General features: G+C 52.1%; 21 protein-coding genes, 1 long non-coding RNA gene and 1 pseudogene across 45 annotated transcripts in view; 11 read left to right on the top strand and 12 right to left on the bottom strand.

Annotated features, from left to right (window-relative positions):
* SAFB2 (scaffold attachment factor B2) overlaps positions 1–15,570 on the bottom strand; it is a 33,316-nt gene extending 17,746 nt beyond the window's left edge. For 2 of the 5 annotated variants that reach the window (XM_055343233.1, XM_055343237.1), the window contains exons 1-9: positions 15,305–15,570; positions 14,113–14,200; positions 10,838–10,902; positions 10,554–10,757; positions 8,448–8,510; positions 7,502–7,529; positions 6,078–6,588; positions 5,603–5,652; positions 4,969–5,072 (exon numbers count right to left, since the gene is read on the bottom strand). In XM_055343233.1, the coding sequence (XP_055199208.1) occupies positions 4,969–5,072; positions 5,603–5,652; positions 6,078–6,588; positions 7,502–7,529; positions 8,448–8,510; positions 10,554–10,757; positions 10,838–10,902; positions 14,113–14,200; positions 15,305–15,490 (1,299 nt within the window). In that variant the 5' untranslated portion in view covers positions 15,491–15,570. The remainder of the gene's footprint in view (positions 1–4,968; positions 5,073–5,602; positions 5,653–6,077; positions 6,589–7,501; positions 7,530–8,447; positions 8,511–10,553; positions 10,758–10,837; positions 10,903–14,112; positions 14,201–15,304) is intronic. The other 3 variants (XM_055343234.1, XM_055343235.1, XM_055343236.1) reach the window with 3 other exon arrangements.
* A 271-nt stretch (positions 15,571–15,841) lies between these two features.
* SAFB (scaffold attachment factor B) lies at positions 15,842–51,868 on the top strand. Of its 2 annotated transcripts, none has more exons than XM_055343232.1 (21): positions 15,842–16,161; positions 19,106–19,190; positions 29,418–29,482; positions 29,562–29,768; positions 32,889–32,951; positions 35,738–35,765; positions 36,705–37,215; positions 37,638–37,687; positions 38,512–38,606; positions 40,308–40,457; positions 40,538–40,620; positions 40,967–41,106; positions 41,275–41,363; positions 43,231–43,337; positions 45,490–45,780; positions 47,046–47,183; positions 47,402–47,444; positions 50,314–50,432; positions 50,740–50,840; positions 51,256–51,322; positions 51,540–51,868. In XM_055343232.1, exons 1-21 carry the CDS (start codon positions 15,973–15,975, stop codon positions 51,667–51,669), a joined length of 2,751 nt encoding a protein of 916 aa, XP_055199207.1. In that variant the 5' UTR covers positions 15,842–15,972; the 3' UTR covers positions 51,670–51,868. The 2 variants fall into 2 exon arrangements, with proteins under 2 accessions (XP_055199207.1, XP_055199205.1); XM_055343230.1 differs by having other exon boundaries at positions 50,734–50,840.
* A 2,705-nt stretch (positions 51,869–54,573) lies between these two features.
* Positions 54,574–56,080, bottom strand: MICOS13 (mitochondrial contact site and cristae organizing system subunit 13). Its single transcript, XM_055344001.1, has 4 exons — positions 55,945–56,080; positions 55,339–55,516; positions 55,175–55,226; positions 54,574–54,809 (listed from the first exon to the last, which is right to left on the bottom strand). The coding sequence occupies exons 1-4, from the start codon at positions 55,971–55,973 to the stop codon at positions 54,712–54,714; spliced, it is 357 nt and encodes a 118-aa protein (XP_055199976.1). The 5' UTR covers positions 55,974–56,080; the 3' UTR covers positions 54,574–54,711.
* A 171-nt stretch (positions 56,081–56,251) lies between these two features.
* HSD11B1L (hydroxysteroid 11-beta dehydrogenase 1 like) lies at positions 56,252–61,627 on the top strand. 3 transcript variants are annotated; one of them, XM_055344933.1, is made up of 8 exons: positions 56,252–56,447; positions 58,476–58,571; positions 58,655–58,785; positions 59,415–59,526; positions 59,883–59,974; positions 60,405–60,498; positions 60,606–60,771; positions 60,851–61,627. In XM_055344933.1, the coding sequence occupies exons 2-8, from the start codon at positions 58,499–58,501 to the stop codon at positions 61,050–61,052; spliced, it is 870 nt and encodes a 289-aa protein (XP_055200908.1). In that variant the 5' UTR covers positions 56,252–56,447; positions 58,476–58,498; the 3' UTR covers positions 61,053–61,627. The 3 variants fall into 3 exon arrangements, with proteins under 3 accessions (XP_055200908.1, XP_055200907.1, XP_055200906.1); XM_055344932.1 differs by lacking the exon at positions 56,252–56,447 and adding an exon at positions 56,470–56,809; XM_055344931.1 differs by lacking the exon at positions 56,252–56,447 and having other exon boundaries at positions 57,383–58,571.
* Positions 61,628–62,708: 1,081 nt separating this feature from the next.
* Positions 62,709–63,246, top strand: LOC129522119 (reactive oxygen species modulator 1-like). Its single transcript, XM_055344276.1, has one exon. It carries the CDS (start codon positions 62,922–62,924, stop codon positions 63,159–63,161), a length of 240 nt encoding a protein of 79 aa, XP_055200251.1. The 5' UTR covers positions 62,709–62,921; the 3' UTR covers positions 63,162–63,246.
* A 112-nt stretch (positions 63,247–63,358) lies between these two features.
* RPL36 (ribosomal protein L36) lies at positions 63,359–64,361 on the top strand. The gene is made up of 4 exons (XM_055344867.1): positions 63,359–63,451; positions 63,620–63,724; positions 63,827–63,961; positions 64,229–64,361. The coding sequence occupies exons 2-4, from the start codon at positions 63,632–63,634 to the stop codon at positions 64,316–64,318; spliced, it is 318 nt and encodes a 105-aa protein (XP_055200842.1). The 5' UTR covers positions 63,359–63,451; positions 63,620–63,631; the 3' UTR covers positions 64,319–64,361.
* An 80-nt stretch (positions 64,362–64,441) lies between these two features.
* LONP1 (lon peptidase 1, mitochondrial) lies at positions 64,442–85,797 on the bottom strand. The gene is made up of 18 exons (XM_055344865.1): positions 85,365–85,797; positions 82,084–82,172; positions 81,387–81,506; positions 79,432–79,663; positions 77,720–77,781; positions 77,032–77,161; positions 76,513–76,596; positions 74,393–74,613; positions 73,478–73,616; positions 72,606–72,784; positions 70,430–70,517; positions 69,896–70,018; positions 69,697–69,813; positions 67,225–67,365; positions 66,669–66,834; positions 65,851–66,068; positions 65,592–65,756; positions 64,442–64,804 (listed from the first exon to the last, which is right to left on the bottom strand). The coding sequence occupies exons 1-18, from the start codon at positions 85,794–85,796 to the stop codon at positions 64,628–64,630; spliced, it is 2,883 nt and encodes a 960-aa protein (XP_055200840.1). The 5' UTR covers position 85,797; the 3' UTR covers positions 64,442–64,627.
* A 600-nt stretch (positions 85,798–86,397) lies between these two features.
* CATSPERD (cation channel sperm associated auxiliary subunit delta) lies at positions 86,398–138,512 on the top strand. The gene is made up of 22 exons (XM_055344866.1): positions 86,398–86,525; positions 88,365–88,419; positions 89,260–89,336; positions 95,433–95,505; positions 96,246–96,360; positions 99,509–99,576; positions 100,688–100,801; positions 104,026–104,109; positions 106,040–106,190; positions 107,149–107,244; positions 110,077–110,159; positions 112,603–112,779; positions 117,323–117,436; positions 118,079–118,168; positions 118,937–118,995; positions 123,015–123,093; positions 125,759–125,811; positions 128,076–128,150; positions 129,363–129,491; positions 130,574–130,757; positions 136,953–137,110; positions 138,263–138,512. Exons 1-22 carry the CDS (start codon positions 86,440–86,442, stop codon positions 138,477–138,479), a joined length of 2,337 nt encoding a protein of 778 aa, XP_055200841.1. The 5' UTR covers positions 86,398–86,439; the 3' UTR covers positions 138,480–138,512.
* Positions 138,513–140,060: 1,548 nt separating this feature from the next.
* PRR22 (proline rich 22) lies at positions 140,061–142,000 on the bottom strand. 2 transcript variants are annotated; one of them, XM_055344898.1, is made up of 3 exons: positions 141,871–142,000; positions 141,706–141,768; positions 140,061–141,353 (listed from the first exon to the last, which is right to left on the bottom strand). In XM_055344898.1, exons 1-3 carry the CDS (start codon positions 141,998–142,000, stop codon positions 140,230–140,232), a joined length of 1,317 nt encoding a protein of 438 aa, XP_055200873.1. In that variant the 3' UTR covers positions 140,061–140,229. The 2 variants fall into 2 exon arrangements, with proteins under 2 accessions (XP_055200873.1, XP_055200872.1); XM_055344897.1 differs by having other exon boundaries at positions 140,061–141,399; positions 141,871–141,999.
* Positions 142,001–142,587: 587 nt separating this feature from the next.
* Positions 142,588–147,760, bottom strand: DUS3L (dihydrouridine synthase 3 like). Of its 2 annotated transcripts, XM_055344896.1 has the most exons (13): positions 147,580–147,759; positions 146,636–146,909; positions 145,892–146,404; positions 145,308–145,349; positions 145,053–145,205; positions 144,651–144,767; positions 144,372–144,437; positions 144,174–144,284; positions 143,835–143,931; positions 143,569–143,644; positions 143,026–143,214; positions 142,820–142,948; positions 142,603–142,728 (listed from the first exon to the last, which is right to left on the bottom strand). In XM_055344896.1, exons 1-13 carry the CDS (start codon positions 147,675–147,677, stop codon positions 142,656–142,658), a joined length of 1,938 nt encoding a protein of 645 aa, XP_055200871.1. In that variant the 5' UTR covers positions 147,678–147,759; the 3' UTR covers positions 142,603–142,655. The 2 variants fall into 2 exon arrangements, with proteins under 2 accessions (XP_055200870.1, XP_055200871.1); XM_055344895.1 differs by having other exon boundaries at positions 142,588–142,728; positions 143,569–143,931; positions 147,580–147,760.
* A 7,894-nt stretch (positions 147,761–155,654) lies between these two features.
* NRTN (neurturin) lies at positions 155,655–169,820 on the top strand. Its single transcript, XM_055344712.1, has 3 exons — positions 155,655–155,857; positions 166,331–166,550; positions 169,252–169,820. The coding sequence occupies exons 2-3, from the start codon at positions 166,382–166,384 to the stop codon at positions 169,668–169,670; spliced, it is 588 nt and encodes a 195-aa protein (XP_055200687.1). The 5' UTR covers positions 155,655–155,857; positions 166,331–166,381; the 3' UTR covers positions 169,671–169,820.
* A 2,250-nt stretch (positions 169,821–172,070) lies between these two features.
* FUT6 (fucosyltransferase 6) lies at positions 172,071–173,583 on the bottom strand. Its single transcript, XM_055344464.1, has one exon. It carries the CDS (start codon positions 173,581–173,583, stop codon positions 172,432–172,434), a length of 1,152 nt encoding a protein of 383 aa, XP_055200439.1. The 3' UTR covers positions 172,071–172,431.
* A 1,088-nt stretch (positions 173,584–174,671) lies between these two features.
* LOC129521972 (uncharacterized) lies at positions 174,672–192,575 on the top strand. The gene is made up of 4 exons (XR_008666881.1): positions 174,672–175,026; positions 190,557–190,662; positions 191,723–191,843; positions 191,943–192,575. It is a non-coding gene; the product is annotated as an uncharacterized LOC129521972 (long non-coding RNA).
* A 2,092-nt stretch (positions 192,576–194,667) lies between these two features.
* Positions 194,668–200,376, bottom strand: NDUFA11 (NADH:ubiquinone oxidoreductase subunit A11). Its single transcript, XM_055342725.1, is given in 5 exon segments — positions 194,668–194,849; positions 196,210–196,332; positions 196,423–196,515; positions 200,266–200,322; positions 200,325–200,376. Coding segments are annotated over 5 exon segments (423 nt in total). The 5' UTR covers positions 200,362–200,376; the 3' UTR covers positions 194,668–194,736.
* A 980-nt stretch (positions 200,377–201,356) lies between these two features.
* On the top strand, positions 201,357–204,731 carry VMAC (vimentin type intermediate filament associated coiled-coil protein). Its single transcript, XM_055342724.1, has 2 exons — positions 201,357–201,643; positions 202,805–204,731. The coding sequence occupies exons 1-2, from the start codon at positions 201,453–201,455 to the stop codon at positions 203,121–203,123; spliced, it is 510 nt and encodes a 169-aa protein (XP_055198699.1). The 5' UTR covers positions 201,357–201,452; the 3' UTR covers positions 203,124–204,731.
* Positions 204,732–206,061: 1,330 nt separating this feature from the next.
* Positions 206,062–207,577, top strand: CAPS (calcyphosine). Its single transcript, XM_055342723.1, has 4 exons — positions 206,062–206,308; positions 206,384–206,561; positions 206,713–206,919; positions 206,994–207,577. Exons 1-4 carry the CDS (start codon positions 206,226–206,228, stop codon positions 207,093–207,095), a joined length of 570 nt encoding a protein of 189 aa, XP_055198698.1. The 5' UTR covers positions 206,062–206,225; the 3' UTR covers positions 207,096–207,577.
* A 1,082-nt stretch (positions 207,578–208,659) lies between these two features.
* Positions 208,660–262,005, bottom strand: RANBP3 (RAN binding protein 3). Of its 11 annotated transcripts, none has more exons than XM_055342712.1 (18): positions 261,895–262,005; positions 242,290–242,345; positions 236,326–236,514; positions 228,235–228,271; positions 228,060–228,146; positions 226,517–226,588; positions 221,473–221,538; positions 220,635–220,727; positions 219,086–219,204; positions 217,833–217,952; positions 215,807–215,910; positions 214,532–214,610; positions 213,281–213,383; positions 212,510–212,634; positions 211,103–211,223; positions 209,786–209,928; positions 209,102–209,282; positions 208,660–208,996 (listed from the first exon to the last, which is right to left on the bottom strand). In XM_055342712.1, exons 1-18 carry the CDS (start codon positions 261,914–261,916, stop codon positions 208,953–208,955), a joined length of 1,761 nt encoding a protein of 586 aa, XP_055198687.1. In that variant the 5' UTR covers positions 261,917–262,005; the 3' UTR covers positions 208,660–208,952. The 11 variants fall into 11 exon arrangements, with proteins under 11 accessions (XP_055198687.1, XP_055198688.1, XP_055198689.1 ...); XM_055342713.1 differs by having other exon boundaries at positions 209,105–209,282; XM_055342714.1 differs by having other exon boundaries at positions 212,510–212,619.
* Positions 262,006–272,511: 10,506 nt separating this feature from the next.
* RFX2 (regulatory factor X2) lies at positions 272,512–371,688 on the bottom strand. 3 transcript variants are annotated; one of them, XM_055343040.1, is made up of 18 exons: positions 369,388–371,688; positions 313,515–313,627; positions 311,923–312,012; positions 309,875–309,954; positions 308,095–308,356; positions 294,295–294,369; positions 287,158–287,339; positions 285,719–285,838; positions 283,184–283,299; positions 282,151–282,269; positions 281,663–281,775; positions 281,182–281,336; positions 279,783–279,880; positions 278,845–278,994; positions 277,955–278,163; positions 275,964–276,117; positions 274,886–274,928; positions 272,512–274,311 (listed from the first exon to the last, which is right to left on the bottom strand). In XM_055343040.1, exons 2-18 carry the CDS (start codon positions 313,617–313,619, stop codon positions 274,199–274,201), a joined length of 2,184 nt encoding a protein of 727 aa, XP_055199015.1. In that variant the 5' UTR covers positions 313,620–313,627; positions 369,388–371,688; the 3' UTR covers positions 272,512–274,198. The 3 variants fall into 3 exon arrangements, with proteins under 3 accessions (XP_055199015.1, XP_055199016.1, XP_055199017.1); XM_055343041.1 differs by lacking the exon at positions 369,388–371,688 and adding an exon at positions 333,710–333,768; XM_055343042.1 differs by lacking the exon at positions 294,295–294,369.
* Positions 323,843–325,739, bottom strand: LOC129522239 (zinc finger protein 18-like; annotated as a pseudogene).
* Positions 368,291–428,154, top strand: LOC129521515 (long-chain-fatty-acid--CoA ligase ACSBG2-like). Its single transcript, XM_055343043.1, has 14 exons — positions 368,291–368,412; positions 401,423–401,523; positions 404,811–405,040; positions 408,553–408,641; positions 409,477–409,597; positions 412,255–412,338; positions 414,520–414,669; positions 419,312–419,488; positions 421,698–421,879; positions 422,009–422,242; positions 424,491–424,708; positions 426,236–426,375; positions 426,527–426,773; positions 428,081–428,154. Exons 2-14 carry the CDS (start codon positions 401,427–401,429, stop codon positions 428,152–428,154), a joined length of 2,043 nt encoding a protein of 680 aa, XP_055199018.1. The 5' UTR covers positions 368,291–368,412; positions 401,423–401,426.
* Positions 428,155–443,252: 15,098 nt separating this feature from the next.
* Positions 443,253–461,844, top strand: LOC129522238 (long-chain-fatty-acid--CoA ligase ACSBG2-like). Its single transcript, XM_055344363.1, has 12 exons — positions 443,253–443,384; positions 446,807–446,895; positions 447,419–447,539; positions 452,919–452,999; positions 453,111–453,260; positions 453,375–453,551; positions 455,971–456,104; positions 456,255–456,488; positions 460,181–460,398; positions 460,665–460,804; positions 461,199–461,445; positions 461,756–461,844. Exons 1-12 carry the CDS (start codon positions 443,253–443,255, stop codon positions 461,842–461,844), a joined length of 1,812 nt encoding a protein of 603 aa, XP_055200338.1.
* A 2,707-nt stretch (positions 461,845–464,551) lies between these two features.
* MLLT1 (MLLT1 super elongation complex subunit) lies at positions 464,552–531,976 on the bottom strand. The gene is given in 13 exon segments (XM_055342915.1): positions 464,552–467,350; positions 467,582–467,653; positions 467,848–467,919; positions 468,300–468,399; positions 470,576–470,684; positions 472,499–472,586; positions 476,693–476,908; positions 476,910–477,248; positions 481,265–481,390; positions 485,013–485,156; positions 514,937–515,019; positions 522,421–522,601; positions 531,835–531,976. Coding segments are annotated over 13 exon segments (1,671 nt in total). The 5' UTR covers positions 531,847–531,976; the 3' UTR covers positions 464,552–467,221.
* An 8,248-nt stretch (positions 531,977–540,224) lies between these two features.
* Positions 540,225–560,311, bottom strand: ACER1 (alkaline ceramidase 1). 3 transcript variants are annotated; one of them, XM_055343559.1, is made up of 6 exons: positions 560,074–560,311; positions 546,349–546,458; positions 546,128–546,269; positions 545,200–545,337; positions 541,565–541,702; positions 540,225–541,281 (listed from the first exon to the last, which is right to left on the bottom strand). In XM_055343559.1, exons 1-6 carry the CDS (start codon positions 560,214–560,216, stop codon positions 541,116–541,118), a joined length of 837 nt encoding a protein of 278 aa, XP_055199534.1. In that variant the 5' UTR covers positions 560,217–560,311; the 3' UTR covers positions 540,225–541,115. The 3 variants fall into 3 exon arrangements, with proteins under 3 accessions (XP_055199534.1, XP_055199535.1, XP_055199536.1); XM_055343560.1 differs by having other exon boundaries at positions 546,349–546,463; positions 560,074–560,298; XM_055343561.1 differs by lacking the exon at positions 546,128–546,269.
* Between the last annotated feature and the right edge of the window lie 218 nt (positions 560,312–560,529).

Raw genomic sequence — 560,529 nt, 5'->3', positions numbered from 1 at the left:
CTTCCTAGAGGTTCCAAGGCCATAGGCGGGGAAAGAAGGACCTGAGGTAAGGGCAGGGTGTGGGATCTGCAAGCTGAGCATAAGTCAGCATCTAAAGAAATCAAGGCAGCAAGAAATCATAGTACTGGAGAAGAGGTGCTGCATAAAAACAGCTCCAGAGAGCTGCAAAGGGCCCCCAAAGTAGCACCCAGGTGAAGTACCCCCTGGAGGTTAGGGAGAAAACTGCCTGTAAGAGCAGAGCAAACAATCCCCAGGCTCAACGCCTCAAAGAATTCATTTTCCAGAGTGAACTTGACGGCCAGGATGAAAGAGCTTGCAATTCACAGGGCATTAGGCTGAGACCTCAGAAGGGTGCTGCCCGGGGAGTAGACAAAGGTAGCCCCAAACTCAGGCTGCTCAGACCTAATGAAGCCTTACAGCAAACCCAAGGAGGAATAAGTAACTGAACTGTGTCCCAGCAAAAGCTCAAGAATGTTTACCGGGACACATAAATAACTAGAATACAACACGTAAAGCACAATGTCTGGTGTCCTATCAAAAATGACCAGGCAGGGGGATCCCTGGGTGGCACAGCGGTTTGGCGCCTGCCTTTGGCCCAGGGCGTGATCCTGGAGACCCGGGATCGAATCCCACGTCAGGCTCCCAGTGCATGGAGCCTGCTTCTCCCTCTGCCTATGTCTCTGCCTCTCTCTCTCTCTCTGTGTGACTATCATAAATTAAAAAAAAAAAAAAAAAAAAGACCAGGCAGGCCAAGAAAGGGGAAAATGACTCTAGTGAAGAAAACCAACCAATAAACAGAGATCAGGAACACATTCCAGTAATAGGATTAAGGGACTATGACATTAAAGTTACTTCCTCTATATCCTAAACATTCAAGAACTTGGAGATACCACTGAGCATGTTAGGTAAACACATAGGAAATATTTAAGAATGGCCAACCCGAAATTTTGGAAATAGGACAGCCAGCAGATATTACAAAAAAAAGGATGAGGGAACTTGGAGACGTAGCAACAGAAGCTACCCAAAATGAAAGAGGAGAAAGACGAAATAAACCAAAACAGAACCAGAGCAACAGCGGACTGCAGGACCACCCGTGGCATCATTAAAAGCAAGAAACACAGGAAAAACTTAGTGGATGAAACCACAGCACACTTGCAGCACGAACTGCTCCAAACCAGTGACAAAGAGACCCTTCAGGTAAGCTAGACGGGAAAGACACCTGTGTCCTAAGGAACAAAGTGAGACCCACAGCCAACTAGTGAGACGACATGAGCCAGCAACATGGAGGTGGCACTGCTATCTGCTCCCCCCACCCAATTCTGCCCCAGCAAAAACAGCTTTCAAAACGAAAGCAAAGGGATGACAATTTTCAGACCTACAGAAGCAGCAGGAATTCATCCTTGGCAACCCTGTACTCTAGGAAACGTTAAAAGAGGGAGGAAAACAATACCCAATGGGAACCTGGATGTCAACAAGAGAATAAAGAGCGCCCCAAAAGATGAACACAGAGATAACTAAAAGCCCTTCTTATTTATGTAACTCTTTAAAAAATAACTGTTTAGGGCAGCCCTGGTGGCGCAGCGGTTTGGTGCCGCCTGCAGCCCGGGGTGTGGTCCTGGAGACCCGGGATCGAGTCCCATGTCGGGTTCCCTGCATGGAGCCTGCTTCCCTCTCTGTGTTTCTGCCTCTCTCTCTCTCTGTCTATAAATAAATAAAATCTTTAAAAAAAATTAAAAAGATAAAAAGTAACTGTTTAGTGCCGCCTTCAGCCCAGGGCGTGATCCTGGAGACCCGGGATTGAGTCCCACATCAGGCTCCTTGCATGGAGCCTGTTCCTCTCTCTGCCTGTGTCTCTGCCTCTCTCTCTCTGTATCTCTCATGAATAAATAAATAAAATCTAAAAAAAAAAAAAAAGTTCAGGGCAGCCCGGGTGGCTTAGCAGTTTAGCACCACCTTTGGCCCAGGGCATGATCCTAGAGACCTGGGATCGAGTCCCACATCAGGCTCTCTGAATGGAACCTGCTTCTCCCTCTGCCTGTGTGTGTCTCTGCCCCTCTCCCTCTCTGTCTCTAAAAATAAATCTTAAAAAAAACAAAACAAAACAACAAAACTGTTCAAAGCAAAAAAACAAGAAAGCCTCCCCCAACCCAAAAATGTCAAAACCCAACCAATAAGCCAAACAAACATATTAATAAGCCAAGAATGTACTGTGTTGCTTATGAATCAGAAGTAAAGCTGTGATGGCACCACCACAAAGGCTGGGAGGGAGGGATGGTGGGGAACTGTTAGCAGGTTCACACGCCCTCTCGGGAACGAGAATCTTACTGAAGGACAGACTGTGCTGAGTCTTGTAACAGAATTCCTAATAAGCACAGTCACCAAAGAAAAATGTTCTAGTTCAACCAACGGCTCAAGGAAGAAACCAAAAGACAAAATATCTTGACACAAATGGAAAGGAAATACAACCCAGCAAAACGTACGGATGCAGCAAAAACACTAAATGGCAAAGTTCACAGTGACTGAGGCCCACATCAAGAAACAAGAAAACAGCTCAAACGAGCTAACTTTACACTTCAAGAAATCAAGATACAGCAACACTGGTTATGTATACTAGTTCCGGCGACAAATCATTAAAGTAGTCAAATGCAAAAAGCAGTAAATACAGAGAAGGGATCCAAGCAACAGAACAGAAGAGAGAAAACACGGAGCCAGATGGCAAATTGAAACCCCACTGTATCAGTGCTTGCGTTAGGGACACCTGAGTGGCTTAGTGGTTGGGCATCTACCTTTGCCTCAGGTTGTGATCCTGGGGTCCTAGGATTGAGTCTCTCATGGAGCTTCCTGTGGGGAACCTGCTTTTCCCTCTTGCCCATATCTCTGCCTCCTCTCTTATGAATAAATAAAATCTTTTTTTTTAATTTTTTAAATTTATTTACGATAGTCATACAGAGAGAGAGAGAGAGGCAGAGACACAGGCAGAGGGAGAAGCAGGCTCCATGCACCGGGAGCCTGACGTGGGATTCGATCCCGGGTCTCCAGGATCGCGCCCCGGGCCAAAGGCAGGCGCCAAACCGCTGCGCCACCCAGGGATCCCTGAATAAATAAAATCTTTAAAAAAAAAACCAAAAAAACCAAAAACGAATGCTTGCATTAAACGTAAACTCATCGGATACTCTGGAGAACTGAAGGTACAAGCCAGCACCTACGTAGTACAGAGCCCCTGATCAGGACACAAGAGCCCTGGATCTGGCTCTGACCACCTGATTCAGTCAATGTGAGCAAGTCCCCTCCTCTCTCCAGACCTCAGAATCCCCGACTATGGATGACTGGACAGGGGCAGGAGGTTCAGGTGGGGACAGTATCCATCATCTCCACCTTCCCAGCAGACCCTGGGGTCCATGTTTCCACTTGTAGAGATGAAGGCTGTCTCCCGGCAGAGGAAAGCCCCCCATCTATTCATAGCACCTCATCCAGGGCCCAAGGGGACAGACCCTCCTGAGACACACAGATGCCATGCCTCTAAGAGATGAAGCTTCCTCTTCTTCCCTCTCTTCAAGGTCAGAGGGCTGGGGGCTGAGCCAATTACAGGGTCACATAATTTTTCCATCAAACTAATTATCCTTGCAAGGACACCACTTCTGATGGCCCTGAGACGAGAATCCAAGACCACCTTGCCTGTCCCTGCCCCCTGGCCTTGCCCTCTACCTTCATGGCAGCCTTTGAGTAGTTCATCCAAAGGATAGACTTGTCCCCTAACAGGGCCCAAATCCCACGGCATTGGTCCAGTGCTAAGATCAGTGGCAAGGCCAACTCTATAATCACTCAGGCCTCGGCTTAAACAGCACTTATTCAGCAAGGTGCACTGAACCCAAGACCCCTCACTAGATTTGGTCTCCCTCTCACACACTGATGATGGCTGTTATTTTCCTGAGTAAATCCACCGCAACGCACTGCATTTACGTAAGTGATCTCTCCAGCAGCTTGTTAAGATCTAGGACAGAGCCCTTACAGCTGCTGCTCGGCTTCGTAACTGGAGGCCAAATCCAGAAGTCAGTCAACAAAATAACTGATGACCGCATTACAGGCTTCACAGCCCTCCTCAAAGACCTTCTCTGTGAAGACTTGTTTTGTGAATACTGCTTCTGGGTCCTGTCCACTCAAGTCACGAATGCATTTGCCAACTCCTACTCGGGGACACAGATCTGAGCAAAGAAATGCCTAAGGCAGGCAGGACATCCTGCCGAAGCTCTGCCTGGACTCCCTGCCAAGGGTCACCACCTCCCCAACCCCTCGCCCCAGCACCCAGCAGACCAGGGCACTCCCCCCAGCTTAAGGTCAGACTGCTTCAAGATCTAATTCCAGGACAATGAAAATTGGTTTTAAACATCCAAGTCCCTGCAAAGCTTCTGAATTGTGTTATTTTCTTTCTGCCCCTATGGACTGCCTATTCGTTGATTTATTTTTAAATCACTATCCTGTTCTACTTCTTGGACTGTATATTTAAAAATGTGGGAATATTTAAGGTCAACTCTTCACTTACTGTTTGGGAAAAAAATTCAGCAGGCCAGCTTTAAGTTTTGGATGGGCTAAAGACCAAGCAGTTTCTTTAAGAGAAGTTAAAATGAAGCATAAGACTGTTTAGACTGCAGCTGTTTCCATATGTTTTCTGTAACACAATGAACTACCTGTTGCTTATTATCCACTATCAAGGAGAAAACAAGGCACACTACCCCCAGACCAGGTGGGCCTTTTCTCCTTCGTGGTTGTTTTTTCCTTTAAAAACCAGCACCAAAATAACAAATAAAAAATAAAAAAATAAAACCACCACCAAAAAAACCTCCAAAACACACAGAAAGGACCACCAAGGAAATTAACAACAGAAGAAAGAACTCTGCCAATTCCTGAGTTTGTTATTGATCACCCAATAGAGGCTGGGAGGCAGATGCTGTGGGGGCGGGGGGTACACACCTTCCCATACTTGTTGAAGAGGTTCTTCAGATCGGTGGCTCGAGTGGTGGACGACAGTCCACTGACCCACAGGTTCCTGCCAGAACTGCTGCTGGTGCGACCTGCTGCAGAAGGGAGAGGATCAGGCTTTATCCCCAGACCTCATGGGAAGTGCGCCCTGCCTCTGAACACACGCAGCCCACCCTTCAACCCCAACTACATCCAACTTTGCCTCTTCCAGTCTAAGCATTTATAGGATGGAAAACAAAAAAATTGTGTTGCAAAAACTGTTCCCTCACCCAAGGAATCATCAAGGTCCTCATCGGTTACAAAAGGAAATCAATTTGGATGACCAATTTTCAACCGGGACGGCAGTTTCTACAATCTTGTTCCGTTAATATAATGGGCAGAATGGGACCGTAATGGGATGTAGCGCACTAGGATTTTCACTATCCCATAAATGACAACCACAACAGAGACATAAACCACAGAAGCTCACCAACATTTCAATCTAGTCTCTCAAGATACCGCTAGGTGGTTACTTCCGGTAATCCTCAACGAAATCAAGGATCCCCAGTGTGGGTACCTGTGAGCCCCTCCCTCCCCAAATAAGGGATCCGTAGGCAGCTCCCTGCCACATTAAGTTAAATCATACCTTTTTCGTCTTTAATGATTGGCTTTATATCTTTTTCTTCCTTAAAAGAGCTAGAGACAAAAGTGAATGTTACTCACATGGGAAGAAAACGAAAGAGAACTAAATTAAAAGTATGGTATGTGCTAAAACTGAATACCTACCAGAAAATTAGTCTGAAATAAAATTTTAAGACACCTCTGCAAGCTTCTATAGGAAATCTGACCCCCAAGATACAACGTCAGATTCTTAAAAGTCAATTGGATTTAGCTGAAGATAGCAGTTAACAATTTAAGAACACAACCATAGTAGGTTGAGAAAAAGAAAAGGAATAGATTCGCCCATTAAAAATACACAACGAGAAATAAAACATTGTTTAGAAGTAAACTACAATTGCATCAGTCTGGCTGGCCAATTGCAGAAAAAACAGCTTATGTGTGTCATTAAATGACCAATGAAAAGGAGATAGCGTCTGGTCTAAAACTGAGAAAAAACAAACCTCATTTTCTGATCAGCGCCCTCACTGGCTGAGGACTCTTTAGGAGCCGGAGGGACTTCATTACAAGCTTCAAAAGCAAACTTCTTCACGTCTTCTTTGCTATCTCTGGGGTCTGGGCTTGAGGCTTCCTGGGGCGCTTCCGCGGCCTCCTCGCTAGAGGCTTCCGTGTGCTCTGAGGCTTTACTACTCTGCTCAACTGGCTTCTCTAGCCCTACAGGCTCACAGTCCGTCCGCGCGCCATCGCCTGGCTGCTCCACGGGCTCCCTTTTCACTACCGCTAACAGGGTGTCTGCCCTGCTCGACTGAGCTTGTGCTGTTGACTCGCTGGCCAAATCTAAATCACCCTCCTCCGGATGGGCGCTGCCAAAAAGGTCCTCTTCCTCCGCAAGCTTTCTGTCTGGCCCCACGCTACTTGTATCCTGTGCCAAGGGCTGCTCCAGCTCGGAACCTTCTTCTTTTACTGGCTCAGATTTACAAGTTTCCCCCAAAATGTCGAGTATTTTCTCATTTTCTACGGATTTAACAGGAATAGAATGGCACAAGGTTTAATTACCAGGGAAATAAAGCAATCACAAATGCGGAACTGGCACGGCTGCCATACTAACACGAAGAGAACCGCTAGCTACACAGAGATTGGAAAACCCGCGGGTACACAAAGTGACAGTGGTTACACTACCTGCGCTCCGACTGCTACGGTAAGCCGCTACGCTACATGGAAGAGAAAAGGCCCCCACAGACTCAGACACCTACAACCACGTGGCTGCTTCTCGACAGTCTTCTTCGTGTTTGTCTTCAAGTGTGGGTCTTCAGGCTTAGTTTTCCAATGTCCAAGGTGCTGAATCGAACGCGGTCGCCATTCACTGAACAGCTCAATTTCCCAATTTCCTTGCATTTCTTTTAACGCAACGGTCCAAAACGCAAACCAGAAACTCTTCTGACGGCAGGAGGGCAACGCAGTCCATAAGGGGAAGAACACGTTGCAAGTTTTCCTGAAGAAGCTCCGTTTCCTCTTCTGGTATCCAGTCACTTCTCAGGTCATAAGTGCCCTGACAACCGCTTTACCCTGCCTTAACTGTGTTAATCAAAACGACTGCGGCAAAATATCACAAGATCTGTTTCATGTGTAGAAACACATGGAAGAATCACAGGGGGGATTACTTAAATGCCACTCTACGTGGTCAGAGAGATGAAAATAATCGCTACATCTCACCAAATATATTTGACCTCCAGAAACCAGAACGGCACTTCCACAGATCTGGTGATACGAGTGGGTTTCCAATCTCTGATCCTTGTACGATCTGGATTGTCCACCATTAAAATAATTTACACCACCGTACATAGCTTAGAATATATAGATTGAAAAAAAAAAAAAAAGAGTGGGAAAACTTTCAAACCATTAACTGTTGTGTTTCTCTTATCAGTACCTGGCTCCAATAGAGGTTCTTCAATATCCTATTGTAAAAGAGAAAAGAAAAAAATCCACAGGGCACTTAAGAACTGGGCAAATACACGTCCCTGGTAGATACAGCTTCAATCACGTGTGAACAAATACCTGTCTCAAACAACTTTCTCCACTTAGAACATGTTCCATTCTGAGATGATTCAGTGAGGACCAGCCCATGTTGTTGGCCTCTCCCTCTCTTGAGGGTCTGGCCACCCCACCTCAAGTCTGAGCTGACCTAGCAGCCCCTGGAGAGGGCAAAGATAGCCACAGTGAGAGGTTGCAGAGATGGTGACTGCCTTCTAGATCCATGCTTGACTTGAGAAAGATCTATTTCTCCCCAAATGAGCTGTTATTTATAACTGGAACCTGCCAATAAGACCATATAGTTTCCTCCTCTCAAAACCTTCCCCTGACTTCCCACTGCACTTAAGACAATAGGCCAAATACCTTCCCTGACCCACAGACGTGGATAGTCTGGCCCACACACACCCCCATCTACAGCCTCACCCCCGCCTCTCTGCCCCTACCTTGTGTCCTGCATGCCTACATTCAGCCCCTCTCCCTCCTGGCCCAAGGTACTCCCCTTCACCAGGCTAACTCCTGACCCATGTGTCTGACCTCAATTTGGGTAGGGGTTCCTCTGGGGAACTTCCTCCCTGAGGAAGCGTTTACAGCCCAATGACCTGAACAACTCCCTTGAATTTTTTTCCCCTTCCAGTTACCTTCTTGTTGGTTATTACGCCACTCCCACTAAAAGGCAAATAGGACCGTACTTGTGTGGATGGACTTCTTACCCCAGGCACTCAGCTCAGAATCAGCACTCAACGAATCATTTTTACACACAGATACATATCCTTTTACACTACAGAAAATCAACCACTCTCGTCACATTTCCAACCACGTAACGCCAAACAACAGTTTCTTACCGGAGGTACTTTGAAGTCCAATGATGAAGCATCCAAAGTGTTCTCGAAGCCCTCCCCATCCACCTGAAAGGCAAATGGAAGACCACTTAGTGGAGACAGAGTTGTGCCAAGGCCTTTCTAAGTGGCCTACGTGTCTACTTCCCTCAAGTGCCCACCCACCACCTGCAAGTTCACTGTTGGATTATTCAGTATCTTGCCAGCCTCCTGCCTGTTCCAGGACTGGGTGGTACCGCACCTCTGTGAGGGTCTCACAGACACCAGGTGCTCAGTCAGTACTGGCCCAGGAAGGTACATATTCAGTTCCTAAGCAGCGATTATTTCCTAGTCGTCCACATTCGTGAACCAGACACGATTTCAGGGCAGGACTCAAAGGGAAAATGAAGAACTTCATACTTCTCTGATTTCACTTGGTAACAATACTTTTTAAAAATAATACTTGGGCACTTTCTCCTAGGGTGCTTTATTTAAAACGTTTAACTGAGGGGCACCTGGGTGATCCAGTGATTGAGCTACTTCTTTCAGCTCAGGTTGTGATCCTGAGGTCCTGGGATCAAGTCCTGCATCAGGTTCCCCTCAGGGAGCCTGCTTCTCCCTCTGCTGAGGTCTCTGCCCCATTCTCTCTCATAAATAAATAGATAGATAGATAGATAGATAGATAGATAGATAAATAAATAAAATCTTTAAGAAAATAAACAAGAAAAAAACCCCACTGAGCTGGTATCTTTTTTTTTTTTTCCACTGAGCTGGTATCTTAAACGTCGCTCAACTGGAAAGCTTTTTACCTTAAGTGAAATACAAAAACATGCCTTCCCAGACTTTTTTTTTTTTCCCTTTTCCACGTTTGAAGTTTATGACCTGGATGCTTTAACTTTGAGGTAAGAAGGGCAGCCCCGGTGGTGCAGTGGTTTAGCGCCGCCTGCAGCCCAGGGCGTGATCCTGGAGATCCGGGATCGAGTCCCACATCAGGCTCCCTGCATGGTGCCTGCTTCTCCCTCTGCCTGTGTCTCTATGAATAAATAAATAAAATCTTTAAAAAAAAAAAAACAAGCTATGAGGTTAGAAACCAAATCTGTGCTCTGGAAATAATTAACACATAAGATCACTCAGAGAGAGGCAAGCAAGTCAGCTGCTCAATGACATGCTAGGCCGAGGGGCAGTGATATTTGGAGTTTGTGACTTTTGACCATTAAAGTTTAAAGTCCAGTCCTACGAAAGCACTTTTTTCTCCTTCCAATTCAAAGCTAGAATGCCTTTAAAAAAGAGAGATAACAGAAAACCAAACCAAAATACAAAAAATACCACCCAAACTAAGAGGGCTGAGTATGCCAAGAAGTAAGATCAAAATGGCAATCGGTTTTAGGACGGCCACCAGAATTCTCCACCAAATGCTAGCAGTGAAAGCTTAAGAAAGCAACATTGCTAACAGAATTCAAGCCCTCTTTTACATACAAGGATGTTTTCCTTTCATGGGAGGGGTACTTCTGAGGGCATGAATACTCTCCTTTACTCTTTGGTCTTTTACTATAACCACCCTTTGCATACAATGAATCTTAAAAACAAAATAAAACGGGATGAACCCACTGATAAGATTCTGAACTGTTTTTGTTTCTTTTTCCACACTTTCTTTTAAGATGTTTTCCAAAAGAAAACACTCTCACCTATGGGGTCAACCTTTTATGACTTATGCTTAGAAAGAGCCTCCGACCCTTCTGTAAAAGTACTGAAGGAGCGCCTAGGCGGCTCAGTCAGTTAAAGTCTCTGCCTTCAACTGACTTCATGGTCCCAGGGTCCTGGGATTGAGTCCCACATCGGGTTCCCTGCTCAGCAGAAAGCCCGTTTCTCCCTCTCCCTCTGCTCCGACCCCTGCTTTTATGCATGTGTCCTCTGTCAAATAAATAAAACTCCCCAGCATCGTAGAAAAGTGAACCATTAGTTAACATCTGACTTAACGTTGAGTTTAAATAGATATAATTTACCATGAAGTTTTAGACACAGGACTCCGTGTTTATGGTGATGGCTGACTTGGCAGTGCACTATTTAATTAACCGCCAGCGTGTTTTCCCTCAGGGCTACCAGCATATTCCACTATGTCTTCAAGTTACCTACAGCATGCTCTGTGAGCTGCGCCGGGAGCTCCTGCAGTTGTGCTGCCACGTAGTCTTTGCTATCACAAAGGGAACCGAGAATGCTGTCAGCACCGTCCTCCCCAAAGTCGGGAGCACTGCTATTCTCAACTTCACTTTCTTCCAACACACCAACATCCATCATATCGATGTTCTGCAAGCTCTCTAAACCTGCATCCATATCCTCCTGTAAAGAGAAGGCAAGGTGTCAACAACCAGGTGGCTGATCACAGAACTGCTGGGGTCTCTACTGTGGATGCCACATACCTGCCCGTCTCTGGAATCTTCTTCCAGGCCATTGTCTTCTGTACCTTCTTCTTCCATCTTTTGTCCTAATTACAAAATAAATTTTCAGTCACATAATACTCAGGTTCTGGCCTTAAAAACGTGCTAATCTTTTATTCTAGAACCACCACCACCCCCACCCCCCGCCCAGGAAGGGCGTGTGCTGAAATGTCTGACAAGGAATTAAAAACATAAGTCATCTATCTAGAAACTACACGTAGCCCAAACATTCAAAAGGGAAACAAATCACAACAGTCTGCTCTTATGTGGGATGCCAGTTGTTCTCAACAGGGGAAGTGGGGTGGAATTTAGCAATGACTGGAAACATTTCTGGTGTCACAACTCACGGATGCCACTGGCATCTAGCGGGTAGTGACCACAGATGCTATCCAACATAAGATGGTGCACAGGATAGTGCCCTGCCAGAAAGAATTACTTACCCCAAACTGCCAACAGTGCCAAGTTTGCAAAACACTGCGGCCCACCAAAGAGTGTCTTACAACTTTAAAACAACTTATGCTTCTAAACAATATTTAACGATATTGGAAAATGCCCACCAGGGGAAAAAAAAAAAAACCATACAGAGTAGACCTAATTTTTGTTTGTATGCAATCAAGTGTAAAGCTGCATTTATAAAATATACACACGAGAATGACTCAGGCAGTCACCAAAAGGGGTGAAGATACACGGCAGCAACATTAGAGATGATTCTACTTTCACGTGCATACTTCTTACATTTTCTAAAGTATCCAAAGGTACACTTTCTATAGATTTTTGAAATGAGAAAGCTAAATAGAAGAGATATCAGTCTTTGAGTACAGATGCCAACCGTAGTGTGTACCCCTGAAGCATCTTCTGCACCATCGTTATGAACAATGGCTCTGTACTCTTTAATACTCTCCACAACACCAGCAGGTTTATCAGCTGCACTTGACACAGGAGAATTTGGTTCAGCTCTTAAAAGCACTCTAAAGATGTTTGGTAGCAGCACCCACTTTCAGGGCCTCTAAAGAGTATCCCGCAATACCCACAAAGGATGTCGGCAGGAGGGATGCAGACCAAAAAGTGCCCTCAAGGAGAGGGAGATTGACAAACACTGGGCAGAGAGGCTGGACACCGATCCTAAGGGCCTGGCTTCAGCTACCTAAAAGCTGAAGGCGTGTGGGACAAAGATGCAAGAAACCCTGATTCAAAATTGTCACCTTTCAAAACACACCCACAAAATTAAAAAATTTTGCCTATTTAAATACAAGTTAGTTAGAAGGAGGTTTCTTGTTCTAACTCATGATGATGTTTTTTCTCAGAAAGCTTCACAACTTTTTACTTTTAAGCAACCTTGGAGACCTAATTTTGACCAGGACACCGTGAGGGCCCAATGCTTCATATAACTAACCATGTGTGCAGACACCTACAGAGAATGACACTGTCTCAACAGCCCACCAGAGCTGTCCTCTGCCCCAGGGCCCAGGCCACCCCTTTCCTCTGAGCCTCTGGCGACCTCTCAGAAAAAAAGGAAGGCGAAGGGACTGGTGTCCTTCTCCTCCCAGCTACAGCTAGCTCTACTGCCACCAACATTTCTTTTCATCTACAGAGTACTACCAAAGCTTTTTTTGACAAAACGGTAAGTCCAAGCACTTTTACCATCACCTAAATTGTAATCCAGACATTTGGACACGTGCTGGAAGCACTTGGTTAAGGTTCGGTTTGTCTAAGGATGCAAAGATCCCTGTTAAGAGCCAAGAACACTGATTAGTAAGCCTTGAACCTCTCAGGTTTTAAATGAGCACCTACATTAAGAACTTTCGAATGAACACATACACATACACATCCCTCACTCTGCGCTCACTCCGCTAGTCAGCATTTATACCTGACCACTCTAGGGGCGGCAAAATCACATTGCGTTAAAATTCAACTTAAAAATAAATCTCTTTTAAAACCTAAACAGTTTAGCCTTTCAGAACACACATACAAGGTTTTAAACAGACAAGTCATGTGAAAGTTCTTCTAGAAAAGTGCTTATAAAAAGGTAAAAAAATCACTGAAAATGTTACAAGGTAATTTCTTTTCCCTTTCTAAGCATCTATCCTCCAAGGCCTAAATACATAGGTTTATGTCCAGCCATGACAATTTTTGTGTTGGCATTTCTCAAGAAAATAATCCTCATCCCCCAGAAGTTCCTAATTACATTGTCCCTACTCCTATAAAACCTAATGAGGATGAACACCAATGCAGGTAACAAGGTTTCAAAGTTTCATGAAATTAAATGCTTCCAAAAATAGCTAGTACCACCCACAAAAAGAGACAAGGCACTAATCGATGTCACAAAGTGAAGGAACCTTGAAAACATGCTCAGTAGAATAAGGCAGACACAAAACACCACATGTTATAGAGTTCTATTTACATGACACAGAAGTGTCAACTATGTAGTGCCAGGGGCTGTGGGAGGGGCACGTGGGGAGCAAGTGATAACAGGCACAGGGGCTTGTTTTTGGGGTGATGAAAACCTAGAATTTGATAGTGTTGACAATCACATAACTTTGTAAATACACCAAAAGCAACAAGCTATACGCTGTAAATGGGCAAATTGTACAGTATGTAAACAATACCTTAATTAAAAAAACAACAAACCTCGCTGCAGGGCACCTGGCTGCCTCAGTGCGTAAAGCATATGACTCCTGATTCTGTGATTTTTAAGTCCTGATCCAAGGTTGTAAGTTTGAGCCACATGTTGGGTGGAGAGAGGACTTAAAAATAAGATCTTAAAAAAAAAAAACCCACAAAACCTCACTGGTAAAAAATAGGGTGGGTGCAAATACTCCAACAATCTATTTTGGATCCTTAGAGATACTGGCTTCTAGTCCGTCTCAGATTGGTGTCATCTTCTTTCGTTTAAAGTCCCGTTTTTGAACCAGGAAGGAAGCCACGTAGCGAACTTGGTCGCTCAGAGCAGATTTAAGAATGTGCCTCACTCCGGTTCTTTCTGAATCCCAGGACAAGAGTTGAGATGTCTTTAACACACACTTCAATTTTACCTGGCACCTGCACATCTCTCTACTCCTCCCAGCACCCAAAGAACTACTTGCAGGGTAGTGAAAATGAAGCCTACTTGTTAAATGGGAACAACGAAGGGCAATGACATCCTCCTGGCCTAGAGGACAGAAGCGGCGTTAAAAAAAAAAAAAAAAAAAACTTGATCCCGTGTAAGTAAGTTCTCTACACGCTCAGGCCTCCAGCAACAGTAAAGTACAAGCAAATACCTTTAATACACCTCTTTGCTGTCCTCTTGCTTGTGGCTTCCAGTGCAACACCAATTTCATCAGGATCCTGCCCTTCTTCCTTAACCGCCTGTTAGGGAGAGATGGAACTTTACAACTGGTGGAGAGCTGCAGGGCACGTGTTGTTCTCTTGTTAAGCAACAACGTCCAGCAGACAAAGTCAAACACGCTCCCTCGCAAAGAGCAACTCTGGGTCTGGTATCTGGGCGGCAAGCCCAACAGGCACGGGTTCACCGGGATGAACCCGGCCCTAGGCGCAGAAGACAAAGGGATGCGAGTGGGGGGGCTCCAAGGTGCGGGTCAATGACCAGGGCTAGAAACTGCCCCACCTTCCGCTTTAGTAAGGTGAACAGGAAGGGGCGCCGCACTGGGTCTACCACCTACGGAGGAGGGCTGAGTGGCGTTCCACCAGCTCGGTCTGACACTTGGGGAGAAAACCCACTAGACAAATGGGGTAGAGGGTGTGTGCCTGGCGGAGGCGGGGAGGGAGGGAGGCGGCTCAGTGCCTCTTCCCCAGGACTGCCGCCCGCCTGGGCACTCCGGGGTCAACTCCAGCTCTGCAAGGAGCTCGTCTGGGTCGCGCAAGACCATCCCTCCACACTCAACCTGGGGCATCAACGCAGGACGGTGCAGGGCGGGAGGCGAGGGAAGGCGCACCCTTTAGGAAGCACCCTGGGGAGACCCGCTAGGACCTCAGGGCGCCGAGCAGGAGAAGAGCAGCGGAGCGGAGGGCACGACCGGAGCAGAGCTCCTGCAGGGGGAACAAGCACGACTCCCTCTCCGGGAAGGTCCCAAAGCCTCGTCACTCCTCTGTTCTCCACGGGAGGAAACTGAGGCGCGGGGAGCAGAAGGCACCTACCCAAGGTCACGGACCCGGGTCCCCCCCCCGCTGGGGCCCGGAAGGAGCCCAGGGGCCGCCCGGTGGCCCGAAGGACGCGCTGCCAGCACTGCCGAGGCGACCAGCGGGGAGCGGGATCACAGGCGAGGCACAGAGAGGGGCGGTGACGGGCCAAGGTCACACAGCCCGGCCGGCCCGGCCCCCGGGGCCCCGCGGGCTCAGTCCCCGGCGGGAACGGTGGAGGGGAGGCGCCCGCGTCCGCGCGCCGCGGTGACAGGCCCGCGCGGGGGCGTGCCCCGGCCCCCCGCTGCGCCCCGGGACGTCGGGCCGCCTCACCTTCTTGAGCCGCTCCATCAAGACGCTCTTGTTGCCGCCCGTGTCCAGGTTCCGCTTCTTCAGCTCCGCCCGCAGGTCGATGACCCGCAGGTCGCTCAGCCGCCGCGTCCCGGCCTCAGAGGCGCCCGATCCCACAGCGGCTGTGCCAGAACCCGACTCGCCGGACCCTGCCAGAGTCTCCGCCATCCCAGGTTCCGCGTCCCCCGCCACCCACTTCCCACACCGCCGGCGGCCGTAGCGGCTCTGAGCACAAAATGGCGCCGCCTAAGAGGAAAACGCACTCGCTTCCTCCCGCCCCGCTTTCCGGCCGCGCATGCGTGCCGCACACGCCAGCTTTCTTCACAGCACGCGCCCTCGCGCGTCGACCAACCGCACGTTCCCCGCCGCAGTGCGCAAGCGCCGTAACTGCAGCACGCATGTGTGACGGCCGTGCGCGGCGGGAGGCTGTCGACATGCAACGCGCCTGCGCACAGCCCTTTGAGCGCTCACCACGCATGTGCACACGCGACCGGCAGCGTCGGCTCCGCGCCGGGTGCGCCTGCGCAGAAGAGAGGCGCGCCAGGGCGGCTGGAGCGGTTCCCTCGCAGGCGGCGCCATTTTGTGCTGGGTGCCGAGATAAAACCGGCCCGGTTCTGTGTGAAGTGGGCGGCGGAGCCAGGGTCCCTGGAATGGCGGAGACTCTCTCAGGCCTAGGCGATTCGGGAGCGGCGGGCGCAGCGGCTCTGAGCTCTGCCTCGTCGGAGACCGGGACGCGGCGTCTCAGCGACCTGCGGGTGATCGATCTGCGGGCGGAGCTGAAGAAACGGAACCTGGACTCGAGCGGCAACAAGAGCGTTTTGATGGAGCGGCTCAAGAAGGTGGAGCGGGGGCCCTGCGGGGGCGGCCGGGACGGGGGGCGGGGGGGCTCCGGGCTGCTCCCCCGGCTCCTCCTGCCGGGCCCCGGCGGGATCTCCCCGCGCGGCGGGGCCCCGGGGGAGGGAGGAGAGTCCGGGCGCGAACCGGCGCGGGCGGCGGGCGGCGGGGCCTGGCGGGCGGGGGCGCCCGCGGAGGGCCTGGCTCTCGGCCGCCCCCGAAAAAGACGGGGAGCCCCCGCGCCCCGGCTTCCCGGGCGAGGTGGGGGCGCCTCGGCCAAGGTCACACGGCCGTGCGGACGGGGCGGCGGGACTGGGACCCGGGCCGGCCGCGGGGCTCCCTCCGGGCCCGGCAGGGTGGACGCGCCGGGCCCACGCTCGGAGGTGGTTTTTTTTTTTTTTTTTTTTTTCCTTTAAATGTGAATGCTGCAGCCGTGGGTCGGGGAAGTGGCGCGGAAAGGGAAGTGCTGTCTGCGATGGCGAGTGGGAAGGAACAGACGCTGGCGGGCGGAGCGGCCCGTCCCCGTCCCCGTCCCCGCGCCTGGGCTCCGGCCCCTGCGGCTCTCCGCGGCCCTCCGCGGCCTGGCCCTGGGCTCCCAGCGCTCCCAGCGCTCCCAGGGCGCCTAGCGCCCTTCGGCCCGTGTATTCTGCAGGGAAAAGGGGAGAGCGCGCTTCCGTGCTATAGGATTAGGCGAGATTGCATGCAACGGGCCTGGCGTGCTGCCTGGCACAGGTCGGAGAGGATCCCTGTCCCCATTGGCCGCCCTCCTCTGTGCCACCGTTCATCTGCAAAACCGGGGCCCTCATCCCTATTCTGGGGGTGGGGGTGGGGGTGGGGTGAAAAGCATGAGCAGTTCAATGTTCGGGTCGCCCTGCTTCCCTTTTTTTTTTTTTTTTTTTTTTTTTCCATATTCTTGTTGGCTTCTTTGCTTTTTCTGCCGTTCACCCCCCCTCCCCTTTTTTTTTCTCTTCTTGAGCCTTCTCCCGTGCAATCTCAGGCTCACCACCCCCAACCCCTGCAGGCAGTGTGATTTGCGACTTCTTCCACCCTCCTGGCTCCCGATCTGAGGACCCAGGCAGGGTATTAATTATTACTGGTGACTGTTAAGGGAAGTAGGGATTGTTTCCATTTTCATGAAGGAGAAAGCTGGGGCTCAGAACGGTGGGTTGGTTAAGTTCAGAGTCAGTTGGGCTTTTCTGGCTTGAGCTTGTGTTTGTTTCACCGTGGAAACCAACTTCCTTTACTCCTCGGGTTTCGGCAGGTAGTTCATCAACTAAGGTGTTCTAGAAAGAATGCCACCAGGGCCCCGGGTCTGCAAAGCCAAAGTGGGACCTTTATCTCCTCTACTCGCAGTCTGCGAGGCTGGTAGGATGGCATTGAGAACCTTCCCGTCAGATTGGTAGTGGAAACGGGCCTGTGACTTCAAGGATCCTCCCTCTCATTTCTGAGGCATTTTACATTTCTTTTTTCTGTTTATTTTCTCAGAGGTATGGTCGTAGTACATAAATATCATTGGTTTGTACGTTTATCTGCTCTCATCGAGTGCATCTGGAATTGTTGGTCATTTTTTCTTTTTCTACTTCTGGCATATAGCTAGGGTCCTTTTTCTGGTCATTTTTCCAGGAAGGGCAAATGAGGAAAAGGCTGAAGGAACACAAAGAGTGTAGTTTCCCAAGCTCTATAAAGATGACTCATAGCCCACAGCGTCCCTAGGGATGATCCTGTAAACACTGCACCCAGAGAAGACCTATTGAGGGGCAAAATGGTACAGCTCTTGTCTGGGGCAGTTCTCTCTTCTCCTAGGGGTATTCCATAGTCCTCTTTTGCCAGCAAGAATGGGAGGGACTTTCTGGTTGTGCTTTCCTTGATTCCAGAAGCAGAACTCCCAATTCCTTTTCCTCATGCTGGCTTTGGAGAAAAGGGAGAGATTTTCTCTGTTCCTGGTACAGATTCGATGTGGAGCCCCTAAGCCCCATTGCAAATTGAGACTTCCACAATAAGAAACTGCTGAGGATCTGAAATTGTTTAAACTATTTACAAATTAAACATGCTGTTTGAAGTGTTTTTTTAAGATTTTATTTTATTTATTCATGACAGACACAGAGAGAGAGAGAGGCAGAGACACAGGCAGAGGGAGAAGCAGGCTCCATGCAGGGAGCCCAACGTGGGACTCGATCCCGGGTCACCAGGATTACACCCCGGGCCGAAGGCGGCACTAAACCGCTGGGCCACCAGGGCTGCCCTGAAGTGGGTTTAAACAGAACTTGTGTTTGTAGAATAGTACAGTAACAAGAGAAAGGGTTATATCAGTAAAACCTAAAAGCAAAGCCCAGTATTCAAGGATATCACTGATGTCGTGCTCAGTAAACATTTGCTGCTCACCTCCTTGGTGCTACGCGCTGTGCTGAGCGTGGGTGCAGACTGTTCAAGGGAATGATGAGCTCTTGGGTGGGAGGTGGGGCTTGCCAAGAGGTGGTTATAATTCCCTATCCTTTCAGGTAGGTCCCTTAGTGGTTAAGAGCAAGACCTTTGGAGTCAGTCATAGATGTGGGTGATCTGATGAGGTGGTATGGGTCATGTCCAGTCTCATGGCACACACAGTACATCTCAGCCAAGTGAGTAAGCGTTTTTTCCAGACAGTTCCAAGAGTAGGCATGGGGATAGAGAGGATGTCACGGAGGGTCGAAGCAGCATATTGCTGGGTGAAATCATAGGAAATGGAAGACTGTGCTTTTTGAGTTCCCTTGGGTCCAGGAGGAATAGGATGAACTAGATTGTGGTGACCTTAGCATTAAGAAATAAAGTTGATTTCAGAGCCTTTGTTCCAAGATAGAGCAAGACAACAAGTGGGTAGGGGTAGGCCCTTTCCAGATCAGCAACCTGAAGTTTCTGTGAAAGTCAAGTCTGTATGCTGCCCTTTTTGGTGAACTTTTTTACCCTTCCCTTCAGGCAATTGAAGATGAAGGGGGTAATCCTGATGAAATTGAAATTACCTCAGAAGGAAACAAGAAGACCTCAAAGAGATCCAACAAAGGTATGAAGGATTTTATAAATGGTGCAAATGTTGAGGACTTTCTTCACAATTGCTTCCTTTGCTAATGAGCCTGTTTACTTGGCTGTGTTTGGGAGCTGTGGACTACCCTGTGACTCCAAAAGGCCTAGAATGAAGTTGTGCATTTCCTTTAAGATCCCTTCAAGGGCAGCCCCGGTGGCCCAGTGGTTTAGCGCTGCCTTAGGCCTGGGGTGTGATCCTGGAGACCCGGGATTGAATCCCATGTCGGGCTCCCTGCATGGAGCCTGCTGCTCCCTCTGCCTGTGTGTCTGCCTGTCTCTGTCTCTGTCTCTCTCTCTCTCTCTCTCTCTCTCTCTCTCTCTCATGAATAAATAAAATCTTTTAAAAAAAAATCTTTTCTAGTGTATTTTGTTTCTCTTGTACTTAGGAATTCAGACCGGATGAAAGGGATATTTACATATTGATCTTTAGGCCTCTCAGCAGCCCTTGTTTATCTAGACTCTTATCCTTCTTTACATAGAGTATTTAGGACTGCTTGGGTCTCCTATTTCTCTGACTTGCAAAATATATCTTCTCTTTTAAATATCACCTGGCCAAAACAGTTGTCTTTTCCACCGACGTTGCTTTTAAAATTGCCTGCTGCATAAATGCCATGCTCCACGTGGTATTAGTGATCTCCACCATCTGACTCCAATTTCCATTTCTCTCTTCTCCCCTACAGCCTTCCTCTACTACATCTTGGGGGTTTTAATCAGGTCCTGAACATGTGCTTCCCTCTCTTGGTCCTTTTGCTTAAACTTTTGTGCTCTGCCTACCCCTCTCCTCATGTGTCTGCATTCAAGTCCTTGATGGTCAATAGGATTTGTGATCCTGTCAACAGCAACTCCTTCTATCTTCAGCCCTCTGCACTGTGATGACCTGGTTCCTTAGACCTTGCTTGAATACTTATGTTACCCTGCCCGATGTAGGCTCTATCTTCTTGTCTTCTTTAGTATTTACTCAGTAATTTCATTTAGTAATCTTCAACTACTGTTTGAAGAAAGAATCAGCTTAAACTGGGCATTTGAACTGTTCTAAAACTTCACTTGGTTATTGGTGGCTTTCTTGCTCAGGCCCCAAAACAAAATGAAATATTCGTATTACCTGGCCAGTGGTGAAAAATTGGGTTTGGAATGTAAGAGACAGGGACCAAAGTCAGCCACACTGTGTGGTGTAAGCTCTTGGACGACAGCAGTCAGGCGACCTAACTTTGGAATGAAGTCACTTCTGTGGTCCATAGTACATTGTGCATTTTTGGCTTTGCCCAAGTAGAGTCCTGGAAAATCACAGTCATACTGGGGAAAATAGAGCTTGTTGGACCTCCTTTTATGTTTTCTCTTTTTTTTTAATTTTTATTTATTTATGATAGTCACGGAGAGAGAGAGAGAGAGAGAGAGAGAAGCAGAGACATAGGCAGAGGGAGAAGCAGGCTCCATGCACCGGGAGCCCGACATGGGATTCGATCCCGGGTCTCCAGGATCGCGCCCTGGGCCAAAGGCAGGCGCCAAACCGCTGCGCCACCCAGGGATCCCTGTCTCTCTTTTTTTTTTTTTTTTAAAGATTTCATTGATCCATGAGAGATACAGAGAGAGGCAGGCTCCATTCAGGGAGCCCGCGGGACTTGATCCCGGGTCCCCAGGATCACGCCCTGGGCTGAAGGCGGTGCTAAACTGCTGACCCTCTCGGGCTGCCCTCCCTTTTCTTTTAGATAAAAAAAAAAAAGGAATACTTATTGTAGGTGTTTTGTTGTTGTTTGTGTTTTAAACAGGTATTAAGTAAACTGTAGATGCTCTTTTTTCCACAGTAAGGAGGCACCCATTATTAAAGGTTGGGCATACTTTCCAGCTTTTCTGTATGTATATGCTCTTTTTTTTTTTTTTTTTGGTTTTATTTATTTATTAATGAGAGACACGGGGGGAGGGGAGGGACAGAAACATAGTCAGAGGGAGAAGTAGGCTCCATGCTGGGAGCCCGATGCGGGGATTCGATCCTAAGACTCCAGGATCACGCCCTGAGCTGAAGGCAGGGGCTACACCACTGAGCCACCCAGGGGTTTATAGAGATACATATACAGCTATGAATGTATTTTTAATTCTTTTTTTTTTCTTTTTTCTTTTTTTTTTTTTTTTTTTAGGAAAATCCTAGCTCACAAAATATTTTTTAGGTTTTTTTTTTTTTTCTTTCACTTACCATGTCAAGGACATATTTCCATAGTGCTTACAAGTATAGAAAGACCTTAGTCTTTTTTTTGTAACCTTAGCCTTTTTAAATAGCTTAATTGTAACGTTTCTTTTTTTTTTAATTTTTATTTATTTATGATAGTCACAGAGAGAGAGAGGCAGAGACACAGGCAGAGGGAGAAGCAGGCTTCATGCACTGGGAGCCCGACGTGGGATTCGATCCCGGGTCTCCAGGATCGCGCCCTGGGCCAAAGGCAGGCGCCAAACCGCTGCGCCACCCAGGGATCCCCAATTGTAACGTTTCTTATCAATGTACCACAGTTTACCTCATTGGTCTCCTTGTTATTAGATGTTAAGAATTTTTTTTTTCCAGTTTTCAAAGTTTTTTGAGAGTGAGCAACATTGAGAGAGAGCACCAGTGGACAAGTGTGGTAAAGGGCAGAGGGAGAAGGAGACTCCCTGGTGAGCAGGAAGTGCAACGTGGGGCTCAGTTCTGGGATTCTGGAATTACCAAAGGCAGACACTTAATGGGCTGAGCCACGCAGCCGCCCATTTTCCAGTTTTCGCTTGGCATTTCCAGCTTTCGGTGCTGCCATGAACCAGAAATATGTCTGTGTAAACAAATATGTTTTCTGATAACATAATTAGAAGTAGAATTCTGAGGTCAAGGATATGTGCATTTTATTTTGAAGTAGCTGCTGACAAGTAGCTTTTCAACAGGTTGTGCTGTACAACTGGGAGGGGGTGCGTATTTAAATTCTCACTGAATGTTGAGGATTATTTATATTATATGTTGCCTCTTACGTAGGAGGGAAGTATTACATTTATCTACATTTCTGCACAGGTAAAGTTTTCATTTACATCTCTTTACAGGTTAAACAGCTTCTGGTGATTGGCTCTCTGTATTTTCTGAACTGCCTTTTCATTGCCCTTTGCCCACTTTTCTGCTGAGTTTGTCTTACTGACTTGAGGGCTTGCTCTCTATCAAATGTCGCAATTGCTTTTTCTAGTTTGTCATTTGACTTGTTCGTGATGTTTTGGTCGTTCAAGTTTTTTTTTTTTTTTTTTAATTTTTATTTATTTATGATAGTCACACAGAGAGAGAGAGAGAGGCAGAGACACAGGCAGAAGGAGAAGCAGGATCCATGCACCGGGAGCCCGACGTGGGATTCGATCCCGGGTCTCCAGGATCGCACCCTGGGCCAAAGGCAGGCGCCAAACCGCTGCGCCACCCAGGGATCCCTGGTCGTTCAAGTTTTAATCTTTAATACAGTCTGCATTGTCCACCTATAGATTCTAGACTTTGTTGTCTTTAAAAGGCCCTCTTGGGCATCTAGGTGGTTAAGCATCCCACTCTTGGTTTTAGCTCAGGTCGTGATCTTGGGGTTCTGGGAGGGAACTCCTCCGCCTTGGGCTCTCTGTAGATTCTGCTTGAGATTCTCTCCCTTCGTGGGGATCCCTGGGTATCTCAGTGGTTTAGTGCCTGTCTTTGGCCCAGTGCATGATCCTGGAGTCCTAGGATCGAGTCCCGCATCGGGCTCCCCACATGGAGCCTGCTTCTCCTTCTGCCTGTGTCTCTGCCTCTCTCTCTCTCTCTCTCTCTCTCTCTCTGTCTCTGTCTCTGTCTCATGAATAAATAAAATCTTTTTTAAAAAAAGAGATTCTGTCCCTTCCTGTCATTCCCCCTCCACTCCTCCCATCCACTCATGTGCATTTGTGCAATCTTTTTTCTGAATAGGTAAAAAAAAAAAAAATTTTTTTTATAAGATTTTATTTACTCATGAGAGACACAGAAAGAGAGAGGCAGAGGGAGAAGCAGGCTCCATGCAGGGAACCTGATGTGGGACTCGATCCCGGTACTCTGGGATCACACCCTTAGCTGAAGGCAGACTCACTCAACCACTGAGCCACCCAGCCTCCCGTGTTTGATTCTTTATGCCCTTCCCCAATCATACTCCCTTAAGCCCCCTAACACCCACCCCCCACTCCCCAGAAAACAGTTTGTTGTGATTACTTCCATGATGGATTAGTTTTGCCTGTTCTAGAACTTCATGTAAAATGGAACCAACCATTCAGTACAAACTCTCAACAACCTTACTACATTTTAGCAAGGGTTCAGTGAAAGTAAGTTTCTTTTTCCTGCCCCTTTTAGTGAACAAACTGAAAATGCTTTGAAATCTGCATATGAATTATTTTAATCACAATCCTAGACTGTGTCAGGCAATCTCAGCACTTCTCCAGAATAGTTTGATACCAGCAATCTGTTAAGCAAAATCTTTTAAAATAGTTAATCAGAAAAGTAAACTTAACTGGAAAAGAAAAGTTGATGTGTTTGCATTTTAGTTCTTAACTGTGCGCTGGGTTATTTTGACACAGGTTAAGATTAGAGAACAGATGAAAGAATCAGAAGAAATTTTCATGTGTCCTTCATTCAGACCCCCCAGATATTGGCATTTTACTAAATTTTTGAGCTACTTCAGAAGGGATGGCTGGCAAGGGGCCCCTTTGGCCCACCTACTACAGTATTGCCTGACAGCAGCCGGTATTACAGAGCCCTAGTTGTCAAAATTGAGACATTAACATGGATATAGTTGCCTAAAATGAGACCTTCTTTAGTTATTAGGTTCTTCATAGCTCAAAAGGAAAAATAATCCAAGGTCATGCATTATACTGAATTGTCATGTCTCTGGTTTTCTTTTATCTGGGGCAGTTTCTAAGACTTATATTGTATTCCTGTATTATCATTTTGGAATTGGACAGACCATTTGTTTTGAAAGCTGTTTTTCAAATTAGGGTTGGTTGGTTTGTTCGTTTTATTTTTCTCTCTCATTAGGTTCAAATCCTTCACTTTTGTCAGCAGTACCACCAGAAATGTTACTCTTCCTCAGCATGTCTTCTCTGGAGGCACATGTTGTCTATTTGAGTAACTGACTTTAAGTGCTAAGTTGGTCAGGTTTCTTCTCTGGAAAGTTACTGTCTTACCCTTTGTAATTGTATCTTATGAGGAAGGTACTTTGAGACTTCTGTAAATACCTTGTTCCTCCTCCACTAGTTTTAAGCACCCATTGGTTGTTATCCATTGGTGATTTTCTAAATTTTTTATCCTATATACGTTTATTATTTGCTTTTCTGCCATGAGGGAGGATGGCTTGCCCTTCTCCCTTAGCATTGTGAACTTAGATATTCTTATTTTGTTAAGTAAGGTATAAACTTATTGGTGGTTATAAACTTTCTGGTAGTTATTTTGATGTTCAGATTGTTCCAGTAAGAACTCTTCAAGCTGGCTTACGTGTCTTTTTGACATATCCATATCACTCTTCGAGCACTTTCTGGCAAAAGAAGGTATTCCAGTCTCTTGTACTTTGCTGCTGTACCTTGGGAATCAGTCATTTCTTCTAGATCCCTTGGTTGTACTTGTGAAGAGTGGTACCTTGTAGGCCAGTGCTAGGTTTATAAGGTCTGTTGGACTGAATATGCCTCATAAAATTAAATCCTGGTGAAGCAATCAAATTAGCCAATGACAGCTTCAGAAATATGAAAAAATAAAGTTCTGGCTAATGTGAGCAGTGCACCAACCAAATCTGCTAGCCAGTTAAAATTGTTTATTAATTGATTCTTTTGAATTTTAGAAGTGGCAGTGATACTTGTGAGTCAGACTTAAGCAAGGTAGATATTAAAAAAACAGTTTAGTGTTCTTAGATGACAAAAATAAAAGGAACTATTCAAGACCTATGACATGGCTAATCTTGAGAAAGTTTCCCTAGATGTGATGATTTCATTTTAGAAAGTTGTCAGTTACCCCCAGTGTAATCTAAAAAGAAAGTGTATAAGAATAAAATTGTGAAGAATCAGTCATGTAGAGTTCTAATTTTAATAGGAAGATACCAGAAACAGGGGGAAGTGTGAAGATTTTCTTTCTTTCCTTTTTTTTTTTTTTTTTAAGATTTTATTTATTCATGAGAGACAGAGAGAGGCAGAGGCAGAGCGAAAAGCAGGCTCCACGCAGGAAGCCCGATGCGGGACTTGATCCCGGGACCCCAGGATCACGCCCTGGGCCAAAGGCAGGTGCCAAACTGCTGAGCCACCCAGGGATCCCCAGATCTGTCCATCTTAAAGGTGGTACTATGGTTGCCTGGCTGGCTCAGTCATTGGAGCGAGCAGCTCTTAATCTCAGGGTCGTGAGTTCAAATCCAGCCCTGTGTCAGGTGTGGAGCCTACTTAAAATAATTAAAAGAAAAAATAGATGGCATTAATGAATTTTCAGTAGATGATGTTGGAACAGTTGACTGTCTGACGGTGGGAAAAGGTCTGTTCTTCCTCCTTCCATGGCAAATAGGAATTCTGGCTAGGATAGTACTTTCATAGTCACTGTGGTAAGGGAGACCTGAAATAACATTTAAGGCAAGACAAAAAGGCAAATAAACTCTGCTGCACAAAAGGTTTAATCTTTTCAGCAAAAGACATCATAAATAATTCAGATGCAACAGACTGAGAAAAAAGTATTATAGAATGTAAATATCCAGAAAACGCTAACTATTCCTACATATCAAGAAGGAAAACATGCAGTTTCTGGTTGTCAAAGTAGAAACTATTAATATGCAGTTCACAGATAAAAGGAAAAACAAGCATGACCTGTATACAAAAAAAAAAAAGATTCTCTTGCTAGTAATTGAAGGAAAGCAAATAAAAATAGAATTACCATTTTTACCTCTCACTCTGGTAAGAACTTAAACCGTTCCTAATAATCCTGTATAGGTGGGATGTGAGGAAGTAGGCAGTTTTTGGACATGGTAAGTTAATAAAGCCTCTTTGCACTGGGGCAACTAAACTAAGGAACATTCACAGTATTAAAGACGGAAGTGGATTAATATGTGGTGCAAGAAAATTAGAGTGTGAATCTTTTATTAGTGGAGTAAAATTGACAGTGAAATGAGTGTGACTCTTTAAGCATAAATGTGGTTGTATAATCGAATACATTTTAAAAGCAGTGACCTGCCCACACGCATCAGGCCACTCGGGGTGCAGTGGCGGAATCCCAGCAGAAGTCAGAGGAGGTAGTCTAACCAGTGAGTTTGGACATGATCCCTGAGGCAGAAACTGAACAGAGAGGAAGAGGAGATGGAATCCCAGGCAAGGGAACTAGGAACAGATTAGGGATGTCCGAGCAAAAGCAAGTAGAGCAATGCCTTGAGTTTGGAGGCTGTAAATAAGGATGATGTTTACTCTGGATGAAGATTTTGATGAGCACCTTTTCCCAGTACTCTGATTTATTCCAAAGAGCTATATTTTTCATTTACATCATTCCTGCATTGGTGTAAACACATTTTTTTCCTTCTTTTGAGAAAGTATGGTTCCTTTTCCTAAATACTGCTTCTTGGTAAGCTTCCCATCCAGGGTTGTACTTTCTATACTGAAGACTAAGTGTTCTTAGGAGCACACATTTTTTTTTACATCTTTGGTCATTTTTTGAGAGTTCACCCCTCTCCCCCCAGTCCCCAAAGGGGTTTGTGCTACAGCGGGCCTGTGCTATTGCTCTGGAGCAAACAAAGGTGGTTGTGAAAGTGGAAAATTGATTTTGCTCTTTGGAAACCTGCTGCCTCTCTTTTTCTAAGAGAGAAAAGGGTTGCAAGTTTGTGGTGACCTACTTAGATTTTTCCTAGTAACTAGAATAGAATTGGACAAAAACCAATGTGTATATTCTAGAATGATACCAGCTTTATCAAGTATAATAAATCTGTGGAAATGCTGCTGGTGCGTCTTCCTGGTATAGTTATATATAAAGACCATTGTGTTGAGTTCCAGACATTTTTTGAAGCTCAAGGCATTATTTTGTCAGAGATACTACAAAATGGCAGTGGTTTTCCCAGCCAGCCACTAAGGCTATTTGCACATAATGTATCGAATTCTACTGTTAGTATCATGAAATTCTATGTTTTTAAATAATGTATTCCTGAAAAACCCTTCAGATTTCCTGTTAGATATTCCTGAATGAAATTAGAATCAGGTAACACATGTACTAAAAAAAATTCTTATCCCTGAGAGAGGATTTTTTTTCTCTTTTTAAGAAACTCAATTCTGGTATAAATGGTTTGAGTTTTTCCTCCCCCCTCCCCCCTTTTCCCCCCCTGAATCTTACACATTTCATACACTTAATAAGCTTAATCCTGGGCAGCCCCGGTGGCACAGCGGTTTAGCGCCGCCTTCAGCCCAGGGTGTGGTCCTGGAGACCCGGGATCGAGCCCCGTGTCGGGCTCCCTGCATGGAGCCTGCTTCTCCCTCTGCCTGTGTCTCTCTTTCTGTCTGTGTCTCTCATGAATAAATAAATAAATAATCTTTTTAAAAAATAAGCTTAATCCTTAAATATAAGCAAGTTTAATGTCTATTTCTCTTACATTCTTTCAAAAAACACTTGACCTTAAGAAATTCATTTTCATGTTGGGAGAAGGGTCTTGTAGGAAGTGAGGTTTTCTGTTTGGTGACTGAGTGAGGGCTGCTATCAGTGGCCGGCCCTGCATCCTCTGAGAGGTGGAGCAGCGCCTTCGTGATACGGAGCTAGAGCTCCAGAGCACAGAGCCTTACTACACTGCAGTCTGCTTTTGAGCCTGCTTTCATATTTCATACATGGGATTTTATTCTTCACACTGAAAAGAATTTAATTTTAGCAAGCCTATTCTGAGACCAAACATATCACTTTTCCCCTACATATTTCATTATTAGGGGTAATGATTTCCATTTTCTCTTCAGCCCTGTCATTTCTATTATCATTTACATTTTCCGTTTTTTTTTATTGTTATTATTCATCCTTATAATTTGTAACAAAAAAAAATAAAGGCAAATGGCCACATAAATGCTATTTAAATGGGTGTGCCAACAACATGCCTGCCCACTTTGAACTGTCGTCTTCAGAACAGATTGTGAATGTTCTAAAATAATCTATTTGTAAGAAATACTAAGGTTGAGTGAAGGGAGTTAAGGGGAAATGATTTCCTCATTTTCAAAGCACAGAGTCAGATTTGTATAAAAACTGAAATGTGAGCCAGAAAATGAGTCTAGCCTCCTGAACAAAAAATATTCAATCTAAGAATAAATTCAGGTTGAAAACTTATTCCTTTTTTGTCTAGAACATTGGCAAGTATAAGAAATAATAGCTGGTTTTAACAAAGATTCAGAAAGATTGGCACTTTTATTTGTTGATGGAACTGTATGAATTGGAACAACCCTTCCTCTGGGGCATCTTCATAATATGTGGGTTCTTTGTTTTTAATAAAAGCCTGAAAAATACACATACCCTTTGTCTTAGAATTGGCATTTCTAGAAGTATCTTCTAAAATGGTAATTGCCTGTGTATGCAAAGAATTGCCAGGATGTTTCTTAGCATTTTCTTGGATTCCCATGCATGAGTATAAATTAGATCAGTGATGGTATCTCTACGTAATGCTATTAAAGAATATGGAAATAAGTTCATAACATCGTGACAAGATCACAAAATGATGGTACAGTGTCATTTTTGTAATTATAGTGCAGGTGTACGTATAGCAGAACAGAGGAGGATGTCTGTATGTCCGTATAACATAGGGGCTGATTCTAGTGGTAAAATTATGAATGGCTTTTCTTATTGTTGATTTTATTTATATGTTGTTTTGTGTCATTTTCTATGGGAAGATATGTTCCATGTTTCTTAACTAAAAAGCAGCATGCTGTATGAAATATTCTTTCCCCCACAGCCAAAGCTACTTGACAAAAAGGCCAGGCCTTAAAACGGGTCTTTATCTGTCTTGACCTCATTAAGTACTCATTTCCAGCTCCTTATACCCGCACAGCCACTTGATGAGAATAGAACCTCTTCTGCTTGGGGTGGGAGCAGGCTGCCCTGTCACAAATGGCCTTATTCTTCCAGGATTACCATTCTTAAGTTGGGAAGTACCACGGGGGTTGGTGTCAGCTTCTGTCATGCTTAGGGCCTATAAAAGTCACTGCTTTTGGAAGATGCAGGTCATTGATCTGATGCTGTAAACTATTCTCTCTTCAGGGCGTAAGCCAGAAGAAGAGGGTGTGGAAGATAACGGGCTGGAGGAAAACTCTGGGGATGGACAGGTATGTGCAGCCTTGTCAGTGAATCATCTTGGATCGACCTATGGCAGTATGTGATGGTTGTTATTTTGTTTTGTCACAGGAGGATGTTGAAACCAGTTTGGAGAACTTGCAGGACATAGATATGATGGATATCAGTGTATTGGATGAAGCAGAAATCGATAACGGAAGTGTTGCAGACTGTGTAGAAGACGATGATGCGGATAACCTCCCAGAGTCCCTGTCTGATAGTAGAGAGCTAGTCGAGGGAGAGATGAAAGAGCTTCCTGAGCAGCTTCAAGAACATGCTGTAGGTAACTCGGCAGCATCTCTCTAGGATGCATCATGAATGTATCAGTTCCTTAAATGTCGTGAGAGATAAAATTTATGTTTGGAGTTGAGGTCTTTTAATGCTAGTTCAGTGGGATTGTACTTAATCTGTTAATGTGTAAAATCTAGACAATTTTGAAAATACACTTTGCTTTATTGAGAAGTGTCTTGATGAGATCCAGGAATATGTGCTGTTTTCATAATGCAGCATTAAACATTTCAGGGACACTATCAGAAACTCTCCAATTACAGGAGCTTGGTCTGTGGTGGTAATGGTTCGCATGCCTTGAAAATACCAAAAGAGAGGTTGAAGTTGATTTTTTTTCCTGATAAAGAACCATTCGTGCCTTCCTAGTCAGCCTTTCATAAAATAGGCTTTGACATTGTCTTTAAAGCTTTAGTTTTTTGTTTTTGTTTTAAGATTTTATTTATTTATGAGAGGTACAGAGAGGAGGGGGGAAGGGGGGGCAGAGGGAGGAGCAGGCTCCCTGCAGGGAGCCCAACATGGGACTTGATCCCGGGACCCCAGGATTATGCCCTGGGCCGACGAAGGCAGGCGCTCAACCGCTGAGCCACCCAGGCGTCCCAAAAGCTTTAGTTTTTTTGTTTTTTGTTTTGTGTTTTTTTTTTTTTTTTCATTTTAGAAACAAATTTAATTATAATAATGTGTACTATTGAATTCTGTTTGTCAGGCATTATGCGGATGTCTTTCGGTACTTTTAATAAGAATGAGATGTATATAGATATTTTGCCCATTTTCTGCTTGAGGAAATCAGGGTGTAAAGAAACATTTCCAGGCAGCACACAGCTCAGAAGAGAAGAATTAAGACCAAACTAATTCCAGAGTCTGTGTGCTTAACTCAAATATTGTGTTGATTTGGTGTGAATAATTTATTAGATTATTTTATTTCTGTGAGGATCAGCGTTTGTTGGGTAGACTGAAAAGGCAGTGAAAATTAGAAGCCATTAGGCATCTCGTTAGAAATCCTTATGTGTTGATTCCTGGGAGGTACCTTGTTTTCATAGCGGCTTTCAGATCTCTTGCAGTGAGGGTCCCGAGTTGCCCCAGGGGAAGGAAGCCCTGTTCTCTCCTACTGGATCCGCTTCTGCCATTCCTCAAAATATTTTTGCATTTCTTGGAACTGATTCTGAGTATCCTTAGAGGTAGCAGACTGTCATCTCTGAATGGGGTGTTTGATTTTGAGAAATGAATGTCATTTTGATAAAAATAGGATGTGTAATTTTATGTTTTGGTGTGAGTCTCATTCACTGGTTTTGTAGAAAGTACCCAGAAACACTTGAGCAGTGACACAAAGTACAAACCCATCCTTATTAGCTGATTTTTCTGAAGGCTCTTTTCCCCCCCTCTGATTAGAAAATAATATGTTCAGCCGTAAAATCCTGGAAACATCCTAATATCTGCCAGTGATGGTTAAAATAATTATAATTAATGGAAGTAGGTTAGGTTAAGAATTAGGACCATTCACTGTCCTCTGACAGTTTGCTGTGTGACCTTGAGCAAATTACTTAACCTCTCTGGACCTCTTTTTTTTTTTTTAAATTTATTTATTTATGATAGAGAGAGAGAGAGAGAGAGAGAGAGAGGAGGGCAGAGACATAGGCAGAGGGAGAAGCAGGCTCCATGCACCGGGAGCCCGATATGGGATTCGATCCCGGGTCTCCAGGATCGCGCCCTGGGCCAAAGGCAGGCGCCAAACTGCTGCGCCACCCAGGGATCCCTCTGGACCTCATTTATAAAAATAGTAGGTTTGGGGAGGATTGAGTAGATGAACATTTATTACTATCTTCCATCTAAAGTCCTCAAACTGGCCAGAGATCTGTTGGCACATAGCCATACCTGTTGGTGGCAATCATCTGCGGTAGCTGATCTCTCCACATAATCATGACAGAAACCATCTGGCCTGCAAAGTCTCAAATATTCGCTATCTGGCCCTTGATAGGAAAAGGTTTTGCTGACCCTAGTTTAGAGCTATGTCTAGCATATAGCAACACAATAGGGCTGTTGCTGCTGTTACTGTAAAGTTTTATTACTAGTTTCAGTAATAGTTACTACTGTTATACCACCATGTAAATGAACTAGTAAGTAGACTCATATGAACTAAATCAGTCTTCAAGAAGAAAGTGTAAATATGGCAGGGGACAGAATGTGCTGCCACTCATGTGGACAAAGAAAGGAGACATGGGAGAGGTGGTCTTGCATACATGCCTGCTGCACTGTCATGAGCATGCATGGACTGTCTGAAGGCGATTGCATCAGGGGAAGGAAGGAGTGGTGCAAGGGTGGTTTCCTAGTCAGAAATGTAATAGCCATACATATTGTTGATAAAATATTTGAAAAATCCCCTCCCTAAAATATAACAACCTTAGGGCTTTACAGAAAGCAATTAAAATTATTTTGGTTCTCACAACAATAATTTTATGAACCTCCCTTATATGTTTGGGGAACCTCCATCTTATTTGGGGATAGATATTGGGGATATTTTCTTGGAATAGAAGGTCAACATACCAAGTCAGGACTTGGCAGTCCTGTGTTCCTCTCTCTGCACTCCAGTTTGGAAATTGATGAGGCTAGGAGGCTTAGTACTCCGAGATGCCATGCTGGTCTGGGCCAGAGTCACCTTGGGGCAGCAGGCTCAGTAGCAGTAGCATTCAGACTTGGGAGACGTGGTGGCCCCTGAAATCCAAAAATCCATTCTGCAGTCTAATTCTGGATGTTGTTCACGGAAGAGCAGCCCCTAAACCTGGTGTTCAGTTGACTTGGGAGAGACCGTACTACCTAATTTTGATCTCTTTTCTGCTTAACTTAAACTTTGTTTTTCTTTCTTCATTTGGCTTGTATCTTAAAACCTTCAGTGGTACCATTTTAGTGGGTTTCCCAATCTATTTGCAGCTATTTTATATATTTATAACATTTCTTTAAATCAAGGTGAAGTGAAATTAATATTGCTGTTTGGATCGCTGCACTGTGTTTAGAATTCAATCGTAACTGATTTTCATGGCTATTTCTTTTCATTATACAGCTGCACCATTGTGTTACCTTTTATTGATGTTTTAAACTGTATTTTTATTTATTTTACAGATAGAGGACAAGGAAACTCTAAACAATTTAGATACTTCATCATCTGACTTCACTATATTACAGGTAAATAGTATGTCTCAATAACTTTAAAATCAAAGGTTAGACTACCATTTCTGGAAACCACTTCAGATATTGTATGACATTCCCAAGTAAAAGTCATTGCAAAGTTTGTTTGCCCTGTTGGTATCTTCAGAGGGCTTTGCTTTCCACTTTTCCCCAAATACAACGTGCCTATTACTCATCGTCTTGGCTTCCCCTACAAGCACTGTGACTTATCTATAACTGAGAGGAGGGAATGTTCTTGTTGATCTGATAGCTGGGGCAGAGATTGCCTGTCTGATCTGTTCTGGGTGGCATCCTCTGCAGAAAGACACTAAGGGGAGATGGTGGCGAGGGTTGGGGAGCACTGCCTCCCCAAGAGATATTAATGGGGTCCAGATGAGAACACAGGAGGGTGGGGTGGCCAGAGCACTGACATCACAGCTGGGAAAGGTGGGATCTCAAGCCTGGTTCTACTTTGGGGAATTTTTCTCACAGAAAATGCACAGATTTCTTTTGATGACTTTATCATCTTGACCATATCATCTGTGTAAATATTAAATCTTAGATGAGAACAAATGAGATGTGGACTAACTTTCAGGTAGGATTTACATAAATGTGGGTCTTGAGTTTCCTTTTAATTTTTCTGCCAGCCTGCCTAGATACATAAACTGTTGGAATAAACTTACCTGCGTAGCAGTCTGATTTTCATGGAAAGTTTGTGAGGAAATGAAAATACTGTCAGCTTTTGCCAGTCTTTATTTTTGTTTTGGGGTTATTTTGCTCCTATTTCATTCACCTGTACTACTTAATTAGAAATCATCTTTGAGACACAATCTCCATGTGCTTCTGCCAGGCAGGGATAAGGCTGGTTTTTTGGCAAGCCGGAATCCCAGTTTCAAGGAGGGTGCAAACATCAAGAAATTGTGCTGGAACCCACCCTACCTTTAGGGCTGATGTCTCTCCAGCTGCAAAGTGACACCACCCATTCCTGGCTCCGAAAGGATAGGGGGAACTGGGTCTTATCATTTTCTTGAGTCCTTCTAGGTCCAAGATTGCTGTGTTAAAGTGGAACATATATAAACCCTTGCAGAAATAAGTGGGGATAGATTCAATTCTCCCCAGAGAAGGTTAAGGAGAGGATTATTCTACCTAGAATGCTCTTTGGCTTTAGTTGTAGGATTAAGTCCCACAGTGGAGTATGTTTCATGGAAAGAAAATATGTAAGATGAAAGTATGAAAAAAAAAAAAAAGGGATCCCTGGGTGGCGCAGCGGTTTGGCGCCTGCCTTTGGCCCGGGGCGCGATCCTGGGGGCCCGGGATCGAATCCCACGTCGGGCTCCCGGTGCATGGAGCCTGCTTCTCCCTCTGCCTGTGTCTCTGCCTCTCTCTCTCTGTGTGTGACTATCATAAATAAATAAAAACAAAAATTAAAAAAAAAAAAAAGTATGAAGAATGTGTAGTTTCCTGGGGCTTTTCAGAATGGTGGACTAGCTCCCAGTAAAGGTGCAGACTCCCCTCACCACCACCACATCCACGTCCCAGGTGTGTGCTAGTGCCTGTGATGTGTCAGGTATACATGCAGATGTGAATGAGAAGGAAGGGTGGTCACCATTTTCACAGGGCCCTTTATCCCTGTGTGAAGACACAGTAGCAATGTTGGGAAGAGACTGGGCTGATGCCCACTCCCATTCACACTGCCATAGCACAGAACATGGCTCTGCTGTGTGTCCTTGGGGCAGTTTGTCAGCCACTCTGTGCCAGTCTCCCAGTCTAAAAGGAAGGATGATACTAATACAAATAGTACCAACCTGTCAGGGCTGTCTGGTGATTAACGCATATATGTAAAAGGCTTAAATTTGTGCCTGGGACCTAGTCAGTGCTCATCAGTATTGACTGGAATTCCAGGATAACATGCCTTAGGCAGAGGGTGTAGAGCGCTGAAGGACCCCATGGTGAGAGAAAGGTTCTTCTTAGTGAGGCAGCTTCTGAAGCCATTAGGAGAAGCCTTTCCATGAGGAGATGGCCCCTGAGCTAAGTGCTGGGGGATGTGTAGGACTCAGCTGGGGATGAGGGAAAGTACAGACGGAGCTGTCAGGAGAGAGATGGTGTGAGGGGCCATTGCCCGAAGGCTGTAGGCTGCAGAGGAATTTTGTGCTCACTATGGTGGCAGATAGATGGGGAAGGGACAGTAAAATCAGGTGCTCTTGGAGGTGAGGAATAGCAGTGCTCTGGATCGGCAGGGCTTCCTGGGAAGGGTTTGGGGGATATCTAGTAATTAGAGGTGGCCCAGTGGGAACATCAGTGGAAGAGATGAGGGAGGAGTACTGTGTCCTGGAGAGCGCTCAGGCGACCAGGTGCAGACATGGTAGGACCATAGGAACCCAGAACAGGGGTCAAACCACCTGTGCCTATGTTCCCTCACTCTTTGAAATTTTCAGAAATTAATCTATGTTAAGTGAAGAAATGAAAAAAAAAAGTGAAGAAATGATAAATGTCAGGCACTGTGTTACACATTACAAGTAGACAAAAACACTGCTCTCTTGGCTTTGAAGAGTTCAGTCCAGGGGGATGGTTGAGCATGTGATGTCATTACCATGGGAAGTGATAATGTTGCCAGGAGCTGGGGAAACGAGGCAGCACAAACAGAAGCAGCAACCAGGTCCTAGGCCCCTTGAGAGTAGCTCGGGCAGAGTTGGGGGGGGCGGGGGAGTGGAGGCAGGTGACTTGCCGTGTCCATGTGTGGGCTCTGTAAAGAAACTGTAGGTTTCATTCATCTGGCACCATCTTATTTATGTTTTCTGTTGCAGGAAATTGAAGAGCCATCCTTGGAGCCAGGTACTGTTAAATGAAAAACTTACCAGCGGGGGTTTGGAACTATTCTAGCTTTCCACCTTCTCTAATTTAAATTCTTTAATTTTAAAAAGTTGCCTTACTGTAGTATACATTGTTCTAAAGGTTTACGATCCAGAACATACCAGGATCATAGAGATTGGAAACCCAGCCATATCACCAGATCTGTGAAAGTGGCTAACTTCTCATGTTACAGAATGTATTAATGAGATGAAACGATCTCATGCCTTTTTAAACATAAATGGCACTTAAACATATGTAGAAAGTTTGCATGATGCTTCTCATGAGCTAATACCTCTGCACCCCACAAAACAGATCTTGTGATATTGGGCAGTGTCTTAACTTTGTGGTTTTTAATTCAGGCAGTGCAGGTAGTTGTAGGGAGATGCATTTTAAAACATTGAGACATAACTGGATTCCAGAAGAGGAAAGAGTTTCTTCATGAGAATTCCAAACAAATACTATTCACTTTCTGGACTGCAAATATCTCAGAGCACCGATGGAAGAGATTCTGGTTTTCATGTTGGACTGTTCTGTTAAAAGAAATTCAAAGAAATTTGGAAATTGAGCTGTTCAGTGAATGGTGATACTTTCAGTTAAGCACCTTGGACTTTGGAAGCTAAATTCGGAAGAGTCCTATGTAAACGACGACAGAATGAAGACTGTCAAGAATCAGCCAGAAGGTTTTGGGGGTTAAATCTCTGGGATGCTTTTCTCTTCCATGTAGCGTAGCGGCTTACCGTAGCAGTCGGAGCGCAGGTAGTGTAACCACTGTCACTTTGTGTACCCGCGGGTTTTCCAATCTCTGTGTAGCTAGCGGTTCTCTTCGTGTTAGTATGGCAGCCGTGCCAGTTCCGCATTTGTGATTGCTTTATTTCCCTGGTAATTAAACCTTGTGCCATTCTATTCCTGTTAAATCCGTAGAAAATGAGAAAATACTCGACATTTTGGGGGAAACTTGTAAATCTGAGCCAGTAAAAGAAGAAGGTTCCGAGCTGGAGCAGCCCTTGGCACAGGATACAAGTAGCGTGGGGCCAGACAGAAAGCTTGCGGAGGAAGAGGACCTTTTTGGCAGCGCCCATCCGGAGGAGGGTGATTTAGATTTGGCCAGCGAGTCAACAGCACAAGCTCAGTCGAGCAGGGCAGACACCCTGTTAGCGGTAGTGAAAAGGGAGCCCGTGGAGCAGCCAGGCGATGGCGCGCGGACGGACTGTGAGCCTGTAGGGCTAGAGAAGCCAGTTGAGCAGAGTAGTAAAGCCTCAGAGCACACGGAAGCCTCTAGCGAGGAGGCCGCGGAAGCGCCCCAGGAAGCCTCAAGCCCAGACCCCAGAGATAGCAAAGAAGACGTGAAGAAGTTTGCTTTTGAAGCTTGTAATGAAGTCCCTCCGGCTCCTAAAGAGTCCTCAGCCAGTGAGGGCGCTGATCAGAAAATGAGGTTTGTTTTTTCTCAGTTTTAGACCAGACGCTATCTCCTTTTCATTGGTCATTTAATGACACACATAAGCTGTTTTTTCTGCAATTGGCCAGCCAGACTGATGCAATTGTAGTTTACTTCTAAACAATGTTTTATTTCTCTTTGTTTATTTTAAACTGATTATATAATCTTTTTTCTTTTCTCAACCTATCATGGTTGTTTTCTTTAATTCTTCCTAATTATCTTTAGCCCAGCAGATTAATTAACTCCTATGGGTCTGAAATCTTATGGTTAGGTCAGATTTCCAATACAAGTTTGTCGGGGTATCATTTTTTCAGAACTAAATTTCGGGTAGGTATGCAACCTCAGCACGTGTTTTATAATTTTGAGTTTGTTTCCTCTCTGCTTCTTCCTTCTGGAGTGACATTATCTTTTGTCTCTAGTTCTGTCGAAGATGACTCGGATACAAAAAGGCTTTCCAAAGAGGAAAAGGGTAGGTGACTGGGGCAACACTGGTCTCTTGGAGCATGTTTGGCCTTGGCAACAGTGGGATTTCTGGTTCTAGTTCACTGCATACTGCGTTTCTTACCCAGATTTGCCTCTGAGCCTTTCATGAAGCCTTTCTCCACTCCTCTGCTATTCACTCTGCAGGTTCTGGGTTATAGGGAGCGAGCCAGGTCCTCAGAGTTAAGGTATTGATCTGAAGTACTCTTGCTTTCACTAGAGCGCTTTGAGCTTGTTGATTCTGACTGAACCTCTGATTTGTAGATTCCTTAGCCTCAGTGATACTTGTAAATGGAAATTTTTTTTCTGATTTCAGAAATCTTGGGGTTACCTGGTACTTCAGATTTATGAACACCATATCTCTTAATTAAAATCGCTAATGGAGAAGACATTTTGTTGGTTTAGATTTCTCCTTAGCAGCCTAGAATACAAACAGAGGATAGGTGGGAAGGTGCATGTGACAAGAAAGAGAAGCATCTGAATTGAGTTCATCCGAATAGCAGCTGTTTTATGTTCAGAAGCCAACCCACTGGGCTGCCATTTGGTGACTTTTTAAGGGAACAAATTTCCCCTAGTCCCAATAGCCCCTGACTGACTATTGTAAGTGGCATTGCTCGAAGCCCTGATGGGCCTGGTGTGCATTTGCACAGGTTGTGTGAGGACAGGTATGAGGCCCTCCTGCCTTAGCTGACTTGGGTGGTGCTGACATCTGGGAGAAGTGGGGAAAGTATCTGGTTTGGGATGACTTCAATCTTTTAAGATTCAGGATCTTGTGAGTATGGTGTTTTTGACCAGACTTTTCTTTTGAAATAGGTCGTAGCAGTTGTGGTAGAAATTTCTGGGTTAGCGGACTTTCTTCTACCACCAGAGCTACAGATTTGAAGAATCTTTTCAGCAAATATGGGAAGGTAAGATCAGGGGTTTTCTGGAGAAGAAAATGTTTTGAAGCCAATGTAGTATAGCCTTTACATACAGGTGATTGTCCTCTTGGTGACTGCTTTGAATGACATCATGCCGTTCTTTCAGCTCACATTGGATTTGGAGGGTCTCTCTCTCCCTGACTAGATGTGAGAGAGATGGAAACTCCCAGAGCCTATGTCAGCCTTCGTCAGCTTTTTTCTCCCCTTCCCCAGACAGAAGCCACCAGGGAGGGCTTTGAGGATTATAGCAGAGGGTAGGGTGGGGAGATGCTTCACTTCTGTGGAGTGGTGGTGATGACAGACGACGAGTGTGGCCATGGGAAGGGGTTGTCAACAGGGCCTGTAGAGTCAGACTGGTCTGGGTAGCTGGAGGCCACAGCTATGCTGCTCACACTTGTGTGGCCAGGAGCTGGATACTTCGGTCATGTGAACCTCACCTCTATGCCTGGGGCCCTCAGAATGGCTGACTCCTGAGGATGGTGTGTGCAGCTGTAGTAGAGCTGTTGGTGCCTCTGCCCCATCACTCTCAGCTCACCTGTTCTCACCCACAGCTGGGGCAGCTCTGGCCTTTGGTCTTCTGCAACACCTGCCTGTCTTCCCTGCCTGCTCAGCCCACAAACTGTGGCAGGGATAGATAGATTCACCTGCACCCCCCCACTCCCAAGGCCTGTTGCAGTTCCCTGTGTGTTTCAGAGCACCTGTATCAGGTCTCTTCCCTTCTCTTTTACACCACCCCCACCATGTGTTTTCTAGAGTCCCCTCCCAAATCAGCTGCTGCTGCATCCTGGGCTCCTTGTCTCCGAAGTAGCTTTTTGGGGCAAGCCAAAGGCATAGGCCTTTGTAGTAAGGGTTCAACAAATCACAACAGAAAAGACCAATAGTATTTATCTTGGTTATTGATGTCAGAGAACTAACAAGCAAAATTAAATATGACACGGTCATAGAAATAACTGGTGATTCCCTGAGCTTCGGTTTATGAAGTGGGCCCCTTTCATGATTCCACTGTGGCCCTCAGAGCAGATGGGCGCTCTCAGCAGGGATGTGTCACCTAGAGCCTCCAGTGTCTTGGATTCATATTGTAGGCTTCGGGTGTTTGGGTAGGGGACCAGCCCATTCAGAAACTCCCTTGGGTCTGAGTCTCTGTGGAGCCTAGTTAGGAGTGAATACTGGCTTATGTGGGACTTCTCCTGAGCCAGGGTATCTAATGTCAGCTTGCCAAGGTCATTAGGAAAAGCAAGTGCTGTGTAAAGTGCCTGTAGCGCCAGAAACCTCTCACTGAATTTTGTTACTGCTCTGAGTAAGTGTGGGCTGTCAGTCTCCATCTGCAGAGCTGTCTTCCTGCTTCACTGCCTACATGGCTCACAGAATGCCCAAAGAGGCCTGCCTTCATTCCACTTTCCTCTCTGCCCCTCCACCCTGCCATCCTGGTTCCCAGGGGGAGGGGCCGGAAGTGGGGCACAGCTTTTGAGTAGTCAGAGTGAGGCAGTAGTATTAGCTTTCCTAGTTGTCAGGTGCCACTTGTCAGGCACCTGGTGACAGGGCATTCCCCATGGTCCTCTCACCGAGGGCACCAGGACTCGCGGATCTGAGGAACAGCATGAACCTGTGATGCCCTGTGCATTTTATGTGCAGTCAGGGCGGGGTTGAGGGGGCTCCTGTCTGAGCCATACTTTTGTATTTTCCTTTGAGGTGGTGGGTGCCAAGGTTGTAACAAATGCCCGGAGTCCTGGAGCTCGCTGCTACGGCTTTGTTACAATGTCCACAGCAGAAGAGGCCACAAAATGCATTAACCACTTGCACAAAACAGAGCTCCATGGGAAGATGATCTCAGTGGAAAAAGTAAGTGGCTTTTTTTCCCCCCCAGGGATATGACTGTTTAAGGAAATAAGGTAATACTTGAATTTGATTCTCTTTTTCAGGCGAAAAATGAGCCTACTGGGAAGAAAGCCTCTGAGAAGAGAGAGGGTGAGGGAAAAAAGGAGAAGTCCAGCACCAGTGACAGGTATTGTTGTTCTTTGAGGGAGCTGCGGCCAAGATTGTCCTTTTCTGTAGTTCCCGTTCTGCACGTTTTCCATAGCTAGGGGAGACTGTAAGGCCCCTCATCCTTTCATTTACGTTTGGTTGAAGGGTTTCACCTCCGGTAGCTGAGATGATTCCTTCCTGCAGTCCCTCTTTCAGGGGTGTTTGGGGAGAGCAGATGGGACTCCCTATTGTTGATCGTCCCATCGATGCCAGCCCAGGCAGCCTCCTGGTCCTGGGGTGCTCAATGCAAGAGGCCTGGTCAGGGCTGCTTTGCTTCCCTAAATACTGCATCTAACAGGCCGTGTGTCCTGGGATGTTATTTCTAGGTCTGCGAACCTTAAGAGGGAAGATAAAGCTGATAGAAAAGAGGACATTAAGAAAGGTGAAGATGGAAGTGGAGAAAAGAGTAAAGATCAGGACGATCAGAAACCTGGCCCCTCAGAGCGATCCCGAACTACAAAATCAGGTACTGTCACCAGAGATGCCAGCTGGTGTTCTCTTCCTAGTTGGTGTGGTTCGTGGTTTGCTGTAGTCAGCAACACAAACTAGATCTCTTTTCCATAGAGTTGGGTACTTTTTCTAATTTGGATGTTTCCGGTTTCTTACCTTAACATGACTCCTTTACTTCCTGTAGGAAGTCGAGGAACGGAGCGAACTGTAGTGATGGATAAATCTAAAGGTGTGCCTGTTATTAGTGTCAAAACATCAGGATCCAAAGAGAGAGTGAGTATTAATTTTCTAACTAGAGTGTAGTGTTTTTCCATATTCTTTCATTTATTTTTCTGTATATTTTAAGGGAGTTCTTGAGTTTAAGAAGGGTGGTATATCTTTTCAAAATGTAGAGATCTTGACATTCTAAAAAACTGAGTTTAAAAGCTTTAATTGACAGTTAATTTTTTCTGATGAGAATTTTTTTTTTTTAATTTACTAAAGCTACTTTTAAAATTCAAATGTGTTGAATGTTCCATAATAGCTCAGGGGTTAGAGCACTGGTCTTAGGAAATTCAAACATGAGACTGGTTGGCTTCTTTTCTTTTTCCCGAATCGTCCTGTAGCTGGCTGTTTTCATTACCTCCCTTGAAAGTTTCAGCAGCTCTCCATCGTGCATTCCTAAGCTCACATGCAGCCCTGCCAGCCTCTCCTACCTTTCTAAGTCAGGTCTCCACTTTGGCTCAGCCCGATACTCTTTCTCTTCAGGGATGTTCCGCAGAACACGGAATTCACAGAAGATGCATCTTAGGCTCTTACCGCTTCATGCTGCCTGCTCTTCTGGTCTTAGGCAGCTGTCGCTGTCCATAAGTTCAAATTTTGGCAGTCTTTTTTTTTTTTTTTTTTTTTTTTATGATAGTTAGAGAGAGGCAGAGACACAGGCAGAGGGAGAAGCAGGCTCCATGCACCGGGAGCCCGACGTGGGATTCGATCCCGGGCCCCCAGGATCGCGCCCTGGGCCAAAGGCAGGCGCCAAACCGCTGCGCCATCCAGGGATCCCAAATTTTGGCAGTCTTGCAACTTCAGTAGGTGTGGGTCCAGGGTCCCCAAGACCACCCCCGTTCAGTGATTCATTCTAAGGACCACTGGGCTTAGCCTGTGGTGGTAGTCACAGCAAAGATTGGCCCCAGTGGTGCAGTAAGGACACACAGCCAGATGAGGTCGTGGGGAAAGAGACACAGAGTGTGCGCGAGACCCATGCAGGCTCCCCTGTGCTCTGTCCTGCCTGTGAGCTCATGCAGCAATGAAAATGCAGCAACACTTGGTGATGCTCCTGCCCAGGGAAGCCCATCAGCCCATTAGAGCCTCAGCACCCTAGGGTTCTATCAGGGACTGGTTACATGGCTTTCTCCCAGAGGCATATTGAGACTCCTGACTCCCAGGAGGAGGGCAGGTGGTCAGCACAAAGCACATTTTGCCACGGTCTAGGCATAGTGAACCACCCTTAGCATGAACGGTCAAGTGGAGATATTCTGGGCACCAGCATCAGGCCTACCGTGTTACCTCGTGCTGCGAGGGGACAGACAGTGAAGCTCTTGCAAGCCAACATTTCAGTGATGGCAGGTTTCACTCTGTGTTTGTGCACATGTTAGACCTGTGACCTTTTACATTTATTTTATATAAAACAATTGGAAAATGGCAAAACTAAAGTACGAGCTCCAGGCATAAGATGAGTAGATCTCATAAAAATCATGCAGCTGCACAAATTAGGAATCCCCAGTGACACCGTAAGTAGCTGTGGTTAGGTACCCGCTGCGTGTTTAATTAGGAAGGAAAAAAACAAGAGTGAAGGATTTCTTTTGGATACAGAAAACAAAGTTATAAAAGCATGCTTGTGATCATTTAAAAAGTTTTAGTGAAGGGACTACTTCCATTTTGACCCTATTGGAAATACTTAGTATATAGTTTAGCATCGTGATGAGGTTGTGACTTAGGATAACGAAAACCTGTTTCTTAGGAGGAAACACCTTGTTACCTGGTTATTCCATTAAACATGGATGGTCCTTTTCCAACCTTTACTTTGGATGCTTGGACCTGGACATGCCTGATTCTTCCTGTTGTCATTTCTGCCTTAATTTATGGATGTTTCTTGGTGAACCAGGTTTCTAAGAGCCAGGATCGCAAATCAGCCAGCAGAGAGAAGCGATCTGTTGTGTCCTTTGATAAAGTCAAAGAGCCTCGGAAGTCAAGAGACTCAGAGTCCCGTAGGTGAGTCTGTGTCCAGGAATGTTACTGGTTTGGTTCTGTCTCTGTACTGCTGAAAGCTGTGTCCTAGGGGGATATTTTCAAAGTCCCCCATGTGTGGAATACTGCTTTAAATTTCTTGGTGCCTTTGGCTTTGATCCTGTAGTTTTTTTTTCTGTTTTTGTTTTTTTCCAATTGATCATCTCATACAAATAGGCCTGTCACTTCTTGAAGATTTTGGAAGATAACAGCAGGGAGTTGGAATGCCTTCCTGGTGCAGTAGGGCTAGTTAACAAACATACCAAATGTGCTCCAGAAGCTGTGGAAAGGGAAATAGAGAAACAGTGGAACGTGTGCAGGGTGAGAATTGGGAGATCCTCATCCTTAAGATAGCTGAAGAAAATGTCTCCCTAAATTTTAAAAACTAAACACAAGTTATATTGAGCACGTTGAATGGTAGTTAATGTTTCCAATCAAGAACTAATCCATTTTTTTATTTTATTTAAGATTTAATTATTTTAGTGGCACGTGGGTAGACAGGGTGTAAAAAGAAAGAGAATCTCAAGCAGACTCCCTGCTGAATGTGGGCCCTGATCTCACGAACCAGAGATGATGACCTGAGCTGAAACCAAGACTCAGGTGCTCAACATCTGAGCCATTCACCTCACCCCTAAGCTTAATAGTTTAAAAAAATAAAAATCAGTAAAATCGCCAGAGTAAGAATGAGTAAAGGGTGCGAGGTATTGCTTTTTCTAGTGCCTGCTAATGACTTCCTGCTTCCAAGGGAGAGGCAGTGGGCAAGAGGCACTTTGTTGAAGTAACTGGCAAATAGAGCAGTGAACTGTCCCGCGTGTGGGAATTTAATATGTCAAAACTGACATTTCTAACTAGTGACAAAAGGGTGGACTCTCCCCAAAAAGCTTTAGGTCTCTTGCCTGTTCTTTAGATAGCGTTCTGGGGCTCCAGCTCACATCTGTGACAAAACAGTCCCCATAAGCTGGTGACTGAACAGAAACCTAAAGTCCACATTTGGATAAAATGAAAGTAAGTATATTCACGAGTTCAGGTTGGAGGGCCCAAAATGTCACGAAGGAGAAGATGACTAAATTTAAATGTGACTTTTGTATGTGAAAGACACGTGAGAGAGGAGAATAAATGTGATTTGAAATAAATGTAATAAGGGAAAAGTAACCTGATAGGAAAACAGAAGACAGTCACCAGAAGGGACAGGTCGTGCCCCTGCCACAAGTCATGCAACGTGGCTCCGCTTTACAAGGCATCAGGAGTGCACGTGAAAAGAGTAGCTTTAAGGTTTTATTTATGTATGTATGTATGTATGAATGAATGGGAGATAGAGCATGAGTGGGGAGGACAGGGAGGCCCATGCAGGGCTCAGTCCCAGGACACGGGAATCATGACCTGAGCCAAAGGCAGATGCTTAGCCAACTGAGCCGCCCAGGCGCCCCAAGAGTAGCTGTTGTTCTCCAAGCCACAGGCACAGTGAGGCACATGTATAGAGACGGGCAGGAAACATGCTGAGGTACGGCTGGTATCACTATCAGGAGAGTGGCTGGCAGCCCTTTTGGGCTAAGCAGAGGGTCCTACAGCCTTGCCCATCCTTCACTCAATAGCTGCAGTCCCCAGCTTGTTGGTACACTCATCTGAGCTTAGAAAAAACATCATAAGATGTTTTTAGAAAAAACTCGCATAAGTTTTCGATGCAAGAGCACTAGCTCCATTCTGTGGTGACTAATTGATGAAGCCCATGCCTTAGGGAGCAGAGATTTTCATTGAGACCTAATTTGCAGTGAAAAGAATGTTGTTTCTTAGTCTTATTTTTAATGAGGTATTTGTGGAATATTTTGTTGAGCTCCAGAAAAAGTTTCAGGGAGTGAGGCTCAGCTCATACTTCAGCTGACCATTGACATGCACACGCCTTCATGCTCCGAGTACCTGCTAGGCAGGAACCAAGCTGGAAGCAGAGCCCATGCTGGCATTCAGGGGCTGCTGCTGTGCTCTCCCTCTCATCAGTGGGTCGCCTAGAGCTATAGTTCCTTAGGGGCGGGCACAGCCCTGAGTCCAACTTTCTGTTGTGCTTGGGCTGATCTGCATTCCCCAAGGTGAGAGCTGTAGAGCCATCTGGGTGGCGCCAGCTCTGTGGCCTCTTCTCCTGCAGGGTACGTGAGCGCAGTGAGTGGGAGCAGCGCATGCAGGCGCAGTGGGAGCGTGAGGAGCGTGAGCGGCTGGAGATTGCCCGCGAGAGGCTGGCTTTCCACCGACACCGCCTGGAGCGTGAGCGCATGGAGCGCGAGCGGCTGGAGCGGGAGCGCATGCACGTGGAGCATGAGCGCAGGCGGGAGCAGGAGCGCATCCACCGAGAGCGCGAGGAGCTGCGGCGCCAGCAGGAGCTGCGCTACGAGCAGGAGCGGCGGCCCGCGGTGCGGAGGCCCTATGACGTGGATGGCCGGTAAGTCCAGTTCTTAGCCCACCCTCTAGGTGGCTCATGGCATTTAGAATTGGGTTCTAGGTCCCTGAATCATGTTAATGTGAGATTTTTGTTTCAAAGGCGGCACAAGTACATGCTACATCCGAATTTGATGTCCTTTACTTCATCAGGAACCAGATGGTTAGGGGTCGGTGGAAAAATGGTTATGCAAAGCAGTGCCTAGTAGTGTCTTGTTCAAGTCTTGGCGCCGACACCCAGAGCTGCACATGAAGCGCGAGTGCTAAGCAGGTGGCCAGAGATCAAAAAACATCTTCAGGCTCCTGTTCTAGGCTTTGTAGTCAACTGTAGTGATTTGTTCTGGTTTACTCCAGTAACAATTTTATTCCCTGGACATGCCAGTGCATGATGTGTGAATACTAAAGTGTTAGACCTAATTTCAGACCTTGCTTATTGGGAGTCTGGAGTGATAGGGCCAGCATTGGTTCTAGTAAAGCTTTTCCGCATGCATCACTTGGGAAAAAACACATTTTATATTCATCATCTTTCTCCAGCACAGGTTAAAGAGATCCCCGTGATAATATCCAGCACGACTTCTTTTGAGAGCTTTTAGTATTTTATTTTATTTTAGTACTTTTTGCCTCTGTGCAAAATACTGATGCTGCGAGTCCCTTACGGTCATAAATGTTTGGAAACAGTGTTTCAGGTGCTTCTCAGAGTCCCGCCCCCCCACCTGTGTCTTTGCTGGGTCTAGTCCACATTGGAGGAGAACTCAGGGTCACGGCTCTCACTTGCTGTCCTGATAGATCAAGACCATGTGCAGATGGTAGAGGCGACCTGCAGATGTGCATGTGTGCCCTCTTGCCCTCCTATTAGGGAAATCAAAGCTATTCTGTTTAGGGGAAGCAGGGCATGTCAGAGTAGAACGGAAGTCTTTTATTTGGATCCCACATCACCCTGCCAGCTCATGGAGCAAAGAAGACCTTGTTGCTAAAGTCCGTTCTCATTTTGTGACGTGATAGGAGCCAAGGACCATTTAAGGGTTCAATTCACGGGCAGCCCAGGTGGCTCAGTGGTTTAGCACCACCTTCAGCCCAGGGCCTGATCCTGGAGACCTGAGATCGAGTCCCGTGTCGGGCTCCCTGCATGGAGCCTGCTTCTCCCTCTGCCCCCCCCCTCTCTCTCTGTCATGAATAAAATCTTTTAAAAAGGGGGGGGGTTCAGTTCGTCATCCCCACAAAAGTTATGAAGTTGAGGGAGAAATTGCACGTACTCCTTTCCTCTTCCAGGCGAGATGATGCCTACTGGCCAGAAGCAAAGCGGGCTGCCCTGGATGAGCGCTACCATTCTGACTTCAACCGCCAGGACCGCTTCCACGACTTTGACCACAGGGACCGGGGCCGCTACCCCGACCACTCTGTTGACAGGTCAGCCAGCCGCCCCCACCCCCGACCTTGCCTGCTTGCTCTCAGTTCTCCTCTTTTTCTGAATCCTGAAGAAATAGTGTTGGCCTTTCTTGGCTTTGTGGGCTCATTCGAACCATCAGAGGATGAATTACTTGGGTTCCATTTGGGAAATGTTTTATTTGAGGATGCCTAACCAATCTTTCTTTCCTTAATGCTTTTACTTAAATTGACTTTTACAGGAGAGAAGGTTCCAGATCCATGATGGGAGAAAGAGAAGGACAGGTAAGTCTGAAAATTCCAGTTTTATTCAGTTTTTGCCATGGGATTGACTCTCTCCTCAGCATGCTTTCTTCCTCCTCAGCCGAGGTTAACAAAGAGTAGTGTATCCTGAGCCTCTTCCAGCCTTGACCCTGAGGTTCTGTCCGCCTCTAAATGAGAGTAACTAACACCCTGTACTGATGACTCAAGAGCCTCGGGTGTGTCTCTTAGGCTCTGCTGGACAATCGTGACCTGCCCGGCTGAGCACCTGCAAGTCCAGGGGCACCTAAGGCTAGCAGTGCTGTGCTCCCTGGGTCCACCTGCCCGCCGAGTGTCGGAAAGCCACTCAGTCTCTGGTCCACACCCACACTCTGCAGGATGACCGCGTTAGAGAATATGCTTGATGTGCTCCCTTTTCCTGTCCTAGCTTTAGCTTGAGAACTTCCGCCAAGAGCGTTGATTCTTTCATGGGTTTACTTGGAAGAATGGGAATGAAGGGAGGATGTGGTCAGGGCATTGTTGACCAAAATTGCCGCCCTGTGAGTTTCCTTTCCTTGCATCTAGTACAGACTGAGTGCAAGACTGGGGGGGGGGGGGTATTCCCTGGCCACATTGAGGGGGTTTCTCTGCTACCTCTGGAGGAATCTTTGCGTAATTCCTTTTTCTCTACTCCTAGAGGTAAATCTGAGATGTTAGCTAAATGTGCACCTTGTCTTCTGTTCCTCTTTGGTAAAGTTGAGAGCGGTGGTTAAATTCCAGGCTACAGAGCCGGAGAGGGTCACATCTTGGTCCAACACTTGTGTGGAGCTTGTGTCTCCAGCTGTGAAATTGAAGTTGCTTCCTTCTGCATGAGGAGCTGGGCTGAAGGTGCTGCTAGCTGTGTCTAGTACAGTCCCTCGGGTTCCTTTGCCCACCGTTGGTAGCTAAAACACTCTGGAAACCTGAAAGACTGCTTTTCTTCACATACAGTGTCCTCAGTAATATTGATATCAGTGCTGTCCTAGATGGCAGGTGGTGTGACAGGGGACACAGACGGGAAGCACTGGCACAGGCTTCCTGGGTCTTGCTGAACTGTTACGTGGGTTGGTCAGTTGGATAGAAGAGCGTGGCTACATTATGAAATAGCAGGAAGATCTAGATGTGGCCCTTGTACAAAGTGTTCTCTGTCAGTTTTGTGTTTTTAGAAGGCTGATTTTTTTTTTTATAAAGAATTTATTTACAGAGCAAGTGAGACCACAAGCAGGGAGGGGCAGAGGGAGAAGCAGGCAGCCCAATGTGGGGCTGGATCCCAGCACCCTGGGATCATGACCTGTGCTAAAGGCAGACACTACACTGACTGAGCCACCCAGGCGCCCCAGATACTCCTTATTAAATATTTGTGTTTGTCTAAAAGTATAGGAAGCGGTCTAAATCACAGGCTGTAATTTTTCTAAAAGTTGGTATGTTTTGAAGGTTGTTTTGTTTTGTTTTGAAGGTTCTTTATGGAAACGTTATTCTGGGGTCTCATTTAAGCAGCTCTTGCTCCATGTGGAAGGACTGACTTTCTGGGGCCCTCTGACTTTTTATTTTGCTCCTAGAAGGAATGAGGCTGGGTTTTGTCCGTCTTGTTCAATTGCCCCTGCCCCTTTGTTGAGGGAATATCCGCACACATCTGGGGATGAGAGGCCAGAGGAAGCAGGTCGTGGAGGCATTTGTGTTTAGGACTCCCTGTGTAAGCATGCGCCCACCCTGGTTTAATGGGTAAGGTAAGTCTGGGCGTGGGCAGCAACAGGGCAGCTGGCGCCTTCACTGAGGGGCTTCATCACCAGGGCTCCCTTTCTTAGGTGTTCTTACTTAGATGTGATCCTGGAGCAAAAGACCCCAGGGCCACAGGTTGGATTTGTGGGTTAGTGGAACCAAAAGCACTTGGTCAGCTCCCTAAGAGCTTCGGACGTTCTTCCAGCAAGCAGGGGCAGGGCTCAGGTGAAAGATGAGTGGGCATTTGAGACAGCTTTTCCTAGGGGCGCCTTGGTGGCACAGTTGGTTGAGCATCCAACTATTGATTTCGGTTCAGGTTGTGATTTCAGGGTCCTAAGATTGAGCCTTGCGTTGAGCTCAGTGTTTATTTTATTTATTATTTATTTATTTTAAGATTTATTTATTTACTTATTTATTTTTTCATTAATAGAGACAGAGAGAGAGGCAGAGACACAGGCAGAGGGAGAAGCAGACATCATACAGAGAGCCTGATGCGGGACTCGATCCAGGGTCCCCAGGATCATGCCCTGGGCTGCAGGCAGCGCTAAACCGCTGAGCCACCGGGGCTGCCCTGGGCTCAGTGTTTAAAAAAGATTCTCACTGCCTCTTTCTTTGCCCCTCATCTTCTTGGTCTCTCTTAAATAAACACATCTTTGAAACAGAACAGCTTTTCCTAGAATGGGAGGCTTTCTCTTCATCCTTCCTTCCGGTAGTGCATTGAGCAGGGTCCAGCATTCGTGTGGCCTGTGCCAGAGGTGCCAGGTCCAGGCTGAGTTGCGATAAAGGATCCCTTGTGGGGCTGGAGTACAGCAGGCACCTGGCCTGTTTGTTGTTGGTGCAGGGCAGTCACCAGGCCCAGTACTCTTCTCTCCTTTGGTGCCTGAATTCACTCTGTTTGGATTAGGGTGCATCTCAGGCCTCGGCTTCTGTCCTCTGTTCTGTGACTCCATTCTTTGACTTTCCTCACTAGACAACCAGCAGACTTTGGGGGCCTGGCTGTCGTTCAAGCTAAAAGGCCTGTGTGGCACAAGACCACGTGTTGAACGCTTGCCAGCCCTTCTGTTATTATCCTTGTTGTTATTTGCTCGTTGCCCCAAAGGCCTTGGGATCCAGGCTTGACACTGAAACATTCTTATTCTGGCTTTTTAACATCCAGCATTACCCCGAACGCCATGGAGGACCAGAGCGCCATGGGCGGGACTCTCGCGATGGGTGGGGCGGATACGGCTCTGACAAGAGGATGAGCGAGGGCCGGGGGCTGCCTCCTCCACCCAGGTTTGTGTCATGCACCCCACACTGCTTGCTGGGGCCTCATGCACTGCAGGCAGGATTGAATGTGTCCCAACTGAGGACCCTGGGTCTCAGGGAAAGATGAGTGCTGACCCCATGACCCAGAGCACTGGCCACACCTCAGGCCTCCTTGGAGCTTTGAGCAACATTCCCGTAGATCCCCACCACCCAAAGGGATGGGGACTGGGCACACAGAATGCTAAACCCACCTTCCAGAGACCACCACCCCTCCTACTCTGAAAGGCAGAGAGGGGGGCAATCCAAATCAGAGATGTCTTTTTCCAAGGGGCAGACGTGACTGGGGGGACCATGGCCGAAGAATAGAGGATGACCGTGCGTGGCAGGGTGCTGCTGATGGAGGCATGATAGACAGGGACCACAAGAGGTGGCAAGGTAAGGGCTGACTCTCAGCTGGCGAGGTCTCTTTTTTTGGAGAAGCATCTGGAAAGCTCAAGCTGCACCTGCTTCACAGCCTGTCTGCCTTGTCTTGAGGGCAGGAAGAGCTGTCTCTGCTCTAAGACCACGGGGTCTTGCTCATCACTGACCAGATGTGGGGAGGGAGGGAGGGAACAGATGAGGTCTGGCACAGAAGACTGCTGTGGGCTTTGGTTAATACTCTGCCTTGACTTAGCCAGGACGTCAGGTGCGTGCAGCTTGCGTGCTGATGCATCACTGGGACCTGTGGGTTCTGGGCTGACTGCGTGGCTCAGGAATGGGACTGGAGTCCCATGAGCCTCGTGTTGGTGTCCTCGGAACTCCACCCGCTGTGCTCAGACAAGCTGTTTGAAAAGTATCTCTTGTCTTATAGGTGGCGAAAGAAGTATGTCTGGTCACTCTGGGCCAGGTCACATGATGAACCGGGGAGGGATGTCAGGGTAAGGTGTCTGGCGCTGCTTGTCCATCTTTACGTGTTGGCTCGCCTGGGAGGTTTAGAAAGTTGAGTCTGCCCCCCTCACCGCCTCTCTGCTGGATGGAGTCTCTGCTCCCAGAATAGGGCCGGCAGCTGGGGGCGTGCACGGGGGGGGGGGGGGGAGCGTGCACGGGGGGCATGCCGGCCGGACTTCTCTGACATGGGATCTGTGTCGGTCCTAGGCGTGGCAGCTTCGCCCCTGGCGGGGCCTCACGGGGCCACGTGATCCCGCGCGGCGGAATGCAGGGTGGCTTCGGGGGACAGAACCGGGGGAGCCGACCCAACGACACCCGCTTCACTCGCCGCTACTAAGTGCTTGGATTCCTGTGTTCTGTCCCGTGGCAACAAGAGTATGTTCTGTTAGGAGTTCTCTTCAACTGTGTACAATAATTTTTTTTTATCTGCTGCCATATTGTAGCTCAATACAATGTGAATGTTTTGTGTTTTTCTGGTTTTTTTTTTTTGGTTTTTGTTTTTTGTAATAAATGTGTTTCTGTTCACATACCCTTTATTTAAAGTGTTTTCTCTTTTTTATTTCACATATTTGTGTAAATTATACTTGGCATAGCTGAGCCATGGCTCTTCAGGGCAGAAGGGGCAGCTTTAAGGGGCTGTCCAGGTTCCCGGAAGCCCTTTACTGACAGCACACGCTCCTGGCCTGCCTGAACCCGGACCTGGGGTTTGTGGGATCGTCTGCGTTCTGCGTCGTGGCCATTTTGTCCCTGTCCCCCCTCCTGCGCCCTTTGTCCTCCACACTCTGCCTCCGTGTCAAGGACGGGCCCAGCCTAGCTGAACAGGCTGCTGTGCCTTTTTTTTTGATGTGGCAAAATACACATAACACACAATTTCCCATTTTAAGAACTTCAGGTGTACAGCTTGGTGGCATTAGTAACGTACAGTGTTGTGCCACCATCACTGACCTCCGCCTGCAGAACCTTTCATCCTCCCAAACACCAACTGCCCTGCGCCTACCACACCACCATCTACTTCCTGTGTCTGTGGCTCCTAGCATCTCCTGAGTGGAGCAGCCTGCCCGTGGGGTAAGGTGTGACAGCAGCGTGGTGCTAAGGCCCGTACGTGGGGCCATGCTGCTCCTCAGGTCCACCAGGCTCCGTCTCTGTGGGCCCTGGTCTATGTTCATGTTGGGGTCCACCCGTCCAGGGGAGCAGTGGTGACAGGCTGGCTGCCTCCCTGACACATCACTGTGGAGTCCAAGCCTGTCTGGGGCTGGGAACACACTAACCACCAAGGCAGCCTGGGTCCCTGTTCCCGCAGGGTCCACAACGGGGTATGGGTGTGTGTGTGGGGAGACAGACATGTGACCAAGCCTTCAGATGGGAGCGTGGGGCAGGGGCAGCAAATAAAACACCCTCCCATCTGGGCCACAGATGACCCCACCCACCCTCATCCCCAAGCCTGTGCGCATGGTAACCTAAAGGGCCAGAAGCCCCTTCTGGGGCCCAGTGTCCTCACTGGGGTCCTATAAGGGAAATAGGCAGGAGAGCTGGGGGGGTGGGGCTGGAGACCCACATGCTCCACAACTGGCTTTGAAGATGGGGGGCACTCCTGCTGAGTGTGGTGGCCTCTAGAAGCTGGAAAAGGCCAGAAACGGACTGTCCCCAGAAAGAGCCAGCCCTGTCCTCCTAGCTCAGGGAGACCTGTGGTGGGCTTCTGGCCTCCAGATCTGTGAACCGGTCGACGTGTGGTTTCTGGTCATTTGTCACGGGAGACTAGCAAACTCCCAAGACAGTGCTCGTCTGCTGGGATGACTTCCCAGAAGACACCTGGCAGCAACTGGAGACGTCTGCAGCTGTCAGGACCAGGGGACAGAGTGCCACTGGCATTTCAGGGGTGGAGGCAGGGATGCTGTTCAACACCTACTGTGCCCAGGCTGAGGTAGGGCGACCTTGCCTCGCAGTGCTAAGGCCCTGATAGGACACCCACAGGGCAGTCGGGGGGCCTGGGTCGAGTGCCTGACTTCAGGCTGGGAGGAAGGGGTCGGGAGGCTTTCCAGAGGAGGCCAATGCTAAGCCGCAGGCAGGATGAGCCAGTCAGGAGGGAGGATGGCCTGCTGAGTGGGTGCCAAGGCCAGTGGTGAAGACCAGCTGCGTTCTGGGAATGGGGCCCCTTGGAGGAGTCTGGGCTCAAGGGGAAGGCAGCAGGGAGCCATAGAGGGTTTCCGAGGAGGGCAGGGACATGTTCAGAGTTGGACATGGGGAAGTGGATGCAAGGGCACGGGCGGGAGGGCCTGGGAGGTGGTCGTGGCCCTGGTGATGGACTCAAGTGGACAGAAGAATTGGGGCTGACTGCACGATGGGATGGAGGCGTCAGCATGGCACCCGTCTTGGCTGCTGCTGGGTCCAGGGGGGCAGCAGGTGAGCAGCCAGGTTGTGGGCCATGGCTACACACCAGAGCTTCTGTTGTTTCATGAACACAGACACACACACACACATGAAGCCAAGGGGGGGCGGGGAGGGAGTGTCAGTGCAAACAGACCTAGGGCTTGGGGAAGGCATCTCCTCAGAGCTGCTGAGGGACCCGCAGGGCCTGGAGCAGCCTGAGGTCCCAGCAGCCCTTGGGGTACGTGTGTCCGTCTGTAAGAGACGCAGCCCTGCCTGCCCTGTGCCCTCAGACAGGTGCCTCCATCTCCGCCTGTTTCCTCACCTGGAAACCGCACTGCCCACCCTCGTCCTCGCTGTGGGGCTGCCTTGGGGGTGGCCAGGTGCTTCCTGAAGCCCTGCCTGCCTGCCCGGCGCCCCTGGGCCACACCTGGCCATCTCTGCTTTTTTGCAGCCCCCACGTCATGACCCCCTCCCCGGGGACACAGGCCCGTCCTGCAGGGACTGCAGTCGCTCTCGTGAGCAGCTCTACACACGGTGATCACTGAGCGGCCCCGGGAACTCCTGGCCACGCAGACAGCGGGGAGATGAACATGCCCCTCCCCAGGCCCCCAGCCCTGCAAAGCCCTCACCCTGGGCTCAGCCCTCCAGGAGGGCCGGCATCAGCACTTTCTCAACCTGTTCCCGGGCCCCTGAGCACTGTCCGTGGAGCTCCAGGGTCAATGTCTGCCCCCAGCCCCGCACCAGGTTGGAGACTCAGCAGAGGGGGTCCGGACGGCAAAGGGGTGAGCCAACACCTGTGGTCCAGGTCAGGCCCCTCTCTCTGGGCACCAGCCGGGCCGCCCCCAGCCCCCAGGGCCAGCACACGGGTCGGGGAGCATGTCCAAAGTCCTTTATTGGGCCGGCAAGGCCGGGAGCTGCCCTTGAGTGGGGTCCCAGTCCCAGTCTGGAGTCTCCAGGTCGCTGGCGCCCCTGCCCCCGTTCCTGACTGGGGCAGGTGGCCTCCTCTGGCAGGCTACTTGATCCGCTCCTTCAGGTATTCCCAGCCGTCCCTGGAGTACTCGCGGGCCTTGGAGGGGGCCACCGACAGAGCCGACATCACCGTGAGGATGCCTGTGGAGAGGGAGGGCCCAGCGCCTTCAGCCACCGCGTCTCGCCCACCCACACCAGCCCCCTGGAAACCCGAGCTCCGCAAGGCTTTGAGAGGCACCAATTCCGGCACCATCGGTCCCACATGGGGAAACTGAGGCGGTGGGGGGCAGGGCCTCACGTTATCTGAGATCACCTGTCCTCAAAGTAGGCTCCCTCTGGCTCACCCCTCCCGGATATCTCCACCCCCTTTAGATCCTTTAGATCCGTGGCAGGGGCGCAGGGCAGCATGGGGAGCCACGGGAAGGAGTGACCAGGGAGCAACCGGTGGCAGGGGTGCGAGGCTGCGGCATCGGGGGTCACCCCCCAGCACGGGGACCAGGGCCTACCTGAGTTCCAGGTGTCACGGAAGTGAAAGTTCAATTTTGGAGGGGCTGGGAGCTGGGAAGAGAGGGGAGAAGGGGCAGGTGAGAAGGGGAAGGGCCCGGTGGCCCCAGCCTCGCAGCACGAGCCCGTGGGAGGACCCGGACACGGACTCGCCGCCCGGGGCTACCTGGGGCATCTTCAGGCCGGTCTGCTCGCACACGTACTGGCTGAGCTGGTACATGGCTGGGGGCACCACCTCCTCGGCCCTCTGGAGCACAGCCTGGCTCTTGTCGCTTGGCCCCAGCAGCTCCTGGTCGTACACCAGGTAGACGGCACCCCCGGCCACGCTGCCCTTGATGAGGAACCTGCGGTCGGGGGGGGGCAGGGCGGCGGCTCAGCAGCTCCCCGGCACTGCCGGCAGCCCCGGGCTCCGGGCCCACGCAGGGCGCCTGGGTCCGAGGAGTGACACAGCGAGGCCGGGCAGCGGACACGGAAGAACAAGGAGGCGGCCCGGCACCGCCAGGCACAACGCTCCCCTCACTGCACAGAGCACAGCCCCTCGGCCCCGTTTAACAGGTAAACTGAGGCCCACTCGTGATCCGCACACGGCGCGGCGACAGGGAAGGCCTAGACCCCCGGCCTTGTGCCTCGCGCGTCGCCCCGCGCAGGTCAGGCCGAGGCGGGACCCGACACCACGGAGCTCCAAGACCCAGCCGGAAGCAAACCCGGGGGGGAGGTGCCCACGGGAGGGGCTTTCTCGGGGGCTCGGAGCCCGCCCCGCCGCCCCACGCACCTCATCAGCGACCACACTCGGGGCACCATGGTCGCTCGGCTCCGCGCGCAAGGACACTCGACTCGCCCGCCGCTTCCGGTGACTGCGCCGCAGAGGCCTCTGGGAAACGTAGTCGCCCGACTAGCCGCAAAGGCCTGTGGGAGTCGAAGTCGCGCGGCGGCCGCAAAACGCCGGAGAGGCTCCGCAGCCCTCCTGCGAAAGGATTCTGAGAAGTGTAATCTCCAGAGCCCGGACGCCGCAAAGCTGCCTGGGAAATGGAGTCAGCACCAACCCCCCCCCCCCCACCCCCCCGTGAGGCGCAGGACGGCTCGCCTAGCCGCCGAGACTGCTGGGAGATGTAGTCCGGCCTGGCGCGGCTCCGGCGGCGTGCGAGGAAAAGAGGAGTCGGGCGTCTAGACTGAGGCCCGACAGTGGCCCAAGAAGGCGTCGGAGTCCGGGAGATCCACCCGCGCCCGTGAGGGGGACCGAGGGCCCCGGCCCAGGGAGAGTGTGCCAATAAGATGGTTGGTTGTCACGGCAACGCGAGGTCGGAATTGTGCGTGGGACGCGGGTCCTCGGTCACGTGCCTGCCTCGGGGGCGGGGCTTTCGTCCAGGGGGCGGGCCCAGGACCACGGCGGGGAGAGGGCGAGCCGGGCGGAAGGCCGTTGCCGGGCAACGCCCGGGCTCCGCGCTCCCCCGCCAGGCCCCGCCCCCTGCGGAGGTGGGCTCGGTGTCACGTGACCCGCGCCCTACGGGAGGGGGCGCGGTCGGGGGCCCGGCGGGAGCCGGCAGCTTAGCGAGGTCCGAGTCCGAGGGGTGCGCGCCGGGCTCCCAGGCCCGGACCCCAGCCCCGCTGGACGGCGGGAGAAACTGAGGCCCGAGTGGGTGAGTACGAGGTTGGGAGCGCGCGGCACGTCGCACGCCCCTCTTGTCCAGAGGGGAAACTGAGGCTCTGTGAGGTCAGGGGACCAGTGCGTTCTGCGAGGGTCTGGTTCTCCCAATTCCGTCCCCATGGGACGCCGGCCGGCTGCTCCATCCATCCATCCACCCACCCACCCAGACGGCCAGCCAGCCGCCCGCCCCCGCCCCCGCCGCGTGGCTGCTGTGGTCAGGGTGGAAGAGGGTCAAGTTGCGGGACTTCACGGGCGTCCCCTGGAAAGCGGGGAGAGGTGGGATGGCTGCCGTGACTGGGGAAGGGCGAGGACTTCACTCTTCGGAGAGCTGAGAAAGAGTCACAGACAGGAACCGGGCAAGATGAGAAGGGACAGGTGGGCCAGGGCCGGGCCCGCGGCGCATTGTGGGCCGGGGTGAGGAGCTCGGTCTCCATGAGGGGCAGTGGCGAGCCCTGAGAGGGTTTGCAGCTGCAAGGGGCAGTCACATTTCTTTGGGTAAATATGTCTTGGGCTGCCCGGAGAGCATAGGGTGCGGAGGAGGGAGTGGGAGGGTGGGGGAGGCAGGGGGAGGCAGCTGGCAGTTGGCAGTAGGTCGAAGGATCTAGACATCTCAGAGCTGAGGGCACCCCAGCCCCACCATCTCTCAGTTCTACAGTTCTACCCCTACTGCGTTCAGAGAACAGAAACCCCAGGATGTGACGGGCCTGTGCCTTTCTTGGGGGAAGATTCGTGCCCCCCTGAATCGTGAAGTCCTTGGCCTGTTTCTCTCTTTCACCTTCTCCCCGGAACAAGTAAATCCACTCCCACAGCTCAAGTCACATCTTAACCCTGACGACACAGGCTCCTTCCTGGTGTCTCCAGAGTCATCTCTCCGGGTACCCCCCAGCTGTCACTTCCAATGTTCCTCACATCACTCAGGGCCGGTCTCATGTCTGTCGAGCATCTGCTCCATGTCTGGCAGTTTGGGGGCCACTGAGGACCCAACAGCGAACAAAGCAGAAGCAAATTTCCGTTTCCTTCCTGCCTCGTGGAGCTGACGCTCTAAGAGGAGAGAGGGACAGGGAGCATGTAACAGATCATCAGGATGATTTCAGATCATGGCAAGTGCTGAGAGTGTGGAAGTTCTAGAGGCAAGAGGAGGGAGAGGGACCAGGAGGTACTTTAGAAAAGGAGGCCAGGGGGTTTTCCTTGGAGAAGGTCAATTTTGTGCTAACTTCAGAGAAGTGAGAGAGCAACTCATTGGGTTATATTTGGGAAGAGCATTCCGGGCAGAGGGAGTAGCCAATGCAAAGGCCCTGAGGCAGGATGGAGACTGGCTCCTTCTAAGGAATGGTGAAGAGGCGCTGTTTGGCAAACAGAGCAAGAGGGGCTGGTCCTCTTGGGGCCTTTTTGAGCATCAAGGAGCCTGGCTTTTGTCCTCAATGAGATGGGGAGGGTTTTCAGCAGGGGGAGGTAAGATGTAATTTGGCTGCTTCTAGGAGGGAGAACAACCCGAAGAGGCCAGGGGAAGCTTTATGACCTGGACCAGGTGCTGGCTGCGGAGATGGAGAAGAGAGGGCAGGGTCTGGAGGGAGCATCGTCAGCAAACAAAGGCCCAGCTGGGGAAATGGGGGTGGCTGTGGGCCAGGCTGTGTCTGCCATCCTCTCTCCCGCTGCAGACCCTGCAGACTCAGAGCCGGCCATGAAGGTTCTGCTCCTCACGGGGCTGGGAGCCCTGTTCTTCTCCTACTACTGGGATGACAACTTCGACCCTGGTGAGTGCCTGGAGGTGGGGGAGGGACGAATTGGGCCCGCCATCCAGGGCATCCCCGGCGTTGACCACTGTGCACACTGCTAGCCAGCCTCCAGGGAGCCCGGGTGCTGCTGACCGGGGCCAGCGCAGGCGTCGGGGAGGAGCTGGCCTATCACTACGCTCGCCTGGGCTCCCACCTGGTGCTCACGGCCCACACCGAGGCTTTCCTGCAGAAGGTGAGACGCCGATTTCCAGTGGAATGGTGGGGGCGGGAGTGGCTGGAAAACTGGGCCTGGGTTCAAATCCTCCCAAAGATCCAGGCTTCCTCTGTGACCTGTAGCAAGTAGGTTAACCCTGAGCCTAGGTTCCTCATTCGCCCCCCAGAGACAATAAAAGTACCTTCTCCTGGGTTCTGGTGTTGGGTTAATACAGTGAGACAGTGAAAGACAGGGAGTGTTCCTCAAAAAATGGGATTGTTGGTGGTGTCCAGAGCCTGTGCCAAACTCCAGGGAGGGGTGGTGGGTGGACACTTCTTAGCCCATGGTGGCTCCAAGAAAACGTAGTGTTTGCGACGGACCTTGCACGATGTTCAGAGGGGCCAGACATCTTGAGATTGACCTGAAATCTGAGTTTTAAATGCGGGTGTTGAGCAAAGAGAAGGGCCCTCATTGTAGCCCCTGGGCTTCCAGTGTGTGCCGCCCCCCCCCCCCCCCCCCGTGGCAGAGCTTTGGGAATAATGCGGAATGTAACCCGAAGCACGGGGTTGGTGGGGGCAGGGGGGCTTTGGGCTGGGGCCCCAGAGGGCTAGCAGGTGGAGGGGGGCCCGCCGGGGTGGACCGGCCCACGGGCAGCTCTGGCCCCCCAGGTGGTAGGGAACTGCCGGAAGCTGGGCGCTCCCGAGGTCTTCTACATCGCTGCGGACATGGCCTCCCCCGAGGTGCCCGGGCGCGTGGTGCAGTTTGCGCTGGACAAGCTGGGTGAGGGGCGGGGCCTGGCGTCTGGGGCGGGGGCCTAGGCCTTGGGGCAGGACTCGGAGGGGGTGGGGCCGTGGTCTCGATGGGCGGGGCTTAGGGGTCGGGGGCTTGGCCAGGGTGGAGCCTCACTCACTGCCTCCAGGGGGCGGAACTCTGGACTGGGTCTCACTGGATCAGGGACCAAGCCTGGCAGGGCCAGGGAATAGGGTCCGGTCTCTTCGGTAGGAGGCGGGAGCTTCCCGGGGCGGAACGCACTGGGTCAGTGCTCCGGCCGCAGCTTCCCCAGTTCAAGGTGACGGGGCCCAGGGGAGGGGTCTCTTCGAGGACTAGCTCCTTGCTGATGGGCCTCTCCGGGCCAGGAGGGCTGGACTACCTCGTGCTGAACCACCTCGGCGCCACCCCGGCAGGCACGCGGTCCCGGAGCGTCCAGGGGACACGCTGGCTCCTGCAGGTGCGGCGCCCAGCGCCCTGTCCCTCCGATCCCACGTCGGGGCCTGCCCCTCCTGAGCCCCGCCCACCGCGCCAAGGCCCCGCCCCTCCAGGGCCGCGCCCACAGCGCCAAGGCCCCGCCCCTCAGGTGCAGGCCCCGCCTATAGCACCAAGGCCACTCCCCGCCGGCCACGCCCCTCCCAGGCCCCGCCCACAGCACCAAGGTCCCGCCCCTCCGGGCCCCGCCCGCCGCGGCGAGGCTCCTCTCCTCAGGTCCACCCCCACGCAGGCCCCGCCTATAGCACCAAGGCCCCGCCCACAGCGCCAAGGTCCCGCCCCTCCGGGTCCCCGCCCACAGCGGCCCCGCCCACAGCGCCAAGTCCCGCCCCTCCCAGGCCCCGCCCGCCGCGGCGAGGCTTCGCGTTGCGGTGACTCGCCGTCGCCACCTGCAGGTGAACTTGCTGAGTTACGTGCAGCTGACCTCGCTGGCGCTGCCCAGCCTGACCGACAGCAGAGGCTCCCTGGTGGTCGTGTCCTCGCTGCTCGGTGCGTGCCCGCGGCCGGGGAGGCGGGCGGACCTGGGGAGGGCAGGGAGGCTCCGGAGGAGGGGGAGCGCCGTGTGGTCACGAGCGGCTGCGCCCCCGCGCTCCTAGGCCGTGTGCCCACGTCCTTCTCCAGCCCGTACTCGGCGGCCAAGTTCGCGCTGGACGGCTTCTTCGGCTCCCTGCGGCGGGAGCTGGACGTGCAGGACGTGAACGTGGCCATCACCATGTGTGTCCTGGGCCTCCGGGACCGCGCCTCGGCCGCAGAGGCAGTCAGGTGAGGCCCTGGCCGTCAGGGGCAGGGGGCTGTGGGGGGCGGCCCGGCCGCAGTCCCCAGCACACCCTCCCGTCCCCAGGGGAGTCACGAGGGCCAAGGCGGCCCCGGGGCCCAAGGCGGCCCTGGCGGTGATCCGCGGCGGTGCCACCCGCGCCCCCGGCGTCTTCTACCCGTGGCGCTTCCACCTGCTGGGCCTGCTCCGGGGATGGCTGCCGCACCCGAGGGCCTGGTTCATCCGCCAGGAGCTCAACGTCACCGCTGTCGCCGCTGCCGCTGCCTGAGCTCCCGGGGCGGCGCTCCTTCGTCTTCCCAGAGGGGAGCCCTCCATCCAGCCGTCCCAGAGCGGCGACACCCATCGAGACACCTCTGAGCGGGTGGCCGAGGCCCGACACAGAGTCATCAAGACAGAAAAGGAAAGCCGAGAAAAACTTGCCAGCACCTGGAAACAGCCGCAGCTCCGAGTTTGCAAGCGTTGATCGTGTGCCAGGCACCTGGTCAGCGACTTGGAAGGCGTTTCCTCAGTCATCCGGGCCACCGTCGGTGACGTGATTGCTGCTTCCATTTTGCAGATGAGAAAACTGAGGCTAAGAGAGGGGGCGTGACTCTCCCCAGGCCCCAGGCTGCATCCATCAGGGCACCCGGGGAGCCCTGGCCATTTCTTGGAACCACCGCATCCCTGGTCTCTTTCTGCTCGCTCAACCTTGGAGCGGCCCCTACCCTTGCCCCCGCAGGTGACAGCCTTGAGGCCGTCCCTCCGTGGATGGGGTCCCGGGCGCGGAGGAGGGAAAGGATGTGCTCTGGGCTGGACCCAGCCTTCTGTTTCACAATAAAAACCCTTCTTTTGCACATAGGTTCAGATTGCTTAGTTTTTCCATTTTGCTGGTGGCGAGCTGGTAAAGAGGGATGTGTGTGCGGGGAGCAGACTCCTCCAGCCTCCATTTCTCCATTTCACAGTGGAGACCTCACTGGGGAAGTCGGGGGGAGGAAGGGTACTGGTGGGCTGAAGGCCTTGTTTGCGGTATGAAGGATGGTGGTTTGGGCGCCAATAATGATCATGTGTATCAGACACCAAGCGCTTGACTTTGGTGATCTTGCGGCATCTTCACAACCGGAAGTTGGTGCTACTGTTGTTTCCATTTTATAAGTAAGGACACGTGCTTAGAGGGAGACAGGCAGCCCGTGTGTGATAGGAGCTGGGATTCTGACACTTAAACCAAGTGTGGGCTGTATCTATCTGCACGTCACTGATGTTTACATCTAGTGAAAAATCGACACATCCTCTCCCTAAAATGACGAATCAGCATGGTTTGCATAAAGAAAAAGCAGCTGTCCAGATAAAAACTGTAGAATGAATGCAGTATTACAAAATGCTGGCCACTGTTGGCTGTGCAAGGGTCTAGAACGAGCAAGTGTCAGAAGGGTTAACCCCAAATAGACTAGCTCCAAATGGCAGACCATCGTTTGGGGGATAAGTAGGACTGAAGGATAAAAACCAGGAAAAAAAAAAAAACTTGTATGGTTCTACTGGGCCTCCAGTCCCTGCACCATCTGAAATTTCATCAAATGATATCAAATGTATTAAAGGGCACTATACCAAATCACCCTCTTCAGTTCTAATCCAGAGTTTGGCATCATATAGAATGAAACCAATACCTGTTTATGGTTTTTTTTTTTTTTTTAATTTTTTTTTATTTATTTATGATAGTCACACAGAGAGAGAGAGAGAGGCAGAGACACAGGCAGAGGGAGAAGCAGGCTCCATGCACCAGGAGCCTGATGTGGGATTCGATCCCGGGTCTCCGGGATCGGGCCCTGGGCCAAAGGCAGGCGCCAAACCGCTGCGCCACCCAGGGATCCCCTGTTTATGGGTTTTATTTTGTGCCGAGTGCCATCGTATCTTAGCCGAACAGTTTGGAATGGGTACTCTTTCTGTCCTGAGCCTATACATGAAGAAATTCAGGTCCTGGGACGTGAAGCCCCTGGCGCAGGGTCAGCAAGCCAGCGGCCGAGGTGGGATTCCAGCCAGCCAGCTGCAGAAGGAGGATTCGAACTCCCAACCACCGGGAAAGGACGCGCAGCCCGGGCAGAAGCGTGGTTTGGGTCGCGTTCCGGGTGAGACGTAGACCTGAGCGACCGAAGCCGCGAACGAGATGCCGGTGGCCGTGGGGCCCTACGGACAGTCCCAGCCGAGCTGCTTTGACCGCGTGAAGGTGGGCTTTGTGATGGGTTGCGCAGTGGGCATGGCGGCCGGGGCGCTCTTCGGCACCTTTTCCTGTCTCAGGATCGGAATGCGGGGTCGGGAGCTGATGGGCGGCATCGGGAAAACCATGATGCAGAGTGGCGGCACATTTGGCACATTCATGGCCATCGGAATGGGCATCCGATGCTAATCTGGGCAGTGGTTGCCCATACACCTACCCTTTCCCATCAGTCCAGCTCATGTACTATAATAAAACAAAATTCTTTGAGTAAAAAAAAAAAAAAAAAAAAAAAAAAAAAAGAAGCGTGGTTTGGGCCCGCTGGTGCAAGCGCGCACGCGCAGGGGCCGCGCGGCCTCCAGCCGCCAGGGGGAGCGCGCGGCCTCCCGGCCCCTCTGGCCCGCCCGCCCCGCGGGAGCTAGATATCCCAGAGTTCCGCGGGCCCCCGGCCCTTCCGCCGCCGGAGCATCGAGCAGCAGCAGGTTAGTGGGGCGCCGGCCGAGTAGGATCCGCCGCCATCCCCTCTCCGGGGCCCCGGGGCGGCTCAGGGCCGTGGCCGGGCGCAGCGAGCGAGTCCGGGGGAGCCGGGACGCGGGGTTCCGGGGGGCGGGGGCCCGAGCCCGGACTCACCTCCGCGTCCGTCCCCCCAGCCGTCTGCAGCCATGGCTCTGCGCTACCCCATGGCCGTGGGCCTCAACAAGGGCCACAAGGTGACGAAGAACGTGAGCAAGCCGAGGCACAGCCGCCGCCGCGGGGTGAGTGCGGGCGGGGGTGGGGGGCGGGCGCGGACCCGGGCCGCCGCCGAGCCCTGACCCTGAGCCCTGACCGCCGGGCCCGGCGGCGCCCCGTCCCCGCAGCGCCTCACCAAGCACACCAAGTTCGTGCGGGACATGATCCGGGAGGTGTGCGGCTTCGCCCCGTACGAGCGGCGGGCCATGGAGCTGCTCAAGGTGTCCAAGGACAAGCGCGCCCTCAAGTTCATCAAGAAGCGGGTAGGTGTTGGGATCCCTGCGTGGCGCAGCGGTTTGGCGCCTGCCCTTGGCCCAGGGCGCGATCCGGGAGACCCGGGATCGAGTCCCACGTCGGGCTCCCGGTGCATGGAGCCTGCTTCTCCCTCTGCCTGTGTCTCTGCCTCTCTCTCTCTCTGTGACTATCATAAATAAAAAAAACTTAAAAAAAAAAAAAAAGCGGGTAGGTGGGGGTCGGGGGCGGGGCAGCCGGACCCCGGACCCGCGCCGACCGCTCTCCCCGCGCCGCAGGTCGGGACGCACATCCGCGCCAAGAGGAAGAGAGAGGAGCTGAGCAACGTGCTGGCGGCCATGCGGAAAGCGGCCGCCAAGAAGGACTGACCCCCTCCCCACCCCCGTAACAATAAAGCCTTCTCGGAACCTCGGGGTCTTGTGCTGGTCCGGGCGCACCGCGGGGGGGGGGGGGGGTCGGGGCGCTGCACAGACACGCGGGCTGCCGGGCAGTACTGGAAAGGGTTTTAATCATCATTAAATAGTTCATCTATGCCGGACTGCCGGACTCCGTGATTAAGCCACGTCCTGGCGCGCGGGCCTCTCCTGAGCCTCCTGGCGGCGCAGCTGCCCAGAGCTCCGGCCCCGGTGCCCTGTGGCCCCACCGGGCCGCCCGTGCCAGCGGAGCCCGGGCTGCCGTCACCGCTCCACGGCCAGGGCCTCCGCGGGCTCCTCGGGGAAGGCGATGCTGAAGATCTCGCGGTAGTGCTCCACGAAGTGGACCTCCAGGCCCTCGGTGATGAAGGCCGCCAGGTCGTAGAAGTCCTTCTTGTTCTCGGCTGGCAGCACGATGCACGTCACTCCCGCACGCTTTGCCTGGGAGGGAGGTGCGGCAGGTCGGCCTGGCGGGAAGGGCTCCAGCCTGGCTCCCCCCGCTTGGGGACTCCCAGCGGCAGCAGCTGGACCCCACGCCTGGCCTCTGGTCCTGGAGCCTGCTCTCCCAGGGCCCCGGGGGGCTTTGTGCACGTCCTGCCGGCACCTGTGAGCTCCTGAGCTCCCCTAACCGAGAAGCTGGCCTAGGAAGGGCCGAGTCTCCGGACCAAGGCCAGCGCATTCCCACTGCGCCCCCACTGCTGCTGTGGAGGTAGAGCTGACGCCTGTGAGGGGCTGTGCAGCTGCCTCTGACTCCCCCCCCCCCCCCCCCGCCCCCGGGAGGAAAGCAAGGCTCAGGGTGGAGGGCCTGTGCATGTCCCAGCCACAGACCCTGCCTTGTCCAAGGGGCGGGGGACACGGGATGGCCAGGTTTCAGAAGGCAGGGGATGCAGGGCTCAGCAAAGGAGGAGGAAGTCCAACAGAGGGTCAACTGGTCAGGGTAGACCTCGTTGCAGCTCCATATGCCCACCTGTCCTGCTCTCTGCACCCCTCATTCTCAGTGCCTGGTTGAGGGGGAAGCAGGAGCCCTGAGAGGAGCTGAGAACCACTATAGGGCAGGGTCAGCTAGGACACTCCACTCCACCTGGGGCTATGGCCACCCCCTGCCACTTGAGGCCAACAGCATGGGTGCAAGGTCACAGGACAGTGTCACAGTGTGGGGTCTCTGGTCCAGATTCTCTAAGGGGCTGGGGTTCCCAAGCCCACCCCAGGGGGAAGGGGTGACACTCACTGCGATGGTCTTCTCCTTGATGCCACCCACCGGCAGGATCTTGCCGGTGAGGGAGACCTCGCCCGTCATGGCCAGGTTGGGCCGTACTGGCCGGTCCATGGCCAGGGAGAGCAGGGCCGTGACAATGGTGCAGCCGGCACTTGGGCCATCCTTGGGGGTGGCGCCCTGGTGGGGAGATGCAGGTGGGGGGTGGGCAGGATGCACAGGGGCTGGGCCCAGGCCAGGGGGCTGGGGGCAGAGGTGGGAGGTGAGGCCTCACCTCAGGGACGTGCAGGTGGATGTGGGAAGTCACCAGGTAGTCGTTGGTGGGGTCGTGCTGCATCAGGAAGGCCCTGGCGAAGGTGTAGGCGATACGAGCACTCTCCTTCATCACGTCCCCCAGCTGGCCTGTCACCTCCAGGCTTCCATCCTTGTCCCCCTTGCTATCCTTGTCTCTTGGCCTCCGAGGGGAGGTCTCAACAAACAGCGTGGAGCCCCCTAGGAGACCAGCAGGCAGAGACTGTGAACACTGGGACCCCTCCGATTCCAGGGACGGCTGCCCCTCCCCTAGCTCTCCCTGGCCTACTGCCCGCTCATCCTCCACGTCCCAGCCCCTGCACTGGCCCCGCAGTCAGACTGCTGCTGGCCTCTGCTTCGGCCCGCCCCCGTGTACACGGACACTGCGAGTGCGCAGCCTGCCAGCTCCAAACCCCGATTCCTTGAAATCCAGTCCAAGTAAGCAGACCCTTCACCCTTCAGAGCCTGCGTGCTTCCCGTAGCCCCCCCAACAGCACCACCCTGCCGCCACCCTGGAGCTGAGACCAGCCTCCCTGCTGAGCTGAGTGAGGTCACCTGGACAAGGAAGCCCCCTGCTGGGTGTCATTTCCCCCCACAAGGCAAAAGGGATTTCCCTCAATGCAAATAACCCTTCTTGATTAGCCCCTGGTGTCTCGACTCACTTCACTGAGTGGGGGGGGGCGGTGCAGGACTCGGGATCTGCAGTTGTCAGCCCTCCTGCGTCTCCCAGGGAGGACGTGCGGCACCATCCCCCCCCCACCCCGCCCAGCCCCAGGCCACCTCCTGGCCCAGGCTGCTCACCCATGGCAGTCCAGGCCAGTCCCATGACCACACCAGGGGGCGTCACGTCGTACATGCGCTCCACAGTGAACACGGGCTTCCCCACAAAGTCCTGCAGATTCTCTGGCGTCACCTCTACGAAGTCCGCCTCCCCACTGACAATCTTGTAGGCGGACTTCCGTAACACCTGGAGCAGGCAAGGCAGCCGAGTGGGCATGGGCCCTCACCCCAGTTAATTCTTAACATTGTGGTAAAATACAAAACATGATCATTTCACCCCTTTGTAAGCTTACAGCTTCACGGCATGAAGCGCATTCACGCGGTCGTCCAGCCATCTCTACCGTCCGGCTGTAGAACTTTCCACCTCCCCAAACTAAGACCCTGTCCCCAGGAAGCACCGGCTCCCTGCTCCACCCGGCTCCCACCACCTGTCTCTGTGGACAGGATGCCTCTAGGGATCCCCCAAGGTGGGATCTGCAGGATGTGTCCTGCCTGGCGTGGCATCCTGTCTTCAAGGCCCTCCTTCCGCCTGCACAGGCTGCAGACCCTGCCCTCCTGGTCTGTCTGCCCAGCTCACCTTCTCCACCTGCTTCTGCAGGTTGCGCACACCACTCTCCCGGCAGTACTGCTTGATGAGGAGGGTCAGCACGTCTGATGACAGCTTGGCCTTGCTCTCATCCAAGCCACACAGGGCACGGGCCTGAGGCACCAGGTACCGCTGGCAGGGAGGAGAATGCTGCCATTGGGACCCCAGGGCCTCTTCCATGGCCCCACTTACCACCACACCTTCCCAAGACCTCTGGCTGGCTAAGACCATGGAGGTGGGCCCAGCACCTGCCTGTAGGGAGCTTGACCCAGCCCCCGGGGTGGGGGTGAGCCAGGGGAAGGCTGCCCCAGGAGGTGACACCAAAGCTGAGACCCAAGGGTAAGGAACCAGCAAGGCAAGGAGGGAGGCAGGGGGTCTGGGCAGAGAGCACGGCAGGTGCCAGGATACCCCATAGTGAGTGCACACGTGCCCAGCCTGCCTCTTCCAGAAGCTCCCAGGCCTCTGCTCCTGCTGCATCATCTGCCCAGATTCCATTCCTGCCCTTCCTGAGACACCCCTCCTCCGGGAAGGTCTCCCCTGATCCCTGGGCTCAGCCCATTCCCACTGAGGATCCGAGTCAGGGTAAGCGGCTGCCACCCCAGGCAGACAGGAATGGGAAGGTCACTAGAGGCTCCAAAGTCACACCCACAGTCCAGCCCAACTCCTGCCACACGGCAGTCAAGGGACAGTCAAGGGACAGACAGCCCTGAGCACTAACTGGGGGCGGAGGGCACCTGAGACACGAGGGGCACGACCATGCACGCCAGTACGTGGGGCGGCTGACATGGCCTGGCCCTGAAGCCTCTGGGAGTCCGTGTTCTTCTTGTCATCATTTTAAAGGTTTAAAAGTCCCCTGTCCAGGTCCCCAAGCCCGCCCCTCCTTGGCCAGGTGGGGAGGTCCTAAAACCCCTGTAACTACATCCACCTAGAGCTCACCTGGCTCCCCACCCAACCCAGGGGACAAAAGCCACTGTCAAGCCCCAAGGGATGGGACCCAGCACCCGAGCTCAGGGAGAAAGTGCTCAACCCTTTACAGAACAGAAACACTGGGTTAGAAACACGTTCCCTTTCCTCTGGAAGGAATCTGCTCTGCTCTGCTTAGCATCCTTCAGGGTAGAAATCCAGCCCCCAGCCTAGGGAGATCACGGTCGTCTAGGAAACGCAGACACCTGAATCCCGGGTGAGCCTCAGCCTAGGACACGTGTTACGCGGTCACAGAACTCGGGCACCCACGGCTGGTGGGAAAATAGGGGCAGGTGTGCCTACACTGAACCCGGCCGACCAGCCCCAGGGCCCCCCACCCCAGGGCCACCACAGCAACAGGTGTGCTGTGGGATGGGGGTGGCGTGCTGATGGGGCAGGGGACGATCAGGGCTGAGCACACAGTCCCCAGCAGTGCACAGGTAGGCCTGAGCCCTGAAAGCCCAGGAGAGACTGTTCTGTCAGGTTTGGGGGCAGTCTGTCCCTTGTTCCTCTTCTGGGCCCCGGGAGAATGGGGTAGCAGAAATCTGTACTGGGTGGGACTTTGACCCCAGGTCCTGACACCAGAGCCCCGAGACCCTGGAGTTCCCTGAGAGGCAGGGTGAGCGGGGCGGCTGCTGGTACCTACGGCCCCTCCCCACCACACCTGAGCCCGCGCAGTGAGGCAGCTCCTGGAGCAGGGCTTCGATGGCAAAGGGACGGAACCTTCAGCCTCACCCCTGACCCCCAGGGAGAGAGGAGGGCTGGATGGGGAGCCAGTCACCAGTGCCTAGAATTTACTCAACAATGCACATAGAATGAAGCCTCTATAAACATCATAGGCCGTGGAGTTGGGAAAAAGCGGAGGTGCTGGGAGGTGCTGGGAGGTGCTGGGTGGCACACCCAGGGAGCGCACAGAAGCCCCTGCCCCCTTGCTGGGCTTGATACAGCTTTTTCAGCTGTTCCCCAGTTGTAGCCTTCATGATAAACTAGTAACTACATGACCTAAGTTCCAGGAGCTGTTACAGTAAGCCATCAAACCCCAAGAGGAGGTTGTGGGAAAGCCCCACCCACAGCCAGCAGGGCAGAGAAAAGGAAGCCCCGGGATGCGCAACTGGCATCTGAGGCAGGGGCAGCCGGGTGGTCCTGAGCTGTCCGCCTGCGGGGTCTGACGCCAACTCCAGGCAGGACCGGACTCTGAGCTCCTGGACACCCAGGCAGAGAGGTGGGCGGGGTGGGACACCCGCGCTGGTGTCAGAGCTGTGCTGGTACATGGTTCACAGCAGGCCTCACCTCTGCTCTTGATGATGCTCAGGCTACAGAAGTGGGCAGAGCCTGGGCATCCCCTCTCCGAGCAGGGCCACTATGGACTGTCCCCCCCCCCCCCCAAACTCTGGCTCTGCTTAGGAGCCTGGCACTTGGGGGTGCTCAAACATGCCTCCGGCCCCCACTGCTGGGGGTACCCTCTTCTGTCTAGAGCTGGGGTGAGGGTCCTGCCCTCACCTCTGCGATGGCGAGCTTCTCCTGGGCCACATAGCCAGACACGTTGATCATCTCCATCCGGTCCCTCAGTGGCTCTGGGATGGTCTCGGTGACATTGGCCGTGCAGATGAACAGCACCTGGGGAAGGCGGCAGGGAGGTATGGAGGCCTGGCCACCCTGCCCCTCCCCACTGGGCCCAGCTCCCCAGCAGGACACACACCTTGGACAAGTCCACAGGCACGTCCAGGTAATGATCCAGAAAGTTGGCGTTCTGCTCGGGGTCCAGCAGCTCGAGCAGTGCTGATGAGGGGTCCCCCTGGTAGCCTCGGCCTATCTTGTCCACCTGAAGGGGCAGCAGAAGGCAGGTAGTTTGGGTACCTTGCCCGCTCCTCGCGTCTGCCTGCCAGACACTCCTGGTGGGAGGTGGCTGGGTGGGACCAGACTTCACCAGCACCAGGGTGGTGGTGTGCGGGGATGGGAAGGGGGACCAGGCAAGCCCTGAGTGAGGGGCGCAAGGGTACACAGGGGATCTGCTGAGGCAGGAGAGATGCTGCAGTGAGGCCACCCAGTGACTGGGGACAACCAAAATGGCAGGGAACACAGGTCTGATCTTGGATACATAATCTGCCAAAGCTCTGACCTAGGAAGGCCCAAGGGACCGTGTCTGACCTTAGGGAAAGGTGCTAGGGACAGAGCTGTGCTGTCTTGTCAGCTCCGAGGCCGGCCCCACGCCCAGCCCTCCGTCCATGCGCACCTCATCTATCAGGATCAAGGGGTTCTCCGTCTTGGTCTTCTTCAGGCACTGGATGATCTTTCCTGGCATAGCACCCACATATGTCCGCCTGGGGGGGGGCAGAGCACAGCAGGAGCGGTGGCTCCTCACCTGTCTGCGGCTGGCCATGCCAGCACCCCAGCACCTACAGGCCCAGCTCGCAGGCAGCACCAGGACCCCAGGGAACCCACGCACACCCTCCAGGGCTGCCGAGGGGTGGCAACGGCGAGACGCACATAGAGCGGCCCTGGTGCAGGCGGCACAGATGCTGGTAGCTGCCGACTGTGCAAGTCTGCGGGGCACCATCACCCCGGCGGCCTGTGCTCTCCGGCAGTGGGAATGTGGGCATTGTTCCCCCGTTCAGACTCGAGGCAGGGGAGCAGAGGCAGAACCAGGTCTCACTCAGACCTGTCCCCCGAGCCAGCACCTCCTATCCAGACGGTGAAACCCAGCCCGCACTGCCCAACCTAACAGAACAAGGAAGCTCAGGAGCAGCCCGGGGCTGGCAGCAGAAATGCTCCCCCCACCCAGGTCCTCCTAGGCACGGTGTGGCCTACCAGGCCTCGGGGCCACTGGGCCCAGGGCCTGGACCCAGCTGGCACTTGCTGGAGTGTTTCTTGATGACCCTGCTCTACTGTCCCAGCTCAGCTGCGGGTGTCTGGCACTCACAGAGCATAAAGCAGACACCAGTGCTGTGCCCCTGAGCTAAGGCCCAGCGGGCCAGGCAGACAGATGGTATGCCAAATGGGGGAGAAAATTATAAGATAAACTTTATATGCTATAAAAATAAGGACAGGGGATTTAAAATGCCATTTCTGGGGCATTAAGTGGGGGGACAGGGAATGTCTTGGGGAGAGACCTTGAGCAAAACAAGTGAAGAGGCAACCGTGTGGGTATTCAAAGGAAGAGGGTTTTCTGAGTCAGGGGAACAGCCTATGCAAAGGTCCTGGGGCAAGGGCAGGGGGCAGGACCAGGCCTGGTGTGCTGGAAGTCCATATGGCTGGAGCAGAGGAAGTAACAAGGAGAGAAGAGGGGAAGGAGTGAAAAGGGTGGAGTATGCAGGCCTTGCAGGCCTCAGTGTGGATCTGGGCTTTTACCCCAAGGAAGGAGGGAGCCCTGAGGGCTGTGGGCAGAGGAGGGTTTCACTGTTACCAACAGGGTAAGAGCAGGAAGTTCCCTGTTCTTATCCTTGTCGGGGAGCCCAGTGCAACATCAGCACAGAACACCCGTCCCTGCCCTCCTGGGCCCCTCTCCCTTGATGACAGCCTCCAAAGTCACGGACGTGTACCTGTTAACAAACTCACCCAATGCCTCTTCTTGGCCTGGATGAGTGGGTTTTGGCCACACTCTCGGGCATTCTCTGAGCCAGGGGCCCGGAGGTCGCTAGGACCTGCCTCTGCTTTCCCCACCTTCATCCTCCAGCCGGGAGCCAAGAACCCACACGCCTGTCCTGCCCCGCTGCCCTCTGAGCAGGCCCCACTCCAGCCTGGAGGCTCCTCACCCGACACCATGGAAGCCTCATCCACCTCTGGCCCATGGCCCTGGCACATTCCAGGTGCCGCCTCTGATCTGGAGCTCACAAGACATCTGCGTGCCTGTTACACTTGTGTCTCACCAAAGCTACCCAAAGCAGCACCCCAAGCAAGGGCTGTGTGGCAAGAAGCCCCAAGAGAGCCCATTATGAATGCCCCAACGTCAGGGTGCCATACGCACAGCCAGGCAGTTTTCAGACCCTGGACACAGGGCAGCAGCCTCTGCTTGGGCCTGGCGAGAGCGTGAAGAACCAGGAGAGCTGCTGAGGGCTTCAACGGCGCACCACCCCGTTCTCAGTGGGGAGACCGCCTTGGCCCGGAACCCTGGCCACAGCGCCGGGGGAGCTGAGCTGGGGAGATGGGAACTGAAGTAGCAGAGACCATCCGCCAATGGCCTGGCGAAATGTTCCTGCTGGTTGAGAGGCCAAGGTTTTGAGCCAACGTTTGAGTGCTAGATGCAGTCGGGCCTGGAGTCCGTGGACACCGGGGCTTGTCAGTCACGAACCCCAGAGTGAGCACAGATCACCACACACCGAGGACACCCCTCTAACGAGCAAAGAACGGAGCCGGAATGAAGCCCGACAGGAGGTGGGTTCGAACCATGGGGCGAGACAGGCCAAGCCTACCTGTGCCCTTTGATCTCAGCCACATCAGTCATGCCCCCGACGCTGAAGCGGAAGTACTCTCGGTTCAGGGCACGGGCAATGGAGCGGGCAATGCTGGTCTTGCCCACACCAGGGGGACCGTAGAAGCAGAGGATCTTGCCCTGGGTGGAGCCTCGGAGCTGGCTGACAGCGATGAACTCCTGCGGACCGAGGTGGGTTCCCATGAGACACGCGCCACCCTTTCTGTGGGGCCAGGGCCCGGCCTGATGCAAGGCTCGCCACTGGCACGCTGCCTTTCAGGTTTCTGGGGGCGTGGAAGGGACAAGGTATATCCCAGACCCCAGACCGCTGACTAGAAGGGTCACTGGCACCAAGAAGGGCAGTGGCCAACTGTGGGTGACCATGACCCCAAGCTGTAGTAACCCCTTCCTCCCACGTTCTGGGCCGTATCGATAATCCTTGGAAACCTGAGGCCCCCGGAGAAGGCAGGTTGGCCCAGGCTGCCCTTGCCACCACCCGAGCTGCTCCAATACCAGTCCCCCCACCGGGAACCCTTCCCCTCTCCTTCCTCAGCCTCTGCTGATCCCCACAGCCCTGTCTCAGCCAAGGCCCTCCCACACCCTAGACCAGAAATTCCCCAAGGGGCTCCTCTAGGAACCCCCCCTTACCCCAGTATGGGGGAAGCCTGGGTGCCAGGCTCTGGGGCACCCACCACCTGTGCCCAAATCCAGATGACAAACCTTGCCTCTCTCTGCCCACCCTGGGAGCATGGAACAAGTGACCAGGGGAGGCTTAGAGCAGCCTGTGCCCAAGGACCTACAGGAAGGGTGCAGGGAGCCTCAATGGGATGGGGGGGGGGGATAGGACCCAGGGGAGGGGTGCAAGGGCCGCACCAGGATGCGCTTCTTGACATCCTCCATCCCATAGTGGTCCTCCTCCAGCACCGCCTGGGCCCGGGCCAGGTCCAGGTTCTCATTGCTGTACTTGCCCCACGGGATGGACGTCAGCCAGTCCAGGTAGTTACGCGTGACGCTGCCACAGGACAGACAGGAGCCAGTGAGTGGGGCCCAGCCAGCTGCCCAGTGCTGCTGTTACAAACTCACGTTGCCGACACCCACTGAGCCTGAAGCACGAAACCACATCGCAGCTGGAGCTGGGAACTGCCTCGATCAGCCATCTGGGTAAAAGCCACACTGTGGGAACTGGCACAGCTCCCAGCACAGGTGTTCAAGCCTATTTCCAGGATCAGATGTGGCGAACACAGGAGCTGCTCAAATCCTATACCACAGGCGCGGCAGGGGTGCAGACCGGAGACGACCTCCCCAGGGCACATGCGAAACCAGCCTGGCTGGTGACAGGTCAGCGCTGCCCCAAGCGACCCCAGAGAGGGAGCCGCACACTCGCTGGGCAAGTATGGGCCCCCAGGAAGACGTGTTGACTTCCAGGCTCTCAAAGCCACGCAAAGAAGGCAGGGCAGGAGTCCCGGCTGGAAGCACTGCTTAAAGCCAGACATCCCTGGGTTCAAATCCCTGTCCCAGCTTGGAGACCCTGGTCCCTGACTTGACTTCTCTGAACCATCCACACCAAGGCAATGGGTGACACACACTCTCCCTGGGAAATGGGTGACAAAGAAAAGTGTGTTCTGCACAGGGGCGCCCAGAGAGGACCGTCCCAGGCCAGGTGCTTCTCAGGGCCCTAGCGTGACCAGAGTGGTCAGGGGACCCAGCCTCCCAGACCCCGCCAGGCTTGGCTGAGGCCAGGCACAAGAGGGAGGGGGGCCACCGGGGCACAGCCTCCAGGGCGCTTACTTGAACTCTGACGAGTGGTTGTCCAGCAGCCCCAGCTTGCTCAGCTCCTCATCCACCACGTCCATGACATGCTTGGGGACCACAAGCTCCTTGAGCCGCTCACGGAACTTCTCCTCAATGGCGTCCTTGTCGTCCTTCTCTAGGCCCAACTCCTTCTTGATGATCTTCAGCTGCTCCTGCAGGAGGTACTTGCGGTGCGTCTGCTTGATCTTCTCCTCCACCTGTAGGGCCATGAGGCCATGGTCACACAGGGTCACAGGGGGTCACATAGGGAGTGGCCTCCTGCGGACATAGGAGGAGGAGAGACCGTGTGGCCACCTCCAGCTCCCTCCCCTCTGACCCTGGCTCCCCGAGCAGTGGGGCCTGGAAACAAACCATGCAGAGTTCCAGGTGAGGAGGGGATTCGCTCCTGGTCCTGACCTCAGCCAGGTGAAGCTCGCCTGACGCCAGTGTGCCTCCCATGGGCACGGAACTCCCCTGGACCGACAAGGCCGCCAGCAAGGGCTCAGAGGCCAGCCAAGACCACTGCCGCCTACACCCCCCACTCCTGCGTCCCGTCCGGGGTGCATTAAGAAAGAAGTACCTTGTGCTGGGGCACCTGCAGGGCTCAGTCACTGCAGCATGCGACTCCTGATCTTGGCGTTATGAGTCGGAGCCCCACATTGTAAGTAGACATAACATAAGTACTAAAAGTGAGGAGCAGTGTGCCTGGCTGGCTCAATCAGTTAAGTATCTGTCTTCAGCTCAGGTCATGATCTCAGGATCCTGGGATCAAGCCCCACGTTGGGCTCCCCATTCAGCAGGGAGTCTGCTTGTCCCTTTCCCTTTGTCTTCCCCACCTAGTGTTATTTCTTAAGTTAAAAAAAAAGAGTTGCCTTGAACTAATAACTAAGCATTAAATAGTTTCCAGTTAAAAATGTAATGTGAAATTTCTTTTTAAAATAAAGCTAAATGGGGGATCCCTGGGTGGCCCAGCGATTTAGCGCCTGCCTTTGGCCCAGGGCGCGATCCTGGAGTCCAAGGATCGAGTCCCGCGTCGAGCTCCAGGCATGGAGCCTGCTTCTCTCTCTGCCTGTGTCTCTGCCTGTGTCTCTACCTCTCTCTCTCCCTCTCTCTTTCTCTGTGTGTCTATCATAAATAAATAAAAATAAATCCTTTTAAAAAATTAATTAGGGGGATCCCTGGGTGGCGCAGTGGTTTGGCGCCTGCCTTTGGCCTGGGGCACGATCCTGGAGACCCGGGATCGAATCCCACGTCGGGCTCCCGGTGCATGGAGCCTGCTTCTCCCTCTGCCTGTGTCTCTGCCTCTCTCTCTCTCTCTCTGTGTGTGTGACTATCGTAAATAAATAAAAAAAATTTAAAAAAAAAAAAAATTAATTAGGGATCCCTGGGTGGCGCAGCGGTTTGGCGCCTGCCTTTGGCCCGGGGTGAGATCCTGGAGACCCGGGATCGAGTCCCACATCGGGCTCCCAGTGCATGGAGCCTGCTTCTCCCTCTGCCTAGGTCTCTGCCTCTCTCTCTCTATGTGTGTGACTATCATAAATAAATAAATAAAAATTTTTTGAATTAATTAATTAATTACATAAAAATAAAATAAAGCTAAATGGACACCTGCGTGGCTCAGTGGTTGAGCATCTGCCTTTGGCTCAGGGATTGATCCCGGGATCCAGGATCGAGTCTCACATTGGGCTCCCTGCATGGAGCCTGCTTCTCCCTCGGCCTATGTCTCTGCCTCTCTCTGTGTCTCTCACAAATAAATAAATAAATAAAATCTTAAAATAAAATAAAGCTAAATGGAAAAACTGAGTCAAATTTGAAAAACATGACTGGTAATCAACTGACAATCCAGGTAGCCCATGGCTTTGCCCACAATCAGGAAGGCAGGCCACAAAGAAGTCTTTTCAACTCTATAGGGCTGGTTCGCAATTTGCAGCATTTCCCCAGGATGCCGAAGGTAGAGCAAGCTCTGCCCCAATGGAGGCCATCCCCAGACCACGGGCTCTGGGCTCAGCGCTGGGACCAGCTGTAAGTGTTGTGGTGCAGAGCTTCCCAGCCCCAAATGAAGAGTGACGCCTGCATACCACCCTCCCTACAGAGGCGTATCCTCAGCCCAGGCTCACCTCACGCCCCAGGCGCTGCTGCAGCTTGCTCAGCTCAAACTCCTTCTTGAGGAGGGAGAGGGCCTTATACAGCCGCTTGGGAATCTGCCAAGAAAGGGAAGATGCGGTCAGTCAGAAGTAGGCATCTCTCGGTGTCGGGGAGCACAAACAGGGCAGATCGACCTGGCCATGCGTCACCACTGGAGGCACGCCACCGCCTCTGACCAGCAAGCCCAGTTCTACAAACACCTCCCACAGACAGATAAACTCCTGGACGTCTGCAAGCCATGGTCGAGGACATTCTGAGTGGTGTGGTTTATAACAGCAAAAGGCTGCTCGCAAGCCAAATACATCACCCATTAACCAAAAGTCACCTCCTGGAGGAATGCCATGCAGCCTCGACAGAGAACAGGGAGCTATGCGCGGCCTGTCAGGCCGGGGCTAATGTGAAATGAAATCACAAAAAGGAGTGGCGGACAAGCAGCCAGGCTGGGAGGCTGCCCGCCACGCAGATCAGCACCGGGGCTGGGGCACACTCACATTGGTTTCCTCCAGGACGTCCTGCAGCTCGTGGGACTCGGCTCCAGTCAGGGCAGCGCCCATGTCACTCAAGTAGATGGGGTTGTCCACCACCCTCTGGCCCGCCTGCATCATTTGCAGCACAGACTCCCTGGAAGGGACAGAGCGATGCTGCCAGAGGCGCAGGGGTGCTGCAGCAGCAGGGGCTGGGCACCGGCAGGAGCACTGGCTTATGTCTTGCCCCAGCAGTGAGGGTCCAGGCCCTGGGATGCCCACAGAGAGCCAGGTGCAGGGCCAGTGGGGACACCCGTCCTAGAGCCACAAAACTAACGACCTCAGGGCCACACACAAACCCCCTCCAGCGCCCCCCTCTGTGAGATTCTCTCCTTCCACCCCAGCTGATGACAAAAAGGCTTCTGGCCAAACCCAAGCCCATGTTAGTATGAACTGGGCAAAGAACCTGCACTGGGCAAGCTATGTCCCTCCAACCTCCCACCACAGGGCCCCTCTGCCACAACAGAAACAGGGTCTACTCATAGGGCTGGGCCCTGGACCCTGGATATCTGCCCCTGGCAAGGTTTTCCATCAGGATGACGCTATGAGAAAGCCTCCCACCAACCCAGTTGCAGAAAGAGGCAGACAGGCCCCAGCCTGGCCTCACAGAGGGTGGACCACACACCGGGACTGGGGCGTGGCGTCAGGGACCAACCTGTAGAGCGGGTTCAAGGCAATGATGTCACGGATGGTCTTCACGATCTCAGCGGTCAGGGCCTGGCAAACAAGGAGGATGCCGTCAGTCCCTGGGGCCCGAGGAGCCCCTCTGGCCTGGTGTCAGACGCCCAGGAGCACAGGCCAAATCCCCCAGTCATGGGGACTCAGGATCAAGACAGTAAAAACGAAAACCAACACCTACCTCCCTGTACCACTCTGAAACTTGACCTCAGAATGAGCCATTTCCAGGACAAAGGGGGTAACGGGGCTCCTTTATTTCAAGCATGTGTCTCACAACCAACACTGTCTCAACCTCAGCACACCCTGGTTTGAATTCTCCTCTGGGTATATGCCTACGAGTCAGCAGGGCTTTCAGCCTGTCCCCTTCCAGAACCTCAGGCCCAGGCTCCCAGGAGTGGAGGACCCCCTCTGCTGTGGCTACCATGGGTATCATGGCCACAGCAAGGACAGTAATGCTGGTGGGACCACGGACAGTTTATGGCATAACCACCGGAACCTCATGATTTCTAGAAGGCAGCTCCCCGCATACCATACCCCAGTGAGGGCACAGGTGGGCAGAGAAAGCAACTGCCATGCATTCCTTCACCGCAAGCACCCAGCCTCTGGTTAGCGGGTTCGTCCCTGAAATGACAGGGCTGATCTTCCAGAAGGAATCTGTAGAGATCCCATGGTGCTTGCACAGACCAGTCCGAGCATACAGCCTCCTCAAGTCTCCCTATTCTTTTCCCTGCACCATTTATGGTCTTTCTCCCACTACGTGATCCTCACAGGAAACTCTAAAGCTCTGCTGCCCCATCCAGCAGCCATTGGCAGCTATGCACAAGTAAATTAGAACCGTGACAAAATCAAATATTTTGTTCCTCAGTTGTAGCAGCCAGAGATCGAGTGCTTGATAACCGGCGAGGCTAATGGTGCAGAACCAGAGAACATTTCCACCAGCGCAGCAGTCCTCCTGGACAGCGTAGTCCCATGGGTGTGGCTGCTGGCCTGGGCCCGTGGCAAATGCAGCCAAGCCCCTCCCAGCGCCCGGGGCAGATGTTATAACAGACTGCAGGACTCCTGCCCACCAAGCTCAGAAGCCCCAGAACTCCGTTCAGCACAGCGCCACAGGACTGGATCGAGCTGCAGGCCACTCGCTGGCCTCAGGAAGGCCTACAATACCAGTCGGCGCTCAAGCAAGCTTTCCATCACCTATGCCTGACTTCACCCCTACCCACTGGAAGCAGGGCCCCTGCTTCTAACTTACACTAGGAGAATGGGCAAAGGGCATCTCCCACCACCTTGACAGATGGCTCGCAAGCTGTGAAGGCGGCAGGCAAGCCTGCATCTGGGGTCCAGGCGGCCAGAAGGCTGCTGCTTTGTGGCCTCGATGCCACTGGTAATGGTGAGCACGCCCTGCTCCCATCCTCCCTGGGCTGGAGGGGAAGGAGCCAGCAAGGAAAGAAGGCAGGGGCTCCTGTGCAGTGGCCACAGGCTGGGGCTGGACCCAGGTTCAAACCCTGCCTCCTTCACGGGAGCTAAGGGGCCCAGCACGTTTCCTTGGCCTTCTGGATGCCCGTTTCTTCCTAGGACTTTTGGGGTGAAAGCACATTTTGCATTCCACGAGAACCTGACAGCCATAACAGGCTAGAGCTTCTGTGAACCCGTACCCGTACCCAGGGAGCTCCCTGGGCAGCTGCAGAGACTTACTTTCACTTCTTCCGTGACCTGGAAGTCCTCGTGGACAACATTCTCAACTTCCACCATGAGCACCTCACCGGGGGACCCCGAAGCAGGCTCCACCACCACTTCCATCGGGTGCCCGGCACCCAGGTCCTCCTCCACCTCCTTCTTGCCCCGCTTCGTCTTCCTGCGGGGCTTCTGCTTGTTTTCGGCTTCGGCCTCCTCCAGCTCCACCTCCAGCTGTCTGCTGATGTGAATCCTGAAGGCAGAAACACAGAGGTGAAGCTGCCAGGGCTTCTGGTGCTGATGACAAAGGGTCTCGCTGGGCACCGGGGCCACAGGTCTGGGAACTGGAGACCGAGCTGCTGCTCAGGACCCCATGACTAGCACATTCTCCCCCAACACTGTTGGCCTCCAGCTGACCCAGCCATTCCATGTTCCAAGCCAACACCCCACTGTCCCCCAGAAACATCTGAAGTGTGATGGGTAAGTCAGTGGTAACCAGCTCTGGGGCCCATCACAAGCTGTGGGCTCAACCAAACACAGCCTGACTTGAGGACTCCATCTATCCCTCCCTCAGCCTCGGCTCACCAGACTGTAGCTCCGTTGTGTTGTTCAGGCCTCAAATGAAGGGCACCTCCACAAAAAGGCCCTCTCTGACCACTCCTCTCAGACCTCTGATGTGAGGTCCTGCCCCCATCTATGCCTACTCGTCACTCTGTCCATCCTGGCTTCCCCCCAAAGCTCCCTCCACCGTCAGAATTCAGCTTGTGACCCGTTTTGAGGCTTATGTCCTCCCCTCCTGGGGGTGGGGTGCGGGCCCCTGGCCTGTTTCTCTGCCCTTACCCAAGACCCAGCAGACACAAGGGGCCAAGTGGTTGTACACATGCCATATCACCCGGCTCCCGCCCCACAGGGTAACGGCCTGCCACCCTCCCCAGAGGGACTAGGACCCAGTGCCTGGCCATGACAAGCAAGCTGCACAGAAAAAGTAGGCCTGGCATCTGAAAGCCAGGAGAACTCCTTCCATAAAGCACCTCGGAGGCTAGACCAACACTTGGTAGCCACTGATGTTTTCATTCTTTGGGCTGCACCTTCCAGTCCCTCCAGCCCATGAGGCACCCCCAGGAGGCAGAGCAGCAGCATCTTTCCTACAAACAGCCTCTAATGCAAATAGAGGAAGATGGGTGTGGGGGATTCATGGAGTGGGAAGGCCACTGGGGTTTCAGAGAACCAATGCCCGGCCTACCCCATTTCCCCTGTGTTCTGGGGGTGCTTCCTGATACCAGAATGGAGCTCCCGGAAGGGAAGGACAGAGAACTCTAGCTTCAGTGAGTACCAACGAGCGTGTCTGATGAGGGGCTATTCACATCTACTACGTTACGGCTCAGGACTCAGAAACGCTTCCCATGTGGATGTGACCGTGGCACTCTTGACAAGCATCCTGAGGACCAACATTTCTTGGAACACACATGAAAAGCTGGAGAGCTTCAACCCAGCTGTTCTTGCAAATTTTTCATAAGTGTGAAAGGATAAGTATTTCAACTGAGCTCACAGGCTGCATGGAGCCCTTTGGCGGAGTGAAGATAGAAACTACACAGACCAACAAGGAAATGTGTCCAGTTGAGTGAAAAACTCCGGTGCCAAGCAGGATATCCAGCACGGTCTGCTGGCAGACACAGATAAGGGCACTTGGAACAGCTGACATCTAGACACACCTAAACTTGGGATATAAGGCAACCCACTATATTTGTGATTGCTTTTGTGAATAGCGTGCTTAAGACGTACAACCGGTCACTGACCACCCATACTGCCACTCTAACAAGGACCCAGAGGTGGCCTGTCTCAGCCACCTCCAGCTTCGGGCTAGCCCCTGCAGTGACAAGGCAGTACAGCTGACCAAGAAGGATGGTCAGTACCAGAACCTGGGGACACTCAGGGGCTCTCCTCCTGCCCCATCCCACACACTCAGGGCCCCGCACCTTCTGTGTCCCATGACGATCATGCGCAGCTTGTCCCCAAGGTCTTGCATCTCGTGGATCTGGACAAACGTGCCCGTGTGGTAGACCTCATCCAGGCTCTCAACCACGTCAGACTCGTTGCTGAGGGACAGGGACACAAAGGCACATCATCACAGGCCCTGATTCTCAGTGGGATGTCTCAGGTGAAGAAGGAGGAGGAAGAGAAGAGAAACGACCCTGCCAACCTCCAATGAAAACCGAGGGCAACCTCCTTGCTCCCACAGGTGAGAAGCTCCTGGCTAAGTCAGCTATAAGGACCTGATTGGACAGAATGGATTTCATCCGCGCCTCCCACTACAGAGCCTGCTCAGAATGTACCTTCCTGCTCAGACTGATTCCTCCCTGTAGTCAAGGTGGGTGTACCTGAAGCTGTACTATCTGCCTACCAAGCTCTGCTCTGAAGTGGTCTCACAGGTGGGTTTAACATTGGAGGTTAATATCTGCCCCGCCTCCCGCCCCTGCCACAACCTAAAAACACACGAAACTGAGCCAAGTCTTCAGCCCAGACTAAAAAAGCATGCTCGGCTCTTGGCCTTGTGCTCAGCAGGTTTTGCTTGATTTCGGGTCGAAGGTCCAGGCTACTCTACGGGGCAGGACTTGTGGTGAGCTACACTCCAGGGCAACTTCAACGAAGGAGTGAAGGTAAAGTTACACTTACTTGTCATCTCTCTTCAGAAAGACGCCAGCATAGGGCTGGGCAAGACGGACTTTCCTTCTTAGCAGCTCAACCAACTTCTTATTTTTAACCTAGCATGACAAGGACCCCAAAGTGAAACACAAGGCAGGTTTTCTAGCTGACGTTTTGACAAGAGCTCTAACATTTTCTATTACAATGCTGGAGGATATGCTAACCTGATCCAGGACACTAATCAACACAGCCCAGGAAGCAAGCCCTCACTGGCCCCCCCCAACAGATGTAGAGAATGTAGTGGGGCAAGTTGACAGGGCTGCATTCCTTGGTGGTTCCCCCTTCCGAAAGAAAACTCAAAGTAGTAGACCAAAGGTCAGAACCAAGAAATCTTTCGTAACATCCAATTTCAAGAGCTGTTTCAGAGGTGAAATGTCCTATTTGAAAATCTAGGCTATTCTAATTTATCAATGTCAGAAGGACAACACAAATGTGCATAATTCAACAGTGGCCCATCTCACAGGCTGGAAACTTGCTCCAACTTGTGTTGAAAGTATTTCCCGATCACATCTATACCCTTTCCATCAAGGACTGAAAGCCCTGGGACGACAACTATTATCCTGATGTCATTTCAATGGCAGGGAGACAGCTAACATCTTCTAGGGAACCTGTGATGGGGGCAGGAGCACAGATGTACATAAGGCTCCACTGGTTTCCTTCCAGCAGGCATTCATTCCCACCCCAGGCCCTGATTACACTTCAGGGCCCTCAAACTTCAGCAAGCATTGGAATTAACCTGGAGGACTTGCTAACGTAGATGGCTGGGTTCCAGCCCTGGAATTTCCTGACAGAGGCGGTCTGGAGTGGGCCTGAGAATCTGCATTTCAAACGAGCTCCCAAGTGATGCTCCCAGGGTTCGGCACCACTTCTGAGAACCAGTGTTCTAACTCTTCCCTTAAGAGGGGCTCTTAACTTATGGTCCAGGTATTTCTGACCCCACAGACGTATCTTTCCCAGAGAAAAGGTCCAACACAGCCACCAGGAGTGCTATAAGACCACCAAAAATTAAGATCTATACTGAGGCCACTCAAGAGGAGAAACTACTGGGGCAGGTTAGCTGCAAGCAATGTCCGCCACAGGATCCAGTCAAGAGAGCTTTGCTAACAGGTTCAGAAACCTTTACCCGGTGTCATGGAAGTTTCCCTAATTCCTCTCTGAGAACAGCTGACTGCTGTTCCCGCCAAGTGCTGCCATCCCTGCACTTGTCCCCTCTCTTTGGCAGGATTCCTTGTCATCATTTACATGGTAACAACAGAAACAAAGTGCGTACCGTGTGCCAGTCTCACGCTTTCCACAGTGATTCATTTCACTCTCCCAACTCTGGGTAGGCAGACAGAATTTGCTGGAGCAATAATCTCTCTGGGCACGGGGGACAAGAGGCACCTGCCACTTTGCAGGGCTGAGGGGACTGTGCCTGAGCACTCCTGACCCCAGAGGCTGGCTGGGGTCAAAGACAGGAAAAAGGCTCCAGAGCAAGCTTCTGAAACATCAAGAGCCACCACATAGGAAACAGCAGCAGCTTCCGAATGAGGTAGGAGGCTATATCCCTGACACAGGGGAACTCACCTCTCTGACCAGCTCTAAGAACTGAAGTATGATTATGATGCCCATTTTGCTGACGAGAAAATGGAGGCCCAGAGAAATAGCTTTCTGAAGGTGAAGAAGCTGTGTATGGGTGGTGGAGCCAAGATAGGAACCTACAGGCTCTCGGGCCTCTAAGTAACCACTACTCCAAACCAAGGAAGGCCCTTGGAAGAGTAGCCCAGACACATACAATCAGCAGGGGGGCAAGGAGACGGAAGGGAATCCTTCAGGCCTCAGATTTGTTTAGCAGAGACTAGAGTATGAGTGAGAGGCTGCAGTGAATGCAGAGGCTGACTCACCATATGACCTTGCTCAGTTAACAGATAACCTTTCACCATGGCCTCTCATTTCCACATCATTAAAAAGAAAAAAAAAAAAAAGACATGCAGGGAAGAAAGCAAGCATTTGGGTCTTTCCTACTCTAAAAACTCAAGTTTGGGCAGCCTGGGTGGCTCAGCGGTTGAGCATCTGCCTTCAGCTCAGGGCCTGACCCTGGAGACCCGGGATCGAGTCCCACATCGGGCTCCCTGCGTGAAGCCTGCTTCTCCCTCTACCTGTGTCTCTGCCGCTCTCTCTCATTAATAAATAAAGTCTCAAAAAGAAAAAAGCAACACCTCAAGTTCCTTGCACTCATGTTGCTCATGTTGCTTTCTATTACATCACCCGGGTCCATCTCCCCACCCCTTGGCTCTTAGTCTGAAACGATCTTGCTTCCTGTCTCTTCCACCAACATACAAGTTTCTTAGGCACAGGGAGTGCATGTGACTTATTTGCTGTGAAATCAATCCCCAGTGCCTGCTACATATGTGGCAGGAGGTCAAGAACACTCTGAATGAAGAGACCACGGTTGCAGCCCTCTGAGAACATCCTTTCCCCCCTAAGTCTGCTGTACTCTAGTTTCTGACTCTATTATCCCTATAGTAGTCACGGCCTTCCAACGCATAACTGACTTACTAATCTTGCTCACGGCTTCTCGTAACCTGCTAGGATGTAAGCTCCAAAGGCAGAAATTTTTATCAGTCTTGTTCGCTATTGCTGTGTCCCTAAGAACTGTACCTGGCACCTGGTAAGCAGTCAAGAAATGTTTAGGGAAGGAATGCATCCTGATTCCAAACGGGCTCGCCATCAGACTGCAGACCGCCCCGGGTGACAGTGTTATGAAACATCTACCAAAACCCACATAAAAAGTAACTGGGGGCAGCCCCGGTGGCTCAGTGGTTTAGAGCCTGCCTTCGGCCCAGGGCGCGATCCTGGAGACCCGGGATCGAGTCCCACGTCGGACTCCCAGTGCATGGAGCCTGCTTCTCCCTCTGCCTGTGTCTCTGCCTCTCTGTGTCTCCTATGAATGAATAAATAAAATCTTAAAAAAAAAAAAAAAAGTAACTGGGCCTCAAGACCGTTATGGTCCTTCCCAGCATCGGAGAGGTCTATGACCAGGACTCTAACTGGGCAGTCCGAAGCTCACTGGGTTCAACAGGGATCTGAAAGGGGGAGGGATCCGGCTCCAGTTCACCAAATTAGTGAGAAGACAGGAACTCGAAATCCAACTTTTAAGAAGCTTCATGCCTGGAAAACGTCGTGACACGAGAGCGCTCAAGGATCCCTCGGTCCAACCCGCTGCCTGCAGAGCCGGGGAAATTGGCGGCCACGGCGGGGGCGCGCATTACCTCGATGATCTTGATGAAGCGCGGAAACACCGGGTTGCGGGTGACGGCGATGAGCGGCAGGTGCGGGAATACGTCCGGAATAGTCATAGGCGTCAGCGCCGTTATGATGGGGCCCTCCCCGCCCCCCGCGCTGCCCCCCGCGCCCGCGGACCCATCCTCCGCGCCGCCCTCGGAGGCATCCTCGCCGCTGGAGAACGCACCACTGCCGCCGCGGCTGTTCGCCTCCCAAAGTCCCCGCCACTGGCCCGCGGCAACCGGGCCTCGGCCCCACAGCGCCCAGGGAGGGGAGGCGTCGCAGGCCCGCCGGCCGCGGGGCAACCACGTTTCGGCGGCAGTCGGAACCCGCCCCCAGGCAGCGGCCAGCAGCGGGCGCCGCAGCGCCCAACATCGCGCAGCTCCCCACAGCCGCACGTAGCCTGTACCCGCCGCCATGGCCCGGCCATCCTGGCGACGCACAGGACTTGCGTCACTTCCCCTCGCCGGGCTGGTGCGCACGTGAGGCCCCGCGCGTACCCAGGGGCCCGCGGGGGGCGTGACCCGGAACGGAACGCGGCGGGGGTGGGGCTTACAGGAGCGTGGGGGCGGGGTTGCGCTTCCGGCGCGCCGGAAGCGCCTCTGGCTCACGTGGAGGAAAGCGAGCCGCGGGCGCTGCGAGCGCAGTTGCGAGGACGCATAAGCAGCCCGGTGCTTACACTTGGGCTTAGGCGCGCGGGCGACGTGCGCTCACGCTCTGGGGCGCGTCCCGGTTGGTTGAGCAGCGTTTCCCGGGAGACGCTGTGCACATGCCCAACCTAGCCCGTCCACGGGTGGCCGTGTGCGCCAGTCGGAGGCCCGCTGGAGGGTTCGTGAGACGATGAACGCAACGCATGCTCCGACTGGAGAGAGCGCGAGCGTCACCGCGCGCACAGCCAGGCGCTCGAGGAGGGGGTCCCCAGGAGACGAGGTGCGCACGCGCAGACGCCAGGCCTCCCGCGGCCGGGCCACGTGCTCAGGTTCCAGTCTGCGCATGCTCAGACGGTGAGGCGGCGCCCTGCGGCGGTTGAAGCGCTTGGGTGGCGTTGGTTCTTCGGACAAGATGCTGGTGTTGATGCTGGTGGCGGTGCTGGTGGCGGCGGCGACCCTGCAGCCCTGCTTGCTGGCCAGCGCTCGGCAGCTGTGCCGGTGGGGCTGCCCTCCCCGGGGAGGGGTGCTGCCCGGGGTCGGGGAGCGGCGCCGGCTCGACCGTGAGCAGAGCCTCCGCAACCTCGTTAAGGCTTCTCAGCTTCTTGTTGGAGAAGTTGCACTCGGTGTTTCCCGTTCTTTCACCCCAACTGCTCCAGCCCATCACCAGATCCCCCATTGCCGTTCAGAGCTTGGCCCCGATTCCCGCCCTCGGAGCCTCGTGCGCCGCCGCCACCCTAGCCGAGGGCTCTTCTCCGACCCACTCCTGCAGCCGGAGGGATCATGTGTAAACAAATCCGATGGGACACGCCCCGGCCCTGTTTGTGTGTGGCGCCAGGGATAAAACCCAAGCTCCTGGCGCAGCCTGCATTACCCCACACGGTCTGGCACACAGGACACTCTGGGGTGGGGCCTTCCTGTGCCCTGTGAGAGGTTGAGCAGCATCCCTGGCCTCCACTCGCTATAGATGCCAGTAGTCCTTCCTCCCCCAGGCTTGAAAATCCATCAGAAATGTCTCTAGTTAGGCACTGCCAACTGCCCCCTGGAAATTTGAGAGGCACGGATCTGGCACCTGCCCACCCCTGAGTCAATGCTCCAGTCACCCCATCCCTTGAACAAGCCCAACTCCGGCCAGCCTTGGGGACAGGGGAGACGGCGCTTGCTACACTCTCTGCCTGGCACACTTTGCTTCCAGATTTCTCCATGCCTGGTTCCCGATCCTGGTTTAAGTCATTCTGATCCTGACTTAAATAGCACATCTCTTTATTTAAAGCGCCCCAATCCCCATAATGGCTTTTTCCTGTCACTGACTTCTGTTACTGTTTTGACCCTCCCCCCCCCTTTTTTTTTTGTCTAGGGCTGTCAGTAGATTAGCTACACGAGGATGTGGAGTATTTATCTCACTGTGTACAGAACTTTTTTAAATCTCAGTAAATATTAGTGAATACTGTATAATAGGTGCCAAGGGGGGTAAACAGATAAATGCTAACAGGGTTTATCCCTCAGGGAACTGCTGCCTGGAGTAAGCTGTCATTCTCAGCAGGGTCCCCGTTTGCCTATGAAATAGTAAATGTGCACTTGAGGTGCATGGCCTAATTTGATCTTTACAACAGTTCAGTGATTCCTTAACCGTATCTTATAGATGTGAAAACAGACCCAGTGGAATTACTCACTGGCCTAAAGACCTAGCTAGTAAGCAAAAAGTTTTCTGGTAAGATTTACCAATGAGATTTGTCTCAAAGTTTGGAAAGATTGGTGATATCCAATTATCCCATATCCTCACATGGGTTCTCCAAGCATGGTGCTAGACCACCACCAGCAGCAGCAGCACCTGGGAATTTGCTAGACTTGCAATCCTCAGATCTACTGTATCAGAGACTTGGAGGTGGGGCCCAGCGATCAACAGTTTATCAAGCCTCCAGGTGCTTCTGACACATGTCAAGATGGAGAATCTCTGCTCTAAACTATAAACTGTACCAACACTCTCTAGCCACCAATACCATCCATCTCCCTGTGCCTGGCCACAACTAAAGAGAGAGAGAGAAAGACAAATCCTTGGAGTAAGAGTTCCTAATCTGGGTCTGCAAATGAGCCTTTATGAGCTCTCAGGAATTAAATCTCCATTTTTGCATATTTGTGTGTGTGTGTGTGTGTGTGTGTGTGTGTGGGAGAAGGAGAGGGACAGGAAGGCCCACAGTGTCATCAGATTTTCCCGGGGCTCCCGTTAACCTAAAGCATCAAAACAGGTACTTGAGCATTAACCCAGGGGTACCCTGGTAGGAGTCATGTTGAATATTCAATAAAAAATGACAGATGGTCTCTCTCGTCACTTACCTCTAGTACTCACATGGTGAGGACAGGAAAGGTGTTTCATGTCAGACAGCAAATCCAAGGGGTACGTGGCTCCATACCTCCCTCTCGCTCTTCGCTTTCGGAACTAACACTTGCCAGTATTTCTCAGGTGTCAGTTTTGTGTCAGGCATAGAACATTATCTAATCCCTACCATTGCGCTTTGAAGCAGGCTTAATCTTTCCCACTTCACTAAAAAACTAATTGGAAGTGATCAAATAACATGAAGGAAGCCAGGAGATGGAAGTGGGTTTAGAACGCAGCTCCCTTTTTCCAGCATTCATTTGCTGCATTGTAGCTCTGGAATAACATGAAGCACATGAGTTCCTTTGCTCACATGACATCCTGCAAGAGGGAACTTTTTTTTTTTCTTCCCCACCCCATGTGTGTCTAAAATGCAGGGAGGAATATTTCACCTTTTAAAATGTATTTCCGTTGACATGGCATTATTTCAGAAGTGATATCTGCATTTCTAAATCCCCTCCAAGCGCCTAGTCCCTAACATGTTAGCTTTACAATTCCTCGTCCTCTGGCGTCTCTTTCAAATAACTAATGATTTGCAAATAAGCAGTAACCTGTACAAGGAATGAATGTGATATCAATAATTATCTTGCGAATCTTCATTTTTAAATTTTGATGTAATTATAGATACACAGCAAATTGCAAATATAGCACAGAGGTGTCTCAGGTACCCTTCACCCAGCTTCTCCCACCCCTTTGACCTCTGATGCCACCAGAGTGTACTAGGAAAACAGGAAAATCACATTACATTCCTCTTATCCACCTACCTCAATTTCATCTTTACATTTTCAGTATTATAGGTTAGGAGATTGTCTTTCTCAGCTGTTCGTTATTATGGAAATTAAGATTTGTCTATCTCTCTAGGACCAACTGTATTTTTCATCTATGACATCACACTTGATTAAGCATCCTTGCAAGAAAAACATAGCCCTGTATCTAGGGTAAGTGACCATTTTATGTACTGTTACCTTCCCTTTTATTAAAGCATTAGATTTGCCTTCATTCATTCAACAGACATTAAGGAAGGTGGCTCTGTCCTGGGTTGCTGCTTTTTGGCCTGTAGGGAGTTCATAGTCAGGGTGGGGGTCAAAGGAAGGGAAATGAAGAAACCTGCAAATAAAATCACGAGTTAATAGTATGGTACCACCTGTCACAGATCCTGGATATAATTAATCATCGTGGAAGGTGGGGGCATTCAAAGGACTGGGAATACCATGCCCAGGGTACACTTGGGATCATCACTGTGCAAGGGGTAGAACAACAGGTGTGCAAACCATACTGAAATGTTCACCCTTTAACCTAAGGGCAGTGGAGGGTTTGGGGCCACACAGTTTGTGTTCAGGAGGATTTCAAAAGCCCAGGCCAAAACAAAGCAAAGCAAAACAGCATGCTAAAGCCTAAACAAGAACACCAAAAAACCAACCCCCCCCCCCAAAAAAAAAGAAAAAGCCTAAACAGAAGGCAAGGCCATACAGAAGAGCAGGAGGGAGCTTAGCAAGACTCGTCAATTCTCCTGAGGTGTGGAGGATGGAGGTGAGCAAGCAGTTTACGATGGCTCTCAAGTTTCTGGTGGAAGGAACGTGGGAGGGAGGGGGGCAAGAGGTGGCAGCTTGGGATGGCTTGCTGCCTGCGAGACACAGGAGGCCAGAGACGGGAACACAAGGTCGTCATCTGTATGTCAGTGGTGGTTCTGGCTGTGGGCAGTCACACAGGAATCACATGTTCAGCAGCCAGAGGTTCTGGTGAATCTTGATTTTTATACAGCAGGTGGGAGAAGAGAAAGAGAAATTGGAAAGCAGGAGACCTAGAAGCTGAGGAGGAAAGCAGAAATTGGAAAGCAGGAGCCCTGGAGGAGGGATGTCACAGAAAAGGCAGGACACGTGGGTGGGGAAGCAGCCAAAAAAGCAATGGGGCAGATGGGAGAGAGAGCAGGGACACGGAGGTCCCAAGGCTTATGTCACTCTCTCCAGAAGCCAAGACATTCCAGTTCCTGCCAAAATGTGGATGAACCTGGAGGATATTATGCTCATTTGAAATAAGCCAGACCCACAAGGACACCTCCTATGTGACTCCACTCCCAGGAAGTCCCCAGAGGAGGCCCGTCCACAGAGACAGAGAGGAGATGGTGGGAGCCGGGGGTGGGGCAGGGGGCAAAGGGTGAGTACTTCCTGGAGACAGGGTCTCTGTGTAGGGAGATGGAAGGTTCTGGAGACAGTGGTGGGGGTGGGTGCACGGTGGGTGTTTCCTGTCACCAAATGGACACTTAGAAAATGATTATAATGATGTATTTTATGTATTTTTTCACAAATTGTGAAATACACACTTTATATTGTGTAGTTTTACTGCAACTTAAAAACATTTTTAATTAATTAAAATTAAATACAGTGAAAAATCCACACAAACTAACCATGTTTCAAGCACTCAGCCTTCTCGGACAGTTCAGAAACAGAGTGTTTCCATCATCACACCTGCTTTAGAGCAGGAGTCACAGATGATGCCCCCCCCCACCCGGGCCAAATTCAGCCCGCCACCTGATTTTGTATGGCTGCTGAGTTAAGAATAGTCTTTACACTTTACATTGAAAAAAAAAAAATCAAAAGTAGAACCATATTCTGCGGCATGTGAAATGATATGAAACTCAAATCCCGAGATCCCTGGGTGGCTCAGCAGTTTGGCACCTGCCTTCGGTCCAGGGTGTGATCCTGGGGTCCTGGGATTGAGTCCCATGTCGGGCTCCCTGCATGGAGCCTGCTTCTCCCTCTGCCTGTGTCTCTGCCTCTCTCTCGCTCTCTCTCCCCCTCTCTCTCTGTGGCTCTCATGAATAAATAAAATCTTTAAACAAACAAAAAAACTCAAATCCCAATGTCCATAGTAAAGTTTTATTCGTACGCAGCCACATCCACGGGGTTGCATATTGTCCATGGCAGCTTTTGTGCTACAATAGCAGAGTTGAGTGGTCAAGACAGAGGCCATGTGGCCCCTAAAATATTTCCTATCTATCCTTTTACAGAAAAAGTTTGCCAGACCCCCTGTTTAGAGCATAACATCCTTAAATGAGATACCCAGAACACATTGGAGTGAGACAAATTCTGATTCCAGCAGCTTCTGGAAATGACACATTCTGTAATGCCCAATAAAATGGTGAAAATGTCACTTTTCACCTACAGTGTTGGTGAGGATGAGGGCAAATGGGGATGAGGCTAAGTGTATCTGAGCAGTTTTGGAGAATCTGTCAAAATGTTGAACACGTTCTCAGACACAAAAATCCCATTTCTTGGCAGTTAACCTAAATTTGTAACTTGTTTATGTTGCTCATGTGTATGCTTCCTGAGACCTTTGTCCCACCTGGAACCTCTCCCTAGAATGTCCTTTCTTCTTGCAGTCAGGGGGAAGAGCATCCCAGGTGGCAGGGGCAACGTGTGCAAAGGCCCCCAAGGCAGGACCTGGCTTGAATTGTTGGGAGGAACAGCTCAAGTGCAGTGATTGGGGGAGGAGCAAAAGGAGATGTCAACAGTATCAGATCACATGGGACTTTGTACGGTGTGGTGACAAATTTGGATTTCAGGGGGAAGCCACCAGAGGGTATGGAGGGGAGTGGCGCAATCTGATGTCTCTTCTAGAGGGCCACTAATTGTTGGCCACTAAAAGCAGAGAGGGGAGATGGCAGAAGGACGCAACTGAGGGGCTGAGGCTGTGGTGCAGTGAGAAACCAGGGAGGCAGCATTGGAGGGAGACAGTGGTAGGAAAGTAGTACATGAAATCTAGTGGTTCAGAGGAGGAAGGGTCTGGAAGGGAATCAAGGAAGGCTGCATGGAGGAAAGGGCATCAGTTACGCAATGAATTGAGTTGTGGAACCTTGGCTGGGGAGAAACAGTGGGGCATCAGCCCAGAGACGGACACAGAGCTCTACTTGGCTAAGAGTTGGCCTTCTGTCTTTCAGCGTAAGGACTGAGTGCCTCCCAGGATGAATACGAGTTGGCTTTGAGGGGGCATAGGCCACATCAGGTGGCGTGAAAGAGGGACGCAATATGTGTAAGGCTGGAGTGTAAAACTGAAATCTAAGCTAGTGAGAGGGGAGGATTCTGGGCCTGCCCCCCCCCCCCCCAGGAGAGGTTGCACAACAGCGGGAAGCATTGGTGGTTGTCACAACTGGGGGTGCTACTGGCATCTGGTGGGCAGAGGCCAGGGATGCTGCTCAGCCTCCTACAGTGCAAAGAACTGCCCCCTGTGAGAGAGAGTCACGTGGCCCCAATGTCAGCCGCGCCAAGGCCAGGGAGCCCTGGGGTAGGGACACAGGTAGAGCTCAGATCATGGACCACCCTGTAGACCAGTTAAGATGTCTTGCCTGCGATCCTACAGGATATAGGTAGCCCCTCAAGATTTCTGAGTGAGAGCATTTCTGATTTCTGATTGATGCCAGCAGCCACTGCCTTTGGAATTGACAGTTATTTTTTGCTATAATATCATATGTCTAATTTAAACATGTTTCCCGTTTTCTTTCCCTTGTTTATAGACCTCCTATTTTGCTGCCAGCATGCCATCTTCTGCAAGACTGGCATGAGAGTCCCCTACTTTCTAATTCACTGTTTCAAACATTTTTAAATTAATTAATTAATTTTATTAATTAATTTATTTATATGACAGAGAGAGAAGCACAGAGCCTGACACAGGGGTCAATCTTACAACTCTGACATCCTGACCGGAGTCAAAACCAAGAGTCAGATATTTAACCAGCTGAGCCACCCAGGTGCCCCTCTAATTTACTGTTTTAAAGTTGTGTCTAAATCCAGACCATATAAACCTTGGAGGAAAGCATGTTAGTGAGGCATTTGACCTTTAGCCTGTGAACAACATAGTGTTGGTTTTGCATGTTCTAAAGTTTGTTGTTACTTACTTCTGGATTCTCTTTTTTTTTTTTTTTTTTTACTTCTGGATTCTTAATTAGGTTTCTAATAGCTCCAGTTCCTGGAAAACTGAGCCACACTATATATTGATTTCAACCCCAAACTTGTTTCTTTGTATTTTTTTTCCTAGTGAACTAAAGAAGGTCTTGTAGGGCAGAAGCAATGCTTGGTCATCTTTATGTCGCCAGAGCCTGGTATCCAATAAACATGTGCAGATGCATGAATCAATTAGTGGTTTTGGTTCTTTTTTTAAAGATCAAAATAGGTGAAAACCTTGTAGTAGTTCAGAAAACTCTTGTTCAGAATACTCACCTCAGGGATCCCTGGGTGGCGCAGCAGTTTGGCACCTGCCTTTGGCTCAGGGTGTGATCCTGGAGACCCGGGATTGAATCCCACGTCGGGCTCCCGGTGCATGGAGCCTGCTTCTCCCTCTGCCTGTGTCTCTGCCTCTCTCTCTGTGTGTGTGACTATCATAAATAAATAAATTTAAAAAAAAAATTAAAAAAAAAAAAAAGAATACTCACCTCAGGGGTGCCTAGGTGGTTCAGTTGGTTAAACACCTGACTCTAGATTTTGGCTCAGGTCATATCTCAGGATCATAAGATGGAGCCCTGCATTGGGCTCCATGCTGGGCGTGGAGCTTGTTTGAGATTCTCTGTCTTCCTCTCCCTCTGCCCCTCCATCCCACCAACCCCTATATCCCTAGCTTGTGCACACACATGCTCTCTTTCCGATGAGACTCAAAATAAATACCATTTTCATTCAACTTGTATCAAAGGTCCCAGCCAGTGCAATATGACAGGAGAAAAACTTGAAATGTAAAACACATTGGAAAGGAAGAGACAACATTAGCCAAATCCAAGAGTATCAGCTACCAGAAGGAACAACTGAGTGTAGCAAGATGGCCAAATACAACACGGACAGTGAAAACATCAACGCCTCTCTTATAAACTAGCCATGGATGCTCAGAAAAGGCAGTTAGGAAAAAACATCATTCCAAATAGCAACCAAAGCTTTAAGACACATAAGAATTAACTCAGCAATTCCTTTCTGTCTAAAACCATAAAACTCTGCTGGAGGGAGCAGGAGAAAGAGATCTGGAGAAGGAAGCAATATACCATGTTCATGGATGGCTTTCACTTCTTAAACGTTTTCTGCCTGAGGGAACACATTGTTTCTTTCATGCATACACATTCCTGGTCTGAAACCTTTTACTTTAGTGGGATCAGAACCATATAAGTGACAAAAGTGGAGTGCATCCTATGTAAGGCAAGCTGTCACTTAATGTACATTTTATGTAATTTTATATTTGATATGGTCAGGTGACATGACTTTTTAAAAATGTTATTTCAAGAAGTCAAACACCCAGTCTATAGAGGTTTACTCATGCAAAGATGAAAGATGATAGATAGTTGAATACATAGAACCTAACCTAATCTCATTTTTTATTTTTTTATTTTTTAAAGATTTTATTTATTTATTCATGAGAGACAGAGAGAGACACAGGCAGAGGGAGAAGCAGGCTCCATGCAGGGAACCTGACATGGGACTCGATCCCAGGTCTCCAAGATCACACCCTGAGCTGCAGGCGGCGCTAAACCACTGTGCCACTGGGGCTGCCCTAAATCTCGTTTTTTTAAAAAGATTTTATTTACTTATTCATGAGAGACACAGAGAGAAAGAGGCAGAGACATAGGCAGAGGGAGAAGCAGGCTCCATGCAAGGAGCCTGATGTGGGACTCGATTCCAGATCCTGAGATCACACCCTAAGCTAAAGGCAGACGCTCAACTGCTGAGCCACCCAGGCGTTCCCCTAAATTTCATTTTTAAAAAGGTGGAGGGAGGGCACGTGAGTGGTTCATTCAGTTGGGCATCTGACTCTTGATTTCGGCTCAGGTTGTGATCTCAGGGTACTTAGATTGAACCCCATGTCTGGCTCCGTGCTCAGTGGGGAGCCAAATATGGAGCTCTCTCTCCCTCTGCCTCTCCCTCCTGCTCCTGTGTGCACCCCTCCTAAAATAAATGTTTTTTAAAAAGGAGTTTTGTTTGAGTAGACCATTTTAGCGTGCCTGATGTCATATTTTTTTCTTGTGTGAAATTGTTCTAATTTAACTCTTTTATTGTCTGTTTCAGAAGACGACTTTTTTTCACGAGAGATAATTTCAGAAGTAGTCTCCTTCCACTTTCCATCCCTACATCAATGAAGGTAGTTATTTTACTGGATCACCTGAAGGATTCTCAACATAAGTAACATTTGGTGGAAGATACAGTTTGGAAATCACACTAGTCCATTTTTGTTAGTTTGAGGGCTTATATTACAATGTAAAGTATATTACATTACAAAGTAAAGACATTGAGAGCAATTTCTAAGCCAGAAGGGTTGATTCTATTCTGCTCTTATTACTAAGATAGGTTCCCCCCTCCCCCCAAAGAAGAGTTGTTGGAAATGCTCCTTGTAATGGTTTGTGTGTTGTGAATGGATAGATTAGGTGCACTAATCTCAGGGCCTCCCTAAATTGTCCTAAACCAAAACAGAAAAACCTTTATTTACTCTCTCAGTAACATCTTGAAAAATTCTACCACTGGCCCCTACAACTAAAGAAGTCTTTGCCATCTATTCAAATGCCAAGGTTTCTCTTATAAGCAACACACTTATCAAGTATTTTCATCGTCCATGATTTACACTTTAGGCTTTATCCTCAGAAAAAGTTTTGATAAGGAAGAAGGAGAATTGATAAGGAAGGAGGAGGTATCCGAGGGCACCAAACACCAATTCCAGGCTCTCAGTTTCTGTTCCAGCTGACCCCAAATATTCAGTTCCCAACACCTAGGAACCAAACAGCTCTTGCTGGCACACAGGTTTCTTAAATCTGCATCTCAACGTCTTACTTCCCGAAATGTCTGAAAGGATGCGCTTGCTGATACTCTGTGTGTCATTATTTCTAGGCTGGCCTACCGGAAGTAACATCGGCACACATCGCTGGCTCAGTACTGCTGTTAGTAGTCAGTCGAAAAGTCTATATTTACAATTATGAAGCCAATTACTGGAACACATCTATAGGTACATGTGTTTTGTATTTTTAAAAATATTTTTTTGCAACCCGCCAACATCCAAGAACAGGTTATTCATTTTCGAAATGCAAACAATGCCACTACTTGGATGTCGTGCCCCAAGACACTGCCTCGTCCTTTAAAATTCAAAATGAATTCAATATTCAATATTCAAATGAGGGATCCCTGGGTGGCGCAGCGGTTTGGCGCCTGCCTTTGGCCCAGGGCGTGATCCTGGAGACCTGGGATCGAATCCCACATCGGGCTCCCAGTGCATGGAGCCTGCTTCTCCCTCTGCCCGTGTCTCTGCCTCTCTCTCTCATTCTGTGTGACTATCATAAATAAATAAAAATTAAAAAAATATATTCAAATGAATATTGGTTGTAGGGCTGAATGTAGGGCTCAAATGAATATAGGGTTGTAGGGAACCTAGTGTCAGGGATTGTAGTTACAAACCACAAAAGCCTGCTCTGATGTGACTGGAGTAAGTCAAGGACATTGATGGGAATTGCGTTGGAGTGGATGCCAGAGAGGATGGAGGAAGGCCGGGAATGACTCATACAAGCTTGGTGACAAGGCTGAGAGATAAGAATATTCGGTCTCACCTACTGCCCGTTAGGGACAGGGAATAGGAGAGAAGATAAGCCGCATGAAGAGAGTGAAAGAAGAGGACCGTCACTAGGAGGCAAGGGGATGAGGTCAAGAATGAAGACAAGGGAGGTGCCATTCTTTAGAAAAGAAGGATGTTTGGGTACCCATTGTGATGAGAAAGGGGTCAGTTTGGGGCACCTGAGGGGGGCTCAGACGGTTGGGCATCTGACTCTTGATTTCAGCCCTGGTTGTGATTTCAGGGTCATGAGATTGAGCCCCCCACCAGGTTCTGCTGTCAGTGGAGTCTGCCTGTTTCCCTCCCTCTGTTCCTGCCCCCTCCTTCTTAAATAAATAAAATCTTGAAAAATATTTTTTAAAACAAATTTTTTTAAATTTTTATTTATTTATGATAGTCACAGAGAGAGAGAGAGAGAGAAGCAGAGACACGGGCAGAGGGAGAAGCAGGCTCCATGCACTGGGAGCCCGATGTGGGATTCGATCCTGGGTCTCCAGGATCGCGCCCTGGGCCAAAGGCAGGCGCCAAACCGCTGCGCCACCCAGGGATCCCTTAAAAATTTTTTTAAACCAGAAAAGAAAAGAAAGGGGTCAGTTCAAGGTTTCTCAACCCCAGCCCTGACATTTAGGGCTAGGTCATTCTCTGGCGGGGGGGGCTCCCTGGTCACTGTAGGGATGCGGGGCAGCAGCCCTGGCCCCATCCACACTCCTGCCAGGAGCACCTCTCCCCCACTGCATCCTGACCCCACAAATGTGCCCAGATGTCACCCAGTGTTCACTGGGAGCCAAAATCTCCTCAGTCGAGAGCCACAAGGGAGGGTTAGTCGATCACCATCTGGCAATTCGTTCCTTATTCTTTTGCTTCACTTACGTTGGTTTTGGCGAAGGATTGTGGATCCTAGGAAGGGGAACCTTGCCCAGCCAGTGCCCTGCCTGCCAGGTGCTTGCTGAACCCTGGCAGGTGAGGGGCTGACAGTCCCCAGGAGGGACAGAGAGCACAGCAGAGGAACCACACCTTAGTTTGGACATGACCCTCAACAACCAGGTGACCGGATGATGCTGAGTGAATGGTGCCTGGGGTGGGGGGTGGGGGAACTGGGCACAGGTGCAGTGTCAGGTGAGCAGGTAGAGAATGTACCTAACCCAGGTGGCGTGGGCCCCCAGGGCTTCTGCTGGGGTCTGTAGTAACAAGCCACAGACACCTGCTCTGACCGATCTGGGGACCATGTCTTCAATTGTCACATCCACACCAAACGTGCAGCTGCCTCCAAACCTCGAGTCCATCCATTCTCAGCAGAACCGACCACCCTCAGCCAAACTGCCTCCTAGCCCTCCCAACTTCCTCCCTCTCTATCCCTCCCTCCAAAATTCACCCATGAGCTTGCTCTTGCTTTGTTGTCCAGTCCTCCATCCCCCTCCTGACCTCCACGTCAGTTCTTTTCTCTCTCACACTTTATGCCTCTTTTTCCTTTTTGGGGGGAGGGTATAACACTCACATAAAACTGACCATTTTAACCATTTTAAAGTGTACAATTCAGTGGCATTTAGTACATTCACAGTGTTGTGCAACTATCACCACTGTCTAGTTTCAGAACATTCCATCACCCCAAGAAGAAAGACTGTCCCCATCAACAGTCATATCCCACCCCCTCCCCAGCCCCTGACAACCATATACCCTCTTCCTGTCTTTCTGGATGAGCCTGTTCTGGACATCTCACACACGTGGAATCACACACTCTGTGACTTTTTTTGTGCTGGCTTCTCTTGCATCTCTTGCATCATGTTTTGGAGCTTCCTCCCCATTTTAGTGTGTGTCAGCAGCTCGTTCCTTTTTAAGGCCCCCTCCTTCTTAAATAAATAAAATCATAATTTAAAAAAACCTAAAAAATAAAACAAAGGAGTCAGTTCAAGGTTTCTCAACCCCACCACTGCTGACCTGTAGGGCCAGGTCGTTCTCTGTGGGGGGCCACCCACAGAGATGGGTGACTGATCAGAGATGATCAGTGATGTTGAGAGCATCTTTTCCTGTCTTGTTGGCCACGTGTATATTTTATTTGGAGCTGAAGCTTCTGCTTTTACAATAGAATTAAAAAAGAATGCCTCCCTAAGAGAAAGGAGCCCTTCCTGCCATTTTGGCAGAGTCCTAAGAGTTCCCACAAAACCATTGGATCTCAACTGTGACAGGAATGCCCTCCAGATGATACCTGGCAATATCTGGAGATATCTTTAGTTGTTAAGACTGGGGGAGGGTGCTTCTGGCATCCAGTTAGCAGAGACATAGTATAGTGCACACAGGACAGCCTCTCAACCAACAACAATCTGGACGCAAATGTCAGTAGTGTCAAGGTCGAGAAACCCTGCTTTATATTTTCCCCTGAAATTTAGGGAACTCATGGTTTGTTGACTGGTTGGTTGGTTTGTTTATAGTGGGTTGCATGCCCAATATAGGGCTTGCACTCATGACCCCAAGATGAAAAGTCACATGCTCCACTGACTGAGCCAGCCAGGCGTCCTGGAAACTCACGTTTTTTACAATGATCTTGTCCTTTTAGGTATAGAACACCCTGTTTCACATGTTTCTGGTGACAATTGTTGTTATAGTGGACATCCCTTTTGCGTCGTGAGTAGACCGTCAATTTTTTACTCTATTTTAAACATAGATAATGAATGAAAACATGGACAGAGTAATCCATGAAGGCTGGGACATCAGGTTCCTTGATGGACCTGGGCAGTGTCCCTTCCTCAGGGTTCAGAAGAGGACCTGAGATAATGGGATCACCTGGCTGACACATTAGGAATATATCCACCTACCTTCCTTTTTTAAACTTGTTATTATGAAATATTTATAGACCGTACAGGAAGTCCCACACCCTGTTCACCAATGGTTCTGTCTTATGTAACTATAATAAACTCAAACTGGGAAGCTGACCTGGAAATAATGGGTGGATCTAATTCTGTGTTATTTATCACATGTGTGAAGTCACAGAAGTACTACTGCCCTCAAAACACTAGACTGTTCAATGACCCCATAGCTCTCCTTACATCCCTGCCCTGCTGTCCCTAACCCCTGGCATACACTAATCTATTTTCCATCTCTATAATCTCATCATTTCAAGAATGTTCTATCTATACATGGGATCGTACAATATCGAACTCTGGGGATTAGCTTTTTTCACAAAATGCTCTGGAGACTCAACCCACCAATAGCGTGTAACTAATCCATTCCCTCTTCTTATCAAATAATATTCCATGGAGTGGGTTTGGTTGTTCTCACTTTTTGGTTATTACTAATAAAGCTGCTATGAACATTCATTTTTGTCTGCACGTAAGTTTTCATCTCTGGGATAAATGCCCGGGAGTGTGGTCATGGGCCTCTATCTCCTTTATTTTCAGTTGAGATATAATTGAGATACAACCATGTATAAATTTAAGGTGTACAGTGTGTTGATTTGATACATTTATAGGCCACAATATGATGACCACCTAAACCTAAACCTCCACCACATGATCATCATTGCCTTTTTGTGATGAGAACAGTTAAGATGAATCTCTTAGCAGCTTTGAAATGTATTAATATGGTATCGTTGTCTGTAATCACTATGCTGTGCATTAGATCTCTCGAACTTATTTATCTACCAGTTGCGAGCTTGTACCCTTAAATAATATTTCCCCAACCCCTCTAACCCTGTATCTCCTTTTAAAGAGACTGTTCTCTGTGTGTGTTATTCCAGGATATAAGTAACTCAGTTTTTGCTTATTTGCACGGAGATCAAATATCTCAGACCTACATATATTTCTCAAACAATGGGGGATTCAGATTTCAGAAGTTTGCCTATGAAAAACAGGTATGTTCAATTTGATAAAAAAGTGAACAACAAAAACAAATATATGTTTATCTTCTGCATGGTAGGAGTAATCTGCATGGTAGGAATAATTAGCTATCACTGTGTGAACAAGAGCTTTTCTCTCTTTAGGAGCCTAAGGCGCTGGGAGAGTAGGGAAAATTCTAGGTCATAGGAGGTTTTTTAGGAGTACTTATGTAAATAAACCTGGTGCCATGGTAAAGTCTGCACTTAACCCCAGGCCCAGCCAAAGATCAGTACCATCAGGTGCCATCATCATTCTAATTACACAGATGAGAGAACTGTCCTGGGTCAGTTCCCACCCTCCCCAAATTATACTCATCCAAAAGCACAGAGTGTAAACCTTACTTGGAAATAGGGTCTTTGCAGATTGACAAAGTGGGTTTATAGTGGGTTGCATGCCCAACGTAGAGGTCATACTGTGTTGATCATACTGGAGATCATACTGTATCAAAGTAGGTCCTAAATCCAACAACTGGTATCCTTAGAAGAGGGAGAGGACATGCTGAAGTGGACGGGATCCTTGGGAGCTCAAAGAGATGAAAAAGTTTTATTCTGATGCAGAGAGAGTCCCGAGTCCCCAAACACTTGGGAGGGATGTGTAAAGGAAAGCAGAAAGAGTCTGCTCTGCTCTTGAGCATTCATAGTGTCCCAAATGCAGGTTCTCTGCCCTGCCCAAGATTCCCAAGGGAGCCTAGAACCTAAGTGACCACATATTTTCATCCAAATTAGGCCTAGGACTCAGAATTAACATGTGCGCTTAGTTGAAATCAATCATGGCTAAAAAAACTGATAGGTGGTAGGTAGGTAGATAGACAAATAGGTGATAGGAATTGATTCACGTGGTTAAGGGACAGAGAAGCCCCACAATCTGCCATCTGTGGGCTGGAGAACCAGAAAGTCTGGTTCCATAGTTCCCTTTAAGTACAAAAGCTGAAGGACCAGGGAACCACTGGTGTAAGTCCTGGCATCTGAAGGCCCAAGAACAGAAGCTCTGATGTCTGAGGGCAGGAGGACATGGGCATCCCAGCTCAATGCAAGAGATCTCAGATTCACACCTTACCTCCCCTTCTTCCTTCTATGCAGGACCCCAATGGATTGAGTGATGCCCACCCACACCGGTGAGAGTGATCTTCACTGGGTCTACTGAATCAAATGATTCTTCCAGAATCACCCTCACAAACACACACAGAAATAATGTCTTACCAGCTACCTGGGCATCCCTTAGCTCAGTCCAGCTGACACACAAAATGAACCAACACAAGTCCACCCCTTGTCGCTGGGCGGCCATCCGCATCTCCTTCAACCATACTTACTCTCCAAATAAAGACACTAACAAGGCCATAATTCCACCCAACACAATCCATCCGTCCTCAGTACAACTGAAAAGGCATTCCTCCTGTGTGAAGTTTACTCTTCTCCTTGATGTCCTCTCACTCAAACACCAGTTATAAATACAACAGTCTATCCGCTGTGTGTGTGAATGTGTACGTGTGTGTGCACGTACGTAGGGTTATTGTTGTTTTCGAGGCCAGAGGGTTGAGACTCCTGAGCAGTCATGATTCATCCCCTTGGAGTTCCACAAGCAGGGAAGGAGTTGGGGTGTCTGCTGGGGAGGTGATGAGCAGGCCACTGGGAAGCCCAGCAACCCATGCCAGCTGGGATGGATTGACCATATGTCTTGGTCAGCTTGTGCCACCGTAACAGATGCCACGATCTGGGTGACTTAAACTATGGAAATTTATTTCTCACAGTTCTGGAGGCTGGAAAGTCCAAGATCAAGACAATAGGGGATTTAGCTCCTGGTAAGGGCTCTCTTCCTGGCTTGCAAATGGCCACCTTCTTACTGTGTCCTCACCTGACGAAGGGAGAACGCTTGGTATCTCGTCTTCCTTTTAATATATTTTCTTTATTTGAGAGAGATAGCTCGAGCAGATGGAGGGACAGAGAGAGAGGGAGAAGCAGACTCCCCACTGAGCCTGATGCAGGGCTCGATCCCAGGACCCCGGCTTGTGATCTGAGCTGAAAGCAGACACTCAGCCACTGAGCCACCCAGGGCCTCCAGGTGTCTCTTCTTATAAAGGCACTAACCTCATCATTGGGGCCCCACCCTCATGACTTCATCTAAACCTACGTAGTTCCCACAGGCCCCACCCCCAAGGGCCATCCCACGGGGGGCTAATTTGAATGTTTGTCTCCCCCCCCTCAAATTTATATGTTGCCATTCTAATGCCTGATGTGATTGTATTAGGAGTTGGGGCCTTTGGGCATGTTTATTTATTTTTTAAAGATTTTATTAATTTATTCATGAGAGACAGAGAGGCAGAGACATAGGCAGAGGGAGAAGCAGACTCCCTGAGGGGACCCTGATGTCGGACTCAGTCCTAGGACCCTGGGATCATGCCCTGAGCTGAAGGCAGAGGCTCAACCACTGAGCCATCCAGGTGCCCCAGGAGTGTTTAGAATATGAAGATGGAGTCCCAGTGAAGGGGATCAGTGCCCTTCTGAAAGAGGGAGCCATGGAGAGTTTGCTAGCCTCCTTCTGCCATGTGGGAACACAGTAACCCATAAGAACATAACCCAGAAGCGGGCCCTCTCTTGGCTGTGCTGGCACCTTGATCTCAGATTTCCAGCCCTCCACAACTGTGAGCAACGAACTTGTATTGTCTCTAAGCTACTCTCTCTGTGGCACTTTGTGAGAGCAGCCAACATGGACTAAGGCAGGTGTTAGGACTTGAACATATGAACATTCGGGGAAGACACAGTTCAGTCCACAACACTGTTTATGATGGAAAACTCCCCCTAGGAACCCAAGAGGCTTAAATAAAACAGCAGTCTTTCTGGAGAGAAAGATGTCTGGAGGCAGCCAGATGGGCTAGCCCACTGTCCCTAGAATAGGGCCTGTGGCCTCATGCTCCAACTTGGCTTCTGGGCACTTTGCAGACCCACCAAAAATAAGGAATCTCAGCAGGAGTGAAGGCTTTAAGCAGGCGTCTAGCAGTCTGAGGTCACACCACTTCCTCCCAACATCCCCAAACCAAGGTATTTTCATTCAAGGTTCTGTCCTACATGCTACATTTCCATAGAGGGGAAATAGATCGTAACTAAAAAGACTTTCCCTCATTCTGGCTTATGAGGTAATTTGGAGTTTAAATCAGACGCCTTAATGGTTTATTCATATGTGATGTTTTTTGTTTGTTTCACAGGCAGAACTAGTTGGGTCTTTGGGTGGAATCTTCTACTTTCACTCCTTGTCACAGGTTGGGCTGCTTCTCATTGATCAAGGGAAGGTGAGTAACTTTGTGGACTGGGAAGAAAGATTTAAGTGACCTTTGCCCCAAGCCAGGTTTTTGTTAAGAGTCACACACTTGGATTTTCTTTTTTTTTATAATAAATTTATTTTTTATTGGTGTTCAATTTACCAACATACAGAATAACACCCAGTGCTCATCCCGTCAAGTGCCCCCCCTCAGTGCCCGTCACCCATTCACCCCCACCCCCCGCCCTCCTCCCCTTCTACCACCCCTAGTTCGTTTCCCAGAGTTAGGAGTCTTTATGTTACACACTTGGATTTTCATATCTGAAATCCATCTAGGTTTTCATTCATCTATCCATTCATGTATCCATCTATCCATCCATCTATCCATCCTACCATCCATCCACCCATCCATATATCTTAGCTACTTATCCAACCATCCATCCATCCATCCACTCATCCATATATCCTACCTACTTATCCAACTGTCCATCCATCCATCCTTCATCTTTCCATCCATCCATTTACCTACTTATCCATCCATTCATCCACCCACCTGTGCACCTACCTGTTCATCCATGCACCCATCTACCCACTCACACGCCCACCACTCCCCTCCCCCTCTCATTTGCTGATACAGTCATGCACTTGGCAATATTTACGTAGTGTCTAGGAGGTGCTAAGCACAGTGCTGAACACCAAGGATAAAATACAAAGTTTGATGCACATATCGCTGACAAGATGGCTGTAAATGCTTCGTGTTGAAGTCTTTGTTTAGTGATTATTTTCATGTGTATTCAGAAAATCAGTACATGAAACTTGTGACCTCACAGATATCATTTAGAATAAGACTAAGTTAAGAAGACGAGTCAGTCCATGTAAACCACATTTGAAGAAAAACGATTAAGGCAGAAAAAGATTAAGTAGGTCAGCACCCAGGTAGGATGTGCAGCTCTGGAGTTTCGGGGAGCCCTGCAGTCAGGGAGACACTGGGCTGACCTGCATGGCTGAAGCCCCCACCCTCTCCTAGGTCCTGTCCCTGCCCAGAGTGCCCTCATTTGCCTGAAGTGCCCGGGGCCTTGCCCTGCTCCGGAGTGACCGCAGTATCCAGGGTTGCAGGCTATGCATGATTTCCCAGCCTGCCCACAGGCTTTGGCTGGCAGGTCTCCATACTCCAGGGATGGGGTGGGTGTCGATGTGCTGCAGTGTCCCTCGAGGCTCACTCCCTGCACGTTTGCATTCTTAGGGCCCGTCGAGGTGCCTCCACCTTCTCACAGAGGAGGAGAGCTGCAGGGCAGGTTTCTCTGTGTGGAGCTCAGTACCCAGTACTTTTCCACTCCCAGTCTCCCTTTACTTTCGGCCCCCTAGTGCCTGAAACTGGTGGAGCCTTTGGTTTGGGGCTCCCTCTGCAGTGAGCTGCGCCCCATACCTGACCCAGCAGCCCTGAGGAGGGACGCTTTCTCCGGCTCAGCACTTTCTCTGGCCTCACCTGTCAGCGATCCAAGGCTGCCCTCCTTCATGTTGGGCATGTCACCTCAGTTGGCTACTCTGCCACCAGGTGGCTCAGCCCCTCAAGACTGGGGACCTGAGGCAGCAGGTGCATGACACAGCCTGAGCTGGGGGCACCAGCCATCCTGCCCTAGGCGCTGGGTCTCTGGCCCCCCAGCCCGGGGAACTGTGCACGTTGTGGGAGGAATAGTTCTTTGGGGCCATCCTGGGCACCGCGGGTTATAGAGCAGCATTCCTGGCCTCACCCACTCCCTGCCAGGAGCACCCCCAGTCCTGATGGCCCCACATGTCCCTGGACACTGCCCAGCATCCCCTGGGGCCAGCATCGCCCCAAACTGAGACCCACTGGCCCAGATAATGTTTGTAGGAAATCCAGTAGCAAAGCACGCAGCCCCCTGCTACTGCTGAGCCCAGATTCTTTCTCGGGCCCAGATGCAGGGGGCTTTTCCTCTTAGGCTAGATTCAGCTACTCGGAACACCCCCTGAACTTCAGTTTTGGGCTGCCTTTTGACTACAACGGGACCCTTAACATCCTCATCACCCCCGGCCAGAAGGGCATCCTGATCTTCTGGTTTGAGAGGAGCCTGTTGCTTTCCAGAAACTCAGGTGAGTGAGACCCAAGCCCAGGTCCCCCTCTGGGCGGGGGAGAGCACAGCTGGTTTGTCTCTCCCCTGCCTCGAGCAGATGGGGACCAGCCCGTTCTCACTCTCGGGGCTCTCACTGCATCCATCTCTCTCCCTGCCCCAGTTTCCACTTCCTGGAGTCTTTAGGGCCGCGTGGGCAGGTTCTGAAAGTCACCCTCCAGTCACCCAGGGCAGAGCCCCAAGTCTCCCCTCCAGGAACCACAGGTCTTGTTTGGGTGCCAAGGTTAGCAACTCTGGAACGTCGCTCGGGGCTGTCCACTTGGACTTCCCCTGTCCAGAGAGAACTCGGGAAATGGCACAGCACCTCTGGCTGCCTCGCTGAGGAATCGGGGCAATGCCCACACTGCATGAGCCCCTGCCCGCCAGCCAGCATGAGATGAGAAGCAAACAGCAGCCCCTCCACGCTGCCCGGGGAAGGGATACCACCAGGGAGGCCCTTGGACATAGGTGTGGCTGCAAGAGCACCAGCCAGGCCACTTGAATACCATGCCCCATGCCCCGTGCAAGAGAAGGGCTCAGGGCTCCCCTCCATTTGGGGAGCTCATTCGAGAAGGGAAGCTCTTATTCCTTACACGCTGCCCATATAGCAAAAGACATTCCATGCTGTGCAAGACAGCCCATATGCCCCAGCTATATGCCCATATAGCAAAAGGCATTCCAGCATGCAAGACAGCATTTTCTGTGAACCCTGCAGCCAACGATGTGCTACATTCCTGTCCCATGGGGCACACAGGGTTGGTTTTCTCGAACCCAAGCTCATTCTGCATGATGCTTTTATAGCCAAGCACCTTGGTGCTGTGTTTCCCTCCATTATGCATCATGTGAGTCACGCACTAATGGTTGGGGCAGGCGGCGGGGATCGCTCAGCCTTTCAGCAGTGAGGGTCCCTTTGCTCACGACTCTGCCCTATTGTCTCACAGGTCAGCTGGTTTACCCTGTCCAGGTGAAAGAAGGACCCCACACCTTGCTCTCTTCCATTTCTGAGGCCAACGTCACCATCTACAGCGTGGCCGCCAGTGCGTGCCCAACCTATGGGTAGCTTTCTAGAAGTGCCTTATACCGGCCTTACTAACCACTGACCCGCTAGATCCAGTCCGGCCAAAACCAAACCACACCAAACAAGACCTGAACCAAAATGTGATTGTTTCACATTTGAGGAAAACTCTTGGCATAAACTTTTGTACCTTTTCACCATGAAGTGAAATATGAATTGGGTGTTGGCTTTCTGGGGCCACTACAACAAATGCCCCCAAACTGTTATGGTTCTGGAAGCCAGAAGTCTGAAGTCAAGGTTGTCAGCAGGGCTGTGCTCCCTGCATAGGCTCCAGGGAAGGATCTGCCCCAGGCCTGTTTTCCTGGCTTCCAGGCAGCTGTCCTCACCACCATGTGCTCCCTCTGTGCACGGCTGTGTCCAAACCACCCCCTTTTTACAAAGACACCAGTCATCCTGGGTTAGGACCTACTCTGATGACCTCATTTTAACTGAATCCTCTCTGTAAAGAGCTGATCTCCAAATACAGTCACCTTCTGAGGTCCTGCGGGTTAGGACTATGCTGTATCTTTTTTGGAGAGGACACATTTCAACCTATAACAGATGGCATCTCAGGATTTCTTTTCTTTTTTTTTAAATATTTTATTTAAATAAATACATAGTTGACATAGAGCGAGCAGGGGAGAGGCAAAGGGAGAAGGGAGGCTCCCCGGGGAGCAGGGAGCCCAACATGGGGCTCAGTCCCAGGACCACACGATCATGACCTGAGCTGAAAGCAGATGCTTAACCGACTGAGCCCCCACAGGTGCCGGCATCTCAGGCTTTCTTTGGTACTATAATGTCCTGCTGCTGTCCTGAAAGATGAACTTCACCAGACTAATATTTCTCCCCCGACAGCTCCCAAGTTGGAAACATAGAGGCAAATAGTGAGACACACTGAGGGCTGGCGGGGGGGGGGGGTGTCACTTCGGTCCTAAGTCAGTATCTCCCCTGTTTGCTGATCATCGTGTTATATCCTCCCAACTATGTCCCTGTAGCTGTTTAAAATGAACTTAGAGGGCAGCCCGGGTGGCTCAGCAGTTTAGTGCTGCCTTCAGCCCAAGGTGTGATCCTGGGGACCCGTGATCGAGTCCCACGTCGGGCTCCCTGCATGGAGCCTGCTTCTCCCTGTACCTGTGTCTCTGCCTCTCTCTCTCTGTGTGTCTCTCATGAATAAATAAATTTTTAAAAATCTTAAAATAAAATGAACTTAGAGTTACAGAAATTCATGATATAAAATGGTCTTATAATTAAAACTTGTAGTGCATGGCCCTTTAAATTATTATTAATTTTTTTAAATATCACAAGTACAGTTAAAATCCCTTGGGACTCCTGGGTGGTTTAGTCAGTTACACACCTGCCTCTTGATTTTGGCTTAGGTCATGATCTTGGGGACGTGAGATCGAGACCCACATCAGACTCCACTATCTGCTTGAGATTCATTCTCTCCCTCTCTCTCTGTCCCCCCGACCCTGCTCACTCTCTGTCTCTTAAAAAAAAAATTATAATAAAAATAGAAAAAATAAAGTCCCTTGGAGTGGCTCCCTAAACCCAGGTCCTCTTTGGCTCCCTGGAGGTAACCCTGGTTAGGAATTCGGGGAGAAAGACACCCCGTTGAAAGACACACAGCGTGTACTAAATACGGATCTGCTGAGAACATAGCATCGCACAGATCGTTTGCTTGTACGTAAGTGGCATCCTGTCACAGTGTGACTCCCTCTGCCACCCACCTCTTCCACTACACCTCATGTTCTATTCCACTGTGGTGAGAACACGTAACAGGAGATCTGCCTTCTTAACAAATCGTGAAGTGTCCGGTGCAGTATTAACTACAGGCATGACACACAGCCGAGCTCTAGAACGGACTCATCCTGCGCCCCTGAAATGTTATACCTGTTGAATAGCAACCCCACATTTCCTCAACCTGGAACAACTGTGGTTGTCTCATCTAGGGATGTGCTATCAGCAGTCACTGGGTGGCGGCCCAGGATGCTGCCCAGCATCCTACAATACACGAGGCGCCCCCCCAACACCCCCGAAAGAAGAATCTGGCCCCAAACCTCAGGCCAAGGTTGGGAAGCCCTGAGCTGGGTTCATTAGCTCCTTGCTCTGCAAACACACTTCTGCTTTTCTACACCAGATGCTTTCCCCAAGTTTCAACTTAAGCCTTGCTTTTTCTGAAAGCTCCCCTTCTTTTTTTTTTAAGAATAAAAATATGCACTAGATTCGGTTGACCCTTTCACAGAAACTTTTAATGGTGTCCCATGTTCCTTGAAACTCTGTGTCCCCAAAGACCAAAAACAACCTCAATGTCCATCCATGGAGGACTGGTTAAGTTAGTTATAGTCCCATTGGGGTACATTCATACACATGAAAGAAGACAATTAAGTTTTTTTCTTAGAAAGCTTGAGAGAGTTCCAGAATATGATGCCATGAATACAAGACTACCAGAAAAGATGTTTCCTAAAACATTTAACCGGGGTTATCTAAGTCAGAGGTCAGCAAACCATGGCCTAAGGGCCAAATGTGGCCCACCACCTGTTTTTGTAAATACAGTTTTATTGGAACAAAATCACGCCCATTCATTTACAAGCTGTCTCTAGCTGTTTTCACAGAGTTAAACATTATAAACATATCACATGACCAGAAGAGCAGAAAATATTTACCATCTGGTCCTTTACAGAAGATGTTTGCTGACCCCTGGTCCATATGGTGGAATCTGGGGTAATTTTTTGTTAAGCTTTCTATACTTTTTATACTTTTGTCCATTGAAATGACCCTCATTTCAATGTTCTGTCTTGTTCGGTTTTTTCCCTAGATGAATATGAACTGGCAGTTTTAACTCAGGAGAACAATTTGTATTATGGCAGCCTGGGAATCCTGTCAAGTTCTCTAATCAAAGTAGGTAAATTTGAAGTAGCGTCATTACCCTGTTGGTAAGGTATAATGGTCTTGTTCTCAAACTTTTTTTTTTTTTTTGAGAGAGAGAGAGAGAGAGAGAGAGCAAGCAGGAGACAGGGCAGAGGGAGAGGAAGAGAGAATTTTGAGGAGGCTCCACACTCAACTTGGAGCCCAACACAGGACTTAATTCCTCAACCCTGAGATCATGACCTGAGCCCAAGTCAAGAGTTGGACACTTAACAAACTGAGCCACCAGGCGCCGCATTGTTCTCAAACTTTCTTTAAAAAAAAAGGGGGGGGGGGTAGCCCCAGTGGCGCAGCTGTTTAGCGTCGCCTGCAGCCCAGGGCATGATCCTGGAGACCCTGGATCGAGTCCCATGTCGGGCTCTCGGCATGGAGCCTGCTTCTCCCTCTGCCTGTGTCTCTGCCTCTCTCTTTCTCTCTGCATCTCTATGAATAAATAAATAAAATCTTAAAAAAATATTTTAGAAAATTTATTCATCAGAGACACAGAGAGAGAGAGGCAGAGACATAGGGGAGGGAGAAGCAGGCTCCACGCAGGGAGCCCGATGTGGGACTCAATCCTGGGACTCCAGTATCATGCCCTGGGCCAAAGGCAGGTGCTAAACTGCTGAGCCACCCAGGGATCCCTGTTCTCAAACTTCTGATCCTTTATCTGAAGGCTAGAAATTCCTTTGGTTATTAAAATAGTAGTAGTACTTCAATAACAATAGTAATAAATTTTTTAATATGTTATTTATTCACAAGAGACACAGAGAGAGAGGCAGAGACACAGTCAGAGAGGGGAGAAGCTGGCCAATGCAGGGAGCCCGACGCAGGACTTGATCCCAGGTCTCCAGGATCACATCCTGGGCTGAAGGCAGGGGTTAAACCGCCAAGCCACCCAGGCATCCCAACAATAGTAATAATTTAATGTTAATTTTAATTACTATTGAATTAATTAATTTTGGAAAAAATAACAGTGATTTTAGTAGTTATGAAAGTTATGACAACAGCTGCTAAAATTTCCTGAGCACTCAGAATATGGCAGGTGCTGGTCTGAGTGTTTTCCATCTGTCACCTCATTTAATCCCGACCACCACCTTCAGAAGTGGAACTTTGGGGAGGCTAGCTGGCTCAGTCGGAAGAGCTTGTGACTCTTGATCTCAGGGTCGTGAGTTTGAGCCCCACATTGAGCATAGAGATTACTAAAAATAAAACAAACTTTTAAAAAATATTTTATTTATTTATTCATGAGAGGCACACAGAGAGACAGAGACACAGGCAGAGGGAGAAGCAGGCTCCCTGATGTGGGACTCGATCCTGGACCCGGGGATCACACCCTGAGCCAAAGGCGGGTGCTCAACCACAGAACCACCCAGGTGCCCCAAATAAATAAATAAACTTAAAACAAAAGCAGAAGGGCTTAGGTCGTGATCTAGGGGTCCTGGGATTGAGCCCCATGTTGGGCTCCCTGCTCAGTGAGGAGTCTGCTTCTTCCTCTCCCTCTGCCCCTCCCTCCTACTTCTGTTCTCTCACCCCGTCTGTCAAATAAATAAATAAAATCTCTAAAAAAAAAAAAACACCCAAAACAAAAGAAGTAGAGTCTTATATTGTCCCCATTGGACAGAAAAGCTGAGGCATGGAGAGGTAAGAAGTGGTGGTAGGTAGAGGTCATTTCTGATCTTATTTCATCCTCACAAAGCCCCAGGAAGGAGATCATAGCATCCAACTTTTACAAGGGAGGAAAAACTGAAGTTCAAATCTGCCTCTTTCCCAAGGCCCAATAACTCACTAGCTGCTGAGCCCGAAAAGCCCCCCAGGCATCCCGATCGCTCCCTCCGTGCTTTTGCTGCTAGATTTGCAGCTGTCAATGTTCTGGAAGGCTGCCTGGCATGGAAATAGGGTAGCATGGGGAACAGGACCATATCGTTGAAGGCTTCACCCTGACATTCTGGCGACCAGGGTGTTTTCTGGGTGAGGGTCTGTAGTCTTCGTCTGAGTCTCCAGGGCAGTCCAGGACCCGTGCATAAGTCTAGACTACTTCCTGCGTATCCTCTCTGATGAGGAAAGATGGAGCTTCCATTATTGATCACCAACGAGTGAATGCAGCTGAAGGGTAGGTATCTCCTCCAGTGTACTGGTGCCTCTGATTGTTTGGCCTACCTTCATTCAACCTGAAGCGTAAGATAAAACTGACATCCCCAAAACCTGATCTCAGGGCGCCTGGGTGGCTCAGTGGTTGAGCATCTGCCTTCAGCTAAGGGAGTGATCCCGGGGTCCTAGGATCGAGTCCCACATCGGGCTCCCTGAAGGGAGCCTGCTTCTCCCTCTGCCTATGTCTCTGCCTCTCTCTCTGTATTTCTCATGAATATATAAATAAAATCTTAAAAAAAAAAAAAAAGAATGAATGACCTGATCTCCGAAACCGCTTTCCCTTTAGTTTACAGGCCAAAACATCTGGTCCCAAGAGGCAGCCCTGATGTTCACTGATGTGGGGAGGGTGGAGATACTGGTCCCGCTGTCCGACCCGGTGTTTCCAGCATTCGATTTCGAGAAGTGCCCCATCAACATCCAGGCGATTCTCATGGATCCTCAACTCCAAGTTGATGTTTGCAAAGTACGTGATCGTCACTGTTTCGGTCAACGTTCCGGGCACTCTTTCTAAAAAAGACAAATCGCACAGACCCAGTGCTGGGCATTTGTCACCAACAACCAGGCATGAGGGCTCCAAGGGGGGTTGTCAGGCTCCAAGGGGGGTTGTCGGGCAAAATAAGGGATGAGCAGCTATACTTGAATTGCATGTAATTGGCTCAATCTGGCACCCAGCCACCAACTGCCCCAAAGGCTGGTACCCTCAGATGGTTTCATGCCCCCTTATTTCAGACAGAAACATATATCACGTTGTTAGACTCTCTTTGTAACAAGGAAGCCGGTCAATCCTTGCAATGGTTTGGGGGAGAATAAAGCAAAGGGTGTGCTGGCCAGGACTGCTCCCTCCTCAAGCAGTCAAGCGAACCGTCAGCGAGCATTCTACACAATCACCCAGAGATGGGCTGCCTGGCTGGCTCAGCTGGTTAAGTGCTGGGCTCTTTGGCTCAGGTCATGATCTCAGGACCATGAGATCAAGCCCCACATCAGGCTCCATACTCAGTGTGGAGTCTGCTTGAGATTCTCTCTCTCCCTGTCCTCTGCCCCTCCCCCCACTCTCCATCTCTCTCAAATAAAATCTTAAAAAAAAAAATCTTACCTGGAGAGCTCTGGAGAGAGAGAGTCGATTGGGCTCAAGTTTTCTCCTGAGCCTTGGGGGTCAGCCTAGAGAGAGGATGGAAACACACGTGTGCACCAATTTTGATTCGTCGTTTTGTGAGTAACAGAAAGTTCAACTCGAATGAGCTTCAGCCAGATAAACAACTGTTGACTCATGCAGCCAACAAGTCTTGAGTGCCCTCAGGTGAGGCTTGATTTAGTGACTCAGGTCATGCCAGCAAGGAGCTGGCTCTGTCCATCTGTCCACTCTGCCTGCTGGGGTGCTCCATGCTTTATCCTTGAAGAGCCATCTAGATGCCTCTGCGAAGCCCTGGGTTCTGGTATCTTGGCAGCGAGCTGGCAGCCACCTGTGCAGACTGGCATCCTCCCCAGTGTCCCAGGCAAGAGAGAGGGTCTCTCATCGCGGTTCTGCAGAAGCCAAGAGGAATCCCTCCTCCCGCAGGGTCTTCCACATCTCATTGGCTCAGAGGGGATGATGTCATCCACCTTATGCATGCCTGCACCAATCACATGGCTGGAGTTGAGCGGATCAGAGTCCAGTTCCTCGAGAGTCATCAGGTCGACCCACCAGGCCATCTGCCCAAGGATGTGCAAAGGGGCTGATAGGCCAAAGGAGATCGAGGATACCCTCGGGAAAGGGGACCAGCCACTGGACAGACGCAGTAAAATATCTTCTCTGGGCCGGTCCACAGTCCACTGCCGCAGGCCCTGGCAATCACATGGTCAGAAGTGCAAAAGAACGCCATTCCTTTTATTTTTAAATGTTTTTAACATTATTTATTTATTTATTTATTTATTTATTTATTTATTTATTTATTTGAGAGAGAGAGAGAGAGAGACCAGAGAGCAGGGGGAGAGGCAGAGGCAGAGGGAGAAGCAAACTCCCTGCTGAGCAGGGAGCCCAACGTGGGGCTTGATCCCGGGACCCTGATACCATGACCTGAGCAGAAGGCAGATGCTCAACCAACTGAGCCACCGAGGCGCCCTTATTTCCTACTTTGAAATTGTTCCCAGTTTTCTTGAGTTGTAACTACTTATTTCTGGAAGTATGTTTATTAACATATAAGAATGTATTCGCTTAAGGTGTATAGCATAATGATTTGGTGTATAGTATAGCAAAATGATCACCACAGTCGATCTCGTTAACATCCTTCACTTGCCGTAATTACAGATTGGTTCTTTCTAGTGATAGGAACTTTTAGGGATGCCTGGGTGGCTCAGTGGTTTAGCGTCTGCCTTCCGCTCAGGGCGTGATCCTGGATTCCCCGGGATTGTGTCCCACGTTGGGCTCCGTGCATGGAGCCTGCTTCTCCCTCTGCTTGTGTCTCTCCCTGTGTCTCTCATGAATAAATAAAAAAAAACTTAAAAAAAAAGAACTTTTACGACCTCCTCTCTTAGCACTTCCAAATACACATACGGTGTTGTTTAGTTGTAATCACCATGCTGGACTTGACACTCCCAGGACTGATTTATAATTGAATGTTTGTACCTTTTGAACAACTTCACCCATTTTGCCCGCCTCCACCTCCACCCAGTCCACCCCTGCTGCTGGCAACCACCAGTCTGTTCTCAGTATTTATGAGTTTGGCTTTTCTAGGTTCCACATATAAGTGAGCTCATTTGGGGGCACCTGGGTGGCTCAGTGGTTTAGAATCTGCCTTTGGCCCAGGGCGTGATCCCAGGGTTCTGGAATCGAGTCCCATATCGGCTCCCTGCAGGGAGCCTGCTTCTCCCTCTGCCTATGTCTCTGCCTCTGTGTGTGTGTCTCTCATGAATAAATAAATAAAAATCTTTTTAAAAAGTGAGCTCATATGTTATGTATCTCTCCCTGTCTGGCTTATCTCATGTAGCACGATGTCTTCAAATCCACCCATGTTGTCACAATTGCAGGATTTCCTTCTTTTTATGGCTGAATAATATTCCATGGTATATATAACATATTTTAATCCATCCATCCATTCATGGACACTGTGAATAATGCTGTAGTAAACACCAGAGTACAAATATCTCTTTAAGATGGTGATTCTCATTTCCTATAGATACACACCTGGAAGTGGGATTCCTAGGTCATATGGTAGCTATATTTTTAATTTTTTTTAATTTTATTTATTCATGAGAGACAGAGATAGAGGCAAAGATATAGGCAGAGGGAGAAGCTTATCTCTCAATGCTCTGAAATCCATGAAATCTGAAATAAGCTCAGTGCTATGCTCCACGGAGTCCAGGCAGACTCAATGTTATGTGTCTCCTGGGCCACTTCCCTTCTGGGGGGCTACAAAAAAATAAAAGATTTTAGGGTGTCCATTGCCAAACAGCCTTTGGATCCATGGCATTTAATGATATGAGAAAATAAAAGTATCTGTGCCGTACATGAGTATATTGGTTTATTAAGATACCTTTTTATGAAACAATGGTGCCAATAAATGGTAGTGTTTTAATTTATTTTCTTGACTTGCCGTGGTAAAATATCCATCTCCCACCATGGGGTTTTTCTTGCGTGCCCTTGAAATCACATGTCTGGAAATTCCGACTTGAAGCAGAAAAAGAGAGTGAGAGTGAGCAGGAATAAGGCTTTTGTGCAAATGTTTGACCCCTTGAACTCTTCTGAGGAAGATGGTTGAGCCACTAGCGAGTAGTTTTCCAAAATCCCACCTAAAACAACAGCAAAGCAAAACAAAACAAAACAAAAACAAAACAAAAAACAAAAAAACCCCACCAAAACAGCAACTACATAGCATAACAAAAACCCATGAATGATGGAACACCTGGCCAGCTCAGTCAGGAGAGCAGACGAGCCTGCAACTCTTGATCTTGGTATTATGAGTTCAAGCCCGGTGTTGGACACATGGTCTACTATAAAAAAAAAATACACACCCAAAAATACCCATAGATAAAAGCTGGGACAATTGATTGGATAATACGAGTCCACTGGGATATAAATAAGTGATTGAATCAATAAAGGGAGCGGAGACATATCCCCCCTACAGAAGGACTCCGAGTGATGTACCTTGATACTCTCCCTCCTGAAGGAGAAGTTTAACACCCTGCCTGAGGGTGCCTGGTCTTAGTCACTTAGTCACACACAAAGAACAGTCTGGAAAGGGGAAGTAGCCACTTGGTCGTGGAGAGACCTGGCAGGCACCATGTCAGGCATCAGGGCAGGCTGGGCATCATTTATCCCATCGTCCCTTCCAACTGTTCTACGAGCAAAAACATAGAAGAGGGAAAGTGTCTATGAGATTATCCCAGCAAACGTGTGAAAACAGAATGATAGAATATGGCCATGTGACAACCCCAATGTCAAAAAGGAGGGATAGCCAGCCCTAGGTGCTGCTGATGATAGATGAACCACCCATGACCCAACCCAAACTGATGCATCCAGCCACCATTGACCTGCCAGAAACTCAGGGCAGGGAGGAATGCACCCACCTGCACCAGGAAAATCCAAACTGAGGGGAACTATAGGTCCAGTGACCTGGGTGCTTCAAAGATAAAGAGAATATAAAAGAAAGGGATGAAAAAAAATAAAGGGATGAAGGGGGAGCCTGGGAATTGAAAGATTTAATCAGAACAACATTTTAAAATGGACAGGACTAAAGTCTCATCACCTAGGGATGCCCACGGGGCAAAGAAGCAATGATGGTAAAAGTCAGGTGGGTGGGTGTCAGGGGTGCACTTCTGGAGAGAGGAGGGCCTGCGATGGGGTGATGGGTGGACCTCAAGGGTCTTCTGGGGGCTGCAGGATCTAGCAGGAAAGACCAAGGGGTGAGCTAAAGACTGACAAGTTCCATCCCTAGGGGAGACCCCTGAAGGCGTCCCACCTGCTTGCCCCCATTCTGTTTTGGGAACATGAGCCTGATTTAATTAATCAATGGTTTGGTGTTTCTACCTAGGTAGAGCTTCTGCAAGGAGAATTTGACAACAAAATGTACACCATTGACATGAACAGCGAGTTGGAGCTGACCGCCCTGATGATACCACGGCCAGGCATGTCCCTGGTCCCGCTGGTAAGGCCACCTCCTGTGTTTGACAGGCACTCCGGATACAGGGCACTCCCCGGTGTGCCAGGCTTGGAGAGTCCCCTGGGATCCCCCGGGGAGAGACCTCGCCCCTGATGCTTCGTAGACACGCCAGGTCCTGCTCTTTGGTGAGCCTCTGCCTGCCTGGCCTCCTTTCCCACAGCCCGTGGGCCTCCTCCACCCTTCTGCCGGGCTGCCCCGTGCTCCCCACAAGCTCCTCCTCCCCTCAGCCCAGCCAGACCCCATCTGAAAACGAGGTGGGGCATGACTGATATAAGGCCAGGGGATGAAGTTCAGCCAGCAGGGACCTGCACCTGCAAGGGGGGCAGCCAGGCTGGCTCCCTCTTATCCTGGGCTCTCCTCTGAGCCTCCCCATGCAACCAGGGATGGGTCTGGGTCCTTCAGCTGTGCAGCTCCAGGCTGCCTTGCAGCACGGGGCTCAGAGGCCACAGCTGGGGGTGGGTGAGGGCTGGGGGGCGCGTTTGGGGATTGGAGGGGTCCCTGCCTTTGCAGAGCAAGCTCGGGTTTCAGTGTGAAGGTGCATGGGTGTCACCTATGGGTGAGACCCCAGTGGCTTCCCTTTATGTCTGCTGGCCCAGTACATCGTGCTTCTCCTCCCCGCCCCCCCAGGCAATGGTGAGCAACCCGCACTCCCTGGGGCTGCAGGCCGTCATCTACGAGGATGGCTACACTTATGACGGGAACACCAGACACAGACTGGTGAGCTGCGCTCCCCACCCCCACCCCTGCCCCAGGCCCAGGTCTGCAGGATGTAGGGCACAGCCTTCACTGTCTGGCCACCTTAGAGTCCTCCTCGACCTGACCTTCCTCCCTCCTTTCCTTTCTTGCACCTGGAAGCTGCGGCCTCAGGTGCTGGAGAATCCGGAGAGGACATGGCCCTGGACCTCCCCCCAGGCAGGTAGCTGTCACCCAGACAAGTGGGGTCATTACAGTGTCACAGGGGATAAGCACAGAGGCCACGGCAGAGGGCCCAAGATGGCTCTAGGGAAATGGGGGTGGTTGGGTAAACCGAGGCATCAGGATGGAGGTGAACTAGGGAGACCAGGAGGGGCTTGGCCAAACAGGAGTCTAGGGGATCCGTAGGGCGAAGCCAGGCCTCACGGCCACACTATGAGGTTTGCACTTGATCCCAGAAGCCTAGGGCGGGGTTGGGAGACATACAGGGACAAGGCATCAGTCCACCACAACAGGGTCTGTGGACCAGTCCCTGCCACCTCTGAAAGAAGAGGGGAAACAAAGTCACCCCTCACTCCAGGCCCCCCAGACAATGGCAGCAAGGAAATGAAGGAGCTTGGGGTGGTCATTTCCATGAGCTTATAGAAGTCTTTGGTCGCCGGTGGTGATACAATTAGAATCAGGAGAGGCCTGGATACTTTCCAGGGTCATCCTCCCTATGCCCATAGCCCTGCCTCCATCTCCCCTGAGCCCTGACTGGGCTCGGCCCTCTGTTTGCTCTTGATTCCACAGAACATTTCCCTGAGGCAGCAGCACCACTGGGGCAGAGCCGACCCCAACTTCACCTCCAGGTCCGTGGTCACCTCTACCGGAGCTGGGGAGGGGGCAGCCCAGGCTGTCTATGGGGTTCCCTTAAAAGGGTCTGGGAACATGGGGCACACATCCAGACTCCATCCCTCCAAGTTCAGTGAGGTCAGAACAATTGAAAACACTTTCTAAGCAGTGGGTTCCTCAAAAAAATTTAACATAGAATTATTATCTGATCAAGCAATCCTGCTTCCTATCTACACTCGAGAGAATGGAAAGGAGGGACTCAGGCACTTGCACCACCGTGTCCACAGCAGCATGATTTACAATCACCAACACACGGAAGCCACCCCCGTGTGCACAGACAGACGAGTGCATGAACACAATGCGGTCCGTCCACACACTGGGATATGATTCAGCCTTAGAAAGCAACACATACTGCCACCTGCCACCACATGGACAAACCAGTTGAGGACACTGGGCTCAGGGAGAGGAGCCAGACCCAGAAGGACACCTCCTGCAGGACCCCACTCCCAGGAGGTCCCCAGAGTAAATATTTCAGCAACAAGTTTTAGTTCTAGATACAGAGTTTTGCGCCACTGTATCGTATAATTGAAATTTGCTAAGAAAGTAGAACTTGAGGGGCACCTGAGTGGCTCAGTCAGTCAAGCATCTGCTTTCAGCTCAGGTCATGATCCTGGAGTCCCGGGATCCAGCCCCACCTTGGGCTCCCCGCTCAGAGGGGAGTCCGCTTCTCCCTCTGCCCCTCCCCTTGCTCATTCTCCCTCTCTTTCACCTCTCTCTCTCTCTCTCAAATAAATAAATAAAAATCTTTTTAAAAGAAAGTAGAACTGGGATCCCTGGGTGGTGCAGCGGTTTGGCGCCTGCCTTTGGCCCAGGGCGCGATCCTGGAGACCCGGGATCGAATCCCACGTCAGGCTCCCGGAGCATGGAGCCTGCTTCTCCCTCTGCCTATGTCTCTGCCTCTCTCTCTCTCTCTCTCCCTGTGTGACTATCATAAATAAAAATTAAAATTAAAAAAATCTTTATAAAAAAATAATAATAAATAAAAGAAAGTAGAACTTAGGGACACTGGGTGGCTCAGTGGTTGAGCGTCTGCCTTTGGCTTAGGGCGTCATCCTAGGGTCCTGGGATCGAGTCCTACATCGGGTTCCCTGCGGGGAGCCTGCTTCTCCCTCTGCCCGTGTCTCTGCCTCTCTCTCTCATGAATAAATAAATAAAATCTAAAAAAAAAAGTAGAACCTAAATATTCTCAGCCTCCCCCCCCCCAAAGGTAAATATGTGAGGGGATGGATGTGTTAATTAACTCCATGGAGGGAGATCCTTTTACAATATGTACATACACCAAATAATTACGTTGTATACTTTACTTTTTTTAAAAAAATTTTTATTTATTTATGATAGTCACACACACACAGAGAGAAAGGCAGAGACACAGGCAGAGGGAGAAGCAGGCTCCATGCACCGGGAGCCCGACGTGGAATTCGATCCCGGGTCTCCAGGATCGCACCCTGGGCCAAAGGCAGGCGCCAAACCGCTGTGCCACCCAGGGATCCCACGTTGTATACTTTAATGGCCTTACAATTTATCAGTTATACCTCAGTAAAGCTGAAAAATATAAATGAAGGGTTAAAAAAGAAGTACGTTGTATGTTACTAATACAGAATATGTGCTCCTCTCTCACACTTATGTTGAATTTATTTAAAAATCACTCAATTTTTTTTTTGTACTTGGCCATTAGGATCATCAGATCTCCCAGGAGAGATTTTGAGACCATATTCTCAGACTTTAATCCAACAAAACTAGAATTGAACAGCCAGAAAAGCAAAACCAATAACAAAAAGCCCCTTGGAAATTGAGAAACATTTTTCTAAATAGTCCTCGAATCTTAGAATCCATGGAAGACAGCTAGAGGATACTCAGAGGAAAATATGTACCCTGAGCACTTTTATTATTAAGGGGAGACAGAAACTAAAGATGCACGAACTAAATATTTAACTTAAAGGACTAACAAACCACAAAAAGAAGGGAATTAACAGGGCAGCCCCCGTGGCGCAGCGGTTTAGCGCCACCTGCGGCCCGGGGTGTGATCCTGGGGACCCAGGATGGAGTCCCACATCGGGCTCCCTGCATGGAGCCTGCTTCTCCCTCTGCCTGTGTCTCTGCCTCTCTCTTCGCTCTCTCTGAATGAATAAATAAATAAATCTTTAAAAAAAAAAAAAAGAAGGGAATTAACAATGGTACAATCCGAAATGTATTAAACAGAAAGCAAAAGGTGGTATAAAGTCACAGTGATGGGCGCCTGGGTGGCTCAGTGGGTTAAGCATGTGCCTTTGGCTCAGGTCATGATCTTGGGGGCCTGGGATCGCGCCCCACATCGGTCTCTGCTCAGCGGGGAGTCTGCTTCTCCCTCTCCCTCTGCCTCTGTTTGACAAGCTCCCCCTGCTTGTGCTCTCTCTCTCTCTCTGTTTGACAAATAAAAAAATATTAAAAATAAAAAAGTCACAGTAAGGCGTAAGGCTGGTTCTTCAGAAGAGCAGTTCACTAGATGAGACCCCGCAATCCTGACAAAGGAGGAGAGAGAGAGAATTGAAATGAACAATGGGAATGGAAAATGAAAAGTATGGACATCGGAGGGATGGAAAGAATAGTGGGAGGGACTTCCTTAAACCAAAAAGCTCCCGCCCGGTGAAGGAAACCACCAGCAAAATGAAAAGGCGACCCGCTGACGGGGAGAAGATACTGGGGCCGATCTCCACAATATATAAAGAACACACACAACTCATTTGCAACAGCAACAATCTGATCAAACCACGAGGAGAAGGTCTGAGTAGACATTTTTCCAAAGAAGACGTCCAGATGGCCAACGGTGCGTGAAAAGACGCTCAAGGGCGCTCATCGTCAGGGAAGTGCAAATCAAAACGACAGTGAGAGACCACTTCACCCCTGGCTAAAATCAACAACTCAGGAAACAACAGATGTTGGCAAGGACACGGAGAAAGGGGAGCCCTGTTGCACTGTTGGGGGGATGCCAACTGGTGCAGCCACTCTGGAGAACAGTAGGGAGTTTCCTCAAAAAGTTATGCGTAGACCCACCATACAATCCAGCAATTCCACTTCTGGATGTTTATTTGAAGAAGACAAAACCACTAATTCGAAAAGATATATGCACCCCTATGTTTATAGCGGCATTGTTTACAGTAGCCGAATTATGGAAGGAAGCAACCTAAGTGTCCATCCATAGGGGAATGGGTAAAGAAGACGGGGTGTATATGCACAATGGCATGTTGCTCAGCCATAAAAGGAATGAAATTTTGCCAATTGGTGACAACATGGATAGATCTTTTTTTTTCTTTTTTAGAAAAGAAGGAAGAATTTTATTTTTTTAAAAGATTTATTTATTTATTTATGATAGACACACACAGAGAGAGAGAGAGGCAGAGACACAGGAGGAGGGAGAAGCAGGCTCCACACTGGGAGCCTGACGTGGGACTCGATCCCGGGACTCCAGGATCGCACCCTGGGCCAAAGGCAGGCGCCAAACGGCTGAGCCACCCAGGGATCCCCAAGGAAGGATTTTATTTAAAAAAAAGATTTTTTTTATTCATGAGAGACACAGAGAAAGAGAGAGGGAGAGAGAGGGAGAGGCAGAGACACAGGCAGAGGGAGAAGCAGGCTCCATGCAGGGAGCTCGATGTGGGACTCGGTCCTGGACCCCGGGATCACGTCCTGATCACACCCTGGACCCTGGGATGGAGCCCCACATCGGGCTTCCTGCTCAGCAGGGAGTCTGTTTCTCTCTCTCTCTCCCTCTGCCCCTGCCCACTACTCATTCTCTCTTTCTCTAAAAAAAAAAAAAAGGGATGGATGAGCAGACATAGACACAGATGGATGGACAGGTGGACAAATGGAGAGATGGATGGATAGATGGATGGATGGATGGATGGATGGATAAATAAATCGATGGGTCAGTGATTATTTTTAACACTGACATTACTTGTGACACGAGTGTGCGATAAAACACATTCCCATTGCCTTGCAGCATAAAGAGACCCACAGGCTCTACCATCACTCTGGACATAGCCAACAAAGAAATTTCGTGTGTGGACCTCAAGCCACTGGTAAGTCCCTAATTTTTGCTTTCCCATATTCATTGTTGTTAGTGTTAAGAGTAGTGGTGTGATGGGATCCCTGGGTGGCTCAGCAGTTTGGTGCCTGCCTTTGGCCCAGGGCATGGTCCTGGGGTCCTGGGATTGAGTCCCGCGTCAGGCTCCCTGCATGGAGCCTGCTTCCTCCTCTGCCTGTGTCTCTGCCTCTGTGTGTGTGTGTGTGTCTCATGAATAAATAAATAAAATCTTAAAAAGAGAGAGAGAGAGAGAGAGAGAGAGAGAGAATAGTGGTATGAGAGGGTTGGGGTACAGTACCTGGGTGGCTCAGTTTGTTAAGGATCTGACACTTGATCTCAGCTCAGGTCTTGATCTCAGGGTTGTAAGTTCAAGCCCAGCATTGGGCTCCACACTGGGCATGGAGCCTATTGAAAGAAAGAAAGAAGAAAGAAAGAAAAGAAAGAAAGAAAGAAAGAAAGAAAGAAAGAAAGAAAGAAAGAAAGAAAGAAAGAAGAAAGAAAGAAAGAAAGAAAGAAAGAAAGAAAGAAAGAAAGAAAGAAAGAAAGATAGATGACAGTGGGCCTTGTCTGGCTTTTCCTTGAGGGGCTGGCTGAGCCCATGCTCAGGATCTGAAAATAGAGGTGATCCTGTCCCCGTTGTTAGGGTCACTCCCTTTCCGACAACATCCCCCAGGGCTGACCCTCATGACTCACCATCCTCGGAGCAGGTGTATGTATCGCTAGTCTCCTTCCTTGCACTCCTCAGTGGTCCCGAGACAACCGAAAACAATATACATCCACACAGGGATCTGTACACGAGTATCCGTAGTGGCATTCTTCATAATAGTCAAAAGGTGGAAGCAACCCCAATGTCTCCCGATGGGTGAATCAATAAACACAATGGGGTGTATCCTCACGCTGGAAGATTATCCAGCCTTAAAAAGGAAGGGACAGGATGCCTGGGTGGCTCAGCGGTTTAGCGTCTGCCTTCAGCCCAGGATGTGATCCTCTAATCCAAGGATCGAGTCCCACATCGGGCTCCCAGCATGGAGCCTGCTTCTCCCTCTGCCTGTGTCTCTGCCTCTCTCTCTCTCTCTCTCTCTCTCTCTCTCTCTATCTCTTTCTGTGACTATCATAAATAAATAAAAATTAAAAAAAAAAAGAAAGGGACAGGGACACCTGGGTGGCTCAGCTGTTGAGCGTCTGCCTTTGGCTCAGAGCATGATCCCCAGGTCCAGGATCAAGTCCCACATCAGGGAGCCTGCTTCTCCCTCTGCCTGTGTCTCTGACTCTCTCTGTGTCTCTCATGAATAAAAATATAAAATCTTAAAAAAAAAAAAGGAAGGGACACCCTGACACCTGCCCCCACATGGACGGACCCCGAGGACACTGGGCTCAGGGAGGGGACCCAGACCCAGAAGGACACCTTCTGCACGACCCCACTCCCAGGAGGTCCCCAGAGGAAGCCCGTCCACAGCGACAGAGGAGGTGGTGGGAGCCAGGGGTGGGGCAGGGGGTAGGGGGGTCAGTGCTTCCTGGGGACAGGGTCTCCGTGTGGGGAGATGGAAGGTTCTGGAGACGGTAGAGGGGTACACGGTGGGGTGAGTGTGTTCCGCCCCCTGAGCTGTGTGCCTAGAGACAGTTAAGGTGGTGAATTTTATGTTATGCATATTCTACTACAATTTTTGTAAAATTGATACAAATCTTGCATTCTGTGCCACGGTAAATCTGTGTTGTCTTAATGTAAAGCTCTTTTTACTTTTTTTAAAAAAGATTTTAGAAAAAATAAAATAAAAAATAAAAAAGATTTTAGGGCAGCCCCGGTGGTGCAGCAGTTTAGCGCCGCTGGCAGCCCAGGGCATGATCCTGGAGACCCTGGATCAAGTCCCACATCAGGCTCTCTGTATGATGCCTGCTTCTCCCTCTGCCTGCTTCTCCTTCTGCCTGTGTCTCTGCCTCTCTCTCTCTCTCTCTCTCTCTCTGTCTCTCATGAATAAATAGAGAGAGAGAGAGAGAGAGAGAGAGAGGCAGAGACACAGGCAGAGGGAGAAGCAGGCTCCCTGCAGGGAGCCCAATGTGGGACTGGATCCGGGTCTCCAGGATCGCGCCCTGGGCCAAAGGCAGGCGCTAAACCACTGAGCCACCCAGGGATCCCTAAAGCTCTTTTTCCAACACCAAAAGCCTGTTTTATGCTTTTTTGACTTCTTTTCATTTTATTTTATATTTTAAAAGTTTTATTTAATTTAGAGAGTGGACAAGCAGGGGGAGGGGTAGAGGGAGAGGGAGAAGCAAGCTCCTCATGAGCAGAGAGCCCCATGCTGTTGTAACAGGCTCCATCCCAGGACCCCATCTGCCAAAGGCAGATGCTCAACCACTGAGCCCCCCAGGTGCCCCTCGTTCTGCATTTCTAAATTGGTTTCAGGTTGGAGCTAAGACATAGGCCAGTGATGGGGGACACTTAGCTGCACCCCATAGCTGAGGCGGGCTCTTAGGGCTTGAGCTCTGTGGGGCCAGGCTCGGCAACAGGAAACCCCAGGAACCCAGGTCACCGTGTCACGATCCGGGCGCACCGTGTCCAGTCTCTCCTGGGTATGAGTGTCCCCATGTGAATTTTTGCTGTGGCTGAGCCATCAGTGGCCCTCACCGACCCAGGTCAGCATCGCTGCCTCTCTCCTCTGCAGACGGCGCTCATTTCAGTGGGTTGTGACCAGGAGAAAAAGATCGTCATTCAGAAGTAAGTGTGTTGATGTCGGGGTGGGGGCTGGGGATGGGCCAAGCCTGGTCACAATTGCTTCACGACTGTTAGAATCAAGTGACACTGGGATCCCTGGGTGGCGCAGCGGTTTGGCGCCTGCCTTTGGCCCAGGGTGCGATCCTGGAGACCCGGGATCGAATCCCACGTCGGGCTCCCAGTGCATGGAGCCTGCTTCTCCCTCTGCCTGTGTCTCTGCCTCTCTCTCTCTCTGTGTGTGTGTGTGACTATCATAAATTAAAAAAAAATTTTAAAAAAAGAATCAAGTGACATCATCCTGTCTACTTGTGCGTATATTTAACTTTTCAATAATAAATTGTTAAATAACAAATACTAATAGGTTAAGTTTGTGTTCCTGGCACAGTAAACCTCCCCTCCTTTACCAATTTGGTGACGTTTACACTTTTTCTCTTCTTCCCCAATTGTTTCTTTGTTCTCTTTCTTTTATGAGTCCCCAAATTCCTCATTTTGATTGAAATTGCTTAGGGTTTCTGGTTTTAATTGGCTGCTGACATTTGGGGGGAGCTTTGCCGCTGGTATCCAGTTAGTTACCCTACAGGGAATGCAGCCATGAGAATCCAAATTAAAAAATAAAGAAGCCAGGAGACTGGCCAAATTGCCATACTTTTCCCCGTCTGGCAGTGGCGTGCTGGTAAATGTATCTCCCACCCTTGGAGGGGGAGGCCTGGGTCCTCGCACGTGCCAGTTCCTGTGGTGTGAATTCGCCCTCCCTGTCCATGTCAAGCACCAACGTGAATGATCCGCTGGCCCGCAAAATTCTGGAAGATTTAAGGCTTGGCTCTAGGGAGCTGGCTGGGGCCAGCTATCGCTCCACTGCTCCAGGGCAATAATAAACTCAGGCGATTTTACCGCATTTCCCTCCAAATGGAAACATTTTGTTGAGTCAATAAATTATATATTTAGGACATGTGTGGGGGGAACATTTTCTAAACAATATACAAATAGCTCTGGCCACAAAGAGAGTGGGCCGATTGGCCACATGTGCAACCAGCAAAGGACTCGTGTCCAGACTTTATCAAGAATCCCTACAAATTAAGAATTTTTTGACAATTTTAAAATTTTTATTTTTATTTTTAAGATTTTATTTTTTTATTCATGAGAGACACAGAGAGGCAGAGACACAGGTGGAGGGAGAAGTAGGCTCCCTGTGGGGAGCCCGATGCAGGATTCGATTCCAGGACTCCGGGATCACAACCTGAGCCAAAGGTAGATGCTCAACCACTGCCTCAATTGTCCCACGTGTCCTAGGACAATTTTTTTTGTTTTTTTGTTTTTTTTTGTTTTTTGTTTTTTTGTTTTTTTAGAAAAGGGCAAAAGTCTTGAAGAGGCATTTCTAAAAAAGAAAAAAGAAAGAAACTCCCATGGCTGGTAACCGTGAAAAAGTGCTGAAAACGTGGCCAACCTCACTTATTTAACAGGAAAAACGAAAACTTTCCTTAGAGGCCATTATTCCGCCACCAGCGTGGTAACATTGACAAAGCCTGGCCAGTGGCAAGTACTGGGAAGCGCGGGGAGCCCCTGGCGGCCTCCGGGGCGCACAGACTTCGCGAGTGGGGATGTATGTTTTTCAGCTGCTCTAGAGAACGCATCTTTTGACTCAGCAATTCCAATCACGCACATGGACATTGGCGAGGGTTCCAGAATGTTCTCGGCGGTATTATTCCTAATAGCTCCTGGCTGAAAGCAAGCCAGCTCGAATCCATCAACAGGAGGATGGACAAACAGGTGCAGTGGCCAGATGCATCTGACTATCAGAGAGGCAGAGACACAGGCAAAGGGAGACGCAGGCTCCCTTCAGGGAGCCCGATGCGGGACTCAATCCCAGGACCCCAGGATCACGCCCTGAGCCCAAGGCAGATGCTCAACCGCTGAGTCACTGGGTGCCCCCATTCTAGTCTTTAAAACCCCAAATCATGCAGAGAGGAACGACGTCACCTAAGGAAGCATGCACAGATTTAACCCTACGAAGAAAGTCCAGGAAATGATTGTCTCAGGAGTCAGGACACCCAGCGCCCAGGTCTGGGCCTCTGATCATCATTCTCCCCCATAAACTCGGGCTCCTGGGAGATTCTGGGCCTGGCGGGGAAGATGGAAGGTGAGCCCGGAAGTAGGAAAGTTCTCAAAAATGAAACCGGCGCGGGGTATACGTGTCCAAGGGAAGAATTCACGGTTCCTTGGTGCCACATGGGGGCGGGGGGCTTCTCACCACCTTTTGTCACTTGCAGTGAAATCTCAGCCTGTTACAACGGCATCCTGGACCCCGTGGGCCTACAGGACAATTATAGCTACGTCATTGAGAGGTGAGCCTGGATTTCCCTTCACGCTCCCTCCCATGACGGCCCCTGAGCCCCAAAGGCGAATCAGAAATAATTTTTATTCTTTTTATTTATTTGAGAGAGAGGGAAGGAGAGAGAGGGAGCACAAGCAGGGGGAGGAGCAGAGGGAGGGAGAGGGAGAAGCAGACTCCCTGCTGAGCTTGTGGGGCTCAATCCTGGGACCCCAGGGTCATGACCTGAGCCGAAAGCAGTTGCTTCACCGACCGTGTCCCCCAGGTGCCCCCAAAAATCATTTTTAAATTGATATCTGGACAGTGGGGATTCTGAAGGCAGGGAGAGGACAGGTAGGGTTGGTGCTGGGTCTGCAGGGAGCCACTGTGACATGGCTGGGCCCCTGGCCCAGGTCTGCCCCCTACCAGGCCACCCTTCTGCCATCTTGCCAGCCTGCCACCAGCTCTTGGAGCCTGGGCACCTGCTCACCTGAGCTAGCGGAGTTAGCCAGACACTGCCAGCCCCGGCGGGAGGGGGTGAGGGCTAGGGCGGCCCTCTGTGCAGGGTAGCTGATCCCGAGGGCCACTGAGGTGCCATGGGGTGGATGGGACTTGGCCTGTCTTGGCACCCTGGGCACAGGGAGCCCCCGACCCCCAGCACAGGAAGACACATGTGTGTCTTACACACCACAGCCCCTCGGATTCCAGGCAGGGGTCAGCCCCCTGTCCACACTCACGGCCAAGGCCCAACCTGGGGCTGCTGGGCCTGCTGACCTGTAGGCCTGCAGTCAGACCACGTGGGGGCAAGAGCCGGGGCCTCCGGGAAAGAGGAGTGACAGGATGCACGTGGAGAGATACACAGAGACAGAGAACAAGGGACAGAGAGACAGAGAGAGAGGCAGAGATCGTAAGGAATTGGTTCACAGAACTGCACAGGTTTGGCACATCCGCCGTCTGATGGGGGGGGCTGGGGCACAGCGGGGCGTCGCCGTTCCGGTCCAGAGGCCGTGTGCTGGCCTTCTGGCTTGCCGGAGTCAGTCCTCGTTCTGTGCGGCCTTCACACGCGCCCACGTCAGGGAGGACCCTCTGCTCTACTCCAAGCCCCCGGATTCGAATGTCAGTCTCACCCACCGGCGCCCACACATCCAGAGTCGCGACGTGACCTATCACAGGGGGCCCTGGGTCGTGCTGACCCCCACTCTGAACACAACCCCTCTCCCGCTGCCCACCCCCATCTCTGCCCCAGGGAAGCCTATGACCCCAACTTCCAGGGGCAGAAGGCCAGTGAGGACCTGGTGGTGCATTACCACTACGAGAAGCTGGGCTGCCCCCACCTCGTCTACTACAACACCCCGTGGAAGCCCGTGGTGGAGCTGTAAGTCCCCAGCCGGGCCCTTTAGCACCCCATTGCCTCCGAACACGCTCCCTCCTCCCCGCCGCCCTCGCCACCCCTCTCTGCACACCCTGGACCCCCAGCCGCCCCTCACTCTGGGCCCTGCCCATGCTGTGCCCTCTCCCTGCAATGTCTTTTTTCTTTCTTTCTTTTTTTAATTTTAGAGAGTGTGAGTGGGGGGAGGGACAGAGAGAGAGAGAGAGAGAGAGAGAGAGGCAGACTTCCCACTGAGCACGGAGCCCGATGCAGGGCTCGATCTCACCGCTCTAAGATCATGACCTGAGCTGAAACCAAGAGTCAGTCACCCACCCAGGTGCCCCCTCTTTCGTGAGGTCTCACCTGACTCGGCCATAACGATTCCCCCCACAAGGGGCTTAACTAACAGACGCTGGTTTTCTCACAGTCCTGGGGCCCGGGGTCCAAGGTCAAAGTGCCGGCAAGGTGGGTTTCCCTGAGACTCCCTGCTTGGCTTATGGGCGGCCCCCTTCCCCCTGGGTGCTCGGGTGGCCGTGGCGGAGGGAGGACACGGATCCTTCTCGTCCCCTCCTGTGGGATCAGGGCCACCCTTACGACCTCACTCAACCTCAGCCACCTCTTTAAAGGCCGCAAGCCCCAACACAGTCACACTGGGAGCCAGTCGGGGGACACAGCTTAGCCCAGAGCGCTCACTTTGCCCCCTTCGGGGATTCTACTGCCTTCTTCATCACAGACCCCGCACCCCACTGTGCGTGTGGTTTCTACACTTCCATGGGTGGGGGGGAGGCCTGAAGCTCCGGCTTGTGGAGCCAAACCACGCCACCCTGGGGAGCAGCTACCTCCCTGTAGCCCCAGCCCAGCACTGCCCAGTAGCTTTCCGAGTGACAGAAACGTTCCGTCTTTCCTGCCGAGGAAGTGGCTTTTCTGTTTTACTTAATGGCAACTGATTAATAATCTGGGGGTGGGCCGTCTGCGAAGTGTCGGCCTGCTGAGGCCACACGAGGGGGACCCCCGCCTCGCTCTCCGCCCTGCCGCCCCCAGCACGGCTGCGGCCCCCGCAGCCAAGCCCTGCGCCTGTGTCCCTCCAGGTGGCGGGAAGGGAAGTTCCAGGAGGTGATCCAGGCGGAGTTCGTCCTGCTGGAGGTGAACGGGCTGTTCACATACACGTACTCGCTGACCGCAAGCACGGCGCTCTGCAGGTCGCAGCCGCAGAACTGGACCACCATCATGAGTGACGCCGGCGACAAAGGGCTCTTCTCCTGGAACCGAGAGGTAGCGCTTACTCTTCCCCAAACAGGTCCGAGCAACACGCTGTGGGTCACCGGTCAGACCGGCCACGCCGGGGTGGGGGCTTGGGGGTTGTCTCAGTGCTTGGGGGGCGGTGGCTGCTAGAACACAGCACATGCTGGATGGCTTAGGACAAAGGACATTTATTTCTCACGGCTGTGGAGGCTGGGAGTCCAGGGTCAAAGCACTGGCTGACTCAGTGTCTGGTGAGGGCCTCTTCCTGGGTCACTGCCCACTGTCCTGTCCCAGGTGCTCACAGGGCGGGGGGGCAGGGAGCCTTCTGGGGCCTCTCATGAGGGTGCTCATCCCATTCATGGGGCTCTCCCGCTCATGACCTAAGGCCCCACCTCCCCTACCATCTCTTTTAGGGGGTAAGTTTCAGCATATGGATTTGGGAGGACATGAAGGCTCAGTCCACAGCAAGGGGTACACCTGGGGCCGAAGGGTGACTGCATCTGGGCGTGGGAGGCGAGCAAGTCCTTCGGGAATCTCTCCCACAGGGAGTGGCCAAGTGACGGGGGATGTCGGCACCGAGGCATCCGGGGTGGATGGTGGTGCATTCTCACAATGTGCAAAATTCCAGAAGCATCCAAATGCCTATCACTCTTGGGGCTGATAAAAGTCATGGTCTTTCCTGCCGCGGGCACGTTCCTATCGTGCACCCGGGTTCGCGCACCATGGAGAGACCAGGGCACCGTGTCCGTGTAAGGAGGGGAAGCCGCCGGTCCTGCTGCGAGCCATGGGGCTCACTGGGTGCGGCTCCTCAGTCTCCCAGTGTCAGGGGCGCGAGCGCCGCGCAGCGCAGCGATGCCGCCAGCAGGTGGCGCTCGCTCCCCACACCTGAAGCCCATTCCCAAGTGCGGACACTTGGCTCCTTTTTTGGGGCTTCCTGTCTTAGTCGGCACCTTCAAAGCTTTCTCACACTCCTCCTGAGTTTGATCATTTATTTTGTTAGCTGACGATGTTTTTTTTTTTTTTTTCCAATCTGAGGAGAAATTCACCTAACATATAACCAACCCTTTTAAAATGCAAAACTCACGCCTTTCGTGCATTCACAATGCTGTGCAAGCATCACATCCCTGATCTTTTTTTTTAAGATTTATTTTTATTTATTTATGATAGACATGAGAGAGAGACAGACAGACAGACACAGGCAGGCTCCATGCCAGGAGCCCGACACGGGACTCGATCCCAGGACTCCAGGATTGCGCCCTGGGCCAAAGGCAGGCGCGAAACCGCTGAGCCACCCAGGGATCCCCGATTTTTTTTTTTTAAGAGAAAGCCACACATATGTAATTTGCGTTTATTATTTTCGGACTGTGTCCATACGTAATGTTGCATTCTTAGTAGCTCTCTCATTCAAAGTAGGATGCGAGGGTCCATTTATTTATTTATTTATTTATTTTTTGCGAGGGTGCATTTAAGAAATTGTTGCATTACTGTTTTGTTTTGTTTTTTCCATCAGTCCCGGCGAGTGGCAATTTTGGATGCGAGGGTTTTTCTTTCATGTTGGAGCCACAATGCCTGCATTTTCAGCATAGTCACTGGATGGACTGTCCCGAAGGTGGTGGTTTTTAGTTTTGCTTTAAGTAGCCTCCATGCCCAGCATGGAGCCAATGTGGGGCTTGAACTCACAACCCTGAGATCAAGACCTGAGCTGAAACCAAAAAAGTCAGATGCTTAACCCACTGAGCCACCCAGGCGCCCCCTGAAGGATTTTTTTAAAGTAACCTCTATACCCAAAGTGGGGCTTGAACTCACAACCCTGAGATCAAGAGTTGCATGCTCTACTGAGCCAGTCAGGCGCCCCATACTCCTCTTAAAAATTAATGATTCTTTTTTTTTTTTAATTAAGGATTCTTAAAAGTTTTTTCAATTGTGGTAAAATATGCAACATAAAATCTACCCTCGTAATTAATTTTAAGTGCACAGCTCAGCGGCATGGAGCACACTTACATTGTCATGCACCCACCGCCACATTCCATCTCCAGAACCTTCCATCTCCCCACACAGAGACCCCATCCCCAGAAAGCACTGACCCCCGCCCCCTGCCCCACCCCTGGCTCCCACCACCTCCTCTCTGTCTCAGTGGACGGGCCTCCTCTGGGGACCTCCTGGGAGTGGGGTCCTGCAGAAGGTGTCCTTCTGGGTCTGGGTCCCCTCCCTGAGCCCAGGGTCCTCAGGGTCCATCCACATGGGGGCAGGTGTCAGGATGTCCTTCCTTTCTAAGGCTGGATAATATTCCAGTGTGTGGATGGACACCACTCATTCACCTGCCAATGGACATGGGTCATTCTACCTTCTGGGCGTCGTGACTAATGCTGCTATGGACACAGATATACCAATACGGCCTTGGGTCTCTGCTTTCAGTTCTCTGGTGTCTCTTCTTTGAAGAGCACTAATCTCATCCTAGGGTCTCCACCCTCAGCACCTCATCTAAACCTAATGACCTCCTAGAGGACCCACCCATTGTGGGCTAGGGCTCCAACATATGAATTTGGGGTGGGACACATCAGCGCCTAACCGGGACACAACCAACAGGGCCGGGACGCCTGGATGGCTCAGCGGTTGGGCTCTGCTTTCAGCTCAGGGCGTGATCCTGGAGTTCGGGGATTGGGTCCCACATCAGGCTCTCTGAGGGGAACCTGGTTCTCCCTCTGCCTATGTCTCTGCCTCTCTCTGTGTGTCTCTCATGAATAAATAATTTTTTTTAAAAGATTTAAAAAACAAACAACCAACAGGGCATGGTGAGGGACTAGATGACGTGAGAGGAGCAGAGTCCAGCATTGCCCTCGTTTCCAGCTTGAACACGCGGAAACGGGAGGCGGGTGGATGCTTGGGCCACTTACATCATAGGGATGAAGCAGGCAGCGGAAGGAAATGCAGAGCTCTGTTTGCACACGGGAGACTCGAGGTGCACGGAGGAGCCCCGTGGCTAGTGAAACACGGGCCACCGAGGACAAGTCCGGGCTGGCATGAGTTTGAGAACCAGCTCTGGGGCAGCCCCGGTGGTGCAGCGGTTTAGCGCCGCCTGCAGCCCAGGGCGTGACCCTGGAGGCCCTGGATCGAGTCCCACATCAGGCTCTCTGTATGATGCCTGCTTCTCCTCTGCCTGTGTCTCTGCCTCTCTCTCTCTGTCTCTATGAATAAATAAATAAAAATAAAATCTTAAAAAAAAAGAACCAGCTCTGTTGAGGTGCTAACCTAAGGATGCATCTGCCAGTGAAGCCAGGGGAAGGACCAGGGTGACTGGAGGACTGTGCTGGGGAGACCAGAGAAGGGGTGCTTTGTGGGACACTGTGTAGATCCACCCCATGGGGAGCCGCTGACAAGCGGGAAGCCCTGTTGTGGCCAACACCCAGGGGGCTGAGATCTGAGGGGCAGCTTGGCGTCAGGGCGCAGCTGAAATCAGGTGTCTGCCATCACTCCATCCCTCAACCCGGAGGCAGGGCCTGGGGATGGGCAGCGTGCGCCCAGGTGGCCATCCTCACTGTGGACATTGCTTCTGCATTTACATTGTTTTTTAATTCTGAGAACTTTAGAACCCCCAGAAAAGCCAAAAGAGCAGTGAGATGGAAGGCTAGCCAATCCCGAGTGCTGCAGAACCATCATCCCCAACTCAGCAGGATTGTTTCTCATGGTTCAGCACGTCAGACTGGAGGCCTAGGCCGGGGCCGCCCCCGCAGGGGCAGTCAGCTGGGAGGTCAGAGAAGGCTCTTTTATGTGGGGTTTCTGGTAGCCAGGAGCTGGGCTGTCCATGTGCCTCTCTCCCCAGCAGGGTAGCTTGGGCTCCCTTACAGCATGGTCTCAGGGTTCCAAGAGTGGAAGCTTCCAGATCCCGGGAGGCCCAGGCTCAGGCCACCCATCCCCACATTCTACTGGCCAGAAGCAGATTGCAGGGCCCACCTAGAACCCACCTCCTGATGGAAAGAACTGTGTCCACACAGGGCGAGGAGGCACAGCTCCACACAGGGTGGAGGCATGGAGAGATTCTTCCTTTGACTGAGTGGGTGCTCTGGGGTTTGTTCAGCTGCCCCCCTCATGGGCCTGGGCCATTCCCAGTCCCTCACTTCCATCCATCTGTGTGAGGCACTTTGTTCTGCGGGGCTGCCAGCAGGCAGGGAAGAGATGGCTGGGTTCTAGGCCAAGGCATGCACAGTTTGGAGAGATGCCACTAAGGTCCCCTCCATGGGAGGGCACCATGTGCCTCCCACCACGTGCCCATGTCCACGGCACACCAGCTAGGTGTACCACCCCGGGACAAAATTGTCCGTGTGCCTGTCTTCTGCTATGGGCCAAGCTGAAGCTGAGTCTTTTTCCTGTTTGAGGGCCACTTTCACTCCTTTATCCTGGGGTTCACATTCATGGCCCATGCCCACATTTCTCCTGGGGTTTCAGATGTCCTCGCTCTTCTAGAACTCTCTGTAGAGCTGACAGATTAATCCTTTATTGCAAGACAGTTTGCAAATACCTCCCTCAGTTGGTCGGTTGTGTCTTTCGGGTTTTGGCTTACACCGTGCACAAGGAGCCCTTCATTTTTTTATGTTGCTGGGTTCACCATCATTTTGACTTTCTTGCTTTTACATCACCTCCCCTTCTAGGTCCCCCAGCAAATAGCTCAGAAGAGCAAAGTATTCGGCTCAGGGTAGCAGCATGATGGTCTGGTTCACGGCAAACGGTTGAGCCCAAGGATGTTCCCCCTTTGTATGAAATCCTGGGATCCGGAGGTGGGCCGGAAAAGCTGCTGCCACCACCTGACACCCTCTTGATGCCACGACCATGGTCAGTGGCAGCGCCAATGAGGAAGGTGGCTCTGTTTCATTTCTGCCTTCGAATTTCTCGGGCGTGTCGATTAGCTAGGGCTGTCACCAGACACCGGGCAGCTTAAATGCCTGAGATTTCTCTGTTCCCGGTTCTGGAAGCCAGAAGTCTGAGAACAAAGTGTTGGCATTTTTTTAAGATTATTATTTATTCATGAGAGACAGACAGAGAGAGAGAGAGAGAGGCACAGAGACACAGGCAGAGGGAGAAGCAGGCTTCCTGCAGGGAGCCCAATGCAGGACTCCATCCCAGGACTCTGGGGTCACGCCCTGAGCCAAAGGCAGATGCTCCACCACTGAGCCACCCGGGCATCCCGAGTTGGTTCCTTCTGAGAGTGAGCGTGGATCTGTTCCAGGCTGTCCCAGCTTCTGGTGGTTTGCTGGCCATCTCTGGTGTTCTTTGTAGACCTACACCCCAATCTCTGCCCATGTCATCACAGGACGTTCTGTGTGTGTCTGTGTCCAGATCTCCTCCCCTTTTATTTTTTTTTTATTATTTATGATAGTCACACAGAGAGAGGCAGAGATATAGGCAGAGGGAGAAGCAGGCTCCGTGCACCGGGAGCCCGACGTGGGATTTGATCCCGGGTCTCCAGGATTGCACCCTGGGCCGAAGGCAGGTGCCAAACCACTGCGCCACCCAGGGATCCCTCCCCTCCCCTTTTAATAAAGATTTTATTTATTTTATATATTTATATATTAACTAATTAATTAATTATTTAAAGGTTTTATACAGAGAAGAGAGGCAGAGACAGGCAAAGGGAGAAGCAGGCTCCCTGCAGGGAGCCCGATGCGGGACTCGATCTCAGGATCCCGGGATCACACCCTGAGCCAAAGACAGACACTCAACCTCTGAGCCACCTAGGTGCCCCAAATCTCCCCCTTTTTATAAGGACACCAGACATATTGGATCAGGACCCATGCTAATGACCTCATTTTAACTGAAAAAGACCCTCTCCCTGAATAAAGTCACATTCCGAGGGTTAGGACTCCAGCCTCTGACTGGCGGTGGGGATGCCTCAACCCACACCACCAAGCGTACGAGAAACCAGCAGCGTGGGATTCACACCCAGGACGCGGGGCTGTAAGGGATCCTGGCGAGCGGAGCGGCTAAACCCACTAGCCCCTGACGTGTGTGAAGGCCCGGGCGCAAGAGGGCAGGGTAAAGGCTGAGCAGCCGTCCAGTGTCCCCCACGAAGGTCACAAACCACCAGCCCACCAGGCACTTGGCCCTGGATGCACACCTGTGGGTGTTTGGCAAGAAGTGTTGCAGGTGGGGTCGTGCACGCAGTGGGGGTGCATCTGTGGGCGCCGGCACGGCCTCCCCAGCCCCCGGACATGCTTCTGTCCTTCTCCCCAGAACTACGTCAGCTGCCATGACCCCGACAACGATGCGCCCTTGATGTGGCCAGATGTCCCCTATCAGATCTTGGGAGGCCCGACGGCAAACAAGGTTATTTTCGAGCAGAGGAATGGAATCTACATCTTCTACATTTCTATCGTGGACCCGTACTACAGGTGAGCAGGGGGGCATCGCCCTGTGCCAGAGGCCTCGGTGGGATGGATGGGCCTCCTGGGGCAGGTCACATGCATGGGAGGGGCCCCCACTTTTCTCCCTCCCCTTGGCAGGTGCTGGATAAACATCAATTTTCCCAGCGGCCCAGACTGTCCCTGGGAAGAGTGCTATTTAAGTTCTAGATGACATTTGTTCACTCACTAAAATAAGTCCTGATTCAGAGCCCGTGCTGGTTGCTGGGGAAATAGCCATGAGCAGCAGCCACGTCCCTGCCCTCGGGGACCAGAATCACCCTCTCAAGCCGCATCTCATTGGTGGTGTGCACGAGCGACTTCAATTTCCAGGGATTTTGCAAGCCGTCTTTCCACTGGTAGCTTAAAATCAGCCACGGCGGGAGACTTTACACCCTGGGAGTTGGCACGGCCTACAAATTCGGCCTTTCCCCTTAGAGCTGGTTGTGGAATAGTTACCCTGTGCTCGAAGAGGTTTCTAGGTGTGCTGGCCTACATTACGAAGGTCTCCCCCTGGAAGGGGGAACACGGGACAATGTCCTTCCCCCCCATCATCTATTCCCTCCAAAGTTCACCCCAAAAGCACATGGAGACCCTGCCTGCCCTTGAGACCCCGCACCCTGACCTAAGGGGGCCAGCTCTGGGATGGCCATGGGTGGAAGGCACGGGGTGGCACCCCCTGGGGGGGGCCATCAGCCTCTCTCTCTGCACGGCTTCCAGCAGAGCCCCAGCAAGTTCCCCTATACCCTGGTCCCCTCTCCTGGGATGTAGCGGTTTGCTACACCTGCCGCTTCCTGCCCACCTCATGGATGCCCGCCCTCTGCTTCCACTCGGCAATGGGATGGTTTGTTTGCCTTCTAGATTGAGCCTGGGCATGGAGTCAGGGGGACACCCTGTCCCCAGAGGAGGGTACCATGGGGAACATGGTGGGGGGGTTTGGGGGGGAACAGGACTGTTGCCAGAAGACAGGACAGCAGACTCAGACTGGGTAGGAATTGAAGCAGATGGAACTGGGACTTGGTGTCCCAACTCACCCCCCGGGCGCTGGCTCTCCTATCTCTAGGTTTTAACACACTTACTGGGGTGGAGGGTAGGGCCCCAAAGGCAGTGCCCCATGGCCTCTCACCAAATGCCCCTTTGCAGCTACTGCCACTTGGAAACGACCTTCAGCGTCTACGTCTACGGGGCCTTCCCACTGTCCGTCATCCCCACGGCGGTCATCATCATCCCACTCATGGTCATGCTGCTGTCCGTGTGGCTGGTCTACGCGATCCCCAAACTGCTGCACACTGAGAAGGGCCTCAGGTTCAAGAGCTTCTGGGCTCACCTGTGCAGGAGGTGCAGAAAGGCGTGTTTCTGAGGTGGGAACTGAGCGCACCAGGGGAGCGCAGGGCGGTCGTAAAGCGTTCGGTCAAACAGCCAGTGGCCGCGTGCAGCGTGTTCTGTCCTCCGGCCTCTGCCTCCCACGACCTCGTCACATCAGAGCTCCTTGGCACTGCAGCATCCACGCCGGCTGCGACGGGGGTGCGGGGCAGCCTGTGGGGTAGGAGGCGAGCCTCTGAAAAGCCTAAGACGCCGCAACGTGTCCTGTTAGAGAAGCAGGGAGGGGTCTGCAGCGGGATTCCACTTCTGGGGTATAAACCCTCACGTGTACACACACGCACGTACATGCATGTTCTGCTAGACATGGAGAAACACGTGGAGGCGTGCAGACGTGTATGCACATGTCCATACGTGTGGCCATAGCTACACACATGCACAAGTACGTGTGCCCACACACACGTATGCATGCAAGCACAGTATGGATGCACACGCACAGGTGTATGTATACACGCAGGTGCATGCATTCTCCTAATGTATGCACACCCATCATGTGTATTTACCTATGACGTGAACACACGAGCAGGTGCACACACATATACACGCCTATAGATATGCATACCTATGTACGCAATACAACTAGCTTGTACACACGTGTGCACGTGTGCGCGTATATACAGCTTACACGGATATGTATACTCTGCCCATGCTTTCGGTGGGTTCCCTTGCCACCAACCAGCTCACTCTGAATCCCAGGTGGCACGGGACGGCCGCCTCACCTTAGGAGAGGCCTGGGGTGATCCTGTGACTTTCCCGATTAGTCTTAGGCTACGAAGTATACGCCCCAGTCCTCTTCAGTGGTCCGATGTCCTCCCAACCGACTGGAGAACCTCTAGGCGCAGGCAGTGCCGGGACAGTTACCCCGCCCTCCTGGAGCGCATCCCTGCCCCATCCAGCCTCCCCTCGAGGCAGACCCTCACATTAACCTTCAAGGAAACCACGTGTGCACTTGGCTTTGATCTCAAAAATACCCCAAATGTGGCTGCGGGTAGAGGGGGCCCAGGAGGAAGCTGAGGGAAGTGGGCTCCAGGCTTCTCTGGGCACACATCAGGGGACCGGGTGCGGGTCAGCGCAGGCTCTGCCCGTCTCTCTAGGGAGCTCTGGAGTGAGGGTTCGGGGAGGTGAGCCCAGTGGGCTCATGGTTCAGCTACCAAGCCCGCCTCCCCACACCAGCCACCCCCCCACACCCCCCGGGCTGCCCCAGCAGAGCCCGATGGACTGACCAACCACCAGGGCCCTGGAGACCCAGCCCAGGGCCTGGGGCAGGAGGCCCTTCCTCCTCTGCAGGGGAAAGAAGCAGGTGGCAGTACGGGTGGGGGTGGGGGCATGGGGGAGGGTAGGCCTCATCTCCAGGAAATTTCCTGTCCCTCTCCCGGCAGCCCTTTCCCCACCAAACACTTGGGCAAGAGATCCTTACAGTGCAGTCCGGATGGCGACTCCCCACCTGCCAGAAGCAGCCCCCACCCCACCCCTGCCGGCTGACTCCCAATTTTCTGGGGCTGGGAGAGGAGGGATTCAGAACTCCCTGTGACGGCCGGGCTCCCCAGCTCAGCTCTGGAAGTCCATCCCCCAGGAGGGCCCTACCCTGCTGGGCCTTACCCCGTGACCCCGGCCCACTGTGCCAGGGCGGAGGAGGGGATCGTCCTCCATGTCCAGCCTCAGCCCACTGTCCCTGGTCCCCGGGCCCTGGTGCCACCAAGTGGACAGTGAGCTGAGAGGTGAAATCCATTTTAATGGGGGGTGGCTCCCAGGTCCTGCCTGGGCCCCGAGGGGGTGGCGCCGGCCAGGCCCGCAGCCTGCTTGCCCTTGCCTCCCTGCCTCCCCTTCTTGCTGGATGAGGAGCCGGCCTTCCTCTTGGGAAGCTCAGGTCGCACCACGGGGGCCACCATGTTGGCGGCTGGGGGCCCCGGGCGGGGCGGCGGCTCCTCATCGAGGGCTTTGAAGTTGAAAAAGCAGTCCACGTTGGACACGGTGTCCAGGATCTCGGGCACGCTGTAGTCAAAGGACAGCAGCTCGTCCGGCAGGTGCAACGAGCGGATGTCGCTGGATGAGTCGTCCCCGCCCCCCCTGCTGTCCGGCAGGGCAGGCCCCGGGGCCTTGCGCGGGAACCCCTCGGGCTCGGCGTTGCCCGGCAAGCAGTCGAAGAGCTTCATGGCATCTTCCAGAAGCACCTTCTCAGGCAGCACGAAGGCCCTGGCTGCCTCGGGGGTCCTGGCCTCGCCCGCCCCCAGTGGGGCTGCCTCTGCCTCAGCCACCTTGGGCTCCGCGGCGCCCGGCGGGTACAGCAGGGCCGACCCGGCCCCACCACCCTGCAGCTCCTTGGAGGGGAAGGCCAGGGGCTCACTGGGCCCGTGGAACTGACTGAGGCGGCCCTTGAGGTGGCCATAGGCGCCGGGGGGCAGCGTGGCCTCAGCGGGGAGTGTGATGAGCAGGGAAGGTAACTTGTTATCCTTGGGGACAGGTGGTGGGGGCGGCGGCCCCAGGCCTTCCTTGAGCAGGGGTGGAGGCAGCTCCATGTAGGCAGGGGGACCCCCATCCCCCACAAAGCCCAGGGCCTCTGGCCCAGGCCCCTCAGGTGGGAAGTAGGGCAGGAAGTACTGGGGGCCCCCGGGCACCGGCTGGTAGTGGGGGTACGGCAGGGGTGGGGGCGCTGCCACAGGGGCCTTGAGGTAGTGCTGGGGCTCTAGGAGGTAGGTGCCTGGCGAGGCGGGGCCCCCAGCCGGAGCCCCGGGCGGTCCCCCACCGCCCACTGCTGTCAGCTTGTACAGGGACGACTGGCCGAAGTCGGTGGTGGCCCACTCAATTCGGTAGATGCGAGGGTCAAAGAAGCACCCGCAGGGTGCCATCTGGAAACCTGCAGGCCAGGGAGGGGCAGCCCTGAGAGGAGCTCTGGGACCCACCTGGGGGAAGGAGTACAGGGTGGAGGGGGTGAGGGGCACAGCCCAAACCTCCGGGACCCATCTGTGGGATGGGGACAGAAATTCTGCCTTTGGGGACCCATCTGGGTGTCAGAGGCCCTCGGCATCATTTTGGGGACCTTTCTAGTGAACGGAGGGTACAAGCTTGGCCCTTGAAGGCCTGCTTAAGGGACAGGAGACACAGGCCTTACCCTCTTGGGGCCTCCTAGGGCCAGGGGCACGGGCAAGAGAGGCCCAGATCCCTCTAAGCCACCCGAGTCGCATCAAGGGTTGAGGGGAGGCTGGTACCTGCCGGAGGGGCTGGAAAGATCTCTTTATCCAGGTTTGGGGGCTGATACAGGTTGGAGGAACCTGTGGACGAAAGCAGGTGGGTGGGTGGGTGTCCTGAGCCCTGGGCCCCCACCCCGTCAGGCACCCCCCACCCGCCTCAGACCGACACCCTCCAACGCGTACCCACAGTAGGAAGGGGCTCCGTGCAGGCGGGAGCGGGCTGGCTGCCTCGCCCCTCGGTGCCATCCAGGCCCTGGGGGCTGAAGCCTTCTTGGGGAGCTGTAGGCGCATAGAAGGGTTTGGGGTGCTGCATGGGGAGGCAGGGGGCCCGGCCTGGGGAGGCCAGGGGGGCAGCAGGTGGGAGCACAGGCGGCCCACCCGGACAACAGGTTCCGAGTCCTACAGAGTTCTGTTTGCCTGGTTACTCTGGGCGGCGGGTTCCAGGCTGCGGCCCGCCCGCTGGTCGGGATTCCGAGTATCAGGAGGTGGGGGGTGGGGCGGGTGGGCAGACAGCAGATGGAGAAACCAAGGCAGCCATGGATAGGCCTCACACAGGGCGGGGCAGGCCCCGGACGCAGTCTGCTCCCTCCCGCCCTTGCCAGCAGTGCTCTGGACAGCTCCAGGGCTGCTTCCTCCCGGTAGCCTGCCCTGATCCACACCCACGTAGGCCAAGGCCCCTGCCTCGTGAGCCCTAGTGGTTTCTTAGTGGCTAAAACCTCTCTGGGCCACAGTAGTGGAGGCACAGGGCTGGGCCCATGGGGGCAGCTGGGAGACTCTTGTCAACGAGAAAGGAAAAGTAACTGCCGGGGACAGGGCCGGCCCAGTGTGGAGACCAGGCTCCCCAGAGCAGGAAGGGGACGGCTCAGGGGTCACAGAAAGGCCAGGGTTTTAAAAGAATAAAATTTATTGTCTTCTCGTGCAGCAAGAGGCCCTGCTGGGCCCTCGGGACGCCCCCTCCCGCCCCGTGACTACTTGTACGCGTTGGCCTTGTGCTTTGGCAGAAAGACGAAGTTGGGCGGCACAGGTCCCAGCAGCATCTCACTGTGAAGAGGGCAGGGGACAGGGTCAGGCCTGGGGTCAGGCCCACCGGCCCCTCGGCCACCCGCACCCGCAGACCTCGGTTTCCTGGCACCTGATCCGGATCCAGTCGGCCGCCTTCTGGCTGGCCATGAGTGTCTCCAGGTAGTCTCGGCCCAGGTAGTAGGGCGGCCGCTCGTTGATCCTCTGCGGGAGCCTCTCCAGGAGGCCCACGGGCACGTACCTGCGGGAGGGCGGGCACGGGGTCAGGCCAAGCCGCCCCCACCCTCCACCTCCGCCCGCATGGCCTCCAGCAGCCACCTGCACAGGAAGGAAAGCCACTCGAGGAGGAAACGGCGGGTCTTCTCCACGCCCTGCGTGTCGGAGCCCCAGTGCTCCAGGCCGTATCGGGTGAAGTCCTGCAGGATGGCCAGGCGCTCGGACGACGAGATGTCCCAGTGGCGCTGCTCCTTGATCTCCGTGAACAGCCACGGCTTCAGCAGGGCACCCCTGGGAGAGCGGGGCAGGGTGGCATCAGCGGCCTGGCAGTTGGAGCCCGGGTCCCTGCCTCCTCACTGTGCTCAGCCAACCTTCTAACCCCAAGAGTTCCAACCCACAAGTGCACGTGTGTCCGGTCCCCTCTCCTCCAGTGGCTATGACTGTCTCTCTGCCCCCCATCCTGGCAGAGCCACCTGCTAGGGACAAAGTGCAAGGGAGAGGGAAGCAGACAGGCTGGGGCTCAGCAGCGGCTGCCGGGACAAGACTCAGATGCACCCAACCTTTGCCCACACCGCAGGCTGGGCACTCGGCGGTGGCTCCGGTTGGTTCTCTGTAGCCACCCCCCACGGCACAGAGCACACTTACCGGGCAATCATCACCCCGGCGACGCCAGTCTGCATGGCACGGTTGGCATCCTCGTATGACAAGATGTCCCCGTTTCCTGAGGGACAGAGGCTGGGGTCTCAGGGAGCCACGTGCAGGCAGGAGCTCCAGGGGAGTTCTCGCCAGCCCAGTGGCTCCCAGTGGGGCACTGCAGGGCAGGGTCCCAGGGCAGGGGGAGGGTGGCCGAGGCACGCGGCCCCTGAGAGCAGGGCCGGTGGGAGGTTGGAGTGGAGCAGCAGGGGACCCACCAAACAGGGGCATGGGACTGGCTGCCGTCACACACTGCTCGATGTACTGCCAGTCGGCCAGCTTGGTGTAGCGCTGCTCCCGAGAGCGACCGTGGAGCTGAAGGGGAAGCCACGCATGGGGAGGGAGAGAGGATCCAGGAGGCGGAGGATCAGACAGAGAGAGAGAGACCCAGAGAGATCAAGAGGGACAGGCTGACAGGGAGAGACAGGGAGACAAAGAGACAGAGAGAGACAGAGGGGGAGCCAAGAGCAGGAGGGAGGGGCCGGGGGAGAGACACCGTTAGGGAGGGCTGCCGAGGACTCCTGAGGCCCCCACACCCTCGGTGCCCCAAGACCCACCGTGACCAGCGCTGCACCCCACTCTCGCAGCTCGGGGAGCAAGCGGTGTGCCAGGTTCACGCGCTCCTGGACGCCCGTGCGGATCTTCACTGTCAGCGGCACGTCCAGCACCTGTGGTGGTGACTGGGGTCAGTGGGCCCCGGGGCCAGGTGGGGAGGGTGTAGGGGGCCGTGTCGGGGAGGGCGTCCAAGCACGTACCTGGTTCATGCCGCGGACAATCTGCTGGAACTTGGCCGAGCGGTTCATGAGGGCACAGCCCCCGCCCTGGGAGAAACGGGGGTGGGGTGGGGTGGGCTGGAGCAACAGAGGGCAGGATGCAGGCTGGCCCTGACCCCCCTCTCTGCCTTCGCTGTCCAGATGGGGAAACCAAGGCACAGTGGCTCCCACGGGTCCCCAGAGCCACAAGCGGGAGCAAGGCCAGGTCCCAGGCTTCTGTCCCCCCCATAGTGTGGAGGCCCAGGGCCACGTGGCCACTACCTTCTTGTACACGAGGTCAATGGGGCACCCGACGTTGATGTCCACGAAATCCACCTCGATGGTACGGTTGAGCAGCTCGGCACACTTGGTCATGGTGTCAGGGAAGGCGCCCTCGAGCTGCGGCAGGTGGCGGGCAGGGGCTGAGGGGCTGGTCCAGACCGCCCCTGCCCACTATGGGGATCAAGCTGGTGGCCCTGCCTCCCCCAAGTGGCCCTGCGCCAAGGCCAGCAGCCCTCAAGGGGGCATCGGGTCAGCCCTCGGGCCCACAGCTGAGGCAAGAGGGGTCTGGGAGTGACTGAGTCAGGCCTGGGGTTGGGGAGATCCGACCCTGAACGTGCCCCAAAGCCAGGCAGCCAAGACCCCTCTGCCCTTCCTACCTCCCTCCCTCGGGGTGGCACCAACCTGGACGCCAAAGACGTCCTCGCACGGGTGGCGTCGGAGCAGGGCCCACTCAGACGTCTGGCCCTGCAGCAGATTGGTGCACACGGCCATCTCCCCGCACGTCACGTCGGCCCCGAAGCGTTTACAGATTCGCCGGAAAGGCAGGTTCCCGCACTGGGGGCAGCAGGGGACACGCACACGTGAGGGTGCAGCAGGCAGGGACCCCCAGCACCACCCACCGGGCGGGGGCAGACACTGGGCACCAGGCCGACCTACCGTGGTGAGGGGGGCCAGGTACAGCTTGCCACCGATGTCCAGCTGGAGGCAAATAAAACCCAGTGAGGCTCGCCCTTCAGCCCTGGCTCACGGGCTTCTCCTCGCCCCAGGCCAGGATGCGCTTTGTCCCGCCCTGCCCGGCCTCTCCAGCCTCCCGCACCTCCGGGCCTCCGCACCAGGCGGCGACTCCCCATGTGAGGACTGTTCTGTTCCCCGTCCTCTCCTCTGCGGCACAGCTTCCACCCAACAGGCAAAACCACGGTCCCGGTGCCCCTCCTTCACCCTCTCCACCCCCTGCCCTGACACCCTGGGGCTGGGGGGGGGGGGATGTCCAGCTCTTTCTTTTCTAAAAGATCTTATTTGTCAGACAGAGATAAAGCACAAGCAGAAGGAGCAGCAGACGGAAGAAGAAAGCAGGGGCCCCACTGAGCAGGGATCCCGACGTGGGACTCAATCCCAGGATGCCGGGATCCTGACCTGAGCCAAAGGCAGACACTAAACCAACTGAGCCACCCAGGTGTCCCCATGCAGTTCTTCTGCCCCCATAATCCCAGTGGCCTCAGCAGGGAGCCCTGACCACATACCTTTCTCTTCTCACAAGGCCGCAGCCTCACTATATCCTCATCCGTCAGGGGCCCACAGGTCTGCACCGAGCTGCTGGCAAGGGCACCAGCGCCTGGCTCCGGGAGGGCCTGCTGGGTGTCACCACCATCCTGCCCCGGGGCCCCTTCAGTCCCTGACACCTCAGGGGTGGCAGCATCAGGGGAAGGGCCTGCGCCGGGGCCCCTGCTCAGCTGGCGTAGGGCCTGCTCAGCGCGCTCGAAGCGGACCTGGCGCTTCCGCAGCTGCTGCTGCAGGGCTCTGTCCAGGCCGTTGCGGACTGGTGGGGCCTGCACCCGCTCTTCCCGCACCAGGTTCTGCCCTTCCGGCCCCAGGTGGGCCCCGGCAAAGCGGCAGGTCACGCCGTAGGGGCATCTGCCAAAAGTCTCGAAAAGCACACAGCGGGGGCCCAGGTCCGACGGCTTGGTCTCCAGGTAGCGGCCCACGTCGTGCAGGAAACGGCAGCGGTCGCCAAAGAAACATTTTGCAGCTGATTCCTGCGAGGGAAGCACGGGCCGTGAGTGGGGCAGGGAGAGGCCAGGCAGCCTGCGTGTGAACCTCAAACTCCTCCCCTCCTCCTCCGTGTCCTGCGTGTGCAGGTCAGGCACCCAGCAAGTCTGAGTGTCATCTGGGAGAGGGGAACAATAACGCATCACGGCTTCCTGAGCACTGAGTCCAGGGGCGCAGAGACTCCGACTCTAGGACTTCCAAGCGGCAGTTCCACTCACCTGGACCAGGGAGGGGCAGAGCCTATTCTTGTCGTAGTGGGTGGGTTTCATGTGGGGCCGGCCCTTGTTCTGGCCCCGGGCTCTCTTCTGAACCTGTGGCCGCTCCCCCAGTTCGGCCGCCTCCCCCGCCTGCCCATCTTCCAGTCGGATCCGCTTGGCCTCAGGCTCAGCCAGGTCATTGCCACCGCGCTCTCCGGCCTCGATTTCCTGGCTGGGTTTCTCCTGCCCTTTGGCTTCCAGGAATTCGTGGAACTGCTCCTTGGTGGCGAGGTACCTGCCGGCACAGAGGCAGAAGGAGACGGGCTGGAGGAGGGAGTCCTTTTTCCAGCTCAGATGCAACGGATGCTGGGGGAAGGGGCCGAGAACGCCGGCCCTGCTTCCGTGCCTCTGCTGATGGGTACCGCACTACTGAGAACGGCCAGCTCCAGCCAGGGCACACCTCAAGGCCACAGGCAGAGCCTATTTTGTCCCGGTGTCCCCCTGCCCAGGGGGCTGAGCCAAGCTACAAACAGGCATGAACATTCCTGGCCACATCCGCCTAGAGAAAACTACATGTCCCGGCATGCCTTGCAATGGGGCCACGGCCGCCACACATTCCCCAGCATGCCCCACGGCCCTCGCTTCGGTCACAAGTCCCCGCCCACCGCTGAGGCAGGCTGCAGGTGCACAAGGCTACTCCCGCCAGGGCGGAGACTACAGTCCCCAGCATGCACTGCGGCCCGAGCCTCCAACATGCCCGCCCCCGCGGGCACCGCGGTGTCCTTCGCACACGTGACAGCCCCCAACGTGCGCCGTCCGCGGACGCAGGGACGGCCCGGACTGAAGAGCCCGCGAGCTGGCCGCCGCCCCGCCGCCCCGCCGCCCCGCCGCCCCGCCGCCCCGCATGCACCGCCTGTAGGTCCCGGGAAGGCCTCGTGAGGGTCTCCCCGGCCTCGGCGACTCACTGAGGCTTAATGGGCGCCACGCCCCGCTCCGGCGCGCCAGCCGCCGCGTCGCCGCCGCCACCACTTTCTGCCGGGGCCTCCGCCGCTCCCTCCGCCATCAGCCCCCCTCACGCCCGCTCTGGAGTGCGGCGGGAAGGGCTTCCGGGTCGCGAGTGCGTCTTCCCGGTCGTGCCGGGGAAACGCGCATGCCTGGGGCGCTCCAGCTGACGCCATTGTACGCGCGTCGACGTGAGGGGGCGGAGCCTGCGGGGGCGGAGCCTCGGGTCCCGCTTAGGATTCGGGGTGGAGCCTCGGGTCCCGCTTAGGTAGCGCTGCTGAGCTACCTCCTACCTACGGGAACGGAGCCGGGGGTCGCACCTAGGGTAGCGCTGCGGAGCTGCCCGCGGGCCGCGTAGGTGCTCAGTGGCTCCCCCTGCCGGCCGCCGCCGGCCCACGAGAGTATTGCACAAGCTTTAAAAAAACGGACCCGGGATCCCTGCGTGGCGCAGCGGTTCGGCGCCTGCCTTTGGCCCGGGGCGCGATCCTGGAGACCCGGGATCGAATCCCACGTCGGGCTCCCGGTGCATGGAGCCTGCTTCTCCCTCTGCCTGTGTCTCTGCCTCCCTCCCTCTCTCTCTCTCTCTGTGACTATCATAAATAAATAGATAAATAAAAAAATAAAAAAACGCCCCCCCCCCCGACGACCGGACGCAGATAACTAGTTGAGCGTGTCTGCGTGCCAGAGGCCGCGCTCGAGGCCAGACGTGCAGCTGTGGCTGCGGCGGACGAGTCGTGCCCCTGAGAGGTCGCGAGGAGCGGGGGCGGGCCGGGCCGGGCCGGGCCGGGCGGGCTCCCGTCGCGGGCCTCCGCTGCCCTCTGCAGGACGGCCTGGGGATGAGGCCCCGCTGGCCAGCTGCGCTCGCGCACCTCCACCCACGGAGCTCGCTGGTCCCTCCCCAGAGGCCCCCTCCCGAGGTGCCCGCCCCGCAGCCCTCTGGGGTTCCACCAGGGGTCTCCTCCCACCGTCCCACAGGCATCCCAGGCCACTCTGGGGGAGGCAGTGGGATAGGTGGGGAAACTGAGGCCCACAGAGGGCTGTCTGAACACAGCCTCCCCTCTCTGGGCCTCCAAGGGCCCCCCGGCTCTCTGCCATTGCAATGGCCTGCGCTTTCTGTGTGCGGCAATCAAGGAGGGCTTCCTGTAAGCGGGGGTGGGCGTGTGTGTGTGTGGACTGGCCGTTGACAACAAAATTAAAATTAATAATGTAATGTTAACTGCTCAGTATAACGATACGGTTTACTCAGCATTTACTTCTAAGCCCTTTTTTGTAAATAAAGATTTTATTCATGAGAGTCAGGAGAGAGGCGGAGGGAGAAGCAGGCTCCATGCAGGGAGCCCGACGTGGGACTCGATCCTGGGTCTCCAGGGTCACACCCTGAGCCCAAGGCAGACGCACAATGGCGGAGCCACCCAGGCGTCCCCCCTAAGCCCTTTTCTGGCATCAACTCACTTATTCTACTCTCTGACCTTGCGCAGAGGGAACAGGCATTCATCCCAAATCCACCTGAATCCATGGGTCCCAGAGGTCCCTGGCCAGGGACCACCCCACTGCCCTGAGCCAGAGACCAGGGCATCAGCGTCCCCCCCGCCTCTCCCCGCATAGCCGTGGGTTCCTGTGTCCTGCCCCCTGTCCTCCAGAGTCTCTCTCTAGTCCATCCCCTCTCCCATCACTGCCCCCCCCCCACTTCAGGGCCTCATTCTTCCATCTTACCCCCAGAGCTCCACCTCCCAGCCACAAATCTGACCAAGGCATTCCCCTGCTCTCAATCCTTCCATGTCTCCCTACTGCCCCAGCCCTGTCCCAGAGCCCCCAAGTTCCTATAGGACCCAGCCCCTGCTGCCTTCCCCAGTTTCATTCCTCATCACCCCCTGACTCCCTAAACTCAAGCACCAATTTCATTCCAGACCTCCCGTGAGCCAGGCGGACCTCTCAGCCTCTGCATGTGCTGTTCCCTTTTGCAGGAAGTCTCTTCCCTGCTCCCAGTCACCTTGTTCATTCCACTCACCCTCTAGTTCTCCCCTCCTTTCCCCCTCCCTGTCCCTCCTCTCCCCTCCAGAAGCCTCTCTAACTGCCCCCACTGGGGATACTGCCCCCTTCAGGCTCTGCAGCTATCTGAGCATCCCCCCCCTCCCCGGGGAATCATAGCCCTCAGCATCCTGGTGCCACCTGGCCACATGCCATCTTCCCCACTCTACTATGAGCTCAGAGAGGGTAGGAGTTGGGTCCACCGCAGTCACTCTGTGTCCCCAGCACCCAGCACCAGGCCCAGCACACAGTAGGTGCCCAACGAACATTTGCTGAGTGAGTGGATCTTCTTGTGGCTGGGAGACTGAGGCACAGAGGGGCCGAGACCTGCTCTAGAGGGTCCTGCCTTCACTGAGGCTGTGGCAGGGGGATGAGACCTTCCCAGGTGTCACCCTGGAGAGTGTGGGGGACACTCAGGAAGATGTCTCTCCTACCCTGAACCAGGCCTGAGTCAAACTCTGAATCCCCTGCCTTGACCTATTTAGAGAAGCAGAAAGGAGGCAGGTGGCACAGGGGCCTCTTACAGATGGGGACACTGAGGCACTCAGATGGGGGGAGGCAGGGCCTGGAGAAGGCGGAGCTGGCCTTCTCGCCAGTCCAGTCGCTGTGTGCGCTGCTGCTGCTGCGTGCACTCGCTCTCCCCCTCTGTCTGTTGGTCTCCATCTCCCTCTCTTCTTCTGCCTCTCTCTCTCTCTCTCTCTCTCTCTCTCTTTCTCTCTGAGTCCCTCTTCCCTGGCCCCCTGCTCCCTCCCTGTGTCTCTCCCTCACCCTTTCCCTGTCCCTCTTAGCCAGGCCGGATGGGGTGGCAGCAGCAGGGCAGGTGCGGCCCCGGGCTCAGTGCCCGTTTCAGCTGGGGCCACCCCGGATTTGCGGCTGCGCCTCCTTTATCTGGGGCTGCAGCTGCCCCTTATCTTCTGGCTTCAGGACACGAGACAGGGATTAGGGCAGCCCAGGCCAAGGACTCGAGACAGCAGGGTTGGGCGGCCGGGTGGCAAGAGCCAGGGTGCTGGGGGCGGGTGTGTGTGTGTGCCGCAGGGCACCCTCAAGCCTTGGCAGCTGGGGCTGCTGCACATGTGAGCGGATGTGTTCGTGTGACACTTTGTGCCATTTATGGCTTTTGCCTGTGTGATGGTGTACACACATCTGCAGCTGCGCCTGGAGAGTGTGTGTGACTGGGGGTGTCGGTATATACGGTTGCTTCTGAGTGTGGGGGAGTGTGTGTGTCTGTGAGTGTCTGTGTTTCTCGTTTGTGTGACGGTGTGTACACATTTGTGGCTTTTTGTGCACGTGTGTGAGCCTGTGCCTCTGTGAGCCTCGGCCCTGCCCCACAGGTGCCCGTGAAACCCCAGGCCCAGGCCCCACCCGGCCGCCTGCCCTGGCTCCCTTGGGCTGGCCTGATGGCTTTCCCGCCTTGCTGACCTGCGGCCCTTGGGGACAACGCCCCTGGCCTGTGGCCTGTGGCTGCAAATGGCCCTACAGGGACAGCCGCCAGCCCTGCTTTTCCCATCCTCCCTTGCCTGGAACCGGCCAGCATCTTCCTGCCGCCCACGGGCCTCAGAGGCCCCTTCTGGCCAAGGCCACCGGCTCCTCCTGGCCCCCAGGGCCCTCGCTCTGCCCCTGGGCTGTGTCCCCTGTCGGGGCTGAGGCCCCTCTCCATTCAGCATGGTCCAGCTTGGGGGCAAGGATGACTACTGTCACATTAAGAACCCTGAAGTCTAGTTTCGGGGAGCCTCTTGGCTAGCCATGGGCAGCTCTGTGCTGTCCCAGGGACCCCCCCGGCAAGCCCTCTCACTTCAGTGACAGCGACACTGCCACTCCCTGAGGGTCTGCACTGGGCACAGAAAGAATGTGGGAGCAATTTTGCAGATGAGTAAACTGAGGCCCGGCAATCTCCGCTACCAGCTCACGAAAGGGGGGGCATGCTGAGGGTCTGGAGCTGCTCCAGCTGGGGGTGGCGGGAGAGAGAAGCCACGGACGGCTCCGGGCCACCTCCACCCCTGCTGCGCTGGTTCCCGGGGGTCGTGAGGTACAGCCCTGGGCCAGCAGGGCCTGGACCAGCTCCTGGTGCTAAGATGGAAACTTCTCCACCAGCCAAGTCCATGCCTTGGCCAGCAGCCGCTGGCCTCCCAGAACCTCGGCCTGGGCCTCCACCAGTGAACGGAGCATTCCCCTTGGGAGCAGTGACCGCGCAGGAAGGGCAGGGGGCCAGCCTCGGGGGTCAGGGGTGGGGGGAGCGGCCAAGGCAGTGGCTGAATGTTCCAGAATCATCCAGCCCCGGGTTTGAGCCTCTTCCCTACTGTGTGACCTCGGGCCAGCGTCTGGGCTTCTCTGATTTCCAGGTTTCACAACTGCCAAGTGAGCACAGCGCCACTCGGGGGCGGGGGCATCGCCCGGAGCTACCTTGGCGGGAGGTGGGGGTGGGGGGCATCCGAGGAGGCAACGAGGGAGCGGAACTAATTGCCAGGCAAACACCGCGGAGGGCGGGCAGGTGACAGGGCCTGGGTTCTGGGTGCACCTGTACTGTCCCGCCCCTGCCTTGGCCTTGACCCCAGCCGCAGGGGCCACGCGCCCCCACATGCCCCCCGCTCCTTGCGCAGCCTGTCTCTGCGCCTACTTGCGCTCGGGGGGGACCCAGCCCCACGCAACCCCCGGGCTGCTCTGGAAGCCAGGGTGGCTCAAGGCTCGGTTCCACCCACCCCCGCCCCACAGCAGCCACAGTCTGGGAGAAGGAAGGTTTAAAAATAAAGCATTGTAAATACCCGTGTTTCCTGCAAATAGAACCAGCCCCTGGATCCCCTTGGCCTCCCGGGCAGCCGGGCCCAGACAGCTCCTCTGAGGGGGGTGGGGGCCACAGGGAGGGCGTGTCTGTGCGCCCCAGTTCCCAGCTGCCATGTGAGTCAGCCAGTGCGACAGGGTGTCTGTCACCGCCTGTCCAGGGGGTGACAGGGTGTGTGGGCTGGTAACAGACAGTGTCCCGAGGTGCTGGGTCGCGGGAGGCGACACACCGGTGTGTGAGGCTGTCAGGACAGAATGAACGTGAGCCGCCGGGGGCCCCGTGGGGCTGGCCCCGAGCAGAACAGGGTTCCCGGGGGCCCGAGTGTGCTGGGGTCTCCACCCGCGGGGGGGAAGGTGGGCGTGTCCTCCCGGCTGGCCCCCCACAGCCTCACCCTGGCGCCCCTGCCCCTGCCCCTGCCCACCCCAGAGGAAGAACCGAGTTTTTCAAGTCACTGTTGCCAGGGCAACCATTTTACGAGCGTCCACATGGTGGGCACATGTGTGTGTCCCGCGCCCCATGTGTCTGCAGGCGCCCACCCCCAGGGCCTCCAGCCAGGGCGGGGCGGGGGATACCAGCGGTGTGGGGTGAGCAGGAGGTGGCCAGGGGGCAGCTGGTGACAGCTTAATGGTGGCTGGTTGGGTGGGGGTAGGCTCCTGGCTGGGCTGCATGTGTGCGAGGGGGCTGTGCCTCCCAGACTGGCCTAGCACGCGCGTGTGCATGTGTGGACACGCACGACAGTGTCTCGGACTCTCCTGCGCCGTGTGGCTGTGGGATAGGTAGTGCGTACTCCTGCACTGTGGCCATGGGTACCAGTAGCGAGCGTGGAGTGGGTCACACCGTGTGCCGATGTGCGTGTTAACGTGTGATGTGTGTATTGGCACCAGGTAGCATGGGAGTGTGTAACGATCCACCGAGTGTGCATGAATGTGCATGAGGAACCAAGAAGATCCTTTGAGGGCCAATGGGCTGAGGGTCCTTTGGGTGTGAATATTGGGTGTGTCTGTGTGTCTACTGGGCACTGTGTGTGTATGTGTGTATGTGTACGTGTGTGTGTTAGGGTAGTGTGAGCTTCGTGTCCATGTGCATAAGGGTGTCTGGCTGGAAGTGAAGCAAGGACACCTGTGTGTGTGTCCTCGGGCAAGGACAGGGGTGGTGCTGTTCTCATAAAGCGTGTCCCAGGATGTGTGAGAACAAGGAGGGCCCAGGGTGTGACCCCAGCCAGATCGAACATTTGGGGGTCTGTGTGTGAGTGGCCACGGGGGAGGTCAGACCTTTCTCGTCACGCCAGGACGTGCGTGTCACTGGGAGTGAGCACGGGGTGACACCGATAATGGCAGACATTATTGCTCAACGCCAGCCAGGGACAGTTACTCATATTTACTCGCTCAATCTTTACTACAACCCTATTAGGGTCTACTAATAATACCCTGTGTTACAGGCGGAGAAGCTGAGCCACATTCAAGATGTACCCGCCCAGGGCCGCACAGAGCAGACACCTGCCCTTCCCATCCTGGACCAGGACCGGCGGCTCCAACGCCACCACTTCCGTGACACCTGCTCATTCTTGTGCCCCCACCCTACCTGCAAGCTCACATCCTGGCCTACTCCTGGGTGGCTGTGCGCAGCCCCAGGCGTCGCCCACCCGCATGCGCCCCAGAGCAGGGGGTGAGACTGTGTCCTATCACCGCGTAGGCGGCATAGTAGTGCAAGCTGTACAGGCCCCTTGGGGTGTGCGTGTGTGTGTGTGTGTGTGTGTGTGTGTGTGTGTGTTGGCGGGGAGGGGAGGGGAGGGGAGGGGAGGGGAGGGGAGGGGAGGGGAGGGGGAGCTCCTAGGAAGGTCTCCTACCCAGACCAATCCCAGGGCTGCTGGGATCAGAGGAATGCAGGCGGCCTGGGCCGGGGCGAGGAGGCCCCAAGAAATCAGGCGGCAGGAGAGAGGAACCAGAGCACCGGGCCCCGGGAACACAGGCGGCGGCGGCCGGGAGCGCGCGGGAAAAGGCCGCGGCGGGGGCCCGGGGGCGGGGCGGCGGGGAGGGTGTTTTCGGTAACTAGGCCACGGCGGGGCGGGGCCGCGGCGGCTCCAGCCCCGCCCACCCCGCCCGCCCCGAGCCGGCTGGCGCCGCCAGGGGGCGCTGCAGGAACGCGGAGCCGTCGGGGCGGGGGCGCGGCGGGTCTGGGCGCGCAGGTGGGGGCGCCCCGCGGGGTCCTGGTGCGCAGAGAGCGCGGGGGCAGCCGGCGGCGGGGACGCGCGCCCCTGCGGGGCTCTGGGTGCAGCCTGGGCAGAACGGCCGCTTCGTGAGGGGCTCTGCGGGCAGCGGCTGCCCTAGGCGTGGGGCACCACCTACTGTCTTAGGAAAAAACCGTGGGTCTCAGCCCTCTAGAACGGCTCTGTCGTGGGGGCTTCTCTGGATTTCTGGAAGGAGGACCTGGGGCGGGACTAGGAGGACCCCACAGCCCTCAGCGGGGCGGGAGGGGGCTCTGGCCGCTGTGACCGCCGTCTGGGGTCGTGCTGTGACTTAGTTCCTCCGAGGAGAACCCGGGGAGGGGCTTCTCGCGGCCCCGGGTTTAGGGAAGATGCGCCGTCCTGGGTCTGTGGATGGGGGGCAGCGGCTGATTACGGGGGCGCTGCTCTGGAGGTTCCCCGGAGGGGCTTCCTCGGTGAGCGTCCTTCTCGGGGCCCTGCCTTCCGGAAGGGGACCAGGCGGGAGCCCGGTGTCTGACAGTAAAACCAGACCCTCGGCCGAGTGTGGGGCGCCCAAGGCCGCCGGCACTGGCGTCGGGGGCGCTGTGCCTCCTACCCCAGAAGGGAGCCCTTGGGGAGGGGGCGCCGCGGGGCCCGGGGCCCAGGGAGATCCCCTGCCCCGGGGCGCCGTGGCCCCCGCACCCCCCGCCACCTGCGCGCCGCGCGCCCCCCCCCTTGGGCGGGGGCGGCTCCCGTCCCGGGAAACCCGAGCCACCGCCCCTGGCCCCGCCCCCGGCCCCGCCCCCGGGCCCGAGCCGGCCCAGCCGTCCGCGGCGGGAGCGGCGGAGGCGGCGGGAGAGCGCGCCGCGGAGCCGCTCCGAGAGCCCGGGCCCCCCGCGCCGCACCCCCGAGCCCAGCGCCGCGCCCCAGGCCGCCCGCGCCGTCCGTGCGCCCCCGCGCCCCGCGCCCCGCGCCCCGCGCCCCGCGCCCCGCGCCGCCGGCCGTCCAGGGCACCCCCAGCCCCCGCCCCAGCCCGGCCGGGATGGCCGCAGCCCGCGGCTGATCGAGCCCGGGGGGGCCCCATGGGCCGGCCCGCGCCGCGTCCCCCCCGCGGCCGCCCCCTCCGGCCCGGGCCCCCCCGGGCGCCGCGGGCCCAGGCGGCCCGGATGGCGGTCGCGGCGGCAGGGGCAGGGGCTGGGGCCGGCGCGGGCGGCAGGCGCGGCCACCACTGACGGGCAGTCGGGCACCCCAGCAGGTAAGCAAGGGCCGGCGGGGGACCCGCGGGGGGCCGGCGCTGGGGGAGCCCGGCCCGGTGGACGGGGGGGGGGGCTTCCAGGGCTCGGGATAGACCGGTAGCTTCCCTCCTCTGGCGAGCCCCGGCGGGTGGATGAGCGCGGGGTCTGGGGGCCACGGGTCCGCGCACGGCGGGGGGGGCGCGAGGTGGGCAGGGCGGCCCGGGGCCCGGTGCGACGGGGCGGGCGCGCCTCTGCGCCCTTGGACCTCCAAGTGTGCACCTGAAGCGGGGTGGACGCGGGGTGGACGCGGGGTGGACGCGGGGTGGACGCGGGGGCAGCCGGAACCCCCTCTGCAGCCTCTGGGAGGGCGAGCCCCAGACGCCCGCGCTGCCTTGCGGTGCGCCGGGGGCCGTGGGGGCGTCGGGCCCGCAGACCCCAGCCGGGGAGCTGCCGTCGGCCCAGCTGCGCGCAGAAGTAAACATCTGTCAGTGGCGCGTTCCAGCCGCCGCCGCCTCCGGGGACACGGTGTCCTCCGGTAAGGGCCCGGCTCTCGGCTCCGGGAGCCGCCTGTGCAGCCACAAGAGGGCGCGAAACCCTTTTTTGGGGGCAGGGTAGTCCCTTAAGGGCAAAGACGGGGTTTGAAGGCGAGGGGGCTGTGCCTTCCCGGCTTTTTTAAAAAGGGCATCTCTTCCTCGGGGTGGCCGCAGAATTCCCCCAGAAGGTGCATGTGGGGGTCAGGAGTCGCTAGGCAGGGGCGGATGCAGACAGTTGGGCAGATTTGGGGGGTGCGACTGGAGGAAGAAACGGCCACTCGCAGGGGCGGGTGGAACGGCCTCCGCTTCCCCAAAGAAGCAACAGCATATACTGTGGTGTCACTGGCTGGGCTCTGGGCCTGTGGTTCCCTGCGAGGCTGGGACCCCAGCCCAGATCCGAAGAGCAGGGCCAGGGTCCTGGGAGGGGGGAGCTGGAGGCCGACCCCTGACTTTAACTCACTCCTGCCTGCCTGCCCTGTCCTGTCTCTGCTCAACCCTTCTCTCTGTGTTCCATGACACTCTTTGTCTTCAAGTGCCCCAGGCTGAGGAAGCCCCGATGGGGCGTGACTGGTCTAGGCGGATGTCGGCAGAGGGAAGACTCCCAGCGTTGCCCGTTTCCCCTCACCCCCAGCCCCTTGCCTCGGGGCCCTTTGGACACCAATCCCCATTCCCTTCATCTTCTGAGGTTCAGGGTTCCGAAGCCCACCCAACCCCCCTACCCACCCCCCCAGGCCTTCTAGCCTAGTCCTAGTGACAAGCTGCAAAGAGATTGTTCTAGAGGTACAGGGACGCAAACACAACATCCCCCTCTGTGGCAGGGCACCGTGGCCGAAATTCCACCATCACTGCTTTCGGGAAACAAGCAGAGGACATAGCTTTCAAGAGTCTGGGGCAGGCGAAGGAACGAGTTTGCAGCCAGGCACAGGGACACAATCAAGAGACTGTTCCCCCACATGTATGTTGGATGGTGATGGTGTGGCTGACTGTTGGCGGCGGGGCTTGGAGGCCCTGTCCTTTAAAGAAGACACACTTAGACCCCAGGCTGGAGCCCAGAGTGGGGAGCGAAGGGCCTACCTCAGGGTAGGAGGATCGAGGGAGACTTCCTGGAGGAGAGGGCATTGGGGCTGGGGCTGTGAAGGATGAGTAGGAGTTTTCGAAGTGGGGAAAAGAAAGGACCTTCCAGGCAGCAGGAATTGCACAGACAAAGATCCAGAGGCAGAAAATAACACGACTCGTTTTAGAAAATCCAGAGTAGGGATCCCTGGGGGGTGCAGCAGTTTAGCGCCTGCCTTTGGCCCAGGGCACGATCCTGGAGACCCAGGATCGAGTCCCACGTCGGGCTCCCGGTGCATGGAGCCTGCTGCTCCCTCTGCCTGTGTCTCTGCCTCTCTCTCTCTGTGTGTGTGACTATCATAAATTAAAAAAAAAAAGAAAAAAAAAAGAAAATCCAGAGTGTCCAGGTGACTGTGGGGGGGAGAGACCACTCTGACAGGTGGGCAGAGGGAGAACTGGGCTGGGGCATTCGGATCCTGGAGGTTAGGGCTGGAAACAGGGCAGGGAAGAACGGGTCTTTCAGGCATCTGGCATCCCTGGGCCCAGCCTTCTTTGCTGTGACCATAGATTCTTCTACAGACGCATCTTTCCTGGTCCCCAAGGTACGGCCGAGGGGTCTGGGCCCCCAGGGGGAGGCCCACATGGGGAGATGGGGGGGCAGCTGGGGTCTGCCCTCTGCCTAGCGAGCACCAAGGAGGCATCAGCCGGGCCCGGCGGGAGGCTGGCTCTCCCCAGTGTGCAGCTGAGAAAACTGAGACTGGGCGAGCCGAAGGGATCTTTCCTTCATGCCCATGTGTTTCCTGAGCAATGAGCTGCTGCATGCCACGCTCTGTGGTAGGATGACGCACAGGATAGGACAGGCCTGGGGCCTGGTACTCCTGGGGGTGGGTGAGGGAGCGGATGGGAGGCTCCCAGACCAGCCAGCCGGGGCTTCAAAAACTCCTACTCATCCTTCATAGCCCCAGCCCCAATGTCCCTCCTCCAGGAAGTCTCCTCTGACCCCTCCTACCCTGAGCTGGTAGGCCCTTGGTTCCCCACTCTGGGCTCCACCCTGCGGTCTAAGTCTATCTTCCTTGAAGAACAAGGCCCATGAACTGTGACATCAATGGCCACACCGCTACTGTCCCACGGTTTTGGGGGGTTATTTCCGGGAGAGGTTACTTTCAGGGGAGGTAACAGCTACGAAGGAAGCCCGGCGGGTGATAGGAAGCACAGGTATTCAGGAGCGGAAAGATCTTCCCTTCAAGTCCAAGTGAAATCAGGCTTCGGGCTGGTTCTGGAAGAAATGAGACAAGGGGGTCCTGCCTGCAGCCAGTGGGTCTCGCTTCCCAGTTGGGGAAACCGAGACCCAAAGGGAGGGCACCTTTTGTGCCTGGAAAGCTCAGTGCGTCAGGGACCCAAGGCGGACTTTGAACTTGGGGGGACAGGGGTAGAAGAGATGACTCGGGTGCCCTCCTTCCCAGGAAGCCAATGTCAGGGTCCGAGTGGCATCTGAGGTCCGTGCCTCTCTGTTCCCCCTGTTGTCCCATGGCCCGCTTTGTGCGGTGCCCTCCTGGCCACCCCCCCGGGGGATCCATGTCCCTTGTGCCACCCGCCAGGCCCCACAGCAGCTGCTCAGCCGTGCCAGGCCCGATTAGTCTGATCCTGTTATCCCTCCCACCCCAGGGAGCCCCCTCCTGCCCCCCCGGCCCGGCCTGCTGCGGTCAGGGTGGGAATTTTACAGGCCAGCCACACACGCTCCCCAGCCTGGCCTCCCTAAGAACACGCTCGCGTGGCAGCAGGTTCACGAAGTGGGCCCCGGGCACGTGGGGGCATCGGGGTGGGGGTGGGGGTGGGAATGGAGAGCTGACCCTGCAGGTCGCGTGGCCCCGTCGTCCCCCCACCTCATCTCCGCATGCTGCCCCTGCCCCCCCCTTTGCTCCTGCAGCTCCCTCCACCTACAACACTCTCTCCAGATCTTCACTTGGTCTCAGCTCAAATGCTGCCTCCTACAAGAAGCCCCCTTGGCCTCTCAACCTAAAAAGGCTCCCCACCCACCCCACCCCCTCCGGTCACTACGACTTCACCTTGTTTTATTTTGTCATGCTGCCGACATCCAGATTACCTTATTTATTTATTTATTTATGTCTTCTCTCTTACCCGCCCCCCCCAAACTCCAAACCCTGATTGGACGGGCAGCTTGGCAAGTGTGGGGCGCAGGTCGGCCTGGGTCCCCTTGAGCTCCCTGGCTGGCCCAGCACACAGTAGGCACCCAGGAAGGCTTGGTCTGATGTGTCGGGGGCGGAGCTGGGCCTGGCACACTGGGCTTGCTGCCACGTGGGCACTTTATTTACTTGCTGGTTCTGCTCTGCTGCGTGTCTATGGGAAAACCTGTCCTCTCAGTGGACGTCAGCCCCTTCACTCCCCCAACAGCAGGACCTGCCATGTCCTCCGGCTGCTGCCGTCCCCCTCAGCATTACCCCGCGCCACTCAGGTCCCAGGGCCTGCGGAGGCATTTGAGAGAACAAGTTTGGAGTCAGACTCAAGTTCAACCTCAGCTCGGCCGCTATCTTCCTTTCCTTCTTTCTTCTTTCCAAGCTTTTTCCACATGGTCCCTGCAGGGCTCCATCCCATGACCCTGAGACCGTGACCTCACCCGAAATCAAGAGTCAGACGCTTAACCCACTGAGCCACCCAGGTGCCCCTTATTTTTGGTATCACCTTGAGCAAGTGACTACTCTGCGCCTCAGTTTCCCGGCGTGGGGAATAATGACATCTTTTCCAGGGACTGTGGGGACCATTAAACATGTGGAAAGCACTTAGCACAGTGCTCGCCACTGAATAAGCGTAATAGCCAACGTGGTGGGGGCGTTAATGTTATTACTGTTGCCGTTAGGCCGTGTGGTACAGAGATGAAGAACGTGGAGGGGGTCTTGGGGCCAGGACTTTGAGGGATGAGTAGGAGTTCACCTGACTATCTGTATTCAAATCCCAGCTTGGCCACTTACACTCATTTGATCTGGAGCAAATCACTTCGCTTCTTTGGACCCCAGTTTCCCGACCTACAAAATGGAGAGAAAACAGTCCATACGTTGCTATGAGTCATTATGTAGAAAGTGCTTGAACAGTACCCATAGGGCTGTGTGCTAGTGCTAGTGTTAGCTATTATTTTTTTTTAAGATTTTATTTATTCATTCCTGAGAGACAGAGAGACAGAGAGAGGCAGAGACACAGGCAGAGGGAGAAGCAGGCTCCATGCCGGGAGCCCAATGTGGGACTTGATCCCGGGTCTTTAGGATCATGCCCGGGGCCGAAGGCAGACACTAAACTGCTGAGCCACCCGAGCTGCCCTATTATTATTTTTTTTAAAAGATATTTTACTTATTTATTCATGAGAGACACCCAGAGAGAGGCAGAGACACAGGCAGAGGGAGAAGCAGGCTCCCTGTGGGGAGCCCAGGACTCCGGGATCATGCCCTGAGCAAAGGCAGACGGGCATTTGCTCAACCACTGAGCCGCTCAGGCGTCCCTATTATTATTATTGCTACTATTATTACCACGGGGCAGTCAGCACAGTCCTCCCCAGAAGTCACTCTCTCTGTCTAACCACCCCTCACCTTCACTCTGGCAAAGACAGACGCAGAGCCCCTCGGACAAGTTCAGAAGCCCAGACTTGATTCTCAGAGTAGCAGGGAGCCAGCGATGATTCTAGCAACTGGGCAACAGAGAGCTTCTGGGTGGGGGGGGGCGGGGAGAAGAAGCAAGGCTGGGCTCTGCCTGGAAGGTTGACTGGGGGCGTTTGTGACTGCACGCCCCCCCCCCACGAGGCCCCTGCAGACGCGGCATCGGAACCAGCTGCACTAGCCAGATGTTCCTGGTTTGCCCCCAGATGTGTGTCGCCGGCTCGCAGCTGCCCTGGCCTCCCCATCTCCACCATGGGGCGGGGCCGGGCCCTGGGGCCTCGCAGGGAGGGGGCACATTTTTGTGGGCTGTGGAATTTGTTTCTTGTTTCGCAGGACCATTGAGTCTTGCCTTGAGAGAGGCCGAAGTGCTGCCCCTCCTGCGATCTCAGTTTCCCCATCCCTGGAACCCCCAGGGCCCACGTCGGGGGAAGGAGAGGTGCAGAGCTGCCCCAGGAGTTGGCCCCGGGGCCGGGCCCCGAGCTGTCAGCACTGGAGGCAGGAGTGCGACAGAGGACCTAAAGGACCTCACTGAATTAGCTGCCCCCCCCAGATGAAGGAGGGGTGTCCCAGGCAGCTCACTGTACAGGTGGGGAAACTGAGGCTCCCCGCCACTGTGTCATCCAGCAAGGAAGACAGCCTTCCAGAACCCCGGCGCTGTGGGGTTCAGACACAGGTTCCCCCCACATCCGCCCTCATGGCTTCTCGGCCTGGCTCGCTCTGCCCTTGGGCAGTTACGACAGCCCCACGAGCACCCCTGCCAAGCTCCTCCGGGTCCCCCCTACTGTTCCTGCAGTGCTGGGTGACACCTTTCAGGGAGATCCCCAATAGGAAGGCCAGGGAGGTGTCCTGGGGTGCGATGGAGAAGGAGGAGGAGGGTGTACGTGGAGAGAGGCACCACGTGGAGACGGAGGAGCAGCAGCAGGCCCACACCTGTGTGAACAGAATTATTGAAGCCAGCCCTTGCCTTAAAAGGACCTCGCCCAGCCTAGCCCTCCAAAATCCCTCAGTCCAGAGAAGATGGATGTGAACCTGGCTGGGTAAGAGGGGGGACCCACAGCTGGGGATCCAAGATGGGAAGCCAGGATGGCTTCCTGGAGGAGGACCAATAGGACCCAGGGCTCTGAGGGATGTCTAGGAGTTTGCCAACTGGGGGCAGAACCCAATTCAAGGCCTCCCTCAGACTGGAGAGATGAGTGGATGGACGGAAGTGTCCCCTTCCATCCTTCCTCTCCCTGGGGGTGAGCATGAAACAGGTGCCTCCCTGAGGCCAGGAGCTGTGCAGGAAGGAGGCTGTTGACCTCGAGAACAGGTATGCCTGGCCTGTGTCTCCTGGGAGCTCCATTGAAAGGTGGAGCCTCAGGGCGTTGCCTGGGCACCAGGATAATGAGCAGAGTTTCTTGGCCCTACAAAGGAGGCTTCCAGAAACACCCACATGCCCACACCCTCACTCTATCTTTACCTTGGATGATTGGAAGGGCTTGCCTGGCTGTGTGACTCTGGGTTACTCATCACCCCTGTCTGAGCCTCGTCTCAGCCCCAGACACTCTGTGGTGTCCAGCTAGAAGTGAGGGCCTCCCTGAAACCACTTCCTGCAGTTCAGGCTGTCACGGCCCTAAGAAAGGAGGGTGCTCCCTTCCCTGGGCAGTGAGAATCCTCCAGAGTTTGGACATTTTCTGGGAGCTGAGAGGAGACCGCTGGCCAGGCCCTGTCCAGGAGCACGGAGGCTCCTGAGATGTAGGCAGGTGAGGCCTGGGCCACGTACCAGTCCCCGGGATGGGGCAGTTCTCTCCTGGGTCATCGGCCTCCTCTGCTTCCCTTCGCCTCACAGCCCATCATGCCTCTGTGCCGATCACTCTGTGCCTAGAACCTCCGTACTTGAGAGCCCAACGGCACCAGTGGGGCATTCACAGGTGTCTGCCCGAGTGTCTGGGTGTGTGGCCAGGATGTGAGAATGGCAGAGACAAGCAGGTGGCAGGCCCAGTTTGGCGCCAGGCCAGCATGTGAACAATACAGGACACCCCAGGCCCACAGGTTTGTGTGCATGAGCGTGCACAGGTCCCAGGGCCCGGGGGAGGGCTCGGGAGCGGCACACCTGTGTGGCCACGCCTCTTCCCCATGCCAGCATGCCAGAGACAATGTGCATTTTTCCCCACGAGCGTGAAAATGCTCGTGTGGGAGCTCCCAAGAGTGCAAGAGGCTAAGAACATCTGAGTGGCCGGCAGTGTGAGACAATGGGAGTGTGACAGCTCCAAAGGGCAAGGGCAGCTCGCCTGTGCAGTGTGAGAGTGTACAAGTGTGAAAACATGCTAGTGCCTGTGAGCGTGGTAGTATTCAAATATGATAACCTGTGAGTGTGGTGGAAAATGCTCACATGTGAGCATGTGTGAGTGTGAGATACACTGGCATGTCAACATGGCTGTGATAATGTATGACAGTGTAAACATGCCTATGTCTGAAGGTTCAAGCATATGAGTGCAAGACACTGGGATATGAGCCCAGTAGTGATCAGGTGTGTGTTATGAGAATGGTACAGTGTGTGATTGTGTTCAAATATGGAAGTATAATCATGTTTGATTATATGATTGTGAACACACCCAATTAGTGATTGTGGTTGTGTCTGTCAGCGTGATATTGCTTGAATATGTAAGTTGTAAAAACTTCTGGGAGCGTGATAATATTGGAATATGTGTATGACAATGCTTTCCCGTGTAACTGTGCTCCTGTTTGCATGCAAGTGTGAAAACAGCCACCCGTGTATGTAGGTGTGTTAGTGGGCTTGTGTGTGTTGCAACGTGTAAATGCACGTGTGCATGTGAAACACCTGAGTGTGCAAGCCCCATCATGTTGGAGTTGGTGAACAACAACACCGCATGTAAGAGGGACAGCATTTGAGGCAGTGAGGACAGCCTGTCCCACTGTGTGTGGCCAGGAGGGTCTGGGTGTGCACGGGAGTGAGAGCACCCAAGTGTGTGTCTGAGGACGTGAAGGCCAAGGGTGAGTGAGTGTGAGCGCCCACCCCCCAGCCAGGACCAGGGGGCTCCAGGACCCAGAGAAGCTGAGAGGGCACACGCGGCCCCCTCCCCGAGTCACATGCCACACCCCACACCCGCAGCACCCCTCTGGGTCAGGCCCTTGCCAGAGACAAACCAGTTGGGTGACCCCCTTCCTGAAAGGCCCATTGTTAAGAGACGCTTATCAGCCGCACCTACCGGGCCCCCTCCGCCCTGGGCCCTCCGCTTGCCTGCCCCCCAAGAGCTCCAGGGGGGCTGCAGCTCCAAGGACACCGGGGGCTCTGGGCTGGGCCTGCTCTAGGCGGCGGCCCGTCAGCCTCTGCACCGCCCCCCCATGGGAGGCCCTAGGCACACACAGGAGCAGAGGCTGGCTCCCTGCAGGGGCCTCCATCTAGCCCAAAGGGGAAAGCGAGGCCGACTGCAGCAGGACGTGCCTGGGGCAGTGGGCAGGGGGTTGGGGGCACAGGGCAGGCCCTCCTTTAGGGCAGAGGGGCAGGTTTGGGCACCCACACCTGAGAGGCTGTCCCGGCTACCGGGATCACCTTGACTATGGGATATTCTCCCCGAGGCCTGCGAGGCCTGGGTGACCTGCCCAGGGCCCCTCCCCGCCCCCTGCTCCCTCTGATCCAGCCACGCGGGCCACAGTGTGCCCCCAGCAGGCCGGGCGCCCTCCAGCGGCCTGCACCTCCAGGCGGCCCCAGCTTTCCCTCAGGCCCCGTGCGGGGAGCTCCTTCTCGCTGCACCAACAAACACAGACCCACCCCCAAGCCTGGCCGGTCCTCAGGGGGACTCCACAGCATCTGCTCGGCGCCAGCCCAGCCCATGCGGGTGTCCTGCCCAAGAACCCGGTTCCGATCCCGGAGCTCCTCTAGCTGTGCCCTTGGATAAGCCCCTACCTGTTTGGGCCTCAGTTTCCCAGCTGTAAGACGGGGATCGGGGTGCCTCCTTCGGGGCTCAGCACCCGGGCTGGTACACAGCAGGCGCTTAATCACTGTTCCCTGCTACGGGTCCAGCTCCAGGGCTTCCCTGGGGCGGGGGGCGGGGGCTGGGGGGTGGCGGGTGGAGTGGCGGGGACAGGCGGCTCCAGACGCGCAGGGCCGCCCCCCCCCGCGGGGTCCACGCAAAACCGAAATGCAAACGCAGCAAGCGCGGGCTCGGCGCAGGGGCCCGGGGAGCGCGTGGGGGCGCCCGGCCCCCCACAGCCCCGCGCGGGCGCTGAGCGGCGTCCAGCCCGGCTCTCAGCGTTCCGTGTAAATGTTTACACCGGGCGGGCGGCCAGGCCCCGCGCGGCCCGACACCAGGCTGCCGCCCCGGGAATGTAAACGCGGGCTGGGGCCGCGGAGGCGGCGGCGGGGAGCGGCTCCGCGGGGTGGCGCCGGTGCGCAGGCGTCAGGGCACCTACTGTGTGCAGCGAGCGCGCCGCGACCTGCGGGCCGGCACCCGGGCGTCGGTGCCCGAATGGGGCACGCTCAGGCCACCCCGGGGGCCCGGGGCTGGGGGCGAGGCCTCGGGGGAGACGCCCGCCCCGTCCAAGCCGAGACCCAGCGGGGAGCCGAGACGGGACGAGGCGGTGCAGGGGCGATGTGCTGGGCGGGAGGACCGCACTGTGCACAGGCTGGGGTGCCGGGGCCGCTGCCGCTTCGGGCGGTCGCGGCCGCTTGCGGGCATCACTTTACCTGCTCAGAGAGGGGCGGGGCTGCACACCCGAGGACCCCAACGTGGAAGGGGCACCCTCCACCCCAGGCCTCCTGCCTCTCAAGCTGTGCTCTCAGCACCATCTCAGCTCCACCCCCTGGTCCCACAGTGCCCCCTGCTGGGGCGCCCACACCTCCCTCCAGGCTGCCCCCAAGCCTACTGGGCTCCAGCCACGGTGGCCTCAGGCTGCATGGGCCCCCGTTGGTCCAGGCTCGGGCCCTTGCACCGGCTGCTCCCAGCTGCTGCGATGCCAGTGTCCTGTGCCTGGCTGAGGTGCCCTCCTCCTTGCTCGGGTCTCAACTTCCATGGCTACTCAGGGAAGCACTGTGGGACCCCCGCATGGGGGTGCTTCCCCTGCCACCGCCCGCTCGGCACCCGCCCTCTTCGTGGGCAGCATTTTTCACAACCTTGTGCAGCGGGTTCTTGATGAATCGTGTGGACGTCATGACTGATCATTACGCAGAAGTGGATGGAAATCAGGGGCCCCGCCGAGCCCCCGGTGCCTGGCCCAGCGCCCTGTTCGCGTGCGTTCCCTACAGGCAGACGGACGGAGGCCGCGTGGCTGACCACCCGGGGCCCGCAGGCCGAGGATGCAGCGCTGGAAGGCGGCAGCCTTGGCCTCGGTACTCTGCAGCTCGGTGCTCTCCATCTGGATGTGCCGCGACGGCCTGCTCCTCAGCCACCGCCTGACACCCGCGCTGGCCCCGCTGCGCCGGCCGCCTCGCACCCTGGACGCCCGGATCGCCCGCTTGGCCCAGTGTAAGCGGGTCCCCGACTCGGGGGGGCGGCCCGATGTGGAAGTTCCTGCAGGGGCCACAAGCAGGCTGAGAGTAGCGGGGTGGAGGGGGGGCGCAAATCCCCGCAACGGCCTGGCGGGGGGGGGGGCAGGGGAAGGCGGGCGGGGGGGGGCGTGGTGCTGGGAGCTGGGGTCTCTGGGCTCCGCTGTCACCAGGAACGAGGCTCCGGGGCTGCGGGGCCAGGGCGCCACCGGGAGATTAGACCCCAGCGGCCTCCACCGCGCAGCGCAGGGCGCGGGGACCAGGAGGCAGGACCCGAGGCCCAACGCGCTGCGGGTGGACAGGGACGGGGTGGGGGGAGACCCCGAGAGACCTAGAAATGCAGAGAGAGACTGAGACAGGGAGGCACGGAGCCCGGGACACGCACCAGGGTGGGAGAGACGCCGCGGGAAGGGCCGGGGGCGCCCAGGTGGAAGTGCGGGCGCACGGGGGCCAGGCCGCCCCGCCGCGCCCCCAGCCCGGCCCCGCCCCTGCTCAGGCCACGCCCACTGGGGGGGCGGGGCGGGGTCCCGACCTGGCGCGCGCGCTCGGTGCCCGCGGGAGCCCGAGGTGAGGGCGCGGGGCGTGGGTGGAGCCCGCGTGCGAGTCGGCGCCCGCCCTGCCGCCCCACACAGTCCTCTCTCGTCCTCACAATGGACAAGGGTGGCCTCGGGCACGGGCTCCACTTCCGCCCGCGCTTCCTCCTGCAGGCCCCGAAGCCCTTTCCAGGACCCGGGTCCCGGAGCCCCGGGTAGGGCCCCCAATCCCCAGTGCGCGGAGTGGAACCCGGGGGCACCGCCTCCGGGACTCAGGCACCGGGAAGGGTCTCGGCCCATGGGCGGGTGCCTGGCCCCCCTGCACCCTGTCCCTGGGCACAGCCCTACCAACCAAGGGAAGGAGGGGCCGCTGATCCCCACCCCCCGCCCCGGGTCCCAAGGTGGGCCTGAGACCAAAGCGCTGATGGTGGAATTTCAGGCTCGGGGCGGTGGCAGTGCAGGATGGGGACGGGGTGGGGGGAGCTGCTGCTGATCTCCTCTTTGTGCTCCAGACCCTGTGCAGGTGGCCAGGCCTGCTGGAGGGAGGCAGGGACAGATACACCAAGAGATTATTCACTGTTTATCTGAAATTCAACTTCAGCTGGGCATCTGTACTGTATCTGGCTGCCTCCCCCTCCCCGCCCCTGCCCCCTGGAATAACTGTGTGGATGCATACCTTAGGGGTGAGGCCATTACTGGTGGGATGTTAGGGTACCCTAAGTAAGGTGAGGCAGGCTTGAACCTAACCCCAGAGTGGCCGGTGTTGGCCACCCAGCTCTGGCCCCTGGGCTTCCAGAACCGGAGACTTGCTCAGTGGATCCCCGCCATCCACTGACCCAGTCTCAGCCAAATCGGACTCTGCAAGAATCCTTGAGCAGACAGGTAAACTGAGGCACAGAGCAGGGCCATCACATGCCTGAATTTATACTGGGCTGAAAGTGGCAGAGCGAGGCTCAGAGCAAGGTTTGTCTGATTCCTGAGACACCCCTCCCCGCCACACACAGTCCCCCTCTCTTGGGGACTTCATGTGAGCTTTCTGCTTTGAGAGCCAGGGGTGCCAAACTTAAGGACGGGGGGATCAACTCAAGATCCTCTCCCAGCCGCAGGCATGCCTGTCACCCGCTCAGCAGCTGGGAGCCCCTGCCTGCAGTTCCACTCCCAGCACCTCTGAATTTGCCACATCTGCCCGTCTGTCCCAGGGCTGCGGAGTACGGGGGCAGCACAGCTGTCTGGAAACAAATTTAGGCTCCCGGGCCCTGGGAATCTGTGACTCCGGGCACCTCCTGGCAACCGTGGGAGCAGAGGGTTGGACGTGGGCCAAACTTGGGCACGTGCTGGAATGGGGAAGAAGGCTGTTTGGCCTCGTCCCTCTCTCTGCCACCTGCTAATGCTGTGTCCTTGGGCAAGTCTCTGCCGTATTGGATGCCCAGGGACCTGTCCTGTGTTATGGGGGGACGGGACGGTGATATTCGCTGCTGCCTCAGCGAGGACCCCACCCCTCCGGACCCTCACATGCAGGCTTCAGTGCCTGCGGCTCCTCTGCACGTTCTGACCCGCTCAAACCCCCGACTTGGTGCTATGGTTGGAGAAACTGAGTCCCAGCACACGGTGCAGCAAGAGGGACTCGCGTGGGTTTGGGGGTGGGGCGCCCATATAGTGAGCCAGAGACTCTGCAGCAGCTCAGCCAAAGGGTGAGCGGCTTGGAGCATGGGCTGTAGCTCCCGAGTTCGGTTCTGAAAAGCTACACCAGTTTCAGGAGGCATCCCAGCATGGGGGGGGGGGAGTGCACTGGGGCCAAGCAGGGACAGGGATTGGGATCACAACACCCCCAGCTGAGTCTTCCCTCTCTTTCCTGCAAAGAGTGGGAGCAGCTCAGTGAAAGAAGAAGGACCCCCAGTGCAAGGCTGCCTAGGGACAGGGTCACAGTGAGCAGGGAGTGAGACCCAGGGTCAGCTCGGCTCACCGTGGCGCAGGTGCAAAGCGCTCCAGAGCCCCGGGGAGGAGGAGCCGGCCCTGAGCGGCCCCCTCGGCGGGATCCAGGGCGGGCTGCCGGTAGCGAGCGGCCCAGCGCGGGCTGCAGGCGGGGGCGCCCTGCGGTCGGGGATCCGGCGGCCCCCAGCGACCCCCCTTCCCTCCCTGTCCCCGCAGATCGAGCGCTGCTGCAGGGCGCCCCGGACGCCGTGGAGCTGCGCCCGCTGACGCCCTGGGCCGGCGGGGCCGCAGGACCGCGCCGTCGGGCGGGGCCCCGGCGGAGGCGCGCGCGGACCGGGAGCCGGCCGTGCGGGCTGCGCGAGCTCGAGGTGCGCGTGAGCGAGCTGGGCCTGGGCTACGCGTCCGACGAGACGGTGCTGTTCCGCTACTGCGCAGGCGCCTGCGAGGCGGCGGCGCGCGTCTACGACCTGGGGCTGCGGCGGCTCCGCCAGCGGCGGCGCGTGCGGCGGGAGCGGGTGCGCGCGCAGCCCTGCTGCCGCCCGACGGCCTACGAGGACGAGGTGTCCTTCCTGGACGCGCACAGCCGCTACCACACGGTGCACGAGCTGTCGGCGCGCGAGTGTGCCTGCGTGTGACCCTACCTCAGCGGCGGGCGGGCGGCGGCCACCGCGAGCCCCGCGGCCGGCCGGGGACTGCGCGTGCGCGGCAGGTGCGGCGGGTGCGGCGGGTGCGGCGGGGCCTCGCGACTCTCCAGTACCTGCACCGAGTAAAGTGTGGAAGACGGAGCCTGGCTCGTGATTCCGCGTCCCGGGCCCGGGGAGGGGGGGGTCACCTCCCGCGGGGGTGGGGGGGGGCGCCAGCTGCACCTGGACAGGGGACGGGTCCCGTAAGGTGCGGCCCGGGAGGGGACGGGGCACCCGGTGCCGATGACGAGTCAGAGGTCCAGGTGGACCCAGGCCTCCGTCCCCACGGGCGTGCTCAGGCCCCGTCCGCCCCCACCGGCGTGAACTCACAGCCACTATCTCTTTTCACTTGCTAAAAATACATGTGCGCTGCGCGTCTCCCTGTGGGGATAGGTCTGGGGCGGGCGCCAGGCCCGTCCAGGCCGAAACCGGCGCCTGCTGGGGCAGAGCCGCGTCCCCAGGGACCAGGTCCTGGTCCCATAAAAGCCCTGGCCGCAGCTCCGGGGGGATTGACGACGCGTCCCCGAGGAGGACAGAAAAAGCGGTGTCACCTTGCTGCTTGGCAGGTCCGGGACACAGCGGGGTGCTGGGTTCCCAGACCAAGGGGAGGGTGGGTGGGTGCCGGGAGGGGCGGGGCAGGGGCTGACACCCTGCAGACCTGTGGGCAGGGAGCCCCGCCTCCTGCCGGTCAGAGTGGCTCCTGGAGGGCACAAGCCCCTCTGCAGCCCACACTGCTCTTCCCCTCTGCCCTCACCCCCACCGGGGCTCCGGGGAGCAGCCCCTTCCCTCCCCACTGTTCCCCTAGAATGACCTCCCCCCTCCTTGCCTGACACGTGAGCTCAGGGCCGCCTCCTCAGCACCAGGCCCTACCCAGACCCGGTCCCCATCCGGAACCCTGAGGGCCCAAAGCAGAAGCTGCCCCGGGAAGGATCATCCAGCCCAGCAGGCCACTCCCCAGGTCCCCGCCACCCAGGTCCCCGGCTGCAGCTGACACCCCGAGGCAGGTGACAGGCAGGACTTCCAGGGGTTCCTGGTAGCAGGGCCTGGCAGCCAGGCCCCCGCCCATGGGTGGTCTGCTGGGAAGGCGGTGTCAGGGCTGAGGGTGGCTGGGCTCCCCACCCAGCCTTGCACTCTGTCTCCTGACTCTGAGGTTTGGGGTGGTGGATGCCCCCTCTGTTTGGGCTGACTCAGCCCAGCCGTGGCAGACAAGCCGGGATCCCCGTCTGCTTGAGCAGAAGCCAAGCCTCAGTTTCCCCATCGCAGATGGCCCTGAGCCACAGAGGTGGAAGTTACTGAGCCCCGGATGCACTAGTGGGAAAGTGACCTTGGAACGCAGGTTGGCTGCCCCGAGGCCAGTAAGTGTGTGTGTGTGTGTGTGTGTGTGTGTGTGTGTGTGTGGACGCGGGCGCGAGACGGCGGCTGTGTGTTCACCCTCTCAAGGCCCCCTGGCACCTCAGCCTCCTGGTCTCCCAGTCAGTTCCAACAGCCCAACCACAGGGCGCTGGCCCAGCCCACCAGAGAATTGGAGCAGAACTCAGCTGCCCCCACGGACCCCAGGCCTGGGATTCTCTGTGGTGCACAGCACTCCCTTGCACAACACACACACACACACACACACACACACACACACACAGGCAGCACAGTGTGGAGCTCCGTGGGGCTGAGCCCATTGGATCACACGTGCTCACGCAGCCCATATGCATATGCTGAGTTGTCACTCACCGTCACACTAGAAGGGACACAGTCAGCTCTCGTGGGCAAAATCACAGGGCTCAGGTGTTTGCCCGCACCCCATGGGGTACCGAAGCCAGTGGTCTCACTCGCAGACTCCTGGGTCACCACTTATCACACACTCTCACGGCTCCCACGGTCTTCCCCCTCACCTTTGCTGGCAGGGCCTGCCCCCCCGAACCCAGACTGCCTGGCCTTCACCCCCCCCCCCACTGTGGGGCTTGGCCTCAGGGTTTTTCCACCTCTTGACATTGGTGACCAAGCCACTCTTGGTTGTCGGGGCCGTGCTGGGCCTGTGAGCTGTGGATCGGCATCCCCGGCCCCACCCACTGGGTGCTATCAGGCCGTGTGCTGCTGTGACCGCCACAAGCCTCCCAACACTTTGCCGAGGGCGCCCTGGAAGGCAGAGTCACCCTGGGGTGAGAACGGCTGTTCTGGAATCAGGGAGAAGACACCGGGTTTACCAGAGCATTCCCATCTGGAGAATGCTGCCAGTATTGCCGATCGGCGTGCCCCACGGGCAGTCCACAACAGCAAGAGGACCACTCCCGGACCCAGCAGACCCATCACCGGGGAGCGGGACCCTAAAGCCAGTTGCCTGGGGTGAGGCGTTAGTGGGCGAGGTATGTAGCAGGGGCACCGCAGCTGGTGGGGCTCCTAGCACGTGAGTCCCAGTGAGGCTAGGTGTCTGGGTGCCGATCCCCAGCCATGTGGTCACCGACAGCCAAAGTCCCCAGCAGCTGAGACTCCCAGGACTGAGGCCCCAGCAGGTAAGGTCCCCGGAGCCCATCTCCTGGCGCAGAGTGTGGTAGCTGAAGTCCCAGGTCAGTGAGCTCTCCAGCGCCCCAGGTCCCAGGTAGGTGGGATTCCTGGCAGGTGTCATTCCCAGGAGGTGAAGACGCCCCTCCCGCAGCGGATGAGTCCCAGGCAGGTGAGGTGCCCAGCAGGTGTGGTGCGGAGCAGCCCGGGCCCAAGCTGCCCGTCAGGTGAACCAGGAGGCTATGCTGGGCACCGTCTGGTAGGCGGACTCCTGTTGCAGCCGCCAGCAGGCTTTGCAGAACATCAGGGACCAGCTGAAGGTTCGAGGCCGCAGTGTCTCCCGCCAGCGGAAGTAGGCGAGGTAGCGGGCGTCGTCCTTGTCCAGGGACAGCAGATACTGGGCCAGGTCCCTGGGGTTCCGGAAGTCGTCGACGTGGATGAAGGCGTCGGCAGGCAGGAATTGTTCATAGCTCTTCCTGCTGGGGCCCAGCACCACGGGCACGGCCCAGGCGTCCAGGGCATTCCTCCACAGCTTCTCCGTGATGTAGTCGCGATGCAAGGAGTTCTCGAAAGCCAGGTAGAACTTGTATTGGGACAGCGTCTGGATCATGTTCCTCTGCGGCAGAGGCTTGTGGCGCTGTCCATACACATCCACTTGGACGTGAGCTTGCAGCTTGTGGTAGTACCGCACCCTTACCGAGTCCTCCCTCCAGTTGGACACCACCCAGGCCACCAGCTCGGTCTTGGCCGAGAGGTTGACCAGGGGCGCGGCTGGCTGGCCCGGCCATGGCTCCAGCCAGCCGTAGGGCGTGAAGATGTCCGAGTCTCTGCGGTAGGACATGGTGAGATTGAAATATCCATCCAAGGCCTTCAGCTGAGCGCAGTGGCTGGGCGATTCCATGCTGAACCAGACCCAGCGCTGGCCAGGTGGCCGAGGGGACGCCGGGAGCTGCTCCTTCGGCCTGTAGCTGACCTCTCGGTGATGCACCAGGACTGCGTCCGCCTCAGGGTACACGCTGCGGTTGGCAGTCAGCCGGCAGTCGGTCGTGCCCGGCCACATATCTGAGCAGGGGGACAGAGCCACAGGGTTGTGGAATGGCCATGTCCACAGCAGGAGCAGCAGGGGCCGGCGGGCAGAGGACCCACGGGTGGCCTGGCAGGGTGCCCCTTGGGAGGTCACTGGGCCTGCCGACCCGTTGGGAGCCGTGGTGGGAGACTCTGCTGTGTTGGTCCTGGACATGAAGGACCACACGGGCTCTTCCTGGGACCAACGCATGTAAGAGAAGAAACACAGAGCCAAAAGCAGTTGGAACAGCACCCCGAAGAGATAGTGGCGCCAGGGACATCGGATCTTGGCCAGGTTGTGTGGATCCATGGATCAGTGCAGCTGGGGAGGGCGGGGGGGCGGGTCAGAGACAGCATCAGTGATAGGAACCGTGAAGCCCACGCCTGCCCACAAACCTGGGTTTCCCAAGTGACATTCTTGAGTCCTGAGGTCAGCACTGTTGCTCTTTGCAAGTTTACAGATGAGCCACCTGAGGCCAGGTGACTCGGTGGGAGACAAAGGCATAGCTGGAATCCCAGCAGTGGAGTCTGGCCCCAGAGCCCAGGCTCTGCATCCTCTGAATCCGGGGAGGGGTCCCAGGGAGGTGGAGTAGCCCCCCAGGGCTCTCACGTCCCACCTTGCCCTTGCCCTTGCCCCTCCCAGCCTTTGCCAGACTCTTCCCCACTGCCCTGGAGTGGAGGCTTGAACCCAGGTCTCTGTCTGGGAGGGCTACAGTGGGCTTGGGCCTTGTAGGTTAGGCAAGAGCTCACCAGGTACCGAGAGCTTGAGGGACAAGGTGTTCCTATCTAAGGAAACAGCCCATGCAGAGGCCTGGGGTGCAGGAGAGCCTGGCCAGTTTGTGGGGAGAGCACAGGAAATCCCCGAATGGAGTCCCGCATCGGGCGTCCTGCATGGAGCCTGCTACTCCCTCTGCCTGTGTCCCTCATGGATAAATAAATAAATATTAAAAAAAAAATCATCCTCTCAGCACAGAGCGTCAGGGAGATCTAGGTTTTCCAGAAACCAGTACTTCTTCTTTTTTTTTTTTTTGAGGGAGCAAGCAACCAAGCACACAAGCATGGTGGCCCCACAATGGCTGTGACACTTGTCATGTGGCTAATGCAACTGAGGAAAAGATAAATATTATTTAATTTCAACAGTTATTTAAAAACTGAACAGTGTAGGGGCACCTGGATGGGTCAGTGGGTTAGTGGCTGAGCGTCTGCCTTGGGCTCAGGCTGTGATCCCAGGGTCCTGGGATCGAGGCCCCCATTGGGTTCCCTGCATGGAGCCTGCTTCTCCCTCTGCCTGTGTCTCTGCCTCTCTCTCTCTGTCTCTCTCTCTCTCTGTGTGTGTGTGTGTCTGTGTCTCTCACGAATAAATAAATAATTAAATCTTTTTTTTTTTTTTAAAGAAAGAATACTGGACCAAGAGTTACCATTGCCCCCAGCAATTCCACTTCCTGAGTTCCACCCAAAGGAGCTGAAAGCAAGGGCTCAAATATTTGTACGCTTCTGCACGAAACACCTCTGCTGTTCTCATAATCGCACGGTTCTCAACTGGCAAAATTTGGCAACAGCCGAGATGCCCGTGGAGGTTGGGACTGGATAAACAGAAGGGTGTCCATCCACATGCTGGAATAATCTGAACTTTAGAAGGAAGGACATCCTCACAGTGGCTCCAATAAGAGGAACCTGGAGGGCCTGCGCGCAGGAGGAAAAGACAGTTGGACCCGAGGTTTTGGAGTCCACTTCCACCAAACATCTAGCAGAGGTAAATTCAAAGGGACGGGAGGTCATTTAAATGTTACCGGGGTGTGGGGGGGTAGATTATCAGGGGCCTGGGAGGGTGGACGGGGAATTGGAAATTTCTGCTATTGGGACCAGAGCTCACGTGTGGGGTGATGAGGAAGTTTCGGAACCAGTGGGGATGGCTGCCCCCCATCGAGAATGCACTTAATACCGCTGAATTGTACACTGAATAATGGGTAAAAGGGCAAATTGTATGTCACATGTATTTTGCCACAAGTTCTAAAATAATGCAACATTTTATTTATTTATTTATTTTTAAGTAGGCTCCACACCCAACGTGGGTCCCCCTCACCGCCTCCCACCCTGCCCATCCTGGAGCCAGCCACGTGCCCCAATAGCACATTTTAAATTTTAAATGTTATATTTTATTTATTTATATTTATTTATTATTAAATATTTTATTTACTTATTTGAGAGAGAACACACGAGTGGGAAGGGGACGGGGCAGAGGGAGAGGGAGAAGCAGATTCTCTGCTGAGCAGGGAGCCCGAGCCTGACTCGGGGCTGGAACCCAGGACCCTGAGATCATGACCTGAGCTGAAGGCAGGCGCTTAACTGACTGAATCACCCGAGGGCCCATGAAATGTTACATTTTATTATATTTACTTTACTTTTTTAGTTTTTGAGAGAGAGAGAGAGCAGGGAGGGGCAGAGGGAGCAGTGGAGAGTCAGCTCCCCACCCAGTGCATGACCTTGAATTCATGGAGATTTGGAAGCTTAACCCACTGAGCCACCCAGGCGTCCCCTGGATGTTACATTTAAAATAATGCAACCACAGATTTACCGGGGATGCGGGAATCCCTGCCGAGTTGAACCTGAGATACATTTTTCTCAGAAATAGAATGAAAAATGCTGCTGCGCTGGGATGCCCCAAAAATCAGGAAAAAAAAAAACAAAAAAAAACAAAAAAAGAAAGAACAAAAGAAACTGGGGCACCTGGGTAGCTCAGCCGGTGAAAAAGCGTCTGCCTCCGGCTCAGGTCAGGATCCCAGGATCCAGCATCGGGCTCCCTGCTCAGCGGGGAGCCTGCTTTTCCCTCTGCCTCCTCGCTCTCTCAAATAAATAAATAAAACCTTACAAAAGAAAGAAAGGAAGGAAGGACCAGAGAAAGAAAGAAACGAAACTAAAACCAAACACAAAACCTCCCTTTATTCAGGAGAGAGTCCAAGGTCAAGAACTCTGAAGGGCTCTGGGGTGCCGATGGGGTCCCGGCCCGTGGGGGCTCTACACCTGTGGTCTGGACCCTTAATTGGAACCTGCCACTCCCCCCGACTCCACCTCGGGGCCCACCTGGGCCTAGAAAGACCCTAGGAGCACAGTCCCGAGGCCTCGCCCAGGGGGGCTTCTGTTGCATTCTGGGGGGTGGTGGTGAGTTCTTCCCAAGAGGCCTTACCTGGGGCGGCGGTGGGCAGGGGCGGCTGGCAGGTGACCAGGGGGTTTAACACAGAGGTGCAGCAGATTTCTCAGGGTGTGGGTTAGACACCAGGGAGGAAAAGGAAATGGAGCTACCGCTGTGGGGCGGCTCAGGTGCAGTCCAACCCCCACGCCTGCCATCAGGTGACCCGAGGTGCCCTGCCCCGGGAGCCCGGCCGTCACCGAAAAGCCAGCGGCGGGACTCCCCCAGTGTCCTCTGTGATACAAGCCTTTATAAGAAGCGCCCGGGTGTCTGGTCATCCAAATTACCCAAACCCAGTTCTTGGATGGATTTAGCCTTCAGCCATGGGAGCCATAACCGTGAAATGGGTGTCTTGTGAGTGGAGGTGACGTCTGGACCTACCCAAGTTGGGGCTGGTTGCCAGGAGGGTGAATTAGCACCCGTCCGATGAGTAAGGCCATCATTATGTGTGAAGTCTCCAGAACCCCCCAGAAGGACAGGGCTGGGGGCTCCCTGGTTGGTGAGCAGCTGGCGACTGGCAGGACTCACTTGCCTGGAAAGGCGAGGAAGCCCGTACCCTGCCCTGTGCCTCTCTCCGTGTCGCTATCGATTCGGGTCGTTTATCAGGTCCTTTAATAATCTAATAAACATAAGCCCTGGGATGGAGGCCCGCTGGGGCACCCTGCTCAGCGGGGAGTCTGCGTCTCTCTGCCCCTCCCCCACCTGTGCACACAGGCTCTCTCTTTAAAATTTTTTTAAAGATTTTTATTTATTTATTAATGAGAGACAGAGAGAGACACACACACACAGAGAGAGAGAGAGAGAGAGAGAGAGAGGGAGGCAGAGACACAGGCAGAGGGAGAAGCAAGCTCCATGCAGGGAGCCCAACGCGGGACTCGATCCCAGGACTCCAGGATCATGCCCTGGGCCAAAGGCAGGCGCTAAACTGCTGCGCCACCCAGGGATCTCCTCTCTCTCTCTCTTTCAAATAAATAAATAAAATCTTGAAAAAAAGTACAGGGGATCGCCTAGGCTTACGGCCAGCTTCTGAGGTGGGGGCAGAGGGCAGGCTAGTAGGAGTGAGACCCTAACTTCATGGGACCCGATGGTCCTATCACGGGCAGTACCAGAAGGTGGGGACCAGAGTGACCCCACCCCACCCCCCACCTCCCGCCGCTAAGGCTTATGAGGCTGTGGGCATACTGTTGACCCATCCATGAAGGGGTGACCTAAGCCGCTGGTTCTGGAAGTGGGTTCTGCCGAGGGGTGGGCAGGGGTCCTTGGAAGGGGGAGGCGAGCAATTTCCAGCTACGAACCTCCCCTTTCACCACATCCCACTCTCGTGTATAGTCAGTCAACAGACATTTCTTGACCACAGGCTGTGCGCTGGGTGGGCCTCAGGGATACTGCAGGAAGCAAGTGGGTAAAAAAAGAACACACGGAACTCCTAAGTAAGCAGAAGATTTTCTTTTTTAACGAGCGAGGAGGGTGGGACCTGGTCTGGCCTTCCTGGTTGTGTGAGCTGCGAGCTCAAGCCATAGGAGCTCCTTTTGCAAAAGGGTGGGAAGGGCTTTCTGGGCAGGTGAACAACCTGTGCAAAGGTCCTGAGGTAGCAAAGGTACGGAGGGATGGGGGAATTCAGTGGGACTGGGCCTTCCTGAGCTGGAGCTGAGGTCACAGCTGGAGCAGAGGCCAGGCCACAAGGAGGGGGGGTCTGACTATGGTCTGTGCTGGGGCGGGCAGACCAATAAAAAACTTCATTAAAAAATGAACATCTGGGGATCCCTGGGTGGCGCAGCGGTTTGGCGCCTGCCTTTGGCCCAGGGCGCGATCCTGGAGACCCGGGATCGAGTCCCACATCGGGCTCCCGGTGCATGGAGCCTGCTTCTCCCTCTGCCTGTGTCTCTGCCTTTCTCTCTCTCTCTCTCTCTCTCTCTCTGTGACTATCATAAATAATTTAAAAAAAATAAAAAAATGAACATCTGTCTGTCGGAAGCCCACTCAAAAAAAAAAAAAAAAGAGTGAAGAACTTGAATATACATTTTTCCAAAGAAGATATACAGATATGGAAATAACCACAAAAAAGATGTTCAACACCACTAATAATTAGGGAGTCGGTGGCGGGATAGGGAGCCACATGTGGCTTCCCACAGAGCAGTCACGGCATCCACTCCTGCTTTGAGACTCTCTCAGGCCACCGTGTAGGGGACAGGCCCCTGGGGACAGAGCAGAGGCTGGGAGACCACGAAGGAGGAGGCTGGTACAGGCTGCTGAGAGTCTGAAGTCCAGTTCCTGGGAGTCACCCTTCCCCGTCCCCAGATGGGAAGGACATCACTTCCGGGAGGCTGCTTCACCTGCCCGGAGCTGCAGCATCTGAGCGTGTAGCCAGTCCCGGCCACTGGAGGTTCTGGGAGGTTCTGGGAGGCTGACGGTCTCCTAGGGCAGGGCACTGCCGGGCATGGGAGGCTGCCCCAGATCTGCTCCTGGCTCGCGGCTCGCTCTCTGCTGTGTGTGTGGGGGGGAATTATCTGGTGACTTATTAAATTATAACTCATGAGCTGTCCATCTTAGTGTCACCGGGCCCATGGCCAGGGCGACACTGGAGCCTTCCCACAGCCACCCTGCTGATAATGGAGACCAGGCCAAAGGGGATTCCCTCCGGCAGGTCACCCGGACTCCCAAGCGCACTAAGGAGCCTCCGGTGATGCTCCTGCTCTGCCGGAGACACTGCCCCTTGCCCCCTTTTGTGCACCTGGTTCAGCGCAGAGAAGTGTCCCCGCCCCACCTCCCGGGGAGCTTGGGCCACACTCACTTTTTCTGCTGCACTTGCAGCCCTGCGAGGACACAGGACACGAAAGCGAAAGCGGAAGAGCAAGAGGGAATAAGAGATCAGGTCGCGGGTCAAGGATTTTGACCCGTGGGGAGGACCTGGCTGGCTCCGTCGGTGATCTTGGGGTTGTGAGTTCGAGCCCCACACTGGGGGCAGAGAGGACTTAGAAATAAAATCTTAACAAACAAAAAAACGCCGAACAAACAAATCAACAAACCCCAAAGCAGGCGTTTAGTGGGGGGGGGGGGCAGAAGTTTCTACCTATTCCACACGGGTGATCAAAGTTTGGCTGGCTGCGTCTTCAGGTGTGTTGGGTCGGAGCCCCGTCCTGCCTTCCACTCCCTGAGGGACCTGGGACTCTCAATGCCCAGCGCCTGGGCATGACAGGGTCCCCCTAGCGTCCCCTGATGTTGGCCCAGGTGGCTGGCGTTCACAGAAGGTTCCCCGCTGAGCCTCGGACAAGGCCAGAGCAGGTCCCTTCTCTCCCGTGGTGGGTGAATGGGCAAGTACGGGCGCCACTGGCCGTGCTCGCTGCTGCTGTCTCCAGAGGGAGCGAGCGGCCCATCTAGGGGAGCATCCAAGCAGGATGGCTCTGCTGCAGAAGTCATCACTTTGGGATGCCCCAGAGGAGCCCAGAAGGACCCCTTTATCGGCCCTCGGGCTGGGCCGGGAAGGTTCCAAGAGGCTTCGTCCTGAAGCTCCGGGTGGGCTGGGATGGCAGCTGGATGGGGGGGCCCCCAGGGTTGCTCCTCTCCAACCTGCTTCTGGGCCCCCTGGTTCGGATCCACTTGTCACGGTGGCCAGACAGGTGATGGAGGTGGTGCCGTCCATGGAGCCCCACCCCCCACCCCACGACAGTACCTCAGGACCCCAACCCCCTGAGTCACGACTGGGGCAGGGACTCAAGCAGGAGCAGCTAGGCTGGGGGGCACCGACGCGGATTTTCCTCACACCAGTCCCCCCAAAGCTGCCTGTCCGAGGGCTGCAGGCTGGAGGTGCTCCTGGGGTCACTGACCGAAGCCAGGCTGAGCCCCTGACGTCAGGCTGCCCCAACCACAGGGAAGGGGAAGCTGGTGATTGGGGTTCATGGGTTCAGTAAGGCTCCTGGTCACTCTGCTTCTGCTCACTCCCTCCCCACCCCGATCCGATCCGCCACTTGAAGGGACTGAGAACGACCCCCTGGGTATGGGGGGGCAGGTCATTGCGTGATTGGCACAGTGCTCAACACCCCCACCCCCAGCCAGCTTGCACACCCGGCCCAGGGCCCACCCTCGCTCCTCCCTCCTGCCCTCCCTCCGCGCTGCTTCCCTCCACCTGGAACCTTCCACTCCCCTCCCTTACTCTCTCTCTTCCTTCTCAACATGCCACCTGCCCCAGGGAGCCTTCGCCCATTGGGCCTCCCCTCCCTTCGTTTAGTGTTATGGCCTCATACTACTAAAATTTTATTTCAGGCTCTATTGCTATTTTTTATTGTTTGCTTCAAACACCTGGCAAGTGGGATGGGGGGTTGGGATTGGAACCTACTGGCCTTAGGATGTGCAAGTGGACCTGCAGTCAAGCTCTAGGGTCCGGGCTTTGGGGGTCCGAGGACCTCTCCTGCCTAAAGCCAGAGGGACCCGGTGCTTATCCTGAATTTGCTGTGTGACCTGAGAGATTTCCTGACCCTCTCTGGGCAAGGCTTGCCCAGCCAGTGCCAGGCAGGCCTCCCTGGAAGGAAGCTGGTCCCAGAGCCCAGATTGGGGGACCCCCTCCCCTGGGTTCAGGACGAGGTAGCACCGATGTGTGGGATGAGGCAGGGCCTCATTGCCCTACCTGGGGTCTCTGCCTGCATCGGACCCCCAGTGCCTTGCTCCCTGGGCTGGGTGAATGATGGAGATGCCAGCCTCCTGGAAATTTCTTTCCCCCTGGGGCCTCAGGGCTGTGAGCCAAGGGTGGCTGGCGGCTCAGGAGGCAGGCAGGGGGCCCCTTGGCCTGCGAGGGGTAAGAAATGAACCACATGGGTGATCTGAGGCACGTGAAAAGGTGATGGGGGTGCAGGCATGATGAGGTCACCCTAGCATCCCCCGATGTTGGCCCAGGTGGCTGGGGGTCCAAGGAAGGTTCCCCTCTGAGCCTCGGAGAAACTTCCGGGAAGAGGGAGATGTTCAGCTTTCAGACATCAGTTCAATGGGAGGCAGTGGCCCTAGGGACCAAGGGTCCCTAATCTCCACCTTTACCTTCCCCCCCACCCTGGGACTGGCCCTGCCCCAGCCTGCAAGGCCGCCCCGGCCTGGGCTCCCAGGACCCCTGGCTTGCAGCCAGCCAGGGGGAGAGCGGCCCCAGGTGTGTAATGTGGGTGGCAGGTGAGCGATGGGCCCAGTGCGGCTGGCTCAGCCCTGGGGTTACTGGCGGGCTTGGCAGGGGTCCCCCAGGCCTCCCACACCCTCACCCACTGGTGCTCCTCCGTCCTCCCCTCGGCCCCCAGTTGAAGGCATAGCAGGGATTACCGAGTGTCCACAGTGCAGACAGGGAAACTGAGGCTCACTGAGTGTCTGCAATTCACCTTCCTCCATCTCCTCCCCCCACCAGGAAGACCCTTCAGTCTCCCTGGGCTCTTGCTCTCTGCAGAGAACAGCAATTTCCCCTGACCCCAAAATGTTCTGGAAGGTCTCATTTAAAGTCAGAATCCAGGATGCCTGGATGGCTCAGTGGTTGAGCGTCTGCCTTTGGCCCAGGTGTGACCCCGGGGTCCTGGGATCGAATCCTGCATCGGGCTTCCCACAGGGAGCCTGCTTCTCCCTCTGCCTGTGGCTCTGCCTCTCTCTGTGTGTCTCTCATGAATACATAAAATAAAAATTCTTTTTTTTTAAAAGATTTTATTGACTTATTCATGAGAGACAGAGAGAGAGAGAGGCAGAGGGATTAGCAGGCTCCCCTCAGGGAGCCCGATGTGGGACTCGATCCCAGGATCTCGGGATCATGACCTGAGCCAAAGGCAGATAGATGCTCAACCGCTGCACCACCCAGGTGTCCCTAAAATAAAAATTCTTAAAGTCAGAATCCACCTGCAGCCCCTGATGGTAGGCTGGGCTGGAACCTGACCGAAAGAGCTTCGGAGAACGGACTTTGAGCTCTGACAGCTGTGTGACATCCGTCCATCCGTCCGGTGAGTACCTCTCAGGGTCCTCGTCACCTCCTCTGCAGAAGGAAGCCAGGGCTGGCGCCCTCTTCAGGTGACCCGGCACCTCACCATCATCCTCCCAGCAAGGCTCTAGGGTCCCTGCGGGGCGGGACTGTGAGCAGGGGCTGGACACCCTCAGGCCTGGGCCACCCCCCCCTTGCTGGGCCTCAGTTTCCCCTGCCAGGTCATCTTTAAGAGCCTCTTCGTGCCCATCATCAGGGTGCCGGGGGCTGCTGCGTGGAGGGAGGGGCAGGCGCCAGGTGATGGGAACCTGGCAGCCCCGGCCCCGGGCATGTTGGGGTCTGCCCCCCTGGCACCCCAGCCCGGCCGCTTCACGTGGCTGAGATTTCAGCCCAAGGTGGGTGAGCCGGCGGGGGCCGGACACGCTTCATTTTCCAATTTCTGGAAATAAAAGCTGTGGGGCCCTCTATTGTCGAGTGGAAAAAAGCTGTTGCAAAACTCTGCGTGAAGAAACCACAGTGCCGAGGTGCGCCGCCGCCGCTGCCTGGCGCGGGGAGCCAGAAGGTTCCAGGGGGGACGAGGGGCCGGGGAACAAAGGGCCCTTTCTCCTCTCACCCGGGACAGGTTTTGGTGGAGCGCGTGTGTGGCGCTTTTGGGATCAGGAAAGCCACTGGGGGTGTTTTGCAAGACAGAGAGCGGTTCCGAGATCTGTTGGGACAAGGAAACAGAAAAGCAGCGAATTCGTTGGTTTGTTTTTGGAGGACGTTTTCCAGAGTTCTGACACCTGTCCCTCCGCTGGCAAAAGTCTGGGCCAGGAATGCCAGTGACCTGGGCACCGGGCCTGGGCCTGCAGGGAGCAGATGGAGAGGCCACGTGCAGATGTGCCCAGGATTGCCCGCCCCCCCCCGCACGCCCCGGCAAGCAGCGATCTCCCCCTACCCAGGAAGTCCTCCTTCACGGTCGGAATCCACCTGCAGCCACTTGGTTCCCGGCCCAGCTGCCGCCCCTTGCCCGGCCCTCAACCCCGCGGGCACTGGGGGTTGGCCTGGGAACAAGGGTTGAGCCAGATGGTGGAATTTGGGGGCCCATCTCATGTGCCCTCTGCTCAAGACCTTCCCGTGGCTGTCATCAGTCTCAGGGGCAAAGCCCCCCAGGTCCGGCCCTGTCTCCCCGCGTGCCTCTACTATTCACGCCCCAGGACCTTTGCACATGTACTGTTCCCTTGGCGTGGCACCCTCTCCCTGATACCCACATGGCTGCCTCAGGTATCGCTCTCTTGACTCGTTGTCTACCTGCGCCCCCCCGCACCCCCCACCCCCTGCTTTATTTCTGCCCACAGCACTACTACCATTCATCGAGACCACGTGTTCGACTTATTGGCCTCATCTGCTCTTGCCTCTCTCCCACCAGAAAGTCAGCCCCATGAGGGATCCCGGGCCCCTTTGTTTCCTGCTGAGCCCCAGCACCTTGAACCCTGCCGGACACACAAGAGGGCCTGAATAAACATGCCATGAATGAATGAATGAATGAATGAATGAATGAATGAATGAGTGAAAGTACTAAGCACAGCTGGAAAATTCTGTCTCCTGGCTTGTCATTGCCTTCCCGCAAGACTGGGCGCCCCGTGGGACGGTGCCTGGGTCCCAGTAGGACCTGGCACCCTGTCGCTGCTCGGTGAGCAGGTGCTGCATGATTTACAGCATCTGTGATTCAACACAGACAGAAGCTTGGGATCCGACTTGGGAAATGATTAATGAAGACTTCGGGGGGACTCCGGGCTCTGGGGCAGAAGGGACGCTCGCCCACCCTCTTCCTTGCCCCCCACCCTGACCGCCCTGCCCGTGGCTGTCTCTGAGTGGCCTACAGGTGAGACGTGGCTGCCCTGGGTGACACAGGGCAGGCGACAGGGGGCCCCGGGTGGCAGGCGCGGGCAGGCAAGGAATGCCTCGCCAACAGGAATGAATAAACAGGCTCCTTGGATGTCGGAGGTTGGGGGGGGGGTGCTTTGAACCTCACGCTTGGCTGAGGATGTTTGGACAAGGCAGGCGGCCAGGGGTGTCATCAGGGCTAAAATTAGCCTCTGATTCCCGCTCAGTCCCTCCCTCCAGGGCCGGGAGAGAGGCCAGGACAGGCCATCGCTTAAGTGAGGGCTAACTTTGTGCCAGGCCAAGCTCCTTGAATATATGAATGCACCTAAGCCTCCCGACGGCCTCGAGACTTGGGTACTGTTCTCAGTAGTAGTATTAGCCCCATATCACAGACGAGGAGACTGAGGCCGAGCAAGAACCCTTGGTTCTAGGTTGTACAACTCGCAAGGGGCAGAGCAGAGATTCAAACGTGGCATTTGGGGACTGTGCCCTCGCCATCGGGGCTGTGCGGAGGGTCAGGGAGCTAACAGACCTCAGGCAGGGGATACTTGGGGGAGGCGGCGCGGAGCCCCTGCTTTCTTCTCCGGAGTCACAATTTCAGCACGACCGTTGTGGTTGGCAGACAGCTGTGGCCTCAGCCTCTCCCATCCTACCTGGGCCCCTAGTCTGGTCCACCCTGGAGCTCCAAGTTGGGGGGGATACACCTGATGGGAGCCCCCCAGCATTTTCTGAGGGGCAGGGTCCCTCTGACCGGTCAGTGTTGATCAGCACCAGGGTACTCACCCGTAACACAGAAAGGACAACTGAGGCCCACGATCCGTCCAGGTGGGATTAGAAACGGCCGCCAGACAGTATCCAGCCGAATCTGAACTTCGGATAAACAATAGATGGTGTTTTCGGAGAAGTGTGTCCCCCACACTGGATGGGACACGTGCTAACAAACACTGAATCGTGCTTCATGGTTTACCCGAGGTTTGAACTCAACTGGCCATCTGCATTTTTGTTTGCTGAACCTGACAACTTTCCCTGGCAGGGAAGGGGGCATCCGGGGAGGGCGGGCGGGTGACTAAGCCACAGAAGGTGCTCAGAGGGCCCTTCAGCAAGGTGACTCCTGATGAGTTTCCCAGGGGCTGGAGTGGAGGGCGGGAGGGAGCCAGATGGGCGGGGGGCCCCGGGGACCTCTCAGCCCCCAGTCCAGGCCCTCTGGCTCATTATTCATTTTTAATGGTGGTCACTGGGGTGGCATGTGGGTAGGGAACACCTGGGACTGAGGCCCCCGCGGCAGGTGGCCTCGCTAAAGGGGGGCTAGAGAGTGAGTTGGGGCAAAGTGGGGGTCCTGGCCCACCAGGGGCCAGCCTGGGGCAGGAAGCAGACCCTCACCCACGCTCTGCCATTTCCTTTCATCTCTGGATGCCTTTACCTGTTGCCCCCCCATCCCCTGGTAGTGCCTCCCCTTCCCGGGCAGGGTCCTCCCAGGCCAGGGGTGCAGGGCCACCCGGCTCTCCTGGCGCCCTCCCACCCTCTGGCTCCCCACATGCCAGCCTCAGCTAAGCGTGTCACTGTGGGACTTTCCTGAATCCGCACAGGCACCCTGAGGAGTGGAACCTGAGGCCCAGGGAAGGGGCTGACAGCTGGGATCGGACACCAGGACTCCCACGCCGGAGCCCAGGCTCTTGGCTACAGCCCATTCTTTCTTCTGAGCCATCCTCCATGCTGTTCCCCTGCCTGGCTCACTCTTTTCCTCCTGCTCCTGGGAAGCCCCTCCACATGCTTCAGCACCCCCTCCTCCAGGAAGCCTCCTTCGACGCCCGGGCCCAGTGAGTCCTCTGGGTCCCTCTCTGCCCGTTCAACCCCATTATGATTCTAGTTGGCATCAGTCCTATGCAGGCTGAGTTCTAATGCCTGGTCACGTGTCTGTCTCCCCCACTGGACTGGGAGCCTCAGGAGGGTCCAGATCCCCCGGACTGGATCTACCTTGCTCACCACTGTGTCCCCAGTGCCCCGGACCTGGGACACTGCAGGTGGAAGTTCTCTGGAGTCAGTCACAAGGCCCTGGCTCTACCGTCATTTGCTGTATGACCCTGGGCAAGAAGCTGTCCCCCTCTGAGCCTTGGTTTCTCTATCTGTAAAATGGGGTACTATTTCTTTCTTTTTTAAAAATATTTATTTATTTATTTACTTACTTATTTATTTATTTATTTATTTATTTATTTATTTATTTATTTATTTATTATAGACAGAGAGAGAGAGGCGGGGGGCAGAGACACAGGAGGAGGGAGAAGCAGGCTCCATGCCAGGAGCCTGACGTGGGACTCGATCCTGGGACTCCAGGGTCGTGCCCTGGGCCAAAGGCAGGCGCTAAATTGCTGAGCCACCCAGGGATCCCCTTTTTAAGATTTTTAAAATTTATTTATGAGAGACAAACAGAAAGAGGCAGAGATACAGGCAGAGGGAGAAGCAGGCTCCCCACAGGGAGCCTGATGTGGGACTCGATCCCGGATCCTAGGATTATGCCCCTGAGCTGAAGGCAGACGCCCAACCGCTGAGCCACCCAGGTATCCCTCTTTCTTTCTTTTTTTTTTTTTTAAAGATTTTATTTATTTATTTATTCATAAGAGACACACACAGAGAGGCAGAGACACAGGCCGAGGGAGAAGCAGCCTCCCTGCAGGGAGCCCTTTGCAGGACTCCATCCCTGGATCCTGGGATCACACCTTGAGCCAAAGGCATATGCTTAACCACTGAGCCCCCCAGGTGTCCCAAAATGGGGTACTATGTCACCTCTTTCCTAGCCTGAATTGCAAAGAAATCATGTCGTATTAAAGATACGGGGGGGGGGGTGGGGGGGTGGGGGTGCCTGCATGGCTCAGTCAGTTAAGCGTCTGCCCTCAGCTCAGTTGGTCTTAGGGATTGAGCCCCGTATCAGGCTCCCTGGTCAGTGGGCCGTCTGCTTCTCCCTCTCCCCCTGCAACACCCCCTGCCCCGCAACACTGGTTCTCTCTTTCTCTCTCTCTCAAATAAATAAAATCTTAAAAAAAAAAGAAAAAAAAGATATTGGAACCCTGCTTGTCTCCCAGGTGGGGGCTCAACAGATGGTTATTTAAACATTTAGACAAATTAAAGCCACCACGAGATAGATACCACTATGCACCTACTGGAACAGCTGTAATCTGGAGCTCTGACAGCACCAGATGCTGGGGACCATGTAGAGCAACGGGGCCCTCAGTCCCTGCTGGTGGGGATGCAAAATGGTCCCGCCACCCTGGAAGGCACTTCTGGAGGCTTCTTGCAAAACTAAACATACTCTTCCCGTATGATTCAGCAATCGCACCCCCTTGGTATTTACCCAAACGAGTTGAAAGCTTATGTCCACACAAAAACCTGCCCACGGATGTTTATGGCAGCTTTTTTTCCTAATTGTCAAAACTTGGAAGCAATCCAGACACCCTTCAGTGGGTGATGGATAAACTGTGAGACATCCAGACAATGGAATGTTATTCGGCGCTAAAAAGAAATGAGCCTTCAAGCCACAAAAAGACACGGAGGATCCTTACACACACATGACCGAGTGAAAGAAGCCAACCTGAAGAGGCCATGCACGCCATGGGATTCCAACTCTGTGACATTCTGGAAAAGCAAAACTGGAGACGGTAAAAGGATCAGCGGCTCCCCAGGGTGGTTGGGGTGGGTGGGGAGGGATGGACGGCCAGAGCCCAGGGGAGATGTAGGGCCACGAGGCTACTCCGATCCTCTGGAGGTGGGTACCCGGCATGCCACATCTGTCCAAACCCACCGAATGGGCGCCACTGGCAGGGGTGAACCTACTGTCAACGGTGAACTTTATAGTATCGGATCGATGGGGGTTCATCAGTTGGAACAGATGCAGCGCAGCGATGCAAGCTGCTAAGGAATGAGGGTGCTGTGGGCGGGGCTAAGTTGGTACAGAGGAACTCTGGACTCTTCTCAGTTCTTCTGTATACCCAGAGCCGCTCTAAAAAAAAAAAAAAACAAAAACCCACAAGTTGTTAATTGTTAATTAGGAAAAATTTCAGGGAGCACGTGGGCGTTACTCACCCACACGCGAAATGGCATTTACAACAGGCTCTTCGTCATCGCTTCGCCCTCGCGAGTAGCCAAACACGGGGGACAAAGAGGGGTGCTTTCACGGGGACAAGGGCGCAGCAGCCACGGGCTGGAATATTATGCGGCCGTTAAAAGCAAGGGACGGGGCTTCGCTGCGCAGGAAGGGGCCCCAGATGTGGTGTCGGGCAAGCGGACCCAGGCCTATGGAAACAGCAGGGACAGCGCCGCAGATTTTCTGTAGGAGGAAAAGAAAACATACAGATGTGTTTGCTTCGGCCTGGAACATTGCTGGAAGGAGAAACAAGACACCGGGCTGGTGGCCTCTGGGGAGGGCGGCTGGGGAGGGAGGGATTTTTTCGGAACACCCTTTGGCATATTGTAAATTCCGTGGTCTGAGCCGGTTTTACCTATTGAAAGAAAGAAAACTGTAAAATAGATTTTAAGCAAGGCCGCTGGGGGTGGGGGGTGGGGGAGGCAAAGCAAAAGCATTTAGATGGGTTTTTCAGAAAAGAGAGAGAATTTCCAGCCAGGCCGGGGTCTGCCTGCAGCCCCTCCAGCGGGGCTCAGAGTCCCCCCACCCCCGACCGCCCCCGGCCTGTCCGGTCCCCAGGGCGCTGCCCTGGCCCTGGCTCACGCCTTCCCTGCTCTGGTTCAGGGACTGCTCAGAGCCCAGCGGGGCTCCTGGAGGCGAGCCGGGGCTGGGCTGGGGCCGACCACCCAGCCTTCCCTGAAGCCCCCCGGAGGCTTGGCTGGCTCGGAGGAGGGACCTGTGAGCGCCGGTGTGGGGCTGGGGGCCAATCCAGGCCTCTCTCCGTGCTCAGACCAGAGTCAAGGGTAGGGGTACCTGCAGGGAAGCTAGCGGAGGTCCTGGGGGGTGGTGGTGGCTGTTCCGTGCCTCAGTTTCCCCACCAGCAAAGTCACTCTGGGGCTGCCTGGGATGACTTGTATCTACAGAACTGGGGCCTCTGCTGGATTCTGAGGCCTGGATGTCAAGCCAGACCGGGGCTTGGGGGGCAAAGCTCTGCCCCTCACTTCCAGGCCCCCGAAGTGAGGGCTACGCTGGCTTCAGGCTTTGAGGTGGTGACGCTGGGCTGAGGCTCCCCACCAGCACTGAGTCAGAAGACCCCTGCCTGCCCCTCTGTGATAAGGACCCCGTGGACAGCGTGCAGGGCCTGCCCGGAGCCCAGCGGGGCTCCTGGGTGCTCTATGCTGTATGGTGCCCCAAGGCATTCGGGGCTCAGGCCCTCTCCCAGAGCAGCCCCTTTGGGGGCATTCAGGTGGGTCGCTGCTGCTCTGGGCGGTGGGGGGGGGGGTCCTTTGCCAGGACAAGGGAAGTGTTTTCACTCCCAAGTGAAAACTGGAAGCATCAGAGTGGAAGTGGGACAGATTACATGGTATCCCAGCAGTCAGCAGCCCGACAGCAGTCCCTGCCCTGACTTGTGTGTCCACCTGGGAACACATGCCCTGACTTTGGTCCTTCCTCTCACTTCACAGGGACCCCATGGTGCACCCCACCCTGCCGCACGGCCTCCTACCTGGGTGGGGGTGCCCCAGGCTCCATCCAGCCTCAGGGCCTTCACCCTTTGTTCCCTCCGCCTGGAACACCCTTCCTCCAAGCACCCTAAGGCTGCTTTCTCCTGGGCCTTCCCTGACCGGCCCCAGCTAGAGAACCCCACTGCTCCAGCACCCTGACTTTTGTGTCAATTTGGTTTTTCTCTCGAGCACAGTTCTGTGTGAAACATTCTCGTCTGTGTACATGTTTGCTCATTTTTTTTCTTTATTTATGATAGTGAGAGAGAGAGAGAGAGAGAGAGAGAGAGAGAGAGAGAGAGAGAGGCAGAGGGAGAAGCAGGCTCCATGCACCGGGAGCCTGACGTGGGATTCGATCTCGGGTCTCCAGGATCGCGCCCTGGGCCAAAGGCAGGCGCCAAACCGCTGCGCCACCCAGGGATCCCATGTTTGCTCATTTTTAAAAAAGATTTTGAGAGGGAGAGAGAGAGAGAGAGAGAGAGAGCAAGTGCACGAGCAGAGGGGAGGGGCAGAGGCAGAGGGAGAAGCAGACCCCCCCGCTGAGCAGGGGGCCCGATGCAGGGCTCAATCACAGGACCCCGGGATGACAACCTGAGCCGAAGGCAGATGCTTCACCGACTCAGCCCCCCAGGTGCCCATGTTTGTTCATTTTTTAAAACTGCTGTTTTACTACTTTTCCCTTCAGACCAGACACTGAGCTCCGGCAAAGAGGAATGTCGTTGGTCCTGTTGGCTGATGTGACCCCAGGCCCCAGGCAGTGCGTGGCACACAGAGGTTCTCAGGAGATCCTTGTAAGTGGATTCTAAGTCTTGACTTGAGATTTGGGTGATGGACGGTTTCTCTCCCCTTGCCCCCCACAACCACCCCCACAGGCATCATCTAATGGGGGTGTCGTGAATGGCGCCACACCCAGGGTTGGCACCCAGGAGGCAGGGCTGGGCCACATATTTATGGAGCCCTGCTGTGTTCCTAGGCTGGCTGTTGACCCAGCCAGGGTACATCCCAGACCTCAAGGAGACACACGGTCCATGAGACCATAAGTGTGACAATGACGTGGGATCTAGAAGCTGGTAAGAGCTATGGGCAAAACTAGAAGTGGGTAAAGGGTGTGTGGGGAGCTGCTGGCTGGGTGGGGTGTCAGTTCTGTGAGGTGTCAGAGAGACCTCAATGGGGAGGTAACATTTGAGCTCAGAACTGAAGGTGAGGGGGTAGCTGTGGGGACGTCTGGGGAAGGTGTTCCAGGCAGAGAACACAGGCAGTACAAAGGTCCTGGGGCAGCACTGGGTGGGTGTGTTGAAGGAACAGCAAGCAGAGTGAGCGAGGGGTAGAGAGGAAGGAGGAGAAGGCAGGGAGGAGACAGGCGGGTTGTGCAGGGCCTTGGGGGCCTCGGGGAGGACTTAGACTTCTACTCGGAGGGTGGTGGGAGCCCCGGATGCTCACGGGCGCCCTCTGCTGGCTGCTTGCAGGATGTCTGGGTGGCTCTGGTCGTGACTCGGGGTCCTGGGATGGAGCCCCGCATGGTCCCACCGAGGAGCCCGCTTCGCCCTTGGCTTGTGTCTCTGCCTCTCTCTGTGTGTCCCTCATGAATAAACAAAATTATTTTTTTTAAAAAAAGGAAGACAGATTGCAGGGTGGGAGTGTGGGTTCGCGGGAGGAGACTGCTGTGGCCCCGGGGTGAGGAGGGCTGGGCCCTGCTTGGGGCCACGGAGTGAGAAGTGGGCAGATCCGGGACAGGTTCTAAAGTCAGGCGGACTCAAAGGGGTTAGAGGGCGAAAGGACGCGCCCTTCTCCGCAGACCGGTGTGTCTCACCGCGGCCCACGGGCAACGTAACTTTTCATTATTTTCTTAAGCCGCTGCATGCCCAGCGTGGAGCCCAATGCGTGCACGCAGCGAGCCGAGATCTCACAAGACCTGAGCAGAGATCAAGAGCGGGACACCTGGGCGACTCAGCCAGCCAGGCGCCCCTCCGAGGTAAGAGGACTCTGGGCGGGGGTGGGGGTGGTTTTGAGACCACCTGGCCTTGTCCCAGTGGATTATATTCCAATCGCAACCTCCTGGGGAGTCTTCCAGAGACAGGTCGGTGCCCCATGAGAGCTGGTAATAACCACAGAACCGACGCCATGTGCCTGCTGCGAGCCAGGCCCCACGAAGTCTCCTGGCCGGGCCTCAGTTTCCTCATCTGTAAACCACCACCAGCCAGAGCAGCGCCCTCCTAGGGCCGTTGCAAGGATGAGAGGAGCCAACGGTGCCACCCGAGCCCTCCTGGCGGCGGGGCGAGGCTGCCCTGGTTCTTCCTCTGCTGCATTTAGCTCACTCACATTTCCTGGACTCATGGAGCCCGAGACCCCTGGCGGAGCCTGCAGGGCCACCGGCCCCTGCCGACGTGTCCCCTGGCCAGGCAGTGTCCAGGGATGGGGTCCTTGGGGAGTGTGTGCCCCGCAAGGCACAGCAGGCCCGTTCTCACTCGCTGGCCCTGCCCCGTCCCCCATGTCAGCCCTTTGATCAGATCCATCTTCTTCCCCCTCAAGCACATGTAGCAAGACCTCACCTTGGGATGTTCAGACTCTCCCTCGCCCCCCCCACTTCTCCTCCTCCAGGAAGCCCTCCTGCTCTCCCCAGTCCCCCCTACCTTGGGTGGGGGGCTTTCTGAGTTCCTCCCTTTGTTCCAGACCAGACCGCTTGGGGCTGGAAATGGCTTCATCAAGCTAGGGTGGGGTGGGGGAACTCCAAGCAGGGGCTGCTGGGGCAGGACATGGGTCCCAGGCAAAGTTGGGGGGGATACGGGACGCTATAAACAGGGGCCGGCCCCCTGGGGTCTTCGTGTGGGGCAGGATGATGTCAGTCCCTTACAGCCTCATAAATGTTTACAGGCAAGGGGGGGCCGGGTTTGGGGGCTCCCTGGAGCCCAGTAGGCAGCCACTCCTTCCTGCCCCATTCTGGGGGGCCCTGGGACGCTTGCTCCAACGCTGGCACCTAGCCCAGAGAGGGCTGAGGTGTAGAGCACAGTCCTGGTCAGAGATGGCTGAAGGGGAAACTGAGGCTGGGGGTGGGAAGGGACTGGGTATGGATTTTTGCTTTTCCTCTGGGGCTTGGCTTTCACATAAAGGCGGCAGGGGGTGTGGGGGGGTGTGGTGGTGGCGGCAGCGCAGTCAGTTAAGCACCCGACTCTTGGTTTTGGTGGTCTCAGGGTCCTGAGATCGAGCCCGGAGTCAGGCTCCAAGGTCAGTTGGAGTCTGCTTGAGATTTTCTCCCTCCCTCTGCCTCTCCCACTCATGCTCTCTTTCTAAAATAACATAACATTAAAACAAAACAAAACAAAAAAGAACCAGGGAGCAGAGGCAGGGTGGATCTGGCTGAGAAGTGACCAACTGCTAGGCCTTGACCAGGTCACCCTCTCAGCCCTTGGCGACCTACCTGAAGCCTACCTGAAGCAGCAGGTCCGTGGAAACTACTCTCACTGCTGCCCCAGGTCTGCCGGCTGTGGCGGGCAGGATGACTGAGTGGGAAGAGGGAGGGGACAGTGGCCTGGAGGGGCAGGGGACCTGGGGACCTGCGGGTCAAGCATGGGTGGGCTCTGCCCCCTGCCAGCGGCAGCAGGGATGCACCAGCCTGGTGCAGGAGCCTAAGGACCCGTTCCCCGCAGAAAGCATGGAAGGGGTGCTTCCCTCTTCCCGGCACATTGCTGAGGGAGGGACCCTGTTGTCCCCACTTGCCACTGAGGATACAGTCAGTAGAGAACCAAGGGCTGGAACTGTCACAGGTCTGGGACACCAGAACGCTCTCAGGGCTCAGCAGGTCCACTTCCCCTCCCAGCCCATGGGGCCTCCAGCCTTCCTCAGGCCTGGACGTGACCCTGAGCTGGTGCCAGGGCCCACGCTGGCGGGACACTGAGTGGCTATGGGGTAATGAGGTGGTGAGGCCAGCCCGCTGAAGCCAGCAGGGCCCAGGCTCACACACGCTGCCTGACACGCAGCTGAGCAAAGACCTAGGGTGGATGGAGTTGAAAGCAAGGCTCCAAGTCTGGCGTCCAACCACGTCGGCACCAGGGTGGGCTGCCGAGGAGAAAGGGGGAGGGAGGGGGGCCAGACATGGGCGAGAAGGGGGCATCAGGGGGCGGCTCCTGCTGCCTTCCGGCCATCTCAAGTGCCCAGACCCTGCCAGGACCCTATCCCTGCCTGTGCACGACCCCGCTCCCCAGGGTAAAGCCGCAAGAGCCCTAATTTATGGCCCACCTCGACATGCTGGAGCAAGCCTTCCTTTCCAGCTGCCAGGAAGCACTGAGCCAGAGCCAGTTCTGCGGAAAAGCCGGGGGCCAGGGCTGCGCCAGCATTCCGAGGCTCCCTAAATCACTGGCCCTGACAGGTGGCGGCCGGTGAGGATCAGGATTCTTCTCTTGTCCCCACACAGGCCCCTGCTTCGCAGGCTCCTGGTGGCCTGTCAGCCACCTGTCGCACGGGGACAAGGTTCCTGGGCCAGCCTGTCTGGGGTGCTCTGCTTCAATGCCTAGGAATTTGGAGCCGACCGTGCGTGGGCCCTGGGTGTGTTTTCTGCGTGCTGTTGGCTTTGGGGTGGTGCCCAGAGAGGGGATGGCCTGTGACCTGTGGGAAGGGCTGTGGGTGGCGGTGGCCAGCTTCCCCCCAAGATGCCCCAGTTGGGGCCGCTGGCCCTGCCAGAAAAAACCCAGATGCCCTCTCTCCCGCTCCCTTGCTGGGCTGTTGCTGATGTGTCCCTATCACAGCCCTCCTGGGATGGGGCTTCATCCCAGAGAACAGGGGAGGAGGGGGAGACTCACACAAACAAGTATCCACATAATTTATTTTTAGTCACATGTGAGCCTTCCCGAAGAGCCGGGAGGCGGCGGGACTCACACCTTGGGCGGCGCAAACACCTTCCAGCCCTCCAGCTGGCCCATCTTGAGCAGCGCGGCCATCATGCCCATGTACGCGCAGGCGGCGGCTCCGATCCCGTAGCTGTGAGCTGCCAGAGTCGGGAGGGCGGTGTCAGGCATGTGCGGGGGGCCCCCCACAGCCGCCCCGGGAGCCCAGGAGCATGTCCTTCCCTCCAGGGTTAGGGGGACGCGGCCGTGGGCTCCACGAGGATGGAGTCAGGTGACCCTCTGGCTGAAGATGTGTGCCGAAACCCGGGAGCCGAGGCAAGAGGGACGTGGGAACCTGCACTGTCAGTCTGGGCCTGGGGGTGGGGGGCAGCCGCGCTGCTGAGAGGCTGGCGCTTTGCTGAGTTCCTGCCTATATCTGCTCTGGGGACCCTGAATGCAAGAGCACAGAGCTCCCCTGTGTGCCCGAGAGCTGTCGTTGGGCAGGGGGGTTGGCTTGCCATGTGCAAGGCTCACGCCCTCGGCAGGCTGCGGGGTGAGTCCAACCCCAGGATGCGTGGGCCTCCCTCCATGGTGCCCTCCCTCTGCCTGACTGGAACCTTCCACTAAGTGCTGGCAGGCTGGTGGGCCGGAGCAGCTGCCAGCCCTGAGGCTGTGGGAGGTGGAAAGAGCGGCGTCTGCTCCCTGTTCCAGGCGGCTCCACTGTGCTGGGCTGGCGCAGGGCCCCCACCCGGCCTCCCACTAGGGAGGCATCCTCTGCTGGTTCCCAGGTGACCTCGGACCACCTAAGCCCCCTCTCTGAGCCAAATTCCTGCAACTCTAGGTGGGGATGGTGAGGGCAGCTCCCCTGCAGGGCTGTGGGTTCAGTCAATTAGGGCTCTGGGCGCTCGGAGAGGGATGGCTGTGCAAGGACCGTGCACCTTCTCCATTCACAGTTAGTGGCTGAGATAGACAGTGACCTTGGGTTCTCTGACAAAGTGCAGTAGAGGAGGGTGGTTTGGAATGAGGGCAGTGGGGGGTCTCAGATCATACACAGGGGGGTTTGGACAGTGAGAGAGGGAGCTGTGCTGACATCTGAGTAAACAGCACTCCAGGAAGAAGACACAGCACATGCAAAGGCACTGGGGCAGGACTGGGCCTGGCTTGGAGGGACTAGCAAGGCAGTTTGTGTGGCTCATACACAGTGAGCAAGGGGGAGAGAGGGAGGAGGCGGGGTGGGTTGTGCAGGGCCTTGGGGGTCATGCTGAATGCCGTAGGGAGCCTCAGGAGGGTTTATGGGCTTGGTGAGGTAGACATGCAGTAGGTGCTTTTAAGCAAAGCAGCTCTTATTATTACTGAACTGGGTGGTGGCAGAGGTTGAAAAGCACTGGAAGGTTTCACAGGGGCTGCCCTCTCCTTTGCTGCGGTGAGCATGCCACACACCTGGCCCCTGCCCAGTCCCCGGTCCGGGATAGAACAGGGGGGTCGTGGCTGGTGGAGGTCAGGGGTGGGGGGCTCACTCACTGCGTGCTCCCAGGGTCAGGCCTCCGGCGCAGCCTCCGATGAAGTAGTTCAGAGGGTCATCGGGCTTCTCTCGGACCTGGGCGCTGATGCAGGAGGTGAGGCCAAATATAGCACCGATGGCGGCTGTTGGGGTGCAGGTGGGGGGTGAGTGCTGATCAGGGCCCAGGGGCCAGTGCCAGGAGGGCCCCTAAGGAGAAACCAAGGCTAGCTCACCTGCAGTGAAGGTGTATCGCCCTGTCCTCGCCACTCCCTCCAGGAAAGAGTCTGGGGGCTGAAGCGTGACACTGTAGGCAGAGAAGACCAGGCCTGTGGGACGAGAGCGGGTGGGGTGTGTTGGACTAGAGCCTGGGCACTGAGACCAGGAGCGGCCCTGGCTGGGGGCAGCCCCCTCCACTATGAGGGAAATCCTCTCTCCGTCCGTCCCCACAGCACCCACCAGGAAGCTCCTAGCACCACCCCTGCACCCAGGAAGGGACTATTCTGGGGTTCACGCAGGGCCTCACAGCTGCTGAGCAGCCAGGGTGGGATTCCAGCTCCGCCTACTGCCCTAACACCTGGGCTCTCACACCACCTCTGGGCCCCAGGCCTCCCACCACCCTCCACAGGGCACAGGGCCCCAGGCAGTGGACACGAGAACGGGCCTGGGGCCTAAGGGGCTGGGCTGCTCCCTGGCCTCGAGTGCCAGCAGAGACAGCACAGCTGCATCCCACAGAGCTTGGCACCCAGGCCCTGCTCCCCGCTCCCATCCAAAGCTCCATTCTCCCATGGGGCCCAGGGCTCCTTGGCCTAATCCTCCTTGGTGGAGAGCTGGCTCCCGGGGCTGCCAAGGCCTATTGCTCGTCATCCTTGGGCCCCCTCCCTGCTGGCAGCTTGGGCCCAGGCCCCTCCCTCACACCTGGCTGCGTCGGCAGCCGCTCCTGCCCACCTGGCCTCACCACTCCGGTCAGCTTTTCCATCTCTGCTGCTGCCCTGGCTGCCCTGCCCGACACTGGCTTTTACGCACGAGGGGCCTGGGAGGGGCTGGGCCTGGAGTTGAGCGCCAGGTGGGTGGTGAGGCCCGAGGCTCTATCGTGGCGCATCCTGAGCAAACACTGCTCCGGGCTGGCGTGTGGGTCTGGGGGGAGGCCAATGCGAGGCCCTGGGCAGCTGCCCCCACCAGACCCTCCTCAGTGTGGGGGCAAGACCAGGGCCCACCTGGCTGGCACCGAGTCACCAGAGACAGTCCAACACGGAGCTCCCCATCCTCCAGCTGACCCTGCTCAGGGCAGGCGCCACACCCCTCCTCCCGCTGAGACGCCCAGCACAGCCCAGGCGCCACAGGGACCTCCCAGGGCCAGCCCATCCCAATCAGACTGCCAGTTCACTTTCCACACTGCGCACAGAGGGTGCCCCCGCCACCCCAAACCCCTCAGAAGTCCCAGAACTGGAGTGAATGACCCAGGAGTCCACCATTATCCCCGGTCAAAGCCTGCCCCACCTCACTGTCTCCTAGCCATCATCTGATATGGTGACCTGCTGCGGCCCACCCTCCCCTGATCCCATCCGCAGGGACTCCCCATCCACCCTGTCCCCTGAGTCCCCTCCACACACAGTCCTTGCCCTGGCCACCCTCATGAGTAGATCAGCAGGCCTGGATTTGCACACCGGCACAGGAGAAGCCCTACCGACTCCGGCCTTTCCACGGCCCCCATCACCCCACAAAAGGCCGCCTTCCCAGCCTCCTCCTGCTCCTGGCTCTCTCTCGGCCTCCAGCAGTCACCTCCAGGACCTCCAGGCACGGTGCACTCGACCCTCTCTTCCCACCTCCACAGCGACTGCGTGCTGTCATTCATTCTCACAGCCACTGTGTGCCCTCATCATTCATTCTTCATTCATTCATTCATTCATTCATTCATTCATCTGCTGTGTACCTTCATTCACTGACAGTCATTCATGAACTGTGTCCTAAGTCACTCACTCACTACTCATCATCCATCTATCAAGAGTTACTGGGTGCGTGCATTCATTCATTCATCCATTCACTCGATCCATTCAGGGTTACTGTGCCCACAGGGTGCCGCGCTCTGCTAGAGGTGGTACAGGCCCCCTGTACTCCAGGGGCTCACCATCTCAGGAGAGCCAGCCCGGACACCAGAGGGTTCTCTCTGTGAGGCTGCAGGGGACATGGGGAATGAGGGAGGGGAAGGTGAGGGAGGACCCAGGAGCCAGGTCCTGCAGGCTGAATGGAGCTGGCCAGCTGGGGAACGCGGGCGGACGAAGTGAGCAGCACTCACGCAGAGGGACGCCTCGAAGGCTCACGGGAGCCGGTGGCCACCCCAAGTCCGAGGCTCTCAGCGACGGCCTGATGTGGCACCTGTCAGAGGTTCCCACCCACACTCCCTGGGCTCCTCACCAACTCAGTGGCACCCTGCTCCTGGAACGTGCCTAGCCTCCCCTAAGAGCCTCCTGAGACTTCAGTGCCCCCATGGCCTGTGCCTTTGTGGTCACACATGGGCACCCCCCACTCACAGACACCAGCATTAATGTCTTTCTCAGACTCAAAATCCCCTACACCGGGGATCCCTGGGTGGCTCAGCGGTTTGGCGCCTGCCTTTGGCCCAGGGCGCGATCCTGGAGTCCCGGGATCAAGTCCCGCATCAGGCTCCCGGCATGGAGCCTGCTTCTCCCTCCTCCTGTGTCTCTGCCTCTCTCTCAATCTCTGTGTCTGTCATGAATAAATAAATAAATCTTAAAAAAAAAAAATCCCCTACACCCTCCGCTTCTCCAAGTCGGCCTGAAGGCCCCACATGCCCCTTGGGCGACCCCCTCCCACTTTAATTTCCCTTCAGACACAACCATGACCAACCTCCCCAAAGTCCTGCCAGGCATCCCCCAATGCCAGCATCTCCCTGGAAGAATGTGCCGGAGTAACATCCCCCTACAGCCCCACCCCCACCCCCCACGGAAACCCTGCTTTGCGCCTCTACTGTCCCAACCACTTGCCACTCGAGCAGACTCCACATGACCCATCCGCAGGGACTTCCCATCCACCCTGTCCCCTGAGTCCCCTCCACATGGACGCTACAGGCACAGTCCTCGCCCCGGCCACCCTCATGAGTAGATCAGCAGGCCTGGATTTGCACACCGGCTCCTAAAGATCCTGGGGTACTTAACACACTTCTCTGACCTTCAGCCTCCACCTCTGAGAAATGGGCACAATAATCGTTGCTCTCACTACACACGCAGAAAACGGTAGGGATTGATCAGGTTAGGGCCCCCTTAACCCAAATGCCCCCCGGGGCGGGGGGGGGGGGACTCAATTTCTGCCAGGCCCCGTTTCAGGAGCTGGAGAGATGGAGGTGGCCAAAACCATCCTTCCTGCTCCTCAGAGAGACGGGAAGGGGCGAGAGCTCCGTGTCCCCTGCAGGAGGGTGCTAGGGCTGTGAGCCCCCTTATGCCCTCCCAAGGCTACCCTTGCAGTAGCTCCCGACGCGCCTCACCTGTGACCCCCTCAGCACCCCAGAACCCCTTCGGTGGTCCCAATAAAAGCTTCAGGTATCCCTAACCATCCCGTCTCACTCCAGAACGTTCTCAAACTTCTCTACCCACCGAGACACACCAATAATTACCCATAATCCCCCCCAAATGGCCTCAACTTACCCTGTCAAGTCTCAAGAAACCCCAGCTCCTCTGACCCCGCTGGTGACCCTCTCCCACTCGACGACTTCCGCGGAGCCCGGGGACAGCTTCGACAAGGACTGCTGATGACCCCGGTGACCCGCCTGTCACACGTACCCTCCTCGCTGCGCTCCAGCTCTGCCGGAGCCGCTTCACGCACCAGCTGCTCGGGGACGCCCCCGACACCCCCCGACGACCACGTGTCACCCCGTGAGCCCCCAGCGCCCGCGCGGCCCCGTCGGACGGCTCCCAGTGGCCCTGTCGCCTTCCCGCGCCCTCTGGATTAGTCCAACAGCCCCACAAGGCCTACCCAGCCACCGGCGCCGCCCCGGACGGCCCGGCGCCCACCTCAGGCCACCTCCCCGCACCCTGTGCCCTCGGGGCGCGGCCGGCGCTCACCAGCGGCGCCGCTGACGGCGGTGCTGGCGTAGGTCTTGCGGTGGCACTCGGTGCCATCGGGATGTCCAGGTACTGCTGAAGGAGCGTGCGCGCCATGGCGAGCACCCCCGGCCCCGCAGCGCACCGCCGGCCGGCCCCCCGCGCCCAAGGGCAGCCGCCGCTCGTCTCGCGAGACTTCCTGGGCGGCGCGCGCAGCCTCGCGCACGGAGGGGCCGACAACAAGCGCGCAACTTTATTGAGCGCCGCGGACACAGACACGGTACTGGCGTAAAGGAAGCGCGCGTGCACCCCCCAAGCCGATTTCAGGAGGGAGAAACTGAGGTCAGCCAGCGTCAGTGAAGGCAGACGGGTCTCGCTAGGTTTCGCTCGCAAGGTCCTAGGTTAAGAAAGGTTTGACTCCCGGAGCGGGCGGAGGGGGCGGTCCTAGCCCAGGGGCGGGACTATCTCCAAGCGCAGATTGGGGCGCGGGGCGGGGCTCCCGCTGATAGGAGGCGGGGCACAGCGGCAACGTGACCACGCCCAGCGCCGGAATCTGCGTGGGGGCGTGGCTACGCCCCGCCAGTCCCGCGGGGTCGGAACCGCGTGCGACTGTTTGGGGGCGTGGCCAGGCCCGGGGGCGTGGCCAGACCGCGGCGGGGAAGGGTACGGGTCCCAGGGCTAGTGCTTAAGCCTGGCGTCGGCGAGCCCTGGGCTGGAGGAGGTACGCGCTGGGTCTGGGGGCGTGGCCAGGGCCGGAGACACGCCCCGAAGGGGACTTGGCCAATCCGGGGCCGCCGTTCGGGTGGACCGGAGAGAGGCACGGCCCGGGGCGTGGCCAGGCCGCCGGGCCCGCAGGACGCCGACCAATCCTGGTGTCGGCTTCCTGGTGGGGCGGGGCCTGTCTCGAGGGAGCGACCAGTCCCCTTGCGGGAGCCTGACCTGGGCGCCCCGCCGAAGACCCCGGCCCGCCTGGGGGCGTGGCTCGCCAGGACCGTGGCCAATCTCAGAGTTAGGCCGGGCTCGGGGGCGGGGTTTTCAGGTGCCGGAACCAGCGAGGGTGCTTGGGTTTGAGGAGGGCGCGGCCCATCGGGCTGCGGCCAATCGCGCCGAGGTCCTGAGCGGGCCTCCGGGGGCGGGGCCCCCACGGAGGCGCGGCCTCGGGGCGGGGCCGGGGCCGGTTCCGGGCCGCCCGGGACAGCGCCGGGGCCATGTCGGCGCCGCAGCCGCTGCAGATCCGCGAGGCGAACGCGCACCTGGCGGCTGTGCACCGGCGCGCCGCGGAGCTGGAGGCGCGGCTGGACGCGGCGGAGCGCACAGTGCGCGCCCAGGCCGAGCGCCTGGCCCGCCACGACCAACAGCTGCGCGCTGCCCTGGACGAGCTGGGCCGCGCCAAGGACTGGTGAGGCCCGGGGCGGCCAGGTGGACTTCTCGGAGGTGGGCGGAGGCGGAGCCCAGACTGGAAGGGGAGGAAAGGCGCGGGAACCGCGTGCGTTCACGTGTGGGCTGAGCTACTGGTGGTGCTGGATTCAAAAACAAACACCAAAAACCTCGGATGAGTCACCAGCATGCAAAGTTAAGAGGCGCCACACAAGTGTGGATTTCTAACTTAAAACAGCCCGTTTTTCCATAATGCAAAATCGGCTCTTTCCGAGTGGTGCAGGGGTCACTGACCTCCTAGGTATTGGGAGCCATGGCAGATTCTGGGGCAGAGGAGGAGATCATACCTGCAGTTTTGAAGAGCCTCTCTAGTTTTGAGGAGGCGCTGAGGATGGAAAGGGATGAGGCAAACGCCCAGGGTGGAAGGAGGGCTGGCCCCCGGGTGGGAAAGGAGCTGCTTGGGCCCATTCATTCATCTTTACCGAGTCCCTGCTAGGTGTCAGGTACTGTGCTGTGCGCTGGAGCACCTAAGTGAGACCTACGGAGCACAGCCCTTTGGCAGACACATCACTAGGCAGTTACAGCATGGGGCGGTTGGGGTTGTGATGGAAGGGCACATAGGGCTCTCAGGGGGCCTACATGAAGGCTTCCTGGAGGAGGAGCCATCTAACCTGAGCAACAAACAGGAAAAGATGTAGCGGAAAAAGGAATTGCAGGGAGGCGATTAGGGAGTTTTAGTCTGCTCTGGCTGCCCTTACACAATACCACAGGCTAGGGGGCTTAAACAAGTGAAATTTTCTCACAGTTCTGGAGGCTGGACAGTCCAACCGACAGATTCAGTTCCTGGTGACAGATTCTCTTCCTGGTTTGCAGATTGTCATCTTGCTGTGTGCTCACATGGCCAGAGAGCAAGCTCCCTGGTGTCTCTTCTTAGAAGGGCACTACTTCTCTGAGGGCCCCACCCTCATGAGCTCCTCCCAAAGGCTCCATCTCCAAATAGATCACACTGGGGGGTAGGGATTCAGCATAAGAATTTTGAGGAGACACATTCAGTCCTTAACAAGGGGGACTCGAAGCAGAGGTGAGGAGCATGGTCTTTATCCCGATGGTGATGGGGAGCCCCGGGAGGTCCTGGGGCAGGGAGGAGGATTGTCCGTAACTGCCCTGTCTTGCCTTCTGCCAGTGAGATTGCCGCTCTCCAGGAGCAGTTGCTGACCTCCGAGGCCACTGTCCACAGCCTGCAGGCTGCTGTGCGCCAGAGGGATGAGCTCATTGGGCAGTTGCAGCCCCGGGCGGAGCTGCTGCAGGACATCTGCCGTCGCCGGCCGCCCCTGGCTGGGCTGCTGGCTGCCCTGGCGGAGGCTGAACGCCTGGGGCCCCTGCCGACCAGAGACCCCGGCCACCCCCTCCCTGGTGGGCCCAGTCCTCGCCTTGCCAACAGTACTGGGGAAGAGCAAGACAGGGACCACCTCCAGCCAGCAGTGTTTGGGACCACTGTGTGAGCCCTGGAGCAGATCACAGAATGGAGACAGAGTTCCACTGCTGTGGGTCCACTGGGTCCTCGGGGGTCACCAGTGTCCCTGAGGGGACCCTGTGGCAGAGCCATAATCCTTTCCAAGCATCAAAACCTGCTAAAAAGTCATGGGTTTCAAACAGGAAGCGCAAGGGCCAATGGCAGATGTTTAGCCCAGACAGTTTTTTTTTTTTTTTAATATTTTATTTTTAAGTAATCTCTACACCCAATGTAGGGCTTGAACTTACAACCCTGAGATCAAGAGTCGTATGTTCTAGCAACTGAGCTGGCCAGGCACCCTTGTTTTTCTTTTTTTAAAACAAAACTTTAAATCAATCAACTTGTTGAAAAATTGGCGACGTTTCGCAAAAATCTGGATTTCCGGCTTCAGTCTTGGCCACGCCTGCTTGGGTCTGAGCTCAGGATACCCTCTTTAGCCAAAGTGTGAGGTCCAGTTGGCTTCCTCCAATCTCTTAGGGCTGGACGTCTGGCCCCCGAAACATCTGAGTTTGAGACCTCTGTCACTTGTGGAGGCAGACGGCATCAAGTTCTTTGTCCTTTTTCCCGTCCGCCCTGATTTTCGTTCCTGTGGAAGCGTCCCTCATCCCAGGCTAAAGCTTTTTCTTATTCTTCATCCCAGACCGGAATCGGGAACCTCAAGCCTTGTGTCGTTTTGCCTTGGTTATATGAAGACAATTTTTAAATGCTAGGATCTTTCCCGCCTGTCCTTCCCTCAACTTTCAACGCAGGAGGAAGGGCGTGTGCCTGTGTGAGCCACGCGGACGTGCTGGCGTCCCTCGGCCTAGTACCTTTGCGTGGGCCGTTCCCCCCACCCATGCTCTTCCCCCAGGTGTCACGTGATCTCTGCTCAGCTGTCACCTCCCAGGGGCCTTCCCGGCCTACCTTCTGTGAACTCATCCCCTCCCGTTCTGTTTTCTTCAAGGAATGTCCTGTTGTCAGAATGTAAGCTCCTTGAGGACAGGGCTTTTGTTCTTTTTCACCAGCGCCAGGTGCGCCCTGGGGCCTCCGAAGGAACAGGATGGGTTTGTAGGCCCTGGAGGGAGCCAGGGGCCCCCAGCACATCCGATGAAGCCCCAGCCAGTTCAGCTTTTGTAGCAAGCAGCTCGCTCCTTTTTTATATTGTCCAGAGGATCTATTTTTAAACTCTCTCTCTCTCTCTTTTTTTTTATGCTGCCGTTCTTGGCCAGAGACATTCAGGGTGCTGTGTTTTTATTTTTGTTTAGTTTTTTTTTTTTAAATCAAACCAGGGAACCCTGTGCCTTTCTCTGGCCAGCCGAAGTGCCCAGCCTGGTACCATGCTAGCCGTTTTCTCGCCTTACTCAGGGAACTGTCACACCAGGAACCGCCAAGGGGCAGGGCCTATTTTGGCCTGGAAAGTTCAGCGTCCGTCCCCAGCCCTTCCGATGGTGCTGCCTGCTTGCCTGGCGTCTAACAGTGGCCCCTCAGTGCAGTCACAATGGCCCCATTTTCTCTGGATGAGTAAGGGGGGCTGCTTGTCTGAGGGGAAGGCAGGCTGAGGCCTGTCGGAGCTTAAGAATAAATTGAATGTTTTCTTGGCCTTGGTCCTTCCTCCTTTCTTCCTGTGTGGGGGGTGGAGAGGTGGCCGGGTGGGGTCCTGCTGGGCAGGGAGAAACAAGTTGCAGTCACTGGAGCGTGTGTCTAATCTTTGCAGCCCCGGCTTGGCCCACTTTACAGCTATGGAAAGTGAGGTTCAGTGTAAAGTCAACTGGCCTCCGGGCTGCGAGGGCCTGGGCCACTTCCAATTTCTGGAGGGGTTCTGGAGGGGTCACTGTTGACATTCTGATTCTCTGCAAGATGAGGAGATGCCAAAACAAGAGTTACAATAACTGTGGTTATATCTTACATTTTTCTATGGGAAAAAAAATATGATTTTTGTAACCCTCGTGAAAAACACAATGGGGTATTTTCTCTGCCCACTTGAAGAAGTTATGGACTGCGGCGAGCCACCAGAATGTCACCGCAGTTTCTCATAAAGCTGACAGTGTTGCATCAGCTGTGGCCTGAACCTGGGCCTGCGTGCAATCCGTGGGTTGGTTTCTGACAGCAACAGCACTTCCAATACCACCATTGTGCTGTGTCTAAGTCCAGGCTTTGAAAAGCCTCTGATGACCTCTGGGTCCCTGCAGCGGATGGGTCCCTCAATGGGGGCCACATTTCATGTCCTGGGAAATCCAACATCATTTTCAGTCCTGTCAGTGTAATGCTCTCAGGTGGCAGAGGTGTCCAAAGCATAGATCGGAGGCCTTCTGTGATGGTGGCCTCGGTTCTTGGTTTACATTGGGGGGTCAGGGCCAATTCTTTGTTTGGAACTGCAGTCCCCTGGCTCTCTCAGCTTGTTATGAGCAAGACCAAGTGATGTTTGAAAACTGAAAAAACCAACCACTGAAAGCCCCACATCGGTCCCTGAATAACTTCCAAGGACTGCTTTGTCTGACTTCATGTTGAAACAATCCGTAAGACTGCTGTGTCCTGGCTCAGCCACACTGGTCTGAAATCCAGGACCCAGGCCCTTGTGAACTTGGATCCCTAAGCAGCTCTGGCTGTTGCCCTGTGAAAAGGGGCAGGGGACCTGCTCCAGGTCACACAGGAATTGGGTCTGGAACCTTCTCAGCCACGGCCCACCTCTCCTGCTTGTGGCCAGGCAGGGGGACCCCCCCTGCTCCCCCCATCTAGGTCTGGCTCTATCCCAGACCTGGGGACTGCAAGGCTGGGAGTGAGCAGGACAGGGTGGGCAGTGGTGCCAGCAAGACCACCTTGTCCCTCTCGGCCCTGCCCCACCCCCCAAGGGCTACGAGGCACTGGCACGGTGAGGGTTACAGCCGGGGCCCCTCCCAGTCTCCTGAGCTACTGTCCCTTAGCAACCGCCCTGCCGCGCTGCCAACACTGGGCAAAGCGGGCGGGAGCCAGAGGAGTGGCTGTCTGGACTCCAGGGTAGTCGAAAGCCAGGTGAACAGGTAGTTGGCCAGGGCAGGCTTGTGGCACCGACCACAGCCTGGTCAGTCGAGTGGGAATCCTTCCTCAAACTCTCCCCCAGCCAGCCTGACCCAGCATGGATGCCGTGGACGCCACTGTGGAGAAGCTCCGGGCCCAGTGCCTGTCCCGAGGGGCCTTGGGCATCCAGGGCCTGGCCAGGTGAGCCATCCCCTTGAACATTCCTGATCCCCAGCCCCAGGGACCACCTTCTCACTGTACCCCATGCCCCTCAAGGTTTTTCCGCCGCCTGGACCGGGACAGGAGCCGATCCCTGGACTCCAGGGAACTCCAGCGGGGCCTGGCTGAGCTGGGACTGGTGCTGGACACGGCTGAAGCGGAGGGCGTGTGCAGGCGCTGGGACCGTGATGGCAGCGGGACGCTGGACCTGGAGGAGTTCCTGAGGGCACTGCGGGTGAGACCCTTCGCCCTGCTGTCTGGTGTGCCGAGCTCTCGGTGGCCTTGTCTGTGTTGGTGCAGACGCTTGATGCCTGGGAGCCCTAGTGCTCTGGACTAGACCCCCCCCCCCCGCCAAGTCACTAAGTCACTACCTGCTTCCTTTCCAGCCCCCCATGTCCCAGGCCCGGGAGGCAGTCATTGCAGCTGCATTTGCCAAGCTGGACCGCAGCGGGGATGGTGTGGTGACCGTGGATGACCTCCGGGGGGTGTACAGTGGCCGCGCCCACCCCAAGGTACAAAGTGGGGAGTGGACCGAGGAGGAGGTGCTCCGCCGCTTCCTGGACAACTTCGACTCCTCCGAGAAGGACGGGCAGGTGGGTGCCCACAGACACCCCTACCCATTCCGCCCAGGTCTCTGGCCCCTACTTAGAGCCTGTCTGCCCCCCAGGTCACACTGGCTGAATTCCAGGACTACTACAGCGGTGTGAGCGCCTCCATGGACACAGATGAGGAGTTTGTGGCCATGATGACCAGCGCCTGGCAGCTGTGAGCCATCATGCACGTTTGCTCAGCCAGCCCCACTGTAGCGTAGGACCCCCACCCTGGCCCTTTCTCACCTAGGCAGCCCCCAAGGCGGAGGCCACAGGACCAGCTGGGCCAGGTCTCAGAGGACCTGGCTTGGCCACTAGATGCAAGTAGGACAAAGGTTCCGAGAATGGGTCACTGGCTCAGGACCCCAGGGAGTAAGGCCCTCCCAGTCCGTGCTGTGCAGACCTCAGGCCTCACAAAGCTCTGCAGTTGCCCCTCCTCACTAGGCTTCCTCTTGGTTCTGCTCAGTGAATCTTTGGCCCTGCTAGCACCCCCACCTACCCCTCCCACCACTTGAGATTGCACCCCCACCCTAAAGCCAGGGGCCGGGAAGCAAACAGCTCTTCTGTGAAGCAAAGCTCAGCATGGAGGCGGCTAGTCTTGGAAGGCAGCCAAGCTCGGTCACCTGCCTGGTGGACCTGGAGTGTGGGGCAGGGGCCAGGGGCCCGCAGACAGGCCAGGCTGCTCTGGGAGGTGGAGGCTGTTCCTGGCCAGGCTGTCCAGCTTCCTGAGGCCCCTAGGGCATGCAGGAGGCCAGGGTTTTAGTTAAAAGTTTTAATGTAGTTCCCAAATACATTTCATATGACAATCTTACATAAATGTTCCAAAACACATGGGCATTATCTGGTTTTACTTGTCACTAGGTGGCTAAGGCTTAAAGCAGAGAAGTGTGACCGGATCTGCTGGGAGGGCCTTTGGTGTCTTCCCATGGCTCAGGCTCGGGGTACACACAACCGACCCAAGGTGTGGGCGACACAGCTGTGGAGTCGAAGCCTTCCCCTCACCCCCTGAGGGCGGCGCTGGGCACTTTCCTTGGAAATCCCTCAGAGCCCTGTGCACAGGGCCCTTCTTCGAAGGCTGTCCCAGGTGGCTCTAGACCATGTTCCAAGGTAGGGGTGGGCATGGCACTCGCTCCTGTGTGTGCTGCGAGTGTGGGAGACGGTTGGTTACCTGGAACCAGTCCCCCTGCCCCCTCCTCAGAAGGCCCTGGTAAGGTCCCCCTCTGCCTACCACAGAGGCCCCTGGTCCTGGATGGTCTGGGAGGCAGTGACGTCCAGGGCTGGGCAAGGAATGGCCAGCAGCAGGAAGGCGTACACTTGGGTACCAGATGACAGGTGACCGACGTGACAGGGAAAGGCAGAGGGTGGCTGGGGACCCTCCCAGGCCCGGTGACCCTTTTTTAGGTAACCTCTCTCCAATCCCCATGACTGGGCCTGGAGCAACCTTGAGTGGGGGGAACAAGTACAGGCCTGACACTCTCCTCCACACAGAGCCCAGGAGCCCAAGGAGGAGGGGGGATGTGGCTCAATGCACAGGAGAGTCTTAACCTAAGAACCCAAACACAAAGCCTTGGGGGAAAAAAGATCTAAAAATATAAGCCCCAAATCAGAGTGTGGGAACCTGGAGTAGTTAAGAGAGCGTCCAGCAGGCCCAGTGTTTATACTTGTATGGACAGAGCCGGTGGCCTGGGCGGCGGCAGAGAGGCCAGAAACATGAGGGAGGGGTGAAGAAACAAGGTGTCCCAGTCCCAGTGAGAAGCCGTGACAAGTCTTAATGTGCCATTTCAATTCAAAGGAGGGGAGGGAAGAAATGTTCTTTTTCGTTTTGCTCATCAATATGATGAGGTCTCGTGTCCCAAACCACATTCAGGCAGTTCCCGAGTCTGCTTCTGAACGGGACATGCGGATCCGAACTGTGGCCAACCCAGCGGGGAGTGTGGTTCCCGAGCCCTGCGCCTCCACACTGCCGGTGGGGCGGGGCGGGCGGGCAGGCAGACAGACGGAAAAGCAGCAGGCTCGCGGGCAGCCGGCTCCCGGCGCTATGTGCTTCCAGCCGTCTGCCCATCCCCTTCCTCGCTGGCACCTGTTGGGAAGCAGTGGCCTCACCGTCAGGTCTCCACCCTGGATGGAGCCCCATTCCCCTGGGTCAGGCTCCCCGTACCCTCCAGGGCTGGGACCACTGGCTCACCACCTCCGGTGGCCCCCGACGGAGCCAGGACGTCCTCGTCACTGTCGTCCTCATTGGACGGGGCTGCCCCAGGTTCAGGGGCAGGCATCTTGGCTTCCTGCTCCTGCTCCACGCGGCTGCGCAGGGCCAGGATGCGATGGTGCAGAGCTGCATACAGCTGGCCCGTGTCCTTGGAACTTGCCTGGGAGAGGCAGAGGGAAGCAGTGGGTTATAAGATCTCTTGGTTGGGGTGTGTGCTGCCCCCTGTGATGGCATGCCACAATCCCTAGGGTGTGTCTGGGGAGGAGCCTATCCCTCTCTCCTCAGAAAACTCAGGGACAGCAGACGGAAGCTTCTGATGCCCCAGGGCCCGTCCTTCCCGGGGCTCAGCTGGGATGACAGCAGTGATGCAGGGCCACTCCTGTCTCCCCTCCACCGATCTGTTCTGACTTGCTTCTTTTGGAAACTGGCTGGCCTAGAGGCCTCCCTGTTCGCTCCCCGACCCATACCCTCAGTGTAGAGCGCTGACTGCTGTACCACAGAGCACCCTCTTAGGGGGCCAGTAATTCGTGTAGCTCCGTGTGGCCCAACTGGAATACCCAGGAACCTGCCTTCTGTGGGAGCTCAGGAGGGCACCGCCCTTGTCCAGGGGTCTGTTTGGGCATCTCCTTGGTAGTAGCCTGTCCCATCCCCAGGGCTACTCACTGAGATCAAGAAAACCTTCACGCCCTGGTCCTCAGTGTCCATGGCTGTGATGCGTATGCTCTTCTCACTGGCCTTGTCGATCTGCATCTGTGCCCAGAGCTTGGTGTTGAGGATCAGTCGCAAGCTGCCCTGGGTCCGCATCACTGCAACCAATAAGGCCACTCAGCCCTGGCCCGTGACACCCACCCAACAGCCAGCTATGAGAACAGACACATTCCAGAATGAAAACACCCCAGGGTAAAATCCCACAATTCTCTCAAGGTCTGCAGGAGCTGCCCACCAGTCTGCTGAGCACGGCCCCCCACACACTGGAGGCCAGCACTGTAACAGCCAGCTCCCCCTGCCCCCCCCCACACACCCATCACAGGGAGGGTTCTGCTGGTCCACCCAGCAGTGCAATGAGGGCAGCTCCCTTGGGGGATGATTAGGTGGGAGGCAGGGCCAGAGAGGGACATTTGGGAGCTGCACACATGCACATTCTTTATGTGACACACTGCAAAGAAGCTGATGCCCTGTGACGGGCCCCACTCACTGGCCAAGCCCCAGCCCTATTCTGCAGTTTTCTTAGGAAAAAGGTTGAGGCCAATGGCTGCTTAGAGCTTCCACCAGGAAGGAGACAAAGACAGATCGAGAGCAACATACAGTGGAGACAAAGAGGGTACAGACCTTTCTTCCTTTTCTAGAAGTGTACATCACATCTACCCGTAGCAGGCCTGAGGCCACCATCAGCCTTCCTGTTTTATCAGAACCTATCCTCCTTGGATGTGCCCTGACCCTGGGACATGGTGACACCTTGTCTACCCACCAGCCCACTTCTCCCCACCCCAACCCGGTGCCCTATATGGCCTCAGACAGAGCAGCTCAGGCCAGCTCTGGGAGGCTATGGGGTAGGGTCCTGGGCTCCAACCAACCAGATCTCCCTGTGTCCACTCCCTAAGCCCTCTGTGCCTGATGGGCCCACCTCCGAGGCACATGGAGCAGTTGGGATGGGCTGGAGGAAGGTCTTTGACAGGGATCACAGGCTGGATGGGACTGTTTGAATTCTTATTTTCCCTTGCCATCATAAAACCACCAGCACTTTCATTATTAGAAAGCAAGTTCAGGAGTTGCTAAGTAGTTTCATCTACTTTCATCACACTCACAAAGAGGAGAGTCACAGACAAGCTGGCAGCAAAAGCCTTGGGATAGGGCCTGGCCCTGCAAGCTGTGGGTGCCGGGACTCTCCAAGTGGGGACCTGTGTGGGGATCCTGCCTTCCTGGGCCTTGGGAGCTCTGTGCCATCCTGGAACCCTCCACAGAGACCACACTGCAGCTCACCTAGTCGGGACTGGAGTGTCCCGTCATCAGTCGATGCCATGTCGTTGAGCCTGAGCAGCCCCCGGCCTCTCTCCACCCATGACTGCGAGGCCTTGTCAAAGACAAACAGCTTACACTGGATCTGGAACACAAGGCATCCCTCTGGGTGAGCTGGGGCCCTGGCTGGGTGGATGCTGGTGTGGACAAATTCCTGGGACCCTCCCCCCTCTACCCTGAGTGAACTACAAGGTGGGGGGTAGCCAACTATGGCTTGGGGGGTACATTTGGCCCTTGGCCAGTTTTGTGTCCTGCTCTCCGGCTAAGATGAATTTTACACTGTCGGGGGGCAGAAAGAATCAGCAAGGAAATGAAGATAAAAGCCATAAGGAGATACCGCGCTGCACTTGCTAGAAGGCATCAAAAACCAGGTAACAGCAGTCACCGTGTAGGTGGTAGAGCAATCAGAAGCTCACACATGGCTGGCAGGAACGAAACACTGCACAGCTGCTACAGAAATGTGCTCCCCACATTACACGTGGAGTTACCAAATAGGCCACTCTGCTCCTAGAGATCTACTCAAGAGAAATGACAGGTATCTGCATACAAGAGCCTGCACATGTTCACCGTACCAAGATTCATAATAGCTAAAAGGTGGAAACCTAAAAGTCTCTCTACACACATCACTTGGCACTGCCCCGGGGACGGACCCTGAGGCCACGACACTCAGGGAGGGAACCAGACACAGAGGGCCACACGGTGTGTGAGTCCACGTGTGTGACACGTCCAGGACAGGCTCATCCATGGACGGGAAGGGGGCTCGTGGGGGCCGCTGGGGAGGGCATGAGGGGTGACTGCTGATGGGCAAAGTTTCTGTTTTGTGGACAAAACTGTTCTATTTTGACAGTGGTGGCAGTTGCATAAATCTGTGAATACGCTAAAAACCACTGACTTGTACATTTTAAAGGCGCATGCGCACAACATGAAAAGCAGATGAATGAAGTGCCCTGAAAGTGTTCATGTTGCCCCGGGATGCAGAGGAAAGGCGGGACAAGTTTGAGCTGCATCTGTGATCCTGGTTCCCTAATAAAACAACTCGGGGTGAGAGTGTGCCAAAACAATCACAGCCATTCATCCTGGGTCTTTGTTACGACAGTCTCTGTAATGCCCTGAACTATCGAGAATGCCTCAAAACAGATCCCTCTGCTCAAAAACAAAGCAGGACCAGAAGTTCCTTAGTGCTCACACTATGCTCTCAGAAGCTCCGCCAATGAGGTCCCAGGGAGTGGGGCACTGCCCAGGGAGGTCCACTGTGTGGGGCCGACAGGGGGGTCCCACCCCTCAGATGCATGGAGAAGCTGGGGGCTACGGAGGATGGCCTCTCATACCACCACCTAAGGGCAAGATGCCCTCCCTCCAGGCCTGTCTCACCTGTAACACGTTGCTCTCCGCCTCCTCCCCGGTGATGACTTCCACTTTTTCCAACAAACACTTCCGTGCTGTTGCCTTGGTGTAGGCAGCTGCCGACTCGGCCAGGGACTCTGAAATGTTATTAGCTAAACGACATTGACTATTTATTTGTTGGGGTGTACGTGTGTGTGTACCTCACAGGAGACAGAAAAGGGCTGGCTCTGCCTCAAGGGTGCCGGCTCCTGGGACCTGGAGCGGACCCCAGAAATACAGCAATCTGGCCCTGGATCTGTGGGGAGACCATCTGGGAGCTAGATGCCAGCATGGCTCCAGATTTCCCACTGCCATTCATTTAGTAGAGGACAGGGGAACAGTGAGATTCTTCACACAGAACACTGAAGAGAAACTCCCCTTTCCAACCTCAGGGCAAGAGGGGGACACCCTCCTCAATAATCCTAACCCCATGACAGGATGAGCACTGGGTGTTATTCTGTATGTTGGTAAACTGAACACCAATAAAAAATTAATTTATTTAAAAAAATAAAAAAATAAAAATAATCCTATCCCCAGAGTCATCCTGAAGCGCCAAGGCCTTGCTCCTTTAGGATGAACACTTCCCCTCTCTGCTTGCTGAAAACCAGCACCCATGGCTTTTCAACAATGCCCCAGTGTCTGGTTCATGCGTGGCTACTAATGCTGCAGAGAGCTGGGGCCCTCCCGGGCAGGGGTATGGATGGATAATGACCCTGTCGCTTGGTACCCTTCCCACAAGTCAGTGGGACTGCAGCATACCTTTCTCAGGGGTGGCCTCCTGGGACGAAGACTCAGACCCGGACTCAGCAGCTGCATTTTCCCTGGTGGCATCTGAACTGACTTCATTTAATTTGGGCGGGCTCTGCAGGGAGATGGAAGCACATGGGGAGGAGAGCATGCTTGGCTGCTCGTGGGCCAGCCGCTGTGGAACAGGAAGCCCCTCTGCTGGGATGGCAGCTCTCAGCAAGGACTCCCAGAGGGCTTTTTCTTCACAGCTTTGGGGACCCACCCAGACTGGGCAGAGGAGCCTAGACAACCCCTCCCCAGGGGGTGGGTTCTAGCCTGCGGCCTTGTTTCCACACAACGTTCCTGAGCATCATTTGGTGGTAAAACCAGAAAAGTACCCTTCTGATACAGGCAGCTCGGCCCTCCCAGATCCACCCTTCTACCCTCTAGGCGAACTGCCCTCCAAGTCCCTAAGTAGGGACTCCCCTAACATCTCAGGGAGGTGTATGCCACCAGCTGTTTATCTCTGTGTGAGGCAGCTCTTGGACCATTTTGTTGTAACAGGAAAATAATAGTACTGATGCTTAAGGAAAGCAGCAGGAGGCTCCTTAATGTAACACAAAGATGGAAATGTTAAGTGGGAGAAAACAGCTCCTTAGCCACACTCACAATGGACACAGTGGCCTCACATGCATTGGATAAGGAAAGAAAAGGAACAAAACTAAGGAAGCAGGTAAATAATTTTAGAACCCCATCCCAGGCTGGCCAGGCTTTCTTGGATGGGGAGACAGCATAAGGGTACCCAAGTGCCCTGGCCATGGTGTGTCCAGCAGACACCTGGGACACTGCAGGGGCCCCTCCAAGGCCCCTTCCCCAAAGCCCCCTCCATGCTGCAGCCTCACAGTCAGGGATGGGGGTGGAGTGGGGGGTGTGAAGCTGAACTCCCTTGGCTCAGAGGTGGCTCAGAAGCACATGGCTAAGGACTCTGGTCTGATGACTGTCATTGCAGCTGGCCTCAGCCAGGAGGAAGCATGGCCCCAGACTTAAGGGGAAGCCTATCCCAGGATGAAGCTAAGCTAGCTGGCAGAGAAGAAAGGCAGGAAGCCCGAACACCAGCTCCTGGAGAGCTTCCCGATGCAACGACCCTGCCCCAAGTCTGAGTTGGGTCTTCTTTCTCTTGTAACCAGAAGCATCTTCACTTTATAGGAGACAAGGTGGCAGCCATATTCACATGTCCCTCGCCCTGGGGCCCCAGGACCAACAGTCCCCACAGGGGCCACTCACCAGCACGCGCTCGCTCATGTTCTGGCCAAACACGAATTTGTTGCTGGCGGTGTCGGCACTATTGGTCGAGTTGTCTAAACTGAAGAGAAGGCATGCTGTGGGTGTGGGCACCCAATGGAGGGGGGCAGACAGGTGTACCCACTTGCATGTGTTGCACATGCATGTGCACGGCCAGAGTGGGTTAAGGGCCAAACCCTTGGTGCAGAAAGCACAGTGTTGGCGCCCCTTAGCCTCCCCTCCAGGGGATGGGCCAGCACACTGGGGTTAGGTGCTCACAAGCCTCTGAGCCAGGCTGTGCTGACCAGGGAACACAGACCCTCAGCTCCCACTTCCAAGGGTCCACTGCATGTGGGCACTATGGGACACGCCTGACAGTCACCTCATCAACCCCAACCTCCTTGAGGCAGGTGTCCCCTTCGGGGTGCATGAAGATACCGCTTCAGAGAGGCTGATCGCAGAGGTCAGACCAGGCGCCACCTACTTCCCTGAAGGAACCCACTAGTCCCCCTGGGCTGCACAAAGGAAAGGACACCTCCTGCCCCTGGGCTGCTGGCAGAGGACACTTGGTGACCTCGGAGCTGCTGTCACCATCACATTTCATCTAGTTTAAGATGTCACGGGTGTAAGCACATCCCAATCTGGGAAATGCTGCAGTACAAAAAAATGTCTTTAAAACAATATCCAATGCACTTTGCTAATCAGGGTCTAGGAAGCCAAGTGTGAGGTCACCACCATTCATGCCAGGTCTCTCTGAAGTCCATGCCCATGTTCTCTATCTACTCTGCTGGCTTGTCTCCTTTTTCTCTGAAATATCCATGGGGCACCCAGGCCACTAGTGAGCACCACCACCAGCAGTGTTAACCACCAGCGAACCCAAATCCAGGGTAAGGGGTCCCCATAGGCCAGAACCTGGCAGGTAACAGGAGGCAGCCAAACAGCCACTGGTCCACTGGGTTCTGCTCTGAGCATGAAATCCAGGTGACAGAGGTTACTCCAAGGGCCAAGGAGAACTTGGGTCCTGCCTTGTCTGTTGAAACACACCATCCTGGCCCCTTCACAGCTGTGCCCAGAATGGGAATAAGGGAGGGAGCCAGGGGATTGGGCGGTGGAGGAGATCCAGGATTCTGGTGAAATCTGCTTCCCCCACCCCCACCTTCATCCTGCCCTCCAGAAGGACCAGGTTCCTGGTCCAGGTGCTGCCTCCTCACCCTGGGCCCCAGGCTAGGGGATGACCTGGGCCACTCTGAGGCTGGCCACCCGGCCCAAGACACACACCTGGAGCTGATATACTGAAGGAAATAGTTGGTCGCAGTTGGCGTTTCTGAACTGGGGTGTCCGGCATTCTCCATGTCAGCTACTTCAGTGTTCTCATTTGTTAACTAGGAAACAGAGAGGCGACACTTACTGCCCAGACAACGCCTGTTCGGGACCTCTACAGCTCAGCCTGTCTGCATACCCCAGGGCGTATGGCACAGCTCGTGTGTGTGTGTGTGTGTGTGTGTGTGTGTGTATGTGCACGCGTGTACACGGGGGGGGGAGCATGCGCTGTAATCAACTTTGCCATTTCTGCTTTTAATGGTTAAGATAGAAAAAGAGTTTGTAAGGCATCAGGGAACTTTTTCTACTTTCTTTAAAAAAAGAAATCCCTCAACTGACATCTTGTTCCCCTTTTCACGAATGCTTGTAATGAGAGGTCACAGAATGCTTCCAAATCTGGCATTTTAAGGGGTTTATTATAAATATAATAAAAACATCATTTCTTGAGGGCTTTTTTTTTTATGCTTGCTAACTGCTGTGCCAGCTCTGTTGAATCTATCATCGAATGTGATACTCCCAGGAACCCTGAGAGGTATTATCAACCTCGACCTACTGAGTGAGAAAGCAGGGGCTCAGGGTGCCAAGAGATCACCCCCATTAAGAAGCTGGCATGTAACTGTGATACTACAGATCACGTGAACCCTGGGCCTCCGTAAGACAGGGCCTCAGCCCCAATTTCAAGGCAGCCATTCCCCTGGACTCTAGGAACAGACTTGACCTGGCGGTTTAGGTCAGGCTCCTGCCCCCCAGCACAGGTGGATCTCAAGGCCCTTCCTTCTCCGGCTTCCTCCTCCCTGGAGCGAGCAGCCTCCAAGGGACTCATTACTTTGGCTAAAGTCATGCAACAGCAATGCCTACTTTTCATCCCTAGGGATTTGTGTTTCTGTTGGACAGCGAACACCAAAGGAGAAGGCAGATGGCACAACCTGATGTTTTCTACGTGCTGGAGAGACTTTTATTCCTTTATTTCAGGATTTCTCCTTCTCAACATCACTGACATTGGGGCTGGATCTTTCTCTGTGGGGAAGCCGCCCTGGACACCGTGGGGTATTGGGCAGCATCCCCTGCTCCCACCCACTGGATCGCAGTGGTACCTACACCCTAGCCGTGACAACCACAAACGTCCCCAGACACAGCCACTCATGTTGTCTCTCAGGCTTCTAAAGGAACTCCTGCCAGATGAGCTGCTGGAAACGGCACAGAGGGACACTCTATCCTGGTGGCTGGAAAGGTAGTGTTGCCTAATTCTGGCCTCTCAGAGCGACAGCACACAGGGTCCCGAGCCCAGAGCCCCTGCCAGATGCTCTCTACCCCTGACTCAAAGTCCCCAGACTAGACCAATAGGCCTTGGGGGCAGCCAGGAGGGACAGATGCTATTGCCTAGTATGGGACAGAATAGTTATTTTTCTATCTGCCCTACCTTAAAAAAATAAGGTAATGATTCTCAATTAGGGGTGACTTGGTCCCAAAGGGAATGCTCAGCCTCATGAGGGGACACTTTGGGTTGCCACGTCAGGGGGTGGGGGCATACTCCTGGCACCCGGAGGGGGAGGGCCAGGGATGCTGCCTGGTACCCTAGGACACCCAGCCCCCCAACAGCTGACAATGAACCTGTCTAAACGTTGCTTTGTGCCAAGACAGAGCAGCTCCCAAGTTAGGCAATGACAAGCTCTCCAGTGACGTCGAAAGCATCGGATGGTGCTGTCCCCTTTGCTACGAAAATGCTGGTTTCCAAGGAGAGGCACGCTCGGTTTCGTCCCATCCCCGGTGACTGGGAGAACAAGGGAGGCTGCCAGGGAGCACGCCGGGAGCTGAGCAGTGCAGCAGGGAGGCCATGCCAGCAGTCAGGGACGAGCCCGCGGCTGTGCCACCTCCACCTCCCGCCCCCTGAAGGGAGAAGCGGAGGTCCTGTGGTTGAACCTGAAGAGGCAGAAGAGACTGACCCCGGAGTGCGAGCACCCATCCGGGCCTCTGATCCACACACCTTGACTCGGTCCCTCAGGTTCTGCCCGAACACAAACGCCTGCTGCGCAACTTGCTCTCTTTTCTCACAGTTCTCCTCCTCACAAGTATCGCTAGATTCATTTTTCTGGGGCTCTTTCTCCTAGTTTGAAACAAAAACAAGACAACAACTGAAAAGAAGTGACAGGTTAGCCCCAAGAAGCAAGGCGGGCCATCTCTCGCAGTTCCGTCTGCTCAAGGGGTCTCCTCTGGCTCAGGTCCCCGGGGGGCTGCTGTCTCCCGGGTGTGGCCTGTCCTTGACTCCCCGGGGACGCCGGAGGCAGGCGGGCCAGGCAGCTTCCCAGACTCCCTCCAGCTCACAGCCCTGCTGCACTAGCCACCCTAGCTATCCAAGTCTCCAAGCAGCAGCAGGTTGCAAAGATGGCTCCTAATTTTAATTCTGCTAATTGTGGTCTGAAGGAGCGGGGGTTGCTCAGGGATGTTTTAAAAATGAATTGTAGATGATCGCTTTCACCATTTGGGCTCCAGCAACTATGGGGGGTGTGGGGGAGGTGGAGGGGCTAGAACTCAGGCAGCAGCTCAGCTGCCCAAACAGCCCAGTCGAAATAAACACACACATGTAATCTGGCTTTGTGAATGGAAGCCTTGGTGCGGTGCTGCAACTTGCATTTCAGATTCACCTCTGCCACCCGCAAATACAGGCTCTTTGGTACATGCTCCTCATTTTTCAGTTGCCGGGCAATACCACTAGAAAGCACATGCTCTTGGCCTATAGAAACCCAGAACCCCAGACTTTGCTGTGTCTGCCTATCAATCAATCAATCAATCAATCAATCAATCAATGTTCTGAGCTGATTTCTTCAGCTAGAATGGGCCCACCTATGCGAACCCCCGTGTTGTTCAGGTGTGGAAACAGGGAGGGGAGACAGCTTTCCATGTAAAAGGGCACACTAGCTCAGCAATGAAAGCCATTCCTGTGGCTCCAGGGACCCCCGCCCCCCCAGAGGCCAGGCCCAGAGGCCAGCTGGCCACTTGTATGGGGAGGTGCTGGGTCTGGCCTCTGGAACCCAGACAGAACTCTGGAACTGCGGACAGACCATCCTTGGCATTCTAGCAACTATAAACATCAGCTGCAGTTGCACACGCACACCACTGAGCAAATACAGAAAGCCTTAACACGGGCCCACCCAGGCACTGCTCCGAGCAGGTAACTTGTCTACACACTCAGTAAAGCTCCGAGAAGTTTCAGGTGCTCCCTGCCCAGCACAGACACACCTCAAGTGCTCGCACCTCGTCAGAGGGACTTCTCCGTGCAGGGTTGTCAGGTGATGTTGCTGTCACGGCCCCCGTGCAGTCTGCTGGGATACTGACTCCGTTGGTGCCGCTGCTTGGGACTGCAGGGACAAGAAGATGGGGGTGTGTGTGTGTGTGTGTGTGAAACCTCGAGCGCTCCCTTCCACCATTTAGACCAACAGTGTAATTTCTCCTCTTTAAAGAAAAGGATCTAGTGTCCCTACTGAAAATCACATTCTTACATTGAAAAACCCAACCTCAGGGGGATCCCTGGGTGGCGCAGTGGTTTGGCGCCTGCCTTTGGCCCAGGGCGCGATCCTGGAGACCCGGGATCGAGTCCCACGTCGGGCTCCCGGGGCATGGAGCCTGCTTCTCCCTCTGCCTGTGTCTCTGCCTCTCTCTCTCTCTCTCTCTCTGTGGCTATCATAAATAAATAAAAATTAAAAAAAAAAAAAAAAGAAAGAAAAGAAAAACCCAACCTCAGAACTAAAACCTCACAGAGGTGAGAATATCTTATTGCTTACTCCACAAAGAACCGTATGAATTTTAGTGTACTCAGAAACGATACTGTGAAGATAAAAGAGAAAAGTAATATATATTGAAGGAACGATTATGAGTTTTATAAAACGTTTTACTCATAACATCTTTATTCTATACACTTTTCCCTATAAATAGCTGAGATCACATGATGTGCGCAGCTTTAAATTTGGCTGATTGGTTAGCCTCGCTTATAAAAAGCTTTCCTGTTGAAACTCTTCAGAAATATTAACTATTTATTTCCCCCATGTGGGATGTTGGATTGCTTCTGATGAATTTTTGAATTACAGGGAGAGGCCAAGAGAAAGACAAGAAAAGCTCATTAAGAAACTAAAAGGTCAACTGAACACCATGACCTGTGTGGAGATCATGGAAATATGGCTTAAGATTTAGGTCTTATGGTGGAAAATCAGATGAATTTGTGCACATAACCAAAATGACCCTTCAAATCTCTCAGACACACAGGGCCAAGTTTTGCCTGCAAATATGCTGGGCTGAACAGGAGACACTTGAGAGGAGTCAGCTTTTGTGAAGCCAGTGTGCGCAGAAAGCAGGTCTTACCTAGTGGTCACCTTGGCCTGGTGCCACAGGGAGACGGTGGGACCATACCGTCTTCCCTGGGCTCACCAGGGATTTATTTATTTTTTTATTTTACTTTAAAAAAAAAAAAGATTTTATTTATTTATTCATAGAGAGATACAGAGAGAGGGGCAGAGACACAGGTAGAGGGACGAGCAGGCTCCTTGCAGGGAGCCTGATGTGGGACTTGATCCCAGGACCAGGATCACGCTCTGAGCCAAAGGCAGACGATTAACCGCTGAGCCACGCAGGCGTCCCTCACCACGAATTTACAGGATTGTTCCCACAGCTATTTCTGAGTGCATTCAGCAGATAGGGCCAAAGTCACCTGTGTCGAGAAACAGCTGTCCCAGGCCAACTTCAGGATCACTCTACACCCTGCTGAGTAAGCCTGGATGCCAGGGCAGATTCTTACCGGTCTGTGAGAGTGCCTTTGGCTGTGGGGCTTGTAACACCGCCGGGCGAAGCACACTCCGCTGTTGTTCCTTGGGCTTCTGGCTTGGCAGACCTGAGAAGAGAGATCTGCTTGCCTGGGCCTTCAGACCTCATGGGTAGAAACACACAGCCCTGTACTGGCTCTCAGGGGCTTTACAGAAATTGAGTGAGTACAGTAATGCCATGGGGGGGGGGGAACCAAGGGACAGCTATCCTCAAGTGCTGGGCTCAAGGATCAAGCACAGATGGTGAAGGGAGAGCCATAGGCAGCCCCCCAGAGTTTAAGACTCTGCTCGGGCTCAAATAAAAATACCCTTTGCACCTGCTTTTCAAAGTGCCATGCTGAGAAAATCTGTCTGCCAAACACAAATTGGGCAAGAAGCATGAGAGAATGCTTCCAACTCTGCACCACTGCCAGGCTCTGCTCCCCAGCGGCATGCCACTGGATCGTGGCCACTCTGCTAATCAGGCTTACTCTGTGGCTTCCTGGGGCTGGGATACTCTGGAGACACAGGCTGGATCAACTGAGCCTGTGCTGGGCATAGAGCCCCACACTGAGCCGAGTCTGCTCCCTCACCATCCCCACCCCCCTCAGGGTGGTGGAGAGCTTACAGGTAGGACAATCTTCTTGGTCTGATGGGCTCCTTAAAGTGACTTTTTAGTGCTCATATGCCAGGTAACTGCAATGACCTAGACAGCAGGCTGAGCCTGGAGCATGCAGGCTGGGTTGCCTTAGGCAGCTGTGCAAACAGATGCTACACAGAGAGGAAGGGTGTGAGAAAGCCCTTCCACTTTCCTTCTTATAGGTGGGCACCTACCTGCACTAGGAGCCTGGCCGTGGATCAATGTTGGTGGCTTCAACCGGAATCCACTGCTCTTTTCCTCTACAAGCAGAAGACAAAAGATAAAAAGCAGGCCTGCCTAGGGGGTGTAGAGATGGGGCCAACAGCAAAGCTGAGAGGGTCAAGGGAAGGGGAAGACTGTGGTCTGGACCTCAGTGGCCACAAGCCTGGAGAACCAGGGACATGTTTCCAAGTTAAAACACAAATGCAGAAGCCTGGTTCAACCACCAAGGTCATAAGGCAGCTTGGACGAGGAAGAAGCAGGGGGTTGTGGGAAGTGCTGGCTTCAGGCCAGGTGCTGACAATTAAAGACCAGGTGGTGTCGAAGGTGTGAGACAAAAGTGACAGTGAGTGTAAAGCTGGTCCATCCCTAGGCTACCTCACCCAGTAACTTGCCAAGAGCTGTGATGGCCTCAAAGGCCCTGGAGAATGTCAGAGAGCCACCTAATAAAGGTCTCCAGGACCCGTCTCCCTTTCTTAGAGGACTTGTCTTGTCAGAGGATGTATCTGTAGTTAGGAGAAGCCTCTCTGTACTACAAGCAGATGTCTGGGAAATGAGACACGTTTTCTGTGGTGAAAGATCAAAGGTGGCAGACAGCAGCAGGCTTGCTCTCTTTCCAGATGTGCCTGGAGAGATTCACTTCATTCCTTCCCGAGAGCACTGGAAGGCCCAGGACAAGGAAGGGGAAGGAAGCAGGGTGATGGGTCAAAACCTGCTTTTTGCTGGGCCACTGGTCCACACAAATCCCTTCATCTGTGTGTGCTGGTGACTTGGTCTATCTCATAAGGGGTGGGGAGTGGGGACTGTCTAATCTGCCTTGACAGGAAGGATCAGCATAATAAGCCCTGTGATTCCAACATGTCAGGTCTGTTCCTGGGGCAGCACAAGGACCGCAGCATTCTGGGCCACCAGAGGCAACCTCGCTTTTGTGCGAAGGTCCAACTCATTTGAAAAAACCTTTGTCAGGGTGCAGGGAACAAGATCAATACACAAAAATCAATTGTGTGTATCTATACGCTAGCAATGAATAATCCAAAAATGAAGGAAACAGTTCCATTTATAATAGCACCAAAGAGAATAAAACTTGGGAATAAATTTAAGAGACAAAAACTACAAAACATCGTTGGAGGAAAAACAAACAAATGGGAAGAGATCTTAGAAAATCACATAATATGGGATTCTATTTATATGAAACATACACAACAGGTGAATCCATGGAGACAGAAAGTAGATTCTTGGTTGCCAGGGTCTGGGGAGGGGGTGGAAGGTGACTGCTCATGGGGACGGGGCTTCTCTTTGGGGTGATGGAATGATCTAAAATTAATTATGGTGATGGCTGCACAATTCTGTGGATACCTAAAAACCAACCAATGGTACACTGCAACAACACAAATGCCTTCAGGCCAAACTCTGAGGCATAAAACAAAGTCAATGCAGAATTCTCAACAAAGCAGGAAAGCCTTCTTCCTGTTGTCTGCATGCTGGTGAGCCAAACTGCTCTCCTTGGGCAAAAATGGGATTACAAAAACTTTCGCTGCTAGTTAGTATGAAGGAACTGAGTCCACTAGGCTCCCAAGAGCCTGTGTTAGTGAGCTGGGGTCTCTCCCATAAGAGAGAGGTCATAAAAACCACACTCAGGAGAATCAGACACCACAGATGCAGGGGAAGACATGCTGCCAGATGTTCCTCTTTAGGAGAGAAATACTGAATCACATTTCCAAAGCTCAGGACTATTCAGAAGATGACTGGCAATTTACAAACATTAAAAAAAAATTGAGATGAAACTCACAATTGAACTAATTTTTAAAAAGCTTTACAGCTGGCTTTATAATGCTTACATTGTGGCTACTGATCACTTTCCACCTCTCTGCCCTGTGCAGAGCAATGCTAGCAGCAGTGCTTGACCCTTGTAGCCAGCTTCGGCTGACCAGTGGGGGCGGAGGCCTGGACAATCACGGTCACTGAGCATCTGCTGGAATTGGACCTGGCACCTGGTCCACCCCACAGATGCACAAGAAGTCACACTGAATGCTGCAGTGAATGGATGACAGACAAGACAGATAGGGCATGCCACATCTGTCACGGCAACTAGGGACGAAGGAGCCAAGGCAGCAGGGAAGTGTGCTCACAGGACAGCCAAGCCAAGGCCTGCCCGCAGGCCCCATCTTCACCAAAATAGACATGCTCTTTTCATGGCCTCAAAAAACTCACTTTTCCTGCAACATGGTCAGCGTACAATAAAAGGGTGTTGCTGAAGGCCAGAGCCCTAGCACACATGACAGGATCACCGGGGTGCATGAGTGACTATACCAGTGTCTTCTTGAGGGCATATGTGTGCCCTGTTGTGAGCTCACTGAGGTTAAGAAATTGCTCCCTCTGAAGCAAATCTCTCTCTCCTCTAATCCTGTCTAGAGGAAGCAGGCTCCTTTGATGGTACTTTCTGCCTTGCCCTTCCTCTGCGGGAAGCAATGCTCAACTTCAACTTGGTGTATGCCGGAAGACGAAAAGACTCTAAGAGGAGACAGCTTGGCAGGGGCTGGGCAGGGGCAAAGGTTGTGCTGGGGACATGCACCGTGGACAAAGAGAGCCAGGTTTCTGTCAAAAAGAAAGGTAGAAATATGAAGCAGGGAGGCTCAGATGAACCCGGTTGGTGCTGGATATGAAGTATACGTGTGAACCCAGGGTCACCTGCACATGCAGATAGATATGGACAAAGAAGTATGTGTACACATGTGTATGCACATGGGTTTGAGTGTGTGTGTCCCCATTTCTGGGCATCGAGGGGGCCCAAGTGCAGGGATAGTCCAATGGCGGTGAGCCTGCTGAGCACACAGATCTTGTTTCTAGAGACTGGTCTCCACTAAGGACCCTTGTGAGAGACGATGATTAGCCTGGAGCCTCTTGTTAGGACAAAACAAAGTGCTTAAAAGAATAATGAGTCATAGCAAAAAGATGCAGGAACCTGCTTGATGGGACTCCTGCCAGCCAAATCTGGGACGATTAAAAGAAATTCTGTACTAATAAAGAAATCCTATACTAATAATGACAGAATGTATCCTGTTGACTACAACAGGAATCCACGCATCCATCTTGCTGTACAATGTAACAAAGGACTAAGTGGGGAGAAAGGAAAGCTCCCTTACAGAACACCGATGAAGCATACTATTAACGATGAACGCAGAAAACCCTCCACTTGGGCGATCCATCTGGGCGATCAATCGTCAGTGATGACTAATCCAAGCAAGAGAACATCAGTGGAGGTGGACACTGGAGGGCAACAGTGACAGGAGAGGGCTTTTGTAGTGTCTCAGAGTATCTCCTCAGAAAAAAGGGGATGATCTCAAAGTGGACAAACTGACACAGCCCACACTAACCTAGTGGGCAAATCAGCCCCACGGGTACCAGGACAGGTAAGCACCATGTGCCACCTGGGACAGTGTGTCGTGTGAAGAACACAGCTTCGCTTCTGTGGTATTCTAGCCCCAAGGGCACTACCTGGGTGGAACTACCAGGAATCATTGGATAAACACAGACAGAAAAACTTCTCCAAAATAACTGGCCTGTAATCTTCAAAGCCATAAATGTCAAGGAAAGAATGAAGAAGTATTACAGATAGAGAGATATGTGGTATATGGTCGGGGATCTGATCCCTCAGCTATGAAGGACATCACTGGGACGACTGGGGAAAATTGAATGGGCAAAGGGATATGGAAGTGCTTTATAAAATTCTTCCATAAATTAACCGGGGGAGCCCCCTGCCAAATTAAAGCTAAAAAATAAAAGAAAGGCAGGCAAGGACAGAAGAGGATAGACTCCACTCTGACTCAGGGACCAGTAAGTGAGGCTGCATCTGTATCCCTCAGCCTGGCCTGGGAACCCCCTTTCCTCAGGGCACCCCTGTTCTCAATGCTGCAGAACAAAGGTTCTGTGGGGAGATAGAGGGGAGCCGTCACTCACACATCTTAGAGGTGATGGTGAGATCTGTAATGGAAATTGACAGCCTGAGGTGATCTAGACATAGGAAGCTGACTGGTTCCCTGGGCTAACAGGGCTCTACCTTTCACAATGCTACTTGCTAAGGGAGCACTCCGAGCACTCTGGGGGTTCCCAAGGCTGCTTCCAAACCAAACTCCTCCTCAGAACCTGGTGAAGGGGTCAGCTCAAAACAGCTTGCTTTCAGAGTCAAAATGAATTCTATTGTTTGAAATGGTGCTATTGAATCAACCCCCTAAGTTATAAAAACATCGCCCTCTTGCCAGAGTATGACTTATCTTGCAATGCTTTTGAAGTAGGCAATTAATTTATATAAGGCAGGTTGGGTTACAGAATTCGGGTAGTTGAACTTGCTCATTAAATCTTTTATGAGGAATTTCAGCCACGTGGGAGAAACTTTCAGGAAATCTTGGAGTTGGATCTCTAGTGAAAGACCAAAAAAGGAAGGCTCCATAGTCTTCAGAGGGGTGGGAGCTACTTTCCTTCAAGGTTCAAAGCTGTGATTAAATATGCTTACATATTTATCTGAACAGGTCTAAGTAACATTGATTAATGTGAGAGTCTAATGCACAGAAATGGGGTCTGGGAAATTCCATCAACCTCATAGCAGTTACCTCTGGATGGGAGAGGGGGAAGTGGATTCTTTTACTCTATGTATTTCCCATTTGCCTTTTTAAAAAAATGATATGAACATATTGCTTGTGTACAATTTTGAAAAACGAGTAATATACCTCTTTATAACTGCTTTTTGTTTTTGGGGAAAACAAAACAAAACCAACACCTTAAAGACTTGTGACCAGGCCCTTCTTGCAGAAACAATAAATTAAGGGCTTATGAAGCCTGCCTCACACTGGATTCCAAATCTATGAGCTGTAGATTTGGGAAAACATTTAGGAACTGAAAAAGAATCCGGTTTTCAAATTGCCCATTCCTGTTCAAGATCTTATTTTACAATAGCAACTGCTTTTCATCCCAGGAAAACCCCCAGTGACTGGCAGTAAAAGGCAGAGGGACACAAGGGCTCACCTGGTTCTGAGTCAGAATTGCCTGCAGATGGCTCGCAGAAGGTTGATGGCATAAAAACATTGTTTTTTGATACTGTCGACAGGGAGGTGCGGGCAGGGAAGGGAACAAGAGGAAAAACAGCGTGAGTAGGCGGGGCACACATGTACTGGAGCACCTCTCCCACCTGAAGGCTCCATCTCCAAGCCCCACTGTAGGAGGCTCAGCATTATGAACCAGGCCTTTAGATGCTGTGGTCGCCTGTCTTATCCTCAAGCCCCTGGCTTTTCCTTGGCCCCCTAGGCCACAACAGAAATCTCCTCTCCTGTTCTCTGTTGCACCTCCTGCCACAGACTGTGGCTCCACAGTACACAGTGAGTGGGAAGGAATACAATCCATCACAGGAAGCAGAAGCTCCCTTGTGAATGTCCATGCAACAAGTGAGAGGAGATCTCCTGAAGTCTAACTGCTAACTATCCAGATGGTTCCTCAAGGCCTGCTTGGCGAAGGACATCCCTTCAGGGGGGCCTCGAGCAGTCATGAGCAAGGATGTGGCAACGTCCACAGTGAGTGTTAAGGGAAACAGGAGTGAAATCCAGTGTGTTGCAGGGAGGATCTAGAAAGGACACTAACTTTCTACCTCGTGCCCTCCCATCACATTTGCATTACTTTTATAAGCAGAAAACAACCTTCCCGGGTGTCTTTTCCCCGTAAAGTGCTATCCTTAAGGTTTGCAGGTATAAAATGCTTTACATGAACCCACCAATAAGGAACTAGAGATCGTCTCTGAATATAGGTGCATCTCTAAGTCTGCACTAGAGAGCCAAGACTGAGAAGATGGACGATGCTGGGGGGCGGGGGTAAGTCAAGATGGGGACGAGAAGGAGCACACAAGTCGATCTGCAGAGCTGTCCCCAGGCTCACAGAACCTCCCACCAAATAGCCCCAGTATCTCTCTTGACCCTGGGAAACTGCATTTTTGCTGCATCAGCCTTTGTAACAAGTCCCCAGGTTGGTCTGCCAGTCCCCACCTAGAGCTCCACACCCTTGGGCCCAGCCTTCTGTACAGGGTCCCAGCCTGGCCCACCCTTCAATGTTCCACCAAGGCCTCCTCTGGGAGCTCACGGCATTCCATCACCAAAGTATGTTCCGGGGCCACTTGGTTTGTTATGTGTGTCTGTGCTTCTCAACCAGACTGCCAAGCTCTTGGCACATGGCTGAAGGGTCAGGAGGACACTGTAATTCCCACTTCTACACCCTCAGGCTAGAGACACAGCCGCAAATCTGGGAGGAGGACATGTAATTAATGGCCAGAGCCCCCAACAGGACCGACAGTCCTCTATTTCAGGGGGACCATTTCTTGGTGCATCATCTTTGAGTCCACTAGGTGGCGACCCTCTGTTAAGTGTCACTGGTTCCAGAAGGGAGCATCTCCAGTTTTACTCCTGACAGAGACGGTGTCTCAGGTGGGTGCTAACTGGGTGTGGACAGGAGACAGACACCAAGGGGAAGGCGGGCTCATCAGCACAGATGCTCTCACTGACCGGCAACGGTGTGCAACGGTTACCTGACTGTGAAGGTGGGAACTGGGTTAAAGAGGATGTTCTTTCTCGCTTGACAGGAGGGCAGTAATTTCCATCTTCTCGGTCGGAATCTACAGAAAATGAGGAGGAGGAGGAGAGAATCAGGCTGCTTCTACTTTTACTACCAAGGAAGACGAAACGTTTTAGAGACTTCCTCACCTTCTCCGCCTTCAGGGCTGGAGCCTCCAGTTGGCCTCTGAAATGAAAGCACATGGCAGGGCGGTAAGCAAGGGCCAGGCTGCCCAGCACCCAGCAGCTTGAGCTCCGTCATGAAGGGATCCTGATACGCCACGCTGAGGGCCAACTCCCTGAGCTCAGGCACCCAAGTTGTGGACAGACTTTTAACCTAATGCTCAAAAATCCCCCAGGAACCTTCTGAGCCTGCCTTATGAGGCCACAGGCTGAGGAGTCCTCCTAAGGGCTGAGAATGCATTTACCACAAATATCGGTTTCTCTGTCTCTCCACCAGTCACAGCTAACGGCGTGCTACCCCCCAACTCAAGCACCATAAAATGTTATCTGGCTGAAATTCATTCTGCCAAGAGCTGGCAAGCAACCTGCTCCATGTTGGAGGGCAGCAGGGCTGCTTAAAATGGTTGCCTAACAGCGGATCGTAGCAATTTCTGTTCCTTGCCCCGGCATGTTCCATGGCACGGAACCCTGTTTCAAGGTGGACCAGGATTTCCAGAGCAACAGAGAATTTCAATGCCTTGGACCTAAGTCTGCTGCAAAGGTTCAGAACACAATCATCAAACATAACTCAGCAGACAACACAACCTACTGAAAAGCACAAGCGAAGACAGAAGGTGGCTGAAGAATTTCCACAACTTTTAGTTTTAGAATGTGAACAACTAGCCATCAAGAAGCCTTAAAACGAGGGATCCCTGGGTGGCGCAGCGGTTTAGCGCCTGCCTTTGGCCCAGGGCGCGATCCTGGAGACCCGGGATCGAATCCCACGTCGGGCTCCCGGTGCATGGAGCCTGCTTCTCCCTCTGCCTGTGTCTCTGCCTCTCTCTCTCTCACTGTGTGCCTATCATAAATAAATAAAAATTAAAAAAAAAAAAATTAAAAAAAAAAAAAGAAGCCTTAAAACGAGCCCCGCTCCCATCCCCAGATAATATCCAATCCCTCACAGACCTACAACTCTTCAGAACTAAGCAGCCAGAAGCACACGTCCAGGGATGAACATCACTCCTCCCGGGGCACTCTTGTGAGAGCAAGCGGAGGAGCCAATTTTCTTATTTTCAGAAAAGTCCCTAAAGTCCAAGTTTAGCCAAATGAGGACCACCTGCATTGAGGAGCTGTTAGGAATTAGATGAGGCATGCCTGGGAAAGTGCTCTGCTAGCTGCAGGGTGGAGTGGAACCACAGCAACTGCCCTAAATAACAGATAATGAGCTGTGAGCCCCGGGCAGCACTTTCTCCATAACGGGCCACAGAGGGACCTTCAGCTTCTTGGGCCATATGCATACTCCACTATCTTAGCTTGCAGACAGAGGCCTGGAGTTTGCCGACCTCATCCTAAGAGACTGGGAGAGAAAAGGATCCCAACCTGGACTCTCTCCTGTGTGGACCGACAACTTGGGTTTGGGTCAGAAATGCAAGCCTGGGCTGCTTGCTCGTGTCTAAGCGCTCACTGCAAGCCTCTGTGAAAGGGCGAGGACTGCTGTCCTCATGTCTGCACCAGGTGATCCAAGGAGGCCATCCATCAAAGTGCTTGGAAACAAACCCCTCATAACACAACAGGGGTTCAACAGTCCTTGGGGCAGCTGTGAACATACCACTGGGCCCCAAATGAAATGGAGGAGTCAAGGGGGGATTCCAATGGGCACAACCCAGTGGCCAGACCAAGAGGGCAGAGTGTGAAGGTGCTCAACTCCTCTGGAAGGCCTACGGAGCTTCCTCTCTCCCAGTTCTGACACCTCCTGAAGGCACATCTTGGGCAAATCATTTCACTCGCTTAGGCTTCTGTCTCCTCGCTTGGGAAATGGGGGTGCCAACATCCCCCCCCCCCCGCAGGGAGACGGAAGGCATCAGTGGGATAAGCAGGGAGGCAGCAGTCCTTGTGACCGGACACCTGGCCATGGCTGACACCCGGGGCGCTCTCAGCAAGCTTGCTTCTGCTGGATGTTATGCCTCTGGGAAGGGCATGACAAGAGTCGGGATGTGGAGTCATGTCCTAGGGCAGCCAGATGTGGAAGGCACAGTGGTGGACCTGGATGCGTTAAGCGGTTCCCCAGCCCAGGACTAAGTGTTGGGGGGTTGCTGAGACACATACTCTGGCAGGGCTTTCCTCTTACTGGGTCCAGGTCTGCAGGGGCATCTGATGACACAGAGCCATGACACTGGCACAGCAGGCATTTTCTCTGGGACTATCCCCTTCCTTGGGTAACATCACTAAGGTGCAAATATCAGGTACCTCCTTCCTATTCCTTCACAGTGGCAGGGCCCACTCCGAGCTCTGATTCCATGGCTCTTGGTTTCTCTCCTGTCATTCAATAAACATCCCAGCTGTACCAACTCCACATGTGGCAGCCTCTTGGATCCTGGGGGACCTGCCGCTTTGAGAGCAACTTCTGGGATCTGGAAATGGTCTTGCAGACACTCATCAGCTGACTTTTCACTCTGCTCGCTCTTCCCTGGCTTCTCACATGAGAACCCCTGCGCCCCTGCCCTGGTCCTGTGGCCTCACTGCCCCCTGCACTCCTCTGTACCTCTCACTGATTGTGTGATCTGTGTCAGGGTCCTCACTACCTCAAGTCCCAGGAGGGCAATGGCCCTCAGCACACAGTGGGAGCTCAGCTGGCATTTGTCCAGTGAAGGGACACAAATCACAGGCGCTCTGTGGGCCTCAGAGACGCCCTAAGGCAGGTGTCCCTGTGTTATACATAGAACAGTGGCACCCCCTGCCCTGTCAATGGCCCCAAAAGTTTGTCAGACCCCATCTTCCTGTTTCCTCAGCTGCTGAAACGGGTATTCCTCCACCGTCCCCATCCTAAGAGGCCTCCGCACCCAGCTTTCCTTTGCCCCACTGGCTAGCTGGGCTCACCTCCACGTGTGTGGATTTCCAGAAATGTATAGATTTCTAATTTCATTCCACTAAGGTTGGAAAAGACCCTGCATGATTTCAGTCATTTTAAATTTATCAAAATTTGTTTTGTGGCCTAGCGCACAGTCTGTCTGCCCTGGAGGAGGTCCTGGGCACTCTGTAGCTCAGTGCTGCTAGGCCAGCGGGGTTTAGAGCACTATCCAGGCCCTCTCTGTTCTCCATCTTCCTTCCCAATGCTCTGGTAATGACTGGAGTGGGGTGCTGGGCTCGCCAAGACCGTCACTGAACAGTCTATTCTCCCTTCAGTTCTGTTTTTGCTTTGTGTATTTTGGGGCTCTTAATAACATGTAACTTTCTTAATTAACTATGCCAATACCACCCCAAACCTCTCAGGAATCAGTCTCCTTTAGAATTTGATGAGTGCGCCAGGGGACGCTCCGCAGAAGTGTGTCCAGACCAGGAGCTGAGGTCTTTGGGTACCCCTGCCCCGTCCACCCTGAACCCCCTCTCCTTGCTGTCGTGCTGCAGCTTTGCTGTCTCCCTCCCGTTTTTTGAACATGCCAACACTATTCCTGCCCCAACGTTCCTTCCGTGTGTGATACCTCCAAGATAAGATCTGGGATGTGCTTCCTACAGGTCCACTCAGTGTGGCCTTGCCAAGGTCTTTCCCAGCCTCCTCCAAGGGTGGAACCGAGCTCACTCACTGCCCCACCAACCAGCAAGCAGAAGCTGCTCCTTTCCACCCCAGTGCCCAGTCTCCCTTGGGCCTCTACCAGCTGGAAATGATCTAATGTGTCTGTCTGGCTGTTCTGCTCACAGCTCAGACATACAACCCCCACGATGCTGTGCACAAAAGTCGATCAGCATGTATTCACTGCACAAATGGAGCGTGAGTTAGTCACAGCCCCTTTGGTGACCCAGAGAAGAAAAGTACCTGGCCAGACAAGATTCAGAGGCAGGAGACCCTCAAACTCATACCCCAAATCTCTTTTAAGAGGCATGTGGCTGGCCTTTTGGTCCTGGAAAGGCTGAGAGGTCAAGGCCAGGGAAGGACCTTCCAGAAGCTGCTGGAACCTCCTGTAGGGTCTGAGCTAGCCAACACAAAAGCTAAGCTGATGCCAGCAGCATTCCTCGATAGGAGCCAGCATAAGGAAGCAAGGAGACAGAATGTATGAGAAGTCACTTCTGCTTGCTTTGGATATGCCAACTCTTCCAGAAATCCTCAATAGTTCCCTGTGTGAGAAGCCTGATGTCTGCATCCCCAGCCCGCCAACTGTGCTGGAGGTCTGAGCTTGCTGTCTGGCTGTCTCATGCTGTCTTCTCACAAAACAGGGGTGAAGCAACTCCCCTTTAAGCCACCCCCGGCCCAAAACAAGGCCAACGCCGGCTCCACACACTTTGCACAAACGCAGCAGCCTGGCAGTCAGGGGCCACCCATCATGCCAAATGAGGGAGACACTACACAGGGGCTAGCTGAGAACAATGCCTGGGACATACACAATGCCTGCGGGGCTGTGTCCCGCAGCTACAACTCCTTGGACCCAGAAGCCTGCATCCAAAACCACTGCCATGGGGACTCATGTGAGGAGGACTCTCAGAACAGCCTTCCAGGGTTCCTCTTTGCGGGGGAGCTAGGGCAGAAGCGCAGATGTGAAAGTCCCATTTCCTCCTTTGTCTCTTCCCACACTGGAATCTACTTCTGTGAGGCTGAGGGCTTCAGGATGATACCTAGGGGAAGCTGGAGTCAGTGCCCATTTGAGACACCATGATGAACCTATCTCAAATCAACACTTACATACGGGAGGCAAAAAGAAAGAAGCCCAAAGAGAATCCTTCATTTCATTTCCCTGGTGTCAGAAAGCATGGATGGGGGAAATGGGCTTATAGAAGATGCAAAGCCCCCACAATGGTGGCTGCTGTGGACAGGTGGGAAGAACTGCAGGAGTGGCAGCGCTCTCTTCTCAGAGCCACAGAAACATCGGGGGCACCTGCTCATTCTATGAGGTGTGCATGTCCCTGCTCCCAAGTACAAAATAGGTAGTAACGTCTAATAGTAGTAACAGGACCCTGGAACTGTAGATGTGGGAAAGTTCAGTTCTTTGTAAAGGATGAAACAGTGAAAATTAACCATCATTACATTTATGAAGGAGTTCCTCTGCCCCCCCCCCCCCAATCCCCCACAGCCAGCCCTGAAAAAACATGGCTGTCATGAGGCTGCCTGGTGTGGCCTCAAGGAGGACAAAGGTGCTGGGCCAGTCCAAGGGGAAGGAATGGAGCTGGACATTGTCTCAGAAGCTGACCCACAGACCCACAAGGAGAGTAAGCAGGAATTAACAGCACTCACAGCCTTCCTGACTTCCCAGAAAACCCCAGAAAACAAGACCAAGCCAGACACCGTTTGGCCCACTTGGGCCTCAGTAATTCTGATATGGACTGACCAGTTGGAAAGCCCGGCTGCCCACAGCTGTAGGAAAATGGATTGCAGGGATGAAAAAATCAATCAAAGGAGGGGCCCGCTAATACATCCTTGTCTTCAAATGGACTACTGGCCAATTCTATGCTGTTTACATTGCTCCTAAGGTGACCAGTTCAGGTCTTACCAAACAGGCAGACACTGAAGAAAGACCAAGAACTGTGGTCTCCAAAGATCTGAATGTTGGGTGGGAGCAGAATGAGGGTCAAATCCCGTGCAGAAGCCGGAAGATGAGGGAAACTGTCCAGCTATGGGTCTGGTTCCAGAACCTGTCTAAGCTTCCTGGTGGGTCTAATAAACACATTTCAGGCTCCACAGGGCCTTGGCTCCAAGCTTCAGTCCGGGGGACTTAAGCCAGGCTCCGAGTAAGCACTAAGAGCTGCCTGCTTTCTCCGGGTCAGAGAACTTCATCTGGATGTGGTTTGGTCTTCTCCAAGCTGTCTTCTGAAAGCCAGTAAGTCTGATATATAGAGGCTTGTTCCCGGTACTGAGTCTTTGATGGCCAGAGTTGGGGAGACTGAAAGACGAGCAAGCCCTTTGTAAGCAATAATTTAGCAAGCCACTATTTATCATAAAGAACTTGCAGCTTTACGTTCCCTCGAGGGATCATGCAATAAAGAACAGACTAAACGTGATAGGCAAGACTGGCTGGGTAAGGGTGGGTGGTTTCCTGAACTCCAGTGTGGTACTGGGCAAGATCTAAATCTGTTTGGATGCAAAAGCAACTAGTCTTAGCTAACCAAAGAATCACCTCACTCCAAGAGGATGCTGGGATCAGGCCCATCTGCCTTGATTTATGCCCTAATTGACCTAAAAAATGTTTACTTTGCCTTGAACACACCCAATTACTCAAAGAAAGCCAGCTAATGGGAGCCAGTGGCAACAAGCTAGAGTCTTCTGTGCTGAGGGCCCAATGGAGTGAGCCCCCATTGGTTCAGAGCGGTCACCAAATGTTGTGACACTGGCATTGCCGAGATTCTGATGGTACTGGGGATTCCTACAGTTACGAATGCTAAAACCAAATAGCACATGTGTGTGTCACATGCATGGCCTTCACCTCTATGCTGGGACATTCATCAACTGCTCCCCCCACTCCTAACGTCCTCCCACAGTGACCTACAACCCATCTTAAGGTTCTCTACCATTAACACTTGACCTTGCAGGGCTGGGCTGGGGATGGTTTGAATTTGTTGGGATTAGAGCCTTTGACTCAAAGTTCACAAGAATTGAGAAGTGGAGTCCCATTGGCCAGGACTCAGAAATCCACATCTGGCCTGGCCATAGGCAGAAGGTGAGACCCCCTTAGGTGCCTCTGGAGGAGCAGCTGCTGTGCCTTAACCTCTGTGACCTACCCATTTGCTGCTCTCATTCGAAAACCCTTAGCCCCTTCAGTCAGAGGTGCTCTCTAAGCTTGCTGTTCAAACCAGGCAGCAGCAAAAGGTCCTGGAGCCTCTTGGGCAGATCCACATGAAGGTCATCTGTTCTTGGAACTGAGGACATGATTTCCTGTGTTTCCAAAGGCCGAAGGCATGATAACTCAGAACGCTCAACTCAGGAGAAGGTTCCAGGAGCTGTTTGGCCCTGAACCGAAAAAGTGATCACCTCCTCATTCTTGCTCTGTCAGTTCTAGTACTCTCACAAGAGTTGCGCCCCTAGAACACTGTGGTGGAGTGCCTCCTGGCTGGAATCTTTACTGGGCCCAAACCCATTTGTATGCCATGAGGGACTGCCCCGTTACTCCCACCTGGCACACTGTAAAGACTGTTCCTTCTTTTCCCACCACATAAACTCTTCCAAAATGTCAAAACTGGCCTCCAACCTCACCTTTGCTGGACTTCACTTCTTCCTGTGTGCCCCAGGGTTTGGTGGCTGTAACTGAATTTTAATGATTTGCTTAAAACACAGGGGACTAGTGACGTGACACAAGGGATAGCTAAAGGTCTGGGAGTGTGATGCCCTGGATGGCTGCCCAGTGCTTGGTGTGTAGAGCAGTGTGCCTTGTTTCCTGTCACGAGAATGGGAGGGGGGCTTAGGTACCCACATGAAGTTTTCAATCCTGAATGTAGGATGATGTTTACCTTTCCCATTTTATCAACCTCCAAACACTCAAGACATTTCTTGTTCTCGAGAGTTCACAATCTTCTCCACCTATAATCTTCAAAAGCCTTCTCAATACAAAGATAAAGGGCTCAAGGGGTTCCCTCTGGATTCAAAGGAAGAGTCTTTTCTTCTTCCTGCTTTGATTGAAGACAAGCAGTTCACAGCCTAACCACAGTCCAAATACAATTGGTCTTGCAAAGCAGTCTGCCTTAGACACCTCTTCTTCCTCTAGATCAAGGAAGTCGGGGCTTCTGTTGTTTCTAAGACCCTGAACCTGAATGCCCAAATTCAGGGAGAGGAGAAAGAAAAATGGAAGGACGGAGGGGGAGGGTCTACCCCATTACTCAATCCCTCTTTTGACCCCTCATGACTCTTTCAGGAAACAGGATTAGCTTCTTGCTATGGGCGCATATACATTTCCCCATTCAGAAAGTCAATGTAAAAGGGGACTCTTTTTCCTGACTTTTTGGCAGCAAGAATTAAAGGGAGCTGCAGAGATCGTGACCACCTTTTTCAGTTATCATCAGCTGCTTGTGATTAAGGGTCTGGATCTGAGTAACCCAAAGGAAAAGGGGCCGGTCTGGGTTGGGACCCCCAGGCTGTGGAGTGCTGGGTGGAGGTGGACTTACCCCTGCCAGTTCTCGCGGGAAAGGAAGAAGCTGGGCTTCAGGAGTGCTGGCTGAAGCGCTAGCAGGGGCAGGAGGCTCTAGGGCATGCTCACCAGCTGACTCGGGGTGACCCGTGCCATGGTGGGGGGCCTCAGCCTCCCCCCGAGGCTCCTCTCCCGAATCCGACAAGTCTTTTTGCTCTGCAGAGGACTGGGAGCAAAAAAGACAATTTTCCTTCAATGTAAATAAAGGCTGTAACATGGGGCAGGGGGTGGGCAGGGATCGAAGGGCTGGAGACGTTCAGACTTCGGCAGCTCCTGCCTGGGAGGATGAGCCAAGAAAGCCGGCATACGCTGTCGTGTTTTGCTCAACAAAACTGGCCCTCCGTAATGAGAGAATGGAAAATGAATGTGCAATTGGCTACAATTTAACTTTGCAGGAGGCCTGGGCCCCCATTTTCAAAACAGGAAGCATGGAGTTACCATGCTTATGGGCTGTGAGTGAGGAACACTCTTGGTGACCAAAATGGAGACGGTGGCTCAATCAGAGGGAAACGGGGGTGGGGGGGTTATGTCTAACTGTCCCTAAGGGTTAATGACCCATCTCTGCAAGGATACTGCTGAAGGAAGTTGGCCTTCAGCACCATTTCTGTCCACTAAGGTGGGGAAGGCAAGCCTGGAATAACACACAGCTACAAAACGGGGCATATGGGGTTCACAGGCTTGTGCGTTCTGCTCTAGAGCTTCCAGCACCTTTTAATTCATTCCGCTTAAACCTGAGATCAAGGGGTGCCTGGGTGGCTCAGTCGGTTATGAGTCTGCCTTCGGCTCAGGTCATGGTGTTAGGGTCCTGGGATCGAGACCCATGTCTGACTCCCTGCTCAGCAGCAGTCTGCTTCTCCCTCTGTTTCTGCCCCCACTCATGCATGTGCTCTCTATCAAACAAATACAATCTAAAAACAAAACAAAAAAAACAACAGAAAAAACAAACAAACCCCAAAGCCTGAGATCAAGGCAACGCTTTTTTGCCTCAATGAGTACAGATGTGTGGTGACCAAACCAGCTGGCTGAGACATGGAGAGCTGGTTTCATATCAGATGGGTGGGAGTTCGGCTGGAGGAGGGAGCTCCTTGGCCTAGGATTCTCCCACACTCATTCACCCCAAGCACTGTGGCAAGGGTGTATTTAGAAAATATCCAGCCCAAGAGAAAGCTGGTTCTGGAAGTCTTTGTCCTGGAAAGTATAACATCCCTGGCATCCTTCGAGGTGGTTCCTGGGACTTTGGAGGGGCTCCCACGGACCCAGAGCTCTGTGGCCAAGACTCTTTCCTTGAGGAATGGGGTTATAAAACCGGTATCCTGGAAGAGATGGGCCCTGGTCCCCAAATCTCCCACTTGGCATCATCCACAACGTGGAGTTGTTTCTCTCACTTTGTGAACTAAGTGGCTGCCCTGTGTCTTTCCAGAGACCTGGCCACATTTCTTCTGAGTGTGAAGTGACTAAAACCTCTTTATTTATTTATTTTTTAAAAGATTTTATTTATTTATTCATGAGAGACACAGAGAGAGTCAGAGACAGAGGCAGAGGGAGAAACAGGCTCTGTGCAAGGAGCCCGATGTGGTACTCGATCCCAGATCCCAGGGATCATGCCCTGAGCTGAAGGCAGATGCTCAATCGCTGAGGCACCCAGGCTGCCCAAAAACGTCTTTAAATAGGGCCTGGGAGCTAGTTCTTAAAGGTGAACCTGATAGATGAAAGGGACTCTATAAAGAGGATTCAAGAGAACTTTCAAACATTCTGAGGAAGGCAAATGCAACAAAAGGTTAACTCATCCATATATCTAAAAAGCCACCAAGATCGATTCTTCCTATCCAGGGGAGATACACACACACAAAGGCCTTCCTTCTCACGCTGTTCCGCAAACCTGCTCAGGATATGAAAGATGGTCCATGTGCCAACACCCTATAAGAGAAAATTAAACCCAGACCTTTGTGGAAAACAGCCTATCTCTAACTGGAACCACTTGGGATTTTTTCAACGCCTGCTTTTAGGGCACAAGTGTTCAAATGCCCTGGAGGTACTGAACTTGAAATGAAGCCTAAATTGGTGGATCAAAAAGAAACATGTACGCCATCCCAGCATTTCCTACTTGGGGCCAGAGTGTTTTTGCTGGACAAGAAAAGTGAGCTCTAGAGAACCAAGATACGAGCTGTAGTTCTTCAACATGTTTGTTAAAATCAGACATCAGGGTTTTGATAGCTTTTGACACATCATCCTAAAATACACATGGCTGACAAAAGCCAAAAACACACTCAAACACACAGGGTAGGCTTGTTACATCAACAGTAGGTCTAAACATACTGTGACAGGGCTTTCAGGGACACCTTACTTCCTGCTTATTAGCACGTCTGCAACTGCTTTCTTTCTTCTAAACGGATGCCACCCTGCAAGTACAACCTTAAAGCCTCACCTGTTCAGATGAACTTTTGGAAGATAAAGTATCTGAAACAAACAGTCGTCACAGTCAATGAAACAACCTCTTTCTAAGAAGATTCAAAATTCTTCACATCAAAAAGAAAAAAACTTTCTATGTAAGGCAGTTAAGAAAAAAAGTTTCATTTTTGCCATTAAAACCAGAAATGCATAAATGTAAACAGTTCATGAAGAGCGCCCTCTTGAGGAAGCATGAAAACTCGGAAGGAAGGACGGACAATTCCATGCCATTAGCGGGGCTCTGGGTCTGGATTTTAGGCCTTAGGACTGGAGTTCAAACTGTCAACCGCTTTCTCAAGCTGGGAACAATAGGGACATCTGACAACCTGTCCTAAGACCAAGCGACTGGCCACTGCCACCAATCTGTAGTCTGCTGTAAATACAACTTGGGCCTTCGATAGGACAGAAAGCACCATGTGCCTTTGCTATTGACAAAAACAAAAAAATGCCTGGCCTAACAGCTTCATTGTTTTCTTTTGGTTTCAAATATTTTCCCTCAATCATGATTCCATAATAACAGCTGGGCCTGTGGAGAGCTCTCCTTGGAGGGGGTGGGGAACACGAGCTCTTTGAAGCACAGCCCACTGGGTAGTTCAGAGATTGTTCACTGAAAGGCAAGTCAGTGGTGCCAACGGCTGACGATGGGACTTCTTGATCTTTGTGGATCAGGAAATGTCTCAAAAAACAGTTATAAGGAAAAAAAAATAGTTATAAGGGACATCTGGGTGACAATTTGGTTAACATAATTACAGACAATATATACTGAAGGCCTGAATTTCTGAATTAACAATCATTCTCTTAGGACTGACAGTAGCATTGGGGCCACAGAAGAATGTCTCTTATTCCCAGGAGCTGCCTGCAGAAGGATTTAGGGGAGAGCATCAGATGGACATGACTTACAGATAGGTGCTTCTGGCATTTACGACCAAGATATTGCTGATGAAGCCAGGTGAGTGAGGGACACCCAAGTGTCATGGCACCATTCTTTCGACTTTTCTGAGGACCTGAATATTTTTGAAATACAAATTTGAAGAGAAAAGGAGAAAACAGCTACAGCAGCCCATATAGCCTGTTCCCTACTCTGCTTTTGCAGCGTGAAGGGCAGATGGGCTGGAATGTCGGCAAGACAGGAACTGAAAGAGGCTCAAACTCTCATTTCTGTCCGAGGCACCACGGCTGCTCCCTGTAGCTCTGCATGCCCATCTCCCTTGAAATGGGAGGCCGAGGAGAAACAAAGCTGGCTGTCTCAGCTATGCTGCTGGCTCTCTGCCTTACTTCTGAGCTGTCCTAAGCAGCAGAGAAAGAAGGAAGATTCCACTCTCCACCTGATAGCTCAGAAAGCTGCTCTCCCGGACAGTTACAGAGGCTCTTCTTTTGTAAACATGCAGCAGTTTCACGCATCTTGCCGGTGATGCTGTCCCAGAGGCACGACAGGAGCGGAGAGCTGAACTCTGAAGAGCTGGGGATCAGTTATTTTTAGAAGCCCATTTAGAGTTGGCTCTGAGTCAATATTTTGATAAGAACTACATTTGCACATTTTAAGATGATGATGAGCAGTTTCCTAGCTACTCTTCTGATTCAGCTTCACCCCAACCTTCCAGAGGGCATACATGTAAGTTAGCCTTTGAATGACAAGGCAATAGACAAGAACCACCTCAATTGTGAAAACAGTACTGAAGTGGAAATTAGGACTTCAAATATTACATTTTAGTGTTTCCTTCTGCTGGTTGTCCGAAAGTCTTAGATTTAAATAATTATTAATTCCTATTACTTGTTTTAAGTCTGGGGTTGGCAAACTTTTTCTCTAAAGGGTCAGCCACTAAATATTTTTGACTTTGTGGGCCATATGTCTTCATCCAAATTACTTCACTCCACTGTCACAGAGGGAAAGCAGCCTTGGCTATTGGGAACAGGGTGGGCATGACTGTGTGCCAATAAAACTCTACTTATAAAAACGGGTGTTGGTGGCAGGCCTTAGTTTTGCAGACCTATTTAAAAGTAGTCTGAACGATTATAGTAAAATTCAAAATTCTAGAAAATCCTGATTTTACAGAAAACCGGAAAGAAGCAACTTTCACAAATTAAAACAGAAATTGAACACAAGCGTTTCTAAAGGCTAGCAGAAAAGCATCAGCCCTTCCACAGTGAGTGAAGCTCCAAAAGACAAATGATAAAAATACATGTAATTAAGTTATATGTATTGGTCAGGGCCCAAGGCAGAGGAGATCACAGAGGGTGATGTGTCTTGAAAATACCACCTAGAAAGCTGAAACAAAACAGGAAGAATGTTTCCTCGGGTGTTGTGATTCTTTATCTTTAGCAAAAGAATAAAAGAATAACAATGGGAGTTTAATATGAGAGCAAGCCTAGCCGATCAGCCCCGGCTCACAAAGAAGGTACCCTGCAAGGGGGTACGTGTGTGGTGGTGGATAGGGCAGCCCTCCTGCCCCCTGTACACACTCTCTTGGCCCTTGAACACAGTCCAGGACAACCTGGGCCACACAGAAGTCTGGCCTCTCTTCTCAGACTGAGAGGTGGGGTCTAGGAGCAGTAGCTGGGCTGCCAGGAATCCCAAATCTCTAGACCAGCAGCCCCCAACATCAGAGCTGGCCACTGAGTGGGGGATTGGGAATCCACCAGAGCACCTCACCTGTGGATCACAAGTCTCCAGAGAGAGAGAGAGAGAGATTCTCTCAAATCAATAAGATGCAAATGGATTTCAAAACACATGAGAGTACAGCGCGGCACTTTGGTCACTCACTCCAAAATCTCAGAGTCCTTGTAAAAGCTTGGGAAGCATCAACTGCAGAACATCAACTAACTTTGGACACAACCCTGACCTTCCACACTGATTTGTCAGGGCAGACGTAAAATCAATGACTTCTGGGTAAACAGGAGCATGTGACATTGGAATGCTACTGCTACACCAATCAGGACTTTAACAAGCTGCTGGCTCACTGCTACAAATTAGGCAAGGTATTTCCAACATCAGGGCAACCAAGACATTTAAGATTCAAGATGAGGAAGCAACGAATAACAAAGATGGATGGTAAATACGTAATGCAAGCCAACTAATCATTAATTACTCTAAATGCATTTATGCCAAGTTGGTTGGGGCCCAAAATAGCTCCCTAAAATCTTTAAAGGTCATCTTCCCCCTTAAGCACCATTACTCTCCTTCCTTCCCTCCCCTGCTCCTTCTACTTTTTCTCTCTCCTACTCTTCCTAACGTACAGTAGTATTTCTAAAACGAAGCATTAGGAATTAGAAAACAGCTTTCTACCACTGTTAAAAGCACGATTTCTGAGCCCTTTCCACATACGCCCGTCTTAGCCTCTCACCATGGTAACTTCAAGCCACAGGACCTTTTCCCTTCAAGCTCCCATGTGGAGGCTTAAAAGATAGAAGCACCCTTGGCCATGTGAGCTGGGAGAGCCCTCTGGGAGAAAACAAATCAGAGTAATCATGTGAAGAGAACATACCGGCCCCTTACCTTTTGTCCTTTATCCTTCTGAAACACAAAGACGGGCGGAGCAATGGCAGGTTTTTCTGCAAAAAGAAAAATTGGTTTTTTTCCCCCCAACACTATAGTCATACAGTAAACAAAGCTACATATATTAGTAATAAGTTAAAAACAAAAAACAAATATAAAACTAGTAACTCCAAAGAACATCAAATCACTTAGAAACAGTTTTTTGAAGTGGGTGCGTGGGCATGTTGTTTGTGAAAACCTGACACTTAATGTTAGGGTATGTGCACTTTTCTGTGTGCATGTTATATACCAAGAAAAAGGTTTCAGGACTCACTGAGAACAGCCATGGCAGTGACGGAGGGAGAGTGGTGGGGGTGCAGCAAGCTGTGCAAGGCGCTGCCACCGTTCCCTGTCGGAACGAGGCAGAGATGTTGGATCTTTATGTGGCACCTTCCCAATTTCAAATACTAAAGACTAGTTTAGGCTTTTTTTTTTTTTTAATGTCTCTCTCTCTCCTCTCTCTCTCTCTCTCTTTTATATACTTATAGGCCAGTGAGGGCCCAGTGATAACCAGACTGCAACCTCTGCCCACACAGCTCCTGCTCTTTGGAGAGCTTGCTCTGGTTGAGTCACATGACATTCCACCTGGATCTCTAAGCAACTACCCATTTAAAAAGAGGGTTTAAGGAGTTGAGGGAACTCTGAGTCCACCTTGCACAGTTGCTGTTGAAGGAAGAAATCCTCTGAAATGTTCTGTCATGATGAGACAAGGGTGGTGCCACCCTCTATTCTCAGGCAGCACCATTTGTCTCCTCTGCAGGGAAAGCCAAATCTACAGCCCTCTGCCACTTGCCCCTGCATGGATGGCAGCTCAGAAAGTCCCTGCTGCCAGCTGGGGAATTTTGAATGAGGACTATCTTCACCCATGGGGAAGGCCCAGATGCTGCCTGCCTCGAGGTTGGGTGTGGTGGCTCTGGGTACATGCATGGATCCTATGGGGTGCGCCCAGGGGCCCCGTCAGCATTCAAAGCCCTGAGAGCAGGCAGTGGATGGGAAGTAAGGAGGATCATGAATGAGTTTGGGGAGCACTATACCACTCTGCTGTCATTGAGCCCTCAGTCCTGGGGAGCCAAGATAACCAGGAATCTGTACTTACATACAGCTTTACCCAGCAGGACTGCTATGTGGGAAAGGACAGGATCTTTGGTTCATGAGTGCACTCGTGTGGAGAGCTGGTCAGAGCGGCTAGTCTAGAGTCAGGGAAATGTCCCTGAGAAGAGGTGGCTCCTGAAGTCCAAACAGAAGAGCCCGGAAGGAGCAGCAGGTGTGAAAACACATCTTACAAAAGTGACAGGGAGCCTAGGGGCAGATGATCACCATGCTAAGGACTCGGGGAAGTGCTGTAAAAGAGGTTGGGTTCAGGTTCAAAGAGTGAACAGTCTGAGGAAGGGGGTGATATGGACAGACCAGTTAGGAGGGAGGAGAGGTCTGGGGAGGAAGAGAGACAAGACTGAGATGATCAAAAGGACACAGTTCCACTTGCATCCACCAGATTCTCACTCCTTGGAGAAGCAGAACAGACACTGGTCTTGACTTTGGGGCAGCAGCCTAGTCATGGTGGCCCTTCCCTCTGCCATGCACACTGAAGCCACGCAGTACCTGAATCCCTGAGTCTGATTCACTGAGACAGTCTTTACCTTGCACAACCCATGGCAAACACTGGGGTGAACAAATGTATGAGGCCAAAATCTACAAGGCAGGAGGGTGGGAGGTGGAAGAGTCACAGACGAGGCCTCCATGATTCCCTAAGCAGCCCCCTCCCTGTACAGGGGCTGGTGTTGCTGGACAAAATCAGATGAAGGAGTGAATGAAAGTGCCTGTGCCAGGAAATAAATGACAGCAAAGGAATGGAGGAGGGACTCTGTGGACAGCAGCAGCTAATTCACACCACTTCTGTGGAGAACCCGACAGCTTCTGGTACTGACTGCCCTTTACCCCACAAGCCCAGCATCCAGAGCTGCAGATCCATGTCTGAACCTCTCTTCTGCATTTGATTCCTAGCCAGCTCCAAGGAGTGAAGGCACACACGAAGGAGCTGGGAGTTTGGGCCAGCTCAGCATCCCTCCAGCCCCTAAAGAAATTCTTTAGGGAACCACACCCCCCTCCCTTGCCCCTGGCTCTAGGTCTGAGGAGGAGAGTACTTCATATCCCTGCCCCAAGGGACACCATGGCATGTGAACAAGGCCAGGTCACTGACAGTGAATGAGACTTGGGTTTAAGACTTTTGTTGGAGCTACTGGGGAAAGGGATGCTCTGTCTCTGCTGGGGCTGCAGGGCTGGTGGGAGGTAATCCTGGGGTTGTGAGAGGTCTCACGTCACCAAAAGGGACCTTGGACCAGAGTCAATCCAGTGGGAAGCAGCGCTGGAGATGAAGGAGGAAACTGAATCCTGGAGACACTGCTGGAAGCTCTGGGTTCAGTCCAACTCAAAGCTAACCCCAGCCCCAATGACTTTTCAGTTAAACCAACAAATGCTGACTTTTGTTCAAGCCTGTCTTAGCTGTTTCTGTCCTTTCTCTAACAACCTCTAGCATGAGAGGCGAGGCCTAGCCACCTCTGACTTAAACATACACTATATTCTGTAGAAGAAACCTTGCCTGGCCTTACAGTGAAGCAAAGACACTTTCTCACAGGAGGGAACACAACGAGATATACCAGGTATTTATGAGTTTATGCTCTGTCTCCCCTACTAAGCGATCAACGAGATCGGAGAGCACCTTGTTCCCCTAGCTGCCCCAGGGTCTAAGTACAGTACTTGGCATGAGGGAGGAGTAAGGGCAAGGGGGTATTGGAGAAATGGATGGAAGGCCACTGAGGAAGGACCAAAACAGAGGGAGGACTGTTTGGATGATAACGGAGGAGCTTTCTAGTGTCGGCTGATCTGCAGGCACGCAGAAGGGGCTGTAGCGATTCGGGCAATCATGGGTCACGCAGGCTGCCTCTGGGTCCCTGGGACAGGACCGGACAAAGCCACAGGGCAGGGTCAAGGCATGAGCTAGGAGAGGTCCCGTCTAATGGAAAAACTACTTACTGCACTGCAACTGGGCTCGGTGCTCAGCTGGGGTGGGGGTGGGGGGGTGGGTGGAGGGATGCAATGGAAGCGACATGGGGTCCAGCTCTGCAGGCAGCTTCCTGAAGAACTGGAACCCTGGATGAGACCCAAGCAGATACTCCCTCACTAACTCCTGGCTCCGGTCCCTCGACCCCTGCTACCGGCCACCTCCTTTCTCCATCTCTACTCTCCTTTCCTTCAGTCCAGCCTCTGCAGAACAGCCAGAACCACAGGTGTCAGACGCACACTTAAAGCTCAGCTTTGCCCTCCCAGACTAGGGTCAGAGCTCCTTCCCTCAGGTCACCGCCACCTTACCACTACAGTGGCACTGAAGGGCCGCTGCCCCCTGCACGCCACTGTGCTTCTGTCATTACCTCTGGCCTTCTGCCCAGGACACATCCTCACCTCCTCTTCCACAGCCAACACTCATTGAGGTACAGGCACTGTGTCCTTCAGGAAGCTGCCAGGTTGAGCTACATGCCTGCCCCTGTGTCCCCAGGGCACCAGGGCATGCATGCATGCTCTTGGCTCTTACCCCATCTCTTGGTCACACCAAGGCTACCGGTCAGGGAGGCTGAGAGACCATGGAGACAGCATCCAAAACAGCTCTGCGCCTCAGCCCGGCAGCCAGTGCGCACCAGGGAGAACCATCCAATAAGCATTTAAACTATAAACCCCTTCTGCAGGTCTTCACATGTGTAACACTAGCTCCTGTGTTGAATATTTACTCACATATATATTCATTAAGCCCTTATTCTGTGCAAGGTTCTACAGGAAAAATGGGGACCAGGAACCCGGGGGCAGAAAACCTCATGGTCAAACATGTGATAAAAGCGACGGGTGTGTCTGTGAACCTGGCCTGGAGTTTGTGGGGGGTTATTTGTTCAGCTCCTCGCTGACAGCATCTACCCTTGGATCGTGAGCCCCAGCACAGCAGGGCCTCTGTCGTGTTGACCATGGTACCTTCAGAGCTGCACACGTAACAGACACTCAACAAGAAGTCAGAGCCAACAAAACATTGCCAGGACCGGTGAGGTCAGGGCCCACCGGGACCCTCATGACTGACGGTTTGGGGGTCATGAACCCAGCCACCACACTAACTGAAACGTAGCAACGAGCATCAGTCAGCTCTCCACCAAAGGCACAAAGCATCAGAGTCACACAGATTTAATTTCCGCTTGGCTACAGGACGGCTGAAGCCCGTAAGCTGTGAATTAGTACTGATATTTCAAAAGGACAACTCGAGTGCACCCGTTCCGAGGAGAAGTGCCCCACACTCATTACAGCAGCCTCAGCCTGTGTTCTTAGCTGGCTCCCATCAAACTGCTCCTGGTTATGTCACTGGACAAGCAGCCTTCGCTCAGCCAACTGAAACCCAAGTGTCGGGAATGAACAGGGCTCAGAGCAATAAAGCTTCTGTGATTTGCCTCAATTCCCACCCCAGCCTGTCACAAGTGAAGAGAAAACTGCCACCAGAGATTTCTAGAGAGGTCCAGGCTCCTGTGAAGACCTAAAATATTAAAATGTTAATCGAATGCCAACTCCTTGATCCAAAATCTATCCACCAGGTATTTTGTTTTGTTCCTGTAAAATGCTCTCTGACCGAATGAGTTTGTGAAAAAGCAGCCCTCCTGGGGCACTGGCTCAAGACATCAGTAGAGTAAGGGTTAAGAAAATTCACAATAGGGGATCCCTGGGTGGCGCAGCGGTTTGGCGCCTGCCTTTGGCCCAGGGCACGATCCTGGAGACCCGGGATCGAATCCCACATCGGGCTTCCGGTGCATGGAGCCTGCTTCTCCCTCTGCCTGTGTCTCTGCCTCTCTCTCTCTCTCTGTGACTATCATAAATAAAATTAAAAAAAAAAAAAAAAAAGAAAATTCACAATAAAGAACCCTGTTTAACCAAATGTTCCCCAAAGTAATTTGACTAGGAAACCCCTCCTTCCTTATCCCTTCCCTAATATGAGGCCCAAGAACTGATTCCTGTGGATGACTAGGGCCAACACTGGTATGTGAGGTGGGGTGTGATTCAGAGCCCCCAAGTGACCTCAAACTACAACCCTGCCGCTGGGAGGCATGTGGGAGGTGCTTCGGCCTCTTCCCAGCTCTCCAAGGCACTACATGCCAAGTCCAAGGTAGTTGCTGCTATAAACCCTTCCTTAACCTCTTCTACATGCCCCTGCTCAGCTCACACACTCCAGATGACACCCAGCCCAAGCCCACATGAGATTCCAGATGCTGATCAGGTCCGGGGGGGGAAACGTACCCCAACCTCCAACCCCTAGGCAAAAAGCAAAAGTGGGGAACGCTGGCCAGAAGCTGAAAAGAGTGAGCCTCCATGACATCTGGCTCACAGAGGGCCTGCTCTCCCTCCTGTCCTCTGCCACCTTCTACCCATGGCTGTCCTGGATGGTCTTTGCAGTCCTGGTGATAACACGGATAGGCAAGCCCAGCCACAGAAAGGCTGCAGATTTCTACTCTTATTTCCAACCTCTGCCAGATATCTGGGATTTCTCTACACACACAACCTGATCCATCCTCATGCAGGCCCTGCTCCTGGAGGCATTGCTGACACAGCCCTGACTGAGGGCACTCTATTCCACCCTGCGGAGCCTGGGAACCACTACCCCAACTGCATATCTTGCTATGTTTATAGATTCAATCATGATATTCATTCAGCAACTGTAACTTTCAGAAACTCCACACTCCCCAGGGCCCACTGCATGCCAGGCCTCATATGGGCCTCTCGGGTGTGGTGGTGATATGGAGAGACATGTTCCCCGCTTGCCAAGAGCAGACATTAGACTTTAATTGAATGCTGCAACACGGGAGAGGCACAAAAGGGACTCAGAGTGCAGAATAGGGGCATCCAACTTGGTGAGGCTGTGGAAAAGGAGTAGATCCAGGAAGGCTTCTTGAAGGAAGTACCACCTAAGCAGGAGGACAGCAGCACTTAGCCAGGTGACCAGGAATGAGGAAGAATAAGGCAGCAGAAATGGGATGCACTGGAAGAACTAAAGGTCAAGGGGGTACCTGCTGTGTGCTTGCTACTTCACTAATGTCTGAACGTACTAGCTGACTCCAGATCCTCAGGACTGACAGAAAACAGACTACCCCAGCCCAGGGCCATAGGAGCAGAGTGCACTCCCTCCCTTTGCTGGATCTGAGGTTTGCACATTTACACCTGCAAGGTCTAGTGTAGAAACTCCTGGAAGGTACGCATCAATCACTCAGGTAGTATCTTTCTTGAGGAAATGAGTTAAAGATGGCTCAAAAGAAGGCAGAGGTTCCTGATATGTAGGTTCCCTCCTGACCCAAGGGACCACAGACCATTCTCCCTACAGAGAATATAAGTCTCTGGGCAGAAGCTGGGGGCTCCAAAGAGGCGGGCCCTTCTCCTAAAGCAGAACTGAGCTGGGGCCCCTGGACACAGAGAAAGGCCTCCGATGCCTTGTGTACAGGTGTGGGAAGTCCTGAAAAGGCCTCACCCGAAAGTAACGCCCATAATTTGGTGTATGATATCTGTGTTAGGGAGAGGGCCCATAAAATACCTTCTCATATAGTGGTAAAGAGGCTCAAAAGGAGGAGAGTTGTTTTTTTTTTTTTTTTTTTTTTTTTTTTTTTTTTTTTTTTTTTAGGAGGAGAGTTTTTAAACAGTCTCATACTGGAGAGGATTAAAACACTAGGCTTCCCAGACCACCCTGGTAAGTAGGCCAGGAACCAGGACTCGCGGTTTTACTTTGTGTCTTTTCTGCCCAGAGACTGGTGGCAAAACTCTAAAGAGAAAAGGACATATGTGTCTATCTCCAAGACAGTGAGAAAGGAGGAAGGAGCACCACAAGAATCCTTTAAATAGAAGCCGGCAAAGGAAGGAAGAACCTTTTGGGGCAGGATGGGTGATGGCAGCTGCCCAGATGTGAGGACAAAAGGTCAAGTCCCTGCTACTTGCTACAAGCAAGGGAAGGAGAGCCAGTAGCTGGCTTAGACCCCAGAGGTGGCCCCAGGATAGAAGAGAATGCTTCTCAGCCTCCAGGATAAGAGGTCTTGGGATCCTGGTTTTAGAGTTCTCTCAGCCTGTGCTGTGTGATTGACAGAAATCCCAAATGGGGTTTCCCAAAACCGCAGGATGGTTTCATACATGAGCTAGCAGTCGACAAGTGCATATTAATGGGCTGGGCAGGCACTCTGTGCATTACACATCTCATCTCTCTGACTCTTAGCAACCACTTTTGGAGAGAGGTCATAGCAACATCCTTATTTTACAGGAAACTCAGAGGGTGAGTGACTTGTCCAAGGTAGAGCTGGGTCTCCAACTGCATCTGAGCTATGCTGTCATCCACATACAGGCAGAGGGAGAACTTATGACTTCGTTTGCTTCCTCCCCTATTTTCTACCCGGGTGGGCCTTGGAGCTAAGATATAGACACTTTTTTCTTCTGAGAAGTAGCATCAGGAAGAAAGCAGCTGCTAGTCATTCCAGAAAAAGCACAAAGGAAACTAGAGGGTGACCGATGAGTTTGGGGTGCGGGGTGGGGGAGGAGGCTGAGGCTTTCAAGTCAAGTGACCCTCTGACCCAGACAAGGGTGTAATGAGGCCAACAGCAGATCCTTAGGATCATCAAGGACAGAATGAAGACATATTCCAAGATGTGGATGCTCTATGGTGAAACAAGATGCGCTGTCTTCATCTTTCAAAGTAAACCTTTTAACCACACAACGCACTGCAGAACATATTCAGAATTTAGGTTGAACACACACACATTCTCTTCATGCTGTGGAAGGAGTAAAGTACACAAATACTATGGGCAGGCCTGCTGTGCCACAAGCTGACACCCCCAGGGGCTGCCTCCAACCTCTGTCTCTGAGGACTGTCCATTAAACTAAACAGAATAAGTAGGCCCAGGAAAACACACAGAGAAGTGAATCTGGAATATCTTGACCCATTCTGTTTATTCCCCTCCTAAATGATGACTCAAACACCTGCCAGGAAATAGCCCCCATGTGGAAAGCCACTTGGAATTCCTGACCAAAATGTCAGCAAGGTACTTGTGTAAAATGAGCTTTAATCCTGGGCTGATGTGTCTTAATCTTCTTATCTGTGCAAAAAATATGGAAAGGATCTTGGCAACAAAAATAACAGTCTGTTAAGACGTGACAACTGCTTTAATCCTACAACACTTACTATCTCAACCCTTCAAGTCATTTCTTTTCTCAAGAATTATTATAAACAGTTCTGAGCAGCAACATAAAGGTGAATTTGTCATTGACGTGTCAACTGTATTCTCAAACTAATTCTCTGGTAAAGAATGGAAGTGATCTCAAACATGCTGTTGCTAGGTGATGCCTCTCTTGATGTCAGTGTCCCGAATACTCAGTGGCCACCCAGCCCAGCTAGTAGAGGGTGATGGGCCCCTTAATTCCTTTTTCCGTACTCGAATGTGTTTTTCCCCAGGCAACTCTCAATTGGCCTCAGGGAGATTATAGGGGGCACAGTTTTGGAGATGACGGTATCTTTTATTTTATGCCCTTCTTTCTGGAATGCTCTTCATCCTGTCATTACCTTCACCAACTAAAATCCAAGCCACTTTTCAATGCTCTAACTGCTGTGTCCCTATACCTCAAACAACAGGGGCAACAAGCAACTCATATTTGCACAACAATCTTTACTAGACCCAGCAGTAGGTGCTTTACATACCCAGTCTCCTCTGATGTCTTCACATCCCTGTGATGTGCACATTATTTATCATCTTTGATCTATGAACTTGAAATGTTCACATGAAATAAGACAGGCCTCAGGCAGATAGATAGTGCTTTGCTTAAAGTCACAAAGCTGGTAAGTGGCAGAGCTGGGACCAGGACCCTAAGTCTGACTTCCAAGCTGGGTGCCCCAGGTCCCCTGAGGTCCCACCAAAGGCCAAGTCCCATTCTGCCTTCTTCACTTCTACACAAACTGGCCCTGTGGTCAAACCTTCCTATTCCTTCCCCCACCCCACTCATCGACATAAGTGGCTGTGACAGAACCTGTGCTTTTGTGCCTTGAATCCAAGAGAAACCCCACAAACTTATTAAATAAATCCTAAAAGTCAGCAACTTAACCAGAAAGTAAGAAATTCAGGGTGACAGCTCTGCAGCACTTTTCTGTTCACCCACGAGGTGATGTGACACGACAGAGCCGAGGTGAACTCAAAGGGGCTGAAAACTGGGGGAAAGTTCCAGGAAACACAACGGAAATCCGCCCCCAGGAAGGAAATCCAAGGACCACAGAACTTCCGCTGAGGCAGCAGACCAAAACTGATAAAATGCAGGCTCTGGTTTTTGTGGGCATTCAAATTGGTCTCAAGCACTTGTGGCTGGGCTCCTGGGAAACTCAGCGGACCTTCCCATTCCCCCAAAGTCCAACAGGGATGGTGATACACCCCGGGCAGTTCCAAGGAGGATTAATGAAACGATGCAAAGTGTTTGGGAAGTGGTTAGCACACAACAGGAATTCCACCTTGGCATTATTTTCATTATTATAATTATACCTAGAAGTCTGCAAAGAACACCAATGCCACCTTAAAGCATCAGTCTTGGATTCAAGGACTATCTCCAATCCCTAGGTCCCCAATAATGATAAAGGCCTTAAAATTTGGCCTTGTCTAAAGCTGCCCAGATGCCAGGACAACTTACATGCTCAGCTGCTCACAATCCCTCAAGTCATGACCTGATGGAAGGCTAATGAGTTAAGCCTTGCTCGTATGATTTACTAAGCACCTACCTACCATGTGCTAGGCACAAGCAGGGTGGTGGGAAAGAGTACAAGGAGGGAGCTGTAGGGCGAGTGGTTGGGTATGGCCACCCTAAGGAGTCATTTGAACCTCAAACATAAAGGAGTGAGGCAGGTGAAGGCAGAGTATACTGTGCAGGGTATGAAAGAAACCTAGAGGCTAACACGGGGGAAAGGGCCGTGGTGAGGAGTCTGGATTTATCCTGTTTAAAGGGAGGTCAGAGGAGGAGTCCAAGCAGAGGAGTGATATGACCTGGTTTATATTTTTAAAGGGTCGCGCTGGCAGTGGTCCTTACGCAATTCTTCCTGTTTTTGTGTGTGAGGCAAGTTTGGTAATAGAATGCTAGGGAAGCCTTCCTGGGGGTGGAGGCTGGGGAGGTCTGGTCTCATGGAGGCAGCACATGCGGGGGGACCAGTAAGAGCCTTTAGGAGCCATCCAGGTGACAAGTGGCAGTGATGACGGTAACCTGGGCCGGTCCCATTGCCTTGGAGCCAGGGCAAAGTTGGTATTCTGGTAGATTCTGGGGACTGAGCTGCTGGAGCTCAGCTGCGCACAGACTGAGAGGATCTTAATGGACTGTAAAAGATGGTCGTGCTCTCTCAGAGGCAGGTGTGGTCAGCTACAAGTCCTGCTCCTCTGGCAATAAAAGCTCCCGACAAGGGGTCCTCCAGTGGTGCTGATAATGACGGATCCAGGCCCTGGGCTCTCAGGACCCCAGAGGCCCATCAGTATGACAAGACATCCTTTCCCTTCGGAGTGCAGGGTAGCTGGTTTCCTCACTCCCATGACCTGAGAAAGGCAAACTCTCAAGAACCGGGTGCCCCACTCCCATTCTGCTATTACAAATGTGACACAGGCATTCATTCTGGGTCAAGAAATTCCCAAGATTCCATGTGGCAAACCTGGAGGAGTTCAACTAAAGCAAAAGCATTTTAAACTTATTGCATAAAGCAAGGCCTGCCTTCTAAACATGTGCTCGGGCAACTACTATCATCTCTGCAAACACCTATTTCTTTAGTAGGAGAGTGATAGCCAAGCATAGTACCCTACGGTTTTGTAGAGAACAGGTGCCTGTGAAGTCAATGAAATTGATCCACCACAAAGGATGAGCATTGGCTCCCAGACTCTATGGCTGGAAGCAGGCACACTGTACCAGTTGACCCTCCCTGCTTATGTGGCCTTTGGCTTCAGCCCTGCGCCACGGAATGGCCTGGACCCAGAGCTTCTCTGCAGGTCCTTACATTGAACCCAAGATAGTGTTGAAGGTCATGGAAAACACTGTTCCATTCTCACAGGGATATGAACTCCACGATGCCTCCTCATCTGCCAAAAGGTCACAATGGACATAGGAGCCTGGGAGGGTAGGCCCTAAATTCCATTTGGCAAATGATCTACTCCTGGATAGTTTTACTTAATCTCATAACCCAGTGCTTCTCACCCAGGGGTGATTTTGGCCCTTGGGGACATTAGGCAAAGTCTGGAGATAGTTTCAGTTATCACAATGTGGTGAACTGCTAATGGCACCTCATGGATGGAGACCAGAGATGCTGATCAACATCCTAGAGTGCACAGGAGGGTCCCCAAACCAATCTCAAAGTTAACTATGCTGCAATTGAGAAATTGTGCTTTATTTGGAAAAAGACTGAGTTAGATCCCTAACTCCCATTATACATCAAAATAAGTTCCCAGTGGGTCAGACAGTACAAACTGGGGTGACCCCCTACCTTCTGTGAGTCACTTCTTCTCTCCCTCCCCACACTTTGTATATTTAAATGTGCAGCATCCTAGGTTCACAGTAGGTCAGACGACTAGGGAATGTAGTGTCTTGGGGGTCAATGGACTCCCCTAACCCAGGAGTTCTTAAATTCAGGCAATTCCGCCTGAGGGGACATCTGACAATGTCTGTAGACATTTTTCCTTGTCATGACATTTTCCATGACTAGGGGTAGAGGGTTCCACTGGCATCATGTGGGTAGAAGCCATGTAATAACATGTGAGAAATTAAAACCAAGAAAATAACCAAAGCATTACCTTATTTAGGATAAAAAGAGTAAAGGCTTAAACAATATACTTTTATGAAAAGGAACTTTTTAAAACAAAAAAAAAATCAGTGAGAAAAATGGCATTATTTCATATTTTGACAAATCTGTTTAATATCTGGCTTAAGAAAAGACAGCTAAAGTCACTTATCTACTTCTGCAGTCCATCTGTTGCTGTATCACACTATTATAACCTTTGGATAAAACTCCACTGTCCATTCACAAGAGAATGAGAGTGAAAAGGGCAAACAATGTCTTTGTATTATTATGAAAATAGTTTGGAATTTGCAGTCCCCTTGAAAAGGTCTTAGGGACTCCCCAGGGCCCTGGACCATCTTGGAGAATTGCTACCATATGCTCCTCTCTGAGTACTAGCATTCTGAGGATAGTGAATCCTGAATTCATTACAGACTGTCAAAAGCTTTATGCTGAGTTTCTATGCTAACAAGCAGAGACAGCTGCATATAAGAAGTGGTACCACAGGACTGAAACCCAAATGCCAACCAAGGTCAGGCAGGCACTGGAAAAGAAGGAAGCAGGCCAGGTCCCAAACTACTTGGTACAGACTGTGGTGTCCCAGAGGGCACACAGTCTATCTTTTTATTTTATTTTGAGCACCCCAAGTTTTTTTATTTGCAGACACATCTTACATATTTTTTTTTAAATCTTTTATTTATTTATGATAGGCACACAGTGAGGGAGAGAGAGAGGCAGAGACACAGGCAGAGGGAGAAGCAGGCTCCATGCACCGGGAGCCCGATGTGGGATTCGATCCACCGTCTCCAGGATCGCGCCCTGGGCCAAAGGCAGGCGCCAAACCACTGCGCCACCCAGGGATCCGCATCTTACATATTTGTGATCACTGTCTGCAATTTTCATTTGATGTTCTCTCCTGTGAGTTTCATATGTTTGCTATGCCTTCAACATTTTAACTGTGGCCACAGAGTCTATCTTTTTTTTTTTTTAAGATTTGTTTATTTATTTATTTATTCATTCAGAGAGAGAGAGAGAGAGAGAGAGAAAGAGAGACAGGCAGAGATACAGGCAGAGGGAGAAGCAGGCTCCGTGCAGGGAGCCCGACTTGGGACTCAATCCCAGGTCTCCAGGATCACGCCCTGGGCTGCAGGCGGCACTAAACCGCTACGCCACCGGGGCTGCCCAACACAGTCTATCTTAAGAGTGGCAGCTGCTCCTCAGTCCTGGCAACTCATTTCTGCACAAGATCACTGGGAAGGCTGGTCCTGCTTTTTAAGAAAAATCAGAGACCGGGATCACTTTTTCCCTGAAATCTCAGAATTCTTAAGTGTTGGTTCCTAATTAAAAACAGACAAAAGGAAAAAAAAAAAAAAACAGACAAAAGGGATGCTTGGGTGACTTAGTGGCTGAGCATCTGCCTGCGATCAGGTCATGATCCTGGGGTCCTGGGATCGAGTTCCACATCAGGCTTTCTGTGGGGAGCCTGCTTCTCCCTCTGCCTGTGTCTCTCATGAATAAATAAAATCTTAAGCAAACAAACAGAAATCCCTAAACGGGCCAAATTAAACATGTCCGCTTGCCCCTGAAGCAAGCTTACCACTTCTACCTGTGGCTTTTGACTCTGGCTTCATGTTTAAAACATCTGTAGAGCTTTGGCCTAGACATCAGTTTTTATTTTCCTCAACCGGCTCCTTAAACAAGTGAGGGCTAAGACTCACGGTAAGTACTAGGTAGGCAACAGCACCGAGTGCCCAGATTGCCAAGGAAGAAGCAAACTGTGGACAGGCAGGGGTTTTTCTCGGAGCCCTATGCTATATGGTTTTCTACCAAGTAGAGCAAAGTCACACAGACTACAAACAAGACTCCATAGGACCCAGGAAGGGTAGTGTGGGTACGTGGCAAAAACAAATCCCTTTTAAACAAAACAAAGAACTCCTTCTGCTTGCTGCCACCTTCATCAGCACCACTAGATCCTGAATAGATAATGCTGCAAACCCACCTGCCTCAGGATTGCTTCACAGTACCATGGAGAGCTACCAAGGCTGGGCCAAGTTAACACCAGCCATCTCTGTGGCCTTTCTCCAGGTTTTCATAACAGAAGAAAGGCCCTTCTCAGATTCCCCAAATGGTCCTCATCTCCCACTCTGCCCTGGCCTATTCTCTGTGCCCAAATTCACTAACTAGGTCAGAATTGAACTGGTACCTAAAATGCCCCCTTTGCCACTCTCACACACTGTCACTCTTCCAAATGCCATGTGAGCTTGTCTGCTCTAACCTCACCTAGTTGCTGCTGCCTCCACTTACTCTAATTCCCCCACAGTATAAACACACCAGATCCTCACTAGCCCTGACACCCAATGAATGTGCGACGCTTACAGGATTGCTGGGGTAATCCCGTTTTCCAGTTAACTGAGAGGCAGGCTGAAGACTTGGTTCAAAAGTTTTGCAGAACTACAACCTTTTCGATCTATGCAGTGGAACCAAAACTTATTTTCTTCAAAACGTATAAAAATGTAGCCTTGGAGGTAGCATGACACCACTCAGCTACCACCAGGCCCATCTGCTACAGATATAAGAGGCATTAGAGTCACACATACACATTCTGATCTCAGAACAAATTCCAGAGTTAATGTTTATCATAACTTCATGAAAAATTTTAAAACAGTTGTCTCTCACTTATCCTAAAAATAAGTTTAGGGTAGGGGAAGGGATGGTGAGAATTTAGTGAATTGACGATTCCAACTGTTTTAGTTTCTAGATCAACAATAAAAATTCACTTGTATCTCATTCTCTCAGGTGTTAAGTAAGGAGAAAAGTGAGGTGAAAAGCCAAACCATCCTTGAAAATCTCTAGAGTAGCATTTGGTTAGGCTAAACCAGAGGTTTTCAAATGTGGGCAACTTTGTACCCCTCTACCCCAGGACACTGGGCAATGTCTGCAGACGTTCTTGGTCGTCACATCTGCGGGAGGGAGGAGGGTGCTATTGGCATCTAGTGGGAAGAGATCAGAGAAACTGATCAACATCCTACAAGGCCCGGGGTGGCACACATGCCGAAGAATTACCTGGCCACAAATGTCTATAGTGTCAAGGCTGAGAAGCCTGAGCTAGGTGATCATGTGGAAGGCAAGACAGAACCCAGGAGGGCTGACAGCCCAGCTCTGGCTGGCCTCCCATCATGGCTCATCTCAGGGCGATCTCAACAGTGGGCTGGCTTCACCCATACTATTCACACTCATTTCTTGCTCTCTCTCTGCTGAGCACTTATGCAAAACCAGTCCACCTTATGAGTCCACTATAGTAAAAAACAGCTACTCTATACTGGCTGTTTATTACTATGTGTGCAGATGAGTATTAAATAATTCAGATACATTAATTCATCCAATGCTCACAGCAGCCATGAAATACACATGATTTCCATTTTACTGGTGAGGAAACCGAGGCTCAAAGGAGTTAAGTCACTCAGAGTATGTGGAAGAGTCAAAACACAAACCCAGTTCTCTGCAAGGCAAAGCCTGTGCCCTGCCATTACTTTATACCAGTGGGTCTTACCCTGGGGCGTGGTTCTCCACTCCCTGCCCTGGGACATACTGCAATGCCTGAGGACATTTTTGGTTGTCATGACCCCTGGGGTAGGGGTGCAGGGGAGAGTGTGTGCTACTAGCATACAGTGGTAGAGTCAGTGACAGTGCTACGCCACTAAACATCCTACAATGTATAGGACAGCCCTCCCCTCACTCATACAGAATCATCTGGCTCAAAAATGTAGGTAGGGCCAAAGTCGAGAATGCTGATTTATACCATGTCCACAGGCCACAAAGGATTCATATGCATATGGCATCTTTAAACACTGGGATCTGGAATCCAAGATATCTTACAGCTCAAACAGACTTTACTCACCCCCTACCCATTCTTTATTTTTACCAGACACAAAACTACAAAACTCTGCATTCAAATCCTGACATCCATCTACAATGCAGAGTAACTTCAGGGATAGGATGATTAATGAGTTTGAGATATATGAATAGCAAAATGCCAAGGAGAAGAAGAGAATATCCCTGGACACAAGTGTGAAACACACACACCACACACACACACACACACACGTCTCTCTCCTAGGAGAGAAGCATTCCAACTGGACTTTGAAAGTCACAGACTATAGAAGTACCAAGAAAGGGCTGTGGGAGTTGCTGTCACCATCCCTGAAGAGATCGCCATGGCAACGAAGGCCAACAAGATGCTGTATTAGATACACAATTGGAAACGTTTATTTGTGTACAAGCACAGCATACCTAACCTGCACTACTCAAGCCAATGGTTCTCAACCCTGGCTGCACATCTGAATCACCCATGCTGCTTTCTTACCATACAAATGCCCAGGGCCCACCTGACATCTTACAGAATTGGAAGGTGGGGATTGAGTCTTTGTGGTTTTAAGAAAGCTGCCCCAGTGATTCTGATGCTCAGCTCAAGTGTATAGTCATTGCCTCAGACACAGAGAGAGGTGGCGATGGCCCAGAGAAGAGAGACAGAAGGGTTGGGTATGAAGATGGACCAGCTTGGAATACCACTGTGGAAAAACAGAAGCTAAGAAGGCATTTGACTGGAGCTTAAACAGCAAGAGGAAAAGCACACATATGGGGCAGTCCCTAAAGTTTCAAAATGCATAAGCAAGAAAGCCCTAGTTTACATAGTGAATAATAAATTAAACATCCCAGCAGGCTGTACAAGCCAAAAGTCATTAAGAGTTATGTCCTGAGGACAACTGAGCCAGAACTAGTGTCAGAGGCAAAGTACTGAGTGTGGCATTTACTAGGAAAAAACTTTAAGTACAAAGCATTCCATTCTTCTATTTTATACTAACCATTCAATTATGCAATCTATAGCTCATGTGTAGTCCATTTGCTAGAAATGTTATCCCTGGAATCCATAATTTTCCCGTTGTGTTCAACAGTATGCCTCACAATCAGGGTCCTCACTGATGAATTCAGTCATTCATTCAACAGGCATTTCTTGGATACCTACTGTGCCAGGCACTGTTCTAGATGTAGGGAATTCATCAGTGATCATGACAGAAAGAAATCCTTGCCCTCGTGGAGCTTATATTCTAAAGAGGTAGTCAAATAAACTTCACGTGTCAGATGATGATATGCGCTTAGTAAAATAAAGTGGGATAAAGGGGATAGGGGATTAGGGAATGTGGATCCAGTTTAAAATAGGTGGGCAGAGAGGTTCTCCATAATAAAGTAAAATATTTGAGTAAAAACTTGAAGGAGGTACAGGAGTGAACCATAAGGGGATATCTGGGAGGAAGACTGTTTCAGGAGCAGGGGAACCTGCAGGTCCAAAGGCATAAAAGAGGGAGTATATAGTCCATTCAAGGGACACTGAGGAAACCAGAGTGACCCAAGCAGAGCAAGTGAGGGAGAGAGTGGTGGAATGGGAGAAAAGGGAGGTATAAGGGGGCCAACTCTAGCTTCTGGGCTGAGTTGTTAGATGGGTACAAATGGAAGGGAGGCCCAAGAGGGGGAAACCCGGCACTGGTAGTGAGAAGTGGTCACCTTCTGGAAATATTTTACGATAGAACTGACAGGATTTGCTGAGGCATGAGAAAAAGAGAAAGAAAGAGTGAGTCAAGCAGGACTTCAAGGTTTTTGGCCTGGGCAATTCAAAGAATGGACTTGCCACTACTACAAATGGGAGGAGGATTGTGGAGTGGACAGGTGTTGGGGACAAAGACAGGGATTTTGTTTGATGTGCCCATGAGACATTTAAATGTAGATGACTATGATGTTGGATATGTTGAGTCTTGAGTCTGTGAAAATTAATAATGGGAAAAACCTCACTAAAGCAGACTCGGGGGGCTAGAAATGGAGGTCAGAAGGCGCTGCCTTACTATGGAATAGAAATTCAGGGGAGAACTGTCAGCTACAGCCCCCAACAGAAGAAACATCAACAGTACAAAAATATCAATTACCGGCCCTGACAAAAGAGGTATATTCTGTAAGAATCTTCTGTAAGAAATCGACTACCTCTGCATTAGCCAATGAGAAACTGTCATCACCCTGAAATGTTGCTTTTCTCCAACAGACTTCCAATTCAAAACGAGTTCTCACAATTTCCCCCATCTCCCTGTGATAATGTTCCTCTCCTCTGCCGTGAGACTTGCCCACGGTTTTTGCCGGTACCTGCTTGTCTGAAACTGTGATTCTGTCACTCCAGAATAAGCCCATCTGACCGTTATTATTTTTAAGATCAACAAGCTCAAGAAACCGAACGGGCCAAATGTGTAAAGACATAAAGTATGTCCTACTGATTCCCATTTACCCACTCCCTCTCCTGCCTTTTAACTGGTTCTTACAAACTGGAATGCCTCAACCCTCGGCTGGAGGAGGGCTGGCTCCTCCGACTTGTAAAAGAGATACAGGACGAAATGGCAGGGGGTGAGGGGGTGGGGGGCGTGTGTATGGGGGGGGCTGGGCTCGGAAGCCAGACCACCTGCTTCACATCTCTGCTGCTTACCAGCTGCGTCACTCACCTGCCTCGGACAAGTAACTCAACTGCTCTAACTCGGTTCCCTCACCGAGAGAACACGCTGAGAGTACCTACTTCATGGATCTTTTGTGAGGAGTATTTCAAGACCACAGAATTCAAGGCTTTGAATGGTACATGGTACTACCCCTCCCCCCACCCCCCCCACCCCCCCCACCCGCGCCCCGCAACGCTCGGCCAGGTGGGCAGTTACTGTTTCACTCATGCATTCTTACAGTTCAGTATGCAAACCTTAGGACACCCTCCCGGCAGCAGGGCGCGTGGGATGGGGGAGGAGGGCCAGGCAGGGGGGCAGCTTGCTAGAACTACAGAGGTGCACCTAGAAACGGAGGGAGCTAAAAATAGGCCTCGGAAGTCCCGAGGCTACCGCGATATCAACACCACCATCGATGTAAGCAGACGGCAGCAGCTTGGGGAGTGCTTTCTCAAGAGGATGTGGAACTGTAACCTTGTCGAAAACGCTCGGGTGGGACGTCAGGAGGGAATTCACACGCAGTCTCTGTCTTTCTCCTTCTCTGGAAGTGCAGCGATAAGGGGCCAAAAAAAGCAGCCGGGGCTTTCAGCGGTCCACACCCCGCGGCCGGGCCGAAATGCGGGGGGACAAGGAAAAGGCGCGACTCTCCGGTCGTCACTGAGGATCCGGGGGGAACTGGCGGGAGCTGGGGAACAGACCAGGTGTCCTCCACCCTCGACGTGGAGCATGCCCGCGTAGGAGGAGAACCCCACAGGATTCGGGGGTGGGCTTGCTCGGCGCCAGGCCGGAGAAGGGGGCGAGCCGGGCCCCGGGAACGAGGCGGCGAGGGAGGGAGCGTGGCGCGGTGGGCGACGACCAGGCCCGGAGGTCTATTTACATCCGAGGCCAAGGCGCCGAGGCCGCGCCTCCCGCCCCCTTCAGGCTCGGACCCGGCCTGGGGAGCAGGAGGGCCTCAGGGCCGTGGCTCCAGCGGCCTCCCAGACCCCCTGGCCGGACGGTGGCAGGGCCGAGGCTGCCGGGAGAGATGGGCCGGGCCGGGGAGCCCGGCCTGAGGGGACGCAATGGGGGGCGGCCGCGGGGCCCGCGGGGCCGCTATCTGGGAGCACACGGTCCCCGCCACTCCGCGGTGCTCACCCCTCGGGCTTGTGGCCCCTGGGCCTCCCACCGCCCGTCCCCTGGCCGCCAGCTGGCCCCCGACGGCGCCTCCCCTACCTTCGTTCGCCAGGTCCGCCATTTTACTTCCTTAAGCCCTCCCACAAGGCCCCGCGCCGGCCCGGGCTCGCCTGCTTTCTGCCAGAAACTCCCGCGCGTGCGCACTTCGCAAGCTGACTCCGAGCGAGGCCGGCAGCTCGCGCCTGCGCGCTGAGACCCGCGCGGAGTCGCGCTCCGGCAGGCGGTCCCGGCCCGGCCGCGCTCCGAGCACGCGCCTGCGCACTAACTGCCCCCCGCCTCCTTTTCCCGCCGACCAAGGGGGCGTGGGCAGGGCAGGGCGCATGCGTAGTGAGCCTCGCGCGCGTCGCCCGCGACGCGGGAACGAACGTTCGGTGAGGCGGCGCGGAGGGCTGAGTTTCGACGCTCCGGCTTTCTGCTCGTTTTCCGGGAGTTCCCTGCGGAGGGAGCGTGAGCCGCCCAGGGAGCCGCGACCGAGGCTTTCCCCGAGGTGAACCTCTGGATCTGGGGGGGGGGGGGCGGGAGCGGGGGCGGGGGGAGGTGCTGACCACGTGCTCAGGCCTGACGGGAGGCCGGCGGGGCGCCCGGTCGGCTGAGGCCTCAGTTTCCCCTTCTGAGGGCCCAGTACTGCGGGGCAGCGTTTTCCTCAGGGCACGTGGGGCCGTGGGGGACGTGGGGGTCGGAGGTCAGAGATCGGGCAGGAAGGGCCGGTGGGGGAGGGGCCGCTGTGGCCTGGGGGCGCCTGGCGCGGGGCGGGGCGTCGCGTCGAGCGTCCGCGTGTGAGAGGCGGGCGGGGCCGGCGGGAGGGTGTCGGGCCGCCGGCGCCTCCCCGGCTCACCTGCCCGGAGTCTGGCCGAGCTCATTCCTGGCTCTGCTCTGTGGCCCGGAGGGCCTTGGGTCCCGCGTCTACGCCGTGTGAGTCCCGGCTCCACTCCTCTTCCATTGTGATCTAGACGAGCGGCCTGGCCTGTTGGCCGCATCTGGCTTGTGAGCTAAGAATGGTTTACACCTTCAATTGGTGGTGGGGGGGGGGCGGGGAGAAAGATCCAAAGAAGAAGATCTCACGACATGTGAAAATTGTAGGAAACTTCAATGTCAGTGTCCGCAATGTAATGGAAAAACAGTCGCGCTTACTGATGTACATATTGTCTGTGGCTGCTTTCAAGCTGCAGCAGCAGTGCCCACTCCTTTTTAACAGAGACTGGCCGGCAAAACGTAAAATATTCGCCATTTGGGTCTTTACAGAAAAAGCTTGCCAACCCCTCATCTACATGGTTGCCCTGTACACATCTGTGCGACCTCTGGGGAGTGGCAGATGTTTAACAACTGCTTCTCTGGGGGAGAGTGTGTGTGTGTGTGTGTGTGTGTGTATGTATACGTATTTATATGTGTGTGTGGTCTAGTGCATTGTAAATTTTATTTATGTTTTCCTACCACTTTCATAAGACTAGAGCACAGCTAATAAAACAATGAAACGAACCCTGGTTTGTAGTGGTGATTTGCTTGGTGTGACTACTTTAACCATGGCTGATTTCAGGCTACTAATGTGAACATCACCAATTGCAGAGCTAGAAGAGATATTCAGAACACACTATATTTGTTTCTAGAGCTTGCTATTTTTTTTTTTCACTGCGGTCCCCAAATCACCAACATCAACATCACCTGGAAGCTTTTAGAAATACAGAATCCCGGGTCCTAAGCCAGACCTTCACCAGAATCCACATTTTAACAAGATTCCCAAGGGCTTCCTATGCATGACAGACCTTCAGAAGCACTGTTCAGAAACTTTCATTTATTTTAGGGGTGAGAGGTGGTTAATACTATTAAGAATTACACTAACTTTGTTTAACAGACACCTTGACTCTCCTATGCTGGATTTTGCCACCAAAATATAAGCACAGGCCACAGATCTTGAGTTAGAAATTCTTTAGGAATAGCTAAAATGTCACTGCTGGAAAGGATTGACAGCATTGAGTTCATCTGGTCACCAGCAGTGTGTAGGCTTAGTTTTTCATATTTTTAGTTTGTTGCATTATATTCATTGTTTGATTTTATATATGTTTTCTCTTGTCATTTTATATATCTTTTCTCTTGTATAGATAGATCTTCTTGCCCTTTACCATATGTCTAAACTCTATGACTCTTTTTTTTAAGATTTTATTTATTTATTCATAGAGGTGCAGCGAGAGAGAGAGGCAGAGACACAGGCAGAGGGAGAAGCAGGCTCCACGCAGATAGCCCGACGTGGGACTCGTGGGACTCTCGATCCAGGGTCTCCAGATCAAGCCCTGGGCTGCAGGCGGCGCTAAACTGCTGCGCCACCGGGGCTGCCCTAAACTCTATGACTCTTAATGAACTTAATACTTTTCTTTACATGCCTTTTTATTGGTTTACATTTACATTGAATAGAGTATATCACCATCCAAATAGAAAAACACTAACTCCATGAATAGGAGATAATTGTAAAAATAAACATGAAAACAAAACAAGGGTTTTAAATTCTGGGTAGATACTGTTGTTAGTCAAGCTACCGAGCCCCAAGCCTGCCTCTTTGATGTTAAAGAGAGATTAGCAGAGTATTAGAGGGTTACTAAAGGCATATTATCACTCAGCATAAACTCTTCTTGACATGATGAGAAGTACTGAAAGAGAACTGAAAACGGAGAACTGTAAATCATGTGATTTGGTGTCATCTAATGCTATGTCTGCATGTCTCCTAAAGTAATTTCATACACCACATTCATCCCACACTTTGGGCAACTCCCAGAAACACGTCATCACTTGCTAAATATAATCCAGTTGTGGTTTTTCAAGGGACATAGATGCTAAACCTGTCAGCCTGATGAGCTAACTAAATTTCCACCGGTTTCACAGTTGTCTCCAAAGTGCCAATGGCTGCCAACATTTGCACCTTAGGCCTGTTTTTGCTTTATCTGGTCTCCTCTAACTAACTTCATCAATATTTACTTATTTATTAAATAACTATTCATCACTTACTGGTGGTAGTTGGGAAATATGGTCCCAAATTCTTTGACCCTCTTTCCATCAAAAAAGGTGATACCTGTTCCTTTCCCTTTATTGGGGGTGGACTCATTAGTGGTGGGTAAATACAGTACAGTGAAAATGACACTATGTGGTCTAGGTCATAACAGGCACGAAGGATGCAACTTTCATCTGCTTTGCTGGAACAGCAAACCTGAAAACCTTCAGTCTTCATGCAAACAATCCCATCTGTCTTGGCGCCATGCTGTAAGGAAGCCACGACACAAACCACATTGTGGCAAAACCCTGAGAGAACTGCCCAGCTAGCCCTTCCTGTTCCTCAACACACAAACTATGAAAGATAAATGATGGTTGCTATTACAAGCCCTTGAGTCTAGGAGACAAGTGTTACACAGCAATATATATTCATAGTTCTACTGTGCATCAGGCACCATTCTGCATGTTGGGATGAACAAGACAGACCCTGGCTTCATGGAACTTTGCATTCTTTTGTAATGAGATTTACAGTAGGTAAACAAAGTAATATGAAATAGTGACTAGTGCTACAAAGAAAAGAAAACAGCATATTGTCACAGAGGAAAAGGGGATATTGGGGGTGCCCGAGTGGCTCAGTCAGTTAAGCATCTGACCCTAGATCTCAGCTTAGGTCTTGATCTCAGGGTCATGAGCTCAAACCCCAGCATGGAGCCTACTTAGAAAAAGGGAAGGAAAGAGAAAGAAAAAGAAAGAAAGAAAGAAAGAGAAAGAAAGAAAGAAAAAGAAAGAGAGAAAGAAAGAAAGAAAAGAAAGGAAGGAAAGGAAGGAAGGAAGGAAAGAGAAAGGCAAGAAAGAAAGAAGAAAAAAAGAAAAGAAAGAGAAGAAAGAAAGAAAGAGAAAGAAAGACCTTAGATTGGTCAGGGAAGCTCCCTCTGAGGAGGTGACATTTAGTAGAAGATCTGCGAGTATAAAAGTCCTGAGGCAGGAACCAGTTTGGTGAGCTGGAGGAGCAGTGAGTTTAATGTGGCTAGGGCAGAGTGAGGAAATGAGGTCAGACAGTAAGGCCCTCATAAGCCACAGCAAAGAGTTTGGAGTTTTTCCTAACACAAAGGTTGGGAGTGGGAAATGGAGGGATCCAAGTGATTTACCCTAAACTGCTGATTGGCTGGCTTCTCCACTGCCTGCCTCCTCCTCGGCCCACCAGGAGACAAGTCTGAGGATCCCCTTGAGCCCTGGCTGTGCTCTGAGAACTGTGAACTTCCCTTCACAGTCAAGTTATAAATGGCTACCTTTCTGGCGGTGGCATGTGCCCAGCCCCATGCTGAGATTGAAGACCCAGAGATTAATCAACTACACAGTTCCCCACCCTCAGTGAGCTCAGAGTCAGGTGAGGGCAAGGGAACTCGTCCTGGGTTGCCTCCTCCACTCAGCACCCTTCCTGTCCTTCCTCAGGTGGACTTCCTGACAGCAGGATGTCCCGTGTGGTCGATGCTGATGCTGATGGGGGGCTCCCGACCCAAGCTGGGTGCATCAGCTTCCCTCATTCCTCATGACTCCAGTGCAGCTCTTCCTGTCCATGGATCCTGTCCCTGTGCTTTAAATAAAACCACCTTTTTGCACCAGAGATGTCTCAAGAATTCTTCCTTGGCCATCAGGTTTGAACCCTAACATCTTTCCTATACCTTCTTCATTAGGCTTCCTCAGGTATTAACATTTTGCATAACCACAGTACAATGATCAAAACTAAGAAATTCACATTGATTCACAATACTATTCATTAATACACCAATCTTACCTAAAGTTCAACTGTTGATCACAAACGATTTCTTCCCTTGTCCCAGGATCCAGTGCAGGATCCCATGTTGCACTTAGATGTCATTTCTCCTTAGTCTCCTCAGTCTGGATCATTTCCTCAGTCTTATTTTTTCTTGACCATGACACTGGTAATGAGTACTCCGTTATTTGGAAGAATGCCAAATTAATTAATTTTGGCTTTGATTCATGTTTCCTCATGATTAAACTGAGGTTACCAGTTTTTGGCAGGAATAACATGGGAATGATGTGCCCATCTCAGTGCACCGTATCAGGAAGCACAAGATGTCACTTTGAACCACTCGTGCTGATAATTTAGATCACTTGGTTTAAAGAGTGTCTGCCAGATTACTACTTTTCCCATTGTGATTACTGAATATCTCTGAATCTATGTAAATAAATAGAGAATATTTGAGGAAGAGAAGGATAAGCAGAAGAGGGAAAGAAGGTAGTAGCTCCTTCAATCTGTTGCCTGTGGTCTTTCCTATCTTGCATTGTTGCAATTTAGTAAACAAAACTGCCTCTAGTCTCAGCCAAAATCCCAGTTCCTTGTGTCCTGAGGGGAAAAGGATGTCGCTGTGTCACAGTGACCACTGGGGGGAGGCAGAGGATTGGGAAGTGATCAGTTCTTTCCTAAGTCACTGAACCTGACGGGGACTCAAAGGCTCTGTCGGGGGTTTCAGCTGGGGGTCTGGCATCTTCTGGGAACCAGGTCAGGTAGGCAGAGACAGAGCATGTCTTGGTTGCACCATCCTGGATGCTCTGTGGATGATGCTCCTTTTTTCTTTTTTCTTTTTTTCTTTTTTTTTTTTTTTTGTGGATGATGCTCATAGTCCGCCTCTGAAACAGTGCCTCTCCATCCTGGGAGACCTGGTGCTCCTGAGATTAAGGGAAAACGGAGAAACTGCATAGGTTCCTGTGGGTCTTGGCAGCCAGGAGAGTTTAGCAGAATGGGTGGGGCACCTCTAGAAGAATCCTCACATTTCTGTTGCTTTCAGGATTAAATCAGCTCACACCTCAGACTTCCAGGTAAAAGTGTCAGATGGGTCCAGCACAGTGGGGTACTTACTACCTCGCGCCCTCTCCTGCTTTCCCTGACTATCCAGTTTATGACTCTACCCAGTTCATGCCTCTGTCAACCATTTATTATCAACTATTGAGTGAATGCCTTTAGGTGCCCAGCGGTTGCTGTTCTGAGATAACCATTTGCCATTTTGAGATATCCAAGTAGAGGTGTCGGGTGAGCAGTCATATATCTGGAGCTGATGGAGGGGAGCTGTCAATCTGAGGTCGTGGGCCTCTAACTCCTGGAATGAAACCCTGGCTCTTGGCTAGGATCTAGGAAGCTTTCCATGTTACCTTCCCACTCCCCCCGCTACCCCTGCACTCACCTTGCAGCCAGCCATACCAGCTTCCTCACTGCTACCCACATATGCCAAGCCCATTCCCCTCAGTGCCCACATAGAGGTGGTATTTAAATCCATGGGAGAAAGGTCGTTCCTCAAAAGAGAATCAGGGTGTTACTCCAAAGAAGTGGAATGGATGCTTGATGGCAAAACCCCACAAATGTCTGGCACAGAGGATTCTAGAAGAGACCCATCACCTCAAAATAGGTTGAGAATTACTGGTTAGTACTTGTATCTTTTGATACATATGTATATTCAATACATTTCATATATCCAATATATTGTACATTTTACACTGTATTATATGGCAGTCTAATACCATCTGGGTATGTATGCACACATATTAAACTGAAGTAAAAACTTTACAAAGTTAAGTTTATATTTATCCTGTCAACACTTCTCATGTTTTCTACTTCTATCTTGGTCCATTAAAAACAACTAAACTGATCATAACCCACCAACTTGATTTCATAACCCACTCAATCTGCTGTTAGGCACGGGGCTCTAGTGAACCTCTTCTACCTTGCTCCCCTTTCGCTCCATCCCTACTACCCCACTGCATCCTACTACCCCACTACCCCCACTTGTACTCCCACCTCTCACTTGAACCATCTTATCAAGTACTTAATTGGCCTCCTTGCTTCTAGTTTATGTATAATCCACTGTACCAGAATAAATCTTCCTAAAGCCCAGCTCTGATCATTAAAATAAATAAATAAATAAATAAATAAATAAATAAATAAATAAATAAATAAATAAATAAATAAAAATAAATTCCGGTGGTGGCCCTCCTGAGTGGATTTTTTAAAAAATATTTTTTATTTTATAATTTTATTTTTTAAAGAATCCCACTGAGCAGGGAGCCTGATGTGGGGTTCAATCCCAGGACTCTGAGATCATGACACGAGCTCAAGGCAGACGATTAATTGACTGAGCCACCTGGCACTCCCTGAGTGGATTCCTTTCCTTTCCTTTGGCCATTCCTCAATATTCCTCCATGTGTTTTCTCTCCTCCGTTCCCCTACCTTCCCGTGATTACTATGAACAGTACCTTCTCCCAGAAACCTTTGCTCACTCACTAAATGTTTGCTGAACCTACATATGCACTGTTAGAGTTGGGGAATTATGGTATTGAGCAAGGCAGACAAGAGCTACTCGCCCACAGTGCTTTTGGGAAACGTGGAGTATAAAGGATCTTAATTTAGTGGGAGAGCTTCCAGGAAAGCTTCCTGGAGGAGGTGTCAATTAAGATAAGCACTAAAGAGGCAGGTGTGTGTGTGTATGTGAAAGCATGGAGGTTAGGTGAGAAGTGCAGTGAAGGTGAAAGCCCCAAATGAGACCATGGATTGAGTTCCAGGAGCAAGAAATAAGAGCATTGAGTGGTTAAGGGTTTGTTTGAGGGGTTGGGAAAGACTAGTGATAAATGATGTGGTTGCAAGGTTCAAAAGATGGAGGGAACCAGTCATCATGATAGTGCTCTCAACCGGTGGTTCTCACCTGGGGTCCATTCTGCCCCAGGAGGGCCACTGAGCCATATCTGGAGACATCTGTAGCTGTCACGACTTGGGGAGGAAAGGTGCACTTGGTAGGGTAGGTGAGGCCAGGGATGCTGTTCCACATCCCAGAGTGCCCAGGATGCCCCACCAGTGAGAATGATCTGGTCCCAAGTGTGCACACGGAGACACAATTGTTGAATGCTTGCTCCAGTATTTTGTAAGTATTAACTTATTTAAAGCTCACAATGCTGTGAGGTAGGTATTTTTATTACCTTTTTTTTTTTTTTTTTTTTTTTGCAGATGGAGAAACTGATCTAGGTACAGTTGATCCTTGAACACTATGGCTTTGAGCTGTGTGGGTCCACTTATGTGCAGATTTATATCAGTGAATACAGGACGGTGCTGTATATGTATTTTCTCTTCCTTATGATTTCCCTAGTAACATTTTCTTTCCTCTGGCTTGCTTTGAGAATGCAGCATATAACATACAAAATGTATCAGTTGACTGTTTATTGGTCAACAGTAGGCTATTAAATTCTTTGGAGGTCAAAGTTATGGGTGCGTTTTTGACTGCAAGGAGGGTTGGCGCCTTTAACCTTATGTTTTTCAAGGGTCAGTTGTAATTTACCCGAGGGCATAACCAGGGACTGTGGAGTTCACTCAAATGTGCATTAGCCTGGACCTATTTCCCCCACCATGCTGCCCTTCCTGGCCAGGAGGAGTTGGGCAGCGGCAAGGAGGAAAGAGAGTGACCATGTTATGGCATTTTGGGGAGATGGGAGAGGTGGGGGCCATGCAGGTGGTCCTGGATTTCTGGTCTGAACAGTTGGATAGATGGTGGGCAAGGCCATAATGGAAACATGAGGAAGAGGCCTGAAAGGTCAGATGCTGAGCTCCTGTTTTGTTGTGGGGAGGGCAAGGCACCCACACCCCTCTGAGCAGTGGTGGGAGGGGCCGCTGTGGAGCAAGTCACATGTGGAGGGGCATTTCCATTTAGGGATGGACAAGGTCACAGAAGGTGTGGAAGGATGAAGTTCTGGAGCAGGACCCAGGAGCAGCTGGGCAGCAGCCAGAACTGTGGAAGGAAAAGTAGTGGAGCAGGTGACACCCTCACTGGGGAGAATTTCTCCCCTAGCACACTCATAGCTGGAGTGTGTGTGTATTTTTTGCAGGGATGTACCTCACAACTTGCTTCAGAGTTCTTGCTACCAGAAAGTTCCCAGAGGCAGGAACATCATGGGTTCCCCTGCCCCGCCCCACCCCTCCCCAGTGCAGCTTATCAAACTCTGACTATGGGTCATCAAGATTGTAATACAGCTCCATGATCACCAGGGATCCAGGTTTCTTCTGTCTCATTGCTTTGCCATCCTTATGTGATGCCCACATCGGGGTCTAAAATGGCTATTGATGCTCCAGCCATCATATCTACATTCCATCCAGCAGCTTTAGTTTTACCATGTGTACAATGTGGGTAACACTGTCAAAAAGAAGAGATTGGACAGAAGCCTCTAGCATGAAGCTGTTGTGACTAGTTAAAACCTCCCAGAGGCTCTTGGTAGGACTAGGCTCCCCTTATTGTTTGGCCCTTGTGCCCTGGGTCTCTACCCAGTGGGCCTTCTGAGGGACTTGATAGACTGTGGGCCTTCAGCAGTCACCCCTGCTCATCTCCTGTCAGGCTCCTGGGGCAGTGATCATGGAGTCCTCACCTGTTCTCCTTCGGTCACCAGCCACTGAGGCTCAGAAGCAGGGCCTGGCTCTCCTCTTCCAGGGGCCCTGCCACCCTAGCACTGGGCCTGGCTCTCAGACAGGGAGGGCTGGGGGGTGGCTGCTGCTCGGTGCAAGGGCTGGCACTGCTTCAAGGGTCTTAGGCTAGATAGGGCCCATAATCATGAACCATGAGAGGGTGGGGCGAGTCAGGGTTCCATGCGGTTCTCAGAGCCTGGCAGGGAGTCGCTACAGAGACAGGGCCCAGCTGATGGGGAGTCTGCGTGGTTGTGTCCTGGGAGTTTCCCAAGACTGGCCACAAAATTTGCACTGGGGCCCAGTGCAAAATCAAAGTGTGGGCCCTTTGTTCAAGAATTACTAAGAATTTCAAGATGGTGATGGTAGAGCCTTAAGCCATGTGCACAGGCCCTGGAGGTCCCAGCCCAGGGAAGTAGTAGATGATTGTAGTAATACCTGGGGGCCTCAGGACATCTACCTGGGACAGATGAGCCTGGGCTCGGGCCCAGGCTGAGCATCCCTGGGGCACCTGGGGCACTGGCCTGGCCCGGGGAAGCAACTTTTAGGAGCAGCTGACCAGGAACTGTGTCCACGTTTCTGGAACATCTTCCCATCTGTGGGCCCTTCCTGGTGCCTGAGCCCATTGGTCTTCTCTGCAGGAATTCTTCAAAGTCCTATTATCCCTGTAAGAGGAGTGGTCCAAACAATGTGGATTTCCAGCCCCCATGGTAATCCTGCCATGCAGCCTCTCTGTGGATGGGGCCCAGGAATTGGCCATTTTAGAACAAGCTCGTGCAGTGATTCTTAGGGGAGTCCCAAGTTTGGCCCCCACCACTCTACCAAATAAGCCCTGGGAACAACCAGAGGGTTTCATCAGTGGCTGGAGCATATCTGAATAAGTCTAATCTGCCAACAAATAGTCTTGATCATCTAGGGTGGAGAACTATTTTCTTGCTACCTCTGGCCCAGAGCTGGCCTTACTAAATGAAGCACAGGGAATCTGCTCCTTCTGGAACACTTCCCAGAGAGCCAAGAAGAAAATGCTAGAGGCCACTGCTGCTCCTCTGAGCCTCACATGGCATGAACCTGGCCAGGCTGGCAGTCCAGGGCAGGGAACCGGCCTGCAGGGAGGCCTGCCTCCTCCAAGGCCACTGTGTGTGTGGCGAGGAGGAGCTGAAGTGTGGTTGGAGGCCCCAGAGTGGGTATGCTCAGTGTGTTCACAGCAGTGAAAAACAAGAACGGGCTTGGAAGGTGCACGTCTTTACTGTCATTTGTATTGTTCCTTGTGGAATCCTGCAAAGGCAGGAGCATAAGGCGGAAACCCAGTTTGTACTGCTTACCACACATGGAAGAAAAGGCAGGCCATTACACTCCGTGAACCGTGAGCTTAAATGTCTCCCAGGAGAGGAGATATATATTTTAAAGACATTCTTTGTGTCTGATTTCATCTGAGTCTTGAACTGTAAAACCAGACAAACATTGTGATTATTATACAGACTTTTGGTTTCTAAAATAAGCGCCTATCTTTCTTGTGTTTCCCCTCCACACCTCCCTGCACACCTGGCACGGCCTAGGAGTGCACGGCGCTCCCGCTTGTCGGGAAGTAAGGTTTTTAAAGGCCACGTGAGTTTACATTAGTACCTTCTGCGTGAATGAGAAAAAAAATATTGGGGGCCGAATATACTGCAATATACATGTTCATAAGAAACGTTCTAATAACAATTAGAGCACAAAACTATTGGTATAAACATATTTCCAAAAGGAAAAACTGTTGCATTTCAAAAAGATGGTGCTTCCTAGACCAGAGGTTTGTCTGTCTTCTTTATAGCTGGTTTAGGGGCAGAACTCTTGCATGGAGCTAACCAAGTGCAAATGTGTTATGACGGATACAGATCTGGAGTGTCCAAAGTTCAAGGACTGTGCAAGTCCTTAGGATTCATTTATCCCAGAGAAGAGTTTTGATTTTGAGTAGTTCAAGATGGGACATGCCCAGGGTCAAAGTGCTCCAGGATCGCTAATTCAAAGGCAGACATCCAGAAGATTCTATGAAGCAGGAGCCAAGCAGACTTGGCTCAATGGCTGCCCTTGGAAGGCGGCACTGAAACACTGACCACCCAGCCCCCTCGGAACAAACTCATTCCAGACTCAGTAGTTTGGCTTGTTGTTGGCTATGAACTTGGATAGAACCCAAGTCCTTCCAGTTGCTGATAAAACTTCTGGTTTTGATTCTTGAGACACCACTGTGTCTTGGCTTGGGCAAGCCTTTTCTGTGACTTGTTCTTTGAGCCACATGGGGCCTTGGGCTGTGCATGGCCCAGGGACTCAACGATTGATGGCTGCTTCTGGGGACCTTTGGTGTCTGCAGATGGGGCTCCTGTGGGCCAGCATCTGTGCCTCAGCATAGCTGGCAGTGTAGGAGGCCCTGGGCACAGCGCTGAGATGGTCTCTTCCCCCCACAAAGCACCAGGGCGGGGGCTCTGCGGACACTGGTCAGCTCAGTATAGCCCAACAGCTACAGGACACCCCTTTTCTCCTGTGATCTGAGTTTTAAAAAATCATGGTGGAAGCTGGAGGCAGCTGAACAGAAGAGAAGCCCAATGTGGAGGTGCCAGCTCGTCCAGCATGGCCCCTTTCAGCTCTCAGGCAGGATGTGTAGAGTTGGAACAAAGGTCACTGTCTGGCAGAGGAAAGGACAAGAACACTCAGAAGGAAAAGGTGACCCAGGAGGTGCCAGGTGAGCAGCTCAGGCACTCAGGAGTCTGATGTGACCTTCTGTTGTGGTTAACATCGGTTTTCTTCTTGAAGAATGGTGTGCTCTTTGAGGGTGCACTGGTGCCCCATGAGTCAGATCAAAAGTCACATCATCTAAGAGGCACTATTGCAGTGGAGCTAGAGGGTCCTGGTCCGGAGCCTGAGGAAGGCACCACAGAGCTAGATGCCCTGCAAGGAGTGGTTCGTGTCACTGCGCTCTCGCTTCACCAGGGGCTCCCCCAGGCTGCGGGCGTCGGGGTCAGCCTCACTGCCACGATCCTCACTGATGTCATCTGCAGGGTTAGCATTGGGGATGAGGGGTGTGGGAGTGGGGTGCAGGAGGGAGGGAGAGAGAAGCATGTTCTCAGGGAGGTGCACAGGCTTGGACACACCAGGGCCCCCCTGGCCACCCTGAAGTGCTCAGGGAGGCTTTCTCACTGGAGACCTCCCTTGCCCAGTGTCCATTTGCTGGGTCACACTCCTGGCAGGGTTCCCTTCAGCAATTGGTACCTTAATCCTGTAGGGGAGGGCCTGGTTAGTTGGAGTAAGGGGAAGTGGATGCAGGCAGACAGGGCTGTGGTTCTACTCCTGGCCTGATGTGGAGGTGCCTGGGGAGCAGGATTGGATGTCATCCCAAAGCACCCAAGGAGGTGCAGGGCTGCTCCTCTAAGCCCCAGCAGGGGCCAGGCCTGCATCAGTAGGACATCAGTAGGACACCTCCTGCTGCTTAGGTCTCACCAGCCTATCTGGATGCTGACTCCTAAAGCCCCTCAACCCACCCCAGGAGCTTCCTCGATTTCCACTAGGCCAAGGGTGGGAGGAATAGCCCCTGGGAGAGCCTCCCGGAAAAGCTACAGACATACCCACCTTTATCAAGCAGTGTCAGCGACAGGGAGGCGAGATCATTGAACTGAAAGAGAGAAGCCTAGAGTCAGGGGCCTCTGCAGAGGGGCCTGGTCCTGATGAATTTTAGCACTGTCCTCTCTCTCCAGTTAAAACAGGCTTCACTTGTAAATGAGAGCAGTTCCCACATGAGAAGCAGTGCTGATGCTGGTGTGTCCCCTCTGGCACCTTCTGGGTCTTGCCTGGGAGCTGCAGGAGGGCTGAGTGGGTGCTAACTGCTCAGGCCACCAAGAGGACAGGGACTGTGGCCTCTGAATAGTGATGGGTTTATTATGTACTAAAAGCTCTGTAAGCATCACCTCATTTCTTCCTCAAAACAATCCCCTGCGACCCAGCAATTCCACTCCTAGGAATGTACCCAAAACAAATGAAAACAGGCATTCAAACAAGAATGTGCCCCCAAATGTTCACAGCAGTCAAAAGGTATAAACAACCCATGTATTCATCAACATACGAATGGATAAAGCAAAATGTTGACTATCCATGCAAGGGAATATCTGGCCATAGGAGTGAGGCAATGATATGCACTATGACATGGCTGTGCTGTGAAAAATTACGTTGAGTGAAAGACACCACACACGAAAAGCCATGCCATGTGTGACTGCACGCGTGTGAGGGGCCCATGGCAGGCAGATCCTGGCAGAAAGGAGGGTAGTGGGTGCCAGCGTCTGGGGAGAGGGATGGTGGTGACTGCTGGCAGGGACGGGGTTTGCCTTTGGGTTGATGGAATGTTCTGGAATTAGAAGTGGTGGTTGCACAATTCTTAATGTACTAAATGCCCCTGAACTGTTCACTCTAAAATGGCCAGAAAGGTAATTTTATATGTACTTTACAGCAGTAGGACCTCCCCCCATGGGCGGGGAGTCCCAGGTCCCATTTTGGGGGGCAGAGAGGCAGGTCTGAAGCCAGGTGGGTTGGCTCCAGCGTGTGAGGTCTTTCCCACCCACTGGCCTCCTGCACGTGTTTCCTCTTCTGGCCGTCGGCTGTGTCCCCCACAGGGTGCGGGCCGGCCCGGGGTCCCACAGGCAGGAGGGTCCCTCACCTCTCCCATCACAGCAATGGGCGTCTCTCCAGTCGCCTCCGCGACACGGTGCTCCACCAGGTAGAACATGTACTCGTCGTAAAGCAGGCGGATCAGGTGGAAGGAGCCGAAGCTGGCGGCGCTGCGCAGCGTGAGGTCGCGGATCACCATGGAGCTGGGGGATGGCAGACAGAGGCTGGGGACCTTCTGCGGAGCATGCAGTGCAGGCAGGCAGTCGAGCCAGGCTTCTCAGGGGCCCCAGAGACCCAGGAGTGGCCTGCCAGCGCCCAGACCACCTGTGTCCAGCGTGACTGGAGTGGAGGCGGGTGGACGCGAGTTGGGAGGGAGCAGTCAGCTCTAAGCGAGGCCATGGAAACAGGACACTGTGTCTCTGTCTGACACAAGCCTTATCAAAGGGCCTGGTCAGTGGTGGAGCCCTTACTGCCCGCCCACAGCAGGTGACCTATCCTGGCCTTCCCTCCTCCTGGGGTCCCCTCCCCTCCAGCCTTCACTCCTCAGTCAGTGGTTTAGACGCCTGAAACAACACAGAATTTCAGGAAGCTTTCACCTCTTTCATCTGCAGCAGGGGCTGGCCCGCTCTGGTCCCACATCCAGCCCAGATCCAGCCCACTCCCCTTTCTTGTACAGCCTGCAAACCATAAATGCTTTTTACATTCTTAAATGATTGGAAACAAAATCAAAAGAAGAATTATGTTTCATGACCCATGTAAAGCACCTGAAATTCAGTTTAGTGTCCATAAATAAAGTTTTATTGGCACATGGCCATGCCTGTTCATTTACATGTTGTGTGCCAATAGAAGTTTATTTATTTCTTGGTAGTACTTACTATCTGATTCTTCACAGAAAAAGTGACCCCTGATTGAAAGGAATTAGATTACTTGGGACCTGACCCAAAACCCTGGCTCCAAACACCTGAATGCCCCACCTCAGAGCTTCCCCACTCTGTTAGGTCTCATGGCTGTGGTGGCAAAGACACAAAAGGGAACAAGGCAGGGAGGAGACATGTGTGAGCCCCTGACCAAGCAGGGGGCCTGCACAGCACTGGCTCTGACCCCGTGGCCCAAGCAAACCAGAACCAAGCCAGAGTCCATGTGCGGGAATCTGAGTGAACCTTAGAACAACCAGCCACAAAAGGGCCAGGCTCCTCCAAATACGGTGGCGGCGGCAGGCGCTCCAGCTAAAGCCTATCACCTCGTTTCCTTGCTTTGGTCCCCCAAATTCTCTGTAACACCTCTCCCCTCACTCACGGACCACCTGTGGGTTGGGGCTGCCTGAGGTGAAGCAGTGTTTGCTCCAATGAACTTTTAAAAGTGTTAACATGCCCTGTTATTCTTAACGAGCTGGAACTGTTTGTGCTTGTGTACGAGTGATTGGGTGTGCAAGTGAGTCAGTAAAAGCAGTTGATGACATTCTACTTAATGCTTTGCACGTCTTCCTGGGCCAGCGTGTAGATGCACTCCTAAGGCACTTTGGCAGTGGAAAAAGAGAGGTGGCTTCAGCAGGCTGTGGATTGGAGACGGCGTAGCGAAAGCAGCCAAGGAGCGAGCCCCTGGGGCTGACCGCCGTGTCCAAATCAGCATGGAAAGCAAAGATCGCTTGAACGTGAGCCGACCCAAAGGCCGAGTCAGTGGACAGGGTGGAACGGCTTGGGATTTGGGATGTTTTCTCCTCAGAAGCTTCTTGGCTCTGTATGGCCAAGCCCCCTAAAGGTAAACAAGTGCACCTGGATTTTGGGTCCCTGGTGGTCTCTCCGCATGCTCCCCTCCCCACCCCTGGGAGCTGTGGCTGGTGGTTATGCTGTGCCATCTCCCTCCTCCCGAGTGCCTCATGTTGGCCACAGGAGAGCACAGGTCTGGAAAGAAAAGTCACAGGCCAGCTGCTGCTGACACCAGCACGCCATGCCTGCCTCGGGAGCCTGCTGAGCAGACAGCTGCACGGTGCCCACTGTCCCTGCCTTCCCCGAGTTCTCCTGGAAATCAAGCTGCGCTTACCTATAAAAGGACCATTTCAAAAGGAACTGCCGGGCAGCTTTGGGGAAGCTGGGGCTGCCGGCGTGCTGCTTCAGGACCTGGGTGACCACGTTGTCGAGCCAGCTGGCCCACTGGTCCAGGGAGCTCTGCTGCTGTAGGGTCAGCTTGAAGTCCTGCTCCAGCCGCTGCACCACGCTCTCCTCGCACTGGCACACCCACGAGGCCTGCTCCTGCAGGGCATGGGTGGCAGGTCAGGGAAGCTCCCCCCACCCCCGACCCCATACCCATGCCATTGGGTAGGGAGCATGAAGAACAGCACCAACCCTGGGCCTTTTCCAGCTACATTTGAGCACAAGGGCAGGGACGGATGGAACGACATCCAGAGAGGGAGCCTGCCCTGGTTCTAAGCATGTAAATCCACGCTTCTCAGATTCTATACCATGTTTGTGGTGTTTTACTTTTAAGTGGTCATTTCTCTAAATGTGTGTGTTTATTTAGTGGATAAACTCAGAGCCTGAACTCGGTGTATCATTGTGGCAGGACACACATGCACACAGCCTGCACTTCTCTGAGCCCAGAGGAGAGCTGCGAAAATGTCAACAGGAAGGTAGATTTTAAAAGAGGATGAGCCAAGGTGTGGGTCCCAGCACTTGGACGCCGGGGTGACCAGGGGGAGGGTCATGGAGTGGAGGTCGGGGTCCCTGAGTGGGCTGCAGGGGGCTTCCACCCTGAACCTGTTTTCATGTATGCTGGCTTTTGCTGTGGGTTGAATTTTGTGATTTTGAGCATTTTCTGAGAGGCTGGGAGGCTGGGCCAGCAGGGTGAGGGTTACATATGTGTCGTTGCTGATCTTCAGCCTGGTCCCTGTGCCTCATCCCGGGATGCGGGGGGATTACATTGGAGAAAGTCACCTGCACGTTGGCAAAGTCCACGCGGTTGAGGTCACTGAGCATCTGGTTGATCTGGGAAGTGTTCTGAAGCACCGCCCGGGCTGCCTGAGCGAGGTGATTGAGGGACGTGTATCTGCGCAGGGTCTGGGCAAAGGCACTGACCACGCCTACCTGTGGCCGGGGGAGGTGCAGATGGTGAGGCATGGGGCCAGAGCTTGTTCTGGGCTCTGGGACACAGAGAGACGCACCCTTCTGACAGCTTCAAGGACCCGAAGAGTGAGAATAAATGAAGGATGCCAACCTAACCAAACCCTCTTGGCATCTAGAGCAGACTCCATAGCATTGGTGAGTTAGCCATTCAGGACAGGGGGCTTATGCCACTGTTTCTAGAATTCCTTTGGCTCTCTGGAGTGGCCAGGTCAGGGGAATACAGATTCCTGGGTGCCACTGGATCAGGCTTTGTGGGGGTGGGGCCTGGGAATCTGTAATTTTAATCACTACCTTGGTGATTCCTATGCACACTGAGGTTTGAGAGTCACTGGTCTAACAGTTCCAGACCATGGTCAGGGAGGCCAGATGCTCGGAACCTGGCCTCACCTGTACGCAGGTCTCTAAGAGATGCTTGTGAGAACAGCACTCTCTTCTGGGCATGGAGGCCCAATCTCCACATTTTAAATTCTGATTTGTGGCTCAGGCCATTGCAATAAGGGTGACAGCAAGGAGATGAAACCCTCCCTCCTATGAGGCGCATAGGAACATTCTATCTGTTGCAAATCAACCCAAACGCATCACAGCAAATGACATCTTCTATTGTGCCCCTCCCTAGTAGCACCTGTCCTACATCACCCTCATCCCCCCAAAGGGCCTCGAGGTCCTCAGGAGCCCACTTTCCCTGGGCAGGGGGACAGGGGCCTCTCCCTGAGCCCTGTCCAGCTGCTCCCGTCAAGCAGAGCTGCTACCTTGGTCTGGATGACCTGCTGTGGGAAGTCTCTCATGGCGTTCGTCAACCAGCCTTCCAAGCTCTTGGCGAAATTACGGATGGCCTGTGTCAGGGTACCTGGGAGATACAAGCCATGATACTTCGAGTGAGAAAGGTGGACTCGCTCATCAGGATCAGCATTAATGTAAGAGATGCACATGCAATGAACCCATTAGAACACGCAGCACAGAGAAAAAGAGCCAGTGAGCAGCATACGGGGACCGGGGACCGGGGACCTGGGAGAACTTAGGGCATTTAGTGAGCAAGGCGCTGGGTAAGAATCAGGGCCACCCAGTGCCTTCATCTCTGTGCCTCTATCTCCTGTCTTAGTGGTTCTTCTCACCCAGGGGTAACTTTGCCCCCAGGGGATATTAGGGGAATGTGTGCAGACACCTGTGGTCGTCGCAACTGGGGGAGCTCCTGACATCAATGGGTGGGGGCCGGGCCCCACCCCCCCACAGTGCCCAGAACGGCCCCCTGTTACAGAGAACAGTCCACAGTGCTGAGGGAGGAGAAGCCCTGAGACACACACATGCACGTACGTAGAGTCTACCAACTTCCAAATTTATTGTGAGGTGGCTTGCAATAAGAAACAAATAAGGCTGTTTAAAGAAAAGAAAAAACTTCAAAAATGTAAAAGGAAATGTACCCCAACTCCAACCTTAAGAGAGAGACTCCAACTACATGCTACAATGACCAGTTTTCGGGCCGGCAAGCCCGAAGGAGAAATGTAATAGTTTTGCTGTTTCCAATTTTCCAGCACAAAAGCAGCAGACCAGTTCATTAAGAAAGACCGAAGTTTCCATTGTGCCAACAAGCACAAATATTAATAGCCCACTGCCAGGTTACCTGTAGTGCCCCTGCTGTCATTATTAAGACTGAGGCCTCAGGACCCAGCTTCCTCAGTCAGGGGCTTCCACCCTTCAGGACCCTAGGGGCCCCAAGGGAGAGCCTGGAAGGGCCTGGCAGGACGTACTACCTGCCGGGTGGGTGTGATGAGCCTGTCATCACCTCTGGAGGCCCTGCAGGTGGTCCCGGGGGCAGAGGGGCACAGTGGGTTGAGACCCTCCCTGGGGCTTTCAGCAAACCAGCAGATGGGGTAGGGCTGTCCTGTGACCCCGGCCCTGCCCTCTGGGGACATGCTGGGTGAAGGGGGATGGAGATCCCGGGCCCCAGAGGAACTTGGGAGGCTGGAGTGTCACCCGGAGCCCGGCAGCACAGAGCATGCTGAAGCCCGAGCCGGCCCGGGTGGGCGGCCACCCAAAGGTGGCAGGCCTCCCCAGAGCCATGAGCGGGCCTTCCCCTCGGCCTTGTTCTGGGGTGGGGGGCAAGGAAAGCACAGGGGCGACGGGGAGCACAGCAGCCAGCGAGCCACTTACTGGGCACTGGCCGCAGCACGTCGGGGATGAGGATCTCCACCAGGGCCTGGTACAGGATGTGGTCGCAGTTCCTCATCCACTTGAGAATGGGCTCGCATTTACACAGAGACACCAGCTTGTCCTTCGGCAGGACGGCACCCTCGGGCTCCCCGTCGCTGCGGGGAACAGGAGACCCAGGTGAGCTGCAGCCTGCAGGGTGGCAGGGGGCCCCAACCCGTTCTCCAGCAGGCCCATACTCCCTACAGTCTCCTGCTGAAGCAAGAGAATGGGCAACATGAAGGACAGGCCATGGTCAGAGTGTGAACCCCCCCCCCCCCACACACACACACAAGGGAGCTCTGAGTGCCAATTCTTGGAAGGGTGACGTACTCGCCTGTGGGTCACAGTGGGGGTGTCTGCAGGTTAACCCCGGAGTACTGGGAAGTGAGCCGGTTGGGCTCTGTGGCCCCTGGGGGCAGGGGGCCGGGGTGAGGGCAGTAACCTGGCAGGTAGGGAGGCCGGGCCATCACCCGAGGAAGCTTTCGAGTTCCAGAAGGAAAGCCACAGCTTCTCAATGTAGTGAAACTGGAGGTTCACCACAACATCTAGAGTTGCCTGTGAATAAACACAGCCCGTTGAGCTCATGGTGTGCATGTTAGAAAGTGTGCCTATCACGCACAGTCGACTGGGACATGCCAAGTGGGCCGGTGTGATGTGACAGGGGCTGCGGTGGGGTGCCCTGAACCCGAGAGAGACCACAAGAGGGGAGTACGTCAGAGAGTGGAGACTCTATCTGCTTCATAGCTAGAGGAAGCAGGTGGCCGCTCCCACCTCCCCTGGGTCACCTGGGGACACACCTGGGATGTCTGAGGGCTTGGCGGTTCTGGTGATGTGAGGCTTCACGGGGCACGGGCTGTGCTGTCCACCCAGGCCGGGCCTCCCTTCCCTCCCCACACCCAGGCTCAGGGTCTCCCGGGGCGGGGCGGTCACCTCACAGTGCCTCCGGTAGACCAGCTGCAGCGCCTTGACGTCGTGCAGCGTGATGCTCTCCTGCAGCAAGACGCTGCCCAGGTCAGGCGCTGGGAACTCCGGGAAGACGTGAGAGACATCTGGGAGGAAAATGGGGGTTAGCGGAGCTGCAGAAGGTCCCCAGGCAGGCGGCCCCTGTGCTGGTGGATTAGGGGATTAGGGTTAGGGTTGCCAGTGGCTGCTGTCAGGCCCGGCGTGCCGGTGACTGCTCCACAGTCCTGGGTCTCACAATTTTTATGTTTTAGTTTTCTCAGGGGCAGAATGGGGACAACCCTGTCCTGTCTCAGCTGACACAGCAAGCTCAGGGCCCGGCATTCAGTGAGTACTCCCATTACCCCAGCGTGGGGGTTGCTCAGGGCTGTGAATTTGGGGAGGAGGCTGGCCATGGCTAACCCAGTGACTTCCCTGAAGGCTTCTCTCTGGGCTCTAAAAATACCCTAAAAATAGATGAAGGCCCCTCACGTCTGCAGTGTGTGTGCCTGTGGACACCGACCACAGTATGCCCCCGGGCACGTCCCAGGTGGCAGGCTGCGAGTCAGACGCTCTCCCGGGGGCCGTGGTGCCAGCAGGGGAGGGGCTCTCCCAGGGAAGGGCCAGCAGCCCTGCGTCAGGCCACCAGGAGGGGAGAGGCAGTTTGAGTCCTGAGCATCCCAAATGCTCCAGGGAAGCAAGGAAGAGAACCGAGGAAGGCAGCCAAGTCCTGCGCCGACAGGTTTTACGACACATCTAGTCTTCCTTCCGATGGGATTTCATTTCCTTTGCTTATTTTTCTGAGGTCATTTCACACATTCATTTTGGGGTCACCTGCTGACTATTCTAAAATCTTGGAGATACCATAAAGGTTTATCTAGAACATTTCTATGTAATTAAAGAGGGATTATTATACGAGAAAACTGTCTAAAGCACCCCTGTAGATGCTGCTGGTGCTGAAACCCCTGAGCCCCTGGAAGAGCTGAGTGGACACCTGAGCTTTTCTGGGGTGGGGAGCACTCACCTATGTACTGCTGGTGGTGCTGGCTCTGGGCGGCCATGGCCTGCTCCGGTGTGCTGTGCAGGCTGCCATGCGAGCCACTGTCCCCAAGGCTGTCGGTCTTCTGGGCTGGCCGGTACCTGGGCAGGGCATATGGTGTCACCACGAGGCCCCAGCTGTACTGCCCGAAGGGGCTCAAGGTGCACAGAGCTGAGTGGGAGTCAGTTTGAGGTGTGTGTGCATGTATGTGTGTATATGATTTTTAAAAATTTGTGGTGAATGAACATAAAATTAACCATTTTAACCGTCTCTAAATGCATAGCTCGGCGGCACGAAGCACACTCACGCTATCATGCATCCACCCCCACCATCTGTCTCCAGAACCTTCCATCTCCCCACACGGAGACCCCGTCCCCAGGAAGCACTGACCCCCTGCCCCACCCCTGGCTCTCTCCATCTCCTCTGTCTCTGTGGATGGGCCTCCTCTGGGGACCTCCTGAGAGTGGGGTCCTGCAGGAGGTGTCCTCTGGATCTGGGTCCCCTCCCTGAGCCAGGTGTCCTTGGGGTCCGTCCACGTGGGGGCAGGTGTCAGGATGTCCTTCCTTTCTAAGGCTGAATAACATTCTGTTGTCTGGATGGACGCTTTGGCTTATCTCTTCATCTGCTGATGGATATTCAGGGTTGCTTGTGGGGGGTGTGTTTGTGTATCTTATTTTCCCTAATACTTCTCCCTTAGAATATAAGTGAACTTCTTTACATAGAATCACAAATATCTTACTATTATATGGCCTCAAAGGAAATTCTGGGACTTTCATTTTGCCTTGAGCCAGAAGGCAGTGGACAGCCTGTCCTGGCAGCAAATGGGGAACATTCACAGAGAAGGGCTCCCCAGGGCTTGGTGTTCCTTGAACCCAGCGGCCCACTGCGAGGTGGTGACATGTGTGGTGGGAAGAACAGGGGGACCCAACTCCAGCAGGGAGAGCCTTTCCTTGTGGAAAGTGGGGCCAGGAGGACGGAGGAAAGTCTCTCAGACACATGTAGACCGCCTGACTTGGGTGGTGGTTCCAAGTATAAATGGCATGAGCCTGTCGCCAGGCTCAGCTGCTCCTAAGATAATACGCTGCCTGGTGTAATGATTCACGGGGGTTTGCAGGGGCCCAGACCAAACAACAAGAAGCGAGAGAGTCCATGTCTGTGGATGAACAGGTACAGGATGGACTGCCAGCTCCACTCTTATCTGTTGGCTGCTGGAAAATGTTCTAGAGACTCTCTTCTGTGCTCTCCAACTCCCATGGTTGGACATGTGGTTTGGAGCCACTGAGATGGCCTCAGGGCCACTAAAGTGGGTTTTTAGCCACACACAGATGGGCCACATGAAGCCATCTGGACTCTGGGGAGGAGACAGGGACAGAGGGAAGCAGGCAAGGAAGTGACTGTAGGACTGCCAGGGGGGGTGATATTGGAGTGGGGACCTGAATGGGGGTCTGCAAATCCCAGCTGTGGAGGGCCAGTTCTGTTCCTGGTTGTGTGAATAAAGCTTTATTGGCACACAGCCACGCCCATTTGTGTACATGTCATCTGTGCAGGCTTTCAGGTTGCCATGGCGGGGCCGAGTAGTCTTGACAGGGTGTCTGGCCTGCAAAGCCTAAGACATTTGCTCTCTGGCCCTTTACAGAAGTTTCCTGACCCCTGCCATAAAAGATGAATTAGTGTGTGATAGAGAACATTCCAGAAAGTGACCAGGCCTTTTCAGACATTGGATCAAAATGTCAAGAAGCAGCAGCAACTTGGGTATATAAGCTTCTTTCTCCAGGCTTCTTGGGTTATTTCCAGTTACTTTTTTTTTTTTTCCTTCTTACAGTTGAAAATTAAAGATTTAGGATCCTGGCTCTGTGATATTCTGGAAAAGGGAAAACTATGGAGACAGTAGAAGGATCAGTAGCTGCCAGAGGTTGAGGGGGAAGGGAAGGATGAATAGGCGGGCGCAGAGGATTTTCAGGGCAGTGAAACTACCCTGTGTGATCCTGCAACGCTGGATACGTGTCATAACACATTTGTACAAACCCATTTGAATGGAGCACCAGAGTGACCCCTAATGTCAAGTATGGACTTAAGGTGATAATGACGTGTCGATGTAGGTTCACCAGTTGTAACAAACGCACAGCTCTGGTGTCATGTTGTTGGGGTGGCTGTGCATCCGAGCACAGGGGGCATATGGGGAACTCTGCACTTTCTGCCCAATTTTGCTGTGGACCTAAAACTGTCCTAAAAAATAGTGTCTACTTTTTTTTTTTTTTAAAAAGAGAAAGATCTGAAGGCTCTGTTAGCTGGACGAGGTTGCATCCCCAGCCTCCCGTGCCTTGGCTCACCCAGGATGTTGGAGACAGAGGTTAATATGAATCTATTTTTTTCCATCACAGTTTGGAGAATCCCCTCCTACCTAGGTATCTAATGTTTGAGAAACACTTCTCTGTATGTTCTCCCAAGTGAAACTTAGACCTGACCCCTGCTTTGGCAGAAAAGTTGGTCCTCAGGCTGGCTTTGGGCCAGGTCACCCACCTTGGCTTCTGATGCATGGGCTGTTGCCGCATGGCCATGTACTGGGTGTCCTCCTGCAGCCGGTTCAAAGGCGAGTCTGGTTTCAGACGGATCCCATAGTAGTGATATTTGGAGTTGCCCCTAAAAACCAAGTATCTTAGGGTCAGCTAGCTCTCTTTGCAGATGTCCTGAAGGACAAGTGCTCTGGCCCTTCCATTTGGGTGTTCGGGTTCAGTGTTCCCTGGACCAGTGTGAAATGTTCCATGGTCAGAGAAGGTTTAGGAAATTCTATACTTGGCCTCCCCATCTCAGAGATTACCCCCCCCTTGCATTTTAGTATTATAAAGGCTCTGAGAAGTCCTACAGTGGGAAAAGCAGTGCAGCTTTGTTTGACGTGGCATGGCCTCACCATCATCATCATCATCACCATCTTCACCATCATTATCACTATCATTCTCACCATCACCACCATGACCATCATCATCACTGTCATTATCATCATCACTGTCACCATCACTGTCATCATCACCATCATCACCACCATCACCACCTTCACAATCATCCTCATCATCACTACCATCACCATCATCATCACCGGTATCATCACCACCATCAGTATAACATGATTTGGAAAACGGCACAAGGTTGGGAAACACTACTATAGCTTATTATGGGAAAAATAAGTGATCAAAGGGCTTTAGACAATTTGGTTAAGAAAACAGGTCAGAAGGGCTACTCAGGAGAGAAGCACTGAAGGACAGATGTGTGTCTGGCAACAGGGACAAATGGGAGAAGCATGAGTCCTTTCTGAATGAGGTAGGGGCTTGGCTGGTGCCAGGAGGAGGGGAAAGCAGGGCGATAAAGCCCTAATCCTGAGGCCAGCATCCGGGATACTCTGACGATGGAGGCCATGCATGAGCCTTCTGGAGAGGACCCAAAGGCCGTGGCTGTGTCCCCAGAGACCAGGGGCTCCTTCTCCTTCTCTTCCCTCCTCTATCCATTGATGCTCTGTAAGGATGTTCTCTGTAAAGGATCAGAGGGTGTCTCTTGGCCCGACACCAGTTTCTGAGGATGTATGAGTAACCCCAACCCCCACATGTGACTTCACAGATAACAGACATGCAGGAAATGGCCTTCTGTGTGCTCTGGGCCACCCACTTTGAATAGAGTATGGCTGCTGTTTTCTAGTGGGAGGAGTGCTTGATTCATGCCTGGGATAAGGTTGTAGCACGTGACAGGCAGTCCCTGGCTCCTGCAGGTGGAGGGCAGGCCCTGGTGACAGGAAAGACATGGCCCACAGCCAACATCTTGGGCAGGTCAGGCCATGTTGCCACCAATTCAGAACTAGAGGCACACGGGCAGAAGGAGAAAGCCCACATTCTCCAAAAGCTCAATTATTTGTATAGAGGACACGGGAGGACGAGTGGGCGTGAGACTACTGGGCACCCCCGGGTACCCACCTGGTGCCCAGCCGCCGTGTCCGCAGGCCCATGAACACGGAGCGGATCAGCTTCCCGAAGGAGGCGGCATTCACGGGGTCCAGCTTGTGCTCCTGGCAGTGCCGAAGGTAATGGTTGTAGAGAGAGCTTCTGGGGAGACTCACGCCTTCTGCGGTTTCGTAGTTATCCAACAGCCACTGGAGCTGGAGGAAGACAGACATGCTTGCGTTCGTCAGGATTCCCCAAAATGCCAAAACGCTAACGTGGACTCATTAATAATGGGACTCACACATTTTCTCTTCATTCACACGATGAGGCAATTCATAGCCACTGTCACTGATTTGGATAGGAGAGATTCTGGGCACATTAATTAATAGCTTTCTCTCCGCTCTTGTATTTATGCCTTCAATTTTCCGCCTGGCTTTCAGATTCCTTGACTTGATTTACAAAGACCTGCAAGTGACTGAGACCTCTTGGGTGTGTCTTCATAATCATGTGGACACCACATGTCTCCTGAACTTACAGGGATGTCAAGACAAAGAGGAGGATTTGGGATCCCTGGGTGGCACAGCGGTTTAGCGCCTGCCCTTGGCCCAGGTCACGATCCTGGAGACCCGGGATCGAATCCCACATCGGGCTCCCGGTGCATGGAGCCTGCTTCTCCCTCTGCCTGTGTCTCTGCCTCTCTCTCTCTCTCTCTCTCTCTCTCTCTCCGTGTGACTATCATAAATAAATAAAAATTAAAAAAAAAAAAACAAAGAGGAGGATTGAGGATAACTCGGCGGACCCATCAGCACCGCCCCTGGCATTAAACAGGACGACATTGGCCTTCAGAGCCTGTCTACCTCGTGACATCCTGTGACTGAGCGACAGATCATTAATCTACGGATTAAGATGGCCAGGGCTTGGCCACCTGTCTCCTCACTGGTCGCTGAATATGAAAGCCCTCGTTGAATTTTTGTCCTATTGCTTGTGCCCCTATCTTTGCCCCCAGCCAGAAACTGCACACCCGGGGGCAGTCAGATCCGACTAGAGCAGGCCAGGAGGGAAGGGAGGAGTGGAAGGTGGGATTCCCAGACACTTCTTCCTCCTGCCCCTTTCCTTAGCAGCTCTCAGCCCAGATCCCACACTCTGGGATCTGTTGTGTATTTGCTCTCTGGAAAGCTTTTTCTTTCTGAAACAACAAAAACAAAACAAAACAAAAAAGCAGGATGACAGCGACAGACAGACATATCCTCATGTCCTTAACTGAGAGAGAGGCTGTAAGCGGAAACTGAACACAGTACCGAGGAGGCTCATGTGCCAGGTTTTGTGCCCAGGCCGGGAGGCAGGAGGAAAGAACCTACAGCCCAGTCGCTGCCCCCGGAGCTCACACCGGGTCCGAAGGGCAGGAGCTGTCCCCACAGCAAGTCCAGCAGCCGCAGCAGGCAGCGGCGCAGAAGAGGCCCGCCCGCCTGGACCCCTTTGGGCAGAGCGCATCCAAGTCACCGTGCTGGGGACTTGGAGAAGGGCAAGAGCCCTGTGCACGGGACCCAGGCCGGGGGCATGATCCTCCGTGGGAAGGTCGACGGGGGCGGGGGTCTAAGCCATGGACCCGCCCAAAACTGTGGGGGCTCCGTGCCCTCTGCCGACCCGGGTGTGGGGGGCCCAGCATGCCGCACACCCTCTGCACCCTTCTAGACCCGCAGGGAGCACCTGCCCTGGGAGAGCTCACCCCCCGCCGGCCCCTGGCTGCTGCACGGCTCGCCACAGACCATCGCGGTCCTGCCCGGACGCAGCGGGTGCACCTGGGGGTCGGCTGGAGTCTCCCCTTTAAGAGACAGTTTTTAAAGTTTCTAACACGCACAGAGGTTTGAGAGAGACCCTGCTTCCTGTAATCGTCAGTTCAGGGCCAAGTTTATTTCACCGGAGTCCCCCCTGCCGCCTCCTGCCCGTCTCGGGCTGTTTTCAGGTGAATGCCCCACGTGCCTTCGTTTCATCCCTGGGCCCGAGGGAGACGCAGGTGGCGGGGCCAGCTGGGGGCAAGGAGTGGCTGGCTCAGAGGTGGAGGCAGGTGCGGCTGCCTGGGGGGGGAACAGGTCAGAGGTCCAGGTGAAGGGACACGTGGGGGCCTGACAGAGCGGAGGGTCCTCTAACAGAGGGACACACACGGGGCTCAGGAGGGGTAATGGGCTCTGCTTTGGGAAGGACGCTGGCCAACCCCTGGGCCGCTGTTCAGGGGAGGCCGGGAGCAGCGTGTTAACGTGGCACCAAGGCTGAGCACGGGCTCCTGGGGGCGGGGAGGGATGTGCCCAGGGAGGCCGTTCCCACAAGCAGGGGCCCAGGAGGAGGAGGAGGAGTGGTGGGTGTGAACCAGGGCCGCCCCACCACCATCACTGCGACGGCCTCCCGCAGCAGCTGCTCCCAGGGTGCCCGAGGGGCCCTGTGCCCCCCTTCCCCAGGCTGTGGGCCTGCGTGGCTGAGATAGCTGGGCCCCCACCCGCCCAGCGCCCCAGGGTCGGGTAACCCCAGGCCCTGTGACTGAGAGGCGGTGAGGACAGGGAGACGCAAGGTCGCACCCAGGAGGGAGGCCACAGTCCCCGGCAGAGGCCCGGGGAGACAGCCCGGCGCCCAGGAAAGACACCTCACCTCCCTCGTTGTCCCTTTGGGAAAAGGACTTCCCATCATGTCACTCAGTGTTTAATTTCCACTGTCCTTACATGTGCTTTTTCTGCCACCCTTTCTCTCCAAAGTTTCGCTGTGGCCCAGGGCTCGGGCCTTGGCGGCCGCCTCCCCACCCCCCCAGCCACCCACCTCTCTCCCCTGGATGCCGCAAGCTGAAGCCTTAGCTGTGATGTCAGGGATTAGTTGGGTCAGTGTGGCACTGCCCTCCGACCCTCGGGCGCGCCCTCCTCCCCTCCCTGAGCACCCTTGCCCGCCTGAGCTCTGGGAGGCTGAGGGCGGTGGGACTGGGGCATCTGGAAGGGGCAGGGGGTGCGCATGGCCCCATCGGTGCCAGGAAGCTGCTCCGCAGTGACAAGGCACGGGGGGGAGGGTAACCGGGCTCCTCGGCTGCCACCCTTTCTCCAGGTGAGGAAGGGCTGGTGTTTGAGGGGGTCCTTTGAGCTCCGGGGTTTTCTTTAGAGAACTTTTCCCCTGCAGAGCTGGCAGGTGCATTTCATCTATTTATTGCTCGTCTCTCCCACTGGAATGAGAACCTCAGGCAGGAAGAGATGGCACCGGGTGTGCCCGTGTTTGCACCCCCAGGAGGTGCAACAGACCGAGGGAAGGGGTCCCGCAGCACAGAGGGGCCCCCAGCACGCGGGAAGCCGGCGGTCAGGGTGCAGAAGGGGCAGACTTTCTCTCTCTGCCCCCCTGGGAGCACACAGTGCCGCTTCTTAGGGAATCTTCTGGGGGCGGGACAGGAACTTGGGACTTTTAGGTGAGAAGGGTGAGGTCGGCTTCGGTGGGTGGTGAGCTGAAGGGGACCCTCGACAGGATGGCTCACATGTATGAGGAAGCGTTCGGGGAGAACGAACACTTCGGCTCATCACCACCCCCCAGCCCCGTGTTGTTGAAATTAAAAATGGATCTCCTCACTTGGGTAATTCTGTGGGCATTGACATCAATGCTGTGTGGTTAGCTCGGCAAGTTCTTCCCAAGCAGAAGGAACTCCAGAGAGAGGTGACAGCTCTAGCAGCCCCCAGAACAACCAGTTAGACTTTCTCTCCCTTTTGTGACAGAGGGGAAGCTGATTCACGTGACCAATGAGTCAAGTCATGACGGAGCTGAGGGAGGGAGCCGTGGGGAAGCATTCTAGGCAGAGAGAACAGCCTGTGCAAAGGCCCTGGGGCAGCACCAGGCCTGGTGTGTTGAAGGAACAATGAGGGGGCCTGTGTGGCTGGAGCAGAGGGAGGAGGGCAGGGGAGGTGGGGGACAGGGCAGGTGGGGCAGGGCCCCAGAGGCTGTTTTGATGAATCTGGCTTCTACTTGGGAGTGTGATGGGGGGAACTTGAAGCTTCTAAACAGAGAGGTGCCATGATCTGACTTTGGTTTCAGCCACTTTCAGTGGTTTCAGGACCACTCTGGCGGCTGCCATGAGAAGGGCCTGGACGATATCTGGGTGAGGGCAGCAGCCAAGGGCTCACCGGGTGGTGACTGTGACACTGCACGGGCGAGATGGAGTGGGGGGCGGCTATGGCTGTGGTGGTGGAGGAGGGGGAATGGTCTGATTCGGGTTCGTTCTGAGGGTGAGGTCAAGAGCATCCGGAGGTGGGGTTTGGGAGGAGGGCGGGAAGCAAGGGTGAGCAGCAGAGGATGGTGGGAGGCGCAGGGGGTGGCTTTGGACACGGGGCGTGATGAGCTGCAGCTCCAGGCCGGCAGGTGGCTGGATACTCGAGGGTGGAGCTGTGGGAAAGGCCAGATGGTGCTGCCCACTGGGAAACAGCCTTTCCCGCTGGGAGCCGGGGTGGGGGGGTCCCTCAAGGCGGTGAGGGGACCTCGGGGAAGAGACCAGTAGTCCGACCAAGACAGCTGCGAGAGACATTTGCCACGATGCTTTGGAGCAGTTTCTGGACAAGGGGCCCATCCGGTGAAGCTGCCGATTCTAGCCAAGCCCCAACCCTGGTCTGCAAGGTCTGCTTTGTCATCTGCCACCAACGGAAGACCAAGTGATCTTTGGCAATTTGTGGCCCTCAATTAAAGAAAAAAAAAAGCCATATCATCTAAATACTATTAACCTACAAGCAGGTCCTCCTCCCAGGGTTTAGAAATAACAAGCATTTACTGGAGCAGACCACGGCTGCCCCCATGTGACGGTGACTGTGAACCAGTGGGGGGGGGGGCCCTGTGGGGGGGTGTTGTTCTGCACAGGGATCTGGGGGACGGCCCCTCCCCTGCTCAAGGTGGGGATGTTGACCGAAGTCCCCCCAGGCCACACGCCCTGGTGACTGCATCCAACTGGAGGCTGCGGTGGGGCAAGGGGTTTTCACCCCCAGGGCAAGCGCTTCACCTCCTTCCCTGCAAACAGCTACCCCTCCCTTTCATCCACCATATCTGTCCGTCCCCATCTAACAGACCACTCAAGGCCCACTTCCTCCTCTGGGGGTTTCGACCCCAGGCTGGAAAGTTCCTTCCCACCTGCACACCCCCTGGGTGTCGGCCCCTCCAGGGCAGCTGGTGAAGTTCCAGGTGACCCCAACATTGGCTGGATCTGGAACGCAGCGTCTCGCCTCCCAGACTCGGGGCTCCTCGCCAGCCCCGCTCACCCCACACTAGCTCACGCACTTAGGTGTGACCTGGGTGCACTTTCTCACACCTGCTTGGCTACTGCCCTTGCATTCCCAGCTCCCTGGGCTGAGCTCCTCTCCTTGTTCCTCCCGCTCCCTGTGCTCAGCACAGCTCTGCAGCCCATGCTGTTCGAGAAGGGTCGGCTGGGAGGTCACCAGGAGAACAGGTCCATGGGGGCAGGGTCCCCAATCCGGCACAGGTGCCCTAGGGCTGGGCTGGCAAAGGAGCCGGGACGCAGCCCGTGTCACCCCACACTAGGGCACTGTCAGCTGCGGGTGGCCACGGTGAAAACCATCGTGAGTGTGGCCGGCCACCACAGGGCAGGTGCATCTGCGGGACACTGGGCCGCATCCAGGCACCAGGACTCTCTCCCTCTCCCTCCTGGCTCTCACACTGGCCAGGACGAGCTCCAGCTGGCTGTCACCCCGGTGCACGTGGGTCGGCTTTTCAGAATGATCTTATTTCTATTCTCTAAGTCACCAAGCAGACTCTGCTTCCCACAGCTCCTGATGCCAGAACGAGACCCCACAACACCCGGCCAGGGAGAAACGGACGCGGGGAGGGTTTCCTGCTCGGAAACCAAACCAGCAGGGCAGCAGTCAGAGAAGCCTCCTTCCAGAGGAGAAGGGTTAGAAGCCAGAAGCACCCCTGCAGCCAGAGGCAAGTGGCTCATGCGCTGCCCCCCCAAGACATTTTAAATTTCCTGCGGACCTCTGCCTGCCTGGGGTTTGTGCCCCACATCCGGCCTCCCTCGGGGCTGCCCTGGTGCCAGGGCCCATGGGCTGTCGAGGCCCCGCGTGTTCACCTCAGGGCCTGCTGAACGGGGAATGCCTTGCGCAGACTTGCCCGCACGGTGCCCTGAGTTTAAGACTGAGGGGTCTTCTCAGCAACACACACTGCAGATTGTTCCCCCCCAGATCTGGCCACAGGGCTGACTTCGTCCAGCAGGAACTGGCAACAGGGAGGCCATGAGCTACAAAGCCCGAAGGGAGAGCCCTCAGCAGGGGCCTGACGCTCTTTGATTTATTTCTGTATTTATTTCTCCTGGACAATGGGTGTGAGACTGCCCTTCCTGCCAGTGACCAGGGCCCTCCGAGGCCGAGGAGCGCAGGGCCCTCATCATGGGTATGGGGAGCAGCCCAGCACACCTGTGCCAACCCAGAAACCTAGAAGTTTCTAGATCTTCCCTAGCTGGGTTTCTGCCCCAGCATCACTGCCCTTTGAGCCAACACCTCACTGTGCATGTTGGCCAGTACCAGAGTCTTGACAGGGTCTTAGTTAGGAAATAGACTCTTAGCTGGTCACCTCCGCCAGTCCCATCCTGCCCCACGAAGCCACCCAGAGACAGTGACGTTTGCTGCCTCGCGGTACAGGAGTTACCGTCACGGTTTCCCCAGGAGGAGAGCAAAGGAGAAAGATCCTATACAGTCAAAATCAGTAGAAATTTGTTGTTTTGCACTTTTGTCATATTATTATTATTATTTTTTCTAAAGAGCTGATCATAGATCATAGGAAATGTGGCTAAGAGTCATTAAGTTAAGGCGCCCCCAGCCCTGCCTTTTCTGTTGTGTTGCTGCCTATCTTAGCATCACTCCATTTATAATGCCTGGTACCTGCCAGGCCCTGCAGGGAGCGCGCGATGCGTAGCTCACACTTCCATCCACGACCCCCCGAAGGGTACGTGCTGTTACCAGCCACCTGTACAAATGCAGGACCCTTTCCCTCACGCTGCTGAAAGGGATTTTTGCTGGATATAAAATTCTAGGTTGGTTCCCCCCCCAAACCTTTCAGCACTTGAGAGGGGTCATTTCATGGTCTTTGCATGTTTTTAAAATGCCTACAAAGGTTACGAGCGTGGCAGGGCAGGCCGCCCGGTCGACACACACTTACATGGCTGTTGAGTAAACCGCTTTTGTGTGAAGTGATCCCTTCGCTTTTTTGGAGGTTTTCAATCGCCATTTCAAGCTAAAGAAAATGTGTGCAGAAACAAAACAAAATGGAAAAAAAAAAAAAGGAAATCAGATGGTTAGCATCAGCCAAGATTTGTTTTTATTAATATCCAAATAATGATTCAAGCGCCTACAAAATAAAAACAAGTCTTGACGCGGGTGGGGGTGGTGTGGTTAGGTGGCGAGTGAAAGCTGGGGTCCGGAGCGTTACTCCTGCCATGCGGGTGAGCGCGGGAGCCTGGGGAGCGTGAGCAGCACAACAAAGCATTCTGCAAACACAGGCAGCTGCATTTGAACACATCTGCATGTGCTGTGCACAGCGTGGATACTGAGCCGAGGTGGGAGTTCAGGTAGAAGCAAAGCCAGTAGAATAATCACCCGCTGCTCCCCTGGACCCGTCATTGGTTGCTGGGGGAGAATCAGCTGTCCACCCGAGGACAGCTGGTGGCACTGACTTGCCGGCCAGCCTGTCCTGTCACAGAGCCTAGGGTCTCCTGTCCTCCTGGGTGCTCCAGGAAGATGTCAACAAGGCCAAAGACCCTGGCCCTGCCATCGGGAGGCACAGAGCCCTGGGGCCACTGGACATGTCACAGGGCTAAGCTCCTGAATGTTTCCGAAGCATGAGCTGAGCAAAGAGGGTGACATAGGAATGAGAATGAGTCATGGGATCAGTCATGGGGAGCTAACAGGGAGGCCTTCCTGGGGGAAGGGGCTCATGAGCTGGGTGCCGAGGACCTCATGGAGGCAAGGAGCTGAGGGGGTCCAGTAGGCCGATGCTCAGGAGGAAACACCCAGCTAGGTGCGGCTCCCACCACATCCGTACATGCTGAATTTGACGCCTGCTTGTGCATGTGACATGGAAGTGGGAAATCTGCGTTATGACACTACGACAGGCAGAGAGCTGCAATGGGAGGAAATAATCCCAGGGCCCACCCTGACTTTCCTCAATCACGTAGGGAAGGTGGGCTTCAGCGATGCCTGTGCAATAAAGCAGGTGGAACACATATTTTGGAAAAGTGCAGCTGGACGGGGCTCCTGGGGCTGAGTGCAGGAATGAGACGGTTCCTACTTCACCCATCACCTCTTCCAACCACTGTGTATCTGTCTACTGTCACCACTTTTGCTCAACACTGTACTGGAAGTTCTAGCCAGAGCAATCAGGCAACAGCGAGAAATAAAAGACATCCATATTGGAAAGGAAGAAGTAAAACTATCTCTATTTGCAGATGACATGATCTTAAACACAGAAAATCCTGAAGAAGCCACACACACACACACAAACCTATTAATGCTCATAAATAAACCCAGCAGAGTGGCAGGATACAAGATACAAAACCAGTTATATTTCTCAACAGTGAGCAATAGAAAAGTGAAATAAAACAATCTCGTTTCTAATAGCATCAAAGAAAATAAAATACCTAGGAATAAATTTAACCAACGAGGTAAAATACTTGTGTACTGAAAACTATAACACTGCTGACTAAAATTAAAGAAGACCTACATAAACAGAGGACATCCTATGTTCATGGATCAGAAGATGCAATATTTAGAAGGCAACACTCCAAACTGATTGATGCAATCTTTATCCAAATTCTCTATTAAACTTCCAACTGCTTTTTCAAAAATGGACTAGTTGATCCCAAAATTTATACGGCATTGAAGGGAGCCTGAAAGCCAAAACAATCTTGAAAAAGAAGAACAAATTTGGAAGGCTCGCATTTCTGGATTGCAAAACGTACTACAGAGTTTACAGTAACCATACAGTGGAGTACTGGGATGAGGATAGACCTATAGATGTATAAAGGTCACCAGAATGGAATTAAACATCCAGGAACAATCCCATATGTCTATGGTCAACTGATTTTTGACAAGGCTGTCAAGACCACTGAATGGAGAAAGAGTAAATTTTCTAACCAATAGTGCTGGGATAAATGGGTTTCCACATGCAGATGAATGGAGTTGGACCCCTACCTCACAATCTATACAAAAATCAACTCAAAATGAATTAAAAAAGGTAAATGTAAGAGCGACAACTTTAAAACTCTTAGAAGAAAACATACAGTAGTCATGTACAATAAATATGTTTATCTTCATGACATGACCTTGGATTTGGCAATGGATTTTTAGGTATGATACCAAAAGCACAAGATAAAAAAAAAAAAATCTTCACAGAGATAAATGGGACTTCACCCAAACTAAAACCTTTTGTATGTCGAAGGACGCTATCAAGAGAGTGAAAAGACAATCCATATGGGAGAACATATTTGCAAATTGTATACCTGAGAACGGTCTTGTATCTAGAATATATAAAGCACTCTCACAAGTCAACAACAAAATGACCAATTAAAAAAAATGGGCAAAGGACTGAACAGACATGTGTGTAAGAAGCACATTAAAATAAAAGATGCTCAGCGTCATCAGTCATTAGGGAAATACAGACGAAAAGCACAGGGAGATACCACTTCATATGCATTAGTATGGCTATTAAAAAAGAAAGGAAGAAAAAAGAAAAAAACCCGGTGTCAGTGAGGATATGGAGAAACTGCAATCCTCACACATGACTGGTGGAATGTAAAGTGGTGCAGCTGCTGTGGAAAACAGTCTGGTAGTTTCTCCAAAGGTCACACACATGCTCAGCTAAACTATTATGTCCGAGCAGCCCCACTCCTGGGGGTATTCAGAAAAAAATTGTACACAAATGTTCATAGCAGGGGGCGCCTGGGTGGCTCAGTGCTTGAGCATCTGCCTTTGGCTCAGGTCATTATCCTGGGGTCCTGGTATCCAGCCCTGCATCGGGCTCCCCGTGGGCTCCGCCTGCTTCTCCCTCTGCCTGTGTCTCTGCCTCTCTCTGTGTGTCTCATGAACAAATAAATACAATCTTCAAAAAAATAAAAAATAAAAAAATAAAAAAAAATGTTCATAGCAGCATGATTCACCATGGCAAAAACCTGGAAAAATCCACGTGTCAGCCACAGATGACGGGGTCAACACAACGTAGTATACCTCTACAACGGAATATTCTTCATCCACAACAAGGAAGGAAGTAGTGATACATGTTACAGTGTGGATGAGCCTCAAAAGCATGATGCTCAGGGAAACAAGCCAGGCACAAAAGACCACATAGTGCATGATGCCATTTATATGAAATGTCCAGAACAGGAAAATCCACAGACAGAGAGCAGAGTAGTTGCCAGAGGCTGAAGGAGGAGGGAGTGGGTAGGGGGTGACTGCTAACCAGTCAGAGTCCCCAGTTTACAGGGTTTCCTTCAAGGGTGATGAGAATGTACTAAGTGTCACTGAATCGTATGCTTTTAAGTGGCTAAAATGATTAATTTTATGTCATGTGAATTTGGCCTTGATTAAAATACAACTAATTAAAAAACCCATTATTTCCCCTTGTAATTTGAATGGATCTTCTTCCCACATGTGTGCTTTTGTAACCTCACGCACCAGTCACTTGGAAAATACTGGTTCACTGACTTTGCAGATGTTCCAAATGTTGACATGCTGCTAATTATACACAAATTGAAAAATCACACTCGTTAACAGCACTACCCAGGTCCAAATTCTAACTTTTGGGGGGTTGAAAATGTATTGGCAACCAGATCAGCCAGCTGTTTCCCTGGATACGTACACCTCACACCGTTCACTTTTGAGAAAATGTCTGCCAAATCCCCAAGTCTCAATAATCCTCATTTGTCTGTTATTCCTTCAAGCAAACAGTGTTTCACGACAAAAGTGGCTGGTTTGGCTCACAACCATTTGCCCGGTGGCTTTCCTTAGGACAATCGTCCTACTTTGGCAGAAGTGTCTTTTTTTTCCCACAGAATACTGGAAATATGTGAACTCCAGCACTGAGATTTAATACAATTAATAACGTTTACTGCTCCACCAAGGACGGTAGGTGCACCTTAACGGGAAATCGCAGTACCCCAGACGCTGCTTCTCTTTTCCTTTTCACTGTGAGTACTGGGTGCTGAAGACCACTGTGACCTCTGGGAGAGTTTGACGCCTCTGCCTTGCTCTGCACCTGCATTTGTGCCCCGGGGGGGGGGGGGGGCTCATCGATAGTGAATTTGCACAATCAGCACAAATGTCATCACAGGGAAAGTGGCGGCTGATGGCTTAGTATGACGATGAAAACAGTTTTGACCCTGTAGGGCCCTGGGAGGGTCTTGGGGACACCCAGAGGAGGGCTGGACATACTTAGGACTGCCTGCTATAAAAACTGCAGAGTTACCAGTACTGTGGAAAAGAACACAAATTAGAGCTTGCTGCATAAAGATCATCCAGAGGAACCCGTTGCGATTAAATAGGTTCTGATCAAACCCACGGATGCAGGAAATTAATTTGATGCACAGGGGAACCTCCCAAGGTGTTCACTGTGTTTTAAAATTAAATCTTGGTGTAAACCTCAGTAGGCGGTGAAGGCCCCAGTCAGCGCGGAGGGCGCAGTGCGCACGCCTGGCCGGCAGAGGGCGCTGCGGCGCCACCTCCCAGCCCCGCACCGCCCGGGAGCACCCACCGGGGGCATTGACCGGAGCATCAATAGGGAGCACCGCCCGGGAGCACCTCGCGCTTGCACTTGACTTCAAGTCCGAGTCTTCCTTACACACCTGCCGGAGCGACTCTCCCTGCGCGAGTACAAACGCCTTGTTCGATCCTCTCAGTGGCTGGAGAAGTTCGTGTTTAAATATGCTTAAAATAAAAACTAAATTTTATATCTGACTGGAGTTTAACTTTCTGCTATTAAAAAGCGTTAATCAAGGTGCTACATGCACAGGCCCGTATATCACACGGTAAGGAGGAGCCAAGGATGGCCGCAGGAGTGCCCCTCCCCGCCCCACCCGAGGCCCCCGCAGCTTTCCCTAAAATCATTTCTGGTTCCTGAACTTCCAGCAGTTTCCTTCCATCTCGGTACCGTGCACATGCTTATGCACGTTTCATGACTTATCAGGAGCTTCATTTTTATTTTTGATTCAATGCAATGCAGCAATATTCCTTTTTACTGGCCACTTAATACCATGTTCATGCTACATGAAGTATCAACAGAATATAGGGGGAGGGAAGGACACATATGGTGCTTTAAAGGGAAGGAGGGCAGAAAATGCTAAGGACTCGATCAAAGATACAGTGTCTCCAGAACCTGTTTTTTTTTTTAAGATTTATTTTTTATTTATTTATGATAGACACAGAGAGAGAGAGAGAGAGAGAGAGAGAGAGAGAGAGAGAGAGAGGCAGAGACACAGGCAGAGGGAGAAGCAGGCTCCATGCACCGGGAGCCCGACGTGGGATTCGATCCCGGGTCTCCAGGATCGCGCCCTGGGCCAAAGGCAGGCGCCAAACCGCTGAGCCACCCAGGGATCCCCAGAACCTGTTTTAATAGCTCCCAGGTATCTTAAAATAAGCCAACTATTTAGGAACTTCCTCTCCTTTCAGGTATAATCCTAGCAAGCTTTCACCTGATGTAAGGGTTGTATGGGGGGCTCCTGAGGGAGGGTGGGGTTCACTTCGAGTGTATGCCCAAGTGGCTATTCTATTTATAACACCATGATCTCATTAAAAGGGCCCACTAGAGGGATCCCTGGGTGGTGCAGCGGTTTAGCGCCTGCCTTTGGCCCAGGGCACGATCCTGGAGACCCGGGATCGAGTCCCACATCGGGCTGCCGGTGCATGGAGCCTGCTTCTCCCTCTGCCTGTGTCTCTGCCTCTCTCTCTCTCTCTCTCTCTGTGACTATCGTAACTAAATAAAAATTTAAAAAAGCTCTAAAAAAAAGGGGGGGGCCACTAGATAGGGGTCACCCCTGCCGGGGCCGGCAACAACCAGTGTTGGAGCAACAGCGGCATCTCAGACGGGTGGGCCACAATCCGACGACACGTGGGACTGCGCCTGTGGGAGCTGGAAGCAGGAAGGGAGGGGATGTTCCCTGGAAAAGCCGGGGAGGAGTGAGGACAAGGACAGAGGAGCACTCCAGTTACCCTGTCTCCGCAGATCTAGCTTAGTTCGAGGAAACAGAAGTATAAATGCTTTATGAGCAACTCCTTTGGATCTTTAAAGAACCTGGAGAGTGGTTTAAAAGACAGATTGGGCAGCCACGGTGGCACAGCGGTTTAGCGCCACCTGCAGCCCAGGGTGTGATCCTGGAGACCCGGGATGGAGTCCCACGTGGGGCTCCCTGCATGGAGCCTGCTTCTCCCTCTGCCTGTGTCTCTGCCTCTCTCTCTCTCTGTGTCTCTCATGAATAAATAAATAAAATCTTAAAAAAAAAAAAAAAAGACAGACCAAAAAATAAAATAAAATAAAAGGCAGACGGAGACACTGCTGGAACTTTGAGGGCCGGGATATAAGTCCCAGAATTCAGCCTGCAGAAAGGAAACAGCCCGTGGGGAAGGGCCAGGTGGGAAGATGGGAGAGAATCTTGGGGCTCCCCGCCCTGGGGCGGGGGGGGCTGGCTTGGGGAAAATAGGGCATTTTAAATCTGTTTGCGCCCATTTTTATTTTGCTAATTAAACATTTAAGAACACGTAAGTACTGTTATACAGGTTTGCTGTACAAAAGTCTGATTACGGCAGCGACAGTGTCCACTCAGGGCCAGGACTGCAGTCGGGCCGACGAGGCACCCGGGCCACCAAACTCAAGGAAGTGCTCATTCTCAAGATCATGTCAGGGCAAGGATGGCACCTGGAGGTGAGCGCCTCCTGAAATTCGGTGCCCTGGGCACCTGGCCCGGGACACCTCACCCAAGTCCTGCCTCAACTTCTCCCTGGCACCACCCAATTCCCACACAGGAGGATAAGCCTTTAGTAATAGCCTGGCATGGGTCCTTTCAGGAGCATTCTATCAGATTCACATTTGCTTTAATGATTTTCTCCTCAGTTGGGGTTGTGCTACGTATTCAGTTCCACTACATGCGTTTATCACTTAATCTTTCGTGATTTATCTTTCTGAGCCAGTTCTTATAGATCAAGGGTTGGCAAACTTTTTCCGTAAAGGGCCAGATAGTAAATATTTTGGGTTTTGTGGGCCAGGAAGTTTGTCCACAGCTACTCAGCTCTGTCCTTGCGGTTGGAAAGCAGCCACAGACAACAAGTGGAAGGGATGGGTGTGGCCGTGTGCCAATAAAACTTTATTTTTACAAGATGAGGCAGCTGGCTGGATTTGGCTGTGGGGCTGTAGTTTGCTGCTCCCCGCTGCCCCATAATTCTACCACGAATTACACATTATGGATGTGTAAGACCTTACTGTGAAACCGAATTTTAAAAATGCTAAGGGTATAGAGGTGATTGATGGCTGCACGGTACTGTGCGTGTACTAAGCGCCAACGGTAATCATTTTTAGCATCTGACATGTTTAGTTCTCGTAATTCCTAGAACTTTTATTTATTTTTATTTTTTATGATAGTCACACACAGAGAGAGAGAGAGAGAGAGAGAGAGAGGCAGAGACACAGGCAGAGGGAGAAGCAGGCTCCATGCCGGGAGCCCGACGTGGGATTCGATCCCGGGTCTCCAGGATCGCGCCCTGGGCCAAAGGCAGGCGCTAAACCGCTGCGCCACCCAGGGATCCCCCTAGAACTTTAAACAACAGAGTTCTACTTAATTAAAAAAATTATAAACTTTTCATTTGGATATAATTCCAGACTTACAAAGACGTTGGGAAAATAGCACCGAGAATTGAATCCCCTTCGGCTAGCCTTCCCACGTTAGCATCTCGCATGACCTCAGCAGGAGGATCAAGACCCAGAAGTCAACCCCCGTTCACAGCGATGAACCAATGAAAGGCCTCGTTAGAGTGTGACGACCACTGCACTGGCGTCCTTTTTCTGGACCAGGATCCAGTCCAGAGCCATACACTGTGGTCATTTCACACACACAGCCGTGAAGAAAATACCAGAAAAATGAGAAATGGGCAGAGTGGCAGAGGATTTTATTAGATCAACGGCCCATTTGTCCGCCGTCGCCCTTGACATTCTAAGCGGGTTTATATCACTCCAAACAGGAACGACGACTTCGCTGGTAAATTAACTGAGACTTTTCCAAACAAGTGCACAAGAGTGCTTTCTTTCCAGGATGACATTCTCTTTCTTTAACTTTGTCACCGGAGGCAGAAGAGAGTTGTGAAAACCTCAGATCTCTTTCAAAGCTGTGCTCCTGAGTGAGCACAGGTACCGCTCCTGCCTTTACAAAGGAACGTGCAAAACCAGCCTCAGAAGTGATGATATTGGAGCCCCTGGGTGGGGGGTGGGGGGCTCTGTGGTTGAGGGTCTGCCTTTGGCTCAGGTCGTGGTCCTGGGGTCCTGGGGTTGAGCCCCACCACATCGGGCTCCCTGCCCAGCGCAGAGCCTGCTTCTCCCTCTGCCCCCTGCTTGTGCTCTCTCTCGCTGTCTCTCTCTCTCTCTCTCAAATAAATAAAATCCTTTTAAAAAAAAGAAGTGATGGTATCAGTGAATGTTTGTCAAAACCCATAAAAGGCACGGCGCCAAGCCTGAACCCTAATGTCAACCAGGACCTTTAGTTAATAGTAACCACGTGTCAAGACTGGCTCATTGACAGTAACAAATGTACTGACTTCTGTGAAAGGCTAATGAGGGAAACCATGTGAGTGTGTGTGTGTGTGGGGGGGGGGGGGCTATGGGGATTCTCCTACATCCTGCTCAGTTTTTCTGTGACCCTAAAGTGGTGCTTAAAAAGGAGCCTGTTAGATTAAAGAAAAAAGTGATGATAGTTTAGTCAGGGAAAAAAAGCAGATATGCTCTTGGCAAAATTCCCTTATCAAACAACGTGCATTTGCTCACAACGTTTTTGCTCTGATGTGCAGAGGATGAGGAAGCTTCCAGCAAATGCTTGGTACATGTGTGAGGTCATAGGACAGTTTAGATATCTTGCATCTTCACTGGAAACACAGGCTACAGAGAAGACACGTTTTGTGGTTAGTGATCCATTGTAAACTGTGACCTGTGTGGGTGACATGCCAGCCCCGTGGGCCACCTGGAAGGATCGCCGTGGCGCTGGAGGGGCACGTGTGGGAAGCCAAGACATGGAGGGAGCCATGGATGGTCCATTCACAGTCTCCCCTGCCTTGACTCAGCGCTGACGAGCTGGACAGCAAATACAAGATTCGGCTTTCCTGAAGCCACGTGGGCCGGGGATCAGGGGCATGATGCCTCCCTGCGTGCTGAAGCAGGAGCTGAGTTTCTGATGACACCAATAAAGAAATTCCTGTGATTTCAAGTGGCGTATCTCCAGGATGTATGTCGTAGAACTTGAATCCATCAGTCCAGGGCCCTAACTATCCTGACCTTTAATACTGGGAACCAGATCTCAGGATTTTCGAAGAAGACTCACAGCGTCCCAAGGGGCTGGGCTGCTGACACGCTGGCTTCTCAAACCTGACACATGAGGGTTTTCTTCATCTGGGGGAGGACGAAATCGATGGTGCAGTCCTAGACATGTCTGAAAGCTGCTTCAGGTGCCACAAAGCCGACACAAGCTCTTTTGGTAGCGGAACGCAGCCAGAGAGCGCTCAGAACCCACCTGCCACTGTTCTCCCAGGTGACTTCGCTTCTCACCCTTCTGGCTTCGGCGCAGCACGTGCTGATGGACCTGGTGTGTGGCAATCCTGAGTGGAGTCGCTAGGGCAGACACCATCCTGACCTCTGCATGATCTGAATACCCAGAGCTGCCACTACCTGTGAGCTAGGACTCCGATTTCCTGGAAACGTAGAGTTCACAAAGACGCCACTCAGATGGGAATGTGACCCCTGGGTCAGCTTATCCTTCATTAGGCCAGACCTAGAGGCCCCGATGAGCCACCGCAATGGTATGTCCCCCCCATGGGCAGGAATGCTCTATTTTTATTATGGTAAGAATTGGTTAGACCATTTGTCTTCATCAGTTCCTGTTGTGTGGCCCGTGGGGACCACTTGTTTGTACACATGGCCTCCTGCAGCTGGAGAGTCTTGAGGGAGGAGGGGCCCTCCGAGGGCAGCTGTCGGGGTGGCAGGGTCTCTGCCTTGTGCAGCCCGAGAGCCCCCAGCCTCCGCTTGACACAACTCAAAGGGCAAATCCTGGGCTGAGACAGCAAGACCAAGCCTCTGAGTTTAGAACCTGTGCTCTGTGTGGTTAATAAAAGTGCAACAGAAAATGGTTTTATTAAAAACTCTCCATTTGGGCAATTAAGTTTTAAGATTTATGTAATACTGATGAAATAAAGTCTCAAGAAAGTCTGCCATCAAAAGTCTGAAATCTCTCATTGAGGCTGTACGGGTGATTCCCTGCGGTCTTCATGCTCTGTTTTCAGAATTAACTTAAGATCCGAAAACTCTGACAGAAAAAGCTGGCCGGCATCAAGTGTTGGATGCAGGAGCCCTCTTTTAATTCTATTCCAATCCCAAGGCCATTCTGATTCCTGGCTCCTGGAAAGGCCCTCAGATCTCTGTTGCATACGCGTGAGATGTTCTCCTGCCAAAACAAGCTGATGAACAACAGAGCAGGAAGGGTCAGGAATCAGACTGCCTTCTGAGATGATCACTCCCGGGGCTTGCAAGGAGAGGGGTGTCAAACACAGCCTGTTCATGGATTCCCAGTGGATTGAAAAACATGATTCTTCTAGCCGAGTGGCCTGGGGTCCGGGCTGCACATTTGCTTGCAGTAGGATAGTGTGGACCATAGAGAACATTGTGGTTTCTCACTAAATCTGTGGCCTGTGATCCTAGTATATTCTGCTATTATGCGCTGATGCAATTTGCTACCATTGAACCTGTCATGTCCGTGACAGTTCATGTGGCCTGTGAGGAATGTCTTCTCATCAGTACCAGCTCGAAACTCACATCATTTCAGCCAGTCTTCCAAGGGAGAACGTGTGTGGATGCCTATGGCTGCCCAGGCCCTGGTGGGTTGCAGGGACTGAGTGAAGCGAGGTGCCTCTGGAAAGAAAGTAACTTCTCTTCACCCTGCCCACAGAACCAGGTCCTAGGGAGCACTCTGGACATAGCGGACAGTGAGACCAGAGGGGAGTGCTCTCTGAGGTCAGGTAGCCCCTAAGCACATCAGCACGAAAAGAACAGGGATAGGGCAAGAGCATCACCTTCTTCTTCTTCTTCTTCTTCTTCTTCTTCTTCTTCTTCTTCTTCTTCTTCTTCTTCTTCTTCTTCCTCTTTTTTTAAGATTTAATTAATTTATTTGAAAGAGAAAGACAGAGATAGAGATAGCAGGAGAGAACACAAGTGGGGAGGAGAAGGAGAAGCAGGCTCCCCACTGAGCAGGGAGCCTGACTCGCAGGACCCTGAGATCATGACCTGAGCTGAAGGCAGACATTTAACCGACTGAGCCACCCAGGCACCCCCAGAGCATCACCTTCTATTTCAGGAGGTTATTAACTCAACACCAAAAGACAAAGTTATTTTCTAACTGATACTCAACAAATGTAATCCATCACATTAACAATCTCCAGAAGAAAAAACTCATGATTGTATCACTGAAGAAAAAACATTTGACAAAAATTAATATTCATTTATGATAAATACTTGCAGAAAATGAGGGATAGAAGGGAATTTCCTCATCCTGAAAAAGGGCATCTATGAAAATCTACAGCCAATATCACACTTGGTGGTGAAAGACTGAAGATTTTCCCCTAAGATTAGGAACAAAGCAAAGATGTCCACCCTTGCCACTCCTGTTCAACACCGTACTGGAAGCCCTAGCTAGTGCAAAAAGACAAAAAAAAAAAAAAAAAAAAAAAAAAAAAAAGAACAAAAAACTCTTGCAGCTCTTACATGTGAGTTCAGCCAGGCCACAGGATGCAAGGCCAACAGCCAAAAATCAACAGCTGGAAACTGAAATTAAAAAGCAATATTGGGCAGCCCCGGTGGCACAGCGGTTTAGCGCCGCCTGCAGCCCATGGCATGATCCTGGAGACCCGGGATCGAGTCCCACTTTGGGCTCCCTGCATGGAGCCTGCTTCAGCCTCTGCCTGTGTCTCTGCCTCTCTCTCACGCTCTGTATCTCTCATGAGTAAATAAAATAAAATCTTAAAAACAAAGCAATACCATTTATAGTAGCTCCAGAAACATAAAATATTAAGGCATAAATCTAACAAAATATGTATAGAATTTGCATGCTAAAAACTACAAAGTACTGATGACAGAAATCAAAGATCTAAATAAATGAGGAAAAAAAACCATACTATGTTCATGGATGGGAAGACCCAATAGAGTAAAGATGTCAGTTCTCCCCCTAATTGATCTATAGGTCTAATGCTGCTTAGTCAAAATCTCATAGACAGAATGACCTAAAACTTATAAAGAAAAACTACAATTATATAAATAGCCCACACAATGGTGAAATGAGAGGAAACACTCGACACAGCTTTGAGTGAAAAGACACTCGACACAGCTTTGAGTGAAAAGACACTCTAAAGACTGGGAGAACATACTTGCAAACCACGCATCTGACAGGGGATGTGTATCCAGGATATGTAGAGAACTCTCAAAACTCAACAGTAAGAAAACAAACAATCCAGTTAAAAAATAAGCAAATGTCTTGAACTGATAGGTCACCAAAGAGCATATAACAAGAGGCAAGCAAGCACATGGAAAGCTGCTTACCATCCTTGGCAACTGAGAAAATGCAAATCACAATCACAGTGAGATACCACTACACGCCTATCAGAACGACGAAAATGAAGAATGGTCGACAACACCAAGTGCTGGTGACGAGGTGGAGCATAGGGACTCATACGTCATTTGGCGGTGGGGGGTAACACAAAATGGTACAACCACTTGAGAAAACTGTTGGTGGTTTCCAATAACGTTAAACATACACTTACCGTGGGAACCAGCAATCCCGTTTGTAGGTATTTATCCAAAAGAAAGGAAAACATGTGTCCATACAAAAAGCCGTACGTGAATACTTACAGAGGCTTTTTATTCATAATCAGCAAAAACTGGAAACTGCCCAAATGGCCCTCAAATGGTGAATGGATGAATGAGCCATGGTGTAACAGAGTCCTACCCAGTAGCAAAGAAGAAGTGAGTCCTGATTTGTGTGACAACTTGAAAGGGTCTCAAGGGCATAGAGTGAGTGAAAGGGGCGGCCTCAGGAGGTTACCTACTGTATGTTCTGTTTATACGACACTCCTGAAAAGACAAAACTAGAGTGACAGGCGACCAATCAGCATTTGCCAGGGACTGTGGGCCGTGGGAGGAGGGAGATTTTAGGGTGAGGAGACACTCTGCACCCTGACCGTGGCAACAGTGACACGAGGTTGTTGCGTCAAAACTCAGGGCTGCACGCCAAAGTCGGTCAATTTTACTCTGTGTTAATTTTCCAAATGAAGTAAAGGTAAGCATGGAAAATAGACTTTAAGAGCAGACGCATTTATAAAGTGGGCCACGAACTGTCTGGGGCAGGAGCGTGGGGGCGGTAAGTGGTGCAGTTCCCAAGGCAGAGGCAGTGGTCACATGGATGGACGGGCCTGGGCGTCTGTGACAGCGACACCAATGGTGGCCTTGCTGGACTCAGGACTCAGACACGACTTCCACGGCAGCCCGGGAGGGGCCTTCTGCCCTCTGTTTACCAGAGTACCTGGTCCCCAGGGGTGGACACTTGCCTCAGATCACACGCCCCTCCGGGTGGCAGGGCTCCGGCTCCAGTACCCCAGGCTGCCTTCCACTCACCATCCCTGCCGCTGAGGAGGGTCTATTCAGGGTCTACCCTGCTGCCCCCGAGAGCCTCGTACATACCGTAGCTGGCGATGACCGGGAAGTGTGGGCCAGGGAGTGTCTGGTGCTGTCCATCCCCCCGTGGATGAGATAGGCTCCCGCGCTGGAGACAATGGGGCTCCCCCCAACATCCATGGTGATGCCCACCATGCTGTGGGAGGGGACCGCCGGCGGGGAGGAGCCTGCCACGGTCACCTGGGTGCCGTCTGGGGCCTCGAAGTAAGAAGCTGCGCTGCTGGGGGCGTACATCTGAGGCTCGGGGTTGTAGGCATAGGCCGTCCGTCTGTCGGGAAGAGAGAAGGGCCTCCTCTGAGTCTCCCGGGAATCCAGCATGACTTCACAATCAAAGCTGGATCTCCTTGAGACCGAACGCATGGGGTGATTCAGACATGAAGTGTCAGGGCAGTGCAAAGGTCAAAGTGAGCACTTCTGGAAATATTAAGGATCACAGGATGACTCATCGAAACTACTGCTGAAGAATTCTAAGTGTGTAAACGGGTTGCATGAGGGAGCTCCTTTGTGGAGATGGAACGATTCTGTGTCTTACTGTGGTTACACACAACCTGCACACAGGGTAAAGTGGCCTGGACCACACACACGCACACGCACACGCACGCGCACGCACAGGAATGCGTGCAGGCTGGTACCTGTGAATGAGGCTGACAGTGCATCCCAGTGTCAACCCCCTGTGCTACAGTCACAGAAGAGGTCACCCCTGGGGGAGGCGGGGTAAAGGGCACACATGACTCGGCACCAAGTCCGCAACTTCCCGAGGGCCCGTGATTCTCTCAAAACAAAGTTTTTGCAAAATGAAATTGTGTAATAAAAAGAACTTCTGAGCGATACCAAGAATTTTCTGATGTTCCTTCACCGTTTGGATTAAATGACTAACCCTGTGCTCTGAGACTCAGATTTTTAGGTTCTGTTGCCTCGTGGAGAGCTGGTCCCAGTCAAAGGCAGTGCCTGGAGCTTAGGGGTGTGTCTCAAGGGCTGGTCCCTCTGGGTGGCACGAGGCCTCTCTAACCAGCCTCCAGGAGGCCTGCACCCCTGTCTCGCCTCCCTGGGTGACAGCCTACCTAACTGTAGCACAGGATCAAGTCTGAGAAGTTAGCAGTGGGGCGACCTACAGACCTTGCTCCAATTTCCCGGGCTGTTCGGGCCCTGTCGTGCGTCTGCGTGTGCACAGTGTGCTTAGGTGCTGCGCTGCAGAAACTCGCACAGCTCCGGCGGGCACAACGGCCCCCCTCACACGCGATCCCTGAACTTCTGGAAGGAGGTCGTGGAAATCAAACAAACCAAAGGGCTCGTGTCTTGAGCACAATGAGCTTTATGGGAAATGTATCATTTTGTGCCCCAAGCACCAGAGAGTTCGAAGGCAGAACACTCTAGAAGTCCTTGACAAACGGAAAATCAAGTTTTATCAACATCATAAAGAGCCAGAGGTGAACACAGGCAAGGATGAGAAGGCAGAGAGAGAAATGGTTTCTGGATTGTGAAGACTGAATCTTCAGACTTAACAGCCGGATTGGGGTTTTGTTTCGTTGTGTGTTGTTGAAAGGCTGCCTTTTCCAGGAGTGAGATCTATAACGGCCTGGAGATTTCTGAAATCCTCCACAGGGCTCTGAAGTCCTGGGACTGTTGTGACAGTTCCAACACCACCCAGAGGAGGAGGAGGAGCTTCTGCACACAGAGCCCCAAGTGGGAAAGGTGGTGGAGGGGGGAGTCCTGGGGGAAGGTTCTGGACAAGGCCCACGCATGCCCGCCAGGAGGGCCCTTCCGAGGGGAGGGGAAACCCACGTACAAGGCTCCATTCGTGTAGACGGCGTCTCCGCCTTCCACGTACTGCACCTGCGGGGGGTACACGTGTTGCACGGACTGGACCTGAAACAACATCAGATACCTGGTGTCACACATGGTGATCTCCTGGTGGCGTGCGCTGGGCGCGTCTCCTCTTGCCTTTGGTGAACACTTACTCCTACATTTCAGATTTCCCACCACAGTTGTCACTTCTACCAAAAAACTACCAGAAATGGTCACCAACAGGCCCCACAGGAATTGAACTGCTACCAATCTGATGCATTTTCTGTGTATGGCAGTTGTTTCTGCCGGGGAGTGTGGGGTGGGGGTGGGGGTGCGGAGGCGGGGCCCCCTTCTGGGGTAGGGGGAGGAACCCAGCTGGAAGCTCAGAGCAAAGCTGCAGAGCGGAGCTGGGATGGTCAGTCCCTCCTGCCCGCCAGGGGTGGGTCCCACTGGACAGTAGAAGAAGCCAGAGCTGTGGACGGAACGTGACCATGGTGGGGGGGGGTCAGACACCCCTCAACCCCACGGGGCAGAGGGCTCAAGCTCTTGATACCCTACGTGGCGTCCCTGACGTCCCCTCTGGGTGCCTCTGGCAGCCCTCCCAGGCGGGGGGGGAGGGGTCCTGGGAGCCACACGGGGGAGACCTTCAGTCTGAGCAGAATGGAGGGAGCGGGGTGCCTGGAGTGGGAGATGGGAGATGGGCACCCGGACGCCCCCAGCCCCGCCCGCCACGCCCCTGCCTTCACCTGTGTCAACGTCAGTTCAGCACCTCAGCAGCCAGGGACGCTGGCCCTGGTGGTGCCTAACCCAACCTCCTTTGGGGGTGAGAAAATCAGGGGCTGATTTCATTGTGACCTCTCTCTAAAGCCTCTTCAGGGAGTGGCAGGATGGGGCTGATTCCCACCTCCCAGGACAACCCAACACGGTGCACACACACACAAGCCCCTAGAATAACAAGCGTGCCTCGAGAAGGTTCCAGGGATTAATGTGCTGGGGGTGGGCTGTGCCTGGGGGGACTGGGTGAAACCCAGAAGTCACTCTGCAAGTCCAGGTTGCCCAGAGAGGAAGGCTGGGGCAGGCCCAGCTCCACAGAGAGGAAGCTTCTGGAATCACGACACTGGGCGTGTCTCCCTCAAGATGCTGAGACAGAGCCACTGGTTCCCTGCTGGACCTGCCAGGAGCCTTTGCTTCCTGCCCATGACCCTGAAGGCGGCCCCAGTTGCCACCAGACAAGGGCCTCTAAACACACCAGCAACCTAAGCGGGGCCCCTTGGGGAGACGTGTGCCTTCTGGTCTCAGCTGCACCGTAATTATGCTCAGGGTCCTTTTAGGCAAAAGGCTGCACTCACTTCGACTCAGTAGGTTACAGAGCACAAGTCAGCAAACTCCAGCCCTCGGGCCAAACCTGGCCGGCCTCCTTTTTGTAAATAAAGTTTTACTGGCACACAGCCACGCCCCTTCGCGTACACCTACAGCGGCCTCTGTGAGACCGTGGCAGGAGTTCAGCAGTTGTGTCAGGATCGGCCAGCCCACTAAGCCGAAAAATGTGCTATTTGGCCTTTTCCAGAAAGGTCTGCCCTCCGGTGCTCTAGATGACAGGGACTCTGAGCTGCCGGTGAGCCTGGGCTTTGAAGCTCTGGTCCCGGACCACCTGATTTCACAAGGAGCACTTCCTGGGTCAGTGCACTGGTCTGAGGGCAGGACACTGGCCTCCCTAGGAGGGTCCACGTTCCTGCAGTCCAGCAGTCACGTGGCTTCTCTGCGTGTCCACCTCAGCACCCCAGGGCTCTATGGAAGTGCTGGCTTGCACCCCAAATGCTGAATTTCTGAACAAATGAAAGGCCATCAGCTTTCTTGGCTTATTGCAAACTCTGTGCAGTAAAAGAGGTTTTTTTCTTTTTTTAACATAGCTCCTAAAGAACCTTCTGGTAAAGGACCAAAGATATCAAAGACCATGGAATAGCAGCAACAGAAAAGGATGCAACGTTCAGAGAGGGCCCCGGATTGCTAAATGCTAGCGAGCCCCGTTGGCACCTGTGCTGTGGTTACCTGCTGTGGCACCTGCTGGACCCTGGGGAGGGAGATTGGCTGCATCTGAGCCCCTTTGGGAGCCGAGCCCGCTGCCTGGACCAACACCCTCTAAAAGGGAAGGAGAGAAGGACATTTAGACTTGTCAGAGTTTAGTCCTTAAAACAAACACAGATTAGAACCAGAGCACCGCCACCTACTCCACTGACACACACACACTCACTGGCACACAGGAGCGCACGCGCCTCCACCTGCCCCCGGCAGCTCTCCTGCCTTGGGGCCTGTTCTGCAAGGCGACGTGGGCTGTCCCTGGCGCCGGGCTGAGAGGACCCTCCGGACAGCTGTCCACACCACCTTCCCGTGGTGGGAAGTTGGGCTGGACGCGGCAGGGCTGGGAGGTGAAGCAAGAAGAGCGTAGGGGACCCGAGGCAGCGGGAACTCCTCTCTCTGGCAAAGGAGAGAGGCTCTCGCTGGTGAGGGAGGCAGGGCAGCCAGTGGGCATGAGCATTTGAAGCTTTAGAAAGGGGGTGCCCCAAATACGCAGCAGGAAGTCTCTGCCTGGGGAGCAGAGGATGCACCTGGGGGCGGGGAGGGCATGTGGGGGGCTGGGGGCCTGGGTGCATCTCTAGCAGGGACGGGAGCCCTGGAACTGGGGAGGGACATGGTGGCCGTGGTGGGACCCTGGCACCAGCCAGGTCCTGGGGCCACAGGAGTCTGGGGCCTGGTGGGAAGGACCCGAGGCGGCCCGGGGCGGACGGCTGATGTGTCAGGTTGCGGTGGGCAGGGCAGCAAGTCAGTTGGGCTACAACTGAATCTGATCACACCCCTTGCGCCCCCTCGGATGGGCTTCCGAGGCCCACGCCGGGGCTGCCGTATTGGCAGGAAATAAAAGCTAAACGTGTCCGACTATCCATCCTGAGATGAACAGACCACTCTGCGGCCTGTCTTCTTGTTCTTGGGGAATTATGCGGCTTTTTCATCAATTCCGTCATGCTTCTGACCCCTGGGATCGTACTGGGGGTGGTCACGTGGCCACAGGGGGCCTCTGCACACATCTCCGAGCTTCCAGGCTGTTCCGCCGCCCTCGGCTTTGTGCGGTCTCCAGTCACTGACTTTATGTTTACGTCTGCGGTGTGTTTCCATCCGTGGCAAAAAGCCAAAAGTCAAGGGCCTTCGTGTGCAAAGTCCCTCCTTGCAAATTTTAAAGACTACATCCATTCTAACGCTAGCATTCTAACCCATTTTGTGCCTTATCCATAGTCTTCCTGGGTAACGGGTATTTCCCAAGTGTGAGAAAACTTCCCTTAAAAGACAGAAATAGGCTCAGCTGGTTTCTTTTGGTGTTTGTATCCTTGAGTCCTTGGTGGGACGTTTTCAACAGCAAAAAAGCCGGATAATGGGGACATGCTGGGGCAGTGGGCACAGAGCAAACGGTGTGGCTGTTTCAGCAGCAGCCGCCTTGGGACCCAGATGTTAATTTGGGAAAATACAGATTCCTCTCTCTGCTGACTCGGGTGTTTTTCAAAACCTAGGAGGATGCGTGCCCCCCGCCCCGGCCACACTGGTTTTCCCAGAACAGCTCGAGCCCCGAGCAGCAGGGGCTGGTCTGTTACCTGCGGGGAGGCTGGCACAGGCCGGGCCACGGGAGCCTGGGCTGCTGCCGACGGACACAGAGCCACAGAAGCCGGCGAATCGGATCCACCCTCTGAGTTCTGCATGCTCAGTTCTAAAGAAAGGCGGAGAGAGGTTGAGTGGAGCGGGGTTGCCATCCGGAAGCCCCAGGAGGCAACGTCAGACGCGGACAAGCTCGGCAAGGGGTTACTGTCTAGGCCTCAAAATCCAAATGCAAGGAAGGATGCTGGCTGTACCCGGGAAGGAAGGCAGGGATCCGGGGGGCCCACGTGCTCACAGAGTGATGGGGGGGCAGGAAGTGTTTTTCCCAATATGAAACCAGAATTCAGCTCTGCGGGCCTTCCTCAGTGGCAGGCTGGAGCAGCTCACTGCTTCTCCCCTTGCCGGTCTGATCCGGCCTGAGCTGCTTTCCAGCCCTCATACCGTTGTTTACTCATTTATCCAGCTAATCGCAAGCTCTTGAGGGATGTTTGCCATCTGGGGACCCAGTGTCTCCCCCTCAGCACTGGGGACGCCAGGGTCGGGTCGTCTGTTGGGCGGACCTCGGCATCCCTGACCTCCACTCATTAGATGCCAGCAGCAGCACCTCTCTCCCCACCCCACCCCGTCAGGACAACCCAAAACATCTGTAGATATTGTCCAAGGGAGGAAAAAGGTGACACAAAGTGGGGGTAAAGAAGCATTTTATCTTGAGCTTGGATAGAAGTCCTGCCTTCTGTTCCTGGAGATCCTTTTTTTTTTTTTTAAGATTTCATTTATTTATTAGAGAGAAAGAGTGAGCATGAGTGGGAGGAGGGGCAGTGGGAGAAGCAAACTCCCCACTGAGCAAAGGGCCTGACATGGAACTTAATCCCAGGACCCTGGGATCATGACCTGAGGCCAAAGGCAGATGCTTAACTGAGCCACCCAGGTGTCCCAAGTGTTCCTGGAGATCCTTACCCACAAGAAAGCATAAAAGCTTATTTCTTTACAGCCAGATGCATACGTCTCACAAATAGGTAGTTTAAAAATTCTATACCAAAAGACTCATTTCATTTTTCCCCTAAGATTTTATTTGACAGCGTGCACGCACAGGTGGGGGGAGCAGCAGAGGGAGAGGGAGAAGCAGGCTCCCCACGGAGCAGAGAGCGATGCCGGGATCGATCCCAGGACCCTGAGATCATGGCCTGAGCCAAAGGCAGACGCTTCACTGACTGAGCCACCCAGGCGTCCCCCAAAAGATTCATTTCATACCAGAACAATGTGACAGATGATACAAATAAAGACCATTCCATGAAAATGCTCAAGGTCCAACAGTCTTCACTTCTTAAGAACTGGCTGCTTTCGGTCCTTGAGAAGCTGTTAAATATGCAAACTGGAGAGAGGGAGTGGCTTAGTGGGCAGGTGCACCCCCGTCCTGCGCAGTACGCCCTCCCCAGCTGTCAAGTGGGGTCTCCCCACTTCTGCCTCATGGAGAGGCCTGAGCAGCACAGTGCGCGCTGCGGTGCCCAAGCCGGCGGCCAGAATTTTCCATCGGCTTTCCTTGCACCACAAGAGTTCCCACCTCTAAGAACAAGTCAAGAAAGCAGAAAGCCGTGTGTGGGTGTTTAAATATGTGAGTGTTGGCTTAACCCCATCTTCATTGATGAGGAACATTCTAGGACTTGGCCCGTTTCCCCTCCCAGAGTCTTTGGTACCTGGAGAGCCACTGGATGGATCCATGGCCATGGGGCCTGTACCTGTGGCGGTTTCCTGTTTCCATGACTCAGTCCTCGCCACTAGATGTCCCCAGAGTCGCGTGGTGACTGGCAGTCCCCTACTTTCTTCCTGGCTTTCAGAGAAGGAGGAGATGAAGAATTTCTCAAGTGTATTCCTGGGTCTCCCAACTCTCTGCTTTCTGGACAGAATTGACCTTTGGAATGATTTTGTAGGGAGTTGCTTAATTGAGGTCTTATTTACAGTTTTCCCCAACGTTTGAGCCAGTCACCTGCACCCCACACACCACTTTGTTCCACTCTGAAGCCAGGAAGTGGGTAGTGGGAGGAGATCACTGGACTTGGTGGAGAGAACCCACTAGAGACAGAGCGGGAAAGCTGACTCAGAGCCCGGCTCCTTGTTCACAGGCAGAAATAACTGTGCTCCAGAGTCTAAGTCATTAAAACCAGGGGAGCCCGTGAGTGTGAGGCTAAGGGTAAGCCCACGCTCAGCTCACTGTGGCCAGAGAGCAATTTCCAGAATTCAAGTTATTCAAGATCGTGCCAAGTTTTCACACTAATATGTTTCCTAGTTTAACACTCTGTATACCACGTGCTGTTTGTCACACTGTTTAGCATACAGTGTCTAGGCCAAGAGTCACCAAACTTTTCCTGCAAAGGATCAGAGACTTTTGGGCACATCTGGTCCTGTTACAACTTCTAGACTTTGCTGTCCTGGCATAAAAGTAGCCATTGCTCACACACACGCGCGCGCGCACACACACACACACACACACACACACACGAGTGATCCTGTGTTCTAGTAAGACTTCATTTACAAAAAAAAAAGGTGACAGGCCAGGTTTGGCCTGCAGACCATTGTTGCCAGTCCTTGGTTCATATAATTTAGGTTTGATGAAGTGACGTGATTGTGGAAGATGGGTAGAAAAAGGACACAGTCTGGATTCAAAACCTTGAGGTCCACAGGCCTGAATCCAGTGGGGAGTTCCTGTGGCCACATCTCACCAACATGTCAGAACCAGAGGGACCACAAGGGACAACCCAAATTGAAGGACAAAGCTGCCAGCGTTTAAAGACAAATGGAAATATCAGCTAGTCTTAAATAGCAACAGTGCTCCTGAAGTTTATAAAGTCACCAACAGGGGTACCTGCGTGGCTCAGTCGGTTAAGCATCTGCCGTCGCTCAGGTCATGATCCCAGGGTCCTGGGATCGAGCCCTGCATTGGGCTCCCTGCTCAGTGGGGAGACTGCTTCTCCCTCGCCCTCTGCCGTTCCCCCTGCTTATGCTCTATCTCTGTCAAATAAATAAGATAAATCTTAAAAAAAAATAAAACAAAGTCGCCAAATCCTCAGAAGCCAAGTATAGCCCTTAAAACTTAAACAGGAGTTTGGGCAGCAGGGACAAATCCCTCTGGGAAGTGGTAGTGGGTTGAACAGGGACTCCCAAAACTCACGACCACTCAGAATCTCTGAATGTGACCTTATCTGGAAATAGTGTCTTTGCAGGTATAATCAAGGTAAGGATCAAGGTGAGGTCATAGTGGAGTGGGGTGAGCACTAAATCCAAGGACAGTGTTCTTGTAACAGACAGAAGAGGACACGTGGGGAGGAAGACCACATGGTGATGGAGGCGGAGAAGGAGGGATGCAGTGACACTCCAAGGAAGCCAAGGATGGCTGGGGCCACCAGAAATCAGAGGAGGTGAGAAGGATCCCTCCCTGGAGGGAGCACAGCCCGCTGACACCTTCTGGTCTCCAAACTGTGAGAGGCCAAATTTCAGTCGTTTCAAGCCACCTGGCCTGTGGTACTTTGAATGGTGGCCCCAGAAAACTCATGTAGGGCTCCATGTTATGAGGAGCATGGTTGGGACAAAAGCATCCCATGAGATGGCTTCCGGGTAGTGCTTCAGTGTCCTGCATGACCCAGGCAGTTGACAAATATTTACCAAATGAATAAATACCTTAGTGTCTCCTTAGTATTATGGCCCATGCCGAATTATACAAAACTATATATAGTGTCTCAGATAGTGAGAGTCTGTGTAAAGTTTCAGAACATTTACAATCTACCTGGTTATTTTAAGGGTGTATAGACTATTCTGGGAAATGTAATGACCTTTTGAGACTAACTGTTCTACTCCCCCTGAACACATCCCTTAATGGTAGCATCAGACAGATACCATGTGGGCCAGCCTGGCTGCTCCAATATGCTGACACACAATATGCCTGTCTGCAGAGGGAGGAAATCCTTCCCTACCCATCTAAGATAACCAAGGTCATACATTGCATATAAGCTGATCCAGTTTCCTGAATTTTGTTTTCTGAATTTTTAAAATTTGGGCCCATTGGTCAAGAGTTCTTAATACATCAAAGTTAAGATTTTTTAAAAATTGTTTATTCAAAGGCATGTAACGGCACTGGCTTCCAGTAACGGTGGAGCAGATTGGTTGGACTAAGCCTCCTGCAGATAACAGATAAAAAATCTGGGCAAAATATTAAAACACAACACACACACACACACACACACACACTCACTCCTATTTAAAGACACTGCGAGGGGGGAGGTGACCAAAGCAGACAGACACTGCCAGGGAGTCCACCCTTGAAAGACTGCTGCCACAGTCAGACCGGTGATTTGAATTTTTGCCAGGGGCATGTTCCAGTCCACGAATGCTTAGGTGGCAGAAAGCAGCAGTCTGGTTGTCTTGAAGTGTGAGAGGAGTTCAGAATATTAGGGGGAAATCCTGGAAGACAGAGAGCCACAGAGGGAACAAGCCCCCAGATCCACCTAGAGTCCATCCAAATCTTTGGCCATCTGACTAAACAACACTTGTGTGGGGAAGACAACAAGGGATTTGGAGAAACACCAGCAGCTCAAAGATGAGCAAACTAAGAGATTTCAGCTGCTGCTGAAAAAGATATATTTGCATGAGGGGCAGGGTTTGAGTCCATCCAGCCAAGATAAATGCTAGTAGGGAGAACATAGCAGAATCCAGAAATTCTACAACATAGCATTCATGATTTTCAGGACCAATAAAGACCATGAGCTATGGGAAGAAATGGCTATTACCCATATCCAAGAAAAAAAAAAAAAAGTGGAGTCAATTATAACCAAGCCAAGATAATCCAGGGGGTACAGATAAAGCAGCTACTTTTTAGTATGTCAAGAACCTAAAGGAACATATAGAAATCTCAATAGAGGAGGACAAACCATAAAAAAAAAACACACATGAAATTCTGGACCTGAAAAGTACAATAAAATGGAAATTTCACTAACTATACTTAACAGCTGAGCAGAGCAGAGATAGCAGAAGAGTGAGTTAGTGAACTCGAAAAGAGATCAATGGAACCCAATCTGAAGAAATGAGAGGGGAAAAAATTGTAGAAAAATGAACAGAACATGCAGTCTAACATATATGTAACTGAAATCTCAGAAGGAGAAAATGGGAGAGGAAAAAGTTATTTGAAGAATGGCCAAACATCTCTTAAATATGGTGAAAGACATCAACTTATAGATCCAGGAATTTCAACAAAGCCCGAGAATGATAAATACAAAGAAAACTAACTTAGATGTGTCATAGTTTAAACTGCTAAACTACAGAAAAAGAAACAGAAAATCTTGAAAGCATCCAGAGAGAAACAACATATTATATTCAAAGGAACAAGAGCATGGATGACACCCATCTTCCCATCAGTGACAAAGATGACCAGAAGATAATGGGATAAAATACTTAAAGTGCTGGGGGAAAGCTGTCAATCTAGAATTCTGTATCCAGCAAAACTATTCTTTAAAAAAAAAGGTGAAATAGGGGATCCCTGGGTAGGTCAGCAGTTTAGCACTTGCCTTCGGCCCAGGGCATGATCCTGGAGTTTCGGGATTGAGTCCCACGTTGGGCTCCCTGCATGGAGCCTGTTTCTCTCTCTGCCTATGTCTCTGCCTCTCTCTCTCTCTCTCTCTCTCTCTCTCTCTCTCTCTCTGTGTGTGTCTCTCACGAATAAATAAAATATTAAAAAAAAGAAAGGTAAAATAAAGACATTTTATGATAAATAAAACCTGAGAAATTTTGTTGTCTACATATGAGAAACACAAAAGCAAGTTCTTCAGGGTGAAGGGAAATAACACCAGATGGTAAACTTGGATCTATGAGAAGGAATAAAGATCACTTGAAATTATAAATATGGGCAGCCCAGGTGGCTCAGCGGTTTAGCACTGCCTTCAGCCCAGCTTGTGATCCTGGAGATCCGGGATCGAGTCCCACGTCAGGCTCCCTGCATGGAATCTGCTTCTGCCTGTGTCTGAGCATCTCTCTCTGTGTGTCTCTCATGAATAAATAAATAAAATCTTTTAAAAAATTAAAAATATGTGAGTAATTACAAAGGACTCTATTGTTACCCTTTTCTTCTCTTAATTTCTTTAAAATACATCTATTTAACAAAAAAAAATATAACTCTATTGTGTGTTTTTATAACATGTAGAGATAATCTATACAATAACAGCACAAAGGAATGAAGAGGGGTAAATTGAATTAGACATGCAAAGTTCTTATAGTTTACAATATGTAGTAATCTAGTTTGTGAAGATACATTATGTAATCCCTAAGATAATCTCTAAAAAGAAACCCAAAACATACAGCTTAAAAATTAATGAAAAAGCAAATGAAATGCTAAACATATTTTTCCTAAAAAAAAAAAAGGCAGGTAATAAAGAATGTAAGGAACAAAAAACAGAAGAAACAAATAGCAAAATGGCTTTCCTAAATTCAGATATATTAATAATTACATTAAACACTGTATTAAAAAGACAGAAATAGCCTCGATTTAAAAAAAATCCCATATGTTGCCTTTTGAAAAGAAACTCTATTTTTAAAATTAATTTTATTTATTTATTTATTTATTTATTTATTTATTTATTTATTTGAGAGAGAGAGAGAGAGAAGAGAGAAGGAGCACATGCAAGGATGTGGGGGGGGGGGAGGTGCGCAGAGGGAGAGGGAAATGGAGAATCCCAAGCAGACTCTGCACTGAGCACAGTCCCACGTGGGGCTCGATCGCGCAACCCTGAGATCATGACTTGACCTGAAACCAAGAGTTGGACGCTCAACCGACTTAGGCACCAAAGATGCCCTGAAACAGTCATAAGATACAAAGGCACACATAGTGGAAAATAATAGAATGGAAAACGATATACTGTGCAAATTTTAATCTTAAACTGGAGTGGCTTTAATGATAAGACAAAATTCCTTCACAACAAGACATATTGCTAGAGATAATGAGGCAGGAACATTTCACCCAGATAAAATGATCAATTCATCAGGATGATAGAATCATTATAGAAGTATATGCACCTAGTAGTATAGCTTCAAAATACACAGAGAAAAAATTAGCAGAACTAAAGGAAAAAATAGGTAAAGAGTCACAGTTGGAGATTTAAATACTCTTCTCTCAGTAATTTTGATAGAAACTAAACAAAAATACCAGTGAGGATTTATCTGGGTGACACTATCAACCACAGTGATCTGACATTTATAGAGCACAAAAACCCACACTTGCACATTCTTTTCAAACGTACAAGTAATATTCACTAAGATGGGTCATATTTTGGGCCATAAAATGAGCTCAATATGCTTCAAAAGAATGAATTATATAGGTACATATGTATTTTAACAAAAGAATAAATCAGAGGTCAGTAAGATGTCTAGAAAAATGCTAAATATTTAGAAAATTTAAAATACCCATTAAAATTTAGAAAATTTAACATAACCCATAGGGCAAAGAATAAATCATAAGAGAAATTAGCAAATATTTTGAACTGAATAACAACAAAAACACCACACATCAAAATTTAGGGATGTATTTAAAGCAGTGCTGTGAGGGAAATGTTTAGATTTATAAGCAGATTAGAAAGATTTTAAAGCTTAGGAAGCTATAAAAAGATTAGCAAACTAAACTTAAGCAGAAAAAAGGAAATAATAAAGACAAACATAATGAAGTAAAACTCCACAAACCATGGAGAAAATGAATAGAACCAAAATTTCCCCCAAACTGAAACTTCTTTCCTCCTCCTCCTCCTTTTTTTTTTTTTTTTTAGATTTTATTTATTTATTTGAGAGAGAGCATGAGTCAAGGGAGGAGCAGAGGGAGAAGCAGATTCTCCTCACGGAGCAGGAAGCCCAACTTGGGGCTTGGATCTCAGGGCTCCAGGATCACAACCTGAGCCAAAGACAGATGCTTAACCAACTGAGCCACTCAGGTGCCCCTGAAATTTCTTCGAAAAAGATATGAGCTATAAAGCCATGAAAAGAGATGGAGGAACATAAATTCGCACTATTTTTAAAAAAGATTTTATTTCTTTATTTGAGAGAAAGCAAGAGCTAGAGATCACGGAGGGAGAGGAAGGGTAGAAGCAGACTCCCCAACAAGCAGGGAGCCCCACATTGGGCTTGATCCCAGGACCCCAGGATCATGACCTGAGCTGAAGGCAGATGCTTCACCAACTGAGCCCCCCAGGTACCCCTATAAATTCATACTATTAAGTAAAAGTAAATCCATATGTGCTGGATGATTCCAACAATTCTGGAAAAGGAAGAATTATGGAGATGGTAGAAAGATCAGTGGTTGCCAGAGGTTTAAAGGGAAAGAGGGATGAATCGGTGGGCAGAGAGGATTTTTAAGGCAGAGAAACTACTTGATGTGATCCTGTAATGGTGGATACCTGTCATTATACATCTGTCCAAACCCACAGAATGTACATCATCAGGAGTGACCTCTGACATCAACTATGGACTTTGGGTGATAATAAGGTGTTTATGTCAGTGCAGGTTTCATCTACAAATACACCACTCTGGTGGGGAACGTTGATAAAGGGGGAGACTAGGCATGAGTGAGGGCAGAGAGTACATGGAAAACCTCTGCAACTTCTTTTCAATTTTGCTGTGAACCTAAAACTGCTCTAAAAAAGACAAAGTCTTAGAAAAAAAGACTGACAACTTCCCCTAAAAGACGGATAAGAAAAAAAAAGACTGATAAGAGAAAAGAAGACAAACCCCAAATTGCCAATATAAAAGAATGAAATGAGATATACCACTAAACATCTTATAGAAACCACAATCACAAAGAAGTACCATGGGCAGCCCCGGTGGCGCAGCGGTTTAGCGCCACCTGCAGCCTAGGGCGTGATCCTGGAGACCCTGGATCGAGTCCCACATCAGGCTCTCTGCATGGAGCCTGCTTCTCCCTCTGCCTGTGTCTCTGCCTCTCTCTCTCTCTCTCTGTGTCTCTATGAATAAATAAATAATCTTAAAAAAAAGAAGTATCATGAACAACCTTAGCCAATAAACTCACCAACTTAGATCAAATGATTTTTTTTGAAAAACACAACATACCAAAACTGACACAAGAGGAAACAGAAAATGTGAATGTCATATCTAACAAACTGCATATGTTATTGAAAGCCTCTTTACAAAGAAAACTTCAGACACAGAAACTCTCACTGTTAAAACTGAAATGAAATTGAAATAAAACACTGAAAAAGGAATTAATACACAAATTGCATTGGAAAATACACTCATTTTAGAAGGTCATCAAAACCCTAAGCAAAACTTGATGAAGACATTAGTATTAGGATCAATATTTCTCATGATCACATTTGCAAAAATGATACAGAAGATTAACAAATCAAATCCAGCAATATAAAACTAATTAATAAAACTAGTAATTAATAGTGAATAACTAATAAAACTAATAATAACTAATTTTCAACTTTTTTTTTTCCTAACGAAGTTTCAATTCCATTCCTCCTCAAATGATTTTTGACAAAGGTGTCAAAACAATTCAACAGAGAAAGGAAAGTTGTTTTTTTTTTTTTAAGATTTTATTTATTTATTCATGAGAGACACACAGAGACACAGGCAGAAGGAGAAGCAGGCTCCATGCAGGGAGCCCGATGTGGAACTTGATCCCGGGACCTCAGGATCACGCCCTGGGCCAAAGGCAGGCGCCAAACCACTGAGCTACCCAGGGATTCCCAGGAAAGTTGTTTAAACAAATGATATACCCATATGGGAAGAAACAAACAAATGATTTTTTTTTTTTTTTTACTTTAAGAAGTTAAAGCAAGAGACACTTGAAGTTAATTTTGCACCCGTCTGACAAAGAGCACGTGCCACCTCACTGGCCCTCTCCGCTGCCCTTTCTGTATCAGAACCCCCATCCTGAAGCCCTGACCTGAGGTCCCCCCCATGAGCAGCAACTGCAGCTGATCCAGTTCAACTCTCCCCAGACAGCACCCATAAAACAGGATCTCCAAGTGATACGTTTTTTCCGCAAGGGATCCGAAACAAGAGATGAGCTGGAAGATGAAGACTATTCTTTCTCCTGATGCAGAAAAATTAAACCAATACGAAATCCAACCTAGAGGCCAACATGTCCTCCCAGTCCGACGCCGTGTTCAGGTAACTCTCCTCTCTAATCCATGAAAGAGAGAGAGAGAGAGAGAGAGAGAGAGAGAGAGAGAGAGAGAGAGAGAGAGAACAGGGCTGGTCTTTAAGAGATGCAATTTCTCCAGATGGTACAAAGTATTTTTAAAGGGCCCAGAGCCAGAACCGGGCTATGGGAGCCTAACTATGGAAAGGGCTTCTTTCCTAAATGGGATCTTTGGTGTTTATCAAGGCTCGAGCTCCAGCTGAAACTCTTCCTGCAGCAGGAACACTTATGTTTTCTCTCCTGTGTGAACTCTCTGATGCTGATTAAAGTTTCATCTTTGAATAAAACTCTTCTCACGGGGACACCTGGGTAGCTCAGCAATTGAGCATCTGCCTTCAGCTCAGGGTGTGATCCTGGGATCGAGTCCCACATCAGGCTCCCCGTGAGGAGCCTGCTTCTCCTTCTTCCTGTGTCTCTGTCTCTCTCTCTGTCTCTCATGAATAAATAAAATCTTAAAACACACACACACACACACACAAAAAAAAAAACCCTCTTCTCACAGATGGGACATTTATAGGGTTTCTTTCCCGTGTGGATCTTCTCATGGTGATGCAATCCTGAGAAGTCGCTAAAGCCTTTCCCACAGCAATCACATTTACAAGGCTTCTCTCCTGAGTGGATCCTCCGATGCTTCATAAAGTCTGAACTCTGCAGAAAGCCTTTTTTGCAGGTGGGGCACTGAAAGTACGTCTCTCCGTCTCTCCAGTGTGAGTTCTTTGGTGAAAAACAAGCTGAGAATTCCTGTAAAACGCTTTCCCACACTCCCTGTAAGTGGGGAGTTTCTGGACCATGGGGGCCCTCGGCAGCCGTTTCGGAGAGGTCTCTCTCTTCTCCTCTGGCCACAATAGGGACAGTTCTTCTGGATGGGGATTGGCCAAATGCTGGTTCCCAGAATTCCTTCCTTGGGGGGAGAGCTGGCCCGCTGGCCACTTACCCTGAAGGTTTTCTGGAGCCTCAGGGAGACTGTCCCCTTCTCCAAAGTATCTTGGTTCATCCTCACTGAGGCGGCCACCCAAGGAAGCCTGCGAAGGTGCCTCTCCTGACGCTTGACAGGAGACATCAGAAGCTTCCTGGCCCCTACAAGCTACAAATTTCCAAATTCACTTTCTCCTTGTCATTCTCTTGCCTGTCTCCTATGCAGATGGGTCTTGGGATCTTCTGACTGACATAAAGGTGCAGTCCTGCCAACTCTTTCCCATACTCTGCTGAATTAGTTAGATCAGACTTGGAATTGGAAATGCCTCCTGAGACTGTTTTCCTGTAGGTCTCCAGCATGAGATCCCAGTTCTGCTCCTTCTGAGTGAAATCCAGGTGCCTCCGCTGCCCCTGCTTGGAGAAAGGAGGCTTGGAAGTCCTGGTGTCTGATGAGCCTTTCCTCCTGTAGGGCGGGAGGCGGGGCAGCAGCCATCGCTAATTCTTGTTCCATGTCACCCTCCTCTTTCACTGTAGGGCCCCGTGGCTCCAGAGGCCTCAGGACGCATCCTGAAGTCCCAGCTCTGGAGGCATCACTTCCGGATGGTGCTTCACTCCCCCTACTTGGTGACTTAGAGATTCCATCTTCTCTGATAAGATTTCCTGTCCTGGAACCTGGATGCTGCTGATCCACTGTCACAGCCTCTGGGGGTTTCCCTTCAAGCTCGCCACGAGGGTCACTGCCTCCTCGCCGCTGCCTGGATGCTGTTTCCACACCCACATCTGGATCTGCCCGGGCAGGATGGTCAGGAACTGCCCCAACATGAGGATCTCTTGGATCTGCTCCTTTGTGGGAACCTCTGGCTGCAGCCACTGGAATCAGAGCTTCCAGAGTTGTCTCCAGCACCTGGTAACGAAACTGCCTGAAAAGCTGGTGTGCAGTCTCGGGGCTAGAGAGTTCCCCTCGAGGGGCCACATCTGGTCTGAGAATGGGGAGTCCTCGACCTTCGACAGTGGCGGCAGCAGGAGCAGGTGGCGCCCCAGCTCGACAGGCATCCTCCGGCTTGGCAAGTCCTTTTAGGTGAAGTGTTTCCGCAATGGACTCGTCTCTGGGGAGGACTAAGTCTTCACTGAGGCTCTCACAGGTGCATTAGAGAGGGAATGAGAGCCAGTGAGTCTTTAATGAGCATATGAGTAATTTTTTCTTCAACACTGCATATCGGCTCCATGTTAGGCCCTGCTCATGCCATTTCTAATCCCCACAATCCCCCATCGGGTGCACATCCGTCGGCCCTGCCGCTGCTCTCTGGGGCCCAGGCACGACCCCCGGCGGCCACAGCCGGACCACCCAGCCTGCACACAAATGAACTTTTATTCGTATCCTATATTACACAGCAAAATGACTTTAAATTTGATCATAGACATGCATAAAAGCTAAAACTATAAAACTTCTAAGAGAAAACATAGGGCAAAATAGGCAAGTTTCTTAGAATGCAGAAAGTAATAAGTATGACAAGAAGAACTTGATTAATTTGTGAAAGCTAAAAACTTCTGTTCATTAAAAGACTTCAAAAAAAAAAAAAAAAGACTTCAAGAACACAAATCAGGGGATGCCTGGGTGACTCAGTAGTTGAGCATCTGCCTTTGGCTCAGCACATGATCCTGGAGTCCCGGGATGGAGTCCCCCATCAGGCCCCCTGCAGGGAGCCTGCTTCTCCTTCTGCCTGTGTCCCTGCCCCTTTCCATGTGTCTCTCATGAATGAATAAATAAAATCTTTATATATATATATATAAATTAAAATTCAAGAAAAATCAGATCAGGGATCCCTGGGTGGCGCAGCGGTTTGGCGCCTGCCTTTGGCCCAGGGCGTGATCCTGGAGACCCGGGATCGAATCCCATGTCAGGCTCCCGGTGCATGGAGCCTGCTTCTCCCTCTGCCTGTGTCTCTGCCTCTCTCTCTCTCTCTCTCTCTCTCTGTGTCTATCATAAAAAAAAAAAAAAAAAAAAAAATCAGATCAATGTAGGCAGCAGGAACTTTCCAGGGAGGCGGATGGACACATTCACCATGAGAACAGGGTGTGCATCACACGGAACACCCATTTGTCAATATTAGACAGTCAAGATTTTTGCATTTATAGTATGTAAATTTTAACCTGAAAAACCCTGTAAAAATATAATAACGGAGTGAAGGATGGGGGTTGTGGATATAAATGGCACCAGAACAGCAGAGTAATGATAAGTATACAGTCTGGTGATAGGTGCACCCGGTTCATTATACTGTGTGTTGATTTTGTAGATGTGCGAATTTTCCACATTAAAAAATTAAATGAAAAACCACCGGGCAATCAGTTTTCAGCCCAAAAGAAGTGCACGCATATTTCATCACTGCCTTTCTCCACATGCTGTGGTTTGCCATGTTAGCAGCCCTTGGAGATGAGAGCAGTAGGTCAGGTAGTCCTTCCAGAAGGTGTGAGGCTGGATCCGAGGGACCCCCGCACCCCGCAGCACAGGGGCAGCAGCGGGGAGGCCAGAGGGCTGGCCCCACCGACAGGGCACCAAGCAGTCACATTCAGCGTGAAGTTCGGGAATCCCTAAATTCTGCTTTTCCTCTTCTCTGCACAGCTGGTCAGGCTCCTCAGGGATGACAGTCACTGGAGACCCGGGACACACCCTCGCAGGTACGAGTGCGGGTCTGCGCTTCTGCTCTCAACTTGAACTTGCAACAGGAACTGGAAATCTTTCAGTGGCTGTCATCCCTGCCTGCTCTATCAGCTTCATTTGTCCTCTCTCCTGTTTTTCTGCCCAAGGCCTGGGCCTGAGCATTCTTTCTCGGATACGAGCCACTGCCCAGCTTGTGAGGTGGGCCCCACGCTCCCTGCGGCTCAGAAACGCACCCAGTGTGTTGTCTGTAAGCCGAGCTGGTTTCATTGGCCATCTGGTCCCAGATGAAGACACGTTTGAGGAACGAAGTGGCCTCTCCAGACCTCGGAAAAGGCACATCTGACCTGGGGACGCTGCCGGGGACACTCAGCAGGGGGAGCCTGTGCGAGCGTCAGTGAGGGGCAACGGGGACCAGCAGGGACCAGGGCACAGCAGCCCGGATTGCGCGGGCCTGGCCGGATGAATGGATCTGCCCCTGGGCACAAAGGGAAGAGGCTTCTGTTTACAGGAAAATACTCCGGTTGCCTAGTAACCGGTAATGACAGGAAAGGAAACGCAGAAAAAGCTGAGGGCACTTCTGGGCCCTGCTCCTGGCCCGCGCTGACTCACCGCGACCTGAAGCAATCTCCTTTCTATTCCTGTTCCGCCCTGGGCCTGGCGGAGGGGTCACCTGCCTTACGTAGGCCCCGCGGGATTTAGAAAACATCTTGTCATTGGGGGACAAGCAAAGAGCAAGAGCAGCAGTTTTCCGTTTCCCTCCTTCTGATTGGTCAGTTAACTTCCCCTTCGGGGAGACCCTGGGCCTTTGCCTTTTCCTTTTGGGGGAGACACCTCAAGCTCACATGGCGGCAGCTGGGGATGGCACCAGGCTCCCTTGGCCCCTGAGAAAGCAATTCCTGTCCGTGTGTCATCGTCCCCCCACCCCCACACCCCGTGAACAAGAAGCGACAAGTCCAGAAGGCTCTCAAAGGGTACGGGTTGTTTCAGACCCCGGCTTCTGTCCCGACGCTTGTGCTGACACTTGGAGTGGCATGACGGTGACAAGGGAGATCATGTCCACTCGCTTCTCTTGGATCCCGTCCCATTTGAGTGCAAGGTCTAAGGAGCCAACGATGTGAGCTTTAGGTTCTGTCCACATGACACCCGTGGGCCTGGGGCCTGGGGCAAGGGCTGGGCCCCCATGACAGCCCAGCTCAGCTCCAGGCACCCAGACGACCAGACCCTCGTAGGTTTGGAGAACTTAAAGTCCGTCTCCTCCTTGCTGAAAAGTGCATTCATTAAAGCTCCGCGATGGTACAAACCACATCCTCTCTTGCTCTCGGATCACTGCCAAGGCACCCACCAGCGGCCACAAGCGGGGCTCCCAGCCCCAGGCCCCGCTAACATCGGGCCAGGCTGTTCTCTGGGTGGGGGGGGTGGTGCATCCTGGGCGCTGTGGGGTGCTGATCGGCATCCCTGGCCCCCACCCACTGCACACCAGGAACCTCCGTCTGCCCGGAGTCTCCAGACCTCGTGAATGTGCCCTGGGGGACAGGATCGCCCCGATGGAGAGCCACCCTCTAAGCCAAGGGCACTGTCTGAGAAAGGAGCTGGCCTTGAGAAAAAGGGATGGGCCGCCAGGTGAGGAACAGGAAGAAAAGGCTTCCCACTGCTTCTAGGAGCCGAGCCTCAACTTCCAGCAAGGGCGGCCCATGACTCCCCCTTTGCCTAAACTGTCTGGGTGCCCTGTTAGGCCCTCAGTTTTCTTTTCTTTTGCAGCAACGAACTTTGAAGGATCAGAGCTGGCTCTGAGCTACTCTGGAATAAAGTATCGACAGAATTCAAATTCCTTTTTCTGTTGGTAAGAACTGGGCTTCTGTTCCTGTTTTCTGCTCAGGGGCCAAACATTCGCTCGCTGTCCAGCAGAGGAGCAGGCCCGAGCCCTGCAAGTTGGCCATCTGCAGGGCTCCAGGGGGCCGCAGGGGGTGGGGACCCTGAAGCCTGTCCTCCTCGCGCAGCACAGGCTACTCGGATCTCCAAGGACAGCGGTCTTTCCCCCGTGGCAATGGGGCAGCACCCACTTACTTTCCTCTTAAAGAGACAGGATTTGACTGTTAATATAAAAATTGTCCGAACTAAGGTTATGGTTACCTCCGCTCACATGTGGTCTGGTGGTCTGATTTTAGTTGCCACTTAATTCGGGGGGGGGGGGACGTGAATTTAAAAACTCACGCATGCATCCCTGGGTGGCTCAGTGGTTGAGCGTCTGCCTTGGGCCCAGGGCGTGATCCCGGGTCCTGGGATCGAGTCCCTCATCGGGCTCCCCGCAGGGGGCCTGCTTTTCCCTCTGCCTGTGTCTCTGCCTCTCTTTCTGTGTGTCTCATGAATAAATAAAATCTTTAAAAATAACTCACCCAGACTTCACTGACATTTTCACCCAGCAAATATGCTTTTGGCAGGCAACCCGATTCCACCACTTCTCAGTAATCACTTAAATGCCACCAGACTTGGTCTAACAAACCCCAAAGGGAACCTCTCTCCCCCAAACCTGCTGCTTCTTCAGTGTTTCCTAACCACTGGACTAGTTCGAGTCATGAGGCATCTCCCTAGGCCTCAAGGCTATGTCTAACTGGTGACCCAGCCCTGATGGCTCCACCGGGGACCACCTCCCAGGGACCTAGTGGAACCCCTGCCTCCTCATCTGGTTCTGGAAGTTCTGGGTCTGCCTCCAGAGCGGCGCTGCATGTTCTACATCAAGGACTACCGGGCATCTGGGACCTGGTGTCAAGGGCCTGTGGTCCCTTGGGAAGGTTGAGTATCGTCACCAGATGGTTCCAGGCGTGCCCTTCACGCTCACGAGGCAGCTCAGCCTGGTCTGGATGACCCAGACCTTCTGACATGAAGACTGTCTGCTCAGAGCTAGCCTGAGGGCCCTGCTCTGTGGACCGCACCCCAGGAACAGTCACCTGGCTCTCTCCCTACTTCCCAGCCTGCTGTTGCGTCTTAGCTCCATCACGGAAAAGACCCAGCAGCCTTCATCACATACGTAAGGCTAAGGCTACAAGTTTGGAACAAATACGAAGGCAGTCGGCACACCGTATGGGCACAGACTGTGACCTCAGACTACCGAGTTCAGATCTTAGTGCTGTCACTCGCTGTGGTGGCCTCAGTTTCCTTATCTGACGAAGGGGCGGGGAAGATGAAGCTCAGTGATGGGTTGGGGGTGCCCGCCCCGAGCCTGGACCCCAGCGGGTGCCTGATAAATAAAATGTGACCTAGTGGGAAGGAGTGAGGGGAGCGAGGGCCCCCCTGGACATCTGCAGTGGCACAAGCCAGCAATGCAGGGCAGCGTTAATTGTACCCCAGACTCTGGGCAAAGTAGTAAATGCGTGTGATCTTACGTAATGCTTCAGGAAGCGGCGCCCTTATCATCCTCATTTTGCTTTTATTTTGAAAATTTTGTTTATTTAAGTCATCTCTGAGTCATCTCTCCCCGCAACGTGGGGCTCGAACTCACAACTCAAGAGGCGAACGCCCTACCGACTGAGCTGGCCACCCTCATTTTAGAAACAACGACAGACAGACTGAGGCTCAGAGAGGTCAAGCGGGAACCCGAGGCCACACAGCCTGAAGCGGCAGAACTGGATTTGAACTGGGTCTTCTTCCTTTAAGGCAAGGAGGCCCCAACGTGTAAGACTCCCGAGTGTCCCCACCGTGTGTAGCACACACGGGGCCCATCGTCTCCTTCCCAGGTAAGTGGCCCCTCCACCCCAAGCAGAGAGAACTCCATACTATCAGGAGCGAGTCTCCGCATAATTGAGCTTCTGTGACTGGAGCTGTGAACTAACTGAAACGGTCCAAGTGCAAGAATCAGACGGGTCCGGGCTGCACACGTACGTGGGGACCTTCCTATCAGGTTCAAGTGGAGAAGTGGCTCCATGCCCCTCGGTAACCAGAAGGGACTAGTTGATAACGGCCCTGACGACCACCTCCCTCCATCTTTCCCCATGAGCGCCTAGAAAGCAGAGTGGATCTCAGTAGGAGCACCCCGGGGTGCTCCCCTGCCCACCTGGGCACACTCTCTCTTCCAACCTCACAAGCTCCTCGGCCCCCGCTCCCCATCCGCTCGGGCATGCTCGGTCCTCCAGCCTGCCCCATCCTGCCTCCGCTTTGCATACACTTCTGCTGGCCCTCCATGGAGAAAGCCAGGCTTCCTCTCACTTCGGTCACAGTGCTTAGGCGGGATGGTCACCCGACCCCTCAGGCACCCCCAGTTCAATCCAAATGGCTTGCAGTGTGCGGGGCTCCGAGCCCAGGCCTGCGGGACCATGGGCTGTGTGGGCCACCACGCTGTGCTGCCTCCACCAAATACACATCTCTGCAGAATCGAGGGCGGCCAGCGTGGCTACAGGGGTCCCAAGTGGCAGTGGCGAGGTGGGGGGTGGCCATTCTGGCATGGAGGGCCACCGGAGGCTGGGGCTGGTGTCCCCGCGGGCACCACAGCGATGGTGAGGACAGGGCTGATGGCGCCTGCCATGCTGGGACAGATGTGACCCTGGAGAGCAGGGCTGAGGCTAGTGTGGAGAGTGGTGAGGACCTCAGAGTCTCCCCTACCCCCATGACAGCTACAGCAGAAGGGTTCTGGGGGTGGGGAGCCGCCGCCAGCAGCTTCAGAGTGGCCCCAAGTCACACTGTGCACAGCAATTAAAACCTGCCATCAAGTCACCCATCATCTAGCACAGGCTCCCCGGCCTCAGCACTGTGGTCACTGGAGCTGCATCATTTTTGGCTGTGGGGGGCTTTCCATGGCCCTGTGGTGGGGGTAGGCGCTCAGCAGCATCTTGGCTTCCCCCTACTTGATACCAGGAGCACTCCCAGTTGTGAAAAACAAATGTCCTCAAGGGGACAAGGTCAATGGGTGAGAGGCACTGCTTTGCCTTTTCTGGAACTGCTCATGAACTATAATGCACACAGAGTTTGAGAAGCCCTGCTCTGAGCCACCATTCTCCCCCTCCCCCGCTCCAGACATTTGGGGCCAGAATGTTCTCTGGGGGCTGTCCGGGGCACTGCGGGGGGGTGGAGAGGCATCCCTGCCCCCCACCCACTCCATGACTGCAGCACCAACTGTCAGTCAAGACAACCCAAAATGACACCACCAGTGTTCCCTGAGGGTCAGAGTCACCGCCTTTGAGAACCACTCGTCTAACATCACGGTCTTGCTAAGCCTGGTATTTCTAGACTAACCAAGCCATCCGTTCTCTGCTCCCTGCCCTCAGTTCTGCTTCCTGCCTCCCAGTTGTGCACGATTGGCTCCTGGACCAGCCGGTCTCAAGAAAACCAAGCCTTCAGAGCGCCCCCTACAGCCTGAGGGAGAAGGAGCAAGGCGGGGACCAGGGGACCAGGGGACCAAGGTGGCCAGAAGCTCCCTCCTCCAGGGCATCGGCTGGAGCCTGCTGGCCCCACCCCGCCCTGGACGGTGCTGTCTGGTGACAAGGACACTTCCGGCTCCCAGAAATGGCCAATAAGCACCAGCGACGGGCAGCACCTCCGTGACTGGCTCAGGCCAAGCGGCTGGCTTTTCTCCTGCTGTCAACATCACACCCGGGGCCTTTCCAACTGACCCCCCTACTCCTCTCCGGTCACCCCTAACTTCACAGAGTTGCAAAAGCAGAGAAACGACCGAGCTGAAACGCAGGAACCTCACCTAACACGGCAGCACTGGAGGGGCCCTTACAGATCCAGCCAGCCCAGCGGGGCAAAGGGACCCAAAGATGTTAAGCGCTTTGGGTCTCTAATCTCTAAGATGTTAAGGGACCCAAGCTGCAAGGCCTGATGTGGGGGAGGTATCTCCAAGGGGAAATTTTTGAAGTGATCCACTTAAAAGAACATTTTTAAATGAGGTTACAGTTCCTGCAAAATGACTTGCCTAAACTGGGACTGGGTATAAACTAATTTTCTGGAATGCGGAGTAGCGTTTTCTTTGGAAGGGCCGATCTTTCTCAGTGCAAACTGAACTCCAGCTATCCTGCTGCTACAGGTTACAGGAGGAATCCTGTATTCCCATTAATCTTCTGGGGAATCTTTGTGTAAGTCAGAACTTACTCATTTTGATTCCACTAACACTTGACGTAACTGGAGCTTAATTATTGCATCTGATAGGGCGGGTGACTAACGAGCTGGCCATATATATATATATATATATATATATATATATATATATATATATATATATAAATCTATGACTTGCTTTTGTTTGTTCTAGAACACCAGTGACATCCCATCATAAGTTTTGGCGTTAGCTGGAGAGCTGGCACCAAAGTGCAGCGGACATTTTCTCGGGGCACTCGGCTACAGAGTGAACTGCCCTTAAAAAAAATAAAAATAAAAATAAAAATAAAAATAAAAATAAAAATAAAAAAACCACCAATCGGTACAACTAAAGCGAATCTCACCACGGAGCTGTCTGACTGACCACGGGCGCTGTGCTCTGATACAGGCGGCACTTCTGCGGTTGCTGCTGCCTTAGTCACACAGATTGCATTCGAGACGAACAAGGCAGGATCAAGTCCCCCACCAAAAACCTGCACTGACTAACATTTCCCAATTTATAGCCCTTGCTGGTGGGCGGGGCGGGAAGGGCGGTGCAGAGAACTGGGAAAGAAATGTGTCACCAGCTTTGAATGAAGTTCAGGGGCAGTGTTTACCCAAGCAACGAGCCCTGGTAAACAGTCGCTATCTCTGGCTCGCTGAGGAGGAGGTGGGGAGTGACCCTGTTTTGAGCAAAATCCACCCGGGGGCTGCGAGGTGCCCATCCACGGGGTGAAGGGCTCCGCTGCTGCCAGTGGGAACACACCTGCTGCCCCAGGAAGCCTGCTCTGCTCGTCCCCCGGAGGGTCACCTGAGTACCGGACTTCTTAACAGGAGTAGCAGAGAATAGCAAAGAACCAGAAGGCTCTGGGTGCAGCTTCCATCACCAGCCAGGCCTCTGTGTGAATAGTGTCATGTGTGGCCCGCTGGGTTCAAGTCCTGGCTTTTCTGAAATGCCCCAGCGGCCGCAATGGAAACATCAGGCTGGAAAGCGCTGGAGAAGCAGGGTGGCCAGGTAATGATTTTGCAAACACGAGGAGTTAGATCAAAAAAGAAATTCCACTTGAGGCTGAAATAAGTCTCCAGTTGAGCAGTCGACGACATAGTCAAATGGCTCAAAGTTTTTTGTTGTTGTTGTTTTTTGAGGGTTTTTTTTTTTTTTTGTTTTTCTCCTTCCATCAGTCCCTCTTGCTTTCTACGGGATGAGACGTCAGAACGACAGCATGTTTTCCTCCAAGTGGACCCCAGGTGGACCCGGGTCTACCTGCCTTGGCAAATCAGACTCGAACATAATTTCATCAGAGAAAAATATATGCAGATGTTCAATTAAAACCTGGAGTCCGCAGTCCTGGCGCTCTTTGCCGGCCCTCATTGTTTGCTGAGTAACAACGGTTGCCAGGGACAACGCAGTCCACTCCCGTCTCTAAGAGCCTGTTGCTGGGCAACAGCAAGAATACTTCCCAAACCAAACAATGTCATCCCCGGAGCAATCCCCTCTATCTCACATTAACCAGATCTAAAAAAAAACCCTCCCAAATATGTAATCTATTATTTTCAGAAGCCCTAAGAGAAAGGCAAATAATCTCTTCTCTATAGTAACCAAGGGGGAAACAGTTTACCATATTTGTTCTGAAATAACAAAACCCGAGAAGGACCAACTCTCCCTGCAGTCAGCATCATGGCAGGGACTTCGACAGTCCTTCCTCGGGCTGGGAGGAGAAAGTGCCTTTTTCTCCAAGAGGAAAGAATTTATTTATCATCGGGCAAACAATGTGGGATATTCATAGCTGCACACGGGTTTTCTGGGCAGTGATTATACAAACTGAAACAAACTGGGGCTTGAGCTATTTGAAAAAGATGTAAAAAGAGAGGAGTGGATACCTAGTTTAAAAGACTTTTGAAAATGTCATGTACAGATAAATAGGTTGCAAACCAAGTCGTTGACTCAGCATTAGAAATGCCTCCTGGGACTCTGCGGAAGGAACCTACAGCATCTGGCATCCCTGTGCCTGTGCTCTTCCTGCCTCACGCAGCACGAGGAGGAAGAAGAGGAAGCCAGGCCTGGGAAGCACAGGGGCACACAGCCCCGGAAAGAGGTGACAGGGACGTCCCTAGCGTTGGACAATCTTGACCCATAGAGGGGAAAAAAACAAAAAAACAAAAACCAAGCTAACCTCAGAGCCAACCCAGCCTTGGCTCTGTCCAGAACAGTTTGGGCTTTGGAACTTGGAGGGGAAGAGGACAACACCCCATCTTACAGGCGAGGACAGTGTTCTCAGGGGATGGTCTTCTTGGGGGTGGGAGTGGGGGGGGAGCGTGGCCAAGGATCTGAAAACACGTTGGCAGAATGGGAAGCACGTGGCTGCGTCTTAGGTTGTAAAGGCACCAGGTGCTAATAGATTTGGGCCCCATTACGTGTACCCTCTTAACTCTCAGCCGAGGTTTGGCCTCTGACCAAACCTGGTCTTGGAGATAGACGCGGCCGACACCAAGAAACCTTGTTCTCCTAAGAGAGCACCCAGGAGTTGTTCTTAGAATAGACGGGTTGGAATGGATGCGTCTCCTTGAGAATAAGGGGAGGCAGGTGCCACGCTGTTAAAATCTGAACCTGGGCTCCAGGGAGATGCAGGATTTGAAACCAGACTCTTGGGTGTTAACAGGTGGTGGAGAGGAAATAATGATCTCTAGCCGGCAGGTGAGATCACCAGCAGCCAAAAGCATGGGAGTCCCTGCTTCCACCATCTGGGGGACACTGCTGATTCTGCCTAGACACCCCAGCTGAAGGGAGGCTCTGATGCCTACCGTGAGGGACAAATACTCGGAGGCAGCACTAGTAGAGTTTGCTAATGGGTTGGATGTGGAGCTTGAGAGAAAGGAGTGGGGAGCACTCTGAAGTTGAGTTTGAAAGATGTGAGGTGTGAGAGGCTCTCAGACACCAAGTTGGGATGCTGAGAAGGTCAGCAGATCCATACGTGAGGACCCGAGGGGCAGGAGGTAGGCTGGAGCCACCAGTGTACAGATGACCTGGGCTAGAGTATTCGTATACAGATGTACAGAGGTGTAGTGTCTAGGATGCAGATTGGAGCCCGCAGTGCGTAGGTGACATGGGCTGGAGCCATCAGCATGTCGATGGCCTATTTAAGGCGGTGAGCCTGGCTGAGCTCATCAAAGGAGAGCAGAGAAGAGGCCTCGAGCTGGGCTCTTTGGTTCCTCACCATTTAAAGATCCTAAAGAGGAGGAAATCCAGCAAATGAGACTGAAAAGAAGTATGAGCAAGTGGTGTCCTGAGTGTTGACTGGATTGGGGGCTTGGCCTTGGCTGGATCGCTGTGACAGGACAGAGCGGTTGCTGGGGAACCCTGTAGGCAAAGTCCACAGAGACTGACATGGCTTCAAGAGTGACCAAGAGTTGCAGAACTGGGGACCCCAGGCACACACAGCTCTTGAGACATCTCTGCTGGCAAGAAAGGGAGAGGAAGGGGATGGCCACTGGAAGGGGGCATTCCGTGGAGAGAGGATTTCTGAAATGGAAGAAGTAACAGCAGCTGTGCACTGGGATGGGCAGGACCCAGTGGGAGGGAATGGACGCCCAAGGGGGCGGCGGTAATTGCTGGTGGAGTGGTGTCATGTGGATGGGATGGGATGAAGAAATCTTGCAGAAGAGAGGAGGGGTTGGCCAGAACTTGCACATGGACGTTAGTCCATCAGCCCAGGACAGAAGGCAGAGTTTCCACCCAGATTCAGGGAGGTGGAGTGCCCCCAAGTCACCAAGGGGTTATCCCAAACCCACAAATCTCTGGGAGCTCCCAAGCCCCAATCCCATCCCTTAGCCATGGGATCCCCATGTGATGATCCCAGGGCCCTCCTAAGTCTACTGAAGCCCCCAAGAGCTAGAGCGCTGGCCCCTGCTAGGCTGCTGCGAGGCCTAGAAGGCTGGAAGCCATGGAGTGAGAACTGGACATTGTGCAGGATGACTCAGGTCTACAGATCTCACATTAGAGTCTCCAGCAGAGCCCAGGCTGGGAAGCAGCCTGGCAGGGGCCACAGACGGCCTCCCTGGGCCCCAGGCTTTAGGGCTCCATCTGACCATGCAAGGAAGGTTCTGAAAGTTTGCATTTCCCCCAAATTCCTATGTGGGAACACCTGGTACCCAAGGTGTTAGGAGGTGAGGTCTTGGGGAGGGGGTAGGTCACGGGGGTGGAGCCCTGGTGAATGGGATGAGGGCCCTTGTCACAGAGGTCCCAGGGCGCTCCTTCCGTCCTGTGAGGACACAGGGAGAAGTCCGCGACCCAGAGGAGGGCCCTCACTGGTCGTGCCGGCACCTCATCTTCAAACTGGGAACAGTACATTTCTGTGGTTTAGAAGCCTGCGGGCCTGTGGTATCGTTAGGGTGGACTGAGCCAGCCCCAACTCGCCCCCCACCCTGTGGTCCCCCACACAGCCTTACAGGACCCACCCTTCCATGTCTGCGCCCCACACACAATCGGCTCTTTTCATTGCCTTCTTGAGGATGATGATACGCCTCTTTCCAAATCCACCAGTGTCTGATCTTTCCATGCCCTGCTATTGCTAGAGATCAGCTCTAATTTGCCTCATTTTTCTGCCGTGTCAACGTACAAACGTGAGAACTTAAATAAAAAGTCCTAGAGTCACTCTGAAAAACAAAAGTGTATTTCTTGCTAAGCCAGGCTTGAACTATGCAAGATGACCAAGAAATTTAATGTAAGATAAACAAGTGCGGCCGGGAATCCTGCTGTAAGCAGAGGCCTGCAGCCTCGAGTGAGCACCCTGGGCCCCGCCGGTGAGTCGTGTGCCCTGACCTGCTGGAGGGACCACTCACTGCCTCCAGTGGCCCTAGGTCTCTGCAGGACAGTGGCACGTCGAGGGCCCCAGGACCGAGAATCTAGTCCAGACCCCGTCAGCAGAACCCGGGGATCTCTGAGGAAGTGAAAACGAAGCAACAAAAGGCAGGATTGGAAGTGTTTATCCGACCTGTCACCTCCCTCCTCATCTCAGTCTCTGTTGTCCCATCCAAAGGAGAACAAAACGGACATTCTATTTCTGTCTCTCTGAAAGTGTCAACCCCGACGCAAAACAGTTTAAAAAAATATTAAACTCATTATTCTAATTAAATCCAAAAAGAGAAATCTGGGAGATATTTTAGGTTTTTAGACTAACCCAAATTAATTCTAAGAAGATACATCAAAACCGATTCCATTTTAGAAAAGCATTCTAATGAAAAGGTGGGGAGGGGTGATGTTTTTTTTTTTTTTTTTAATTTAAAAAGGTGCCATAAAACCTTGAAAATATTTCAACTGGCTTTCCTGTTGCATAAAGATTTGCGATGGGCCCTCGTCTTCCTCAGCAGCAGCTCTCGGCTGGCGTGTGGCTGGCAGGACTTGGGGGCATGAGACCAGGGAGGCCAGGAAGCTGCACTGTCCTGCACAAATGCCCGGCTTTGTGGGTTTCTGGTTTTGGACCTCCATTGCTGGCTCCATATTAAGTCAGCTCGTCTAGCAGAGCAAAAGATAATTTTGGAAAAAAAAAAAAAACTGGCATAAAATGTCCTAGCTCTGCTTAGAAGGTGGCAAGAGCCACAGAGAGGAGTCCTCTGAAACGTAACTCAAGTAACGGTGAGCGGCCTCCCCTCTCAACCCCCGCATCGTGTTCCAAATGTGGACCCGGACGAGGGGCCACCCCTCAAGTCCTCCGAGGTCCGATGCTCCTTCTAGTTCTCCTTGCTTCTTTCTAGAAGTCTTGGGGCTGATGTCGCCTGGCTGCTGTGTGATCTTGACCGGCGCTGCATCTGAGAAGCATTTATGACTCCTTCAGTGGGATTTTTCAAAAGATAACTATTTGAGAGATGTCCATCCAGATGAAATTCGAAACTACTGGGATGCAGGAAAAAAAGTCAGGCTGATGGGATGCCTGGTGGCTCAGCGGTTGAGCGTCTGCCTTTGGCTCAGGATGTGATCCTGGAGTCCCGGGATCGAGTCCCGCATCGGGCTCCCCACAGGGAGCCTGCTTTTCCCTCTGCCTGTGTCTCTGCCTCTCCCTGCCTCTCTCTCTCTGTGTGTCTCTCATAAATAAATAAAAATCTTAAAAAAAAAAAAGAAATTAAACGTGGATGGCTGACGTCCATGGTGTGGCTGACCGGCCCTCCCTGGGGAGCTGAGGCCTCTACCCAGCTCTCACTACTCCGCACCTGCGGGGATGCAGGACGCCAGCGGAAAGCTGCCAGATTCCTCCGTCTCTAACACAGAAAAGGTGTGCATTGTGTCCTCACTTGTGTGTGACTGTGGCCAACCACACGAGGACTTCCTGAGACAGGCCTGCCCAGGCCCTGGGGGGCTCTGGGCGGCCCCCCAGTCAAGGTCAACACTCCCCCAGACAGAAGGTGGAGTTGGGGCAGCCCCACCCAAAGCGGCCAAGGTCAGCACCCGGGGGTGGGCAGGGTGCACCCAGGGCCGGGGCGCTTGCAGAGACAGAGAAGCATCGAGGGCCCAGCGCCCTTCGAGCAGCTCCCTCCTCCACTCCTCCAGGACAGCACCTCCCTCCCCTGCAGTGCACAATGAGGGGGAGGAGGGGGAGCACCCGGGGCTTGCATGTTCCCCTGACACACAGCACAAGCAATGCTGTGACACCATCTAAATATGACGCACTCCTGCACCCTCCGCTTTCTAGAGGGCCACTTGCAGCCAGGGGCTGAGGGCTTGCAGAGCTTCCATCTGTCGGCAAGTGGAAGAGAGTGGACTCCGCCTGCCTCTGTGGGTCACTGCGCTAAAGCAAATGAGGAAAATGAGGCCCGACAGAGCGGGGGTGGGGGTGGGGTGGGGGGGTGGGGGGGTGTCTGAGCGCCTGCCCCCCCCCCACAGTAAGTGCTCAATAAATGTCCTTAACGCCGTTGTTGCAACTCATTCCATTTTAAGGTAGCCAAGAGCATCTGCTGAGTTCTGCCCATTGAAATATCTGAAACTCCAAGAGCAGTGATACGCTTTGCTATTTGTGATTTCAAAAACAAATAAGTGTGGGAGGCGCCTCTGGGAACGCCTCGTGCTGTGTGCTATATTCATTCCAGGGCATATTTGTGGGGTTCGTCATTTTGGCCAATGCTTCACACTCCTTTCTCTCCCAGCATCGAGCCAGTGTAGCAGCTCTCCTTCCAACTTACTATTGCTGCCCGGCTGTTGATGCAAAATTACATTTTATCATCGCCCCTCTTCCCTTCTCAGGAATCCCTCCCGTCCTTCCGTGAGACCTCAGAGCGTGTACAGGACGTTTTCTATGGCCAAGCATCTCTCTGATTGCTTGCAAAATGGGGACTGATGCAGACGCGTTTAGAGCTGTCCTCCCTGGGGTAGAGAGAGAGCAAGTGGGGTTTCCTTAATTCCCCAGAAGGGGATCCTATTTGCTTTCTCTTTGCTACAAGTTTCTGGGGTTTGCAGCATTACACTGGTCGCTTTGCCAATCCCTTCTCGGGCACGGATTAGGAGGGGTGATGTCTCCTGTAGTATTGAGCATGCCTGAGGGGGGTGGATGCAAAGCCCCACAGCGCTGGTGGCAGGCGAAGAGGGGGTGGTTCCTGCTCAAGAGCAGGGTCAGTCTCTGAGCATCCCTCAAAGCCTAGGACATGTCTGAACCTGCATGGTCAGGGGATGGAAAGCTAGCTAGGAGAGGTGGCTGGTTTATTCGTCCCTCAGAATTTACCCCATAGAAACACACATGTCCAAAGAGGCAAATGGCCAACCACTATACACCAATGTTCGAAACAGCAGGATTCATGGGAGCCCCAAAGTAGAAACAACTCAAATGTCCATCAGCTGATTAAACAAAATGTGGCCTATCCATACAATAGAATGTTATTCGGCCACAAGAAAGGGGGAAGCTCTGACTCACGCCATTGTGTGAATGGATCTTGAAAACGTGACACTCAGGCAAGAGGGCCAGACACAAAAGGCCACGTCTCATAGGATTCCCTTTATGTGAAATGTTCAGAACAGGCAAACCCACAGACAGTGGGTCAGCGGGTGCCAGGGCCTGGGGGAGGGGGCCAGGGGTGACTGCTAATGGGGATGGGGCTTCTTTTTAGGGTGATGGAAATGTTCAGGTGTTAGTGGTGATGGTTACGTAACCCTGAGGATATAGTGAAGCCCACTGACATACACTTTAAATGGGCCAACTTTATGGTAAGTGAAATATATCTCAGTTAAGCTGTAAAAATAAGGTATATATGGGTAACATTACTTGTTAGTGGTGGCATTACTTGAAGTCACAAAAAATTGCAAACCACTGAAATATTCAATAGTGAAATCATTAAATAAATGATGGCGCCTCCTTGCTATGATGCCATTGAAAAGCATGAAGTACATTCTGTAAGAAAGATCTCCAAGATATATAAGGCCTGGCACACAGCAGGCTCCAAGAATAGATTAATGTAAAATAGATGCAGCTATATATGTTATACAATAGGTAAGTTCATTAAAAAGGTCTAGAAGGACACAAATCATTTTATTAACAGTGTTCCGGTCATGGGAGGTGAGGGAGACAGGAAGATGAAAGAGAAACTTTGGGGGCCTGTGGGTGGCTCAGCGGGTTAAGCGTCCAACTCTTGACTTTGGCTCGGGTTATAATCTCAGGGTCATGGGATTGAGCCCCGCATCCAGCCCCCAAAGGGCTCCCTGTTCAGTGGGAAGTCTGCTTGTCCCTCGCCCTCTGCTCCTCCCTCTGTGTGCTCTCTCTCGCTCGCTCGTTCGCTCTCAAATAAATAAATAAAATATTTTAAAAGAGAGAAAGAAACTTCCATTTCTTAATTCACTTCTGTAGATGATGGCCCTTTCTAGGAACACGACTCTTGTACTCCTTATATATCATTTTAAAAATTGTGATAGAGGTTGAGCATCTGCCTTCAGCTCAGGGCATGATCCTGGGTCCGGAGATCAAGTCCCACATCAGCATCCCTGTGAGAAGCCTGCTTATCCCTCTATCTATGTCTCTGCCTCTGTGTCTCTCATGAATAAATAAAAATCTTTTAAAAAATAAAAAAATAAAAAAAAAAATTGTGATAGAGGGGCACCTGGGTGGCTCAGTGGTTAAGCGTCCACCTTCGGCTCGGGGCGTGATCCTGGGGTCCTGGGATCAAGTCCCGCACTGAGCTCCTTGTGTGGAGCCTGCTTGTCCCTCTGCCTGTGTCTCTGCCTCTCTCTCTCTCTCTCTCTCTGTCTCTCATGAATAAATAAAATTTCTTAAAAAATAAAAAATAAAAATTGTGATAGCATTTGTAAGCACTGGAAAGCACATCAGTTCTTATAAATTTGAACACAGTACCTAGTGAACGCCGTGTGTACAGGGTATACTACTATTGTTCAACTCACTTCATCTACACCATGCTGTCACTCTTACGACCAGAGGCTTTAGTACTAATTCAACATTGATCACCAAGAGGAAATTTACTGGACAAACCAACAGTGGTGCATCTGTACAATGGAATACAACTCAACGATACAAAGAACAAGCTATGGGCACATGCAACAGCCTGATGAATCTCAAAGGTATTATGCTGAGTGGCGGGCCGGGGAGCAGAGCCTGGTGAGCAGGGGTCGAGGGTGGAATGAGGCTCTGGCTGCAGAGGCGCAGCTCAAGAGAATGCACAGGGGTGTTGTAACTGCTCTCTGCCCTCTTCGGGGGAAAGGGGGTTAAACAAGAATCTATGAGTGTGTGAAAACTCACCGGCCAGCAGACCCCAAGAGGTAAACATGACCGTATGTAAACTTAAACTCTAAATAAAAAGGAACAAAGTAAATGTACCAAGTACCAGGCACTATACCAGGTTCTGAGGATTCAAAAGTGAACAAGCCAGATCTTGGGGTGTTGACACCCCCATCCAGGAAACCAATCACCAGATATACAGTGTTGTTTCAGAATGGTCTAGGTCAGGACAAAAGGAGACAGCAGAGGGATAGAGCTGGAGGGGAGGGATGATGGAAAGGGGCTCCCAAGCTTTTGCCAGGCCAGTTAAGGGTGCTGTGAAGGACGGCACTGAGCTGAGACCTGGCCAGACATGGGGAGATGGAAGAGAGCACTTCCGGCACAGGGACTAGTAGGTGCAAAGGCCCTGTGGCAGGGGAGGGCAAGAGGCTGGAGACAGCAGCAGAGACCCTGAGGACATGGCCAAAAGTCTGGGTTTTATTCCAGTTCCTGAGAGAAGCCCCAGGCTGGGCCACAATACATTCTGGTTTATGTTCTTGAGAGCACTCTACTTTGACGAGTCAAAGCAGGAAAACCAGGGAGGAAGCTCCCACGGCATTTACTATTTTAAGGTTTTAATAATAATTAATGCTTAAGTTATTAATTGAGCTTACTAAGACCTATATATGGAAGCTGGACAGGAAATATATCATTTTATAAAGAGGCCAAGTAACATTAAGCCCCATAAACAAAGGGTTAACTAATTATTTAGTCACCACGAAAGTCAATGATGGCCTTTACAATTTTAATGCAGGTAATTATACATTTAGTCAATCATCACAGCCCACAAGCATCAGCTTGCTTATTAATTCAGTGTTAACTGTCCCTATTGACTTATAGATGCCATTATCCAAAAATTAAATAATTTATAAGTGTACACTCATTTTTTTAAAAAGGCACATAAAAAATAGAGGACATGGACAAGGCATTTGAATCTGTAGTTTGGTTACAGTTATGCACTGGTAAGGATTAATATAATTCACTGATTTCAATCTGGGTTGGCCAATTTTCCTCCAAAGGGCCAAAGAATGTTTTTGGCTTCTCAGGCCATAAGGCCTTTATCGAAACCACTCAACTCTCGCTGTTTCTAGAAACCCCCCAGTGACCTTACATAAGGAATGAGCCTGGTCACATTCAGAGCCTTACTGGAGCCTGGGGTAAAGGCAATCAATCAGCAATACGGATCCTGTCTTTAAAATGTTGATTTTTTTTTGCTCATCATGGATTTTTGTGTGTGTGGCATTTGTTTTGATTTTTTAAATACTCCATTAAAATATTACTTCTCTTGATGACCAAGTTTTTTGGGTGCCTTAAATTTTGTGACCAAGGCGAGTGCCTCACTTGCCTCATCCTGGTCCTGGCCCTGGCCCTGATCCAATAAAACTTTTCTTAGGGACGTTGAAATTTGATCTTCATCTCATTTTCATGTGTCATGAAATAGTCTTCTTTTGATTTCTTTTTTTGACCATTGGAAAATGCAGAAGATATTCTCAGCTGGCAGGACTGCGAAAAAAACCAGGCAGTGTGTCACCCATGGCCTCCGCTACATAGTTTGCTGACCTCTGTTCTAGAAGGCCGTTTATGAAGCATGTCTGGTTCATCCTCATACTCTCAGAACAATACCTGTTATCAATCAGGCACTCGGATGACTCTGAACAAATGAGCCCTAAGTTCTCCTTTATGAGCTTCCTGCTTACTTAGGTTACTTATGAGGCTCTTCTCACCCACAGGTGCTCCAAACACATCTGCACACAGTCCCAGAACACCAGACATCTGTATTTGGTGCAGACACACCTGAGTGTCTTATAGAACTAGCCCTCGATCTGTCTCGTGCTTTCCTTTCTAGTAAGGACCACTGAGGGGTGCCTGGGTGGCTTAGGTCATGATCCCGGGGTCCTGGCCGCATTGCATTGGGCTCCCTACTCTGCAGGGAGCCTGCTTCTTCCCCTCCCTCTGCCCGCCACTCCCCCTGCTTGTTTGCTCTCTCTCTCTCTCCCTCTCTCTGTCAAATAAATAAATAAAATCTATGGGCAGCCCGGGTGGCTCAGTGGTTTAGCACCGCCTTCAGCCCAGAGCGTGATCCTGGAGACCCCGAATCGAGTCATACGTCAAGCTCCCTGCATGGAGCCTGCTTCTCCCTCTGCCTGTGTCTCTGCCTCTCTCTCTCTCATTCTGTGTCTCTAATAAATAAAATCTATAAATAAATAAATAAATAAATAAATAAATAAATAAATAAATAAATAAAATCTTAAAAGAAAAAAACCAGACCGCTGACTCAGAAGTCCAATTTTCCCAACTGACAGTGCACAAAGTAAATGAGTTAACTATGTACGCATCATCCAACTAGTATGTGACCACAAGACAAATTTGTAAGGCCTTTACTAAAGCTACAATCCTATGATTCAGCAAGAGAGATGGGACTTCCGAAATAGAAACTATGAAAACATATGCCTCCTTTAATATAATACTGGAAAACACAACTGGAATGTCTATTATTTTGGTAAATTTATAATAAAATTTATCATTTGAAGCTTTTTTTTAAAAAAAGACTTTGTTTATTCATGAGAGACCTACAGAGAGAGACGCAGAGATACAGGCAGAGGGAGAAGCAGGCCCTGTGTAGAACCTGATGGGGGACTCGATCCCAGGACCCCGGGATCACGCCCTGAGCCAAAGGCAGACACTCAACCACTGAGTCACCCAGGTTCCCCTCATTTGAAGCTTTTTAAGTGCACAGGTACACTCACATTGCTGTGCAACCAACCCCACCACCCGTCTTGCAAAAGCTCTGAGACTCTGTTCCCATTATCAGTAACTCCCTGTGGCGCTGGCTCCCACCATCTGCTTCTGTTTCTGTGAACCTGGCTTCTCCAGGGACCCCACAGAGGCAGAATCGTAGCGTTTGGTCCCTTGGTGATGCTTAATGCAGTGAGCATAACGTCCTCAAGGTCCATCCCTGTTGTGCCAGGTGTCAGATTTCCTTCCTTTTTAAAGCTGAATAGTAGCCACCGAACCACACCGTGTTTATCCATTTGCCTGTGGATGGACGCTTGGGAGGTTTCCACCTCTTGGTTATTGTGAAGCATGCTGCTGTGAACATGGGTGTGCAAGTACCTGTTCGAGTCTCTGCAATTCTTTCCAGAAGTGGAATTGCTGGGCTACATGGTAATTCCAGGCTTCGTTTTTTTGAGGACCCGTCTTCTCATTTTCCACAGAGGCTGCAGAGTTTACGCTCCCACCAGCAGTTCACAAGAGTTTCAATTTCTCCAAATCTTTGCCAACACTTGTAGTTTTCTGTTTGGAGTTTTTTAGATGGTAGCTGTCCTAGGGATGCAAAGTGGTCTGACTGTGGTTTCGATTTGTGTTTCCTGGAGGATGAGTGATGCTGAGCATCTTTTCATGTGATTATTGGCCATTTCTCTTCCTCCTCTGGAGGAATGTCTGCTCAAGTCTTTTGCCCACTTTTTAATTGGGTTGTTTGTTTCTTTGTTGTTAAATTGTAGGAGTTCTTTATATATTCTGAGTATACACCCCTCATCAGATACACGATTTGCAAATATTTTTTCCCATTTGGTGGCTTGCCTTTTCACCCTGTTAATAGTGCCCTCTGACGCACAAAAGCTTTTAAGTTTCATGAATCCCTATTTATCTATTTTTCCCTCTTGTGACCTTGCCTTTGGTGTCAGTCATATTCAAGGGATCACTGCTGAATCCAATGTCATGCAGGTTGTCCCATATGTCGACTTCTATGAGTGTTGTGACTTTAGCCCTGATATTTAGGTCTTTGATTCATTTTCAGCTGATCTTGCGTGAGGTAAGGCTCCGACTTCCTTCGTTTGCAATTGGGTATCCAGATTCCCAATACCATTTGTTGACAAGACTGTCCCCCTTCCTTATTGACTGGTCCTGGCACCCTTGTTGGAATAAGATGTTATAAAGAAGTAAAGTAACAACACATGGAGAGCTAATCTGGCCAGAGGGCACTCAAAACATGAATTTGTGAAAGATGCTGACCTACGTGAGGTGAGTTCTAGTTTCTCCCTACAATGGTGATGGGTATGACTGTGCATGCCTCTCATTTCTGTCTTCCACGGTGACTTTCTCATGATTGTTTTCAAATGGAAGTTTTGTATAGCTGACCACACAAGTCTATGGAAACACACGCAGCACATGAGGAACCCTTGTCCTTTCTGTTTACTACCAAAGTGCTAGGTTTCCACCCAATTTCTGCCCTTCTAAAAAATCCAGAGAATGGGATCCCTGGGTGGCGCAGCGGTTTAGCGCCTGCCTTTGGCCCAGGGCACGATCCTGGAGACCCGGGATCAAATCCCACGTCGGGCTCCCTGCATGGAGCCTGCTTCTCCCTCTGCCTGTGTCTCTGCCTCTCTCTCTCTGTGTGACTATCATGAATAAATAAATAAAATCTTTAAAAAAAAAAAAAAAAAAAAAATCCAGAGAATGTCTGGAAGCGTTTTAAAACTCTGCAATATCCCCATTCAAATAGCTCCAGCAGGATCCTCTAACTCGGCCTGTGGATTCACAAGGGTCATACTTCTGAGAGTCTGTGAACGTGAACTTGAACATGAAATTTAAGTGCAGACACATGTGTTTACACCTGTTCTTCTGGGGAGAAATTCCCAATCTTCAGCAGATTCCAAAAGACGTCCAGACTGAGGAAAAGTAAAAACCACTGGGCTATTGTGCTATGTGGATCTGTCTTTTTTTTTTTTTTTTTAAGATTTTATTTATTTATCCATGAGGGATGCAGAGAGAGAGGCAGAGACACAGGAAGAAGGAGAAGCAGGCTCCCTGAGGGGAGCCCGATGTGGGAGTGGGACTCACTCCCAGGACCCTGGGATCACAACCTCAGCTAAAGGCAGATGCTCAACCTCTGAGCCACCCAGGAGGTGTCCCATCTTTTTTTTTTTTTTAACTTTAATTTATAAACTCCAGTTTAGATGAGCCTCATTGATGAGGCTCATTTAGATTGAGCCTAATCCAGGCAAGTCAGTGGTCTTTATTTTTTTTTTTAAATATTTTATTTATTTATTCATGAAAGACAGAGAGAGAGACAGAAAGAGGCAGAGACACAGGCAGAGGGAGAAGCAGGCTCCATGCAGGGAGCCCGATGTGGGACTCGATCCTGGGTCTCCAGGATCACGCCCTGGGCTGAAGGCGGCGCTAAACCGCTGAACCACCCAAGCTGCCCAGGTCACTGGTCTTTAGAAGAAAGCAACACAATTCTCTTTCTGGAGGAGGGGCGCAAAAGTGGCTGTGGGCCCCAAACACATATGGGAGAAACGTGGGGCCAGGTGACTGTCACAGGAGTAGAGGGAGTTGCATGGCCCGTTTCCAGGGGGAAGCCACAGTCTGAAGGCAGCTAGTCTTCCTTCCCACCACCCTACATTTAGGAATTCAAACAGTCTAGGAATGGATTGTGCTGATAAGTAGCTATAGCTTCAGTGACCACCCTGGACAATAATTAACCCACAGGCCACTGAGCCCAGGAATGCCACAGATTTAGAGCCTGAGACAGAAATATCTGCCAGTGGGGAATAGGGAGGAGAAGAGGGAATTCATAGTTTTTTACAGCGTCCATCCCAGCTGAACCAAGGAAACGTACGTACCTAATTTGCCATCTTTGCTAGCCAACATCGACCAGCCCTGTGGCAAGGAGATTAAGGCAAGACCCTACTTACTCTTAGCCCAGAGAAGCCCGACACCAGTCCTGGTTCTAGCAGTGATTCTAGAATGTCTTAATTCTTAAAAAAAAAAACTCGGCTACAATAGATTTTGAGGTTATGCAGAATTCATCTTAAGTGGGATCTCAGGGGATCCCTGGGTGGCTCAGCGGTTTAGCCCTGCAGTGGGCCCAGGATGTGGGCCCAGGATGTGATCCTGGAGTCCTGGGATCAAGTCCCACATCAGGCTCCCTCCATGGAGCCTGCTTCTCCCTCTGCCTATGTCTCTCTCTCTCTCTCTCTCTCTCTCTCTCTCCTCTGTCTCTCATGAATCAATAAAATCTTAAAAAAAAAAAGTTTAAAAAAATTAAGTGGGATCTCAGCGTGATCTGAAACGTGGAAACAGCTTTTTTGATCGCTAAATGCTGATTTTCCTCCTTACTGATTAGCCATCACACATTTTTACTTCTTATGAGTCACTGTTGCAGTGCGTTCCAATACGAAGACGACTGGTTAGAGACGTCGGTTTCTACCCCCACAGGAGCCCACCTCCTTGCACCTGCAGCAGTAACTCATCTCAGAAATCACTCCTGGGGGATCCCTGGGTGGCGCAGCGGTTTAGCGCCTGCCTTTGGCTCAGGGCGCGATCCTGGAGACGCGGGATCGAATCCCACGTCGGGCTCCCGGTGCATGGAGCCTGCTTCTCCCTCTGCCTATGTCTCTGCCTCTCTCTCTCTGTGTGTGCCTATCATAAATTAAATAAAATAAAAATTAAAAAAAAAAAAAAAAAGAAATCACTCCTGGGTGCTGTGATTTGCACACCAAATCCCAGAGCTGGTGTGACCTGCCGAAAGAGAGCCAGAGACCAGGAAGAGGAGATACTGGTGCTTCCTGACCACAGAGCACCTTCCCACCCTGCAGTGTTGGTCTAAACCTGACCCAGGCTTCTCCGAGGCCTGAAAGACAAAGAGGAATACCATGGAGAGAAAGGCCAGGGTGCTGAGGAATTAAAAAAAAAAAAAAAAAAAAGGCAAAGAGGATCCAGCCTGCAAGATGGATGTGACCAGATGAAGACTCTTCTTGGGGATCCCTGGGTGGTTCAGCGGTTCAGCGCCTGCCTTTGGCCCAGGGCGTGATCCTGGAGTGCCGGGATTGAGTCCCGCGTCAGGCTCCCGGCATGGAGCCTGCTTCTCCCTCCTCCTGTGTCTCTGCCTCTCTCTCTCTATGTCTATCATGAATAAATAAATAAAATATTAAAAAAAAATAACTCAGCCTGAAACACAGCACACAACCAGCAATTGGAAAAAAAAAAAAGAAGATTCTTCTTAATTACAGCAAACAGGAGAAGTTAATAAAACAAATATCATTCCTCTTGACATTAGAGGAAGCAAAAAATAATAACGTTAAACACTATTGAAGAGTCTAAGGTGTTCATGAACCTCCAAATCAGCATTGTATTATATAACGCGTGATGTTACGCTAGTACTAGTTCTAGTCAAATATAACCAGGACCATTTGTTAGACCAGCTCTAGGCAAACTTTTTCTGTAAAGGGCCCCATAGCGAATATTTTAGGCTTTGCAGGTTAAATGGTCTCTGTGGAGACCCAACCCTCTGTTGTAGGGTGATGGCCGCCACTAACAATATATACACTAATGAGCATGGCCATCTGCTCAGAAAACTTCATTTTTGGATACTGAAGCGTAAATTTCATATAATGTCATATATTCCAAAATATATTTTTTTTCTGTTTATTTCTTTCCACCATTTAAACACAAAAAGTCAGCGATGCCTGAGTGGCTCAGTTGGTTAAGCGTTTGCCTTCGGCTCAGGTCATAATCCTAGGGTCCTTGGATCAAACCCTGCATCGGGCTGGGCTCCCTGCTCAGCGGAGAGCCTGCTTCTCCTTCTCCCTCTGCAGCTCCCCCTGATTGTGCTCTCTTACTTCCTCTCTGTCAAATAAACAAAATCTTTTAAAAATAAAATAAACATAAAAAGCCATTGTTAGTTCTTGGCCATCCAAAATCAGGTAGTCGGTTGGATTTAGCCTATGAGCTGGTTTTCTGAACCTGTACTAGACTCAAATGTTTAGACTCATATCTTTAAAAGAGAGCCTAAAATAATTCTGGATAAACAGGTATCAAACAGCACATTTAATTTACAAATAACATCCTAGAAATCTCAGTGCCCAAGTGGTCAAGGACACTCTGAGGGTAAAGCCCAACATCCCTGTTATGTCACCCTTCTAAAGCATGAGGATGAAGGACTATGGGAAGTCTCTGGCAAGGGCATGCCCACAGGTCAGAGCTGGAGCCGTGTCACAGGAGAGAGAGGGGACAGCCCTCGTGTCCTGTTGATTCTGACCCTGCCTCCCCTCTACTGCCTACTGTAGTTCTGACATGTGTCTTGCACCTTCATGATTCAAGGTCTTTGAGTGTTTCACAGAGGAAGAAAAATTTGAGAGATGACATGTTTGAATAGACAGTTCTCCAAAGAAGGGATACAAATGGCCCCCAAGCACATGAAAAGATGCTCAACACCAGTAGTCATTTGGAAAATGAAAGTAGATACCATGACAGTACCACTACACACCTACCAGGTTGGCTATAATAAAAACAAGGAAAAGTAACATGTACTGGAGCCCTCCTACGTGCCTGGTGGGAATGGAACATGGTGCAGCGCTCTGGGAAACATCCAGCAGTTCCTCAAGAAGTTGAGTGCAGAGTGACCACATGCCCCAGGAACTCACTCCTGAGTATCCACCCAAGGGAAACAAAAACCTACAAAAGCTTGTCCACACATGCTCACAATAGCATTACTTGTAACGGCCAGGAAGCAGAAGCAACCCAAATGTCCATCAACAGATGAGCGTGGCCAATCCCTACACTGGAATATGATTCAGCTACGAACAGGAGTGACAAGGCGCCAATACACGCTGCCCCACGGACGGACCCTGGGCTCATGACACTCAGAGAGGGAACCAGACACAGGAGGCCACACAGTATGTGAGTTCATGTGTGTGAAATGTCCAGAACAGGAAACATCCATGGACAGGAAACGGGTTCAAGGATGCCAGGGTATGGGGGCAGGGTGACTGCTTAATAAAATGGGGGGGGGTCATGGAAATGTTCTAGAATTAGATGGTGGTGTGATAATGGGTGTATATATTTCATATATTTCATATTTCATAAAAACCCCCTTATTGTCCTTTAAAAGGGTCAATTTTTAAAAAAGACTTATTTATTTATTTGAGAGAGAGAGAGAGTACGCGTGCACACAAGTTGGGGGATGGGCAGAGGGCGAGAGAGAATCTCAAGCAGACTCCTTGCTGAGCACAGAGCCTGAATGAGGGGCTGGATCTCACCCCTCTGAGATCATGACCTGAACTAAAATCAAGAGTCAGTTGCTTGACTGACTGAGCCACCCAGGTGCTCCCCTACAAAAAAGGTTGATTTATGTTATGTGAATTTTACCTCAATTTGTAAAGAAAGTTGACATAGCAAATGTGTTGGCAAATGCCAGACAAGAAGAGAAACAGATGATATATAAACTAAAACTGCCCCTCCGTTCTTTATTTTAGAGGAAGTGAAACGTGATACAGCTCAAAACAAGAAAGTTAGATCTTATTTGTTCAAAATCCTTTTTTTTTTTTTTTTTTTGGATTTTATTTTTAAGTCATTTCTACACCCAACGTGAGGCTCAAACTCACAACCCCGAGATCAAGACTGAGCCAGCCAGATGCCCCAGGACAAAACCCTTCTTAAAATTTTCAGAAACAAACTTTGTTGACAAGCAAATACATCTCGCACACAATCCCTAAGAGACTTTCTGTCTGGAAACCTCCAGTGACAGGCAACAAAAGGCGTAAGGAAGTCTGTTTTAGAAATGCCGAAACATTTGTTTAGACGGGTGGCATATACAGAAAGAGGGGAGGGGCACGAGGGAGAAATGAGCAGCTGGAGGCAGGCACTTCGCCACCAAGACTCGGAATTAGAATAGGGCCCAGTTTGGGCGTCAAGAGGATTACAGACTTTCCGGCCAAGCCCTATGTGAACATTAGCGCTAGAGACAGGGCGGGTAGTTTCTAGAAGATCTGACCCTCACGAAGCACTAAGGAAGAGAAATCAGATTAGGTTATTGTCTCAGAAATCTTAAAGGATGTTAAAAATATGGGGCGCCTGGGTGGCTCAGTCAGTTAAGTGTCCAAATCTTGGTCTCAGCTCAGGTCTTGATCTCAGGGTTGTGAGGTTCAAGCCCTGTGTTGGGCTCTACACTGGGCAGGGAGATGATGGATAGATAGATGATAGATACATAGATAGATAGATAGATAGATAGATAGATAGATAGATAGATAGATTATATTCAAAAGAAAACTATGACCCATTGAATTTAAAGTGGGAGGAAAGCTCAGATGAAGGATAGATAACCTCATCTGCGATTGGGGCATTGGGTTTCTGGTTTCAAACTGCCTGGCGTTAAAGAGAAACAGTCTGTGCCACCACAGACAGGTCGAGGGGAGAGGGCGGGCTCTGGAGCAGAGAGCTTCCCACCCGAGCTGGAAGAGCAGGCCGGCAGCAGGGCTCGGTCCCTGGCATGGGCATGTGGAGAGCAGGACTCGACACGGGGGTTACAGATGGAAGGTGGCGTAGGGCGGCCCGCTGGACTGCTGGGACAGGTCGGTTGGGACAGGTCAGCTGGGACAGGTTGGCAGGGACAGGTCAGCTGAGACAGGTCGGCAGGGACAGGTCAGTTGGGACAGGTCAGCTGGGATAGGTCTGCAGGGAGAGGTCTGCAGGGACAGGTCGGCTGGGACAGGTCTGCACGGTGAGGTCAGCTGGGACAGATCTGCAGGGAGAAGTCTGCAGGGACAGGTCTGCTGGGACAGGTCGGTCGGGACAGGTCTGCAGGAACAGATTTGCTGGGAGTACAGCGGGACAAAGGCTTTGCTAGAGCGTCGAGGCGGCAAGGAGTGGGAGCCGGGTGTCAGCGGGGAACGCAGAGGGCCGGGGACATGCCGTTGCTGTGGGAGAGTCAGCTCAGAGCCAGGGCAACAAGCGTGAACGTGTGTGGGCACAAACCAGCCGGGTGGCTGGGCCTCCCCCGGCGGCATAGACGGGGGCTGAGTCAGCCACCTGTGGGCTGGGACCCAGGCAGAGCAGAGCAGATCGGGAACGGGTTTTGGAAGTAGGGGCTGGTGCAGAGAGAGCTGCCAGGGGAGCAGACAGAGAACCTCCAAAATAGCAGACAGCACACGATGGGTACGCTCGGGGTGGGGGGCACGCATTCTCACCAGGTTGCCAAAAGTTCTGTGACCCGGATGGGAGGGGAATCGACGGTAAAGGACAGGCACCTTGTGGAGGTGCCCATGGCCTGGGTGGGAGGAGGTGGCAGGGTGGATGTGCTGGGGACAGTGTCATGCAGGCAAGGACACAGGGCAAAGTAACTGTTCCTGCGGGGCTGGAGCGTGACCGTGAGTGAGAGGGATCTAACGCAAAGGGAAGGAAGTCCCTTCCACCCAGCAATTCCCCTTCCGGGAATTTGCAAACATCCCACACATGTGCACAAATGCAGCGCACGAGGATGTTTACTGCGGCACTGGTGGTCAAGTGAAAAAGGATAAACCAGATAAATGTCCCTCGATAAGGTGCTAATTAAGTACCTCGGGGCTCGGCGGTTCAGTGGGAGCTCACGCAGTTCCCAGAAGGAACGAAGGCGACACATGGGGATGAGCAAAGGTACAGACCAAGTGTTAGATGACAGAGAAGGGGCAGCAAAGTGGGCATAATATGATCCTTTTTTGTAAGAAGAAAAAAATATTAGCCATAAAAGGAGCGAGGCACTGACGGGTCTGAACCCACGACGCTCAGGGAGGGAACCAGACACAGAAGACCACTCGCGTGTGATTCCACGTGTGTGACACGCCCAGGATAGGCTTGTCCATGGACGGGAAGGGGGCACATGGGGCCTGGGGGCTGAGGAGGGATGGGGAGGACCGCTGATGGGGACAGGGCTTCTTTCTGGTGTGATGAATGTTCTGGAACTAGACAGTGCTGATGGTTGTATAACCTCGTGACTATACTAAAAACCACCAAACCATACATTATAAAAGGGGGAGTTTGACGGGATACGAATTATATCTCAGTTTAAAAATAAAGCATCGGCGTGTACGTTTTATAGGCAAAGCATCTGAAAGAATCCACCCCAACTGTATTAGTGAAGGGAGGGGCGGAGGAAGAGGAGAAGGAAGCCTGGGGCTCTTTTTATCCTTTATATTTTCGGGTACTATTTGGAGGCTCTACAATGAAAAGATTTCCCTGATGTGAAAGAGGAAGGAAACAGATTTATTGGGAACTGCCCAGAAGGATCCCCAAAGTCCTGAAATGGTCACTAAGAAATTCTGGGGTCAAACTGCTTAGTGGCCTGTGGGACCCCCTGAGCAAAGCCCAACCGCAACCAACCACTTTACAAAATGGAAATACGCTCGAGTCGGGTGGGCCCATGCTGCTCACACCTTGGGAGTGACCTAAGCATCACAGTGAAGTATCTGAACGCTGGGTCTTAATTCAGACAGTGGTCGCCTTTTAAAAAGAATAGTGACGACCCCAGTGTTGTGCCTGTCTTCATTCTGACACCTTGGGCCACCCGTGGCTACTGGACACCTGACATGTAGCTTGTCCAAACTGAGATGTGCTGCGAGTGCAAAACAGTTACTGGATTTCAGGGACTTAGTGTGCAAGCACGTGAAACATCTCAAATCAAAATGTGTACACATAGATTCCATGTTAAGATAACAGTATTTTGGATATGTTGGATCACATAAGATCTACTATCAAATCAACTTCAGCTGTTCCTACTTTTTAACCGTGGCTACTAGAGAATTTTAAATTACCTGTGCAGGGGCACCCGGGTGGCTCAGTGGTTCCGTGTCTGCCTTTGGCGTGTGATCTCGGGGTCCTGGGATTGAGTCCCCCATTAGGTTCCCTGCAGGGAGCCTGTTTCTCCCTCTGCCTGTGTTTCTGCCTCTCTCTCTCTCTCTCTCTGTGTGTGTGTGTGTGTGTCTCTTGTGAATAAATAAAAGCTTTAAAAATAATAAAATAAATTACAGGTGCACCTTGAATTACGCTTCTTTTGGACAACTGTGATCTAGAACACTCCTAGAATAAATCACCAAACTGTGAATTTCCAAATATCTTACAAGGTCCTATTTACCTAGAAAGCGTGTTGGAGCTTTCTGGAGCCTGGTTAAGATTTCCACCTGCTGGGATCCCTGGGTGGCACAGCGCTTTGGCGCCTGCCTTTGGCCCAGGGCGCGATCCTGGAGACCCGGGATCGAATCCCACATCGGGCTCCCGGTGCATGGAGCCTGCTTCTCCCTCTGCCTGTGTCTCTGCCTCTCTCTCTCTCTCTGTGACTATCGTAAATAAATAAATAAATAAATAAATAAATAAATAAATAAATAAATAAAACCTTTAAAAAAAATAAAAAAAGATTTCCACCTGCTAAGAACTCGACTCAACTAGTACTTCCTCTATTTGGTGTCCCACAAAGACAGTGAGACATGGTCTCTATCTTCTCACTTCCGGAGAGAAAGGGAGCCGCACAAATAACTCCTTTGCGGCAAAGGGGACAGGTACAGACTCCAGGTGGGACAGCTACAGACTCCGGGTGGAACCGGCACCATGAACATGGGGTAGGAATCTGGAAAGGTCCACCCTGGACCCTGCAGCAGGTGAGGTGGGGCAGACAGGGAGGGGGACTAGTTGCCGGGCAGGAGCTGGGCAGGAGTCGGGCGCAGAGGGGTGTGTGCCACGGCAGGGGTGGGAGAAGGACAAAGAGACTGAGCTGGTGGCACAGAGGCCACAGGCTGGGGGCTTTTGGGGAGAACAGGCTGGGCCACCCCGAGAAAGGCTGTGAACGTCGGGTGGAGCTTCTGGACTCCATCCCACAGGGCAGAGGTCAGCAAACCGCGGCCCACGCCCCAGCCGAGTCCCGCCCGGTCTAGTGCCTGGTTTTTGCCTGGCCTGGACGCTGAGAATGGGCTTTACATTCATAAATGGTCATAAAATAAATCAAACTGTCTTGTGACACGTGAAAATTACACGAAATTCGCACGTCAGTGTCTGGAAATAAAGTGTTACTGGCCCGTGGCCACACCCATTCACTTACATGTTGTCCACAACAGAGTGGGTAGCTGCGGTAGAGGCCCGGTTGGCCCACAGAGCCTAAAATATTTACGATCTGGTCCTTTACAGAGAATGTTTGCTGAAACCACCCCCCCACACCCCCCCTTTCTTGGAATCCTAAAAGATTCTGCGGGCTTTCTCTGCTCATATAAAGTCACGGCCCTTTTGCTGATATGCAGAAAAACATGGAATGGATATATTTCTCCAATTAAAGACCATTCGCCCTACAAATACTTCTTAAGCCCTCGGTAGAGGTCTCTTACCTGCTAGTGACTGGCAGTAAACAACACAACAAATTCTCCTCGAGCACCGCAGTCCTGGCAAGCATGGGTCAGCCCACGGTGCCTGATTTGACGGCAGAAGTCTTAAAGGACATCTGCTCTTATGGCTGCTGTGCACCACTACCCTATTTTATGATTGAATCATGTTTTATTTAATAAAAACATCGCGAGTGCATGTCATTTAATTAAATGCACTGATACTCCATGGTGTCCCACAAGGACGTCATGCGTCACCCTCCCAACAGCAGCAGCAGGAGCAGCTTAAGGCCACTGTTGAGGGCAGTGGAAGCATCAAAGGTTCGGAAGGAGAAAGCACAACAGCGGGCCTGCGCCACATCCCTCCCAAGGGCAGCAGTTGAAGCTGCTGTCCACAGTCCCCCACCAGAGTGTCTGAACCAGCAGGGCACGAGCAGGAACGGGAAGGACGGGATCCAGAGGAGACATGCGGGCAGTGGTTGGTTAGTGGGGTGCCGGAGACGGGGAGGAGGCAGGGGGACCCCAGCCTCCAAGGCCGACCACTGAGATGATGGGACCAGGATAATCGTTTCTCCTTCACCTGCAGCCTTGCTGTCCTCGCTGGCCCTGGCCCAACCCTTTCTAAAACTACGAAGAGTCTCGACTGAGCTCACACTGCAGCTGAAAAGCAAGTGGAGCTGCGGTAAGCAGGAGGAAGGACTCCTCTGCTGCCCACCCAAGGGACCGGGAAGCACAGGGAGGCATTTTTACCTTTGTCCGGACCTGCTGATCCTACCCTGCTGGGGCCGTGCCAGGATTAGAAGGAGTATGGGTCAAATGCCAAGCACATGGTAGGTGCTCAGGGTGTGAGGCCGTGTTAAAACATAACCTTGGGGTCTAATGGTTAGGACTTTGAAGGCCTGGCTGCTCCCTCCCCAGAGCTGCTCTTTTTTTTAAGATTCTACTTATTTATTCACGAGAGAGACACACACAGAGGGGGGGGGGGAGGTAGAGACACAGGCAGAGGGAGAAGCAGGCTCCACGCAGGGAGCCCGACATGGGACTCGATCCCGTGTCCCCAGGATCAGGCCCCGGGCTGAAGGCAGCGCTAAACCATAAGCCACCTGGGCTGCCCCCAAGAGCTGCTCTTTATTCCCTGCTCCATGGCTCCCACCACTCTCTGCCTTTCTCGAAAAACCCTCCTTCCTTGATCTGAAGCACAAGAGGGAGTATGGCCACTCGACAAGTCTTTGTCAGAACTCCCGGGCTGCAGAAAAGTCTCTCTGCTTGAAACTCTCAGGATCTGGGCACCTGGGTGGCTCAGTGGCTGAGCGTCTGCCTTTGGCTCAGGTTGTGATCCTGGGGTCCTGGGATTGAGTCCCTCATCAGGCTCCTCACAGGGAGCCTGCTTCTCCCTCTGTCTCTGCCTTTCTCTGTATCTCTCATGAGTAAATACATAAAACCTTAAAAGAAAAGAAAAGAAACTCTCATGATCCATGTAAGCAGGTTTCACAGGAAAATATGTTTCTGCATCCAAATGTCTCTAATTCCCTCGGACGAAGAATCCCTGCAGCACTGGAAGGTCTCGTAGGGCTCTGAGGAGGCGAACGGCACGCTAACTGACGGCATGTGTCACTTCAGCTAAGAGCTTTGTAACATGACAAGTGAAGGGACAGCAGTTATCTGAGTCTCCACTGGCAAACAATACGGGGACTTTGCTCTCCATAAAGTGCATCTCAGCCTGTTAACCGGTTTCTGTTCTGACTGGCAGTAACAGTTACTTCTACTCCCAGTAAGAATCGTGACGATCGGCCTAGAACTTGGAGCCCCGTGGCAGAAACTTCAGAAGTGGGGGCTCCCCGCAGACTGGGCAGTGCGGCGAGCACTTGGCTAAGGTTCACACGTTCACACTTTCGAAGAGAAAAGGGAGAGGGGGCCCAGAGGAGGGGGAGTGCCTTCCGTGAGATGAGCTGCCCTCCACACTCACCTCTGCGGCCAGCAGGGGCCACGGCAAGGCCTCCTGATGGGAACCGCTCCTGACCCTGGGAACAGCGCTGGGGAAATGGATCTTTCAGGAAGTGAGCCAGGGTTAGAAATATTTACCTACTCTAGGCCCCTATTGATCCTCAGTAACTACTTCCTCCAGCACAGCAGGGTGGGCTTTCAAAACTACACAAATTGCCAGTGCCACACAAAGGCTAATGGTCTAAGTACTGACAAGATGCCCTATAACTTTGCAAAAAAGAAGGATTCGTTCATTCAACGAACTGTGAGTGCCACGTTTGGTGGATGAAACAATTCTGATAGGCACAATCACCATATTTGTTTCAAAGCAACTTTTTAACAAAGTGAAATCTTTGAAAAGCTCCAAACCAAAACAAGTATGAATCAAGACACTGCAATTGGCTCAGGTGCAGGAGGAGGCATTTAATATTCTCCACTGTGTACGCGGCTCCTGGCAAGGGGACCCAGCCATGCTTGGGTTCTAAGGCTCCATTCCCCCTAAGGCCCCTGCGCTTTCTGGAAAAGAATGTGCCTTGCCATTTTAACTGAAAAAAAAAAAGGGAGTCAGTGAATGGCAGGGGCCTTCGATCAAGATTTCTTTTGGCACTTGGTAAAGGAAAGCTATGTGTCGAAAGGACTGGAAGGTTAATCTCTCCTGACACAAAAACGTGGCATTTTTAAGGCTCTCAGATCTCAGGCAAGGGTTTCATGATGTTTGTTTTTTGTTGAACCCAAAGGCTGCCGTCACCTGATGTAGGCCTCGCTCTCAGGACAACACCCTGGGCTCCAGCGTCTGATTCACTCACGCCCTAAACGTGAAGCCCTGTGGGAAGTGTGGCAGCACAGCGCCCTGTCCTCTAGGAGCCCACAACCGAGAAGAGGAAGCCAGACGCAGAAATCACTACTACATGTCCAAGTAGACTTGGGCTGTGGCAATTCAGGCTTCGTGCCACCTCCGGGCGATGAACCCCATGGTCCCTTAACTAGAGGTAGTTCTGTCCCCACAAGGGACATTCAGACATGCATGAAGACACAGTTGTCACAACTTGAGGGGAAGGGGTGGGCGCTACCGGCAGATGGAGGCCCGTGGACGCTCAGCATCGTGCCAGGCGCAAAGTCAAGAGCTATGAGATGGGAGAACCCGCCCAGGCCGACGTTGCCCCACCTGGCTCAATACATCAGGTCTCAGGTCCCTGGTAAGAGAGTCCAGAGAAGGATGTGGAGAGAAAAGTAAGATTGTCATCAGTAGAAATGACAGTTGAAAGAGGGCAGACGAAAGCATAAGGCCCATGTGAGGCGTGGCGAGTCCACTCCGAGGACTTGAAAGAGGAGGCGATGAAAAGGAGCTGAGGCTGGAAACGGCCTTGAACGCTGAGCCGAGCACCTCGTAGTTATAGCAAAGGCCAGGGGCGAGTCCGTGGGTTCAGCCAAATGGGGCAGAATGTGCCCTTTCAACCCTCTCCCACGCCCCAAAGGGCCGAGGCAAGTGGATGGGAGGAGAGACCGGGCCGGGAGACTCGGAGGCCAAGGAGCCCAGCTCTGCGCACCTGCGCACGGACACGAGGTGACGGCGGGCAGGCTCCTGGCTCCTGGCTCCTGGCACTGGAGCAATGCTGCTTCCAGAGTGGGGGGGGGGGTAGCCAGGGGAGGGACGAGGGACTCCGGCCCCCGGCAGCTAGAATGAGGGCAGATTCTAGGCTCCTGCAGGTGGGAGGAAGGTGGGAGCCCCAAGCCCGAGGGGAGGAGGGGCACCCTGTCGCTGCCCTGCTGCCGCTTCTAACTCCCTAACTGCCTCCATCATGCAACTTAAGTTAAATCACTGCCAATCAAGGAACCTTTTCTTTTGCTTCCTAAGAGTCTGGAAGGGCACTGTCCGGCTGATAGACGCACACCCAGGTTGAAGTAAGACCGGCAAGGAATCAAGTCCCATAGGGCTTCCAGAAATACCTTCTATGTACTCCCGTGTGGCATTTTTAGAGTTGCCAGTACAACCAGGCCATGATTCACCCTCCAAGAAGCTCCTGAAAGATCTCCCCTTCCTGCTTCAACCGCAGCTCAGCTGCCAATGGCCACTGACGACTTCTAATTTCTGTAGCATCTTCTCCCGTCTTAACTTCGCCCGTGAGGGTACATTAGCTCACTTCAGTACCCAACCGAGTACAAACTCCTCAGATGCTTGCTATTTGGGGCCCTCACATATTTGCAGAATAGACAAAGACCCCCAGAGAGCAACTCACATACGGAAGTCCCCACGAAGGTGAATCCTCCTAGAAAATGAGACATTCTTTTAAAAATCGGAAGCACATTCTGTGGGCTGTTTTCCGTGAGTCTGGGATTCCAAATCTATTTTTTCTCGAAGCAGGCTACATCTGCCTGTCTGTGTTCTGAGGCCGGGAGGAGTGGGGAAGCACCAGGGGCCGCTTTCCTGGGGTTCTCTCTGGGTGGTAATGTTGGGGCTGCTGCTTCCAAGGCCTTACCCCACGGGTCGCCTTTTGGACAGAAATGTATCCGGGAAACGTGGCACTGTTTCTAAAAGATAAACAGCTCGCATTGCAAAAATGTCAGCGTAATTAGGTGCGAGTGCAACCTTAGGGACGGAGTCCCGTATCACTAGTATGATTTCAACAGTGAGCTGGGAGCAGGCGCTCGTGAGCAGGGCCTTCTGTCCGTCGGTGGGGACTGGCTCTTTGCCTGTCTTTCCACGGGTGGTCCCCGGCTAATCCTCCTGGTCTCTGGTGGGCCTCGCTCTCCCTGGGGCTCAGTCCTTGCCTTGCTTCTCCTTTGTCTTCAGAGTCCTTTCCCATCCTCCCCTTCCGTCGTTTCTGAATCCCTTCACAATCTCCTCTGTCCGGGCATTAGTCACAGTGGCCAGATGGTGGCAACAACCCAAGTGTCCACTGACAGATGAGTGGGTGGACACGGTGTGGCCCATCCACACACCGGAATATCACTCAGCCATAAAAAGGAAGGCCTTTCTGGCACAGGCTCCAATGCACGTGGATCTGCAGGGCGCGTGCACAGTGCACCCAGCCAGACACAAAAGGACACATGTTCTACGATTCCACTTTCACGAAACATATCGAACGGGTAAACTCATAGGGATGGAAAGTAGTTTAAAGATTACCAGGGAGGGGCCTGGGGGGGCAGATGGGGAATGGGGAGTTTCTGCTGTTGGGACCAGAGCTCCCATGTGGGGTGACGAGGAAGTTTCGGAACCAGTGGGGATGGCTGCCTGCCATCGAGAATGCACTTAATACCACCGAATCGCACACTGAACGTGGGTAAACCGGCAAATTGTACATCACGTATATTTTGCCACAATTTAAAAAACCACTTTCCTCTGTTGACTCTTCACTGGTTCCTGCTTCTATTCTCACTCTGCACCCTCTCCTTGGATGGTCTCATCCATTTGCAGGGCTGAGATGACCATCTGAGTGCTGGCAGCTCCTGAATGCTAACCCTCAGCCGGGACCGGCTCTGGGAGCTCCGGACCCTGCAATCCAGCAACCTCCTGGACGGCTGTCCCCACACGGATGTCCCACAGACACCTCAAGCTGGCCCAGCCCACCACTGAACTCATTACTTCCCCTGCCCGACACCAGCTTCTCCTGTGGTCCCTGACTCACCGCAGTGACACATTTTACAGGATCCCCAGACACCTGGGAATCGCCCTCCCCACCCCCCCACCCCCAGGCCCAGCGAGTCCACAGGCCCCTGAGCCCCTGAGAACCTGGCCGCTCTGTCTTCCCAGCATCCCCTGGCCGGTGCTGTCAGGCAGGCCCCTGTCCCCCTTCACTCAGACTACAGGCGACAACCTCCTCTCCCTCTCCTACCTCCAGACTCTAAGGCTTCTGACGCACCCTCCAAAATCATGCCTGTTCACAGAGCCGCTTGCCCACAGTCTCAGCCCAGCACCAGAGCCAAGCCCCACTTGTCCGGCCAGGGCTCAGCACACTTCTCCTGTAAAGGCCCAGACAGTAAATACTTTCGGTTTTGCGGGTCATGTTCTGCTTCTGTCACAAACACTCGACTCTGCCGTGTCCTCGCAGAAGCAGCCGGAGATGGGATGTAAATGAACGAGTGTGGCCGAGTTCCACGAGAACTTTACTCACAAGAACAGGCCGCAGGCTGGAATCGACCTGAGGGCCATTGCTTGCTGACACCTGCTCTTCTCTCTCACCTAATCTCCCTAATACCCTGGGCCCGGCTGGCGGGAGCTGTTGGCAGGTTCCTGAAAACACAACCGCACCACGACTGTCCCGCCCAACCCCACGCAGACGGCTAGCACCACCACTTCTAGATTGTCTCCCTCCATGCTTCCTTTTAGTCCTTGAAGCCTCAGAGGCTAGCGCTTGACTCAGAAGAATGAATGAATGAATGAATGACCAGATGTCAGAGGCCCAGAAAGCCGCTCTTTCAGTAAACTGGTGGACACCACCCATCTGACAGCTCCAGGCAGAGGGGAAATCTACCAGCCATCTAACTTGAACTTAGAAGAGCATCCAGACTCTTCCCCCACGGCCTCTGGGGTCCTCTGTCTTCCTCCTTCTGCTCACCATGCATTAACCACACGGCTGCCTTCCTCTGCTGTGACCAGGCCCGGCTGTGTCCTTCAGCCACAGGACCTTTGCACCTGACGCCCACCCCATGCCTGGAAGGCTCTCCCCTCAGAACTCCACAGGGCTGCTCCTCCTCCTCATTTCAGTCTCAACCTCCTGAAGAGCACCCCCGGTCCAGGGGTCTAGTTCATACACACATGCACATGCTCAAAATAACTGGAGACCTTAGTCTTACAGGTTTACTGCCTGTAGCTCGTCTGGCCTTCATTACACAGTAAGTGACAAAGGATCACCGTACCAGGCCTTCCACGAAGAATGACATAACTTTTAATGGCTGTATGATTTTTTTTTCCCATTTTTTTTTTAACATGGACCCCGGCAGCTGTGATCTGATTGACAGTGTCTGATACCCACTTGCTATAGGTACAACCTACAGGTTTGGGAAGTCTGCTAGATTTCTCAGAAAGTCCTAGAATTCAAGAAAATTAAAAAGTAGAATGAGGTGCTGCCAGGGCGTACAGCAGGGTTCTCAGACTCACGAAACCTGTGTATCATGAGGCAGGAATGCGTTTCAGGGAAAGAAAAGGGAAGCACGGCCAGGAGCCAGGCCCGGCTGTCTGCTCCTGAGGCCCTAACTCGAGTCCTGGCATGAAGAGCGGGCTGGTTCTCACCTCTGAGTGGCTGCTTTCCAGACTCCAGCCAGGATGGCACCCGAGAGCCAGCGATAACAGAGACGGGAATCCAGTTTCTAAATGTTCTCATGTGAAAGTTCTGCCGGCAGAGCTGGCCACCTAACAGAGCCCATCGGAGGGGGTGGTGTGGGGGGACCGGGTGCGGACCAGCCTCTGCCACAACCAGCTCGGGCTGGGGGCAGGGGGCTTCCAGTCACTTCTTCTGTTGTTTGTGTTTTTGCCGAGCGCTTATGCTTGCAGAATGATAGATCCCTACCAGTGAATTTCCACCCTAACGGAAGGGCATTTCCCAGCCCAAGACAGACAGGGCCGGCTCATGTGCCTCAATCCCCAATGCCTCCTCAGCACTTGCAGGGGGTCAGAAAACCCAAATGAGAACGGGTCCCAGGCTGCTCCCCGATTGTAACAGTGCGGACAGAACAGTAACAGCCAGTCTCGTTGGGCACCTACTGTGGGCCAGGCCCTGTGCTACGCAATTATCAATAATATCTCGAATGTGGCAGGCAAACCAGGATCATCACCCAGCTCACGGATGCTACACCTTACCTGCGGCCCCTGGCCCTGAAGCAGCGGGGACACGGCACGCGAGCCCTCCTCTGCCAGGCCCGGGGCCTGGGGCTGCAACATCCACTTCCACAACCCGCTTCTTTCCCTTTGCTCCTCCTTCTGCCCCACTTCGACCTACCCAAGCATTTCCAAGACACGCGGGCCGCCACCTTCGGTAGGTAAGGAGCAGCTCTCAACTTCTGCATAGGCTCCTCCTATAGGTGCGCGGGGCAAACTATTTATTCATTTGACAAATAACTGATTGAGAGCCTATTTGAGTGCCAGAACCGCGCTCCGCTGGGAGGAAAGAGAAGTTAATAAAACATGCAGAGTTTCCTCCTCTTAAGGAGGTGACCTTCTGATGAGGCACCGGCTGGTGATAATAAAATAAATGCTACAGAAAGAGAAAGGAGGGAAGCAGGCTAAGTGTGTGGCCTGGGAAGGCGACATTTGAGAAAAGGCCTGAAGGCAGGGTGAGAGCAGCCCCCCCCCCCCACTCCCATTACTCGGGTGAAGAGCTTTGGGACAGAAGGCTTGAGGAACTCCCAGGAGGCCTGCAGCCTCGAGGCAGAGGGAGAACAAGATCACTGTCAGCCAGTACTGGGTTGGAGAGGCCCAGGTGGGAGGAGACTTTGGCCTTTGTTCCAACCGGAGATGGGAGCCCTGGGAGGGTTCTGAGCTGAGGGATTCACAACAGAAGGTAACACCCCCCCAGCCCCCCACCCCTGCTGGGTTAACAAACAGGCTGGAATCATCCGGGGCCTGGAGCAGGGTGGCCTGGAGCAGGGCCGCTGTGGAGGTGGCAAGGCACGGTCAGATGCCAGGTGGACTTGGAGCATCTGCTGATGGCTCACGAGAAAGAGGCCGACTCCAAAGCTCTGGCCTGATCAACCAGGAGAAGCCGGCGGCTACTCACTAAGAGGGTACAGGGGCTGGAGGAGCAGATCGTGGGGCCCGTGGGGAGCTCGGTTCGGCCACCGTGTGCTTCGGGGGCCCGTCAGAATCCGCCTGGATGTGCCCAGCGAGTAGCTCCACAGGCTGCTCTGCTAGGGAGACCTTACTCGTCCTCTTAGGCAGGCACACTTCCCAGGCCGAATGATCAGGACTCTCTCCCTGGCTCTTCTCCCCACCCTCCTTCACCTACTCCTTGTCCTATACACCCTTGATTCCGGGTCTTCCTCCCAAGGGTCCCCTCTTTTTTTCCCCTCCTGTAAGAATTCCTTTGCTGCTCTTGCCATCTCCCAGAAGCACTAGGAGGCTTTCGGCTTCCTCTCTAATTTCCATTCATTCACTCATTCAACAAGTTAAGTACACCCCCGGTGCCAGGCACAGGTCTAGGGCACATGGCCTGTGACAGAGCTGCTCATCCTTTAAGTAACAGAAAGGGAGTCAAAATGCCTTTTTATAAATACAGAAGCCCCCAATCCCTTCTAACAATGCCCATATCCAAAAAGCCCTGAGAACTGGAAGTGTTTTGGTCAATCTGACACAGACCTGAACTGGCTTGATTGAGGCTGTTTCTGGTCCTTATCTACCCACTTGGTGGGGGTACTCCTACAGCCCGGGGCAGAAAGCTGGATGTGTTTGCTGGGTGCATCTGTGGCCAGGGGCTTCAGACACTGCGACAGGACCTGCAGGTTCCTGTCCCCCACGTTTGGCGAGGGTCCCAACCAGCAAGATGATTTCTCTGGGAACTTTCCTGGCCCTTTCAACAGTTCACATTTTACTAATAAGTAGGCATGGGGAGGGGAGGATGGTGCATTATTTAAGCGATCGAATGGCAGTTAATTAAAAAGTCGAATATATTATGGTTAAGATATGGTTCCTTCTGGCCCTGGAGCAAAAGAACCACAAGTGACCTTAAAAATTCCACCAGCACATTCCAAATTTTGACTCAATTATAATATTAATTAAAGTTCCATTAATTAAATATTGACTAATACGAATGAATTTTAATTCGAATCTGAAACTACAAATTAGCTCCAGGGAATGAGATCCAGATAAACAATTTCCCAGCACCTGCATTTCTGGTGAATGGCTCCATCCCTGGCAGTGCTTCGGGGACAACATGGGTAAAAAGATGAATATTACCAGGTGATGCGAATCCTTCACCCCGGGATGCAAATATATCAACAGAATTTCAAAGGACTCAGTTCTGTCGCTTGCTGCAATTAAGAACTCTGGAGTTCTTAGCCCCTCTGGAAGCGCCTGGGCAGTTTACCTGGCAGGAAAGAGGAATGTACCTAAAGGCTAAAGAATTCAGTTTTGCTTTTGCTGCAGAAGCGGACTGTTTCTGAACTCACTCGCTGCCTACACCGGCCCAACATCACAGGATCACAGACGCGGTTAGCTGGTCCATCGTGTTATAGGAAGTCTCTTCTTAAAACCACCGGGTGCTCTCTGATACTGTCCCAAACCCCCAGGCTGGCCAAGTTAGCGGCGATCTGGGACCAAGGAAATCGGATTCTTTGAGGAGGGGGGGAGGCGGGAGGGCGGGGAGCCGGGAAGGAGGGGGAGGCGCTTACCCTCCTCCGCTCTCCCTGCTCAGGCCCGTGCAGGTGAGAAGCCACCTATCTCTACGGTTATTTTGCAGCCGGTTCACATTTTTTACCCTGGAGTGGGAGAGAGCACAGGGAGCCCGCCCCGGGAGGACCAGAGGGTGGGGGTCTCTAACAGAAGCACGCAAATAATGTTTCAGAGCATGAAGCCAAAAGGTAAAAAAAACAGACAGACAAACAAAAAAACATGTTTACAATATGCGCAGGAAAAAAAAAAAAAGTTCTGTCGTTGCTGTTGGGGCCATGATTATTTAGTTGGGGGAATCTGACTGGGAGGGAGAAAACCCGCGAAGTCTGCGCTCCGGGTAATTGCGCGGAGCAAGGAACAGTTGTGCGTGTGCATGTGCGCGCGTGTGTGCGTGTGCGCTGGGGGCTGCACAGCGGAAACACCCAGAGGCAGGCAGGAGGTCTAGGGGCTCGCAGACCTGGCCTCCCTCCCTCATTCCTGCAGGGCAACCGGGAGGTTAAAATTAGGACGGTGAACCACCCCCGCCTCCGCCGGACCGGCGGGGCCGCCTCGGCCCCAGGGGCCCTCGAAATAGCCACTAGGGTCGGGAAACCGAACTTTCCTGGTGCAGCAGTGACAACAGCCAGCGGAGACTGAGCCGGAGGGAGCCCGGGAAGGAGCAGAGTATTTGGGGTGTGCCCGTGTGTCCGCGTGTGCGCGCCCGAGTGCGCTTCGAGGGGGGAGGGGGCGTGCAGGGGAGGGGTTTAGACTCACAAAACACACACGCACCCACACGATCGCAGGACAAAACGTCACTGAGCGGTCTGGGCCACAAGTTAGGCTCCTTAAACAAAATAATTAGAAAAAGAAAGAAAGAAAGAAAGGAAAACGGCTTTTGGAGAAACTCTCCTCGCTTGGAGGTCAGTCCAAAGAGGGGAGCGGCGGGTGGGTGCAGGGTGCCCCAGACTCAGGAATGTGGGGTTCAGAGGGAGAGGCGGAGGGGTGTCGGTCCGGAGAGCCTTAGCCACGAGCATTTTTGGTAAAGAGCTTGAGAAGCGGGTCCCCGTGAAGCTCGATTCTCGGGTGAGTTTGTGGCGAAAAAAAGCGAGGATGGGGGGGGGTGTTTTCCCAAGACGAGCGAGTGCACTTTTGGGTAAACAGTTTGAAAAAGGGTCCAGGGGAGGCCCCCAAAGCCACTATTCGGGGTGGGGAGTCAAAACGAGAAGACGGTCCCCAGGACGCCCCAAATCCGGGAAATTGGGGCAAAGGTGAAAACGAGTCCTCCAGGCCCTCCCGATTCAGGAGTCCGAGGTCGGAGTGAGCCGGGGACCCCCAACTTCAGGGGTTTGGGGTGTAAAAGAGGAAGGGGTCCCCGGGACACCCCCCCAAGTTCAGGGAGTTCAAGGGAAGGCTTTGAGATGGTTTCAAGAAGTTGAGAAAGTGAGAGAGGGGGTCCCTGGGCGCCCCCAAGTTACGGGGTTGGGGGAGGGGAGTAAGACGAGGTTCCCGGGAGCCCCAGTTCAGGGATTTTGAAGATTAAACTTTGAGGGGGGTCCCGGGCCACGCCCAGGTCGGGGATACTGAGGGTAGGAGTGAGAGAGGGCTCGGGGGGGGGGCTCCCCAACTCTGGAAGTTTTCTGAAAAGTGAGGCGATGAGTTCCGCACCTGCCCCCCGAGTTTGGGTAAAAGTTGGGGGAGCTGGTCCCCAAAGTCGGCCGCGCCTGCGGGGTCGGGGTGAAGACGCGAGTCCCGCGGGCGCGCAGTCCCGGGCGTTTGGGGTGAACGGCGGGGGCTGCGCCGTCCGCCTCCCGACACCTCCCCCCCCCCCGGTCCCGATCCCCGCCGCCCCCCACACTCCGCGGCCCGGCCGGGCCCGGGGCGGTCGCATCGGTCACCTGGAGTTCGGGCCGGGAGTTCGGGCAGCGGCTCCCGCGGCGGCAGCAGCGGCTGCTGCGTGTTGGTCCCCGTTGGTAAGTAACAGTCTCCACGGCTACAGTCTCTATGGCGGCGGCGGTGGCGGCGGCGGCCGCTCCTCCTCCCGCTCCCGCCGCTCGCCAGCCTCGTGCGCCCGCCCGCCGGCCCGCCCGCCGCGACGGGGCGGGGCGGGGCGTTGTTACCGGCAACGGTTACCAGGCTCCACGCCCCGCCCCTCAACGGCCCGCCCACGCCCGCCTCCTACGGGCGCGGGGAGGGCCGGGCGTGAGCCCCCGCGGCACCCCATTGGCTGCCCGCAGTGCCCATCAGAGGGGGCGTTCCGGCGAGGGCGAGGCTTAACCAATCGCCGCGGAGGGGGCGTGGCTTGGCGGGAGGCGCGCGCTGCTCGGAGGGTCGGCGAGCGGAAAGCGCGCGCGGCCCCCGGTGGGTGGCGCTGCTCCGGGAAGGCCGCGGCTCGGTGACTCCCCGGGGGGGCCCTTCGTGTAAGCTCCACGACCGATTCGATTCCCGGGACGTCCAGACAGAGTCCGAGTCTGGGGTCAGCAAACTCCGACCCTGCCCGCCGCCTGGTTTTCATGCACCACCAGCTGAGAGCTTTCAAATATGTATTTTTTAAATGGTTTAAAACAATCAAAAGAAGACTCTTCGGGTGGCATGCGGAAAAACTATGAAGCTCTTGTATTACCGAATCTAGTGGTTTCGATATCTTTTAAGGGTTGGCGGGCTGCACCCCAAATTATGTCCGCCTGTGTTTGTCAATAAAGTTTTATTGGAACACAGCCAGGAGGACCATCGTTTTAAGAGATCGCGGAAGTCTGGTTTCTCACTACACGGGCAGGCCTGAGCAGCGAAGGGTTAATTCGTTGCGCAAAGATGGAATGGCATCAGCAGAGCCTGGAAGATTTACTACCCAGCCTTTCACAGAAAAATGTTTGCCAACCTTCTTCCCTCCCCAGATGGTAGGTTCAACTATGCATAGGACAAACAACCCACACTCTCCTGGAGCTTTTTCTCTAATGTGGGGACACTGACAATAAACAGAATAAATAAACATATATAGTTATTCAGGAGAAGGGGCTGGCCCAGTAAAAGAGAAGATTTGTTCTGGAAAGAAAGGGCCAGGGCAATTTAAAGGAAGATTAGACCTCAGCCCTATTCGTTCATTCATTCAGTCAGTCAGTCATCCATTCATTCATTCACTCAACAAGTAATCATACGTGTTAGCACTGATTAAATTGTTCTTAGGGGCCAGACACTGATCTAAGCATTTTTTCGTATGCTAACTCAGTTGAATTTCACACTCAGATCCTAAGAAATGTGCTATGCGTTATCCCCATGTCACAGATCAGGAAACTGAGGTCTGGAAAGAATGAGTGAGTTTGCCCAGTGCCAAACAGCTTGTAGGGGCTTCAAACCCCCCAGTCTGGTGCCAAAGCCCATGCATTTGACTACCAGAAAGGTGATTTTCAAACATTTTTGACCACAACATCGCAGCAAGAAATACATTTGACCCAAAGGCCCAGTCCACACAAACATACACTAACCGAGACAAAATGTTCGTAACATGATACTTTAGGCAATGCTTGATCTTTTCTATTCATTTTAATGAAAATGCTGATGGTCACCTGCTGAAGTGATTTTGCCACTTTCTAATGGGTTGCTTCTTGCAGATTTTTATGTGACAAGTCTTAAGCTTCGGACTGCAGGAGTCAGCTCCTTTCCTTCAATTATTAATTTAGCCAAAAATGTTTATTGAGTGCCTACTATTTGTCAGACACTGACCCAGGTGCTAGGGATACAATTCCCGTGCTCCTAGGAAGAGTGATATGATAGTAACTTAGGGATGACTGGCTGGGGCTTATTTCACATAGAATAGCCGGGGATGGTGACCAAGGTGACCAAGCATCCTGCATGGTTTGAGGTTATGGGGTTTCCCAGGATGTGAGACTTTCAGTGCTAAATATAGGAAGTTTCGGGACCACACAGGACGAGCTGGTCACCCTAGGCCTCTCTGAGAGGGTGACATTTGGGCCAAGGTTGGAATCACGAGGAAAAGGGGAAGACAATATCAAGAATTCAAAAATCCCTGGGGTGGAAACTCACTTTAAAGAAACAGTGGGGGGACACCTGGGTGGCTCAGCAGTTGAGCATCTGCCTTTGGCTTAGGGCGTGATCCCAGGATCCCGGGATCGAATCCAACATCCCTGCATGGAGCCTGCTTCTCCCTCTGCCTGTGTCTCTGCCTCTCTCTATCTCTCTCTCTCTCTCTCTCTGTGTGTGTGTGTGTGTGTGTGTCATGAATAAAGAGATAAAATCTTTTAAAAAATAAAGAAACAGTGGGATCACTGGATATGGCTGGAGCATAAAGAATAGGAAAAGCACAAGTGGGTAAGGGGCAGTGACTCAGTGAATGGAGGGGATCATTTCATTTAAGGTCTGCCAGGCCATGGGAAGGGGTTCTCATCAGATTGGGAAGCCATTGGAGGCTTTGAAGCAGGAGGGAGATGTAATCAGATCTGTGATTTGTGGTTTTAAAAAAGCTCACTGCTTGGGGAACAGATTGTGGGAGACAGAAGACAGAGCAAGAATTCAGGACTGTTACAATTCTCTGGGACTGGCAAGTATAGTGGCTTGGATTAGGGACCTGGTATTGGGGGTGGGGATGAGTGGGTGGCTTTGGAGGTGCATTTTGGAGAATATACTTGATGTGGGAAGCCGAGTGATAAAATTTTAGGTTGTGATAGGAGGTCGTCTTGTGGCCACATTGTACAGCCCATTCCGCTATAACTCTTGTTTTGAAAACGTAGATTTGTCCTAACTTGATGCCATATTTACAGTAAAATTTATGCATTTCTTAACCATTTAACACATGTAAAACTCTGCTGTCTGGAAGGAGAGATAGTAAGAAAATAAAAAATACTTGGAATTAGAAATTAGAAAATTAGAGGAGCACCTGGGTGGCTCAGTCAGGTAAGCATCTGACTCTAGATTTCAGCTCAGGTCATGACCTCAGGGTCCTGGAATTGAGCCTTGAATTGGACTCTGCACTCAGCTAAGAGTCTGAGTGTCCCTCTTCCTCTGCTCCTACTCACCCCCCCCCAATACATACATAAATAAATAAATAAATAAATAAATAAATAAATAAATAAATAAATTATTTAAAAAAGAGAGAGAGAAATTAGAGGGGTGCCTGGGTGGCTCAGTCAGTTAAGCATCTGCCTTCGGTTCAGGTCATGATTCCTGGTCAGGTCCTGGATTCAAGCCTTTAGTCGGGCTCCCCTCGGCCTGCTGTTCCTCCCCCTGCTTGTGTGCTCTCTCGCTCTCTCTCTGTCAAATAAATAAATGAAATCTTTAAAAACAATTTTAAAAAGAAATTAGAAAATTAGAGCAATTAGAAAAAACTTGGAGATGAATGAAAATGAAACATAGCATACCAGAATTTGTGGGATTCAGCTAAAGTAGAGGAATATTTATAGCTGTAATCACCTATGTTTTTAAAAAAAAAAAAAGACAGAAAGAACCTCAAATCAGTAATTGAATCTTCCACCTTAAGATCTGGAAAATAGGGGATCCCTGGGTGGCTCAGTGGTTTATCGCCTGCCTTTGGCTCAGGGCGCGATCGTGGAGTCCCGGGATCGAGTCCCGCATCGGGCTCCCTGCATGGAGCCTGCTTCTCCTTCTGCCTGTGTCTCTGTCTCTCTCTCTGTATCTATCATGAATAAATAAAATATTAAAAAAAAAAAAGATCTGGAAAATAAAGGTAAATCAAACCCAGGGCTGGCAGAAGGAAGGAAATAGATTAGAGTGGGAATAAATGAAATAGAGATTAGAAAATCAATAGAATTAAGAAGATCACAAGTTAGTTCCTTGAAAAGATCAGCAAAGCTGACAAATCTTTAACTAGACCGACCAGGATAAAAAGAGAAAAGACTCAAATTATTTTGTTTTTGAAAAGACTCAAATTAAATCACGAATCAAAGAGGAGACATCACAACCAACTTTACATAAATAGAAAAAATGGTAAGGCGGTGCTGTGAACAATTGTTATGCTGACAAATTAGATATATCAAATGAAACGGGTAAATTCCTAGAAAGTGACTCAAGAGGAAATAGAAAATCTGAGTGAACCTATGAAAGGAGAAACACTGCATTAGTAATCCCAAAACTTCCCACAAAGAAAAGCCTGGAACAAGATGGCATTGCTGGTGAATTCTATCAAATGTTTAAAGAAGAAGTAACACCAATCCTTCACAGACTATTCTTAAAGACAGAAGAGTAGGGAATACTCCGTGAGGCCATTCTAACATTCTATGAGACCAGTATTATCCTATCCTGATACCAAAGCCAGACAAAGATATCCCAAAAGGAGAAAACTATAGGCCATTATCCCTTATGAACATAAATGCAAAAATTCTCAACAAAATACTAGCAAACCAAATCCAGCAATATATAAAATCATTTACCCACCGTGACCACGTGGAATTTATCCAGGAATGCAAAGTTGGTAGGTTTGATATTTTTTTAAAAAGTGTTTTGTTTTGTTTTTTAGATTTTATTTATTTATTCATGAGAGACACAGAGAAAGAGGCAGAGACAGAGGGAGAAGCAGGCCCCATGCAGGGAGCCCCATGCGGGACTCGATCCCGGGACTCCGAGATCATGACCTGAGCCGAAGGCCGATGCTCAACCACTGAGCCACCTGGGCATTCCATTAAAAAAAAAAAAAAAAGTTTGGGATCCCTGGGTGGTGCAGCGGTTTAGCGCCTGCCTTTGGCCCAGGGCACGATCCTGGAGACCCGGGATCGAATCCCACATCGGGCTCCCGGTGCATGGAGCCTGCTTCTCCCTCTGCCTATGTCTCTGTCTCTCTCTATCTGTGTGACTATCATAAATAAATAAAAGCTTAAAAAAATTCTCTTAAAAAAAGTTTAATCATTTTAATAGAGGACAAAAACTGTATGAACATCTTAAAAGAAAAAAGAAAACATTTGACAAAATCCAGTACTCTTTCATGGTTTAAACAACACCACTCAACAAGCTAGAAATAGAGGACTTCCCCAGCCTGATAAAGGGCATCTAAGCATTGCACCACAGATAAAGACACTCAGTGGTGAAAAACTGGATGCTTTCCCTGTAAGATCAAGGACAAGGCAGAGATGCCTGCTCTTGCCACTTCTCTTTAGCATTGTACTAGATGTTCTAGACAGGGTAATTATGCATAAAAAATAAATAAAAGGCACCCAGATTGGAAAGGAAGCAGGAAAACTATGTTTGCAGATGACATGATCTTGTATGTAGAAAATCCTAAGGGACGCATTAAAAAGCTATCACAACAAATAAATGAGTTCAGCAAGGTTGCAGAGTACAAGATCAATATACAAAACTCAATTATTTTTCTGTACATTAGCAATGAATAATCTGAAAATGAAATTTAAGAAAGAAAACCATTTACAATAACACCAAAAAAGGGATGCCTGGGTGGCTCAGTGGTTGAGCGTCTGTCTTTGGCTTAGGTCGTGATCCCGGGGTCCAGGGATCGAGTCCCACATTGGGCTCTCTGCATGGAGACTGCCTCTCCCTCTGCCTGTGTCTCTGCCTCTCTGTGTCTCTCATGAATGGATGAATAAAAACTTAAATAAACAAACAATAACACCAAAAAGAATAAAAGATGGAGGAATGGTTTAGTAGAAGTCATTTGTACAATGAAAACTAAAAAACATCATTGAAAGAAATTAAAGAAGACCCACGTAAATAAAAAAAAAAAGATAACCACGTTCCTGGATGAGATTTAACATTATTAAGATGATAATACTCCCCAAATTGATCTATAGACTCTATCTCTATCAAAACTCAGCTGGCTTTTTTTCCATAGAAATTGATAATTTCACAGAAATTGACTGTAAACTTCACAAAGAAACTCAAGGAACCCGGAATAGCCCAAATAATACTGAAAAGGAAGAGCAAAATTGGAAAAACCATACTTCTAGATTTTAAAACATACTAAAAAACTGTACTGTGGCATTGGCATAAGGGTAGACATACAGATAAATGGAATAATGTTGAGAATCCAGAAATAAACCCGCCCATTTTACAGTAAGTTGATTTTTGACAAGGGTGGCAAGACTACTCAATGGGGTAGAAGTAGTCTCTTAAGCAGTACTAGGACAACCAGATAGCCCCACTCAAAAGGATAAAGTTTGACCCCTGCCTCACACCATATACAAAAATTCACTTTAAAAATCGGTCATAGATTTAAATGTGAGAACTAAAACTACAAACCTCTTGGGAATAAAAAATATAAGAGTAAATCTTCATGACCTTGGTTTGGCTATGGTCACTTTAATATGATACTAAAAGCACAAGTCAAAAAAAAAAGAAATAGGTAAATTAAACTTCATCAAAACTGAAAACTTTTTGGGGCAGCCCGGGTGGTTCAGTGGTTTAGCGCTACCTTCAGCTCAGGGCCTGATCCTGGGGTCCTGGGATCAAGTCCCGTGTCAGACTCCCTGCATGGAGCCTGCTTCTCCCTCTGCCTGTATCTCTGCCTCTGTGTGTGTGTGTGTCTTTCATGAATAAATAAATAAAATCTTAAAAAAACCCTAAAAACTTTTGTGCTTCAAAGGAAATAAATAAATAAAGTGAAACCATAAATAAAGTGAAACAACAACCCATAGAATGGGAGAAAATATTTGCAAATCGTATATCTGATAAGGGACATAAACCTAGAATATATAAAGAGCTCTCACAGTTCAACAATAAAAAGACGAAGAACCCAATTTTAAAATGGGCAAATAGGGACACCCGGGTAGTTTAGAAGTTGAGTATCTGGGGATCCCTGGGTGGCGCAGTGGTTTGGCGCCTGCCTTTGGCACAGGGCGCGATCCTGGAGACCCGGGATCGAATCCCACATCGGGCTTCTGGTGCATGGAGCCTGCTTCTCCCTCTGCCTGTGTCTCTGCCTCTCTCTCTCTGTGACTATCATAAATAAATAAAAATTAAAAAAAAAAAGAAGTTGAGTATCTATCTACCTTTGGCTCAGGGTGTGATCCCGGGGTCCTGGGATCGAGTCCAGCATCGGGCTCCCCGCAAGGAGCCTGCTTCTCCCTCTGTCTACGTCTCTGCCTCTCTCTGTGTCTCTCATGAATGAATAAATAAAATCTTTTAAAAATAATAAAAATAAAATAAAAATGGGCAAATATTTCTCCAAAGAAGACATACAAATGATCTATAAGCACGTGAAAAGTGCTCAAAACCATTAGTCCTCAGGGAAATACAAATCCAAACCAGAGTGAGCTACTGCCTCACATCCAATAAGATGGCTATGATAGAAAAGCCAGATACGAACAAGCACCGGCAAGGACGTGGAGAAATCACAGACTCACACAATGCTAGCAGAAATGGGAAATGGCGCAGCCACTTTGGAAAACAGTATGTTGATGCCTCAAAAAGTTAAACATAGAATTGCCATATGAGCCAGCGATTTCACTCCCAAGTATATACACCCAACAGAAACAAAAACATATGCCCACACGAAAACTTGTACACAGATTTTCATAGTGCCATTACCCAAAATAGGCAAAAGCAGAAAGAATCCAAATAACCCCACCAATGGATGGATGAATAAATGAACGATGGCAAATCCGTACAATGGAACAGTATCCTGCTATGCAAAGCCCCGACACACGCTACCATGTAGATAAACCTTGAAAACATACGGTCACTGGGAGAAGCCAGACACTATAGGGCCATACGGTGTGTGCTTCTTTGTACGAAATCTCCTGAATAAGCAAATCTACAGAGACAGAAACCAGGTTAGAGGTTGTCAGGGGCTGGGGGAGAAGGATGGGGAGTACCTGCTGATGGGGGCAGGGTTTCTTTTTGGAGGGAGGACACTGTTCTCTAATTGATTGTGGTGATGGCTGTGCATATTCTCAAACCACCAAATTATGTGCTTTAAAAAGGCCAATTCTATGGTATATAAGATACTTTTTTAAAAAAATTTATTTATTTATTTATTCATGATAGACATAGAGAGAGAGAGAGAGGCAGAGACACAGGCAGAGGGAGAAGCAGGCTCCATGCCGGGAGCCGGACACAGGACTCGATCCCAAGACAGGCGCTAAACCGCTGAGCCACCCAGGGATCCCCAATTCTGTGGTATATAAATTGTATCTCGATAAAGTTATTTTTACAGTTCTGCTACCATATTCATTAGTTCTTGCTGAGTGTGTAACTCGGGGTGCGGGGTCGGCGGGGGCTGGGCGGCTCAGTTGGTTGGGTGTCTGCCTTCAGCTCAGCTCATGACCCCAGAGCCCTGGGATGGGGCCCCACACCCGGCTCCTTTCTCAGCGTGGAGCCTGCTACTCCCTCTCCCTCTGCTGCTCCTTCTGCTTGTGCTTGCTCTCGTGCTCTCCCTCTGTCAAATAAATAAAATCTTTTAAAAGGTGGGGTGGGGACACCCAAGTGGCTCAGTGGTTGAGGGTCTGCCTGGGGCTCAGGGCGTGATCCCGGGGTCCTGGGATCGAGTCCCACATCAGACTCCACACAGGAAGCCTGCTTCTCCCTCTGCCTGAGTCTCTGCCTCTCTCTGTGTCTCTCATGAATAAATACATAAAATCTTTTAAAAATTAGAATAAAAGTGTGTAACTCAATGAGGACGTTTTGGGGCAGTGGTGTCCTTATCCAATTTTACCGCAGACCTGTGTTTTTTATTGTGCAGTTCTGCCCAGGGCGGGTGATTTTTAGGAATGCCTATGGCACCTTATGGGCGAACTGGCTGTACGTGGCTGTTGCTTCAGTCTGATGTGCGTAAGTAGTGGGTGTAGGCTTGCCAAGCGACACTTGTCCTCCATAGACACGGGACAAAATGGGGACCCTGCTCCGTCACATTTCCAGAAAATCCAATTAATTCCCCTTGGCCATCTAGTGAAAGGGGACCAGCCTCAGAAGTTCAGCGGCGACCTGCAACGTCACGGCTCCCCCACACAAAGGCCTGCCCTTGGCTGATGTCTAACAACTGCCACGCATTTCTCGTCTTGCTTCCCCCCTGGAAGGAGGAGAAGACTGAAGTCCCCGGAGACAGCATACTGAGCTGCGCCCAGCCTGTCTCAGCCTGGGACACACGCACCTCTTCCCAAGCAGACCCATCCCAATTTAGCAGCAAGTGGCCTCCCCCGGCTGCCAAAACAGACATCTCAGGCCCTTCGTTTCTGGGAGGCCTCCCTGCGGTGGCTGCAGCACACAGTCCCCACCCTATGGGGTCCCAGGGTCTAGGCATGCCCTCGGGGTGCCCTTCACTGGGCCCTCCTCGTACCCAGCACTCAGCACCCCAGAAGCCCCCTGCCCAGACACCCTTTTAACAAGTTCCCTCCTGCCCTCACCCTTCCGTACCCCCAGCGTAGGTGCACAGACTTTGGGGTTGGGACCCTCTTTCTCTGCTGTTTCCTCTGAAAACTTGCCGTGGGGCTGGCATCTCACTGGGGAGCTCATAATCTTTGAGTCTTGTCACGGGTAGAAATTCTAGTTTTTCCGAGGACTGTCTCTCCCCCCACATCCAGGCTAAGTAGGTTCCATCAGGGCAGGGACCTTTTGGGCCTGCTCTCCAGGATCCTCGTCACCTAGAGCAGAGGTTCTTAACCAAGAGCACTTCTGCCTTGAAGGAGACATCTGGTGATCTCTGGGGACATTTGTGATTGTCACAGCCAAGAGGTGGTCCTGGCATGGAGTGGGAAGAGACCGAGGATGTTGCTCAACACCCTACAGTGCACAGAATGGCCCCCATGGCGGAGAATGATGTGGCCTCAAATATCAACGGTGCCTCAACTGAGAAACCCTGTATGGAGTGTTTGGGGGTGAAAGTTGAGTCTGATCCCTGCTCACGTTATGCACCAGTATAAATCCTCAGCCGTATAAACCAGGGTGACCCCCCTAGTGCCTGAGTCACCCCTTCTCTCCTCCAACTCAATGTGTGTATTTAAATGTGTGTAGCATCCCAGGACCTCAGTGGGTCAGATGATTATGGAACAGAGTCCCCTAGAGGTCAGTGGAATCCACTCACCCGGCGGGGGGGGGGGGGGGGAGGGTCTCATCTGAGATAATTTTGTCCCCCAGGGTGATGTCTTGAGACATTTTTGTTGTCATGACTAGGGGAGGGAGAGTTACTGGCATTTGATGGTACAAGGTGGGGATGCTGCTCCACACCCTACAACACACAGGACAGTCCCACCCCAGAGCATGACCCAGTGCCAACGTTGAGTGCCGAGGCTAAGAAACCCTGGTCTAGGGGATCCCTGGGTGGCTCAGTGGTTGACCATCTGCCTTCGGCTCAGGTCATGATCCCAGAGTCCTGGGATCGAGTCCTGCATCGGGCTCCCCGTAGGGAGCCCGCCTCTCCCTCTCCCTGTGTCTCTGCCTCTCTCTGTGCGTCTCTCACGAATAAATAAATAAAATTTTTTTAAAAAAAGAAAGAAAAAAAAAAAAAAACCCTGGTCTAGAATCAAGCTTGAGCATGGCTGTTCCTCATTACATCACTGTCAAATAAATGGACATTAGAACACCAAGCCTGCAGGTGCAAACTTGCCCAAATCTATATATTTTTAAAAGTATTTAAAATTTGAGATAAAATATCCATAAAATTTACCAGTTTGACCATTTTTTTGTGTGTGTACAGTCAGTGGCATTAAGCATACTTATACTGTTGTGCAAACATTCCTACCAGCCGTCTCCAGAACCTTCCATCTCCCCACACAGAGACTCTGTCCCCAGGAAGCACTGACCCCCGTCCCCTGCCCCACCCCCGGCTCCCACCACCTCCTCTGTCTCTGTGGACGGGCCTCCTCTGGGGACCTCCTGGGAGTGGGGTCCTGCAGGAGGAGTCCTTTTGGGTCTGGGTCCCCTCCCTGAGCCCGGTGTCCTTGGGGCCCGTCCTCGTGGGGGCAGGTGTTGGGGCCCCTTCCTTTCTAGGGCCGGGTCATATCCCAGGGTGTAGATGGACCGCACTGTGGTTATCCACGCATCTATCCAGGGACACTTGGCTTGCTCCACGTCTTCGCTATTGTGAAATGATGCTGCTACAAAAGTGGGTGTGCAAACATCTCCTAGAGACCCTGCTTCCGAAATCCGAAATCCCTTAAGGTTAGATGGGCAGAAACTTCGAGGAAGCTCTAACCACGAGGGGAATGAAGAGGAAATGCAATTCTGTGCTTAAAAGAAGGGTTTTAGGGATCCCTGGGTGGCGCAGCGGTTTGGCGCCTGCCTTTGGCCCAGGGCGCGATCCTGGAGACCTGGGATCGAATCCCACGTCGGGCTCCCGGTGCATGGGCCTGCTTCTCCCTCTGCCTCTCTCTCTCTCTCTCTCTCTCTCTCTCTCTCTGTAACTATCATAAATAAAATAAAAAAAATAAAAAAAAAGAAGGGTTTTAAGCCTCTGACTATCATCCAGGACAGACAGAGGAAAGCTGCTCCGGGATCGTCCGCAGCTTTCCGGTGCAATCCCACCATCTCCAGCTCAAGCAGTGGTGACAGGTCACGGGGGCGCAGGGGACAGGTGTGAATTTCCTGCAGGAAAATTCAGCTCAGGACTTACCTTCCGTTCATCACTCTTCACTTCCCAGGATCCCTAGGCAGGTCCAGGTCCAAGTAATCCCTCATCAGAGAAGAGCCAGGTCCCTGGTGACACTGGGTTGGGGTGGGGGTGGGGGCAGCCAGGGAGGGGAGAGATGAACCTCTGCTCCTCAGAGGCCAGGGGAGAGGCTGACCGTTCCCTAGTGCCCTCTGCTCACAGTCCATGGCTGAGAAAGAGCTTTGCTGCTTAAAGAAGCTACTCGAACCACACACTGCTTTCGAGGACCTCGTGGTGAAACATTTAGGGGGAAAATGGCAGAGCTACAGCCTGCAGCACAGGAAACCAAAGGATCAGAAATGTTGGTAGTGGTGGAGGGAATGGGGTGTATGGACGGCAGCATCTTGCTTGCTTTGTCCCCCAAACTAAGGCTCCAGGGCCGGGGCCATTGAGGAGGAATCGCTCACAGGGTGTGGCCAACGCATCCAGGCTTCTCTGGGCCCTTCCCGCTGTTTAAACCGAAAACCCACAGTTCCTCAAACACTGAACCTGAGTGATCATATATATGGCCCAGAAATCCTACTAGGTAAATATCCAAAGGGATTGGAAACACTCGTCCACGCAAAAGCTTGTCCGTGTCTGTGGCAGCCTTACTCACAATAACCAAAACGTGGAAAGGACCCAAACGTCCAACAACAGATGAATGGATAAGATGGGTGCCTGGGGGGCTCAGCGGTGGAGCGTCTGCCTTCAGCTCAGGGTGTGACCCCGGGGTCCTGGGATCGAGTCCCACGTCGGGCTCCCTGCGTGGAGCCTGCTTCTCCCTCTGCCTGTGTCTCTGCCTCTCTCTCTCTCTCTGTATCTCTCATGAATAAATAAATAAAATCTTTAAAAAAGTCTTCTAAGAAAATCAAGATGAATGGATAAATGAAACGTGGTATAGTGAGTTACAGAACGGACTACGATGCAGCCATAAAAAGTGAAGGAATGACACACACACACCCCAGCATCGATGCACCTGGCACGCACAATGCTCGGTGAGAGAAACCAGACACAAGAGGCCACATGGTGAGGGATTCCATGTCTGAGAAACATCCAGAACAGCAGGAAGTGGATTAGCGGCTGTCGGGGGCTGGGGCAGTGGGAATTGAGGGGGTCTGTTTAACCAGAACAGAAGCCGGGGTTCCCTTCTGGGGTAGTGCACATATTCTGGAATTAAATAATGAGGATGGTCGCACAACACTTTAATTAAAACCACCAAATTATACACTTTGATATGAAGTTTCTGTTATGTGAATTATATCTGAATAATCATCTTTAAAATGGTTTGTGGGTTTTTTTTGTTTGCTTTTTGGTTTTTTTTGTTTTGTTTGTTTTTTTTTACTCCTGAAAGTTCTATGTCCCAGGGAACACTCCAGCTGCTGCAACTCCTGGATTTGGTCACAGATGAATATTGATACTGGGTCTCTGCGAACTTTGCTGACCGACAGTCTTCCTGACTGCAGCCAGATGCTCCTCGAAGAAAGTGCATAGAGCTGGGATGCGGACCAAGCAACCTGGCTCTGAAACCCATGCACTTAAAAAAAAAAAAAAGAAAGAAAGAAAGAAAAAAAGAAAAAGAAAAAAAAAGACACCCATGCACTTGACCTCTACCTGGGAGTGCATCTCCCTGCGGCTCCCCTGCAGCATGCTTGTCTACGGAGACCATATTCCTGGAAGGCAGTAAATATAATGCTGGGAAGATTCACACCAGGAGAAAGGCTGACCTTTTTTCTGTAGATCCTTTCACGGTCCAGGCTGTCTGCACTTACCAAGCATAAGCATTACTTCTCTCACCAGATTATTTTTTTTTTGGAGGGGAGGGGGAAATCAAAACACCCAAAGGCATATAAAATGAAAAAGAGGGATCCCTGGGTGGCGCAGCAGTTTGGCGCCTGCCTTTGGCCTAGGGCGTGATCCTGGAGACCTGGGATCGAATCCCACGTCAGGCTCCCGGTGCATGGAGCCTGCTTCTCCCTCTGCCTGTGTCTCTGCCTCTCTCTCTCTCCCTCTGTGGGACTATCATAAATAAATAAAAATTTAAAAAAAAAAAATGAAAAAGATATTTTCTGCTAAACTATAAAATAAAAATCGAGCAACCAGAAAAAAAAAAAAAGTTTAACCACATGTTTTACAAGAAAAGAATCAGCCCATAAAACCACAGGAAGGACCACTAAAAATGAGTGTGACTACAAGAATGGTATGAAACACATCCCTCTGGGAGCTTTCCAGATCTCCTTGAAAGGATTTCCCCTCGGTGGTTGTTAAAACTTTTTTTTTTCCCCCTCCCAGACGGGCTTCTTTCTAATTGACTGTTTTTATTTAACTAATGACTGTTAATTAACCAGTGTTATTAGAACTTTAATGGCCATTTATGCATTGGGGGAGGTGGGTTTAAGAGCCACTTTTTTTTTTTTTTTTTTTGGCGCAGACCTGAGCCTGAGCATCTGATCCTTTCAAGGGTGGCATGAAAGGACAATTTCCATAATGATGCAGCTTCTGAATAGTGGATTTTGTGTGGAAAGCACCTGTGCGCCACCAAGATCTTTATTTTTCTCATGGCTTTCTGGCCGCTGGCTGCCACATTTCTCCACGAAACTGAATCATTTCCATAGCAAACTGCTGTGACCTCGAACAGCCTTCGAGAGGGCAAGCTGAATACACGTCAAACACAGTTTTTTTCTTAAGTCCCCTTTTGACCCCCCAGCCGACTGTCTCAGCCACTTCTAGGCAACGAGGGAGCAGGGGATTAGAACGGCGGGGCCGAGGTTCCACATGGCCCTGATCGGAGGGAAAGGGAGACAAGACAGGAAAAAGACACAGCAGCGCTTTTAAAAGGGGGGCAGTTAGGGACCCCTGGGTGGCTCGGTGGTTGAGTGTCTGTCTTGGGCCCAGGGCATGATCCCAGGGTCCCGGGATCGAGTCCTGCATCGGGGTCCCTGCAGGGAGCCTGCTTCTCCCTCTGCCCGTGTCTCTGCCTCTCTCTCTCTGTGTCTCATGAATAAATAAATAAATAAAATCTTTAAAATAAGGGGGGAGCAGTTAAAACAATCCAGTGACACAAGCTGCCGAGAATTTTTACCACCCGCTTTGGGAACGTGAAACAAGAACATCTGCCCCTTGGCTTGCTTGTGACCTCACCAGTCGTGATGCTAACAGTGCGGTGATGCGTCTAGCTTCCGTGCACCGAAAAGAGGAAGAAATGATGGAAGATCTGCCTAATAGTTTGGATCATTAAGAAATGATGGAAGGATCTGCCTAATATTTTGGCCCGGGCAGTCCAACAGGACTGCCAGTGACCCTTCACAGCCTATTCACTTGTGCACAGAGGACACTGGTCACCCACGTCACTGGGGGTGCCACCGCGTGAACCTGCCACGCTCATCAGTAACCAGAAGAAACCACGTGGAAAGAATATGGAATATAATCAACTACGCCAGTGGGTTCATGGACGGAGTTACATATTCAGACTGGACATTTCCCCTGCATTTTCTTGTGGACGTCTTTGTGTGTGTGTGTGTGTGTGTGTGTGTGTGTTTTCCCAGACCCCTATTGTTTCTGAATATTTACTTTGCACTTGAAGGGAAGTCTGCCCTTCGTGGGTGCAGCTGAGACACACTTCTTTCCCCTGGGGCCACCATGAGTTTCACACACCCATCTTAGGGGCTTTGCACACATGCATTGGGCTTTATTTATTTTTTAAGATTTTATTTATTTTATTTATTTATTCAGGAGAGACACAGAGAGAGAGGCAGAGACACAGGCAGAGGGAGAAGCAGGCTCCGTGCAGGGAGCCCGACGTGGGACTCGATCCCGGGACCCCAGGATCACACCCTGGGCTGAAGGCAGGCGCTAAACCGCTGAGCCACTGGGGCTGCCCTGCACTGGGCTTTAAACACAGTTGGGCAAAGGTCCTTCAGTTGTTAAAGGTAATGGTGGATTCTGGTTTTATTGCACATTTTCAGTTAATGAAGTAATGAGTAGGGGATCCCTGGGTGGCGCAGCGGTTTGGCGCCTGCCTTTGGCCCAGGGCGCGATCCTGGAGACCCGGGATCGAATCCCACGTCGGGCTCCCGGTGCATGGAGCCTGCTTCTCCCTCTGCCTGTGTCTCTGCCTCTTCCTCTCTCTCTGTGTGACTATCATAAAATAAATAAAAATTTTAAAAAAATGAAGTAATGAGTAGCAGTGCGGGGTGGGGGAAGAAGCTGCTGTGTCTATAGATTCATATCAAGATATACTTATTTTGTCTCGTGAGCACAGGCCAAAAAGGTCTTAATAAATGTAAAGATAGAGACAAAAACGTGCAACTCTCGAAGAACCCCAAATTGTAAAAGGGCTCCCTTGGTTACCCCGTAGGCCAGTGCTTCTCAATCTTTTTAGCTGCGAGGTGCATGCAGAGAATAATACTTGTGTATTTGTACAAAATTTCCTCACACAGTCTTTTTCAAGTTGTAATAAAAAAAACTTGTGGGTTTTCTTGCGTGAATAATTTTTTAGATTAATGTCTATGTTTGTAGTCACTAGATACCATTTCTGATGGATAGATTTTTGCTAGTAGTCTTTTCAAGTTCTTTGTTGATAGAATGAAATGCTTTTTGAAGATTTCACATTTCTCTTTTTTCCTAAGATTTTTTTTAAAGGGTTTGTTCTTTGTTTATTTGAGAAAGAGAGACAGAGAGAGAGCACAAGTAGAGGGAGTGGAAGAGGGAGAAGCAGACGCTTCGCAAAGCAGGAGCCTGATGCAGGACTCGATCCCAGGACCCCGGGATCATGACCCGAGCTGAAGGCAGATGCTTAACCAACTGAGCCACCCAGGTGCCCCTCTTTTTTTCCTATAACTTGTGTACTTCAAAGTGAAAGTCTTTAAATTTTTGCATATGTATAACTTTTTACATGTGTGTGGACCTTTGTCCCAGAACATTTCCAACCCTCTAAAGGGCTCTCTCATGTCCTTTTCCAGTTAACACCTCTGTCCCATGATTCTGACTTCTGTCACCACATTGCTTTTGCTTATTCTTGACTTCATATTGATGGAATTGTGTAAAATTATGTCTGTGAGATTCATCCCTGTTGCTGAGTGCATCGCTCATTCGTTTTTTTTAAAAAACATTGTTGAGTCGTATTCCAATGTAGGAACACACCAGGATTTAGCTACCCATTCTCCTGTCGACAGACATTTGGTTGGTTTCCAATTTCCTCCAATTCTTGATAGGCACAATTGGCAAGGAACTTTGTGTGCACAGTTGATAAGAAATGAAAAACAACTTTCACAAATCGTGCAAACAGGTGAAATTATAGTTAACAGGGGATAGGAAATTATACACCACTTTTTACAGGCCATTCACAAATTATAAAAGGTGAAACTATATTTGAAGAAGGATGTGATACCTATGAATATGCTGGGAGCTGTCTCCACCGGGAGCCCCCTTTTGGCTCCCTGTGTGTGTGTGTGTGTGTGTCCTATAAGGACACTAGTCATTGAATTTAGGACTCCCCCAAATCCTGCATGACCTCATCCCACATATGAATAACCAGACTGCAAGACTGGAACTGAGAGGAGAGTGGGCTCAGAGTCCAGGATTCCCAGGAGGGGAAAGAAAGAACGGATGGATTATCCTATATCAGGGGTTGGCAAACTTTTTCTGTCTGGTGCAGATAACATTCTGGGCTTGGCAGGTCATACAGTCCCTGTCACACGCCGTTCTGTTGTTACAACAAGAGTCAGAGACAAGAAATACATGAATGGGCTTGCGTGGCTGTGTGCCAATAAAACTTTATTTATATGAACAGGCAGGAGGCCAGAGCTGGCATAAGGGTTGTAGTTTGCCCATCTTTGTCCTAGATATTTAAGCCCAAGGTGAAACAAAAGATGAAACAGGACAAAAAGCTACTGGTAGGCCGAAGGCGAACATAGTGGGAAAAAATTACCAAAGCACATGGGAAATCTTCAGAGAGCAAGGCCACAACAGGAAGCCAGAAAAGATAATCAGTCCGAAAGCGAAGTTAATACCGGAGGAAAGAGTAGGTGTTGACGATGGTTGGCTACTACAGGAAGGGATTTGCACAGGCGAAGGTGGGACGGGGGACTGTTACTTTGTCATAAATCTTGCTGATCTTTTAGATCCTCAAACGACAATGGTGAGACAGTATGTATTACCTTAATTTCAAAAATTAAAACTAAAAAAAACACAGCAGCCTACCGTCAGGGCAATTCTGCTGTGCTGCCTGTAGGTAGAGACCCGGACGCAGGGCTTTATGCTCCCGGGAGGGGAGGACAGATGGAAGCTCCCACCAGGGGGAGCTCCGAGAAAACGGACCGATTTTCTCTGGGAAAATAAAACTGGTCTACGTGGAGAATGCCAACCCACCATCCCCTGGGCCAAATCCGGCCCTCTACCTGTGGGGGATTCAGAGGGGCTTTGTTATTTTATTTTATTACTATTTTTTATGGAGATATAACTGACATACAACACTAGTTTCAGGTGCACCATATAATTCTACTTGGATATGTTGCAAAATGACCACAATAGATCTTGTTATCATCACCATATATACTTATAATTTTTTTGTCTTGTGATGAGAACTTTTAAGATCGACTCTCTTTAGTAACTTTCAAATATACAATATAGTATTGTTAGCTACAGCCACTGTGCCACACGCTGCATCCCTAGGACTTATTTTATAACCGGAAGTTAGTACCCCTTGACCACCTTCACTTATTTTGCCCACGCCCACCACCCCGCCTCTGGCAACTGCCAATCTCTCTGTGAGTTCGGATTCTTTTTCTTTTGTCTTGTTTTTAGACTCCACATGTAAGTGAGATCATACGATATTTGTCTCTGATTTATTTCACTTAAGCATAATGGTGGGACCTCAAAGTCCCATCTACGTTGTCACAGATGGCAGGATTTCCTTCCTGTTTATGGCTGAATAGTATTCCTGTGTGTGTGTATCTCACATTCTCTTTATCCACCCATCTGTTGACCAACACTTAGGCTGTTTCCACATCTTGGCTATTACTAAAAAATAATGCTGTGATGAACATGGGGGTGCAGGTATCAATTTGAGATCCCATTTCCACTTCTTTTGGGCATATACCTGGAAGTAAAGTCACTAGCTCATATGGTATAATGGTTTAATTTGGGGAACCTCCATACTGTTTTCCATAGTGGCTGCACCAATTTACATTCCCACCAACAGTTCCCTTTTCTCCACATGGTTGCCAATGATTATTATTTCTTTTTTTTAAGATTTTATTTATTTATTCATAAAAGACACAGAGAGGGAGGCAGAGACACAGGCAGAGGGAGAAGCAGGCTCCCTGTGGGGACCCTGATGGGCAACTCAATCCCAGGACCCCGGATCACTACCTGAGCCAAAGGCAGATGCTCAACCACTGAGCCACCCAGGCGCCCCCTATCTCTTGTATTTTTGACAACAGCATTCTAAGTGGTGTGAGGTGATATGTCACTGTGGTTTTGATTTGCATTTCTCTGATGACAAGTGATGCTGAGCATCTCTCGAGTACCTGGGGGCCATGTGCATGCCTTCTTTGGGAAAATGTCTATTCTTTTCCTCTGCCCCGTTTTTAATCGGATTGTTTCTCTTGAAATTAAAAACAAACAAACATGGGTATTACTTTCATAATATTTTTTAAAATTAATTTAAATATAAAAAAGTAATGGTTTACTCCCATAGAACACTGAATTGACACAATACAGGAAAAGGGGGGAAAGGATCTGTGTTTTAAATTTTTGACCCATAAAGCCACGTTGTTCTCCAACAGAGCTGTACTGACGCATTGCTACCAACAATATGTGAGCATCACGAATGAGTTCAAGGTTTTCGTCTTGAGAAATTTGGGGCTAATTACTTAATAGATAACCTAGGCCCATCATAAACTGTTAACTTCTAGCCAGCCCAGCAATATCACTCGAAGGTTATGGCAGTTAGCATTTGACTGTATTTAAAAGAAAATCTAACCAAAGCGGGTTGTAAAATAGGGGCTTGGGGCACCCAGCTGGCTCAGTCGGTAAAGCATGCCACTCTTGATCTTGGGGTTATGAGTTCCAGCCCCATGTCAAGCATAGGAAGCATAGGGATTACTGAAAAATAAAATAAAATCTTTAAAAAGAGGGGAGAGGGCTTGGGGGCACCTGAGTGGCTCAGTCAGTTACGTCTAACTCTTGAGTTCAGCTCAGGTCATGATCTCAGGGTCTTGGGATCAAGCCTGGGTCAGGCTCTGTGCTTAGTGGGAAGTCTGCTTAAGGATTCTTTCTATCCCTTTCACCCCACTCCCCCCACCCCAACACTTGTGCATGTGCTCACTCTCTATAAAATAAATAAATACATCTTAAAAAAAAAACAAAAACAACCTAAGGGCTTATTTTTCATCACTGCACAGGAAATCTACGTGTAAATGGAGTAGCTTTGATTCAGCTACTCACTGTCGCCATCAAGGGCCCAGGATATTAATGTCCTAAGCTGCTGGCTGTATGTACCTTTTACTGTCGCTTCATGATTGCAAAATAGCTGCCATTGCTCCGTTCCTCCCCATACCAGGCAGGAAGACAGGGGAAGGGGAAACCTCAGAGATCTCTCCTTTCCTGCTTGTCTTTTAAAGCAGATGTTTCCAGAAGCTGACTTGCCCTTATGTTGTATTGGTCGGAATGGTCGCACGGCCACTTGCCACTGTAGAGAAGTCCAGGAAAGAGAGGATTTTGCTTTTCCAGCCTCTCTGGCTCAGAGGAAAACGGAGAAGGGGCTGGGAATGGCTGTGCAGTCTACTGCGCAATCACCGTATTACAAGATGTTAAGAGTCCGCTTCAGTGGCCAGAACAACCAGTCACAGACGCGAACTCGGTAAATAAGATGCAGGGTGGGGGTGAATGGACAAAATATAAGGGGAAAGCCAAAAACCCATAATAACACAGAGAAATAGCTGCCAAGACGAAAAGCATTTTAATTCAATATGTTAAAAAAAAAATGAGCCCAGATGCCAAAAATCCACGACGCACAAAACGTCAAGATTTTAAATCAAGACAGTACCCGACAGGGCCAGGGCCAGAGGACAGTGAGCGGTGCTCTCGCAGGGCCGGATCCTCAGGAAATATCCAGAGGATGGGGACACAAGGAGGAAGGCCCAGGCACCTGTAGGAGGAATTTCAACATCGGTCAGGATAGAGTGAAGCTCAGAGAGATGACGTCCGTCTAGAACTGGTGTCCTCAGGCACCCGCCTCTGACCAGCTGTGTGCCTCTGGGCAGACTACCTACCCTCTCTGTTTCTCCAGCTGTAAAGTTCGGGACAGTTCTTCGGCAGTGCAGCTGCCAGGCCTCGGGTCTGGGGACCACAACCCGAAGCCCCTCTGAGAGTCAGGATGCTCTGTGAAGCGCTGGGACGCAGCAGGGGTGGGGAAGTAAGCGTGACGTCTGCTTCTCTGCCTCTTGCTTCCTGCGTGACCTTAGCCCAGTGGCTTGGCCTCTCTCACCCACTAACGAGGGCCTTCGGAGTATTAAATCATGCCACAGACAGGGTCAGAATAATGATCTACTTATTTAAAAATTGTTGAGGAAGACTTCACATTGGATTAACCATTAACCAGTTTAACTCAGTGGCATTTAGTACGTTCACCATGTCGTGCACCCACCACCTCTGTCTAGTTCCAAAACCTTTCCATCGCCCCAAGGGGAGACTCTGTATCTACTAGGAACCATTGCCCATCGCTCCTCCCCCCAGCTCCTTGCTCCTCTACTCTCCTTTCTGTCCCCGTGGATTCACCTACCCATGAACGCCATCTCCCATCTACTAAAGGCATGACCCCAAAGCGGCCTCCATGACTTCTTTCCCTGTCCCATGGGTCAGGATTTAGCCAGATGACCACATGTAGCAGCGAGGGGCCTGGGAGACAGTCTTTAGGAGAAGAGTCTAGAGATGGAGCTAAATGGATATCAGTGGTCCCTGGCTCTCCCAGCCACAGCCACCTCAGAGTCTGTGTTGTGAACATTGGTCAGCCATGGGCCCGGACCACCCAGAAATCTCCAGAGACAACGGAACACTCCTTCTTTTCTCTCCTGGCGCAGAATGTTTGGTTGATAAATCTTTGTGTATTGAGCACCTACTGTGTGCCCCACCGGGGATGCACCAGTGAGCACAACAGACATAGAGAAGGGGAGGCCGACCGATGATACATAACGTAGGGCAGTGTGATAGAAAGTGGTGAGACCCCTGCTGTCTCCGCTCAGGGAAGGTCTCCTGACCTCCCTGTGTCGGGTCCTTCATCAAATCCAGTTGACACACTGTGGGTCTCTCTGCACAATTGTAAGTTTGCATTCATTTGTATGAGTCTAGGTTTTTCTGCTGTGTTCCTGAGCAGACCTCACCTGGTTTTGCTCCTCTTTATGTCCCTAGCATCAAGCGCAATGGCCAACGTTTAAGTGTGGTGGCTTCACGCAAATTTGACAAATTCCATGGCAGGAGTGCAATGCATGCACATACGCGTGCAGGGACAGATGAATGAGTGAAAAAAGAACAGCAAACCTGCTGCCACAGAAGCAGTTTCCCCCAGGGGTGGGGGTGGGGTGGGGAGGCAGGGACAGCCAGTGATGTCACAAGAGGTGGCTGGGATGGAAGGCTCTGGAAGGTTGAATGGAGTAGAAGGGCTGTTGGGGAGGAATACTGCCCACCTTTCTGCCTCTTGTCACCGCTACCATCCTGGCTGGACCCAGACAGTGATGGGGCCTGGGAAAGTGTAGCACATGTCCAGACTTCCAGGAGAGGCAACTTGTTTATCATCTTTGTGGAAGAAGAAAGCCCTCTGAGTGGCCAGATGTCTCGGCAGCAAATGCTATAATGTGATGGCCAGGACTCATGGCAAGCAGCAGGTGACAGTAGTATGGGAGAGGGGTATGTGGGGGTCCTTTGGGATTCAGTGTCTGGCTGTCACTCAGCAGCATATTTCACTCGGACTTAGTCTTACCACAGGCACACATTTTGGTCTTGAGCTAAACCCTCAGTATCTTTTTCTGTTGCATTTTCTCACCGATTGCTGCCGGTGTACAAAAAAGCTATTGCTCTTTTGCCTAATCACCTTATAGAAATTTTTATTTCTAATAACTCTTTGGTTTATTGGATGGTCTAAGTAGTCAATCATATTAGCTGAAAACTGACAATGTTGTCTGTTTCCAATCTGCATTCTCTTCATTTATTTTTCTTGTGATACTGCATTGGCTAAGAACCTTTGGATCAATGCTGAATAGAAGCTGTGACAGCTGACATCTTTGTCTTATTCCCGATTTCTTAGAAATTCTTCCAGTATTTTTGTTGCTGTTATTAAGTATAATATTTATTGCATATTTCTGCTGGATATTGTTTATCAAGTTAAGGAAATGTCTTCCATTTCTTATTTACTAAGGCTTTTCATAAACAAATGAATATTTCATCGAATTCTACCTTGAAGACACCGTATGTTTTTCACCCTTTGTAAATGCAGTAACTCATGTCGATAAAACGTTTAATAGTTTTTGCAGTTACAATAAACCCTATATGGCCTTTTAAAATGGTGAAACAGGGGTGCCTGGGTGACTTAGTTGGTTGGGTGTCTGACTCTTGATTCTGGCTCAGGTCATGATCTCAGGGTCGTGGGATCGAGCTCCCTGTCATGCTCCGTGCTCAGTGGGGAGTCTGCTTGAGATTCTCTCCCTCTCCCTCTGCCACCCCCTCCATGCTCTCTTTAAAACAAATAAGTAAATATTTAGAATAACCTTTAAAAAATGTGAAACCTCTTGCATAGAAAATGGTACGAAATATATCTGAAAATTTAATGAATAACAATACATGTCTATATACCTACTTGATCTTGGAATAAACGTTACTAGGAACTTGGAAGTCCGCTGTATGTCCTACTTCTTTTTTTATGTTCCCCCCTCCCCTGAAAGCAGTAACCCCTATCCTGAGTTGTCTGCAGAAACTTTCCCTCAGTTTTTAATTTTAATCAGCACCCAAACAAGTACTAATCAACGTTGCCTGTTTGTGAACTTTATATAAATCGAATCATACTGCATCCTGCTTCTTTGTCAGCATCACGGCTGAGAAATGCACTTGAGTTTTTGTGTATGTTCCTGGATTAATGGATATGTCCATTCTTCTGCTGATGGACATTAGGGGTTTTCCAGTGTGGGGTTCTTATCGTCACTATTACTGTGAACCTTCTTTTCCGTGTCTCCTGGAGTAGATGTGCAAGAGTTTCTTTGGGGTATATATACCTGGGAGTGAAAATACCACGTGAGGGATACATATATGTTCACTATTAATGGTTAATACCCGAGTTTTGCCAATTGAGTGTGCCATCTTTAGCTCCCACCAGCAGAGGAGGAGGGCTCCCATTCTCTTTCCTCTCCAGCACTTGGATGTATTTTTGTATCTACAGGGAATGAAATGGTATCTTATTCTGGCTTTAATGTCCATTTCCCTGATTACCCAGAATCTGAGCATCTTGTCCTGTGTTTACAGCCCATTCAGTTTCCTGTTCTGTGAACTGCTTGCTCATGTTTTCACCCATTTCCTGTTGGATTATTTACCTATGCCGTTTTATTTTATTTTATTATTTTTTTAAAGAAATTTATTTATTCATGAGAGACACACACAGAGGGAGAGGCAGAGACACAGGCAGAGGGAGAAGCAGGCCCCATGCAGGGAGCCTGACATGGGACTCGATCCAGGGTCTCCAGGATCACACCCCGGGCTTCAGGCGGCGCGGCGCTAAACCACTGAGCCACCAGGGCTGCCCTACCTATGCCTTTTTAATTCAGAGGTGCTCTTTTCATATTCTGGATATGATTTTTTTCCTTGGGATATGAGCAGAGCAAATATCTTATCCCAGCCTGTCTTGACTTACTGTTTTCTGATGTCTCAATACACAGACATTCTTCATCTGGTCAAGATTCTTCAAACACGTGGCTGGATTTGACCTTAGCTTTGGTGAAGCTCCCACTTACAGCTGCTCATGAATGAATGAATGAATGAATGCTCCTAAGACTGAGAAGAAAAAATTATGCTGTGACCATAGGCAAACTAACCTTGTTGTGTTCTAGTTTCATCTGTAAAATGGGGACTAATAGTAAATAATAGTACCTACCTAGGATTACTGTGAAGATTAAATGAGTTAATGCAGGTAAAACTTTCAGAACAGTGTTTGATGCATAGGAAAGAACCGCCTGTTATTGGTTTGCTGTTGATGTCCTGTATTAAATAGTCTTGGTCTTAACAGGACTGTTGGTTTTACCAGGATCCCCCAGCCCAAGATCACAGGGAGATGTCTCTGGGTAGGGCTTCCATATTACTTTTCTAAATGCTGTTTTTTTTTAAAGATTTTTTAAAGATTATTTATTTATTTATTAGGAGAGAGAGAGAGAGAGAGAGAGAGAGAGAGAGAGAGAGAGAGAAGAAACAGGCAGAGGGAAGGAGAAGCAGGCTCCATGCAGGGAGCCTGACGTGGGACTCGAGCCCAGGGCTCCAGGATCACGCCCTGGGTGCAAGGAGGAGCTAAACCGCTGAGCCACCAGGGCTGCCCCCATATTACTTTTCTATGTAGAAAACACTCAAATTGTACTTGCCATCTGCACCTTGTAACTGCCTTGTCTTGTCCAGAGTATCTCAGTGTTGGCACTATTGACATTTGAGATCAGGTAATTCTTAGTTGTGAGGAGCTCTCCTGGGCAATGCAGGACACTGCAGCATCTCTGGCCTCTACCCACTAGATGCCAATAGCAGCCCCCAACTTGTGACAACCAAAATGTCTCCAGACACTTCCAAGTGTCCCCTGGGGGCCAGAATGGCCCCTAGTTAAGAACCACAGGTCTACTGGATCAATATATTTAGATATATATCTACTCACCTAATCGTTTGCATGGGTCAGGCACTGTGCTCTGTGTTAGGGATATAATGATCAACAAGAAAGTCTCTCTCTCTCTCTCTCACACACACACCTTATTATAAAACTAGCTCATGCAATAAAGGGGAAGAGTGCGTGGAATAAGGGGGTGGATCTAGCTCAGCCTGGGATAATGGGATAGTCCCCCGAAGAACAGACCCCATAAGCAGAGGCTGAGTTTGGGGAGGGATTGATAGATGAAGATTAAGGAGAACAGTGTTTTGAGCATAAGGGACAGCATGTGCAAAGGCCCTGAGGTGAGAGGGAGCTTGGAGCATGTGGGGATGCAGAGAAGGTCCAAGTAGCTGGAGCTAAGGAGGTGAGGAGTATGGCAGGAGGTAGGGCTGTCTTTGTATTTATTTCCATATGCCCCTTGCTCCCAGAGGTCAGCTGTAGACTTCACCGGGAATAGCCAAGCTAGTTCCCATCTCATGGCCTCTGCACCCACAGTCTGTCTGACTGGAACACCACACCCCAGTAGAACTCCACATCCACCAGATCTCACTCAACTCAGGTGACACCTCCTCAGAGAGGCCTCCCTGATCACCCCAGCATTCTCTATTACAACATCCTGTTCTGTTGTTTCCCTTGTGATCATTATCGATGTGAATAATTCTTTTTAATAAAGGAGCACATTTATTTTGTATAAGTAAAATAAACACACCATAAATTTACATATCATGTCCGATAGTTATCATATCATGAAAATGAGCTGTTTTTATTTTGATGGACTTAAAGTGTTAAAGACTTAAATCAATTAATTTTAGAAAAGTTTCCTAAAGTTATCGAATCAAATATGACTAAAGAGTAAGTTGCATGCTTGGAATTTTCACTGGCTCCTATTTCTAGGAAGTTTCTTCTTTAAAAAAAAAAAAATGTGGGGCAGCCCGAGTGGCTCAGTGGTTTAGTGCCGCCTTCGGCCCAGGGCCTGATCCTAGAGACCCGGGATCGAGTCCCGCGTCGGGCTCCCTGCATGGAGCCTGCTCCTCCCTCTGCCTGCGTCTTTGCCTCTCTCTCCCTGTCTCTCATGAATAAATAAATAAAATCTTTTTTTAAAATGTTATTTATTTTTTCAACCTGATTTTTTTTTAATTGGAGGGATACCTACATACCACAAAATTCACCACTTTTAAGTTTTTTTAAAAGATTTTATTTATTTATTTATTTATTTATTTATTTATTTATTTATTGGAGAGAGAGCACAAGTAGGGGGAGGGGCAGAGGGAGAAGCAGACTCTCTGCTGAGCAGGGAGCCTGACTCGGGCTCCATCCCAGGACCCTGGGATCATGACCTGAGCTGAAGGCAGATGCTTAAGTGACTGAGCCCTTAAAAGTCACCACTGTAAAGTGCACAGTTCAGTAACATTCAGTACAGTTTACCACTATCTCTACTGGTTCCAAAACATTTTCATCATCCCCAAAGGAAATTGTATGCCCATAAGCAGTCACACCCCATACTCCGGTCCCCAGCTCCAGGCACCCACTCATCTGTTTCCTGTCTCTACCGATTTGCTTGTTTTGAACGTTTGCCTATAAATAGAATCAGATGCTGTGTCCTTTGACATCTGGCCTCTCTCACTCAGCGTGGTGTTTTTGAGGCTCATCCTGTCCTATCTGAATTGATCTCTGTTCATTTCCTGGCTGTTTTTTCCAACCAGAATGTCAGCTCAAGGAGAGATTTTTGTCTGTCTTGTTGCCCAGTGTCTAGAACTCCCCCGGCACACAGTAGGTGCTCAGGAAACACAAGGACAAGACAACAGCAGAGTCCCAGGATCGACCCCTGCCCTTCTCCCTCCCTGAGTATATAAGAAGGATTCTTGATGATGGTTAAGGTTGAAAGAAACCAGGGCAGGTCCCCCGATGGCCGCAGCCACCTGAGGACTTTATGATCTGAGACCTTCTCAAGGCTTCAGCAGTGGGGTCAGATTGCTTGCATTTCACTTCATGACCACCAAGGAGGCAACAACTCCTTAGAGACCAGAGACACAACACATTCCTGTGTCACAAACACATATACAAACTCATTCACCTACACAAATGGCCACCTCTTTGTATGCTGTCCTGAATTTTGCTTTCCTGATTTAATACCCTGTCTTGAAGAACATTCCAATTCAGTAACCATGAACCGACCCCTCTGGGGTGTGTGTTTCATTGGGGTGAGAATCACATAACATAAAATTAACTTTTTTTTTTGTTTTTTACAATGAATGGCTCAGTGGCATTTAGATCATTCAGTTTTGCGCAACCATCATTTCTGTTTAGGTCCAAAAATTTCCTCCAGCCAGTTAATGTTTTTTTAAATATATTATATTATATATATATATATATATATATATATATATATATATATATATATATAGGGGATCCCTGGGAGATAAACATATATTTGGAAATTTTTCTCTTTAAACTGATAGAATAAAAATATAGCCCTTGAAAGAATGCTTTCATCTCGTAACACATACTTGGAAAAGCGATTAGGCTTTTATTTATTTATATTTTTTTAAGATTTTATTTATTCGAGAGAGAGAGAGAGCACACAAGCAGGGAGAGCAGCAGATTGAGGGGGAGAAGCAGACTCCCCACTGAGCAGGGAGCCCAATGTGGGGCTCCAACCCAGGACCCTGGAATCACGACACAAGCTGGAAGGAGACGCCCAACCAGCTGAGCCATCCAGACACCCTGATTAGGCTTTTAAACAACTAACACATAATTGGCAAACTGTGGGCAAGAACTAAGTTTCAACAGGAAATAAGAAGTGATTGCTAACAATTTATTTGCTCCTTACATTTTATCTTTAGTGATACTGGAAAACCCAATGAGTTAGCTACAGAACATTTTTCAATTGTCCATTTTAAGACATATAGCACAGGGACGCCTGGGTGGCTCAGTGGTTAAGCTCCTGCCTTCAGGCCAGCGCGTGATCCTGGAGTCCCAGGATCAAATTCCACCTCGGGCTCCCTGCGTGGAGCCTACTTCTCCCTCTGCCTATGTCTCTGCTTCTCTTCTCTGTGTGTCTCATGAATAAATTAAAAAAAATAAGATGTGCAGCACATTTTATTCACACATTGGAGAATTCACATTTTTTGGTGTAGTTCTAGAATTTTGGCAAATGCTCGGAGTTGTATAACTAGCAGCACAGTCACTGTTTCCACCCTCCCCCAAATTCCCTCATGTTCCCCCTTCACAGTCAACCCCACTTTGCACCCCAACTCCTGGCAACCACCAACCTGTTCTCTGTCATTACGGTTTTGCCTTTTTCAGAAAGTCACATACACGGAATCATAAAGCATGTGGCCTTTTGAGTCTGGCTTCTTTCTCTCAAGCCTCTGAGACGTGCTCAAGTTGTTGCATCCACAGTTCCATCCTCTATGGTGTGGTGTTGCACTGTAGGGATGTACCATGGAGAAGGGAAGGGAGGGCAGCAAGGGGCCGGTGGTCATGCAGGGCTTTGTGGGCACGGGGAGGACTTGGGCTTATACCCTGAGGGAGGTGAGAGCTCTGGAGGGCTGCAGGCAGAGGAGGGGTAGGGTTAGACCAACATTTTATTTTATTCTTATCTTTTACAGTTTTTATGATGAAATATTTCAAACACACAAACAAATAGAGCTGGAAGTGTCATGACCCACCCCCCAATGACAATAACAATTGTACTTATTATTTTGCTTCAAAAATTGTCAACATAGAGTTGGTCTTGGTTCTCTCCATGTGGCCATGCTCCTGATGGACTATTTTAAACTCCAAACAGCATAATTTCATGTGTGAATCCTTTCACGACAAGGATTCTTTGACTTAGTCCCAAAGCCATGATCAGACTTTAAAAAGAGACCATGCTTTCTTCATGGCATTTGACATCCAGTCAGTGTTCACATCACCACTGATCACAGATGTCTTGCTTTGGTCTGGATCTGGCTGGAATCCACACGTTGAAGGTGGTTGATGGGATCCACCCTTGGGCAGGGTCCCTGGGATCCAGGTGAGCGGTGGTTTGGGGACCTATTTTGAAGACAAAGCTGATGGGATTTGTTGATGGGCCAGATGTGGGGGAAAGAGACGGAGAGGAAGGAGAGAGGGAGAAGGGAACAAAAGGCAGGGTTGGGGAAAGGGAGAGAGGAGAGCAGAAGACAGAAGGAAGCAAGGAAGGAAGAAAGGAAACAGCCAAGGGAGAGAAGAAAGAGGAGGGAGGACAAAGGGAGGGAGGGGGGAGGGAGGAGGGAGGGGGGAGGGAGGGAGGGAAGTTGGTTAGGTGATGGGTAGATAGATGGATGAGGATGGGTGGGTGGAAGGACAGATGGAGGGAAGGATGGAAAGATGGATGGGTGGGTGGGTGGAAGGGTGATAGGATAAAGGAAGGGAGAGAGAGATAGGGATAGAAGAAGACAGGGAAGGAGGGAGCAGTGGAGGGGAAAGGGTGGATCAAGGGTGACACCAAGGTTCTGAGCCAGATCCAGTTGCTCCAGGAAGACCTTGGACTTCCTGGCTGCTGCTTCTGCAGCACACTTCATGAATGTCTTTACAGGCGTGTTCATAGCTTCATTCAGATTGGCTGTGCTTGGCTATTCGCTTCATCCCACTGATTGATCTCCTCCGTGTGTATGAACATCACAGGGACTCATTTGGGTTCATATCACAATGTGCCTTTCTAGCTACTCGTTTTCATTGAACTACAAAGCCGGAGTCGGGTAGCGCAGAACCGTGCACAGCTTACAGAGCTACATCTGCCAGTCTGTGAATTGTCAGGTTCTCGTCTGCTGCATCCCTGACTCTTGGAGAACAATTACCTGCAAATCTAGAATTTAGGACTGCTTGATTCTTGTATCAAGTATATGCTTGTCATGAGCAAGATAATACAATCTCCCTTCACGGAAACTGCAGACACGTTGTTTTCAAACAATGTCAGCCAGCAATCCTGGCCTCCGAGGGGACTGCTGATGATGTCTGGATGTCTGTGGACATCTTTGGTTGGAACAAAATTACACACTGGGGTTGTGATTTTAATTACATGCTTAGGGGAATTTCACTAATGAAACATGTGGCCAAATGTTCAAATGTTTTCGGCAATTTTGGTCCGTTAAATTCCTCAGTTCATTAAATGACATTTAATAGTATCTTCTAAATATCTATGCAACTGTAGTAGTTCACTGTGACTGCCATTAAAAAATACTGCAGAATGGGTGGCTTATCAGAAATTTATTTTCTCTCAGTTCTGGAGGCTGGAAGTCCAAAGTCAAGGTGTCAGCAGGGCTGGTTTCTGGTGACAGCCTTCTTCATTGCTTGCAAACAGCTGCCTCCTTGCTGTGTCCCCACAAGGAGGAGCAAGAACAGGAGTTGGTTTCCTTTCCTCTTAGAAAAATACTAATCCTACTGGATCCGGGCCCCACTATTATCACTTCCTCTAACCTGAATCACCTCCCTAAAGGTTCCGTCTCCAAATATAAGCAGACTGGGGGTTAGGGCTTCAGTATATGAATTTTGGGGAACATAACTTCATCTAGAAAAATATCAATTTTTTGTTAAGTAAATGTTCAAAGGAATGTTGATTAATAGATTTAAAGATTAACCCACTGAAAAGCAGACCAGGTTAAAGAGCGGTGGTTGACCCCATCATACACAGAAGGTTTCAAACAACAGAGCCCAGTTAATGAGCATGCAAGGATCCCAGCAGCCAGACTGCACTGTCCTCCAAGGATGGCTCAGCGACCGTGTGGTCTGGCCACTGCCTTCCAAGGGCTGCCTCAGCCTTATAATGGATGAGAGTGTCTGTCCCTCACATCCTCGCTAATATATTTTTCAAATTTTTTTGAGCTTAGTCAACCTGACAGGTGAAATACATCATAATATTTTCTATGCATTCTCTCATGACTGAGAAAGTCATTTTAAATGTGTTTTTCAGGGAACTTTCTATTCATGCCCCTTGGGGTACTGGACTTTTTTATTGGTTCACTGGAATTCTTTACATATAAAAGAAATCAAGCCTTTATTAGGCATGTGATCCATATTTTTTTTCTCAGTTTGTTGATCATGTGATTGTTTATGGCATTCTTTTGCCATGTGGAAAATCAAAAACTTCCTATGAAGCAAGATTTTCTGTTTTTCCTTTAGATCCTTTGGGTTTTCATGTCGTACTATCTTTAGGGCAACCAACAAGAACAGAAATCTCCTGTGGGTTTCTTTTTCCCTTGGGAGAATTCAAAATGTTGTCTCACCCACAGGACCACATATAGACTTGGTCTCTATGCTCCAACCATTTAAGAGACTCTTCTGGAAACTCACAGATTGAAGGCCCTCTGGACTTAAAATTGCTCTGTGATCTCTGGCACACAGACCACTCTCGTCCCCTCCTAGGTCCAGGACAGGCACGACTAATGGATCCCAGGATTCTAGGCAGACATGGCCAGTGGATGGAAGTTGGCTTAGACTTGCAGCCCCTTTGCCAGCCCCGCTAAGTCCCCTGCTTTGTGCCTTGCAGTACAATGAAGAATGGTCTCTCCAGATCTCAAAAGGCTAAAAGCCCAATGACTCGTGAAGAGAATGTTACGGATTCTCAAATAAACATGAATAAAAACAAAGGTATGTTGTGCTAGAGTGTGCATGGGGAAGAGGAAGATGCATTGACTCAGCCAAGCCTTTTCATAAAGGAGCACACCCCCCACCCAGAAAGTCAGGACATAGGTGCTCCTTGCCTGGGCGCCTGGCTTTGGCTGAGGTGCCTGAAACAGTGGGTGAGGGGCTTGCTCTTTTGACACTTCATTTGTATTGTTTGTGCCACAGGACATTGACCATAACATCTCCCTAGTAGGACAGCCTGGTAAAGCACCCAGGAACCATAATATATAGTACAGATATATATGTGTGTGTGTGTGTGTGTGTGTGTATACAATGTAATAATATATATAGTGCAGGTGTAATAATATAAAGTACAGATATAATAACACATATTGTGGATATAATTGTGTGTATATATATAAATATACACGCTGCAAATGCCATTGTGTATGTATAGTGCAGATGTAGTAATATATACAGTCCAGATGCAATATAGGCGAGTTGTAATAACATATATAGTGCAGATGTGATAATATAGTGCATGTGTATTCATATATATGTTAATGCAGATGTAATTATGTGCAGTGCAGCCACAATTGAAAAAAACGTATATAGTGCAGATGTAATAACATTTATATCGTACAGATATTAATAAATATAGTACAGATATACTGTACTATATAGCAGTATAGTATTTTAACATTTGTATTATCTATACATAATAAACACATAAATAGCGCAGGTATGTGGTAATGATGTTCATCTGTATGTTGTAATCACTCTGCCGCTGGAACGAAGCGCAGGGAGCACCATGAGATAGAGCGTCTTCATTATCTTTCACAGCTGCCATCTTCCAAGTGCATAAAATGTTGGTGAGGATGACAGCTTTTACGATCATTCTCAAATGACAGTAATCTTCAAAATCTCATTTTGGTCACTGAGTCAGATTCCTGGGGCTGTTACAACCAACTAGACAGTTTCCGAGTGGTGGAAACAACAGAACCTCCGTCGGGGTTCTGGAGGCTGGAAGCCTGAGATCAGGGTGTTGGCTGGGTTGGGTCTTTCTGGAGGCTGTGGTGGGCAATCTGCTCCATGCTCTCCAGGCTCCTGGTGGCTACTGGCAATCCTTGGCGATCCTTGGTCTACAAACTCATCACGGCAATCTCTGCCTCTATCATTATATGGCCTTCTTCTCTGGGTGGGCGTCCTCTCCTCTCCTCTAAAGACACCAGTCATTGGACTTTGAACCAGCAGAATTTCATCTTGGGATCCTCAACTGACTCCATCTGCCAAGTGGAATATTTGTGTCCTTCCAAAACTCATGTGTTGAAAGTTAACCCCAGTGTGATTGTATCAGGAGGTGGGGGCCTGCAGGAGGGGGTCAGGTCATGAGGGTGAAGCCCCAGAGACCTCCCTCACCCCTTCTACCAGGTGAGGACACAGTGAGAAGCCGCTATGAACCAGAAAGTAGGTTCTTACCAGACACTGAATCTGCCAGTGCCTTGATCTTTGACTTCCCGGCCTCCACAGCTACGAGAAATAAATGTCTGTTATTTATAAGTGTGCTGTATTATGTCAAATGAACTAAGATGCACCCTAATACGCAGCACCTCAGGATGTGACTTATTTGGAAACAGGAGTCATTGCAGATGTAGTTAGTGATGATGATGTCATTTGCGTGGGTCCTAACCCAGTATGACTGGTGTCCATATGAAAAGGGTCAAGTTGGACACAGACAGGCACACAGGGAGATGCCTCTAAGCCAAGGACCTCCAAAGACTGCCATCAAATAGCTAGGAACTAGGAACTAGGACAGAGGCATGGAACGGATTCTCCATCATGGCCTCCAAGGGAGTCAACTCTGCCCACACCTTGATCTCATACTTATCATCTCCAGAACTGAGAGAACAGATTTCTGTGGTTTCAGCCTCTCGTGCTGGGGCACTTTGTCTCGGCAGCCCTAGCTGACTAATACATAGTTCATTCTCTTTTCTCAGCACCCACTGGTGACCTTCCTTAGTGTCTGCCTCTGAACATGGATCCCCAGGTTCTCTCTACTGGCTTCCAGACAAAAGCCTTTAGGAGCTCCTCCATGGGGTCCATGTCAGTCAAGGGGAACAACAGCACCCCATAGCACGTGGACACGCAGTGTTCTCCCAACCCCGCTGTCTACTCAGCCACAGCCAGCTACCACCTCTCTACTAGATAAATTTCAGTCAGACAAAGTCAAGAGTCACAAACCCAATTCTCCAAGAGGGTTTCCAGAATCTTCTCTCACTTGACCCATGGTTGGGGGGGGGGTGATGAACACACTGCATGCCAACTCTCTCCAGAGGAAACCCTCTTCTCTTCTTTCTAGGGATCAACCACTTCACACCCCTAAAGGAGATGAAGGGTGAAGGGAAACAAGCTGGTTTTGAGTTCCACATTAAGGGGTGGTATCAGGGTGGTCCGGGTGATGCCGATGTAACATCCAACCCCAAACCTCAACAGCTTAACACAACACACGCTTGTTCCTTGCTTGCATTATGTGTCTGGCACTAGGTTTCTCCCCCTACATATGCTTCCTACAATATTTGTGGCAGGAGAATGAGGTACAGTGAGTCACACACTGAATCTTAAACCTTCTGCCTGGAAGGAGCCCCCAGGTGGCTCAGTGGCTGAGCATCTGCCTTTGGTTCAGGTCTTGATCCCAGGGTCCTGGGATCAGGTCCCACATGGGGCTCCCTGCAGGGAGCCTGCTTCTCCCTCTGCTATGTCTCTGCCTTTCTTCTGCCTGGGAGAGACACACACACCAGCCACTTCTCACATTCCACTGACCAAAGCATATGTAGTCTACTGCATGTAAATTTTACCTTAAAAAAAAAACCTATAAATAATTTGGAACTCTAGTTAATGATTCACCTGCTAAAGCATGTGAATTTAAGGATGAAATGGATAGACAGCTGCAGCTTACTTCGAAATAGATGGAGCAATGCACGGATATAGAGAGATGGCTGGACAGAGATGTGATAAAGCAAATGCAGCAAATACTAGCAGTTGTGGAATCCACATTGTGAGTAAGAGGGTGTTGGCTATACAGCCTTCCAACTTGCCTGTGTGTGTGAAAATTTTCATAGGAAGTTGTTGAAGGGAGTTAGGAAAAATAAGAAAGAGAAAGCATGAATGGGCTGGTGTTGGCCCTGTGACTTCACTCAAGGAGTGGGATTAATTCAACACTCAGCCCTTCAGGCCCAAAAAAGGACACTCCTCCTCCAAAGTTATTAAACTAATAAAAATATTTGCCACCCAACCCTGATGACTGTTTACAGTTACACCTAGGCTGTGGACCATTCATCGAGATGGAGAAGTCCTTCTGAGGCTGTCAAAGCATGGGCCAGGCCATGAGACCCCATTAACCATCCCTGAATTTTTTCGGGAGTCGGTCAGCCGATTTGGGATGTATCCAGCCCTTGCAACCAAGAACAGTGAGCACTGGGAAGTTCTGAATTTTAACCAGTACTACGAAGCTTGTCGGAAGGCAGCGAGAGCCTTGATCAAGGTAAATGAGTTATTCATTCATTCATAATTTAGTCAATCACGCATTCTACATATGGATACATATGGTATAAAATGCACAAGGCACCATAAGATATGAAGGTTAACTGATGAGAATTTTCCCTATAATATTTGACCTCTCTTATGGAGGCAGCCACCATTACCAGTTTTTTGTAAATCCTTTGGGGGAATAAATTATGTGTATAATAGCATAAAATGTCTCTACATGCAAGTTTTCACACACATGGTAGTGTACTATACCCATGATTCTACATCTTGCTTTTTTTAAAGATATTATCTATTTATTTGAAAGATAGAGAGAGAGAGAGAGAGAGAGAGAGAGAGAGAGAGAGAACACAAGCAGGGGGAGGGGCAGAGGGAAAAGCAGACTCCCTGCTGAATGTGGAGCTCAATGCAGGGCTTGATCCTAGAACCCAGAGATCATGACCTGAGCCAAAGTCAGATGCTTAACCAACTGAGACACCCAGGCACCCTGCATCTTGCTTTTAAAAATCTCTATGTATAAATTAACTACTGCTGCATAACAAATTACCCCAAATTTAGTTTTAGGGTTTCTCACGAGGTTGGAGTCAAATTGTTATCTGAAGGCTTGACTGGGGCTGGAGGGTCTACTTGTAAGCTTACTTACAAGGCTGGCTATTGACAGGAGGCCTTGGTTCCTTGCTCCCTGTTCTTCTCCATTGGGTTGAGTGTCCTCAGACTATGGCAGCCAGCTTTCCCCAGGATGAGTGATCCCAAAAAAGAGTGTGAACAAGATGGGAACTCTATCTTCCATAGCTTCCATAACCTAATCTCAGCAGTGACATACTGAGACACTGATTCACTAAAAAAATATATTTTTAAAAATCCATTGCTTTTCAGCAACTGCAAATTTGTATGTAACAATATTGGCACAATCAGCCCCTTATTGATGGGCATTGACTGTGTTCTCAGGCTTTGCTACCATATATGGAGCCACAGAGAACCTTCTTTGTACAATGAATTCTTACAGAGACAGTGCCACTATATGCCCACTCAGGGTGAGAGACTCTGCTTACCTATCATTCTTGCCAACATGGCTTTTTTTTTTTTTAAGATTTATTTATTCATGAGAGACACAGGGAGAAACAGAGAAGCAGAGACACAGGCAGAGGGAGAAGCAGGCTCCATGCAGGGAGCCCGACGTGGGACTCGATCCCGGGACTCCAGGATCGTGCCCTGGGCCAAAGGCAGGCGCAAAACCGCTGAGCCATCCAGGGATCCCGCCAACATGGTTTTATAAAAAAATGTTAATATTGGCTACTTTGATAGGCACGTTAGGCCGAATTCTACAATGACCCTCAAGATTCCCAACCCCTGGCATATTCACACTGTATAGACAGACTCCTCCCCTTGAGTATGGGCAGGACTGGTGGGTTACTGCGATGGAATTTTCCTCCCGTGGTGGCAAAGGTGAAGAGATTTTGCAGGTGGAGTTAAGTTCCCTGATCAGCTGACTTTGAGTTCATCCAAACAGCAAATGCTCTGGTGGGCCTGACCTGATCAGGAAAACCATTAAAAAGAAAGATTCTTCTGTTGGCTTTGAGGAAGCAAATTGCCATGTTGTGGACAGGGCCGTGTGGCAGGGGACAACAGACCACCTCTAGACCTAGCTGACAGCCAGGACGCAAACAGGACCTCAGTCATTTAACCACAGAGAAATGAATACTGCGAACAGACTGCAAGTGTGGGAGAAGAGTCTTGAGCTTCAGAGACGACAGTCCCTGCTGATACCTTAACTGCAGCTGCAGGAGATCCTAAGCAGAGGACCCAGTTAAGCTGTCCCCAGACTCCTGACCTATGGAAACTGAGATAATAAACGCGTGTTGTTTTAAGCTGCTAAGTTTGTGGTGATGTGTTATGCAGCAATAGATTATGAATATGATAGGGAACTTCTACTGTAAAAGGGAATGCCCAGTGGTTTTGATTTATAGGAAATGCGATCACATTTTGACCCAGATCTGAGTTCCTCTCTCCTCTCCCCTCTGACACCCATGTGTCTTCACCAGGAGATGATAACTGTCTCTTAGGACTTTCTGCGTGGCTGCTCCACCACAGTGCTGTGATTAATTCACCTCTCCTGGAAGCTGATCCTCTCTGGCTATGTCCTTAGATCTGGGGATTCAAAGATCCCTACTCCCCTAATCCTCAGGGATCCAAACAGTAATTACTTGGTTTGTCTACATATTGATAGAGACCGTCGACCTGCAAAGAAGACAGCCCGTTTTTTACTAAGCAGAAACACTAGGTATCACGTTCTGGAGGCAGGCAGATGCCTTCCAAATGCTTACATTTTCCCCAAGAACAGTGGGTCACTGCTAGCCTTGGAGTACTTTCATTATTACAAATAAAAATAAACTCACGCCTATTAAGATGACCACTATCTTCAAAAAGTAATAATAACAAGTGTCAGTGAGGATATGGAGAAACCAGAACCCTTGTGCATCGCTGGTGGAAATGCAGAATGGTGCAGCCATCATGGAGGACACTGTGGCAGTTCCTCAAAAGATTGAACGTGGAATCACCATATGACCCTACAATTCCCAAAAGAATTCAAAGCAAGGACTCAAATAGATATTTGTACACAATGTTCACAGCAGCATTGTTAACGGTAGTCAAAATGTGGAGGCGACCAAGTGTCCATTGGTGGATGAAAAGATAAGACACAGTGTGGTCCATCCACACAAAAAATCATTATTATTCAGTCTAACAATGGAAGGACATCCTGACACCTGCCACAACATGGATGGGCTCTGAGGACACTGGGCTCAGGGAGGGGACCCAGACCCAGAAGGACACCTCCTGCATGACCCCACTCCCAGGAGGTCCCCAGAGGGGTCCCATCCACAGGGACAGAGAGGAGGTAGTGGGAGCCAAGGGGGGGGCAGGGGGCGGGGGGTCGGTGCTTCATGGGGACAGAAGTTTGGGGAGATGGAAAGATCTGGAGACAGATGGTGGTGATGATTGCACAACAGTGTGAGTGTGCTTCATGCCACTGAGCTGTGCACTATAAGTTGCTAAATATATTTAACCACAATAAAAATAAAATACAGGGGCGCCTGGGGTGACTCAGTCAGTTAAGTGTCTGCCTTCAGCTCAGGTCATGATCCCAGGGGTCTTGGGATCGAGCCCCGCCTCCAGCTCCCTGCTCAGTGGGGAGTCTGCTTCTCCCTCTCCCCCCCCTCACTCATGCTCTCTCTTGCTTGCTCACTGTCTCTCAAATAAATAAATAAAAATAAAAATAAATAAAATACAAACAAGAATAAATAAACGGTGCATTATGCAGAGGGAAGCAAACCAGCCCCCCAACAGTGACAAAAATATCACACTCCAGATTTTAGGTTCAACCCTGGCGTTTCCCAACGTGACCTCATGGGTTTTGGAGTCTGCTTTCACACATCCTAGTGAGCAGATCCCACCCAGAAACAAAATGTCTTTGTGTTTCTCTTTTCTGTTTGTTTGCTTTTGCCTTCCCAGCTGGGCCTGCAGCGTTTCCACGGAGTTGGCATCCTGGGGTTTAACTCCGTTGAGTGGTTAATTGCTTCTCTTGGTGCCATCCTAGCAGGGTAAGACTGTGGGCCTGGATGACTCCGAATGTGGGCGAGCTGCTACTCTGGCCTAGCAGCCCTGGGCGGGCTCTGAGACTGGACCAGGGGTTTCAGGTGCAACCCCAGGTTGGGCGGCAAGACAGACACGCCAATCTGACAAAGGACTGGCATCTTAGGTCTCAAGGCGCTTCTGTAACTGACTGATAAAAAGACAAAAGGAGAGGCGGCTGGCTGGCTGGTGGGAGAGCATGTGATTCTTGATCTCGGAGTCATGAGTTTGAGCCCCACGCTGGGTGCAGAGATTACTTTAAAAAAATCTTTAAAGGGGAAAAAATAGACAAAATGATTTTTTTTGACAAAATGATTTTAAATAAGCAAAAGACTTGAGCAGAAAGCTCACAAAGGGAAGTAGCCAAAAAGCACTTGAAGAGGTGTTGGACATCATCAGCCGTCAGGGAAATGCAAACTTAAAAAACAGGATGGTTAAAGGCAGGAACAAAAGGTAGTAGGATGAAGGGAGCAGGTGGGGTCCAAATCCCACCTCTAGCATCTATTGTCTTGGGAACTCAAACAAGTGACTTCACTGCCCCAAGGCTCCTCATCTTATAACGGGGTGCTGCCAGGGCTTGGTGATCCGCCATCACAACGACATCATAGGACTTGCTGCTTTCCTCACCCTTATTTTTGTTGTTTTCATCATAGTTAAGTTGTGGACAGGGGGAAGCTGGGACCAAGGCTGCAAACTCAGAACTTGTCTAAAGAGCTTTCCCCTCCCCGCACCTTCCAGGACGTTCCCACCTTAAGGTGTGGGTGTGTGCACACATGCACACGCTCATGTGTTTTCTTTTCCCAGGGGTCTCTGTGTTGGTATTTATGCCACCAACTCTGCGGACGCTTGTCAATACGTCATTACTAATGCCAAGGTGAACGTCCTGCTGGTTGAGAATGACCTACAGCTACAGAAAATCCTTTCGGTAAAGCCCAAACCCAAACACTGCCAACCAGTCAGTCACCCACGGGGATGGGTGGATGCTAATGATCGATGGGGTGGCGAGGCTGGCCCTGTCCTCTGGTTCAGTAAGCGACCTCCACGGCTACTGTGGTATAACCAGGGGGAGCAGGGTGGAGTGGGGGAGATCTAATTTCCAATTTGTATTAACTTCATTTCCAACTAAGCTTCTGTTTTTATTTTTAATGCCCTTTATTTTTATTTTTTATTTTTTTAAGTAGGCTCCACACCCAGCAGGTAAGCTTCTATTTTAATTTTTTTAAAGATTTTATTATTTATTTATTTATTTATTTATTTATTTATTTATCTTGAGAGAGACAGAGAGTAAGCGAGAGAGACAGCAAGCGCAGGGGGAGCAGCAGAGGCAGAGGGAGAAGCAAGCTCTCCGTCGAACAGGGAGCCCCATGTGGGGCTCGATCCCGGTATTCTGGGATCATGACTGGGCCAAAAGCAGAGGCTTAACCGACTGACCCACCCGGGTGCCCCTAAGCTTCTATTTTTAAAATGTGTTTATATATTATTTTATATACAGCCCACTGTTTATTTTCCTTCAGAAATGTAATGATTTTGAGGTTTATAAACCCCTTGTAATTGTCTTTTTTTTTTTTTTTTTGTAACTGTCATCGTTTCTGAAATGTTTCTCTCTTTCATTTCTTTCCAAAGTTCCACCACTTTCTGCTTCACCTCTTTCTGGCGTGGCTCTCTCTTCCCTCAGTGTTTGTATGTTTGCTTTGTGTTCTTCCTTTCCAGCTGTGTCTGCTTTGTGATGTTTCAAACCTTAGTTGGAATGTTGGGTGGAATTTTCCTTTGCTTTGTGGTGACTTTTCTTTACATACAAAATTTGGCTCGCCCCTTACTCTTCTTTTTTTCATAATATCTTTGTATGGATGTTGTAGAAAGTTTTTTTCAGGGGCAGCCCTGGTGGCTCAGCGGTTTAGTGCTGCCTTCGGCCTAGGGCCTGATCCTTGAGACCCGGGATCGAGGGCCACGTTGGGCTCCCTGCATGAAGCCTGCTTCTCCCTCTGCCTGTGTCTCTGCCTCTCTCTTTCTGTGTCTCTCATGGATAAATAAATAAAATCTTTTAAAAAAAAAAAAAAGAAAGTTTTTTTCAACTACCAGTGTTTGAATGAGCTGCAGTTTCCTGACCCAGCTTTTGGTAGGAGGATCCCACGGGGACGGGAGTCCTCAGGAGGGTGAACCTAGATAGCCAGATTTACCACTCAGCCCAAGGGCCCTGTGGCTGTTGCATCAATATCATGCTTCTGAGTTACACACTTCTCTGCTTTTTAATGTCTCTGGAGTTGAGATGTGTCTTGCCACCAACGGTATCTCCCAATCATCTTTGGTCATGTTTTCCCATGTTTTATTAACATCTCTGAAATTAGGGTAGATTTTCCAGACTCATGAAATCCAGCCAGACTCAGTGAAATAGAAGTCTCTGCCACCAAGCCTCCTTGGATGCCTAATTCCTGACCTAGTTCAGGGAGAAAAACAGTCTTCTCCCTCCAGCCTTGAGTTTTCTGAAATTGCTTTCTTAAGTGATGCCTCTATGGTCCCTGATACTCATGTCATTCCCTGTTTGTTCTGTTCATAGCAGAATAAACTGTGGGATGGGTGGTAGGTGAAGAGTGGGTCCTTTGTGCCAAATACTGGCTTACAATTCGGGTTTTCCCCCATTAGAAAATACTGTGTACCCTTCGTATGGAAGATTCAAAGCCAGGCTTCTGACACGCTCCTCCCAAACTGGATGTTCAGTTTCACTTGGCAATCTTTAATTCTAGGCACTACCCATGGCTTACAGCCCTCCAACTCTCCAGATCTTCCCTGCCTCCTTAGAATAAACTCAAGACCCCTCACCACTGCCTCCAAGGTGTGGCCAATCTGGCCCTCACCATCCTTTCCTGTCTCCGCTCCTAATTGTCTCCCTTCATCCTCATGCTAGCTATCTGAGACTTTATATATTCCTCAAACATCCTTAGCCATTACCTGCTCCAGGCTTTCTGGATGTCTGTTCCCTCTCTCTCTGGAAACCTCCTGTCCAACTGTTACCAGAGCTTCCGTCTTCTTTTCTCTCAATCCACACTGGAGACTTGGTTATAATTATAACCACCATGCTGGATGTTGGAAGTGACTTTGCACTGGATTGGCTAGCCATGTTGTAGACATTCCTTCCTTAGCATCAATAGGATACAAGAATCCCACAGGTGTGGTCAACTGAACCTTGGAGCCCTTGGTTTAGGTAGAAAGTCCTGAACTTGTCCAGGTTTCAGTTGTCTTCACGGAGGATTTTTGTTGCCTACTCCAGCTAGGAGGCTAGCTGGATCCTGGACACACAGTGCACAGCAGCGGGCTCACCAACCAACAACCACAACTCTGCATGTGTAGCACGACTCAGGAGGCTGTTGTCTTCACCAGTCCCTAAGGGTTGGAGGCTGATACTGACCACAAAGAACCCCGTGGTTCTAAAATCAGGTTGTGTCTTAGCAATTGGGACAAGAGCTGTGTTGTACCGGGTGGGCAGGGGAAGAAGAGAGGCTGGCGTCCCTGTGGGAGATTGCTTAGAAGGGGCTTCCACCCTTAGTCTCTCCAGCACCATAAGGCCCACGTGGAACTTTCTTTCAGATTCCGCAGAGCAGGATGGAGACCCTAAAAGCGATCATCCAGTACAAGCTGCCAGTGAAGGAGAGCAATAATAACCTGTACTCCGTAAGTGTGGAAGGGGGCCACTGAGTCAAGGGGAAAGCGGGCCCCCCAAGGCAGGCAGACAAGGTTTAAGGGCCTTCTTTTCTCTTCCTGGCGTGAAGGGCCCGCTTTATGGGACAATGTGAGTTCTGGTTATTTATTGCTATGAGACAAATCACCCCCAGAACTGGTGGCTTAAAGACAACAACAATCATTTTATCATTAGGGTTTTTTTTCCAGAACATTAAGGCAACTGAAAAAAAAATACTACATCATTGAAAATTAGATGTGTGAAAACCCACAGCATTACACATGAAGATTTACTTTATATCCAAACCAGAATTTGTTATAAGTCTACTTTTGGCTTTAACGGGCGCCAAGTCATCAATAATAGTTTCACTAAAACCATGAAGCCTTGTTTAATATGTACAAATATGAACATGGGGTTGAGCATTTCTGCCATGGCTTGACCAGCAGCCTACTGCAGCCTGTCTTTATTTAAATTTTTGATATTCATCGTGGACTTGTGTGTGTTGTAATTTAAAATATATTGCATTAAAATATTATTTATCTTGATTGCCAAAGGTTCTTTTCCTTTTGTTCTGTTGTTTGCATCTCCTTAAATTTTGCACTAGACTTAGTGTCTAGACCTCACTCTGGTCCTGACCTTGCAGCTGGGGCTCCTCCCTCTCTCTCTTCATGGCCTTTCCAGCATGGTGATCTCAGGATCTCTGGACTTCCTCCTGGCTCAGATCTCTCCAGAAAATGTTCTGAGAAAGAGAGACAGAGAGAGAGACAGAGAAAGACACAGAGAGAGAACAGCAGGTGGAAGGTGTCTTGCCTTTAATGACCTACTCTTGGAAGCCACACACCATCACTTCCGACATACTGTGCCCATCAAAGGCCAATGGGAAGCTCTGCTGGGAATGGGGGTCCAGGGTGGGGACCTAGACCACCTCTTACTGAGGGAGGGGCAAGGCCACTGAACAGTCACACCATAAATGCTGTCATAGTCCTTTTTTTGAAAACGCACTCTGCCTCAAGGTGGTCTAGTCAGGAAAGGTTTCGGTACAAGCGGGTGTCAGGGCAGGAGTCTTGGGAAGGGCCAGGGCAAGCTCTTTTAACGTCCACGAGTTGAGACCCTCAAACCCATGACTCAAAGCAGAAGTCCCACAATATCATGGAGTGTATTTGGTTTGCCCTCCATGCAGGTGGGACAAGAGGGGCCAACGATCCAGTCTGGCCAACCAAAACCCTAGCCAGCTTTTGTACCTTCCAGAAAATACTTAATCATTAAGACCAAGATGGTGAGTAACTAAGGAAGAAAACGGATTAGAATCACAGACTTTTTAGAGGTTCAAAGTGACTATCAGAGCAACAATACCCGGAGTCCGGATACCTTTTAAAACCGCCCTTGTTATCGCTACTTACAGTGGGATTTCTCAACCTTGTTGCTATGGACATTTGGGGGTGGATAATTGTTGTGGGGCCATCCTGTGCGCTGTAGGATGCCAAGCAGCACCCTTGGCCTCCACTAACTAGATGCCAGCGACACCCTTCTAGCTGAAACCACCAGAAATGCCCTCAGCTGTGACTGTCACGGAGTTGGCATCCTCCTGGCTCCAGCGCTGCAGGATGCTGTGTGCCCTCCACCTTCAATTTGCTGTACTGCGCTCATCCAGAGCCTCGTTGGGGGCCCAGTGAATTTTTGCAGGTCCTCTGTGATACTCAGCTCATATAACCCAACAGTTCCTTTTGAAGCATCCTATTTAAGGTAGTGGGGAACACAGGCCCTGGAGTCTGACCATATTGGTTTAGAACTCTGGTTCCTGTTTACTTGCTGTGTGACAGGCAGCTCCTGAGGCTACATCTTGACTCATTCATGTCCAGATGACTCATTCCTGTCCCAGCACTTCCAGCAAAAGCCCTGACCTTCACTGTGATTGGACCAGCTGTGGTCACATGTCCAGACCCAATAGCCTGCCAGGAAGTGGAGGAGGAGAAGCAAACATTTCAGGGCTTTTGTAAGAGGTCCCAGGACTGGTGATCCTAAGCCTTCCCTCTTGCTGGGAATCATGCTTTAGAGAAGCTGATGGTATAAGATGTGACTGGACGCAGGGCGAGGGGGGGGCACTCCTGGTGTGCTGAGGGTCACACTCACATCCCCAAGTCCCCATCCTCTCTGCCTGTCTTTTCTTTCCACAGTGGAATGATTTCATGGAACTTGGCAATAGCATCCCCGATTCCCAGCTGGACCAGATCATAGAGAGCCAGAGGGCCAATCAGTGCGCTGTGATCATCTATACTTCTGGGACCTTAGGCAATCCCAAGGGAGTGATGCTTAGCCATGACAACGTAAGTGCTGTCTCTGCTGACGGTGATGAACCTCGCAGCACCCAGAGTCCCTGCATCTGGGCCAGTGCCCCTCCTTCCGGGTCTTGCTATTCCTGCCCCACAGGGACGGGGTGGCATTTGGGGGTCTGGCACACAGTGGCTCCGTCACCAGTGAAGCACGGAGAGTCATGGGAACAGTTCTAAGAGGGCACCATAATGCAAGGACGGAGATCAAGGACTTGGGAGTACACCTGAGTTCAAATCCTGGCTCTTGATCTTGGGCCAGACAGCTAACGTCTCCAAGCCTCAGTTTGCGCATCTGTAAAATGGGTGTGGACTGTGTACCACAGTCCCCGCCTCTTGGGCTGTTTTGAAAAATAGATGAGTTAATATTTGTAGAGAGCAGACAGAGGACAGTGTTTGATGATAAAATACGTAGATGAAAAGAGCAGAATGTACATTCTGTGTTTTGGAAGTAAAACAGAAGTTGATGTTTTGGTTACTCAAGAAAGGCTGCGTGTGTGGGAAAGACAAATATATGTTTGGACAGAGTCCACAAGTGATAGTAACTCAGACCACTGTTCTAGAAGAGTAACAGGAGGGGCACCTGGGTGGCTCAGTGGTTGAGCATCTGCCTTGGGCTCAGGACGTGATCAATATTTAAAAAAAAAAAAAGAGTAACAGGAATCAGTCCTAAGAGATTCCATTTATATAAAACCCTAAGCAATGTAAACTTATTCACAGAGACAGAAAGCAGACCTAGGGCTGCCTGGAGGAGGCAGACTAGTGGCAAGAGGGAGGCATCACAGAATATGTGATCTAAATGTTCAGTCTTGGGCAGCCCTGGTGGCTCAGTGGTTTAGCACCGCCTGCAGCCCGGGGTGTGATCCTGGAGCCCGGGGATCGAGTCCCACGTCGGGCTCCCTGCATGGAGCCTGCTTCTCCCTCTGCCTGTGTCTCTGCCTCTCTCTCGCTCTCTCTGAATGAATAAATAAATAAATAACATCTTTAAAAAAAAATAAAAATAAATGTTCAGTCTTGATGCTGGTGATGGTTTCACTGGTGGAGACAAATGTGAGGGAGCATCGAACTCTACACTTCACATGTGTGCAGTTTGCTGTATGTCAGTTATACTTCAATAAAGCTGTAATAAGAAAAAAAAAAGAGCAGGAAAGATAGTCACAGTTCACTTGTGCCGCAAGCTTACTACATGCCAGGCACCTGTTGCGAGACCTTTACCCTTAGCAGAGCCTCACGGCGACCCTCTCAATTCTATCAGGCTCCTTTTACAGGTGGGAAAACTGAAGTCCAGAGAGGTTCTATTACTTGGCCCAGCTCACCCAGAGAGCAACGTGGTGGAGCCTGAACCCAGGCAGGCAGGCTGGCCCCACAGCACACTTTTTTTTTTTTTTTTTATATTTGAGAGAGTGGGGGCAGGGGCAGAGGGAGCCAGATAATCTCCCGACGCAGGTCACGACCCTGAGATCGAGACCTGAGCCGAAACCAAGAGTCGGATGCTTAACCCACTGAGCCACCTGGGCGCACCTCCACAGTAACGTTTTTAAAGACACTGTAGCTCTCCGTGGCTGACGCGTAAAACTGGCGATGTGATGCAGACATTTTAAAGCCACTTGCAGAATGGTATAAACAGAGCTAAATGTGCTTTTCGTTGAAAACTAAAAAGTGACAGCAAGCAGTGTGCACACACGCACAATTTAAACGCAGAAAAGTGTCTGGCAGGACGTGCACCCAGCCGGCAATGGTGGTTCCATCAGAAAGGTTGCTCGCTGTTAAATGAAGTTTCCTCCCAGCCTAGATTAATAGTTACCAGACACACTAGCCTTCGCACTGGCTGTTCCCTCTGCATGTTCTCTCTGCCAGAGAGAACGTGTGGCTTGTTGCTTCGCCTCCTTCAGGTCCCTGTCCCCACGTTACCTCCTCCACGAAGCCCTCCCAGGCTTCCATGTTTAAAACAGCAAACGAAAATAAACCGCTCCATTCGCTCCTAATCTCTCTTGGGCTGTTTTTCTCACGCTGACCTATTACCTATTATATAGTCACTTATTTATCAGCTCCTCGAGGACAGGGGTTGTCTCTCCCGTTCACTGCCATGTCTCCAGGGCCTGGTGCCCAGGAGGATTCAATCCACATCTATGGGGTGAGCGAATAAATGAATGGAAGGCATCTAATTAGACCCTCACCCTACCCTGGCTGGCGTTTCTCCTCCTAGCGACTTCAGGTGTGAGGAGATATTCTCCTGCCATCAGGGAGACAACTGCACACCCTGGAGTGAGGCTGCCTGGGTCTGAATCCTGGTTCTTCCACTGGCCAGCTGGGTGACCTGGGACAAGCTGCTCATCTTCTCGGGGCCTCTGTGTCCCCATCTGTAGGATGGAGACAGGAATTGCTTCTAGAACCTCACAAAGTGAATGATTCCATGTCCTGTGTCAGTAACCGATGCTGAGTAACAAGCTGGTCCGGAGCTCACAGACTTAAAAAGCCCAGCACTGTATGACTTCTGGACCTGGAACTGAGAGGCAGGGCTCAGCAGGGAGTCTCTGTTGCCCCACTGGCATCAGCTGGTGTCTGGTTGGGCCAGAGGGGTAGCACTCACCCACCTGTCTCACGTGGCCTGGGGTTCCCCAAGGGGGCTGTGGTGGGTGCCGTCCCCTCCGGAGCAAGCACCCCCGAGGCAAAGGTGGAGGCTCCATGTCCAAAGCTACCCAGTGTCACTCCTACTCCATTCTCTTGGTCAAAAGAGCTCTGTGAAGGGAAAGGAAAACAGACTCCAGCTCCAGACGGGCAGTGCGGCAGGGGATCTGCGGCTGCCTTTCATCTACCACAGAAGCACAGAACGCCTGGCCTGCAGGGAGCCCCAGTGTCGGCTACTAGTACTTCCTAAGTCATCATCCTCTTTATTCAGGAAGTCAAAGCTGGCCCAACAGTCGCAATGCACATCAACAGCTCAAAGTTCCTCTCATTGGGATGCCTGCTCAGGCGGCTCAGCGGTTAAGCATCTGGTCATGATCCCGGGGTCCGGGGATCGATCTTGCATCGGGCTCCCTGCGTGGAGCCTGCTTCTCCCTCGGCCTGTGTCTCTGCCCCTCTCTCTGTGTCTCTCGTGAATAAATAAATAAATAAATATTTAAAAACAAAAACAGGTTTCTCCCGTTGGCAGGGTACTTTGTGCCACGCTGAGAGAGGCACATGTTAACCCCTCACTGAAGCCCTTACCAGGAGGTCAGGAGTCATTAACCCCTTTCACAGATAGGGATACTGAGGCTCAGAGAGGAGAAATGACCTGCTCCACGTCCCCGAGCCGGGGCTTGAACCCAGGAGTGTGGACACCATGGTCTGCACCACGGTCTGCACATGCTAAGCCCCTTCCCTCAACACGTGGCTGCTAGTACAGGCTTGGAGCACAGGCTGTAAGCGACCGGGCCGGGGAGAGAGAAGGAGAATCCCTCCATCCTGAGGCCCAGGGGGAGACATGGGACTGATCTTGAGGGCCTGCTCTGGGCCAGCGCTCTGCAGACTCCACCATTCAACGAAAACATGTGAAGTCCACACTGTGTGCCGGGGACACGGCACTGAACCCATCAGGGCCCTCAGGAAGACAGACAGGGGCTGAGCAAGTAAAGCCACGCAGGGCTGTGGCGACGGGACCTAGAGACTCAGGAAACTTCAGTCCGGGAGGCGTGACACAGCCTCTCCGAGGTGGCATGGCATCTAAGTGGAGATGGAACATTTGAGAGAGACTCAGTTGTGGGGGAAGCTGGAGGAAGGGCATTCCGAGGAGAGGAACAGCCAGTGCAAAGGCCCCGTGGCAGGACCATGCTTTGTGGGTTAGAGGAATAGTGTGGAGGCCTGAGCAGCTGGGTTAGCGAGGTAACGGTTCCCAGAGAGTCACAACACCAGTGAGAAATGCAGACTGCTGGGGATCCCTTGGGGGGCTCAGCGGTTTGGCGCCTGCCTTCGGCCCGGGGTGTGATCCTGGAGTCTCGGGATCGAGTCCCGCGTTGGGCTCCTTGCATGGAGTCTGCTTCTCCCTCTGCCTGTGTCTCTGCCTCTCTCTCTCTCTGTCTCTCGTGAATAAATAAATAAAATCTAAAAAAAAATGCAGACTGCAAAATTATGCATCTGCTAGGGGATAGGATGAAGCAAAAAAGCACTATTTGTGCCAATGGTTGGGTGTTTATGTGATGGGGTTCTGCGTGGCCTTTTTGTTTCTTGGACACGAGAAGCCCCTGTGCCCATTTTACAGATGAGCAAAGAGCCCAGGGTCACCGAACTAGCCAACGAGTGGAGACGGGATTGGACACCAGGAAGTTTACTGATTCCCTTAGATTCCTGACTCTCCACGCACACATTCTGATTCTAGAGTCTGTTGCTGGACCCAAGGGAGGGTCTGCTCAACTCCCAAAGCTGCCCTAGCAGCTCCCTAGCTCGCCCCAGCCTCGGGCATGTTCACTGGCCCCATCTGTAAGACATAAAGCACCGCAGTTACCCACCCAGCCTGTTGCGACTTCGCGTGTGTAGAGCGTGACGGGGCAGGGCCCGCACACAGGAGGGCGTGTTGCTAAGTGTTTACAGAACCGCATTCAGAAGGGCCCCCCCAGCGAGGACCGGGCCCCCTGGACCGTACGCCCGGTTTGTGTTCTAGATCACCTGGACGGCCGGGGCAGTGGCCAAGAACTGCGGCCTGTCTAATGCCGCAGAAAAGCAGGAGGTGGTGGTCAGCTACCTTCCTCTCAGCCACGTTGCAGCTCAGATGATGGATGTCTGGATACCCATGAAGATCGGGGCTTTCATCTACTTTGCTCAGCCAGATGCTCTCACGGTAAGGCCGAGGGCAGCCCCGGGGGTCAGTGGATGGTTTTGTCAAGCCCGATTCAGGGGTTCCTGCTCTATCCTCATCTTATGCTCCATTTAGGCGCAATGGAAACAGCTGACCTTGTTCTTTTAGTTTACCTTTACCCAAGCCAGGGCTGCTGCGTATGGTTGTACGGATTGTACACTGAACAACCCAAAACTACGATGTGACTAGTATTGAAAGCAGAATGGGTGTGTGTGTGTGTAGTTTTCTGTTTTGTTTTTTTAAGTCAGCATTCCCAGCACCAAAAAGCTCCAAAACCCAAACCCGTCTCAAGGCTCTTAACCACATCTACAAAGTCCCTTTTGCTATAAAAGAGAACATAGGGCAGCCTAGGTGGCTCAGCGGTTTGGCGCTGCCTTCAGCCCGGGGTGTGATTCTGGGTACCCGGGATCAAGTCCCACGTCAGGTTCTCTGCATGGAACCTGCTTCTCCCTCTGCCTGTGTCTCTGCCTCTCTCTCTGTCTTTCTCTGTCTCTCTCATGAATAAATAAAATCTTAAAAAAATAAAAATAAAAAACATATTCATAGGTTCTAGGGGGCACTGGGGTGACATCTTTGGGGGACATCAAGCAGGTGGTCTTAGGGCCTTTGTAATTCCTTCTAGAAGATTCGTCCTCCAGTTCTTTGCACGGTAGACTCGTCATTTTTTTTCCACTTTGGTATCTCCTTGGCCCCTCTGCCCGCCCCCCTGCCCCCCCACCCCAGGGCTCGGTGTCTGAGATGTTGCAGCCACCCGATAAATACTTTCTTCTCCGGCTGATTGCGTCAGGTGCACTCACACCCCTCCGGGACCTGAGAAGCACCCCAACGTCCTTATCAACTCCGAATACCGTCAACAGTTTCCAAACAACCGACCCAACACCTGGTGGGCAATAAGGGGATCTGAACGTTCTAAGAAACTGCCACGGGGTTTCCAAAGTGGCTGCCCCGTTTCGTGCCCACCACCCTGCTCCCCAGGAGCGCACGAGGGGCCCGGCTTGTCCCCACCCTCACTGCCACGGGGCTGCCGCTCACAGGCACTGCTGCTGTGTCCTAGTGGGTGGGAAGCGGGACCCCCTAATGACACGGTGGCCGGTGCCTCCTCGTGCGCATGGTGGCCGGCTGTACACCTTCTTAGGGAACGTCTGTGTGAATCTTTTGCTCATTTTTAAAATTTGGCTATCTTCCTATGGTTGGGCTTGACCAAATATCGGTGTGCAAAAACCCTGCCCCGGTGGCGTGTCTTTTCATCTTTACGTCTAATGAAGTCACTTCTCTTTTCTTTCATGAGTGTGGTGCCACCTGCAAGAGACCCTTGTCTGCCCCGGGGCCGCAGAGCCTCTGCTTTAAGCTCTCCTGCTGGGGTCGGTGCTCCGGTCTGAGCTCACTCTTGTGTGTGGTGAGGAGACAGTAAACGGAGCTCTTGCTTTTACTTTTCAGGACGGGACTAGCCTTCCTTGCACTGAGTCCTACTGGTGCTTCCCCGGACTGTGAATTGCTCCAAAATGTAAAGCCTAAAGCCTCATGTTTGGATTTTCTGTTCTGTCCCATTGAACTGGACGTCCACCCTTACACCAAAACCGCATTGACCAGACTTTTCTGGCTTTCTGGCAAGGCTGATCGCCTTGACCTGGTTTGCCTGGGACATTCCCAACTTTTTGACCTAAAATCCCACATTCCGGGAACCCTTTCGGTTCTGAGCAAACCAGGACAGCCGATCATCCTACCTTATAATAAATTCCAAAGTCGGGTAGAAGTTCTTCCCATTTTGTTCTTCTTTTCCAAAGTCGCTTTGGTCATTCTAGGTCCTCTGCATTTCCGTATAAATGTTGAGACGGGGCCTGTCAATCTGTGTAGAAAAGCCTGCCTGGATTCTGAGAGGGACTGTACTGAGCCCACAGATAGATTTTGAAACAAATCTTAAATCCTTTTTAACAGTTACGCAACACTCCGCCGCATCCTGGGGTCAGGTTTTGTTGCCAATCTGTGCTCTCCACCAAATCCCTAGAGAGAGAGAAATGCGATGGGCCACCAGCCAGCCAGTGGGTTGGCTCCCCTGGGTGGGGCGCTCGCCCCAGTCCAATCAACCGAGAGAAGCTTCTCCTAGGCCGAGCTGGATGGCTGGTGGGGGAAGATGAACATCTGGGTCCCAGGCTAGGTGCAGGTGTCGCTAACCCAGCTCGGTCCCTTGCAGGGCACCCTGATCAACACTCTGCTGGAAGTAAAGCCTACGGCCTTCCTGGGGGTGCCCCGAATTTGGGAGAAGATGCAGGAGAAGATAAAAGAAAGTGGTGCCAAATGCTCAAGCTTGAGGAAGAAGGTGTTTTCATGGGGAAGAATTATTGGCTTAAAGGTCAATACAAAAAGGATGTTTGGGTAGGTGGAGGGTCCAGCGGTGGCCGGGCAGGGAGAGGGCCATGGGTGAGGGGGCTCAGCCTTCTCCAGGCGGTGGTGCCCATCAAGCCCCGTTCGGGGCTGAGCTGCCCTTCTCGTTCTTATTCACAGGGTCCACGACACTACCATGAGCTACCGCGTGGCAAAGGCCCTCGTGTTCAGCAAAGTCAGGAACGCCCTTGGCCTTGATCAATGCCAAATTTCTATCAGCGGGGCTGCACCCCTCAACCCAGAGACCTCTGAGTTCTTCCTAAGCCTGGACATACCTATAGGCGAGATGTACGGGATGAGCGAAAGCACAGGACCCCACACCACATCCAGCCGCAATAACTACAAGATTCACAGGTACCCGCCTTCTGGGAAGACCCCCAGTCCTCCAGCAGCACTGGGTATGGGGGTTATAGGTGGGAGGGTGGGCGAGCCCTGACCTGAATCTCCAGAGTGACTCCTGTTCTCCAGCCTCCAAGCCCTGAATCTTCACAACCAGGGAAGCGCCCCCATTTGTCAAATAGCCCACAGACAAGAAGGGCCCTTAGAATGTTCCATGGTCTCCCCCATGGTCACTTGTGGGTTTTGTCTCCAGATACCCCCTCCCCAGGCTCCCCCACTCCGGGTTCACCTCTTGAGACCCCGGACCCTTCATCTCCACCATGCTCTATCCCAAACACATCCATGGGCCCTTTCTGGCTTTCTCAAGCTCAGCTGGCCCCGGGCTGCAGGAGTGAACCCAATGACACTGACGCAGGAAGAACACCAAGACAAGTTCTGCTCTTTGGGTCCCACAGCCACAGAATCTCCCACCATCTCTCCCTGACCCCCTCTCTGCTGTCACACTGCAGGTCCAGCTTTCCTCTAGGGCTTGCTCAGGTTCCATCTGCCTTTGAACTTGGCAAAAAACTAGGTCCAATCTTCCCAATATGGCAGAACCATCTCCTGCCTTTGACTTTACCTTGGGAGTGGTGGGGGGGAGCTTTGCACCTCAAACCTCAACATTCCCCCCTTTCCACTCCATCATCCCATCCAAGGTCTATTTTTTCCATAACCCAAATGCCCACTGCAGTTTTTCCAAAACCAAAGAGTGGGCCTTCCCTAAAGAGCAGTGACCCTGCCCCAACCCTGGGTGAAAGGTTACTAGTTTCAGCCTCTACCTTTCAATAGTGTTTTTCAATGAGGACTACACTGCTCATGTCCAAAAACTCAGGAGGCGACACAGTGAAAAGCTCCCTCCCTCCCACCTCAAATCTCCTGTGGGTCTGCTGAGGCCAACATAACAAGGTTCCACAAAACTTAAACCACAAGAGCTTTTTCTTACAATTCTGGAGAACACAGGTCCGAGATCAAGGTGTGGGCAGGCTGGTTCATGTCTGTCCCGGGCCCTTCCCTGCCGTCTGGCGGTTGCTGGCCATCCCTGGAGCTCCCAGTCTTGTAGATGACACATCTACCCCGGATCTCCGCCTTCATCTTCTCGTGGTTCACCCTGTGTGCGTGTCTGAATTAAAAACCTCCCCTTCTTATAAGGACACCAGGCAGGCTGGATTTGGGGCCACCCTACTCCAGTATGATCTTAACTTAACTCATCACATCTGCAATGACCCGGTTTCCAGATCTGGTCATATTCTGAGGTGCTGGGGGTTAGCCCTGCAACACATGACGGGAGGGAGGGGTGCGCTTCAATCCCTGACACCCTCCCAGAAGCAAAACCACCACACCACTGCTTTCGAGCTAACCTGGCACAAGCAGTGCCTGGACACACATAATTTTGTCCCCCCAAAAAGCATTTTCCATGTTAAGCTGAACACAGAATCCATTGTCTCTGAACTATGACTTGCCATCTGGAGCTTGGGAACCAAACGAAGTCAGATAACCTGGTGTCCTTCGTTATCTGGGCTCGTGACACAGAACTGCAGAGTATTTTGCTGGGTGCCTGCACCAGCCTTTACTTAACTGGTCCTTGTACTGGTGGGTACTTTTGGCTTTTTCCCCATATCATGTGTGGCCACAAACAATGCTAAAGCAAGCGCTTTGCATACACATCATCTATGGTGCTAAACCAGTTGGTAAAAAAGAAAAAAAAAAGAAGAAGAAAGAAAGAAAGAAAGAAAGAAAGAAAGAAAGAAAGAATGAAAGAAAGTAAGTACCTCGGGGGCACCTGGGTGACTCAGTTGGTTAAGCATCTGCCTTTGGCTCAGGTCGTGATCCCAGAGTCCTGGGATCCAGTCCCGCATCCGGCTCCCTGCTCAGCGAGGAGTCTGTTTCTCTCTCCCTCTGCCCCTTCCTCCTCTCCTGCCCTCTCTCTCTCTCACACAAATAAATAAAATCTTTTTAAAATAAGGTACTTCAATGCAACTTTCACGTACATTCCTTTTGTTACGAGTGAAGTTGAAAAAAAAAATCTTTGCATACATTTCAAATCCATCTGTATTTCCTTTTCTTCGAAATATCTGTATGCTTCCTCATGCCCACCGGGGCCTGGAGAGGGTGAGAGCAGATCCCAGCAGGGAGCCCAGGCTGCACACCCAGGCTGACCTGGGGGGGTGACCTTGTCTCCTGAGCCCTGGGCTCCCCCACCCCCACCAACTCCCTTCCCCAGCAGCTGTGGCAAAATCATGTCTGGGTGTAAGAACATGCTGTACCAGCAGAGCAAGGATGGCACAGGGGAGATCTGCATCTGGGGTCGGCACGTCTTCATGGGCTATCTGGAGATGGAAGATGCGACCATGGAGGCCATTGATGAGGAAGGCTGGCTACACACCGGGGACTTGGGCCGTGTAGACAGTCATGGTTTCCTCTACATCACCGGCCGCATCAAAGGTACTGGGGCTGGCTCTTCTGGGGCTTCCTGCGGGCAGGCCCACGCTGAACTTGAAACCCCTTTCCTGCCCCATGACTCAGGGAGAATAATAATCTGCAGGATTCAGTGAGATGCTATATAACAGGGATAAGCCAGCTCTTCCTGCTGAGGGCCTGACAGTAAATATTTTTTGGATCTGCGGGACACAGAGTTCATGTCACAGCTGCTCAGCTCAGCCACGGGGGCACAAACGCAGCCACGGGCAACCAGCAGACACACGGACGTGGCCACGTGCCAATACTAATGTCATCTGACTCTCATGTGTCACAAATCTTATTATTCTTTGCATTTCCTTCCAACCATGTAAAAATATAAAAACCGTTTTTAGCCCGTGGCCACACAAACACATGGACGGTTGGATCTGACTCACAGGCTGTAGTTTGTCAACCTCTGATGCACACAGAGCGTTTGGCAGTGAGCCTGACGTAGGCAGTAACTATGCGGTAAGCGGGCTAGGTTAGCACCATTCCCAACAGAATAAGTTTGAGCGAAAAGGAGAAACTATTGGCTCAAAATGGAGAAGTCTGAAAAGTCCCACTTCAGGCTTGGCTGGATCCAGGTGCCAGAATAACATCAAAGGAATTGCTTTATCTTTCTCTTCCTGAGCCGTCCTTGGCATTGGGGCCACTCTTGGAGAGGCTTTTCCCACTGGGTGACGAGACGACTGCCAACAGTCGAGGCTCGTCTGAAGCACCAATGGGCAGCAAAAGTTTTACGTCTGGCCTCTCACTGGATCCCATTTAAAAATGAACCACTGCAGAGAGTAGAGTATGCTGACAGGTCGGACCTGGTCACATGCTCACCCCGTAGCCCTGGCCCAAACCACAAGCGGTTCGAGATGGGTAAGAGTTCCCTGAAGAAACAGTGGGTTGGATACCTGAGTCGGTGGCAGACACCACCCGCGGGTGTCCATCGCAAACAAATGATTACCACCGCCTTGACCGCAGTACGGATGGCTGAAAGATCCTGGGGTGAGAACAGAGAGTTTGGGTGGGTGGGACGGGAGGCAGCCAGCATCCTTAGATGAGAGAGCAGGTGGAACATATCTGGGGCAGAAGGAGGAGCTCTTGGAGAATTTGAGAGGCTGGGGAAACAGCTGACACAATTCACTGGAAGGTTCTTCGGGGGTTGCCAAGTGGCAGACAAATCAGGAGACAAGAGACGGGGCATGGCCAGAGGCGCTGCACTATCTTCCAAGCAAGACTTCTGGAGGACTTGGGACAGTGCTGTCCAAGTGAAGTGCACAGGACTTGGACATTGGATGGGAATTCCAAGGAGACAAGGGAGGAGAGGCAGAGTGACACTGGGTCTGTGGCTTGGAGAAAGGCATGATGGGAGTCCCGGCCATGGGCAGGGGTGGTCCTCTGCTTCTGGGGTTTTCTAAGTGAGCGGTCATCTGTGCCAGCTTTTGTCCCCGCTCATCCTCGAGGAGGTGAGGCTTTCGTCCCGTCCCTGCTGAAGCCTCACTGAGCCACGCTTTGTTCCAGAAATCCTCATCACGGCTGGCGGTGAGAACGTGGCCCCTGTTCCCATTGAGAACATGGTTAAAGAGAAGATCCCCATAATCAGTAATGCCGTCTTAGTGGGAGATAAGGCAAAGTTTCTGAGCATCCTGCTGACGCTGAAGGTAACATTGGGTCTGCCGTCCTGCGGGGGTCTCCACCCCAGGGTCCAGAGGGCGCACCCCCCGTGGTCCGGGACCCACTTCCTGGTCCTCAGGTGTGGCCAGGGAGTGAGTGTGGCCACTGAGTGTGGTGACGAGGGTGTCCTGGGGGCAGTGTGAGGTCGATAGGAGGAATGGAGAGCCACTGGACAAGCTAAGCTTGGAGGCCATTCAGTTCTGCCGGAAACTGGGGAGCCATGTGTCCACCGTCTCTGAGATTTTGGAGCTGCAGGACCCCCTGGTCTACAAGGCCATCCAGCAAGGCATAGATGCTGTGAATCAGGAAGCCATTTCTAATGCACAGAGGATCCAGAAGTGGGTCATCCTGGAGAAGGACTTTTCTGTCCACAATGGAGAGCTGGGTGAGCAGCCCGGAGAGCAGGTGGCCTGGTCCCCTGCTCGTGTCCAGGGCCACATGGGCTCTGGGGAGATGTGCCCTTTTCTGGGGGTCTGAGGGTCCACTTCCAGCTCACAGCTCTCCCCCACACACACGTCCCTTCTCCTCCTCCCCACCCCCACACCACGCATGTGCCCACGCACGCGCACACACACACGCACGTGTCCCTCCTCCCCAGGGCAGCACACCCTCTGCTCTAGGAATAAAAGCCAAACTCCTCATTCTGACTCTGCATGATCTTTCTCCTGCTGACCTCTCCTTTTCAGCTTCCCTGCTGTTCCCACAACTCTTCAAGCACAGTTCCACCTCAGGGCCTTTGCACCTACAGCTCCCTTGACCTGGAATGCCCTCCCCCCCTCACTTCTTTGGCTCCTCCTCATTGTCTAGGTCTCACCCTCTCACCCTACAGGTCACTTCCTCGAGTGGCCTTTTTCTGACCATCCTGGCTAACGGGACTCACCACCGCCCTTAATAGGCGGCCCTGTCGCTCACCATCACATCACACCCCCTATACTGCTGCCGTCTTGCCCCCGTAACACAACATAGTCTGAAATTACCTACCCTACGTATTAACTGATCTTTGTCCGTCTGCCCCATGAAGGGAGGGCTCACTCCCGGGTGGGTGGGGGTCCTGCTTTCCATCGATGTCCCTTCTGGGGCTTGTTCTCAGCACTCAGCTGTAGTCTGACGGCATGGATTGCAGAGTTAGAGTGAACGGCAAACACACAACCTCCAACAACTTGGGTTCAAGTCCTGCCCCCTCCAAGTGACTTGGCCCTCTGATCCTTAGTTCTTTCAACCACAAGTTGAAAATGCAGTCCTGGGGTGGGGGGGTTGCTCAGGACCCAGCTGAGGAAGCCTGAACGCTGTGGTGACCCAGAGCCCATGAGCAGCCTGGGGTGTGGATCAGGGCCTGAATTCAAGTCTTGCCCCTGCCATGCACATGCTGGGTCACCTCAGAGCAACTGGCCCTCTCTGAGCCCATTTTCTCACCTGTAAAATTGGGGTGGCGTGCCTTCTCCGCTGGGGGCATTGTCCACACGAGGCACGGAGTTCAGGATGCTGTCTGCCTGGCAGCTCACACAGTCCTCCCCACAGCCCAAGGCGAGGGCAGGGCGGTCATCCCCACGCCGATGGTGACGGCGGTGCGCCCACGAAGTCGATGGCAGAGCCAGCCCCAGCCAGCCCCGGTCACGGGACCCTGTTGGCCACACACGGGACATGCGAACTTTTATTTTATCCTCACATCTGAACTGGTCTCTTTCTCGATAGGTCCGACGACCAAGATTAGGAGACATTTTGTAACCCAGAAATACAGAAAGCAAATTGAAAACTTTTACCGCTGACTTCTCTGGTGGAGCTGCTCTTGGTGGTCCCAACGGTGAGACTGGCTTTGCTGGGCTGTGCCTTGAACAAGTCCAACAGACGTGGTCTCTCCTCTGTGGCAGGCGGGTCTGTGAGCAGAGCTGGAGAGGCCACGCATGAATGTATCTTTGCTTGCCAGGGATTCTAGGTCATGCTTTCCCTACCAGAGAAATGCCCAAGTGTTATTTTGTAGTTTATCTGGAGCAGGCCTTTGGTCAGAAACCTTGGTGGGAGTAAGTGCCACTTGCCAGGAACCCAGGGAACGAGGCGTGGTGGCCCATCACAGAGGATAAGGGATAGGGATTTGAACAACTCTTACCCACCCACCCCCATTCCTCTCCTTTCCCCGAGTCTCATCCATCGGAGGCCCCCAAACACCAGGGGTCACTCATTGATAGAATTCAGCTAGACGCAAGAGTAGGAGGACAGTAGAACAAATTCTCAGTTGTCCCAAAGGCCACTTGTAATCCTTTCATGGTCAAATCATGGTCTTCTGATGCCCCCAGCCAACTTGCCCACATTAGCTTGCTAGGGCTGCGACTACCAAAGTACCACGGACTTGGTGGCTTGCACCATAGGAATTTATTTTCTGGAAGTCCAAGAGCAAGGTACTGGCTGGTTGGGTTCTACTGAGGCCTCTCTCCCTGGCTCATAGATGTGGTACTTGGGTCGGCATTTCCTTTTGTTACAAGGACACGTCGTACTGGATCAGGGCCCACCCTAATGGCTTCTTTTCAACTCAATCACCTCTTTGGAGACTCTATCCCCAAGTGAAGTCACATTCTGAGGTCTTGGGGGTTAGGGCTTCCACATATGAATCTTAAGCAGACTCCCTGCTGAGCACAGAGCCCACTGTGGCACTTGATCTCATGACCTTGAGAAGGGAGCATGATTCAGTCCATCATGCCACCATGTCCACTTTCTATGTTGTTGACTGGCTTAACTCCTCCACACCTTCATTGGCCAAAGTCTCCTGAGTAAGCCCAGCAGTAACACACATCGCGTTCACCATTCTGCATCTTTCAAGAGACTTACAATTGCACTTTGCGGTTGGGTAAAAGACCATCTGACATTGATGTGGGGGTGGGAGACAGACCCTCTATACCTCGGCTGACCAAAATGGCAGCAGCAGTAAGTACAAAACATATACTGGGTTTTAAAGACTGGGTCTAAAACAGAATATCAAATATCTTGTTCATATTTTGAAATATTGATTAAATGTGGAAATGACACTATCTTAGACATACTGGCTTTAAAAATGTATTACTTAAGTTAGTTTCACCTATTTTTTTGTATGTGGCTATCAAAATTTTTTTAAAGATTTTGTTTTAGAGAGAGAGCATGCACGAGCAGGGGGAGGGGCAGAGGGAGACGGAGAGAGAGAATCTTAAGCAGCCTCCCTGGTGAGCACAGAGCCCACGGTGGGACTTGATCTCATGACCCTGAGAGCATGACCTCAACTGAAATTAAGAATTGGATGCTTAACCAACTGAGCCTCAGCTACCAGAAAATTTTTACATAGGTGGCCCACGTGGTATTTCTCGTGGATAGTGGTGCTCTAAAGTTCATCAGAGAGGGGTTCAATTGTTTTTCTATTTTCTAATTAGATCCATTCATTCAGGAATATTTTCATCTTACAGTAACTGTGGGATCTCAGAGTGAACACACACATTTCAAGGCTCTCCAGGTGATAACCTGTCTTTCTCCGCTCTCCAGCCTCCAAAGAATGACCTCACTGTGACACATGATTTGCCTGTATAGGGACTTTCACTCCTGTTTTTAAGAAGCTAGATTCCCTACAGATCAATCTCTTGATTATTCACCTGTTAAAGAGGTTCCCCCACTGGGACCTGGCAAGCCTTTTGAAACAACAGGATCATCACAGATCTCTGAATTCCTATGAACCTTCAAGGCATGATCCCAAAAAAGCTTACAGGTAGGTCTATAAAGAACTGCTTGTTTTAGAAGAAAGATCTCATCTCATGGGTTCCAATTAGATTTTTTTTCCTCCCCAGAGGACTGGCTGAGACATGAGAAAGAAAAGCCTTCACAAATTTGAAGAAGTGAGTCCTCAAACCAATGCATTTTCCTAGAAGCAATGGAAACCCTTCCAACAAGTTCTGATAATAAAGTACTTCAGCATCCCATGTCCTGATTTTCAGCCCCAGATTCAAACATTTTGTCCTTTGTTGAGAAGTTCAGACTCTGAAATCAGTTCTGGGTTCAAATTCTGACTAGCTATGGGAGTTCAACCTTCTGCATCTGGAGTGGATGGGAATCTGTAAAAACAGACCCCCATCTCAAGGTGAAGGTATGCACTGAGAAGCCGTTGATACAGGTAAACTGTTACCATCAAAGCACCCATCAGTCTTGGTTAACAGCTATTATTTTTTTAAGATTTTATTTATTCATTTGAGAGAGACAGATAGCAAAAGACAGAGCATAAGTAGGCGGGAAAGGGAGAAGCAGGCTCCCCACTGAGCAGAGAGCCCGATCTGGGACTCAATCCCAGGACCCTGGGACCATTACCTGAGCCAAAAGCACACGCTCCACCGACTGAGCCACCCAGGTGCCCAACAGCTATAGTTCTTGATGAAACTCATCTTTACAGATGGGTTTTGCTATTGTCATAAGGCCCAAAATAACAGCAACTTAAAGAAGACAGAAGTTCATTCCTCTTTCATCCAAAAGTCCATGTATAGGAGCACCGGGGTGGCTCTGTGGTTGAGTGTCTGCCTTTATCTCAGGTCATGATCCTGGGGTCCTGGGATCGAGTCCCGTGTCAGAATCCCCACAGAGCTTCTCCCTCTGCCTGTGTCTCTACCTCTCTCTGTGTATCTCTCATGAATAAAGTCATGTGGACTTTAAAAAACAAAAAAGTCCACAAATAGGCAGACCAAAGCCGAGACAGCAAATCCACAGAGTCGGTCCCTGAAAGATCAGTAGAAAGGATGCCTCCCAGACCAGAGAAGGACAGCCTATTAGAACAGGAGGAAGAAAATTTCCAGTCTTTTAAGGTTCTAGATACCCAGATGCAGCCTAGGGCCCCTTTTCTTTTTAAAATGTAAAATTATAAATAGATCAGAAATGTATGAAGATATTCTCCTTACAAAAAAAACAACAACCCACAAACCCAATGCCTATAGGCTAATGTTATTTTTGATGGCTTTTCTTATCTACCCGGTAACCTTTTAGTTTTATTTTTTCATATGTAAGTACAGTCTATCCTTTTTTTTCAGATTCTGTATTTTAAGTTTGCCTGCTCACTAAAATTTATTTGTTAATCCCCAAATCAATGCTGCCAGGACTTTTGTGGCCATCTGTGGATATGGTCAGACCAGTGAAATATCTGAATTGCCCAACGTTCACTCCCAGCTGAGGTCAAACACAGTGCTGTCCTGCCTTCTTGCTTCAGCTCATGCTGCAAATGCATGTCCTTCTGAGGACCTATTTAGTGGCATGTTTTTGCATTTTTGTTGGGTGATGTCACTGTTGAAAGCAGCCCCTACTTCTCATGCCAAAATGCTGTCTAGTGTTCCTGAGTACAAGAAAGCTGTGATGAGCCCAGGGGAAAAAAGTTAGGTGTTAAATAAACATTTGTGCATGAATTATAGTGCTGTTGGCCATAAATTCCATGCTAATGAAGCAACAATGTGTATTAAATAAGGTGTCCCTGAACAGTAAGCACACATAAAGTTAGGTAGTGATTACTTGATAAAAATGTTGTGACCAGAGGCTGCCAGGAACCTGCCTCCATATTTCTCCTAAAAGCAATGGTGCAGTATTTGCTAATTCCATGTTTATGGCACCTTTATAAACATAACTGCCACAAATAACAAAAATCGACTATATGTAAATATATATGCCACTACACCAAAAATGTATGTATGTGTGTGTGGTAGGGAGTTCATTTTTACACTTAAAAATATATAAAAGAGACATTTTTTTCTTCCAGGAAGAGGCAAGTTAGCACAGTGGTTGAGAATGTGGGGAGGAGAGGTGGGCAGCTACACGGGGGAGCAAAGGACAGGCTGAGAGGCCAAGGGTGTGGACTGGAGGGGAAAGCAGAGGCGGCAGGCTGAGGAGAGGAACAGTGTGGTCGAGAGGCTGGACACAGCGAGCAAATAAGTAAGTAGATATTTTTTAAGTAGAGCTAAGTTTCTCACTGGCAGAGAAGAAATTTAGGAAAAGGTTAGAAAGAACCACAAGATAACACATTTGAGTTAGAGGTACTGTACAAGTTCACAGTTTTATGATATATACACACAGTTACAGAACTATAGATGTGTTATATAAAAATATATCTACATAAGTCTGTGTACCTACACACTTAGTCATGTGTATATACATGCACACGTGTACATATGCACATGTTTTCTATCTCTGTCTGCTCTGAGGGCCCAGTAGTAGTGGGCACACTAAATGGCCAGATCTTGGTTTCTAAATCCCATCTACTACTAAAAGGAACCAGGGATGTTTGGGGAAATGTCTGATTCCAGGGCTAAGACATGGAGTGTATAAGATGAGCCCAGAATATAGGAAGGAAGGAAGGAAAGACAGAAAGATAGAGAGATAGGACCTGTCAAAGGGCCAGAGGAACCAGCCAGAAGGGCTTTCCACTGGCTACATGGGGGCAATTTGCCTCCCAAAACAATAATGACAGTAACAGATTACAACCCACTGAATAACTGGTTATTGCTATTGTAATACAAAGTCATGAATAATGTAGAAGAAATGATGGGATTAGAAAGTCTATACCTGGGGATCCCTGGGTGGCTCAGCGGTTTGGCACCTGCCTGAGGCCCAGGGTGTATACTGGAGTCCCGGGATGGAGTCCCACATCGGGCTCCCTGCATGAAGCCTGCTTCTTCCTCTGCCTGTGTCTCTGCCTCTCCTCTCTCTCTCTCTCTCTCTCTCTCTGTGTGTCTCTCATTAATAAATAAAAATGTAAAAAAAGAAAGTCTACACCTGGCAATCATTATGCAGGTGGACAAACAGGAGTCATCAGTAGACTCCATGGTCAGTGACTGGAGCTTTGATGATGGGGAAGACATTGATGTAATCTCATAGTACCTCTCCCCCACAAAATCCTGATCAGTTATAAAAGCAGGAAAACATAACTTGGCAAAAGATGATTTTCCAGATCACAAGGGTATATTAAGTTCTATTGATCATTATACACCATTGGAAGGGAAAGATGGTAGCAAACTCAGTTTCTTACACATTCAGTTGTTTAAAATATATCTTTAATATTCATATTTGTAGCCATTTAGACCCCACCTGCTTTGTCTATCACTTGAAACTGCACCCAACATGTACCACATATAAGATAAACACCAGAGCTACGAAAGACCCCAGGCTGCTGTGCCCTTTGGAGCTCTCTGGCCCATAGATTCCCTGCCCAGCTACTGACAATGTCACCTAGACAGATAAGCCCACTTCCCCCTGGGATGTGGGGGTGGGTCCTTGCCTTCTTCCCCTTCTGGGCTGTTGGTTCTGTGCTGTTGTCTCATTCTGTGAGAGGCTTTCCCTGCATGTGAACCAAAGGGCTCCCCAAGTAAAGCTGCTGTCACCTTGTGGTCACTCTCAGGCCCCCAGCTCCCCAACTCACTCCAGTGTTCTTGGAAGGAATATGACAGAAACTGTGTTAGGCTCCTCTTAGCACGGTTATCAGGAAGCGATGTAAACCTGGACCACCTGATCAGATGTCTGGTCAGATGTCTTTCAGGTTCCCCCACCTTAAATATAAGTTAAAGAAAAAATTGGGGTTTGGCACTAGCAGGTCCCAAACTGCTGTGAAGGAGTAAACAACACAAAGCCAATTACACCAGGCCCTGGTTGGCTAACATATGACAAAAGCATGGCCCCAGTCATGGGAAATGGGAAACATGGGAGCCCAGTCATGAGGAAAGAGCAGGTGAACCCAAACTGGGGCTCATTCTACAGAATGTAAGGCCTGTGCTCTTCAAGACCATCCAGGAATGAAAGACAGAGCAAGTGAAGACTCGCTCCAGATTGAAGGAGTCTGAGGAGACCTGACAACTAAGTGCACATGTTCCCGAGTTGTATCCTGGACCAGAAAGGAAGACCTTACTGGATCGGTTAAGAAACTATGAATGGGGTGTGAGGACTGGATGATCATGCAGTAATGGTGACGTCCTGATCTGGGCTTATATGATCATTGTGTAGGTCAGTGTTGTTTGGGGGACACACACTGAAATATTTGTACGAAATGTCTGCAGGTTACCCTCAGAAAAAGACTAATGAGGGGCACCTGGGTGGCACAGTCAGTTAAGCATCCAACTCTTGGCTCTGGCCCTGGTCGTGATCTCAGGGTCATGAGATCGAGCCCTGCATCAGGCTCAGCCCTCAGCATGGAGTCTGCTTGAGATTCTCTCTCCCTCTCCCTCTGCTCTTCTGCCCCCACCCCTTCTCACTCTCTCTCAAATAAATAAATATTTACAGAAAGAAAAAGATTGATGATAATCTGGTGGGGGCAGGGGCAGTAGATGATGGAGGAAATGAATCTGCATAAAGAAGATAGTTCTTTGTACTACTATGGAAACTTTCCTGTGACCCTCAGATTTATTATTTCAAAATAAATTATTTAAAAGGCATTTTAAAAGACATATACTTGGGGTGCCTGGGTGGCTCAGTTGGTTAAGCATCTGATTTGGCTCAAGTCATGACCTCTGGACCCTGGGATCGAACCCCACCTCAGGCTCCCTGCTCAGTGGAAAGTCTGCTTCTCCCTCTCCCTCTGCCTGCCACTCCCCCTGCTTGCTCTCTCTCTCAAATAAATGAATAAAATCTTTAAAAAAACATGCTATAGACACCTTTATCTGTGAAGCCAAATACAACCACCCCACTTGCTCTAACGACTGCACGGTGTTCCAGAGTAGGGATTTTGCATGGCACTCACCCACTCCCCTATCACTGGACATTTAGGTTGCTTCCACCTGTTCATTAACCATGCAGTGAATACCCCCATATCTGCTGCCCTGTGCACAGAGCATATCCCTTCAGATTCCTTCTTTATTACACCAAGGATTCTTCTGGCAACTCGGCTATAGTTACAAAAGCCAGACTGAGTTCAGCTCTCCAGTTAATCAACCATGCTGACAACCAGAATGACTCCCGATGGCTTGGGCTAGGCTAATAAATCTACAATCTCCGCTCAGCACACCTACCTTGATAAATTCATTTCCCCTTCCCTGGTGCAGCAGCCTCAGAATCCAATCCCACAGACAGTACCCAGATTTCCCGCCCAATCTAAATGAGCCAAATCTTGTAAATCGTTTGCAATTCTTCATCTCCAAGGTTTGGCTTTGTAAGTGGCCTCCTGAAGGACTCTTGAGACTTGACTGACTGCATTTTCAGTGTACAGGCAAGGGGGGAGCTAGTGTGAACTCTGGCTTCTACTGCAAGGTTACTGCCTCTAGATGGCAGGAAGGGCTCCCTTTATTTTTTTTATTTTTTCCTGGCAAGGGAGTCTGAATGGGATTTGAAAGTTCAGGACACTTGTACCCTGAAAATTACACAGCACTTATGAAAGAAACTGAAGAGGACACAAAGAAATGAGAAAACATTCCACGCTCACAGGTTGGAAGAACACTGTTAAAATGTCTATACTACCCAAGGCAATCTACACATTTAATGCAATTCCTGTTGAAATGCCACCAGCATTTTTTCACGGGGTTAGAACAAACAATCCTAAAATTTGTATGGAACCACGAAAGACGTGGAATAGCCAAAGCAACCTTGAAAATGAAAACCAAACCTGGTGGCATCACAATTCTGGACTTCAAGCTACATTACAAAGCTGTAGTCATCAAGACAGCATGATACTGGCACAAAAATACATAGATCAACGGAACAGAACAGAAAACCCAGAGATAAACAAAGGACAACAACTAGACAACAACTAGATGGCGAATTGATCTTCAACAAAGCAGGAAAGAATATCCAATGGGAAAAAGACAGTCTCGGGGATCCCTGGGTGGCTCAGCGGTGTGGCGCCTGCCTTTGGTCCAGGGCACGATCCTGGAGTCCTGGGATCCAGTCCCACGTCGGGGTCCCTGCATGGAGCCTGCTTCTCCCTCTGCCTGTGTCTCTGCCTCTCTCTCTCTCTCTCTCTCTCTCTCTCTCTCTCCATGTCTATCATGAATAAATAAAAATCTTTAAAAAAAAAGAAAAAAGTCTCTTCAACACATTGTGTGCTAGGAAAACTGGACAGCCACATGCAGAAGAGTGAAATTGGACCATTTTCTTACACCAGACACAAAAATAAATTCAAAATGGATGAAATACCTAAATGTGAGACAGAAAACCATCAAAATCTTAGAGGAGAAGACAGGCAGCAACCTCTTAAACCTCAGCCAGAGCATCTTCTTGCTAGACGTGTCTCTAGAGGCAAAGGAAACAAAGGCAAAATTGAATTATTGGGACTTTGTGAAGATAAAAAGCTTCTGCACAGCAAAGGAAGCAATCAACAACACTAAAAGGCAACCAGAATGGGAAAAGATATTTGCAAATGACATACTGGAAAAATGGCTAGTATCCAAAATCTATAAAGAACTTATCACACTCAATACCTCAAAAACAAATCATCCAGTTAAGAAATGGGCAGAAGACATGAACAGACATTTCCCCAAAGAAGACATATAAATGGCCAACAGACACATGAAAAGATGCTCCAATCACTCGGCATCAGAGAAATATAAATCAAAACCACAATGAGGTATCCCCTCACACCTGTCAGAATGGCTAAGACAAGTAACTCAGGAAACAAGAGATGTTGGTGAGGATTCAGAGGAAGGGGGTCCCTCTTATACTGTTGGTAGGAATACAAACTGGTGCAGCCACTCTGGAGAACAGTGTGGAGGCTCCTTAAAAAGTTAAAAAGAGTTACCCTACAACCAGCTACTACACTACTAGGTATTTATCCAAAGGATACAAACATAGTGATTCAAAGGGGCATGTGCACCCCAAAGTTCACAGCAGCAATGTCCACAATTGCCAAACTATGCAAAGAGCTCAAGTGTCCACTGACAGATAAATGAAGATGTGGTGTGTCTATATATAGAGAGAGACACACAACAGAGTATTACTCAGCCATCAAGAAGACTAAAGTCTTGTCATTTGCAAGGACATGGATGGAACTAGAGTGGATTATGCTAAGTGAAATAAGTCAGAGAAAGACAAATACCATACGATTTCACCCATACGAGGAATTTAAGAAACAGATGAACGTGTCAGAAGGGGAAGAAAAGAGAAGAGAGAGCGGCAAACTCTAAGAGACTCTTAATGGAGGGGAGTTGGGTGGAGATGGGCTAAATGGGTGATGGGCATTAAGGGGGGGGGCACATGACGCGATGTGCACTGAGTGTTATATGTAAGTGATAAATTATTACATTTGACTCCTGAAACCAATATGACACCACATGTGAACTAACTAGAATTTAAATAAAAATTTGAAAAATAAATAAATTTCAAGGCACTCAAAGTCATACAGTCCTCCCCCCAAATTACACCATTCCAATATTTCCATTCTTGGGGTACCGTTAACTCAAACAATGCCCTAACTTTTTAAAAATTATTTATTTATTTATTCATGACAGACAGAGAGAGAGAGGCAGAGACACGGGCAGAGGGAGAGGGAGAGAAGCAGGTTCCATGCAGGGAGCCTGATGTGGGACTCGATCCCGGGTTTCCAGGATCATACCCCGGGCCGAAGGCAGCGCCAAACCACTGGGCCACCGGGGCTGCCCATGCCGTAACTTTCATACAAAGATCTGGCGAGGCTGTGAATTCACATCACATTATAATTCAGCAACCTACAGCTGGAAGAGGTAAGAAATCACAAAACAGGGGCGCCTGGCTGGCTCAGTAGTTGAGCATCCGCCTTTGGCTCAGGTTGTGTTTCCCAGAGTCCCAGGATCCAGTTCCGCATTGGGCTCCCCACAGGGAGCCTGCTTTTCCCTCTGCCTATGTCTCTGCCTCTCTCTGTATCTCTCTTGTAAATAAATAAATAAAATCTTTAAGAAAAAAAATCACAAAACATCCATAGAACTGGTTCTCTGAACATATTCGAGATAACAATTTGAACTCAGAGCCTGTCATTTTTCTTGAGCCCTCCCATGCTGTCATGAAGAGCCTGCCCGTTCCTAGTCCTTGTGTCTCCCATGATGACTTACTCTTCCTCTCCTGCCGTCCACCAGATCCTTGCCTTTATTTATTTACTTACTTACTTACTTATTTAAGATTTATTTATTCATTTATGATAGAGAGAGAGAGAGAGAGAGAGAGAGAGAGAGGCAGAGACACAGGCAGAGGGAGAAGCAGGCTCCATGCCGGGAGCCTGACGTACTCCATCCCGGGTCTCCAGGAACGCACCCTGGGCCAAAGGCAGGCGCCAAACCCCTGAGCCACCAGGGATCCCCAGATCCTTGCCTTTAATAAAAGAACAAAGATGCAGGACTTTGGTTGTAACAACTCACCATAAAGCTATTGACCAAGACAGCATGGCAGAAGATCAATGAGACAGAGAGTCCAGAAATGAACTGGCATTATTTATGGTCAACTAATTTTTGATAAAGGTGCCACGGTGGTTCAGTGGGGGAAAGGGCAGTCTTTTCAATAAATAATGCTGGAATAATATTCCAAAAACAAAACGAGAGAATACCAGCCCTCACCGCATGCTACACATAAAAACTGACTCAAAGTGCATCATACACCTAAACACAAAAGCCAAAACTACACTTTCGGGGAAAATGAGAACATCTTTGTGCCCTTGGATTAGGAAAAGATGTCTTAGACATGATACCAAAGCACACACTGTTAAGAAATGACACACCTGGACTTCACCAGAATTAAAAACTCTTGCCCTTCAAAAGATACTGTCAAGTAAATGTCAACTTTGAAACTGAAAAGACAAAAGTATTTAAGAATCACGTATCTGCTAAAGGACTTGCAACCAGAATATGTAAAGAACCCTTACAACTCAACAATAGACAAATGAATAAATTTTAAAATGGGCAAAGGATTTGATTGAACATGTTTCTAAAGACAGACAAACGGCCACTAAGCATGTGAAAAGATGACTTGCGTCACTAATCCTCAGGGAAATGCAAACTAAAACTACAACGAGAGAGAGCTTTCACCCCCACCAGGATGGCTAAAAATTTAAAATCTGGTAATACCAAGTGTCAGCGAGGATCTGGAGAAGCTCGAACCCGTATCCCTCACTGGAGGGAATGCGGAACAGCACAGCCACTTTGGAAAGCAGTTTAGAAGTTTCTTAAAATGTTACACACGGAGTTACTATACGACCCGGCAATTCAGCTCCTAGGTATACCCCAAAGAGAAACGACACAAGAACTTGTACACGAATGTTCACAGCAGCTCTACCCACAATCACCAAACGCTAGGAGAAAACCCAAATGTCCACCAACCAATGAATCAATGGACAAAACACAGTACTTCCAAATAACGGGATGCTCCTCAACCATAAAAATGCATGAACTGCAGCACGTAGGTGAACTTATGCTAAGTGGAAGAAGCGAGACACAAAAGACTACACATTTAAAAAAGATTTTATATATCTGAGAAAGAGTAAGGATAATCAGGAGGGAAGAGCAGAGGGAGAGGGAGAAGCGGGATCCCAGGACTCCGGAATCACGACCCAGGCAGACTCTTAATGGACGGAGCCCCCCAGGCGCCCCTAATAAAGGCAGAACTACGGAGCCAGGGAGCAGATCAGTAGTTGCCCGAGGCCGGGATGAGGAGCGAGGTCCAGCCCACACAGGCACAAGGGAACTTTTCGGGTTGATTACAGTGATGGCTTCACAACTGTAGGGCTTTTGTGTCTGGCTTATGGCCCTGAGCACAACGTCCCCAAGGTTCGTCAACGTTGTAGCTGGTGGTGGCACGGCCTTCCTTTTTTAAGGCTGTATCATATTCCACTGCATGGATGCACCATGTTGGGTTTATCCTTCATCCATCAATGGACAGTGGGTTCTTTTTAACTATTACGAGTCACACAGCTGAGAACGTGAGTGTCCAAAATCTCTTCTAGTCCCTACTTTCTTTTATTATTATTATTATTATTATTATTATTATTATTATTTATGATAGTCATACAGAGAGAGAGAGAGAGAGGCAGAGACACAGGCAGAGGGAGAAGCAGGCTCCATGCACCGGGAGCCCGACGTGGGATTCGATCCCGGGTCTCCAGGATCACGCCCTGGGCCAAAGGCAGGCGCCAAACCGCTGCGCCACCCAGGGATCCCTAGTCCCTACTTTCAATTCCCTTGGATATCTCCCCAGAAATGGGATTGCTGGGTCATATGGTAATTCTACGTTTGATTTTTTGAGGAATCAAAGAGGCCTTTTTTTTTTTTTAAGATTTTACTTATTAGAAAGAGAGAACATGAGCAGGGGCAGAGGGAGACGGAGAAGCAGACTGCCTGCTGAGCAGGGAGCCCAACGTGGGGCTCCATCCCAGGATCCGGGGATCAGGACCCAAGCCGAAGGCAGATGCTTAACCACCTGAGCCACCAGGGCCCACCCCCCACCCCAACACACACAGAGGCCTTTAAAAGACCTTTTAGTTTTTCGACCTCAACAGCATCCAACATCTGTGAAATGCAGCTGTATGCACATCTGGGAGACTATTCTAGCTCGGGACTGTGCCTCACGGACGGATGAACTCCCGAACCCCCGAACCCCCGGGCACAGCGGCTCAAAGCCTTTCTTGACCTGCTGGGAGCCTCGGGGTCTGCCGACCTTAACTGGCTCTTTCAAACACTGGGCTTCCCTGGCCTCTGCGACGTGCCTAGGCCTCACGCCTTCCACGGTGCCTCCTGCACCTCACTGCTCCCTTTCTGGTCCGCCTGTGAACTTTGTCACCCGAAGCTAACAGTGCTGGACAGGGGCTACTAAGTCCCTCCAGGTGTCACACTCAAACCCAAGACTTTGCTGCTGGTTCCTCCCTGGGGAAGAACCACTGGCTGTGTGTGCAGATCCCACCCCCGCCACCATCCCCTAAGACGGGCCTCTGCTGAGCAGCAACAGGCCAGGTCACCATCATGGCTCCAGGCTATGGAATCCACAGTGAAGTCACAGAGGCCGGCCATAGGCAGGAACATTCTGGACATCCAGGCTAGAGACTGTTGTCCCCCTAAGAGCAGGGGGGCGGTGACCAAAGCTGATGAAAAGAAGTGGGAGATAGAAGTGGGCACTGCCTTCCTGACGACAGAGATGGGTGAAAATGTGTGGTGGGTGGAAGGCAAGGGCTGGGGGCGTGAGACGCTTCAGCCCCCGCCTGGGGTGAACCAGTCTGCACACACTGGGTGGGGGTGGACACAAGGTACTGGAAAGCAATAGGTACGGCCAGCAAGACCCCGAGCTGACCCCACACAGAGAGAGAGGCAGAGAGAGAGAGAGGCAGAGACACAGGCAGAGGGAGAAGCAGGCTCCATGCACCGGGAGCCCAACGTGGGACTCGATCCCGGGTCTCCAGGATGGTGCCCTGGGCCAAAGGCAGGCGCTAAACCACTGCGCCACGCAGGGATCCCCCCGCTTTTCTTTACACTCCAGCCCTGATGGCCTCCAGGCATTGCTCCCTCGGATGTTCCTCCCTCCTCTGCCTCATCACCTCCCACCCCACTGGTCAAAACAGCCTTCCCTGACCGCCCCCATGACTAGGTGGGCCCCCCGGGCCCCCCCACAGCTGGACACTCCCAGCCCTTCATGGACCAACTGTGTTTTCCTGACTGGCTGGCTGTTCCGTCCCAGGAGGCCAGATGCCCCGCAGGCAGTAAGACGAGAGGCCGAGGACTCCGCACGCCATGACCTCACGCAAGACGCGGAGTCCAACAGACACAGGTCACGGACCAGAAATGAAAGCCCGAGGTGGGGGGCTCCGCGGGCCCTGGGGGTGGCCTCCCAGGCAGGGACGCCAAGGGCGGCTGGGCCAGCCCCGCGGTCCCTGAGGTGGGGTCGGGGTGCTGGGGGAGGCTGGCCGGCGGCTGGGAGACAGGAGGGGGCTTACGAGGTGGGCACGGGGCTCAGAGGTGCTTGGTCCTTGGGGGGTCCACGGAGGGGCCTCGGGCCTGTTGCCCAGCTGCCAGCTCGCTGGTGGGGCTGCTGCTGACCTCCGCCCTCGGGCCGGGCGTCAGTCTGTCCACCGTCCCTGCACCCTCGGGCCGGGCGTCCGTCTGTCCACCGTCCCTCCGCCCTCGGGGCCGGGCGTCCGTCTGTCCACCGTCCCTCCGCCCTCGGGGCCGGGCGTCCCTCTGTCCACCGTCCCTCCGCCCTCGGGGCCGGGCGTCCGTCTGTCCACCGTCCCTCCGCCCTCGGGGCCGGGCGTCCGTCTGTCCACCGTCCCTCCGCCCTCGGGGCCGGGCGTCCGTCTGTCCACCGTCCCTGCACCCTCGGGGCCGGGCGTCCGTCTGTCCACCGTCCCTGCACCCTTGGGGCCGCGCGTCTGTCTGTCCACCGTCCCTCCACCCTCGGGGCCGGGCGTCTGTCTGTCCACCGTCCCTGCACCCTTGGGGCCGCGCGTCTGTCTGTCCACCGTCCCTCCACCCTCGGGGCCGGCGTCTGTCTGTCCACCGTCCCTCCGCCCTCGGCTGGGGCGTCTGTCTGTCCGCTATCCTTCCGCCCTCCGGGCTGCGGCGTGTCTGTCCGTCCACTGTCCCTCCACCCTCGGGGATGGGGCATCTGTCTGTCCACTGTCCTTCGACCCTCAGGGCCGGGCGTCCGTCTGTCCACCGTCCCTCCACCCTCCGGCTGGGGCGTCTGTCTGTCCACCTGCGGCCTCCTGCGTGTCTCTGTCTTCCTCTGTCCGCCATGCCTGTCTCCTCCTCACCCCACCCCGCACTGTCCCCCGCTTTCTGCACCCGCTCCCCGCATCCGAGCCCCAGCCCCGCCCCCGCCGTCACCCACCTGGGGTCTCCCTGCCCCCGAACCCCGCCTGCCCACAGGCTTCCGCTACTGGACGTCCAAGCGCGACGGCGAGGTGGCCCTGCGGCAGGAGGACGCCTTCACCAGCCAGCCGCCCGTCACCGTGCACGACATGGTCATGAACACGGCCATCAAGTACGCCAACTGCATCGCGCTGGGCTCCAAGCACAGGAACGGCTGGCACCTGCTCACCTACGTCGAGTACTACGAGGAGTGCCGCCGCGCAGCCAAGGCCTTCCTCAAGGTACCACGTGCGCTCCGGCCGCGGGCCGCGGGCCGCGCGCCGTCCGCCCCTCTGCGCCTGCGCACTGCCACGCCTGCGCCACCGCGCCTGCGCGCCACTCCGCGGCTCGCCCCTCTCAGCACACGCCCCTTCTCCTCCTGCGCCCTCCCACCGACACGCCCCCCCTCCTGCGCCCCTCCCACCGACACGCCCCTCCTGCTGCCCCTCCCACCGACACGCCCCTCCCCTTCTGCACCCCTCCCACCGACACGCCCCTCCTGCTGCCCACCGACACGCCCCTCCTCCTGCCCCTCCCACCGACACGCCCCTCCCCTTCTATGCCCCTCCCACCGACACGCCCCTCCTCCTGCTGCGCCCCTCCCACCAACACGCCCCTCCCCCTTCTGCGCCCCTCCCACCGGGGAGGCCTGAACTGTACCTGCATCCTTTCCTCTGGCTCCGCCCTCACCTGCGCATCCCTGCTGGCATCACTTAACCTCCCTCACCGTGGGCTGTCTCTAAATGCCCGTGATTTTTGTGCTAGAAAATTACTTAGGCTACATTTGTGAGCATAACATCATGTACAGACTTGGGGAAACACTGCGTTGTGCGCATCGTGGAACATTATGTGTTAGCTGTACTTCCATTTTTTAAAAAATTACTCATCCTCACCGCGCTTCAGTTTCCCCATCTGTAAAATGGGAATTTTATACATATATGATATTCAAAATAAAAAAGTTACATATGGACATGTCCATTTTATATTTTATTTTTATTAAATTTGGTACCATTATTTCTATTAGCATTTTCTATTTTCTATTAGCATTTTATGTACAAATATATAAAATACAATATAAAAACATCTAGCACAAGGGTTTGTTAGGAGAATTCAGGGAGTTTACACATATCAAACAGCCCCTGGCTCACCCTGATCGTGACATCAGCTTTAGCTATATTCTTATGGCTGTTGTTGGTAATGTGTCTGTTCCCCAATGTCTCATCTTTTTTTTTTTTTTAAGATTTGTTTATTGATTGGGTTAGGAGGGGCAGAGGGAGAGAGGATCTCAAGCAGACTCCCCACTGAGCACAGGGCCTGACCCTGGACTCAATCTCATGACCCTGATATGATGACCTTGTAGTTGAGCCAACTTCAGAAGTTGGATGCTCAACCGACTGAGCCACCCGGGGGCCCCTCAAAGTCTCATCATTTGAGTTAGGTCACCCTGATCACCCTGGGTCCTCAAACTCCCCACCCCCGCCATGCTCTCTATCATAGCCCCTTCGACAATTTTCTGCCCAGCTCTCATAGCCACATGGTAACATGGTTGTATAACGTGTTTGTTTAGTTGGTCCGTTCATGAGGGTGAGGGGCCAGACGCCTCATGCAGTGCAAGCCCCCAAAATACACAGCAGCACCAGCCCCTTGGGTTTGTCTTCAATGAATGACTGCCCACTTATCAGATTAGGAAATGGGGATGAGAGACCTCTAGGGACTTGTCCAGTCAATATAATGAACAAGTATGAAGGAAGTAGACAGGGAAAGGGGTAGATGAGCTGAGGCAGGGTTGAAATATTACCACGGGGTGGCCAGTCAGAACCTCTCTGAGAGTGATAGTTCAACAAAGACTTAAATAACTGGGAGGCAGGAGGGGGCATCTAACTATTTGGGGGTATGTGTTGCAAGCAGTGGGAACAAATGCACAAAGGTCCCGGGGCAGGACAGTGGCTGGTGTGTTGGCTGAATGGCAAAGAGGCCCATGTGGCTGAAGCAGAGTGGGTGAGGGGGAGAGAGGGAGGTGGGGAGGGCAGGGAGTACTGAGAACAGGTCTTGCTGGGCCTATGGAGCTTTTGCGAGGAGTGAGATGGGAGCCATGGCCGGCTGTGAGCAGAGGGGTGTGCCCGGAGTTGGGTGCTCACAGGCACCTTCTGGCTGCTGCAGAGAGAACAGAATGGGCGCAAAAAGAGAGACCAGTTGAGGTTGAGATGAAGATGTTTTGGATATGTACGGCCTCAGGAGGGGGGGATGAGAAGTGGTCACATTCTGAAGGCAGAGCCAACATCATTTCTTAATGGTCTAGGTGTCTGGGAGAAAGAAAGGTGCTGAGGATTATCCAGATTTCTGGCCCCTGCTGTTAACTGAGACTGCGGAAGGCAGGGTCGGCAGAGGGGAGTGGGCAACTTTAGTAATTCTGTTTGGACCATGTTGAGTTTGTGAAGCCCTATTTTTTTTTAAGATTTTATTTATTTATTCGAGAGAGACAGCGAGAGAGGCAGAGACACAGGCAGAGGGAGAAGCAGGCTCCCTGCAGGGAGCCCTATGTGGGACTCGATCCCAGAACCCCGGGATCATGCCCTGAGCCGAAGGCAGACGCTCAACCGCTGAGCCATCCAGGCGTCCCTGTGATGCCCTCTTTAGACAAGGACACCAAGAGTGGCAGCTGTACGCAGGAGTCTGCAGTGGACAGGAAGGGCCCACCTGGGGATCCCCTGGTTCTGCCAAAATGGATGAATGGTCCACCCTCTTGAATTTTTAAGTCAATCCTACGTCAGCACAAATAATCACGTGGGTATCCAGGGCTTGAACTATGCAGATGTTCACCCCAGCATTTTATCTAATAAAAGTGAAGAGGAAAAAGGATCGTACCTAAGTATCAACCAGTAAGGGGGGGATGTCACTAGATCATGATATTTTTTTAAGATTTTATTTATTTATTTAAGAGACAGAATGAGAGAGGGGCAGGGAAAGAAGCAGACTCCCCACTGAGCAGAAACCCCCCCCCCAATCTGGGGCTCAATCCCCGGACCCTGAGATCATGACCTGCGCCGAAGGCAGATGCTTCACCAACTGAGCCACCCAGGTGCCCCTAAATTATGACATTTCTATATTACACAGTATCATAAAGGTGTTACATTTGATACCATGAGAAATATGTAAAGGCTGGGAAAATAGGATGTGTGGTTTTATGACCATGGCAGGTTATGAAAATATAGACCTACCACTGCCCTGATTTTGTCAAATTAAAAAAAAATATTGGGGGTGGGTGCGTTTTGTTTGTATTTCCTCAAGGTTCTGCGATTCCCGTATTACCGACATTTGGGGCTGGATCATTCTTTCGGAGGGGTCTGTGCTGTATGTACCTTAGAGGATGCTTCTCAGCATGCCTCGTGCCCCCCCACTCGATGGCAGCACCACTCCCTTCCCCCAGAATGCCTCCAGATGTTGCCCAAAGTCATACGGGGAGGCGGGATCATCCCTGTTGAGAACCACAGCTCTGGGTGACTCTGTGGTAGCCTGTAAGGGGGACGGATGGGCTATTTCATCAGCCAACAGAAGCACAAATGGTCAACAGAGAAAAGGGGGCCCAAGGTTCTGAGGCTCCCAAGCAGGTGGGGGCAAGTGGCGGGGGAGCCTGCCCGTGCCTCACGAGGGCTTCCTTCCCCAGCTGGGCCTGGAGCGCTTCCACAGCGTGGGGATCATGGGGCTAAACTCACAGGAGTGGGTCATCGCCAGCATCGGTGCCATCATGGCAGGGTAAGAGGGACCTGGTGTCTTCCTGGGGTACAGGGGGTCGGGAAGCCACCCACCCAGCAAAGCTTCATCCTCTATCTTGAATCCATAGGGGCCTCATGGAAGAGCCCCCAGTTCGGGAGCAGACGAGGGCTCCTGCTCGGTCTGGGCTCCATGGGATTTGTCAAGGGCTCAGCCCTGGGCGCCCACCAGCCTTCCTGACATTCTCTACCCGTCGAGCTCACACACATCCTGCGAAGCTCGGCTGCCCTGAGCCCTCCTCCAAAAAGCCTTCTCCACTCCCCAGGGTCCTCCAGCATTGAGCCCTCCCCGCCTTGCCCAGACCATAGGGGAGCCCCTAGAGGGCAGGCCCCATGCCCAAGCTGTCCCCGAGTCCCACCTTCAAGCAAGGCGTGCCGTGGGTGCCAGGGCATGTCCCCCACACTCTGTGCCCTGCCTCAGAGACTGTCTCTCCTTTGGTAAAACCAGCCTCTGGGCAGCCTTGCAATCCACCAGTGGGTCCTCACCTCTTGGGTTCTGCTTCCAGAGGCTTCTCTGTTGGCATCTTGTCCACCAACTCCCCGAAGGCCTGCCAGGTCATCGCCGAAAGCTCGGAGATAGACATCTTTGTGGTGGATAACGACAGACAGCTGCAGAAAGTCATCCAGGTTAGTGACTCTGGGGCCTGCGGGCGCCAGGGGGCTCGCCTGGGGGAGGGCACAGTTAGGCAAAGGCACAGCCCCTGCCTAGTAAAGAAAAGGGGTCCAATGAGCAGTGCGCCCACCATCCATCCCGCTGGTACCCACAAGCTGGGAACCGTGGGCTCCGTGGATGGATGGGTCTGGGGCCCCAACGAGGTGCCAGGCATGTGCTGTTCCTGCCAAATGGCCCTCGCACTGCTGGTCGTGGCAGGTGTTTGCGCCTGAGGGAGTCAGAGCCTGCCCAGTGCTGGCTCCGGGGCTGACCCCAAACACACCCCAAACTGGAGCTTAGATGTGCCCACTGCAAGGTGATCCTCTCTTCCCACTTAAAAAAAAATTGTGGTAAACTGCACATAATATACAATTTACCATTGTAGGGCTTTTTAGCGTATCGTTCAGTGGCGTTGAGTGCACTCATAGTGTTGTGCAACCATGACCTCTGTCTGGTTCCAGAACATTCCATCACCTGAAAAGGAAGCCCTGTGCCCATTAGTGGGGACTGTTCATTCCCCCAGCCCCGGCCCCTGGCAACCACCGACCCACGTTCTGTCAATGTGGATTTGCCTGTTCTGGGTGTTTCATCTTAATGGAACTGTACAACAGATCCTGAATTTCCTTGGGCCCAGGGCTGATCCAAGTGAGGTGGTTCTGGGTGTGTGGGCTCCATGGCTCAAAGGCCACCTCCACTAACGCTGGGTCCTAGGGCGAGGTGTTTGGCTTCCTGGTGCCTCGGTTTCCTCACCTGTAAAATGGGAATGGTCATAGGACCTGCCTAATGGCTTTGGTTCCAAGGATGAACTAAGTAAACCTGAAACGGGCTAGGACAGAGCCTCTCAGCGTCGGTGTTCAACGCTAACACTATTGTCAATAGGATCATCAATAGGATTGTCATTCTGATTTGATCTTTGCTCCTAGGAGGGATGGGAAGAGATCCATGGGCATACGGGGCACCCAGAGGAGGTGGACATCAGGGTTATGCCCACCCACGTTCGGCCGCCGCGAGGGAGGCTAAACGTCTTCTCCTCCTCCCACATACCACCTATAACTCTATGCCATAGGGAACCAGTAATGGTCCTACAGCTGACACTTCTGTGCCAGTCCCTGCCCGTCCTGCAGCCTGAGCTGAACCCTGTGAAATGGGGACCCTAAGAGGACCCATGACAAGTGGACAGAGGCATGTAGGCAAAGACGGGGCCACCACGAAACACCCACTGGGATGTTAAACAAGATCCAGTTGTTTTTCTGTGATTTGGATGAACAAAGAGTGGTCCATCCGTCCCACCAAACAATAGCAGTGACGGGGCTGTAATCACGCGGCTGCATCTGAAATGTGCTGAATGGTGGACACCGGGGGGAAGGCCACCCTGTGTGATTTCATATATGCGAAGCCCCAGCAAAGGCAAAGCGAGGGGACAGAAGTCTAGATCAGGGGTTGCCAGGTTGAAAGGAGGAAACGGACCACGAAGGAGCCTGAGGAAATGCTATGGGGTGATGTAAGTATCCCAGATCTTGATTTAGGTGACGGTCCCACTGCCATGTTTGTCAAGACTCCTGAAACTATACAGCTAAGAAGGTGACTTTTACTGCATGCCAATTATTCCTCAATAAATCCCAGCCTCCGTGGGTGAGAACATAAGATGGTGCAGCCACCACAGAATGCAGCGTGGAGATGCCTCAAAACTACAGCTACCAGCAATCTTCTGGACACTTACCAGAAAGAAGTGAAGGAAAGATCTCGAAGATATCTTGGTACACTCAAGTTCACAGCAGCAGTGTTCACAGTACTCAAAATGTGGAAATAACCCAGATGTCCGTGGATGGATGAACGGATCAACACAATGTGGGGCATCCACACGCTGGGATATTGTTCAGCCCTAGAAAGGAAGGGGCCCCGACATCTGCCCCCGCGTGCACGGACCCCGAGGGCACCGGGCTCAGGGAGGGGACCCAGGCCCAGAAGGACACCTCCTGCAGGACCCCACTCCCAGGAGGTCCCCAGAGGAGGCCTGTGCACAGAGACAGAGAGGAGGTGGTGGGAGCCAGGGGTGGGGCAGGGGGCGGGGGTCAGTGCTTTCTGGGGACGGGGTCTCCGTGTGGAGAGATGGAAGGTTCTGGAGATCTGTTTCACAGTAGTGCAAATATACTTAACACTACAAACTGTATGCTTAAAAATGGTTGAGATGGTAAGGTTTGTTACGTATTTTTTTACTTATTTTTTTCAGCAATCAAAATTTTTAATTTTTTTTAAAGATTTATTTAATTATTTGTTCATGATAGAGAGAGAGAGAGAGAGAGAGAGAGGCAGAGACACAGGCAGAGGGAGAAGCAGGCTCCATGCAGGGAACTCGATGCGGGTCTTGATCCCGGGACTCCAGGATCGCGCCCTGGGCCAAAGACAGGCACTAAACCACTGAGCCACCCATTTTATTAAAAATAAAATTTTTAATGTTTATTAAATAAATAAGTATATAAACCCAAGACAAGGTCTGTACAGGGTTTATGTGACCTGGCTCATTGTCCACCTGGAAGGGGAGCCCCTGATGACGTGGGTTTGCAAACTCAGACGCCTAAGGGGACCAGCAGGTGATGAAAATAATGACACTCTTACTGCCCGGCTCTCCCCGCCAGCTGCTCCTTCGTGTCCTCCTCCCTTGTCCAAACCGGAACCAGAGAGCCAGGCCCGGGCGGGCAGACCGCTGCTCTTCGTGTCCTGTACCTGTGCTTCCCCAGGTGATACCTACCTGCTGGTGCTTCCCCACGTCTTTATCCCCGGTTTTCCCGGGAATCACACCATGATGCCTGTCCGGACCTAAACTTCCGATCTTTCCCCGCAAAATCTGCTTTTTCCTCCGTGTTTCCCATCTTGAGTGGCAGCAACTTCCTCCTCCCACCTGCTCGGACCCAAAGTCTGGCTCCATTCCTGAGTCCCCTCTCTCAGGAAATCCATCCTGCTGGCGCTGTGTGATCCACACCACGAGGCCAAGGATGTCCACACCCTAATCCCCCGGAACCTGTGATCGTGGCACCTCTTGTGGCCAAAGGGATTTCGCTGATGGGATTAAGATTAAGGCCCTTCAGCCGGGAGATGATCCTGGATTATCCGGGTGGCTCCCCTATAATCGCGAGAGCCCTTCAAAGCACAGAATTTTCTCTGGCTGGAGACAGGAAAGATAAGGCTGAAGGGAAAGCTGAGGGATGCAGAGCCGGAGAGGAACTCCAACCCCTCGCCCCCACCCCCACCCCCGCTTAGGCTTTGAAAATGCAGGAAGGGACAAGAAACCAGGGAGTATGGTGGCCCCAGAAGCTGAGGAGGGCCCCAGAGCCAGCCAGCAAGGAGACAGGAGGACCGCAGGCCTGTACCTACAGGGAACTGAATTCTTCCAACAACCTAAAGGTGCCAGTTCCCAGATGAACGATCCTGCCGCCGAGCCTCCAGGAGGAACCCAGCCTTCCCACACCTTGATTCTGGGATTACCAGATTCTGAGCAGAGACCCCAAGACCCGCCCCCCTCCACCACCCAGGCCGCCTCAATACGTGGTACCTTAGGGTATCCCAGCCGGCCTGGGAAATCAGGGCAATCTGCCTTCCAAACGTGTCCAGGAGCCCTGGACATCAAAAGGAAAACACAGGGGACGCCTGGGTGGCTTAGCCGTTGAGTGTCCGCCTTCAGCCCAGGGTGTGATCCCGGGGTCCTGGGATCGAGTCCTGCATCAGGCTATGTGCAGGGAGCTGCTTCTCCCTCTGCCTGTGTCTCTGCCTCTTTGTGTCTCTCATGAACAAACAAATAAAAGATCTTTAAAAATATATATATTTATATATTTTATTTATATATAAATATATAAATATATATAAATAAAAATACATTTATAAAATATAAATTTTTAAATATAAATTTATAAAATATAAAATTTTAACAATGTATTTATATATAATATAAATTTATATATAATATATAAGTATATATTTATATATTTTTATATATATATAAAAAATACTCTCCTTTTTTTTTTAAAAAAAGAATTATTTAGGGGCACCTGGGGGCTCAGCAGTTGAGCATCTGCCTTTGGCCCAGGTCATGATCCCAGGGTCCTGGGATCAAGTCCTGCATCGGGCTCCCTGCATGGAGCCAGCTCCTCCCTCTGCCTGTGTCTCTGCCTCTCTCTCTCTCTCTCTGTCTCTCATGAATAGATAAGTTAAATATTAAAAAAAAAAAACACAGCAATGATGACAGAAACCCAGTTCAGAAATGGGCCAAGGACTTAAGACATTTCTCCAGAGAAGAATCAGGAATGGCCAACAAGCCCAGAAGAAGATGCTCAACGTCCAAGTCATCCAGGAAGTGGGGAGAGAAGCACCAGGGAGAAGCCACTTCACACCCACGGAGACGGCTGTTATCAGATATGCAGGTGACAAGTGCTGGAGGTGACAAGTGCTGGAGAGGATGTGAAGCCCCCGGAGCCCTCGTGCACGGGTGGCCGCTGTGGGAAACAGTCTGGCAGCTCCTCGGAAAGTCAACCGTAGGGTTGTCATATGACCCAGCGATTCCACCCCGAGGTCATTACCCAAGAGGATGGAAAACGTGTGCAACCTTGTACGCAGACTTTCACAGCAGCCCAGTCATGGGAACCGCCCAGCCGTCCACCAGCCACCGAACAGTAAACTGTGGCCCATCCACACGCTGGACTGTTACTCGGCGACAAAAGGAGGGAAGCGCTGACCCATGCTCCGACGTGGATAGACCTCAAAACCGTGATGCTGGGGACCCCTGGGTGGCTCAGCGATTTGGCGCCTGCCTTCGGCACAGGGCATGACCCGGGGTCCTGGGGTCGAGTCCCGCATCGGGCTCCCTGCAGGGAGCCTGCTTCTCCCTCTGCCTGTGTCTCTGCCTCTCTCTTTCTCTCTCTCTGTGTCTCTCATGAATAAATAAATTAAATCTTTAAAAAAAAAATCCGTGATGCTCAGCAAAAGAAGCCGAACACAAAATGCCACGTAATGTATGATTCCAATCATACGAAATATCCAGAATAGGCAGATCTGTAGAGACAGGGAGGATTGATTCGTGGTCGCCAGGGGCTGGAGGACGGAGGCATGAAGTTACCAATGATGGGCACTGGGTATCCCTTCGGGGAGACGGAATGTTCTGGAACTGGAGGTGACGGTCGCATAACTTTGAACCCACTAAATACCGCTCGACTGTCCACTTTGAGATGGTTAAACTGGTAAATTCGTGTGCATTTTTCATAAGAAGAAGAAAATTGGGGGGTGCCCTTGCCATCCACGTGGGACGTGCTGGGGAAACGGGCTCGGGGCTCCCCCGCGCCCACGAGCCCCACGGTCTGTGTCAGATCCAGGGCTACTTGAAACACCTCAAGGCCATCGTCCAGTACAAGGAGGAGATCCGGACCCGGCTGCAGAACCTGTACTCCGTACGTGCCACCGGGAGGGCAGGCTGGGGGGCCGCGGCAGGGGCTGAGGTCTCGGACTCGAGGGCCCCCCCACCCATCACTGTGAGCCCCCCACCCGCCGCCTCCCCGCAGTGGAGAGGGTTCCTGGACCTGGCGGATGGCATCTCGGAAGACACGCTGGACCGAGTCATCGACTCCCAGAAGCCCAACCAGTGCTGCACCCTGGTCTACAGCCTGTCCGTTACGGGCCCCCCGAAGGCCATGATGCTCAGCCACGACAATGTGAGTGTCCCATAGGGGGGGCAGTCTGGGGCTCCGGGGGTCGTGGGGACGGAGGAGGGCTCCTTGGGCTGGAGAAGGGAATGGCCCGCGGGTGACGGCTCAGGTGCCTCCCAGATCACCTGGACCACGGTGGCCACCGCCCAGAGCCTGTCTTACAAGTGCCCCCCGGAGGAGCAGGAGGTCCTGGTGAGCTACCTCCCTCTCAGCTACATGTCGGCCCAGCTCTTCGACATGTGGATCTCCATCTTCGTCGCCGGAGCCCTCTACTTCGCCCAGCCCGACGCTCTGAGGGTGAGTCCCCTGCCGCGGTGGGTGCAGGCCAGGCGGGGGAGGCTGCGGGGGCAGGGGCCACCCTCCATGGAGTGCTCGGCCGAGAACTGGAACCCCTGCCCTGCCCCCGCCCCCCCCCACGAGCTGCATGACTTCGGTCCTTGCCCTCTCTGGGCCTCAGTCTCCCCATCTGCGAAGTGAAGGGGCAGCAGCAGGCATGAGCTAGTGTCATGGGGGATGGGAAGCCTGCATCTGCCACCTCCCACGAGGCAAAAATCGGAGAGGTAGGAAGCTTAACCAAGCCATTAAAAGAGCATGTGAAAAAATAAAAATTAAATTAAATTAAATTAAAAATAAATAAATAAATAAATAAATAAATAAATAAATAAATAAATAGAAAAGCATGTGAGTGGAAACAACCCGGGTGCCCATCCACAGAGAAATGGAGAAATAAATGAGTTCCACCCATACAATAGAGTATGATCCAGCCTTAGGAAGGAAGGGACCCCGACACCTGCCCCCATGTGGATGGACCCCCAGGACACCGGGTTCAGGGAGGGGACCCAGACCCAGAAGGACACAGAGACAGAGAGGAGGTGGTGGGAGCCAGGGGTGGGGCAGGGGGTGGGGGTCCGTGCTTCCTGGGGACGGGGTCTCCGTGTGGGGAGATGGAAGGTTCTGGAGACGGATGGTGGGGGTGGGTGCAGGGCAGGGTGAGTGTGCTTCGTGCCGCTGAGCCGTGCCGTTAAAATGATTATTTGGTGTTGTGTGCATTTTACTGCAGTAAGACAAAACAAAAAAGCACACGAGGTCACTGACCTACAACCTGAAACATCGATCACAGTTGTGTTGACTCCGAATGTAGAAAATCACCCGTTTCCCATCAAGACAGGGAGGAGGGAACAGCTCTGAGCAGAGGCGGCCGCAGACTTGTGCTGCGCAGGGGCCAGGCAGCGAGTGACCGAGGCCTCCCTGGGCCGAGGGGCAAAACTGAGGCTCATCACAAAACAATTGTCCCCAGGGGAAGGACAATTGTCTGCAGCTTGCTCGTGGCGAACCTGGAAAACGTTACTGACGCGAAAGCTTCAGTTTCATATTTTCGCGTGTCACGAGATATTCTCCTTAGAACTCTTTAAAGGCCTTGTATGTATTTATTTTTTTAGATTTTATTTATTTATTTATTTATTTATTTATTTATTTATTTATTTATTTGATAGTGGGTGAATGACAGTAGGAGCAGGGAGGAGAGGCGGAAGCAGGCTCCCCGTTGAGCAGGGGGCCCAACCCGGGGCTCAGTCCCAGGACCCCGGGATCATGACCCGAGCCGAAGGCAGATGCTTAACCACCTGAGCCACCCCGGCGCCCCTTTAGAGACCTTTTAATAATGTGAGAGCCAGGGACGCCCGGGGGGCTCAGTGGTTGAACGCCTGATTGCGGCCCAGGGTGTGTCCTGGGGTCCCGGGATCGAGTCCCGGGTCAGGCTCCCTGCATGGAGCCTGCTTCTCTCTCTGCTTATGTCTCTGCCTCTGTCTCTCTCTTGAATAAATGGATAAAATATTTTTTTTAATTTTTATTTATTTATGATAGTCACACAGAGAGAGAGAGAGGCAGAGACACAGGTAGAGGGAGAAGCAGGCTCCATGCACCGGGAGCCCGATGTGGGATTCGATCCCGGGTCTCCAGGATCGCGCCCTGGGCCAAAGGCAGGTGCCAAACCGCTGCGCCACTCAGGGATCCCCAAATGGATAAAATCTTAAAAAAAAAAAAGTGAGAGCCAGCTCCCCGGGCCTTGGGGCCATCGTTGGCCCTTGCTGCCCTGGCGGGTGGAACGGGCGACTCCGTGGGCACCAGGGGGCTCGGCGCCGCTTCAGTCCTGACTTGGACCTCCAGCCTGTCTTGCTGGCATGTCGGCTGCGGCTGCTGAGGAATCTTTCTTGGTGACTGATAAGATGTGGAAAGAGTGACAAAACTGGAGTTTGTCCCCCACATGCGTCCTGTTCTCTCCCGCCATCCCTCCCTGTCTCTTTGTCTCCTCGTGTCTCTCTCTCTCCCTCCATCTCTCTCTCTCTTTTTTTCTCCCTCCATCTCTTAATCTCTGCGTGTCTCTGGGCTCCCTATCTCTGTACCCTCCACTCCCGTCCTTTGTCCACCCACCCCTTGCCCCAGACTGAGAGTTCCGGGAGAGGGTGGACAGGACCCCAGAAGTCGCCAACAGTGTGACTGAATCTCTCGTGCTTGAGCCACGTGGAGGAGGACACGGATCCTGTGTGTCCCCTCATGGGGGTTGGGAGCAGTGGGTCGTTGCCACCCCCTCTGAGCTCTGGCCGTGGCGGTGACCGGCTGCCAGCCCTGGGGGTGGGGGGCCGGGGGCCGGGGGGCAGGCAGGGCCCGGGGCCGCCGAGGCAGGGTCAGCCGGGTGCCCACGTGCCGTGCACTGCAGGGCTCCCTGGTCGACACGCTGCAGGAGGTGAAGCCCACCACGTTCCACGGCGTCCCCTGGGTCTGGGACAGATTGCTTGACAGCCTCAAGACCAACCAGCTCGCCTCGAGCCCATTCCGGAGGAGGATAGACAAGTGGGCCATGTGGCTGGGCCTCAGGACAAACAAAAGGCGGATATTGGGGTGAGGCTGGGTCTCGGGGCTGTCCATGGGGGGGGTCCCTGCCCGAGGGGCCAGCCCAGAGTCCCCAGGCCCACCTCCGCGACCTCATGTCTGTTCCTCAAGGCAGCTCCATCCGCCGCTGTGCTTCAGCCTGGCCAAGAAGCTGACCTTCAACCAAGCCAGGAAGTCCCTGGGCCTGCATCACTGCCGGCAGTTCTTCAACTTGGGCCTGGGGCTCCCCAGAGCCACCATGGATTACTTCCTCAGCCTCAACATGCCCATCTTCGAGCTGTACGGCTTGTCCGAGAGCACGGGCATCCACACGCTCTCCAGGCAGCAGGACTTCCGGCTGCTGAGGTGGGTCTTGGTGGAGGGATGGGCAGACGGGGGACAGGGTTGTAGGGCAGGGGGGATGGCCAGGGTTGACCTTGAACCCCTGTTCCTTGGCCGGGTGCACGTGGTCACCCTACTCCGTTCTTCTCCCACCAAGGAAGGCATATCCCAAGGAGTAAAAGCAAGTGAACCCACGTGGGGAGGGGGGGGGAACCGGAGGCCCTTCTGATTCATTTTTTAATTTGCAAACTGTTTTTACTAATGGCCGATAATTTCGGACACCCTGGCCCCTCGGGGGAGAACACATTCACAGCTGCGGAGACATTACCCTCAAACTTAGCCGCTTGGTACAACAAACAGGAGTCCCTGGTCTCTGTGGGTCAGGAGTTTGGGAGCTGCTCCTGCGGCTGCACGGTCCTGGCTGGGAGGCCCTCACCGGCTCGCCCCCAAGCTGTGGGCCGGGGCGGCCTCATCCGAAAGCTCAACCAAGGCTGGAGGAACCGCTCGGAGGCGGGCTTCCTCCAAGGCCACAAGCAGGAGGCCTCAGGTCCTTGGGGCTTTTTTTTTTTTTTAAGATTTTATTTATTCATTCATTCATGAAACACACACAGAGAGAGGCAGAGACACAGACAGAGGGAGAAGCAGGCTCCCTGCAGGGAGCCCAAGGCGGGACTGGATCCCGGGACCTGGGATCACGCCTAGAACTAAAGGCAGGCGCTCACCCGCTGAGCCACCCAGGCGTCCGCCCTCCTGGCTTTCAGCAGGAGGCTTTGCTTCTTGGCTAGACCAAGCCATCCATAGGCCACTTGGGGGTCCCCTGCCATGGCTGACGGCTCCCCCCCATACAGGAGACCCCAGGGAAGCCACACTCTCCTTTAGGACTAGGATGGCCAGATTCAGCAAATAAAAATACAGGACACCCAGGGAATTTGAATTGCAAACAACCTTTTTTTTTTCTTAAGCATAAGTATATCCCTTGCAATAGCTGGGATATACTAACACCAATACAAAGATTTGTCATCGGAATATAACCAGGCATCTTATGTTTGATCTGACAACCCAATTATGACCTAACCTCAGAAGTGGCACTTTATTATTTCTGCCACATCTGAGGGGTCAGGCCGTCCAGCCCTGCTATTGCCGCCACCAACGCACTGATTTATACCTTAGTTCAGCCCCTCCCCCATTTCCCAGGAGACTCAGCATGTTGAATAAAAAAGGACAAAACAGGGGACTTGGATACGTCAGGGCCCTTTTGGTGTGCTGGCTCTCTCTCCTGCCCTCAGTCTTCTTAACCTGGGGCTCACCTCTCTGCCTACGACCCCGGGGTGACCATTTTCAAAGATAAAGCCAGACACCACTCAGAGCAATGGGGACCACACTCTGATTTTATCCACAACCGCTCCTGCAGTGAGAAGGGCCCAGAGTGACTCGACCTCCCCTTCGGTTTGCGTCGAGGGGTCAGGGCGGCCTCGAGGGGTCTGCGGGGGCAGGGGCGGCGGTGGGGGCCTGGGCGGCCTGGGAAGTGGCAGTTACGCAGAGCGGGAAGGCGGGAGCTTCACTAACCAAGCCCATCGGGCCTGTAGGCCGGAGCTTCTCCGTTTTTGTGGCAGGAGGTGGAGGCCAGAGCACGCTGCCCTCCGTGGGGGGAGGGGGGCCCAGGCTTCCCAAAAGCACAGGAGGAGAGAGCCAGTTACCTCCCTGGATGTTTCCTTCGCAAGAGAGGAGTCGGTGCCGGGTGGTAGGTTTGCATCTCAAGGGCCAGAGAAAGGACTCATCCGCAAGCCTGCTAAAGTAGCTAGTAATGGGGTAGGTTAGGGGCGGCTGGGAAAGTCCCCGGCAGCTTGGAGCTTTCCCAGGCAGGGGTGTCAGGGGGCCCCAGCCACCCGGGGAGGCAGCCCGAGCTGCCGAAATGCTGACGTGTTCCCAAGTGTCTCTGTGGGAGTGGATGAAAGGCTTTGCGCTCAGAGCCTGCGGTTCTCGAGACCCGGGCCAAGGGCTAGCGAGAGCAGGCCCAGCGTTCGGTCAGGGAGACCACCCGCGTCGCCGTCCTTAGAGTGCCTTGGCTTTGGGGGGACGGGAGCGACTTTCAGCAGAGACCGGACGGAGAGCCAGGCACAAGGCACGGCGTCTCCTGAACCCCCGAACCCAGGGAGGCAAGGGCAGAGGGCGGACGGGCATGGAGGCTGAAGAGAGGACAGGGGACTCGGCCAGAGCTCTGGGCCGCATGGGTGGCGGTATGTGGAGTGGCCAGCCCACGGCTCCGCGATGCTCTTCTGGGGAGCCCGCTCGATGCGGGTGGAGTGGACACTTCGACGCCTGCTGGTGGTGCCCATCGCTGGGGTTAGAGCAGGGAGCCGGCCGGCAGGAAGCCCTGCCACTCGGGGCGTCGGGCTTGCCATCAGAGCAGCCCTGGATGCTTCCAGAATAAGACAGCGGGGAGCCTCTCGATTTTCCATTCTTCCTTGGGCACTTTGCTCGTTGCGGGAGCGTCTGACCGTGAACGAGGGGCTGGGCATCGGCTCTCACGGAGTGGGTCTCAGTTCCCGGCTGTTGTTGACAGAGCATCACAGGCCAGGGGCTTTAAAAAAGAAAATTAAATTAAAAAACGCTCAGAGGGATCCCTGGGTGGCGCAGCGGTTTGGCGCCTGCCTTTGGCCCAGGGCGCGATCCTGGAGACCCGGGATCGAATCCCACATCGGGCTCCCGGTGCATGGAGCCTGCTTCTCCCTCTGCCTGTGTCTCTGCCTCTCTCTCTCTCTCTCTCTGTGTGTGTGTGTGTGACTATCATAAATAAATTTAAAAAAAAAGTTTAAAAAAAAAAAAAAAACGCTCAGAGCTTTAGTCTCAGTTCTGGAGGCTGCGAGATCAAGGTGTCCCTGACTCGGCCGTGGGCGGCAGGGCCTCTTCCCCGCTCATTGCGGCCGGCCAGCTTCTCTCCGTGTCTGCACGCCGGGGAGGGACAGCAAGCCCCCTCTGGCGCCTCCTCCTAAAGGACATCAGTCCCACTACGGAGTTCCCTGTCTTGGGACCTCACCCAAACCCAACCACCTCCAGATACCATCCCATTGGGGCTCAGGGAGTTTTTTTCGGAGGGGGGGGTGACCCAGTTCAGTGCATGCAGGCTGCGTCCTGGGCGTGGGCCAGGCTGGCGCTGAGGCCCTGCCCTGAGCCTCCAGACAGCCCGGGGAGAAAGCAGGCAAGGCCCCGGGGCAGGGTCCAGGTGCCTGGCTGGGAACCTCCAGCTGTGAGAGGTGAAGCTCCAGCCCGCTCCCCCCCCAACCCCCCCAACCAACCTCCCTGGGGGGGGGGTCAAGGAAACACTCCGGGGGAGGAGGCAGGTGAGATGCCTCATCCTTGCCTGGGTTGTAGGGTTTCCTCTCCTGCCCAGGTACCTTCCACGGCAGCCAGCTGCACCGAAAGGTGTCTTGAGTTTATCTGCCTCTTGCCTTGTCCCCTCTGCTCACCTGTGGGCTCCCTGCCAGCTTGGCTCCAGGTCAGGGTGGGCCGAACATTCCCTCAACCTGGGGGAGCACACCCCCTTCCCCTTGTGCATCTGCCCCCTGCTGCGGATGGGCAGGGCTCTGGAAGGAATAGGATCTCTGCCCCCAGTTGGGTGCCTGGGGGAGGAGGAGCATGGAGCAGGGGCGCCCCTATGCCAGGGGGCATCTGTACCCGGAGTGTCTGTGACACCCCTTCCCTGTCACTGTCCCCAGCTGCGGGAAGTCCCTCCCCAGCACCCACACCAAGATGCAGAGAGAAGACGAGGAGGGCATTGGGGACATCCACATCTGGGGCCGGAACGTCTTCATGGGGTATCTCAACAACGAGGAGAACACCCAGGAGAAGATTGATGTCCACGGCTGGCTGCACACGGGGGACCTGGGGTTTTTGGACACTGACGAATTCCTCTACATCGTGGGCAACGCCAGAGGTGAGCCAGACAGGGCTGCCAGGTGCTGCCTCCGACCAGGCCCCACAGGGCTGCTGTGGACAGCGGTGCAGGTTGCACACAGCACAATGATGGGGGCAGACTAAAGTCCCGCTTGGAGGAGGGCCGGGCGGGGGGGGGGGACGCCCTTGGTGTGTCTGGGCTCTGTCTCTGTCGTTTCTGAACATGAAGGGGTGGCCCGGGCTCCAGGAGAGCGGACGTGATATGGCTTTTCAGGACCGCAGCCCCACTCCCTTTCCCCAACGCAGACATCATCACCCTCAGTTCGGGGGAGAGGATCAACCCGAACCCCATCGAGGCGCGGGTGAAGAGGCACATTCCCATCGTGCGCTACGTCGTGGTGGTGGGTCAGGACGCGCCCTACCTGTGCGCCCTGCTCACGCTGAAGGTACCTCACGGCTGGCCTGGAGCCTCGTGGCCGCCCGGGGGGCCTGCCGGCCGGGGTCAGGACGGGAAGCCGAGCCCGGGGACGGGCCTGGCCCCTGGGGGAGAGGCTCCTGGCCTGTCTCTAGAGAAATGCAGTTGGACCGGAGCCCGGCCCTCCCAGCCCCTCGGATGCGGGGACGCGTAGGGCGACTGTCCCCAGGCTGGGCCTGTTTTCTCATTTGCGCCATGGGGGGGGGGGGAATGAGGGGTGGGGGGATGGGGACCTGGCCCTTCTGCGGGGGAGGGTCGAGAAGACAGTGACCCGGGAGGGCGAGCCCCAGCCTGGGGAGCTGGGCTTGGGAGTGGGCGTGGGGACAGTCTGCCAACTGCCAGCCCCGTTGCCCCCCCAATGTCAGTGCCAAGTCAACACGGACACGGGGGAGCCCCGGAACGCGCTGACCAGTGAGGCGGTGGCCTTCTGCCGGCACCTCAGGAGCCAGTCCACCAGGCTGTCGGACATCGTTTACGACGGAGACCCAGTGGTGCTGGAGTTCATCAGTCAGGGGATCGACGCCGCCAACGCGGAGGTCAGCTCAGACAGCGCCAAGATCGTCAAGTGGACCATCCTCGAGACGGACTTCTCCGTGGCTGGAGGGGAGCTGGGTGAGCTGGGGGGGGGGGCAGCCCGCACCCAAGCCCCTGGCCAGCTCATTAAGGGCTGGGATCCCAGCACCCCCGAGGAATGCGGCAGGTCCTAGTGCAGGAGGGAGAGTCTCAGGGCGCTCTGGGAGGGGCCTATTGTATCTCCTCCTTGGGCCCCCCCATCCAAGCCGCCCTCTGTTCTGGCACTTGGTGCCCCCCTGTACCCTTAGGACGGGTCAGACCCACTAACATCTCATCCTGTGGTGAGGGGGGCCCCTGCGGGGGAGTGGGGATGAGAGGAGGCCCCGCCTTGGACCTGATTCTCTTACAGGGGCCACCACCAAACTGAAGAGGGCCATGGTGGCCAAGATCTACCAAACTGAAATTGAGAGATTTTACGAGGAGGACGAGGAGTCCTAGCAGCCAGGAGAGGCCCCGGGCTTCCTGCTTGGTCACGGGGCTTTGATCCCCCTCCCTCCGTCCCCCTATCGGGGATGATTGGGGATGATCGGAGGATGGAGGAGCTGATTGTAGAGGGAGGGAAGCTGCTCTGAGCGCCAAGTGCCCATCGGGTGGTTTTAACTAAGATGCCCCCCCTCTATGGGGCAGTGTTTTAGATTTAAAGGTAAAAGGGTAATAAAATGTGGTTTTGCTAAAGCAGTGGTTCTTACCCAGTGACCCTGCACCCCCCAGGACACATGTGGTGATGTCTGGGGGCAGTTTTGGTTGTCCCCACCAAGGCAGGCAGGTGCTACTGGCAGCTGGTGGGGGGAGGCCAGAGATGCTGCTCAGCACCCCACAGGGAGCCAGCAGCACTTCCCACACCATGAAAAACTGCCCGGCCACAAAATGTCAGTGGTGCCGAGGTGGGTGAGGGGTTTCATGCTGCAGGCTCTGGGAAAGTAAAAAACGGAGCTGATGATGCTCATCGGCTTCTTCAGTTTGAAAACTATAGACACGCTAACGGCGCAGGCACGTCCCCCTCCCCGCAGGCACGTCCCCCTCCCCGGCTGTTTGCGTGCACGCGGAGACGAGGACGGCTGGGGGTTCTCTGGGGACCCACCTAAACGCCAGCTAGGACAAATTTTTTTTTTTTGAATTAAAATGAAAACAACAATGTTAACGGGAAACTTCAGAACGAGATAAAGGGAATGTTCTAGAACTCGAGCTGATGAGGTTATGTGGGAAAGCAAACACGCACGCACATCTGGGGACATTCTAAACAGGGGACGATAATTAACAAAGGGGGTGACTGGTTCTACCGGATAATAAAGAAATTACAAAGCAGCGCTAATTGACAGCTCAGCGATGGGGCATCAGTAATAGATGCGCAGAGGAGAGGAGCCTGGCACAGAAAAAAAACAAAACAAAACAACAAACCCACATGTGTGGAGGAGTTGAGTGGCCTTTCACTAAGTGTGGGAAGCACAGGTTCACCCGTGACCGTGACCGTAACTGCGGACGGAGCACCTCGGGTGGCGATCCGGGGAACCAGGGCTGGGCCCTGCCTCTCCTAGGGTGGCCTCCAGACAGAGCAAACCGAAAGGTGAGAAGAAGGGAGAGAAAGACAAACTGCTGGAAGCAGCCGGGAGAGAACTTGTGAAATGCAGGTGGTCCTCGGCAAGGAATAAGCCCCCCCCCGGGGGGGCAAGGGCCTGATAGAGACACAAGGCTTCCGCGTGGTGAGGGCCGCTGTGCACAACACACCAAGGGCCACGTCGCATGCTCCACGAGGAGCCCCTAGAAAGGTGGGGGAGGCCAGAGCAGGGCTGGAGGGGTGAGGCGAGCTGGACGTCGTCTGTGCAAGGACTTGAGATGCGCTCTCAGGGGTCCTGAGGGCAACGTGTGCAGGCCTGCCCGCCGTGCCGCCGTCTGGGAGGGAGCACGGTCAGGCCACCGGCGGATGATGGCCCCCAGGGACACACGAGCAGGTGGGCCCGGAGAGTGGGCAGGATTGAGGATCACGCCCAGGGTGCCTGGGCCCTTGGAGCCTTCAGACTTGTCCTGAGCCTGCATCGTGAAAACAGAAATTTAAAGTGTTATGATTTGGAAATAGTCGAGGCAGAGAGGTTCTGCGTGGGGGAAAGAAACCAAGCACTCAAATGTATGGAAATGGTTTTCAACTAGGAAGACAAAAAGGAAACTTTAAAGGCACCAGAGACCAAAGACTCAAAGGGGCAGGAGTCTGGAGGGCAGACTCCCCCCAACGGGACCAGCGGCCCACCTAGAACACCCCCCCCACCCCCGTGGAAATGCCTTTACCACTATGCTGCTGCGAATTCCCCAGGCTTAAGGACCGGGATCCCGGATGCACCCGCGGGAAGGCGGAGGTTGCCACCGGGGCAAACACACACGCAGGCAGCTGCGGTGGCACCTGACTGGGCTTGAGCAGCTCGGAAATGCACCTACATGCCGCCCCGCGGGCTGTGGGGAGGCCGGCGACAGCACCCACCCTCCAGGGCTCCTGAAGGGCTGGGTCTTTGGCCCCAGGTGGGCCTTCCCCGCGTGGTGGGGCTCCGGCAGCCCCGGGCACCCCTCTGGACCCTCCCTCCCTCGCTCCCTGCCCCTGCCGCAGGGGCTCAGATCAGACGCTGCCCCGCAGGACTTGCACAATCCTCCCCTGGTAGGAGAGATGGGGCAGGGGAGTAGAGGTTTTGCCCAAGCCAAAAAGAAAGGCTCCTGGGGACGCCGGCGCGGCCTGCTGTCCCGCTCTGCCGCTCTGCCACTCAGAGTCCAGAGCAAAGCCCTCGGCAGACCAACCAGCTCTCAGCAAAGGAGCACTTCCCGGGGTTTCCACCTATCTTGCCCTCTACCACCTCCCCCTCCCCCCAGTCCTCCCTCCCGTTCCCCCATCTTGTGAAGTCAGGCTTGTTTTTCAACTCCAACCTTGCGCCTGCTTCCAAGGAAACAACACACCATCAAAAAGAGGACCCGAGACCAAACTGTCCACCAGGGTTCCTCTCGGGTTTCTAGGCCTGCCGTCCCTGTGCCTCCAGGATGCCAACCTTGCTCACGCGCCCCCCGTCCCCCACTCCTACTGCCCAGACCTGACGCCCACCCTTCCCCCCCTTTCCTGGTGGTTCGGGGATGAGCCAGGCGGACGCATGAGGGAGGCTCCACACGTAGGTCTGCTTTCCCATCTGACTTTATTTCACTTTTTTTTTCTATAAAACTCCTCCATAATTTCACAATTTAACAAAAAGTTTAAAATCCAGGACAGAAACAATCCTGTAACTTATTACAAACACGATTCTCCTTTATTCCTTTTATCCAGGAGTTGGTCTCGGGCCGATGAGTGTCCTAGTTCCTAGTGAGACACATTCTTTGTAAAAACCCTTATGGGTAAAAAAGGTATTCGATACCTTTTGCTTTCAGGTGTCGGTTTACATTTTGTTCAGGAGATAGCAAAACACAGGGATTTGCACTGGGGGCAGGGGGCTTAACACTAAACACGCGGCAATCACAAAGTGCCGGCCCCTTCCTATGGAAGTGTCCCCAGAGCCCTCGGAGGCCCAGCTGCCGGGCAGCTGGGGGGCGGGGCGGGGGAGCAGCTGGGAATGCTGCGGTCAGGGCCCTGGTTGCCTGGTGCGTCCATCAGGTGATCGCGGGGCCAGCACTGGGCCCAGAGCAGCCCTGGGGGACAGCGCTGGGGCCTTCTGGCCAGAGGAGGTAACTGAGAAATGGGTTGGTGCTTCCGAAGGCCCCAGAAACAGCAGGGGGGCCAGACGCTGCTGCTCCTGAGGGCAGGCCAAGGCCTGGCCTTCCTCCAGCTGCTCCCTGGGCACAGCCCGGCTCCGGAGCAGGGCGCTGCCCAAGTCGCCGTGTGGAGCTCAGGAGGGCCTGAGGCCCTTCCCAGGAGATGCTCCCGAGGGGGAAGGACCAGCTCAGGCTCCTGGCCATGGCCCCCAGCAGCCCTCTGTGCACGGAGGGCTGGGCAGCTGCTGCCTTCCGTGTAGCCCATGTCAGGCCAGTTCCTTCTGTCCAATGTCTTAGAGTTTCCAGAGAAGAAAGATGCCCCACTTTGGAGTATTGTTGGCCTGCCTGGGGAAGGGGACGGTGACAGCACGGAGCCTGCCACACAGGCCTGCCCTCTTCCTAATACCTCAAGGCAGTGGGGCCAGGAGAGAATCGGAGCAGATGGCGAGGAGTCATGGAGGTTTCCTCTGAAAAGTTCTCGGGCCTTCCCGGCGAGTTCTGGGGATTTCACCAGGGAGGCTGAAGTTTGGGAAAGTCTTGGAGGCAGGACTCCCCAGGGAGTGTTTAGGGTCTGCCTGACAGACGGAATTGGAATCGGAGACACACACGACAGTTGGGAACCACAGGGAAGGGGAGCTTGGCACTCCCCGCATGGGAACTCATGAACTGGGGGGAGGAGAGGCCCTGACAGTGGGCTGGGGGGAGAGGGTGAGCTCACCTCCGGGCCTGTCCTTTCCCCACATCTCCTTCAGGGCAAAGGTTGGTGGGGGGCAGGGGGAGCCTTGAGTCGAGATCTGGGGAATAGAGGCTGAGCAAACAGGGTCCCAGCCCCCAGGAGCCCCACCCAAGGTGGGCTCACGCCATGAGGACATCCTGGCTGAGAGGGAGGAGGAACCAGTTTGGCCCTTGGAGAGTCTCAGGCATGCGAGGAGTTGGGTCTCTGGACTGGTGTGACTCGCAGGGGTGGGAGGGCCGAGCCTAAACCAGAGACAGGTGTGCCCAGAAAGGCCTGCCACTGGCTGGGCCCTGGCACGAGGGGCTGGCTCTGAGTCCTGACGCTCCTCAAAAAAACTCCACAAACTATCCCGTCTTATTTGGCAAAAGCTCATTTTTTCAAAGTTCGAAGACTCCAACAACAGAAGGGAGGAAGAGGATCCTATGGAAGGAGGAAGAGGACGAGCCGTGGGGGGCGACACACGTCATGGCCTGTGGCTGGTGGAGGCCAGGAGGTCTGCTCCTGGAGGTGGCCCCCAGTCTGACCAGGCGCCAAGTGCGCGGCGGCCCCTGGATGCCTGAGGACCTGCTGCCCCATCGTAGTGTTCACTGGCCCTGGGCAGGGCCCTCCGCGCCCCGGGACGACGAGAACATCCTGGGAACCACAGAGGGACGATTCCTCCCCTCGCCTGGAGAGGGCCGGTGGTGCTCCAGCTCGGCCTCCAGCCCAAGGACAAGACCAGTGGAAACATCTTAACCTAAAAGTCCCGCCTTACTCACCCCCCACCCCCCACGTGCACTGCTGCCACGGAAACGCACACCCAGAAACCGCTCTGGTACCTACAGTGCATACACAAGTACACTAGAGAGAACTATACAGACAGAGTCCCAGCACAGTGAGAGCCCGCCGAGGCGCTGCGGCCCTCTGCGCTCCTGGGGCACGGTGGGGGAGGGGGGTGTGAACCGTTTGGGAAGGCTGGAGGCAGTGCCCTGGCTGCTCAGAGAGGCCGGGGCAGTGAAACCAAGCCTCATGCCCCGCCGTGGAGCAAGGCCCCCACTGCCGGCCACATTTCCTCCCCTTCTGAAGTGAGGCCTGGTGCTGCCTTCAACACCAGCTGCTTTCCAAGGGGGGCTCAGGTGACGGCCCCTGAGTATTGGGGAGCAGCGGCGCTGGCCTGCCCCCCCTCAGCCTCAGGGCTCCCAGTGAGGTGGTGGGGAGGGCGGGCTGGGAGCCGACGAGGAAAGTGCAGCTGGCCGTGTGGGCCGAGGACAGGGCGGTCACTAAGGCAGTGCTGCGGGTGGGTAAGTCGAGAGAGAAGAAGGAAGGCGGGGCCCGGACGCGGCCTCCTGGGGCCCCAGCGGAGAGGGCCCGGCACCCGGCCCAGGGTCATGTGGCCACGGCCTCCAGGTAGCTCTGCAGCTTACGCACGGTGGTCTCGTCCAGAGAGAAGAGATCAAAATCGAAGGTGGTGTTGGTGACGTTGAAGTGGCCGGTCTCCTCGATCAGGTTGACGATCTAGAAGGTGGTGGCAGGGTGGCTTCAGGAGCAGGACGAAGGTCTAGGGCCGCCCTCTCCCACCATCAGGGAGGGGAGGGAGGGGTGGGGAGGAGGGAGGGGGACGGGAGGAATTCCTGGCTTGGCAGCCAGGGGTCCAGCAGCGGCAGAACAACACCCCCCCTCAGCCAGGCCCCCTCAGGGGTGGAGGGCAGGGTGGGGGGACACAGAGGGGCGGGGTGGGGCCAGTACCTGTTGCAGCACGTTGCGCTCCCGCAGCGCCATCAGCCTCCGGTGCAGTTCCACCAGCTCGTCGGTGTAGGCCTGGGGGGAGGCTGCACTCAGCGCTGAGCGCAGGCCTCCGCCCCGCCCCGTCCCCGCCCGCGGGGCCCGCCCGTCTTGGCTCAGGGCCCTGGGAAACAGGAAGGCCTGCCGGCAGCCTAGGCCGCTCATGGCGGTCCAGCTGGGGGGGGGGGGCAGGGTTCCCTCCCACCACCTGCCCAGTCCAAGCCCGCCACCTTGTCGTAGGTGCCCCTCTTGAGGATCTTCTCAGGTTTGCTGCAGGACTCGGGGCTCCTCCGGCCTGATGCCTGCAGGGCAAACCCGGGTCTGCTCCGTGCTCTCCCCAGAGTCCCCTCCCCCGTGTCCCCTGCCGGCAGAAGGCTCTCCCACCCCTCCAGGGCCATTTGCCCTAAGCCCTGGACTGCCCGTTCTCCCTCCTCTGATGATGACTCCAAAGGCGGCCCATCCTGGGGAGCAGAGACCTCTCTGGGGCCTGGGGGGCGGGGGGCAAGCCTCCCTCTGCCCCCACCATCAGCCTCAAACTTTGGAGAACTACAGCCCAGGATCAGAGCAAGGTCCATCCCTCAGCCCTGCCTCCAGGACATGAGGGCAAAGACCTGACCACCCAAGAGATCTCCTCCTCCTCCTCCTCCCCACCCAGGGCCCACCTGGGCAGCCCCCAGCTTACCTTGCTGTTGGGTGGGGGTGGTTTCTTGGAGGGAGGGGGCTCTCGGCTGGGCAGGCAGGAGTCAGCGCTGTTGTCACTCTCACTGTCACTGAAGCTCAACCTGAACACAGAACACAGCACCCTGTCAGGCCTTCACCACCTGCTGCTCCAGGGACCTGCGGTCTTGGCTCCTGCCCTGTGGGAGGCCACGTGTTCTGCGCTTCCCTGGACCTCAGGAGACCAACCTCACCCAGTTATAGGCAGCTACTGCCAACCGAAGGCAGCTCTGCTTTCAAGGCACAGAGCCCCAAGGGCAGCTCTCTGACACCCGGAGAGGCTCAGGGGGGACCCCTAGGGCAGGGGTCCTCGGTCAGAACACAACCCACTGGCACTCCCTCAGCTCTGCTGCTGGTGACCTCGTAGGTGGAGCTGCCTGTGGAATTTGCCCAGAGCCAACCGTAGCTCCCACCTGACCTGACGCACTCTGGATGGACAGCAGGCTTCCAGGAGGCACACTGGGCACCCTGTCCCCGGGAACAAGTGTCCACACTCTCTCAGAAGCACATGAACCTATAGCCACGTCTCTCTCCCTACGTCTGCACAGAACATGCCAGCCTGCTGCCTTCAGCATTCTCCAGAGAGTCTCGAAGCACAGTAAGCAGGTGTGGAGGGAGCTCATCCGTGGGCCAGCCACACACAGCACCCTTGGGAAGTCTCTGTCCAGGGCCCCCAGGCCCTGAGGACACTGTAGGCTTGACCTAGTGAGGAGCCCCCACAGCCGTGGCTTCCCGACTCATCTACCACGCCATCTATGCTTTCTCCCGCCGGAAACAGGCCTCCCCAGGGAACACAGTGCCAGAAGCACTGCGGCACACGTGGCGGCCAGAACCTCAGCCCTGGGGGCTCTGGTCTCACTCCCCCGAGGTCAGGGCTGCCCTGTCCTCAGGGGGATTTCTCCCTCGAGCAGCATCAGTCCCCAGGACCTGCTGTCTTCGGGGCAGAGGCTGCTCTCTCCGCAGCTCCCGCAGCTGCAGGTCATGGGGCTGGGGGGGGGGCAGGGGGAGACCAGGCAGGGGGGCAGTCTCTGCGTTGCTCGGGTAGCACTATAGCATCATCCAGGCCCACACATGGCCCCCGTGCCCATACACCCTTCCCTTTCCCCACCTCTGTGGGCCCACCGGGCAGCAGATCCCCGGAAACAGGATGAGGTGGGGTTCTCTCAGCTTATCCCAGGCAGCCAGTGTGGCCCCCTCCCTGGCGCCCCCACCTCCCACATCTGCCCCTGGAAAGGACACTGAAGACACTCATGCACATCTGGTCCCTGCGCTACTCTGGAAGCCACTCAGGGTGGGACCCACGTGCGTTAGTGCCCTCAGCCCCCCGCTCCCAGGACCCATCACAACCCACACTGAACACTGCCAGCATCACACTGGGCAGGGCAGGAAACACAGCAGTCACCTCTGCCCCGGGACAGTCCCGATCCCCAACGGCCCACGCCCCAGCTTCCCTTACCTAGAGGGTGGGTGCTGGCAAATGCAAAAGCCTGTTTAAAGACTCCCTCAGCAGCAGCTCTAAGGACACGGATCTAACCACCATGGCTAATGCAGCCCCGACGCCCAGCCTATTTTAAAGGGGAGCTGCTGAGATCCCCAGATCTTGGCTTCTTAGGAAGGAGGAGCTGTATTAAGACGGGACTACTGACTCCCAGGTTAGCCCTGTCTGCAGACCTGGAGTGAGGCAGACATTTGCTCTGGGCTGGAGACTAAGGCTGGGGGCGGGGGGGGGGGGGGGGCTCCCAGGCTCTGGGGGTGCCCAAAGGAGGAGCCTCAGCTCGCCCTGCTGAGGTCAGAACAGACGTCACCTTCCCCAAGCCGGTGGGCAGCCACTGCAGCTCCCCATGCTGGGGTGTCTGCAGGGCTCTATGCCACACTTATGGGTGAGGGGGAAGAGGAAGCAATCCCCTGGCCCAGAAGCAGAGGCACAAGCACTCCTCCCCCCATATACCCTTGGCCAAGACTGGCCCTCGGGCTGCCACGCATGCCTCACTCCCTTCTCAGATGGCGATTGCACTTCTTTCCCCGAACACCCTGGGCCCTTCCTGCCAGCCAGCCACCTGAAGAGCCTGAGCTTCATGAAACTGAGAGAGCATGCAGCCCCCAGGTGCGCCTTGGGTGTCCCAAGGACACTCCCACCCTGGCCTTGCCGCCTCGAAGCCCCACAACCGCAGCACAGGCAGGCAAGAGCCACCCTAGTTCACCCCCACGCCCGCCCACCTCGCTCCCCACCGGCCCAGGCACCTGGAATCCCTCCCAGCATTCGTCTTGCCAGAGGCCTCCTCGCCTGATGAAGAGTCGTCCTCATCGGATTCCTCAGACTGCAGGTCCTCCACCATGGAGCGCAGGGGTCCTGGGGAGGACAGTGACAGAGGGAGGGAAGGGGAGAGAAGCCAGATCAGAGCTCTGCCTGGACCCTACTGGTTTCCCTCCATGCCCAGGGCTACACGGAGCTTCCTGAAACCATGGCCCCCCAAACACACCCATGCAAACCTGCCTCGGAGGTCCCTCTGGCCAGGGTGAAGACTGCCACCCACCTCCTAAGGGGGCCGCTGGCTCCCCTGCCCCCTACCTTCCTGGCCCTGCTCGCAGGCCTCTGGCACCTGGCCCTGCTCGCGGGTCTCTGGCCCCTGGACCTGCTCCAGGGCCTCTGGCCCCTGGCCTGTAACAGGACTGCAGGGCCCCTCCATTGCCCAGGCCAATGGGGCAGCCCTCCTCTGCTCTGGGTGCAGGGAGCACAGCCTCTGCCTAGAGCCACGGCAAGCCAGCCCTGGCCAGGGAGGGCGAGGCAGCCAGCCCTGGGGGCTACAGAACCCTCCTGGGCAGACTGCACCCCTGTTCCGGGCTGCCCAGCCCCTTAGCAACCCCCTCTGCTGCTCTGGGCCAACCGTCCTCTCCTCTCTCCAGAGGCTCACAGTTCCAGTCCCCTACAGACGGCATCTTGGTTTATATTCCTGTTACCAAGGCAACAGAGGGACACAAAGCCCTCAATTACCTTGGTCACATGATCCTGCTTGGGCAGGTTCCCCCTCCCTTCCCCGTAGATAAGAACCCTTGGAGAGAGTGTGGGCTTTGAGCATCCCATCCCCCATTCCCCTCAGCGACTGCTGTCTGAATTCCAGGCCAGACCCTCCCCCACCCCCCATCCCCCCCACCCCCGCACATGCTCCAGTCCCCAGCTCTCCCAACCCTTGATTCTAGGCTGTGGGGGCAGGAGAATCTTGGCCCAAGCCACCAGAAGAAATGCTTCCGGTTTGAGGGTGGGCCCCTAGCTGCCCTTTCACACCAGCAGCCGGCAGGCAGGGGCCCCCTGAGGCCCACACAGCACCTAAGGAAGGCCCTCCCTGCTCTGCGGTGGCCAAGTGGCCTTTATGGCTTCTCCCCATGAGATATGCAGGGAAAAGACAGAAATGCAGACTGCTGGGCTCTGAGTCTGAGTGTCAGCCAAACATGCAGCAAGAGCAGAGCATTCCTGCCCCATCCCAGGAGAGCTCTGGTGGGGTGGTGGTCGGTGGGGATGGGGGTGAAGATAGAGCGTGGCTGGGTGAGGAAGGGGATGGGGGTGGGGGTGAGGATGGGGTGAAGACTATGGCAGGGGTGAGGTGAGGATGGGGTGGCGGGCAGGCAGAGGAAATGAAGCCTCTATCTGCTGAGGCGGGGGGGGGGGGGGGGGTGCTGGCAAGGAGGGTATCGGACCAGGCCTGGGCTTCTCTCCAGAGCCCCCACACACACACAGCCAAACCTGAGGGCCCAGGAGACTGATACCAAAAAAACAAAAGACCACCAGAAAGAGCAGCACTTCTCACACCCGGCTGGAGGTCAGCTGACCTGCTTCTGTTTGGCTTATACAGACTCCCTGAGCTTCCACAGACCTATGGACATGGGTCTCTGTCCAGGGCCAGGCTGCCCCACCCTTCCTGTCATCTAGGACCTGCTGTCCCCAGCCCCTAGTAAGGCGTCCAAGAACCCTTAGAGCAGGGGCAGCAGCATTCGGACTTGGAGTGTGCTGACGCCCGGGCAGGGAGTAAGCCCCCCTGCAAGTCAACCCCATGAAGACAGTCGTGAAGCCCTTTGATTGGAGCCCAGACCAGAACACTCCCCAGAGGCTGTGACTCTGTCCCCCCCACCCCCCACCCCCACCCCCCCCCCCCGCTTTGCACCACGCACCTTGACTGTGGTTCTGGGAAGGCTCGAAGTCCGAATCCGAACTGGAGTCGGAGCTGGAGCTGGAGTTGGATGGGCTCGACTGGGCAGACTTCAGCCCGGGGCAATGCGGATGGGCAGGGCAGGGGAGAGAAAACAAGAATACTCTCTCAGTCCCGAGAAAAGGAGCAGACACTAAATGCCCTCTGGTCGCAGGAATACCTGGCCGGTCTCTGCCCAGATCCCGATTTAAAGGGTCACTGGAGCTCCAGATGCCAGCACCCCTGGCCTCCAGCTCCCCCTGGGTCCCAGGACATCAGCCAGCATGCACAACGTCACGAAGGACCTTTCTTTTTCCACTGAGAGATTTGAAATTCCTAGCAGTTCCAGGACAAGCTGCATACCACACGTTCAATCTGTCCATACGCCTGGACAGGAGGACAGGAAACTAGTCAAGCTCTTGATGCAGGGCAGGGGGCAGCACCTCTGTGGCTGCCCATCTGTTGGTGGGTCCTGCCTTCCTCTGGTGACAGCACGTGCTGGCTGATGTGGGCAGCGGTGCTGCAGGGTACAGCTGAAGGGCCTAGACAGGAAGGGTGGGTGCAGAGACCCAGGTGCTCACAGCCCATCCCAAGGCTAAGGGAGGACCGAAAGCTGTCTCCCTGCCATGTGCTATCATCCACCAGGTGCCTGAGGTCATGATGAGCATGTGTGCACATGACAAGCAGGTGAGGACAGGGCAGACTGGAGCCTGCCCGTGGTGTCACAGCCAGTCACGCCCACCCCCTTTCTCTTCCTGCAGCCAGCCGCCCCAAGTCAGCCACCAGGGGGCAGTAAAAAGCCAAATGGGGACACCAGACCCTAGGACAGGGGAGGGCAGTGGTTAAGCTACCTGGGGCTCCACATCCCGTGGGGGAACACGTGCACAAGGCAGGGACCTCTGGCAGAACAGAGGCAGAGTCTGCTCCTGGACCCTTGGTTTCTGCCAACAAGCTCCTCCAAAGGAGCAGCGCAGGAAGCCATGGGCCAGGGGCACAGGTTCCAAAGGGCAGAGGAGCAGAGTCTGCAGTTCAGGGGGGCTGCCTTGGCCCAGGGTGTGCTCCACGCACAGGGGACCCAGAAAGCTCATCCTCAGGATGGCCTGTCCAGTTCCCTCTGAAGGAACTGACAGCTTCAACACTGGGGACCAGGGACACCCCCCCTCACTGCCCCCATCAAGAGGAGGGAGGGGACCAGGAGACAGACAGAGGCACCCTGCAGCGTCTGCTCAGGCCTGGCAGGTGCTGCACAAGAGAAGACCCTGGGAAGAGCCCCTGACCTCTGGGGCACAGGATAGCCCCTCTAGATGGTCTGTGGACCAAGGGCAGCGCCCGGCCTGCAGAAGGGGCCCCAGGGAGGCACACGTCCTTCCTCACTCCATAGACCCACAGAGTGATCCAGGCTGCTGGCAAACAGACTTTTGGCCCAACGAGTTAAAGAAGTTTCTTCTCTATGGTTTACCATATCCTGCTGGAACCCAATGCAGGCCTTCCCAATGTACGTACCCCTGCTAATGCCCCCTATTCACCCACCGTCACGCTGGCAAATGATGTTCCCCGGAGAGCCCTCCCTGAGAAACCTGGCCTAGACTGTCATCAAACACCAACCACTGAAGAGGTGCCACACAGGCCAGTGTGACCCCCAACCCCCAACAATGGGCCTGGAGCCACATGGCCCCTCCGGCATGCAGACCCCAGAGTTCTTATGCTGGCCCAGGGGTGCTGGGTTCTGACCCTGGCTTTTTTCAGTAGCCCCTCTGGGTTTAAGCCTCAGTTTCCCTAACAATAAAAGAGCATCTTGGCTGGCCTGGCCTCTGCTAAATGTGTGTATGTCTGTACCAGAAGCTAGCACACCAAGGTCGAGGTCAACTGTGCCACTGACCTCTGGGGGCACAGAATTCAGACAGAACTGGGCTGGGGCATGGGCGGCAGGGGCCGTGAGGCAGACACAAAGTAGCAGGCCCAAGCACTAGACCAGGGGTGGCAGCAGTGCCTAGCAGGGAGACTCAGGTCAGCAGACCCTGGACACGGGGAGGCCTCAAGAGGCCGGCTTGGGCCCTGTATCAGAAGAGGCAAACACTGGCGTTGTTCCTGCCAAGGAGTGAGATGTGCTTCTCTGGAGGACCTGTCCCTCTTCCTTCCACGCCAATCCAAAAGGCAGCAGAAGGGAACCCAGAAATGGTTCCGGCCAAAAGAGCCTAGAGGAGATGTGGGTCAGAAAGTGCACAGGAGGCCACTGTGAGTGCTGCCTAAGTGTCCCGGTGCTCAGGCCACATGGAGTGTCCAGAAGGAGGGCAGAGGGCCACCTGGGCCATGACTAGATGGGAGCCACTGGCACAGAAACCCCACAGGCCAGAGACCACAGGGAAGCCACTGGAGCTGCTGGTGAGTTTGGCACAGGGACTCAGACAGGGAGCAGCCCGGCCACCTCTGAGGTCTCAGGGGACAGGCGACTTGACTCGGGGCCCACATGCAGTCAGAGCTCTCTGGAGGCAGTGCCTCAGGTGGCCTCCAGGGCTGATGGCCAGGGAAGCCGGTGTCTGGAAAGCTATCCGCCACCTCCACCACTGACATCTGTGCCTCACTGATGGCCCCAGGGTAGGCAAATGTTAGCGAGTCACTGTCTGGCATCCTGTGGGTGGTTTGGGTCTTATATATGCATGGACCTCTTGTGGCTAAGCCTTACTGTTCAGAAGTCTCTCAGGACGCAGGCAGTGCTTCTAGAGTCAGGAGAAACCCCCAGGCTTCCTCGAGCAACTCCAGCCTCAGGACGCGGTGTTCAAGGTCACAGACACTGGCCATCCAGCCAGCCCACACTGAGCAACAGGCCCACGTGGAAGGAGTGCCTCACAGAGCCTCCCGGGTGCTCACGATGATGGCCACACCAGGATGGCCACGTGGACACCCAGAACAGGGCACAACGTGCAGCTCAGGCAGGGAACCAGGGCAGAGACGTCCACCTCTTCCCAAGGCAGGTCCACCAGCCCTGGGCATAGAAAGGTCTTGCCTGAAAGCACCTGAGGTGAGAAAGAGGGCAGGAGCAGACGGAGGAGGTGGAGGCCAGAACAAGTGGTGTCAGCACCCGAAGAACCTCCAGCTGCCCAGCAGGCTCCTGATACAGCCCCGGACTTCTAGGAGGCTTCCACAGATCAGGACAATCTCAGGGTCCTCCAAAGTCAGCGCAGACAGTGTCTCCGGCCGTGAAAAGGGCTGGCTGGGCACATGGCATCACCAGCCCCATGTGTCTCCCAAAGCCATTGGGGCATGCTGTCACCCCTAGCTGGCACCGTTGCCTCCAACTGTCTGCCCATGGAAGCCACGCACTCAAGACATTGGCGCTGCTGACGAACCACTTGTGGCTTCGTCTGAGGGAGCCACTTGCCAAGTTCCAGCGGAGCTCTGAGCAGCAACACCGCAGGCAAGGCTTCCGCCTCCAAGAGTGAATGAAGGTTTGGAAACACAAAAAGGCACTGTGGGCTGGGACCGGTGACACAGGTCGGGGGTCACTCAGCCACCCATCTGGCCAAGCACCTGTTCTCTGACCCCTGGATGCCAAACGGCGCTCTGAGATGGGGCTGCTACCTGAAGCCACAGGGAGGTCTGGCTCCCCGGGCAGCAGTCTGGCTACTGGCTGCTCTGTGGCTCAAGCCATCTCTAACAGCGATCCTCAGAACTGCCTGGAACCTCGGCTGCAGCAGGAGCCCTGCACCTCTCATGGTGACAGGATCCAGCTCCCAGGAGGGGTGGGGAGGCTCAGTGGCCTGCTGTAGCTCTCAGAGGAATGGGATGAAGATGCTCTGGGATGCCCCGCTAGCAGAGGGAGTGAGCCCCCTGATGGACGGATCCTATGGTGGCCAGGGAAGGGGCAACGGTGACCCACGATCAGCCACCGAGACTCTGGCCTGTGTAGGGGGCTGTCCAAGGAAAAGGGCTCTGACCCGAGTATCAATCTAGCACACTCTACCAAAAACCATCCTTCCCTAAGCACCATCTCCAAAGTTTCCTGACACAAAGGGAAACTGAGGCTTAGTGAGGTATGGAGGTTCACCCAGAGCTATAAAGAACACTGAGGGTCCTGATCCCAGCCTCCTCGTCCAACCTTCGGGCCGACCAGGCTTCGAGCAGCTCAGAGGCAGGAGAGAGAGGACAAGGGGAAGGTGGGGGGAAGGAGCCACCTCACCTCGGTCTTGAAGGAGGCTTCGTCCTCTGAGTTGGACTCCTCCACTTCCGGAGGCTTTTTGATCTCCCTGGGCTCACTCTCAGCCTTGACTTTCTCCCCTTTGGCGCTGCCCTTGTCCTTGGCTGGCTTTTTGTCCGAGAAGGAGGAAGACGAGGTGCGGGGCGAGGTGCTGGGGGCACTCCTGGACCCCTTGGAGCTGCTCTTCTTCTGCTTTTTTGGCGCTGGGCTTGGGTGAGTCGGCGGCGGCTGGCCGCTTGCTGGAAGACTTGGGTGGGGGTGGGGGCGGGGGCCCTCCCTTGGGGGACACGCTCTCCAGTTTGGTCTCCTTCAGGGCCATCTTGGGCTCCTTGAACGCGGCCTTGGCCGGTGGGGCCTTCTCTTCCTTGGGCGGCCGGCCTTCACCCAGCTTCCGTGTGGTGTCCTTGGTGCTCCTGGCCTGCTCGCGCTCTGGCTCCTTGGCTGGAGCCTTGCCCTCGGAGTCCTTCCGCGGCCGCTCCCGGTGCTCCTTGGCCGTCTTGTGGGTCTTGCAGGCCTTGCTGGTCTCCCTGCTGGCGTCCTGAAATGCCGGGGCAGGAGGGGGAGAGACACGGTCACATGGCATCTCGGGGTCGCCCTGCTCCGCCTCCCCCGACCCCTACAAAGTATAATCCACCTGATTCAGACTCAGCTAGAGAAAATCTTCCATAAAGCGAAAAAGTAAGGCAGCAGGTGAGAGTTTTTAAATGGAGCTGTCCCTTTAAACTACTAGGAAGTGTCAGCAGGTCCCGGGCGACTGCAGGCTAAGATTCCCCTCTGAATTGAACTGACATTCCCTGAGGGATTCAAGAAGAGTACACGGTGAGTCAGATATGAGACAGGCAAGCCACATCTACCCACTCCCACTCCAACACCTTGCAGCTTCCCGGTGGCCCAGGGGAATGGAGGCTGCGTGTGGTGTTGGGGGGGCCGGGGGGACTACCAGCAGGCCGGCCCCCCGTCTGTCCCACACAGAGCCTGCGTGCCTCCTGCCCGGTCACCACCACCCCAGCCCCAGTGCACGCCCAGCACAGCTGTTCTTTGATCCCCACGGTCAGCATTTCTTGAGCACCTGCTGGGTTCCCAGGGACTGTGCAGAACAGCTCCTAGAACCGTCGGAATCAAAGCTACCTGGGCAGTGTTTCTAAAAACACATGATTCTTGGGTCTCCACCTTGAAGTTCAGAGGGTTGACGGTGGCACCCAGACTTTGGCGTTGATCAGCCAGGTCATGGAGCTCCCTCTGGGGACAGAGGTAGAGATGGGCTGTGACCCAGGCTGCTGCAAAGGCTGGGTTGGGAACTCCAACTCTGCGTGCCTGTGCTTCCTCCCAACGAGGGCGGGACCACCTACCTCACTGAGCAATGGTGCAGGGACTGGCAGGCTGGAAGCGCTCAACCAAGAGGTGGCTGCAGCCACTGCCACCCACTCCTAAGCAGCTGGTGCACCCTGCAGGCAGGAGCCCCGTCTGACACCTTGTTTGGGCTTCCTTCCTATGGACACCCCATCATCACCCTGTACATCCAGGCATGACAGGTGCCTGCTGTGGTCAGCTGCTGAGGGCTCTGTCCCTACTCAGTTGGCCAGGTGCACAGCTGGGCCCAGAGGCTCTCCAGACCAAAGCACACCAGGACACCAACAGAGCCAGACCAGATGGTGATCCGCACCACATAGGCAGGGGCTCCCGAGGCAGCCACGCTTCACCAGTTCACCCCAAGGGCCAAGGGGGCAGGCTGTAGGAGGGTGGAGAAGCCAGGAAAAACCCCCAGCAGCCAGGCCCCTGCTGCTCTTACAGCCCAAACACAGAACCCTCCCAGCAAAGAGCCACAGGGACAGACGGCACAGCCTTGACCACCTCTGATCCACTCAGGTCGCTGTCCTCTCGTAAATCCGTAACCTACATCAATGCCAAAGGTTCGGGCGCAGCCCACGTGGCCCTGGGTTGCTGCCGCTTCCATGGAGAAGCATCACCTGGGTGCCCGGGCCCCAGCTCTTACATTGCTAGAGCAGGGGTGGGGGAGTGCTCACGCCATGAACCCCCAGCAGCCCGTCTAATGGGGCAGTCCCCTTGGGACGATTTTGCAGAATTAGAGCTCCATTCCCCAGCAAGCTGCTCTCCCAAGAAGCAAACTCCACGTACAATTCAGCCTCTTCTTGCAGCGCCCATGTGCCCACTCGGGCTGCAGGAACTGGTCCAAGCTCCAAGAGGCAGGGCAAAAGCACACCCAAGAGGCATGCTGGCCAAGGCCTTGGATGTGGTTCCCACTACGCCATCCACTCCCCACCCGAACCCACCCCATCCTACCCCTGAGCCCTGGGGTCAAGCCAGCCTCCGCTGCTGCCCAGGGCCTGCAAAACTAGCAGCAGCCTTCGGAGCAGTGGCTCTTCACTTGGGGATCTGTGCAGAGACCGCAGATCGCCGGCTCTCTGAATTCACAAGCTAACTTGAGCATAATGTAGATATTCCCAGGGGTAAGAACGCCTTGTAGTCCTATTCTCAAGCTGTTAATGACCTGAGAATAGCTTTAAAAATGAGTTTCAGAGAAAGATCAACCAGGCCAAGAAGCCACCATCAGAGAGAGAATCATGATGTCCCTGAAGCTACATGTGGACAGTCCAGGGGAGCTGCCAGGCAGGAGCCAAAAGGAACAACCATTATGGGAGTGTGAGCCTCCAGGGGGTCCCGCCCCTCTCCCAAGAGGCTCCAATCCCTGCCTGCCCTGGTACCCACTAAGGACAGAACCATCAGGGAATATCCACCTAGGGCCTCGACAGCCAGACTCCCTAGCAGCCCCCAGGCCAGAGGGCTAGGCCCTGCAAGGACCCACACCTTCTCTCCCAGCCCCCTCTGCCTGGAGCATGTGGCCTGGCCAATCAGACCTTTTGGCTCCAGGCTGCAGAGAGCCAATCTAGGAGAAAATAGCCGGTGCCCAAAGTAAGGTCCTCAGCTGAAGGAAGAGGATGGTGCACTGGCTGCGCCGTCCAAGGAAAGCAGAGTGAGACTGATGGCTCAGAAAAGTTTCTTGGAGAGGTATCAGCAGAGAAGAACCTGCCTTTCACTGCCTGAGAAACCTATGCAGGCACCTCCTCAGTCACTGCCTGGGTGGCTAGAGAGAAAGAGCCTGGGGCAGGGAAAGCGACAGAGAACCATGCCCACCCAACCCTCCCAAACCTGGCAGATATGCCCTTCTGGCTTGGGGGCTCCTGGGGATCTCAAAGACATTGGTGAGAGATGCCACAAGCAGCCTCGGCAGATGCAGCCCTGTTGGCCACTGGGGTGTCTTTACCCAGGAGGGCATTTCCTCATGGGGTCTGGATGGCTTGCAAGTGACACGTACAGAAGAAATGTTAATTCCTACTCTTCCTATTCTGTAGAGTCCCAGAAAACTCTGGATGGCTGAGAGAGAAGGCACCAAGATCTCCAGCAAGAATTTTTCTTCCTTTTAACTTCCATATGGTTCAGGGAAGGACAGACCCAAGAGACTGGCATGGAGGAGACCCCCAGAGCTACACTCCGTACCTGGACTCTAACCACACGGGTCTGGAGAGCTCAAGTCAGACAAATCTGGGGATGTCAGAGACCCACTGGCCTTGCAGAAAATGCCAGAAAGACCCTGCCTGGGCGATGTGGCTTCTCCTCCAGTGCTGCTGCTGAGTAAAAAGCTGTAAGACAGCCTGAGAGCTCAACCTGTCCCACCTGGGGTGGCCCAAGCCCACAACACCCAACAGGTGAGTGAAGCAAGAAAAACACAAAGATGAGAAGTGGATAAACTTGTGGGATCAGTGACTGGTGTATAAGCAGCTGCCTGGAGAGCCAGATGAGCTTGGCTCCGGGACACAGAGCCGTGTAGGCGGCTACAGGGGAACAGAATGCACACTCTCGAGTTTATATGTACACTAGGACACTATCTGAAAGGCTCCAGTGACCACTCCTTAACAGTTCAGAGAGAGGTCTCAGGAAGGCAGAGTGCTACCTGCCCAACAGGACTGAGACAAGATGACAAAAACGTTTCTTCTTGGGGGAAATGAGCCTTCTCACCACATCATCCCACTTGGCCCTTCCCCCCAATAAGCCTTCTATGCTGAGAGCTGTTCCCAAAGAAAAGAGGCCAAACCTGGAATAGCCCAGAGAGGAGGCACCCAGCCCTGGCAGATGGGGCATCCTGGCCATGCTCAGGAGGCCTGGGAGTTGGGCAGTCGTGGCTGTGGTGGAAACACTGTCCACGGCCCCCAACCATGCGAGACTCTCAGGGTCCTGTCTGAAGGGACCTAAGGCCCACTGACGTAATGGGAGCGGCGAGGATGGGGCAGGCTCTCTGGCCTTAAGAGGAAGAGGGCGAAGAGCCTGCAATCTCTTGGTTGCTTGTGCAATCCGGCAGGGGCCAACCCTCCTAACTGGCAGGGATCTGCCAGGTGGAGTGAAGAGCTCTAAGAGGAAGATGCCAAGGGAGCGAGTCTGGGAACGGAAGATCCAGCTCTGTAGAGGGGCTGCCCTGAGCCCAGGACCCACCACTGGGCCCCAGTGCTCCCATGGGACTGGGCCTTCCGCCTCACTAACCTTGGAGCCGTGGGATGGTTTGGTCTTCTTGGGGTCAGAGAAGGCAGAGAGTGGAATTGTGGGTAACATGGGGTAGTCGGGGCTGGGCCTGGACACCGTTTCTGCTCCTTCGGGCATTACCATCACCTAGTGATAAAGAAGAGACAGGTGTTATCAGTGAGCAAGGAGGCAGGCTGGATTTCTGACCGGCAAGAGGAAGTCTGCCTGCAGGAGCTTGGCCAGAGGCTAGGGGAGGGGCAAGGGAGGATGTGAGCACCGTTTTTCCAGAAGAATCAAAGCATGTCCTCCATGAGAGGCTGGGTGCCAAGTGCTTGGAGCAAAGCGGGCTCGAGGTGGAGAGCGAAGAGAAGCCAGGGTCCCAGGATGGCTGGGCCCAGGTGTGGCCACACGGCCTCTGGGAGGAGAGCCCGGAGCGCGGCGGGCAGGAGGGCCAGGCCAGAAGACTCGCAGAGCGTGCCGAGAAGCACAAGAAGGCAGCTGTGGCCCAAGCTGACCTGCACGCTGCAGTTTAGAAGGACCAGAAGCACGGTTTGGAAAGGCGAGAGGCCAGCCAGACACCCACACTGGGCAGCCACGCGGCGGAGTGAGCAACTTCTGACGGCCGTGCACAAGGGGGACTTTGCCGGGTCCTGCATTTCTGGGAGGTGTGGGGTGGAGGGGACTGAGCCCTCCTCTGCTCTCAAGCAGGTGAAGGTGACTGACTCTGCAGCATGGGAGGCAGAGGCAGGGCGGAACTGTGCGGGGGTGGGCGCAGCTCTCCACAAAAGCCCAGCACGAGCCTGCGGGGAGGGCAGCGAGTGCCCCGCTTGGTTAGCAAACTGCTGCGAGGAGGAAGGGCCTGGGGTCCTGCCGGGAGGTGCGCCCGGGAGACACCTGCCAGGTCCAGCGCGGCTTCCCAGCTCCTGCCGCACCTGCTGAGGGAGAGAAGGCTTGGGGGCAAGCTGTCCAAATACTGACGTTACAAGTGAACATGACTAGCAGCCAGCCACTCAGAGGGAGCCTTCCAGACAGCAACGAGACAGAACAAAAGAATAAAGCGCACGGTTTAAAAAAAAAAAAGGATGAAAAGGGGAAAAAAGCATTTAGCTCAGTAGAACAAGCACCGCTAATAACCTTGAACCCCTGAGATTCCTTGAAAAGCCACACCCTTCCTCTGAGGAGGCTGGCATCAGGGGACAGCAGGGCTGAAAGCAGGGCAGTGAAGCCCCTCATGGCACCTCGACCAGCAGGCAGCAGAAGCCAGAGGTGCAGGTCGCTGCCCAGAGCCCATCCGAGCACAGCACTCCGCCCCACAGCGCCCAGAGCCCAGCCAGGCAGCCCAGACCTCGGGCAGAGCACCGCACTTGGGGCTCGCAAGGACTCGCAGGGCATGGAGAAGCCACGACAGGTCCCGACTCCTTCACTCGCTCTTCCTTCCACTCTCGCCTTCAGGCCTTCTCAGTCCCCTCGAACTAAGGTCCTCGCCTGACCCGGCTCCAGGACAACGCAGCCAATGCCTCTCCTGTCCCTCTTCCCTGCTACAACAGCCCTCTGCAAAAGGTAAAGTGAACCAGCGGATCTAACGCCACCTCCGCCGCAGTGCCTCACGGGGACCCATCACACCTGATGGGAATACAGACCCTTGGCCACGGAAAGAGGGCTTCTACTGTGTGGCTCAGCTGCCAGTGGGGCAAAGCACGAGACACCATGCTGAGGAGATGGGCAGCTGCCCTCCTGAGGCTGGCCCCTGACCATCTAGCAGGGAACAAAGCCGATGTGGTCACTGCTGAGGCAGCGCCTGAAGCTCTGGGGGACCGGCCAGCGGAGGGGCAGCACGGAAGGCAGGGCTCATCGACCTACGGGGTCAGCTCGTGACTCCAGTTCTTCTAGCACCAACATCAATACGGGCGGGTCTGCAGTCATCTGCCACAAGATGGCAAATGCCAGCCCCACTGGGGACACTCCACTCCAGAACGGCAAGCGAGAACCACAAGTCACGTGTCGGCAGCTACTCTCCCATAAGCGCTATGCTCTGCTGTCAGCCCACGGCGAGCCCCAAAGGGTGAGAAAGTTCCTGACCAACCAACCAGCTCTCTGGGCAGCCCTCCCCAGGGTGCAGAGACCACTGTGCCTCACCCTCCCTCTCCTGCCTCCAGGACGGGCCCTTCCCAAATGCTAACTGGACCGGCAATCCCAACCTCTCCCTCTCATCACCGCCTCCAGCCTCCACTTTTATATGCTTTGATGATGTACAGCGAGCCTTCATCTCTTCTTAGCAAAGAAACCCTCCTTACACAGGAGGCAGCGGGGGACAGCCCCTTGGTCCTGGAGCTCTGAGGAGAGGCCAGGAACAAAAGGCTAACTGCACGTGTGTCTCCCAAAGAAATGTTGGCTACAGAACCTCTGAGTCACAAATGCTCTGGCAAATGTTGGGCAGCAGAAAGAAGGTGGAGGGGGATCCCTGGGTGGTGCAGCAGTTTGGTGCCTGCCTTTGGCCCAGGGCGTGATCCTGGAGACCCGGGATCGAATCCCACGTCGGGCTCCCGGTGCATGGAGCCTGCTTCTCCCTCTGCCTATGTCTCTGCCTCTCTCTCTCTCTCTGTGTGTGTGACTATGAAGGAAGGAAGGAAGGAAGGAAGGAAGAGAAGCAGAGCTGGGGAGGACTGCGGACCCCAGCACCCCTCCCCACTTCCTTGGTTCTTCCAGAAGTCCCAGGCAAACTTCAGGACAAATGTCTGTGTAAACGGATTCCGACACCTGTTTGTTCCCATCAGCCATCACATGCTAGGTTATAATCACAGGCTCACTGTGTATAGGGAACCTGACAAAACTTAACTGAATTTTCTACAACGAGTAAGTGACTGCCTTTATTTAAAAAAAAAAAAATTTAAAAATGTCAGAGGCCCAACTGAATAAGAAAGGACTACTCTGGAGGCCTAAAGAAGCTCAACGCCCACTCCCTATGTTGACTGGGGAGGTGGGTCTGCCCTACCACACACTCACACTCATGGCCCTGACCCGAATCCTCCTGGCTGGCACCCAGGCAAATGCTCAGTGGCACTGGGGCACTGAAAGGTGGCGCTGGGATGTCTCGTATCCTCGGCCTGGCCCTTCTTCAGGACAGGAGGTCCAGCCTACAGCCCAGCACCCCTCCTCCTCCACAGCCAGTCATGCCATCCACACCAAGCTGCCCCTGCTCCACTTCTGAACTGTGCTCCGGGCCCTCTGCCACCACACACGGATCCCCAGCCACACGACTCACTAAGAGGCCTAGGTTCTAAGAGCTGATGCTTTTGTCTAGCCTCACTAGGACAAAACCGCCAGGCAACGCGCATCATCAGGGAACCCCACAGAGAGCCACTGCTGTTTCCCCAGATGACGCAGCCCCAGCATAGCCTTGCCAATCCGGTTAAAAGCTGGCTCCTGCGCCTCGCCACGCTGACGGACTGGCCTCACGCCCATTCCTCCCACCCCTCCTTCCCACGGAGGAAGCTGCTAATTAACCACAGTCAAGCAGGAAACTATGAGGACAACTAGTCACTAGTCATCAGCAGACAACGCCCCAGCACCTGCTCAGGACACCTGGGTCCTATGCGGTGCCACCAGGTGCCACCAGGGCCAGCTGCCCCTCTGGGTTGCGGGCACCCAATCAGTGCTGAAGAGATGTGCCTGGGAGCCCCTGAGGCCGCTCAGTACCAAGAGCCACACAGGAGCCACGAGCAAGCTGCCAGGGCCCCCACAGCATCCACATGAGCAGAGACACACTCACCCCGCCAGCCATCAGGAGCTTGTACCGGAACTCAATGGTGGGGTTGTTGAAGGTGAGCTTCTCACAGCGCAGGTGGTTCACAGGCGGGTTGCCCTCCAGGTTCAGGAACAGGTCATAGGTGAAGCACACCTTCCTCGGCTCCTCCTTCGACAAAGAAAATAAGGAAGTTCACCTCAGAGGGGCGGGCAGAAGCTGTGGGGACAGCCACGAGACTCTCCCCCATGCCAGGTCTCCATTTCTCTCCCCCTCAGCCCCTTACCTGCTTCTCTCGTGTGCCTCCTTCTCATCTATTCCATTAGGATCCAAAACAAATTAACTTACTATTTGCATTGGACCCAGCAAAGCAGCCTCCACGAGAGAAACCCAGATCATTAAGGCTGATGTTCTCAGACGGTTACTGGAAATATTCCTGCTGATGGCACAGACGGCCTGGTGCACACCCTCCCCTTCGACGGAGAGGCTGAGGCTTGAAGGCACGGCTGATCAGTGGCAGTACGGAGGTCTGAGCCCAGGCTCCGAGGCCTATGATTCCACAGTCTCCACCCCCTGTTCCCTTCCTGGAAGGGAGACAGCTTCAAAGACATCCAAATGGCCAACAAGCACACGAGAGATGCTCAACATCACTAATGATCGGGGAACGGCAAATCCAAACCACGACAACACCTCCCAGCCCTTAGTATGGGATTTTTTACAAAGTGAAAAATATCAAGTGGTGGTGAGGATGTGGAGAAGCTGGGGTCCCTATGCAAGGCTGCTGGAGTATGCCATCACCAGTGCAGTCACCCTAGAGTGCTGTCTGGGAGCTCCTTGACATGTTAAATATAGAATAACCTATCCCATGCATCCCTCCTAATACGTAGCCAAGAAAAATGAAAACATATTCACACAAAAACTTGTACATCCATGTCCATAGCACAGCATGGTTCACAATGGTCAAAGTCAGAGCAACCCCAGCGTCCACTGACGGATGAACATAAGGTGTCTCTTGACCCACGGGCACGTCACTTGGCTGCAAACAGGAGTGAGGCTCCCACATGCGCTGTCCCAAGGACGGACCCTGAACACACGACACTCAGGGAGGGAACCAGACACAGAAGGCCACGTGGCCTGTGATTCCAACATATGTGACACGTCCAGTGTCGGCTTATCCGTGGACAAGAAGGGGGCTCCTGGGTGTCAGGAACTGGGGTCTAAGGATAAGGAATGACTGCTGATAGAGATGAGGTGGTTTTCTGGGGAGATGGAATATTCTAGAACTAAAAAACTAATAGCTACACAGCACTGTGAATGTACTAAAAAAACCCGCTGAATTTGTATGCTTTAAAAGGGAATTTTCTGGTACACAATTTTTTAAAATGCTCTCCATCAGGAGAGAAAACCTTAGGAGTCGGGGTGCTGGTTAAGGGGCCCTCACATCAGGATGGGGCAGTCAGGGGTAAGGAAGGAAGAGGGAAGCACAGAGCCTCCCACATAGGCATGCCCATATTCTTTTTTGTCCACCCATACCAGCAGGGTCACAGTCCTCGGGAGAGAAGGGAGTAGACATCAGGGCTGAGCCTGCATTCCTGCCACTCGGACTGCAGCCAGGAGCTTGGTTTGCCTCACCTTCCTCCTCCTCCGTCACCCTAGCCAGCAGCTGCATGAGCCAAGCTGGGTTTTTTGAGCTCCAGTGAGTGAGTGATGCCTGGGAATGGGAATGTGGCTGTCCCTGTGTCTGCTTCTGAATAAAGGGGAAAGGAGTGGGGTCCTGTAGTTGCACATGGACGACTCTGCCCACCCCCCCCCCACCCCCCGCATTCAGTCCATAGGTAGAAGATGCACCTGTGAGGTGAAAGAGTCATAGACTTTGCCTTCTGGGAGCCTCGAGTCCGGTGTGAGAGAAGACAAGTAAATAGGCCTTCCCAGGCCAATGCCAACCAGTGAGGTGACACTGGCCTCCCCCTCCCCCTAGCAGCCCTTTGGGGTCAGCAAGAGTGGTTTCCACCCCTGACCCATTTAAACCAGACTTGGAGATGGATTTCCTGGCCCAAGGTGGACACATGGCCTAGTCTGAGTGATGAAGGGTAATGAGGTCAGCCTAAGGAGCGCTTTCCTTCCCAAGTCAAACATGAAGTGTAAGCAGAAAGGCTCAGCATCTCTCTTCTTCCTGCCTGGTTGGAAGGTCAGCAATCCCGGGAACAGTGTGGAGGAAAGCCACAAGGATCTCTGTTCCAGGCCATCAGCCAGCTGCTCTCCAACTTCTTGTTAAGGAAGAGAAAGGAGCCCCCTTAGTAAGCTTCTGTTACACCCCTGACTGTGGCTGATGCCTCTCCTCTGTGCTAACCTCATGGAGCCACCTGCCACAGTGGGGATGGGTCCCCACCAAACTGGGAAGCCCCTGGAGGCAGAAGTGGAGGGAATACTCCCCCACACACACACACACACACACTCAGGTGCTGGCCTAGGAAGGCGCTGCATTTTTGTCAAAAGAATGAAACATTAAGATGGATAAGAGCAGACCATGACCCAACAGTGGGGGGTGAAGAGGTGGCCAGGAAGGTTCCCTGGAGACTATGCCAGGCTCAGAGAGGGACTATGAATCAATCAAGAAGGGGGTGGGAGGAAGCTGCACAGGCCACAGCACCATTTCTAGAGCCCGGAGAGTCCACATGGCTATAGTGAGAACAGGAGGCACAGCGGTAACAGCAGATGACCTGAAGAGATGGGCCTTGGCCACATCTTTAGGGGCACAGGTGTCTACAGGGGGGTTGGGGCTCAGAAAGAACAAGCCCAGATTTGCGTCCCAGGAAGCAAACACCCTTTGGCCTGCAGGACGCCACTACTGGGGGCAGGGTTTGAACCTGGCCAATAAAGGAGTAAAAACAAAACTAAATAAAACACCACAACAAAAAAACAAAAACGCACATCAAGAATTTGTCCTGCCTTTCCACGAGGTAACCACACAAGATACAAGAGGCAGACCACTACAGATACTGATGTCGTCCGGCTAGTGCGTGCAGAAGGAATGAGAACACCACTGTTCCGTTCCTCCTAACAGGTCAGTGAGTGGGGCTCTGTCCCTCAGCTACGGCCGACATCATAAACACAGGTCACAGACAAGGCCAACGTGCCACCTGCCACGGAGGACTTCATCTCCAGATTCAAGTTCAAACTGGCCGAGAAGATACACATCAGAAGATAGTGCTAACCAACAAGCACTGCGGTACAAAAGCAACAAAAAAGCCGGGTGATACCAGCTTCTAAGGACAAATGATCCAGTTTCCTCAACAAGTAAAGCACAAAGAAAAGCACTGGTAGAGGGAGACTCTTCCCTTCTCTGCTCCTTTACACAGTGAAAGGAACTTACAAAACAAACTCACGAATCACAATGTGTTGGTCTTATCTAGATCTTGATTCAAACAGAAAAAAAACTTTAAACGCTGACTAGATATTAAGAATTGTTACTATTCAGGTACGATACTGGTATTTTTATGATTTTATTATTACAAAGCAGTCCTCATCTTTTAGAGACATATTGTGAACTGGGGACACATGAAATTACAGTGTCTAGGGTTTGCTCCAAAAAGACACAGGCCCGAGATGGCCCCGCTCGGCCAAGTGTGGTAAGTGCTGGAACCAGGGGATGGCTCCCGAGGGCTCGTTACAGCACTCCGCCTACTTCTGTAGACATTTCACTATGTCCCTGAAAATTCTGCGAGCGGACACAGTGCCACGAGGGAGGAGCTCTGCTAAGGGAGCGTGTCAGGGAGGGGAGGGTGGCTGGGGCGCCAGCAGGAGGCAGGCCGGCAGCTGCACATGGCCGACAGCACCCGGTGAGCACGGGGTTAGACCAGGCCGGGGGCTCACCTCTCACCAGCTGCCGGGCCTTGGTCACTAGGCCTGCCTTCTAATTCTAAGCCTCAGTTTCTTCAACTACGAGTGGGAGCATTTGATGAGACAAGGCAGTTAATCGCCTCAGCTTGGTGCCATCAAGAAAGGGAAGCTACTGCTTTTACAGAAGGATCTCTAGGCCACAGGAGGTCACCTGGGAGATCCGGCAGACAGATGGTGGCTGAAGCCACAGGATTCGGCAGCAGGAAAACAGTAGCTCACAGGGACGCTAGAAGGTTGCTCTACAGCTTGATCTCCTGAACACAATGGGTAGGGTGGAGTGGAATGGACGGGCTGGTGCCAAGCCTGGGGTGCCCAGCATTCACCACGGTCGGCACTTTTCTAAGCACTTAACACACATAATGATGCCTTCACAGCCCAAAACAGGGGTGCTCTCACCTGCCCCATGTCGCAGATGAAGAAACCGAAATAGGCAGGTAAGCTGCGTGGTGCCACATAGCCAGTCAGCAATGAGTCAGGACTCGCTCTGGGTAGACTGTGTTCTCTGGAAGCCCTGGCCCTTGGTGGAGAGCAGAAGTTCTTTAGGACTCCCCAGAGCTAGGCACGGAGCACGTAGGCCGGGCAGGGGCCTTCCCCCGAACGCCCGCAGTGTGTCGGGCTCTCGTGACCTGGGATGGGCCACTGGCAGCTGGTGTGTGCATCACAGCACGCTGAAAACGGCTGATCAGAGCTCTCTGGATGAGACTTCCAGCCTGGGTGGCTTAGGAACCGCCGAGAGAGTGACACTCCCTGCCCAGGAACCCAGCCTGCTGCTCAGGAGATGCAGGCAGCACGGCAACGCCTCTAAGAGCCAGCAGCACATTCAGTGAGGAGCAGCCAAGGGTGTACTAAGCCCACAGTCACAAGGGCAACATCCTTGTCACTCCAGCCAGACCCTACACATGCCACCCTCTCCACAAAGGCAGCCGAAGCTGGCCTCAAACATTCTCAGTGCAGGCCATGGGCGGCCACCCCACTGTCCGGGATACTGGCCACAGGCCAGCGTCTCTCTCCAGACTCAGCAAACTAAGAAGCAGAGGAACTGGCCAAACTGGTGCCAGCGCCAAAGCTGACGGCACGTGGACTCATCCTCAGCTTTTGGGCAATCCAGGACGTGGGAGCCCTGGCCAAGGCCCATGCCTGGCATGGGCCCACGTGAAGGCCAATGGCCCAGAGCTGTGGGAGCAACTGGCCATACCTGTGGTTTCTGCTGCTGCCCCTCCGCCACCTTGGGCCCCACCCTCTTCTGCAGCTGGGAGGGCTGGCCCTGGAGGACCCTGAGGCTTACTGCCCCACCCTGGGTGCAGTCAGACTCCTGGTGGCCCAGAACTCACCAGCTAAGGAGAGCCTCAAGGTTATGTCCTTGCCATCTGGGCCCTGCCCACACTTCTCTTTTGGGGCCTGTTTGCCATTCTCCTCTTAGAAGGCCCCAGGGTTCAAAAAACAGTTAAACGTGAATCTGATCGTGGTCCTATATTTAACTGCCAGTTTAGAGGGCTGTAGTCAGCAACATCCCCACAGGCCAAACCATACAGCTTCTTAAAATGCTTTGCAAGGGAGAGAAAGGGAGAGAGAGAAGGAAAGAGAGACAAGATTTAAAGAACCTTAAGAAATGCAGCAACCGGCAACAATGCACCAACCTTATCTGAATCCTGATTTGAACAAATTATTAAAAAGAAAAAAATATATATATATATACACACACGCACACATACACACATGATAATAGGAAAACTCTGATGTTACTGGATGTCTGATATTAAGAATTGTTCATTTCCCAGCTATAATGACATGGTGGTTAGATACTTCTAAAAAGAGGTTTATCGTTTATAGACACAGACTGAAATATTTACAGATTAAAAGACAGGATGTCTTGGACTTGGACTTCAAAATAGTCCTGGGGCTAGAAATGAAAACAGCACTGTACTCAAGTGAGTAACTGCTAGAGTGGGGGGTAGGTGCTGTGCCGCACGGTCTGCTCCGCTACTCTACCGTGTGTATTTTTCAACATTTGAAAGACTTTTAACCTACAGGATTGGCTCCACTCAGCCCTGCTCACAGCTCTGCACCTGAGTCTCTCCTGGTACCGGGGACAAGATGCAGACAGGACCTCTCAAGGAGCCCAGATGAGGCCAACAAAACTTTCCATCCCTGGATCCCCAGGGATCCTCCTTGGCCCCAAGGTGAATGCAGGTAGACATCTGCTTCAAGTAGCCACCTGGCCACCAGCACCACTTACAGAGCCCTCCCAGGGCCAGGTGCTGCATCACAGGCTTCACCTAGCACCTTACTTGGTGCTTGCCAGTGCTCTGGGAGTTAGTCACTGCTCTCCCCACATATCAGGAGAGGAAACTGAGGTTTAGTGGCATTTAATCACTGGCCAAGGCCACACAGAACCAACGAAGCTCAGGCCACCGAGCACATGGACCACAGCCTCCAGCATCTTCCTGTGTACCTGGCTGCACCGCGCCTGGCTCTCAGTTCCCATGGTGCACCTGCTCAGGACTGCTCAGGACTGCAGCCAGGGTAACAAGGGACACTGCCCCCTGCCCAGGAGGGAAAGAGAGGAAGGGAAGCACTGCAGCCAACAAACACCACCAAATCTGAAATTCCACTTCCAGGATTCCAGAGGCTGAAGGAGGGCCACCAAAGCATTCCTGAAGTGAGAGGCCTAGCGATGCCCAGTGTCCCTCCCCAGGAAGTGTCAGAGACTCTACAGCCAGTCTAAGCTAAGCAATGTGCTACGCAGCTGTCATAAAAAACGAGGTAGAATTAGGGAGACTGCTGTGGGAGGTCCACAGATATTTGTTTAGAAATGCATCTCCCTCCCTCCCTCCCTGTCTCTCTCACACACACACCTGCACAGAAAATAACTCCTTCTGGATGGACTTCACTAACTGCTTATAGCGTTCACTTCAGGGAGACAGACAGGAGAGGGGACTCTGATTCCTGCAGCCCACACCCATCACCTCTGTAGTTAGATGCAGAAAAATGACTTTAAAAGACTTAAGGGGGACACCTGGGTGGCTCAGTGGTTGAACATCTGTCTTTGATTCAGCTCCTGATCCCGGGGAGCCTGCTTCTCCCTCTATCTATGTCTCTGCCTCTCTCAGTATGTCTTTCATGAATAGACAGAATCTTTAAAAAGAAAAAAAAAAAAGGCTTAAGGAATACAGTGCAATGTGGGCTGAAAATCGTGGGCTCTGCAGTCCAAGACCTTCTGGATAGCAAAACTGCTTTGCCATCGACTCACTGTATGACCCTGGACAAGCCATTCCACCTCTCTGAGCCTTAATAAGAGGAGGAAATAAAACCACAGGGTTCTAGGTGTACAAGGGAAGCGGGGAGGAGAGACTGTGGCTCTGACCAGTAAGGTGGCATCATTCTGGCCCTCCCCCTGCCCTCTCTACAACTGCTCTGCCACAATGAACCCAAGACAACTTCTCTTAATGTCCGAACCGAGGCTGCATGAGCCCACGGCTTGGCCCCAAGTGAGCACAGGGGTGAGCTACGGTTGACATTATGGCTTGTCCTGCCCTCCTCATCTGCACCCCTCCCTCACTTTGGGGGGTGACAGTGCAAATGACTCAGTTACATGATTCCCATCTTTACAGGAAACATATTATTCAGTCCAGAAAGATTCTCAGAGAAGCTGACTCCAGGCAGATTCTTCTATCCCCTTCTCAAGGAGCCCAGGAGAAGGCACTGATTAGGGAGCCAAGCTGGAGGGTAGACTGTCCCTCCTGGTGTCCAGGGGTCAGGTTAAGTCTCTTCTCATGCACATTTGCTCTTTCCAGGTGCTTCTCTGCCCCTCTCCAGACACTGCCCTCTAGAAACCAGGGGTGCTTCTGGGGTCCCACATGGAGGAAGAGAAGGATGCTACAGGGAAAGAGTCACTGCATAGCAGGCTGGCATTCACGCGGCTTGTCACAAGTTGGCAGCTCCCTGACCTTTCCCTGGGTCTCTTAGCACCACATCCCTTCCTGTTCTGGTTCCTCAGCAATCCCCCAGTTAGGGTTGGGCCCATGGGCTGCATCAACCAGGCAACTGTCCCTGTGCAGAGAAACTACCAGCAGCTGGCTCCGCAGAGGATGCCTGCCTCCTGAGCTCTGCAGAGCCCCAGAAGCTGACCCAGGTTCAGACAGAGCCAAAATGGTGGTGACCCTAGAAGGGACAAGCTACAAGAGGTGAACGTGAGTTCCCCACCCAATCATTCCAGACTGGCTCTCACCAACCAAGCCTCAGCCTAAACTGAGAGCAGGTGGGAGAAGCCTAGCCCAGCCCAAGGGGAGAAGGGGTCACAGGCCAGGACCCTTTCCACTCCAGAGAGGGTGGGGAGGGGCAGAAGAGGACAGGGTTCCGTGGCCCTAGGGCCCCCACCAGCTTGTTGTCAATCCTACCACACTGTCTACATGGCTGTTTCCCCAAAACACAAGTCAGCCAAGATGTGTCCAAGAAGATGCCTCTGAGTAGGCTAGGAAGCTGGCAAGCACGGTTTTAACTCACTTTAAAACAAAACAAAACAAAAAAAAACCCTTCCGAATAAAACCATGCACACCTCCAAATCAAATGTACCAAAATGCCCCTTCTGTGACCTCAGATAATAGCTTTTGAGTAAAGCCATGGAGAGTTAGTGACGGCTGGGGATCACTGTCCAATAATAGCTTGTTATAGGGGGTGGGGGTGGAGGGCAGGAAGGATGTCTAATATTAGCAGCAAATAACCAAAACAAACTTTATACTTTACCACTTCTGAAAATTAGGCTATCTCTTAAAGTCAGCGTGCACACCTTTTCCTCCTCCCGGAGTGTGTTATTACTTTGATGGTACATCTCACCATGAAACAGCCAAGCTGCAAATTCAAAACCAAAATGTGCCCAGGCCAGCGTTCACTCCCTGACAAACACCCACAGGGCGCAGGCGGGGCTGCTGGCCTCAGGCCCGGGCACCATGAGAAATGAAAGAGCAGTTGCTTTGGGCGTAGAAAACCTTGTTCCCATTTCACAACTGATTCCCTTCTCTCCTCTTGGTTTTGCCAATCACTCCAAGCCAGAAACTCAGGACTACGAGGAGCCAGCTTGACTTTGAAAAGGAAAAAATCAGATCTAAGAGGATTCCCGGGGAAAATGAAGTCACATCAAATGACGCCTTAGATCTAGAACTACTGAGTCCAGCTGCTGGCCTCAGCTAATGACTCAAAACCAAACCACAACAGCAATTCCCATGCCAAGGTCAAAGTGCCATGAACACTAGCAGGTATGTCATGGGGTTACCAACTGGCAAAACTGAAGGAGCTCGTAAGAACTGATCTTAGCCCAGAGAGGGAGGGGAGTGAGGGGTGCAGATCGCATCCTCAGGGGTCACACGCTCAGGGAGAGGCAGCAGCCCCCAGGTCCATCCCACACCTACTCACTATGCCCAAGACCAAACCGTGGAGCCTCCCTCCCATGAGGACACTTTAGGGCCCCAACTCCCCAGCCCCACCTCCCATCTGGGACATAGACAAGTACTTCCTGTCGGGCAGCCACTGAATTACTTCCGGAAAACATTGAACCAGATATGCTCTGTAATGTGACCATGCCACCACAAAGCAATCTGGGATGGGCAGGAGATGAGTGCTTTGCTGGGGATTGTGGAGCCCTGGCCAGAGGCAGATGAACCCAGAGGCGGCAGAGGGATCAACCCTTCACCAAGGGTCTAACAGCACACCCACTCCCCACATACAGGTCTGAGAGGGCTTTTTATGAAGGAAGTGCTCCCTTTCCCCTCAATGGCCAGCACACTCCAATGGCTTCCCAATGTGCCTGGGCTGAGATGCCCTGCCAATCACCAGCCTCCCTTCTGAACCCAAGTGCCCCTGACTTGCCACCTACACAGTGTGGCTGCTTTCACCTAGAAGGGTGTCTCCTGGTCTTCTCCATCCCGCTGACTCGTACCCACATGCACATCTCAGAGTAAACCTGGCTTCCTAAGGAAAGCCTTTCCTTACACATTTCCCCTCTCTTTCTGAATGAGTCCTTCATAATACCCTCACACAGTATTAAGATAAAGATACTTGTATCCAAAATATATTGTCTTAAAACTCAAACAACAAGAAAACAACTAACCCAACTAACAACAACAACAAACCTCTAAAGTTCTGAACACCAAAGGAAATAAAGGAACTGCAAACACATGAAAAGATGCTGTCATTAGCCAGCAGGTTAATGCATATCAAAACCTCATGATTTAGATTTAGTTTAGTTTAGTTTTGTTTTTTAGATTTATTTATTTAGGGCAACCCCGGTGGCCCAGTGGTTTAGCGCCACCTTCAGCCCAGAGTGTGATCCAGGAGACCCGGGATCGAGTTCCACGTCAGGCTCCCTGCATGGAGCCTGCTTCTCCCTCTGCCTGTGTCTCTGCCTCTTTCTCTCTGTGTCTCTCATGAATAAATAAAATCTTAAAAAAGAAAAGATTTATTTATTCATTCATGAGAGACACAGGCAGAGACACAGGCAGAGGGAGAAGCAGGCTCCATGCAGGGAGCCCGACATGGGACTCGATCCTGGGACTCTAGGATCACACCCTGGGCCAAAGGCAGGCGCCAAACCACTGAGCCACCCAGGGATCCCTAGGTTTAGGTTTAAGTTTAGGTTTAGGGATACCAGCTCACACCAACTGGGATGGCTAGAATGAAAAAAACAGGAAGTACTTGGCAAGAAGACAAGAGAAGCTGGAACCCTGTGTGCTGCTGGTGGGAATGTAAAATGGTACAGTTGCTACAGGAAAAAGTAGGGCAGTTCCTCAAAAAATTAAACAGAATTACCATATGATCCAACAATTCCACTCCAACATATGTGGCCCCAAAAAAGTGAAAACATATGCACACAAAAACTTGCACACAAAATTGCTAAGAGTGGAAACAACCCAAACACTCATCAACGGATGAACAGATAAATGTGGTCCATTCATACAATGGAATATATCCAGCCATAAAAAGGAATGAAGTACTGATGTGTGCCACAATGTGGATGAACTCTGTGAACATTAAGCAAAATAAAAGATGCCAGTCAGAAGAGGCCACACACTGTACAATTCCATTTTTTTTAAATACAATTCCATTTATATGAAAGGTTCAGAAGAGGCAAATCTATAGCTACAAAGTCAATTAGTGGTTGCCAGGGACTAGAGGGAGGGAGGAGGAGGAGTGACTGCTAATGGGGAGTTTCTTTGTGGGTGAAGGAATATTCTGGAATCAGTGGTGATGGTGGCACAACTCCGAATATGCTAAAAACCAATGGAATGTATATTTTCAATGTATGAATTACATGGTATGTGAATTAAATTCTCCATGAAACTATTTTTTAAAAACGAGAGACATGACTATACAACCCCCCGGGGAGGTGCAAATGGAGAAGAGCGACCATCAGGCAAGAATGCAGAACAGCAGACAGCTGCTGGCACAGCCTAGAGAGCCAAGCACACCTCCTCCGTGCCTCCAGCGACCCCGCCCAAACCGGGATTGTTACCCACGTGAACTGAAAACTTACGTTCATACAAAAACCCATACACAAATGTTTAGGGCAACTTTATTCATAATCCCCCAGAACTGCGATGCCCTTCAAGCCACGCACGGGTAAAGGAACCACAGCGCAGCCGCACGATAAAAAGGAACAAGCAACACATTCAGGCAACAACACGGATGGATCTTCTGCGCATTTTGCCAAGTGACAGAAGCCACACACAAAGGGCTGCATGCCGTGCGGTTTCATTTATACGACGATCTGGAAAAGGCAAAACTCCAGGGATGGGAAACAGATGAGTGGTTCCAAGGGACCAATGGGGCAGGGGACTGACTTCAAAGGGCCGGCGTGAGGGGACGTGGGGGAGGACGGAAGTGATCCGCACAGCACTGTGGTGGCAGATGCACAACCACATGTCGAAACCTGGAATTTCACTGAAAACAAACTAAAACAGCAATAACCACCACCAGACGGGCAGGAGGAGGGGTCCACAATGGAATGTAGACTGTGACGAATGATCTAACCAGACCACAAACGCAGACCTAACCACACCGATAAGATGGAGCCACAGGGCTGTCATAAACGACCTAGTGAAGAAGCCGTGTTTTGGCTGGACACTGGGAGGCCCAAGACCAAGCAAGTGACACACGGACACTGTCCTCACGCTGGTAAATTTCCTTCTCCCAGGAAGTACCCGTCAGCAATTTGGAAACTACCTTCCCAGTCCGCTGGAGCTCAGCAGTTAAGAGGGTCAGGTTTCTCCCTTCAGAGAAAGTTCAACTAAGTGATGGAGGAATGCTAGAAAAGACTTGTTGGTGCAGAACTGGAGGTGGAAGCACTGGTATGAGCTGATGTTCACTGTGATATACGCGCTGACAGATGGACGCAGAAAAAAATGCAGGCGGGGGCAGTGAGCACAGGTGACCCTTGACCAACGCAGGGGTTAAGGCTGCCGATCTCCTCTCACCCCCTGACCCCCTCACCCCAGCAGTCCAAAATCTGCATATAACTTTTGACGCCCCCAAAGCTTAACTACTAATAATAGCCTACTGTTGACTAGAAGCCTTACCAGTAATATAAACTGTAGATAAACACACCTTGTATGTTTTGTTATTATATACTGTATTCTTTAACAATAAAGCTAGAGAAAATAAAATGTTATTTAAAAAATCATAAGAAAAAAATACATTTACAGTCCTAAGCAGTGTTTATCCAAAAATCCACATCAAAGTGGACCCATACAATTTGAACCCATGCGTTCAAGGGTCAACTGTACACGTGCACATATCTCCCAGCTCTATCACAGGAGAGATCCAAAGGCAGTGATACCCTAGCAAAAAGCACACTTCACTCCCAGATCTTGGCTTTTATGTACCGTCGTTTAACAAAGGGGAGCAGGGCTCCTGTAGAATTGGCTGATTCTAGGGCCAGAGCAGGGAAACCCAAGACAAGCCTGAGAACCCTATGGTGCCCGAAAACCCATGGGGACATAACGAAAAGGCACAGGGGTTCCCCTGAAGGAGGTTCCAGTGGTCAGAGTGAGATCAGTTGGAAAACAATAATAGGACTGAATTATAATCTAAAAAAACAAATATCCATGAATCCATATTGATATAAATAAATGAATGAATAAGTATATAAATGGGGAAGAAGGGACAACTCTTCCTTACAGAAAAATTCCAATGAATAATGAAAGACATGAAGGAAATGGAAATCATCATCAACACCACTGATGGATTGCTGAAACATATACCAGATGAAAACTGAAAAAGAAACAGGTTAACTGCATAGTTTCAAAGTATCTCCTTCAAATAGATACTAGTTACCAAGGTGGTTTGAACCATGCCCACCAGGATGTGAAGCTGAATTTCTCTCTGCCTGAGTGTGGGCTGGACTTGAGTTACTTCTAATAACTGGAAAGAGATAAATAGTAACAACAGTGGGGAGGCCTGGCAGGCAGCGGGTTAACAAAGGGATGGAGGTTAACAACTTTAGTAACAGGTGGAGTTAATATCAAGTCCTGCCTAGTATGATGTGATGGGGGGGGGGTGCTCTTCACCTCTGTGGTCTTATCAAAATCTGCAATCCTATATAATCATGAGAAAACACCAAACAAACGCAAGTTGAAGGGCATTCTTCAAAATGCGTGGCTAGTGTTTTTTTAAAATGTCAGAGTCAGAAAAGACAAGGAAAAGCAGAGAAACTGTCACAGACTGAAGGAGGCAAAAGAGACATGATGCTAAATGCAATGTAGGATCCTAAAGTAGATCCCAGAACCGAAAAAGAACACTAGGAAATGGGGAAATCCAAAGTCTGTTAAAGTCTATAAATCTGAATTAATACTGTGTGCTGTGGTCATATAAACATTACAGAAGCAGGATGTGGAGAATATGAGGACCCTGCACAGTCTCTGCAACTGTGTTTCTAAAATTATTTCAAAATTAAAATCTACCAAAAAAAAAATCTTGACTATAAGACAGTCCATACTTGGCTATTAATGAAAGACCTTTATGTACATCTGGAGCAACTTGAGGTTTTTTGTTTTTTGTTTTTAAGATTTTATTTATTTATTTATTCATGAGAGACACAGAGAGAGAGAGAGGCAGAGACACAGATAGAAGAAACAGGCTCCATGGAGGGAGCCTGATGTGGGACTTGATCCCAGGTCTCCAGGATCAGGCCCTGGGCTGAAGGCAGCTCTAAACCGCTGAGCCACCTGGGCTGACCCGCAACTTGAGTTTGTAAATCTACTTCTTCAAATGTGAATTTCATGGAATCGAAATACAGATCAAATCTGCCTGATAAAATTTCGTGTCCACATTGAGATGATTCAGTAAGTGTGATTACACATACCAAATTTCCAATACTTAATATGAAAAAAGAATATAAAATATCTCAGGAATTTGAAAATACTGATTGCATGTTGACCCAATGTTTTAGAGATAGTGGGCTGTTACATTATTAAAATTAATTTCACCTGTTTCTTTTTTGACCTTTCTAAATGTGGCTACAAAAACAATTTTTTAAAAAAGATTTTATTTATTCATGAGAGACACACACAGAGAGAGAGAGAGAGAGAGAGAGAGAGAGAGAGAGAGGCCGAGACATAGGCAGAGAAACAGGCTCCTCTCAAGGAGCCCAATGTGAGACTCAATCCTGGGACCCCAGGATCACGCCCTGGACCAAAGACAAGTGTCTAACCGCTGAGTCACCCAGGCATTCTGACTAAAAACACTTTAATTACATGGGGGGCTTAAATATTTCTACTGGACAGCCAGCATATGCAATGTAATTCATACACTGGAACAGGAAGGGCTTCCAATGCATCTGGCCACTTCCAGGACAACATGCAGCTATACAGGGAGCATTTCAGCAAAACTCCACTTACTTTCTTGGTCCTAGGACACCAAGTTCCAAACACACTGCCTTTGTCCTGGGTGGCCCTAGCATACTGGTCTAGTTCACTTTCCACAGGAATAAATCAGCCATAGCTCAAACGGGCTTCTGGGTCAACATGTTATCAAGGGCATCTGGATGCCCCTCAGTGACCCTGAACTCCCTACTCAAGGATGTTCACGTTATACATTCATTCTGTCCAATAATGTGTTTTGCTGTCAGTGTTTAAAAACAGGGACCTATCTAGGGGCACCTGGGTGGTTCAGTGATTGAGCATCTGCCTCTGGCTCAAATTATGATCCTGGGGTCCTGGGATCAAGTCCTGCATCAGGTTCCCCACAGGGAGCCTGCTTTGCCCTCTGCCTATGTCTCTGCCTCTCTCATGAATAAATAAAATCTTCAAAAAATATATAAAAATAACAATTAAAAAAATACAGGGACCTATCCAGAATTCATACAACTCAACAACAAAAAGACTACTCAATTAAAAACTGGGCAAAAGCCTCGAATACATGTTTTTTCAGAGAAGATCTGTGACTGGCCAACTAGTACATGAAAAGATGCTTGGCATAATCAGTCACTTTGGAAATGCAATTCAAAACCACAATGAGATACCACTTCACACCCACTAGGATGGCTATGGTTGAAAAAAACTAATAAGTAAAAAAAGGAAGGAAGTGCTGGCAAGGATGTAGAGGAAACGAGCCCTCACACACTGCTGGCAGGATTGTAAAAACAGTTCAGCGACCCTGGAAAATAGTTTGGTGGTCCCTTAAAGAGTTAAACATAGAGGGGATGCCTGGCTGGCTCAGTCAGAAGAGCATGTGACTCCTGATCATGGGGTCATGAGTTCAAGCCCCACATTGGGTATTGAGATGACTAAAAAAAAAAAAAAAGAGAAAAAAAGAAAAAAAAAAGTTAAAAACAGAAATACCATGACACACCAATTCCACTCCTAGGAATCCACCCAAAGAGAGTGAAGACTGGTATTCAGACAAGCACACGCACACATGTTCATGGCAGCAGGCGATTCATGACGGCCAAAAGCTGCGAACAGCTCAAATGTCCATTGGCTGTGCCACTTCCATGCCGTGGAATGTTACTCAGGCATGAAGAAGGACAGTATGATATATGCTACAATGTGGATGAACTCCGAAATGTTCCACCCAGTGAAAGGAGTCAGATACCAAGGTAACATGAGGAATAAGTGCTCAACGGGCATAGCCTTTCTTTTTGGGCTGAAGAAAATATTCTGGAACTAGATACAGGTGGTGGTTGTGTAACACTGTGAATGCACTAAAATGCCACTGAACTGTTCACTTAAAACTGGTTAATTTTCTGTTCTAGGAATTTCACCTCAGCCTTTAAAAAGGTCGGGGGGGGGCACCCCCGTGTCAGCAGTCGTGTCACAAGACTTCTTGACGTACACAGCTGCCCCTCTAGAATCCATCTGGTCCGTCCATTCATTCATTCCACAAATATTTACCCAGGGCCATCTCTGTGCTGAAGGCCAGGACAGCCGAGAGCGTGACTGATGGACGGGGTGCTGCCCTCGAGAGCTAACATTCTAGTGGCAGAAACAGACATCATACAAATCAACACAAACACATTTAAGTTCCAAGGAAAAGCAAAAAGCACAGTGTTCCAGGAGAGAGAAGGGAAGACCAGACTCCAAGAGGAAGGGGAGGGCAGACCTCTCCTGGCTTTCCTCCGTCCTCACTGTGGAGTCTGGGGCAGGTTAATGTCCCTCATCTGTCATTTTCCTACCTGTAAAATGGGACCCCCATTGTGGGGCTGTGTGAGGATCATGAGGGATGACACAGCCCCTGGCCTAGGTTATCATTAAATGCTCGTTTCCTAAAGATAAAATTATCTGAAGTACGGCAATATTAAAAAAAAAATCCCATAATCATCTCAATAAATGTAGAAAAGAACACTGGACATAATTCAATGCTCTTTTTTGATGAAAAACAACACTCAGCAAACTAGAAACAGAAGGAAACTATCTCAACATAATAAAAGCCACATATAGAAAACCCACAGTCAACACCACACTCAAGGGGGAAAGATGGAGCCCTTTTCCTCCAAGATCAGCAACAAGGCCGGGATGCCTCTCGCCACTTGTATTTAACACAGTGCTGGAAGTCATGGCCAGAGCGCGAGGCAAGAAAAAGAAAAGATAAAACAAAAGCATCTAAATTGGAAAGGAAAAAGCAAAATTATCTGTTAGCACATGATATCCTCTTATTTTTTTTTTAAAGATTTTATTTGTTTATTCATGAGAGACACAGAGAGAGGCAGAGACACAGGCAGAGGGAGAAGCAGGCTCCATGCAGGAAGCCCGATGTGGGACTCAATCCTGGGACCCTGGGATCACAGCCTGAGCCGAAGGCAGATGCTCAACCACTGAGCCACCCAGGCGTCCCAGATATCCTCTTATATGTAGAAGACCCTAAGACACACCACACACACACACACACACACACACACACACACACACACTGTTCAAACAAATAAATCAGCAGTTATGGGATACAAAATCAACACAAAAAATCAACTGCATTTCTATATGCTAACAAGGAACAAAGTGAGAACAAATCCACTTACAATAGCATCAAAAAGAGTAAAATACTTAGGAATTAACCAAGGAGGTAAAAGATTTGTACAATAAAAACTACAAAACATTGCTGAAAGAAATGAAAAAGACAGAAATGGAAAGACATCTATATTTGTGGACTGGAAGGCTTCATATTGTTAATATTTCAACACTGATGGATAGAAGCAGAAAAATGTTCACCATGAGCCTGGAAGGCTGACCTATAGACTGCATAGTTCTGGTAAGGATCAGATACATGCCGGTTGCTACATTCTTCAAGGGGCTCATGACTGCCTCTACATCTCACCGATAGTTAACGTCGAACTGAGTGATAAGCACCAGAGAAATCTTGCGAAAGTAGTTTTTCAAGTAGAAATTTGAAGAAAACATTTATGACCTAATACTCCTTGCCCATCCCTTCCCCCTTCAGCACTAAGCATATAACCACCAGCTTTATACAACAAAAGTAGAGCCCCTTTCTGCCCATGGGTCTTGTCCCTGTGCTACTTACATAAACTAAGTTGCACCATACCCCGTCTCAGGAATTCTTTCTTGGCCATTGCACTCGGCGACCTTGCAACAGTACAGCTGTTGTGGAAAACAGCATGGTGGTTCTTCAGAATATTAAAAATAGATTTACCATATGTCCTAGTAATTGCATGTCTGGATATATACCCAAAAGAATTAAAGCAGGATCTCAAAGAGAGACTTCTATGTTCATGTTCATAATGGCAGTGTTCACAGGAGCTAAAACATGGAAGCAACCCAAGTGTCTCTAGATAGATAAATGGATAAGCAAAATGCGGTGGCTATATCCACTCAGTACTATTTTTAAAAGTACTCCTTTAAAAAAAGGAATGAGGCACTGACCCATGCTACAACATGGATGAACCCTGAGAACATGGCGCTCAGCAGAGAGACCCAAATAACAAAGGACCAGCATTGTACGAGGTCCCTACAACAGGCAAATTCACAGAGAAAGAAAGTAGAACAGAGGTTCCCAAGGGCAGGGGGAGGAGAGATTGTTTCATTGGCATGGTTTTATTTGGGATGATCAAAAAGCTCTGGAAATAGTAGTGATGGTTGCACAGTACTGTACATGTGCTTGATGCCATGGAGTTGTACATTTAAAAATGGCTAAAATGATAAGTATTATGCCACAGACACACACACCCTCACACACTACAAACTGGAAAAGGCAAAATCAATAAAATGGACTCCATCAAAACCAAGAACTTCTGTCCTTTGCAAGACAGTCCTGAGAGCCTGAGGAGACAAGCCACCAATTGAAAGTACTGTAAAGGACTAGTATCCAGAAATATAAAGAAATCTCCCAAATTCAGTAAGAAAACAGACAACTTAACTTTTAGAAAATGGCAGACACTCTGAACATTCAGACACTTCATTAGAGAGAATAACAAAGATGCATAGGAAAACACACTCATTGCCTTTAGTCATTAGGGAAAAGTCCAGAACCAGATGGTTTCACTGGTAAACTACCAAACATTCAAAGAATTAACACCTTTCTACTCAAACTCTTCCGAAACCAGAAGAGGAAGGAATACTTCCTAATGTATTCTAAGAAGCCAGCATTACTTCAATACCAAAGACAAAAAAACCCACAAGAGAACAGGCCAATATTCCCTACAAATAAAGATTCCTCAAAGAAACACCAGCTTTTAATATACTTAAGATTATATACATAACCACTATCTATCCCAGGAATGCAAGGGTGGTTCAATGTAAGAAAACCAATCAAAACATAATATGGCCACATTAATAAAACAAAAACAAGGGACGCCTCGGTGGCTCAGCAATTGAGTTTCTGCCTTCATCTCAGGGCGTGATCCCGGGGTCCAGGGATCGAGTCCCACATCAGGCTCCCTGCAGGGAACCTGCATCTCCCTCTGCCTATGTTTCTGCCACTCTCTTTGTCTCTCATGAATAAATAGAAATCTTTAAAAAAAATAAAATAAAAATAAACAAAGGAAAACAACCCACGTGATTATCTCGAGGCAGAAAAAGAGTTCGCAAAAATGTAAGGCCCTTTCATGATGAAAACACGCAGAAAGCTAGGAACAGAAGGGAGCTTCCTTAACCTGGAAAGGACAAATGTGAAAAACCTACCATGAACACCATACTCAATGGCAAAAGACTGAAAACTCAGCCTTAAGCTTTAAAACTTAAGATGAGGGATCCCTGGGTGGCGCAGCGGTTTAGCGCCTGCCTTTGGCCCAGGGCGCGATCCTGGAGACCCGGGATCGAATCCCACGTCGGGCTCCCGGTGCATGGAGCCTGCTTCTCCCTCTGCCTGTGTCTCTGCTCTCTCTCTCTCTCTCTCTCTCTGTGTGTGACTATCATAAATAAATAAAAAAAAAAAAATTAAAACTTAAGATGAGGAACAAGCTAAGGATGGGCCACTTTCACCATTACTATTCAATACTGTACTGGAAGTCCTAGCCAGAGCAATGAGGCAAGAGGGAGGAAAAGGAGGGAGGTGGGCATCCAAGTTGGAAAGGAAGAAGTAAAATTATGTCCACTTGCTGATAGCATCTCACATGTAGAAAATCCCAAAGAAGCTACAAAAAAAATAAACAGGTTCAGTAAAGTTGCAAGCATAAGATCAACACACAAAAATCAGTTGTTTCTACATACCACCAACGAACAATCCAAGAAGGAAATTAAAACGATTCCACTTACAACAGCATGCAAAAGAATAAAATACCTAGGAATGAATTTAAACAAGAAGGTAAAAGACTTGTATACTGAAAAGTACAGAAAAATGCTGAAATTAAAGAAAACTTAATTAAATGGAAAGACTTCCCATGTTTGTGGATTGGAAGACTTAATATTGTTAGAAGAGTAATGTCTCCCAAGTGATTTACAGATTCAATGCAATCCGTATCAAAATTCCAGTGGTCTTTTTTGCAAGAATGGAAAGCCAAACATAAAACTCATATGGAATCACAGAGGCCTCAAAAAACCAAAACCCACATTAAAAAATAAACAAACAAAACCCCCACAAAATCAGAGGGCTGTCATTTCCTAATTTCAAAACTTCCTATAAAATTACAACAATCAAAATATAATGTCACAAAGACCAATGGAATAGAATTGAGAGTTCAGAAATAAACCCAAACATCTATGGCCACCTAATTTTGAACAAGAATGCTAAGACAACTCAACAAGAAGATTAGTCTCTCAAGCAAATGGTGCTGGGACAAACCAATAATCACATGCAAAAGAATGAATTGAGCCCCATCTGATGGCATTTATAGAAATTAACTCAAAATTATAAACTATCTAAATATAAGATGTAAAACTATAAAAGTAAACACAGGAAAAACATTCACAACTTTAGATTTGGCAATGGAGGGATCCCTGGGTGGCGCAGCGGTTTAGCGCCTGCCTTTGGCCCAGGGCGCAATCCTGGAGACCCGGGATCGAATCCCACATCAGGCTCCCGGTGCATGGAGCCTGCTTCTCCCTCTGCCTATGTCTCTGCCTCTCTCTCTCTCTCACTGTGTGCCTATCATAAATAAAATAAAATAAAATAATAAAATAAAATAATAATAAATAAATAAAATAAAATAAAATAAAAAGATTTGGCAATGGAGTCTGAGATTTTATACTCTGTGAATAACAAACAAAAATAGATAAATTGAACTTCATAAAAATCAAAAGCTTTTACACATAAAAGGACATAATCAGAATATGATAAAACAATCTATGGGATGGGAGAAAATATTTGTAAGTCACACATCTGGTAAGGGTTTACTATCCAGAACATATAAAGAACTCCTAACTCCACAACAAAAGTCCAATTAAAAACAATCCAGTTAAAAAATAGACTTAAGAAGTATATAGCCATTTCTCCAAACAGGGTACACAAATGGCCAATAAGCCTGGGAAATGTTCACTATCATTGGTCTTTAAGGAAATGTATATTGAAACCTCAATGAGATACCATTTCATACTCACGAGGAAGGCTATAAAAAAAAATTTTTTTAAGATTTTTTTATTCGTGAGAGAGAGAGAGAGAGAGAGGCAGAGACACAGGCAGAGGGAGAAGCAGACTCCATACAAGGAGGCCAATGTGGGACTCAATCCTGGGACTCCAGGATCACGCCCCAGGCTGAAGGCAGGCGCTAAACCACTGAGCCATCCAGGCATCCCCCCACCCCAATTTTTTTAATGGAAAATAACAAACATCAAGGAGTTTGTGGGAAATAGGGGCCCTTGTACATTGTTGGTGGGAATATAAAATGGTGCAGCCAGGATAGCAAACAGTTTGGCAGTTCCTCGTAAAGGTTAAAGACAGAATTACGACATGACCCAGCAATTCCACTCCTAGGTACACACCCAAACAAAAGAAATCGAAACTGGAACTCCAACACGTACATGGACAAGGATGCTTACAGCAGCACGATTCACAGTAGCAAATAAGCGGAAGCAGCCCACATGTCTACCAACAGATGAACGAATAAACAAATTATAGCGTAGATGATCCTCACTGTTCATGCATTCCATATTTGTAAATTTGGCTACTCACTAAAATGTATTTATAAACCGAAAATCAACACTTGTGGCTTTCACATTCGTTCGCAGACATGCATGGAGGGGTGAAAACTTTGAGCTTCCCGACATGCTCATACCCGGCTGACACAGAACACGGTGGAGCTCTGCCTTCCTGTCTCAGCTCTCAGGCTGTCAACAGTGACCTTCTCGTGGTCTGTTCAGTGCCATAGTTTTCACATTTTGTGCTTTTTGTTGGTGATTTTGCTGTCTGAAAGAGCCCCAGGAATGAAGCTGAAATGTTATGTAGGGCCTAAACACAGGACGGCTGTGAGGTGCCTTACAAAGAAAATCCGTTAGACAGGCGTGGTTCAGGCAGCTGGCCGTGAGTTCAGAGTTAATGAAGTCACAGTACACATTAAATATGGTGTCTGTAGACGAAAACACACAGAACACATGGCCACATATCAATCAGTCGACGAACGTGGGACCAGAGGCTCCCAAGAGGCCAATCCTGCATTCCCTTCCCCTGGCAACAGTGGCTCAGTCGTCACTAATTCTGTGCTGATGGGGACGTTACAGAACATGACCCCTGTGACTAAGGGGAATGGCCTGTGTAGCCACCACACGCTGCAGTGTTACTCAGTCATAAGAAGAAATGGAGCATCGACACACGCTGCAAAGCAGGGGAACCTTGGAAAAACAACACTAAGTGAAAGCAGCCAGACACCAAAGGACACACATTGTACGGCTCCTTTCAGATGAAGTGTCTGGAATAGGCAAACCCATGGGAGAGAAAGCAGGTTTGAGGTTATCAGAAGGTGCAGGTGGGGACAATGGAGAGATGGAAAATTTTGACTTTAAAATGGTTAACTACAGGGGATCCTTGGGGGGGCTCAGAAGTTTAGCACCTGCCTTCGGCCCAGAGCGTGATCCTGGAATCCCAGGATCAAGTCCCACATTTGGCTCCCTGTATGGAGCCTGCTTCTCCCTCTGCCTGTGTCTCTGCCTCCCTCCCTCTCTCCCTCTCTCTGTCTCTCATGAGTAAATAAAATCTTAAAGGAAAAAAATAAAATAAAATGGTTAACTACAGGGATGCCTGGTTGGCTCAGCAGTTGAGCAGAGTCTGCCTTTGGCTAAGGTCATGATCCCAGGGTCCTGGGATCAAAGCCCGCACCAGGCTCACCACAGGGAGCCTGCTTCTCCCTCTGTGTCTCTCATGAATAAATAATTAAAATCTTAAAAATAAAATAAAATAGTTAACTGTATGTGAATTTCACCTCTATCGGAAAAGACTTTATTTGATAACTGTGGTATCATAGAAAGACATCTGGGCTTTGTTCCTGGTTCCTGGCACAGATCTCCAAAACCTTTTGGAATGTCCTGAGTGATGGGGCATCTTTGGTTCTAAGGAGGCCCCTAGACAGGGGTGGTGGGATGGGGCTGGTTGCCAGAAAGACCAAGCCTTGATGAAAAGACTGAATATTCCAGCCCCACCTCCCAACTACCAGAGACGGGTGAGGGGCTGAAGGCTGTGACTCACCAATGCCCAGTGATCTTAATCAATCATGCCTATGTAATGAACCTCCATAAAAACCCCTAACCAATGGGCCCTGGAGAGCACCACGTTGGTGAATTCAGGAGGTGCTGGGAGGGTAGCATGCCATGGGAGAACACAGAAGCTCTACACCTCCAACCTCACACACCTCTTCCATATGGTCGTTCTTCAATTGTATCCCTTATAATCAACTGTTAAGTAAAACGTTTGTCAGAGTTTTCCAGGCTTTCTAGTAAATTATGTAACCTGAAGTGGGGAGAACTCATCAGTTAAAAATATGGAAGGCCTGGGCTTGCAACTGGCATTTCAAGTGGGGGCAGTTCTATGGGGCCGAGTCCTTAACCTCTGGGGCCTGTCCTAGCTGCAAATAGATAATGTCAGAATTGAATCTAATTGTAGGACACTCAACCAGTGTCTGCAGAGTCAGAGCTGGAGAAGTGGCCTTTGAAAGGACACCTCCCATTTGGGGTCAGAAGTGGTATAATAAAAATGCTCACTAATGCACATAATATTATTCTTGTAGTAAGACAAAGCTCCCCCTCCCAGTCCAATTTTTTTTCCCGTTGGGGTAAAGGAGTGCTTTATGTGTAAAAGAACATCCTGCCAACAGGTCAGACCGAGTGCGGCCTCACATAAGTACTACTGCCAAACACCACATAAAGTAGAATTCCTTCATTTTACAGACAATGCCATAGTCACGGTCAGGAGAGGCTAAAAACCCCTCAGGCTTACACGAGAAAATGTCCTGTGCTTGAGAAAGTGCTTTTTTTTTTTTTCCTTGTGGGCATAGATCCACCCCACTCACCAGAAAAGCTAAAGGTCATCATCTTCATCTCTGGAACCCTGACCTCCTCTGGGCCTGTGGGCCTCAGAAGCTGCTGTCTCCACTCACCTTTCTTACGCAGATTAACCAGCAGGAGAGGACACCATCCCCACAGCAACAGTAATAACACACGCTTACCAAATGCTCCTAAGTAATGGGCACTGGGCCAAGTGCTTTTGCCTTTCATCTCTCTGAGTCTTCCCACCAGGCCTGAAAACCCCATCTTGGAGATAGAGAAACTGAGGCCCAGGAAAGTAACCTGTCCACTCACTTCCCCCTCTGCCTACTGTCTCAAAGATCAACTTCCCTCACCTACAGCTGAAGAAGAACCAAATGCAACCCTTGCCTATAGTAAGGGTGGAAAAGCCATCAGGAGATCCATTCATAATGCCCCTGCTTCAACCAGTACTCTAAACCTATAGAAGCTCCTTTTGCAGAGAACTGGTGTTCACTTCCCCACAACTGTCTGAATTTCACAAAACTTCAAAAACAGGGACCTGCATTCAGACAGCTGCAGAACACAATACCTAAAACACTGGCCCTGTCCCCGAGATGTAAGCAAACACCAGGATTTGTGACCAGCGGATGCCCTAGGTCATGCCTGTCTGGGGTATGTATGTAACAGGTGTACATACACAATCACAGGCTCTGCTGGCTCGAATCCCAGTTCTGCCAATTACTGCATGGCCTTCACCAAGTGACCGGCTATCCAGGAGCTCCTTCCTCCAGAGACTGGGGAGATCAGCTCCTGCCAGGCCTCCTCTGGAGACTCAGTAAGCATCTGCTTAGCAGAGCACCTGGCCCAGGGCACACACCCCACAGGACCTGTGTGTGGCTGGACTCACAAGTCCCTGGCCCCTCCCACAGCAGGCCTGCCTTCCTGGGCTTTCCCAGTGCAGGGCCGCCCTCTAGAGCTCTGGGGGCAAAACCTCCTCCAGGAACAGAGGAGTCCAGCATTTGTCCTGAGTAAGAATATGCTGCAGTTCTACACTCAGGCTCACAGAGGCACTGCTGCCCCAGGCACATGAGCCTCTACGGGAATCGGTCAGACAAGTCAACACCCAGGAACAGGATCCCCCCCCCTTTTTTTTTAAACAGAAAAAACAGCTGTGCACCAACAGATTTCAAATGGAAACACGAGCCGAAATTTTAAAAACCTACGATACCTAAAATGAGAGAACCATACTGTTAAGTAAATTGTACCTCAAGAAACCAGACTCCAACAAAACCTCTTAACTTGAACCAGAGGCCACCCTGGATTGCTGGACACACAAGGGTGGTGAGCTGCACACGTGCGCCCTCTAAAGGGGCACCTGGGGAAGTGGCGGCATGCCAGGGAGGGCAAAGAGCTGGGACTAGAAGCTCCAGGGGCACCGGGTCCGCCCTGCCTTTGCAACACACACACACACACACAAACACACACACACACACGCCTGCTCACTCCAAGTAAGAAAGTCCAGGGATCCTGAAAGAGCACACAGGGATTTAGAACACCCTCAGAGGGGTCCTCTCTGCTTCCTCCTCGATGCCCCAGTATAGGTGAGGGCGCTGTGCCCAGGAGGGACAAATCCTAAGGCCAAAGGCTCACCAGGAATTCCCTTTGTTCCCCACCAGGGGCAGGACGGAGGGGTGGAACCTTGGGAACTCAGTATGGAAGTCCGGCTGCAGGGCTCAAGAGAGCACCACGAGACCCTGAGACCCAGTGGCCCAGGGTGGAGACCTTCCCTGTGGCTCCTCTAGAGGTGCGCAGGTTGCATCTGCAAATTGGGTTTCATAACACCTGGGGCTTCTGCATGTGGCTGGCCTAGGTCTCCCCTACCGCACAAGGCTGAGAAGGGGGTCTCGATAAACAGCGCCAACCACACCCACCCAAACACCCCCCAACACGTAGCCAGCCCCACAAAGCCACCTGCCAAGCCAGAGGACTGCAAAGGTCAGGCACTTGATTCTCCCTCCAAGAGCTCCCTGGCCACCCTCAGATACGTGGTCTGAGATTCGATACCCACAGGGTAACTCAGCCTGGAGGGCCGCTCTCACGTGCAGTTTCCACGCAGACCAAAACATAAAAAGGGAGAGAAGCGGCTCTTCTCTGGGACAAGTGTTCTTAATCACTGAAATGATCTCCTGGCGTTGGGAGGTGAACTTCACTTCATGAAATCCCAGGTAGTGGACGTGCCAGAAGGGAGGAAATGCTGGGCCACCTCGGCTCTCCGCCAACCTGCTGTGTAAGCTGGAGCAGGAGACACTCTCTCTGGGGCTCAGTCCACAGCAATCTTGAGGGGCTTGGAGACACAGGGACCTGGCTCCAGCCTCAAAATCAGAAAAAAATGCTGCTCTGGTAAACAACCTAAGTACCCACTGAAGGATAAATGGATCAAGAAAATGTGGCAAGCGCTCACACAAACAGGAGAATATTATTTGGCTTGGGATTTGGGCCTTGGGAAATCTCAATGGGCTTGAAATTTTGAAGAAGAAAATCCTTCACAGATGAACCTGGAGAAATTATGCTAAGTGAAATAAGCCAGAGAGAGAAAGATAGACACCAACTGTATCACTTATATGTGGGACCTAAAAAATAAAAAATTCTAGAAAGAGTAGAAAGTAGTTATCAGAGGCAGTGGGGAGAGGTTGGTGAAAGGCTGCAAATGTTCAGCTGTAGGTGAATAAGGTCTGAGGATCTGATGTGTAACATGGCGACTACAGCTGGTAATTTACCATTACCCGAGATTTGCTGAAAGAGTAGAACTTGAGTGTTCCCCCCCACCCTACCCCCACCCAACAAAAGGTGGTAGATGTGTTAGTTGACACAATGGGGAAAATCCTCTTACAAATGTATGCAACTGCCAAATCATCACGTGCTGCACTTTAAATGTCTTATGATTTTGTCAGTTACACCTCAATGAAGTTAAAAACAAACAAAAAACCCCAACGCTTCTGTGTCCTGTAGTGACTGGCAGCGCCGATGGAGCAGTCCTTGCAGGCGCCCACGAGCCCCCACAGAGCCCAGGGAAGACAGAAAGCAGCCCCGAGGCCCAGGTGGGACTTCCAGCAGCGGACTCTGCAGGCAAGGTGAGGGGTGAGGCAGTAAGGGCTGGGGCTGCTGCCTCCCTGCCCAACGCTGAGCACTACCCCTCCTCTAGAGGGTGAGCGCCCCAGAAGGCTCCATGCGGCTCATGGCCAAGAAGCTGGAACAGGGTCTGGATGGTCCCCAAGACCCCTCCGAGCTGCTGTGCCTTCTGTGGGGGTATGTGAAACTGAGCAGCATCCCCCAGCCGGCTGGAGAGGCCTGGGGCAGCGACAGCCACTAACAGAGGCCATAGAAACCACCACAGGACAGGTGCCAGCTAAGGCACAGGCATCAAGTGCTCCTGCCTCTTGCCAACATCTCGAGAGAAAACCTGGACAGCAGCAAGGGTCCCTGGGCCAGGAGAAAGGGCTCCACAAGCCAGTGCCACTGATGCAGCCATGCACAGCCTCTGTGCGGGACTTCCTCCCTTGGGCTCAGCCCCAGCCTCCTGGCAGGCCCTTAGGGGATACCAGGAAGCTGCATGGGTGCCACCAGTGCCCAGGTGGCTGCAAACACAGCTCCCAGTAAAGAGGAAGGTCTGTGTGTCAGGGACCAGAGAGCAGACAGGTCTCAGGAAACACAAAGGCCTTGCTGGCCTGGGGGACCCCAAACTGCTTCTAAACCTCAAGGGAATGAATCTAGTTAACCCAGAGATGAGCTGTCCCACACCAGCTGCCCCTCAGAACACCAGTGCACATGAATACCAAGAGCTTTCTGCAAATGGACTCAAGCTCCCCAGCCATCAGCAGGCTGCTTTTGTCCCCTCCCAGCACAGGCTCCCCTCCAGGGAGCTAAGAGGCCAGCGACACCTGCTTAGAGACTCACCCCAGCAGGAGTCCCACCTCCACAGTCCCTACCCCCTCTTCCATGCTCCTGGAGCACTGAGAGTCCTCCCCAGGCTGGACTTCGGAAGACTGCCCTACTGCCTGCTGCAGGGCCCGGGTCCAACCCCAGTCCCAGCAGGGTGGTCTCTCCTCTCCTCCTCTGCCCTTGCTGAAGAGACATGGAGCCTTTGCCCCACACACAGGCTGGCCTCCTCTTTCAAGAGTGGCCACTCCCTTGGCCTGGGGTCTTGTCCCCCAAAAGTCTCGGGATGATCCAGGCTTCTGTGACCTGGGCCCAAGACGGGCCACAGCCAAATCCCACTGAGTTATACCGGCGAAATGGCACTCGGCTCCCAGTAGGTTAGCACACCTGAGCACCATTCCCACAGGCCCTTGCTGCCTGGTGGTTTGCAGAAGAGCCAGGTATAAACAAGGGACTCATTAGGCAAGTGGTGGCATCAGCTGGCCTCCCAGGGAGCTCTCTCCTTCCTAAAACAAGGCAGAGCTGCCTGCAGTCTAGCTGTGCCTATGGAAAAGCACATCTCTGAGCCAGGAAAGCTCACCATGGCCTCTTGGTGGCGCCTGTGAGGAGCAGAGGCAGGCTCCAGAAAGGCTCTTTTTTTTTGTTTTTGTTTTATTATTTAATCCCTGGGCTTTAAAAAAAAAATGCTATCAAAAAAAAAAAAATGCTATGGTCTGAATGTGACCCGTAAAATTCCTTATGTGGAGTCCTAACTCCAGGAGGTGATGGAATGAGGAGGTGGGACCTCAGAAGGTGATCAGGTCCTAGGGGTGGAGCCCTCTTAAATGGGATGAGTGTTATGGAAGAGACTGGGGCACCTGGGTGGCTCAGTCGGTTAAGCGTCTGCCTTTGACTCAGATCATAATCCCAGGGTTGAGTCAGGCTCCCTGCTCAGTGGGGAGCCTGCTTCTCCCTCTGTCCCTCTCCCCACTCATGTTTTTTTATTCTCTCTCAAATAAATTAACAGTAATAATAATAATAATACCCCACACAGACCTCATGAGGACAGAGCAAGTCTGTGACCCAGAGAGGGCCCTCCCCCGCTGAGTGGTCACACTGATCTTGGGCGTCCCAGCCTCCAGAACTGTAAGCAGTAAATTTCTCTTGTTTATATAGCAGCCCAGACGAAATAAAACAACACATGTAAATATGTATATGCATTGTGTTTAAAAAAAACACATGGAAGAAAATAAAACAAAAACCCCTTACAATCCTACCACCCAGATTACCCTTTTAACATTTTTGGTGGACCCAAACCCTTTTCTCTATGAATAATATACATAAGCTTACTTCTTTCACTCAACAATATTAACCCCCCACCCCCCACCCAGGTCATTGAAGGTTCTTTTTTTTTTTTTTTTTTCATTGAAGGTTCTGTACAGATGCACCATAAACACATCTAATCACCGGCCTACCATTGGACATTTACATAATTCCTGCATCTTGGCCACTGCTCCTGGCCCGGTGACTAAGCCCCTGAGACCATCCACAGAACCTGGCCCTGTCGCGGCATGCCATGGCTGACACACACCTACAGGGCAACTGAGTGGGAAGCCATGTCCGCCTGCATTCCCCACCGCTGTCCCAGCAGGCCAGTTCCCCAGCCCCACCTTTCACAGGAGATGGACACCACACTCCATGGAGCCAGCACACTACCCAATGTCTGTGCCGAGTGATTCCAACGTACATCCCTGGCTCGACCTCCCCCTCTGTGAACCGTGTGTCCTTCTAACTGCTATTCCAGGATCCTACCTTGTTTTTGAAGTACACCTCGATGGGCATGATGAAGCCAGCGTAACCCGACTCCTCCACTTTGTAAGGGGGCTCCTTGCACACTAAAAAGAAAGGGAAAAATGCATCATCAGCTTCCCACACATTCCAAGGCCCAGCCGCCAGCAGCAGTAAACTGGTGGCCCCTCCGTGCCTCTTCTCGGGGGCTCAGCTGGCCTCACAGGACTGGCTTTTCAGGAGGCCAGCTCCCCCTGGGAGTGTCGAATCCCATGGAATTCGAAGCACCGCAGGGCAGAGAAGGAGCAGAGCAGGAGAAAGGTGACCCCGCCACAGGAGGAAAGGCACTGAGGGGTGCAGGAAGGGGCCTGAGACTAGCTAAGACAGAGGAGCCACTGCCAGCCACAGGCCGCACAAGTTCAACCGAATCAGGGCAGTGAGCATAACTTGGGTAAGGTGCCAGACCCTGTGGGGTCCCAGCACCCCCAGTAGGGAGGACAGCATCCACTGCCTGCCACTGCTCACTCAAATACTGGAACAGAGGCCCAGCAGGGTGCCAGTGACACAGACACGGGGAGATGGGAGATGGTGAGTCTCTGCTAGGACTCTCCGGGGTTCCATTTTAGTGCCTAACAAAGGCATTCCCAAGTGACTGAATGGAGACTTGTTAACCCCAGAGATTTAAAAAAAGAAAAAAAAAAAGTGAAACTGAAAAGAACAGCAAAGTACAAGTAAAATGACCTCTAGCAACCACGCCCTCCAGAATGAACCTGAATGTTTTGCTACGCATGCTGTCAGGAAGATACTGTTCTCCTGCCCTTTTTTTTTTCTTTTTTTAAATAAATTTATTTTTTATTGGTGTTCAATTTACCAACATACAGAATAACACTCAGTGCTCATCCCATCAAGTGCCCCCCCTCAGTGCCTGTCACCCATTCACCCCCACCCCTGTTCTCCTGCTTTTAAGAAAAATCAGAGACACCTAGGTGGCTCAGCGGTTGAGCGTCTGCCTTCAGCTCAGGTCGTGAATCTGGGGTCCTGGGATCGAGTCCCATATCGGGCTCCCTGCGAGGAGCCTGCTTCTCCCTCTGCCTATGTCTCTGCCTCTCTCTCTGTCTCTCATAAATAAATAAAATCTTAAAAAAGAAAAAAAAGGGGATCCCTGGATGGCTCAGCGGTTTAGCGCCTGCCTTTGGCCCAGGGCGCAATCCTGGAGTCCCGGGATCGAGTCCCACGTCAGGCTCCCGGCATGGAGCCTGCTTCTCCTTCCTCCTGTGTCTCTGCCTCTCTCTCTCTATGATAAATAAATAAATAAATCTAAAAAAAAAAAAAAAAAAAGAAAAGAAAAAGAAAAATCAGAGCAGTACAAGTCAGCTCCCCTGGTCCTCCACCCCTCCTTCTCCAGAGGCAATAACTATTGGGAGACAGGAAAACATCCTGCCAATCGTGAAAAACCATTAAGCACATGTCTGCACCAGTCAGGTAATTCTTAAGTGGGCCGGAAACTGCTGGAAAACAGTGCATGGAACATAATGAAAAAGGATTTTTACAAATTAAAATGGTGTGAGGTTTTTCTTTGAAAAAAATCTTTTCAGCTCTGAGGTACCTCATCCAGTATCACACGTTAAAGATCTCATGACTCTCATCTGTCCCAACAAAACTGGCCAACAGAGTAGGTTTGGAATAACTAGGGACCTTCAAAGGCAGGGCCAGCTGAAAAGTCTTGTGTGGGACCCCAGTCTGCGAACCACAAGGGAGGAAGGGACCAGCTTGTGGCTCAGGCTTCAGGAGCCCCTCTGGTCTCATTGACCAGGGCAGTCTGGCGCCACAGGACAGCCGCAGGGCTGTGAGCTGGCCTTGGCTCCTGGAACCTTGCCTGAGGCTCCCTCCACCCCATCCCACCCTCCCCAGCTGAAGACCCTGCTCCCTTCAAAGTTGAGCTGGAGGGCAGCCCTGGTGGCGCAGCGGTTTAGCGCTGCTTGCAGCCCAGGGCGTGATCCTGGAGACCCTGGATCGAGTCCCACGTCGGGCTCTCTGCATGGAGCCTGCTTCTCCCTCTGCCTGTGTCTCTGCCTCCCTCTCTCTCTCTCTGTGTGTGTCTCTATGAATAAATAAATAAAATCTTAAAAAAAAAAGTTTAGCAAAGTTGAGCTGGAGGCCAGCTACCAGCTCCCCAGCGGTGCGCTCACTGGGCACTCTAATTGCCAGTCCCCACACCCAGCCACAGCAAACACTTTCTGAGGGGGGCAGGACCTTGTACACCATTGGTATGTGAGACTTACTCAACTGGACTGACTTCCCCACCAGGTATCGGGGGAGGGGGAAAGGGGCTCCCAAAATGGCCCCAGGATATGCCATAGCACACAGCATAGCCTCCTGGAGGTCAGTGGTGTCCCTGGCTGCCTCTGTCCAGCACCCTGAACACTGTTACCTGACATCAGGGAATACATGTGAGTTATTACTGCTACCAAATACAGCAGTAACTGCATCCATTCATCCACTCTGGCACTGTCTACATCTGGTAGTGTCAGGTGCCAGAGTGAAGACAGAGGAACAAGGACAGGCTTGGCTTACTCTGGATGTCACCGCCCTCAGTCTGATGGTCAGCTCACGTAGAAGTAAGGAGCAGCCCTGCCTCCAGGACAACAAGCTGAGTCAACAGGTAGTAAACCCAGGTGGCCTAGGAACACTATCACAGGTGAGGTCAGCAGCCAATCTGTATTCCAGGCAGTCTCCTTCTGCTCCTCAGACATCCTCCTGTGGAGGCTGTGCACCCTAAACCACCTCCTATCCCCCCTTTTAAACCTGCATCTCTGAGCATCCCAGAGCTCAGGACCCAGGCTGCCCACCCCCTACCAAAGGATCCGAGGCCACCCTGACTCCTCCCTCCCCCAGCTCACCTGTCATGAAGTGCTATCACATCTACCTCCAAAACACTCTGGGAAGTACCCACCTTCCCGACACCCTATGCCTCTGCTCCAGCCTGGACACCCTGCCTCTCACATGTGTTACCACCCAGCACCTCACTGGCTACACTGCCTCAGGCTCGCTCCTGGGTATCTTCTGCAGAGGCAGCTGTAATGATCATTCTAAACTGTGAACCGGACCATGTCCCCAATGGTCCCCACTGCCTTCAGGACCAATCTCAAGCCCCTCAAGGGTGTTGCAAGGTGATTAGTCATGACCAGCCTCTTCTCTTGCCAGCCTGGCCTCGGGTCCTAGATCCAGCCACACTGATCCTCTCATCACAGATCATTTCCTTCTGATGACCTCATCCTGAAATTGGGGGGTCCACTCCCTAAACCAGAACCCCGCTGGTCAACAAAACCTACCCTGTCTTACAAAGAGCTCTCAGTGAGGGTTCCCACCTGCAGGAAAGAGCCCAAAGAAACAGGAGAACACATGAGAACTTAGGGAAAAAAACAACAAGCTAGAGCCAATGTCCTCAGATCCAAGATATGCCCAACAAATAAAAACAAAATATTTTAAAAAGGCCAGTTAGAGAGTAGGAAAGACTAGAAAGTGAAGTTGAGGAAACCTCCCAGGACACAGTGCAAAAAGACACATTTTTAAAGGAGAAGATGTAAAGAAACAATTCAGATTAAACAAATAGTAACAGCAGGTAATATTTATAAAGCACCAACTGTATGCCAGGCACTGTTCTTAAGCACTTTATATATATTAATGCATTATTCCTTAGGACAACCTTGCAAGACAAACAATTGCTTCTGTTTTACAAATGAAAAGATTTAAGCATGGGGGGGGGGGTGCTAAGTAAGAAGCATCCCAGAAAGAAAAAAGAAAAAATAGAAAGAAATTGTCAAAGAAGTGGAAGAAAACTTTTCAGAGTTAAAAATGAAGCACACCAAACAGCAACATTAAGAACAACAAAAAGACCTCAGAGACAATGCTTATAAAAAATATCCTAGTGCTTCTAGAGAAAAGTAAACAAACTAAAGAGGTCATCTGCAGTACCATCAAAACCCAGAAGCATTGGATTCCTTGGAAGACAATGAAACAGTATTTTAAAGTTCTCAGTGATAGCAAGTCTCAAACTAAAATATTATATCCAACCAAACTGTCAGTCAAGCAAGAGACCCAAATAAATGGCTCTCTCCAATGTACTAGAAGTCAGAATTTATTTCCCATGTGTCTCTCTTCAGAAATTGCTTAAATAATTAATCTCTTGGGATATTACTTTAGAAATTCCTCTAGTAAAACAATAAGCCAAAACATAGGGTAATAGATAAATCCCCCCAGGAGACCAATAAAGTCCCAGGATAATGGCTAAAGAGGTGGCTTTGACAGCTGTCAATCCTAATTAGAGAAGGAAGATAAAGAGAACCAGAATGAAATATCCAGGAGGGGGAAGAAAAAAAACTCCAAAACTCCACTAAATAAAGGAAATGATTGAGAGAATGTGAAAACAGTGAGGCTCTTCGGACGTCAAAGAACAACACAAGGAGGAAAAAAAAGAGAGAAGCAAATTACTTAAAGTTATAGCCCCAACATGAGGCAAGGTAAATAGGAATAATTTTAACCAAGAAGGATTAAAAAGGACCCATTTGACCTTGACGTGACCTTGAGTATTCTCCTTTGGGTGGCCTGGAGCTCAGAGGGTGAATGAAATGCTGGCAACATGACCAGCCCAGCAGGGAACAGAATCAACAGCACAGTTGGTTTCCAACTTCTAGAAATTAACCCCTAATCTGGAAGAAGTATAACCCCCAAAAGGAGGGGTGTAAGGTTCAAGGAAAGACAGGGGTGTTTAGGTCTTCTCTTTGTAGGTGGAAAGTCACAAAGCATGGACAAAAGTTGACAGGGCTGGAAAAGCCATTCATTCACTCAATAAATATTTAGTAAGCACCTACTGTATCTTTTCAACACCAGGGTCACAGCAGCAAACTGCATATAGCAAGACATAAATCTCTCACTTGGGGGAGGAAGGAAGATGGACAAGATGAGTAACATGTATAATATGTTAAGATGGGGCTAAAGAGGGAAAAAAAAGAAAGAAAAGAAAAAGGCCATGAAGCATGTGGCATGTGGGTGGCTGAGCAAAGAAACCATGAGTTAGAGCCAGCAGCAGCCAGAGGTCTTCCTCAAAGGGTGACAGGAGCCCCCGCTGGAGGGGGCCAGCATGTTTGCCTCCTTGTTCAAAGTCACAAAGATAATCACTGAACACAAGTCACTCACCTACAAAACCAAAGAAGAGACGCTAGAGGGAGGGCTTAGGACAGAGCTGGGAAGTTAAAAACATGGTTTTAATTTGGAATGTCAAGAAGTAAGTAGCAAATCTCCTTCCACTACTCAAAGATGCTGGGGAAGGAGACACCCAGAAAGGACTTGAGAGCCCAGGGCAGCAGGGCCAGTGTGAGACAGGAAGGGAAACTTCCTGCCCTCCACACTCCTGCTGGGTTTGTTGTGAGCACATGTTTGATTTTAAAAACATTTTTTAAGTACATCAAGTGTAATTTAAGAGAGACCTGTATGAAATTCACTCTCTCTTTAACCCAATCCATGTCTTGACAACTGGCAAGGTGCCACCGACACGGTAGTGTTCACTATTCAGCACACTTGGGGCCGCTGCTCTTAGCATACAGGTGTCCGCATTCCCAGACTTCACAACCAGCATGCTTCAGCTATGGATCACACCTCTGCCCCCAAACTGGCACATCCAGAGAGCGCCCCCCACTCACCACCCCATTTCCGAGGTACCTGGAACTCAGCGTGTGCCGCTTCCATGTGACCACAGCCGGCTATGGGGCCTCTCTGAACCTCAGTGAACACATCTACCTTGCAGGGATTCTGGAAGGCCCCAGGGCTGTCACAAACATGGCGCGTGGCAGACAGCAACTGCATGATACACACAAACTGCCATTTGTGTGTGTTACTTCTGGTGGCTACTCGGCTACTGGCCCAGGCAGGGTGGGGTGAGGACAAAGCTGGATGGAACCATCACCCTGGGGCCACCCCAGAGAGAAGGAGAGGAGATAGGTGAGGGCGACAGTGAAGAACTGGAGAGGAACATGCCAAAGGTGGCACAGAGGCCTCGCCTAGGACGGCGGCCTCGCCAGAAGGTGGATACCTCTGAGCGAATGGGCATACTGGGTGCCCCAGCCCCCAGGCCAGTGTGCAGATCCTGCTTTAAAGCACAGGCTATGCAGTGGGCCCTCTGGAGCCTGTCTTCCACTGTCAGGGCATTGGAGGGAGACCAAACAGGGACCCTGCACAGGAGAACTTAGCAGGAAGCACCCAGTAAGCACCGCGGATTATTACTATTAAAAGTGCTTTACAGACATCTGCTGATGTAGAAATCAGAGCTGCTCTCCTCCAGGACACTCAGGAAGGAAGGAAGGAAAAGGAGCCCAGGTGAAGACCCAAGGAAGAAGAAATAAGGGAAGGGAATAGCTGAGAGCTAATGGAAGAAACCGGAAGAAAAAGAAATGACTACCACACAGCTAGGAATCTCCAGTTGCTGTCCCTTGTGAACCAGAACTTTCTCCATGTGTAACAGACATCATTTCCCCACCAGACCACAAGCCACTTGCTGGCACAGGCACAGGCCCCCAGGGGATCCCACGCTGTGCTCCTGCTTCAGCCTGAGGCCATCCACGCCTGCTCCTGCTCAATCCCCATGGCCCCAAGGCCCCCAGCACTTGGGGTAGAGATCTCAACAGTCTCTCTCCCCGCCCTGAAGCACTTTTCCAGCAAAAAAGTCCTTCTCTCCTTTATCAACACATCCATCCACGAAACGACTTACTAGACCCCTGTGAGGTGCCACAGATCACCTGGGAGACTCAATGGTAAGAAAAGCAGTCACGGCCCCGGCCCCCAAAGAGCTAACAGGAAGGTCACCAACTTCATTCCCAATTCCCCAGGAAGGATTCTGTGACCATCCCCCCCCCCCCCCGCCCCATCAGACTACTGGGCCACAGGTAACGGAGACCTGTGCAGGATATAGGTAGGAGGCACTTAGTGCTGCTCAACCGACAGTGGTCTGAGGGGTGGAGCAGGGACGGAAGGCACAGAAAACAAGACGGCAGGGAAATGAGAACCTTCATGCTTTTCACCCCAAATATCACGAATTCTTAAACCGGCATCTCTCATCAAATGTCGGCCCAATAAGCAATCTCCTGATTACTCACCAGGTGGGAGTAAGTGGCCCTTCCCACCCACTGGCCACTGGCTATGTTCTCTGGATGTCTCTCAGAGCCCAAGTCTAAACAATGACACAAGGCACAGTCACCAACTCCTTTGGGCTTTCCCTACAATGAGCTCTTCGGCTGAAGAAACAGAATGGAGGGAGGAGAACCATTTTGTTACGGTCGGAGAAGGGCTGCATCCTGGCTGGGTACCTCCCCGCCAGCGTGGAGAGGAGTGCAAGCCAGCGGCTCAAGAGTGCGGCCTGGCTGGTCCCGGGGAGGGGGTGGAAACAAGCCTTTCAAGGAATGATGACACATGCATTATGTCACAACACTCGGTCCCGCCGGGCTGGGGGCACTCACCTCGCTTGGGCTTGGGGAAGCTGTCATGCAGCCGGAAGACCACTTTCTCCACGAAGTGCTGGATTTCACATTGCTCGGGGCCACGGACAAACACCATCCAGTCGTGGGTGAACCCCTCCGTGGTGGGCTTCTTGCGCAGTTGGGCACGGTGTCCCAGCTCTAACTTGACCTGGACAGTGCACTGGAGGGAGACAGAGGCAGGCACAGGTCAATGAGGAGCCCAGAGCAGGGGACTGTGAGCTGTCCCACCCCATCACCTACGGTCAATGCTGACCGCAGGAAATGAAGACTCTCGAGCACAGCCATGGGATTCCCAACCCACAGCTTCCAGTGGACCAGGCTCCATGTGAGCTGCTTGGCAGGCCCCCTCTCCCCAGCCTGCCCACTGGAGGCCCTGCACTTCCTCCCATCCTCCCCTTCATCCTCCATCCTAGTCAGACAATCTCCCCGCTGTCCCTTCAACAAGCCCTGCTCATTCCTATCTCAGGGCCTTGGCACCTGTGGTTCCCTCAGCCTCAGGTGCTCTTTCCTTAGGCCTTTCCGGGGCTGGCTCCTTCTTGTCACTGAGGTCTCAGCTTGAATGTCACCTCCTCTGGGAAGACCCCTGGCCATACAATATGAAAGCACCCACCACCACTCGGGTTACTCTGTGTCACATCGTTATATCCTTAGCATCTGTCACTACTGGAGACCACCCTGCTCACAATCTGTTGGCTCTGCTCTGACATCTGACTCTTGGGGGTGGCTCCTTGTCCGGAGCTGGAATCCTCACCAAGAACTCTCTCAATACAACTCTCCCAGTGTGACCCAGAGGGCAGTTACTTCATTTTACAAATGAGGAAACTAAGGCCCCAGGATCGCGCTGCCAAGCCGCACACAGTCAGCTGGTAGGGAGCAGGGTCGGGATTCGAGGGCAAGTGTGTCCCCTGGGGGCCTGCTCCCTGAGCCCCTCTGCCATCTCCCCTCCCTGGTCAAGTCACCCAAGCTCCTCGATTAAAGCGTGTTCGCTCCTCTGCCCTATGGAATGCTTCTGGAGAACAGAGACCCTCGGGGTCACCAGAGACCACACAGACACTGCCTTTCAGTTTTAAAAGCAGAATGGTGGTTCACGGTGAGAATGGAGGCACCAGGAAGAAGCCACATGGGGACAGGTCCCAGGTGGACCCGCCGCCTCGGCAGTCGGGCTCCCTTCATTACACACGTGTGTGACGCTGTGCCTGAAATGGAACATAGCTCGTGCCAGTTCTACTCCAGTGAACACAAAGCCACAAAACTTTCAAGGCACTCACAACGCCTAGGTGGGCCAAAACCACTGACAGGGAACCCACTGTCAACATCCACTTGGGTCTGTAAGATCCTCCCCAGGCTTCTCTTAGATACAGCCTGACACCTAGTATCAAATGCAAGAATGTTACAAAGAAAGCAGAGGCCAAGTGGACACTTGTTCCTAAGTGCTGAGGCAGCCAAGAGCAAGTTGCTGGGTAGCCCAGCCCACACTTCCCCACAAAGCGCCCCCCCTCCAGGAGCCACCCTCCCCGCCGCCCCCGCCAGACTGCCTGCTGTCCTTTGGACCCCCTTTCTCCCCAGCTGACCTTGTGTGTCCTCCTGCCTCTTCTGTGATTCCTCCCCCAGAGAACAGACCCCACCACGGGCGTCCACCCTTCCTCCTCACCCTCAGGCACTGCCAGGAAAGAAGGACAGACACCAACTATGGCTCTGCTGGTCTGGCTTTCAGGGGCTCACCAGTCCTTCAGAATAAAGTCCAAACCCTCAGCGCAGCCCCCATTTCCCACCTGTTTCCTTAAGCCTGAAATGCTCATCCTTTTTCACTTTTTCAGTGTATTGAAGTCAGAGTGCGTCCTGCCATCCACATGTAGGTTTTACGTGCTGCGGTGCACACGCGCCCGCGCACGCACACACACAAACCATCCCCAAGCTGGTGGCATGCCTTAGAAGCTCCACTGGAGTCTGGGTACAATCCAGTCCACAGCACCGACTTCATCCCCACCCTGCTGCTCCTTGGCTGCTCACTGCTGCCTCCGCAGGGACCGCATCTAGCTCGTCCTTTTACTTCTGTCTGGGAACCACCATACACGAGGCGTCAATAATACCAGAGGGTTTAAACTAGAGAGCCCTCTTGGATCAGCACATTCTAAGTGGTACTTTCCAAGAGGGAAGGGCCAGTAAGGACACTGATAAGGACAGGGTGATCCCAGGATACGGAAGAGCTGGCAGGAGGCTCTACACACAGAGGGGGCAGTTGTGAACCACGGGGTAGGCGATCCCCCTGCCGAGGATGGCAGCCGCTGTGGGGCTCCACAGGGAAAAGAGCAGGGATTCGGCACGTCCGGGGCCACCAGAGGGATGGGTGGGGATCAGGACGGAGCATTTAGACTCCACACAGCAGAAGTGACAGTCGATTGTAAGCAGATGATGGATGCAAGGAAACAGTATCTGAGGCAAAAATTCCCCGGCCATTGTATACAGTTTAGCGCTGAAGGCAGAAAAAGGACAGACGGACAAACAACGAGCCTGCGCGGGGGCAACCAGAGGGAGTGGCTGGAAGAAGAGATTCAGTCGAGTCTGAAATGGGAGAACTGGCAGGACTTAAGAGTGGATGGAGGGGCGCCTGGCTGGCTCAGTCAGCAGAGCATGTGGCATGTGATCTCAGAGTCACGAGTTCGAGCCCCCATTGGGTATAGAGATGACATGAGGGATAAGCTAACAATCTTAAAAAGAAAAAAAACAGTGAATAGAGGAGAGACAAGGAAGCTCACCCCAAGACCCAGGGCACTGGGACGCTGCCGATGCCGAGTGCTGGTGTGGAGGGGCAGCGGGGACAGGTGACGGGCTGCTCACGGGGAAACACCACACCAGAAGCTAGAGACGAGGGACTAAACATCTGGATAAACAAGTAATGCTCAAATCAACCACAAGCACCCACCTGCAGAGCATTGCATATGGACCACGTTCAATAAATGAACCTGAAGGGTATTTTCGTTCCCCCGAGTGGACTGCAATCCCCAGATGCCCTTACACGCGGTACAGAAACTCTGCCTTGGTCGCCCACCGGTCTTCACACTGAGAAATCAGGGGACATTCCCTGGATTGCTGGGAGGGCTACAGGTGAACTAAATGCGTCTGACCACAACCATACACCGGCAAACGACTCTGACTTTTGGTTCTTCGGAGTTCGCCGCTGTGTCCTGGAGTCTGCTATTCACCACTCGGGCTGCCTTCACAGCATTTCTGATGAGCTGGGGCTCCTACCCAGGGCACACAAGGGGCAGGCAGGGAAGTTATTGTGAAAGAATGGAAGACCACAGTTCCGTCGGAGAGGGAGAGAATGAAGTGCCAAAAAAACGCTCCAGAGGCCAAAGTAAACAGGAAGGTTGGGAAGCGGCGCTGGGTGATCTCGGCAGCTGGCAGACCGTGCCCACAGCTCTGCCCGGGCAGCATCTTTGCCCCGGGGGCTGGCGCCAACTCAGCCTGGACACCCCCCAGCCCGGAGGGGCCACTGACAGCAGACGCTGCTGCTCTGGGGAGAGGAATGCTCCCCCGAATGCATGAATCTTTCAAGAAATAAAGATGGGGGAATCACACAGATTCTGAGCCACTTAGAGAAGAAATCACTGATTCGGTAGGACATTTAAGCTACTTGAACTGGAGGCCAGCAAGAAACTGAGCCCTTGCCAGCTACTCTGACTTGTCAAGTCATGATAATTTATTAGCACAACTAAGCCAATTCCACGTTCACGGGTTCTGCCCCCCTCCTGCCTTCCTCCACCTGGACTCTTTCCCCACGTGTTAGAACCAAAGAATTGAAGTAAACCAGTTAACTTTTGCTCCAGGAAGGGTGTGTGGCTTTATAAAGAGGTTAACTGCCAGTTGGGTTAAGCTCTCAACCGTCTTGGAAGGAACGCATCTCACTTGTCCCGCCTGCTGCTTGGAGGCGCTCTGCGCAGACTCCAGGTGGGTGGCTGGAAGTAGCCCAGGGGACCCGGCCTGAGTGCATGCAATGTCCCAGCACCCTGGGAACCAGTTTGCCACCCACTCCCCCAACAAAAGCTGTGGACAAAGGGGCAACATTCCAGGCGTGCCCTGGAAAGAGTTAACTATTTTACTTCTGGGAAATCATCTGGAAGACCTGCAGATGTAGAGTGAGCAGCTCAAGGGCTCTGAGGGGAAAGGGGGAGGGGGGCAAGGGGGACAGTTAGGCTTGGCCTAAGGGCCTCAGCTGGGCACTGCTTCCTCCAGATCAACTGGAACCCAAGGGTGGTAATCCTAAATCCTGCAAACCAGGCAAACGGTCCCTGGAGGGCACTTCCCAGGCCCTTCTTCATTGAAGTAGAGATCCCCCCAAATGTGGACTCAAATGGCCAATACCTGGCAGAGTGAGTAAGGCTCCTTCCAATAGCTCCACTGCTTCAAAGGCCTGTCCTCATCAGATTCTTCCCACACGCCATGAACCCTACCCTCGGCCTGGGCCCCCAAAGGCAGGTCTTTAACAATGAGTTTATCTGTAAGAATTGCCCTGATTTCCCCATGGGAATTCATACTTTACCAAGTGGTATAATTATGCCTGGAGTTTGGCTACTGTATCAAATTCCCTCAGATACAACAAATTCCCTCCCCTCCCAGGAGGAGAGAACACCAAAGAGCCTTTTCCCCTCATCGGCCTAGACTGGCCGTGCCAAGTGCCACTGTGTCTGGCAGGGCTGCTGGCAACATGGTCCACACATACAGAAACGGGAGACGGTCCTGGTCCCACAGAGTGACAGCAACACACGACCAAATAAGACAGTCTTTGCAGAACTTTCTTCCCCCAGACCCAGCTTGAAACTCTCAAGAGCAGACATTGGATCAGAACTTGAAAAAGATGAGAATACAATGGTTATCCCTCAGTGACAATCCTCTCAAGCAGAAGACTACTCACCCAGAGGTGGGGACAGAGCCAAGGGACCTATCACAACCCCTGCATGAGGCCTTGGTCTTCTGAAGAGTGACATAGAGGGGGCTGCTGGCCAGCACCTGCACTCCTCATCTGGCCTCGTCCCTTTGGCCCAGGGCATAAGGCTCATGACAAAGGGACAAGAGGGGGCTCAAGAATGTCTCCTTGGAAACTCAAAAGATAAGTGTGCAGACCAGGAAGATATGCAAGGACACCCCCAATCCTCCGTTTTCGGGTTCCCAGGAATACTACCCTTACCAGCCTGCCTGGACAGGGTTCCTATTACATACGTGTATTTGCACACATGCCCACAGACAGGGAGATGGTGTACTGCCTATCACCAAAGTTCTCCAGGAAGCTGTGCTGGGAGATTTCTGAAAGAGCACAACCCTAATAAAGGCATCCATCTGCAGGCCAGGTGAGCCTGGTTACAAAGTGACCGATCCCTAGTTACTTTTATGTAACCAACAGTTGGCAGAGCCAAGCGCAAAACTCCGAGTTAGAAACTACGATGGAGGGATCCCTTGGTGGCGCAGCGGTTTGGCGCCTGCCTTTGGCCCAGAGCGTGATCCTAGTGACTCGGGATCGAATCCCACGTCGGGCTCCCGGTGCATGGAGCCTGCTTCTCCCTCTGCCTGTGTCCCTGCCTCTCTCTCTCTCTCTCTGTGTGACTATCATAAATAAATTTAAAAAAAAAATAAAAAAAAAAAACTACGATGGATACGGGGCACCTAGGTGGCTCAGTCCCTTACGCTGTGAAGCGTCTGAGTCTTGGTTTCAGCTCAGGTCATGATCTCAGGGTCATGGGATGGGGCCCTGCGCTCAGAGAGGAGTCGGCTGGACATTCTCCCTCTCCCTCTGCCCCCTCCCCCAGTTCACTCACTCACACCCATTCTCTCCCTCTAAAATACATAAAGAAATCTTAAAAAGAAAGAAACAATGATGGACATAAAGGTGAACAGGATTCCGGTTCCTACCTCAAGTACTTTACAATGGATTAACTTTAGGACAAAACACTCGGTGGGTCAACTTTCCAGTGCTAGTCTCAGAGCTGAGAGGGGGAGAATCTTGTCACCCTGGAGTCAGTTTCTCCGCAATGTTTTGGAAAAGGACACAGTTTCCTAGGAATCCCACTTGGTCCTGATTCCTCTCGAGTCCCTCCTGAGCCTCCATTTCCCTATCTGTAAAATGGGTCATCACAATCAGAAACAAACCTCCTCTTCTAGAGCAACAGAGGATGGGCAACAGCAATGGGTCTCACATTTGAACTCGGGAGAATCTGCAAGTATCATTTCAAATGCACAATTCAGTGGGACAGCTGCCCACCTCAGAGGACAGGCCCAACACTTCTGTGCACCACCCAGATGCTGACACCACCTAGGCCATCGCTCTGCCCAGAGACACTGTGCCCATCCAGCTTTCTCCATGTTCTCACCATCTGCTCAGTCTTTACTCAGGCCCATTCCTTCCACACCACCCCATGCCTCCCAGCCATGACCCCCCAAAATACAAACCCCACAGACAATGATCTGAAAGTACGGGATGGGGGTTGGGGGAATCAAATAGGTGGGTTACAATCAGGGCAAAGGGAACCAGAAAGACTTTTCCTGGTCATGTGGAAAGGATTTCAATGCTGAGAAGTTGGGAGCCCAGAGCTAAATGCAGGCCCCCTTCTTAGCCGAGCCTAAAAGTTCTAGAGAATACAGCAGGAAGGTAAAGAGAATCAAAGCCTTCCAAAGCAAGCGGGGGCAAAGGGCCCTTAGGGGAAAGTCCTGTTGTTTCCCATCAGGCTGAGACATTTACAGGTTTATGGCATTTCGGGGGAGAAAGGGAAAGCCAAGATTCTGGGGGATTCAAAGTGTTTTCCATGCACCAAAGTCATTCTGGAACACGCACAGCCAACTCACCCACTTGGGTACAGGACACCATTCTCTCCTGTCTTCCCAGGAACTGTCACCTCCGTAAAGAAGGGATAGAGCTTCCAGGCCTCTCCCAGATTGGCAGAAAGGCGACCAGCAATAGAGAATCAGACCACAAAATGCCACATGCTTTCCTTCGGGATCCGTTTCACTTGCAAATACTTCTGCAAGGATCTAGACTAGCACTGCCCCATGGAACTTTCTGCCGTGATGGAACTGTTGTCTCTCTGAGCTGCCCATTAAGGCAGCCAAGAGCTCAGTAGTGGTAAATGGGCACTTAAAATGTGGCTAGTGCCACTAAGAAACTGAATTTTACATTCCGGTGCATCTGAATTTAAACAGCCACAGGTGCTAGCAGCTGCACACGGGGCAGTGGGGATCTCACTCTCCCAGCCCGAGTGTCATCACCACCAGTCCACTCAAGCAAGACTCTTCTCTCCCTTGGTCACGGTTAACAATGCCACCTACCCCCACCATTCCACTGGCATAAATGACAACCACTCCGACAGCCAGGGCCCAGCAAATCATAGGGGAACAGACCCACTTGGGCCTAAGATACCTCCTGGTGGACTGGCAGGTGGGTGACAGGGAGGAGCCACATCCTATTCCTGCATGATACCCAACAAGACTTTCCCGCGGCGGGGAGAGGGGCTTCAATGAGAGTGGACGCTGAAGGTATATTGTTTTCTTAACTCAGTACAGGCTGGAGGCAATGAGCTCTGTCCCTTCAAGGGAACTCACAGCACGCTACAGAAATCCACCACTCGACAGCTGTAAACTCTACCCCACTTCTCAAGAGAAAGGCCGCAATGATCCTGCACCACCACAGGTGACCAGGATGGGCAAGGGGAGGTCTCCTGCCCACGCGCCCCTGAAACCTCACAGCCACTCAGCTCCTTAGCAGACAGAGCCGCCTCAGTGGCGCCGGCAGCCAGGGACGCCCCAACCTGCCCTCGCTGACTACAGATTTCAGCTGCCACCCCCACTGCCCCACACCATGGCCCTTTCCTGGCCTCACGCCCCTGGAAGCCAGGGGCAGTAGGCAAGGATGAAGAAATAATGACCCCGTACTGGGGGCCACAACAGTCCTGGGCTTGAGAGGGGAAGAATGAGGGTACTGAAAAGGAGACTGTGCAGAGCTGGTGAAGGGGGGGGGGACTCCGGGTTTCCAGATGGAGGGGAAGAGGCCATGGGGAGAGTTTACGGAGGCTGGGGAACCACCCTGGGTTTGGAGCAAGGCTCTAAGATGCTGGGGAAGGAAGGGATATGGGGTGGGCTGGGGGAGACGATGGAGGCCGAAAGCCAAAGCGTCAGGCTGGGGGATGCTGGGAGGAGTGGGAGACCCTGAATGCAAGGAGAGAGGTACAGGGGGGGCTGGGGAAACTGCAGGTCTGCGGAGGGAAGCCAGCTGAGGGTGGAAGAGGCAGACCGAGACCCGGACTCAGAGGGAAAATGAGGGGGGAAATGTGAATCGGGCTTGCAGGGGCAACGAGGACCCAAGCTGAGGGGAGTGAGGCATCTGGTGTATGAAGGGCTTGGGGGCTCCAGGTGAGAGCACAAAATGCCCCCCCCATCACCCCGAGCCTGGTCTTAGAGAGAGACGTCTGAAGGTGAAAGAGAGCCCCTTAGGCACTAGGGCCCGGGGGACTGACCAGCGCTGGAAACCAGGGGGAACCGAGCAAGCAAGGGGTGGGGGTCAGAAGTGTCAGAGGAAGCAAGCCCACGTCCACAGCGGGGATGAGGCGCTGGGCTCCACGCCGGCCTGGGTCCCTGTGGGGAAAACCCCAGGCCCCAGCCAGAGTTCCAGGGGAAACGGTCACCCGGGCTAAGGCAGGGGCAGCATCAAGGGGGAGAGAAGGCGCTCGGTCCTGGAAGAGAATGGGGGACAAGGAGGCTTCGGGTGGGCCGAGGTCTGAGGAAGCAGGCAGGAGGCTGCACCGAGGTCCCGGGACTGGGGTGAGGATTCCGACCCCCCGGCCGTTGGGTGGAGGGAGCAGCGGCGGCAGGGTGCTGGAGCCGGGAGTGCGAGGGCACTCGGGGGCGCGGGGTCCAGAGGGCAAGGCAGACAGGCCCTGGCTGCAAAGGAGGGGGCACAGGCCAGGCGTGGCGAGCCTGAGGGGTCCCGGGGGCAGCGGCGGGGCTCTCTGGGCTGGGCTGGAGCGCCCAGGGGAGCCTGCGGGGGCGCGTGGCTGGGCTGGGGTCCCGGGGGGCCGGGGGCGGGCGCAGGGGCCGGCCGGGGATCACACGGGGTCGCCCCGGCGCGGGGGCGGGGGCGGGGGCGGGGGGCGCGTCTCGGGGGGCCCCGGGGAAGCCGGCGGCGCCCCCGCCGGGCCGGGGTCGCGGGTGGGGGAGGGGCGCCCCCGCCCCGCAGGAAGGCCGGGGGAGCGGCGGGCGAGCACAAAGCGCGGCGGGCGGGAGCCGGGCGTAGGCGGGGAGGCCGGGACCGAGGAGGGCCCGAGGAGGGCCCGGCGGGCGGGCCGTGGGAGGGAGGGAGGGGACCGGGCGGGCGGCGGGCTGCGCTGGGGCGGCGCGGCCGCTCCTCACCTGATTGTCCATGGCTGGCGCCCCGCCCCGCCCCCGGGCCCCGCGTCGCTCGCCGCCGCCGCCGCTCAGCGCCGCCCCGCCGCCCTCATTGTCTGTCAGGCGCCGCCGCCGCCGCCGCTCCCGGCCGCCCGCCCGCCCGCCAGCCCCGCGGAACCGGAAACCACCGCCAGGCCGGGTCGCGCACCGACCGCGGGCCCCCGCCGCCGACTCTGGCCCGCCGCCCCGACTGACGGCCGCCTGGGCCAATCTGCGGCGCGGACGGCCGCCCGCGGGGCGGGACTTCCTGCCTGGCGGGGGCCTGCCGGGCTGCGGTCGGAGGGACGAAGCCCCCAGCCAATGGGAAGCCCGAGCCGGAGGGGCGGTGGGAGGGAGGGAGGGAGGCGCGAGGCGAGCCCGGCGGAGGGGAGCGCGAGGTGTGCGCCGCACGTGGAGGGGGGCGGGGGCGGGGCGGGCTGCCGCGCCTGCGCACTGCGGCCCGCAGGGGGCGCTGCCTCGTGGCCGCAGCCGGCCCGGGGGCGGGGGCGGGGGCGGGGGCGGGGGCCTGAGCCCGCCCGGGTCCCGCTGAGGTGGCGGCTCGAGCTCCCCGCTCTCGGGGCGGGAGCCCTGGGAACGCTTTTGTTTCCCGGCCCCGCCTGCGGCTACCGTGTCACGCACCGGGCTCGGGGCTCTGGAGCTGTAAATCTCCAGCGCTGGGTCTGCAGCGGGGAAAGCCTGGTCGACTCGCTTCTCTCCCCCCAACCCCCGTACCCGCGAGTCTCAGTTTGCACATCTGCGACATGGGGACACTCAGTGCCTTGCAGAGCAATAGTTCACATTGACCGGAACGGCACACATTTGAAATCTGCTACGCTAAAATGATGGAGGGAGTCTCGTTTTATCCGTGAGATTTAAATTTTTTTTATTTTATTTATGATAGTCACACAGAGAGAGAGGAGAGAGAGAGAGAGAGAGAGAGAGCAGAGACACAGGCAGAGGGAGAAGCAGGCTCCATGCACCGGGAGCCCGACGTGGGATTCGATCCCGGGTCTCCAGGATCGCGCCCTGGGCCAAAGGCAGGCGCCAAACCGCTGCGCCACCCAGGGATCCCTATCCGTGAGATTTATAATGCTAAGGCCTCTGAAAAAGCATTTCTTCCTTTTACCCATGATCACAGAATTTCACAATTCGTGACCTTCGTGTAGGTGACATAGAGACCTATCGCTCCATCCTTTCCAGGATCTTGCAAGCCACCTGTCTCTCGGACAATAGGACTTCTGAGGGCGACTTGCAGACCCTTGTACAGTTATTTTAAATTTTCTCTTAGGGTTGCATAATGGGGTCGTTTGCCTCCACTTCACATTTAAGTGTCGGCCAAGTGTTCTTTAGGTAATCAGGGCGCTACTTTGTGCTGAAGAACAGCACCAGAAAATCCGTAACTTTGGAATGAATAAGTCCGTGTAAAATTCTGGAGAAGGCCAGCTGCTGTCATAGTAACACCGTACCTTTTGATGTAGGGCTGGGCATGCTGGGGGAAAGAAAAGGAGACCATGCTGAGAAAATAAGCAGCAATCTTAATGTGGCTGCAACTTTTTTAATATAAAAAAAAAATCCCATAACTGGATGTAAGTAGATCAGTAGTAGTTCTAAGTGGTCCTTGAACCAGCAGGTTTGGCGTCACTCGGGAACATTATTCAAAATGCAAATTCTAGTCTCCCTTGATTTATGGAATCAGAAATTCTGGGGGCATGGCGTGCACCCAGAGGGATGGTTGAACTAGCTCTGCAGATGATAGTGACGCCTATTCAAATTTCAGAACCACTGCCCCAGGTAAAGGGACAAAAATCGTACGATGGAATATTATTCAGTCTTAAAAAGGAAGGACATCCTGACACCTGCTACCACATGGATGAACCTGGAGGACATTATGCTCAGTGACATCAGCCAGACACAAAAGGACAAATCCTATGTGATTCTACTCATAGAAGGTCCCTAAGAGGAGTCTCATCCATAGAAACAAGGAGTAGGGATCCCTGGGTGGCGCAGCGGTTTGGCGCCTGCCTTTGGCCCAGGGCACGGTTCTGGAGACCCGGGATCGAATCCCACGTCGGGCTCCCGGTGCATGGAGCCTGCTTCTCCCTCTGCCTGTGTCTCTGCCTCTCTCTCTCTCTCTCTCTCTCTGTAACTATCATAAATAAAAAAAGAAAGAATGAAACAAGGAGTAGATGGTGGGAGCTAGGTGCAGGCAGGGTGTGGAGAGTCGATATTTCATGGGGACAGAGCCCCCGGTTAAGGGATAGGAGAAAGTTCTCCAGATGGATGATGGTAATAGTTGTGCAACAATGTGAGTGTGCTGGATGCCACTGAGCTGTGCACTTAAATGGTTATGATCATAAATTTTGTGATGGATATTTTTACCACAGTAAAAAAAAGTTAATAGACTTCTTGACACCGTGAATATATAAATATCCATGGGTCCATAATAATAGTAAAACAACAGCAGAGCTCATCCATCACTCTCGAGAGTGACAACTGCATCAACTCCTTACTTACCACGTCTTTACAGCCTGAAACCAGCCCAGTAGACGAGGGAATGCCCTTTTCACAGAAAAACACCAGCCGATGATGTTGACAGGAGATAGCAAAATCACTATTTTGAAATCACTGATGAAACAACCATTGCAGACAACAGTCATCACTGGACGTTAAAGCTATTCACCGAAAGGTTACAGGGGACTAGACAGTTTCACATTCACCAAAGATCTTCCCTCAGATTGCATGCTAACCACAAAGAGGGAAAAAAAAAGTCACTTTATCATGGAAGCATCATGCTGTCACCACCTTGGTACAGTGACCACTCTTAGCAGCCAAGCAGTGGGACAAACAGAATGACCGGGGGCTCCTGCTAGGGGTGATGAGAGGTACACAGTCCCAGGAAGAAAATTCTCGCCCAAAACGTTTAACCTGAATCTGATCACACCTGTAGTCCTAATATCCAGCTGACAGGAAAGGCACAAATACAGAGGAGCATGGGAGGTAACAGCATAAGGAGTGGCCTGGCAAATCTAGAAGGTGGAATCTCAATAGCTTGGCTTCCTTGAGTCAGCAGGAGGGCAATGAGGGAAGAGACGACTGACTGCACAGAGGTACAGGTGGTGGCATCACAGCCTATTGCAATGCAGGCATCTCGTCATTGGACTTTGGGTTTTGAACAAACAAGTGGTGTCAACTGGGCAAATATGAATATGGGCAATGGTAGGTGATATTTGAAAACGTATTGGGTTAGTTGTGATCATGAGATTATAGTTGTGTAGGAAAATATCCTTGTTTTTTGGAGATGCATGGGATTGGTTCAGGAGGACTTATGCATTATGGCTGCACGAATGCCAGCATACTAATTTGCCTTTATTTATTTATTTTTATTTTTTATTTATTATTTTTTTTAAATTTGCCTTTAAAATACATTCAGAGGGACGCCTGGGTGGCTCAGCGGTTTAGTATCTGCCTTCAGCTCAGGGGTGGTCCCGGGTCTGAGGATCCAGTCCCGCATCGGGCTCCCTTGGAGGAGCCTGCTTCTTCCTCTATGTCTCTGCCTCTCTCTGTGTGTCTCTTATAAATAAATAAATAAATAAATAAATAAATAAATAAATAAATAAATAAAATCTTTAAAAAAGACATTAATAAAAAATAGAGGCAAAATAGAAGTAAAAGTGGCAAGTGTTAAATATCGTTAAATCTAGGTAATGGATACATCGAACTGTTCACCAAACTGTTCTTTATACTTATCTGTATGTGTGCATTTCTATAATGAAAAGCAAAAATTTTTTAAATGCATCCTCTGCCTAAAATAGAAGCGCTGTATTCCTTCCTTCAGGAGGTCAACAGAGGGCTGCCCCATTTTCCCATTGGTGGTGGCCCTGTCGTAGGCAACAGCTGCTATGTGCAAACTCGTGTTGTCTCATTTCATCCTCCCGATACTAGGAGGCAGGTGTTGTTGCTCCCATTTCACAGGTGAAGAAACTGAGCCTCAGAGGTGAGTGAGTTTACCCCAAAGTTGCATGGTGAGTATAAGGCAGAGCCAGGAACGTTCCCCATGAGACCTACCCTGACCATCCCATCTAATTCTATCCCCGCACCATAGCTCCCCAACCCTCGTGACCCTGCTCTAATTTTCCCTATATCCACAGCACTTATAACCTCCTAATATATACATATTTATTTATTGAGTCCATTCTCTATCTCCCCTAGATGGAATGGAAACTCCAAGAGGGAAGGGATCTTTATCTTGCCCACTGATGTATCCTGAGCACAGTGCCTGCCACAAAGTAGATGCTCAATAAATGGTTGTGGCGTGGAAATGAAATAATACTGAATCACATAGGAGGAGGTTAGTTCCTTTTCATTTCTCTCCAGTCTTTCTAATTCCTTCAAGAAGAAAGTCTTGGCTTGGTGCTCATGTGTCTTAAACGCCTCCCTATCGCTCTTTAATCTACCTCAATGACGAGGGAAGAGACCTAGAGTTCAGAGCCCGGGACAGCAGGTGATCCTATCTGGTGCCTGGACTTTGAAATCTCCTGATGATCTGCAAAAAAAAAAAAAAAAAAAAAAAAAAAAACAGTGCCAGGAGCCTTGAAAGATCTCACCTTTAGAGATTCTGGTTGCATTAGTTTGGAAGAAGACAGAGACACTTTTTTTGTTTAAATTCAGCTGGGGATTCTGACCTGAGGGCGGTGTTCAGGATCACTGAGCTGCAGTTCAGAACACTTTTTTGTTGTTGCTGTGTCTAGTTTTCTGGTTATTTTTTTTTATCTATAACAAATGACTTCTTGAAGTGACACAATGTTTCCTATTTAAACACACCCCTGTGAGCAAAGGGAGTAGATTTAAAGAAAGACATAAAGTAAATAGTAATTGGAGCACTTGGCAAAATACATGATATTTGTTATCTCAATGTTGCAAACAATGAAGTGAGACACAGAGAGGCTACAAGTGGTGGCCCAAGTCCCAAGGCTAAGAAAAGTCACATTTTGAGCTTAGGGCGTCTGGCTCGCCCCCTGGGGCCGAACTGCTGCTACATTAGGTCTCTATCGCCCTCTAGTGGTCCAGCTTATTTGCACCCAAGGGGAGGGTTTGGCATTTAATCTCCCCTACCTTTCACCTTGCGGATGGTTCAGCTCATCAAAATTTGCAGGAGAAACCTCTTTCTGATCTCCAGCGAGTTCCCTGCACCCAAGAGTTTCTTGCTAGTGGTAAATGCACACACAACCACATGGCAATAATGAATGTGACCAAGCTGGAGCAAAGCCCAGTGGCCAGCTGGAGTCCCACCCTAGATGAACTCCAACTCGGAGCAGATCTCGAATGGCACATTGAAGCATTTGACCCTTATCCCATAGGCACGAGGGAGCCACGAATGGTTCTGGGAGCTGACCCTTTGCTGCAAAAACATGTGCAACAAAGCATCTCCCCAGTAGAGGGCAGCACCCTAGACATTTGCTGTTTTCTCTGTGAAACAATCCCTGACCCCAGTACTCCTCCCAGGACCAGTATGAGCCTGTAAGTCCCCTTTGTATGAATTAAGTGGCAGCCCTTCCGGGAGAATGCCAGCTCATGACAGGGCACAAGGCTTGAGGGAGGACTTCAACCCCCACCCCCTCACTTGCCCTGCACCCCCTCTCAGACTCCAGTTAGAGTGAGGCTCCCCAGTGGCAAGAGGAATCACATGTCCAAACCCGGCTGAGCAACGGATTGCATCTCTCCAGCTACTGGGATCACTTTAGTGGGGGTGGTGCATGACCTAAGACCAGCTGAAAATGACTCCAGGAGCTTTGTTAAACTTTAGTTGTGCAGAAATTCACGTAGCATAAAATTAACCATTAATTGTATTAAAGTGTACAATTCAGTGGTATCTAGAACATTCACCATGTTGTGTAACCACCACCTCTATTTAGTTCCAAGACATGAGGAAAGGAAACTCATTCCTATGGGCTGTCACTCCCTCTTCTCAGCCCCTGGCACCCACAAATCCACTTTCTGTCTCCATGGATTTGCCTGCGGTGGACCGTTTCATGTAAATGAATTCACACACTATGAGATCTTTTGTGCCTTGTTCTCTCACCGAGCATCGTGTGTTCAGGGTCTATCCACATGGTAGTGTGTGCCGGTGTCTCACGCCTTGTTATAGCAGAATAATATTCCATTGTGTGGATACCACATTTGTTTAACAGTTCATCCATTGATAGACACATATACTTCCCACCTTTTGACTCTTTTCAGTGGTGTTTCTATGAGCATTTCTGTACAAGTATTTGATAGAACACACATTTCCAACTCTTTGGGTATATACCTAGGAGCGGAATTGCCAGATCATACGGTAATTCTATGCTTAACTTTTTTTTTAAGATTTTATTTATTTATTCATGAGAGACAGAGATACAGAGACAGAGAGAGGCAGAGACACAGGCAGAGGGAGAAGCAGGCCCCATAGAGGGAGCCCGATGTGAGACTCGATCCCGGGGCTCCAGGATCACGCCCTGGGCCAAAGGCAGGTGCAAAACTGCTGAGCCACCCAGGCGTCCCAACTATGCTTAACTTTGAGGTGCTCCCAAACTGTTTCCCACAGTGGTTTCACCAATTTACATTTCTATTAGCAATGTATAAAGGTTCCAATTTCTCCACCTTGTCTCCTATATCCTTATTTAAATTTATAGCCAACTTCATAGATATGAAATGCTTATCTCATGACTTTGATTTACATTTCCCTACTGACTACGACATTGAGCATGTGCACCTGGAGCTTGGGTGTATACTTTTCAACTTGGAAGAATGTAAAGCCTGGCAGCTGCCTCCCCCATGAGGTAGATCAGATGGAGGGAGGGAGACTGACTCTGGTGACATCACCTGAAGCCTGGATCCACCCATATCTGCAGCTTGATCCTTAACTTCAAAAGTATATATGCTGATTGTCCTTTTGTCATTTCAGCCAGCTGGAGCTGAACATTTTATCCGCTGCCACAAAGAGTCCTCCCTGATGGTGACTGGGACTTACCAAGATCACATGGCTAGTTTGAATTAGACAAATATCCAGACCTCCCACCCACCTGCTGCCTCCATACCCCAAGAGGGGGCTGTGAGGATGTGTCAGCACGGGCCAGGAGATAGGCACTGAGGACAAATTGTTGCTACGTATTTAGGGACAGAAGCATGAGGGCGGGGGAGGGACAGGAAGCAGAGTTTCTCTATCTGCCCTTATCCCCACCAGAAGGTTTTGGAAAATCTCTTGGAAGTACAGCTCCTCTCCCCCACCAAAAACACCAAGATAACATTCTGCAGACAATTTTATATGTTTTCAGAAACTCCCTCACTCTCTGCCCCCCCCCACCTCTTCCCACCACGATCCATCCTGGGGCCAGGGATGAAGAGCCTCCAGTTTCTAGAACAAGAAATCCAAAGGGATTTGGAAGCAGTGGACCTGTGATCCGGATTCAATCCTACTGCTGACTAACAGTGGTACAAGGAGCTTTGGGGGAAGGATAGACCCGGTTCGAGTGCAGGCTGCGTGGTCCTGGGTAAGTTGCTTGCCCTCTCTGTGCCACATCTATAAAATGAGAATATTTGTGGCTATCTGATGAGTTGTGGGAGAGTATTAGGTTCAATGGTGTGTGTCATGATCAGAGAGTACATGATAGCCTCAATAAATATGAGTGGCCCTTCCTCTTTCAATTTCCCCATCTCTCCAGCTGGCCAGATAGGCTAGCCTCTACTCCTTTTGGAGTGACACACTTCAGGGGCCTAGATAACATGCCCTGACAATTCTCTTTTGCAAAGAATATCAAGTGGTCCATGGATACTAAACCTATCCCAGGCCCCCAGATTATGAATCTCTTACTCTACACTCTCCCTCATTTACTAAGCTCCACCGAGAGTGTTCTTTCTCTCACACCAGTTCATCCACACCCTGGGACTTTCACACCTGCAATTCCCTCTCCCCAGAATGGTCTTGCCCAGCCAGCTCTCAGTATGGCTCGTCTCCTCTTATCATTGAGGGTTCACCTGGAAAGTGCATTCCCCCACTGAGCACCCATTTGAAAAGGCTGCTTCCATGCCTCATGGTTCTCTAAAGCATCACCTGCTTTAATATTTTCGCAGGTATTAATGTCTGGAAGGGCCTTATTTGTCTTTTTATTTGTCTAACATGTGTCTCCTCATCAGATAGGGACACTGCATCCTTGTTGTGTTGCACCGCCAGTGGGTAGTGTCAGACATACAGTAGGAACTCAATATGTATTTGTTGAAGAGGTGAATGAATGAATGAATGAATGAGTGGGAAAACAGATGACTGAGAGAATGATATAGGTGGAGAGAGGGAGGGGTTAAAGGATGAAGGGAGGGATAAATTTAGATGTTCTCCAGACTCCATGATAAATGCTTTTTATACATATTTTATCCAAGCAAAAATCCCATGACGGGAGAAACATTTTCACATCACAGACTTATTACAGGTGCTTGAGCTTCAAAGGAGAGAACAATCACTTCCCCCAGATTATACAGCTGCGGAATGGTGGAGCAGGATTCGAGCTTACATCTGCTTAACCCCAAGCCCTGTGCTCTTAACCACCATGGAAATCATCCTCTTCTTGTTCTTGTTGAGGTGTTGTTGTTGTTGGTTTTTTTTTTTAATCATCCTCTTGTTCTCCTCTCACTTTAAGAGCTCACCCCTGCTCCCCTTCTGATGCTCATGCCCCAACGACAGCCAGATTACCCAGTCTGGGCCTCCATGTTGCTTCACTGCCTACCAGTGAGGTGGCCCCATGAGACCCTGCAAGGTCTCCACACACATGAGTGAGTGCAGAATGAGGTGTCTGTTCTCTGGGATGCCCCCCAAATCCCAGGGACATTGCATGGCCAAAGACAGGTCCAAAGGGTCTGGTAGTGACTGCCACTATTTATGAAGTGCCTGGGCACCAAGCCTCAGCCTGAAGTCCTTCCCAGTGGTTGCCAGGTCCTCACAGCACCTGGTGATCCAGCCTCACAAAGTGAACACAAAGGAAGAAATGAAAGAGAATAAGGACAGGTCGTGGATGGGGAGCTATGCCAGGCTGCTCCCCCAGGGTCGTCAGATTGCTGCACAGAAGGCTCAGGAAGTCATCACTTGTCTTGGGGTGGGGCCATGCAGGACAAGGAGGACGGGGAAAGGGAGCTGAAGGAAAGAACCGTGAGTGCCTCTCAGATTCCTGATGCAGGGCTCCCTCCCCAAGATGCAGGTGAGTTGGCAGGTGCTTGGGTAGTCAAGGAACTAGCAGACGTCAGCAGTTCTTGTTGTCACTGACTTCCACATAGGGCAGCCCCACGGGCCAAGTGTCCCGAGGCCAGTAGCGGACTTTGAGGGTGTGACCTGGCATCTCATACCTGGCATCCACCAAGGCCATGGTAACCATGCCATAAGGAAAGGTGATGCTGATGAGTACATGCCTGTGGGGTGCAGGGAGAGGGTTGTGAGGGTGCAAGATGCCAGGATGCCCCTGTGCTAGCTTGATGCCCCCACTGTGGTTCTCCTCTCACTTCTCATGGATCCTGACCACCCAAAGGGACCTTTTGGATCAGACCCTTGATTGAAACCAGCCCCCCCCCCACACACACACACACAAGTCCCAATATCTGTGTGCTTCCCCTTTCTGCCCCTGGCCCCTGCTCCAAGCCCTGGCATCTGAGATTTTCTGGTTCTGGGGCCCCATATCACTAGGCAAATGCTTACCAGATGCTATGCAGGTAAAAGAAATTGATCTGTTGCCAGAAACTGCAAAGCAAGCGGTCACTGATCCAGCTGGTCAACGCAAAAGCCCATAAAATTACGGAGACCTCCATTATGTGCCGAAGCTCCTTATTGCTGGTCCTAGGGAGAGAAGATGAAGACCAGAGCCTGACTCAGGTAGCAGAGCCTGAAGGGGCTGATGGGAAACTCCTCCCTCCAAGGCGATGATGCTGGGAGGAGGGAATGGCCAAGAGTACGAGAGGGAGGGGGCCTAATTTGTGAGTATTGCTAACATTTGCTGAGCACTTATAGGATGCCACATGCAGTTCTGAAAGTTCTTCAGATTAAAAACTCAGTCCTCACAACAATGCTATCATTCTCATTTTGTGGATGAGAAAACAGGCATGTGAGATTAAGGTATGCTCCAACCCCACCCAAGGTTACACAGTGAGTAAATGGCAGACCCGGGGTCTGAACCAGGTTTGTCAGGCTGCAGATTTCTTAGCCAATAAGCCCTCCCCTGTCTGTGTTTGGGGCTGTTAAGTGTGTGCACACCTGTGAGTCAGTGGATGCGAACTCATGACTGTGTGGCTATGTGTGTGCATGTCCGTGTGTGGGAGGGCAAATTCTCTGGAGGCCATGTCTTGGGACAACTCAATATCAGAATCCGTTTCTCTAAAAGCGGAGCTGACCCAGCATCCTTTAGGAAAGAGGCAATAATTCCTGTGTGCCCCAGAGTCTAAAATGGGATGGTTTGAACATCAAAAAACAATAATGAGTAGGGACTGGTGAAATATGAATATAGAGTCTGAGGATCTGGTTAACAGCATTGTTTCATCATCAATTTCCTCCTTTTGAGGTCGTTCTATGGTTACACAGGATGCTCCATTGAGAGAGGCTGGGGGAAGCTGGATGAAGGATACCCAAGACTCTGCACTATTTTTGCAACTTGCCATGAGTCTGTAACTACTTCAAAATAAAAAAGTTGGGGATCCCTGGGTGGCTCAGTGGTTTAGTGCCTGCCTTCGGCCCAGAGCGTGATCTTGGGGTCCCAGGATCGAGTCCCCCATCGGGCTCCCGGTGCATGGAGCCTGCTTCTCCCTCTGCCTGTGTCTCTGCCTCTCTCTCTCTCTCCCTCTCTCTCTCATGAATAAATAAATAAAATCTTTAAAAAAAAACAAAATGAAAAAGTTAAAAATATAGCACAGCGACTGCAATGAATTGAATCACTTCTGAGATATAAACACCTGTGAGTTCATAATAATACTTGTTTTTTCATTTCATTGGTCCCTACTAGAGATGGCTAAGGCCCCAACTCATTACTCTGAAAATAGATCAATTAAGGGAAAGAATCAATTATCCATCCTGGCATTTCTGTGCCAACTGTATTTCCAGGTTGATGAGCGAAAGTCCTTGATGGAAGAACTCCAGGAAATCATTGCAAAAGAAATAATGGAATCTGCAAACCATGCTTTTGCAACCACTAATGAATGAATCTATGGATGGGAGCGGTGTGCCTGAATGGCTGTGGAAATCATTAGGTGAAAAGTCGGTAGAAAACTTTATAATAAAGGAAGGAAATGACGCCATCTGAATCCACTGATCAACCTTAATAGCACTAACTGTGGAGCAACCACTCATTATGGGGTCCTAATGGCATGGAACAAGAAACACCCAGCAGCACACATGAAATATTCTGGCCTCAAAATATGTAAACCTAAATCTAGATCTAACTATTAATTTTCAAGAAATTTTTAAAAATTAAACACACACACACAATGAAAGATACCACAGGAAACAGACAGCCAAACCTAGAATGTTCTCCAGGATAAATGATGGAGTTTCTGTTATCAAATCAGAGGCATGAAGATAGGGGAGAGAGGGTGAGACTGCTATGACAAAATTGTGTTTGCATCCCAATTTCAACAAGACTGGTTGTAAGAAGGCATCTTGAGAAGCTGAGGCAACGTTGGTGCAATCTGGGCATTGTCAACTTGATTAGCCCTGTGTGTGCCATTTCTTCCATCTGTCCCTCTAGATCCTTCTCTACCCCTCTCCATTCTGCCCTATGCCCCCAGGGAGGTGGGGTGCTGGGCTGTGTGGACTGAATCCAGGGCTCTCTTGTCCTTGGGCTTCCAATTAGATTAGCCAATGGTCTCTAGTTGGGTTAGCCAATGGCTTCCAATTGGGTTGGCCATGGTTTCCAGTTGGGTTGGCCAATGGAGCACCCCTGCAAGAAACTAAAGGGTCAGAGAGGGGTATGGTTAGAATATTTATTTTCCTGGCCTCCTCCATGTGGGGTTGGCTCAGGCTAGCTGCAACCAGAAACTGGAGGTCATGGTTCTTGTTAAGGAATCCCTTTCCAGGAACTCTCTTACACTGTTGGTGGGAATGTGAACTGGTGCAGCCACTCTGGAAAACTGTGTGGAGGTTCCTCAAAGAATTAAAAATAGACCTGCCCTATGACCCAGCAATTGCACTGATGGGGATTTATCCCAAAGATTCAGATGCAATGAAATGCCGGGACACCTGCACCCCGATGTTTCTAGCAGCCATGTCCACAATAGCCAGACTGTGGAAGGAGCCTCGGTGTCCATCGAAAGATGAATGGATAAAGAAGATGTGGTTTATGTATACAATGGAGTATTCCTCAGCCATTAGAAACTACAAATAGCCACCATTTGCTTCAACATGGATGGAACTGGAGGGTATTATGCTGAGTGAAGTAAGTCAATCGGAGAAGGACAAACTGTATGTTCTCATTCATTTGGGGAATATGAATAATAGTGAAAGGGAATATAAGGGAAGGGAGAAGAAATGTGTGGGAAATATCAGAAAGGGAGACAGAACATAAAGACTCCTAACTCTGGGAAACGAACTAGGGGTGGTGGAGGGGGAGGAGGGCGGGGGGTGGGGGTGAATGGGTGACGGGCACTGAGGGGGACACTTGACGGGATGAGCACTGGGTGTTATTCTGTATGTTGGTAAATTGAACACCAATAAAAATTAATTTATATAAAAAAAAGGAATCCCTTTCCACAGGACTCTCTCCTTCCAGACTCTTGTCATCACTCCCTCCCTTCGCCCCCCCACCCCAGGTCTCCTGATGGTCATAGGATCCCACTCTTATCAGCACAGTGGTTCTAAATGATCCCTAGTTATTTTCGTATACCTGCTCTCTCCTTTGTAAATAACCCTTTTATTCAGCTCCCCTCAAACGGCTCCATTTCAGAGACCCCTCTCTGTCCTGCCAGGACCAAGTATGGGTTAAAAAAATAATAATTCTTTATTTGGGAGAGTAAAATCCTGAAAAGTTAATGGATGCCAGTATATGGAATCTTTGGGGGGTATGTATAATGCAGGTTGGCAAAATGCTGATGGTTGTCAGGACTGGTTAGTGGGCACACAGAGGTTTCTCGTTCAACAGTCTCTGCTTGTATGTATGTTTAGGGTCTCAGCCTTAGGTTCCAATCCTAACCCTGCCCCTTGTTAGTAGATGATCTTGGGGATGGGACATCCCTCCCTTAAGCCTGGAATCAATGAGAACTCTGTGCCTGAGACGTGGTATGTGAGGTGAGGGGACTGCTTGGAGGGGGATGGGAGCCACCTTCCCAGGCAGGTCTGTAACCGCCACCCACTTCTTATATTCCTGGAACACGATGTAGAGGATGTGCACAGCGATGCTGTTGAGGGCATATGCGTTGATCACGGGCCTCAGGAAGGACAGGAAGGTGCTGATCACAGTGGCGATGATGACGAAGCAGATGAAATGGGGCCTGGGAAAAGAAGGACTCAGTTGTGGGAGGGTAGCTGGGAGGGTCCTGGGGGCTTCAGGCAGGGTCAGGAGATCTTGTGGCAGAGGTAGATGAGCAAAGGGAAAGGGTTCCAGGGAGCCCAACTGGACGCAGAAACAGGTCTTAAGGTTCCCAGGTGGGCTCATCAGAAGGCTCTGATGAAACATCCCAGGTGGGCCCAGGCAGGGTCTGAAGGGGGCCACAGGGGTGGGGGTGGGTAGGATGATGAGAGGGTCTCGGGGCTTAGATCAGTAGAGGGTTTCAGGGCTCAGGTGAGGTCAAACAAAGGATTTAGGGGAGATGAGTAGGATTAAGGAAGGGATTACAGAGGTCCCAGACACTATCAGGAGAGGGGTCCTGGAAGGCTCAGGTAGGTCAAATAGGGTCAGGAGAGAGATTCAGAGGGGTCTCAGGTCAAGAGAGGGGTCTGGAGAATCCAAGAAAAATTACAGGGAGCCCAGGTGATAGGTTTAGGAGAGAGGTCTTTGGGGCCCAGGTAAGCTTAGGTATGGGTTCCTGAGACCCCCAGGTGGCTTTGGATATGTTCTGGAGAAGGTTCCACACTCTTTGGGTAGGATCAGGAGAGGATTTCCAGGGGTCTCAAGTCACTCAAAGGAGGAGTCTCTGGCAGCCAGTTAAGTCAGGTAGGGTCAGGGGAGAGCCCTGGGGTGATCAGGTGAGGGTTTCCAAGGATCTCAAGTGGGCTTGGGGAGTGACCCTGGAGCCCAGATGGACTCTGGTAGGATCAACAGAGGACCAGCCCCCGCCCCACCTGTTCTCTCCTAGGAAAGTGGGAAAGTAGCAGCGGGGCATCCATATGCTGTAGCTACTGGCCAGCAGCCACAGGATAGCGATCTCATCCAGCAGCTGGCCCAGGAAGCTAAGCGTCATGTGGAAGTACATGGAGAACAGGCCTGGAGCAAGAGACAAAGGTAGGTGGTCAAAGGGGCTGTCCCCACCCCTACCACCCCACTGTCACAGACCCCCACCTACCTATGACCATGAAGAGGATGCAGATTATGTAAACATAGCGGGAGCGTTTCTGGGCATAGGGGTGCATCAGAAACATCATGAGAGGCCCAAATATGAAGAAGGTGACATTGCTGAACTGGAAAAGAGGACATTGGGGACACGTTGTCAGAAGTGGAGGCAGAGCAGGGCTGCCCCTGTGTCCAAACCCTCAGTTATTAGCCAATTGGTCAACCTGTGCTCTTTCAGGCAATTAATCAACCCAGAGTTTGTCATTCTTTCAGTTGATCTTGGCAGTCTACCAGTCATCAATACATTCCATTCGTTGGAATAATCAATAATCCATCTGTTATTCTATGAGCCCATTCATTCATTCAGTGAGTACGGCAAAGACTATTGACTAAGCTTCTGTATATTCACCCTCTTTTCCTTTTAGAAACAAGATAGAAATGTCAATGAATCTATTACTTTTTTCTTTCTCAAATGTGAGCTACATTTATCAAGATTGACTGTATTAGATATTGAAACTGAGAAATTTTCAAAACCCAGGACTATGCAAGCACATATTCCCTTGGCCATCTGAAAGATGATGTCATTACTCATCACAAAGCCACTAGAAGATTCCATCGAACCCTGGTGAGATCCTTAGAGTGGAAAAAGCACATACAATCTTTGTATTATTATGAAAGTAATTTTCACCTCGAGGAACCTCTGAAAGGCCTCAGAGACCCTGCGGTGTCCCTGGACATTATTACCAGGACCACTTCTCCATGAACAGCAGAGCCAAGTAGCTTGATAATGTTGAGCTGCTGAGTTAACATTCCAGAACCACCTACCTCTAGGCTTCCATTTCAAAAAATAATAAGATACTATTTTTTCTATTTAAGCTGTTTTTAGTGGACTGTTTCATTTGAAACCAAAGCATCCCAGTTACAGGCTTCTGCTTCTGACACGGGATTGGATCTATGCTCCCCCTCTCACTAACTGTGAGGAGTAAATTCAATGCTCTAACCTACCATATCTGCATTTGTGTCATATGCATAATGCCATTTGCCTTTTCATGTTGTTGACCCAGAGATCCCCAGGCCTCAGTAGTTTGTGAGTTCAATTAAGGTGACAAGTACATTTGCACCAGAATTTCAAGGGTTCAGAGTCCCTGGCCACTGATACAGGACTTCAAAGTCCCCTGAATGTTCCCCCCGATATATCTGGGCCATGGTGTGTCTCTCACATGAGCTCAGAAACAAGTGTCCTCGCAGTCATCTACCTGCCAACTTGAGGTCAGCCAGCTGGCTTACTCAATTACATCCTTCTCTCTCCAATAAAATCTTCCCCTTGTAAATGCCCCACCACCCGTGTCCCATCTCAGAAAGTGAAGAAATAGTGCCCTGTTAACCAGGGCGCTCCGTTATTTCTCAGAACCTGAGTCTGAAGGATGCTGACTCAAAAATAAAGAGCACAAGGAAATGTAAGTCAAAACCACAATGAGCTATCACCTCATGCCAGTCAGAATGGCTGGTATTAAAAAAGAAGAAGAAGAAGAAGAAGAAGAAGAAGAAGAAGAAGAAGAAGAAGAAGAAGAAGAAGAAGAAGAAGAAGAAGAAGAAGGAAGAAGAAGAAGAAGAAGAAGAAGAAGAAGAAGAAGAAGAAGAAGAAGAAATAACAGGTGTTGGGTAAGACTTTGGAGAAAAGGAAGCCCTCATGCACTGTTGGTGGGCATGCAAGTTCGTGTAGCCACTCTGAAGGTTCCTCAAAAAATTAGAAATATAAATATCATATGATCCAGTAATTCTGCTGCTGGGCATTTACCCCCCCCAAAAAAAACCCATTAATTTGTAAAGACATACTCACCCCTGTGTTTATTGAAGCTTTATTTACAACAGCCAATATATATAATATAATATATATAATATAATATAATATAATATAATATAATATAATATATATACAATGGACTAGTAGTACTCAGCCATAAAAGGAATGAAATCTTGCCATTTGTGACAATATGGAGGGACCTAGAGGGTATTTTGCCAAGTAAAATTGGTCAGAGAAAAACAAATACCATATGATTTCACTTAATATGTAGAATCTAAAAAACAAAACAAATGAACAAACAAAAAAACAGAACAGACTCATAAATAGAGAACAAACTGGTTGTTGCCAGAGGGGAAGGGGTGGGGGAATGGATAAAACAGGAGAAGAGGTACAAACTTCCAGTTATAAAATAAACAAGTCAATGGGATGAAAAGTGCAGCATAGGGGGGATAGTCAATAATATTATAGTAACATTTTATTGTGATAGATGGTGACTACACTTAATCGTAGAAAGCACTGTGTAATGTATATAATTGTCAAATCACTGTGTTGTACACCTAAAACTAACATAATATTCTACGTCAACCATAATTTAATTTTGAAAAAATACAGAGCACAGTAGCGGGTGTGGGGAAATCATTTACCTGATACAAGGTCACCATCTAGGATGCTAGGTCCTGGGTATCAAGACAAGTTCCCAAGGCAGGAATCCTTCCAGTTCTAGGGAAGCCCATGGCTCTCCTTGGGTGATGGTGAACCAGCTCAAAGACCACAATTTGAGAACCTTTGGCAAACTGGTTCTGCAGCCCATGTTCCCACCCCATGTCCTTGCTTTCCGTATCAAGGTGTCTGATGCCCACCACCGGACAATGTCGAACACATCTCTGGCACAGCCTAGCTCACAGTGGCCACCCAAGAACACACATGCCATGTCTGCATCCTGAGACCCAATCCCACTGGCATAGACACCTACCCCAAACCGGGCCAATCCGATTTTCTTGGGAATTTGAAACGTGGAGCAGACACAGAGCCTGAGAGTCACCAAAATTGAGTTGCACCATTGTCAACTCTCTAAGGTCTTGGGGTATTGTCCCAGTGTTTAAGATATGGCAGCCGTCTTGCCACCACCACAGACAAGGCTGAGAACACAGGCAAATACTCAAGGGTGGTACCTGCCTTGTGCTGAATCCTACAGACCTATGTTGGATCCCAGCCCTCGCCAGCAACTCATCTCTCCATTTTCTAAGACACCTCAGTGCCTATCCAATGCATTCTTCCTGTTTGGTTTGTTTTTTGTTTTTCATTTTTGCTTAAGCTAGCTTTCTAACGCTTGAATCCAGCAAAACCATCACCGTTGCCGTATGAGCTGGGTTTCTTTGGTAGCAAGCAACAACAACAACAACAACAACAAATGAATTTGTGAACTTACACTTTAAATTAAAAAATAAGTGTGTAGTTATTTATTATTCATTCAGTCATTTTTTTAAATTTTTATTTATTTATGATAGTCACAGAGAGAGAGAGAGAGAGAGAGAGAGGCAGAGACACAGGCAGAGGGAGAAGCAGGCTCCATGCCGGGAGCCCGACGTGGGACTCAATCCCAGGTCTCCAGGATCGCGCCCTGGGTCAAAGGCAGGCGCTAAACCGCTGCACCACCCAGGGATCCCCTCATTCAGTCATTTATTATGGGGAGCTCATCAATCCAAAGAATTGCAGAAGACAAGGACAACCAGAAATCAGAACAGCTCTGAGGCTCAAATGGACAATCTCTTCAGGGACCAACTTTGGGCATGAATGAATCCAGGCCCAAGATTCAAATTCTGGAGATGTTGCCTGGGCCACAGGCCCCCCTTGGGCAGAAGAGGGGGAGCACCTTGATTGACCATCCCATTGAGAACATAACCAGTAGGAGAGGGGCAGTTGGCTGCCATAGGGAAAATGGTGCCATGGATGCTGAATGGGAAAAATCCTAAACCAATCTGACGTTCCTTCTGCTTTCAAACAAATGCCAGCACAGCTGAAGATGCTGAGCCAACCAGTTTCCTGAACTCTGAACCCTCCATTTAAGACACATCTGCGATTCCCATAAATAAAATCCAAACTCTTAAACCTGCCTTGTAAACTCCCTCTATAACTCACCTCTCTCCACCTTTAACTTTATAGTCGAGGTGGAAGGGATAACTCAGCTCCTCCAAATGAGCCATACTTTCTCTCACCCCTTAACCTCCAAAAGTTCCCACAGGCTGTTCCCACTGCCTGGAGCACTCTTTGTCCCCACTTACCCCTCTTTGCCGGGCCAACTGCTACTCCATCTTTCACCTGGGCATCACTTTTTGATAAAGCCCTCCCAATCCCCCAAGGGAGAGTCAGGTGGTCTTCTTTTGTGCCCAGTCCCTCTATCCTAACACTTGTCCAGCTGTCCTGAAACTGTCTCACTCTCCCCCTAAACCTGGCTTTGAGAACAGGCTCCATGTCTTCCCCATTCTCCACTGTAACCTCAGGAACTGGAAATAGTAAGTGCTCAATAAACATTTCCTGCTGACCAGATCTCAGAGCACGTTTATGTGGATCACCAGTCACACGCAAGAAGACACTCGGCGGAAGGGATTGTAGTTCTGCATAGAACTGGAAAGTTCTGAATAGAAGGTGCTGTGACTGTTACTTTCTTATCTTTGGACAGCACAATTTTATAAGTATTGCTTTTAATACACACACACACACACACACACACACACACACACACACAAGATCTGGCTTTCTAGTTCTTGTTTGGCCATGAAAAAACTGGATCTCGGAGAGGGAGAGTGACTTCTCTGAGGTTGCACAGCTCTGGGGGAGCTCCAAAGTTTGCTTTTACCCCCTGCCCGAAAAGACAAGAGGACTAGACCGGTGATAAGGAGGGGGCTTCCCTGCGCCCTGGCTGTGTGACCGAGTGTCTCTGGGTCTCCCTTTCCTGCAGCAGTAAAATGAAGGAAAATAATTAATGCTAGTGTGGAGGCTGTGCAGAGGCAATGCATGAGGCCAGGCATTGAAACACTACCTGGCCAGGGATGTGGTTCCAGCTCAACAAGCAGCAAGGGTTACTGCTGCGTTGTTGTTATGGGAGGAAATAGTGACAGGCTTATCCTTGCTCCCAGCTCGGAAGCCAGCTCAAGCAAGACAGAAATTTCTGATAACGCCCCAAGTGCACGCAGAATGAGGGCAAAGAAACGGGTGGAGCCTCTAATGAGCTCCAACTGGCTCCAGAGTCTCCGATAGCATCAGAGTCCGCCCCCTACCGGGGCCTCCCTCCCTGCCTCTGGGGCTGGGCCCCCACATTTCCCAACCACTGGCCCCACCTAGACTCTTCCAGGCGGGAGAGGCGCGTGTCCAGGATCACAGCTGGACTCTCTGGGTCCCAGCCCCAGGAGATGCCTTCGCTTTCATTCATTCATTCATTCACTCATTCATTCATTTGCTTACCAATCATTCCTTCAATATCTACTATTTTGCCCAAGGACCTCAGCAACGCCCCCTAACAAAGCCTGCCTTCACCAGTGTATCCAGTCAGTGTTTGGGAGACGTTCTGTGCCTCCTTTTCCTCCTCCGACTCCAAGCATCACAGTGAGGATTAGAGAGCCAAGTGCTACGGGGTCAGAAGGGTTTTTTTTTTTTTAAGATTTTCAAAAATTATTTTTATTTATTCATGAGAGAAAGAGAGAGAGAGAAAGAGGCAGAGACAGGCAGAGGGAGAAGCAGGCTCCATGCAGGGAACCCGGTGTGGGACTCGACCCCGGGTCTCCAGGATTGCACCCTGGGCCGAAGGCAGGCGTTGAACCTCTGAGCCACCCAGGGATCCCCAAGAGGTCGGAGAGTTTTGCTCACTGCTGTGAAACTCCGGCGTCTAAAGCAGTGCCTGACACACAGTAGGTGCTCAGTAGAGAATGATGCATGCAGAGAAGACGTGTAAATAATGCATCCAGGGACGCCTGGGTGGCTCAGCGGTTGAGCGTCTGCCTTCAGCTCAGGGCATGATCCCGGGGTCCTGGGATCGAATCCCGCATCGGGCTCCCCCATGGGGAGCCTGCTTCTCCCTCTGCCTGTGTCTCTGCCCCTCTCTCTGTGTCTCTCATGACTAAATAAATAAAATCTTTAAAAAAAATAATGCATCCATGTGCCTGGCACAGGTGCTGTACTGGCTGTGTACAACAGGGTGCTGTTATTCTGGAAGAACTTGCCTTTTTGATCACCAGTACCCAGCAGAGTGTCTGGCAAATACATGTGGCTGAGTACCTTAGGTCTGGAAGAAGGAAAGGAGAGAAGGAAGGAATGGGGGAGGAAGGGAGGGGATGAGGGAGGGAGGGAAGAAGGAAGAGAGAGAGGCAGATTGGCCTGAACTGACTGCCATTTCAGCTTTGGGAAAAGGCAGTGGGGGAACCCCTTTCTCATGTTCCCTGCCGCCCCCCCCCACTGCTTCTCTCCCATCCACTGCTTCACTTGTGGATTTCATCCATCCATTCTTTTTTTTTTTTTTAAAGATTTCATTTATTTATTCATGAAAGACACACAGAAAAGCAGAGACACAGGCAGAGGGAGAAGCAGGCTCCCCATGGGGGAGCCCGATGCGGGACTCGATCCCAGGACCCCAGGATCACGACCTGAGCCGAAGCCAGATGCTCAACCAGTGAGCCACCCAGGTGCCCTCATCCATTCATTCTTGACTCCTTTATTGTCCCTGTCCTCCCCACTGGCCGGTGACCTCCATGAGGATGACGCACACCTGTTTTATCCCTGGCTGTGTCCCCAACACCCAGCTCTCTGGGCACGCAGTGGGCGCTCAAGAAAAATTTGCTGACTCAACCAAATCAAGGAACCTCGCCGAACATCCCGGTGCCCTTTCTTCCCACCGCCAAAGCTCGAACTCCCACCACCCACACCTGGCTCTGTCACCTGTCCAGGACCCTTTCTACATCCACTCAACACATCCACGTGAGTGTTGGTGCAGGGCCCGGGGCATGGAGCTAGAGCACCAGCCTTACACCCTCCCCAAACAGGACTTACTTGCACGAATTAAAACACACATAATTAATTGTTAATCACTCAGTGACAGGGTGGCCTCACAATGCTGTGCTTAATTAAATGAGAGACTCTGGGACCAGAGCGACCTGGGCTTTAACTCTGGCACTTCCAGCATACGTGACTTTTGTGCACCTGTGATTTACACGCCATGCAACCCTGAAGAGGAAACATATACTCTCTGAGCCTTTATTCCCCATTTGTAAAGTAGTGGAGAATAAGACTACCTGCTTCATGAAATTACTGGGAGGATTACAGGAAGTGCTATTTGCTAAATAAAATGAACACCTTGGGATCCCTGGGTGACTCAGTGGTTTAGAGCCTGCCTTCAGCCCAGGACATGATCCTGGAGTCCAGGGATCGAGTCCCACATCGGGCTCCCTGCATGGAGCCTGCTTCTCCCTCTGCCTGTGTTTCTGCCTCTCTCTCTGTGTGTGTGTCTCTCATGAATAAATAAATAAAATATTTTTTTAAAAAAAGAACACCTTAACACTTCCATGTCTCTGTGCTGTGTTTACCTCTAATAGTAGTAGCTTTGTTTATTCGATGCTTTGGATGTGTCAGGAACTGTAAGGTTTTTTTTTTTAATTTTTTTTTCAATTGACATATAAATCCCATACATTTTCCCTTTTAAGGGGAAATTCACCCTTTTAAAGTGTGCAAGTCAGTGGGTTTGAATGGCCTATTCGCAGAGTTGCAGGACCATCACATTTTTAGATTCCAGAACATTCTCATCACTCCAAAAAAGAAACCCTGTCCCCATGAGCAGTCACTCCCCGGCTCCGCCCTCACCTCTCCGGACAACCACTAATCTGTTTCTTATCTCTACAGGTTTGGCTCTTCTGGGCATTTCATATGGATGGAATCTTTACAGTATGAGGCCTTGTGACTGGCTTCTCTCACTGGGCATCGTTTTCGAGGTTCATCTAAGGTGTGGCGTGTGTCAGCACTTCACTCCTGTTTATTGCTGAGTAGTAGTCCATTGTGTGGATGAATGACAGGGTGTTTGTCCATTCATCCATGATGAGCATTTGGGGTGCCCAGTAGCTGTTTCATCCTCTCCGTGGCCCTGTGGGTTAATCACTATTAGCACCCCATAGCTACTTCCTTCCAGAATAAGTACTCAGTAAATATTTGCTGAATAAATATGAATGAATGAATGAATGAATGAACGAACGTATGAATGAACGAGTCTTTCTTCCCTATACCACATGCATGCTGTACTTTTGACTTTATTTTTTTTTTTGTCTGTCTCCTCCACCCACCCCAGGACACCAGTCTGAGGGCAGACGTTTTTGTTTGCTTTGGTCACCTCTGTGTCCCCAGAGCTTGAAACAGCGCCTGACTCAATCCATTCTTGTTGAATCATGAACGAGATGAAGGGGTCATTATCTCCTCAAATTGGACCTCCTGTCATCCCCAGAAGGCGTTTTCTGAGGGAGTCTAGAAGTAGAGTGTCTGGGTGGCCCAGTGGTTGAGCCTCTCCCTTGGGCTCAGGTCATGATCCCTCGGTCCCAGTCTCAAGGCCTGCATCGGGCTCCCTGCATGGAGCCTGCTTCAGCCTCTGCCTGTGTCTCTGCCTCTCTCTCTCTCTCTCATGAATAAATAAATAAAATCTTAAAAAAAAAAAAAAAAGGAACTCATAGGACCTGCTACCACAGCCAGGGGCTCAGAGAGCATGCAGGGAAGAGAGGGACTGGGATCCCCACTCTGCTGAGGCCAGCAACAGGAATGCTCAATTGAAAAAGGGGGTGAGGAAAAAAAAGAAAAAGAGGGTGGGGAGGCTGTAGGAGGTAAGGGCATCGCACCCTACACCCCCTCGCACTCTGACCTCTCTGTCCCTCTTTGTATTCCTATGGTATTCCTCCCCCAGACTACCCTCACCACTGCACCTCTGCCTACGCAAAGGTTCCCCACTCCAGACATACCATCCCTTTGCTCTGTATCCAAGCATCTGAGAGGGAGCTTTCTGGAGAGGACCTGGAGATGCAGAGCTTCTGAAGCTTTGGCAGGATCCCAGGAAAGAAATTCAGCAGCACAGCTGCCTCTCAGAGCCAGGGAGCCTTGACACTTCCTCTGCCACCACTCAAAACTCTCCTAAGTTGTCAGCGGCCCTGAAGGAGGCCACACCTGGAGGCCACCAGGCCAATGCAAGCAGAAGCAAACTGGAGCAGCCCACACCTTGAGTTCTCCTCCATCCCACCTGACCAGGGCCTTCCCACACCCTTGACCTCTGTTCCTGTTGAATATGCCTTTGTGGCTCTCCAGGCTCATCTGTGAAAAGCAACCAGGTGCCCTGACCACTGCCCACCTCATTGAGTCTTTGCTGATCAAAAGTCACCCATGGCTCCCCAGTGCCTTCATCATGGAGCTCACGCTCCCCTGCCAGGCATTCCTCACTTGGCCCCCAGAAGCCTCCTCCACTTTTCTCTCAGCCCTCATTTCCTCCTTCATAGGCAGCCCAAGCTCTGGCTTTAAGCCACCAACTGTTCCTTGGCCTGCGGTTCCCTGTCACCTCAAGACCTTTGCTCATGCTGGTCCGTTTGCTCCATGTGCCTTAGAGAACATTTACTCGTCCTTTAAGCTTTGAGATTCTCTCCCCATTCAGGAAACAGAAACCTCCTGTGCCGCCCCCAAGGCTCCCCTCTTCCTATTCTGGCCCCTTTGCCCTCTCTCTGCCATCAGCTAACCATGAGGCTGGTCAGCTCTAATCCTAAACACCCCACTTCCTTATCCTGGGAGCACCAAGCCTTCCTTGGGACCCCCGGATCAATCAGCATGGGTTGATTCATGGCACTGATGTTGAATGAATGAATGAACCCAGTGAGTCCATCAGTAAATATGGGGTATATTTCAAATACTCCGACCCAGTACTCAAAGCTCGTTCATCTTCATCTCTTCTCATATTCTAGCCACAGAAACACACTTCCTTTCCTCAAACTGTACACCCTCTCTTTTACTTCCAGGGTGAGTACATCTGTATTCTCTCTTCTTCTACCCTTTTCTCGACTACTACCCTACTTGGCAAACTTCTATTCATCTTTATTTTTATTTTTATTTATTTTTATTTATTATTATTATTTTCTTCTATTCATCTTTCAAAACCCAAACTCTAGGTGCCCTCCTCTATGAAACTTGCCAACACCTGAGCTGAGTCCTCAAGTGCTGCCTTCTTCTTCACCCTGATTGTGTGGGGCTTGGCTCTGCCTCCCCCCACTCCAGACTAGCAAACCTTGAAAGCACTGCACTGAGAAAGTAAAAGATTCTGCAGAGTGAAGAGAGTCCCTAAACGGATCATGATGAAATCAATGAGAATCAATTTTTGAAAAAAATTCTTGCTAAGGGGGTGCCTGGGTGGCTCAGTCGTTTAGGTATCTGTCTGCCTTTGGCTCAAATCATGATCTCAGAGTCCTGGGATCAAGCCTCACATTGGGCTTTCAGCTTAAAACCTTTAAAAAAAAATTTTTTTTTTGCTACGAATTTTGTTTTCATTTACATACCTTGATCAAAAACATGCTTTTAAAGAACTGCATAGGAACGCCTGGGTGGCTCAGTGGTTGAGTGTCTGCCTTTGGCTCGGGCGTGATCCCAGGGTCTGGGGATCCAGTTCCACCTCGGGCTCCCTATGGGGAGCCTGCTTCTCCCTCTGCCTGTGTCTCTGCCTCTCTCCCTGTGTCTCTCATGAATAAACAAATAAAATCTTTTAAAATAAAAAATAAAGAGCTGCATAGTATTTGACCAGAATATATTCAGCCCTACAGAGTCTAGTGAAAATGTTATGGCTTCCTTTCTATGTATTCATTGATTTGTTGCAATTATAAATGACTCAGACATGACTTTACATATGAATTTTGTTTTCTATTGGGATTATCTCTTTGATGCAAGTGTCTGGAGGTGCAATGATGGAGTCGGATCAGAGGTGGTGCTATTTGTAAATCTATGTCTCAACACAACTTGACAAACTGCCCATGGGAAGGTGCATAATACGAGTGTGCCCACATTCACTACAAAATAAATTCATTAAAAAAATAAAGTAAAATAAAATAAAAATAAATTCACTTTTAAATTACTGATTTGATAAAAAAATTTTAAAAAAATTTTAAAAATTAAAAATAAAAATAAATAAAATAATTTTAAAAATTTAAAAAAAATAAAAATAAATTAAAAAATAATAAAATAATAAAAAATAAAAATAATAAAAAATAAATAAATTACTGATTTGAGAGGCCAAAAAGATCTTATTGTTTTCTATTTGGCTGGTTATTTTATACATATATATATATATATATATATATATATATATATGGATCCCTGGGTGGCGCAGCGGTTTGGCGCCTGCCCAGGACGCGATCCTGGAGACCCGGGATCGAATCCCATGTCAGGCTCCCGGTGCATGGAGCCTGCTTCTCCCTCTGCCTGTATCTCTGCCTCTCTCTCTCTCTCTGTGACTATCATAAATAAATAAAAAAAATTATATATATACACATACACACACACATATACACACATATATATACATATATAAAAGTATATTATTCTAAGATATATATAATTATATTAGAAGCTGACAAACTGGGATCCCTGGGTGGCGCAGCGGTTTAGCGCCTGCCTTTGGCCCAGGGCGCGATCCTGGAGACCCAGGATCAAATCCCACGTCGGGCTCCCGGTGCATGGAGCCTGCTTCTTCCTCTGCCTATGTCTCTGCCTCTCTCTCTCTCTGTGTGTGTGACTATCATAAATAAAAAAAAAAAATAATAAATAAATAAAAGATTTTATTTATTAAAAAAAAAAAAAAAAGCTGACAAACTCTGGCCCCTGTGCCAAATCCACCCATTGTCTTGTTTTGTATGGCTCATGAGCTAAGAGCGACATTTATAATTTTAAATGGCTGAAAAGATTAAAGCATATCTTGTGACATGTGAAAGTTAATGAAATGTGCATTTCAGTGTCCATAAATAAAGTTTTATTGGCACCTGGCCACCCTCATTTGTTTACAATCTGTGGCTGCTTTCCAGGTACAATGGTAGTGCTCAGTCATTTCCATTCAGACTGTTTGGCCTGAACAGCCAAAAATAGTTAATATCTGGCCTTCGGAGCAAACGCTTGCCAACCCCTCAACTCTATGATTTATTAGCTCTAGTGATGGGTCTGAGATACTCAGAAGCGTTTGGGAGGAGAAAATCTCGGGGAGAGCCTTTGTAACATGGCTTGGGTGCAATTCCTCGTGCCCTGGTCTGTTTTGCAAGAGCCTGTTCAATAGGAGAGGAAATGTCCAAGTGTGTTCACACCAGGGAAAGGTAACTATTAATTTGCGAAACTTTTGTTTCTGTTTGATAAATATCTGGAAATGCAGGTACTGGGTGATGATGATGTAGAAGTCTAGTATGTGTCATGACCATGGCTCCTGCAGATTGCGTCTCTCAGTCGCTCAGCTTGCTGCATTTATAGACAGGCCCGAGGAGGGCTGAAGGGAAAGCTATTTTGTGTGGTCGTGTGCAGCTAGACTGGAGGCTCAGCCCAGTCCTAAGTCAGCCCTTTCTCGGTGCCTTCTGTGAGGACCCCCCGCCTCGAGGTGGGCTGCCAGAGAGTCCAGAGAGAAGGGTCCCGGAACCTCACACCTCTTCTCCACCTCAGAGTTGAGCACGTTCAGCCCTCTCCCATCATCAGGTGAGGGGACTGAGGACCAGAGTCAGTGTCTCTGTCAGGAGGAGCAAGAGCCATGGAGATCACAAGGAACCCCTGAATACTAAACCCCCACCTCCCCGCTCTGGAAAGCGGTGAGGTCAAGCAGGGCAAAAGCAGCCAGGCCAGCCCGAGACTGAACTCCCACTGCCCCATCCCCCCAAAACAATCTCTTGGAAACCCCAAGTTCAAATTCTAGCTCTGAGTGCCAGGGTGACCCTTGGCATATCTTTCAGCCTCCCTGAAGGTCATTTCCTCACCTGGACAACAGGATGAACCCTATATGCCTAATTCTCAAGTCAACGTGAAGATTAAACAAGATTTTCCCTGTAAAATGTGTAGTACAACGCCTGCCACGCAGTAAATGCTCAATAAAGGTATGTTTGCATCACTTGCCACTTACTGAGCACCCTCGCTCTGTACAGGGTCCAGAGCAAAGCACATGGCCTCATCACCCACCATCCCACGGGCTCTAGGAAGGTAGGCAACCTGCCTTATGCACAGCAGTCTCCCCAGCACCCCGTATGGGGGTAGCACAGACACCTGCATCTTTGGCTGCTTTGCATCTTCTAGGTTTTGCTGAAATGCCAGTGCGAGTTAGGCATTTGGAGCCTTTCTAATATGGCCCCATAGCAAGGGCTGGGGGAAGGATCACCCACAGTTGCTGGTATCCCCACACTGGAGTGGTCCCCAGGACATGGGACTCTCAATGCTGAAACCAGGACAGGCCCCAGCAAACTGGAATGAGTTGGTCCACCTAGGCTGGGGGTACAGCTGAGAACAAACTAGACACAGTCACCTCCCCCTGGAAGCCCTTCCTGATTCCACCACCACCACCACCACCACCACCACTGGCTCATGCCCTCCCTGCTCCCCCAGGCTGCCTGTGCATCTCCCTTCACCGCACCATCACCCTGGGTTGTGAATGCCTGGAGTCACAGCTTTGTCCTCCGCTCCAGGAGGCAGAGGCTGGCTGTTTTCCTGGGCCCTGCTGCATTTCCAAAACCTACCACGGAGCCCGATGCCAAATAAAGACCAACGAATGAATGAAAGCCAGCGCCCCTTGCCTAACAAACGAGCAAAAGCTCGGATGCGGTGAACACTGAGGCAGGCTCCCCCTGCGACCATGTGGAGAAGTCTGGCCTGCACCCCGGGCTGTTAGGACCGCCACCCCCAGCCCTCCGCCCTGGACCTCACCGTGTTGTAGAACTCAGCCACCAGCTCCGAGTACTGAAAGTTACTCTCACACCAGTCCACCTCGGAACTCTGGTAGGCGAAGATGCTGGGCATCGTGATGCGGCACCCACTGCCCACTGGCTCAGTCTGGCAGAGAGGAGCATGAGAGCCTAGAAGGGCCCGGCCCAGGTGAGACAGGCAGAGGACAGCTGGTTGCCCCACGGCAGGCAGGCAGGTAGGCAGGCTGAGAGGAAAAACCTGCTGAACCACTCCCCAGTTGCACCAGGGCAGCCTCGCTGTGCGGTGGCGGCGGGGCAGCTGCCCTGGGCATAAGCAGAGGGGCTGGCATCATCCGGGGAGAGGGGGAGGATGGGGGCTGGGGAGGTCAGGGAGCACGCCTCCCACCCCTACCCACTAGGAGTGGGAGTCAGGGGGACTGCTATCAGAATAGTAATAATGAATGAGCCCATTGAGAGG

Source organism: Nyctereutes procyonoides, unplaced genomic scaffold, assembly GCF_905146905.1.
Source record: "Nyctereutes procyonoides isolate TBG_1078 unplaced genomic scaffold, NYPRO_anot_genome, whole genome shotgun sequence".
NCBI lineage: Eukaryota > Metazoa > Chordata > Mammalia > Carnivora > Canidae > Nyctereutes > Nyctereutes procyonoides.
The sequence above is the reverse complement of the archived record's forward strand: the minus strand, read 5'-3'. Positions and strand labels throughout refer to the sequence as shown.

What these genes read in the sequence shown, in the direction of transcription:
- SAFB (XM_055343230.1), top strand. Translation starts at nt 15,973, where the DNA reads ATGGCGGAGACTCTCTCAGGCCTAGGCGATTCGGGAGCGGCGGGCGCA. An exon ending in TGGGAGAAAGAGAAGGACAG is followed by an intron (nt 47,445 to 50,313) that starts GTAAGTCTGAAA and finishes TTTAACATCCAG; the next exon opens with CATTACCCCGAACGCCATGG. An exon ending in AACCGGGGAGGGATGTCAGG is followed by an intron (nt 51,323 to 51,539) that starts GTAAGGTGTCTG and finishes TGTCGGTCCTAG; the next exon opens with GCGTGGCAGCTTCGCCCCTG.
- MICOS13 (XM_055344001.1), bottom strand. Translation starts at nt 55,973, where the DNA reads ATGGTGCCCCGAGTGTGGTCGCTGATGAG. An exon ending in CGAGTGTGGTCGCTGATGAG is followed by an intron (nt 55,517 to 55,944) that starts GTGCGTGGGGCG and finishes CCCCGACCGCAG; the next exon opens with GTTCCTCATCAAGGGCAGCG. An exon ending in CCGGCCTGAAGATGCCCCAG is followed by an intron (nt 55,227 to 55,338) that starts GTAGCCCCGGGC and finishes CTCTCTTCCCAG; the next exon opens with CTCCCAGCCCCTCCAAAATT.
- HSD11B1L (XM_055344931.1), top strand. Translation starts at nt 58,361, where the DNA reads ATGGAGAAGAGAGGGCAGGGTCTGGAGGGAGCATCGTCAGCAAACAAA. An exon ending in GGATGACAACTTCGACCCTG is followed by an intron (nt 58,572 to 58,654) that starts GTGAGTGCCTGG and finishes GCACACTGCTAG; the next exon opens with CCAGCCTCCAGGGAGCCCGG. An exon ending in CCGAGGCTTTCCTGCAGAAG is followed by an intron (nt 58,786 to 59,414) that starts GTGAGACGCCGA and finishes CTGGCCCCCCAG; the next exon opens with GTGGTAGGGAACTGCCGGAA.
- LOC129522119 (XM_055344276.1), top strand. Translation starts at nt 62,922, where the DNA reads ATGCCGGTGGCCGTGGGGCCCTACGGACAGTCCCAGCCGAGCTGCTTT.
- RPL36 (XM_055344867.1), top strand. Translation starts at nt 63,632, where the DNA reads ATGGCTCTGCGCTACCCCATGGCCGTGGGCCTCAACAAGGGCCACAAG. An exon ending in GGCACAGCCGCCGCCGCGGG is followed by an intron (nt 63,725 to 63,826) that starts GTGAGTGCGGGC and finishes CCGTCCCCGCAG; the next exon opens with CGCCTCACCAAGCACACCAA. An exon ending in TCAAGTTCATCAAGAAGCGG is followed by an intron (nt 63,962 to 64,228) that starts GTAGGTGTTGGG and finishes CCCGCGCCGCAG; the next exon opens with GTCGGGACGCACATCCGCGC.
- LONP1 (XM_055344865.1), bottom strand. Translation starts at nt 85,796, where the DNA reads ATGGCGGCGGGTACAGGCTACGTGCGGCTGTGGGGAGCTGCGCGATGT. An exon ending in GCCTTGAACCCGCTCTACAG is followed by an intron (nt 77,162 to 77,719) that starts GTTGGTCCCTGA and finishes TGTCCCTTCCAG; the next exon opens with GGAGTCTGTGCTGCAAATGA. An exon ending in ACGTCCTGGAGGAAACCAAT is followed by an intron (nt 76,597 to 77,031) that starts GTGAGTGTGCCC and finishes CTTTCTTGGCAG; the next exon opens with ATTCCCAAGCGGCTGTATAA.
- CATSPERD (XM_055344866.1), top strand. Translation starts at nt 86,440, where the DNA reads ATGCTGGTGTTGATGCTGGTGGCGGTGCTGGTGGCGGCGGCGACCCTG. An exon ending in GCATGTCCCTGGTCCCGCTG is followed by an intron (nt 117,437 to 118,078) that starts GTAAGGCCACCT and finishes CCGCCCCCCCAG; the next exon opens with GCAATGGTGAGCAACCCGCA. An exon ending in GTGTGGACCTCAAGCCACTG is followed by an intron (nt 123,094 to 125,758) that starts GTAAGTCCCTAA and finishes TCTCCTCTGCAG; the next exon opens with ACGGCGCTCATTTCAGTGGG.
- PRR22 (XM_055344897.1), bottom strand. Translation starts at nt 141,978, where the DNA reads ATGCGCCTACAGCTCCCCAAGAAGGCTTCAGCCCCCAGGGCCTGGATG. An exon ending in GGAGCCCCTTCCTACTGTGG is followed by an intron (nt 141,769 to 141,870) that starts GTACGCGTTGGA and finishes TTTCGTCCACAG; the next exon opens with GTTCCTCCAACCTGTATCAG. An exon ending in CTTTCCAGCCCCTCCGGCAG is followed by an intron (nt 141,400 to 141,705) that starts GTACCAGCCTCC and finishes TCCTTCCCCCAG; the next exon opens with GTGGGTCCCAGAGCTCCTCT.
- DUS3L (XM_055344895.1), bottom strand. Translation starts at nt 147,677, where the DNA reads ATGGCGGAGGGAGCGGCGGAGGCCCCGGCAGAAAGTGGTGGCGGCGGC. An exon ending in TTGACCTCGTGTACAAGAAG is followed by an intron (nt 144,438 to 144,650) that starts GTAGTGGCCACG and finishes CGTTTCTCCCAG; the next exon opens with GGCGGGGGCTGTGCCCTCAT. An exon ending in GCCGGGGTGATGATTGCCCG is followed by an intron (nt 143,215 to 143,568) that starts GTAAGTGTGCTC and finishes CCGCTCTCCCAG; the next exon opens with GGGTGCCCTGCTGAAGCCGT.
- NRTN (XM_055344712.1), top strand. Translation starts at nt 166,382, where the DNA reads ATGCAGCGCTGGAAGGCGGCAGCCTTGGCCTCGGTACTCTGCAGCTCG. An exon ending in GATCGCCCGCTTGGCCCAGT is followed by an intron (nt 166,551 to 169,251) that starts GTAAGCGGGTCC and finishes CTGTCCCCGCAG; the next exon opens with ATCGAGCGCTGCTGCAGGGC.
- FUT6 (XM_055344464.1), bottom strand. Translation starts at nt 173,583, where the DNA reads ATGGATCCACACAACCTGGCCAAGATCCGATGTCCCTGGCGCCACTAT.
- VMAC (XM_055342724.1), top strand. Translation starts at nt 201,453, where the DNA reads ATGTCGGCGCCGCAGCCGCTGCAGATCCGCGAGGCGAACGCGCACCTG. An exon ending in CTGGGCCGCGCCAAGGACTG is followed by an intron (nt 201,644 to 202,804) that starts GTGAGGCCCGGG and finishes GCCTTCTGCCAG; the next exon opens with TGAGATTGCCGCTCTCCAGG.
- CAPS (XM_055342723.1), top strand. Translation starts at nt 206,226, where the DNA reads ATGGATGCCGTGGACGCCACTGTGGAGAAGCTCCGGGCCCAGTGCCTG. An exon ending in AGTTCCTGAGGGCACTGCGG is followed by an intron (nt 206,562 to 206,712) that starts GTGAGACCCTTC and finishes CTTCCTTTCCAG; the next exon opens with CCCCCCATGTCCCAGGCCCG. An exon ending in CCTCCGAGAAGGACGGGCAG is followed by an intron (nt 206,920 to 206,993) that starts GTGGGTGCCCAC and finishes TCTGCCCCCCAG; the next exon opens with GTCACACTGGCTGAATTCCA.
- RANBP3 (XM_055342712.1), bottom strand. Translation starts at nt 261,916, where the DNA reads ATGGCGGACCTGGCGAACGAAG. An exon ending in GGCGGACCTGGCGAACGAAG is followed by an intron (nt 242,346 to 261,894) that starts GTAGGGGAGGCG and finishes TTCTTTTTGCAG; the next exon opens with AAAAACCTGCCATTGCTCCG. An exon ending in GTTCCCACCTTCACAGTCAG is followed by an intron (nt 226,589 to 228,059) that starts GTAACCGTTGCA and finishes CCCTGTCGACAG; the next exon opens with TATCAAAAAACAATGTTTTT.
- RFX2 (XM_055343040.1), bottom strand. Translation starts at nt 313,619, where the DNA reads ATGCAGAACTCAGAGGGTGGATCCGATTCGCCGGCTTCTGTGGCTCTG. An exon ending in CCCGGTCATCGCCAGCTACG is followed by an intron (nt 294,370 to 308,094) that starts GTATGTACGAGG and finishes CATTTTCTTTAG; the next exon opens with CTTGAAATGGCGATTGAAAA. An exon ending in CCATTGCTGTGATGGGAGAG is followed by an intron (nt 274,929 to 275,963) that starts GTGAGGGACCCT and finishes TCTCTCTTTCAG; the next exon opens with TTCAATGATCTCGCCTCCCT.
- LOC129521515 (XM_055343043.1), top strand. Translation starts at nt 401,427, where the DNA reads ATGAAGAATGGTCTCTCCAGATCTCAAAAGGCTAAAAGCCCAATGACT. An exon ending in CAGCGAGAGCCTTGATCAAG is followed by an intron (nt 405,041 to 408,552) that starts GTAAATGAGTTA and finishes TTGCCTTCCCAG; the next exon opens with CTGGGCCTGCAGCGTTTCCA. An exon ending in TGATGCTTAGCCATGACAAC is followed by an intron (nt 414,670 to 419,311) that starts GTAAGTGCTGTC and finishes TTTGTGTTCTAG; the next exon opens with ATCACCTGGACGGCCGGGGC.
- LOC129522238 (XM_055344363.1), top strand. Translation starts at nt 443,253, where the DNA reads ATGGTCATGAACACGGCCATCAAGTACGCCAACTGCATCGCGCTGGGC. An exon ending in TGATGCTCAGCCACGACAAT is followed by an intron (nt 453,261 to 453,374) that starts GTGAGTGTCCCA and finishes GGTGCCTCCCAG; the next exon opens with ATCACCTGGACCACGGTGGC. An exon ending in CAGGACTTCCGGCTGCTGAG is followed by an intron (nt 456,489 to 460,180) that starts GTGGGTCTTGGT and finishes CACTGTCCCCAG; the next exon opens with CTGCGGGAAGTCCCTCCCCA.
- ACER1 (XM_055343559.1), bottom strand. Translation starts at nt 560,216, where the DNA reads ATGCTCCTCTCTGCCAGACTGAGCCAGTGGGCAGTGGGTGCCGCATCA. An exon ending in ACTTTCCTAGGAGAGAACAG is followed by an intron (nt 545,338 to 546,127) that starts GTGGGGCGGGGG and finishes TTCTTTTCCCAG; the next exon opens with GCCCCATTTCATCTGCTTCG. An exon ending in GTGTTCCAGGAATATAAGAA is followed by an intron (nt 541,703 to 545,199) that starts GTGGGTGGCGGT and finishes TTCTCTCCCTAG; the next exon opens with GACCAGCAATAAGGAGCTTC.